Source organism: Symphalangus syndactylus, chromosome 20 (genome assembly GCF_028878055.3).
Source record: "Symphalangus syndactylus isolate Jambi chromosome 20, NHGRI_mSymSyn1-v2.1_pri, whole genome shotgun sequence".
In the NCBI taxonomy this organism is placed as follows: Eukaryota; Metazoa; Chordata; class Mammalia; order Primates; family Hylobatidae; genus Symphalangus; species Symphalangus syndactylus.
In genome coordinates, this window is record NC_072442.2 from 18,699,262 (window position 1) to 19,192,201 (window position 492,940).

At 42.0% G+C, this 492,940-nt stretch overlaps 8 protein-coding genes, 1 long non-coding RNA gene, 1 other non-coding gene and 3 pseudogenes across 32 annotated transcripts; 6 read left to right on the forward strand and 7 right to left on the reverse strand.

The window, feature by feature from the left end:
* Positions 1 to 44,475: 44,475 nt before the first annotated feature.
* LOC129469764 (obg-like ATPase 1) lies at positions 44,476 to 91,675 on the reverse strand (annotated as a pseudogene).
* A 10,378-nt stretch (positions 91,676 to 102,053) lies between these two features.
* On the forward strand, positions 102,054 to 102,555 carry LOC129469768 (large ribosomal subunit protein eL32-like). Its single transcript, XM_055256749.2, has one exon. The coding sequence runs from the start codon at positions 102,074 to 102,076 to the stop codon at positions 102,479 to 102,481; it is 408 nt and encodes a 135-aa protein (XP_055112724.1). The 5' UTR covers positions 102,054 to 102,073; the 3' UTR covers positions 102,482 to 102,555.
* A 372-nt stretch (positions 102,556 to 102,927) lies between these two features.
* On the reverse strand, positions 102,928 to 111,047 carry LOC129469769 (uncharacterized). Its single transcript, XR_008653096.2, has 3 exons — positions 110,625 to 111,047; positions 109,970 to 110,034; positions 102,928 to 103,194 (listed from the first exon to the last, which is right to left on the reverse strand). It is a non-coding gene; the product is annotated as an uncharacterized lncRNA (long non-coding RNA).
* A 1,474-nt stretch (positions 111,048 to 112,521) lies between these two features.
* On the forward strand, positions 112,522 to 123,933 carry RNFT1 (ring finger protein, transmembrane 1). The gene is made up of 8 exons (XM_055256747.2): positions 112,522 to 112,979; positions 113,188 to 113,264; positions 115,651 to 115,751; positions 117,382 to 117,535; positions 118,781 to 118,939; positions 119,613 to 119,678; positions 122,030 to 122,128; positions 123,064 to 123,933. Exons 1-8 carry the CDS (start codon positions 112,577 to 112,579, stop codon positions 123,196 to 123,198), a joined length of 1,194 nt encoding a protein of 397 aa, XP_055112722.1. The 5' UTR covers positions 112,522 to 112,576; the 3' UTR covers positions 123,199 to 123,933.
* A 4,783-nt stretch (positions 123,934 to 128,716) lies between these two features.
* Positions 128,717 to 185,893, reverse strand: RPS6KB1 (ribosomal protein S6 kinase B1). Of its 9 annotated transcripts, none has more exons than XM_055256731.2 (15): positions 185,520 to 185,893; positions 168,097 to 168,146; positions 165,907 to 166,027; positions 164,104 to 164,172; positions 149,296 to 149,443; positions 145,699 to 145,756; positions 144,149 to 144,249; positions 141,697 to 141,787; positions 141,433 to 141,523; positions 140,653 to 140,760; positions 139,667 to 139,729; positions 139,401 to 139,478; positions 134,968 to 135,075; positions 130,657 to 130,769; positions 128,717 to 129,627 (listed from the first exon to the last, which is right to left on the reverse strand). In XM_055256731.2, the coding sequence occupies exons 1-15, from the start codon at positions 185,658 to 185,660 to the stop codon at positions 129,390 to 129,392; spliced, it is 1,578 nt and encodes a 525-aa protein (XP_055112706.1). In that variant the 5' UTR covers positions 185,661 to 185,893; the 3' UTR covers positions 128,717 to 129,389. The 9 variants fall into 9 exon arrangements, 8 of the variants coding, with proteins under 8 accessions (XP_055112706.1, XP_063484589.1, XP_055112708.1 ...); XM_063628519.1 differs by having other exon boundaries at positions 128,717 to 129,645; positions 185,520 to 185,741; XM_055256733.2 differs by lacking the exon at positions 134,968 to 135,075 and having other exon boundaries at positions 185,520 to 185,806.
* On the forward strand, positions 182,442 to 182,948 carry LOC129469767 (large ribosomal subunit protein eL32-like; annotated as a pseudogene).
* Positions 185,826 to 215,258, forward strand: TUBD1 (tubulin delta 1). Of its 7 annotated transcripts, XM_055256738.2 has the most exons (9): positions 185,826 to 186,147; positions 187,806 to 188,016; positions 189,850 to 189,997; positions 195,291 to 195,507; positions 198,108 to 198,339; positions 201,741 to 201,905; positions 208,516 to 208,656; positions 211,387 to 211,570; positions 214,320 to 215,258. In XM_055256738.2, the coding sequence occupies exons 2-9, from the start codon at positions 187,845 to 187,847 to the stop codon at positions 214,420 to 214,422; spliced, it is 1,362 nt and encodes a 453-aa protein (XP_055112713.1). In that variant the 5' UTR covers positions 185,826 to 186,147; positions 187,806 to 187,844; the 3' UTR covers positions 214,423 to 215,258. The 7 variants fall into 7 exon arrangements, with proteins under 7 accessions (XP_055112713.1, XP_055112715.1, XP_055112714.1 ...); XM_055256740.1 differs by lacking the exon at positions 211,387 to 211,570 and having other exon boundaries at positions 185,901 to 186,147; positions 208,516 to 208,669; XM_055256739.1 differs by lacking the exon at positions 201,741 to 201,905 and having other exon boundaries at positions 185,901 to 186,147.
* On the reverse strand, positions 190,754 to 191,381 carry LOC129469766 (NADH dehydrogenase [ubiquinone] 1 beta subcomplex subunit 8, mitochondrial-like; annotated as a pseudogene).
* Positions 215,259 to 227,061: 11,803 nt separating the features above from the next.
* On the forward strand, positions 227,062 to 227,163 carry LOC129470798 (U6 spliceosomal RNA). The gene has a single exon (XR_008653327.1). It is a non-coding gene; the product is annotated as a U6 spliceosomal RNA (small nuclear RNA).
* Positions 227,164 to 239,077: 11,914 nt separating this feature from the next.
* Positions 239,078 to 257,458, reverse strand: LOC129470250 (TBC1 domain family member 3G-like). Its single transcript, XM_063628513.1, has 16 exons — positions 251,957 to 257,458; positions 251,002 to 251,154; positions 250,655 to 250,724; positions 250,410 to 250,492; positions 249,078 to 249,300; positions 248,526 to 248,606; positions 247,966 to 248,073; positions 247,524 to 247,633; positions 246,224 to 246,272; positions 245,578 to 245,698; positions 244,769 to 244,863; positions 244,312 to 244,383; positions 243,749 to 243,848; positions 243,227 to 243,379; positions 241,807 to 242,245; positions 239,078 to 241,766 (listed from the first exon to the last, which is right to left on the reverse strand). The coding sequence occupies exons 3-16, from the start codon at positions 250,721 to 250,723 to the stop codon at positions 241,655 to 241,657; spliced, it is 1,815 nt and encodes a 604-aa protein (XP_063484583.1). The 5' UTR covers position 250,724; positions 251,002 to 251,154; positions 251,957 to 257,458; the 3' UTR covers positions 239,078 to 241,654.
* Positions 257,459 to 257,580: 122 nt separating this feature from the next.
* VMP1 (vacuole membrane protein 1) lies at positions 257,581 to 397,197 on the reverse strand. 4 transcript variants are annotated; one of them, XM_055257860.2, is made up of 12 exons: positions 397,034 to 397,197; positions 370,968 to 371,069; positions 367,012 to 367,147; positions 364,601 to 364,691; positions 363,288 to 363,398; positions 335,115 to 335,282; positions 326,110 to 326,241; positions 290,028 to 290,108; positions 287,296 to 287,412; positions 281,045 to 281,106; positions 259,784 to 259,886; positions 257,581 to 258,406 (listed from the first exon to the last, which is right to left on the reverse strand). In XM_055257860.2, the coding sequence occupies exons 2-12, from the start codon at positions 371,041 to 371,043 to the stop codon at positions 258,263 to 258,265; spliced, it is 1,221 nt and encodes a 406-aa protein (XP_055113835.1). In that variant the 5' UTR covers positions 371,044 to 371,069; positions 397,034 to 397,197; the 3' UTR covers positions 257,581 to 258,262. The 4 variants fall into 4 exon arrangements, with proteins under 4 accessions (XP_055113835.1, XP_055113834.1, XP_055113836.1 ...); XM_055257859.2 differs by having other exon boundaries at positions 396,981 to 397,114; XM_055257861.2 differs by lacking the exon at positions 363,288 to 363,398 and having other exon boundaries at positions 396,981 to 397,127.
* PTRH2 (peptidyl-tRNA hydrolase 2) lies at positions 397,185 to 407,607 on the forward strand. 4 transcript variants are annotated; one of them, XM_063628544.1, is made up of 3 exons: positions 397,198 to 397,358; positions 405,038 to 406,043; positions 406,940 to 407,607. In XM_063628544.1, exons 2-3 carry the CDS (start codon positions 406,041 to 406,043, stop codon positions 407,477 to 407,479), a joined length of 543 nt encoding a protein of 180 aa, XP_063484614.1. In that variant the 5' UTR covers positions 397,198 to 397,358; positions 405,038 to 406,040; the 3' UTR covers positions 407,480 to 407,607. The 4 variants fall into 4 exon arrangements, with proteins under 4 accessions (XP_063484613.1, XP_063484614.1, XP_055113841.1 ...); XM_063628543.1 differs by lacking the exon at positions 406,940 to 407,607 and having other exon boundaries at positions 397,185 to 397,358; positions 405,038 to 406,042; XM_055257866.2 differs by lacking the exon at positions 405,038 to 406,043.
* A 2,512-nt stretch (positions 407,608 to 410,119) lies between these two features.
* CLTC (clathrin heavy chain) lies at positions 410,120 to 487,385 on the reverse strand. 3 transcript variants are annotated; one of them, XM_055257856.2, is made up of 33 exons: positions 486,810 to 487,272; positions 462,158 to 462,365; positions 459,006 to 459,274; positions 458,265 to 458,426; positions 455,347 to 455,460; positions 450,024 to 450,197; positions 445,374 to 445,571; positions 444,386 to 444,586; positions 442,036 to 442,188; positions 441,138 to 441,260; positions 439,788 to 439,925; positions 439,380 to 439,544; positions 439,047 to 439,227; positions 437,103 to 437,266; positions 431,972 to 432,097; positions 430,591 to 430,733; positions 428,247 to 428,481; positions 425,921 to 426,043; positions 424,099 to 424,244; positions 423,695 to 423,878; positions 423,334 to 423,526; positions 422,743 to 422,900; positions 422,383 to 422,547; positions 422,167 to 422,274; positions 421,919 to 422,086; positions 421,645 to 421,794; positions 421,425 to 421,556; positions 421,196 to 421,306; positions 419,957 to 420,127; positions 419,375 to 419,596; positions 418,159 to 418,179; positions 414,461 to 414,536; positions 410,120 to 411,200 (listed from the first exon to the last, which is right to left on the reverse strand). In XM_055257856.2, the coding sequence occupies exons 1-33, from the start codon at positions 486,849 to 486,851 to the stop codon at positions 411,076 to 411,078; spliced, it is 5,049 nt and encodes a 1,682-aa protein (XP_055113831.1). In that variant the 5' UTR covers positions 486,852 to 487,272; the 3' UTR covers positions 410,120 to 411,075. The 3 variants fall into 3 exon arrangements, with proteins under 3 accessions (XP_055113831.1, XP_055113833.1, XP_055113832.1); XM_055257858.2 differs by lacking the exon at positions 418,159 to 418,179 and having other exon boundaries at positions 486,810 to 487,385; XM_055257857.2 differs by lacking the exon at positions 418,159 to 418,179 and having other exon boundaries at positions 462,146 to 462,365; positions 486,810 to 487,104.
* Positions 487,386 to 492,940: the final 5,555 nt, after the last annotated feature.

A 492,940-nucleotide genomic window follows, 5' to 3' on the forward strand; every position in this document is an offset into this window, starting at 1 on the left:
TGTGTTATTTTTTCTGAAAAACTGTTATTAAATCAATGATGCATCTTACATTCATTGACATCTCAAAGCTGAGGAAATTAACTTGCTAATACTAGCTTGCTGTCAAAGTTTTGTATCATCAGAAAATGTGAGAGGTATACATCTAAGTCATTGAAATTGTTAAACAAGTAAAAGACAGAGCAATTTAACAGGGATAAATATTAGATGCTGAATTTGGATCTAAAAATCAACTACATATGTTCGAGAGGAGGGATCTATGGCTCAACAGCAGCAGCAGCACCTGTGCTGCCCAGTCCCGATCTGCCAGATCCTGCAGGTCATTATCTCCTCGTGGTCATGTTCTAGGGCCAGGAAGTTTCCCATTCAGCTAGTATTCCACCCCAGACTCTCTCTCTCTTGCTGCCCTGGTCAATTAGTCCTAACATGTGGACTCTGACAGGCACAAAGGTGTTAGTAAATTTGGGAGTCTTTTTGGACAGGCTTCAGGGGTATAATCATATAATCAACAGCAGTAGAAGGGCAACAGATTTAGGAGTTTCAGTGAACTGTAAGCTTGATATGATCAATGATGTGATATAACTAGACATAAAGAAATCTAAGTAAATAGTTTCCAGCTTAAAGCTGGGTGTGGTGGTGTGTGTCTATAGTCCCAGATACTCAGGAGGCTGAGGCAGGAGGACCACTTGAGCCAAGGAGTTCAAGGTTGCAGTAAGCTGTGATTGCGCCACTGCACTCCAGTCTGGGAAACACAGTGAGAACTTATCTCTAAAAAGAAGAAAAGGAAAAGAAAAAGAGAGAGAAAAAATCGCTTCCAGCTGAAGTCTTCCTTTCTTTCTGCCCTCCAGTAAAGTGTTGGGCTACTTCTACCCACACACTTGAATAGTAAAGCCATGCCCACAACCAGGCAATCAGAATAAGAAACAGAATGAAACTCTAATCACATAAGAAATAGTCAAAGGACACTTTGGGAGGCCAAGGCAGGAGGATTGCTTGAGCCCAGAAGATCAAGACCAGCCTGGGCAATATAGTGAGACCCATCCCTAGAAAAAGAAAAAAGAAAAAAGAGACCCAGCGCCATAGCTCACACCTGTAATCCCAGCACTTTGGGAGGCCGAGACGGGTGGATCACGAGGTCAGGAGATCAAGACCATCCTGGCTAACACAGTGAAACCCCGTCTCTACTAAAAATACAAAAAAATTAGCCAGGCATAGTGGTGGGCGCCTGTAGTCCCAGCTACCCCGGAGGCTGAGGCAGAAGAATGGCGTGAACCCGGGAGGTGGAGCTTGCAGTGAGACTCCGCCTCAAAAAAAAAAAAAAAAAAAAAAAAAGAAAGAAAGAAATAGTCAAAGGAATTTGAGTAACTTTTCTCGCCAATGACTGAAAAGGTGACATGTTTCCAATTATATGAATGATTGTCTTGTGGAAGAACATTTTGGGATTAAATTAGAACTGATATATAGAAGTTGCTGAAGATATTAACTCAATATAAATTAAACCATAATGCTTTTCAAAAATGGGTTGGGCTGCCTCTCAAACAAGCTACCCATCTCTGGAGGTATTTATGCAAAAATTAGGTGACATCTTCTAGGGAATTGTGGTAGCCGGTCTCCAAGATGGCCCCATGATCCATACCTCCTGGTATTCATGCCTTTGGGTCATTCCCTCCCTTAGTTGTGGACTGGACTTAATGAGTCACTTCTAATTAATAGAATAAGACAGTATGCTGGGATATAACTTAGAGACAAGGCTATTAAAGACAATATGGCATCATTCCCTTTATCTTGTATCACTTGCTCTGGGGGAAGCCAGCTGTCATGTAGTGAGCAGCCCTATGGCAAGGCCCACGTGATGAAGAACTGAAATCTCTTGCCAACAAGCAAGTGAGTGAGCTTGAAGTGGATCTTTTAGACTCAGTCAAACCTCAAGTTGACTGCATCTGCAGCTGACAGTTTGACTTCACCCTCATCAAAGACCCTGGATTAGAACCACCCAGCTAAATTGCACCAGGATTCTTGACCCTCCAAAACCATTTTAAAGTTGATATATTTGGGGGTAATTTGTTTTGCAGCAATAGACAACAAATACAGGGATGTCATAGATGGTTCAGATATCTTATTGGACCATAGTATTTTGTCTTTTATGATCCCTTTGACTTTGAGAGCCTATGATCAGGTATGAAATGATATTTTTGTCCAGAAGATTATTCCCCAATGGGAGTTAATGCTAAGCAAATGAAAACAAATTTCCATTGATATGCATTATTATTATTATTATTATTATTTTTTTTTTTTTTTTGAGACGGAGTCTCGCTCTCTCACCCAGGCTGGAGTGCAGTGGCGCGATCTCGGCTCACTGCAAGCTCCGCCTCCCGGGTTCACGCCATTCTCCTGCCTCAGCCTCTCCGAGTAGCTGGGACTACAGGCGCCCGCCACCACGCCTGGCTAATTTTTTGTATTTTTAGTAGAGACGGGGTTTCACCGTGGTCTCGATCTCCTGACCTCGTGATCCGCCCGCCTCGGCCTCCCAAAGTGCTGGGATTACAAGCGTGAGCCACCGCGCCCAGCCTGATATGCATTATTTTATTTATTTTATTTTATGAGACAGGGTCGCGCACTGTTGCCCAGGCTGGAGTGCAGTGGCACGATCCTCGCTCACTGCAACCTCTGCCTCCTGGGTTCAAGGGATTCGCCTGCCTCAGCCTCCTTAGAAGCTGAAATTATAGGCACCCACCCCCACACCCAGCTAATTTTTGTATTTTTAGTAGAGATAGGGTTTTGCTATGTTGGCCAGGCTGGTCTTGAACTCCTGACCTCAAGTGATCCACTCATCTCAGCCTCCCAAAATGCTGGGATTACAGGCGTGAGCCACCGCACCCAGCCTAGAAACACTACCTCTTATAGCCAGAATCCTATTGTCCAACTCCACTCTACCATTTCTTTACTCTTGGTTCCACCCTCGCCCCTTCACCTACCACAGACTGCTTCCTATCTGTGTTTACTTAAACACAGGCTTTGCTCCACCCAGCACCTGTGCAGCCCATTCCTGATCTGCCAGATCCTGCGGGTCATTATCTACTCCTGGCCATGATCCAGGGCCAGGAAGCTTCCTATTCAGCCCATATTCCAGCCCAGCCTCCTCTCTCTCCTTGCTGCTCTGGTCAGTTTAGTCCTAGCATGTGGACTCTGACAGGCACAAAGGTGTTAGTAAATTTGGGGATCTCTTTGGACAGGGTTCGGGGCAATAATCATATTTTGAAAGCTTTCAGGTAGGGCATCCCACAAGGCTCATTCTGTCCCAGAAACTTCAAGTTTTGTGATTTCTACTCTACATCTTGTATACATTGGATCTTTCTTTTACTTAATGTCTTAAATAATTACCCAAGGTCTCCTCTCTGACAGGGAAACATTGAAACAACCTTTGGAGGGGCTGGGCGAGGTGGCTCATGCCTGTAATCCCAGCACTCTGGGAGGCCAAGGCAGGTGGATCATTTGAGGTCAGGAGTTCGAGACCAGCCTGGCCAACAAGGCGAAACCCTGTCTCTACTAAAAATACAAAAAATTAGCTGGGCGTGGTGGTGGGTGCCTTTAATCCCAGCTACTCAGGAGGCTGAGGCAGGAGAATCGCTTGAACCCAGGACACAGAAGTTGCAGTGAGCCAAGATCGCACCACCGCACACTCCAGCCTGGGCGATTGAATGAGACTCTATCTCAAAAAAAAAAAAGAAACAATCTTTGGAGATTCATTTTAACCATTCATTTATAAAATTTTAAAGATAGTCTTTCAGCTATATCACTAGTGATTGCCTCTAAGGCTCTCAATACAAGTTTAATAAAATAGTGATGTTTCTCAGAGTACAGGGCTGGGGCAGAAGAGGGCCCAAAGAAATGCTTTTATAAACACGTTAAGATCTTTGTGAAAGTAACTAATTCATGAATCTGTTTACCTTGGCAGTGTCTATAGGTTCATGATTTCATGCCTGACGTTTTTCTTTTCTGCTCCAATACAAAAGTAAATCAGGCAAATGCATACTAGTTTTCCTAAAGATTCTTGAACAAACTTTTGTACAAACCAGTGCCAAAAGCTGCACTAAAAGTAGAGAAGAGTTATTCTATATGTGTTTAGCACCTATAAAATACTCAAGTAAATTGTGACTATTACTTTCAGTCAAATAGATGATCAAAGACATCCTCTCCTTTTGATCCTAGTTGTTCAGATTTCTACTGCCTTCCTCTTCGGTAGAATTCACTAGGTGTATAGATAAAATCTGCAAAAACCTCAGCAATCAACAGGCAACTCCACAGTCTTTTAATAATATTGCTCTACCTTATTTTAGCACCTTATATTTCCCTATCACTTTACACCATGACATTCCTGCATTGAAATCATTATGTAAAATGAAATGTGAAGGGAAGCTGTTGTCAACTTTAGAAAGATCTGAGCATTTACACACCTGGCCCTTTCCAGTGGGCAGTTCAAAGGCAAAGCAATCTAGTCACAGAGGGAGGAGAGTTAAACTGAAACTATGACTACACAGTGTCTTTATTACTTTGAAGACCAAAGGGTGTTTGATCCTTGTTCTAATACCAGCTTCTTGGTAACACTGTATGAAGTGCACTGATGCATCTCTAGCATCTATGTTAGCATTTAATTCTTGCTCATCTACCTTTCCAAACAATCAAGAGGAGTGTAAATGAAGAATATATTGTATTTAATAAATGCAAGTGACAGCATGGGAAATATATACTTCCTTTTAAAAGCAGTGTTTTAGACTGGGCGCAGTGACTCACACCTATAATCCCAGCATTTTGGGAGGCCGAGGCAGGCGAATCACGAGGTCAAGAGATCGAGACCAGCCTGGCCAACATGGTGAAACCCTGTCTCTACTAAAAATGCAAAAATTAGCTGGGCGTGGTGGCATACGCCTATAGTCCCAGCTACTCAGGAGGCTGAGGCAGGAGAATTGCTTGAACCTGGGAGGCAGAGGTTGCACTGAGGCGAGATTGCGCCACTGCTTTCCACCCTGGCAACACAGCAAGACTCTGTCTCAAAAAAAAAAAAAAAAGTAGTGTTTTAAATTTATTTGGTCAATATAGAAGAAATACATGCTCATTACAGAAGATTTGGAAAATATCAAAAAGATGAAAGAAATTTTTAAAAATCACATTATACCCACCACCCAAAAGATAGCCATTAATAATGTTTCAGTTTCCTTTTGGGCTTTTATTCATGCACAGTTTAAAAAAAACATTGCTGTGATCATTCTCTATATATATAGTATGTATATACTTTTGTGTCCTATTTTCACTTCCAATTATAACATAAGCAAAAAATGCATACTTTGAAAGTTGATGTGAGTTCAGAGTTTAGTAAAAATATGTGTTTCATTTGAATTGGAGTCAAGACTATAATATTCCTTTGAACATTATACAACATGTTTCTTCATCATTCCACCATTCCCTTTTGCATTGTTTAAGTTGAACATTACATCTTTTCTAGATTTTGGATAATGTTACGTTTTGGACAGTGAATATGATTGCTAGCAGTTATTTTATGACAAAATACATTGGAATTAAAAACATTATTTTATTTATTTATTCTTTGAGACGGAGTCTTGCTCTCTCACCCAGGCTGGAGTGCAGTGGTGCAATCTCAGCTCATTGCAACCACTGCCTCTGCCTCCTGGGTTCAAGTGATTCTCCTGCTTCAGCCTCCTGAGTAGCTGGGATTACAGGCACACACCACCATGCCTGGCAAATTTTTGTATTTTTAGTAGAGACAGGATTTCACCATGTTGGCCAGAGTAGTCTTGAACTCCTGACCTCAGGTTATTTGCCTGCCTCAGCCTCCCAAAATGCTGGGATTATAGGCGTGAGCCACTGGGCCTGGCCAAAAACATTATTTTAAATCTATTCGTTTGCATCAGGTCTGACATTTATATCAAGAAATATTTTATTCGACTTATTAACATATTACCAAAGATCTAGCATTATCTTTAAATTGAAATAATTCTGTTTCTTATAATAATAATAGGCTTCTGTGAAGCAATGATTTTAAAACTCCATATCACAAATATTTATTAAACTCTTCAATGTTACATCAGTTTTCCTCCCACACACCCATACTGCAGTCCCAGAATAAGACGCATAAGGAGTAGTAATCAAGAATTAAGACTTTCTTGTTAAAAACTGTCAAAAGCTTGCTACACCAGCATCCAGCGACAGGAGGAGAAATGTCTCCAGTCTACTACACTCCCCTGCAAGCCAGGTTTTAATTTGTTGAGAAGGGGGAAAAGCCTATAAAAATCTTGGCAAAATACAGAGCTGCTAATTTAATCAATTTTAGTAGTTAAAGCAGTGATTTCAAGTGCTAACACAGTCTGTTGAAAGAACTAATTTCCAAGGTAGGGGAGATTCATTTATTTCTACTTTTTCTTCCCAGTTTTCCAATCTAAGGCTATGTGGGCAGCCATCATGCACTTACTGAGACACCCCCTCCCACGAATTGAGTCTTGGGCCCTAACTCAATCCCTGAAGAAGCAGAGAAACAGGCCTTCCTTTCCCCTGGGGAGGGCTTTCCAGGTGCAGATGAAGTAGACCTCAACTGATAGATACCTGTAGTAACAGATGCTTGCCTGAGGGTGCATTAAGAGCTAAAATCATGCTGAACCACAAGAAAGGGCTGGGTGCTTGCTACACACTGCCCCTGAGAGAGAGAAGGGGTGCTCTGCGTCTCCCCTAATTCTGAAATCTCCCAGTTCTCGGCCAAGCGCGGTGGCTCACGCCTGTAATCCCAGCAGTTTGGGAGGCCAAGGCGGGTGGATCAACTGAGGTCAGGAGTTCAAACTAGCCTGGCCAACATGGCAAAACCTCGTCTCTAATAAAAATACAAAAAAATTAACTGGGCGTGGTGGTGCGTGCCTGTAGTCCCAGCTGCTGGGGAGGCTGAGGCAAGAGAATCCCTTGAACTTGGGAGGCAGCAGTTGCAATGAGCCAAGATTGCACCATTGCACTCCAGCCTGGGCGACTGAGTGAGACTCTGTCTCAAGAAAAAAAAAAAAAAAGAAATCTCCCAGTTCTCACTGCCTCTCATCATTAAATTTCCTTTGCAGCAGTGTACCGGCACCATATTTTGATATATTAACAGATATGTTTCTAATTCCTGGTAGTTCCTGTATACCCCCTTGAAAGCTATACAATGAGACATTAATTACCTTGGGAAAGGGTTGCTACAGCAGAAAAGGCTTTTTGAGTATGATGAGCCAAACCCCGAAGATCTCAGAGCATGAACAATTTAGAATATTGCTAAGTGCCACCTCTGAAACTAAATAAAGTTTACTTGGGCTGGAGGAATGAAGAGAGAGAATCAGAAGGAAACAAGGTTTAGATAGCAGTAGGTTCCTAAGAAAGGGTCAGGGAACTTCCCCAGGCTGGGCACGGTGACTCATGCCTATAATCCCAGCACTTTGGGAGGCCAAGGTGAGTGGATCACCTGAGGTTAAGTCAGGAGTTCAAGACCAGCCTGGCCAACATGGTAAAACCTGTCTCTATTAAAAAAAAAAAAAAAAAAAAAAAAAAAAAAAAAAAGCCAGGCACGGTGGCTCGCATCTGTAATCCCAGCTACTCGGGAGGCTGAGGCAGGAGATTCGCTTGAACTCAGGCGGCAGAGGTTGCAGTGAGCTGAGATTGTGCCACTGCACTCCAGCCTGGGTGACAGAGTGATACTCTGTCTCAAAAAAAAAAAAAAAAAAAAAAAAAAAAAGGCTTTCCCCAGCTTCCTCTCATACCCAACAGGCATGGTAGAGGGAAGCTGTGATGGATTCCCAGAACCAGAATAGCGCCCAGGCAGGTTTCAACATGCCACAGTCCTCTCACCCACCATGGTGAGCACACAGAAGGAATATCTGGGTTGTGCACCTCAGCAGGTGAGACAGCAGGAGAGGCAGCCTCCGAGCAGCCCCCTGGGCATCGGCGTGGTGCAGGGAGAAACAAAACATTTTTTTTTTGAGACAGAGTCTCGCTATGTTGCCCAGGGTGGAATGCAGTGGCACAATCTCAGCTCACTGCAACCTCCGCCTCCAGGGTTCAAGCAATTCTGCTACCTCAGCCTCCTGAGTAGCTGGGATTACAGGTGCATGCCACCACGCCCGGTTAATTTTTGTATTTTATTTTAATTAGAGATGGGGTTTCATCATATTGGTCAGGCTGGTCTCAAACTCCTGACCTCAGGTGATCCACTCGTCTCAGCCTCCCAAAGTGCTGGGATTACAGGTGTGAGCCACCGTGCCCAGCTGAAGCAAAACATTTTCCACACACCTGAGAGTAACATAGACCTGGAGCAAGAGCTTATGCACCCCACCTAGTTTTCTGCAGTCCAGGAATGATGAGGGAACCATGAAAGTAGGAGAAAACAGTGTATCAAGAAAGGCTTTGCAGTTAGAAGAGACCAAAAAAAGTACTTGGGAGGCTGAGGTGGAAGGATAAAAATAAAATAAAATAGGCCAGGTGTGGTGGCTCACACCTATAATTCCAGCACTTTGGGAGGCCAAGGCAGGTGGATCACTTGAGGCCAGGAGTTCAAGACCAGCCTGGCCAACATGGTGAACCTCCGTCTCTACTAAAAATACAAAAATTAGCTGGATGTGGTGGTGCACACCCGTAATCCCAGCTACTTGGGAGGCTGAGGCAGGAGAATCACTTGAATCTGGGAGGTGGAGGTTGCAGTGAACTGAGACCACACCACTGCACTCCAGCCTGGGTGACAGAGTGAGACTCTGTCTCAGAGATAACTAACTAAACAAATAAATGTAAATAAATAATACAGTAAAAATAGTCACCTGGGCCAAAGACAGAAGAATCAGATAGGATGTGGTACATGTTGGCAGATGCCAGCATGGTCTGATGAACAAGGGCAAGACACTACCTGTCCCCACCCTGATGCTGTGCCACTAGGTAAGTCACCAGATCTCAGAGGAAAAGAGCAGTGGGAACCCTAAACTGACTAATATTTAGTATCTGCCACTTAGCAGAATGACACTCTTCGACTGCAAAAGAGAAATTAAGTCTTGGAAAAATGGAAAAAGGCGTATTTCTTGCAAAACTGATGCCTGTCATGAGATTTATGCTGGTCACATGTATCCCATGGAATTTCCAGTAAACGTATACCATAGGCAAAAAGACTTTGAAAAAAATGTCATATGTATTAGACTTTGAATAAGAGTTGGACATCATGCAGGAGTATGAAGAAAAGAATGCCTTTGTTTCATTCTGATCAGTATCACCTTCAGACTGGAACTACAGCTTTATTCTATTTCTTTGGGGGTGGGGTAACTATTTTCCTTAGTTTGTTCAAGAATGGATCGACTGATTCATCAAAATTCTAGAAATAACTGGAGGACTGTACTATGCTGCCTGCTTTCATTTTTTTTTTTTTTTTTTTTGAGACAGAGTCTCGCTGTCGCCCAGGCTGGAGTGCAATGGCGCGATCTCGGCTCACTGCAGGCTCCACCCCCTGGGGTTCACGCCACTCTCCTGCCTCAGCCTCCCGAGTAGCTGGGACTACAGGCGCCCGCCACCTCACCTGGCTAATTTTTTGTATTTTTAGTAGAGACGAGGTTTCACTGTGTTAGCCAGGATGGTCTCGATCTCCTGACCTCGTGATCCGCCCGCCTCAGCCTCCCAAAGTGCTGGGATTACAGGCGTGAGCCACTGCGCCCGGCCGCCTGCTTTCATTAACTGCTCAGTTGGTGGACTGACAAAGCACTGTAATCATTTCTTCGCCATTCCCGTGGTGAAGTCATCCCAAATGTCACCAGCATCATTCACCTCCCCATCAACTGCCACGTCTCTGCCATGTCGTGGTGACCTGGGATAAAGGCTGTGGGTGGGGGCAAGGGTTGTCACAAGTTGTAGATTAGACAAACCAGAGGGAAACTCAGAAAAGCATTTATTTTGGTTCTGGCTTCCAAGCAGGTCTGCAGCCAGATCGTTCAAGAGAACGATTGTCTATCCTATGTTTAAAGATCCCCAAAGAAGGCAATCTCTAATAAGCTGTTTTAATATATAAAATCTATATTTTGAGAAGTTTCCTCCTTTTATCAAATCTAAACCCATCTCTTTTTGTTTTCTTCTTAGTGAGCAGTGATAAAAATACATCATATGATTCTGTTCTGAAATCCTGTTTTGGGCTTATAGATAGTATTTATTCTGCTAGAGATGTTGGCCCTTTTAGAAAAGAGTTTCTGAGCCGGACACGGTGGCTCAAGCCTGTAATCCCAGAACTTTGGGAGTCCGAGGTAGGTGGATTGTCTGAGCTCAGAAGTTCACGACCAGCCTGGGCAACACGGTGAAACCCTGTCTCTACTAAAATACAAAAAATTAGCTGGGTGTGGCAGTGTGCGCCTATAATCCCAGCTACTCAGGAGGCTGAGGCAGGAGAATTGCTTGAACCCGGGAGGCAGAGGTTGCAGTGAGCCGAGATCATGTAACCGCACTCCAGCCTGGGCGACAGAGCGAGACTCAGTCTCAAAAAAGAAAAAAAAGAAAACAGTTTCTGGCTTAAATGGGGATTTTGTAACTTGCTGTCTCAGAGGCAGATTCCTGATGACTAATGGGGTGATTTTTTTTTTTTTTTTTTTTTTTTTTTTTGAGACGGAGTTTCGCTCTTGCTGCCCAGGCTAGAGTGCAATGGCATGATCTTGGCTCACTGCAATCTCTGCCTCCTGGTTTCAAGTGAGATGGGGTTTCTCCATGTTGGTCAGGCTGGTCTCAAGCTCCTGACCTTAGGTGATCTACCCGCCTTGGCCTCCCAAAGTGTTGGGATTACAGGTGTGAGCCACCGCGTCTGGCCTAATGGGGTGATTTTATGCAGTGTGAGAGCCAGTAGCTGGGTAGCTGGACACTTCTCTGAAGTGCTGCCTTTCCCTCAGGCACTGCTTGTGTGGAGATACCCAGGAGAGGACCAGAAAGAGGTCTCCAGTTGTGTCAGCTGTGAGGAAGGAAGGGAGCAACAAGAAGTGAAACCTGAAGCAGGACACCCTATTACGTGGCACAAACAGGGTCACCTCATGGGCAGTAGCTGTGACGGGGAAGCCAGAGCAGAGATTTTGGTGGCAAAATATCTTGAAGTCCTGAACCTTGAAGTCCTATATGAAAATATCTTGAAGTTCTAAGTGAAACTTGGATGGACATTACTCTAAGACAAGGATTTAAGATGAGTTACACAACAGTATTCCATTCTAGCATGGCAAGAAACCCGGGCAAAGATTATTAAGTGATCAATAAAGCTAAAGGTTAGTGGAAAAATGTAGTAAAGTCTACACAGGTACTTGTGAGCTTTGTTTTTCCCAATGATATCTTAAATGAGTAATGTCCACCAGGCATAGTGGCTCACACCTGTAATCTCAATACTATGGGAGGCTGAAGTGGGAGGATCATTTGAACTCAGGAGTTTGAGGCTGCATTGAGCCTTGATCATGCCACTGCACTCCAGCCTGGTCAACACAGTGAGACCCTGCCGCAAAAAAAAAAAAAAATTAGTTGGTATGGTGGCACACACCTGTAGTCCCAGCTACTTGTGACGCTGAGGCAGGAGGATCACTTGAGCCCAGGAGTGCGAGGTTACAATGAGCCATGATCACACCACTGCACTCCAGCTTTGGTGACAGAGTGAGATCTTGTCTCAAAAAAATAAAATAAAATATTTTTTTAAAGCAATATTGAAATACATTCTCATTGTAAAAAAGTAAGCATTAGAATTATGGCTAATGGGCCAGGCACGGTGGCTCACACCTATAATCCCAACACTTTGGGAGGCTGAGGCACGTGGATCACAAGGTCAGGAAATTGTGGCCAACAGGGTGAAACCCCGTTTCTACTAAAAATACAAAAATTGGCTGGCCGTGGTGGTGCGCGCTTGTAGTCCCAGCTACTCAGGAGGCTGAGGCAGGAGGATCACTTAAACCTGGGAGGTGAAGGTTGCAGTGAGCTGAGATCATGCTACTGCACTCCAGCCTGGGCGACAGAATGAGACTGCATCTCAAAAAACAAACAAACAAACCAACAAAAGAATTATGGCTAATGTCCTCTTTGACCATTTCTTTCCCCCTACAACTCCCCCACCACCCCCCATCCTAATAGTCACCCTAGAGAAGGGTCATTCTGTGTTTGGGAGATAACTTTCTGCTTTTCTGGCCAGTACAGCCTCTTCCTCTTGGGGTAAAGGAAGATAATGGGGAAGATGGCGAGGATGAGTCAATATTTCCTCTATTCTTGGACACAGGTTCAAAAGAGAATCACTGGGAGTTTCTCAGTCCAACCAAATCATGATGCAATCAGAAAAAAGAACCTAAAATTTTGGCATGTAGTCTTCATTTTTCAATTTGCAGTATCAATGCCGATTTGTTTTTTTGTGTGTATATCTTTACAATTTTTTTTTTTGTTTCTTTAGGCATTTTTCTTTTTTTTTTTTTTTTTTTTTTGAGATGGAGTTTTGCTGTTGTTGCCCAGGCTGGAGTGCAACGGCACGATCTTGGCTCACCGCAACCTCCGCCTCCCGGGTTCAAGCAATTTTCCTGCCTCAGCCTCCTGAGTAACTGGGATTACAGGCATGCACCACCACGCCCGGCTAATTTTTTGTATTTTCAGTAGAGACAGGGTTTCTCCATGTTGAGGCTGGTCTCGAACGCCTGACCTCATGTGATCTGCCCGCCTCGGCCTCCCAAAGTGCTGGGATTACAGGTGTGAGCCACCACTCCTGGCCTTCTTTAGGCATTTTTCAAAAGAAATTAAGGGAAGGTACATCAAGCCCATCTGATCTGCCATCATTAACCTGGAAGCTTTTCATTCAATTTTATATGTCATCAATCTTTGCTTCTAATCTCTGGAATACTGTGATAATTTCAAAATGATCTCCCTATTTCTCTATCTCCTCATCTACCCATCTTTCTTCTCTCAACTCCTGTCCCTCTAATTCATCCACAGTCATAGTTATAAAACATCATTGTTAGCCAGGTGTGGTGGTTCAAGCCTGTAATCCCAGCACTTTGGGAGGTTGAGGTGGGTGGATCAACTGAGGTCAGGAGTTTGAGACCAGTCTGGCCAACATGGCAAAACCATGTATCTACTAAAAGTACAAAAATTAGCCAGGCATGGGGGCGGGCACCTGTATCTCAGCTACTCAGGAGGCTGAGGCAAGAGAATAGCTTGAACATGGGAGGCAGAGGTTGCAGAGAGCCGAGATCGCGCCACTGCACTCCAGCCTGGGCTACAAGAGCAAGACTCCGTCTCAGAAAAAAGAAAGAAATAAAAAATAATAACAAATAAAACATCATTGTTATTTTATCAGTCTTCAGCAGCTTTTCATTGCCTACAGAATGGAGTCTCAGTTCCTCAGGTTGGCATTCCACAATCTGATTCCAAAATGTGAATCTACACTTAAACCACTCACTACTCAAACGTCATTCCAACCATTGTTCCTGAATGTTCTGTGTGTTATGCCTATCTTGACATCAGTACTCCAACCTTTACCTGTCTACATTCTGTTCCCTTCATTTCCGAGTTCCATCTGTCTTTCAGAGTAGTGTGCTAGCTCTGTGTGTCACACAGAAATGAATTTTACAATGCAGAAATCCTGTACTCATTTGCAGTACAATTTGACAGTACATGTCAATAACCATAGGAATGTTCAAATCCTTGGGCTCAGAAATCCCACTCCTGAGAATTTATTCTTTAATAAATGGAAATAGAGGAAAGGTTAAGTCAATTATGATACATGTACTTAATAAAATAGGATACAGCTATTTAAAATTGTAACTAGAAGCACTATATAGCTTATGAAAATGCTTATGAGAAATTAAAGAAAAACAGAAAATAAAATTGTGATTAAATCTGGAAACCTGGAAAGGGAACTAGAGAAACAGTTGATTTGTGAGGTGGTGGGAGGTTACGTGATTATTTTTCTATTATTTGGATTCCCTTGATATCATCCTTTTTTTTTTTTTTTTTTTTTTTGTGAAAAAAAGGCTCCCTCTGTTGCCCAGGCTGAAGGGCAGTGGTGCAATCTCAGCTCACGGCAACCTCCACCTCCGCTTCCTGGGTTCAAGTGATTCTCTGGCCTCAGCCTCCCAAAGTGCTGGAATTGCAGGCATAAGCCACTGTGCCCGGCCCCTTGTTGCCATCTTAACACTGTTCTTATGATATATAATTGTGACATATAATTGCTGTTCTTGGCCAGGCGCAGTGGCTCACACCTGTAATCCCAACACTTTGGGAGGCCAAGGTGGGCAGATCACCTAAGGTCAGGAGTTTGAGACCAGCCTGACCAACATGGTGAAACCCCGTCTCTACTACAAATACAAAAATTATCTGGGCATTGTGGCCTGTGCCTGTAGTCTCAGCTACTTGGGAGGCCGAGGCAAAAGAATTGCTGGAACCAGGGAGGTGGAGGTTGTAGTGATCTGAGATTGCACCACTGCACTCCAGCCTGGGCGACAGAGCAGACTCCATGTCAAAAATAAATAAATATAAAAATAAAAAATTGCTTTAAAGAGTAATGTAGAGCTCTTATTTAAACTATCTGATCACACATATGAATTGAATCTTTCTCCTCTTAAGAGTTCTTAGCATTGGCTGGGCACGGTGACTCACACCTGTAATCCCAGAACTTTGGGAGGCTGAGGCGGGCAGATCACCTGAGGTCAGGAGTTCGAAACCAGCCTGGCCAACATGGTGAAACCCTGTCTCTACTAAAATCACAAAAATTAGCCAGGAGTGGTGGCGTGCGCCTGTAATCCCAGGTACTTGGGAGGCTGAGGCAGAAGAATCGCTTGAACCCAGGAGGCAGAGGTTGCAGTGAGCTGAGATCGTACCACTGCACTCCAGCCCAGGCGAGAGTGAGACTCCGTCTCAAAAAAAAAAAAAAAAGAGTTCTTAGAGTTTAGCAAGGTTGCAAGATACAAGGTCAATATACAAAAATTCTATTCCTATGTACTTGCAATGAAATTTTATTAATTGAAAAATTAATTGAAATTTTATAAAGTACCATGTATAATACCACCCCAAATTAAAATATTTAGGGATAAATATAACAAAAATGGGCAATATTTGTTAGCGAAAAACTATAAAACACTGATCACAGAAATCAACAAGACCTAAATAAATGGAAAGATATGCCATGTTCAAAGACTGGAAGATTCAATATTCACATGTCAATTGATCTATAGATTCAGTGCAATTCCAATTAAAGTCTTATCAGTCTTTTTTGGTAGAAATTGATAAGCTGGCCAGGCGCGGTGGCTCACACTTGTAATCCCAGCACTTTGGGAGGCCGAGGCGGGCAGATCACGAGGTCAGGAGATCGAGACCATCCTGGCTAACACAGTGAAACCCCGTCTCTACTAAAAATACAAAAAATTAGCCAGGCCTGATGGTGGGCACTTGTGGTCCCAGCTACTCAGGAGGCTGAGGCAGGAGAATGGCGTGAACCCAGGAGGCGGAGGTTGCAGTGAGCCAAGATCGTGCCACTGCACTCCAGCCTGGGCGACAGAGTGAGACTCTGTCTCAAAAAAAAAAAAAAAAAAAGGAATTGATAAGCTGATTTAAAAATTTATATGGAAAAGCAAAGTACCTGGAATAGCTAAAACAATTTTGATTAAAAGAGAACAAAGTTGAAGGACTCACACTACCTGATCACAAGACTTACTACAAAGCTGAACAGTGATCAAGACAGTGTGTGGTGTTGATATAAGGGTAGATATAGATCCATGGAACAGAATTGGGAATCCAGGAATAGACCCACACATCTATGGCCTTTTTTTTTTTTTTTTTTTTTTTTTTTTTTAAGAAGGTCTTGTTCTGTCACCCATGGTGGAGTGCAGTGGTGTGATCTCAGCTCACTGAAACCTCCTCCGCCTCCCAGGTTCAAGCGATTCTCCTGCCTCAGACTCCTGAGTGGCTGGGATTACATGCACCCACCACCATGTCTGACTAATTTTTGTACTTTTTTTTAGTAGAAACGGGACTTCACCATGTTGGCCAGGCTGGTCTCAAACTCCTGACCTTAAGTAATACGCCCACCTTGGCCTCCCAAAGTGCTGGGATTACAGGCTTGAGCCACCATGCCCCGCCTGGTCTATTGCTTTTTAACAAAGTGCCAAAATAATTCAATAGGAAAAAAATAGTCTCCTCAACAAATGGTTCTGGAATATTCAACATCTACCTGCAAAAACAAACAAACAAACAAAAAACTGATTCTTTTCCATATTTTTAAAATTCTCCCAAAATTTAAGATTTTTAGGGAATAGATTATAGGCCTAAATGTAAAATCTAAAACATCTAGTAGACAGTCTTGTGGCCTTGGGGTAGGAAAGATTTCATAGATAGGCTGTAAAAAGTATAAATCATGAAGCTTTTTTTTTTGAGACAGAGTCTCAAAATTAACAAAATTTCTAACATTGTTAGAAAATAAAAAGACAAGCCAAAAGATAAAAGAGCAAACTGGGAGAAAAAACTTGCGAAGATATAGCTGATCAAGGATATATAAACAACACTTTACCCATATATTTACCCATAATATACAAATAATATTTTCTTTTTTTAAAAACAGAGTCTCGCTCTGTTCCCCAGGCTGGAGTGCAGTGGCGCAATCTCGGCTCACTGCAATCTCTGCCTCCCGGGTTCAAGCAATTCTCTGCCTCAGCCTCCGGAGTAGCTGAGATTACAGGCACCCGCCACCACACCTGGCTAATTTTTTTATTTTTCCTAGAGACAGAGTTTTTCCATCTTGGCTAGGCTGGTCTTGAACTCCTGACCTCGTGATCCACCCACCTTGGGCTCCTAAAATGCTGGGTTTACAGGCAGGAGCCACCGCACCCGGCCAACATTTTTAATTCAATAGATTAAAAAAAGGCAACCCCCACCCCACTCAATGGACAAAAGAGTTGAACAGACACTTTGCAAAATAAGAGAAACAAGTGTTTAACAAATACATAAGAAGCTGCCTTTCACCATAATACACTAGGTAAAGGCAAATTTAAGCCACACTATAATGACACACCTACTAGAATGGCTAAAAATTTTTGAAACTTACAATACCAAGTCCTAGAGAGGATGTAGAGCAACTGGAACTCTTAGACATTGCTGATGGGAAAGCAAAATAGTATATTCTCTTTGGAAGACAGTGTGGCAGCTCCTTCGGAAGTTGGGCATACATTTTCCACACAACTCAGCAATCCTACTCCAAGGTGTTTTCCCAAAATAAATGAAAATATATTTCCATACAAAGAACTGCTAGTAAATGTATACCAGATTTATTTACAACTATCCCAAACTGGAAACAATCCAAATGTCTATCAACTAGGGATGGATAAACAAATTGTGACACATCCATACAATGAAATGCTACATAGCAATAAAAAGGAATGAACTACCAATACATTCAATGACAGATATAAATCTCAAAACGTCATGGTAAGTGATTGAAGTCACACTCAAAGGGCTGCATGTAGTATTATTTCATTTATATGACATTCTGGAAAATCAAAACCAAAGGGACAGATACGAGATTAATGATTGCCAGAAAATGGAAGTGAGGAAAGGGGATTGGGTACAAAGGAGCATGAGAGAACTTTTGGGGATGATGGATATGTTCCGTATCTTGATTGTGGTGGTGGCTACATGACTGTGTACATTTTTGAAAACTCATTAAAACATACTCTGAAAAAGAGCACATCTTAACTCCATGTAAATTATGTCCCCATAAATCTGATTCCAAAATTGAATTCTGCATACTGACAGCATTGGCATTACCTGGATGTTGTAAGAAATGCTGAACCCCAAACTCCATCTGCATGCAGACTTTGTATTGTAGGTCAGGTTCCTCAGGAAACAGGCCCTGAGATTCTGAAATCTGCATACAGGAGGTTTATTAAGGGGAGATCTTAGAGGGAACGAAGTAGGATTGAGTAGGATTGAATCCATCTGCGGTGCAATTCGACAGAAGCCTCAGCTGAACCTACAGGGACCTCCGGAGCTGGAATTACCTTCAGGGTCATCCCATCTGCTGAGCCTTTAGGCCCTCTCAAGCAGTCATTGGATGCGACTGCCCCCAAGGTCTGACCTTGGTTGGGCAAGGTGATTCTCTTTAGCTGAAGGAAATTTCCAGAGAATGACTCAGCTGAGAACCCTCAGCTGCCAGCACTCCTGGCAGCTGGGTAAATGAGTGCTTTCATCCTGAAAAGAAAATCTGGGCAACTCACCACAGCACCCACTACAGTGCACTCTTTGCACTTCTGAGTCCATTTGTTTCGTAGAATAAGTTCACTCCATCTTGAAAGAGCTCCTTCAGGGTTCTTATTGATCTCTTTTCCTAGGGAAACTTGTAAAGACCGTGGGATGAACCACATCCTTGCCCCGCCAATACCACAGCTGGTGTCAAGGTCACAATCAATACTCATCTTCCTTCTCTACTGCCCATTCCAGATTACCTCCACCCTCAACCAGCACCTCTTCTGGTCTAAGTGGCCTGAGAGATGGACCCTGATCCTTTTCCATGAGCAGTAGGAGTCCCTGATTATTATATCTTTCTTTCTCAGGCTGTGATGCTGCATTTCTCCATTACTGTCAAGATTGAACAGGGGATGCCAGGTGCAGTGGCTCACACCTGTAATCCCAGCACTTTGGGAGGCCAAGGTGGGGGGATCACTTGAGGTCAGGAATTTGAGACTAACCTGGCCAACATGGTGAAACCCTGTCTCTACAAAAAATACAAAAGTTAGCCGGGTGTGGTGGCAGATGCCTGTAATCCCAGCTACTCGGGAGGCTGAGGGAGGAGAATTGCTTGAACCTGGCGGGTGGAGGTTGCAGTGAGCTGAGATCGTGCCACTGTACTCCACCCTGGACGACAGAGCAAGACCCTGTCTCAAAAAAAAAAAAAAAAAAAAAAAAAGATTGAGCAGGGGAATATCAAGAGAAACCCCAGCAGATTACTTGGGTGCCAGACTTACTCTTCCCTGCCTCCATCATGTGACAGCAGTCCTATCTCCTCCTGATGAGGGCAATTCCTCCTGACAGGATGATGACTCATTTCCTTGCCTGCTGGTATCGTGGTATAAAGTACTTAATGTGACTGACAGTTTCCTAGAACTCTTGTGTCCCCTGGTGGAAATATTTTCCCTCTCGGAATGAAGACTTCTAGATCCACAGAACCTAAAAGCACAAATTCCCTAAGTGAGCTATTGGGAGGGATAATAAACAGCCACTCCTACTTCTACCCTTTGGTTCCCAGACTCACATATTCTACCATTTTAGGGACACAGCACTATATAATGGGCACTGATTTAGGGTATATACTGCATTCTGTAGGATACCATCTATTAACTCTAAGCTGGTGTCTCAGCTGGCTTTCAAAGGCCATCCCATTACTGTCAGGCCAGATGTCTCTGGGTAGCATGGAATACGATAGGATCTCTGGATCCCATGGTAAAGTGTCCTATTGACATACCTCCTTTACTGTTAAGTGGATCCCTTGAGCCAATACAATGTTTTACGGGTTCCCATCATGGTGGGTGAAGCACTATAAACCCTTGGACAGTGGTGCTAGATGAGGCAACAGAAGTAAGTAAGGAAAATCCAGCCAGGTGAGGTGGCTCATGCCTGTAATCCCAACACTTTGGGAGACTGAGGTGGGTGGATCACCTGAGGTCAGGAGTTTGAGACCACCCTGACCAATATGGTGAAACCCCATCTTTACTAAAAATACAAAAAAAATTAGCCAGGCGTGGTGGCATGCACCTGTAGTCCCAGCAACTTGGGAGGCTGAGACAGGAGAATTGCTCGAACCTGGGAGGCGGAGGTTGCAATGAGCCAAGACTGTGCCACTGCACTCCAGCCTGGGCAACAGAGAGGACTCCATCTCAAAAAAAAAAAAAAAAAGAAAGAAAGAAAGAAAGGAAAATCCATACCCAGGATATATTTTGATTGCCAAGAAGACAACTCATTGCCCCTTTTAGGATAGTGGGACAATCAATAACGTGGTTGCTTGGTCTCCTTAAGGCATATTGTGATGTCGAGGGCTTATTGTTGGTCTCTGTTGCTTGCAGACTGAACATTCAGCACTAGGGTAAGTTACAGCAGCCTTTATAAATGACGTTGAGCCCTTGAGTAGCTTCTATCCTTTCCAATGTGGATACTCACTACTATGGACTAAATGTTTATTTTCCCCCAAAATGTGTATGTTGGAGCCCTAGCCCCGAATATGGCTGTATTTGGAGATGGGGCCTCTAAGGAAGTAATTAAGGTTAAGTGAGGTCATAAGGGTGGGGCCCTGATCCAAAAGGATTAGTGCCCTTATAAGAGACAAGGAGAGCACTTGTTCTTGCATGCACCTGCCCTCCCCTCCACCTCCCATGCACTGAAGAAAGGGCATGTGAGCACACAGGATGAAGGCAGGCATCTGCAACCAGACACCAACCCTGCTGACCATTTGATTTTTGGACTTTCTCCAGAACTGTGAGAAAACAAATTTCTGTTGTTTAAGCCACATTTTTTGTGTTATTTTGCTGTAGCCTAAGTGGATTAATAAACTCCATTCATGAGCACACTGTGCCAGCCCTGTGGTGACTGGTAGCAGCTGGCTGGGTCATTCTGCCTAGTGCACTCCTGTTGTTCAGTGCCTCTCTCATGGTGGCTGCTAGGAGCAGGTATTAGCATGTGATGCAAACATCTTCACATTTCATGTCCATTCCTGTAGATCTATGGACCTACATCTTCCCCATACCCCAGGCCTCCTATATTCTAATATTTCTCTTTCCGGGCCTCTGAGCAACCAATGAAGACATTCACTACTGCCATGAGCTCAAATATACTTTTGCCTCGAGCCATGTGTCTCTCTCTACACAAAGCAGATGATCAACACACTCCCCAAATCTCTAAACATTGGGAGGATTTCCTGTCACTTATTTCAGGGCTAGCCCTGAGAGAGACTGTAGTTAGCAGAGTTTGTTTTCAGCTTGTAACCACATCAGAGTATAACTTGAACCATCCATGAACCAGTCTCAGTATTGTTCCTCCTTGGCCAGCATGGTGGCTCATGTCTGTAATCCCGGCACTAAGGGAGGCTGAGGCAGGCAGATCACCTGAGGTCAGGAGTTCAAGACCAGCCTGGCCAATACGGCAAAACCAGTCTCCACAAAAATACAAAAATTAGCCAGGTGTGGTGGTGCGTGCCTGTTATTGGGGCTGACATAAACCTCACGTGATGCTTTTTTTTTTTTTTTTTTGAGACGGAGTCTCGCTCTGTTGCCCAGGCTGGAGTGCAGTGGCACGATCTTGGCTCACTGCAAGCTCCACCTCCTGGGTTCATGGCATTCTCCTGCCTCAGCCTCCTGAAAAGCTGGGACTACAGGCGCCCGCCACCACGCCCAGCTAATTTTTTTGTATTTTTAGTAGAAACAGGGTTTTACCTGTTAGCCAGGATGGTCTCGATCTCCTGACCTTGTGATCTGCCCGCCTCAGCCTCCCAAAGTGCTGGGATTACAGGTGTGAGCCACCTCACCTGGCCAATGCATTTTCTTTTTTTTTTGAGACACAATCTTGCTCTGTCACCCAGGCTGGAGTGCAGTGGCACCATCTCAGCTCACTGCAACCTCCGCCTCTAGAGTTCAAACCATTCTGTCTCAGGCTCCGAAGTGGCTGAGATTACAGGTGTGTGTCATCACACCCGGCTAATTTTTGTATTTTCAGTAGAGACGAGGTTTCGCTATGTTGGCCAGGCTGATCTCGCTTCTAAAACCATATGATATAATGGGTTGCATGGCCCAAGAAGCAGGACTGCTTGTACTGTAACCTGAAACCATTATGGAGCCCTTTCCTGCCCTAGGCCTCACACAATGCTGGTAGATTTCCTTGTCACTTGGTAAGGTTTAAAGCAGTGTTCCTAAGTAGGTAATATGCTGCCACCAGAGCCCAAAGAGGCCTGGTAGGCATTATGCTTGCTTCTTAGTGGTGGGAAGTGCAAGATGGAATAATTTGACCTTTACTTTGGAAGGAGATATCCTAGTATGCCTGAAGCCACTAAGACTTCACTAGTATGGCAGGCCCCTGAATCTCTGTAGAACCCTCTGGAACACATGTCTTATCCAGGCCTCCAACAAATATTTGTATTTCTGCTCATCTGGTCCAAATAATATAATGTCATTGATATAGTGGGCCAAGGTAATATTCTGGGGTGTTCAGATGGTCAAGATCCTTTCAGAATTTATTTCTACAGAATGCAAGAGAGTTAACACAACCTCAGGGTAAGACTGTAAATGTGTACTGTTGTCCATTCCACATGAATGTGAACTTCTTCCAATTAGGAATGGATAAGAATGTGGCCGGGTGCAGTGGCTCACACCTGTAATCCTAGCACTTTGGGAGGCTGAGGCGGGTGGATCGCCTGAGGTCAGGACTTCAAGACCAGCCTGGCCAACATGACAAAACCCCATCTCTAGTAAAAAATACAAAAATTAACCGGGCATGGTGGCAGGCACCTATAATCCCACCTAGTCAGGAGGCTGAGGCAGGAGAATCACTTGAACCCAGGGGGTGGAGGTTGCAGTGAGCCGAGATCACACCACTTCACTCCAGCCTGGGCAAAAGAGCAAGACTCCATCTCAAAAAAAAAGAATGCATTGGCCAGATTAATGGCTAATACCACACACCTAAAGCCATGTTAATCTGCTCTAACAAAAATACCATTTGTAACGCAGCAAGCGCAACTGGGGCTACTGCTTGGATGAGTTTGCCACATCCTTCAGGAACTGAAGTTCCTGCGTTTCTAGCATTTCTACTTCACTTACAATGGACCACTGCATTCTGGTTAAGATCAGAATTAAGTGGGGAAAACACTACTCCTGCATTCGTGAAGTCTTCAAAGGTGGCTTTAATCTCTGCTGTGTTCCCTGGAGTGTAATACTGTTTTTTATTTACTCTCTTGGATGGAGCAGGAGGGAGTAGTTTTAGAGGATTCCACTTGGCCTTCTCCACTATGATAGCCCTAATCTTATAGTCTAAAGAAGAAATTATTGGGAGAAGCAATATACCCTGGATTCTGAGTATCCCTGCACATTCTTGCTAGTATGCTGGGAAGACAAGACCTTGACTTCTCTCTACTTAGGAGAGTTCTCAGGGTTGTACACACAGCAATGAACCTTGAGAGATGAGCTAACATCTCCTTCCAGGACAAAGAGTAGACTTGCATACTGCTTATAAAAATAGTGGATTGCCGGCCAGGTGCAGTGGCTCACGCCTGTAATCTCAGCACTTTGGGAGGCCGAGGTGGGTGGATCATGAGGTTAAGAGTTCGAGACCAGCCTGACCGACATGGTGAAACCCTGTCTCTACTAAAAATACAAAAATTAGGCCAGGCGCGGTGGCTCACGCCTGTAATCCCAGCACTTTGGGAGGCCGAGGCAGGCGGATCACGAGGTCAGGAGATAGAGACCATCCTGGCTAACACGGTGAAACCCCGTCTCTACTAAAAATACAAAAAAATTAGCCAGGCATGATGGCAGACACCTGTAGTCTCAGTTACTCGGGAGGCTGAGGCAGGAGAATGGCGTGAACCCGGTAGGCAGAGCTGGCAGTGAGCCGAGATCGCGCCACTGCACTCCAGCCTGGGCGACAGAGCGAGACTCTGTCTCAAAAAAAAAAAAAAAAAGTGGATTCCCATAAAAAGGAATGCGATCACGTCCTTTGCAGGGACATGGATGGAGCTGGAAACCATTATCCTCAGCAAACTAACGCGGGAACAGAAAACTAAACATCGCATGCTCTCATTTCTAAGTGGGAATTGAATGATGAGAACACATGGAAACGTGGTGGGGAACAACACACACTGGGGCCTGTTGGAGGTGGTTTCTGGGAGGGAGAGTGTCAGGAAAAATAGCTAATGGATGCTGGGCTTAATACCTGGGTGATAGGTTGATCTGGGCAGCAAACCACCATGGCACACGTTCCCCTTTGCAACAAACCTGCACTTCCTGCGCATGTACCCTGGAACTTAAAATAAAAGTTGAAGGAAAAAAAATCCTCTGCATCGCCTCTATGGGAACTGGGGGCAAGGGGAACGGATGCAGACATGACGCTGATACTGCTTGCTGCGGTCTGATAAAGTCCTTTGCCTCCGACCCAAGAGTCTCATATTCAACCAACAAACATGAAACAATAACAGGCTAATGGCTTGTAAGGAGGGTAAAATCCTAGTCCCTGACAGCAAAGATGGGGAGCAGAGGTGGTTCTTCCAACTCCCAAGTATTTCCATGTCATACTACATTGGCATTATACATCTGGAGACAGAAAATCAGGTGGGTCTTTGGACCCACTGTGAACTAGACCTGGGTCAAAGGCTCCATTTATTACCTAGCCCCAATATACTCCCACTTTAACAGGGAGACCACAATGAAGCTTTGGGTCTCCAGGCATCAGTGTTAACTCAAGCCTTATATCCAACAGCCCTCAAAATGGTTGGGAATTACTGTTTCCTGAGGAAATGGCCATTGGTTTCCTTGGAGAAGGATTGGGGGAATCATGATCATATACATTTGCTGTGGCACTTCTTCCTGGAAACCTACTCTCTCCTTCAGTCAAGTTCTGGGTTCTGGGTTACTGGGGTGACTGCCCTCAAACTCCTACTCACCCATCTTTGATTTCTTCTGGTTGTACAATTGGCTTTTTGGCTGCTCCATCGATCTTGCCCCTGGGAATATAATGTTCTTTTTTGTTTCCATCTGGTACTTTTATTGTTTCACGTTTTCTGTTTGATTCATTTGAGTAATTTGGGGGTGTGATATGAACCGTGGCTCCAGTTTATATCCTGATGGCTTTCCAATTGCTCCACCATCACCTGATTCCATCACTGGATTTATTCTTTTTTTTTTTTTTTTTTTTTTTTTTTGAGAGGGAGTCTCGCTCTGTCACCCAGGCTGGAATGCAGTGGCGCGATATCGGCTCACTGCAAGCTCCGCCTCCCGGGTTCACGCCATTCTCCTGCCTCAGCCTCTCCGAGTAGTTGGGACTACAGGCGCCCGCCACCACGCCCGGCTAATTTTTTTGTATTTTTAGTAGAGACGGGGTTTCACCGTGGTCTCGATCTCCTAACCTCGTGATCCGCCCGCCTCGGCCTCCCAAAGCGCTGGGATTACAAGCGTGAGCCACCGCGCACGGCCTGGATTTATTCTTTTATTGAATAGTACATCTGTTCCCCACTGATTTGAAATGGCATTTTTGTTAAATGCTAACAATTAATTTTTTTTCTTTTTCCTTTTTTTTTTTTTTTCAGACAGAGTCTCGCTCTGTCGCCAGGCTGGAGTGCAGTGAGGTGATCTTGACTCACTGCAGCCTCCGCCTCCTGGGTTCAAGTGATTCTCCTACCTCAGCCTCCCGAGTAGCTGGGGTTACAGGCACATGCCACCACGCCCAGCTAATTTTTGTATTTTTAGTAGATACAGGGTTTCATCATGTTGGCCAGGATGGTCTCGACTCTTGACCTCATGATCTGCCCGCCTTGGCCTCCCAAAGTGCTGGGATTACAGGCGTGAGCCACCACGCCCAGCCAAAACTTCATATTCTTATTAATTTTCTCCATAGCTCTCCTTGGATCAGGTCTTCCCTGGTGTCACTCATTATGCTAATTGTGCCCAGCTTGCATCTGAGAGTTAAATGCTATCTCCTGGGATCCTGCCCGTTACTCTCAGGGAGCCCAGTTCTGTGGCAGCATTTGCTACCATGAACACTGACCCATATGTAACAGCCACAGTGAGTTTCCCAACATGCCAGTGCCCCTCAGTCAGCGCATTCCTTATTGCTTTCTAAATACAGTGCCCTCTAGACCCTCTCATGCCATAGTAGGCTGGCATTATGCAGAATATCAACTCTAATGTGCCCACTGCACTCAGCCTTTTGATCCCTTCCTCCACCATGGTCCATGATAGTTCTAGCATTTCTACTTCACTTACAATGGATCATTGCTTTTTCCAAACTTTGAGAGACAACCAAGCAGCTTAAGAGCACCATCTCCTGGGATCTTCAATAGTTGTTAAATCTTGTATCATGGGATATTGGCCCCACATCGATAGACTCTGTTATCCAATTTTATTCAGTGCTCCTTGATCCACCACCCTCAAGATATAGTGCCAGATGTACTTTGCTGGCTCCTGCTGGAATCTATGATCTAGGTCCTGAAGCTCCTTTGGCGTATACTGGACTTGAACGTGATAGAGAACCCAATCTTCTTTGGAACTTTGCTGCTCTTATAATGAAGGCCCGCTCCTGTTCCTCAGCCTTTTCTGCTCTCCCATTGCAGGCGATGAGTCTCTTTATATGCTGCCAAGGAGGGCCTCTGGCTTTCACACTTCAACTTGCAGGTGATTAATGACCCTCAGCCTTTCATGTCTTTCTCCAATGCAGCAAGAGCCAGAAGAAACAGCCATCCAATTCTCAAGTCCTTATATTAATATAATTACTATTGCCCTTGAAACTCTCAAATTCCTCTCTAGTCTATTATCTTCCATCAGTTTCCCATTCCAGTTCCTTGCTGCTGGGAGGTTTTTTGTTGCTGTTTTGGTTTGGTTTGGTTTGGTTTGGTTTTCTTGTTTCTTTGAGACAGTCTTGCTGTGTTGTCCAGGCTGGAATACAGCAGCACCATCTCAGCTCACTGCAACCTCTGCTTCCCAAGGTCAAGTGATCCACTTCAGCCTCCCGAGTAGCTGGGACTACAGGTGTGTGCCACCATGTCTGGCTAATTTTTTTTTTTTTTTTAGATGGAGTTTTGCTCTTGCTGCCCAGGCTAGTGTGCAATGGTGCAATCTCCGCTCACTGCAACCTCCACCTTCTGTTTTCAACCAATTCTCCTGCCTCAGCCTCCCGAGTAGCTGGGATTACAGGCACCTGCCATCATGCCTGGCTAATTTTTGTATTTTTAGTAGAGATGGGGTTTCACCATGTTGGCCAGTCTGGTCTCTAACTCCTGACCTTGTGATCCACCCGCCCCGGCCTCCCAAAGTGCTAGGATTACAGGCATGAGCCACTGTGCCCGGCAATTTTTTTTTTTTTTTTGGTAGAGATGGGGTTTTGCTATGTTGCCCAGGCTGGTCTTGAACTCCTGAACACAAGCAATCCACCCACCTTGGCCTCCTAAAGTGCTGGGATTACAGGCATGAGCTACTGCATCTGGCCAGAAGTTTTAATAATCACACCACAACCTCTTGCCACGGGTTTTATCAGGTGTTTATTGTAAGCCAGCTGTTGGGTGAAACAGCTCCATAATCCCATTTTAGAATTTGCTTCTCATGATAACTCCTGATACCAACTGACATAAATTAGGTTCCCTGGGAAACAGACTCTGAGTCTGAGATTTACTCTGAGTTATGTGGGAAATTTATTTAGGAGTGCTTTAGGAACAGGGCTGCCAGATAAAATATAGCATGCCCAGTGAAGTTTGCATTTCAGGTGAACAAAGAGTGCAATATTTGGGACATGTTTATATTAAAAGTTATTCTTGTTTATCTGAAATTCAAATTTCACTGGGCGTTTGGTGTTTATATTTGCCGAATCTGGCAACTTCTGTCTAAAGAACAACACCTATGAGAAGTGAGGAAGGCAAGCTTGTGAAGGGGGAGATGTTGAACTATGAAGCAGTTGGAGGAGAGGCTTCAGCTGAGTCTATGGTGAGGTCTATAGGTTGGAGAGCCCTTCAAAGCTGCCCTGGGTCAGGCGCGGTGGCTCACACCTGTAATCCCAGCACTTTGGGAGGCCGAGGTGACGGATCACCTGATATCAGAAGTCCAAGACCAGCCTGGCCAACGTGGTGAAACCCCGTCTCTACTAAAAATACAAAAATTAGCTGGGCATGGTTGTCCCGTAGTCCCAGCTACTCAGGAGGCTGAGGCAGGAGAATCACTTGAACCCAGGAGGCAGAGGTTGCAGTGAGCAGAGATCGCACCACTGCACTCCAGTCTGGGCAACAAAGCAAGACTCCGTCTTGAAAAAAATAAATTAAAATTAAGAACAATAATAAAGCTGCCCTGCCTTGAGGAAGGGGGCCTAGGACTTCATTTTCCCACATCAACCAGCCATTGGATGGAGGCTGCCTCATACCAGGGGACATGATTTTGCGTGAGATAGCTCTCTTCTTAGAGAGGTATTCAGCTGAGGGCTTTCATTTGCCAACACCCCCAGCAGACTGGGGAATGATTGCCTCAGTCCCAATATGGGGAAATCCCGATCTGACCATTGCATCAGTACACCTACTGAACCAGAATCTGCATTTTAACAACATCTCCGTGTGATGTTTATGCACGTTAAAGTTTCAGAAGCATTGGTTTAAGGCTGGTTCTCCAACTTCTGCGTGCATCAGAATCGCCTGGAGGGCTTAAGCCTCAGCTTTCTGGGCCCCACCCCTGGAGTTACTGATTCTGTAGATCTAGAGTAAAGTCCAAGGATTTGCATTTTTAAAAAAATTCCCGGCCGGGCTTGGTGGCTCACGCTTTAATCCCAGCACTTTGAGGGGCTGAGGCAGGTGGATTACTTGAGATCAGGAGTTTGAGACAGCCTGGCCAACATGGTGAAACACCTCTACTAAAAATACAAAAATTAGCCAGGCGTGGTGGTGCATGCCTGTAATCCCAGCTACTGGGGAGGCTGAGGCAGAAGAATTGCTTGAACCTGGGAGGCAGAGGTTGCAGTAAGCCAAGATCACACCACTGCACTCCAGCCTGGGTGACAGAACGAGACTCTGTCTCAAAAAAAAAAAAAAAAAAAAAAAAAAAAAAAAAAAAAAATCCCCGAGTGATACTGAGCTCCTGCTGGTTCACAGATTACACTTGAAGAATGACTGGCTCCAAATATACAGACATCTAATACCTTATAACCTGGAGGCAGGTGGCTACTGCAGCTGGTTCAGCTCCTCTACAATGCTGTCAAGGACACAGGCTTTCCCTTTATGCTCTGCCATCATTAGCATACTAGCCCTTTGTCTTCATGCTGGTCATTTCTGGTTTCAAGATGGCTGCCATAGCTCCAGTTATCACATCCGTGGTCAAGGCATGAGGGACGGCAACAGGCAAGCACCAGCGGTGAATTATTTCTTTTCTGAAGAAACAAAAGTATTTTTGGAAGTCCCTCACTCCTGCAGATTCTTTTTTTAATTTCATAAATCCATATCGTTTTAATTATTTCAGAAGCATGTGTGATATATTCATGAAGTGAGTTAATTTAGAGAGGACAAGACCAACCCATGTCTTCACTAAAAATTTCACAGAAATCCCAAAAACTACCCTTCATGACTGCCACTCATTCCTAGGAAAGGAAAGGAAATGAAATAAATCCAATCCCAAATGAGGAATAATCAAATATGATTATTTATATGTGTATTTATATATAAATACATATATAATATGTACATATATTTAATACGTACATACATATTAGTAATAAATACATATATTTCAGTAAAGGTGCCCAAATCCCACTAACTTCTCCTTCAACTCTATTATTTGAAAAGAAACCAGGCCAGCACAGGGGCTCATACCTGTAATCCCAGCACTTTGGGAGGCCGAGGCAGGTCGATCACCTGAGGTCGGGAGTTCGAGACCAGCCTGGCCAACATGGTAAAACCCCATCTCTACTAAAAATACAAAAAATTAGCTGAGCATGGTGGTACATGCCTGTAATCCCAGCTACTTGGGAGACTGAGGCAGGAGAATTGCTTGAACCCAGGAGGCAGGGTTTCAGTGAGCTGAGATCATGTCATTGCACTCCAGCTTGGGTGACAGAGTGAGACTCTGTCTCAAAAAATAAAAAGAAAGAAAGAAACCAGAAAAACACATCTTGATGATTTTCTACAATAATTTTTTGCTTAGGGTTTTGTTTTCTGCTGTTTTTTTTTTTCTTAAAGGAAAGCAGTTTGCAGATTTATTTTTATATGTCACTGTCCAGAACAGAGTATATGACCACCCTCATTGCAAGGGAGGCTGGAAAGATGAGGTCTAGTCATCTAAACTTTTTAGTAAGAGATGGCAAGTGAGAAGAGGGTTGAGAATGGCTGCTAAGTTAACCACAAACATTTTGTCTTGAGCTGTGGAGGTAACAATACCAGAAACCTTTAAAAAAGAAGTTGGTTGTTGGGAGTGGGACTGTGTGTGGAGAGTGGAGGGGTGGGACACTGGTTTTTCATAGCAAGATCTTCTATACAATTTGATGTATTACCACGTTCATTATAAAACCCACCACTCCACTCTTTCTCATACTCCACCTGAGCAAAGCTTGTTGGCTCAACCTTCAAAAGATTTCTAGGGCCGGTTGAGGTGGCTCACACCTATAATCCCAGCACTTTGGGAGGTCAAGGCAGGTGGATGAAATCAGGGGTTTGAGACCAGCCTGGTCAACTGGTGAAACTCTGTCTCTACTAAAAATACAAAAATTAGCCGGGTGTGGTGGCATGTGCCTGTAATCCCAGCTACTCGAGAGGCTGAGGCAGAAGAATTGCTTGAACCCAAGAGGTGGAGGTTGCAGTGAGCCAAGATCGTGCCACTGCACTCCAGCCTGGGTGGCTGAGTGAGACTCTGTCTCAAAAAAAAAAAAAAAAAAATTCTAGAATGTATAATGTCCTGTCATCTCCACTACCACCATCATCACTGCTTCTGCCCTTGGCCTGCTAGAATTCATAATCAACAGAGCAGTCAGTGCTCCTTTAAAAAATCTCTCTTCTGGGCTAGGCATGGTAGTTCATGCCTATATTCCCACCATTTTGGGACTCTGAGGAAGGAGAATCACTGGAGGCCAGAAGTTCAAGATCAGCCTGGGCAACATAGCAAGACCCCCACCACCACCACCACCCTGCATCTGTACAAAAAATAAAAAAAATTTAGCTGAGTGTGGTGGCATGCACATTAGTCCCAGCTACTCAGGAGTCTGAGTCTAGAAGATTGCTTAAGACCAGGAGTTCAAGGCTCTGCAGTGAACTGTGATCACAGCACTGCACTCCAGCCTGGACAACAGAGACCCTGTCTCAAAACACAAAAAAAGAAACAAACAAAAGCCCGTTCTGTGCTCAAAACCCTCCAGTCACCTCCCCCTCTCACTTAAGGTTAAAATAAAAATCTTTGCAGTGGCCTACAAGTCCTCCCACATGACCTTCTGACCTCATTTTCTTTTCTTTTTTTTTTTTTTTTGAGACGGAGTTTCGCTCTTGTTGCCCAGGCTGGAGTGCAACGGCACGATCTTGGCTCACCACAACCTCTGCCTCCTGGGTTCAAGTGATTCTCCTACCTCAGCCTCCCGAGTAGCTGGGATTACAGGCATGCGCCACCATGCCTGGCTAATTTTGTGTATTTTTAGTAGAGACGGGGTTTCTCCATGTTGGTCAGGCTGGCCTCGAACTCCTGACCTCAGGTAATCCACCTGCCTCGGCCTCCCAAAATGCTGGGATTATAGGTGTGAGCCACCACACCCAGCCCTGACCTCATTTTCTCCCCCTGTCCATTACACGCCAGCCACCCTGGCCACTTGAATATTCCTCAAACACATGATCACGCTCCCACCTCAGAGTCTTATTTGCTATTCTCTCTGCTGAGAATATCTGCCCCTGCTCCTGGAGCGTTTCATACCCAGTCTCCTCCAAATATCCATCCCCATGGCTCATCCCTCACCTCCCTCCTGTTTTTATTCAAACAGCATCTTCTCAGTGAAGCCTTCCTTGACGACCCTTGACCACTCTATTTAATAGCACAACATGTCCCCCACCCCCTGCTTTATTTTTATTCTAAGCATATGCCACCATCTCAAGCACTATGTATGCAGATCTTTGTTTACGATCTGCCTCTGTCTAGAATGCAAGCTCATGAGCATAGGGGTTTTTGTCTGTTTTGTGCACTGCTGTATCCCTAGGCCCTAAAACACGGCCAGGTACGTAAGAAACCCTCACTGAATATGGGAGGAAATGCAAAACCTCAAAATAATTATTAGAATTTTTTCTTTTTTTTTTTTTTAGAGATGGCATCTCACTCTGTCACCTAGGTGTTGGGGTGCAGTGACACGATCATAAATCACTGCAGCCTCAAACTCCTGGGCTCAAGGGTTCCTCCTGCCTCAGCCTCCCAAGTAGCCAGAAATATAGGCACACGCCACCATGCTCAGCTAATTTTTCTTTTTCTTTTCTTTTTTTTTTTTTTGAGACAGAGTTTTACCCTTCTCACCCAGGCTGGAGTGCAATGGTGCCATCTCAGCTCACCGCAACCTCCACCTCCCAGGTTCAAGCGATTCTTCTGCCTCAGCCTCCCAAATAGCTGAGATTACCGGCACCTGCCACCTCGCCCAGCTAATTTTGTATTTTTAGTAGAGATGGGGTTTCTCCATGTGGGTCAGGCTGGTCTCGAACTTCTGACCTCAGGTGATCTGCCCCCTCGGCCTTCCAAAGTGCTGGGATTACAGGCGTGAGCCACCACGCCTGGCAAATTTTTTAATTTTTCATAGAAATGGGGTTGTCACTACATTGCCCAGGCTGGTCCTGTACTCTTGGGCTCAAGCGATCTTCCTGCCTTGGCCTCCCCAAGTCGGCCTCCCAAAGTGCTGGGATTACAGGTGTGAGCCACTGCACCCCATCATATACTTCTTTTTAAAAGTAAACATATGTATGAGAGTTCTTCAGAGATGCAGAACCAAAGTAATGCAGAACCAATAGGATATGTATACAACTGCATATATACACCTTCATTCTATTGGTTCTGCATCTCCGAAGAAGAGATGAGAGAGAGATTTATTTTAAGGAAACAGTTCACATGATACTGGGGGCTGGTAAGACTGAAATATGTAGGGCAAGCAGCAGGCTGCAATTTCAGTGAAGAATTGGTGTGGCATTGCAGTCTTGAGTCCAAATTCCTGAGGGCAGCAGGCTGGAAACCAGGTAGGGCTTCTATGTTGTAGTCCTGAGGAAAATTCTTCTTCAGGAAACCTCAGTGTTTGCTCTTAATGCCTTCACCTGCTTAGATGAAGCCCACTCACATCACAGAGGGCAACCTGCTGTCCTCCAAGCCCACTAACTGTAACTGTTACACATGAAAAACACCTTCACGGCAACGTCTAGGCTGGCATTTGACCAATTGACTGGGTACCATACTCTAGCTAGGTTCCAGGTCGACACATACAATTAACCCTCACGGCACAGAAAAGAAAAAGAAAGAAAGCTACACAACTCCTATTCTTTTTTTTTTTTCTTTTCTCGCTCTCTTTTTTTTTTTTTTTTTTTTTTGAGATGGAGTCACACTCTGTTGCCCAGGCTGGAGTGCAGTGGCGCGATCTTGGCTCGTGATCTTGGCTCAGGGCAACCTCCGCCTCCTGGGTTCAAGCGATTCTCCTGCCTCAGCCTCCCGAGTAGCTGGGATTACAGGTACCCACCAACACGCCAGGCTAATTTTTTGTGTTTTTAATAGAGACAGGGTTTCACCATGTTGCCCAGGCTGGTCTCAAACTCCTGACCTTAGGCAATCCCCCTGCCTAGGCCTTCCAAAGTGCTGGGATTACAGGTATGATCCACCATGCCTGGCTAACTTTTTGTGTTAAAAACGCAAAAAACTACTAAAAGTAGAGATGGGGTTTCACCATGTTGGCCAGGCTGGTCTCTAACTCCTGACCTCAAATGAACCACCCGCTGTGGCCTCCCAAAGTGCTAGCTAGCATTACAGGTGTGAGCCACCACGCCTGGCCCACAATCCCTATTCTTGAGGAGTGATGGGAAAGGCAGTAGGAAATACAGACGAATATAACAAATGCCATGTTACAGAAGCACAAGGAAAGTTCTGTGGAAGGGTAGAGTTTTTGGTGGGGGGCCAGCTGGGAAGACTTCATAAGGAAGTGGTCTTTGAGTTGAGTCTTGCAGGATACATGGAATTTCGATAGGAGGAAAGGGCATTTTTCAGACTACTGAAACCTAGAGCCTGAAAATGCTCGGCACATTTGGTAAATGGCCAAAAGTCTTCAGGAAGCAAACTCTTGCTACCGTAGCATCTGCTTCCTGTACCTCCAATTCAATGCTAATATTATGCTGCCTTAATTTGCTCATTATATTTATTTTCCCATGTAGAAGCCTTGATTCTCCATTCTTGAGAACAGGCATATTATACTTCTTTTTTATCCCTAATAGTTCCCAGGTCATAGAAAATACTTAAAATTGTATCTAACTAAAAGTATGTGGCTAAGGTGAACTTGCCTGTCCATGCTCCTATCTTCTGATATAATTTTTCTTTGCACAACTGCTCTTCTTCTGGATAAGTCTGTGTAGTTTAAGTCTGTGTAGTTAAGCCATACCATGGGATCAGTAATGGGTGCATGATACAGCTTTATCCCATCGCTGTCAGAAATAGGGGCCAGCTCTGCTATATAGTCTAGGCTCTTTCTGTGGCAAGCAGTAGCAACCAATTCACACAGACTTAAGAAACAAAGGGGATTACTGCACGAAGAAATCAGAAATGACACAAACAAATGGAAAAACACTCCTTGCTTATGGATAAGAATCAATTTTGTGAGAATGGCCATACTGCCCAAAGCAATTTATAGATTCAATGCTATTCCCATTAAACTACCATTGACATTCTCCACAGAATTAGAAAAAACTGTTTTAAAATTCATATGGAACCAAAACAGGCATCACACTACCCGACTTCAAATTGTATTACAAGGCTACAGTAACCAAAACAGCATGGTACTGGTACAAGAACAGACACAGAACAATGGAACAGAACAGAGAACCCAGAAATAAGACCACACACCTACAACCATCTGATTTTTTTTTTTTTTTGAAATGGAATGTCACTCAGTCACCCAGGCTGGAGTGCAGTGGCATGATCTTGGCTCACTGCAACCTCTGCCTCCCAGGTTCAAGCTATTCTCCTGCCTCAGCCTTCCAAGTACCTGGGACTACAGGCACGTGCCACTATGCCCAGCTAATTTTTTGTATTTTTAGTAGAGATGGGGTTTCACCATGTAAGCCGGGATGGTCTCGATCTCCTGACCTCGTGATCCACCCCCACTTGGCCTCCCAAAGTGCTGGAATTACAGGCATGAGCCACCACGCCCGGCCAACCATCTGATTTTTAACAAACCTGACCAAAACAAGCAATAAGGAAAGGATTCTCTATTTAATAAGTGGTGCTGGAAGAACTGGCTAGCCATATACAGAAAATTGAAACTGGAACCCTTCCTTACACCATATACAAAAATCAACTCAACATGTATTAGGCAGGGCACAATGGCTGTAATCCCAGCACTTTGGCAGGCTGAGGCAGGTGGATCATTTGAGGTCAGGAGTTTGGAACCAGCCTGGCCAACATGGTAAAACCCTGTCTCTACTAAGAACATAAAAATTAGCTGGGTGTAGTGGCAGGTACCTGTAATCCCAGCTACTCAGGAGGCTAAGGCAAGAGAATCACTTGAGCCTGGGAGGCAAAGTTTGCAGTAAAACGAGATTGTGCCACTGCACTCCAATCTGGGTGACAGAGTGAGACCATGTCTCAAAAAAAAAAAATATATATATACACACAAACATATATATAAATATATATATATACATATACACAAACATATATATAAATATATAATACATATACAAACATATATAAATATATACATATACAAATATATATAAATATATATATACATATATATATAAAAGACTTAAATGTTAAACCCCAAACTATAAATACCCTAGAAGAGGGCCAGGCGCAATGGCTCACACCTGTAATCTCAGCACTTTAGAAGGCCAAAGCAGGCAGATCACCTGAGGTCGGGAGTTCTAGACCAGCCTGGCCAACATGGTGAAACCCTGTCTCTACTAAAAATACAAAATTAGCTGAGCATAGTGGCATGTGCCTATAATCTCAGCTACTCAGGAGGCTGAGGCAGGAGAATTGCTTGAAACTGGGAGGTGCACTCAAGGCTGGGTGACAACAGTGAAACTCCATCTCAAAAACAAACAAAAAAACCCTAGAAGAAAATCTAGGCAATACTCCTCAGGACATAGGCATAAGCAAAGATTTCATGATGAAGACACCAAAGGCAATTGCAACAAAAGCAAAAATTGACAGATGGGATCTAATTAAAGAGCTTCTGCACAGCAAAAAAACTATCATCAGAGTGAACAGACAACCTACAGAATTGGAGAAGATTTTTGCAATCTATCCTTCTGACAAAGGTCTAACATCAAGCTTCTATAAGGTACTTACACAAATTTACAAGAAAAAAACAAACAACTCCATTAAAAAGTGGGCAAAGGACATGAACAGACACTTCTCAAAAGAAGACATACATGCGGCCAACAAGCATGAGAAAAAGCTCAACATCACTGATCATTAGAGAAATGCAAATCAAAACCATGATGAGATACCATCTCACACCAGTCAGAATGGCTATTTTTTTGTTTGGTTGTATGTTTGTTTTTTTTGAGACAGAGTTTCACTCTTATCATCCAGGCTGGAGTGCAATGGTGTGATCTTGGCTCCCCACAACCTCCGCCTCCCGGGTTCAAGTGATTCTTCTGCCTCAGACTCCTAAGTAGCTGGGATTACAGGCATGAGCCACCACGCCCAGCTAATTTTGTATTTCTAGTAGAGATGGGGTTTCTCCATGTTGGTCAGGCTGGTCTCGAACTCTTGACCTCAGGTGATCCACCTGCCTCAGTTTCCCAAAGTGCTAGGATTACAGATGTGAGCCACCACACCCGGCCGCAGAATGGCTATTATTAAAAAGTCAAAAAATAATGGATGCTGGGGAGGTTGTGGAAAAAGAGGAACACTTGTACACTGTTGCTGGGAGTATAAATTAGTTCAACCATTGTGGAAGACAGTGTAGTGATTCCTCAAAACCCTACAGGCAGAAATACCATTTGACTCAGCACTTTCGTTCCTGGGTATATATCCAAAGGAATATAATTCATTTTGTTTCGAAGATACATGCACGTGTATGTTTGTTGCAGCACTATTCACAATGGCAAAGACATGGAATCAACCCAAATGCCCACCAATGATAGACTGGATAAAGAAAATATGGTGGCTGGATGTGGTGGCTTATGCCTGTGATCCCAGCACTTTGGGAGGCCGAGGAGGGTAGATCACCCGAGGTCAGGAGTTTGAGACCAGCCTGACCAACATGGAGAAACCCCGTCTCTACTAAAAATACAAAATTAGCCAGGCATGGTAGGACATGCCTGTAATCCCAGCTACTCGGGAGGCTGAGACAGGAGAATCACTTGAACCCAGGAGGTGGAGGCTGCAGTGAGCCAAGATCATGCCATTACACTCCAGCCTGGGCAACAAGAGAGCAACTCCGTCTCAAAAAAACAAATAAACAAACGAACAAACAAAAAAGTGGTTATATACACACCATGGAATACTATGCAGCCATAAAAACGAACGAGATCATGTCCTTTGCAGGGACATGGATGGAACTGGAGACCATTATCCTCAACAAAATAATGCAGGGACAGAAGCCCAAACACCACATGTTCTCACTTATAAGTGGGAGCTGAACAATGAGAACACATGGACCCATAGGGGGGAACAACACACACTGGGACCTGCTGGAGGGTGGAGGTGGGAGGAGGGAGAGCATCAGGAAGAATAGCTAATGGGTGCTGGGCTTAACACCTAGGTGATGGGATGATCTGTGCAGCAAACCACCATGGCACACATTTACCTGTGTAACAAACCTGCATATCCTGCACATCTACCCCTGAACTTAAAAGTTGGAAAAAAAGAAAGGGGATTTATGGGCTCATGCAATGGCGGAGGATGCACAAAATTGTTGGGTTCGTTCACACACACACACACACACACACACACACACACACACACAGTGAGGCACCTCTAGGCTAATACATGTCAGTTTCCAACCCAGAGAAAAGACAGAATATCTCTTTCCTCACTGCTATAAATGTAGATCCCAGGGAAAGACTGATTGGCCTGCATTGGTCATATGTCCCTGCCTCCCACCAATCATTGAGGCCAAAGTGGTAGGGCGTTATGTTTGGCAATGCTGGGAATATGTCACCTTTTGTCCACTGTGATGGGGGTCCTGTGTGATTGGTGTCCACCCCAGAATCACATAGCTGGAGTGGAGAGGAAAAGAGGTGGAAGTAGATACTGGAGATAGTGGAAAGGGATGCCAGGCAGACAAAACAAATGTCTGTTATGAGTGCCAGGGAAGGGACTTAAGGAGTTTAGAGCAGAGAGACAGAGTTCACTTTGAGGGTGCTCTGTGAGCAATTCCTGGAAGAGGGACTTTGGACCTGAACGTTACAAGATAGGATTTTAGGGCCAGGAGCGGTGGTTCATGCCTGGAATCCCAGCTACTTGGGAGCCTGAGGCAGGGAGATTGCTTGAGCCTACGGGTTCAAGGCTGCAGCGAGCTATGATCACACTACTGCACTCCAGCCTGGGTGATAGAAAGAGATCTTGTCTCAAAAATAAATAAATAAATAAATAAATAAATAAATAAATAAATAAAGGATTTTTAGGAGGTAGAGGTGGTGAGGAGGCTTAGGTGAAGGAAGTGCCTTGGAAGAGGCGTTGTAAGAAAGCGAAAGGCTGGTTTCCAGTGGTTTCCTAGGGTTCACATGGGAAGTAAAAGATAGTGAAGTTCAACCCTGCGCCTAAACAGGGCTCAACTCAGGATTCTAAAGAGTTAGGACCTGCCAGAAATCGATTTATATGAATGACTGAGCAGCCTCCAGAGACAGAATGACACAAATTCTAATAATCACGTCTTGGGAGGTTAGGAGAGAAGGGATTTGAGTATTTTATAATTAATTGTCTATTTTGACTAGATTTTTTAAAAAGGAAGATTTGGAAAATGAAGACACGTACTGTAACAATTCAAAGAGATACTCAGTGAAATACCCTTTTCCCTCCATCCCACACCCCTCATGAGGCAGGGGCTGATTTTTGAGGACATCCTTGTGGCCTCTTCTCACATTAGACCTTCCAGCCCAGCCCGTGGACCCGCATTTCAGTGCCAGTGAGAGAGAAAAGGTCCGGCATTAAAAGTGAAAGTTCTATCCTCACTAACATCTCTGAGAGCATAGGGAGAGACATGATGTTGACAGGAACAGTGTGGGTGGCCTGGTATCAGAGTGTAGCTCAAAGGGTGAGAGTGTATTCTGCCCACCTGGGTAAGGACCCTGCAGGTCTGTGACACTAGGAGGGCTCCAGAAGACAGAGTGAAGCTTTGATAGTCAAAGCTTCTAGCTCAGGAGTGGCTTGAATGGGGCAGGTCCAGGCCTGAGGTTCTGGTGACACCAGGCACCAATGACTTGAAAGCCACGGGAGCAACACCACTTGGGGGAAGCAAGGAGGCGTGGCCTCTGCAGAAGTCCTCATCCTCAGTGGTGCGTGGTGACACTAGGAGGAGTCCTCATGTGTGGTGGTGAGCAGCATGGCTTTTGGAGTTAGCCTTCCTGGGCTTTATCTTGGCATCACCACTTACTTACTAGTCCCTAATGGTGGCTTCTCTGCGGGGTGTTGTGAGGACTTGCTCAGGTAATGCAGGTGCACGATTGAACCCAGTGTCTTGCTTGTAGTTCTCTTTAGTGTTATTATTCTTATTAAGGGGCTCGACAGGATGTGAGACCTCAGCAGAAGACTCTTGTGAAGGATAATGGAGCAGAAGGGAAGGGGAAGGAGCCTCGGAAATAACAGGGGTCTTTGCAGCAGTGGGGGTGGGGCCGAGCTAGGAGAATGTCGCCTATTTCTGTGAGAGTGAATCCGTCATTTTTGGGGGGTTTTTTTGTGTGTTTTGAGACAAGGTCTTGCTCTGTCACACAGGATGGAGTGCAGTGGCATGATCTTGACTCACCTACCACCTCTGCCTCCTAGGATCAAGCGATCCTCCCAGCTTAGCCTCCCAAATAGCTGGGACTACAGACATGCACATCATGCCCAGATAATTTTTTTGTAAAGATGAGGCCTCGCTATATTTCTGAGGCTGGTCTTGAACTCCTAGGCTCAAGCAATCCTCCTGCCTCATCCTCCCAAAGTGCTGGGATTACAGGTTTGAGACACCGCATCCAGCCAAATCCATTGTTTTTACCCTTAGGGCTTCGAGGCCCCAGGAGACATGAGTTATTCAGGCCAGACAGGGAGTGAAGCTAGAATTCACAGTGGATTTTCAATACTTCACTAAGAAGCTTGGATTTCATTCAAGAGGTTGTGAAGAACAACTGAAGAGAACTGTATTAACACTAATCTGAAGGTCTGTGCAAAGAAGTCAGAAAAGGGGAAGCTCCCAGAAAGAGAGCCCAATTAGAAGATTATTACCATAGACTGTGGGAGAAAGCATAAGGAGCCAAAATAGGACAGTAGCGTCGAGAATGGAAACGAAGGGACAGATGTGAAGGAGGCAATTGGCGACAGAACTATCCCAGGATATATAAAGCATCTGCTTGCCCAAGTCTTCAATGTGTTTCAGTCCAGATCCGAGAGCTTTAGAAACTATGCAAACTAGCACCTTGCCATATGCAATCCAACAAGCTCTTAGATTTTTAGTTGTTGTTTGCATTTACTGTTTTAAACGATTACATGATTTTTCCCAACTAAAGTTCTAATTGCTTTATTGAACATTACATTGAATAATGACTCTCTAGCACAAATATCTTAGTTGATTTTCTATTCCCAGATCATTTTACATTTGTAGATTTTAAACTATTTTACCATCGGCTGACCCATTATAAATCAAATAATTTTTTTTTTGAGATGAAGTTTCATCCTTTTTGCCCAAGCTGGAGTGCAATGGCATGATCTTGGCTTACCACAACCTCCGCCTCCTGGGTTCAAGCGATTCTCCCGCCTCAGCCTCTCGAGTAGCTGGGATTACAGGCATGCACCACCACGCCCAGCTAATTTTGTATTTTTAGTGGAGACAAGGTTTCACCATGTTGGCCAGGTTGGTCTCGAACTCCTGATCTCAGGTGATCTGACTGCCTCAGCTTCCCAAAGTGCTGGGATTACAGTCGTGTGCCACTGCACCCAGCCTCAAATAAATAACTAATAAAGTATATAATAAATGGCAAATATGATACTTAACAAAATGTCATGCTTTCTGTACTGTTGCTAACAATGTCCATTTCTCACATCAGTGCTTTATTTTCCTTTCATATTGATTTAAAATACTTATTCTCACCAGGTGCAGTGGCTCACACCTGTAATCCCAGCACTTTGAGAGGCTGAAGTGGGAGGACTGCCTGACCTCAGGATTTCAAGACCAGCCTGGGAAACATAGAGAGACTTCGTCTGTACTAAAAATTTTTAAAAATTAGCCAAGCATGGTGGTGTGTGCCTGTAGTCTCTGCTACATGGGAGGCTGAGACAAGAGAATTGATTGCTTCTGGGAAGTTGAGGCTACAATGAGCCATGATCACGCCACTGTGCTCCAGCCTGGGCAACACAGCAAGACCTTGTCTCAAAAAAGAAGAAAAAAAAAAGAGGATCCTCTATATGAAAAGAAGAAAAAGAAAATTAAAAAAAATCAGGAGATAAATATGACAAATAAATCTACTAACAAATTATAACCAGATCACTAGGATTTAAGACAAATATACTAACATTAATGACTTGTTAATGCCATTATTTGCCACTGTGTTCCTGATTTAAGAATTTGGGGCCTGGCGCAATGACTCAATCCTGTAATGCCAGCACTCTGGGAGGCCGAGGCGGGCGGATCACCTGAGGTCAGGAGTTCGAGACCAGCCTGACCAACATGGAGAAACCCTGTCTTTACTAAAAATACAAAATTAGCTGGGCATGGTGGCGCATGCCTGTAATCCCAGCTACTTAGGTAGCTGAGGCAGGAGAATCCCTTGAACCCGGGAGGCGGAGGCCGCGGTGAGCTGAGATCGCGCCACTGCACTCCAGCCTGGGCAACAAGAGCGAAACTCTGTCTCAAAAAAAAAAAAAAAAAAAAAGAATTTAGATAGTAAACTGAGAACTAAGAATTAGGAACACTTACAAATGGAAGCAGAAATGTGCAAACCTGGGTGATTTGTTCAGTTTTCCAGGAATGAAATTATTTAATGCTATTATGTGATATTATGCTTGCTTTTTCCTCATCAATTAACTGAGGCTAATGACACCTACCTCCCAATGTTATTGTGAGGATTAAACAAAGTAACTTCTGTTTTTCTTTTTGAGATGGAGTTTCGCTCTTGTTGCCCAGGCTGGAGTATAATGGCATAGTCTCAGCTCACTGCAACCTCCACCTCCCAGGTTCAAGCGATTCTCCTGCCTCAGCCTCCCGAGTAGCTGGGATTACAGGTGCCTGCCACCAGGCCCGGCTAATTTTTTGTATTTTTAGTAGAGACAGGGTTTCACTATGTTGGCCAGGCTGGTCTCGAACTCCTGGCCTCAGGTGATCCACCCGCCTCGGACTCCCAAAAGTGCTGGGATTACAGGCATGAGGCACCATGCCCGGCCAAACAAAGTAACTTCTGTTAAACTATGAAGTGTGATACATATGTAAAATGTTACCTTTTTCTTTTTTTTCTTTCTTTTTTTGAGAGAGGGTCTTGCTCTGTCACCCAGGCTGGAGTGCAGTGGGGCAAACAGCTCACTCACCACAACCTCGACTTCCTGGGTTCATGTGATCTTCCTGCCTCAGCCTCCTAGTAGCTGGAACCACAGGTGCACACCACTATGACTGGCCAATTATTATTATTATTTTTAGATACAAGGTCTCACTGTGTTGCCCAGGCTAGTTTTGAACTCCTGGGCTCAAAAAATCCTCTCGCCTTGGCCTCCCAAAGTGCTAAGATTGCAGGGATGAGCCACCATGCCTGGCCTAATTTTTCTAAAATACTGAAATTTAGAGTATGTTTAGTTAGCATTCATGAAGAAAGTTAATCCATAAATGGAATGGATTTGAACTGAACATTCTTAGGTAATTTGCTAACCAGATACATTTCTCAGCCATCTTGACTGGTCCGTGGAGATAATATACACTGTGGACAGGTGACAGGTGACCCACGAGTACTTCCCCACTGGCATTAGCAGCCTGGCAGCACAAGACAGCTTATTTCCCAACAAGCCCTTTCTCTGGAGCCATAAAATAGCATCATCAATTTTTTTTTTTTTTTTTTTAGATGGAGTTTTGCTGTTACTGCCCAGGCTGGAATATAATGGCACAATCTTGGCTCACCACAACATCTGCCTCCTGGGTTCAAGCAATTCTCCTGCCCTAGCCTCCCGAGTAGCTGGGATTACAGGCATGTGCCACCACACCCAGCTAAGTTTGTATTTTTAGTAGAGACAGGGTTTCTCCATGTTGGTCAGGCTGGTCTCCAACTCCCAACCTCATGTGATCTGCCCACCTCGGCCTCCCGAAGTGCTGGGATTAGAGGTGTGAACCACCATGCCCAATCGCATTATCGATTTCTTAAGCTAAAAAGAGACTTGTACTAATTTATTAAATCAAGTCGTTATCAAATGCCTGTTTTAAAGAGGTAAACTGAATGTTATGGTGGTTTGAAGCTGGGCAACCCACTTACAGTCTCTTATCATCAGTACAAGAGCAGAATTTGGGGCCTGACAGACCTTAATTTGAATCCTGGCTGTGGTCAGCCATGGTGGCTCATGCCTATAATCCTAGCACTTTCTGAGGCTGAGGTGGGAGGATCCCTTGATCCCAGGAGACTGAAGCTTCAGTGAGCTGGGATCAAGCCACTGCACTCCAGCCTGGATGACAGAGCAAGATCCCATCTCTTAAAAATCTATAAGTAAACAAAAAATTAAAAGATCCTGACTGCCACAGAGAGAGAAAGGGAGGCTCTACATATATACAACTGTTCCTGTTATCTTTTGCTGTATAATAATCCATCCCAAAATTTAGTGACTTAAAACGACAATTTATTATAATTTCTACTAATTCTGTGGGTTGATTTGCTCAGCTGGGCAATTCTTTCTTTTTTTTTTTTTTTTTTGGGACAGAGTCTGTCTTTGTCACCCAGGCTGGAGTGTGGTAGTGTGATCCTGGCTTACTGCAGCCTCCACCTCCCAGGTTCAAGCAAGTCTCCTGCCTCCAGCCTCCCAAGTAGCTGGGGACCACAGGCACGTGCCACCATGCCCAGCTAATTTTTGTATTTTTAGTACATACAGGGGTTTCACCATGTTGACCAGGCTGGTCTTGAATTCCTGACATCAAGTGATCCACCCGCGTCCACCTCCCAAAGCGCTGGGATTACAGGCACTAGCCACTGTACTTGGCCAATTCTCTCTTAGAGTCTTTCACTTAACTGCAACATGATGGTGGTTGGAAAAAGAGTCATCCGAAGCTCAACTAGAACACACGTCTGAGGTGTCTTCTTCATTCATGTCGTCTTGTGTCTTAGTAGATGGAATAGCTACAAACTAGCCAGGAAACAATCTCTGTCACTCTCCATGCAGCCTCTCTACAAGACTCACTCAGGCTTCCTCACACTATGATGCCTTCATGATACTTGGACCTCTGACACAGGGGGCCGCATTCCCCCAGAACACCCATTTCAAGAGCAAGTATTCCAAGAGGTTCAAAACACAAGCTGTCACTCCTTCTAAAGTCTGGAACTGTCACAGGGTTACTTTTGCTGCATTCTATTGGGTAAGCAGACACAGGGCCACACAGATTCAAAGGGAGGAGAAATAAACTCTATGAGGAGAATGATAAAGATTTTTGCAGACATTTTAAATTCATTACAACGACTATGAAACATTTCCTAGATATATTAAGTGGAGAAAAAAAAGAATGTTAAAGAATGTATGTTTAGCTGAGCATGGTGGCTCATGCCTGTAATCCTAGCACTTTCAGAGGCTGAGGCAGGTGGATCGCTTGGGGTCAGGAGTTCAAGACCAGCTTGGCCAATATGGTGAAACCCCATCTCTACTGAAGATACAAAAATTAGCCAGCAGTGGCTCACACCTCTAATCCCAGCACTTTGGGAGGCCAAAGTGTGTGGATCACCTGAGGTCAGAAGTTCAAGACCAGCCTGGCCAACATGGTGAAATCCCATCTCAACTAAAAATACAAAAATTAGCCAGGTGTGGTGGTAGGCGTCTGTAATCCCAGCTACTCGGGAGGCTGAGGCAGGAGAATCACTTGAACCAGGGAGCCGGAGATTGCAGTGAGCCGAGATTGTGCCATTGCACTCCAGCCTGGGCAACAAGAGCAAAATTCCATCTCAAAAAAAAAAAAAAAAAAAAAAAAAGCTGGGTGTGATGGTGCACGCTTATGATTCCAGCTACTGGGGAGGCTGAGGTGGGGGTATCGCTTGAACCCAGGAGGAGGAGGTTGCAGTGAGCTGAGATTGTACCACTGCACTCCAGCCTGGGCAACAGAGTGATACTCCATCTCAAAAAAAAAAAAAAATTGTATTTAGTGTGGTACATTTGATTTTAAAAAAAGGAGAGAATTTTTTTTTTTTTTTTTTTTTAAGAGACAGAGTCTCATTTTGTTGCCCAGGCTGGAATGCAGTGGCGTGATCATAGCTCACTGCAGCCTTGAACTCCTGGGCTCAAATAATCTTCCCACTTCAGTCCCTCCAGTATCTGGGACTGCAGGCACAAGCCACCACACCCATCTAATTTTTAAAAAATTTCTTGTAGAGACAGGATCTCACCAGTTGCCTAGGCTGGTCTTGAACTCCTCACCTCAAGTGATCCTCCCGCTTCAGCCTCCCAAAGTGCTAGGATTACAAGTGTGAACCACCACACCAGGCCAAAGGAGACTATTTTATTTACTTAATTTATTTTATTATTATTTTTCTTTTCTTGAGACAGAGTCTTGCTCTGTCACCAGGCTGGAGGGCAGTGGTGTGATCTTGGCTCACTGCAACCTCCACCTCCCAGGTTCAAGTGATTCTCCTGCCTCAGCTTCCCGAGTAGCTGGGACTACAGGCACGCGCCACCATGCCCAGCTAATTTTTTTGTATTTAATAGAGACGGGGTTTTCACCATGTTGGTCAGGATGGTCTCGATCTACTGACCTCGTGATCCGCCTGCCTCAGCCTCCCAAAGTGCTGGGATTACAGACATGAGCCACCACGCCCGGCCAAGACTATCTTAAAATATGTTAGTATATGCTCAGATAATATCAGCAATGATACACGTGAACCTGGTAAGTGTTTTTAGGAAGGGGAATTAGATGACTGGGTGACAAATTAGATGGGAGGTGGAAACTTTCTATTGTATACCCTTTTTTATATGTCTTTAACTTTATATCATGTGTATATATTGCCTATTCAAATTTGACATCAATTTTTATAGAGACATAACATTTGCCACAATTTATGTCACAAGTGAAATAAATATTGCTTGTGGTGGATAATCTGACAATACTTAACATAGTCAATTAAAGAAACAGAAGTTTGTTACCAGCTTTGTAGCTTCTTGATCTTCCGTGTGAAAAGCCTGTATAAAAGATTACTCTGTTAAAATGGAACCAGTGGTCAGAGCAGCTAAAATTGCATAATAGAACATAAAACACAAATACCAGCTTTTCAGGGAGGAACCATAGGGCTAATTTCCACATTCTTTACATTTCTTCGTTAGCATAACAGACAAATATTTAAACAATTCTTGCTCTAACAGGGCACATGATTTTTCATTAGAAATGGTTGCAAAATGGCTAGGCGCGGTGGCTCACACCTGTAATCCCAGCACTTTGGGAGGCCGAGGCGGGTGGATCACAAGGTCAGGAGCTGGAGACCAGCCTGGCCAATATGGTGAAACCCTGTCTCTACTAAAAATACAAAAATTAGCCGGACATGGTAGCAGGCACCTGTAGTCCCAGCTTCTCGAAAGGCTGAGGCAGGAGAATTGCTTGAATCCGGGAGGCAGAGGTTGCAGTGAGCTGAGATCGTGCCACTGCACTGCAGCCTGGTTGACAGAGCAAGACTCTGTCTCAAAAAAAAAAAAAAAAAAGGAAAGAAAGAAATGGTTGCAAAACTTCGTGTTTAACTATTAAGTCAGATTTGATTAAGAGGAAAGATAGGAAGAGAGAGCGAAGAAGAAAGTTTTGTTTCTATCTGTGAAGTATTTTAATAAAAATACTAGAGCTACAAAACTAGATGTTTTACTTGGTGTGACTGAATGGTTTCTTAGTTTTGAGCAACAGTAAGTCTCGTTTGCAAATTATTGGCATCTCAGCTAGTATTACTAATTTGGGACACATTCAAAAAACAAGTATTAAGAGTCATTTTCCAGAAGTTGTCAGATAACTACAACAGAGCAGTAATGCGACTGAACTTATTATAAAAAATGCTCATTTTCAACAACTGTACTTTGGGCCTATCTGATAGTCTTCCTGTTAATGAGGAATAGTTTAGTTTTCTTTTTTTTTTTTTTTCAAATAAATCAAGGGATTGAATTCTTTGTAACTTTTTTTTTTTTCTGAAATGCAATAAAAATGTCGTGTTAAAATACAGGATTGCCAAGATTTATACTGGCTTTTGAAAGGATACTAATAACATTTTAGTTGCTAAGATTTCTTTTTATATATAGAAAATACTCCTGCTATTCTTAAGAAGTATTTTAAAGATCCAAAGACAGAATTTTATTGTAGCTTTTATACAATGTTGCCATTATTTTCCATGATTCTATTGCCAAAAAGGAAGGTATAGCATATGAGTACTATAAGCAGCCTGTGAGTATCTTTGCTTGCAACAGGATTTAGAAGAAATGATAAATATGTGCCACTTAAAGGGTATTGTGAAAGAAAATTGCAATGTTTTAAGGCAAAATGGGTCCACTGAAATAAGAAAGCTTTAAGTTAAATGGGAAAATAAATTATGATAGCCTCTCTTAATTTGCCATGATTCAGTATGGATAAGGAGAAGTTAAATGTAGTAGACATATGTTGTGTTTTTCTGGCTGTCCACCATCCTCCCCTTCCCCCTTCCTATCAGCAGCTCAATCTTCCCTTGGAAGGAATTTCCTGTTGTATGTTTTGTTAATGCATGGGCTATCCCTGGAACACACCTCCCAATGCTCATGCCCAATACAGAAGCAGAGGGCTAGGTCCTTCCTCCAGGTGCCCTTTGGTGCCCCTGGGGAGGAGACACATGACCCAATTTAAGCAATAAAGTGCTCCCTACCAAGATTTTGCATCTTGAGTGAGTGAACCAGACTGGGGCCATCTGGGAGTCAGATTGCTTCCAGCGGCAGGAGCGTGGTACTGAGGCTGGGCAGTCTCTGCTGCCTCACCTCCATGGTGCCCCTGTATCCAACTGTATTTAAAGCCCTCTAGCCTTCTGTCATTTTGGTAAGTCTCCGATGCCTACCTGTGTTATTGAGATGTGGGTTCTGTTGCATGTAACAGAAACCAAAAATAATGGATACTTAAGGCACAAGTTTATTTCTCTTTCACATAAAAGTTTGAACATAGGCATTTTCGGATGCTATGGTCGATCTGGAACCCAGAATATTCTGTCTGCTTTGCCATCCCCAAGGTATTGACTTCCTCATGGTCCAAGATGGAGCTGCAGCTATCACATAAGTAATGGGAAAAAGGAAGAGGTATATACCTTCACCCTTCAAGGATAAGTTTAGGCTGGGTGCAGTGGCTGACGCCTATAATCTCAGCACTTTGGGAAGCCAAGGGGGCAGATTACTTGAGCTCAGGAGTTCAAGATCAACCTGGGCAACATGGTGAAACCCCATCTCTACTAAAAATACAAAAATTAGCCAGGTGTGGGGGCACACACCTGTAATCCCAGCTACTTGGAAGGCTAAGGCAGGAGAATCACTTGAACCCAGGAGGCAGAGGTTGCAATGAGCCAAGATCACACCACCGTACTCCAGCCTGGGTGACAGAATGAGACTCTATCTCAAAAAAAAAGAAAAAAAAAAATAGTCAGGCATGGTGGCATGCACTTGTAGTCCCAGCTACTCAGGAGGCTGAGGTGTGAGGATTGCTTGAGCCCCAGGGTGGGGCAGAGGTTGCAGTGAGCTGAGACTGTGCCTCTGCACTCCAGCCTGGGTGATGGAGTGAGACCCTGTCTCAAAAAAAAAAAAAAAAAAAAAAAAGGGTAAGTGTAGGAAGTTGCACACATTACTTCTGTTTATATCCCACTGGCCAGAACTTAGTCACATGACTAGACCTAGCTGCAAGGGAGGCTGGGGAAAGTGGTCTTATGTGCCAAGAGTTCTTACTGGAACCCTTCTACTCTTTCCTGAGTAAAAAGGAAATAATATAAATTAAATAACAACTAGCACTCTCTCACAGACCTTTCATAAATACTTCTTAAGACAGCCAGAGATGGCTTCTGTTACTTCCAACCAAGAATCATGTCTGATTCAATGAGAACACCCTACATAGAATGACTCTTAGAGAGGCAGTATAATGGAGCAGTTTCTGGGATCACAATGCACCCCAAGGTGTAAATCAGAAACTGGGGCTGGGTGTGGTGGCTCACACCTGTAATCCCAACGTTTTTGGAGGCCAAGGTGGGGGAATCCCTTGAGCCCAGGAGGTCAAGGCTGCAGTGAACCATGATCACGCCATTGCACTCACTCCAGCCTGGATGACAGAGCAAGACCTGGTCTCAAACAAACAAAAAAAAAAAAGAAAGAAAGAAAAGAAACTGGAACTCATCCTTATCTTTTTTTTTCTTCCATGTTCAATCAACCACCCAATCCTCTTTATTCTATCCTTTGATAATTCACATTTCCACCCTTCACTTCATTGTCTTAAATCAAGACTTTGCCATTCATTCCTCCTCACCCCACCCCACAATCCCTGCCATTCCACTACTCACCTGTAGAGAGCTCTTCCTAAAATCTAAATCTGCACAATGCTTCTTTAGTCTCCCTTCATAATGCTTCAATTAATTCTTAAGGATTCAATCCAAACTGTTGTGTGAAATTCAAGGCCCTTCACTATGTGGCCCTTTTAGTCTCATCTCTCAACATTCCCGTTGCCCATACTTACGTGCCTAGCACCTTGCATATTTCCCCATCTCTCTGACAGGCCTGCTTTGATGAGAACCCATCCTTGCTAACATGAAATATTGAGGTTTTCTGGCGCTACAAGTGGTTCAGTGTGGCAGGGAAGGAGAATGCAGGGTAGCATGATGAGACTAGGTAAGAGACTAGACTGCCCCCCTTTTAAAGGGTATTGTATTTATTTATTTATTTATTTATTTATTATTATTATTATTATTTATATATTTTTTGAGACAGAATCTCGCTATCACCCAGGCTGGAGTGCAGTGACACAATCTCGGCTCATTGCAACCTCCACCTTCCATTCTCCTGCCTTAGCCTGCCAAGTAGCTCGGATCACAGGCGCCCACGACCACGCTTAATTTTTGTATTTTTAGTAGAGATGGAATTTGGCCATGTTGGCCAGGCTGGTCCCGAACTCCTGGCCTCAAGTGATCTTCCCGCCTCGGCCTACCAAAGTATTAGGATTACAGGCGTGAGCCATCGTGCCCGCCCTTTAAGGGGCATTTTATGAATGAGAGATGCACAGTGACCAGAGTATTATTCATGCTAATTTCTACACTGAGTCCTAAATACTGTGCCAGATACCAACAACAATTAAACACCAGTAAAATGACAGGTCACTCAAAATCATGGAGACAACCGTGTATTATCGTATGCTCTGGTCTACATACATTTCAACATTCTTTTTTTTTTTTTCAACTTTTATTTTGAATACCAGGAGAATATGTGCAGGTTTGTTACCTTGGTATATTGTGTGATGCTGAGGTTTGGGGTATGATTGATCCTGTCACCCAGATAATGAACATAGTATCCAATAGGTAGTTTTTCAGCTCCTGCCCTGCTTCCTCCCACCACCCAACAGTCTCTAGTGTCTATTGTTCCCATTTATTTATTTATTTAATGTATTTATTTATTTATTTGAGACAGAGTCTCCGTCACCCAGGCTGGAGTGCAGTGGTGCGATCTCAGCTCAATGCAACCTCCACCTCCCTGGTTCAAGCGATTCTCGTGCCTCAGCCTCCCGAGTAGCTGGGGCTACAGGCACATACCACCACCCCTGGCTAATTTTTGTATTTTTAATAGAGACGGGGTTTCACCATGTTGGCCAGGCTGGTCTTGAACTCCTGACCTCAGGTGATCTGACCACCTCGGCCTCCCAAAATGTTGGGATTACAGGTGAGAGCCACTGCCTGGCCTATTGTTCCCATCTTTATGTCCATGTGTATCCAATGTTTATCTTCCACTTATGAGAGCACATGATATTTGGTTTTTGCTCCTGCCTCGATTGGCTTAGGATGATGACCTCCAGCTGCATCCATGCTGCTGGAAAGGACATGATTTCATTCTTTTTTATGGCTGCGTAGTAGTGAATGGAGTATATGTACCACATGTTCTTTATCTAACCCATCATAGATGGGCACCTAGGTTGATTCCATGTCTTTGATATTGTAAATAGTGCTGCAGTGAACATAGAAGCACGTGTGTCTTTTTGGTGGAATGATTTATTTTCCTTTAGGTATATATGTAGCAATGGTATTGCTGAGTCAAATGGTAGCTCTGTTTTAAGTTCTTTGAGAAATCTTCAAACTGCTTTCCACAGAGGTTGAACTAATTTACATTCCCACCAACAGTGTATAAGCATTCCCTTTTCTCCACAGCCTTGCCAGCATCTTTTTTCTTTTCTTTTTTTTTTTTTTTTTTTGAGACTGAGTCTCACTCTGTCGCCCGGGCTGGAGTGCAGTGGCGTGATCTCGGCTCACTGCAACCTCTGCCACCCCGGTTCAAGCAATTCTCCTGCCTCAGCCTCCCGAGTAGCTGGGACTACAGGCACACACTGCCACACCCAGCTAATGTTTTGTATTTTAGTAGAGACAGCATTTCACTGTGTTGTCCAGGCTGGTCTCGAACTCCTGAACTCAGGCAATCCACCCACCCTGGCCTCCCAAAGTACTGGGATTACAGGTGTGAGCCACCTTGCCCGCCTGCCAGCATTTATTATTTTTTGACTTTTTAGTAATAGCCATTCTGGGCTAGGCATGGTGGCTCATGCCTGTAATCCCAGCAATTTGGGAGGTTGAGGTGGGTGGATGGCGTGAGCTCAGGAGTTCAAGACGAGCCTGGGCAACATGGCAAGACCCTATCACTAAAAAATACAAAAATTAGCCAGGCATGGTATCACATGCCTGTAAGTCCCAGCTACGAGCAGCTGACATGGGAGGATCGCTGGAGCCCAGGAGGTCAAGGTTGCAGTCAGCCATGTTCACACCACCATACTCCAGCCTGGGTGACAAAGCAAGACCCTGTCTCAAAAAAAATGTAATGCTAATAATAATAGCCATTCTGACTGGTATGAGATGGTATCTCATTGTGCCTTTGATTTGCTTCTTTAATGATTAGTGATGTTGAACATTTTTTCATATGTTTGTTGGCTGCTACATTTCAACATTCTTTAACAATTTAACTCAACATAAGTCATCTATATGAGCTGAAATTACTATACCATCGTATAGTCAGAGGTTACAGATAAATGTATGAAGATCATTTTTGCCTTGTCAAAATCCTGTACCATATACAGGTATCAATTAAGTGAGCAAGGTAATAGTAAATCATTATAATCTCATAACATAAAAAAAGAAAATACAGTTAATATGTACAAATAATATTAATGCTGACTATGTAATGAAGCCATGTTTTCTTATCAGGATGATCATGAATAAAATGAAATGATAGCACAAGGACATTTATTACATAATTTTCTACAGTAGAATAAATTCTTGTATGTAACAGAAAGTCAGATGAAATTAAATTAAACTGAAAGGAAAATACTTGAATTAGACCAAATAAAGAAGTTTCTGATGAAAAATCATTACCGGAATGGATTACTGAGCTTGTTACAGACTCACTGGAATGGACAATCACCTGTCTAGGATAACTCAATTATGGTTCTGCCTAGAGGCATGAGGCTGAGTTGACGACTTCTGCACTAGGATTTTATAGTTTTATTGAAAAAAATATAAAACCTGCACAGTTTTAAATTTAATTTTTTTTTTTTTTTTTTTTTTGAGACGGAGGTATGCTCTTGTCTCCCAGGCTGGAGTGCAATGGCACAATCTCGGCTCATTGCAACCTCTGCCTCCCAGGCTGAAGCAATTCTCCTGCCTCAGCTTCCTGAGTAGCTGGGATTACAGGTGCCCACCACCACACTTGGCTAATTTTTGTATTTTTAGTAAAGATGGAACCTCACCATGTTGTCCAGGCTGGTCTTGAACTTCTGACCTCAGGTGATCCACCTGCCTCGGCCTCCCAAAGTGCTGGGATTACAGGCGTGAGCCACTGCACCTGGCCTAAATTTAAGCTTATTATGAGGCATATAGTGGAATGCGCCCATTTAGAGATCAAACTATTGGCTGGGCAACAGTTTGAACAATAGTTCTCAACCATCTAGTACTTTCCTTCACTTAAAGGTATACCACACTGAATTACTGTGATATTATACATTATAATTTAGGTTGCTCTTTTATATGGAAATATGAAACTACTAATCTACAACTCTAGCCTTTCTAATAAAGCTACAGGATGCTTGGAGTAAAATCAGAATTCTCCATTATTCATTCCACTTATATGATTGTTTGATGCAGGCAAGTGAGCAATCATTTACAAGTCAGTTTCAGATTAAAAAAAATTATTTAATCATTACATTGCTATAAACATTGAAAATATCAAAGAGTCAAAGAGGTTAAGGAAGAAACAATTCTTCCTTAACAATTCTAAAAAAAAAAATTTGTCCTATTTATATACATTAAAATGCTAGCAAAAATGGGTATGTTTAAAAATCATAAATATTATATATATATATATATATACAGTTAATAGAATATAGTATACCAAAAATCATTCAAAATTTTTTCAACTAAGCAGTCTGGTACATTTCTTCACAGTCTTTTTAATTTTTATTGTTTTGTATTTATTTATTTATTTATTTTTTTATTTTGAGACAGAGTCTCGCTCTGTTGTCCAAGCCGGAGTGCAGTGGCATGATCTTGGCTCACTGCAACCTCTGCCTCCTGGGTTCAAGTGATTCTCCTGTCTCAGCCTCCAGAGTATCTGGGATTACAGGCACCCACCACCACGCCCAGCTAATTTTTTAACTTTATTTTATTTTATTTTATTTTTTATTTTTTGAGATGGAGTTTTGCTCTTGTTGCCCAGGCTGAAGTGCAATGGCGCCATCTTGGCTCACCACAACCTCCGCTTTCTGAGTTCAAGCAATTCTCCTGCCTCAGCCTCCCAAGTAGCTGGGATTACAGGCATGCACCACCACGCCTGGCTAATTTTTTGTATTTTTAGTAGAGACGGGGTTTCACCATGTTGGCCAGGCTGGTTTCAAACTCCTGACCTCAGGTGATCCACCCGCCTCGGCCTCTCAAAGTGCTGGGATTACAGGTGTGAGCCTCCACACTTAACCTCTTCCAAGTATTTTATATTCATCATATATATTTAAATAAATATTGCACATTTTCTTCTTTAAAGTATTTCTTTTTACTTAATTTCAGACTTATAGAAAAGTTGTGAAAATGGTACAAAGGACTCCTCTCTAACCCTCATCCAGATTTCCCAGATGTGAACATTCAATCACACTTGCTTTCTCTCCTCTCCCTCTTTCTGAACCTTTTCAGAGTAACTCAGAGATACGATGCCCCTTTACACCTCAGACCTTCACTGTGTATTTCCTAAAAACAAGGAATTCTCTTGCAGTCACCACAGTACAATGAACAAAATCAGGAAATTAATATTGATACAAAACTATTATCTAATCTTGTTCATGTTTCACCAATTCTCCAACAATGCCCTTTGTAAAAAAACAAAATCCCATATCAGATTTTGTGTTTGGTTATGTCTTTTTAATTTTAGTCTTTCTTGGGGTTTCTTGATGTTGATTGACATTTTTGAAGAATAAAGGCCAGTTATTTTGTGGAATGTCCCTTAATTTGGAGTTGTCTGATGTTTCCTCAAGATTAGGGTCAGGTTATGCTCTTCTGGCAAAAACACCACAGAAGTGATGTCATGTTCTACTTAATGTGTCCTGTTAGGAGGCACGTTATGTCCATTTGTCCCATTCCTGGTGATGTCAACTTTGAGCATGGATCCTACATTTTCATTCATAATAATATTAGAAAAATTCCTTATCTCTTTCAAAATTTTTAGAAACATCATTCCAGTGTCTATAAAATATTTTGTTTATGAATGTGTCATAATTTTATAACATCATATTTATGTTTCAGTATCACTGCATTGGTTCTTAACCAATGCATATAATATCATATCACGATGGAATTAGAAATTTTATTGCACTTCTGATTTTAATAAAAATATTTTTAGTGGTTTTTTTGTTTTTTTTTTTGAGATAGAGTCTTGCTCTGTGGCCCACACTGGAGTGAAGTGGCGCAATCTCTGCTCACTGCAACCTCTGCCTCCAGGGTTCAAGTGATTCTCCTGCCTCAGCCTCCCGAGTAGCTGGGATTACAGGTGCATGCCACCACACCCAGCTAATTTTTGTATTTTTAGTAGAGATCGGGTTTCATCATGTTGACCAGGCTGGTCTCGAACTCAGGTGGACCTCAGGTGATCCACCCGCCTTGGCCTCCCAAAGTTCTGGGATTATAGGCATGAGCCACCGCACCCAGCAAATCTCAGTCTTTTTTGTGGCTTTATAGTATTCCATGGTATATATGCACCACATTTTCTTTATCCAGTCTATTATTGATGGGCATTTAGGTTGATTCCGTGTCTTTGTTATTGCAAATAGTGCTGCAATGAACGTATGCATGCACGTGTCTTTATAACAGAATGATTTATATTTTGGGGGGTATACACCTAATAATGGGATTGCCGAGTCAAATAGTATTTCTGTTTTTAGGTCTTTGAGGAATCATCACACTGTCTTCCAACAATGGTTGATCTAATTTACACTCCTACATTTATTATTATTATTTTTTAGACAGGTCTCACTCAGTTGCCCAGGCTGAAGTACAGTGGCATGATCTTGGTTCACTGCAGCCTCAACCTCCTGGGCTCAAGTGATCCTCCTGTCTCAGCCTCCCAAAGTGCTGGGATTACAGGTGTGAGCCACCATGCCTGGCACATATATGCTTTCTTTTCTTTTCTTTTCTTTTCTTTTTGGAGATGGAGTCTCGCTCTATCACCCAGGCTGGAGTGCAGTGGTGCAATCTCAGCTCACTGCAACCTCCACTTCCCAGGCTCAAGCAATACTCCTGCCTCAGCCTCTTGAGTAGCTGGGATTACAGGCATGTGCCATCATGCCCGGCTAATTTTTGTATTTTTAGTAGAGACGGGTTTTCACCATGTCAGCCAGGCTAGTCTCAAACTCCTGATCTCAGGTGATCCACCTGCCTCAACCTCCCAAAGTGCTCGGATTACAGGTGTGAGCCACAGTGCCCGGCCTCACGTATGTGTTTTCTTGAGTGAGTGACAAAGGAGTAGATCCAGAACACACTTCAGGATTATACCTATCCTAAGTACAAACTTACATAAAAATCATTCTTTATGTATACTGTAGCAGGAAAAAAAGAGTCAAAAACTACTGTTGCAGAGACAGGACATATAAATAACCTGATAAATAAATAAGAGTGGGGATCATAAATATTCTCTTAAGCCTTTTGGGAACAACTAGATAAGCAAATCTAGCCAGTCAGAATAGTGGACATTTGTAATTTGCTTCTAAAGCACTTATTATTCCTTTTCTGAGTCACACCAAGGGTTGCTGCATCCAGCTGCACAGGTTGTGCACTGCACAACTCCAAGGGATGCCAATCACATTGCAGACTATGTGAATGGTGACCTTGGAGTTGTGCAGTGCCTAGTCTGTACCACATTCCCAGTGATCTGGTCACAGCCCTAATTTTCCTTTGGGATCCACTGCTCACCCTCTCACAGTCAACACAATCTGATAGGATACTACCACTGGCCCTAGAGTTATAACACATGACTAGGCCTAATGCATCCCATTCCTCTGGCCTCTGGGTCAATGGTGGTCACATGAACTAAACCTAAACTAATCCACTCAGTTGGATCACAGAATTCTTGATGTGAATGTACAACCTTATGACATAATTTTCCAGATAAAGACTGATTTTTTTTACACTAACAGCACCTAATGAAGACAGCAACTGTGTTAGTCCATTTTCACACTGCTAGAAAGAAATATCCACGACTGGGTAGTCTATAAAGGAAAGAGGTTTAATTGACCCACAGTTCTGCATGGCTGGGGAGGCCTCAGGAAACTTACAATCATGGCAGAAGGGAAAGCAGGCACGTCTTACATAGTGGCAGGAGAGAGGAAGCGAAGGGCAAAGAGTCCCTTATAAAACCATCAGTTCTTGGGAGAACTCACTCACTATCATGAGAACAGCATGGGGAAACCACCCCCATGATTCAATCACCTCCCACCAGGCCCTTCCCTCAACACCTGGGGATTACAATTCAAGATGAGATTTGGGTTGGGACACAGAGCCAAACCATATCAGCAACTGTCAATTAAGTGTGTCAACATGAAGAACTTATGTTTTTCTCCAAGCACTGATGATGGCATCTTTACCAACTTAGCCACTCTCTTATCTGGCCTCTGGTGCCCAGTTGATGCCATTGAGATGGAGCTGCAATGGGTCTAGTAAATATAGTCTTAGAAAAAAGTTTTTCTCTGACCAAAACAGAGACTGAACTACAAGAATCACCATAATCTCTAAGTAACCAGCCAAGGCTAGAACAGAATAGGCCACCACGTATTGGGAGGTGGTGCATTCCCATCACTGCAGGTGATCAAACTCAGGCTGGGCAATCACTTATAAAACACGTAGTCAAGGAGATACAAATGTCCCCTGGGGGCCTAAACTATTATATTGCCAAGGTGATGCCTGCAATGTGGGCTTTTAAAATGGTAAAGATATTCAAACATATGCACATAAACAGAAACATGATATTCTAAGAATTAAATAGACTGTGTTATATAGATTTGCCTCCAACATTTTTTGGAAGCACAGGAGTGTGAAGATGCTTTCCCTTGCAGGGAAACTGAATTGTGATGCCAGTATGTCAAGATTATCAACCAGATTCCAGGGTGGTTTTCTTCACAATTTTGTTGAGATAGTCTATTTCTTCGTGCATTATGTTATTTTTATGTCACTAATTTAAAATTTTAAGAAGGCTCTTCCCATATATTTTCCCCATATAGCCATCGAAAAAGCACATACACAACACAGTGACTAATTTTTTTTGTCATTTGTGTCTTTCACTTCACCAATTTATTTACAGATTTATGGTTCACTGACTTTCACAGTTGGAAAATTAATGCTAAATCAATACTTTGTATAAATTTATTATGATTTTACTGTAAATTATTTTGCAGTAGATTGCTTGACTGACATGGTGTAAAACTCTATTGTATATAAATGAAAACATTAAGCAAGTTGAAGGCATAAAATCAGCTAGCACCCTAATATAGCAGCTTTTGAATGTGAAACTATATAGCATTTTTATGTAGCATATGGGAAAACTGTGCAGCATGGGAGTTTTTAGCATTAATTCTACAGTTGTACTAAATCTAACATGTCAGTCTCTATCTACAATCCAGCCAGATTTAAAGTGCTAAGTTTTCACTGCTGCACTGAATGCTGAATTATCTAACATGGTGGTGTTTGAGGAAGCCCATCCTCATAAAGCAAGTCTAGACTATTTAGCATCTATACATGGAAATTGTCTCAACTACTGGGTATTCCAAAATGTAGTTTTCTTTCAAATTCAGGAGGCTTTCCAAAATTGCTCTAATGTGTTGAGCAATCTATCATCTTTTAAGTAGAAGAAAATCTCCATCAATATAATACAAAGAAAAATTTTTTTAAATTCAGCAAATTTTCAGGGCTTACCTTTTATTTCTTACCTATTTCTCTGCTTTAGACAAATCATAAACTGGAAACTGTACAATTGACTTGTATAAGGAAGAAAGTATACATAGTAATACATAGTAGCCTTTATATATTTTTTTTTTCTTTTTTTTTTTTTTTGACAGATGGTATCCAGGCTGGAGTACAGTGGTGTGATCTCAGCTCACTGCAGCCTCCACCTTCTGGATTCAACCAATTCTCCTGTCTCAGCCTCCTGAGTAGCTGGGATTTACAGGTGCCCACCACCACGCCTAGCTAATTTTTGTATTTTTAGTAGAGACAGGTTTCACCACGTTGGCTAGGGTGGTCTTGAACTCCCGACCTCCAGTGATCCACTTGCCTTGGCCTCCCAAAGTGCTGGGATCACAGGCATGAGCCACCATCCCCAGCCAGCCATTATATATATTTTTAATGGCACAGATATCATAAGTGTACAGCTCAGTGAATTTTCACAAACTGAACATATCCATATAATTCTCAGCCAGATCAAGACACAGAATGTCACTAGTTCCCCAAAAACCCCCCTCATATTTGCTCTTAGTCACTAGCCATGCCCCCTAAGTCCATATCCTGACTTCTAATTGGTAGGTTAGTTTTGCCTGCTATAAACTTTATGTAAATGGGATAGTACATTACGACCTTTGTGAATGACTTCTCCCACTCAATTTAGGTTTGTGAAATGTAGCCATGCTTTTGCATGTAGTTTGTTCCTTCTCATTGTTGAACACTATTCCATTGCTTGATGTACCATAATTTATTTATCCATGTTACTGTTAATTGAGCATTTAGTTTGTTGGTTAGATTTTGACTATTACAAAAAGTGCTACTGGCCAGGCGTGGTGGCTCATACCTGTAATCCCAGCACTTTGGGAGGTCGAGGTGGGTGGATCACTTGAGGTCGAAAGTTCAAGACCAGCCTGCCCAACATGGAGAAACCCTGTCTCTACTAAAAATTTTTTGCCAGGCATGGTGGCACACACCTATAATCCCAGATACTAGGGAGGCTGAGGCAGGAGAATCGCTTGAACCCAGGAGGCAGAGGTTGCAGTGAGCCGAGATCTTGCCACTGCACTCTAGCCTGGGCGACAGAGCAAGACTCTGTCTCAAAAAAAAAAAAAAAAAAAAAAAAGTGCTACCATGAACATTCTAAAATATGCCTTTTAGTGAATATAAGTAAGCATTTACATTGGGCATATACCAAAGTACTGTTTTAATCCTCCAGCGGTAGGGTTACAATGTCTACCTGCTATCTAATGTGTGCTCAGCCTCATGAACGATGACATATTTTTTCTAGTCATGATGTTAAGAAGCTTACAGTTTTTCTGGTACAAGAAAGATATGACATTTCAAAACATCCTAGTAAAACATTTGGAATGTATTTAGATCTTCATATACTTAAAGCCTTAACTCAGGAGTGTAAAAGATTAACTTTTATTTTTATATCCCCACACTTAATTTCTATTTTGAGCCCCCATTCTGAAGCCCAACGGCAGAAACTTAATCTGAGTGGATGCAGAATGCCTCCTCCTGCCTTTCCTCACTGCACCTAAGTTCCAGAGGCCAACGTGATGCTGGGGCTGCTAGTTGCCATTTATCTGGGCCACCATGTGCTGAGACCCCACCATTCCCCTGTGGGGCCTGCTGGCTCCTGGGGAGTCTTCCTGGTTTGGCTACAGGGCCTCTTCAGATCTGCTGGTCCCCTTGCTGGGGCAGGGTGGGCAGGCAGCTTCTGCACCCTCTCTCAGGAGTGTGGCCTGCACGATGCATGTCCACACTCATGTATTCTCTTCCTTTGTGCCCACGTCTTGCTGGGTCCAGAGATACCCCTTAGTCCAGATTGGGGTAGGTAGCCTGGATCTCCATCTGTTCCTCCAAATCACTGTTGATGGCATGAACTTTATAGCATGAATCTTCTAGGCCTTGGGTATGTGAAACTCAGAAGCCCAGGTTGGTTCTTATAACACAAAAACTTTTCACTTGTATCATCCTTTTTTGAAGCAGTGAATGCTGATGGCTGCAGGGGAATGGAGGCATAGACGGAAGAGAATATTGTTCCACTACTTAAATATACCTTTTTCTTTTTTCTTTTTTTTTTTTTTTTTGATGGAGTCTTGCTCTGTCTCCCAGGCTGGAGTGTCGTGGCTTGATCTTGGCTCATGGCAACCTCCGCCTCCTGGGTTCAAGTGATTCTCCTGCCTCAGCCTCCTGAGTAGCTGGGATTACAGGTGCCAGCCACCATGCCCCACTAATTTTTTTGTATTTTTAGTAGAGACGGGGTTTTGCCATTTTGGCCAGTCTGGTCTCAAACTCCTGACCTCAGGTGATCGGCCCACCTCAGCCTTCCGAAGTGCTGGGATTACAGGAGTGACCCACCGCACCCAGCCCTTTCATTCTGTTACTTCTTTGAACTCCTTTCATCACTGCTTAATTTTTTTTTTTTTTTTTTGAGACAGGGTTTCACTCTGCCACTCAGGCTGAAGTACAGTAGTGTGATCTCAGTTCACTGCAACTTCTGCCTCTCAGGCTCAAGCCATCCTCCCACGTTAGCCTCCCAAGTAGCTGGGACTATAGGTGTGCACCCTCACACCCAGCTAATTTTTGTATTTTCTGTAGAGATGGGGTTTCACCATGTTGCCCAGGCTGGTCTTGAACTCCTGAGCTCAAGTGATCCGCCCGCCTTGGCCCCCCAAAGTGCTGGGATTATAGGAGTGAGCCACTGCACCTGGCCATAACCCTTAATTTAAAAAACAAACAAACAAAAACCTTTTCACAATACTACTTCAAGTTTGCCATGATTGCAACTTGATTTACATCAGATTGAATTCAGTGTAGGCTTTGGTAAAATTCGCAGCTCTTTGTTATTTCTAAAATGGTTTCAAAATTCTAGAGAAAAGAAAATTCAATAATAACAAACTATTATTAGTTTCTATGTATTAAGCACACAGTTTATGCCAGGTGCATTGCTATCAACCCTATATATATTTTCTTATTTAATGTTTATAGCAACCCAGTGAAGGAAAGCATTAGCTCCTCGGTTTTTTTGTTTGTTTGTTTTTGAGACGGAGTCTCATTCTGTTGCCCAGGCTACGGTGCAGTGGCATGATCTCGGCTCACTACAACCTCCGCCTCCTGAGTTCAAGTGATTCTCCTGCCTCAGCTTCCCAAGTATCTGGGATTACAGGTGTCTGCCACCACACCCAGCTAATTTTTTTGTACTTTTAGTAGAGATGGGGTTTCACCATGTTGACCCAGCTGGTCTTGAACTCCTGAACTCAGGTGATCCACCCGCCTCGGCCTCCCAAAGTGCTGGGATTACAGGCATGAGCCATGGTGCCTGGCCTATCTCCTCATTTTATATATGAGAAAACTGAGGCACAAATAGGTGAACTGGCTTGCTTGAGGTCACAGAACTACACTGTGAATCCATGCAGCCAAGAACTTGCCATGAACCAAGAGTCAATGCGAATAACCATCATGTTACAGGACCTCAATGCAGAGAAAGAACAGGATCTGGCAACTTTGTTATTACTTTCTCCTTAAAACATTAAAATCCAGGAAGAAGTGCCCTTTCAGACAAGAAAAACTGATAGCTCCTTCCTACTGCTTTCTGAATCTTGGTTCCCACAAATTAAATAAACTAGGCTCTACTGTGTAAATACCAGAGTGAACTGATTGAATTATTTGTTACAATTTCTAAGGTCAATTTGCAACATATAAAATTATACACAAGCAGGCACTCATTGAAGATGTTTGCAGAAGGCTTATGAACTAAAGTTGATAAAAAGTATTAAACAATATGTGGACACACACACACATACATCCACCCTGCAGAGCAGACAATCCCAAGTGCTACAGTGCTTGAGCAAATATCTTTAATGAAACTTAAGTTGAGTTTCCTTCCAAAATAAAACAATGAAACTTAAGTTGAGTTGACTTCCAAAATAAAAACAGCTGCTTGTTTTAATCTTATCAATGAGAAAGCTGTGATCTAAACGCATCGGGTGGAACTAAAAGTCATTTTTATTTCACTACTCTAATCCCTAGTCCTGAAATAAGGGAACAAGCCCCACAGTGTTACATTTCACTTCCTAGTAACTAAAGGAATATATACTCATAACAAAACTTTCTAACCTTACGGAAAAACACAATAGAGAAAATGAAAATTCCCCAGAAAATTTTTTCTCCAGAGATTATCATTATCAACGATTTTTATTTCTTCAGATTTTTTTGATTCATATATGAGATCAGTCTCTATCTGCATATATAGCTTTTATAAAACACAGTAACAACTCCAAAAGCCTTCGAGAGCAATGGAGAACTTCACTGCAGCTTTGAGAAAATGAATAACTGAAAATTACATTGCATGTCACAATAAAACTTCCAAAATGTCCACGTTAGCCATTTTCCCTCCATCTCACAAAACTGCCCTTTCTCTCTTTCTTCCTCCAAACGCATAGCTACCTTGTCTCAAACCTACTTCCTCTTGTTTCTTTTCCTTTTATGTTTTCCTATTCGTAAGTAAAGCAGTCTACAGGCATTTTCAGTTTTCAGCCTAAGTGACCCCATGGTTGGACAATTTATCAAGTAAATGAAGACTGCTTCCCCCTTAGAAAAGTCCCCCAAGGGAGGACAGAACGAGCAACAGAAAACACTCATAATTTAATGTTATTGTCCTTTTCACACATATGTAGCTATATCTATTATATTTTATTTTACTTTATTTTATTTTATTTTAATTTTTTGAAACAGAGTTTTGCTCTGTCGCCCAGGCTGGAGTGCAATGGTGCAGTCTCAGCTTACTGTGACCTCCGCCTCCCAGGTTCAAGCAATTCTTCTGCCTCAGCCTCCTGAGTAACTGGGATTACAGACATGCACCACCATTCCTGGCTAATTTTTGTATTTTTAGTACAGACGAGGGTTCACCATGTTGGCCAGGTTGGTCTTGAACTCCTGGCCTCAGGTGATCCACCCGCCTCAGCCTCCCAAAGCGCTGGGATTATAGCACTTTTACAGCATGAGCTGCCATGCTCAGCCTATTTTATTTTATTTTTTGTTTTGTTTTATTTAGAGACAGTCTTGCTCTGTCCCCCAGGCTAGAGTGCAGTGGCGTGATCGTAGCTCACTTGGCTAATTTTTAAACTTTTTGTAGATACGGGGTCTGGGTATGTTGCCCAGCCTGATCTTGAACTCCTAGGCTTAAGTGATCGTCCCGCCCTGACCTCCCAAAGTGCTGGGATTACAGGCGTGAGCCATCCTGCCCAGCCTGTATCTATTATATAAGTTGGTTTTTTTGATTACTTTAATGCAAATGAGATTATACCATACTCTCTCCTTTGTCACTTCCTATTTTCATGTAATTTATGTTAGACATCTGTCGATGTCAGTATAAATAGATCTAGATCATTTTTTATAGTTGTATAGCTTTCATTACATGGATGTTTCATAATTTATTTAGCTAACTACCTATGGTTAGACATTTGGTTATTTCCAAATTTTTGCTATTTTATATAATGCTGTACTTACATAAAATATAGTTTTATATAATTATGTTTAATTATGTACTACTATATCTGACAATTGACTTGTATCAAGAATATACAAAGAATTGTTAGAAGTTGCCAGGCACAGTGGCTCACGACTGTAATCCCAGCATTTTGGGAGGCCCAGGTGGGTGGATCACTTGAGCCCAGGAGTTGGAGACCAGACTGGGCAACATGGGGAGACCCTGTCTCTACAAAAATACAAAAATTAGCCAAGCATAGGGGCACACATCTGTAGTTCCAGCTACTTAGAGGCTGAGGTGGGAAGATTGCTTCAGCCCAGGAGGTCGACGCTGCAGTGAGCCAAGATCACACCACTGCACTCCAGCCAGCACATCAAAGAAAAAAAAAAAAGGAAGAAGTGGGGGTGGCAAATAAGTAGAGTATAAGCCACCTCATCCAACCTTATTGGAACCAGTAGTTGACTGGTTAATCAGTTCAAGCAAGGAATCATAAAAATTGATGCATGTGCCAGGCGCAGTGGCTCACACCTACAATCTCCGCACTTTGCGAGATGGAGGTGGGTGGATCACCTGAGGTTAGGAATTCGAGACCAGCCTGGCCAACATGGCGAAACCCTGTCTCTACTAAAAATACAAAAATTAGCCATGCATGGTGGCACACGTCTGTAATCCTAGCTACTCAGGAGGCTGAGGCATGAGAATTGCTTGAACCTGGGAGACAGAGGTTGCAGTGAGCCAAGATCGTGCCACTGCACTCCAGCCTGGGCGACAGAGCAAGACTTGATATTAAAAAAAAAAAAAAAATTGATGTATGTTTTAAATGTTTTATATTACCTTAAAAGACACAAATATGTTTTTCTTTTGACAAACAGTCAAGGCCTTTTATTTTGAGAATGAGTTAACTTATTATAGTTCTATATCATGTTGCTTGCATAAACCATGCCCAAAACAGATAGTTTATAATTTCTCATTTTGGTGGCCTTAAAGTGTAGTGTTCAGTGGGCTGTGGGCATCTGTCAATGTACTTTAAAGAGGGAATTATAGTGTTGGTTATTCTGGTGAATTGGTTAAGTGGAGGCTGATTAAGAACTTCTATGATATATCTGTAAGATAAATTCTTAGGAATCAAATTCCTGGATCAAAGGATGTAAGCATTTTTATGTTATACAGCTATTACCAAATAGTTCTCCAAAAAGGTTGTACCAATTTATACTCCAAAAATATTGTGTGAGAATTTTTATTTCCCAGACATCTTCATCAATAGTGGCTACTATGAATAGCTTAAATCTAATGATGCTATTTATTCAGTAATATTTATTTAAATTTCTATGTGTAAAATTAACTCAAAATGGGTCATAGACCTAAATGTAAGAGTGAAAACTATAAAACTCATATAAAAAATAGGAGTAAATCATTGTGATCATAGGTTAGGCAGAGTCTTATTAGATATGACACCAAAAGCACAAATGACAAAAGAAAAAAATTGATAAATTGGACTTCATCAAAATTAAAACTTTTGTGCTTCAAAGAATACCATCAAGAAGGTGAAAGATTCACAAGTTGTAAAGATTAGGGGAAAAAAAGGTGAAAGACAGCCAGGTGCCGTAGCTCATGCGTGTAATCCCAGTACTTTGGGAGGCCAAGGCGGGTGGATCAAAAGTTCAGGAGTTTGAGACCAGCCTGACCAACATGGCGAAACCCCATCTCTACTAAAAATACAAAAATTAGCCGGGTTTGGTGGCGGGTGCCTGTAATCCCAGCTACTCAGCAGGCTGAGGCAGGAGAATTGCTTGAAACTGGGAGGCGGAGGTTGCAGTGAGCCAAGATTGTGCCACTGCACTCCAGCCTGGGTGACAGAGCAAGACTCTGCCTCAAAAAAAAAAAAAAAAAAAGGTGAAAGACAACCCACAGAATGGGAGAAAATATTTGCACATTATATACAAAGTAGGCCCACTTTATTTGTGGAAAATATGTAGCCAGACACAGTGGCTCATGCCTGTAATCCCAGAACTTTGGAAGGCTGAGGGGGGTGGATCACTTGAGCCCAGGAGCTCAAGACCAACCTGGGCAACATAGAGAGACCCTATGTGATATCTATATCACGCTCACAAGAATGGCTATAATAAAAAGACAGATAATAACAAGTGTTCGAGAGAATGTGGAAAAATTGAAACACTCATATGTTGCTGGAGGGAATGTAAAATGCTTTGCAATGAAGTTGGAACTGCTTTGGAAATAGTCTGGCAGTTCCTCCAAAGTTTAAACATAGAGTTACCGTATGACCTGGCAATGCCAGGCTTCATCATATTCCCAAGGGAAATGAAAACATATGTCCACACAAAAACTTATACATGAATGTTCATAGCAGCATTATTCATAATAGCCAAAAAATGGAGACAGCTGGGTATGGTGGCTCACACCTATAATCCCAACACTTCGGGAAGCCAAGGTGGGAGGATCGCTTGAGGTCAGGAGTTCAAGACCAGCCTGGCCAACATAGTGAAACCCGATCTCTACTAAAAATACAAAAATTAGCAGGACATGGTGGTACATGCCTGTAATTCCAGTTACTTGGGAGGCTGAGGCAGGTGAATGGCTTAAATCCAGGAGGCAGAGGTTGCAGTGAGCCAAGATCACACCACTGTACTCCAGCCTGGGTGAAAGACTGAGACTCAGTCTCAAAAAAAAAAAAAAAAAACAAAGTGATAAACAGATAAATGAAATGTGTTACATTCCTACAACGGAATATTATTGAGTCATAAAAAAACAAAAGGAAAGAAGTACTGACACATGCTATAACATGAATGAACCTTGAAAACATTAGGTTACTTGAAAGAAGCCAGTCACAAAAGACCACGAATTGTATGGTTCCATTTATATGAAATGTCCAAATAGGCAAATCCTATCCTAAAAGAAAGTAAATTAGTGGTTGCCTAGGACTGAGGGATGGAGGAAATGCGGAGTGACTGCTCATAGGTATGGGATTTCTTTTTGGGAGAAATGAAAATATTCTAAAATTGATTGTGGTGGCCAGGCACGGGGGCTCACGCCTGTAATCCCAGCACTTTGGGAGGCCGAGGCGGGCGGATCACCTGAGGTCGGGAGTTCAAGAATAGCCTGACCAACATGGAGAAACCCCATCTCTACTAAAAATACAAAATTAACCAGATGTGGTGGTGTATACCTGTAATCCCAGCTACTCGGGAGGCTGAGGCGGGGAAATCACTTGAACCCGGGAGGTGGAGGTTGTGGTGAGCTGAGATTGTGACATTGCACTCCAGCCTGGGCAACAAGAGCGAAACTTGGTCTTAAAAAAATAATTGACTGTGGTGATGACTGCAAAACTCTGTGAATATGTTAAAACCCATTGAATTATAAATGCAACTTATATAATTATAAATGGAACTTTCATATAAATGGAACTTTTAATTGGTGAATTGCCTGGTTTGTGACTTAAACCTCAATAAAGTTGTTATAGTTTTTAAAATTGCTATATGTAAGGCAATGTTCTAGGTGCTCCAAATACAGAAATTGTCATGTGTCTTCTATTTATCCTTCTAGACCCACTCTTCCCCTGTCTCCACTCTGCCCTCAGAGGCTGACCTTATAATCCACATCAAAAGGGTTCCCATGCCTTGGTTGGGTTTGGTCAACTGGGAGTCCAGGCAGGAAATTAGAGTGGAAAGGAAGGTGGGCTCACTATATTTATTCTTTTGTCTCCCTCACCGAGAGGGGACCTTGGGCTGGCTGAGTCTCTCCAGTGAAGGTCACTGCTCTTCCAGCGCAGCCGATTTTACATGCTGACTATTTTAGATTCAACTAACCATTATTCCCCTTGCCATTTTGGGTCTAAAGATGGTAACATTGCAGCTGCTACTGGCTCCGGGATATTACACTCATTTTTATGGTTCCTCTACCCTTTTACATTTGTAAATAACCCTTTACCATATAAAATAAACACTTTGTCAATAAACCTTATAGTTGAGCAACAAAAAGGAATGAAATACTGACACATGCTACAACATGAATGAGCCTTGAAAATGTTATGCTGAGTGAAAGAAGCCAGTCACAAAAAAACACGTCACATAGTGTATGATTCCATTTATGTAAAATGTCGGGTAATTATTCTGACTGTTCCTTCGTTTTTCTGTTGAGACACTTTCTAAACCCGACAAAGCCTTTGCTGTCTTAGAGCTTTTGTCCAATGGTCAAAGAAAAGGGGAATAAGAATGTTGGCCAGGCACGGTGGCTCATGCCTGTATTCCCAGCACTTTGGGAGGCTGAGGCGGGTGGATCACAAGGTCAAAGATTGAGACCATCCTGGCCAACATGGTGAAACCCCACCTCTACTAAAAATACAAAAATTAGCGGGGCATGGTGGCGGGCGCCTGTAATCCCAGCTACTCAGGAGGCTGAGGCAGGAGAATCGCTTGACCCCGGGAGGTGGAGGTTGCAGTGAGCCGAGATCGTGCCACTGCACTCCAGTCTGGCGAGAGAGCGAGACTCCATCTCAAAAAAAAAAAAAAAAAAAAAAAAAGAATGTTTCAGGCAAAGGGAAGAGAAGTGCAATGGTGCTATTTCAGGCAGAAGCTTGTCAGGTTTGCTGTGGTGTGGCTAATGTGGAAGGACTCAGAGGGAAGGAAAAGAGATGAGGGCAGAGTACTGGGCAGGGCCAAGATAAAATAAAGCCATATGCATACTGTTACATTTTTTATTTGTCTAATATATTTCATTAAATATAGACAAAACTTATTATAAATAAATATATAACTTCTGATGTTTGTAAGGTCATCTGTTATTTGCACTCTTTTTTTTTTTTTTCTGAGATAAGGTCTCACTCTGTCACCCAGGCTGGAGTGCAGTGGTGCAACCACAGCTCACAGCAGCCTCGACCTCCTGGGCTCAAGCGCTCCTCCCACCTTAGCCTCCTGAGTATCTGGGACTAAAGGCACATGCCACCGTGCCCCACTAATTTTTTATTTTTTGTAAAGATGGGGTTTCTCCATGTTACCCAGGCTGGTCTCGAACTCCTGAGCTCAAACAATCTGCCCACCTTGGTCTCCCAAAGAGCTAAGATTACAGGCGTGAGCCACTGTGCCCGGCTTGTTATTTGCATTTGTGATTTTAAAATTCCCTGTTTTTTATCATAAGACTGTCAGGTGCTTTCTGGACAGGAAATGACTTAATTTATGACTCAAAATACAAACAAATGTAGGTCATCAAATGCATATCTATGTCTTCAATGGAAATATATATACATAGAAGTCATTAACAAGACAAATGAGAACATGAAATCCATGATATATTTTCTTTTCCATCGCCTAGCCCCCTAAAGGAGAGATCTTTTTCATTCAGAGCCCTGGGTTTTGTTTTCTTTCATGATTTGCTTTTTTTTTTTTTTTTTTAAATAAGAGTTTATTTATTTATTTATTTATTTATTTTGAGACAGGGTTTCACTCCCATCAGCCAGGCTGGAGTACAATGGCGTGATCTCAGTTCACTGCAACTTCTGCCTCCTGGACTCAAGTGATTCTCTTGCCTCAGCCTCCTGAGTAGCTGGGACTACAGGCACGTGCCACTATATCCAGCTAATTTTTCGTAGAGACAGGGTTTCACCATGTTGGCCAGACTGGTCTTGAACTCCTGAGTTCAAGTGATCCATCTGCTTCTGCCTCTCAAAGTGCTAGGGTTACAGGCATGAGCCACTGCGCGGCCAAAAGATTTTATTTTTTAAAGAAAATTAACCTCTTTGAAAAAGTAGAAATGAGGCTGGGCGCAGTGGCTCACACCTGTAATTCCAGCACTTTGTGAGGCCGAGGCAGGTAGATCGCTTGAACTCAAGAGTTCCAGACCAGCCTGGCCAACATGGTGAAACCCTGTCTCTACTAAAAATACAAACATTAGCCGGGTGTGGTGGCAGGTGCCTGTAATCCCAGCTACCCGCGGGAGGCTGAGGCAGGAGAATCGCTTGAACCCGGGAGGCGGAGGCTGCAGTGAGCTGAGATTGCACCATTGCACTCCAGCCTGGGCAACAAGAGCAAAACTCTATCTCAAAAAGAAAAGAAAAAGTAGAAATGAGGAGGTGGCCAGCCTGTGTGGGGATCTAATCAAACAAATCTTCCTTTGATGAGGGTAGTACTTAAGTTGAAAAAAATTTGCCTATTTAATAAATATTGCAATACTTTATTTTATTTTACATTTTTTGAGATGAGGGTCTCGCTGTGTTGACCAGGCTAGTCTTGAACTCTTAGGCTCAAGGGCTTCTCCTGCCTCAGCCTCTCCAGTGGCTGGGCTAATAGGCACACACCACTGTGCCCAGCTCTACATACTGATTTTTAAATTAAAAAAAAAAAATCTACATTCTATATTCCCATGGTAGCTTCTCCCTAATAAAATCTTTGTGAGTGTTTATGGGACTCCTTGCCTGGAAAATCTGCAAGCAGCCTGGTAGCTGTATATATATATATATATGAAAGCCAAAGGACAAACTAGGAATTATGTCAGACATGGGGCGAGACTAAGGATCTTACCCAAATCAGTTGAGAGTCAGCCTTAAGTATAAATGGGTCAGGTGTTGGTGGCTCACGCCCATAATCCCAGCACTTTGGGAGGCCAAGGCGGGCAGATCACTTGAGTTCAGGAGTTCAAGACCACCCTGGCCAACATGGCAAAACACCATCTCTACTAAAAATACAAAAATTAGCCGCGCTTGGTGGCATGTGCCTGTAGTCCCAGCTACTCAGGAGGCTGACACAGGAAAATCGCTTGAACCTGAGAGGCAGAGGTTGCAGTGAGCTGAGATCACGCCACTGCACTCCAGTCTGGGTGACAGAGTGAGACTCCGTCTCAAAAAAAAAAAAAGTATAAGTGAAGCACAATTAACATTTTATAATTTTATAGAGCAAAAGTTCATAAAAATACTCTAATTAACTGTTTCTCCTACATCTTTTTTTTTTTTTTTTTTTGAGATGGAGTCTCGCTCTGTCGCCCAGGCTGGAGTGCAGTGGCGCGATCTCAGCTCACTGCAAGCTCCGCCTCCCAAGTTCACGCCATTCTCCTGCCTCAGCCTCTCTGAGTAGCTGGGACTACAGGTGCCCGCCACCACGCCCGGCTAATTTTTTGTATTTTTAGTAGAAACGGGGTTTCACCGTGGTCTCGATCTCCTGACCTCGTGATCTGCCCGCCTCGGCCTCCCAAAGTGCTGGGATTACAAGCGTGAGCTACCGCGCCCGGCCTCTCCTACATCTTATAAACACTATTACCAAACCTATTTAATAAATTATATCATGCCATGGGTAAAGATTTTCAACAAGGAATTGCTGGGCTAAGAGTCAAAATTCTCCAGCATAAATTCACTGACAGGGATTTCTGTTCAATCTTTTTAAAATTCTAATACCCAAATTATTTCCTCTAGAGAATAATTCATGTTGAATTATAATCTCTTTGGTGGACCTTGATTTTTCCGTCTGTAAAAGTACAGAACTAGTTTTGACTTAACAGTCAACAAATGCCTATGCCCTCTCCGTATCTGGCTGATTAGAGCGCCCTCATGTGTGCATTTGTTGTAATGTTTTAGAAATCTGAAAAAGACAATATTAATCTCAGCAGTAATACGATAAATGATGTCTTCATTTGCATATTAATGATAGCGTCAAGTATTACTCAGTAAATACTAAAGGCAAATGCTGTAGTATGTTAATCTTACTATCGTTCACTATCAAACCTTTCATATGCCAGTTTTATTCTAAAACAGTGAAGTTATTTTGGTTTAAATTTTAATTTAATGACTTAAAGGATTTTTTCCCTTAAAACTTCTAAGTATTTCATTATAATATTATTTCATCATTAGGCTTAAAGGAAAATTTGTGGTCAGTTGAGTTGTTATTTATAATACATGATAGCTTGACGTCATCTTTTTAGGGATGGAAAACAGCTCCACGGATCAAGTCTAACTCAGTTTTTTGATACAAGAATTTACTTGTCAGCCGGGCGCGATGGCTCATGCCTGTAATCCCAACACTTTGGGAGGCCGAAGCGTGTGGATCACGAGGTTAGGAGTTCAAGACCAGCCTAGCCAAGATGGAGAAACCCCATCTGTACTAAAACTACAAAAATTAGCCAGGCGTGATGGGAGGCACCTGTAATCCCAGCTACTCAGGAGGCTGAGGCAGGAGAATCACTTGAACCCGGGTGGCAGAGGTTGCAGTGAGCCAAGATCATGCCACTGCACTCCAGCTTGGGCAATAAAAGCGAGACTTCATCTCAAAAAAAAAAAAAAAAAAAAGAATTTACTAGTCTAAATCATAATAATGTAATTTCTTCCTACTCAAAGAGACTACATTGGAGGAAGCCAAAAGAGAAGCTTATTTATTTATTCATATACTTTATTTTTTTATTTTTTGAGACAGAGTCTTGCTGTGTCACCCAGACTGGAGTGCAGTGGTGGGATCTCGGTTCACTGCAACATCTGCCTCCTGGGTTCAAGCGATTCTCCTGCCTCAGCCCCCCTAGTAGCTGGGATTACAGGTGTGTGCCACCACGCCCAGCTAATTTTCGTATTTTTAGTAGAGATGGGGTTTCACCATGTTGGCCAGGCTAGTCTCGAACTCCTGACCTCAGGTGATCCACCAGCCTCAGCCTCCCAAAGTGCTGGGATTACAGGCATGAGCCACCAAGCCCAGCCTAGAGAAGCTTATTTTTTTCAAGAAAATATACAAAAAAATCAAAATTTCATAAGTCCAATTGTATTTTTTTGGCTTTTAAAAAATGTTAATGCCCTCAAATATTCTCCTATCCAATCATTGTATTTTAAATGGCATTCTTCCAACGAATATTTGTTGAGCCCCCACTATGTGCCAGGATTGAAATGTCAAATTGAAGGAGGCAATAGCTACTGAAGTAAAGCAAAAAAAAAAGTGCTGGTTGTTTTTCCTTCTATAAAATGACCTAGTAATAACCGCTTTACCCAGGAGAGTTGCTGTAAAGATCTAATAACATGACATATATAACCACAATTTCAAAAGAATGAGGTGTTATTAAAATGTTTGCAAGAGAAACCCTAGTAATTCCAAGCACATATTTTAGGAATTGTTTCTTGTGTAGAAAATCCTCGAATGTGAGGCTCTGCTGATTTTTTTAATGCATATTCTCTGCTTATGTATGTGGATTTTTTTTTTTTTTTTTTTGAGACAGAGTCTCACTCTGTCACCCAGGCTGGAGTGCATTGGCACGATCTTGGCTCACTGCAACCACCACCTCCTGGTTTCAAGTGATTCTCCTGCCTCAGCCTCCTGTGTAACTGCAATGACAGGCATGTGCCACCACGCCTGGCTAATTTTTGTATTTTTAGTACAGATGGAGTTTCACTATGTTGGCCAGGTTAGTCTGAAACTCCTGACCTCAGGTGACCCTACTGCCTTGGCCTCCCAAAGTGCTGGGATTACAGGCGTGAGCCACCACACCCGGTCGAATGTGTATACTTCAATTAAAATTTTTCTTCAAATTTTTCATAACAGGACAGAAAGTGGGAAGACAGAATTATGTCACCTAAGAAAAGAAGTCTGAACAGTTCTTTTCTTCATTGCCTCTTACGCTCTTTCTCTTAGCAAGGCATGGCATGAATTAGTTGGAGATGATACCAGTTGAGCCAAGAGGTCAGACTGGCTATACTGGACTAGACAGAAGGGAGCAATGGAAAAAATTCCCTGAAACCAGACACCAGCAGTCGTTGATATTCAAATGAAAGCAGCATATAGATTATCTTAGTGGCTCTGTGGTCCTATAGCCCTGAGGAAAATGGAATAGACTGTGTTGGTTTCCTCCCATCATGGGTTGGAACCCACTTCCTACTCTCTGCCTGTTCTTTCCTGTCTCCCACATATCCACAGCCTCCCTGCCTGCTGTCCTCAACCCATTCAGAATCCTCCACTGTATTCCACAAAAGTTTCATGCCCCACAATTCTGTCTTCTCCATAACCCAGTTTAAATCCTCATGTTTTCATATGGCCTATTGTTCAATTATCCCCAACTTTTTAAAGTGTGATAACTCTCTCCCTGCCCTTTGAAACTGATTATGGAAATCATTTAATATACCAAAAGTAAATAAAAGTCTAACAAATCCCTAAGTACCCATTATCTAGCTTTGACTACTATCAACATGTGAGACCAGGCTGGGCGCCGTGGCTCACGCCTGTAATCCCAGCACTTTGGGAGGCCGAGGTGGGTGGATCACCCGAACTCAATAGTTCAAGACCAACCTGGCCAACATGGTGAAACCCCATCTCTAGTAAAAATACAAAAACTAGCTGGGCGTAGTGGCACATGCCTATAATCCCAGCTACCGGGGAGGCTGAGGCAGGAGAATTGCTAGAACAGCAGGAGGCTGCAGTGAGCCAAGACTGTGCCACTGCACTCCAGCCTGGGTGACAGAGCAAGACTCCAATTCAAAAAAAAAAAAGCCAGATGTGGTGGCACACGCCTGTAATCCCAGCTACTCAGGAGGCTGAGACAGGAGAATCACTTGAATCCAGGAGGTGGAGGGTGCAGTGAGCCGAGATCATGCCATTGCACTCCAGCCTGGGTGACAGAGTGAGACTCTGTCTCAAACACAAAAAACAAAACATATGAGACCAGCAGTTTGACTAGGTTAAAACATGGCATGAAAGTAGGTAGTGAGTAGGGAATCAAACAACTTCTGAAATGAAAATTATTATAATAAGGCTGGGTGCAGTGGCTCACGCCTGTAATCCCAGCACTTTCGGAGGCCAAGGCAGGTGGATCACTTGAGGCCAGGAGTTCAGGAGCAGCCTGGCCAACATGGTGAAACCCCGCCTCTACTAAAAATACAAGAATTAGCTGGGCGTGGTGGCACAGGCCTGTGGTCCCAGCTACTCCGGAGGCTGAGGCACAAGAATTGCTTGAGCCGGGGATGGGGAGGCTGCAGTGAACTGAGATGACGCCACTGCACTCCTCCAGCCTGGGCGACGGAGTGAGACTCGGTCTCAAAATAATAATAATAACAATAATTTTTTAAAGTAACACCTGATTTTAGGAGAGGCAAAACATAAAAAAAAGAAAATTATAATATTTGAAAGTAGAAAATCAATGGAAAGATTAAACAGATGAATAGTATGAATGAATAATTTGTGACCTAGAAGATAGCCCCAAAGAAGTTACCCAGAATGCACAGAGACAAAGAAATGGAAAGCATGAAAGATCATGGATCATGGACGATAAAGCGCAAAGATCCAACGTATATCTGGAGTTCCAGAAGGAGGAAATAGAGAAAATGGGGCAGAGGCCATATTTGAAAGGTTATGACAGAATTTTCAAGAATTAATGAGACCCAAATTCTTAAAGAAACTCAGTGAACTGCAATCCAGAAAAATAAAAAGAAATCCACATCAAGACACATCATAGTGAAACTACAGAAAACTGAAGAGAACGATCCTAAAACAGCTAGAGAGAAATATATCTTACCTACAAAGAAACAAATGAAAATGACAGCAGATTTCTCAACAGCAACGGAAGAAGCCAGAAGATAGCAGAATAACACCCCTAACGTCTGAAAGGAAAATCATTGTCAAACTGGAATTATATCCCAGCGAAACTATTTTTCAAAAGAGATCTTGAAACAATGATATGTTTTTCAATTATTGGATGATGGAAGATACCAGCAGCTAGGAGTTCACATACCCTTTAGGTAATTCTTGAGGTTTCTAATGAGAAATGCCGAAGAACAGGGGTCTGTAGAAGTGGCAAACACTCATAGGCTGAGAACATAAAAACACTAAGGAAACAATGACTCTAACCATAACCACCATCAACCCCACCTCAAATTTTAATCTCTGTAGCCCTTTGGTTACACTAGAGGTATATGGTTCAACTTTGCAGATCTTGGGAGAGAACACTTCTGCTCCATTTTCTCAGGACTACCGCCCCAAAAAGGCTTTCCAAGGCCCCTCAGCTCCTAGGAGGAGTGGTTAATGTGATTGGTCAGAGTCCAAGGCATTCCTTGGGCCTTATTTCTCTTTTATTCTCTTATAGAGGCCTCCTCTGCAGTCTGTGTCATGTTAGTTTCAGGGAGAAGAGAGAAAACATCGAATATAACAGAGCTGCATAGCGGGAGGTACTGGATTTCCATTCCTGTGTATACCTCTCTGTAGCTCCCTCGATCTGGAATGCCAAAGAGAAGAGGGCACCCAGGGACCTAGGCATTGCTTGGTCCCTGGATCAATACCATAATAATAACCTCAGAACCTCATCCATGTCTTCTAATGTGAATGCTTATCCCAACTCGGAAGTAATGAAGATTACAGGCTGCTCTCCCTGGGGAAAGTACAAGAGACCACATCCAAACGCATGAGAAATAACTTCTCTCTCTTTTTTTTGTTTGTTTGTTTGTTTGTTTTTTGAGAAGGCGTTTTGCTCTGTCGCCCAGGCTGGAGTGCATTGGCGTGATCTCGGCTCACTGCAACCTCCACCTCCCGGGTTCAGTCGATTCTCCTGCCTCAGCCTCCTGAGTAGCTGAGATTACAGGTGTGCACCACCATACCCAGCTAATTTTTGTATTATTAGTAGAGATGGGGTTTCACCATCTTGGCCAGGCTGGTCTCGAACTCCTGGCCTCAGGTGATCCGCCTGCCTTGGCCTCCCAAAGTTCTGGGATTATAGGTGTGAGCCACCGTGCCCAGCCAATAACTTACCTTCTCTAGATTCACTTTCCTTATCTCAAAATGGAAGAAAAATGTGGAATTTACAGGGAATTGAACACTAAATGTTTTGATGAAATCACTTAGCACTCCAAAGAGGCTAAATGTTTATTGTATTAGTATAGAAACAGAACAAATTGCAAAAACAAAAAGTGGACCCAAATACACACTGAATTCATGATATGATAAAACTAGCATTCCAGATCAGTGGGATAAAGATGGCTTATGCAATAAATGTAATGAAACAACTGGTTAGACTTAAAAAAAAAACCCGGCCGGGCGCGGTGGCTCATGCCTGTAATCCCAGCACTTTGGGAGGCCCGAGGCGGGCGGATCACAAGGTCAGGAGATCGAGACCATCCTAGCTAACACAGTGAAACCCCGTCTCTACTAAAAATACAAAAAATTAGCCGGGCGAGGTGGCGGGCACCTGTAGTCCCAGCTACTCGGGAGGCTGAGGCAGGAGAATGGCGTGAACCCCGGGGGGCGGAGCCTGCAGTGAGCCGAGATCACGCCACTGCACTCCAGCCTGGGCGACAGCGAGACTCTGTCTCAAAAAAAAAAAAAAAAAAAAAACCAGATCATTACTTTATGCCAAAATAAACTACATATGTATCAAAAATTAAAGACAAAATATGAAACCACAAAAATACTAAGGGAAACATGGATGAATATTTTTCTAATCTTGGAGTGAAAAAGGCCTTTTAAAGCACATGTTACCAAATTCAGAAGGTATAAGGAAAATATTTTTTATAAATTTGGCTACATAAAAATTCAAGACTTAGACCTTTTTAAAAGACATAAAAATCATACCTTTAAATGAAGGAAAAACATTCTATGTTTTTGAATAGGAAGAATTAATATCATAAAGGTGCCAATTATTTTATTAACATATAAATGTAACATATGAATCCAAATTAGCATATAAGTGCAATTAGAATCAGAATACATCAATTTTTTTAAAAACTGGACAGTAATTTTAATATTCATATAGAAGAATAAATGAGATGGTCAAGAATATTTGGAAAGGAAGACCAGCAAAGGCGACCTGTCTTATCATATATTAAACTTAAAATGAGGCTATGGTAAATAAAACAGTATGATATTGGCACAGGAATAGACATCTAGATCATTAGAGAAAATAGCACAGTGGCTCATGCCTGTAATTCCAGAGCTTTGGGAGCCCAAGGCGGGAGGGTGGCTTGAGGCCAGGAATTTTTTTTTTTTTTTTTTTTTTTTTTCTGAGATGGAGTCTCGCTCTGTCACCCAAGCTGGAGTGCAATGGCATAATCTTGGCTCACTTCAAACTCCACCTCCCAGATTCAAGTGATTCTCCTGCCTCAGCCTCCCGAATAACTGGGACTATAGGCACCTGCCACCATGCCCAGGTAATTTTTGTATTTTTAGTAGAGACAGGGTTTCACCATGTTGGCCAGACTGGTCTTGAACTCCTGGCCTCCAGCTCGCCTCATCCTCCCAAAGTGCTGGGATTACAGGCCACCACGCCTGGCCTGAGGCCAGGAATTGAAGACCAGCCTTGACAACAAAGTGAGACCCCGTGTCTATAAAAATTTTTAAAATTAGGCCGGGTGTGATGGCTCATGCCTGTAATTCCAGCATTTGGGGAGGCCAACAGAGTAGATCACGGATCACTTGAGGCCCAGAAGTTTGAGACCAGCCTGGGCAACATGGCAAAACCCCGTTTCTACAAAAAATAAAAACAAGTTACCCTGGTGTGCTGGCATGTGCCTGTAGTCCCAGCTGCCCAGGAGGCTGAGGTGGGAGGATTGCTTGAGCCCAGAAGTTTAAGGCTGCAGTGAGTTATGATCATGCCTCTATACTTCCAGCCTGGGCAACAGAACAAGACTCCATCTCTATTTTTTAAAAAAAGAAAAACAGAACCCCAAAATTGATCAAACTACATGGCAATCTAATAAATCACTGATATGGTTTGGCTGTGTCCCCACCCAAATCTCATCTTGAATTGTAGTTCCCATAATCCCCACATGTCATGGGAGGGACTCAGTGGGAGGTAATTAAGTCATGGGGGCAGTTACCTCCATGCTGTTCTAGTGATAGTGAGTGAGTTCTCACGAGATCTGATGGTTCTATAAGGGGCTTTTCCCCTTTGCTCAGCACTTCTTCCTGCCACCAGGTGAAGAAGGATGTGTTTGCCTCCCCTTCCACTATGAGTGTAAGTTTCTTGAGGCCTCCTCAGCCCTCTGCAACTGTGAGTTGATTAAACCTCTTTCGTTTATAAATTACCCAGTCCCGGGCAGTCTTTATAGCAGCATGAGAACAGACTAATACAAGGACCAAGATGACTTTTTATTTATTTATTTTATTTATTTTTTATTTTATTATTTTATTTTATGTATTTATTTTTTATTTTAGTTTTTACTTTATTTATTTTATGGTGCTAGCATAACTGAGTATACAACTAGAAGAAAATAAAGCTAGTTCCTATGGCAGACACCGCTAGTTGCCTAACCGATTTTCATTCAGAATCTTGGTTTTGTTTAGGGCAGCAATGTGCCCAGACAAATCTATTTACCACCCTGGACTCTCTTGAAAATAAGAGTGGCCATGTCCCACTCAGTGAGACATAATTAGAAGTCTAATGGGTAGAGCTTCCAGGAAAGCTATTGTTTTCTTGATAAAAAGAAAAGAAGGGTGTCCTTCACCCTATATTCTTCCTGCGCATAACGTGTAAATGTGACCCTTTTAGTACAGAAACTGGCTTGCCTGAAAAAGAAAATAATAGGCTGGGCGTGGTGGGTCACGCCTGTAATCTCAGCACTTTGGGTGGCCAAGGTGGGCAGATCACTTGAGGTCAAGAATTCGAGACCAGCCTGACCAACATGGCAAAACCCCCTCTCTACTAAAAATACAAAAATTAGCCAGGCGAGGTACAGGCACTTGTAATCCCAGCTACTCGGGAGGCTGAAGCAGGAGGATCACTTGAACCCGGGAGGCAGAGGTTGCAGTGAGCAGAGATCGCACCACTGGACTCCAGCCTGGGCAACAGAGCGAGGCTCTATCTTAAAAAAAAAAAAAAAAAAAAGGAGGAAACAAAAGAGAAGAAGAATCCCTGAATTGTGGAACCAAAAGGGAGATGATGCCTGGATCTTTGATGGCATGGTGGAGCCACCACACCTGTCCTGACCTTTTACTTCTATTCTTCTTGTTACATGAAAAAACAAACCAAAAAAATAGCCCTATTTGATTTTTTTTTTTTTTTTTTTTTGAGATGGAGTTTCACTCTTGTTGCCCAGGCTGGAATACAATGGCATGATCTCGGCTCACTGCAACCTCTGCCTCTTGGGTTCAAGTGATTCTCCTGTCTTAGCCTCCCAAGTAGCTGGGATTACAGGCATGCAACACCATGCCTGGCTAATTTTGTATTTTTAGTAGAGATGGGGTTTCTCTATATTGGTCAGGCTGGTCTGGAACCCCCGACCTCAGGTGATCCACCCACCTTGGCCTCCCAAAGTGCTGGGATTATAGGCGTGAGCCACCTCGCCTGGCCCCTATTTGATTAAGGCATTGCAGTAGAGATTCTATTATATAGAGTTGATTGCAAATTTGGGGCAATCAGCTACTATGTCATATGATGTAATATAATATAACTTGAAATGCATTAGATATCTAAGTATAAAATAATAAAAATAAAAGTGAGGAGGTGTGTATGAAGAGAACTCGATTAAGAGGAATCATAAGGGAAAGTGACTATATGAAAGTTAAGTTTTTTCAATCGTGAAAGCGTAAATTAAGAAAAAAACAATAGATTGGGACAATATTTGTAACACATATGAATGAAAGCCTGTAACATATAAATAGTTTCTACAAATTAATTAGAAAGAAACTAATGACAAATAGAAAAATGGACAAAGGCTACAAATAGGCAAATTGCAGAAGAGGAAATTCAAATAGTTAATAAAAATATAAAAAGATACTGCTCAGCCTCATTATTCAGGAAAAAGCAAACTAAAACAAAAAAGAGATTCCACTTTTCAATAACTGGCAAAAATTATAAAGAGTAACCATATCTGCGCCAGGCATGGTGGCTCATGCCTGTAATCTCAGCACTTTGGGAGGCCAAGGGAGGTAGACAACTTTGAGCTCAGGAGTTCGAGACCAGCTGGACAACATGGTGAACCCCATCTCTACAAGAAATACAAAAATGGGCTGGCCATGGTGGCTCATGCCTGTGGTCCCAGCTACTTGGGAGGCTGAGGCTGGAGGATCACTTGAGCCAGGAAGTGGAGGTTATAGTGAGCTGAGATCATGCCACTGCATTCCAGCCTGGATAACAGCAAAAGAAACCCTGTCTCAAATGAACAAATAAAAAGAGTAATCATACCTTATACTGAAAGCATAAACAAAGGACACTCATACATGCTGGTGGGAATATAAATTGCTACAGCCAATTTGGAAAATAACATTTGAGCTAGCAGTCTGTTTGGGAAATCTATCCTACAGAAATAAAAGCAATACGTAACCAAGTAGCTCAGCTTCAAAATGCATTTTGAAACTTTTTTCCTTTCTTACATTTAGCCTTGAAACATACTTTGAAATTATTTGTTGGCTGGGCCTGGTGGCTCATGCCTGTAATCCCAGCACTTTGGGAGGCCAAGGCAGGTGGATCACTTGAGGCCAGGAGTTCAAGACCTGGCCAACATGGTGAAACCCCATCTCTACTAAAAATACAAAAATTAGCCAGGCATGGTGGTGCAAGCCTGTAATCCCAGCTACTCAGGAGGCTGAGGCAGGAGAATCGCTTGAACCCAGGAGGCGGAGTTTGCAGTAAGCAGAGATCATGCTACTACACTCCAGCCTGGGTAACAGAGTGAGACTCTGTCTCGAAAATAAATAAGTAAATAAATAAATAAAGCTCTTTGTTTCGCTCCCTTCCCACCAGATAGATACTCTTGTGCACAGTGCTCGCTTATCTAATTATGCACTTATTTAGAAATTCCAGGGGCTAATTTTGAAACATATCAAGCATGAAGACCCAACTGCTAAATTCCAGAGATTACCTCAAGGCAGTTAATCTACAACCTGGCCATTGTTGAGATGACAGCAGCCCACGCAGGTGGACCGTGACTCAAGATAGCCCTGGAACAAGACACACAGGCCTCGTACCCAGCACTACTCCCGCATGGCTCCCATTCCAAGTTCCCTTATTTATTTATTTATTTATTGAGACAGAGTCTTGCTCTGTCACCCAGGCTGGAGTGCAGTGGCGCAGTCTCGGCTCTCTGCAACCTCCACCTCCCGGGTTCAAGTGATTCTCCTGCCTCAGCCTCCCAAGTAGCTGGGATTACAGGCGTCCACCACCAGGCCCAGTTAATTGTTTTGTATTTTTAGTAGACGGGGTTTCACCATATTGGCCAGGCTGGTTTTGAACTGCTGACATCAAGTGATCTGCCTGCCTTGGCCTCTCAAAGTGCTGGGATTACACGCGTGAGCCACAGTGCCCGGCCAAGTTCCCCTAAATTCCTGGGCTTACAGGCTTGAGCCACTGTGCCGGGCCATATTATGTAATTTTTAAAGCCAGTGTTATTGTCCTCATCTGTTAGTTCAGAGCAGCGAGGTCCGACGGAAATATAATGTGAGCTATACGTGTAGTTTAAAATTTTTAGCAGTCACATTAAAAATAGTAAAAGGAAACAGAGGTTCACATCCCAGATAAACACCCAGGTCTTTTTAAAAACTCAGGCTTGGCCGGGCGTGGTGGCTCATGCCTGTAATTCCAGCATTTTGGGAGGCTGAGGCAGGCAGATCATGAGCTCAGGAGTTCGAGACCAGCCAGCCTGGCCAACATAGTGAAACCCCATCTCTACTAAAAATACAAAAATTAACCAGGTGTGGTGGCACGTGCCTGTAATCCTAGCTACTGGGGATGCTGAGGCAGGAGAATCGCTTGAATCCAGGAGGCAGAAGTTGCAACGAGCTGAGATTGCACCACTGCACTCCAGCCTGGGTGACAGAGTGAGACTCCATCTCAAAAAAAAAAAAAAAAATTCAGGCATGCTAACAAGGGCTTGTAGTCCCAACTATTTGGGAGTCTGAAGAGAAGGATCACTTGAGCCTAGGAGTTCCAGCCTGTAACATGCCATGATTGTGCCTGTGAACTGTGAATAGCTACTGCACTCCAGCCTGAGCAACATAGTTTTTTGTTTTTTTTTTTAAAGAGACAGTGTCTTGCTCTGTTGCCCAGGCTGCAGTACAGTGAGTGGCATGATGATAGCTCACTGGACCTTGAACTCCTGGGCTCTAGCAATCCTTAACACTCTGTTTGTTTGTTTAGATGGAGTTTCACTCATGTTGCCCAGGCTGGAGTGCAATGGTGCGATCTCTGCTCACTGCAACCTCCGCCTCCTGGGTTCAAGCGATTCTCCTGCCTCAGCTTCTGGAGCAGCTGGGATTACAGGCACGTGCCACCATGACTGGCGAATTTTTGTATTTTTAGTAGAGACAGGGTTTCACCATGTTGGTCAGGCTGGTCTCGAACTCCTGACCTCAGGTGATCTACCCTCCTCGGCCTCCCAAAGTGCTGGGATTATGGCCAACACTCACTTTAAAAAATACCTCAGCCTCCCCAGCAGCTGGGACTACAAGCATGTGCCACCATGCCCAGCTAAAATTAATTTAATAACATGCTTTATTTAACACAATATACCCCTAAATATTACCACTGCAACATGTGATCAATTAAAAAATTACTGGTGAGATATTTTACATTCTCTTTTATGTTCTACGTCTTAGAAATCTGATGTGTATTTTACATTTACAGCATAATTCAATCCAGATCAGCCACATTTCATGGTTTTGTTTTATGGTTTTGTTTGTTTGTTTGTGATTGTTTTTTAAGACAGCGTCTCACTCTATCACTCAGGCTGGAGTGTTGTGGTGCCATCATGGCTCACTGCAGCCTCGATCTTCCCAGGCTCAGATGATCCTGCCGCCTCATCCTTCCAAGTAGCTGGAACTACAGGTGCATGCCACCACACCTGGCTAATTTTAAAATTTTTTGCAGAGATGGGATCTGGCTATGTTACCCAACCTGATCTTGAACTCCTGGGCTTAAGTGATCCTCCTGCCTCAGCCTCCCAAAGTGCTGAGATAATAGGCATGAGCCACCACGCCCACCCTCAAGTTTTCAATAGCTACCTGTGGCTAGCAGCTGCTGCACTGGATGACACTAGTCTAGTCTAGGGCAGAGTCCATGATACATCGACATTACAGATGCAAACGTATGACTTCCCCCCACCTTTTTTTTTTTTTTTTGAGACTGAGTCTCGCTCTGTCACCAAGGCTGGAGTGCAGTGGCGCGATCTTGGCTCACTGTAACATCTTCCTCCCACGTTCAAGCAATTCTCCTGCCTCAGCCTCTCAAATAGCTGGGATTACAGGCAACTGCCACCACACCTGGCTAATTTTTGTATTTTTAGTAGAGATGAGGTTCCACCATGTTGGCCAGCCTGGTCTTTTAACTCCTGGCCTCAAGTGATCTGCCTGCCTTGGCCTACCAAAGTGCTGGGATTACAGGCATGAGCCACCGCACCCGACCTGATCAATCTCTTAAAGAGAATCCAGCTTTATTACTGCCAGTACATGACCAAACTGCTTCTATATTTGCCCTGGGAGAAATGGACAAAGGGAAATACTGTTAATCTATGAATAAAAACTTTGCAGAAAATTAGCCAGTGTTTAATTTTCCAAAACTTCCCTCTGTTCAGTAGATACCAGCTACTGATGACTACATATACTAGGGAAAGTTTAAAATTAGGAAATGCTGATTTCTCACATTATGAATTTCTAAATCCTGTGAAGAAAAGCTTAAAGAGCTTCTGAATATACAGAAGTTCCATTTAAGGACTAGGTCCTCCTTGTAGATGCATCAAAATATTACAGATTCCAAACTGAGACTTCATTTTCAAATGTGTTTTACTTGTTCTAAAACAATCTGTCCACAAATATAAAACTATAAGTAATAAATTGTTATTTTCCCACTGTGAGAATCTTTAGTGTGAAAAAGTATTCTACAAAAGAATTTTTTAAAAAATAAATTATATAATAAAAAATATGTACAAAATGGGTTACAGAGGACAGTTTGTATACACATAGATAAAGATATGGAAGGTAACACACATAACTGTTAACAGGGCCAGGCACAGTGGCTCACGCCTATAATCCCAGCACTTTGGGAGGCCAAGGTGGGTGGATCGCTTGCGGTCAGGAGTTTGAGACCAGCCTAGCCAACACTGCGAAATCCTGTCTCTACAAAAAAATACAAAAAAAAAAAAAAAAAATTAGCTGGGCATGGTAGCACACGCCTGTAATCCCAGCTACTTGGGAGGCTGAGGTACAAGAATCTCTTGAACCCAGGAGGCGGAGGCTGCAGTGAGCCAAGATCGTGCCACTGCATTCCAGCTTGGGTGACAGAGTGAGACCCTGTCCCCTCCCCCCTCCCAAAAAGTGTTCACAGTAGTTACTACTGAAAAATGGGATTTAGGATGAACAAGATAATTTTACATTTTTTTTTTTCTGAACATTCTTTTATTATTATTATTATAATTTTTTAGGGTACATGTGCACAATGTGCAGGTTTGTTACATATGTATACATGTGCCATGTTGGTGTACTGCACCCATTAACTCATCATTTAGCATTAGGCATAACTCAATGAGCAATAATATAAGTTCATTTCCATTAATTGACTATGATTATTTAGCAGTCTGTGGTGCTAGAGAAAATATGAAAATCTAAAGCATATATATATGTTCTCTCTCATATATATATATGAAATCTTTAGTTATATATATACAGTTTTTGAGACAGTGTCTTGCTCTGCCACCCAGCTGGAATTCAGTGGTGTGATCTCAGCTTACTGCAGCCTCAACCTCCCAGGCCCAAGCAGTCCTCCCACCTCAGCCTCCAAAGTGCTATGATTACAGGTGTGAGCCACCATACCTGGCCAAAAGCATATTTATTTAAAATACTACTGCTAGGCCGGGTACAGTGGCTCATGCCTATAAGCCCAACACTTTGGGAGGCCGAGGAGGGAGGATCGCCTGAGCCTAGGAGTTCCAGACCAGCCTGGGCAACATGGGGAAATTCGATCTCTACAAAACAACAACAACAACAATAAGCCATAATAAACAAAAATTAGCCAGGCTTAATCTAGAGATGATTTAAAAGTATTACAGGAGGGCTGGCCATAGTGGCTTATGCCTGTAATCTAGCCACTGGGGAGGCTGAGTGGAAGGATTCCTTGAGCCCAGGAATTTAGGACCAGCCAGGGCAACATAGCGAGACAGCTCCCCTAACCCCCAGAAATAAAAAAACTTCCCTGGGCATGGTGGCACACACACCTGTAGTCCTAACTACTTGGGAAGTTGAGGTAGAAGGATCTCTTACACCCAGGAGTTCAAGGATGGTCCATGCACGTACTTCATCTGGGCCTGCAGTGAAATAGGCTGTTACCTTCCTGCCTGACCGGAGGGGCTGGGGGAATCGCAGCTGGGAGAAAGCAATCCCTTCACCCCAGTTGCCAAACAGAACCCCCCACCCCCTGAATTTTCCTTCTCCCTCCGTCCCTGATGGTTCTGGCTTTCCCAAACTGCTTTTGATCTTCTGATTCCTCTTGGGTTGAAGCAGACCAGTATTTTTTTTTTAACAACACCCCCACTCCTCCTCCCCGCCTCATGCTGCCAATTTCTTTTTTTTTTTTTTTTTTTTTTTTTTTTAGTAGAGATGGGGTTTCACTGTGCTGACCAGGCTGGTCTTTAACTCCTGACCTCAAGTGATTCACCTGCCTCAGCCTCCCAAAGTGCTAGGATTACAGGCGTGAGCCACTGCACCCAGCCTCAATATGATGTTTTGATACACGTACTACATGAACATTTTTTTTTTTTTTTTGAGACAGAGTCTCACTCCATTGCCCAGGCTGGAATGCAGTGGCGTGACCTTGGCTCACTGCAACCTCCACCTCCCAGGTTCAAGTGATTCTCATGCCTCAGCCTCCTGAATAGCTGAGATTACAGACATGTGCCACCACGCCCGGCCAATTTTTTGTATTTTTAGTAGAGACGGGGTTTCACCATGCTGGCCAGGCTGGTCTCAAACTCCCGGGCTTGTACCACTGAGCCTAGCCACTACACCAGGCCAGAAATATGAGTGATTTTTGTTTATTGATCTTGTACCCTACAACATTGCTGTACTTGTTTATTAGTTCTTATATGATTTTTTGACACATAATAATTGCACTTATTTATGGGGTAGAGTGTGACTTTTTATTTTTTTAAGACGGAATCTCGCTCTGATGCCTTGGCTGGAGTGCAGTGGTGCCATCTCGGCTCACTGCAACCTCTGCCTCCTGGGTTCAAGCGATTCCAGTGCCTTAGCCTCCCGAGTAGCTGGGATTACAGGCATGTGCCACCACATCCAGCTAATTTTTGCATTTTTAGTAATGATAGAGTTTCACCATGTTGCCTGGGCTGGTCTCAAACTTCTGACCTCAGGTGATCCACCCACCTTGCCCTCCGAAAGTGCTAGGATTACAGGCATGAGCCACCGTGCCCAGCCTCAAGGCAATACTATCAAAACCCCAGTTCTCTTTCTTGCACAGATTGTCAAGCTGATCCTAAAATTCAGATTAAAATACAAGAGTTGGCCAGGCATGGTGGCTCATGCCTGTAATCCCAACACTTTGGGAAGCTGAGGTGGGATAATTGCTTGACTCCAGGAATTTGGGACCAGACTGGGCAACATGGTGAGACTCTCTACCAAAAACTACTACAACAAAATTAGAGTGGTGTGGTGGCTTGTGCCTGTAATCCCACCTATCTGGGAGGCTGAGGTGGGAGGATTGCTTGAGCCCAGGAGGTAGAGGCTGCAGTGAACCATGTTCACACCTCTGCACTCAGGCCTGGGTATCACAGTGAGACCCTGTCTCTAAAAAAAAACAAAAACAGAAACAACAAGGGAACCTAGAGCAACCACTGAAAAAAGCTGTTAAAAAGTAAAAAAAAAAAAAAAAAAAAAAAAAAAAAAAAGAAGTAGTACAATGAATAGGCTATGAAAAAAATAAAAAAATAAAAAGGTGAGAAAAAATGAAGTCATATAAAATGGTCAGTTAAAACTACAAAAGGGAGAAAAATAGTGAAAGAAATACAAGGGACACAAAATAGCCAAAACAACCTTGAGAAAGAACAAAGTTGAAGGACTGGCACTTCCTGATTTCAAAACAGCACTGTATTAGTCCGGTTTCATACTGCTATAAATAACTTCCTGAGACTAGGTAATGTATAAAGGAAAGAGGTTTAATTGACTCACAGTTCAGCATGGCTGGGGAGGCCTCAGGAAACTTACAATCAAGGTGAAGGGGAAGCAAGGCACCTTCTTCACAAGGCAGCAGGAAGAAGTGCCAAGAGAAAGGGGAAAGAGCCCCTTATAAAATAATCAGATCTATTATGAGAACTCACTGTCACGAGAATAGCATGGGGAACCGCCTCCACGATTCAATTACTTCCACCTGGTCTCTCCCTCGACACATGGGGATTATGGTGATTATGGGGATTACAATTCAAGATAAGATTTGGGTGGGGACACAAAGCCTAACCATATCAAGCACAAAGCTACACCAATCAGGACAGTGTGGTACTGGTATAAGAACATTCAACATTCACATAGATCAATGCAATAGACTTAGAGTCCAGAAATAAACCCTTACATTCATGGTCAACTGATTTTTGACAAAGATGCCAAGAAAATTCAGTTAGAAAGAGCCTTTCAATATATGGTGCTGGGACAAGTGAATCGTAAAAAAATTAATTTGGACTCTTATGTCACACCATACATAAAAATTAACTCAAAATGTAAGAAGTAAAACTGTACAACTTATAGAAAAAAATATATAAGTAAATTTAAAATTTTATTTATTTGTTTTTGGAGACAGGGTCCCACTCTCACCCAGGCTGGAGTGCAGAGGTGTGAACATGGTTCACTATAGCCTCCACCTCCTGGGCTCAAGCAATCCGCCCACCTCAGCCTCCTGAGTAGCTGGGACCACAGAAATACGCCACCATGCCTGGCTACTTTTAAATTTTTTTTTTTTTTTTGAGACAGGGTCTGACTATTTTGCCCAGGCTAATCTTCAACTCCTGGTCTCAAGTCTCAGCCTCCCAAAAGTGCTGAGATTACAGGTGTGAGCCACCATGACCCCCCAAAGTAAATTTTCTTGGGTTAGAGAATGGTTTCTTAGACACAACGTTAAAAGCACAAGCAACCAAAGAAATAGATAAACTGGGATTCATGAAAACTAAAAATTTTAGTGCTTCGAAAAATACCATCAAGAAAGTGCAAGTACCCACAGAATGAGAGAAAATACTTGCAAATCATATATCTGAAATGGGACTTGTATTCAGAATATATTCTAAAAAACTCTTATGACCCAATTAAGATAAAACCCATAATTTTTTTTAAAAATGCATCTGAAAAGACATTTTTCCAAAGAAGATATGCAAATGGACAATGAGCACATGAAAAGATGCTCAATGTCATTAGCCATCAGAGAAATGCAAATCAAAATCAAAATAAGATACTACATCATTCCCGCTAGAATGGTTATAATCAAAAAGATAGATAACAAGTGTTAGAATGTGGAAAAATCGGCACTCTCATGCACTGCAACTGGGAATGCTAAATGGTGTAGCCACTTTGGAAAATAGTCTGGCAGTTCCTCAAAAGGTTATCATATGACCCAGCAACTTCATTACTTATACATATATTCATGAAAAATAAAAACATATATCCACACAAAAAATTGTACATAAATGTTAATAATAGCATTGTTCATAATAATCAACACAAGAATAATCTAAATGTCCATCATCTGGTGAATGATTAAACAAAATGTGGTATATCCATACAATGGAATATTATTTGACCATAAAAAGGAATGAAGTACTGATACATTCTGCAACATAAATAAACCTTGAAAGCATTAAGCTAAGTGAAAAAAGCTGGCCTGGCATAGTGGCTCGTGCCTGTAATCCCAGCACTTTGGGAGGCTGAGGCAGGAGGATTGCTTGAGCCCAGGAGTTTGTTTTTGTTTTTTTCCAAGTGTTTTATTGAGTGCAGACATCTGGATTACTGTAAAACATGCATTATCTTTCTTCTTCGGTTGTTGAGTTGTGTTAAATTTGAAGAAGATAATATCTCCATCTTCGACAATATAATTTCTGCTTTGTTGTCTGTACTTTCCAGCAGCCTTGACTGCATTTTCAGAACCTTCCCATCTAAAATCTTCATATTTCATTACTTCAGCCATAATGAGTCCCTTTTCAAAATCTGTGTGAATTTTTCCTTGCAGCCTGAGGATCCTTAGTTCCTTTCCTGATGGTCCATGCACGCACTTCATCTGGGCCTGCAGTGAAAAAGTATTCTAGTTGGAGTGCTGCAAACCCAGCCTTAATAATCTTTGGCAAAGCACTTTGTGTCGTGTTCGCTTCCAGTTACTTCTGTCTCTCCTCAGCACTCAATTCTTGCCAAGGCCCCACTAAAAGGAATGACAAAGGCACCTGGGTCATACTTGTCCACCCACTCTTTTATTTTTATCAACCATTTGTTTTTTTTGTTTTTTGTTTTTTTTGAGACAGAGTCTCACTCTGCCACTCAGGCTACAGGGCAGTGGCGCAATCTCGGCTCACTGCCACCTCCGCCTCCTGGATTCAAGCAATTCTCCTGCCTCAGCCTCCTGAGTAGCTGGGATTACAGGAGCATGCCACCATGCTTGGCTAATTTTTGTATTTTTAGTAGAGACAGAGTTTCACCATATTGGCCAGGCTGGTCTCGAACTCCTGACCTTGTGATCCACCCACCTCGGCCTCCCAAAGAGGTTTTAGTTTTTTATCTCCTCCTCTCACAGCCACCTTTTCTAGTTTATCTGTAATGGACCCAATCATCTCCTCTTTAGGCTGAAGCTCTTCATGTATTATTTCTGTGATTCCAATAGGATCTACACTTCCTTCAACATGTGTGATATCACCATCTTCAAAAGCACGTGTTAGATGAAAGATGCCATCACAGACATTAATATGGGATTAAAAAAAAAAAAAAAAGCATTCCCCAGGCCCTGCCCATCATGAGCTCCTTTCACAAGGCCAGCAATATCCACTGCATTTAGAAAGGTAGGAATTTTGGTTGCTGGTTTGTGGTACTGGCAAAGAAAGTCAAACCTTTCATCTGGTACAAGTACCCTGCTCTCATTAGGATCAATGGTGCCGAATGGGAAGTTTTCTGCTGAAGCCTGACTATTGGTTAATACATTGAAGAAAGTAGATGTCCCAACATTTAGCAATCCACCAATACCAATTTTCAGTGAGGTTCCAAATCTTCCAATTATTGGGGGTGGTTTAATTCCATCACTTCCCTCCTTCCAGGGCATCGTGCTCTGCCTTGGCGATGACACGGGGCCCCAGCAGCTGCGAGAGAAAGGTCCTACCGGCAGCCAGAAGAGGAGGACAGAATGCAGGCCCGGCCCCTCCGCCGAGCACCACGCACTTCGGCGGTACGGGAGGGCCGTGGAACGGTGGCGGCGGAATAGGAGGGCTGGACGCCGAACGGCACCTCGAGCTCAGGCGTTTGAAACTAGCCTGGGCAACATAGGAAGACCCTGTCTCTAAAAGAAAAGAAAACAAAAAAGAAAAAGAAAAAAAAGCAGCAGCAGCAGCAAAAGAAGCCAGTCACAAAGGCCCCATAATTATGATTCCATTTTTATGAAATGTCTGGAATAGGCAAGTCCACGGAGACAGAATGTAGATTAGTGATTGTCAGGTCCTGGGGGAATGAAGGAATGGGGAATGAATGCTAAAGGCTATGGAGTTTTTGGGGTTTTTTGTTTTTTTGGAGAGAAGAAAACATTCTCAATGGACAATGGTAATGATTACCCAACTTTGTGAATATACTAAAACCCACCGAATTGTGTACTTTGAAAGGGTGAAGTCTATGCTATGTGAATAATAAAGCTGTTATTTAAAAAACACACTTGGGGTTTGTTGTCTGGTACACAGAGGTGACTTTCAGATTTGTGCTGGTGGCAAGAGGGGAAAACAACTGCAAGGGCAGCAACTGCTGCTAAAGAAACACCAGCCGTTTCTAATTTTACACTGTCCTATATTTTGCTGTTGAGTTTTGTAGCTTTCAATAATGCTATACTAGAGGCCAAAACAGAAATGCCTTTTATATTTTATTATAACAGCTAAACTGGGAAATAAACTCACCAATTGCTTTTTTTAAAAGGAAATGAGCTAAAAACAACATAGATGTTAAGTGGAGCTTAAATAAACCTTTGCTTAGTAAGATGGATATTTCACAAGAGAGGGAGAGTTTGGTAGTAAAAATAAAGTGTTACATTATTTTAAAAAGCATTTTGTTTCATTTACTGTAGATGGCCAAACATCATTTTAAAACATATGGTAAATCTGTTGGGTAGTAAAAAGAAATGACATCTTGTTTCCATTTTCTTATTCTTTCCAGTTTATCCCTTTATTGTAAATCATTTTCCATTGTGGGAGGATATTAAATTTAAATCAAACTGAGGGGGAAAAAAGCAGGACTTATGTTCATAAATTCATGTTTCTCTTAGTATTGCTGCCTCTTACAGCCATTTTATGAAGAATACTATGGCCTGAGTAGTTAATATTATTTAAGATTTTTCAAATTGGTCTATTCCTGGATCTAAACAAATTGGAAAATTGGAAGTTTCTTTTCATTTCTTTTTTTTTTTTTTTTTTAGACAGAGTCTCCCTCTGTCACCCAGGATGGAGTGCAGTGGCACAACCTTGGCTCACTGCAATCTCCACCTCCCAGGTTCAAGTGATTCTCCTGCCTCAGCCTCCCAAGTAGCTGGGATTACAGGCACGTGCCACCATGCCTAGCTAATTTTGTATTTTTAGTAGAGATGGGGTTTAGCCATGTTGGCCAAGCTGGTCTCAAACTCCTGACCTCAGGTGATCTGCCTGGCTCAGCTTCCCAAAGTGCTGGGATAACAGGCATGAGCCACCGTGCCTGGCCGGAAGTTTCTTCTCTTGAGCAAACAGCTCTGTTTATAGGTCAAGAAACCTATTTATAAAAAGAACAAAAAATTTATGCAATTATGATATAAACATTTTAAATAAATTGTAATACTCTTTCATGATAAAAGATCCATGAATCAGAACTGGTAAGTATTTAAGGAACGATATTAAAGTTGATTTGTTTTTTTTTGAGATGAAGCCTCATTCTGTCACCCAGGATGGAGTGCAGTGGACCGATCTTGGCTCATTGCAACCTCTGCCTCCCAGGTTCAAGTGATTCTCCTGCCTCAGCCTCCCAAGTAGCTGGGATTACAGGCACCTGCCACCAGGCCCAGCTAATTTTTGTATTTTTAGTAGAGATGGGGTTTCGCCATGTTGACCAGGCTGGTCTCGAACTCCTGGCCGCAAGGCATCCACCCACCTCAGCCTCCGAAAGTGCTGGGATTACAGGCGTGAGCTACCGTGCCAGGACAATATTAAGGTTGATTTGTAAAGATAAGTAATAATTAACATGTATAGTGCTTACCATGTCCTTAGACTATTCTAAATGCTCTGCATGAGACTGTATGTGTTACCAAAACACCAGGGGTTCGGTCTAGGTCCTGCTGCTCTCTGCACAGAAAGCCAATCACTGAAACCACGATTACTGCCAAGGAAGAAGGCTTTAACTGGGTGCTGCAGCAGAGGAATTGGGAGCTTAGTCTCAAATCCAACTCCCCGACTGACTGTAACTAGGGGTTTATGTAGCAGAAAAGAAATGCAACAGTGTATAAGAAAACGAGAGGCTGGGCACGGTGGCTCATGCCTGTAATAACAGCACTTTTGGGAGGCTAAGGCAGGCACATCACCTGAGGTCAGGAGTTCAAGACCAGCCTGGCCAACATAGTGAAACCCTGTCTTTACTAAAAATAAAAAAATTAGCTGGGTGTGGCAGCACCTGTATTCCCAGCTACTCAAGAGGCTGAGGCAGGAGAATCGCTTGAAACTGGGAGGCAGAGGTTGCAGTGAGCTGAGATCGCACCATTGCACTCTAGCCTGAGCAACAAGAGTGAGACTCCATCTGAAAAAAAAAAAAAAATAGAACAAGAACTAGGGAGGAGCAAGGCAGCAATTATGATGAATGAGGGGTCCCCGAATCTCATTGTCTGGATGTGGTGACCTGGTGAGTTTCGGTTCTTTGATAATTTTTTTGAGAGGTCTAAAGGTAGTTTTTTGAGGAAAGAACTCAGATAAAACAAATGTGGCCAGGCATGGTGGCTCACACCTGTAATCCCAGCACTTTGGGAGGCTGAGGCATGTGGATCACCTGAAGTCAGGAGTTCGAGACCAGCCTGGCCAACATGGTGAACCCCTGTCTCTACTAAAAAAAATACAAAAAAAAAAAAATTAGCTGGGTGTGGTGATGCACACCTGTAGTCCCAGCTATTCGGGAGGCTGAGGCAGGAGAATCACTTGAATCTGGGAGCCAGAGGCTGCAGTCAGCCAAGGTGGCACCACTGTACTCCAGCCTGGGCAACACAGTGAGACTCCATCTAAGAAAAGTTAAATAAATAAAAAATAATAATAATAATAATAATAAATAAATAAAATAAAATAAAACAAGTGTAAGTGTCAAGTTTAAGACCAGAAGGTCAGTTTCTTTTTCTGTTGTTGTTCCAGTTTTAGTATATGTGCTGACTAATCCAGCACAAGAAGGGTCAATTTCTATGTTTATCCCAAAAAAATTCTATGGGACTATGGGGTCAGTTTCATATATACATACATAAATACATGTATGTGCATATGAATGTGTATATTCCTCACAGTTATATAAATAAATAAAAAGTCTTCACCACCACAACCCCATTAAGATGAGGACACTGACACAGAGCAAGGTTAAATAGTCTCTCCAAGCTAAACTCAAGAAAGTTTGGCATCAGAGTCCATGTTTTTAATAATTATGCTACGTGAATATCAAGAGCTCTGAAGAGAACATTAAGCCAATAAATCCTGCCTCCTGGATTCACGCCATTCTCCTGCCTCAGCCTCCCAAGTAGCTGGGACTACAGGTGCTCACCACCACGCCCAGCTAATTTTTTCGTATTTTTAGTAGACATAGGGTTTCACCGTGTTAGCCAGGATGGTCTCGATCTCCTGACCTCATGATCCACCCGCCTTGGCCCCCCAAAGTGCTGGGATTACAGGCGTCAGCCACCGCGCCTGGCCCCTTATCCATGTTTTGATACTACACTGTATAAAACACCAAGTGCTTCCTTTGGACATAAGGTACATCTAAAGCTTATTATAAACTTCTTCTACAAGAAAAGGGGGGACTAATTTGTTTTGGAACCCTCTTTGGTCTATGTCAAAACTCTCTAAATTTAATGACTGATTTTAAGATTCCAAACAATTTGTCAATCTAAAGTACATTACTGGTTGGGCGCGGTGGCTCATGCCTGTAATCCCAGCACTTTGGGAGGCTGAGGCAGGTGGACCACCTGAGGTCAGGAGTTCGAGACCAGCCTGGCCAATATGGTAAAACACCGTCTCTACTAAAAATACAAAAATTAGCTGGGCATGGTAGCACACGCCTGTAGTCCCAGCTACTCGGGAGGCTGAGGCAAGAGAATTGCTTGAACCCAGGAGGTGGAGGTTGCAGTGAGCTGAGATCGCACCACTGCACTCCAGTCTGGGCGACAGCGAGACTCCATCTCAAAAAAAAAGAAAAATTAACACTCCAAGTTACTCCTCGAATGTTTCAGGAATGAATACCTGGGCCATCAGCTGTTTCATGTAAGGATGAAAGAGGAAGGAAACAGAAATTTGCGTTAAAAGGAAGCAAGCTGGGGCCAGATGTAAAGGAAGTAAGGGACATACCTGGGCAGGAAGAGAGGAAAAAACATTCTATAAGGAAAGAGAAATCAGTACAAAGAAAAAGAGAAAGTAAAATTTTCCTATCTGGGTGAAGAATATTAAGAAAATTGGCCAGGTGCTGTGGCTCCCGCCTGTAGTCCTAGAACTTTGGGAGGCCGAGGCAGGAGGATCACTTGAGCCCATGAATTTGAGACCAGCCTGGGCAACACAGGAAGACCCCGAGCTACAAAAAATCAAAAAATTAGCCAGGCATGGTGGTGCACGCCTGTGGTCCCAGCTACTTGGGAGGCTGAGGTGGGAGGATCATTTGAGCCCTGGAGGTTGAGTCTGCAGTGAGCCATCATCATGCTACTGCACTCCAGCCTAGGCAACAGAGTGAGACCCTCTGTCTCAAAATAATAATAATAATAAAAGTTTAAAATAATATTAATAAAATAATATCCAAAATTTGGAAATAAGCAGAAGAGATGACTGAGTCTTTTCAACGGAATGCAGAATGCTGTTTAGACTCTCTAGGAATTGTCTGATTATTAGGTGTGTGCATCGTAATTTGATTTTCTTTTCTTTTTTTTTTTTTGAGAGGGAGTCTCACTCTGTCACCCAGGCTGAAGTGCAGTGGTGCGATCTTAGCTCACTGCAACCTCCGCCTCTCTGGTTCAAGTGATCCTCCTGCTTCAGCTTCCCAAGTAGCTGGGATTACAGGTGTGCACCACCATGCCCGGCTAATTTTTGTATTTTTAGTAGAGACGGGAGTTTAACCATGTTGGCCAGGGTGGTCTTAAACTCCTGGACTCAACAGATCCTCTGGCCTTGGGCTCCCAAAGTACTGGGATTACAGACGTGAGTTATTGCACCTGGCCTGACTTATTTTCTGTTTATATTTGCGTAAGAGACAAGTTTTTAACTTATGAAAATTTTAGGCCGGGCGCGGTGGCTCACGCTTGTAATCCCAGCACTTCGGGAGGCCGAGGCGGGCGGATCACGAGGTCAAGAGATCGAGACCACGGTGAAACCCCGTCTCTACTAAAAATACAAAAAAATTAGCCGGGCGTGTTGGCGGGCGCCTGTAGTCCCAGCTACTCGGAGAGGCTGAGGCAGGAGAATGGCGTGAACCCGGGAGGCGGAGCTTGCAGTGAGCCGAGATTGCGCCACTGCACCCCAGCCCGGGCGACAGAGCGAGACTTTGTCTCAAAAAAAAAAAAAAAAAAGAAAATTTTATCTTAACAAGAATTTGTGTAGGAATATAATGATTAGCTAAGAAGCAGGTGAAAAGAGGACCTAGAAGGTTTTGGATTCAATAATAATAGGCAACAGGAGAACAACAAAGAAGAGCCACCATGAAGTTAACAAAAAGCCCACTGGTGTTTTGGCACTTTTTTTTTTTTTTTTTGAGACAGAGTCTTGCTGTGTCACCCAGGCTGGAGTGCAGTAGCACGACCTCAGCTCACTGCAACCTCTGCCTCCCTGGTTCAAGCGATTCTCCTGCCTCAGCCTCCTGAATAACTGGGATTACAGGCGCCTGCCACCATACCTGGCTAAGTTTTGTTTTGTTTGTTTGTTTGTTTTTTTAGTAGAGATGGGGTTTCGACATGTTGGCCAGGCTGGTCTCAAACTCCTGGGCTCAAGTGGTTCACCTGCCTCATCCTCCCAAAGTGTTGGGATTATAGGTGTGAGCCCCCGTGCTCAGCCTGTTGGTGTTTTGTTTTGTTTGAGACAGGGTCTCACTCTGTTGCCCAGGCTGAAGTGCAGTGATGCAATATGAGCTCACTGCAACCTTTGCCTCCTGGATTCAAGTGATTCTCATGCCTCAGCCTCCTGAGTAGCTGGGACCACAGGTGTGTGCCACGATGCCCGGCTAATTTTTGTATTTTTAGTAGAGATGGGCTTTTACCATGTTGCCCAGACTACTCTCAAACTCCTGAGCTCAACCAGTCCTCCCACCGTGGCCTCCCAAAGTGTTGGGATTACAGGTGTGAGCCACCGCACCTGGCCACAAATAGCCCTTTGTATCCATGGGTTCCACATCTGTGGTTTCTGCATCTGTGGATTCAGCCAACCAAGGACTGAAAATATTTAGGGGCAGGCCGGGCATGGTGGGTCACTTTGGGAGGCCAAGGTGGGCGGATCACTTGAGGTCAAGAGTTCGAGACCAGCCTGGCCAATATGGTGAAACCCAGTCTCTACTAAAAATACAAAAACTAGCTGGGCATGGTGGCACACACCTGTAATCTCAGCTACTAGGGAGGCTGAGGCAGGAGAATCACTTGAACCTGGGAGGCAGAAGTTGTACTGAGCTGAGATCGTGCCACTGCACTCCAGCCTGTGTGACAGAGTGAGAATCCACCTCAAAAAAAAAAAAAAATTGGTGGGGGGGAATAAAAGGATGGTTGTGTCTGAACTAAACATGTATAGACTTTTTTTCCTTATTATTCCCTAAGTAATAATAGTATAATTACTATTTATATAACAATTGCATTGTATTAAATGTTTTAAGTAATCTAAGATTTAAAGCATATGGGTGTGCATAGATTATATGCAAATACTGCATCATTGTATATAAGGGACCTGAGCATCCATGGATTTTGGTGTCCACATGGGGTCCTGGAACCAATTCCCTAGAGATACTAAGGGATGACAGTATCCAGTCTTCTCGGATGAGGAAATGGTGACTGAGCATTTATTATTCTCTAAGTTTGTACTTGTGCGTATGTGGGTGACTATGTACGTGTCCCCATTTTCACAGCAATATCTAAAGCTGTAAGATTCATAAAGAAGTAGCAGCTTGCCTGTAAAGAAAGCCTACAGAAGTGGGGAAATCAGTAGAATATGAAAGTTTAGGGAAGAAAGATTCCAGGAGGTGGGAACAACCTATAGCGTAGAATGCTGCAAAAATGTCAAGCAGGATGAGGTTTGAAAAGTGTCCATTCATTCGTTTATTCCATAAATATTTATTGGCCACTTAGTATATGCCAAGAACTATATTAGGCATTAGATACAGCAATAAACAAAGCCAGCCCGGGCGCAGTGGCTCATGCCTGTAATCCTAGCACTTTGGGAGACTGAGGCGGGCAGAACACCTGACATTAGGAGTTGAGACCAGTCTGACCAACATAGCAAAACCCCGTCTCTACTAAAAATGCAAAACTTAGCCAGGAGTGGTGGCGCATGCCCGAATCCCAGCTACTTGGGAAGCTGAGACAGAAAAATCACTTGAACCCAGGAGGCAGAGGTTGCAGTGAGCCAAAATCACACCACTGCACTCCAGCCTGGGTCACAAAGTGAGACTCCGTTGCAAAAAATTAAAAATAAAAATAAAGCCGGGCTTGGTGGCTCATGCCTGTAATCCCAGCACTTTGGGAGGCTGAGGTGGGAGGATCACCTGAGGTCAGGAGCTCAAGACCAGCCTGGCCAACATGGTGGAACCCCATCTCTACAAAAATACAAAAATTTGCAGGACATGATGGTAGGTGCCTGTAATCCCAGCCACTAGAGAGGCTGAGGTGGGAGAATTGCTTGAACCTGGGAGGCGGAGGTTGCAGTGAGCTGAGATCGCACCATTGCACTCCAGCCTAGGCGACAGAACAAGACTGTGTCTCAAAAAAAATAAAAATAAATAAATAAATAAGTTTAAAAAATAAAATATAATAGGCCAGGCGCAATGGCTCATGCCTGTAATCCCAGCACTTTGGGAGGCCGAGGCGGGCAGATCACTTGAGGCCAGAAGTTTGAGACCAGCCTGGCCAACATGGAGAAACCTCGTCTCTACTAAAAATACAAAAATTAGCTGGGAGTGGTGGTACACACCTGTAATCCCAGCTACTTGGGAGGCTGAGGCAGGAGAATCACTTGAACCAAGGAGGTGGAGATTGCAGTGAGCCAAGATCATGCCACTACACTCCAGCCGAGGCTACAGAGTGAGACACCATTATACAATACAATACAATACAACAAAACAAACAAAATAAAATAAACAAAATCAAAATTGTCCCTGCTGACATTCAGTATAGTAAAAGAGACATATATTTAATGACTCATTTAAGAAATAAGCTGTATGCGGTGGCTAACACCTGTAATCCTAACATTTTGAGAGGCCAAGATGAGGGGATAGCTTGAGGCCAGGAGTTCAAGAGCAGCCTGGGCAACAAAGCAAGACCCCGTCTCTATAAAAAATAAATTAGTGGGCCAGGCACGGTGGCTCACGCCTGTAATCACAGCACTTTGGGAGGCCGAGGTTGGTGGATCACTTGAGGTCAGGAGTTTGAGATCAGCCTGGCCAACATGGTGAAACCCCGTCTGCACTAAAAATACAAAAAATTAGCCAGGCGTGGTGGCAGGGGCCTGTAATCCCAGCTACTCGGGAGGCTGAGGCAGGAGAATCGTTTGAATCCAGGAGGTGGAGGTTGCAGTGAGCTGAGATTGCAGCATTGTACTCTAACCTGGGCAACAAGAGCAAAACTCCATCTCAAAAAAAAATAATAAAAATAAAAATAAATTAGTGGATGCAGTAGTGTGCACCTGTAGTCTCAGCTATTCAGGAGGCTGAAGCCAGAGGATCACTTGAGCCTGGGAGATTGAGGCTGCAGTGATAGTGCCACTGCATTGCAGCCTGGGCAGAATGAGACCCTGTCTCAAAAAAAGAAAAAAAAAAGTATTAACATTTTAAGACTCCAGTGCCAGTCAAGATGGAGTAGTCCACTATAGCTTATTTCTATTGCTGGCTATAACTGAACACTCTGGAATAAATACAAAAAGCAACTACCTGGGCACTCTAAAAAGTAAACAAATGCAGAGTCAAACTTGGAGAAAGGGGCCCACATGGGAGTGAGTTTCCATGTGTGTGTGTGTGTGTGTGATCTGAGGATAGGTACACAGTGAGTCGTGGCAGTGCAGTGTGGACAGCTAAAACTCCCAGAGAAGCCCTGTCTGTGTAGATCAAGGAACTCAGAAAATGAGTCCCTGGGTTTCAGAGCTGTAAGGGTAAAATGTCCATTTCTTCCCTCTCTCTCTTGCTGTGGTAGTGGCATGGGCAACTAACCCTCCTTGAGAAGCCGCATCATTCTGGCTCTAGGACAGAGGCAGGAAGTTGAGAAGAATCCCAAAGAGGAGACCTAGAGAAGCGTTCTCCTACTTCTGTGCATGAACAAGCATCTGTCCAGGGCTCATTCCTGAGGTGCATATACACAGAATACCCCAAAGCAGCACAGCAAAAGCCTCAAAAACTGAACAGCAACATAAGGCACAAGTCCAAGTCTAACCCCCAAAGGGCACAGATAGACGTAGGATGATCTAAAGCAGCACAGGACAGACAGGCTTTGAAAACTGTCTCGACATTGGAATCCACAGGGAGAAAAAAAGGCAAGACAGACCTTGCAGTCTCAATCCAACCAGGATGACTGAATGCTGAAAACAACAACTAAAATCAGCATTCTCTGGAGGATTTTAATAGGACCCAGAGAGTCACAAAGGAATATTCAAACTGTTCAGGATACAAACTGGTATTATTCAACATACAAAGAGTCATGAAATAAGTGACCATTCTCAAGCGAAAAAGATAATCAACAGATACCAATGCCAAGATGATGGAATTATCAAAGACTTTAAGACAGCTATTATCATCATGCTCTATAAGATAAAAGTGAAAATGCTTGAAGTAAATGTTAAGATATAAGTTCTCAACGGAAGAAAAAACTATGAAAAGGAACCAAACAGAAAGTTTACAGCTGAAAAATATATCTGAAATAAAAAATTTCACCAGAAGGTATCAATAATAGGATAAAGATTACCAATAGAGGAAAGAGTCAGTGAAGATGGATCAAGAGAAATTGTCCAGGCCAGGCATGGTGGCTCATGCCTGTAATCCCAGTGCTTTGGGAGGCCAAGGTGGGTGGATCACCTGAGGTCAGGAGTTCGAGACCAGCCTGGTCAACATGTTGAAACCCTGTCTCGCTCTTTTCCTTGGCGCTGCCGTCTCCTCCTCGGCATCATGGCCACCCTCAGACCCCTTGTGAAGCCCAAGATCGTCAAAAAGAGAACCAAGAAGTTCATCCGGCACCAGTCAGACCAATATGTCAAAATTAAGCGTAACTGGCAGAAACCCAGAGGCATTGACAACAGGGATCATAGAAGATTCAAGGGCCAGATCTTGATGCCCAACACTGGTTATGGGAGCAACAAAAAAACAAAGCACATGCTGCCCAGTGGCTTCTGGAAGTTCCTGGTCCACAACGTCAAGGAGCTGGAAGTGCTGCTGATATGCAACAAATCTTACTGCGCCGAGATCGCTCACAATGTTTCCTCCAAGAACCGCAAAGCCACAGTGGAAAAAGCTGCCCAACTGGCCATCAGAGTCACCAACCCCAATGCCAGGCTGCGCAGCAAAGAAAATGAGTAGACAGGTCGTGTGCATGTTTTCTGTTTAAATAAATGTAAAAACTGCCAAAAAAGAAAAAAGAAAAAAAAAAGAAACCCTGTCTCTACTAAAAATACAAAAATTAGCCGGGCATGGTGGTGGGCACCTGTAATCCCAGCTACTCAGGAGGCTGAGGCAGAAGAATCACTTGCACCTGGGAGGCGGAGGTTGCGATGAGCCAAGATTGTGCTGTTGCACTCCAGCCTGGGCAACAAGAGCGAAACTCCATCTCAAAAAAAAAAAAAAGAGAGAGAGAGAAATTGTCCAATCTGAAGAACAGAGAAAAAAAGATTAAAAAGAAAATGAACAGAGAGCCTCAGGAACATGTGGGGCAATATTAGATGGTCTAATGTTCACATAATTGGAGTTCTAGAAGGAGAGGTGTATTTGTTTCCTGTAAATGCTGCACCAAGTAATCACAAACTTAGTAGCTGAAAAGAACAGAAATTTATTCTTTCTCAGTTCTATAGGCCAGAAGTCTAAAATCAAAGTGTTGGCAGGGTTGCATTGCCTCTGGAGGCTGTAGGGGAGAATCCATTCCTTGCCTTCTTCCAGCTCCTGGCAGCTATCAGCATTCCTTGGCTTATGGCCATTTATCTCTCTGCTCCATCTTCACATGGCTTTCTTTTCTGTGTCTATATTGCCTCTTTTGCCTCTCTCTTATAAGGACACTTGGGATGGTATTCAGGACCCACCTGAAAAATCCAAGGTAACTGACTCCTCTCAAAATCCTTAATTACATCAGCAAAGACCCTTTTTCCAAATAAAATAATATTTATGAGTTTCAGGAATTAAAACTTGACATCTTTGGGTGGCTATTATTCAGATACTACAACAGAGAGAGATACCTACAGAAAAAAATACATTACATATAGAGGAACAATGATTTGAGTGACTGTGGATTTATTAGAAACCTTGAGGAATAGAAACAGTGGAATATCTTTTTTTTTTTTTTAATTGAGACGGAGTCTTGTTCTGTCACCCAGGCTGAAGTGCAGTGGCATGATATCGGCTCATTGCATCCTGGGTTCAAGCAATTCTCCTACCTCTGCCTCCAGAGTAGCTGGGATTACAGGCGCATGCTACCATGCCCAGCTAATTTTCTTATTTTTAGTAGAGATGGGGTTTCACCATGTTGGCCGGGCTGGTCTAGAACTCCGGACCTCAAGTGATCCACCCATCTCGGCCTCCCAAAATGCTGGGGTTACAGGTGTGAGCCACCGTGCCCGGCATGGAATATCTTTAAATTGCTAAAACAAACTGTCTACCCGGAATTAGATATCAATGAAAATATCCTTCATTAATGAAGAGAAAACTAAAGATATTCTCAAATGAAGGAAAACTAAGATAATTCATTGGCAGCAGACCTGTACTAATAGAAAATACCAAAGGTGCCAGGCACAGTAGCTCATGTCTGTAATCCCAGCACTTTGGCAGTTTGAGAGGCCAAGGTGGGAGGATCATATATAAAATTATATGCTTGGCTGAGTGTGGTGACTCATGGCTGTAATCCCAGCACTTTGGGAGATCAAGGTGGGAGGATCACTTGAGCACAGGAGTTCAAGACCAGCCTGGGCAACATAGTGATAGCCCATCTGTACAAAAAATTTTAGAACTCAGCTGGGTGTGGCAGCATGCACATGTAGTCCCAGAAACTTGGGAGGCTGAGGAAGGAGGATCACTTGAGCTTGGGAGTTCAAGGGTGCAGTGATTCCCAGACTGCAACACTGCACTCCAGCCCGAGTGATAGAGCAAGACTCTGTCTCAAAATAAATTCATCAAATTAAAGTAAACGATATGCTTATATTAGAAAATAAATAAGACTAAAATAAATGAAACCAAATTGTATTGAAAATACCAATAAAATAGATAAACTTTTAGTGATACTGACCAAGAAAAAAACAAAGATGACACAGATTACCAATACGAGCAATGAAAGTGCTAATGTCAATACAGAGCCTACAGATGTTAAATGGCTAATAAGAGAATATTATGAACAACTTTATGCCAATTCCTTCAAGCTGACTTAAGAAGAAATATATAACCTGAATAATTCTATAGTGATTAAAGAAACTGGAATTTGTAGTTTACAACTTTTCCATAAAAAAAAAAATTCTAGGCCAGATGGCCTCACTGGCAAATTCTATCAAACATTTAAGTAAGAAATGATACCAATTCAACACAATCTCTTCTGCAAACAGGAAACATTTTCCAATTCAGGCCAGCATTATCCTGACATCAAGAACAGTTAAAGACATTGTAAGAAACAGTATCTCCCATAAACAGAGATGCAAAAATCTTCCACGAAATATTAGTAAAGTGAATGCAATATATAAAAACAGTAATACACTACAACTCATGGGATTTATCCTTGAAATGCAAGGCTGGCTGAACATTTAAAAATCAATTGATAGGCTGGGCATAGTGGCTCAAGCCTGTAATCCCAGCACTTTGGGAGGCCGAGGTGGGTACATTACCAGAGGTCAGAAGTTCGAGACCAGCCTGGCCAACATGGTGAAACCCTGTCTCTATTAAAAATACAAAAATTAGCCAGGCGTGGTGACACACACCTGTAATCCCAGCTACTCGAGAGGCTGAGGCAGGAGAATTGCTTGAGCCTGGGAGATGGAGGTTGTGGTGAGCCGAGATCGTGCCACTGCACTCCAGCCTGGCGGACAGAGCAAGACTCTGTCTCAAAAAACCAAAAAACAAACAAACAAAAAATCAATTGATAAATTTCACCATATTGCCAGGCGCAGTGGCTCAGGCCTGTAATCCCAGCACTTTAGGAGGTCAAGGAAGTCAGATTGCTCGAGGCCAGGAGTTTGAGACCAGTCTGGTCAACATGGAGAAACCCTGTTTCTACTAAAAATACAAAAATTAGCCAGGTGTGGTGGTGCATGCCTGTAATCCCAGCTACTCGGGAGGCTGAGGCATGAGAATCGCTTGAACCTAGGTTGCAATGAGCCAAGATTGCACCACTGCACTCCAGCCTGGGCAACAGAGGGAGACTCTATCTCCAAAAAAAAAAAAAAGACAAAAGAAAATTTCACCATATCAACAGGCTAAATAAGAAAAATTGTATGATTTTTTAATAAAGGCAGAAAAAGATTTGTCAAAATTCAGTATCCACTCATGATAAAAATTCTTAGCAGACCAGGAGTAGAAGGGAATTAATTTACTTGACCTGATAGATGACACCTACAAAAAAAACTAGAGGCTGAGCACGGTGGCTCACACTTGTAATTCCAGCACTTTGGGAAGCCAAGGCAGGCGGATCACCTGAACTCAGGAGGTCGAGACCAGCCTGGCCAACATGGTGAAACCCCATCTCTACTAAAAATACAAAATTAGCCAGGTGTGGTTGCCGACACCTGTAATCCCAGCTACTGGGGAGGCTGAGGCTGGAGAATCGCTTGAAACTGGGAGGTGGAAATTGCAGTGAGCCGAGATCACACCAGTGCACTTCTAGCCTGGGTGACAGAGAAAGACTCCAGCTCAAAAAAAAGAAACAAACAGGCCAGGCGCAGTGGCTCACGCCTGTAATCTCAGCATTTTGGGAGGCCAAGGCGGGTGGATCACCTGAGGTCAAGAGTTCGAGACCAGCCTAGCCAACATGGAGAAACCCCGTCTCTATTAAAAATACAAAAAAATTAGCCGGGCGTGGTGGCAGGTGCCTGTAATCCCAGCTACTCAGGAGGCTGAGGCAGGAGAATCGCTAGAACCCTGGGGGCAAAAGTTGCAGTGAGCTGAGATGGCACAACTGCACTCCAGCCTAGGCGACAGAGTGAGACTCTGTCTCAAAAAAAAAGGAAAAAAACAAACAAATGAGCAAAACTTACAGCTGACATACTTAATGGTAAAAGGCTGAATGTATTCCCCTTAAAATCAGGAGCATGGCACGGATGTCTACTGTCACCATTCCTATTTAATTTATTCATAACATCACATTGGCAGTTACAGTTAATACAATAAAGCAAGAAATAAAAGGCATAGGCATCAGAAAGGAAGAAGCTGTTTCTATTTGTAGACAATACTGTCTACAAAGAATCTACAAAAAAAGGCTCTGAAAACGCATAAATGAGGAATGGGCAATGTTATTCAAAGCCACAGCTTTTACTTCAAATTTTCTGTCTCCAGATCCTTATACCAAATTGCCAACTGGATATTTTCACCTGTGTGTTTCCCAGGAACTCCTAAGACTCAGTATTTCCAAGCCAAATTTATTGATATCTCTCCAAACTTGGTCTTTCAAAAAAATTCCCTATTCATCTGGTAATGCCATCAATTTACTTATTCTAATATAGCTTCCTAATATTGATTTATCCATCTATCCATGCTAAAAAATGAAGATTTGTCTTAGACTATTCCTCTTACCTGCCCCATATGCTTGGTCAGTTAGGCTACCAGTTAATCTTGTTATGAAACCAACTGCCCCACACCTAAAGGCTTAAAAGAAAATAATCTACAGGCCGGGCGCGGTGGCTCATGCCTATAATCGCAGCACTTTGGGAGGCCAAGGCTGGCAGATCATGAGGGCAGGAGTTCGAGACCAGCCTAGCCAACATGGTGAAACTCCGTCTCTACTAAAATACAAAAATTAGCTGGGCATGGTGGCAGGCGCCTATAGTCCCAGCTACTTGGGAGACTGAGGCAGGAAAATAGCTTGAACCCAGGAGGCAGAGGTTGCAGTGAGCCAAGATCATGCCACTGCACTCCAGCCTGGGTGACAGAGTGAGACTCCGTCTCAAAAAAAAAGAAAGAAAAGAATCTATATTTCCCATAATTCTATGTGTAGACTGGCTCACTCTAGGATGGCCTCACACATATGTTTGGGGCTTCAACTGAGAATGCTGAGACAACTGGGAAGGCTGGTAGAGCTAGGGACACTCTCGAAGTGGTCTCATCTTCTAGGAGGCTAGCCTTGATTTAATCAAATTGTGGCAAAGGGTTGCCAGCAGTAAGAGTGTGAATCCCAATGCAGAAGAATTTTTCAAGTCTCTACTAACATTATAATTGCTATTGTCCCAAGGGCCAAAGCAAATCACTTCAATCAGTCTGCGAGGAGACTACCCAAGGATATGGACATTGGTAGGTGTGAAAAATTGGTGTGGGTAGTAGAGGGGGCGACAGAGCTTAACTCCAACAGTCTAGGACACTTAACCCTACTGATTCTATTTCATAACCTCTCCAATCTCATTCTTCTTCTTGAATCCCACTTCACTGACAAGTTCAAGACCTCATCTTGTTCCTGAACTACTTATAATAGTCTCCTAATGGAGCTTGCACTGCTACTATTAGCATATGAATTTTCTGAAAAACACAAATCCAGTCACACAATTCTGTTGCTTAAAACTCAATAGCTTCCCTTTGGCCATTAGAATAAACTAAGTGAGGACCACAAACTCATTTTCTAGCTCATACTTACCTGACTTATCTCTTACTACTCTATGCACTCTACTCTTCCAAATATGAAAAACAGTCCTTAAAGGACCATGGTATTTCAATACCACCATTTTCCATATAATGTTTCTTTTTTTTTTTTTTTTTTTTTTTTTTTTTTTGAGACGGAGTCTTGCTCTGTCGCCCAGGCTGGAGTGCAGTGGCCCGACCTCAGCTCACTGCAAGCTCCGCCTCCCGGGTTCACGCCATTCTCCTGCCTCAGCCTCCCAAGTAGCTGGGACTACAGGCGCCTGCCACCGCGCCCGGCTAATTTTTTGTATTTTTAGTAGAGACGAGGTTTCACTGTGTTAGCCAGGAGGGTCTCGATCTCCTGACCTCGTGATCCGCCGGCCTCCCAAAGTGCTGGGATTACAGGCGTGAGCCACCGCGCCCGGCCTCATATAATGTTTCTATCTGCAATGCCCTATTACTGCTTGTGTCCTGGTAAATACCAACTTATTCTTAAGATTTCATCCAGGAGGCTGAGGCATTAGAATCACTTGAACCCAGGAGGCAGAGGTTGCAGTGAGCCAAGATTGCACCACTGTACTCCAGCCCGGGCAACAGAGCAAAACTCTATCAAAAAAAAAAAAAAGATTTCATCTTAAATATCACAAATTTAATAAAAGATTTCTTCCCTGACAAAGTCAAATGCTTCTACCTTTTGCTTCCATTGCATTTCACAGAACCTTCAATTACAGTGTTTTCTCCAAAATACTGTAATTATTTGTTTGCAGGTCTAACCATTTCCATCACCATGAGATGGAAACTTTTTTTTTTTTTTTTTTTTGAGATGGAGTCTTGCTCTGTCGCCCAGGATGGAGTGCAGTGGCATGATATTGGCTCACTGCAACCTCTGCCTCGGGTTCAAGCAATTCTCCTGCCTCAGCCTCCTGAGCAGCTGCATTACAGGCACATGCCATCGTGCCTCGCTAATTTTTGTATTTTTATTAGAGACGGGGTTCCGCCATGTTGGCCAGGCTGGTCTTGAACTCCTTACCTCAGGTGATCCGCCTGCCTCACCCTCCCAAAGTGCTGGGATTACAGGCGTGAGCCACTATGCTTGGCCCTAATTTTTATATTTTTAGCAGAAATGGAGTTTCACCATGTTGGCCAGGTTGGTCTTGAACTGCTGACCTCAAGTGATCTACCTGCTTTGGCCTCCCAAAGTGCTGAGATTACAGGTGTGAGCCATCATGCCTGGCCCGAGACTCTTTATTATGTCTCTCTCTCCAACATCTAGTATTATTCTTAACACTCAGTAAGTACTTGGCAAATGCTTTTTGAATTAACCAATTAAAATTAAAATGTCTATTTCCAACAGTCCAGATGCCAGTGAAAAGAAAATTTATCAGATAACAGCCTGTCACCAGGTCAAATCTTCTCATCAATTCAGTACTTTCTTTCTTCAAATATGTCACTTTTCAGTCAAGTTACTCGGGTGAAATGCAGCTCCAAGTGCACTAATAAACTTTCAATATGGACTAATATACCTGCAGTGTTATGAGTATGTTAAAAGGAGAATTTTTTTTTTTTTTTTTTTTTGCGACAGGGTCTCACTCTGACCCCAGACTGGAGCAATAACAGCTCATTGCAGCCTTAATCTCCCTGGCTCAAGGGATTCTCCCACCTCAGCCTCCTGAGTAGCTGGGACTACAGGCCCTTGCCACCATGCCCAGCTAATTTTAACATTTTTTTCTAGAGACAGGGTCTCTCTATGTTGTCCAGACTGCTCTCGATCTCTTGGGCTCAAGCGATCTTCTCACCTCAGCCTCCCAAAGTGCTAGGATTATAGGAATGAACCATAGTGTCTGGCCAAGATGAGAATTTAAACACTACATTTGGTATTCTAAATTTACAAATGTACCAAACGTACTAAAATTATCAGTGTACTAATACATATTGGTGCTCCATTGTGGCTGTGGCTGAATTATGTTATACTCTTTTTTTTTTTCCTGTTTCCTAAATTTTCACACATTTTGAAGTTTAAAAATATCCACAACATAGTTGAAATGTTAGAATACTTACACAAATCTCCTCGGAAAATTCACTATAGTCTGGAGCCTGGCTCTCACCCTTACTGACCCAGAAATCTGTCAGAAAGATTTAAATTAGTAAGCACAGAGAGACTTAAGTATGGCTTCCACCACCGCGGACCACCCCTACCCCCACCCCCAACAAAGAAAGAAAGCCAATGTGGTGTTGTGTTTTGTTTTGTTTTCAATGTGGTTTTTTTGAGATGGGGGTCTCCCTCTGCCGCCCAGGCTGGAGTGCAGTGGCACGATTTCAGCTCACTGCAACCTCCACCACCTGGGTTCATGGGATTCTCCTGCCTCAGCCTCCCGAGTAGCTAGGATTACGGGCGCCCGCCACCAAGCCCGGGTGATTTTTGTATTTTTGTATTTTTAGTAGAGACAGGGTTTCGCCATGTTGGGCAGGCTGGTCTCTACCTCCTGAGCTCAACTGACCCGCCCGCCTCGGCCTCCCAAAATACTGGGATTACAGTATTACAGGTGTAAGCCACTGCGCCCGACCTAAACTTCATTTTCTTAATAATCCTTTAATTTTAGAACAGTTTTAGATTAACATAATTATTGTGAGGGCAGTAGGGTCCTCTATACCCCACACAAGACAGGTTTTTCAACTCTAACTTCTACTTCCACCCCACGCAGACTCTCCGCACCTCTCGCCTCTCATCTCGGGTTCTGGCAAGGCCTGATCCTCACAGCCCAACTTCACGATTGTGAGGAAAGCTCAGCTCAGACCAAACGTCACCGCCCAGACAGATACAACTGGGTCAGGCGTCAAGCTCGCGGACATCCGAGCCCGGAAACCCTAACACTCCTCCAGGGTAGGTTCTCGAAGCCTGAACATTTTTAACCTCAAAACGCCCAGGATCTCGGAGGCGTGTGGTGGATGCCACATAAATACATAACACGTAACAACGACTTATTATTTAGCGCCAGGCCTGCAGGCCGTTCTCAGGCGCAGCTCGCTTGTCCTCGCAGCCAACAGATCCCGGCCGCCGCGAGCTCTCCTCTCGGCGCGGCGCGGGGGCGGGGCTAGGAGGCGGAGCCGTGGCAGGGCGCGCGCGCGTGAGAACGCCCGGGGAGCGCGCGCGCCGCGGCCGACGCCGCCGGGCTGAGAGAAGAGCCTGCGGGGTTTGCCGTTGGTGGCTCCGACTGAAGGGCTGGTGGCGGCTTATTGCCGCTGTTCTTGCTGTCGCTCCCGACACCTCCGTCCGCTTCTGGTCATGAGAGGTTAGGCCTGGGGGAAGCGGGCAGAGGAGGAGGCGGCGAGGGGCCGCGGCGCAGGGGGCTCTGGGGAGAATAGGCACTCGAGGCTCGGACGTGGGTGGAGAACTGTGCCCTCGGAGATTCCGGAAGAGTTGTGTTGACTTTTCTTCCCTTTTTTCTCCTCTTTCTTGTCTGTGCATGAAGGAAAGTGGGAGGGTTCTATGTTATTTATAGAAAAGACACTGAAAGCCTGCTGTCCAACGTCGCTCGTCAGAGTTTTGACGAAGTAACACCCGTGGCGTCGGGGCCTCGGTGAAAGCCTTTAGTGAAAAGCACTGAAACCCAAACCGCCAGACACGGTGACTGCACCACTGTTCAGTCCTGGGAGTGAAATAGAATGACACAGAACATTCCCTAACGTTAACTCTAGCCTCCTCCTAGACAAACGGGAAAAGCACGGCAGTGTGGGATAGGCTCTGCGTTTTGTCAGCTGGGATTCCGACTCTGTTCTTCTGCTTCTAGGAGGTCCATACTGGATCATTTATTAGAGATCTTTCTCTGCTAGAGTCCTCTTTCCTCACACCCCTCCCTCCGTAATACACACACCACCGACGGTGGCATTTTATTGGGCCGACTGTGTAACTGTGCTCATTCAGACTAAAGAGTTAACCTAGTAATTACATGGTGACTCTCCAAAGTATCTATGCTTTAAATGTATTTAGGTAACATTCTTTTGCGCGGGGAGGTAATATTCTTGGTAGCACCATTAATTATTGGAAACTTTATGAGCTGTGGGAAAGCTGCTTGAGCAGAAAATCTAATTTGTAGGTCACCTAAGTGCAGTGTTTATTATTAATTACCTATGATGATAATAAGGCATTGAGATTTAATGTTGTTTTTCTTCCTAACATTTCCAAGCATTAAAAAATACTGGCTCACTCTTCCTTATGAAACTTCTTTGATGTAGAATCTACATCAGAGATGAAACTGCACCAGTTGGGAAAAGTAAATGTACCAGAGTATACAGTGAGGACTGGTGCTCATTAACATCTGCTGGGTACCCATACTTCATGATTGTTTTGCGGATGCCTTCTGCCATTAGAGAACTGGAAGCATTTGCAGCTCAACTTTTTTTTTGGTAGCAAATGTTCCCTAAAAGATCATTTGTGTAGGGCAGCAGAGCCTTGGCATTAAGGGAGAAGGGAGGAGTCCAGTGATAACCTGAAAATTCGTCTGTTGTGATTATTTGCTACTCCTTTAGTGAATAAAGGATACCCAGTGAGGAATATACTGCTGGTATTTAACTGCCTGTTTACTTAGAATATCTTCTATTTGATTTTTTAGGAGACAGAGCCCTGAAGCAAAGACATCTGGGTCAGAGAAAAAGTATTTAAGGGCCATGCAAGCCAATCGTAGCCAACTGCACAGTCCTCCAGGAACTGGAAGCAGTGAGGATGCCTCAACCCCTCAGTGTGTCCACACAAGGTTGACAGGAGAAGGTTCTTGTCTTCATTCTGGAGATGTTCATATCCAGATAAACTCCATACCTAAAGAATGTGCAGAAAATACAAGCTCCAGAAATATAAGGTCAGGTGTCCATAGCTGTGCGCATGGATGTGTACACAGTCGCTTACGGGGTCACTCCTACAGTGAAGCAAGGCTGCCTGATGATACTGCCGCCGATTCTGGAGACCATGGTAGTAGCTCCTTCTCAGAATTCCGCTATCTCTTCAAGTGGCTGCAAAAAAGTCTTCCATATATTTTGATTCTGAGTGTCAAACTTGTTATGCAGCATATAACAGGTAGGACATAATAAAACATTGACTTGTTTTCATTCCTAAATTCAGTTAATTTTCTTTCATTATTGGTAATCTACTTAATGCATTCAGTTACTTTTCTGTTAGCTTTTATTATTGCATATGTTTATTTTTAATTTGTATCATTGTTAGCTTATATAATCCTCTTTGATTTTTTTTTTCTTTCAATTAACTGGAACTTATTTTCTAACAGGAATTTCTCTTGGAATTGGGCTGCTAACAACTTTTATGTATGCAAACAAAAGCATTGTAAATCAGGTTTTTCTAAGAGTAAGTATAACAAGCAACTAAAAAATTATCAACTGTTTCTCTCCATAGATTTTAGAGAAATAATTTTGAGAGAAATAGGAAATAACTTGAAAGAAACAGGAACAGGATATATTGTAACATCCATGATATATTAAATTTGTTATCTAAATCCTGGAATAAATTATCTCTCCTAATGCTGAATTCCTTCACCTTACCTTCTTTGTAAGAAAAAAAAAGTGGTTACTGTTAAAGAAAAAGTAGTAAAAAGGATTAAAAGAGTTAGAACACGCTATCTGATCTGATTTGGCAGGTCCCTTCATGTTGTATCAGTTATTTTGACCATACTAAGTAATACTATCATCATGAAAAACTTTTAGTGGCTGGGCATGGTGGTTCACACCTGTAATCCCAGCACTTTGGGAGGGCAAGGCGGGCAGATCACGAGGTCAGGAGATTTGAGACGATCCTGGCTAACACGGTGAAACCCTGTCTCTACTAAAAATACAAAAAATTAGCCAGGTGTGGTGGCACGTGCCTGTATTCCCAGCTACTTGGGAGGCTGAGGCAGGAGAATCACTTGAACCCGGGAGGTGGAGGTTGCAGTGAGCTGAGATCGCACCACTGCACTCCAGCCTGGGCTACAGAGTGAGACTCCGTCTCAAAAAAAAAAAAAAAAAGAAAAGAAAAAAAGACCTGGGCCAGGCGCAGGGGCTCACGCCTGTAATCCCAACACTTTGGGAGAGCCAGGCGGGCGGATCACCTGAGGTCAGAAGTTTGAGACCAGCCAGGCCAATGTGGTGAAACCCCATGTCTACTAAAACAAAAATTAGCTGGGCGTGGTGCCGCTTGCCTGTAGTCCTAGCTACTTGGGAGGCTGAGGCAGGAGAATTGCTTGAACCCGGGAGGCAGAGGTTGCAGTGAGTCAAGATTGTGCCACTGCACTCCAGCCTGGCGACAGAGTGAGACTCCATCTCAAAAAAAAAAAAGAAAATTAAACCCAAGGAATTTTTCCATAACATAAGTTACACGAGCCCTAGTCATATAAATCATTGGGGAAAAGAGGGTGAGTTTCTAAAATTTCACCTTAAGGCAACTTTAAATGGCTATGTCTGTGTAAAGTATCATGCATTCTGACATGGAAATTTATAGTTAAACCTATCAAACTAGAAAAATCTTAATGATTTAAAATTAGTAAAATTTCATTAAACTTGACTTTAAAAGTGAGATTACAGGCAAGGCACAGTGGCTCATGCCTGTAATCTCAGCACTTTGGGAGGCTGAGATGGGCAGATTGCTTGAGCCCAGGAATTGAAGACCAGCCTGGGCAACATGGCAAAACCCCATCTCTACAAAAAAGACAAAAAATTAGCTGGGCGTGGTGCCACGTGCCTGTAATCTCTGCTATTTGGGAGGCTAAAGTGGGAGGATTGCCTGAGCCCAGGTGGTTGGGGCTGCAGTGAGTTGTGATCATGCCACTGCACTCCAGTCTTGGTGAAAGAGTGAGACCCTGTCTCAAAAAAATAAAAATAAAAAAAGGGAGATTACAACTACTTGGGAGGCTGAGTTGGGAAGAATGCTTGAGCCTAGGAGTTCTGGGCAATGTGTCAAGACCCCATATAAAAAAAAAGTGAGATTAAAACGTTAATTTATTAAATTCTTATAATCTGAGAATTTAAAAAATACAAACCTTGACAAGTGAGTCAAGATTAAAATGCATTTCGAAATTGTCTTTTGTGGGTGGGTCCATTTTTTTTTCTGAGACGGAGTTTTGCTCTGTCACCCAGGCTGGAGTGCAGTGGCGTGATCTTGGCTCACTACAACCTCTGCCTCCTGGGTTCAAGCGATTCTCGTGCCTCAGCCTCCTGAGTAGCTGGGATTACAGGCCCGTGCCACAGCGCCTGGCTAACTTTTGTACTTTTTTTAGTAGAGACAGGTTTCACCATGTTGGGCAGGCTGGTCACAAACTCCTGACCTCAAGCGATCCGCCGACCTCGGCCTCCCAAAGTGCTGGGATTACAAGTGTGAGCCACTGCCCCCGTCCTGGGTGGGTCCTTTATGTCAGCTTGTAGAAGACCTGGCTTCTTTTTTTTTTTTTTTTTAATTTAATGTAATTTTCTTTCTTTTTTTTTTTTTTGAGAGAAGACTTGGCTTCTTTGAAACATAGGTAATGTTTTTCGTACAGTGAAGAAACTTGTATTTTAAACATTTGTTTAATATAAGAGTTCTGTTTGGTCACTAAAGTTGTATAAAACAGAGTAACTGTGATGATTATGTACAGTTTAACAGATATTCTATATTAAGATTTAGAAAAATATTCTAAGTTAATAGTCATTAAAGTAAAACAGTTTAATGATATTTAAAATTCTGGCAAAATCAAAGTAACTTTATAAAATTGTTTATCTTTCAGGAAAGGTCCTCAAAGATTCAGTGTGCTTGGTTACTGGTATTCTTAGCAGGATCATCTGTTCTTTTATATTACACCTTTCATTCTCAATCACTTTATTACAGGTAATTAGAGGTCCAAATACACAATTACATTTTTAATGTAATCATATATTTCATAGCACTTTGTATCTTACTTCACATAGTACTTATTGTATTCAGTTCAGTTTTTAACTTTCTCCTTTCATAAGCAAAAGCTTTTTTTTTTTTTTTTTTTTGAGATGGAGTCTCACTCTGTCACCCAGCCTGGAGTGCAGTGTCTCGATCTTGGCTCACTGCAACCTCTGCCTCTCAGGTTCAAGCAATTCTCCCGTCTAAGCCTCCTGAGTAGCTGGGATTACAGGTGCACGCCACCACGCCTGGCAAATTCTTGTATTTTTAATAGAGATGGAGTTTCACCATGTTGGTCAGACTGGTCTTGAACTCCTGACCTCGTGATCCGCCTGCCTTGACCTCCTAAAGTGCTGGGATTACAGGTGTGAGCCACTGCACCCAGCCTCATAAGTGAGAGCTTTAAGTGACTTACTCAGATTTTGTATCCCCAGTGCCTTGGCACATAGCAGATGCTCAATAAATATTTAATTTTTTGATACCTGAGTTTTTGTTTATATATTTCATATTTTTAAAGTACCATTAGGTTGTTATTGTTGGTCTTTGTTTCTGAAAGTAAGAACACTTACTAAATGACAGTAGCTGATAAGGTTCCATGTCAAATGGGAGTATTCTGAATTTTCAGCTTTTATTAGAATATTAGAAGACCTGGTTTCACTGGAGTTGGAGAGATGGGCAAATCTGGGATATAGTTTGGAGGTGGAGCCAGTACCCCTCAGATGGACTGGATTGGGTAGGTGGGTGGAGAGAAGCAAGAATGACCTCTGGGTTTTTAGTCTAAGCAACTGGCTGGATGGTGGTGTCATTTCATTGGGTTGAGGAAGGAACTGATTTTGAGGAGAAAAATCAATAATTTTGTTTTGAACATGTTAAGTTTGAGAGGCTAAGTAGAATTAGTAAGAAAGTGGTTCCAAATATATGTCATGAACTCAGGATAGAGGTTAGGGTGATAAATTTTGGTATTAGGAGCATATGGTTGATATTTAAAAACCACAGGACTGGACAAAACTAACCCAGGAAAGAGAGAGTATAGATAGAGAGCCCAGTACTGGACATGACCACAATTAGAAGACAAACAGCAAAGGAGACTAAGAAGAAACCAGCAGTGAAATATGAGAAATAGAAGAGTGTTGTGTTAAAAGTCTAGAAAGAAAATTATTCAGGGAGGGAAGATGGAAAAAGAGAGTGACCTTGAAATTTAGCCATACAGAGGGAGTTGATCTTGACAAGCAATTCATTGAAAGGAAGAGATGGAATCCTGATTGGAACTGGTTAAGAAAAACATGGCAGATGTCTGGTATTGATGAGTTTTTTTCGTTTACAGGCTAGAAAGGTGTCAACCATGACAAACCGTGAAGACTTTTTCCTTATTCTATGAAAGGAAGATCTAAAATCCAAACATTTTAAAAGTCTCTTTAAAATAAGCAAAAATGATCCTCCATTCCATTATTGTGAACTCTGACATCCTGCCAAACTCATATTTTTTACATATCAAAATAAAATATTTGTAGCAAATTAAAACCCTTTATTAATACTTTATCTTTGTATGTTGCTCTGATACATTTTGATGTTTTTCTTTTGGTAGCTTAATTTTTTTAAATCCTACTTTGGACTATTTGAGCTTCTGGGAAGTACTTTGGATTGTTGGAATTACAGACTTCATTCTGAAATTCTTTTTCATGGGCTTAAAATGCCTTATTTTATTGGTGCCTTCTTTCATCATGCCTTTTAAATCTAAGGTAAGAAACTCACTTATGCTTTATTGGAGTGATGTTATCGAATCACATTAATGCTATTTAGTCTTTGTTTAAATGAATCCTCCTTTTGCAATTTTACAGTTTGCTAACTAGCTTTAATTATCTGTATTATTTCAGCTTAGCAACCATTTGTTCAGGCACTTGAACCTGATTATTAACCTATTTGGATAAAATCAGAATTATATTTGCTTCAGAATAATTTTTTTTGTTGTTGTTTGTTTTTTGAGACGGAGTCTCGCTGTCGCCCAGGCTGGAGTGCAGTGGCGCGATCTCGGCTCACTGCAGGCTCCACCCCCCGGGGTTCACGCCATTCTCCTGCCTCAGCCTCCCGAGTAGCTGGGACTACAGGCACCCGCCACCTCGCCCGGCTAATTTTTTTTGTATTTTTAGTAGAGACGGGGTTTCACCGTGTTAGCCAGGATGGTCTCAATCTCCTGACCTCGTGATCCGCCCGCCTCAGCCTCCCAAAGTGCTGGGATTACAGGCATGAGCCACCGCGCACGGCGCTTCAGAATAATTTTAAAATCGGTCCCCACATCATATATGGGAAACTATTTAGATTTGTACTTATGTTCTCCAGGGCATTATCAATTGACAGTTGACTATATACAACTATTCAGTGGTTTCCCATATGCAATAAAAACTTTTAAATTCTTATAATCAGCAAAAACATACTCACATAGGTTTTACTTGCAGTATACATAAAACCATTTTCATTATATCTTTTCTTTTTTTTTTTTTTTTTTTTTTTTGAGACTGTCTCTCGCTCTGTTGCCCAGGCTGGAGTGCAGTGGTGTGATCTTGGCTCACTGCAACCTCCGCCTCCCGGGTTCACGCAGTTCTCCTGCCTCAGCCTCCCGAGTAGCTGAGATTACAGGTGCCCACCACCACACCCAGCTAATTTTTGTATTTTTAGTAGAGACGGGGTTTCACCATGTTGGCCAGGCTGGTCTCGAACTCCTGACCTCAGGTGATCTGCCCGTCTTGACCTCCCAAAGTGCTGGGAGCCACCGCGTCCAGCCTAGAAATTCTTCCAAAGCAGACCACTCAGTGACGGTAATTTGTGAGAACCAGCTTGAGGTTCATGAAGTCATAATCATTATGAAGATTAATTTTATAGTTATTTATATTATTGTATCATATTCACAGTGTTCTCAGTCTAATATTGTTTGTGCTATGTAGTTAAGTAGTTTGGGTAGCTCTATTTGTTTTCTTCTTATTTTTTAGGGTTACTGGTATATGCTTTTAGAAGAATTGTGTCAATACTACCGAACTTTTGTTCCCATACCAGTTTGGTTTCGCTACCTTATAAGCTATGGGGAGTTTGGTAACATAACTAGATGGAGTCTTGGGATACTACTGGCTTTACCCTACCTCGTACTAAAAGTAGGTAACATTACAAATCTTGTCATTGCATGATTCACATTAATGATTACTGACACATACTACTATTTTCCTCTTTAACAGTTTTATAGTTTATCTTCGTATCACTAGTTTGAAGTAATAGCAGGTTCTGTATTTGTTTAGAAATGGAGAAACGGAAATAGACTATCTTAATCCAGTGGTCCTCAGTTTTCACTGGAGGGAAGGGGAGTAGACCTTCACATAGCGTGGATTATCTAAGTAGGGAAAACAAGTGGAATAGAACATACCCATCCTCAATAGTAACATTGTCATACACATAATTCTTAAACTAGTAGAGTATCTTGTCCTGTTCTCTCCATGCCTGCGCCCCTCAACCTAATAATCACTTTATGAAACTTTAAAATCTAAATGTTAAAAACAGGTGAATCAGATAAAATTGCTTTGACTTTGACATAGTTGTTTGTATTTGTCTTGATCAAATTGTTACTCTAGGTGTTTAAATGTACTTCAGCTTGCTGAGATGGCTCAAATCTATAAATTGAATAAAATACTCAGCACAAAATGATGAGTTGTGACATATAATGAGCATTAAGTTAATATGAGGATTTGATGTTATGGGATTTCAGCTTTGGTTTTTGGGTTTAGCAGATAGGACTGTTTGAATTAATAAATGATCTCTTATTTCTCTTTTCAGCTTTTGGAATGTTTTGGGCATCTGAGAACTTTCAGACAGGTTTTGCGAATATTTTTTACACAACCAGTAAGTACTTTTTATCAGTTAAGAAAAACACCTTCACCTTTCTTCATTGCAAAAATTTTTTTAGTTCAGCAGTTTTACAAGAATGGATTTCATAAATAGATGATCCTTTTCTTTTACTTTGATTATTTTCTAGTACTTTGGCACTTGGGGCTATAATAATTTAAGAGTTTTATCTCTATGATCAGATTCTTGAATGACACATTGACAACCACCTGCTAATTGTTGCAGTGCTTATATATTTGAACTTGTCTCTTGCCCCTTCAATCCACTGGACATTTTTAAGGGCTTGTAAACCCTTAACAATCTTACGAACTTTTGTTCCTCTTTTTTAATCCACAAATGGGGGCTTTGTGTGTTCCTATTAACTCCTTATTCACCTGTGAAAATCCTTCCACTGTAATTTATTGTGTATGTTTAGAAAGCTCATTGCCAAAAATCATGTCTCTTGCAGTTTTCTTACTGGAACAAATTTCCCCATTGCTCAATTATATGTGCACAAATAAGTTCATGGCATGAAATTTAACAATTAATTGAGTCTCTGGTGTCATTTATAACATTATTATGTGATTCTATTGATGTTGCAAATTGCAGTGAAAGGATGTCATAGAGAACCCTAATTTACTACTTAGTAGCCTGAAAGGTTCCTAGTACCTATGTGTGGTCACCAGACTTCAGGGTTTGATTCTCAACTTTGCAGTCATTTCATCAGGGCCCAAGGAGACTGACTTAAAAGAATGCCAACCGAATAATATACCGTAAAAATAAAAAAAGAATTATGTCTACAAAGTAAACAAGACTAACTGGCCAGGGCATCTTTTCCCTAAGATAGAGTTAGCAATGTAGAAACAAACTTTGCTACATCCTATGCAAGCTTCTTTCTCTAGACAAGACAATAAAATTCAGAGAGTTCAGCTTCGTCCAAGTCAGTTCAACTGATGATTATGTGAGCATCAACCATTTTACTATAACTGGTCTTGTAAGATTTGTGCCGAAATACTCTCAAGAAAATACCCTGATATTTTCTCTGAGACAAACTACAGAGAGGATATCAGTCATCAATACTTGGATTTGTTCAAGTCTTCTTTACCAGGGAAATGGCAGTTACCATCTGGAGAGGGAGTCTCCAAGATGCCAGATGAGTAATGTTTTAAAAGCTTGTCAGCATAATTATCTGCAAATGTACTTTGCTAAATGACACCTCACTGAAGGGAAATTGACATCAAGATCATCTAACAGTATCCTGACTTGTTTCTGAAATCTTTATCACCAGTCTCAAAAAACCTTAATTTTTAATATCCTTATCCTTTGAGTTTTACTTTGATTTTGATGTTGTTAGCTTGAGATGTTTTAGTACAAGAAGTTTAGATAACTTCAGCTATGTTAAGTCATGTTTTACCCTCATGACTGTGACTGAACTTGGGTGTTCTTACATCTCTTTAGTTACCTCTTCCCCATCATTTCTACAGAAAGCAGGTTTCATTTGTAACATTTTGATTTCTCCAAATTTCACTGAGGGTTATTGACATCACATCTAGTTAATGACTAAGTTCTGAATCTGGTGAGGAAGTTAAAATCTTAGAGACGAGAAACTTGTTATTAGGACATTAGAAGAGAAGAAAATTCAAATAATTGCATTTTTGTTCAGTTAGTTTTGACAGTCATTATTCTACCCAAGCGACATTTACAGTTGCAGTTTCTCTGTAAAACTTTCATGTTTAGCACTAAATGCTTTTTATAATTTGGAATAATAATTTTTAGACCTAGTGGCAGAAAACTCTTCAGTGGTCCCTAAGTCTTCTTATTGCACTCACTTGGAGACGTTTCAAATAATAGATTACTGGGTCACATCCCAGTATGTCTGGTCCTAGTCAGTCAATATTGTGTGGAACAGAGAAATCTATTTTTAAAGCAAGCTTTCCACATGAGTTACATTCAACCAGCCAAGCTCTGGCTGGATTGACTTTATGAACCACTGCTGCAGGTAATAAGTTAGCTCAATTTGGCAGTCCTAGGTCAAATAATACATGGCTATAGATTTTATAATAGTTACATTTCAGATTGCTTAGTCTCTTAAGCCAGTTATATTGAATTTGAAGCACTGTCATCCTTTGTAAAGCTAGTAGATCTAACAATCTTTCAAAATCCTATTATGTATTATTTAATGATTTCATCTTGGTGCACTCAAGAGGTGGTTCTGTATATGTGGTTCAGCTTTGAAATGTTTGTATCCTTTGGGAAGGTTTTCAAATGCCTGGTTTCAGGGAGATTTGAGAAGTACAGCATCACTTATGTAATTTGAGGAACAGGAAAGAAATAAATTTGTAGATGAACAGAACTTACTATCTTCATAGAGTTATGGAGTGGCTGCCAGCAAGAGACAGTGTTCAGATGTGGATATTTGTTCAATATGTCAAGCTGAATTTCGGAAGCCAATTCTTCTCATCTGTCAGGTAATTATATTTTTAAATTTAAAAACCTAAATACAACAGCTCTCTGTGACTTGCAAAAGTCACATTTATGTTTGTTGTAAGGCAAAAAAAAAAATCTAGTGTTTAGTGGAAGGTAGCATTCAGGGTACATACTAGTGGATTGGCTAAGTTTTGTCCCTCATGTTCTGATAATTTTTATGCAGAGGAGTGTATGAAGGGGAAAAAAATAATTCAACTGGCAGAGTGAATACCAAAGTGATTAAAAAACAGGCTATTTTATAATTGGATACTAGCCATTTAGAACAATACTGACATTTGTTACTGGATTGTGGCCCTTTCCTATACTTTATGGCAGTTACTAGTAACTCAAAAGACTTTAAGCTGTTATCATACTTAATCTTAAAGGTGTCACCTAAGGATAGCTTTTATGGTTAAATGGATGGTACAGCCAGAACACTAGTGGCCTCTACCAATCATACTGCTCTTTGTCTTCTTGAATGTTTCATACGTTCTCCATTTTCACAATTGTAAAATGAGGGGATTAGCGCTCTTCAAAATCTCTTTCAGGCCGAACACAGTGGCTCATGCCTGTAATCCCAGAACTTTGGGAGGCCAAGGTGGGTGGATCACCTGAGGTCAGGAGTTCGAGACCAGCCTGACCAACATGGTGAAACCCTGTCTCTACTAAAAATAAAAAAACTAGCTGGGCATGGTGGTGGCAGTCCCCTGTAATCCCGGCAACTCGGGAGGCTGAGGCAGGAGAATCGCTTGAACCCGGCGGGGGGGCGGAGGTTTCAGTGAGCCCAGATGGTGCCATTGCACTCCGGCCTGGGTGACAGAGCAAGACTTCAGTCTCCATCTCAAAAAAAAAAAAAAAAAATCCCTTTCATTCCCTACAATGTGATGGATTTAAAATGATTATCAAGTATAAAATCTAATTGTTAATTCCATTACAGCATATATTTTGTGAAGAGTGCATTACCTTTTGGTTTAACACAGAGAAAACATGTCCACTCTGCAGAACTGTGATTTCAGACCATATAAACAAATGGAAAGATGGAGCCACTTCATCACACCTTCAAATATATTAAGTTGTATAAACTATTAAGGCCACAAAATACTAATGTCATTTGGTCATAATGACTACAGATAAGGCATCAGAATGGATTTTCAGGGCTACAAGAAAAATGTTTCCAGATGGTTTTAGAATGTAAGACTTATGGTCCAATTCACCAAAAGATTAAATGAAAGAACCCTGTGTTTTAAAATATATATAATGTTCAACCTAATGTATATGCAACATTTATTCTATTCTAATTATTTGACAGGTAACTGCAGTGTTAAATTGTAAATGTGTTTTCTTAATGTTACCAAAACAGCAATTTGAAATTAGAACTAGTGGTTTTAGAGAACTCAGGTATTCTTTCCTGACATTGTTTTCAGAATAAAGAATATTTTTCATAATATTTTAAGATACATACTATCTAAAAGTAGAATTTTGTTCAGCATTGACTTTTATAATTCTCATCCTAAAAATTCTTACTATTTTCATAAAATTTGTATTTTTAAATGAAAATTCTAAATGTTGTATTTTATCAGTAACAGATTTTCTAAGTGAAGATTAATTTACTGAGGATGATCCATTTTAGTATTGTATTATTCTCTGTAGTAAGATTAGTAATCAGTTAAATGATGTAAATTCATTTTGTCTCTGGACGTCATAAATTCTTCCTGCCATCAGCTTTAATGTTCGTGGTCATGCTTTTTGTATAGTACCATGGGAGTATCTTGAAGTAACTATTAAAATAATTCATGTGGATTATAAACAGCTGGCTTACTTGATGATTTGAATAGTATAGAAAACAAGACAAATGGCCAGGCATGGTGGCTCACACCTGTAATCCCAGCACTTTGGGAGGCAGAGGCAGGAGGACTGCTTGAGCCCAGGAGTTCAAGACCAGCCTGGGCAACATCCCATCTCTATTTAAAAAAAAAAAAGAAAAAAGTTTCAAGACAGATGCCCTAAAATCTTAGAAAAGAATTGCCCTTATAATTAGTCTTCTCCATAAAAGTTTTGGAATTTTATGCTTGAATCACCATCAATTGGAAGATTAAAGCTTGCACTGAGAGGTAGTCATGAGGGTTTGATAGTGTGGTTTTTTCGCCTCTAGGTATTTGTGCAGGGTGCTAGAAAAGGGAATGAAGCACTTTCTCCCCTTGTTACCTCTGAGGAGGAATCTGAAATCTAAAACATGTCTGAAGGGCTGCTAGTGCTTATATCTAAGTTTAGAGTACATCTATCAATCAGTTTGTAGTTGAGGAAAAGGTGGTAGAAAAACTTAGGAAGTAGAGGTAGAAAACAGATTTGCTGTACTGATAAGACAAAAGCTAAACCAGCACATGGATTAATAAGGATACTGACCAACTGGCTATAGAAGGCACTTTCATGACTGTATGGCCATCCAAATTGACAAACGAACATTAGAAAGTCTGTACCTTTTTTTTCTCTCCAGGTAAATACTACCAGGTTGTAAGTACAACTATATTCAATTACAGTATATTTCACTCTGTTATCTACTTTGAGACCCACTACAAATATTATTTAAATGGCTTTGTGGTGATGCTAATAGTTGTATTATTTAGGTATACAGCAGAGGATGGGTGAGAAAAGCAATTTGGGATTACAATTCGGCTGTGAAGGATAGCCAAGATGACTTCCTGTTCAAACACAAGAATAGCATTTTACTTCAGCCCTATTACAATACCTATTTAATATATTTGCTTACTCTGTAACTATTCAGACAGCGCTGTTTCTTAATGTGATTAAATAACCAAGGAGGTGCATGGTGGGGTTTTTTTTTTTGGAATGCAGTTTATCTATAAATTGAAAAGGGAGAAAATCTAATGGAGCTATGCCATCCAATAACAATGCTGATGAACTGGAAGCATTTCTTCCATCCCTCTGATTCCTTCACCTCAAAAAAAGATAATGTAGATTCAGAAACTCATTTACTCTGAATTCAGATCATGACTTCTAAAAGATTGTTTTACCAGTATTGATACACTACTATGTTGTATAGCAAGGTAAAATCAGTTTGAGAGCTTCTGTAGAGAAATCCCCTTGGAAAGTATGGTATAATTACCTCACAGAAAAGAAGTGGTTAATGCAAAATACCCAGCTTACACTAGATATATTGAGACATTAGTTAAAACACATTTGTTCACTATGTTATTTTGTGCATACATATCAAATTATCAATGTAGCTGAACAAGTGTAGCTGAACAAATTGTTGATTGTTAGCACAAGAAGGTCTTCCTAGAGTTTTTTATGAAGCTAGCTTTCAGGTAGGTTGTTACATGTATTTTTTTAAGTAAACAATTCATGTCTACTATCTTGACATAACTTGAAAATCAAAGATGTGTAACATCTAATATAACAGTACTAAAACTTGTTATATACTTAAATAGCTTCCATTTCTCAGCAGAACAGCTTTTAAACCATTCCTTACATACATAGTTTATTTATGACAACTTGAACACATCTGACATGTTAATGAAAATAAATTATTTAAACCATTTATACACCTGATATGTATACTAATTCCTTCCTATCTTAGGATAATAAAAAAATAAATGACTTCTATTTTATGTTCATTCAAATTTGCATTTAATTTCTATTTACATTCATTCAATCTGAAATCAAATAATACAGTAAACTAAATACAAGATGAAAAGCAGAACAGGTGTTACCCTCATAGCACTCCTAATAAGGCAGCTGAAGAATTTTATTTACTGATAGATGCAAAGCCAACTTGGGATAGGAGAAACAATAGTTTAAAGAGCAAACACAAACATAGATGAACCCATCTTTCAGATGTTATTCCAGATAATCCACTGAGATAATACTTGTGCTATAATGTTAAGAATCACACAAGAAAAAGTACTGTATTAATCAGCAACAGACCACAGGTTATGTGTGACAAATACTTTTGTGATAGTTTGTCCAGCTTGCTAGTGTCTACTATGAAAAAAGGTAGATGTTTGGACATTGATGTTTTTGAGAAATTAACCATTTTCAAAGCCTTAAAATCTATTCTTCATAAATTCAACATTTCTCATGGGAATAATCTTAGATCTAGCCCTTGTAAGCTAGGAACCATATGATTAACTGAATATTCAAAATAGGTCCTATATTAAATATATAATCCAAGGCTCAGTATATTAATACTATCTAAGATGCATCTTGTTTATAATCATTTATTACTTATAGTAAAGAATGTTGAATTTATGGAGTATCATACATGCATCCTCCACCCCTCCCCTCAAATTATCTTCTATCTTAAAAAATAGTATGGAAAAATCCTTCTTGAAGGATTCAAATTAGTTAAGACTATAAAGGGGGAAAAAGAACATAATTTTCCTAAAAATCTGGTTCAAAGTTCAATAATTAATACTTTACATTGTTAATCACAGCTGGTTTATAAATCCCAGTTTAGTTATTCTGTAATGCTACAAACCTTATAAAATCAAATTAGTAAACTTCAATTCAGTGATTATATTTTAATTAAAAAACAGCATGTATAAAATAAAAAAATATCCTGTAATAACTGATTTTAAAGAAAATAATCAAGTGATGAAAAAAAAGCACTTAATCTCTTATACACTTACCTGGTATAATCATAAACAACCTTCTTAGAAACTCAAGACTAGTAATATCGACATCATATTTTAAACTATGCTTGGATTTTACAAATAAATATAGATAAGCCATATTGCATAGGTGTGTGCTTTCTGTCTGTGACACTAATGTGACACTTGACATGTTTTCACAGTCATAGTAGGGATATCCATTTATGAAACAAGTTCTCAATAAACTTTCCACAGCATGGGAAATAAATTTCACTTAATAAATGTGAAGTCAGAAAAACTATGTATTTGTGTGGATGGCAGCTGTGCAATTAATGCTTTTTATGCAGAAAAGTTGCAGTGTTTGCCACTATTGCTGGCACTACTAATTATGAAAATGGTTTAACTGGGGTGGTTATAGCCAGCCAATCACAGTGCTCATGTTACTAGCAAATAGGACCTAGGAGGAATATTTTGGTGTATAAGTTTCACTGGAATTTGGTCAGGCAGTCAACACTACAGTTAGTAAACATATTTGAAAACAAGTATCAAGAGTATCGCAAGCCATTTACAGTCTGAAATAATGCCTGTACATATCACCATAGCTTTTCGGGTTCTGTTTTTTCAGACATCGCAAACTGTCAAAGAACAAGGATCTGCACTTTTTAAGTATAATTTCTGCCCTTAATTATTATTGTAGCTTCTAATTTACTAGCAACAGTCAAAGTTCTCAGTAGGCTGCTGCAATGAGGGAGGAGGGGGAAGACGGAGTGATTTTTTTTTTAAAGGCTTTCTGTCCAAAGATGAACTTTTATCGATTCTTTCAATTATTGCCACAATTGAAAAGGTGTATTTCCAATCATTTTTCATGGTTCTGTTTTTGCTTACTGTCATAGGATTTCATCCCATCTCATTTGAGTTGCAATTTCAAAAAGCAAAGCCTTGCTCTTTTCTGACTGAATTCAACATGCATAAAGAATTTTATGGCTTGGATCCTATGGCTCAAAAAGGTTTGAAAACATAGCAAGCAGCATCTATTTAAAAAAATCCTAGGGTTGCAAAATATTACAAATTGACTTTGCACACTCAGACTGAAGACATTATAAAAGACAAACAAAAAGAGGTGATAAAACTCAACTGCAACTGCATGATCATCTATTATACCAGTATGCACTGAAATATATTTTTATAAAGCTCTGCAGATATTAAACCCTTTCACCAGCTAAAGTCATGGAAATGCTCTCTTTAAGGCAGGAAATATTTAAGAAAGGTAAAGTTACCTTTATTTTTATTCTTTGTACCTGTAAATCATTTATGTAGATTTTGTTACAATTTCAAAAACATAGTGTCCTGTTAACATGTTTCCTAAATTAAGCCACTAAGTTTTCTTTACTGTGGAAGACATTCATCAAAAGGCCATCAAATATTTTTACAATCAAAAAATGTAGCCCCAGTATAGGAGAAAAAAAAAAATAGACCTTTTTTTCTTTTTAAAACTGTTGAGGAAAAAAATATAAGGAAGGTAGACAGCAGAAACAGTAGAAAGAAGTAAAACTGAAAATCTTACCAATTTGCTGTAAAGAGATTAGACAGAGAGTGGGCCACAGCAACACCCTCTTCCCCTGGATATCCCTATCTCCCTCACCTTGCCGACCGCAGTATGTATTTTTTATCCTGACTCTCTTCTGTTGTTCAGCCATGGGTTGAACACATTTGGCGTCTTGAACCAAATACTGGTATAAGAACAGGTGGCGATTTTTTTTTCCAGTGCAATGCAGGCCTGGGACAATGATGAAATGTAGGACATACAACTTATGCCCATTCCAAGGCTTCCAGTTAAGCTTAGCACATAGCAGTACTGCAAGTAGAAATGATTAAATAGATTCTTTTTTTTTTTCTCATATTACAGACAGGTATTGCAGCTGGGTTACTGAAAATAAACCCCAGGTCCACCCCAATCCCTCAAACAAGCCACAGCTGTGGTTAACAATGATTCATTTGCATTTTATTATTTCACCAAGAGAAGAAACAGAAGTTGTCTGGCTTTCTTCACACCAACCAATAATTTCGCATTTTAAAGTTTGGGATGTTTTTCATAATGAGCTGAATCAAAAATCTATTTGAAAAATATATATTTATATAAAAAAAAGATTCAGGTTGTTTGCACGTAAAACAACAATTGGTAAGTTTCTTTTGTCTTTGATTCCATGTTGCTGGAAAAAGTTTGACCAAGCTTGCATGCTAATTTGTCCTTAGTTGCAAGTATTATAGGCAATTTTGTACTTTGCCTAATGAAAGGATAACCCTTCTTCGACACAATCAGAACTCAACAGTGATTCAGAAGCAACATCCTACCCTTAATACTGTCAGTTTCGAGTCATCAACATGAAAATCCTTGATAAGGTTGAGAAGATGTCGCGAGGAATCAATTGATGTGCCTAAGAGTTCAGCAATACTATTTTGCTTTAAGTTTTTTTTTTGCACCATTGATTGATTTTTCAAAATCCATGTTTATTTTTCCTGTGTCCGAAGTGTTCTATGTAATGACACTGACTCTCTGAAACTGTCATTTTGAGTCTTGTTTCACCTTGCAGGATGCTCACACATTCGCCCTCTCCACCTTTTTTGCCTTAAATTCATTAAAAGCATTGCTCTGTCATAGATTCATACGCAGGTGCTCTGGCCGTTTGGAGATCATGGGAAAAGCTTGTTTTTTGTATGGCCCAGAGTTCGGCTGTCGTATTGGAAGTGGTGCCGATGCTTCCCCACTCATTGTCACATCCATCTGCTCTATGCCACTTGTTTCCATTGGGTATTCCACAGGTGTCTGAGGATTTGCTGTGCTGGCTGAAGCACCTCTTCCCCAGAAATCCCCAGGAGAAAATTTGACTGGGCTTTAAGATAAGGAAGAGCTATCATTCATTTGCTTAAGGGTCATCTCAACAAGACATATTTCCTTTACATTTAAAGGGAGTGGGGTAACATGACATTTATTTTCATTTAATTTTATTTTCACATGGATTAGCACAAAGACAAAAATTGAACTATCTCTCCCCTGCCTAGATTAACTGCTAGAATTTCCTAACTGGTCTCTTTACCTCTACACCTGACCCCCAAAACCCCCAATGAGATATATATATATTTAAATACGTATTATATATATCATTTTACTCTCCCCTGCTCAAAACAGCTTTCTATTGCATTTAAAATAAAATACTTTTCCAAACCTCTGCCCTTCTCCTCACTCCCCACACACTCCAGGAATATTGATTTCCCTTTCATTTCCAGGAAAAGGGCAACTTTTCTCCTCCCTCAGGGCTTCTGCATTTGCTGTTCTTCTGCCTGCAACACTCTTATACCTCCTATTTTTGTAGGGCTGGCTCTTTCTGTTCACTGCTAGATGTTACTACACCAGGGAGGCCTTTCTCTGATCACTGTGAGTAGAAGCCCCCTTGTTTTTCCTCTGCTCTCTACCACTACATTCTTTTTTTCCCCTTTTAAATTATAGCATTTAGCACTACTTGTAATTATATTTTTGTATATCCTTTGTCTATTGTGACTCTCCCACTAAATTGTAAGCTTCATCAGGACAGGGACAGTTCCTGTATTACAGTACTACATAGATACACACACATAACATGCAGCATGTAGTGCTGGTGCTCTTGGTTCACAATAAACGCTGAGTGAATGGATAAAGAGGACATTTGCCAGTGTGGCTGCTTACTTTCAGGAGGGAAGGTAAACCATATAACATCATCGATTAGTCAGACTAGTCCTTTGCAATGTAAGATATAGATGCTGTGCTTATGTCAACCAAAGAGAATATGACAGTCTTTCGTTTATGTAACTTGGCATAAATTTCTTAAGCAAACACTATTGTAGGTTGTTTAAAAACAAAAAGTGAAAATAAGAGTGTGAAATACCTGACAGGTGTTCGTGGGCTGCCAATAAATCTTCGAGGTGATCGGATTTTTGGTTCAAAGGAAAACTTTTCTTTCACACTTTCAAGTACAGATGGAGCCACATATGTAAAACCCTGAAAGACAGTAACAGTGGACTACAGAATGGCATTTTGTCATGTATCTCGAGAAAAATGGGGTTGTTCAGTCTGACACACCTACACAATGATGCACACCTAAAACCACCAATGTGTACACTCTCCCACGTCCTCAACCTCATTTTTAGACCCGTTAACTTCTTTCCAGCCATTTCATGAGGCACACACTTCAAGAAAGCAGAATTCCATTGAGCCTCATATGCTAGCAAACAAAATTCCACCCTACTGACAGGAATAGAAAAACAACAGGAAAATTCAGGCTCCATATGAAGATGTTAAATACGGCCAGGCACGGGGGCTCACGCCTGTCATCCCAGCACTTTGGGAGGCCAAGGCGGGCAGACTACCTGAGGTCAGGTGTTCAAAACCAGCCTGGCCAACGTGGTGAAACACCGTCTCTACTAAAAATACAAAAATTAGCCACGCATGGTGGTGCACACCTGTAATCCCAGCTACTCGGGAGGCTGAGGCAGGAGGACCACTTGAACCTGGGAGGCAGAGGTTGCAGTGAGCAGAGATCACACCACTGCATTCTAGCCTGGTCAACAGAGCAAGACTCCATCTCAAAAATTAAAAAAAAAAAAAAAAAAATGTTAAATACTAGGAGAAATGTAAAGAAACTTCTAGTGTTTCTAGCCACAGGCATATAAGCAATTAAGTTTATCAGTCTAAAACAGTTTCTCATAATTAGACCAAGGTAAAAACAATTTTCTGACTTGGCATCAAAGTCAGATCTTGTGATCTTTCTGGTTTTATGCCAATGATTGGACAGAATTCATTTTTTGTTTTGTTTTGTTTTAAGAGATGGGGTATCCCTACATTGCCCAGGCTGGAGTGCAGTGGTGATATCATAGCTCACTGCAGCCTCAAACTCCTGGACCCAAGCTATTCTCCCACCTCAGCCCCTCAAGTAGCTGGGACTATATAGGCACGTGTGATCTCTGCCCAGCTAGAATTTGGTGTTTTCTTGATGAATAAGTATCAACATTTCAAAAACCTTCAATTGTAATAGGCAAAAATGCAGTTTTGTTCATTTTAGTTCTCTCTTGGACCTTACTATTAGGCTACCAGCTGTCATTTCTCTAGCTGTTAATGTTCATTCTTTTAACCATCTTCACCTATCTTCTATTTATCCAAATCTATGAGTAAGCATTATGTGTTACAATAAATAAGACTCAGCAAAGCTCTGAGTGAAGGCTGAAAGAGTGAGGTGCAATTCTGAAGTGCATATGATTTGTGACAGTTATATGTGAACTTCAGAGAATAATTTTACAAACGTTCTAGTGGACTAAAGCTGTAACTACCAAGAGGTACAGGCTGTGCCTTAATCATTTTTGAATTTCCTCTAATTCTGTGATGGGGTCTTACAACAGGAATTAAAATATTTGTTGAAATGAGGTTGCTAGAACCACATTATCCAGATAAGTGGGATGTCACTATATGTGTGTGTGTATTTATACGTATATGTATACATATATATATATCATATATATACATATACGTGTGTGTGTGTGTATGTGTGTGTGTGTATATATATATATATATATATATATATATGTTTTGTTTTTTTTTTGTTTTTTTTTTTTGAGATGGAGTCTCGCTCTGTCGCCCGGGCTGGAATGCAGTGAGGGGCACGATCTCGGCTCATTGCAACCTCCACCTCCCAGGTTCAAGCGATTCTCCTGCCTGAGCCTCCTGAGTAGCTGGGACTACAGCCATCACGCCTGGCTAATTTTTGTATTTTTAGTAGAGATGGGTTTTCACCATATTAGCCAGGCTGTTCTGGAACTCCTGACCTTGTGATCCGCCCACCTCAGCCTCCCAAAGTGCTGGGATTACAGGCGTGAGCCACTGCACCTGGCCTATTTTTTTTATTAATGTTTAAAGAGATGCACTTTATGTACAGAATTCTGGCTACAACATAACAAATGAGTTGCTCTGTTCATCAGCCAATTTAAGTAATTATGAAAAGCTCAATAATATTTTTACTGGCAATGAAAGCTTCAATGTCTCACTTTTACCACCACAACTGTGGGTTTCTTGGTAGCTAAATAAAATGCTTCTATTTTGTGGGGGAAAAACTGTCACATAAGTTGAAATTCTGCAATGTCCAATTGAGGAAAAGGTCTCTATGTTAAATCAAAGGTATAAATTCCACATCAGTAGTACACGAGAGAGAAAAAAAAAATGCCAAAATTAAAGTGATTCATGCCCACTTCCCTAACTGAACCTAAGATTTTACTAACAGAGATGCCCTAACTTTGATTATGCACACATCAAACTTGAATTTAAAAACATGCATGTACTCACTCATCTTTTATCTCTTATGTAATTAATACTGTAAGATTATACTTTGCCTATGTGCTCTATATTACTAATTTATAGGATTATTACTATTCAGTGTTGTTTACTCAAAACCATACTGTACTATACACAACTTTTGCATTCCATGCTAACTTAATTTAAAATTTTTTTTTTTTTTTTATACAGAGTCTCTATCACTCAGGCTGGAGTGCAGTGGCACAATCTTGGCTCCTGCAACCTCTGCCTCCCGGGTTCAAGTCATTCTCCTGCCTCAGCCTCCCAAGTAGTTGGTACCACAGGTGCACGCCACCACACCTGGCTAATTTTCGTACTTTTAGTAGAGACGGGGTTTCACCATGTTAGCCAGGCTGGTCTTGAACACCTGACCTCAAGGTTATAGGCATGAGCCACCATGCCCTAACTCCATGCTAACTTTAGAGCTTATTTCCCATCCCATAAGATACAACACTACTTACACTACATAGTGAGCAGTGTGAGGAAGAAAAGCTTGAGAATTAAGTTAGTGACAAATCCAGTGAACTCAAAAACGGGGAAAAAAACACTCCCAAACATTTTCCCCATATTCTATTCTCCCTAGAGGTAGTCCAAAAACGAATGACAAAAGAAAAAAAAAATACAAGATGAGATAGATGTTCATGTGACGTATTAAGTACAGTAATAAAATCAACAAGTATATGTGATATTTGAGCAAAATAGTATGCATTCATGGTCTTCTGATATAAATTCATCATTTCTGTTGGCCAACATCAAAAACCTTTACTTTTCTGAGGAGACAAGCTATAAATCTATACAGACATTTCTACAATGAGAATTCACTATTACATATGTTTTGATGTCAAATATTCACAATTCATGTTAAAAAATCCCCTACTTGGCTGGGCACGGTGGCTTATGCCTGTAATCCCAGCACTTTGGGAGGCCAAGGCAGGTGGATCACGAGGTCAAGAAATTGAGACCATCCTGGCCAACATGGTGAAACCCTGTCTCTACTAAAAATACAAAAATTAACTGGGCGTGGTGGCACATGCCTATAGTCCCAGCTACTCAGGAGGCTGAGGCAGGAGAATCCCTTGAACCCAGGAGGCAGAAGTTGCAGTGAGCTGAGATCGCGCCACTGCACTCCAATCTGGCGACAGAGCAAGACTCCGTCTCAAAAAAAAAAAAAAAAAAAAATCCCCTACTTATGTTAAGAGTACCAAAAATAGGGCCAGGAATGATGGCTCATGCCTATAATTTTGGAACTTTGGGAAGCCAAGGCAGGAAGATAGCTTGAGTCTAGGAGTAAAATAGTGAGACTCTGTCTCTACAAAAAAATAAAAAATTAGCTGGATGTGGCACACACCTGTGGTCCAGGTACTCACAAGGCTGAAATGGGTGGCTCACTTGAGCCTGGGAGGTCAAGGCTGCGGTGAACTGTGATCACACCACTATACTACACCCAGCCTGGGCTACAAAGTGAGACCCTGTCTCAAAAAAAGTACCAAAAATCTATAGCTGTTTCAGGAATAAAATACATGTAGTTAGTGAGGTTTTACTCCCCGACTGCTGTGACTAATTTTTGGTTGAGATGCTAAGCCAAACATCATTTTAAGTCTGTGGCCTAAAAAAAAAAAAAAGGGAATCATCCTCTCCAAAGAATTGTACATTCCCACTCTAATTGCTAAAATAAAATGTTGAATTATGAAAATCAATTTTGTAGGTATCAATAAGTTATAAGGGCATGGCTTATTAAAAAAAAAAAAGTGGGCCAGGTTACCTACATGAACTGCAAAGCAGGCAAACTGAATTTTCTTTGAAGAGCTCATCCTCATCTTAAAATTTCCCATGACTACATGGAAATTCTTTCACTTACCAGAAAGACCTGATTGGCACTTTCACTGAGAGTTGAGTCATCTGGGCTGTCGACAGGTGTCTGACGTGTAAACTTGGAATCAAACTGACTTACATCCTCTTCAGATTGCTTTATACAAACAAAATAATTTAGAAAATAATAAATAGTCCATGTTACATCAATCAAATGCACTGTAAGCTCTGGGAGCTCTTTTCACAGGGGTTAACTATAATAAAGTATTAGAATAGTCTTAGCAGACACAGAATGAAGAAAAAAATGTAGGTGGAAAGTACTGAGTCAAATTACATCTTCAAATCTTAAACATGCACTAAAATAGGTTTTAGTATACAGTTATTCCTATTAAAAATGTGAATATATTGACTGGGCGTGGTGGCTCACGCCTGTAATCCCAGCACTTTGGGAGGCTGAGGCAGGCGGATCACGAGGTCAGGAGTTCGAGACCAGCCTGGCCAACACAGCGAAACCCCATCTCTACTAAAAATACAAAAAATTAGCCAGGCATGGTGGCGTGTGCCTGTAATCCTAGCTACTCGGGAGGCTGAGGCAGGAGAATTGCTTGAACCCGGGAGGCAGAGGTTGCAGCAAGCAGAGATCGTGCCACTGCACACCAGCCCAGGTGACAGCGTGAGAGTCTGTCTCAATTAAAAAAAAAAAAGTGAATATATCAAGCTCAAAACAGGCTGGAAAAAATGTTAATATCAATTTCCCCTCTCACAAAGCTTCAGTGTGCCTAGTCCACTGGCTAAATCCCTGTTTAGAGATAATCAGTTCAGTTGGCTACTGCAGGTTTGTAATAAACCTGAAAAACTACTGAAGCAGAGTTAAAACATGAATAACACTGGTAAGATGCTCCAGTTAAAGTTTCATCCCACAGCTTATTTCATTCCTTTAGAAATCTAAAGGAGCAAAAATAATTTTCTATTCTGCATGTTTTATAAGATATATTTCCTTGTGAAAGTATAGTTATCACTTCAGTTCTAACCATGAGATTTATTTATTTGATTCCTTCTCTCTTTCCCAGAATATCTGGTTAAACTCTTGGGCCAAATGTAGGAAGTAAATAATAATTTAGAATATCTGACTTAATACTAAAAGATGACCACATTGACCTTTTAATTCTCTTAGAGCCCAGACTGTGAACCTGCACTCCCTGGAGGAATGGCTGATTCCAAGTGTAGGGAAAATGTACAAGATAAGCATAGAACACCAGTTTCCTTATTTTGCTCTCTGGTACAATACCAGACCATGTGGTCATGTCAAAAGGACTCAAAAACCAACATGAAGATAACCCAGCATTCACTGCACCCAGCATTCAACGAAGGGAAAAATTGAGCATCAATAAAAATAACTGCCAGGCGCAGAGGCTCATGCCTATCATCCCAACACTTTGGGAGGCAGAGGCAGGTGGATTGCTTTTGAGCTCAGGAGTTGAAGACCAGCCTGGTGAACATGGCAAAACCCCGTCTCTACCAGAAAGACAAAAATTAGCTGGGCATGGTGGTGTACCTGTGGTCCCAGCTACTCAAGAGGGTAAGGTGGAAGATTGCTGGAGGCCGGGAAGTCAAAGCTGCAGTGGACAGAGATTATACCACTGCACTACAGCTTGGGTGTCAGAGTAAGACCCTGCCTCAAAACAATAAATGAATAAATAAAAATAACTGCAATGAAATGAAACACAAATATGTTAAAACGTGTAAGTTCATAATATACTAAAAAAACACACACACACACACACACAAAGTTCATTGGTCAATTTTGGAAGATGCTAGGGAACTAATTATTTTGAAAACTAGGAAAGAATCAAACATACATCCTGCCTTTCCTGTATGAACTATACCTTGGGTAACTAACTGATCAAAGAGTTTCTCTTTATGAAAGAATTCCAGCTAACAAAGAAAGAAGAAATAATAGTTAGAATAAGACCATTTCACAAACACCTGATGAAATTATAAAAGTAGGCCAGAGTTTCTCAACCTCAGTGCTACTGACATTTTAGGCCTATTAATACTTTGCTGTAGGGGGCTGTGCTGTGCTGACTCTTACCCCTGAAGGTACCTATAGCATTCCCTCCCCCAACCTGTGACAATCAGTGTATCTCCAGACATTGCCAAATTACCCTGGTAGTGAAATGCTGACACAGGCAATGATCAGTGACCACTAACATCACTTACACACACACACACACAACTACACATTATGCCTCCTGATCAAAGCATGCAATACTGAGAGTTTAATCTGAATCAGATCAACCGCCTAAATTTAACTACCAGTTTTTGGAAATTCAGAGAACAGATGAACATGGTCAATGAAACTATGGGAATAATATCAGCAAAATCAAAATTTGAGAATTCTACAGGACAAATGACCCAGTTTCTTCAATAAATCACAAGGAGAATCTATAAATGAAAAGAGACCTAAGAGACATAGTAACCAAACTGTATACAGACCTTGATTAAATCCTTACAAACAGGAGAAAAAAAAAGAATGGAAAAACAAAAACAAAAACAAAATTAGGTGGGGCAACACAAGGAGACCTCATTTCTAGAAAAATTTAAAAAATAGCTGGATGTGGTGATGCACCCCTGTGGCCCCAGCTATACGGGAGGATCCCTTGAGCCTGGGAGGTTGAGGCTGCCATGAGCCACTATCATGCCACTGCACTCCAGCCTGGGCAACAGAGAAAGACCCTATGTTAAAAAAAAAAAAAGAAGAAGAAAAGAAAAAAAAAGGAGAAAAAAAAAAAACTAAGGAAACTGTCAACTTCTGAGGTGTGATGATGTGATGGCAGTTATGTCTAAATAAGATGACCTAATCATTTTTTAAGCTGGGCAATAGGTATATGACAGTTATTTCCTTACAATTGTTTGTTGTTTTTTAAAGTGGGGACATTATGCTCCATGACCAAAAAATAATCACCATCATCATCCTCCTCCTTCTCCAACTACATCCTAAGGAATGGAAAAAGAAACTGTATTTTCTCAGATTCTGAGGTGGGAGAAAGACAGTAACTAACACACTAACTCATTTACTCATAAACATATTGTTATGGGTTGAATCGTGTGCCTTACCCACCCCCCGAAAAATTTCGTATGTTGAAATTCTAACCTCTAGTTCCTCAGAATGTGACCTTATTTGGAAAGGGTTATTGCAGATGCAATTAGTGAAGATGAGGTCCTACTGGAGTAGAGAGGAACCCTAATCCAATATGCCTGGTATCCTTATAAAAAGGGGAAATTTGGCCACAGATATGCACACAGGTAGAACACCATGTGAACATGAAGGCAGAGATCCGGGTGATGCACCTACAAGCCAAAGAATGACAAAGATTACCAGCAAACCACCAGAAGCCAGGGAAGAGGCATGGAACATACAGTTTCTCACAGTAGTCAAAGAAACCAACTCTAACAACGTGATCTAGAACCTCTAGTCTCCAGATCTGAGATAATAAATTTCTGTTGTCTAAGCCACCCAGTTTGTGGTACTTTGTTGCAGCAAGCCTAGCAAACGAATGCACATATATTCTATATTTTGAAGAAAAAATTCCCAGAGAATCATATTTAAAATGGTTAAATTAAGCAAAATAAAACAAACCAAAAAAAAGAAAAGTCCCAACTACCTGAAATATTTAATTGTCTTAGGTAATTGACTTAAAAATAGCTAATACAGTCAATTGCCACTGGCTTTAGTTCTTTAAAAGATAATACAAAAATAAAAGATGCTTGGCTGGGTGCAGAAGCTCACACCTGTAATCCCAGCACTTTGAGAGGCTGAGGTGGGTGGATCACTTGAGCCCAGGAGTTCGAGACCAGCCTGAGTGACATGGCGAAACCCTGTTTCTATAAAAAAACATAAAAAAATTAGCCAGGCATGGTGACACGTGTCTGTAGTTGCAGCTATTCGGGAAGCTGAGGTGGGAGAATCACCTGAGCCTGGGGAGGTCAAGGCTGCATTGAACTGTGATCGTGCTACTGCACTCCATCCTGGGTGACAGAGTGAGACCCCATCTCAAATAAAATAAAATAAAATAAAATAAAATAAAATAAAATAAAATAAAATAAAATAATAAAATAAAATAAAATAAAATATAAAATAAAATAAAATATAAAATAAAATAAAGATGCTGGAGAGGATAAACCAGAGATCTTTGAACTGCTAAGAAAAATAATGTTTCTGTCTGCTCTGAGATTTTTCTTATTCTAAAAAAATATCAAGCGATCCTCCTGCCTCAGCCTTGCAAGTAGCTGGAACTTACAGGCACAAGCCACCACACCCAGCTAACTTTTAAATGTTTTGTAGATATGGAGTCTTGTTATGTTGCCCATGCTGGTCTTGAACTCCTGGCCTCAAACAATCCTCCCACCTCGGCCCTTTAAAGTTTGGGGATTACAGGCGTGAGCCACTGCACCCAATTATACGCTTTCATGTATACTTACCAACAGAGGTTTAAAGGGGGGCTCCACCTTTCGAGCCAGAAGTTCTTCCCAGTTAATGTGTCTAAAGAATGGATGAGCCTAGGAAAAAAAAAAAGCAGAAAGAAAAGTTGAGGGGACTAGACTTTGCTGGATTGATAAATTAATCACCTTTTTGAAGTTACAAGTCACAAAATAAGCTAAACTTATAAGCAACTACATATAACCCTCAGAAATATATAAAACTAGCATTATCTTTCCCATAAAACACCAAAGATGCCAATCCCTACTTGAACTTCTCCAGCGTCCCCAGGACCAGCTCCCAGACGAGAAGCAGCATTTCTTTTCAGCAGCTTTAAAGAGGAAAAAAAAAGCTTGGATAAAGAACCTTAGTCAAACTGATTTTTTTTTCATTTTCAGACTTTGCTTGTCTACTTTGCCCTGAGAAAATATAGTTTATTGGCCAGGCACAGTGGCTCATGCCTGTAATCCCAGCACTTTGGGAGGCTGAGGCAGGTGGATCACCTGAGGTTGGGAGTTCGAGACCAGCCTGGCCAACATGGTGAAACCCCTTCTCTACTAAAAATACAAAAATTAGCCTGGTGTGGTGGTGCACGCCTGTAATCCCAGCTACTAGGGAGACTGAGGCAGGAGAATCACTTGAACCTGGGAGGCGGAGGTTGCAGTGAGCCAGGATCATGCCATTGCACTCCAGCCTGGAAGACAGAGCAAGATTCCATCTCAGAAAAAAAAGAAAAGAAAAGAAAATATAGTTTACTAATTACTACTGAATATCGTTTAAGGGTCTGTAATCCCAGCACTTAGTACTTTGGAAGGCCAAGGCAGGTGGATCACCTGAGGTCAGGAGTTCCAGACCAGACTGACCAACATGGTAAAACCCTGTCTCTACTAAAAATACAAAAATTAGCTGGGCGTGGTGGCGGGCGCCTGTAATCCCAGCTACTCGAGAGGCTGAGGCAGGAGAATCGCTTGAACCTGGGAGACTGAGGTTGCAGTGAGCCAAGATCACACCACCACTGCACTCTAGCCTGGGTAACAGAGTGAGACTCTGTCTCAAAAAAAAAAAAAAAGAATTAAAAAAAAAGAATATGAAAAGAAAGTCTTTAAACAAATCTGTACTTCGCCTTCAAAAATTGAAGACTTTTTTTGTTCAATATTTATATATGACTCTTTATTGAAAATATACATTAAATTCTATCTAGTTAAATCCTAGTCATTGTATCTTGTAGTGTCAGTGACCATTTAAGAACCTTACCTTTTTAAGCAGATCTCTGGCTTCTTGTGTGAGGTAGGGAGGCAAATTGAGTTTACATTTGAGGATTTTGTCAATTGTTTTCTTTCTATTCTCCCCAGTGAATGGGGGCTAAGAGTAGAAGACAAGTGAAAAATATCAGCAGGGAGTGAAAAATATTAGCATGTAAGAAACAAATTTTAAATAACAATATTATCCATCTCCTGAATTAGTTATGCATGGAGATCAGAAACGTATGCTGTGAAATGGACTAACTGCTAAAGACCTTTATTTTGTTTTAGAGACAGGGTCTCGCTATGTTGTCAAGGCTAGATTCTATTAATAATCCTTAGCTCAAACGATCCTCCCTCTTCAGCCGCCTGAGTAGCTTGAGCTACAGGCATGCACCACTGTGTCCGGCAGACGTGTAGTTTTTAAGCAACAGGACAGAGGAAGTAGCAGTGTCCTGGAAGGAAGCCAGTGTTTCCCCCATTAACTTGCTGTGTGATAATAAGTGAGCTATGTGATTTTATGCTTCAATTTCTCCATTTATAAAATAAGGGCATTATCTGTTCAACATCTATTTCACAGGCCTGCCATGACATAGATCATTTAAATGAAAATGTTTCGGAAAGTACGGGATCCCATATAATCATACAGCATTATTAGTGTTAAACTGCTAATAACAAATCTTTGGGCTTTGAAAACTCCATTGGTAACATGTTCAGAAAGCACAGGACAGGTCTCTCGCTACAGTGACTCAGCACAGATCATAATACGTGCAGCTTTTAACTGTGCACCTACTGCTCCAGTCAGCATGTCATACATTAATGCTCCCAAACTCCACCAATCCACAGCACGGTTGTGGCCACTTCTCATCAATATTTCAGGGGCCCTACAATGAGGAAAATAATACGCTTAAAAATTCATCCATTTGCATATCATCTGAATTAGAATTTTAAAAACAATATACAGAGTCAATGAGGGTACAGAAAACAGATACTATTCCTTAAAACAGGTAAAATTAGCTATTACCCCCAAACCAATTATGTTTAACATGCAGCTCACATGTATTCTATTGTTCCACAAAATGTGTGTGTGACTGTTCCATCATGAATAGATTCTTTGCATAGTCCAAAGTCTGTTAGTTTCACATGACCTACAATGAAAGATTACAGCATGATTATTCTCAGAATTCTAAGTATGTGCAGTGTTTGAACATGTCATATAACACCTTAGTCTATCCTTCCATTTAACTTTTCTTGCCTCAAATTTTCTTGCAGATGTCAAGAACAAGGTACCATCCATAAAATGGGATGCTAACTGTTTAAGGCTAGGGAAGTCACCTTTTGCCAATGATACAATCTATCTAGTAAAGAGAAAATAAAGATAGAGAAAAAAGTGAAATAACCCGTTTAAGGCTCTAGCTTTAAGTATACACAGAATCCTCTACCATCCTGAAAAAGAAAAATCCTTGGAAAACTGTTTTTTGAAGTCTAGTTTAAGTACACAGACTCCAATAAACATATTCTGTACCTTTTAAACAAAGGTGTGAGATAGTACTTCAAATATATAGCTTTTATCACAGTGAACTGTGAAGAGTTCTTAAAATGGTCTCAGAAACTCATTATAACAAGGTAGCTCATTCTGCCCAATGCTACCAATTAGGGGAAAGAAATAAAATTGCTAGATAGTATGAATCAATCATCACTGATCCAGAAAGTAAAAAACTTACCACCTTATACAAAGATCATTTCAGTTCAAGTTTAGCTTTCTTTACTGGACTGTCATAACAAGTGGTTCAACAATCTCAGGGACTCTAGTATTTGAGGTTCATTTCACAGAAAAGGCACAATGACCTACTGATTCAAATGTAAATATATACTACACTCTGACACAGAAGAAATATGGCATTTTCACAGAACCATCAGATACACTCAACCTTAAAAATCAAAGAAGAAGTTAACTATTCTATCGCTCCCCTATTCTATCCTGTGACTTATAATTCAGATCAGAATCCAGGTTTTGGGGAGTGAGGAGGTATTGATGAGAGGAAGGAAGAGACACTGATTCCCATGATATATTAAGTATATAATTTCTCCTTAAAAAAAAAAAAGGTGGGTAGAGGAGTATAATCTGGAATGTTTATATGAGCCTCGATTGTTGATACCTCATTTTCTAAGAGTTTGAAACAACTACCTCATGGATTATTCTGTAGACATCTAAGGATTAGCAGCTGCTACCACCTTCTAGATACCCTGGGTCAGCTGGTTGCTCCTTTGGGGGTATGAGTGAATTGCCAAGTCTACCCACAGCCCAGATTAGCTAAGTTGAGCTGTCTGTAGCAGCATGCAGTTGTAGTCAAGGCTCACTGTGCTGTATCTATAGTTGTATAGATTATCAGTCTCTCTGATGTTTACGTTTCTTGTTACAAACAGCAAGAATAAACTGATTCTGGCCAGGGGGAAGGTGGGTTATGCCTGTAATCCCAGCAATTTGGGAGGCCAAGGCAGGCAGATCAATTGAGCTCAGGAGTTTGAGATCACCCTGGGCAACATGATGAAACGCCATTTCTACAAAAAATACCAAAAATTAGCCAGGCATGGTGGTGTGCCACAGTGGCCCCAGCTACTTGAGGGGCTGGGGTGGCAGGATCACTTGAGCCTGGGAGGCGGAGGTTGCAGTGAGCTGTAATCATACCACTGTACTCCAGCCTGGGTGACAGAGTGAGACCCCCATTTCAAAAAAAAAAAAAAAAAAAAGAGTAAACTGATGCCTACTAAACATCATATTTCAAGAAGCATAGCTTCTAATATTTACATATTTTCTTTTTCTTTTTGAGACGGAGTCTCGCTGTGTTGCCCAGGCTGGAGTACAATGTCACGATCTTGGCTCACTGCAACTTTCGCCTCCTGGGTTTAGGCGATTCTCTCACCTCAGCCTCCTGAGTAGCTGGGATTACACCATCATGCCCAGCTAATTTTTTTTTTTTTTTGTATTTTTGTAGAGATGGGGTTTCACCATGTTGGCCAGGCATCTTGAACTCCTGACCTCAGGTGATCCACCCGCCTCAGCCTCCCAAAGTGCTAGGATTACAGGTGTGAGCCAGTGCGCCCAGCCAATATTTACATATTTTCATTATTAAAACTCAACTTATATAATTGAGATTCACTTTTCAATTTAAGTAACAAGCCAAAATTAATGTTTAGACTGGCTTTTACAGTCTAAAACATCACACAACATTTTATGTAAGGATTCCAAAAACATGAAAAACTATAAAGAGTAAGGATTAAACTAAAAAAGGCAGTTGAGTGACTATTATCCTCAACTTCTTTTACTCTCACCAAGCGTAATTACCTAAAGGCTTAAAATATCAGCAAGTACTATGATGCCATGAATTCTGAGGGAGGAAATATACAAAATAGAGAGATGAGTATGGGGCTTTGAAAATGGCCGTGACCTATGTGGGAGGATTTTAAGATGATTATTTACTATAGAATTGTTTACGGTATGTCTCCACCTTGGTGATTAAGCATGATATTCTCCGGCTTCAGGTCTCTGTAGATGATCCCCTTTTGATGTAAATGCCCCAAAGCCATGGAGATTTCTGCCAAGTAAAAGCTGGAAACAAAAGTGATTTAATAAAATTAAAAAGAGTATAATCTATCCAAAGCAGTTTATGTATGGAGCAAAATTCCTTGAAAGAAACAGACATGCACCAAAGACCAAATTAGTGGGGTAGGGAGATGTATGGGAAAAAGAGATGGCATAGGATGCTGCCAAAAGGCATGGGGACATTTATGTTTCACTCATTTTAGTGAAACTATAAAGTGCTTTACTTTGCCATTAGAATATACTGCTAAAATTGCGAAGATGTCCAGAATATGCTAAACTACCATTGGTCATGTTTTGTTCTGTCTGTGTAGGAATTAAGCTAATAGTCATTCATTTCAAAGCAAATTTCTCCCATCCACACCCAACTTTAAAATCCCATAGGAAATAGGAACTTTGTTATTCTCAGAGATAACGTCTTGATTTCAAAAGGTATCTTATAACCTGACCCTTAGAAGCCCACTCATCCCTTACTTAATACAGCTACATATTTATAGACAGCTTAGGCCCACAGTATCTGCCCTCCCTCCTGCCAGCCAGCCCACGACTATAAACTGTGTGACACTCAAATTTATCTACCTCAAAAGAATAAAGGGCTGAATCAACCCTGTCTGGATTCGAAAAGCACAAGGCACTGCAATACTGGCTGCATAACAATGTTGCAATCCTGCAGATTACTCCAGGATGGAGAGGGTGTGTCCTAGAGGACTGAGGCAGTTTCACAGCCAGCACGACCACAAACACAGCCTCCAACACGGCTCAGTGAGCCTCCTCCAAAAAAGGGCACTTCATCCCTAAGGCTCTTAAATGCAGCTTCTGTGTTAGAAAAGGCCTGAAATTAAACAATGGAATGCAGTTTTGGTAATCAAGGTAGAAAAAAACATTTAAGTGTTGTTTTCTATTAAATTAATGTGTAGGATAAACTGATTTATTGTGACCCAATATTGTTGCTTCACAAAAGGATGTGCATATTTTTAATTTGAAGCAGATGACATGTTTAGAAATAGGAGGGTAAATCCCATCCTGACTATATAATCAATCCACAGATGATATGCCCAGGCTTATCACCTCCCTAAGACTGCACCTTGAGAAATAGAAAGCTTAAAAAAAAAAGGGATGATTTCTGATAATTTCCATTGTTCCACACATAAAGGTTCACTGGAAAACCACACTCACCCACAGCCAAGGCAGGCAGCTTACCAATTCAAGGAAAGAAAGCCGCAATGAGAATGGTTCTGTTAGGAACAACTGGTGTGAAGGGCGTTCCACTCAAGCCTAAGGGCAAAGGAATGATGTGACCTCCATAGCTGCCCAGTCCCAAAACTGCTTCTCCCCCTTGAGGTCCTGAGTGAGTGACTGGCTCCAGCTCAATTTACTGAATCATGTGGCTGCCCATAGTGGGAATGGGGCTTTGCTTGTAATTACCTGAATCTATGCAACCACAAAAAGTTCACTTACCAAGCAGTGTCTTCCATAAATATTCCCTCTCTTTCTAACTGCATAAATAGTTCTCCTCCTGTAAAGAAAAAGAAAAAACATTAGAAATAAAACAATATTTATTTCCAACCCACTTCTAATGAGAGAGTTTGTGCTTTCCTTCTACCATAATTAAAAGACATCAGCCCCTTAAAAATGAAAAACAGATCCTAAAAATTATAGGTTTTAAAACTTAGTCCTCAGGATTCTATTTTTAGTAGCATTCTTATTCTTCTGTGACACACATATATTTAAAAACTAGAACTGGCTTGGAATTCCAGGTTTTATATCTACAAACTTTAAAATATTTGTAGATTCCAGACCTGAGGTTAAAAAAAAAAATCTTGATTAAAGACTCTTTAACATTTTACCCATAAGTAGAAAAATGATAGTCTGCAATTAAATCACCCTCACTAATTTCAGTGAATGCTCATATTTCGTATTTTCAGAACCCTTAAATAAACAGAATGAAGCTGGCAGTGGCCTAATAAAAAACATGGCACAGTTTGAGTATCAAAATAAATAATGATAATAAAAGGTTATATCACATTGAATGATATTAGGATCCCTAAGTCCACAATGACATAAATAAATGAATACATAAATGTTTTAAAGGGGGAAGAAGAGAAAGTTCTTTATTACAGTAGAATCCCAAGTAATAAATGAAGAAGACATGACAGAATAAGAAAAATTACTTGGCAAACATCACAATTAATTGTTGCAGGCAAGATTCAATGGATGTCAAAACTGAATGTGGGCCAGGCGCAGTGGCTCATGCCTATAATACCTGCACTTTGGGAGGCCGAGGTGGGCAGATCACCTGAGGTCAGGGGTCATCTCTATTAAAAAGAAAAAAATTAGCTGGGTGTGGTGGTGCATGCCTGTAATCCCAGCTACCTGGGAGGCTGAGGCAGGAGAATCACTTGAACCTGGGAAGTGGAAGTTGCAGTGAGCTGAGATCATGCCACTGCACTCCAGCCTGGGCGACAAAGTGAGACTCCATCTCAAAAAAACAACAACAACAACAAAACTGAACATGAAAGCTTGATGAAAGATATTTAAATAATCTCAAAGTACCTCCTCAAAAGATACTTATTAATTACAAAGGCAAAAATGTCACCAGGGAAAAAATTGGCAGACACCACCTTATACATGTGATCAAAGTTAACATCACAAGTAATGGGACAAAGATATAAATATCATGTACCTCTTGATCTGATGCATTAGGGAGGACACAATGTCACTTCAATGGTCCTGCCAAAATTGCATAACCTGAATCTAATACTAAGGAAACATCAGCTAAACCCAAAGCATTCTACAAACTAACTGGCCTGTCCTAATCAAAAATGTCAACATCATGAAAGTCAAAGAAAGACTGAGGAGATGTTCCAGATTAAAGGAAACTAAGGAGAGTTATAATTGCATCAATGTTAATTTCCTATTTCGGATCATTTTAGTATAGTTATGTAAGATACTGTCCTTGATTTTAGAAAATATACACTGAATAGGCTGGGCGCAGTGGCTCACACCTGTAATCTCAGCACTTTGGGAGGCCAAGGTGGGCGGATCACCTGAGGTCAGGAATTCGAGACCAGCCTGGCCAACATGGTGAAACCCCAACTCTACTAAAAATACAAAAATTAGCCGGGCATGGTGGTGGGTGCCTGTAATCTCAGCTACTTGGGAGGCAGAGGTTGTAGTGAGCCCACGATTGCGCCACTGCACTCCAGTCTGGGAGACAGAGTGAGACTCCATCTCAAAAAAAAAAAAAGAAAAGAAAAGAAAGAAAACATACACTGAAATTTTAGGGGTAAAGGGAAATCATGTCTGTAACACTCTCTTTAACAGTTCAAAACAATTATGTATGCATGTGTGTATATATGTATACACATATATACATATACATAGAAGGATAAAACAAAATAAATGTGAAATGGTAACATTTGGGGAATCTAGGTGAGAAATATATAGGAATTCTGCTTTTGTGTGTGTGTGTGTGACTGAGTCTCGCTCTGTTGCCCAGGTTGGAGTGTAGTGGTGCGATCTCAGCTCACCACAACCTCCGCCTCCCAGGTTCAAGCAATTCTCCTGCCTCAGCCTCCCGAGTAGCTGGGATTACAGGAGTGCACCACCATGCCCGGCTAATTTTTCTATTTTTAGTAGAGACAGGGTTTCACTATGTTGGCCAGACTGGTCTCAAACTCCTGACCTCATGATCTGCCCACCTTAGCCTCCCAAAGTGCTGGGATTATAGGCATGAGCCACTGAGCCTGGCATAGGAATTCTTTATACTACTCTTAAAACTTTTTGTGTTAAGTATGAAATTATGTCAAAATAAAGTTTTTCCGGGCGGGCACAGTGGCTCACACTTGTAATCCCAGCACTTTGGGAGGCCAAGGCGGGCAGATCACCTGAGATCAGGAGTTCAAGACCAGCCTTGCCAACACGGTGAAAGCCCAGCTCTACTAAAAGTACAAAAAAAAGCCAGGTGTGGTGGCGCATGCCTGTAGTCCCAGCTAATCGGGAGGCTGAGGCAGGAGAATCGCTTGAACCTGGGAGGCAGAAGTTGCGGTGAGCCGATATCACGCCTCTGCACTCCAGCCTGGGCGAGAAGAGCAAAACTCCATCTTCAAAAAACAAACAAAAAAAGTTTTTCCAACAGCAATAGTCACAAAACAGTTGCTACATTCTGCAGCTTTCTGTTCCATGTTATGTTACTGCAAAATCTTTCTCAGAGAACTGAACTGTGTTTGCTAGAAATAGATACCTGTGGCTGGGCGCAGTGGCTCACACATGTAATCCCAGCATTTTGGGAGGCCGAGTCAGGTGGATCACCTGAAGTTGGGAGTTTGAGACCAGCCTGACCAACATGGCGAAACCCCATCTTTACTAAAAATACAAAAATTAGCCAGGCATGGTGGCACATGCCTGTAATCCCAGCTACTCGGAAGGCTGAGGCAGGACAATCACTTGAACTCCAGGAGGCAGAGGTTGCAATGACCCAAGATCACACCATTGCACTTCAGCCTGTGCAACAAGAGCAAAACTCCATCTCAAAAAAAAAAAAAAAAAAAAAATAGACACCTGTGATCTAGAAATGATACAGAAGCAACAAGTTCCTACGAGGTGGTAGGCCCTGGCAAATGTGGATGATTTCCATTATAAGCTACACACCCCATCACTAAGGCTACATTAAACTAAAAACTCTTGTTTAAAGACCCAATTCCAAAAATAGTCAGTATGTTAAATAATCTTCCCAATTATTTAAATTACACTATCTTACCCCAGTACAATTTGATGGCTCTGCATCACTTAGGTATTTGTTTTTCTGTTAAGTGACTGATTACAAAGGGATTAAAATAAAACTTTACAGATGAGAGAAATAAATCTTTCATTTCCTCCATATTTGTCTGCCAATAGAAACATCTGGTCACATCTGAATTTTGTACTTCAGTGTACTCATCAGTTTTAAGCACTATTTGATCATAATGGGAAAAAGTATTTTTCCATTGAAAAATAACATTTTGACCTAGTTTCTGGAGCAAATGCAAATAATTACAGCAAACTCTGTGTACTGACCACTGAGATACTCAAGGATGAGGTAGAGTTTTCCACCAGTCTGAAAGGCATAAATTAAATCCACGATGAAGGGATGCTTTACTTCCTCCAGAATATTCCGTTCTGCTTTTGTATGAGCTGTATCTTTAGCATTTCTTACTATCATTGCCTAAAGGAAAAGAGATGATCTATAAGAACAAAATAGTGAACATTTTTATTCTATAATCTATTTTATTCTAAAATCTATTTTGTGTTTTTCTTGCCAATATTGAACTATTAACCATAGTTTCCACTAGAAACTGAGATGGGGTAATGGAAAACGTTCACTTTATATATATCTCTGTGCAGTTTGGATTTTTTGCAGTGAACATGTAAATGAATTACCTAAAGAGACTTTTTAAAAAAGAAATCTGTAATCAGATCAAGTTTATTCATATATTTACAAACTACTGAGTGTCTACCATGCTCCAGGCTGTGCCAAGAAAGCAGAATAGAAGGAATGCCCTGTTCATAGGAGTCTAAAAGTCGACAGGAGCCCAAAGTCTCAGGGAAAAAAAGAAAGTCAATGTAGGTAAGCACACGATGGTAAGGGTAAACAGGGGAACTACATCTGACCTAGCAAAAAGTCTTACTTGAAAGTTATTAAAATGAAATGTGGCCTAGACGCGGTGGTTCATGTCTGTAATCCCAGCACTTAGGTGGGCAGAGGCAGGAGGATCGCTTGAGCCCAGGAGTTCGAGATCTGCCTGGTAACAAGCATGACCCCATTCCCCACAAAAAGGGTTAAAAAAAAGACAAAAAAGAAAGAAACAAATGTAGAAGGTATAAAAAGGCATTCCAGTGCAAAAGAGGCTTGATAGGACAGGATATGTCTGGACGAGTAGTTCACTATGGTTAGAAGTGGTTAGAGATTAGGCTAGAGAAGTAGGTAGAGGCCAGGAAATGGAAGTTCTGGGCAAAGGAAGGTCTGGGTGAAATGACACACCTTTGGCGTCATGAAAGACACGTCTAGTAACAGTAGGGAGTAGGGAAAGAAAATGAGACCAGTTAGGAGGCCAGTAAAATAAACCAACTAAGAAGATCTATAAGAAAATGAAGACAGAAAAAAAGAAAGGCCAATACATAATTTGCATTTGCTGACAAACTAGTTATGAGAAGAAATGATGATACCTTTATTTCTGTGTAAGTAATAGGATAGATAATGGTGCCATTCAATATCGGCAAATGAAAGTGAAAAAGTTTTGGGAAAACAATGCCCTGTTTTAGACATGTCAGGTATAAGTTCCAGGAAGTTACCCCGATGGTACATCTCCATAAGTAATATGGAAAGCAAATACACAGGTTATTGGTTGCAACATTATCTGCGAAACTGACACACTGGAAAATAGCCTGTGCTCAGACATAGGATATTGGCGGAAAACCTATGGAATCTACACAACATGTAACAAAGCTATAAAAATAAGAAAAATCGGCCAGGCGCGGTGGTTCACGCCTGTAATCTCAGCACTTTGGGAGGCTGAGGCGGGCGGATAATGAGGTCAGGAGATTGAGACCATCCTGGCTAACACGGTGAAACCCCGTCTCTACTAAAAATAAAAAATAAAAATAAATTAGTCAGGCATGGTGGCGGGCGCCTGTAGTCCCAGCTACCTGGGAGGCTGAGGCAGGAGAATGGCATGAACCTGGGAGGCGGAGCTTGCAGTGAGCCAAGATCACGCCACTGCACTCCAGCCTGGGTGACAGAGCGAGACTCCGTCTCAATAAATAAATAAAATAAAAATAAAAATCTGTATAAAAACAAGATACAAAAGAGTATTTAAAAGTACAGCAGCATGGATACTATGCTATCTTTTGTACAAGAAAGGGGAAATGAGAATATATATATAATATGTATCTGCTTATACCTGCAAAAATGAAGACAACTAAGATAAACTAAAAGCTAATGATAATGGAAGGGAAGGATAAGAAATAAGACTTTTCACTATACCTTCTGAGTAAAACCTCAATGGTTTTATCATCCATTTTTTTCTTTCCTGAATGAAATATTACTGCAATTATAAAATGTAGACTTTTCTTTTTGAACCATATTAATGTTTAATGTATTCCAAAAATAAAATCAACAAGGATGAGGGGTGGGAAGTACAACTGAATACAATAGGAATACATAAATTTAATTGACTATTACACCAATAACTTTACCACAGAAAGAGAAAGAGAAAAAAAGGTATGAGAAAAAGATTTTTTTTTTTTAGACAGAGTCTCACTCTGTCACCCAAGCTGGAGTGCAGTGGCGTGGTCTCAGCTCACTGCAACCTCCGCCTCCCAGGTTCAAGTGATTCTCCTGCCTCAGCCTCCCGAGTAGCTGGAACTACAGGCACCTGCCACCACACCCAGCTAATTTTTGTATTTTTAGTAGCGACCAGGTTTCACCATGTTAGCCAGGCTGGTTTCGAACTGAGCTCATGATCCACCCGCCTTGGCCTCCCAAAGTGCTGGGATTACAGGCATGAGCCACTGCACCCAGCGAGAAAAAGATATTTAAGTAATTTTAGACTGCACACCCTTAGTGGCCTATATGTAAGCACACAAAAAATTGCAAAGAAATATTAAATCAAACTTAGTAGGTTTGTAGCTGGAAATACTACCGGTATTATAATTTTCATTATGCACATATTGTACAACTGAACAAATGAGTGCATTTATTTATGTTGTTACTAGAGCTGTTCTCACTGTAGAAAAAACGGAGATCCAAATATGAACTGAAAGAAGAATGTGGCCGGGCACGGTGGCTAACGCCTGTAATTCCAGCACTTTGGGAGGCCGAGGCAGGTGGATCACAAGGTCAGGAGTTCAAGACCAGCCTGGCCAAGATGATGAAACCCCGTCTCTACTAAAAATACAAAAATTAGCCATGCGTGGTGGCAGGCACCTGTAATCCCAGCTACTCAGGAGGCGGAGGCAGAAAATTGCTTGAACTCAGGAGGTGGAGGCTGCAGTGAGCCGAGATCACACCACTGCATTCCAGCCTGGGGGACAGAGCGAGACTCCGTCTCAAAAATAAAAAAATAAAAATAAAGAAGAACACTATGGAATTGCACTAGAATTAAGGCTAACAATATGAAGCACTTTGGGAAACCGAGGCAGGCGGATCACCATGTTGGCCAGGAGTTTGAGACCAGCCTGCCCAACATGGTGAAACCTCATCTCTACTAAAAATACAAGAATTAGCCAGGTGTGATGGTACACACCTATACTCCCAGCTACTCCAGAGGCTGAGGCACGAGAATCACTGGAACCTGGGAGGCAGAGATTGCAGTGAGCTGAGGCAGCCTGCAGTCCAGAGCTGTGGTGAGCCATGATCATGGCCACTGCACTCAAGCCTGGGCGACAGAGGAAGACCCTGTCTCAAAAAAAAAAAAAAAAAAAAAAAAAAAAAAAGGGCCAGGTGCAGTGGCTCACACCTGTAATCCCAGCACTTTGGGAAGCTGAGGCGGGCAGATCATGAGGTCAGGAGTTCAAGACCAGCCTGGCCAACATAGTGAAACCCCATCTCTACTAAAAATACAAAAATCAGCTGGGTATGGTGGCACGCACCTATCCCAGCTACTCAGGAGGCTGAGGCAGGAGAATTGCTTGAAACTGGGAGACGGAGGTTGCAGTAAGCCAAGACCACATCACTGCACTCCAGCCTGGGCAACAGAGTGAACTTCCATCTCAAAAAAAAAAAAAATTTTTTTTTAAGGGAGTATAGGGCCAGGCGCAGTGGCTCACGTCTGTAATCCCGGCACTTTAGGAGGCCAAGGTGGCTAGATCACAGGGTCAAGAGATCGAGACCATCCTGGCCAACATGGTGAAACCCCATCTCTACTAAAAATACAAAAAATTAGCTGGGCGTGGTGGCGCACGCCTGTAGTCCCAGCTACTCTGGAGGCTGAGGCAGGAGGATAGCTTGAACCCGGGAGGCAGAAGCTGCAGTGAGCTGAGATCACACCACTGCACTCCAGCCTGACTTCATCTCAAAAAAAAAAAAAAAGGAGTATAAAAAACTTTACAGAAGAATGACAATATAGAAAAAATAGAAAAGTCTCCATTTTATAATCACTACAGTAATATTTGGGCAAGAAACAACCCAGATAAAACCATTAAGTAAAGATTATTATGGGACAGAATATTCACGCCGTTTCTATCATTCCATAGATCACTTGCTAATTACAAAAGGAAAAAGAGGTCAGGAATGGAGGCTCACGTCTGTAATCTCAACACTTTGGGAGGCTGAGGAGGGTGGATCACCTGAGGTCAGGAGTTTGAGACCAGCCTGGCCAACACGGCGAAACCCCGTCTCTACTACAATTACAAAAATTAGGCAGGCATGGTAGCAGGCATCTGTAATCCCAGCTACTTGTGGGGCTGAGGCAGGAGAATCACTTGAACCCAGGAGGTGGAGGTTGCAGTGAGCCAAAATTGTTCCACTGCATTCCAGCCTGGGCGACAGAGTAAGACTCCTTCTCAAAAAAAAAACAAAACAAACAAACAAACAAACAAAAAGCCCTTATTCTTAGGAGATGTATAGAAGAAATTAGGGGTGAAGTGCTATGAAATCTGCAGTTAACTCTCAAATTGTACATGAAGAAAATTTATTAAAGTTAAAAAACGCAAATATTCATAGATATACATATATATGGGGACAGGTAGAAAGGGAGGAACATACAAACAAAATATGGCAAAATGGTAACAACTGGTGATCACCAAACTATTCTTGCAACTCTGAAAAGTTTAAAAAATTTCAAAGGTATACTATTTTTGAACTGCTCAGGAGGTTTAAATTTTTGAATTTTTAAAATAAGCAATCAATTGTGAGGAAGTCTGAGAAGCCACAGACTAAGAGATAAGATGAAAAATAAGGAAAGTAGAAACACAGTAATAAAAGGAACAGAGTTTCAAAATGCTGTGGTCAGCAGCTTCAATGCAAAAGAAAGTTAAATTAAGGACGAACTCAGTAAAGACAACTGGATTCAGCAACTGGGAAGTCAGTGATGACCTAGGGTACAGGAGCTTCACTGAAATAGGAGAGTTGGGCCACGTGCCATGGCCCACACCTATAATCCAGCACTTTGGGAGGCCGAGGTAGGTGGATCTCTTGAGGCCAGGAATTCAAGACCAGCCTGGCCAACATGGTGAAACCCCATCTCTACTAAAAATACAAAAATTAACCAGATACAATGGTGCACCCCTGTGATCCCAGCTACTCAGGGGGCTGAGGCATGAGAATTGCTTGAACCTGGAAGGCAGAGGCTGCAGTGAGCCGAGATAGGGCCGCTGCACTCCAGCCTGGGTGACAAGGCAAGGCTCTGTCTAAAAAAACAAAAAATAAAATAAAATAAGAGTCAGGCATGGTGACATGTGCCTGTAGTCCCAGCTACTTGGGAGGCTGAGGTGGGAGGGTTGCTTGAACCCAGGAGTTGGAGGCTATAGTGTACTATGATCGCATCTGAGAATAGCCGCTGCACTCAACCTGGTCAAATAATGAGACTCTGTCTCTTAAAAAAAAAACAAAAAGTAGAATTATAAGTCAAAATACAGTAGTGAAAAAAGAATAATGCCTGTAATCCCAGCACTTTGGGAGGCTGAGGAAGGTGGATCACAAGTTCAGGAATTCGAGACCAGCCGGGCCAACATGGTGAAACCCGTCTCTGCTAAAAACACAAAAATTAGCCAGGCATGGTGGCGGGCGCCTGTAGTCCCAGCTACTCAGGAGGCTGAGGCAGGAGAATTGCTTCAACCCAGGAGGCAGAGGTTATGGTGAGCTGAGATCACATCACTGCACTCCAGTCTGGGCAACAGAGCAAGACTCAGTCCACCCCCCGCCAAAAAAAAAAAAAAAGAAAAGAAAAAAGAATAAAAGGAATGGTAGGCCAGGCATGGTGGCTCATGTCTGTAATCCCAGCACTTTGGGAGGCCAAGGCAGGAGGATCATCTGAGGTCAGGAGTTCGAGACCAGCCTGGCCAACATGGTGAAACCCCATCTCTACTAAAAATAAAAAAGTAGCCGAGTGTGGTGGAATGCACCTGTAGTCCTAGCTACTTGGGAGGCTGAGGCAGGAGAATCGCTTGAACCTGGGAGGCAGAGGTAGCAGTGAGCCATGATCACGCCACTGCACTCCAGCCTGGGTGACAGGCTGGACAGAGTGAGACTCCGTCTCAAAAACAAAAAGAAAAAAGGAATGGTAATGTGTAATGTGGACTCTACTTCTCAAGAAGTTCTGCTACGAAGAGGTAAAGAAGGTGGTAGCTACTGGAAGACCTCATGTGAAAGAAGGTTTTGTTTAGCTAAATATGGTAGAGGCACAAATATAATTAAATAAAGAAAGAAGTCAGATAGGGGATGAAAACAGAGAGGATAAGTGACAGAGTAATGTCCCTGAATAGGCAGAAAGAGATGGTATCCAAAACACAGAGGAATTAGCCTCGGAAAGGAGAAGAAACAAATTCCACTTAGACTGGAGAGCAAGCCAGACGCAGTGGCTCACGCCTGTAATCCCAGCACTTTGGGAGGCTGAGGCGGGCAGATCACAAGGTCAGGAGATCGAGACCATCCTGGCTAACACGGTGAAACCCCATCTCTACTAAAAATATAAAAAAATTAGCCGGGGGTGGTGGCGGGCACCTGTAGTCCCAGCTACTCGGGAGGCTGAGGCAGGAGAACGGCGTGAACCCGGGAGGCGGAGCTTGCAGTGAGCCAAGATCGCACCACTGCACTCCAGCCTGGGCGACAGAGCAAGACGCCATCTCAATTAAAAAAAAAAAAAAAAGACTGGAGAGCGAGGGAAGTCAAGTAAAATTGCAGATCAACATGGTGGTGTTGTGTTAGGTACTAAAACACGAAGTCAAGGCCAGGTGTGGTGGCTCACGCCCGTAATCCCAACACTTTGGGAGGCCAAGGCGGGTGGACTGCTTGAGCTCAGGAATTCGAGACCAGCCTGGCCAACATGGTAAAACCGTGTCTCTACAAAAAATACAAAAATTAGCTGGGCATGGTGACACGCACCTGTGATCCCAGCTACTTTGGAGGCTAAGGCTGGAAAGCTGCTTGAACCCAGGAGGCAGTGACCCGAGATCACGCCACTGCACTCCAGCCTGGGTGACAGAGACTTCGGCTCAAAAATTAAAATAAATTAAATTAAAATAAAACAGGAAATCAAAGGAAATCACATCGGACATCCTTAAGTAGGAAGAGAAACAGTTGGCTAAAAAGAGTAGAGGGGCTGACAGGAAAGGCTCCAAATAGTTGTAGAGAATGGAAGGATTTATCTAAGGATAGCAGAAAAATTGCTGGGAAGTGCTTAGGGTCCAGGTGAGTTGGGGTCATAGAGTTTTCCCAGCAGCAATCTACAGGTTTGTGTGATTTCTGCTAGTAATGCTCAGCAGCTGAGATATAGCAATAAAGGCACACTGACAAGTGAGCTGATGCAGATTAGGGCTTTCCTGAGCACAAGGTCAATGGAGCTAGCAACTGATAAAGTGGCCAATTATGCCCATAAGCCTGGATTCAGAATAAAGTGAAATACGAAGGGGTCTAAAAAATTGAGGAGAAAAACAGAAAAGTCAAAGAACTAAAGGGCTTAGGGCCAAAAAACAGGCATTGTAGGAATCAAGTAAGTCAAAAGTGAGAAAGTTATTGTTCTATGAAACCACAATATTTCAGAGGTGGAGAATACCTTTGGCCAAAGGTTCTAAAATGTACAGTGGGAGGTGAACTAATGCCATAGGCAATAGTATTTTGCTTCCATGGTATATTTTTGCTGCAACTGGTAGGGTCGGGTGATGGCTGTTGATAGTCTTTTCCTCACTATTCCACTCTTAAGCAAATACCTGAATGGTACCATTCCTATAAGAAGTAAACAGTCCCAGGAGAACTAATAAATCCAGACAGAATGTCCAGATTGAAACAACTCACTTAAGGGGACACCTGGTTCTACTCTGATTTCATCTTAAAGGCTGGGGGAAGAGGTATATTCTTACCACACGCTCAGGTCAGAGGGGTTAGTACTCTGCCTCCAGGATAATTAAAATGAGAAGGAAGGAACTCAAAGGGAGCCTATAGTCATCTTACTTGGGGATTTAGAAATGAAAGCCCTGAACTTAACCCTAATGACATCTCTATTTTCATTATTTTTGCTATGAGCTTGCTTTCAAGGACAAGGAAGGAGACAGTATGAGATCCTCTAGCCAGGATTAAGAAAAGAACCCCAAGAATGGGAAACAATGGCAACCAAGCAAAAGCAGAGGCAAACAGCTTAGGTCCTAGATCCCTGGGCCCCAGAATGAGGCCTGACACTTAGCAGTAATTAAGTCGATGGATTTCCCAATATACCACCCCCACCCACCATGAGTGGGGAAAAAAAACCAACACTCTTTTTTTCACTAGACAGCTGTGCCAAAAACATACTTCACCCAAGATCTAATTATGCCTAATATGGTCAGGCCTGATTATCTGATATAAATAACACATCACAAGGAATGAATCAGTTAAGAATCTTGACCAGAGGCTGGGCGCAGTGGCTCACACCCATAATTCCAGCACTTTACGGGGCTGAGGTGGGCGGATCACTTGAGGTCAGGAGTTTGAGACCAGCATGGCCAACATGGTGAAACCCTGTCTCTACCAAAAGTACAAAAATTAGCCAAGCGTGGTGGTACACACCTGTAGTCCCAGCTATTTGGGAGGCTGAGGCACGAGAATCACTGGAACCCAAGAGGCAAAGGTTGCAGTGAGCTGAGAACACTCCACTGCACTTCAGCCTGGGTGATGCAGTGAGACTCTGTTTCAAATAAAAGAAGAAATCTTGACCAGTACTTCTTTTGACATTTCTGGGACAAGCACTATTATGCTGCCTTCAGTTCTATACCTAACATGTTTTACAGATTAAAAAATCATTAATCTAAAACAATTCCAACAGGAAAGTCAGATAGCAGATATCAATGCCAACCCACTGAAGCAGAAACTGATGTTAAAGAATAGCTAGATGGCTTTTTAAAGACAATTACCAATAAAATTGTGGTCACAATATTTGTTCCTCAGCTGTCAAACTGAGGAGTTGTTTATACTGCTTAAATAAAAAGCAGCAAGAAGGACCAAAGTTTTACAAGTCGTAATTTTTTTAAAAAGTCACTTTGTCTCTGAAAGTAGTTCTCCACTGGAAGTTTTGTTTTAAGACAGTGGAGGCCGGGCGCAGTGACTCATGCCTGTAATCCCAGCACTTTGGGAGGCCAAGAAGGGTGGATCACCTGAGGTCAGGGGTTCGAGACCAGCCTGGCCAACATGGCAAAGCCCTGTCTCTACTAAAAATACAAAAATTAGCTGGGTGTGGTGGCAGGCACCTGTAATCCCAGCTACGCAGGAGGTTGAGGCAGAAGAATCACTTGAACCCAGGAAAAAAAAAAAAAAAAGACAGTAGAATCTTTTTAGTAATCAATCCCAAACAAGAATAAGAAAACAAACACACACATAATCCATCAGTTAAACTAGAAGACATGTGGGATTAGGGTGGGGATAAAGCAATGGTTCATGATGTAGCAGAGTGGGGTAAGATCAAACCTAAGTGCCTGCAAAGGGGAATACACAAAAGAAGTTGAATCTATCTACAGAACCCCAGCAAGGTTCAAACATTAGAGGTAAAATTAGAAGAAAGGGAAAAAATTAAAGGAACTGAAGACTGTAGAAGGCAGAAGGTGGAGGGCTAAAACCAAGGAGATCATCTGCAAGTCTGTATAAGGAACAGACAGACCAAAAAGGCTCCCATCTCCACACTAAGTCGAAGAACTAACCCTAGGAGAGTTAAATTCGCCGGGACAAAAAAAAAAAAGTGAAAGATTAGATCTACAGAGTAAAATGCTAATGTAAAAACTCGAGTTTAGTGAAAGCCTGCGTGTTGAGAGGTAAGATCTCCATCTTCTCTCACTCAGCTCCAGAATGCTTTTTCCAGGCAAAAGAATGGCAGATCTTTCTTAGCATCAACTGATCCTCCCCAGAAAAAAAAAAAGATCTACAGACAATATTTACTTATTTATTTACTTATTTGAGATGGAGTTTCGCTCTTGTTGTCCACACTAGAGCGCAATGGTGCAATCTCGGCTCACTGCAACCTCCGCCTCCCAGGCTCAAGCGATTCTCCTGCCTCAGAGCCCCCAAACCAGCTGGCCAGGCTGGTTTTGAACTCCTGACCTCAGGTGATCAACCTGCCTCAGCCTCCGAAAGTGCTGGGATTACAGGTGTGAGCCACCGCACCCAGCCCTACAGACACTATTATTTGAAGTTGTTGATCAAGTGCCAGTTAAACACTTGATTACCCTGCAGAGAAGCTTACACACACAGAACTTCTGATCAGCTTTTCAGAGTTCTACTCTTAAATATGAATAATCGGGCCAGGCACAGTGGATGGATTATTGAGGCCTAGGTGGACAGATCACTTGAGGTCAGGAGTTCGAGATCAGGCTGACAACATGGAGAAACCCTGTCACTACTAAAAATGGAAAAATTAGCCAGGCAGGGTGGCACATGCCTGTAATCCCAGCTACTTGGGTGGCTGAGGCAAGGGAATCGCTTGAACCCAGGAGGTGGAAATTGCAGTGAGCTAAGACTGCGCCACTGCACTCCAGCCTAGATGACAGAGCAAGACTCCACCTCAAAAAAAAAAAAAAAAGGAATGACACCAGACATCTAAAGAAGACCTCTAACATGCATGGAACAAAGTGACTAAAACTGACTAAATCAAAGTCAAAGAAAACAGAAGGTCAAAAAAGAACATGCATAAAACAAAAGAACATTTCAAATAATTATGATTAAACTCTCAGAGAGGCCAGGCATGGTGGCTCACACCTGTAATCCCAGCACTTTGGGATGCCGAGGCGGATGTTTTGCCTGAGGTCAGGAGTTCAAGACCAGTCTGGCCAACATGATGAAACCCGATATCTGCTAAAAATACAAAAATTAGCCAGGTGTGCTAGTGGGCGCCTGTAATCCCAGCTACTCAGGAGGCTGAGGCAGGAGAATCGCTTGAACGCAGGAGGCAGGGGTTGCAGTGAGCCAAGATCGCACCACTGCAGTCAAACCTGTGCAACAGAGTGAGACTCTGTCTCAAAAAAATAATAATAAACATTAAAAAAAAAAATAAAACTCTCAGAGGGATAAGAGAAGATATTATACTCATAAAACAGGTTGCTATAAAACAAAAACAACAGAAAGAATTCTGGAGAATCACAAATACAACAGCTTTAAAAAATATTTAGTCGAATGGCTGGGCACAGCGGCTTACGCCTGTAATCCCAGCACTTCGAGAGGCCAAGGCAGGCAGATCACCTAAGTCGGGAGCTCGCGACCAGCCTGACCAACATGGAGGAACTACTAAAAATACAAAATTCTCTACTAAAAATACAAAATTAGCCAGGCGTGGTGGCACATGCCTGTAATCCCAGCTACTCGGGAGGCTGAGGCAGGAGAATCACTTGAACCCAGGAGGTGGAGGTTGTGGTGAGCCAAGATCACGCCACTGCACTCCAGCCTGGGCAACAAGAGCAAAACTCTATCTCAAAAAAAAATTCAGTAGAAGGAAGTAAACAACAAGACAAAGAAATGGAAACGTAGAAAAGATAAGAAATATTAGATGATCAGTCCAGGAGATCCAACGTCCAACTAACTGCAATTCCAAGAAGAGAAAACAGTGGGAAGGAAATTATCAAATAAATCACATAAGAAAATTTCCTAGAACTGAAAGACTACAGCTTTAAGATTAAAAGAATAAAAATAGGCTGGGCACAGTGGCACATGCCTGTAATCCCAACACTTTGGGAGCCAAAACAGAACAACTGCTTGAGGCCAGGAGTTCCAGGCTGCTGGGAAACACAGGAAGACCTTGTCTCTACGAAACATTTTAAAAATGAACTGGGCATGGTGGCATGCATCTGCAGTCCTAGCTATTCAGAAGTTGTGGCAGAAGGATCGCTTGAGCCCAGGAGTTACAGGTTACAGTGAAGTATGATCACACCTCCACACTCCAGCCTGGGAAACAGTGAGACCCTGTCTCTTAAAAAGAAATAAATTAATTAATTTAATTAAATAGGCCAGGCACAGTGGGCCATACCTGTAATCCAATCCCAGCACTTTGGGTGGCCAAGGCGGGTGGATCACTTGAGCCCAGGAGTTCAGCACCAGCCTGGGCAACATGGTGAGTGCCCATCTCTACATTTTTTTATTAGCCAGGGCTGGTGGTGCGTGCCTGTGGTCCCAGGTACTCAGGAGACTGAGGTGGGAGGATAGCTTGAGCCCAGGAATTTGAGGTTGCACTGAGCTATGATTGTGTCACTGCACTCCTGCCTAGGTGACAGGGTGAGACCCTATCTCAAAACTAACTAAATAAAAATAATAATCAAAGTCGAAGCAAGACACGTCACTATAAAAACTTAGATCAGAAATAAAGAGAAAATCTTAAATATTTCCACAGAAAAATAGGCCATGTGTAAAGGACTGGGAATCAGAATGCCAAAGCGCTTCAACAGAAACTCTCAAGAATAGAAGAAAATTGAGCAAAATTCTAAGTGAAAATAATTTTCAACTCTAATAACATAAACAATCAAGTAAATATAAACGTAAAGAAATTCTCAAATATGCAATATGGATATATTTTTATTATAAATGTATCTTTATGTACCTTTTCTGAGGGAGCCGCTAGTATAGTGTCACCAAAACAAGGGCATAAACTAAGAAAAAGGAAAAAAATGAAGATATGGGATCCAGGAAACAAAAGATCCAACACTGAAGGAGCCAAGAGGATTCCAGGGTTGTGGTGAAGAAAGAGTCCAGTCATAACAGTTGTGACTAAAGAGCTACCACTCCAAATGGGAACAGGTGGATAGAAAGTTCCTAAAATATGCCTCTGGGAAATAAATGGAACTGATAGATTATCTTATAAGTCTGATCAAAGAACATTAGACTGAAAGGTGTTTTACAAAGTTGTTGGAAGACATCAGAGGACAATAGTAGATTCAAAGAAAGCAAAACAAAATGAGAGGATGAGGATAAAGGAGGGTGAAGTAAACAAGAAACAAATCCTTAACTCACATAAAAGAAAGTTAATATTGCCAGGCTCAGTGGCTCACGCCTGTAATCCCAACACTTTGGGAGGCCAAGGAGGGCCGATTCCCTGAGGTCAGGAGTTCGACACCAGCATGCTAACATGGTGAAACCGCATCTCTACTAAAAATACAAAAATTAGCTGGGTGTGGTGGTGGGTGCCTGTAATCCCAGCCACTCAGGAAGCTGAAGCAGGAGAATCGCTTTAACCCGGGAGGTGGAGGTTGCAGTGAGCTGAGATCATGCCACTGCACTCCAGCCTGGGCAACAGAGTGAGGCTCCGTCTAAAAAAAAAAAAATTGAAAACTGCTGAATTAAAAAGATAGCAGTTGGCCAGGCGTGGTGGCTCATGCCTGTAATCCCAGCACTTTGGGAGGCCAAGGCAGGCAGATCACCTGAGGACGGGAGTTCAAGACCAGCCTGACCAACATGGAGAAACCCCGTCTCTACTAAAAACACAAAATTAGCCGGGCGTGGTGGCACATGCCTGTAATCCCAGCTACTAGGGAGACTGAGGCAGGAGAATCGCTTGAACCTTGGAGGCGGAGGTTGCGGTGAGCCAATATCGTGCCATTGCACTCCAGCCTGGGCAACAAGAGCGAAACTCTGTCTCAAAAAAAAAACAAAAAAGATAGCAGTAGGCCAGGTGCAGTGGCTCATGCCTGTAATCCCAGCAGTTTGGGAGGCCAAGGCAGGTGGATCATCTGAGGTCAGGAGTTTGAGACCAGCCTGGCCAATATGGTGGAACCCCATCTACACTAAAAATCCAAAAATTAGCCAGGCGTGGTGGTAGGCACCTGTAATCCCAGCTATTAGGGAAGCTGGGGCAGAAGAATCACTTGAACCTGGGAGACAGAGGTTGCAGTGAGCTGAGATTGTACCACTGCACTCCAGCCTGGACAACAGAGTGAGAGTTCATCTCAAAAAAAAAAAGAGATAGCACAGTACATGCTTATTACTTAGAAATAAGGGGATCAGAAACAGCGAAGAGTTACCTCAGCAAAGAATCGCAAGAGCTCTCTTTTCCACACTCACCAAGCAGGAATCAAAATAAGAATAACAGTAATGAAACATACCTCACATTCTAAAAAGTAGTGGCAACTGTGTTAGAAATACATTTTTTGCCAGGTGTGGTGGCTCATGCCTGTAATCCCTGCACTCTGGGAGGCTGAGGCAGGCGGATCACCTGAGATCAGGAGATCAAGACCATCCTGGCCAATATGGTGAAACCCCGTTTCTATCAAAAATACAAAAAAGTAGCTGGGCATGACGGCATGTGCCTGTAGTCCCAGCTACTCGGGAGGCTGAGGCAGGAGAATTACCTGAACCCGGGAGGTGAGGTTGCAGTGAGCCAACATCACGCCACCGCACTCCAGCCTAGGCGACAGAGCGCGACTCCGTCTCAAAAAAAAAAAAAAAAAAAGAAATACATTTTTTTTGCAAGAGACTGGGTCTTGCTACATTGCTCAGGCTACCCTTGAACTCCTAAGTTCAAGCAATCCTCCTACCTCAGTCTCCCAAGTAGCTGGGACAACAGGTGTGCACCACTTGTACCTGGCTTGAGATACATTTTTTTGACTGCAAATTTTAGGCCAAAGTGTTACGACAATTAAAAATATGATGTGATTGCTTCCCAGCCTTTTGGCTGAGATCAAGTGTAAAAATATGGTGTGTGAGGACTAAAAAGGGGGAGTGGAAATCACCTTTTTAAGCACCTTCATGGCAAATATTTTCCCAGTATTTGCTCCTGTTACTTTTCGTACTTGAAAAACCTAGATTAAAAAAAAGTGTGTGTTATTCAAAGGCAAACTATGTCAGGCATACTCCCTTAATTCCTAGTTATAAGAAACATATGCCAGGGCAGTTTATATTATAAAAACTATGTGCAAAAATGATCAGCTAAAAGAACAGACCACATTAACGATCATGACTTTCCTGTTTGTTCTGCTGCCATCTGGTGGTAATGGACAATGACCATCTAATAATAAACACTGTTACTTTATATTAATACATAAAATCCTAGTTAGAACAAGCTATAAACAGTGTTCCCAAAGGCATAATACTACCTTAAAAATTATAAAATATTTCATAAATTTCTTTCAAGGTTGCCACTGCCCTTGCTTCACATAAAACTATTTAAAAATAGTTGACAGGAAATTACTGTTTACCTATTACTTAAAATAGTTTGTACTTATACTTGGCCCTCTGAATCTATAGGTCCAGCAGCCGTGGATTCAACCAACCGCAGAATGAAAATATTTGGGGGAAAAAATAATAAACAATACAAACAATAAAAAATAATACAAATATGGCCAGGTGCGGTGGCTCACAACTGTAATCCCAACGCTTTGGGAGGCTGACTCGGGCGGATCACCTGAGGTCAGGAGTTCAAGACTAGCCTGGCCAACATGGTGAAACCCTATCTCTACTAAAAATACAAAAATTAGCCAGATGTGGTGGCGCACACCTGTAATCCCAGCTACTCAGGAGACTGAGGCAGGAGAATCGCTTGAATCTGGAAGGCAGAGGGTGCAGTGAGCTGAGATCGTGCCACTGCACTCCAGCCTGCGGGAAAGAGCGAGACTCCGTCTCAAAAATCATAAAAAATAAAATAAAAAATTAAGTATATGGGAGGATGTGCGTAGCTTATATGCAAATACTATGCCATTTTATATAAGGCACTTGAGTGTCGGCAGATTTTGTTATCTGCAAAGGTCTTGGAATCAGTTCCCCCTTACCCCTCCCCCATACTGAAAGACAACTATAAACATTTTCATGCAACACCTAAAATACGTGAGATTCAAAGTGCATGTGTTGCACATTCAGGATGCTTAGAAATTACAATGTGTTCTTAAGCATAAGAATAGGCTACAAATGTCTGCTTTGCAAAAATTAACACTACACAATAGCAAAAATAGTTCTTAAAACTTAATACTAACCAAGTTATTATCTAAATTATTTTGATAAGAGAATAGTTTGGTAAAAATTTTCGTGGGCAGAACTCATAAAAGTGACGTCTTAAGTTGTAAAGCCTTGGACAAAACTGTGAAACTAAATAGTTTTCTTTCCCCTTTTTATATTCCTTCAGCTTCCCCAATTCTATTGCTCCAGAAAACCAGTTCAGATTAAAGTCTCAATAACAGATAACAACTTAGAGTGCCATGTCTCTTGTAAGCAAGGAGGGGTTTATTTTTAAAGAGGATATCATTTAACCAAAGTAAAGAATGAACCCTCTAATAATAGACTTTGCCTGGTACAGTTGCCTATTTCTTTATTCTATGAATATTGACTGAGTACCTATTATGTGCCAGGCTTTTACATGTGTGGTTGTATGAAGAGAAGGGAAAACTGAACTTCTGTACATCCCTCAAACATACTAGCTAAGTGGTCATGATCACATCCTTTGCTGATAGCTGACAAAGATTGAAGATGACTGCTGGAACTAGGGCATAAAAATCAATCTATTCAAGACAGACAACAGCTCTCATTTCAAAAATATTGCCTACCTTTCCATAGCCCCCTTTACCAAGTACCCGAAGTAGCTCAAAACATTCTGGTCTGATTTTTTCTGGCCCTCTGTTCACACTAGTTTCTGAGATTTCAAATTTCTCACAATGTTCCATGCCACTGGGAAGAAAAGCAAAACCAAAAATAAATTTGCAAAAAGCTAAATTACTTTCAGCATATAGTCAAGAAAAAGGAGAAAGAGAAATGTAATCTAATTAAGTAAAAGTGAAAAAGTACATGACAGCAAATTATCTGTGCTCTAAACAAACAGAACGGCAGGTCAAGAGGAGGGTGGCCTGATAATTGTTTACCTCCTTGTTCAAAGAATGGGCAATCAATTATTTACTTATTTTATAAATGTTTATTTTATGCACAAAGAGGTACTGTGGTTTTTCATTGGGTAGATGCCTTGGATAATCCATTCAAGTAAGATCACTTAGTCCAACTTAATGAAACCTATATCCTTCGTGTACCGATGGAAACACTGGCAGCACATATTGAGGCCGTATTTCTGGATCAGACCTTGCCAGTTTGAGCAGACGCAACAAGAGCAAGAACCCTGACTGAATTTTCACGGGTGACTCCATCTTGCTCTTAGGAGTGCAACAAAGTAAAAGAAGACATTTATTTTCATAAACATCAAGCACCCCAAAACTAAGGTAAGTTAGAACAAGTTTATTAAGTTGACAAAGAAAAAAAGTCTTCTAGTTATTCAAATTTACTTCATTCAAAGTATCTATGAAATTAGGTATTATCCAACCTCATTTGGCAACGTCAGCAGAAAATCTGGGATCTTTCCAAAACTACCCAATTAGTTCACATCGTAGTACAAAACTTCTTCTCTATATCTGTTTTTTCAAGTTATTAGCTTGATTTAAAGAATCCAAAGGGCGTGCTGGCTCATGCCTGTAATCCCAGCACTTTGGGAGGCTGAGGTGGGCGGATCACTTGAGGTCGGGAGTTCGAGACCAGCCTGGGCAACATGGTAAAACCCTGTCTCCACTAAAAATACAAAAATTCCAGCCTAGCCAACATGGTGAAACCCCGTCTCTATTAAAAATACAAAAATTAGCTGGGCCTGGTGGCAGCAACCTATAATCCCACCTACTCAGGAGGCTGAAGCAGGAAAATCGCTTGAACCTGGGAGGCGGAGGTTGCAGTGGGCCGAGATCATGCCATCGCACTTCAGCCTGGGGGACAAGAGCGAGACTTCATCTCAAAAAAAAAAAAAAAAAAAAACAAAAAAAAAAACAAAAAAAACCCCAACAAAAATTAGCCAGGTGTGGTGGTACACTCCTGTAGTCCCAGTTACTTGGGAGGCTGAGGCGGGACAATTGCTTGAACCCAGGAGGTGGAGGTTGCAGTGAGCCGAGATTGCGCCACTGCACTCCAGCCTGGGTGACAGAGGGAGACTCTGTCTCCAAAAAAATAAAAATAAAGAATCCAAAAGGGGTAGCAATTGTCTCTGTCATTTAAATGCTTTCTACATGAGTGATCTATCTTCTCATTCTACTCCTACACCAAGGCTTTTTACTTGAGAGTACAATACACAGCAGATTAATCACCACACTCACCTAATGGAGCTTGTCTAAAATGACTTAAGATTACATGAATTTCTTTTTTGTTGTTGCTGTTGAGACGGAGTCTCGCTATGTCACCCGGCTAATTTTTGAATTTTAAGAAGAGATGGGGTTTCGCCATGTCGGCCAGGCTGGACTCAAACTCCTGACCTCAAATGACCCGACCACCTCGGCCTCCCAAAGTGCTGAGATTACAGGTGTGAGCCACTGTGCCCAGCCAGATTGCATGAATCTCTGTTTGAATGACTGTATGAATTTGTTTGTATATTAAAGCAAAACAGGAAGCATTTGACTTTTTGAGGCATTCTACAAATTTTTCTGTAAGGAAAGATTAAAACTGTGGCTCTTTATATTAAACTAACTACTCAGATTCATATTTAGTACTCTGAATCTGAATTAATATCTTTTCCTCAAAATCCATACATAATCTCAAAACTCTGATTATAATATTGATCAGATTTTGGTGCCAAATTCAATATATCGAGTTGATAAATATGACTACATATTTAAAAACAGGTTACAGGAATCACATGATTGCTATGAAATAGAACTGACAAAACCTACTTGTAAGAAAGACAACACAATGAAAATCTCTTCATATAAACTTACAGTTCATATGGTCCAACTCCCCCATGGTCCATGCTTTCATTTAACTGACCCTGAAAAATATGTTAAAGTTTCAGAAATAATCTCATAAACATAAAATTTAAAGGTTTAATTCTTTGTCTCATAACTGAAAGAGAATGAATGAAATAAACCAGCCTAACAATTCTCTTATACTTCAACAACAGGCAAATATGGTAATGAACAAAATACAGTACACAAACACCACTATGGGAATTTCACTGTAAATTATTTTACAAATAGAGATGAGGTCTTTCCACGTTGCCCAGACTGGAATGTAGTCAGTAGCTATTAAGGGGTATGATCATAGCATACCAGAGCCTTAAACTCCTGAAGTGATTCTTCTGCCTCAGCGTTCCAAGTAGCTGGGACTATAGGCACCCGGTTTTTTTCTTTTTTTCTTTTTTGAGATGGAGTCTCACTCTGCCACCCAGACTGGAGTGCAGCAGTGCCATCTCAGCTCACTGCAACCTCCGCCTCCCAGGTTCCAGTGTTTCTCCTACCTCAGCCTCCTGAGTAGCTGGGAGTACAGGTGTGTACCACCACGCCTGGCTAATTTTTTTTTTTTTTTTTTTTTTTGAGATGGAGTCTTGCTCTGTCCCCCAGGCTGGAGTGCAGTGGCGCCATCTCGACTCACTGCAACCTCCGCTTCCCAGGTTCAAGTGACTCCACTGCCTCACCCTCTCGAGTAGCTGGGATTACAGGTGCCTGCCACCACGCCCGGCTAATTTTTTGTATTTTTAGTAGAGATGGGGTTTCACCATATTAGCCAGGATGGTCTCGATCTCCTGACCTTGTGATCCGCCCACCTCAGCCTCCCAAAGTGCTGGGATTACAAGCGTGAGTCACCACACCTGGCCCTAATTTTTGTATTTTTAGTAGAGGTGGGGTTTCACCATGTTGGCCAGGCTGGTCTCAAACTCCTGACCTCAGGTGATCCACCCTCCTCGGCTTCCCAAAGTGCTGGGATTACATGCATGAGCCACCACACCCAGCCCCAGCTTTTGCTTTTAATTGTATATGACAGGCTGGGCGTGGTGGCTCACACCTGTAATCCCAGCACTTTGGGAGGCCGATGCGGGCAGATCACGAGGTCAGGAGTTCAAGACCGGCCTGGCCAATACGATGAAATCCTGTCTCTAATAAAAATACAAAAATTAGCCGGGTGCGGTGTCGCACGCCTGTAGTTCCAGCTACTCGAGAGGCTGAGGCAGGAGAATTGCTTGAACCCAGAAAGCAGAGGTTGCAGTGAGCCGAGAGCGCGCCACTGCGCTCTAGCCCGGGCAACAGAGCAAGACTCCATCTCAAAAAAAAAAACAGGTGCGGTGGCTCATGCCTGTCATCCCAGCAGTTTGGGAGGCCGAGGCAGGTAGATCACCTGAAGTTGGGGGTTCGAGACCAGCCTTACCAACATGGAGAAACCCCACCTCTACTAAAAAAATACAAAATTAGTCGGGCTTGGTGGCCCATTCCTGCAATGCCAGCTACTCGGGAGGATGAGGCAGGAGAATCGCTTGAACCCGGAAGGCAGAGATGGCAGTGAGCCGAGATCGTGCCACTGCACTTCAGTCTGGGCAACGAGAGCGAAACTCTGTCTCGAAAAAAGAAAATTTTTTTTACATGACAACTAAACTGTAGAGGCTACTCATGACTAATCAAAAAATAAAACCAAGTGAATTTTCCTTCAAAATGTACATTTATCTATTCGAAAGTGTGTGTTTTCGGCCGGGTGCAGTGGCTCATGCCTGTAATCCCAGCACTTTGGGAGGCCAAGGCAGGTGGATCACCTGAGGTCAGAAGTTTGAGACCATCCTGGCCAACATGGTGAAACCCCGTCTCTACTAAAAATACAAAAATGAGCCGGGCGTGGTGGTGGGTGCCTGTAATCCCAGCAACTCGGGAGGCTGAGCAGGAGAATCTCTTGAATACAGGAGGCAAAGGGTGCAGTGAGCCGAGATCTCGCCACTGCACTCCAGCCTAAGTGACAGAGACTCCATCTAAAAAAAAAAAAAAATGTATATTTTGTGTATTATGAAATTAAAGGCACTACATTCTGAATATGACTTAACAAATCAAGTGATTTATACACAGTGCTATTTTGATGTGCTTTTAATACATAGAGTAACATAATGCTATAAACTAAGCCTAAGGTACCCACAACTAGTCCAGGGTATCTAGTGTAAAATGCGGCTGATCGAGACAAAATAATTAAGCAACACTGTCAAACAGTTGGAAGTCATGCTGGCCACACATTTATTCTGACCATAGAATAAATGAGTGCAAAATTTAAATAACCTTCTATATACTAGCAATGAACAACCCCAAAATTAAATGAAGATAACAGTTCCATTCATAATACCATCACTAAGAAGTAGCTTAGAAAAAATTTATGGCAGGTACAGTGGCATAAATACTTCGGGAGTCCAAGGCAGGAGGATTACTTGGAGTTCAAGACCAGCCTGGCCAACACAGTAAGATCCTGCCTCCACAAAAAAAAATTTTTAAATTAGCTGGGTGTGGTGGCACACGCTTGTAGTCCCAGCTACTTAGGAAGCCGAAGTGGCAGGATTACTTGAGTCCAGGAGGTCATGGCTACAATGTGACAGTGATTGTGCCACTGTATTCCAGCCTGGGCAACAGAGTGAGACCCTGTCTCAAAAAAAAAAAAAAAATTAACCAAAGTGTAAGACTTACACACTGAAAACAATAAAACATTGCTGAATAAAATTAAAGACGACCTAAATAAATGGAAAGGCATTCCATGTTTATGGGTCAGAAGATTTAACATGGTTAAGATGGCAATACCAACCAAATTGGTCACGGATTCAACTGAATCCTATCAAAACCCCAGGTTCCTTTCTTGTAGAAATTGACAAGCTGATCCTAAAATTCATATAGAAATGCAAGGGACCACCAGGCACAGTGGCTCATGCCTCTAATCCCAGCACTTTGGGAGGCCGAGGCAGGCGGATCACAAGGTCAGGAGATCGAGACCATCCTGGCTAACATGGTGAAACCCCGTCTCTACTAAAAATATAAAAAATTAGCCGGGTGTGGTGGCGGGCGCCTGTAGTCCCAGCTACTTGGGAGGCTGAGGCAGGAGAATGGTGTGAACCCATGAGGCAGAGCTTGCAGTGAGCCGAGATCGTGCCACTGCAGTCCAGCCTGGGCGACAGAGTGAGACTGTCTCAAAAAAAAAAAAGAAATGCAAGAGACCGGGCAAGGTGGCTCATGTCTGTAATCCCAGCACTTTGGAGGCCAAGGCACGTGGATCACCTGAGGTCAGGAGTTTGAAACCAGTCTGGCCAACATGGCGAAACCCCATCTCTTCTAAAAATACAAAAATTAGCCAGGCGTGGTGGAGGGCGCCTGTAATCTCAGCTACTTGGGAGGTTGAGGCAGGAGAATTGCTTGAGCCCGCAAGGCGGACGTTGCAGTGAGCGAGATCACACCATTGCACTCCAGCCCAGGTGACAGAGCGAGACTCCATCTCAAAAAAAAAAAAAAAAAAAGAAAGAAAGAAAGAAATGCAAGGGACCCAGGCCGGGTGTGGTGGCTCACACCTGTAATCCTAGCACTTTAGGAGGCCAAGATAGGTGGATCACTCGAGGTCAGGAGTTCAAGACCAGCCTGGCCAATATGGTGAAACCCCATCTCTACTAAAAATACAAAAATTAACTGGAGTGGTGATCCACGCTTGTAATCCCAGCTACTCAGGGCTGAGGCAGAAGAATGGCTTGAACCCAGGAGGCAGAGGTTGCAATGAGCCGAGATCGCGCCACTGCACACTCCAGCCTGGGCAACAAAGCTAGATTCTGTCAAAAAGGAAGGGGAAGAGGAAGGGGAAGGAGAAGGGAGGCAAGGGACCCAAAATAACTGATACAATCTTGAAAAAGAACAAAGGTGGAGGACTGACACTTCCCAATTTCAAAATATGTTACAAAGCTACAGCCATCAAGGCAGTGTGGTACTGGCATAAAGAAAGACATATAGATCAACAGAATAGAATTGAGAGCCCAGAAATAAACTCTTACATTTATATTGTCAACTAATTTTTGATAAAACTGCCAAAAATATTCATTAGGCAAGAGGCAATCTTTCAATAAATGTGTTGGAACAACTGGATATCCACATACAATTCAAATAATGATGCTAGGACAACTGGATATCTATATGCTACTTCACACTATACACAAAAATTAACTCAAAATGGAGCAAAGACCTAAATACAGGAGCTAAAACTATAAAACTCTAGCTGAGTGTAGTGTTGTATGCCTGTAGTCCCAGCTATCGAGGAGGCTGAGGCAGCATGATCATCTAAGCCTGGGAGTTCCACTCCAGCCTAGGCAACAGAGCAAGACTCCATCTCAAAAAAAAAAAAAGTCCTCCCAAGGGCCAGGCGCAGTGGCTCACACCTGTAATCCCAACACTTTGGGAGGCTGAGGCAGGTGGATCACCTGAGGTCAGGAGTTCAAAATCAGCCAGGCCAACATGGTGAAACCCCGTCTCTACTAAAAATACAAAAAATTAGCCAGGCATTGTGGCGGGAGCCTGTAATCCCAGCTACTCAGGAGGCTGAGGCAGAATTTCTTGAATCCAGGAGGCGGAGGTTGCAGTGAGCTGAGATCGTGCCATTGCACTCCAGCCTGGGCAACAAGAGCAAAACTCCGTCTCAAAAAAAAAAAAAAAAAAAAATTCCTCCCAAAACTTAACAAGAAAATAAAATTCTTAAAAGAAGCATAGGAGGGAGTAAATCTTCATGATCCTGGGGAAAGCAATGTTTCTTATATACATTACCAAAAGCACAAACAATTTAAAAAATCAATAAATTGATTTACTGAAAATGTAAAACCTTTGCATGTCAAAAAAACAACACCATCAAGAAAGCTCAAAGAGACTGAGCACAGCGGCTCATGCTTGTGATCCCAACACTTTGGGAGGCTGAGGTGGGCATATCACTTGAGCTCAGGAGTTTGAGACCAGCCTGGGCAACATGGTGAAACTTGGTCTCTACAAAATTAGCCAGGCATAGTGGCGCACATCTGTAGTCCCAGCTACTCAGGAGGATGAGGTGGGAGGATTGCTTGAGTCCAAGAGGTCAAGGTTGCAGTGAGCCAAAATTGCACTACTCCTGCCTGGGTGACAGACTGAGACCCTGTCTCAAAAAAGAAAATAAAAACCACAGAATAAGAATATGCAAGGAATGCAGCCAGGTGCAGTGGCTCAGGCCTGTAATCCCAGCACTTTGGGAGACCGAGACAGACAGATCACAAGGTCAGGAGTTCGAGACCAGCCTGGCCAACATAGTGAAACCCCATCTCTACTAAAAATACAAAAATGAGCTGGACATGGTGGCGAGCGCCTGTAGTCCCAGCTACTCGGGAGGCTGAGGCAGGAGAACTGATTGAAACTGGGAGGCGGAGGTTGCAGTGAGCTGAGATTATGCCACTGCACTCCAGCCTGGGCAACAGAGCGAGACTCCATCTCAAAAAAAAAAAAAAACAACAACAACAACAAAAAAAAAACAGAATGCCAGGTGCAGTGGCTCACGCCTATAATCCAGGCACTTTGGGAGGCCGAGGCAGGCGGATAATTTGAGGAGAATTCGACACCAGCCTGGCCAACATGGCAAAACCCAATCTCTACTAAAACTACAAAAATTAGCTGGGCGTGGTGATGGGCATCTGTAATCCCAGCTACTAGAGAGGCTGAGGCAGGAGAATTGCTTGAACCCAGAAGGCAGAGGCTGCAGTGAGCAGAGATGGCGCCACTGCACTCCAGCCTGGGCAATAGAGCGGACTCCGTCTCAAAGAACAAAAATGATATATAAAGAATTACTCCGGGCTGTGCGCAGTGGCTCACGCCTGTAATCCCAACACTTTGGGAGGCCAAGGACGGCGGATCATGAAGTCAGGAGTTCGAGGCCAGCCTGACCAACGTGGTGAAACCCTGTCTCTACTAAAAATATAAAAATTAGCCGGAGGTGTTGGTGCGCACCTGTAATCCCAGCTACTCAGGAGGCTGAGGCAAAAGAATCACTTGAACCTGGGAGGTGGAGGTTGCAGTGAGCTGAGATCACGCCACTGCACTCCAGCCTGGGCAACAGAATAAGACTCCATCTCAAAATAAATAAATAAATAAATAATTACTCCAACTCAACAATAAAAAGATAAATAGGCCAAGCGCAGTGGCTCATGCCTGTAATCCCAGCACTTTGGGAAGCCAAGGTGGAAGACTGCTTGAGGCCAGGAGTTCGAGACCAGAACTCTAAAGTGAGATCTCATCTCTAAAATAAATAAATAAAATATATAAAGAAAAAGATGACACACCCGATTTTTGAAAAATGAGCTAGGATCTGAATAGGTATTTCTCCAAAGAAAATATACAAATGAACAATAAGCAAATGGAAAGATGTTCAACATCATTAGTTGTTAGGGAAATGCAAATCAAAACCACACTGAGAAACTACTTCACACCCACTATGGTAACAATAGATGATAAAGAGGAAAAGTAAGTTGGGGAAGGATGAGAGAAACTGGAACCCTCCTACAGTGCTAGTGAGAATGTAAAATGGTGCAACCGTGTTGGAAAAGTTTGTCTCTTAAAAAATTAAACATAGACTTACTATTACATGACCCAGCAAATCTACTCTAATATATCTACTCAAAAGAAATGAAAAGTATATGCTCCACAAAGATCTGGGCACAAATGTTCATAAAAACTTTTTTTTTTTTTTTTTGAGACACAGTGTCACTCTATCACCCAGGCTGGAGTGCAGTTGTGTGATCACGGCTCACGGTAGCCTCAACCTCCTGGACTCAGATGATCCTCCCACTTCAGCCTCCCGAACAGCTGGGACTACAAGTGCGTAGCACCATGCTCGGTTCTTTTTTTTTTTTTTTTTTTTGAGACGGAGTCTTGCTCTGTTGCCCAGGCTGGAGTGCAGTGGCACGATCTCGGGTCACTGTAACCTCTGCCTCCCAGGTTCAAGCAATTCTTTGCCTCAGCCTCCTGAGTAGCTGGGATTACAGGCACCCACCACCATGCCCGGCTAATTTTTGTATTTTTAGTAGAGACGGGGTTTCAGCATCTTGGCCAGGCTGGTCTTAAACTCTTGACTTCATGATCCACCCAGCTCGGCCTCCCAAAGTGCTGGGATTACAGGCCACCGTGCCCAGCCTCGGCTTATTTTTTGTAGAGAATAGGTTTCATCATGTTGCCCAGGCCAGTCTGGAACTCCTGGACTCCAGCGATCCACCTGCCTCAGCCTCCCACAGTGCTGGGATTATAGGCATGAGCTCCCACACCCGGCCTTCTAAAAGCTTTATTCTGGCCAGGCAAGGTGGCTCATGCCTATAATCCTAACACTTTGGAAGGCAGAGGCAGAAGAATTGCTTGAGGCCAGAGTTTAAAACCAACCGGGACAAAATCACGAGACCCCCATCTCTGCAACAAATCAAAAAATTAGCTGGGAATGGTGGCACGTGCCTGTGGTCCCAGCTACATGACAGACTGAGGCAGGAGAACTACTTCAGCCCAGGAGGGTGAAGCTGCAGCGAGCTGTTTCACTCCACTGCACTACAGCATGGCCAACAGAGCGAGACCCTATCTCCAAAAAAAAAAAAAGAAACAAAAAATGCTTTATTCACAATTCAAGTGAACATCTGAATGAATAACTCAAATGAACATCAACTGGTGAATGGATAAACAAAATGCATTGTAGCCATACAACGGAATAACTATTTGGCCCTAAAAAGAAATGAAGTACTGATACATGTTACAACATAGATGATCTTCAAAAACATTATGTTAAGTGAAAGAAGCAGCTGGGCGCTGTGGCTTACGCCTGTAATCCCATCACTTTGAGAGGCCAAGGCAGGCAGATCACTTGAGGTCAGCAGTTTGAGACCAGCCTGGCTAACATGGCAAAACCCCATCTCTACTGAAAATACAAAAATTAGCCAGGTGTGGTGGTGCACACCCGTGGTCCCAGCTACCCAGGATGGTGAGGCAGGAGAATTACTTGAACCCAGGAGGCAGAGGTTGCAGTGAGCAGAGATCACACCACTGCACTCCAGCCTAGGTGATAGAGTGAGACTCCGTCTCAAAAAAAAAAAAAAAAAAGTGAAAGCCACCAAATATAAAAGCTCATACACTATATGATTCCATTTATATAGAATGTCCAGAAAAAGTTTTTTCGTTTTTTTTTTTTTTTTTTTTAGAGACAGGGTCTCATTCTGTTGCCCAGGTTGAAGTGCAGTGGCAGGATCACGGCAAACTCAACCTTGGAGACTCAAGCAATCCTCCAACCTCAGGCTTCCAAGTAGCTGAGACTACAGCCACACACCACCAAGACGGATAAATTTTTTCTATTTTTCGTAGAGACAGGGGTCTCACTATATTGCCCAGGCTGGTCTCAAGTGATCCTCCTGTCTTGGCCTCCCAAAGTGTTGGGATCACAGGTATGAGCCACCACACTGGGCCTAGAAAAGCCAAATCTATAGAGATGAGAAATAGGTTAGTTGCCTGGAACTGAGGGTGAGAATCAGAAGTAAATAAATTGGCCAAAACTTTGTTTCTTTTTTTTTTTTTTTCAGAGACAGGGTGTTGTTATGTTGCCCAGGCTGATTTCAAACTCCTAGGCTCACGCACTTCATCTGCCTTGGCCTCCCAAAGTACTGGGATTACAGGCGTAAGCCACCATGCCTGGCCCCAAAATTTCTTTATAGGGTGATAAAAATTTCTTTTTTTTTTTTCAAGATGGAGTCTTGGCCAGGCGCGGTGGATCACACCTGTAATCACAGCACTTTAGGAGGCCGAGGCGGGCGGATCACAAGGTCAGGAGATCAAGACCATCTTGGCTAACACAGTGAAAACCCGTCTCTACTAAAAATACAAAACATTAGCCGGGCGTGGTGGCGGGCACCTGTAGTCCCAGCTACTCAGGAGGCTGAGGCAGGAGAATGGCATGAACCCGGGAGGCGGAGCTTGCAGTGAGCCAAGATGGCGCCACTACACTCTAGCCTGGGCAACAGAGCAAGACTCCGTCTCAAAAAAAAAAAAAAAAAAAAAGACAAGGTCTCACTCTGTCGCCCAGGCTGGAGTGCAATGGCGCAATCTCGGCTCATGGGAAACTCCGCCTCCCGCGTTCAAGCGATTCTCCTGCCTCAGTCTCCCAAGTAGCTGGGATTACAGGCATGCACCACCACGCCTGGGTATTTTTGTATTATTAGTAGAGACAGGATTTCACCATGTTGGCCAGGCTGGTCTCGAACTCCCAACTTCAAGTGATCCATCTGCCTTGGCCTCCCAAAGTACTGAGATTACAGGCCTGAGCCACCGCACCCAGCCGAGTGGTAAAAATTTCTAAAACCTAATTTTGGTGATGGGTGCACAACTCTGTAAATATACTCAAAGTCAATGAATTGTATAAACAAAAAACAACAAAAAACTTGGCAGCAGAATTTCAGTTATTGACATTACAATATATAGCTTTAAAATGAATCTAATCTGATTATGAACTCTCAGTTTACACGAAAGGATCCTAATTAATTGAAAATAGACTCCAGGCCAGGCGCGTGGCTCACGCCTGTAATCCCAACACTTTGGGGCCAAGGCAGGCGGATCACCTGAGGTAGGGAGTTCGAGACCAGCCTGGCCAACATGGAGAAACCCTGCCTCTACTAAAAATACAAAAATTAGCCTGGCCTGGTGGCGGGCACCTGTAATCCCAGCTACTCAGGAGGCTGAGGCAGGAGAATCGCTTGAACCCAGGAGGTGGAGGTTGCAGTGAGCCGAGATCGCACCATTGCACTCCAGGCTGGGTGACAAGAGTGAGACTCCATCTCAAAAAAAAAAAAAAAAGAAAATAGACTCTAAAACATTACAAGTGTTTAAGCAATCATGTCAAAACTTTAGAGTAATTAAGATATTAAAGTGACTATATCTTTCTTCAAAACTACCAGTACACAGCCAACATACACAACAAAAACAGACAAGGGTGTGTGTGTGTGTGTGTGTGTGTGTGTGTGTGTGTAGATAGGGGTGTGTGTGTGTGTGTGTTTAGCAACTAGGTTTCTGTCACCCAGGCTGGAGTGCTGTAGTAGGATCACAGCTCATTGCATCCTCAAACTCCTGGGCTCAAGTGATCATCTCTTCTCAGCCTCTGGAGTCGCTAGAGCCAGGCGTATGCTGTGTGCTACTATGCCCATTATTTACTTTTTTAATTTTTTGTACCAATGGGGTCTTGTTTTGTTGGCCAGGTTGGTCTCGAACTCTTGGCCTCAAATGATCCTTCCACCTTAGCTTCCCAAAGTTCTGAGATTACAGGCACGAGCCATCATTCCCAGCCAAAAACTAATAGTATTTTTATAGAATGAATGTTCAAATGCCCCAAAAACAGAAAATTTTAGTCATAACTCACTCATGGTGTGACCAAATCACGATAACATATAATACTAGGAATGTACATTTCATGATTATACACAGGCAAAGAGATGGGGCAGTATCAAAGGGAAAAAAAACAATTCTCACCATTTTAACTGGATACAGTTTATTTTATGTGTGGGATATGGGGGTGGTCATGGTTAAAGGTTTTTTTGTCTTTGTTGCTCTATATAATCACCTAGGATGGCTTCACTTTTATGACAAAAGACTAACTTCTTTCAGATGTGACAAAACTGGTATTACATAATTGTTTTTTCTTTAATGTTAATTTTACTTAATTCTAAATTAAAGACTACAGAGTAGTTAAGACTGGACCATGATTTTGAAGCCACCTCACAAGATATGCCCTATAGCTATGTTTCATTTCCTGAGCTGGCCAGACCTGTAATGCTGGCACCTGCATATTGTGCTAATAACTTCTACCGTTACTGTCTAGGACAGGAGCATTTGAGGCACAAATCTTTTCTGCTACTCAGTGTTACCTCTAGAAGGCTCACAGAAGAAGTGTCAGCTAACATTATATAATACATACTGACAACTCTCTTTCACAGGAAACTCTTTACTCCTTTTTTTTTTTTTTTTTTTTGAGATGAAGTCTTGCTCTTCTCCCCCAGGCTGGAGTGCAATGGCGTGATCTTGGCTTACTGCAACCTCTGCCTCCCGGGTTCAAGCGATTCTCCTGCCTCAGCCTCCCGAGTAGCTGGGATTACAGGCACCTGACACCAGGCCCGGCTAATTTTTGTATTTTTAATAGAGACAGGGTTTTCACCATGTTGGCCAGGCTGGTCTCGAACCCCTGACCTCAGGTGATCTGTCTGCCTTGGCCTCCCAAAGTGCTGGGATTACAGGCATGAGCCACCCTGCCTGACCAGGAAACTCTTTACTCCTAATTTTTTTCTGCTGCCTTAAGCTTTATGGCCTATCCAATGTCTTTGCTGTGTTCATTAGGATTGACAAGATTCAGTAACTTAGAGGAAATGGAAGAAAGGGTAGAACTTTGCCTAAACTCTTGGGCTATTTTAAAATAGTTGCTGCCGGGCGGGCGCAGTGGCTAACGCCTGTAATCCCAGCACTTTGGGAGGCCGAGGCGGGTGTATCGCCTGAGGTCAAGAGTTCGAGACCAGCCTGGCCAACATGGTGAAACCCCATCTCTACCAAAAAAGTACAAAAAATTAGCTGGGTGTGGTGGTGGGCACCTGTAATCCCAGCTACTCGAGAGGCTGAGGCAGGAGAATAGCTTGAACGCAGAAGGCAGAGGTTGCAGTGAGGCGAGATTGCACCACTGCACTCCAGCCTGGGCCACAAGAGCAAAACTCTGTCTCAAAAAAATAAAAAATAAAAAAAAAGTTGCTGCTTTATAGTAAGTATATATTACAAAGCAAGATAAGTATTGATATTTTTTCTATAATTTTTCATAATCATGAATGTTTGAGTATATACTATCTATATAGCACTTTGGTTTTCAAAAATGTTACACCTTTTACTCAATAAAAATCTGATGTCCCAATCTGAAACTTGTACAGTAAGCCTGCGTGATTATTTCAAATTTTGAATTAGAGTACAAAGTGAGAATTTTTTAAATTGCATTACAGTTTTCTACTACTCTTAATGCTATAGAGAGAGCAGAGAAGATTCCAGTATTTTTGCAATCTAAATTCTCTGAAGGAAAACTTTTCCTTAGTTTCAATTCACTGCCCCAAATGATATCATCAACAGTGAAACAAAAAAACAAACAAAAAAGACACCCTCCCCCCAAAAACTCCCCTCTTACCAATAGGCTTTGATTATATTCCTCTGAGATATTTAAACAGAATCTTTTTTTTGTTTGTTTTTTTTGAGATGGAATCTCACTCTGTCGCCCAGGCTGGAGTGCAGTGGTGTGATCTCGGCTCACTGCAACCTCCACCTCCCAGCTTCAACAGATTCTCCTGCCTCAGCCTCCTGAGTAGCTGGGACTAGAGGTGTGTACCACCATGCCTGGCTAATTTTTGTATTTTTAGTAGAGACTGGGTTTCACCATATTGGCCAGGCTGTTCTCCAGCTCCTGACCTCGTGATCCACCTGCCTCGGCCTCCCAAAGTGCTGGGATTACAGGTGTGAGCCACTGCACCTGGCCTTAAACAGGATCTTTTTCAAGTTAGGTGGCAGATATTCAACTTTGTCCATAAATGTATCAGTTTAGTCTCATCTTTTAATCTCTGACTAATTAGATAAACTATGGAAATACCTATATTTACTAATGCATAGTCACTCTGTAACATACCTTGAAAGGCACATCTCTCTAAACGGGATCAATTAGTTTAAAAAAAAAATACACACTATGATACTACAGCTGTAAAAATATAGCACCTCTAGTTTAACCACAATTATTAAGTCTCTAGGCATATGAGGGTAAACCTGAATGATTGGCTCCTTAGCAATGACAAGACAAGCTGTATTTCTGTGAACTAGCTAATTGCTTACTTAATACGCCAGGATATTTTGAAAGTACTGTACTTTATGTACTTATTTCATGTAACCCTCATGTTATAGAAAACAGCAGAGATTAAGGAATTTACTCCAGGTCACAGTGTGAGTATGGCCAAAGGAATCTGAATTCACTTTTGACACACCACAAAGAGGAACATTATAAACATGACTAGTAAATGCAATGAAGAACCTGTGCAATGAAGCTTGCTGAATTAAGTCAGAAGACACTACCACTATGTGATCTTTGGCTATTATCTGGCCTATGCCTCAGTTTCCTTACTATAAAATGAGGAAGACTGCCCTGATAGGCACCAATGTTTAAAAACTTGGTGTAATAAATTAATTAAAGGCTATAAATTCACAAATAGAAACTATCAGAAGATTTTCTAAGAATCTAAACTTCTCCCATTTTCCAGAATTTTTTTTTTTTTTTAAATTTCAGGGTAATCTGGATGTCACCGAATCTCCTTGGATTGCCAACCCAATCCTACTCCAAATCTTCCATTATCCATCTTGAGGCACCTCTTAGAATAAATAACACACTAAAAAGAAACATTTTCAACTCCAAAAAGTATTGCTAAGACATATTTTACAGAAGTCTTTTCCTCAAAATCCTCTTTAATTGCCTTTGCTCTTTCCCCAAACTTTCTCTCCCCAAGGTCGGGGCCATATTTCTTTCTCTTTCCTATTTCCACCCATTTTTCTGACCTCCTCCTCACACCCTCTCAAAATCCTACTTGCTTGTACCCAGCAGGACAAAAGCCCTGGAACACCTACTGTTCTTGAAACACAAGAAAGTGAAAAGAAAAAGTCCCAGTTTATACAGGAATTTTAATACAGTACTGTACTTTGAAAAAAGAATAAGCCTGGCCGGGCGCGGTGGCTCACACCTGTATTTTGAGAGGCCGAGGCAGGCAGATCACCCAAGGTTGGAAGTTCCAGACCAGCCTGACCAACATGGAGAAACCCCGTCTCTACTAAAAACACAAAAATTAGCCAGGCCTGGTGGCGAGCGCCTGTAATCCCAGCTACTCGGGAGGCTGAGGCAGGAGAATCGCTTGAACCCGGGAAGTGGAGGCTGCAGCGAGCCGAGATTGCGCCATTGCACTCCAACCTGGGCGAATAGAGCAAGACTCCGTCTCAGAAAAGAACAACAAAAAAAGAATAAACCCAGTTTGGAAATTCTATCAGTTCAACTAATGAAGATATAAAGCACCTTCCTATCCAGTTTTCTCCCCTGCCCTGCTCCAAAGCCACTGTCATAGAGAACCAACATAACTGATAAAGAGTATGGTATATGGTATATATAATGAAAGTAATCTCATATTTGTTTCCAATTGTATCTAGTGTACCATTATGTTCGATTAAGAGGCTAGGTGGAATTCTGTATGAAAACATCATTGAGTCTTCCTCGGCGCTGCCTACGAAGGTGGCAGCCATCTCCTCCTCGGCATCATGGCTGCCTTTAGACCCCTTGTGAAGCCCAAGATCGTCAAAAAGAGAACCAAGAAGTTCATCCGGCACCAATCAGACCGATATGTCAAAATTAAGCGTAACTGGCGGAAACCCAGAGGCAGTGACAACAGGGATCATAGAAGATTCAAGGGCCAGATCTTGATGCCCAACATTGGTTATGGAAGCAACAAAAAAACAAAGCACATGCTGCCCAGTGGCTTCCGGAAGTTCCTGGTCCACAACGTCAAGGAGCTGGAAGTGCTGCTGATGTGCAACAAATCTTACTGTGCCGAGATCGCTCACAATGTTTCCTCCAAGAACTGCAAAGCCATCATGGAAAGAGCTGCCAACTGGCCATCAGAGTCACCAACCCCAATGCCAGGCTGCGCAGCAAAGAAAATGAGTAGACAGCTTGTGTGCACATTTTCTGTTTAAATAAATGGAAAAACTGCCAAAAAAAAAAAAAATCATCGAAAAAGCACACACTGACCGGATGCAGTGGCTCACGCCTGTAATCCCAGCACTTTGGGAGGCCAAGGCTGGCAGATTGCCGGAGCTCAGGAGTTCAGGCCCACCCTGGGCAACATGGTGAAACCCCATCTCTACTAAAATACAATTATCCAGGCATGGTGGTGTGCGCCTGTAGTCCCAGCTACTCGGAAGGCTGAGGCACGAGAATCGCTTGAGCCCGGGAGGCGGAGACTGCAGTGAGCCGAGATCGGGCCACTGCACTCCAGCTTGGGCTACACAGTGAGACTCTGTCTCAAAAAAATTAAAATAAAATAAAAAGCCTGGTGGGGTGGCTCACACCTGTAATCCCAGCACTTTGGGAGACTGAGGCAGGTGGTCACCTGAGGTCAGAAGTTCAAGATCAGCCTGGGCCACATGGTGAAACCCCGTCTCTACTAAAATACAAAAAGTTAGCCGGGTGATGTGGCACGCCCCTGTAATCCCAGCTACTCGGGAGGCTGAGATAGGAGAATCGCTTGAACCCAGGAGGCAGAGGCTGCAGTGAGTCGAGATTACACCACTGCACTCCAGCCTGGGTGACAGAGGGAGCCCCTGTCTCAAAAAAAAAAAAAGCCAGGCACGGTGGCTCACACCTGTAATCCTAGCACTTTGGGAGGCCGAGGCGGGTGGATTACGAGGTTAACAGATCGAGACCATCCTGGCTAACAGTGAAACTCTATCTCTACTAAAAATACAGAAAATTAGCTGGGTGTGGTGGCACGCGCCTGTAGTCCCAGCTACTCAAGAGGCTGAGGCAGGAGAATCGCTTAAACCCAGGAGTCGAGATCATGCCACCGCACTCCAGCCTGGGTAACAGAGCAAGACTCTGTCTCAAAAAAAAAAAAAAAAAAACCAGAAAGAAAGAAAAGAAAAAGCACACACCTCAATATCCACTTTCTAAACTGTGTGATTTTGATTTAGTCTCATTTGATTATGAAAAGAACAGTATTGGCCAGGTACGGTGGTTTATGCCTATAATCCCAGCATTCTGGGAGGCCGAGGCTGGTGGATCATTCGAGGTCAGGAGTCCAAGAACAGCCTGGCCAATATGGTGAAACCCTGTCTCTACTAAAAATGCAAAAATTAGCCAGGTGTGGTGGCGCATGCCTGTAATCCTAGCTACTTGGGAGGCTGAGGCATGACAATTGCTTGAACCCGGGAGCCTGAGATTGCAGTGAGCTGAGATCGCACCATTGCACTCCAGCCTGGGCAACAGAGTGAGACCCAGTCTCAAAACAAAACAAACAAACAAAAAGAACAGTATTATTTTAGGCCACTTAGTTTCTTAAAGTGTTCAAAATTCTATATATACACCATCTCAATCTTTTGTCAACAGTAGGGCAGGTGCCAGAGGAGAAAAACTGAGGGTGAGGCAAGGGAAAGGAAGCCCCTATGTAATTAGAGCAAACATCTGACATCAGTCATTAACCCATGTATTCAACTAGACATTGGAATTTAGATGCTAAACTACCAAGAGGTTATCAACTGATGATCATTTGGTCCAGGATCAGTGGTTTAGTATGACAACATCTTTGAACTTCAGGTGCAGTTTGTCATTTTTTGATAAATTTATCTAGGGAAAAAAAAAGTTATTCCATAAAGATTAACAAACCACTAAGCCAGCCAAGGTAAAACCAAGCTATGCACTAGGAAATACAATTCTAAATTTAGCACCCTTAAATTACAGCTAGGAAAGCCCTCATACCACCATTCACAAGTCGCTGTTCAGGCAACTTATTTCTGGCAAGCTAAATCAACGCTGTCAACTGGCTTTTTTTTCTCCACCCCAAAATTACATTAATTATTCTGAAAAAAATACAGACATCTTCAACTTGGGGAAAGGTTACAAGTGCCGTGTGTCCTTATAAATGCTTATTTTAGAAAGTCACACGGAAGGGAGTTTAAAAAAAAAAAAGCAAACAAACAAACCCTGGAAGATTGGAAGATGCAGCAGAGCCCCCTTGCTCCCGAAATAAAACTCCTGGTGGCTGTAACAGCAGCGGCAGTGCTACTCCCGACAGAAGTTTTCAGCTGTCACTTCTAACAGCTGAGCGCTTCCTAGGAGAGAAGCGACAGGCCGAGAAGAGAGGTGGTTGTGGGAGGTCTGAAGATTTAATACTTGAAATTCTACACTCGAAGGGAAACCCTCCACACTTCACCTGCACTTACGGGACACCCAGCAAGAGCAGCCCCCGTCTCCCCAACACACGCTCACGCCACCCGCGCCCCGCCACATTCAAGTCCAACAGCTCGAGGAATCGACCACGCGCCCGTTCTCTTTCCCCCTTCAGATTGCTCGGAGCTGCGCTGACCTGGGGCTAAGGGTGCGACCTGCACCTGCGAGCCCGCAGAGGCCTCACACCTAGGGCCATGACCAACCCCGCCCGCTACCCTGTCTCGGGCCGCGCGACCCTCAGCTCCTCAGGAGCCCCCCTGGGTCTCCACGCTCTAGGACACACCGCGCTTCCTGCGCCCGCGCCGCCGCCCCGGCCCTGTCACCTCGGGCCCCCGGGGACCCCGGGCCTCACCCCCTCCTCCAGCTCATCCTCAGAGCCCGCGTCCTCTGGCTGGTCCAGGTCTATGTCAAACACTCCTGCCATGTCCTCAGCTTCCCTGTCTCGGAAGTCCGGCGCTGAGTAAAAGCCGTCCCGCCTCCTTCGTCGCCTCATGGGCCCGGACCCGCCGTAGCCACCACAGCCGCTGCCGCCATCACCGGCTGCTTAGGCTCAGTGCGTCTGCGCCTAGGCCCTAGACTGGCTCCTAAAGTTCAGCGTAGGAGCATGCGTACAGGGTTCCGTGAAGCCAAACAGTGGGCAGTGGACATGCGCAGAACTACCGCCAGGATCCAGGTGCTGGCAGAAACATGCGCAAAACACCAGCCGAAGCCGCGCTTGGAGACTAGAGCATGCGCATCGTCAGCTAGAGCGTTCGGTGGACAGTGAGCATGCGTACCATATCTGAAGTTCGTAAATTGAAATTGAACATGCGTAATTAATCTTTCTGAATAGGAAAAAATATATACACAACAAAACTCTCCGTTTATGGAACATGCGCATTCGTTCTTAGTAAGTTTTTCGTGTTGAAAGTGAGCATGCGCATGGTGAGTAGGTTGCTCCGAAGTTTGAACCGGAGAGAAGCGCTGGTCAGCGTCTGGCGGTGAGTCGGGTTACGTGTGGGGAACTCCTGGGGCCCGTGGGGAACGGGAGGCCTTTTGGCTTTGCTGTTTACTAGTTCTGTGGCCTTGGAAAAGTCAATAACCTTTCAGAGCCTCAGTTTCCTTATCTGTAAAATGAGGATAATAATATACCTACTTTGTCGGTTTGACATTTTAAGCACAGAGTCTGTCTCACAACCCGCGGCTCATTTCCAGTGCTGCATAGACCTGATGTGAAGTCTTTATCAAAAATTGTCTTTTCCTAGGTAAAAATAATGAGGACCTGCTCTAATGTTTCTTTTGCTTTCTATCTTTTTAAAATGGAGACAGGGTCTCGCTGTGTTGCCCAGGCTGATCTGGAATCCCTGGGCTCAGGTGATCCTCCCGCCTCGGCCTCCCAAAGTACTGGGATTACAGGCATGAGCCATTGCGCCCGGTTAATATTTCATCTGGTTTTCTTTCTCCAAGTTGCATCTTTCTTGCTATCCTACCTGAGCTAAACACAAAATCTTTCTTACAGGTCTTACTAAAGTACCAGGCTAGACTAGTGGAGAAAGTGTTAAGCCATTATTTAGAAGAGAGAAAATTAATGTTAATTGAATGTACAATGTTGGGCACACTTCTGTGTTCTACATGTTCATGTGGTGTGAAGGGTGGTACTGCCAGTTTCTTCAATCAGCATTTGTTTTGTCTTGTTTTTATTTTTTTAATTTTAATTTTTTTTGTGTGTGTGAGACAGGAGGATGTCACTTTGTCACCCAGGCTGGAGTGCGGTAGCAAGATCTTGGCTCATTGCAGCCTCTACCTCCCAGGCTCAGGTGATCCTCCCACCTCAGCCTCCCGAGTAGCTGGGACTGCAGGCGCACACCACCACGCCAAGATAATGGTTGTATTTTTTGTACAAGCAGGGTTTTGCCATGTTGACCAGGTCTGGAACAGCCAGGCTCACGTGATCCTCCCAACTCAGCCTCCCAAAATGCAGGGATTACAGGTGTGAGCCACGCACCCAGCCTCTTTTTTTCTTTTATCACTCCTCAACTGAGGAGAATGTTTTGTTTTAAACGTATGTTTAGGAAAAAAGTGATTACAAATCAGATTTTGGAGACTATTGAGCTGTGTATGAATGGATTCAGATACAGTAAATCACAAATCCCAAAACCACATAGAGAGTAAGAGAACTTCTTTGAATGACTAGCTCCTTAGACAACACAGCTGTTCTACCTCTAACATTATATACATATGTGGCATTTTAAAATGACTTTTTGGGCCAGGCACGGTGGCTCATGCCTGTAATCCCAGCACTTTGGGAGGCTGAAGTAGGTGGATCACAAGGTCAAGAGTTCAAGACCAACCTGGCCAACATGGTGAAACCCCATCTCTACTAAGAATACAAAAATTAGCCAGGCGTGGTGGCGCGTGCCTGTAATCCCAGCTACTCGGGAGGCTGAGGCAGGAGAATCGCTTGAACCTGAGAGGCAGAGGTTGCAGTGAGCCGAGAGCATGCCACTGCATTCTAGCCTGGGTGACAAAACAAGACTCCGTCTCAGGGGAAAAGAAAAAAAAAAGACTTTTTATTGATGTATAATTAACATATATGGCATTTTATTTGTTCTTATTAGTAATGTAGTGGTTCTCAAAGCCTATTTTTTTCCAATTACAGGTTGTTTTTAGAGGTAATACACCTAGTTTGTGGCTCAGCATGTCAATTGTAACAGTGCAACTTGGTCAGTGTGGCAATCAGATTGGTTTTGAAGTTTTTGATGCTTTGCTTAGTGACTCACACAGTTCCCAGGGACTCTGCTCTAAGAGAGAGAATGAGGCATATCAAGCATCTTGCAAAGAAAGATTCTTCAGTGAGGAGGAGAATGGAGGTAGGTGTGGCCCACAGTCCTCTCCTTTACTCTGATGTAACCAAACCCTTCAAAGCCAGGCCTTCCACATGGTTTTCAAACCCCATTCCTTCCCATCTCACTAGGGAATGACTTTGTTTTTGCTTTTCGTTTCTATGTTAATAATCTTTGGTTTTCCGGTGGCATTTTCCCTTCTACATGCTCAGATCTCACCAATTTAAAACCAACCATCCCCATCCATCACTTCTACCCTCTCCTTCTCCATCCTCTGCTGCAACAATTCTGAGCTGGATGTTGTACCCATGGTATTTTGTACCCCTAAATATGATGTTCCTTTGGTGTGGATTTGTTTGGTCGTATCATATCATGTTGCAGATGTGTTTATCTTTCCCACAAGTCTTTTTTTTTTTTTTTTTTTGAGATGGAGTCTCGCTTTGTCACCCAGGCTGGAGTGCAGTGGCGCGATCTCGGCTCACTGCAAGCTCCGCCTCCTGGGTTCACGCCATTCTCCTGCCTTAGCCTCCCCTAGTGGCTGGGACTACAGGCGCCCGCCATCACGCCCGGCTAATTTTTGGTATTTTTAGTAGAGACGGGGTTTCACCGTGGTCTCGATCTCCTGACCTCGTGATCTGCCCGCCTCGGCCTCCCAAAGTGCTGGGATTACAAGCGTGAGCCACTGCGCCCGGCCCTCCCACAGGTCTTTTTTTTTTTTTTGAGACAGAGTCTCACTCTTGCCCAAGCTGGAGCGCAGTGGTGTGATCGCAGCTCATTGCAACCTCTGCCTCCTGGGTTCAAGCAATTCTCGTGCCTCAGCCTCCTGAGTAGCTGAGATTACAGGCACACACCACCAAGTCTTGCTAATTTTGTTTTTTTGTTTTTTGTTTGTTTTTTGTTTTGAGACAGTGTTTTGCTTTTATTGCTCAGGCTGGAGTGCAATGGCGCAATCTTGGCTCACTGCAACCTCCGCCTCCCAGGATCAAGCGATTCTCCTGCCTCAGCCTCCTGAGTAGCTGTGATTACAGGAGCCTGCCACCACGCCCAGCTAATTTTTTGTGTTTTTAGTAGAGTTAGGGTTTCACCATGTTGGCCAGTCTGGTCTTGAACTCCTGACCTCAGGTGATCCGCCCGCCTCGGCCTCCCAAAGTGCTGGGATTACAGGTGTGAGCCACCGCACCTGGCCAATTTTGTATTTTTAGTAGAGTCAGGGTTTCACCATGATGGCCAGGCTGGTCTCCAATTCCTGGCCTCAAGTGATCCACCTGCCTCAGCCTCCCAAAATGCTGGGATTACAGGCATGAGCCACCACACCCAGCCTCCCACCTGCCCTTTCTAAGGCTAGTTTGATGTCTTCATCTCTGTATTCCCAGCACAGTCCATGGCACATCATAAGCATTCAGCATATGTTTGTAGACCTGACCCAGGTATTCTTTTTCTTTTTTTTTTTTTTTTTTTTTTGAGACAGAATCTCACTCTGTCACCCAGGCTGGAGTGCAGTGGTGCAACCTTGGCTCAGTGCACTCTCTGCCTCCCAGGTTCAAGCAGTTCTCCTGCCTCAGCCTCCCGAGTAGCTGGGATTACAGGCACATGCCATCATGCTGGCTAATCTGACCCAGGTACTCTTTTAGGCCCACACTAATTCAGCCTGCTTAGCAAATGCTGGGCTTGGTAAACATCTGCATATGCCTGCTGCTGCCCACTGGGACTTCTAAGCAGTATGACAGATCTTTCTATCCGCAACCCCTGGATTTTTTTTTTTTTTTTTTTGGATTTGGACACTTATGCTCTGAGTTACCCAAATAAGACATAATAAATCTTTTTTCTTTTGATGTTTTTGGGTTTTTTTTCCCCCTCTAGTTCCAATTGCCCGGGCTGTTCTTATTGACATGGAGCCCAAAGTTATCAATCAAACGCTGTCAAAGGCTGCCCAGTCTGGCCAATGGAAATATGGTCAACATGCATGCTTCTGTCAAAAACAAGGTTCTGGAAACAACTGGGCATATGGGTAAGAATAATTTCTTGTGATTTCTGTTTAGCGACAGCTACACAGTCGATTAATAGATAGCGAAGTTAGAACTGTACAGTTGATATACTAAGCACATAATCTTGAAATTGCTGTTTTAGATTTAGAATTTTATTTTACCAGCCAGGCGCGGTGTCTCAAGCCTGTAATCCCAGCACTTCGGGAGGCCGAGGCAGGCGGATCACGAGGTCAGGAGATCGAGACCATCCTGGCTAACACGGTGAAACCCCGTTTCTACTAAAAAAATACAAAAAAGATTAGCCGGGTGTGGTGGCAGGCGCCTGTAGTCCCAGCCACTCGGGAGGCTGAGGCAGGAGAATGGCGTGAACCCGGGAGGCAGAGCTTGCAGTGAGCCGAGATTGTGCCACTGCATTCCAGCCTGGGCGACAGAGCAAGACTCCGTCTCAAAAAAAAAAAAAAAAAAAAAAAAAAGAATTTTATTTTACCCAGAAGAAACTCTCATTCCATGCCTATGTCTGTGCTTAAGGTACAGGTAATGTTGAAATCAAGGATCTCTTTCAGCAGGGTTTTCCATCTTCCTCACTGTCATGCTGCAAACTAACTTACCAATGTAATGTCCATATCTGGCAGATATCTCGATGATAGAGAATACTACAAGACAGTAGTTCCCAAACTTTGCTGCACATTAGAATTTCCTGAGGTTCTTTGGAAAAGTCCTGATGCCTAGGGCTCACTTTGAGAGATTCTGATTTTTTTTTTTTTTTTTAACCACAGCACTGAGTTTTATTAGGGATTTCATTAAGGTTAAATTTCTAGGAATGAAGGAATCCTAGTTAGAGGGCACAAAAGCCCACGAAGCCTCCTCAGATCTCATAGTGAACCACCGACTCAGGTTCTTTGGAGGGATCGCCACCTCGTTCCAGGTACAGATTATTGTAAGTATACTCTTTGGTCCCACAGGCTGGTAGACAGGGTACATGTCCCCCACCCAGAACATGAATATCATGAAAGCCATGAAGCCGAACAGCTGCATACACATGACATTCCAAGAAACAGGTGTGGGGGACGTATTCCTGGTATACATGTCTAGGTGCCAGTGCATTGGTTCACCCCAGTTCAATCTCAGGTCTGGCTGGTCCCAGCTATACCATGGATCCCTCTCATGCTATGAGCGGTCAGGGAGCTTTGGGTAGTCGCCATACCGCATGCCATCATCCGGGTAAGGCTCATAGTCTCCCACACACATGTTATACTTCTTGAGGGCGGTGGCCCGTCCTTTTGGGGTCCTAGGATAAGACCCTGGGAGCATGTCATTGGTCATGCGGGAGGCCGTCCGTGCGCCCAGCAGCACCACGTTCCGGGATGCTCTTTGCAGCCACTGGACTCCCAGGACCCTGGCCCTGGCCACTGCCGTCTTCACCTTCACGTTTCCCTTCTGCTGAGATTCTAATTTAAGTGGTTTGCGGTAAAGTCCTGATGTTGGGTTTTTGGTGTTTTTTTTTTTTTAAGAGACAGAGTCTTGTTCTGTCACTCAGGCTGGAGTGCAGTGGCATGATCTTGACTCAGTGCAACCTCCATCTCCCGGGTTCAAGCAATTATCCTGCCTCAGCCTCCTGAGTAACTGAGACTACAGGCGTGCGCCGCTATGCGCAGCTAATTTTTGTATTTTTTTAGTAGAGATGAGGATTCACCATGTTACCCAGACTGGTCTGGAACTCCTGGCCTCCAGTGAGCCACCTGCCTCGGCCTCCCAAAGTGCTGAGATTACAGGTATGAGCCACTGTGCCCGGCCTGATGTTGGGATTTTTTTTTTTTTTTTTTTTTGAGATGGAGTCTCGCTCTGTCACCCAGGCTGTAGTGCAGTGGCTCGATCTCAGCTCACTGCAACCTCTGCCTCGCAGGTTCAAGTGATTCTCTTGCCTCAGCTTCGTGAATAGCTGGGATTACAGGTGCCCGCGACCACTCCCAGCTAATTTTTGTATTTTTTAGTAGAGACGGGGTTTCACCAGTTTGGCCAGGCTGGTCTGGAACCCTTGACCTCAGGTGATCCACCTGCCTCAACCTCCCAAAGTGCTGGGATTACAGGCATGAGCCACCGCGCCTGGCCTGATGTTGGGATTTTTTAAAGGTCCCTAGGTGACTTTAATGTGCAGCAAATTTTTTTTTTTTTTTTTTTTTTTTTTTTTTTTAGACAAGCGTCTCGCTCTGTTGCCCAGGTTGGAGTGCAGTGGTGCGATTTCAGCTCACTGCAACCTCTGCCTCCTGGGTTCAAGTGATTCTCCTGCCTCAGCCTCCCAAGTAGCTAGGACTACAGGCATATGGCACCACACCCGGCTAATTTTTGTATTTTTAGTAGATACTGGATTTCACTATATTGGCCAGGCTGCTCTCAAACTCCTAACTTAAAGTGATCCACCCACCTCCGCCTCCCAAAGTGCTAGGATTACAGGCGTGAGCCACCGTGCCCAGCCATGTGCAGCACAGTTTGAGAACCACTGTTTCAGGACTGTTGTTAGGAATATTAAATATTATACTGTATCATAAACTTGTAGAACTACCTGGTATTGAAAGCCCCAGGTAAAGGAATGACCACTACTCACACCTGTAATCCCAGCACTTTGAGAGGCCAAGGCAGGAGGATCACTTGAGCCCAGGAGTTCAAGTCCACCCTAGGCGACAAAGGGAGGGCTTGTCGCTACGAAAAAATTTTAAAAAGAAATTAGCCAGGTGAGGCCAGGCACAGTGGCTCATGCCTGTAATCCCAACACTTTGGGAGGCCAAGGTGGATCACTTGACGTCAGGAGTTGGTCAGCCTGGCCAACATGATGAAACCCCATCTCTACTAAAAATACAAAAATTAGGCCTGTCGCAGTGGCTCACGCCTGTCATCCCAGCGCTTTGCGAGGCCGAGGTGGGCAGATCATCTGAGGAAAGGAGCTTTGAGACCAGCCTGGCCAACATGGTAAAACTCTGTCTCAACTAAAAAATAGAAAAAATTAGCTGGGCGTGGTAGTGGCTGCCATCCCAGCTACTCTGGAGGCTGAGGCAGGAGAATCGCTTGAACCCAGAAGGCAGAGGTTGCAGTGAGGCGAGTTCACACCATTGCGCTCCAGCCTGGGCAACAAGAACAAAACTCCATCTCAAAAAACATTAAAAAAAAAAAAATCAGGTGGGTGTGGTGGCCTGTGCCTGTGGCCTTAGCTCCTTGGGAGGCTGAGGCAGAAGAATCACTTGAACCTGGGAGGCAGAGGTTGTAGTGAGCCGAGATCGTGCCACTGCACTCCAGCTTGGGCAACAGAGTGAGACTCTGCCTCAAAAAAAAGAAAAAAGAAATTAGCCAGGCGGCTGGGTATGGTGGCTCTCGCCTGTGATCCCAGCAGTTTGGGAGGCCGAGACGGGTGGATCACTTGAGGTCAGGAGTTTGAGACCAGCCTGGCCAACATGGTGAAACCCTGCCTTTACTAAAAATACAAAAATTAGCTGGGCATGGTGGCCTGTGCCTGTGGTCCCAGCTACTCAGGAAGCTAAGGCAGGAGAATCACTTGAACCCAAGTGGCAGAGGTTGCAGTGAGTAGAGATCATGCCACAGCACTCCAGCCTGGGCAACAGGGCGAGACTGCATCTCAAAAAAAAAAGAAAGAAATTAGCCAGGGATGGTTGCATGTTCTTGTAGTTCTAGGTACTTGGGAGGCTGAGATGGGATAATTTTTTGAGCCTGAGAGGTCAAGGCAAGGCTGCAGTGAGCTGTGATTTTGCCACTGCACTTCACATTTCACTCCAGCCTGGGTGACGGAGTAAGACCCTAACTCAAAAAGGAAAAAAGACGTGGGATGGGGGGTGCCAGGCGCCGTGGCTAATACCTGTAATCCCAACACTTTGGGAGGCTGAAGTGGGCAGATCACTTGAGGTCAGGAGTTTGAAACCAGCCTGGCCAACATGGTGAAACCCTGTCTGTACTAAAAATACAAAAATTAGCTGGGTGTGGTGGTGCGCACCTGTAATCCTAGCTACTCAGGAGACTGAGGTGGGAGAATCACTTGAACCTGGGAGGCGGAGGTTGCAGTGAGCCGAAATGGTGCCACTGCACCCCAGCCTGGGCAACAGAGCGAGACTCCATCTCAAAAAACACAAAAACAAAAACAAAAAAAATAAAAAAGGAGAAAATGAATAGCCTACAAAAGACAGCTTTTGGAGGAAGATTAAAAGAAGTTGCTCACTGGGCACAGTGGCTCATGCCTGTAATTCCAGCACTTTGGGAGACTGAGGCAGGAGAATTGCTTGAGGCCAGGAGTTCACAACCAGCCTCGGCAGTATAGTGAGACCCTGTTTACAAAAAAAAAAAAAGTTGCTAATGGGTACAAAAATACAGTTAGATAGAAGGAATACACTCTAGTATTCAATAATACAGTTAGGAAATTATAGTTAACAATAATTTATTGTATATATCAAAATAGTAGAAGCGGCCAGGCACAGTGGCTCACACCTGTAATCTTAGCACTTTGGGAGGTCGAGGCAGGCTGATCACCTGAGTTCAGGAGTTTGAGACCAGCCTGGCCAACATGGTGAAACCCCGTCTCTACTAAAAATACAAAAATTAGCCTGGTGTGGTTCGGACACCTGTAATCCCAGCTACTCAGGAGACTGAGGCAAGGGAATCGCTTGAACCCGGGAGGGAGAGTGAGCCGAGATCGTGCCATTGTACTCCAGCCCTGGTGACGAGCGAAACTGTCTCAGAAAAAAAAAATAAATAAAGAGAAGAATTGTAATGTTCCCAACACATAGAAAAAATAAATGTTTGAGGTGATAGATATCCAGTTTACCCTGATTTGATCATTACACATGTATACACATATCCAAATATCACATGTACCCCCAAAATAAGTACAACTATGAAAACCCCAAATATTAAAGTATCTGATTAAAACCTCAAAAATAAAGAGAACTTTCTATACTCTGTAAATTCCCTCTACTGGCAGTCGTGTTTGCCTGTTAACCCATTTATGCCAGAGGTTGCAATTTTTTAAATTTTTGCATGAGTGAAAAATCCAACCTTATCAATGACCTTGAGCAATAGGATATAAATAACTACCACATGCTTAGCGTTCCAGTAATGGAACACTGGGCATAAGTGGGTTAAATATATTCAACTTATGTATTTAAAATTTTGTCAGTCAGTGTACCTGTACCTTTCATGAGAGTTCCTTCACTTCCGTAGTTTTGAAAAAACCTCTCTATCCTGTATCTTTCTCTCTGCATTACGTATCTGTGGTTAAATTGAAAAGTGTTTGTGTTTGTTTCTTTTGCCATTGCATAGTTATTCTGTTCATGGACCCAGGCATGAAGAATCTATAATGAACCTAATCCGGAAGGAAGTGGAGAAATGTGACTCTTTCAGTGGTTTTTTCATCATAATGAGTATGGCTGGGGGCACGGGATCAGGAATAGGAGCTTTCGTTACACAGAATTTACAAGATCAGTACTCAAACTCATTGAAAATGAATCAGATTATTTGGCCTTATGGAACTGGTGAGGTATGGACATGTTAATTGTAAAGTTTATGTTTTATGTTCTTTGCAATAGAAATAAATGTGGGTAAAAGATTGCTCTCACCGGCCGGGCATGGTGGCTCACGCCTGTAATCCCAGTGCTTTGGGAGGCCGAGGTGGGCAGATCACGAGGTCAGGAGATCGAGACCATCCTGGCTAACATGGTGAAACCCGTCTCTACTAAAAATACAAAAAATTAGCCAGGCGTGGTGGCGGGCACCTGTAGTCCCAGCTACTCGGGAGGCTGAGGCAGGAGAATGGCATGAACCCATGAGGCGGAGCTTGCAGTGGGCCGAGATCGTGCCACTGTACTCCAGCCTGGGCAATAGAGCGAGACTCTGTCTCAAAATAAATAAATAAATAAAAATAAAGATTGCTGTCACCCTTACATTGGAAATGTTAAGTTATGGCTTCCAGAATGGTTATATAATATGGTACTTTCATGAGTACCATATTATATATGGTATATGTATATATATCTTCCCTTAAACTTTTCCAAACAGATGAGGTATCCTTGCTTTTAAAAATTTCAGAGAGGCCGGGTACAGTGGCTCATGCCTGTAATCCCAGCACTTTGGGAGGCCAAGGCAGGTAGATCATGACGTCAAGGGATCGAGACCATCCTGGCCAACATGGTGAAACCCCGTCTCTACTAAAAATACAAAAATTAGCTGGGCATGGTGGCGCGGGCCTGTAGTCTCAGCTACTCAGGAGGTTGAGGCAGGAAATTCTCTTGAACTTGGGAGGCAGAGGCTGCAGCGAGCCGATATCCCACCACTGCACTCTAGCCTGGTGATAGAGCGAGACTCCATCTCAAAAAAAAATTTTTTTTAAGAGAATGGCTGTGCGCAGTGGCTCACACCTGTAATCCCAGCACTTTGGGAGGCTGAGGCGGGTGGATCACCTGAGGTCAGAAGTTCCAGATCACCCTGGCCAACATGGAGAAACACCATTTCTACTAGAAATACAATTATTAGCTGGGTGTGGTGGCACACACCTGTAGTCCCAGGTACTCAGAGGCTGAGGCAGGAGAATCTCTTGAACCCGGGAGGCAGAGGTTCCAGTGAGCTGAGATCAAGCCATTACACTCCAGCCTGGGCAACTAGAGCAAGACTCCCGTCTTAAAAAAAAAAAATTTTTTTTCAGAGAATGGCCAGGTGCCGGAGTGGGCTCACGTCTGTAATCCCAGCACTTTGGGAGGCTGAGGGTGGGCAGATCACTTGAGGCCAGGAGTTCGAGACCAGCCTGGCCAACATGGCGAAACCCCATCTCTACTAAAAATACAAAAATTAGCCAGGTGTTTTGGCTCCTGCCTGTTGTCCCAGCTACTTGGGAGGCTGAGGCAGGAGAATCGCTTGAACCTGTGAAGCAGAGGTTGCATTGAGCCTAGATCATGTCACTGCACTCCAGCCTGGGCCACAGAGCGAGATTGTCTCAAAAAAAAAGTCAGAGAAGATGATTGTGCTTCTCTCAGGAATCGATTCCTGAGAATGTCTCTCTCTCACTCTAGTATATAAAGCAGACACTTTGACCTCATGTTGGGATTCATGGTGCCATTGCCACCTTCAAGTAATTTTTATTTCTTTCCATTGGGAGAAAATTTTTTTTTTTTTTTTTTTTTGAGACAGAATTTTTCTCTTGTTGCCCAGGCTGGAGTGCAATGGCACGATCTTGGCTCACCGCAACCTCCGCCTCCCGGGTTCAAGTGATTCTCCTGCATCAGCCTCCCGAGTAGCTGGGATTACAGGCATGCGCCACCATACTCAGCTAATTTTGTATTTTTAGTAGAGGCGGGGTTTTTCCATGTTGGTCAGGCTGGTCTTGAACTCTCAACATCAGGTGATCCACCCACCTCAGCCCCCCAAAGTGCTGGGATTACAGGCGTGAGCCACTGTGCCCAGCTTGAAAATTTCTATATAAGCCAATTTCCTGTTGATCAACCTAGTTGAAGAAACAAATCAGGTGAGACAAGTCACTATAGGAAATGAAATAGGAAATAAGTATGATAATAATGGCCAATTTTTGTTGTGCCCCTACAAGGCATTGTTCTAAGTGTTTAACTTGTATTATATCATTAATCCTTACAGTTCTAGGAAGCCATTACAAATGAGGAAACTGGCTGGGCACGGTGGCTCATGCCTATAATCCCAGCACTTTAGGAGGACAAGGCGGGTGGATCACTTGAGACCAGGAGTTTGAGACCAGCCTGGCCAACAGGGTGAAACCCTGTCTCTACTAAAAACACAAAAATTAGCTGGGCATGGTGGCACAAGCCTGTAATTCCAGCTGCTCAGGGAGCTGAGACACAAGAATCTCAAACCAGGAGGCCGAGGTTGCAGTGAGCAGAGATGGTGCCACTGTACTCCAGCCTGGCGACAGAATGAGTCTCTATCTCAAAAAAAAAAAGAAAAAAAAACAACAACAAAAAAGAAACTGAGCATAGAGAGATTAAAAAACTTGTCCAAGGTCATACAGCTAGAAAGTGACAGAGCCCCGATTTGAACCCAGCCAGGATGCCTTGAGAATCTGTAATCTTAACCATTATTCTCTCCTACCTTTCTTTTTTCTGACCTTTTCCTCTCCAGGTTATTGTTCAAAACTACAACTCCATTTTGACACTTTCTCACTTGTACCGATCTTCAGATGCCCTCCTTATTCATGAGAATGATGCCGTCCATAAGATCTGTGCAAAACTGATGAATATCAAGCAGATCTCCTTTAGTGATATCAATCAAGTCCTCGCACATCAGCTGGGAAGTGTGTTCCAGCCTACTTATTCTGCAGAAAGCTCATTTCACTACAGACGAAATCCACTAGGTATTTGTCCCTCTATACGTTAATTATAGGAAAGCCTTATGTTCTGAAAGCTTCAAAGTTTATTCTTCCTGTCTCCTCCTCTGCCTGAAGATACACTGAAGTCTTGCTCATCTCAAAACCCTTTCTTCACATCTGCTAGTTCTCTGAACTGTCTTATTGAAAAACTTTGAGAAGTTGCTAAAGGGCAGTGGGTATCCACTGCTCTTCTTCAGGATGCTTTCTCTCTCTCTTTTCTTTTTTTAATAGAAACCGTGTTGAGATATAACTCACCTAACATGCAATTCACCTGTTTAAAGTGTACAAGTCAATGTTTTATTTTTTTGAGATAGAGTCTTGCTCTGTTGCCCAGGCTGCAGTGCAGTGGTGCGATCTTGACTCACTGCAACCTCCACCTCCTGGGTTCAAGCAATTTTTCTATCTCAGCCTCCTGAGTAGCTGGGACTACAGTACAGGCATGTGCTACCATGCCCAGCTGATTTTTGTATTTTTAGTAGAAATGGAGTTTCACCATGTTGGCCAGGCTGGTCTCGAATTCCTGACCTCAAATGATCTGCCCGCCTTGGCCTCCCAAAGTGTTGGGATTACAGGCGTGAGCCACTGCATTCGGCCCTAGCCTTTTCTTAAGTACAGCAGCCAGACTGAACTCTGGCTTTGCAGTTTTTAAAAGCATAAGTCAGATCCTGTTCCTCCCCTTTTCAGAACCTTCCTGAGGTTTCCCGTCTCATCCAGAGTTGTCAGTGTGGGCGTCAGCATTGTGTTTGGTGATTGGGAATTCAAAGAGGTCCGAGTCTGCCGTGTGGCATGACTTTCCGTAGTTGTGCTCTGACAGAGAAGGTGAGGAGTGGGGTTGGCCCAAGACTGGGATTTTGCCAGAAAGAGGAAGACTGATTGATTGAAAGGCAGGTGCTCCATGGATTAAGGTCTCAAGGAGGTTTAAGAATGGTTAAGGTGGCCAGGCGTGGTGGCTCACGCCTGTATCCCAGCACGTTCGTTGGGAGGCTGAGGAGGGTGGATCACCTGAGGTCAGAAGTTTGAGACCAGCCTGGCCAATATGGTAAAACCCCAGCTCTACAGAAAATACAAAAATTAGCCAGGCATGGTGGCGGGTACCTGTAATCCCAGCTACTCAGAAGACAGGCAGGAGAATTGCTTGAACCCGGGAGGCGGAGGTTGCAGTCAACTGAGATTGCACCACTGCACTCCTGCCTGGGCAACAGCGAGACTCCATTAAAAAAAAAAAAAAAAAAAAAAAAAAAGTTAAGGTAAGAGTAGCTGAACAAGAAAGCTGGAAGGGAGAACAGATTGCAACAATTAATGATTCATGCATTGGCTGGGCACCATGGCTCACTTCTGTAATCCCAGTGCTTTAGGAGGCCAGGGTGGGAAGATCGCTTGAGGCCAGGAGTTCGAAGCCAGCCTGGGCAGCATAGCAAGACCTCATCTCCACTAAAAATTTAAAAAGTGGCCGGGTGTGGTGGCTCATGCCTGTAATCCCAGCACTTTGGGAGGCCAAGACGGGCAGATCACCTGAGGTTGGGAGTTCGAGACTAGCCTAACTAACATGGCGAAACCCTGTCTCTACTAAAAAAAAAATACAAAATTAGCCAGGCATGGTGGCACATGCCTGTAATCCCAGCTACTTAGGAGGCTGAGGCAGGAGAATTGCTTGAACCTGGGAGGTGGAGGTTGCAGTGAGCCAAGGTCACGCCATTGCACTCCAGCCTGAGCAATAAGAGCGAAACTCCATCTCAAAAACAAAACAAAACAAAAAAACAACAGTTAGGCATGGTGGTGCGCCTCTGTAATCTCAGCTACTAGGGAAGCTGAAGTGGGGCTATTGCTTAAGCCCGGGAGTTGGAGGTTGCAGAGCTTTGATTGTGCCACTGCACACCAGTCTGGACAACAGAACAAAACACTGTCTAAAAAGAAAAAAAAAGAATTCATGCCTTAGTGCTCAGGAATTATTTTCTGACTATTGTATATTTACTTGTGCTATGCAATAGAATTCAACTCTAGGTATTTTACAGAAAAGAATTCTACATTTAGAGGACACTCCATTAGCACAAGCCCGCCTGTGTAGCATCTTATAGATGTTTGTGTCAAAATTTGTTCTTTTCTTTAGGATGTACATTATGAGTTTGTACCCAGTATTATAAAGTTTGTTTCATATTATGGTAATATATTTTTCCCTATCCTCAAGGTATTTTCTATAAACATATGAGACAGCTGTCAACGTAAAGGAAATTAGCTTTTCTCCTTAATTCTATTTCATTGTAAATACAAGTTTCTAAAGATAGGCACATTCCAATCTTAAGGAATATCTAATCTTGTCTTCTTTCCAAATAGAGTTTCATGTTAACTTTTTTTTTTTTTTTTGAGATGGAGTCTCCCTTTGTTGCCAAGGCTGGAGTGCGATGCACTGCAACCTCTGCCTGCCGGGTTCAAGCGATTCTCCTGCCTCAGCCTCCCAAGCAGCTGGGATTATAGGTGCCCGCCACAACGCCTGGCTAATTTTCATATTTTTAATAGAAACAGTGTTTCACCATGTTGGCCAGGCTGGTCTTAAACTCCTGACCTCATGATCTGCCTACCTAGGCCTCCGAAAGTGCTGGGATTACAGGCGTGAGCCACTGTGCCTGGCTCATATTAACTTTCATGTTAACAGGGTTTGATTATCACCTAACCAGATATGGTATGTAAAAATCTAGTAATATTCCTAAAAAAGTATTTAGTAGGGTGGGTGCGGTGGCTTACGCCTGTAATCCCAGTACTTTGGGAGGCCAAGGCAGGCGGATCATGAGATCAGGGGATCCAGACCATCCTGGCCACCATAGTGAAACCTCATCTCTACTAAAGTACAAAAAGTTAGCTGGGCGTGGTGGTACGTGCCTGTAGTCTCAGCTACTCGGGAGGCTGAGACGGGAATCGCTTGACCGTGGGAGGCAGAGGTTGCAGTGAGCCGAGATCACACCACTGCGCTGCAGCCTGGCGACAGAACAAGACTCCATCCCAAAAACAAACAAAAAAAGAATATAACAATATTTAGTGAACATAGAATGACAAGAAAAGCATATCAGTTCTCATGTTTACTTTGTTTTCCTGGAGTTTACCTAAATATTTCATTCACATTTCCAGTTATTCAGCTTCTAAATTGTAGTTTGCTTTTTGGCAAAGTGTATTTTCTCACTCATGCTCAAGTCGGTGCTAAAATGAAGCAAAGAGGTGGTGTGTAATAGACATTGTCTCTGAAATTGTATTTATATTAAAGATTAAATAATTCTGGTCTGAGAAGAGAAAAAAACATTTGGCCCAGAAAACCTTCAAATCATGCTTATATATAGACCATTGGCAACAATGTAGAATAAAAAAAAATTAGTTCAGATTTTTTTTTTTCTTTACAGGAGACTTAATGGAGCATTTAGTTCCCCATCCTGAATTCAAGATGCTGAGTGTTCGTAACATTCCTCACATGTCTGAGGATTCATTGGCATACAGCACATTTACTTGGGCTGGCCTCCTCAAGCACTTGAGACAGATGCTCATTTCTAATGCAAAGATGGAAGAAGGTAAAGAGTAGTCCAAAAATATGCAGCCCACAAGCTGGAAAAAATGTCCATCCTGGAGTCTCAATATAAACTGGCTTGGACCAGTTTAAATAATGGTCTCTTCTTCTGGCTAGAGAGACTCCAGCAGAAACTCACCAGGACATCCTAGGAGGGTTTCTTAATCACTTCACAGTTTCATTACCAAAAGACATTTCAAATGAGTGCCAGATATTTTTTTAATTTTTATTTTATTTTAATCAAAGTAATAAATGAACATAGTTTTAAAAATCAAGTAGCCAAAACTCATTTAAATATATACGTAAATCCATACATTGCACTGTATTTAAGTTATATCTCAATTTTTTTTTTTTTTTTTGAGACTGAGTCTTGCTCTGTTGCCCAGGCTGGAGTGCAGTGGCGCGATCTCAGCTCACTGCAACCTCCGCCTCCCGGGTTCACACCATTCTTCTGCCTCAGCCTCCCGAGTAGCTGGGACTACAGGTGCCCACCACCACGCCTGGCTAATTTTTTGTATTTTAGTAGAGACGGGGTTTCACAGTGTTCGCCAGGATGGTCTCGATCTCCTGACCTCGTGATCCGCCCATCTCAGCCTCCCAAAGTTCTGGGATTACAGGAGTGAGCCACCGTGCCCGGCCAATTATATCTCAGTTTTTTATTTTTTATTTTTATTTTTATTTTATTTTCTGAGATGGAATCTCGCTCTGTCATCTAGGCTGGAGTGCAGTGGCGCACTCTTGGCTCACTGCAACCTCTGCCTCCCGGATTCAAGCAGTTCTTCTGCCTCAGCCTCCCAAGTAGCTGGGATTACAGGCGTGTGCTACCATGCCTGGCTAATTTTTTTGTATTTTTAGTAGAGACGAGGTTTCACCATATTGGCCAGGCTGGTCTCGAACTCCTGACGTTGTGATCCACCCACCTCGACCTCCCAAAGTGCTGGGATTACAGGCGTGAGCCACCGCGCCTGGCCTATATCTCAGTTTTTTAGAAGGTCAAGTAATGGGCCAGGTATGGTGGCTCATACCTGTAATCGTAGCAGTTTGGGAGGCCAAGGCAGGAGAAGCGTTTGATCTCAGGAGTTCGAGACCAGTCTGGGCAACATGGCAAAACCCCATCTCTACAAGAAATATAAAAAATTATCTGGACATGGTGACATGGGCCTGTATTCCCAGCAACTTGGGAGGCTGAGGTGGAAGGATCACCTGAGCCCAGGAGGTCAAAGCTGTAGTGAGCTGTGATCACACAACTGCACTTCAGCCTGGGTGACAGAGTGAGACCCTTTCTCAAAAAAAAAAAAAAAAAACTTAAGTAATCTCTGGTATGAATTTATGACAAGGAAAAACAGCAATCCTACACCTCCCCATTACACAGATGAAACTACTTTAAACGTCTTTAGCTATTTCATCTACAATTTGCCTCCATAGTTATAAATGTCTTACTTATATTGTTATCTCTTGCATTCCTAGTGTGAAAATTGAGAACTGGACTGGGCGCAGTAGCTCACACCTGTAATCCCAGCACTTTGGCAGGTTGAGGTGGGTGGATCACCTGAGGTCAGGAGTTCGAGACCAGCCTGGCCAACATGGCGAAACCCTTTCTTTACTAAAAATACAAAAAAATTAGCTGGGCGTGGTGGCAGTCGCCTGTAATTCCAGCTACTCGGGAAGCTGAGACAGGAGAATTGCTTGAACCCGGGAGGCAGAGGTTACAGTGAGCTAAGATAGTGCCATTGCATTCCAGCCTGGGTGGTAAGAGTGAAACTCCATCTCAAAAAAAAAAAAAAAAAAGAAAGAAAATTGAGAATTGAATCATCTTACACCCCCTCTACACACACACACACACACACACACCCATATCCATATATATACTGACACATATGTGCACACTCACACACATACTCACACATACAAACACTCACATTTACCTTCATTCTTCTTCCTTCTAACATACTTGGGAGTTAGATCAGTTTTCAATGTTTGTATTACTTTTGCTATGTAAATATTATTCAGAGTAGAGCCTTGAACTGTGTACATAGATTTTTTTTGTGTGTGTATAATTTATTTTTCTCTCCTGGAGTTGTTAATCATTATATTTATTCAGTTGATGTTCTCTGTACCTATTACGAATTTATCCTGAAACTTTTCTGTAAAAAAATGAATCCCTTCTCAGATGTGGTGGCTCACACCTGTAATCTCAGCTCTTTGGGAGGCTAAGGCAAGAGGATCGCTTGAGGCCAGAAGTTCAAAACTAGCTTGAGCAACAAAGCAAGACCCCATCTCTAAAACAATAATTAAAAAAAATTAGCTGGCCCTGCACGGTGGCTCTTGCCTGTTATCCCAGCACTTTGGGAGGCCAGGGTGGACAAGGTCAGGAGATCGAGACCATCCTGGTTAACACTGTTGTGGTAGAAACCCCATCTCTACTAAAAATAGAAAAAATTAGCCAGGCGTGATGTCACACACTTGTAATCCCAGCTACCCAAGAGGCTGAGGCAGGAGAATCGCTTGAACCCGGGAGGCAGAGGTTGCAGCGAGCTGAGATCACGCCCCTGCTCTCCAGCCTGGGCAACAGAGCAAGACTGTCTCAAAAAAGTAATAATAATAATAATTAGCTGGGCATAGTGGTATGCACCTGTAGTCCTAGCTACTTGGGAGGGTGAGGCAGGAGAATCCCTTGAAACAAGGGGTTTGAGTTTAAAATGAGCTATGATCATGCCACTGCACTCCAGCCTGGGCAACAGAGCCCAACGGAGCCCTGTCTCAAAAATTAAAAAAAAGAATTCTTTCTCAATATGTTTAAACCCATCAGGTAAGCGATTACTTCCATTATCTGCTTAGAGACATCCTTCTGGAAGGCCTTTATCTTCCCATTCCATCCTGGACTGACTGCTCTCTAGGCTTGATAAGCAGCCAGACCTGGCATCTCTGCTTGCCTCATCCTGATTTATATCTGTACCTCCTAGATTTCAAATCTGCTTTCTTGATTTATTCCCTCGTATTGATGGACTATTGATGATGCAATGGCATCATCTTGGCTCACTGCAACCTCCACCTCCCAGGTTCAGGTGATCCTCCTACCTTAGCCTTCCAAGTAGCTGGGATTACCAATGTATGAATGTGTACCACCGCGCCTAGCTAATTTTTGTATTTTTAGTAGAGATGGGGTTGTATCATGTTGGCCAGGCTGGTCTCGAGCTCCTAACCTCAAGTGATCCACCTGCCTCAAATTCCGAAAGTGCTGGGATTACAGACATAAGCCACCATGTCCAGCTTTTTTTTCACTTTGAAAAGTGTCTGGTCTACTTCCAGGACCTCAATTTTGGGCAAAATTTTTAGTTTTTTCTTGTGCAGTCAGTAAACATTTGCTCTCCAGCTTCCAAAATTTTGTTGCTGTTATATTCTCTCCTGTTCCCTTTTTTCTTGTTTATGCTTATCCTTTTATTGATTAAGCAGGATCTGGGGAGAGAGTGGCAGGAAGCTGATAGGCTCAGTCTGTCGTGTGTAACTGGAAATCACTACTAGGTATTAATAGCATATATTATACCACAAATTAAGTTAGGCTTTTATACTATGAGAGCAGATTTTCTCAACATTTATTTGTAATATCTTACGGATTTTAGATTATAGTGCCAGAGGTTTGGAGATAAGTAGAAAGTTTACATGTAAATATAGTGCTTCCTGAATTTTTTGGCCATAGCACCTGTTTTTCGAGCAATACCTGTTAATACCACAAGGAACACAATGTTCCTTAGAGTCATGTGAGACGTGCTGCTCTGAGCTCTCTTAGGTCAATAAACCACAGTTTGCTGAGTTCCCATGTGGAACTTTTCGGGTGTCAACATTTTTTCTTTTTTCTTTTTTTTTGGGGTGGGGGGACGGAATCTCGCTCTGTCACCCAGGCTGGAGTGCAGTGGTGCGATCTTGGCTCACTGCAACCTCTGCCTCCCAGTTGAAGCGATTCTTTTGCCTTAGCCTCCCGAATAGCTGGGACTATAGGTGCGCACCACCATGTCCGTCTAATTTTTGTATTTTTTTAGGACAGACGGGGTTTTACCATATTGGCCAGGCTGGTCTTGAACTCCTGACCTTGTAATTCGCCTGCCTTGGCCTCCCAAAGTTCTGGGATTATAGGCATGAGCTACCATGCCCGGCCGGGTGTCAACATTTTTTCACAGTTGTATAGTTTGAACATATAAATGTTTTCATACACATGTATGAATAGTATATGAATAAATATATATATATGGCACAAACCAGGTTGAAGGATCTAGTTTTATAACTCTTCATATATTGTCTGCTCTGTGGGAAGATTTTGCTTTGCTTTGTTTTGTTTTGTTTTTGAGATGGGGTTTCACTCTGTCACGTAGGCTGGAGTGCAGTGGCGCAATCATAGCTTGCAGCCTCAAACTCCTGGGCTCAAGTGATCCGCCTATCGCAGCTTCCTATAGCTAGGACTACAGGTGTGTACCACCATAAGTGACTAATTTTGTTATTTATTTATTTATTTATTTATTTTATTTATTTATTTTTTTTGAGATGGAGTCTCGCTCTGTCGCCAGGCTGGAGTGCAGTGGCGCAATATTGGCTGACTGCAACCTCCGCCTCCTGGGTTCAAGTGATTCCCCTGCCTCAGCCTCCTGAGTAGCTGGGACTACAGGCATGTGCCACCACACCCAGCTAATTTTTGTATTTTTAGTAGAGACGGGGTTTCACCATGTTGGCCAGGATGGTCTCGATCTCTTGAACTCGTGATCCCCCACCTCGGCCTCCCAAAGTGCTGGGATTACAGGCATGAGCCACTGCACCCGGCCTAATTTTGTTATTTCTTTTATTTTTGTAGAGATGGGGTCTGACTATGTTGCCCAGGCTAGTCTTGAACTCCTGGTTTCAAGTGATTCCTCCACCTCAACTTCTCAAAGTGCTGGGATTACAGGCATGAGCCACCGCGCCTGGCCTCTACGTAAAGATTTACCCTGTTTCTCTCACCATCAGTATCTGTTTCTGCATGTTCTACCATTAGGGAGAATACGTGATCCAGGAAGGAGCAAGGCGGAAGTTAATGCCTTTTTTTTGACATGGAGTCTCACTCTGTTGCCCAGGGTGGAGTGCAGTGGCACGATCTTGTCTCACTGCAGCCTCTGCCTCCTGGGTTCAAACGGTTCTCCTGCCTCAGCCTCCCAAGTAGCTGAGATTACAGGCGCCTGCCACCACGCCCGGCTAATTTTTTTTTTGTATTTTTAGTGGAGATGGGGTTTCACCATTTTGGCCAGGCTGGTCTCGAACTCCTCACCTCAAGTGATCCGCCTACCTCAGCCTCCCAAAGTGCTAGGATTACAGGCATAAGCCACCATGCCCGGCCTTGAAGTTAACGCCTTTTGTGACTTTTTGCGATGTTATTTCTGCAACATCCTTTTGGTTAAGGTCAGCCCTCTCCAGTGTGAGAGCATACTGCCCAAGGGCTTGAGTACCAGGAAGCAAAGATGATTGGGGTCATGTTGGAGGCTGACTACTGTTCTCTGCGCTGTCCCTAAGGCATGTCCTCCCACATGCACAGTACACTCCTCCCCTCCCAAAGCCCGCAAAAGTTACATCCCATTAGCACATCGGTCCAAAATCTTATCCTCCAAAAACAGCATGGATTTATACTCCCCAAGTGAGATTTCTCGCACCGTCACCCAGGCTGGAGTGCAGTGGCGCTATCGAGGCTCACGGCAGCCTCGACCTCCTGGGCTTAGGCATTCTCCCCACTCAGTTTCTCAAGTAGCTGGGACTATGGGTGCATGCCACAGATGCCAGACTAATTGTTGTATTTTTTTAAGAAGCAGAGTCCACTATTTTGTGCAGGCTGGTCTCGAACTCCTGGACTCAAGAGATCCTCCCAGCGCAGCCTACCAAACTGCTGGGATTATAGGCATGAGCCACCACACCCATCCTAAGATTTCTTGAGCATAGCCCTTTGAGTACAGTTTTTTGCCTCAACAAAGTCTAGTGGAGTAGGCATAGGAGAATTGGTAGACCGTCCCTTTTAAACAGGAAAAATGATGCCTATAGTCCCAGCTACATCGGAGGATAAGGCAGGAGGATCATTTGAGCCCAGGAGTTCAAGGCTGCAGTGAGGTATGATCACACCTGTGAATAGCCACTGCACTCCAGCCTGGGTGACATAGCGAGAGACCCTGTCCAAAAAAAAAACTAAAATACACATACCACAAGACCGTTTTTCTCCTCTTATTCAAAGCCATTTATAAAATCTCTTGCTTCTGGGCTGGGTGCAGTGGCTCACGCCTGTAATCCCAGCATTTTGGGAGGCTGAGGCAGGCAGATCATTCTAGGTCAGGAGTTCGAGACCAGCCTGGCCAACATGGTGAAACCCCGTCTCTACTAAAAATACAAACAAATTAGCTGGGCGTGATGGCACACACCTGTAATCCTGTGTACCCAGCTACTGGGGGAGACTGAGGCAGGAGAATCACTTGAACCTGGGAGACGGAGGTTGCAGTGAGCCGAGATCATGCCACTGCACTCCAGCCTGGGCAACAGAGTGAGACTCCATCTCAAAAAACTAAGTAAATAAAATAAAATAAAACCTCTTGGTTTTTTTTTTCTTTTGGTAGGTATTGATTGGCATGTACGGCCTCCTTTATCAGGACTTCCTCCTCTTGGTAAAATGTCTCTCAACAAGGACCTGCATTTTAACACTTCCATTGCTAACTTGGTCATTCTTCGTGGGAAAGATGTGCAAAGTGCAGATGTGGGTAAGAAATTCAGGTGAAAATTAAGATTTACATTTTGCACCTGTACATGTTATATGGTACAAATGGTTTTTAAAAAGTCCCTGTATTCTTGGAGAAAGAAAAGTAATAACTGTGTGTTTTAGTGGCAAAATTTGACCATGGTATCAGTATGTGACTAGAAACCAATATAGAAGTGGTTTAAACAAGATAAAAGTATAGTTCCTTTAGCCGGGTGTGGTAGCACACGCATGTAGTCCCAGTTATTTGGGAGGTTGAGGCAGAAGGATAGCTTGAGCCTAGGAGGTCAAGGCTGCAGTGAGCCATCATTATGGCACTGCCCTTCAGCCTGTGCAACAGAGCAAGACCCTGTCTCTATTAAAAAAAAAAAAAAAAAGGAATTGTTTTCTGAACATCTGGCTGCCCTGTCACCCTTACTTTACCATCTGGCTGCCTCCTTATAGAAATGAGCAGAGAAGGATCTGCCTTCTTTCCTTTTTTTTTTTTTTTTTTTTTTTGAGACGGGGTCTCACTCTGTTGCCCATGCTGGAGTGCAGTGGCGTGATCTCGGCTCAGTGCAACCTCCGCCTCCCGGGTTCAAGCAGTTCTGCTGCCTCAGCCTCCTGAGTAGCTGAGATTATAAGCGTGTGCCAGCATGCCTGGCTAATTTTTGTATTTTTAGTAGAAACGGGGTTTCTCCATGTTGGCCAGGCTGGTCTCAAACTCCTAACCTCAGGTGATCTGCCCACCTCAGCCTCCCAAAGTGTTGGGATTACAGGCGTGAGCCACTGCGCCCGGCTAGGCTGGCCTCCTTTTCTGAAAGTCCCATATCACACTTGAATTTCTGTCCCATTGACTGGGACCGTGTTCTGTGCCACACCTCACTGCAAGTTCAGTAAAAGTTTAGGGGAATTGATACTAAGGAAGAAGGGGTGAACAGGAATTGCTAAGGATCAGGAATTGCTGGACAACCAGTGGTATCTGTGTCAACCATTTTGTTACAAATTTTTCAGGAAGTTGAAAGAGCATTATTCTTTTTGTGTGTGTGTGAGACAGAGTCTCACTCTGTCACCCAGGCTGGAGTGCAGTGGTGTAATCTCAGCTCACTGCAACATCTGCCTCCCAGGTTCAAATGATTCTCCTGCCTCAGCCTCCCGAGTAGCTGGGATTATAGGCGTGCGCCACCATGCCCGGTTGATTTTTGTATTTTTAGTAGAGATGGGGTTTGACCATATTGACCAGGCTGGTCTCAAACTCCAGACCTCAAGTGATCAGCCTGCCTTGGCCTCCCGTAGTGCTGGGATTACAGGTGTGAGTCACTGCGCCTGGCTGAAAGGGCATTATTCTTATTAGCTTTGTTTTTCTACGGCAAGTTTCCAGGTTCATTTTATCATGACTTCAGCAAGTATCATGTTTGCTACTTCTTGTTGTGATGCAAAGAAAACCAAGGCCCAGCACAGTGGCATGTATATGTAATCCCAGCACTTTGGCAGGCTAAGTCAGGAGGATTGCTTCAGGCTGGGAGTTCGAAACCAGCCTGGGCAACATGACGAGACCCCATCTCCACAAAGAATTTTAAACTTTAGCCAAGTATAGTGATGCACACCTGTAGTCCCAGCTACTAGGGAGACTGAAGCAGGAGGATCACTTGAACCCGGGAGTTTGAGGCTGCAGTGACCAATGATGGTGATGCCACTGTACTCCAGCCTGGGTGACAGTGAGATCCATTATCAAAAAGAAAAAAGAAAACCGAACAACCTAGTCCCTATAATGCCCCTTAGAGAAAGAACAAATAATAATTAAAAATAGGGCCAGGCACAGTGGCTCTCACCTGTAATCCTAGCACTTTGGCAGAGGTGGGACGATTGCTTGGGCCCAGAAGTTTGAGGCCAGCTTGGGCAACATAGTGAGACCCCATCTCTACAAAAAATAAAAATATTAGGCATGGTGGTGTGTGCCTGTAGTCCCAGCTACTTGGGAGGCTGAGGTAGGAGGATCACTTAAGGGCAGGAGGTGAAGGCTGCAGTGAGCTGTGATAGTGCCTCTGCACACCAGCCTGGTGACAAATCAAGATCCTGTCTCAAAAAAAAAAAAAAAAAAATAGCAGTATATTACTTTCGAATAAATGATCCATATTCATTGTACAGAAAAAAAAGGGATCAGTGCAGTGGCTCGTGCCTATAATCCTAGCACTTTGGGAGGCTGAGGCAGGTGGATCACTTGAGGCCAGGAGTTCAAGACCAGCCTGGCCAACATGGTGAAACCGCATCTCTACAAAAAATACAAAAATTAGCCGGGCATGGTGGCGGGCACCTGTAATCCCAGCTACTCAGGAGGCTAAGGTGGGAGGATTGCTTGAGCCCAGGAAGTAGAGGTTGCAGTGAGCCAACATCATGCCACTGCACCCCAGCCTGGGCGACAGGCTGTCTCAAAAAAAAAAGTAGTAATAATTCACACCTTTCAGAAAAGTGTTAAGAAGAATGCACACCACCATGTACAGCTAATATTTTTTATTTTTAGTAGAGATGGGGTTTTACTGTGTTGCCCAGGCTGGTCTTGAACTCCTGGGCTCAAGCGATCTACCCTCCTCTGCCTCCTAAATTGCTGGAAGTCACCACGCCAGCCATCACAAGTTTTAAAAGGCAAAATAAAAGATCTCTGATGAAATAGACAAGAAAATATCTGTTTGTTTATTTGTTTTCACAATTACTAATTTATGCTATAAAAAGACGGCTTATCTTGTTTTTACTTTAGAGGGATTTAAAGATCCAGCTCTCTACACTTCCTGGTTGAAGCCTGTTAATGCTTTCAATGTGTGGAAAACCCGGCGGGCCTTTAGCAAATATGAGAAGTCTGCAGTGTTGGTCAGCAATAGCCAGTTCTTAGTAAAACCACTTGATATGATTGTCGGGAAGGCGTGGAATATGTTTGCTTCAAAGTAAGTATAAAATAAGTCTACAAACCTTTCTTTTCCTTTTTTTTTTTCTTTTTGAGACAGAGTCTCACTCTGTTGCCCAGGCTGGAGTACAGTGGCACGATCTCGGCTCACTGCAACCTCCGCCTCCCGGGTTTAAGTGATTCTCCTGCTGCAGCCTCCCAAGTAGCTGGGATTACAGGCGCCCACCACCACGCCCAGCTAATTTTTATATTTTTAACAGAGGCAGGGTTTCACCATGTTGCTCAGGCTGGTCTCGAACTTCTGACCTCAGGATCTGCCCACCTTAGCCTCCTAAAGTGCTGGGATTACAGGCATGAGCCACCATGCACTGCAGCCTTTCTAACCTATGAGCAGATACTGTAGCGTTAAAGCATGAGGTCTGATCTGCAGGAAGCATAGTTACTACTTTGTAGGTGTGAAGGTACGAAGCCTTGGGCACGTAACTTCAGGCTTCATTGCCTCATCTGTGTAAGTGGGTCCTAACTGAGTACATGTCTGGTGAAGATTAGGTAAGATAACCTTGTAAAACAGCTAGTACAGTGCCTGGCTAGTAAATGCTCAGTAATTATTTGACATTATTAAAGTAGAGTTTTATTATGAAGCAGGGACAGTAAGATAGTTTTCAAAAATAAGATCCAGCCAGGCATGGTGGCTCACACCTGCAATCCCAGCACTTTGGGAGGCTGAGGCGAGCAGATCAGCTGAGGTCAGGATTTCAAGACCAGCCTGGCCAACAGGGTGAAACCCCATCTCTATTAAAAATACAAAAATTAGCTTGGCATGGTGGTGGGTGCCTGTAAGCCCAGTTACTTGGGAGGCTGAGGCAGGAGAATTGCTTGAACCCAGGAGGTAGAGGTTGCAGAGAGCCGAGACTATGCCATTGCACTCCAGCCTGGGCGACAAGAGTGAGACTCTGTCTCAAAAAAAAATTGAATTAAATTTAAAAACATAAGATCCTTGGGAGAGTGGAAGATCCTTATGTTCCTCAATAAGATATATGATTAAATTCAACTCAGTTTGATACTAAGAAATGTCTACTTCATACTAACATGTTTTAGCAGATTTCTTGATCTCTACCACAGTTACTTAAGTCAAAGCAAAATTCTTCAAATGACTGGACAAGGCTTCTAACTATCTTTTTCTTTTTTTTTTTTTTGAGATGGAGTTTTGCTATTGCTGCCCAGGCTGGAGTGCAATGGCACGATCTCTGTTCACTGCAACTTCTGCCTCCTGGGTTCAAGCAATTCTCCTGCCTCAGCCTCCCAAGTAGCTGAGATTGCAGGCATGCACCACTACACCCAGCTGATTTTGTATTTTTAGTAGAGACGGGGTTTCTCCATGTTGGTCGGGCTGGTCTCGAACTCCTGACCTCAGGTGATCCGCCCGCCTTGGCCTCCCAAGGTGCTGGGATTACCAGCGTGAGCCACTGTGCCCAGCCACCTATAACTTTCATTAGCTCGGATACCCCAGGGCCCAGCCATGCTGCATGTGACCATTCCATAAAACCCCACTCAGGCTGGGCTCAGTGGCTCACACCTGTAATTCCAGCACTTTGGGAGGCCAAGGTGGGCGAATCACAAGATCAGGAGTTTGAGACCAGCCTGGCCGACATGGTGAAACCCCGTCTCTACTAAAAATACAAAAAGTAGCTGGACATGGTGGCGGGCACCTGTAATCCCAGCTACTCGGGAGGCTGAGGTAGGAGAATCGCTTGAACCTGGGAGGTGGAGGTTGTGGTGAGCCAAGATGGTGCCACTGCACTCCAGCCCAGGCAACAGTGCGAGACTCTGTCTCGAAAAAAAAAAAAAACCCACTCCACAGGGCCATGAACTCTGTCCTCTTCTGGTGTCTTTCCCTTCCTACTCTCATTGAATGGTAGCAGCCATTATTACGTCAATTTAATTCATGTCTGCCCTTGATACTCTATTTGCACATGATTTTTGTGCCTCAGAACATTTGCGAGGAGCAGCTAGGCGTGGTGGCTAACGCTTGTAACCCTAGCACTTGGGAAGGCCAAGGCAGGTGGATCACTTGAGGCCAGGAATTCGAGACCAGCCTGGCCAACATGGTGAAACCCCACCTCTACTAAAAATACAAAAATTAGCCGGGCGTGGTGGCATGCACCTGCAGTCCCAGGTACTCGGGAGGCTGAGGCAGGAGAATCGCTTGAACCCGGGAGGTGGAGGTTGCAGTGAGCCGAGATCACGCCACTGCACTCCAGCCTTGGGTGACAGAGCGAGACGCCATCTCAAAAAAAAAAAAAAAAATCACTAATCTTTGGAGTAAACAAAGCAAATGTAAGACTTCTGAACGAGCCGGGCGCGGTGGCTCACGCCTGTAATCCCAGCACTTTGGGAGGCTGAGGCGGGCGGATCACGAGGTCAGATCGAGACCACGGTGAAACCCCGTCTCTACTAAAAATACAAAAAAATTAGCCGGGGGTGGTGGCGGGCGCCTGTAGTCCCAGCTACTCGGAGAGGCTGAGGCAGGAGAATGGCGTGAACCCGGGAGGCGGAGCTTGCAGTGAGCCGAGATTGCGCCACTGCACTCCAGCCTGGGTGACAGAGCAAGACTCCGTCTCAAAAAAAAAAAAAAAAAAAAAAAAAAAAAAAAAAAAAAAAAAAGACTTCTGAACGATTATGTGATCTTCAGATGTTCATGAGCTAGAAAGGTCTGTTTATTGTTTAAGAGTTACTCATTTGCCAGACATTTTTTATTTTGTAATTTCTGCTTTTTTTTTTTCTACCAGAGCCTACATTCATCAGTACACAAAATTTGGAATTGAAGAAGAGGACTTTTTAGACAGTTTCACGTCCTTAGAGCAGGTTGTTGCCAGTTACTGTAACCTCTGATCTTGAACAATGGGAAAAGTACCTTAAGGCATTTTTGGACTAAAATATTTTCAATACTATTTTCTCTGTAAAGTTTTCAAAGTTCTCCATCCTGGCTAACACGGTGAAACCCTGTCTCTACTAAATTACAAAAAATTAGCTGGACGTGGTGGCGGGCGCCTATAGTCCCAGCTACTTGGGAGGCTGAGGCAGGAGAATGGCGTGAACCCAGGAGGCGGAGCTTGCAGTGAGCCGAGATCGCACCACTGCACTCCAGCCTGGGCGACAGAGCAAGACTCCATCTCAAAAAAAAAAAAAAAAAAAAAAAGTTTTCGAAGTTCCATTCTGTTAAAGTAACCACGTAGAATGCTGAGTCTATTCTGCATACTATGCCCACAGAAAAGGAAGAAAACTTTTTAAATGGAGAATCGCATGTTTTCAATGAAAACATTCACTTGGTATTTTATTTGTAAGAAAAAAAATGGTGCTTTTATAAAGAACTTTGGGGAAACACTTTGCTGAAATGTTGGGACTCTGGAACTAGCCAAGAAAAGAGAATATTCTCTTTGTCTACATGTTCCTAAATCTTTACTACAAAACAACTGCAAAAACAACTCACAAAGCATGAACCAAACTTTCACAGCATAACTTCAAGCTAAGGAATTGTAATTCTGTACTTAATATATTCATGTTTGAAATGAATGCTTTGAACCACAGGAGGGAGATGTTGTCAAATGCTACAGTGTGAACATGTATTTGGAATATTCTGTAACAGGGTGTTTCCACTCTAAGCAGCTATTTAAAAATAAACATGAGGATTTTGGTAATAAATGCTTATGCTTAAGTACAAAAGTAAATAGGTAAATGTGTACTTAGTGTGCTTTTCTTAAACTTTTTGGGCATGAGAAAATTGGGTCAGATTTTGTTTTGGATCTTGGAATGCCAGAGCAGATATTGATTTTATTCAATTATTGCTTTAAAATTACTTATAATGGGCTGGGCATGGTGGCTCACACCTGTAATCCCAACATTTTGGGAGGGCAAAGTGGGAGGATCACTTGAGGCCAGGAGTTTGAGACCAGCCTGAGAAATACAGTAAGACCCCCATCTCTACAAAAAAAACCATTTTAATTAGCTGGGTGTGGTGGTATACACTTGTGGTCCAAGCTACTTTGGAGGTTTGGGTGGGAGGATCACTTGAGCCTGGGAGGTCAAGGCTGCAGTGAACTGATATCGTGCCTCTGCATTCCAGCCCCGGTGACAGAGTAAGACTGTCTCAAAAAAAAAAAAAAGGAAATTACTTATAGGTATTCAGCTGGTACAGATGATGGTTATATGCTTTTCAGTAAAAGGGGTAAGAATTTTCACCTAAATTTTTCACTAAGTTGAGAAAATTATCACCAAGGAAATATAGTTACTTAATGAAATTGACACACAAGATACGGGTTTCACCCAAGACAAAACATGCTTGGAAATTGACAACTGAGTTTGAAGGGAATGTTGTATTTCCATAAAACACATCACATGCAATATATTAACAAAATGTAAAATGATAAACAAATAGGAACATTTGCCCTTTCTGCCAAATCTACCAATAGTGACTTTTATATGGAAAAATGACAGTTCACAGCTTCACTGGTTCGTCTTTTTCTTTCCATATGGAAATGATTACCTTTTTGCTGTTTTTCTTATCAACTGTTGCTATGATTTAAAATACTGAACCATATCTTATTTCTAAGGAATGTAAAAAGTGGTCGGTTCTGCTGCTAAAAGGCACACCCCACTGCTGCATTTTGTTAACCCAAGTATACTTGAAAAATAATTAGATCATAATTTTTACAAAACAAAGTAATTGTTTAAGCATTGAAGAGATCCACAGACTGAAACAATTTCCCAGACTAAACCAGCATTCATGAAGATCTGTAACTGAGCATCTCACCAGGGGTTAATCTGATTCTGAGGAACCTTGCTAGAAGTTAACTTGAAAGAAAGTCATAAGTTGAAATCATTTGACATTTGAGAAAATTCATGAGGTACCAATAGGGGCAAGTATATTTCTAATTTGGCAACTCGTGGAATCATTAGCAGGTGAATATTAGAAGGAAATCCCAACTAGACAGAGCTCTGGGTCCATTTACTTATGCTATTTGACCCTTTTTTGTGATCCACAACTGCATTATTTGATATGTATGGTTACCTATTACATATATATATGTGTGTGTGTGTGTGTGTGTATATATATATATTTTGTTTTTGTTTTTGAGACAGCGTCTCGCTCCGTCACCCAGGCTGGAGTGCAGTAACATGATCTCAGCTCACTGCAGCCTCAACCTCCCAGGCTCAAGCAATCCTCCCACTTTAGCCTCACTAATAACTGGGACTATAGGTGTGCAGCACCATGCCCAGCTAATTTTTGTATTTTTGGTAGAGACGAGGTTTCCTCATGTTGCCTAGGCTGGTTTCAAACTCCTGGGCTCAGGCTATCTACCTGCCTCGGCCTCCCAAAGTGCTGAGATTACAGGCGTGAGCCACCATACCTGGACAATACCTAAATATTTTAAAGCTTGGGTTAAAACGTTTACATGGAAAATAATTTTTTTCTTGTCTACTCGGAATAACAAAATTTTTGCTCTTAAAGTTGTGATTTTAAGTCAAAAATTAACACTAAGATGCTGATGTCAAAACTTCCAAATGCGGTGGCATTGGAAATGTACCTTGATTTGTGTGGAGATAATGGCCAGTCAGCCAGGACAACATTGGCTCCCTTAGCTCCTGGGCATACAGATCCAGAAAACTTGGAAAGTGTAATTTCTTAGATTACGGGATAACTGGCACGTTACGTTGTCAAACATTATCCTGCAGAACCAGAATGCACCCCTATGGACAATGAGCACAGTGTGAATGCAAACTGTTTCTTATTGTCAAGCTCTTTCTCTCTTATCTTCCCCAATCTGTGCTTTTCTCAAGCGCTTAAGCTGTAGAACCTGTTTTTTCCCATGCATTCCCCACTTCCAGCCCTGGGATCTCCCCGAAAACTCCCCTCCCCCATCCACCCTTACTATTCAATCTACAACATCTTTCAACATCTTTCTCCTATATTTTACCCATCACTTAGAACTCACTAAGTATGCCAACAATTCACTATTATCAGCCAATTCATCCATTCAACCAGTATCTATTCAGTGCTAGGCATTGAGGAAGATGTTAAGGATACAGGGATCAATGCTACCTTGTCTGAATGAAGAAGCTTTTTGGGATGTTTAGTGCTACAATTCTAGCTTCCTAATTATTGCTTGTTATCTTGCCTCTGTGCATATTCACCTTTTTTCCAGGAAAGAATGTGGTCCAAGAAAGAACAATGAACTCAGAGCTCTGGTCTGGGCTAGACTTAAGTGTTGAAATGTCTCTTCACTGGCCCTGCAGGCTCTATAGATTCTACTTTGCAGTATACATACTAGGGATTCTTCTCCTGACCACCATGTGTATCACACTTGAATTCCTGTCCAAAATTTTCTTTTAAAACATACTGCATATGTCCCTAACCCACTATCTTCTCTCATGAGCCCAAAGTTTGGCAGATACCCCTTTCTTGTTCTGCCACCTACCCACCAAATATGACTTTAACCACTAGCTTGTCATTTTGGGCCAACAATCATTTATTTTATTTTATTTTATTTTGTTTTTGAGATAGGGTCTCACTCTCTTGCCCAAGCTGGAGTGCAGTGGTGCAATCATGGCTCACTGCAGCCTCAACCTCCCAAGCTCAAGTGATCCTCCTGCCTCAACCTGCTGAGTAGCTGGGGCTACAGTGGTACACCACTACACTTGGCTAATTTTTTTTATTTTTAGTAGAGAAAAGGTCTGACTATGTTGCCCAGGCTGGTCTCAAACTCTGAGGCTCAAGTAATCCTCCTACCTCAGCCTCCCAATGGCCCTCCCTCCTCGGATTACAGGTGTGAGCCACTGCACCTGGCCAACCAACAGTCATTTAAGAGATATTTCCTCAACTGTATCAATCATATTGTTTCCTATGGGTTTGAGGAATGTAAGCTAAAAAAAACTGGCTTTAGCCAGGCACAGTGGCTCATGCCTGTAATCCCAGCACTTTGGAAGGCTGAGGCAGGTGGATCACCTGAGGTTGGGAGTTCAAGACCAGCCTGGCCAACATGGTGAAACCCCATCTCTACTAAAAATACAAAAAATTAGCTGGGCGTGGTGATGCACATCTGTAATCCCAGCTACTTGGGAGGCTGAGGCAGGAGAATCGCTTGAATCTGGGAGGCCAAGGTTGCAGTGAGCTGAGATCGTGCCACTACATTATAGCCTGGCCGGCAGAGCAAGACTCCATGTCAAGAAAAAAAGCAAAAAACTGGCTTTATATGTTTAAATAACTTCCTACTCCTGCACCCTGAAATGTCTCGGATGATGCAATGTCAATCTTATTAATAGATGGAAAACCATTTCCGCAAGCAGGAATGCTTGCACAAGGAGTTAAGATAAACAATGTAAATATTTCAAGTTTCTGGGAAACATAATGTCAGGTCAGTGTATGGCATTCCAGCTGTGGAAAAGGGGAAAAGATACAAAGTCCTAATCATTTAGACTCTAGGGAGCCAGTGAAACAGGAAGAGATGAAAAGAAAGGTCAGGGGAACTGATCATGCCCCCAAAGAACTGCTAAAAAAGAAACTTGATGGGTTTTGAATTATAAACTTTACCTAATATAAACCAAAAATAAAATTCTAAGCCTTCGAACATCTGAATGGATCCCTCCTATCGGCAAGGGCATTCCAAAGCTAACCTGAAAAACTAGTTCAGGCCATGATGGAAAGGGGGTAGGGTCAGACAGACTTATACCCTGTTCCCTTTTGAAATTCCTGATAGAACAGACTCTTTTTTTTTTTTTTTTTTTTTGAGACAGAGTCTCGCTCTGTCTCCCAGGCTGGAGTGCAGTGGCGCGATCTCAGCTCACTGCAAGCTCCACCTCCTGGGTTCACGCCATTCTCCTGCCTCAGCCTCCGGAATAGCTGGGACTACAGGCGCTCGCCACCAAGCCTGGCAAAATTTTTTTTGTATTTTTAGTAGAGACGGGGTTTCACCATGTTAGCCAGGATGGTCTCGATCTCCTGACCTCGTGATCCACCTGCCTCGGCCTCCCAAAGTGCTGGGATTACAGGCGTGAGCCACCGCGCCCAGCCAGAACAGACTCTTTTACGTCTGGTAACAAACATTTACACTCATTGTTCTCTCCCTCCAAAGCCTGCTACCTGGAGGCTTCACCTGCATAAAACCCTGGTCTCCACAACCCCTTATCTCAACCCAGACATTCCAAAGTTTTAGACAATAACGTAACTCTTTCAGCCAATTAAATTTTTTATTTCTTTTGACACAGAGTCTTGCTGTGTCACCTAGGCTGGTATGCAGTGGTGCAATCTTGGGTCATTGCAACCTCTGCCTCCCAGGTTCAAGCGATTCTCCTGCCTCAGCCTCCCAAGTAGCTGGGGTTACAGGCCTATGCCAAAACACCCAGCTAATTTTTGTATTTTTGTAGTAGAGATGGGGTTTAGTAGAGACGGGGCCTCCCAAAGTGCTGGGATTACAGGCGTCAGCCACTGTGCCTGGCCTTGATTATTATTATTTTTGAGACAGAGTCTCACTTTGTCGCCCAGGCTGGAGTGCAGTGGCACAATCATGGCTCACTGCAGCCTTGACCTCCTCTGGCTCCAGCCATCCTCCCACCTCTGTCTCCTGAGTAGCTGGACCACAGCTGTGTGCCACAACGCCCTGCTAATGTTTGTATTTTTTGCACAGACAGGGTTTTCTTCATTTTTACCAGGCTGGTCTCAAACTCCTGAGCTCAAGCAATCCACCTGCCTCAGCCTCCCAAAGTGCTGGGATAACAGACATGAGCCACCGCGCCTGACCTCACTTTTTCTTTCCTTTTTCTTTTTTTTTTTTTTGAGACAGAGTCTCAGTCTGTCACCCAGACTAGAATGCAGTGGCACAGTCTTGGCTCACTGCAACCTCCACCTCCTGAGCTCAAGCAATCCTCCCACCTCAGCCTCCTGAGTAGCTGGGACTACAAGCAGGCGCCACCATGCTTGGCTAATTTTTAAATATTTTGTAGAGACGAGGTTTCATTATATTGTCGGGGCTGGTCTCAAACTCCTGGGCTCAAGTGATCTTCCCACCTCAGCCTCCTAAAGTGCTGGGATGACAGGCGTGAGCCACTGTGTCCAGCCCTTTTTTATACTTTTTGAAACATAGCAAGTAAATTGTTTGTTGTTATTGTCGTTTATTGAGACAGGGTTTTGCTCTTGTTGTCCAGACTGGAGTGCAATGGTGCGATCTAGGCTCACTGCAACCTCTGCCTCCTGGGTTCAAAAGATTCTCCCGCCTCAGCCTCCTAAGTAGCTGGGATTACAGGCATGCGCCACCACGCCCAGCTAATTTTGTATTTTTAGTAGAGACGGGGCTGGTCTCAAACTCCCAACCTCGGGTGATCCACCCGCCTCGGTCTCCCAAAGCACTGGGATTATAGGCGTGAGCCACCGTGCCTGGCAGTACATTGTTTTAAAATTAGGTATATGGGTTGCAGTGTATTTCTATGAGACAGGCTGTTCTAAATATTTCAGGAGCAAACTGCTGGGAATTGTAGAAACTGGAGTTGAACAGAATTTGTCCTTACTAGGTGAGAGGTCATGGGAACATGATGCTAAGAAACATAAAGCAAAAGACGGGAGTTTCCTTTTTGATGATAAAAGGCCTTTGCTTAAGCTCGACTCATGCGATGAGTATGAAAGAGGCAGGATGTGAGCTTAATTCAACAAACATCGATTGAACACCTGCAAGGAAGGACACTGTGCTAGGGCAGAGTAATAATGAGTTAGACCTGGCCTCTGGCCACTAGGAGGCCACCACTTGGCATATTCTTTGCTGAAGAGCATATGCCTGACTCTTGGTAAAGACTCCGTGTTTACTGAACAGATTAACATCAATGTCTAAAGACTCTGGAAGAAATGTAAAGCTGCAACCCTACAGGCACACAGTGAATGAAGCCCATTAAAGCCCCCATTATGAGACAATTTGAAGAGTGGAAGAATGTCTGGTAAATCAGAAGATGGTAATAAGTAGTAGTAAGAAACATCGTTGGGCTAGTCACGGTGGCTTATGCCTGTAATCCCAGTACTTTGAGGGGCTGAGGTGGGCAGGTCACTTGCGGCAAGGAGTTTGAAACCAGCCTGGCCAACATGGTGAAACCCGTCTCTACTAAAAATACAAAAATTAGCCAGGCATGGTGGCGCATGCGCCTGTAATCCCAGCACTTTGGGAGGCTGAGATGGGCAGGTAACTTGAGGTCAGGAGTTCGAGACCAGCCCGGCCAATATAGTGAAACCCTGTCTCTACTAAAAATACAAAAATTAGCCAAGTGTAATGCACCTGTAATCCCAGTTACTCTGGAGGTGGAGGCATGAGAATTGCTTGAGCCTGGGGTGGCAGAGGTTGCAGTGAGCCAAGGTCGTGCCAGTGAACTCTAGCCTGGGCAACAGAGTGAGACTCTGTCTTAAAAAAAAAAAAAATTGTTCTGTAAATTGTCACATAGATGGGGTGTAGGAACTCCTGGACACTCCAAGTTCATCCAGGTGGCACAGGAAGAAGGGAGAAATTACAGATTAACTTTGGGGACTTAACGTCTCAACATGCTCTTCTAATGAACACTGCCTACTTCAGGGAAGACTAATAAATATACCACAAAAAATAAATGAAGCAGTCTAAAAAGAAGTATATAAAGTAGGAAAACTTTTGTGTGTGAAAGAGGTTTTTACTTCTTCTTACAGAGATCAGGGAGTCTTTTATGCTCAGATGAATTCTTTATAATTGAAGGAGAAAATGCAGAACATCTGAAAACTTCTTTAATCTCGTACATTTTTCTAAAAGCAGTGCCCTCCCTTTTCCTTCTGAGATTGTGCAAAGTACTTTCATACACACTTTCTACCAGGAAGGCATCTCATTATGTGTGATTCCATCAGAAAGCCGGGAACAGTGACACCCCAGTCCTCCCAGGCTTTGAGAACTACGCACCCACGTGGGAGGGGAACATACAAGCAGATCTCTCCCTCTGAACTCTGGTACTCCTGGAGAGTGGTGTCATTGTGGTTATATGTTGTTTATTCTGAGCTCCTAGCCAGCCAACTTCAATAAGCAATAACTCATTTACTGAAACATGTAAACAGGCTCAGCACCAGAGCAGCCAAATGGAAAGCCACCTCAACCACATGCTCCAGAAGGTGTAACAAAGTCGTGATTCTGCCTTTTGGCTTGGCAAAGGCCGTTGGGAAGATGCCCTCACGCTGACTTGGGAACACTCTTGACCTCTGGGTTCTAGGATGCAGCCCCTGCTGTCTAGGCTAGCACTGCTGGAATCTTGGACTCCGGTAGAAACATACAGGAAATCACATTGCCAAACTTTTCTCCTTATAAAGATAGATGATCTCTCCAGGAACTACCATCCTCTCAGTTCTCAAAGGGAGGGGCCATTGGTTAAGCCAGTGGGATACTGGGGAGAGGAATTTTAAAAGTTTACTGTGGCCCTGAGGTCCAGTCACAGTGCCATCTCTTTAACAACACCACCACATAACAAGGCTTAAGGACATGTTACCCTGGAGAATTCTCTGAAGAAGTCCAGCTTATTCACTGACAGATGTTACAGTGTGGTGTAAAGAACGGCGCATTCACTAGGAGTTTCGGAGTTAGGAAGCCTGAGATACAGAATATTACAGGCTCCACCATCCTATTGGTCATTATCACCCCTCCACATATTCAAAACAGAATAGTCTGTCTTCCTCAGACTTGCCTTCTTTATATTTCTGGCTTGGTGATGGGCATTGCTGTCTTTTCAGGGGTTCTTTGGGTCCTTCCTTGCCATTTTCTTTCTTTTTTTTTTTTAGATGGAGTCTCTCTCTGTTGCCCAGGCTGGAGTGCAGTGGCGCAATCTCGGCTCACTGCAACCTCTGCCTCCCAGGGTTCAAATGATCCTCCCATCTCAACCCCCCAAGTAGCTGGACCTACAGTAGAGTTTCAACCTGGCCAGCTAATTTTTTGTTTTTTCTTTTTTTTGAGACAGTTTCGCTCTTGTTGCCCAGGCTAGGGTGCAATGACACGATCTCGGCTCACCACAACCTCCGCCTCCCGGGTTCAAGCAATTCTCCTGCCTCAGCCTCCCAAGTAGCTGAGATTACAGGCATGTGCCACCACGCCCAGCTAATTTTGTATTTTTAGTGGAGACGGGGTTTCTCCATGTTGGTCAGGCTGGTCTCGAACTCCTGACTTCAGGTGATCTGCACGTCTCGGCCTCCCAATGTGCTGGGATTACAGGCGTGAGCCACTGCACCCAGCCCAATTTTTCGTATTTTTTGTAGAGTCAGGGTTTCACCATGCTAGCACCTAACTCCTGAGTTCAGGTGATCCACCAGCCTCTGCCTCCCAAAATGCTAGGATTACAGGCATGAGCTAACTCCCCAGTCACCCATTGTTTTTCTAATGCTTTTTTTCTCTCTCTCCTTCTCTCTCATTTTTTTCTTTTCTTTCTTTTTTTTTTTTTTGGAGACAGAGTCTCCCTCTGTCACCCAGGCTAGAGTGCAGTGGCTCTATCTCGGCTCACTGCAACCTCTGCCTCCCAGGTTCAAGCGATTCTCCTGCCTCAGCTTTTTGAGTAGCTGGGACTACAGGCACCCACCACCACCCCTGGCTAATTTTTGTATTTTTAGTAGAGACGGGGTTTCACCATGTTGGCCAGGATGGTCTTGAACTCCTGACCTCAGGTGATCCGCCAGTCTCAGCCTGCCAGTGTTGGGATTACAGGTGTGAGCCGCCATGCCCAGCCGGTATGCAGTTTTTTTTTTTTTTTTGAGACGGAGTCTCGCTCTTTCGCCCAGGCCAGACTGCAGTGGCACTATCCTGGCTCACTGCAAGCTCCACCTCCCGGGTTCACGCCATTTTCCTGCCTCAGCCTCCCGAGTAGCTGGGACTACAGGCGCCCGTCACTGCGCCCGGCTAAGTTTTTGTATTTTTAGTAGAGATGGGGTTTCACCGTATTAGTCAGGATGGTCTTGATCTCCTGACCTTGTGATCTGCCTGCCTCGGCCTCCCAAAGTGCTGGGATTACAGGCATGAGCCACCGTGCCCACCGGTATGCAGTTTTTTTAAAAGAAATCTTAGTAGCTATCTTTTTAAGGAATAGAATGGGAGGCAGGTTTGCCCTAAGTAGTTCCCAGCTTGACTTTTCTTCGGCTTAGTGATTTTGGGGTCCCAAGATTTATTTTTCTTTCACCAGGCTTATGTTCTAGTGTGGCAAGCACTAGCAAGAAAATAAACTAGCTGTGAATTAGGTTGGTACTTTAAGGAAACTAAACAGCGAGCTAAGGCAGAGCTACAGAGGACTCGAGTGGAAAACCTGATCCTGTCTTTCTCCCTACCCTACACACAGCCCCCTATTTGTTCTTTCGTGGTGTCTGAGTTTTTTTCTGGTTAGAATACCTTTCGTTTCACTCCCCCTACCTTGTCAATTCAAATACTACTCCCCTCAGGAAACTTTTGTTTTGTTTTGTCACCTGGTCAACCAGGCTGGAGCGCAGTGGTGCAATCTTGGCTCACTGCAACCTCTGCCTCCTGGGTTCAAGCAATCCTCATGCCTCAGCCTCCCGAGTAGCTGGAATTACAGACACTCACCACTGTGCCCAGCTAACTTGTATTTTTAATAGAGACAGGGTTTTGTCATGTTGGGCCAGGCTGGTCTTGAACTCCTGGCGACAGGTGATCCTCCCACCTCATCCTCTTAAAGTGCTGGGATTATAGGCGTGAGCCACGGTGCCCAGCCCTGTATTCACTTTTTAAATCCCCACTGGTGTAAGGTGCTGTGAAGAAGAGACAAAGTTGTCGATACAGATCTCCTCCCTCCAGGAGCCTGCAGTCTTCTGAGGGATTTTATACATATATGCAGATAACTATAATACAGAGTGAGGTGAGGGCCCTAAGAAAGGAAGTGTGAAGAGATCATTGCTGATGAGGAAAGATCAGAAAAGGGTTTCCTAGCTGAGTGCAGTGGCTCACACCTGCGGCCGAGGCAGGTGGATTGATTGAGCTCAGGAGTTTAAAATCAGCGTGGCCAACGTGGTGAAACCCTGTCTCTACTAAAAAAAAAAAAACTACAGAAATTAGCTGGGTGTGGTGGTGCAGCTCTGTAGTCCCAGCTACTGGCGGGGAGTGGGGCGGCTGTGGCGGGAGGATTGCGTGAGCCTGGGAGGTGGAGGTTGCAGTCAGCTGTGGCTGTGATCGCACCACTGTACTTCAGCTTGGGCAACAGAATGAAACCCTGTCTCAAAATAAAACCCAAACTCAAGACATTAAAATACTTTGAAAAATAAAAAAAGGACTGTAGAAATAGAAATTACTTTTATCCAAGTGTGGTGGTGAGTGCCTATAGTCCCAGCTACTCGGGAGGCTGAGGCGGGAGGATGACTTGAGCCCAGGAGTTGGAGTCCCGCCTGGGTAACATGGGAGACTCCGTCTCCTTAAAACAAACAAAAAACCTTGCTTTTAAATCATAATGACAGCAAACACCACTCTGGGAATCTGCCCACATGGATGGCTAAGAATGGAGCTGGTTTTTCCAACCCTGCGATACAGGGAAGAGTAAAGGCTGCTCATCTATTTAAATAGCAAAATTTGAGGTTGTGGCCTTGATTTTCTGTTATCTTCCTTTCTCCATCAACTACCTGTGATCAGGGCCGGGCGCAGTGGCTCACATCTGTAATCCCAGCACTTTGGGAGGCCGAGGCGGGCGGATCACGGGGTCAGGCGATTGAGATCATCCCGGCTAACACGGTGAAACCCTATCTCTACTAAAAATACAAAAGATTAGCTGGGCGTGGTGGCGGGCGCCTGTAGTCCCAGCTACTCGGGAGGCTGAGGCAGGAGAATGGCGTGAACCCGGGAGGCGGAGCCTGCAGTGAGCGGAGATCGCGCCACTGCACTCCAGCCTGGGCGACAGCGAGACTCCGTCTCAAAAACAAAACAAAACGAAACAAAAAAAACTACCTGTGATCACAAGATGAAACAAGTATGCTGAAGCTTGGACTTCTGCACTGATTTCTACAGAACAGAGTGGTTCAGAGCCAGAACGCCTCTGCTGCCCGCTCTACTTCCTTGTTTCCCTTGACAAATTACTGAACCACCCTGCCTTAATTTCCTCATAGGGTTGTTAAGTACAACACATGTGAAACAGGCCTGAAAATAATGCCTGGTACAAAGCAAACAATCATTATCAAAAGTTGTAGTAATCCACTGTGCTTCCTGGTACAGGGCACGCCAGAGTTCCTGGGAGCTAATCTTGATTGCTGGTGCTCCCTGTGGTTGTTGTGTACAAAGAAATTACCATGGAGGGAACATGGAGGTGGGAAGGGGCTGGTGCAATGGGCAGAATGAAGAGGTGTCTGAAGAACCAACAACGTGAGGCTGGGCAGGAACATCTGGCAGCTCTCAGAGAGGTTTAGCAGTCCTTACTCAAGTGCAAGTGACTACGAGGTGCACTAAAAAGTGAAAGGCAGAGAAAGGCCTCCTTGCCTTAGTCTTGGCCTTCATCTTTTTAACGAAAAGAAGCTGGGTGCTCACTTTGGCAGCACATACACCAAAATTGGAACAATATACAGAAGATTAGCATGGCCCCTGCACAAGAATGACACTCAAAGTTGTGTTCTGTATTTAAAAAAAAAAAAAAAAAAAAAAGGCTGGGCTTGGTGGTTCATGCTTGTAATCCCAGCACTTTGGGAGGCCGAGGCGGGTGGATCACCTGAGGTTGGGAGTTCGAGACCAGCCTGGCCAACACGATGAAACCCCATCTCTACTGAAAAAAATACAAAAAATTAGCCGAGTGTTGTGGCATGCACCTGTAATCCCAGCTACTTGAGAGGCTGAGGCAGGGGAATCGCTTTGAACCTGTAAGGCGGAGGCTGCAGTGAGCCGAGATTGCGCCACTGCACTCCAGCCTCGACAACAAGAGTGAAACTCCGTCTCAAAAGAAAAAAAAAAGTTGGGAAAAACATGGTTCTCCAGGGCCGTGGCAAGCCAGGCTTCTGCACTACTGCCAAGAGGAGTGAACTTGAGCTGCTTTTTGTTTCCTCCACACAACATGGTGAGGAGCCAAAGGAAGACAGTGATCTAAGTCATTCCCCACCTTCAGGCGGCACCATCCCTGTTTTCAAATCCCTAACTGCCTCACTCCCCTAAAGCATTTTTTCCCCACTGGAAACAGACTGGCACACAATTAAGCAATGTTGATCACTGCTTCAGTCAAAAGTGGTCTGAAGGGAAAAGCTGATGTGTTTTGTCCCCCAAAAGGGATAGATGGCCTCGAAGGAAAATGCCACATTTGGATTAGATTTGTGGTAGGGAAGGAGTGACCTGCCAAGGGCTCCTTGAATAAACAAAACTGTTCCTCAAAGGGCTTTGGGTGGAGGTCATCAAAGCAAGTTCACAGAAAGATCCTCCTCCCTGGTAACTCTCCAGAGATGGCTCTTTGCTTACCTCGGTAGCTCAGGGGTCCCACTTGAAGTCAGTTGCGCAGAATAAGCCAGAGCCTGCCCCCTCAATTCAGGAATGTGGTTTCCAATGCAAATAAAGGCTAAATTGTAGAAACAGTGCTGGAGTGTGTTCAAGCCCTCCCTTTAGGTCCTCTGAGTCATTTGGAAATGGTTAACAGGTTGGACACCTGGGTTGATTACTGCTGAAGGGGCTTTCCACACGAATCCTATACTGTAAAATCATCCTCTTGCCTTCCCAAAGCAATTCAGTTCCACTTTCTAGACCGAATGTGCCTTAAAGATTCCAAATGTCCTAAATCAGATCCTAGGGTTCCTAAATTAGAGCAGCAACGGCTGCAGACACAAAGAAACAAGGAGCCAAGCAACTTTGTGCTTTTAAAAAAAAAAGTTTATTTTAAATTAAGAGGAACAGATGTCCAATGTTCCAAAAAGCCACACATTTGTGGATTTGGCTGACAAACTCTCTAAGCTGCATTTTATTTCTGTTCCCATAGAGTCAGCCAGCCACTTGCAACTGACTCACTTCTCTCTGGGCCACAGTTTGGGCCAGTCTCCTGACTACAGAATTAGAATCCAGATATCAAATGAATCCAGGGTGCTTGAGTGGAGAGCAGGTGTTAAAGGCCATCTAAAACCACCCCTTCCCTGCTTTAATTTAGGAGTATCAACACCCACACAGCAAACTGCAAGGCTAGTGGGTCAAAGAGAATGAGCAAACAGTTGGCACCTGCCAATCCCAGCGCCACACAATTTTAAAAGCAATGAGTAAGCAGCTGTCTGGAACAGGTTTTTCGTATAATCCTTCTTAAGAGTACTGGTTAAATATGCAAATACACACAGGTTATTTGCTGCAATTCAAGGCCTCACCCCCAAGGCAAATGCATTACCTCAGGTGAACTCTTGGCCTTGTTGGGAAGGGATAGGATCCTTAGCTCCTGTCCACCAGACACAAATAACTCAGTTGCTTCTAAAGTTTAAAGTACATGATGTGCTTTCTTTTCTTGTTGTCTTTGGGAATAAATAAATTTATCTTCAGACACAAGGGTTTTGTGTGTAGTATCTCATTTACGTTGTGTAAATACTGGAGAGGCTTCAATAAATGTTAGAGATAAAATGTTACTTGGCTTTTCAAAAACTTTAAACCCCTGCTTAGTTTTAATTTTTTTGTAGCACCTCGAAAAATTATTTATGAATAAAATGAAACAGTTGTTTGTATTTTTTAATAGAAATGAGAATCTCAAGTCTATTGAGGAAGATCTTGCATGCCATCAATTTTTTCATGGTTCAAAACCTATTTACCCAGCAAATCTCACTGCATTTTCTAGACTGACCTTGTAACAAGTATTAAAAGCTGATACTCCCTTTTCTCCTCTTTACCTTCCAGATTTTTTAGTATTTATATATATATTTCTTGAGGCAGGGTCTGTGTCACTCAGGCTGGAGTGCAGTGACACAATCACGGCTCACTAATGAGGTGATCCTCCCACCTCAGCCTGGGACTATAGGCACATACCGTCACACTTGGCTAACTTTTTTTTTTTTTTTTTTTTTTTTTTTTTTTTGAGACGGAGTCTAGCTCTGTCGCCCAGGCTGGAGTGCAGTGGCGCAGTCTCGGCTCACTGCAAGCTCCGCCTCCCAGGTTCACGCCATTCTCCTGCCTCAGCCTGTCCGAGTAGCTGGGACTACAGGCGCCCGCCACTACGCCCGGCTAATTTTTTGTATTTTTAGTAGAGACGGGGTTTCACTGTGGTCTCGATCTCCTGACCTCGTGATCCGCCCGCCTCGGCCTCCCAAAGTGCTGGGATTACAAGCGTGAGCCACCGCGCCCGGCCTTGGCTAACTTTTAAATATTTTGTAGAGAGGTCTCATTATATTGTCCAGGCTGGTCTAGAACTCCTGGGCTCAGGAGTGATTTGCCTGCCTTGGCCTACCAAAGTGCTAGAATTACAGGCATGAGCAACCGTGATAACCAATATTCTTTATAATGAAAATAAACTAGAAAATGGCCATTATTGGCCGAGCACGGTGGCTCACGCCTGTAATCCCAGCACTTTGGGAGGCCGAGGTGGGTGGATCACAAGGTTAGGAGATTGAGACCATCCTGGCTAACATGGTGAAACTCTGTCTCTACTAAAAATAATAATAAAAAAAAATTAGCCGGGCGAGGTGGCAGATGCCTGTAGTCCCAGCTACTCGGAGAGGCTGAGGCAGGAGAATGGCGTGAACCCAGGAGGCGGAGCTTGCAGTGAGCTGAAATCGCGCCACTGCACTCCAGCCTGGGAGACAGAGCGAGACTCCGTCACAAAAAAAAAAAAAAAAAAAAAAAGCCATCTTTTTGTTTGTATGTATTTTTAGAAAATGTTTATTGTTTTTGTGTGCCAAAAAATAAATAAATAAATAAATAAAAAGAAAATGGTCAATATTTTCAAGTGGGAAAGTCAAAAAACTGTTTTTGGTTTTAAATTCTTCAGTAAATTTTTCACTTATCGAAAGTTTTACAGAGTATCTGATAGAAAACAAGAGCACATATGCTAAGAAAGCATTTTAAAATGTATCTTTGTTTCTGGAGAAGTGAATGCAATGTTGTGAAATTCTTGCATGTATATCAGATGCTCACTTTTTTGTGTGTGTGTGTGAGATGTTGTCTTGCTCTGTTGCCCAGGCTGGAGTGCAGTGGCACGATCTCGGTTCACTGCAACCTCCGCCTTCCGGGTTCAAGTGACTCTCCCGCCTGTTTCCCGAGTAGCTGAGATTACAGGCATATGCCACCATGCCTGGCTAATTTTTGTATTTTTAGTAGAGATAGGGTTTCACTATGCTGGCCAGGCTGGTCTTGAACTCCTGACCTCAAGTGATCCTGTCTTGGCCTCCCAAAAGGTTGGGATTACAGGCGTGAGCCACTGTGCCCAGCCTCAGTCTTTTATTGGGAATGCCCAGCATGGTGGCTCACACCTGTAATCCCCGCACTTTGGGAGGCCAAGGCAGGATCGCTCGAGCCTGGGAATTCAAGACCAGCCTGGGCAAAATATTGAGACCCTGTCTTTACAAAAAGTTTAAAAATTAGCCAGGTATGGTGGTTCATGCTGGTCCTTGCCAGGGAGGCCGAGGTGGGAGAAGTTCTTGAGCCTGGGAGGTCAAGGCTGTAAAAAGCCATGACTGTGCCACCACACTCCAGCCTGGGTGACATAGTAAAACCTCATCTCAAAAAAAAAAAAAAAAAGCTGGGGTGGTGGAGGTGGATAACTTTTATTGTTGTACTTTTACTGAACTTTTTTTGTTTGTTTTGAGACGGAGTTTCACTCTTGTTGCCCAGGCAGGAGTGCAATGGCAAGATCTCAGCCCACCGCAACCTCTGCCTCCTGGGTTCAAGCGATTCCTGCCTCAGCCTCCCGAGTAGCTGGGATTACGGGCATGTGCCACCGTGCTTGGCTACTTTTTTATATTTTTAGTAGAGGCGTGATTTCGCCATGTTGGTTAGGCTGGTTTCGAACTCAGGTGATCCGCTCACCTTGGCCTCCCGAAGTGCTGGGATTACAGGCGTGAGCCACCATGCCCGGCCCTATTTATTGAACTCTTGGCCTAAAAGGGATCCTCCTGCCATGGCCTCCCAAAGTATTGGGATTATAAGCATGAGCCATTGCACCCAGCCTATTTCAGTTTTTATATGTTACCAGATTTATTCCTTAGATAAACTGTCCTATCCCTTTTAGTTTTATAGATGAAAGAAACTGAGGCTCTCCCGGATTCAAGTGATTCTCCTGCCTTAACCTTCCTGAGTAGCTGGGATTACAGGCACACGCCACCACGTGCAGCTAATTTTGTATTTTTTTTTTTTTTTTTTTAGTAGAGATGGGGTTTCTCCACGTTGGTCAGGTTGGTCTCGAACTCCTGACCTCAGATGATACACCTGCCTCAGCCTCCCAAAGTGCTGGGATTACAGGCGTGGGCTGCCACCCCTGGTCGGAATTGTTTTCTTAATTCATTTTCAGAGTGTTCACTGCTATTGCATAGAAATATAATTGAGTTTTGTATATTGATCTTGTATCCTGCAACTTTGCTGGACTAGTTTATTACCTATAATAGTTTTTATGTGTTAATTCGTTAGGATTTTCTATATACAAGATTATGTCATCTGTAAGCAGAAGTAGTTTTACTTCTTCCTTTCCAATATTTTACTTTTTAATTTATTTGTAACTTGTAATTTTTATTTTTATTTCCTTTTTGGTCAGTTGTTCTGGCTAGAATCTCCAGTACAATGCTGAACATAAATGGCAATAGGAAACATCCTTGTCTTATTCTTCACCTTAGAAAAAAATTTTTTAGTCTTTCACCACTGAGTATGATGTTAGCTATGGGTTTTTTATAGATGCCCTTTATTAGGTTGAAGAAATTTTCTGCTCCTAAATTGCAGAGTATATTTATCATTAAAGTGTGTTGGATTTTGTCAAATGCTTCTTCTGAATCCATTTACATAATTATGAGTTTTTACTCTTTTATGAATATGGTGTAATTGTACTGATTTCATATGTTGAAAAAACTTCACACTCCTGACGTAAATCCCACTTGGTCATAGTGTATAATGGTGTGTATTATGGAAAAAAATGCTTTTTATACATTGCTGAATTTGGTTTGCTAGTATTTTGTAGAGAATTTTTGTGTCTATATTCATAAGGGATATGATTCTGTGATTTTTTCTTGTGATGTCTTTGGCTAATACTGGCCTCAAGGAATGAATTGGGAAATGTTCTCTATCCTTTTATTTCTTGGGAGAGTTTGTGATGGATTGATGTTAATTCTCTTTAAATGTCTGCATAATTCACCAATGAAGCTGTCTGGTCCTGGGCTTTTCTTTCAGGGAAGAGTTTTGATTACTAATTCAATCTCTTTACCTGTTGTAGGCCTATTCGAGTTTTCTTTTCTTTTTAAGTTGGTTTTGGTAATTTGAGTTTCCAGGAATGTGCCCATTTAATCTAGGTTATCTAATTTTTTGGTATGCAATTATTCACAGTATTCCTTTATAATATTTTTTTCTTTCTGTAAGGTCAATAGTAATATCCTGATTTTTATTTCTTTTTTTTTTTTTTTTTTTTTTTTTTTAAGACGGAGTTTTGCTCTTGTCACCCAGGCTGTAGTGGAAGGGAAGGATAAGAAATAAGACTTTTCACTATACCTTCTGAGTAAAACCTCAATGGTTTTATCATCCATTTTTTTCTTTCCTAAATCAAATATTACTGCAATTATAAAATGTAGATTTTTCCTTTTGAACCATATTAATGTTTAATATATTCCAAAAATAAAATCAACAAGGATGAGGGGTGGGAAGTACAACGGAATACAATAGGAATACATAAATTTAATTGACTATTACACCAATAACTTTACCACAGAAAGAGAAAGAGAAAAAAGATACAAGAGAAAAAGATTTTTTTTTTTTTAGATGGAGTCTCACTCTGTCACCCAGGCTGCAGTGCAGTGGCATGGTCTCGGCTCACTGCAACCTCCGCCTCCCAGGTTCAAGTGATTCTCCTGCCTCAGCCTCCAAAGTAGCTGGGACTACAGGTGCCCGCCACCACGCCTGGCTAATTTTTGTATTTTTAGTACAGACGGGGTTTCACCATGTTGGCCAGGCTGGTTTCGAACTCCTGACCTCATGATCTGCCCACCTTGGCCTCCCAAAGTGCTGGGATTACAGGCGTGAGCCACTGCGCCCAGTGAGAAAAAGATACTTAAGTAATTTTAGACTGCACACCTTTAGTGGCCTATATGTAAGCACACAAAAAATTGCAAAGAAATATTAAATCAAACAGTAGGTTTGTAGCTGGAAATACTATTGGTATTATAATTTTCATTATGCATATATTGTACAACTGAACAAATGACTGCATTTATTTATGTTGTTACCAGAGTTCTCACTGTAGGAAAAAAGGAGATCCAAATAGGAACTGAAAGAAGGATGTGGCCGGGCGCAGTGGCTCATGCTTGTAATCCCAGCACTTTGGGAGGCCGAGGCGGGTGCATCACAAGGTCAGGAGTTCAAGACCAGCCTGGCCAAGATTATGAAATCCCATGTCTACTAAAAATACAAAAATTTGCCGGGCATGGTGGCAGGCATCTGTAATCCCAGCTACTCAGGAGGCGGAGGCAGAGACTTGCTTGAACCCAAGAGGTGGAGGCTGCAGTGATCCGAGATTGCACCACTGCACTCCAGCCTGGGGGACAGATCGAGACTCCGTCTCAAAAATAAAAAAATAAAAATAAAGGAGAAGAACGCTATGGAATTCGACTAGAATTACGGCTAATAATATGAAGCACTTTGGGAAGCCAAGGCAGGTGGATCACCATGTTGGCCAGGAGTTTGAGACAAGCCTGCCCAACATGGTGAAACCTCATCTTTACTAAAAATACAAGAATTAGCCAGGTATGGTGGTGAGCACCTGTACTCCCATTTACTCCAGAGGCTGAGGCACGAGAATCACTGGAACCTGGTAAGCAGAGGTTGCAGTGAGCTGAGGCAGCCTGGTGTCCAAGGCTGTGGTGAGCCATGATCATGCCACTGCACTCAAGCCTGGGCAACAGAGGAAGACCCTGTCTCAAAAAAAAAAAAAAAAAAAGGGCCAGGTGCAGTGGCTCACACCTGTAATCCCAGCATTTTAGGAGGCTGAGGCGGGCAGATCATGAGGTCAGGAGTTCAAGACCAGCCTGGCCAACATAGGGAAATCCCATCTCTACTAAAAATACAAAAATCAGCCGAGTGTGGTGGCACATACCTGTAATCCCAGCTACTCAGGAGGTTGAGGCAGGAGAATTGCTTGAACCTGGGAGGCGGAGGTTGCAGTGAGCCAAGACCGCATCATTGCACTCCAGCCTGGGCAACAGAATGAACCTCCATCTCAAAAAAAAAAAAAAATTTAAAAAGGGAGTATAGGGCCAGGCACGGTGGCTCATGCCTGTAATCCCAGCACTTTGGGAGGCCGAGGTGGCTGGATCACGGGGTCAAGAGATCGAGACCATCCTGGCCAACATGGTGAGACCCCATCTCCACTAAAAATACAAAAAATTAGCTGGACACAGTGGCGAATGCTTGTAGTCCCAGCTACTCTGGAGGCTGAGACAGGAGGATCGCCTGAACCTGGGAGGCGGGAGTTGCAGTGAGCTGAGATCATACCACTGCACTCCAGCCTAGTGACAAAGTGAGACTTTGTCTCAAAAAAAAAAATAAATAAAAGGAGTATAAAAAAATCTTTACAGAAGAATGACAATATAGAAAAAATACAGAAAAGGCAGGGCGCGGTGGCTCACGCTTGTAATCCCAGCACTTTGGGAGGCTGAGGCGGGAGAATCACGAGGTCAGGAGATCGAGACCACAGTGAAACCCCGTCTCTACTAAAAATACAAAAAAAAATTAGCCGGGCGTGGTGGCGGGCGCCTGTAGTCCCAGCTACTCGGAGAGGCTGAGGTAGGAGAATGGTGTGAACCCAGGAGGCGGAGCTTGCAGTGAGCCGAGATTGCGCCACTGCACTCCAGCCTGGGCGACAGAGCGAGACTCAGTCTCAAAAAAAAAAAAAAAAATACAGAAAAGACAGAAAAGTCTCCATTTTCTAATCACTATAGTAATATTTGATTTGGGCAAGAAGCAATCCAGATGAAAGCATCAAGTAAAGACTATTATGGGACAGAATATTCACACTGTTTCTACCATTCCATAGATCACTTGTTAATTACAAAAGGAAAAAGAGGCCAGGAACGGAGGCTCACGTCTGTAATCCCAACACTTTGGGAGGCCGAGGAGGGCGGATCACCTTAGGTCAGGAGTTTGAGACCAGCCTGGCCAACATGGCAAAACCCCATCTCTATTACAATTACAAAAATTAGGCAGGTGTGGTAGCAGTCACCTGTAATCCCAGCTACTTGGGGGGCTGAGGCAGGAGAATCGCTTGAACCCAGGAGGTGGAGGTTGCAGTCAGCCAAGATTGCACCACTGCACTACAGCCTGGGCGACAGAGTGAGACTCATTCTCAAAAAAAAAAAAAATGCTCTTATTCTTAGCAGACATATAGAACAAATTAGGGGTAAAGTGCTATGAAATCTGCAGTTAACTCTCAAATTGTACAGGAAGAAAATTTATTAAAGTTAAAAAACGTGAATATTCATAGATATACATATATATGGGGGCAGGTAGAAACGGAGGGACACACAGACAAAGAAAATATGGCAAAATGGTAACAACTGGTGATCACTGAACTATTCTTGCAACTCTGAAAAGTTTAAAAAATTTCAAAGCTATATTATTTTTGAACTGCTCAGGAGGTTTAAATTTTTGAATTTTTAAAATAAGCAATCAATTGTGAGAAAGTCTGAGAAGCCACAGACTTAAGAGAAAAGATGAAAAATAAGGAAAGTAGAATCACAGTAATAAGAGGAACAGAGTTTCAAAATGCTGTGGTCAGTCAGTAGCTTCAATGCAAAAGAAAGTTAAATTAAGGACCAACTCAGTAGCTCTCTCTTCTCTTCTCTTCTCTCCCTTCTTTTCTCTCCTCTCTCTCCCCCGCGTGACCTGACCTCTACCTCTCCAATAAAGATCTCTTGGCTGCAAAAAAAAAAAAAAAAAAAAGGACCAACTCAGTAAAGACAACCGGATTCAGCAACTGGGAAGTCAGTGATGACCTAGGGTACAGGAGCTTCATTGAAATAGTAGAGTTGGGCCACGCGTGGCCCACACCTATAATCCAGCAGTTTGGGAGGCCGAGGTAGGTGGATCCCTTGAGGCCAGGAATTCAAGACCAGCCTAGCCAACATGGTGAAACCCCATCTCTACTAAAAATACAAAAATTAACCGGATACAGTGGTGCATCCCTGTAATCCCGGCTACTCAGGGGGCTGAGGCATGAGAACTGCTTGAACCTGGAAGGCAGAGGCTGCAGTGAGCCGAGATAGGGCCACTGCACTCCAGCCTGGGTGACGGTGGAAGACTCTGTCTAAAAAACAAAAAATAGGCCAGGCGTGGTGGCTCATGCCTGTAATCCCAGCACTTTGAGAGGCTGAGGCAGGCGGATCACAAGGTCAGGAGATGGAGACCATCCTAGCTAACATGGTGAAACCCTATCTCTACTAAAAATACAAAAAATTAGCTGGGCGTGGTGGCAGGCGCCTGTGGTCCCAGCTCCTCCGGAGACTGAGGCAGGAGAATGGCATGAACCCGGGAGGTGGAGGTTGCAGTGAGCTGAGATTACGCCACTGCACTCCAGCCTGGGCGACAAAGCCAGACTCCCTCTCAAAAAAAAAAAAAAAAAAAAAAAGAAGAAGTAGTAAACTGGGTATGTGCCTTTAGAGGTGCTGTACATTTTCAGCATTATAAATGAATATAAATGAATGGCAATAATTACTTTGGTCCACAGATTTTTGGTATCTTAACTAGTTTTGGATCTCTTCCACTAAAGGGATTGCCTGTTGAACGTTGTTAGGAATATAAGTACTGAAGGCAAACTGCCTGGGTTTGAATTTTGTTCTGTCCCTTGCACCCTGCCTGGCTTCAAATCCTAGCTCTGCTTATTAAGTTCTTTTAAGGGGATGATCTTTAAGCAAATGTCTTAGCTTCTGTTTTTCCCAAGTAAATGGACACAATAGTTGCTACCTTGTGAAATATTCATGCAATTGACCAGCATTTACCAAGTAGCATCAGTGTTTAGCTTCAGTCATTGGTGATTCTGCAGTTGGACTGTGAGGGGGTGTTGGGGTGGGGGGTGGTGTGTGTGTGTGTAGCACTTAATTGCATGGAGAAAGGAAAAGATACTTTTGATAACCGACAGGCAGCTTTTCTCTGCTTTTGTGTCAAAAGGGAAGACGGGAGTTTGGAGAGGAAACGAATTCTCTGTAACACTAAGCTCTCTTCCACAAAAACAGAGGTACATAGAATGTGTAATAATTTATAGAATTTCTAGACTTCAACGATCTGATTTTTTTAAATTTACTTTTATTTTTTCAGGTTGAGACTGAGCTAAAGTTAATCTGTGACGACGTTCTGGATGTACTGGACAAACACCTCATTCCAGCAGCTACCACTGGCAAGTCCAAGGTTTTCTATTATGAAATGTAGGTTCTATACTAACAAGTGTACTTTAATAAATTTAAACATTCTCAGGAATAATTGGCTTTGTTTCTTTTTTTCTTAGACATTTCATATTATTTTCCTTGTTAAATATAACCAAAAATTCCACAGAAATTAACTGAGGAGCCACTAAATATCAACAAAAGTATCACTTGATAGACTAGAATTAAACAAGCAAATGATTCTAAGAAATGGCACAAGTGTATTAATCATAAAATAAAATTTCTACATGAAACATTCAGCCATTCTAGACCATTTCTGTCTGTGCAGACTCATCTTTTCCTGTGTTTTGCAAAGCCCAGCTACAGGAAGCAAGTTCTTCTCAATGGGTTTTTCCCATCTCTGGTTGCTTGGCTGGCTGGGCTTCCCCTACAAACCCCCTTCCTTTCCCCTAGGCAGGGCCCGGTGTCCCCATCCTGTGGAGTTGAGCTCATGAGGGCATCTGACCAGGAGTAGCTATTCCTGGTGCTATTGTCATTGTCCTGTTTGATGTGTGAACATGGCTGCTGGCTCTACAGAGATTTGGCAGGTAGCAAGGAGGTTTCTTTTCAAAACTTCCTTTGGAAGTGAGACTTGGTGAGGATCTTATGCCCACTTTTTCCTAGCTCTGTGGTGTCAGGCAAAGTCTCAGTTTCTGCAAATTGGGGTTAAGAATTCATACCTCACAGCAGTCTTTTGATAAATAAATAAGATCTTAAGTGTCAATTATTCCACTAGAAATTGCACAATTACTTTGGTCTTCATCCTGGAGGTCCACTGACAAGCCTCATGCAAACCTGTGGCCCTGTTCGTACTTTCAAATGGCCTCAGGAAGACCTTTTATAAAGTAAAAATGTTAGGCAGCCACATGATATCCATTGACCCAGTGAGGCTGTTTTACTGGGTATAAGAGGTTTGACCCAGCACTTTGGGGGGCCGAGACAGGCAGATGACTTGAGGCCAGGAGCTGGAGACCCGCCTGGCCAACATGGAGAAACCCCGTCTCTATTAAAAATACCAAAAAAATTGCCTGGGCCTGGTGGCACATGCCTGTAATCCCAGCTACTTGGGAGACTAAGGCACAAGAATCGCTTGAACCCAGGAGTCAGAGGTTGCAGTGAGCCAAGCCGAGATGGCGCCACTGCACTCCAGCCTGGGCAACAGAGCGAGACTCTGTCTCAGGGGAAAAAAAAGGGTGAGGGGAGGGTTTGAAAAAATAGGAGCATGTAGTTATGTTTCTACAATATTTGATATATATAAGGATTTACCAACCTCTTGCATTAGCTGCTATCCCCTACAGCAGTTGCTGTAGGAAAAAAACATCAAGTTCTGAGCTCCTACTGTTTGCCAGGCATATTCTGAGATGATCACGCTTAAATCTCAAGAGTTACCCTGCAGAGTAGTCAGAGTATCACTGCCTGACAGATGAAGAAGCTGAGGCTTACAGCAGTTAAATGACTTACCCTAGGCCACACAGATAATGAGTGGGAGAGCCCAGCTCTGTCTGTGAGGTATAATGAAATTAGCATAAACCCTCCACATTGGCGCCACTTGCATAAATTAACATATATTCTCTCACAGAAAGTATTTTATTGGGCATAACATTTTGTATCTTTTACCATTTAACATTAGTTGTGGATCTTCCCATGTCACATAAATATGCCTCATTCTTTTTGGATATGATTACTATTAAATGGATTTACTATCTATTCTAACAGTCAGGTTCCTCCTCTGTGCATTAACAATGGCATTGATGCCACTTGCATAAATTAACATATATTCTCTCACAGAAAGTATTTTATTGGGCATAACATTTTATATCTTTTACCATTTAACATTAGTTGTGGATCTTCCCATGTCACATAAATATGCCTCATTCTTTCTGGACAATATGATTACTATTAAATGGATTTACTATCTATTCTAACAGTCAGGTTCCTCCTCTGTGCATTAACAATGGCACTGACGCCTGCTTTGCAGGGCGCTGGGAGGGGAGAGGGAGATGTATGCTGGAGAGCTCCCCACGGGCAAGGCCTGGCTCTGCGTCACTCACTGTCAGATCCTCAGAGCCCGGGGCTGGCCCAGCACGTGGCCACCATTGCCTAAGAGTTGGATTGGATCCGTCAGTGCTGAAGGCAGGGGATAGAGCTTAGACAGACCCTCTGTGTCCTGTCTTCTTTATCTGCAGCTTACTCATCCTTGCCCCTTTCACATGCACCCGGCAGAGCAGGTGTTCACTGAGCTTGAACAAAATTCAAGCTACAGCAGCTGATGGATATTGAGGCCTAGATCCACTGTCAAAGTGTCTCTCAAAGAGTGCTCTCCGGAACACCATGGAAAATTCATTTACTGTATAAATTTGAAAATCGCTGCCCACAGGTCTATCCTTGTGTATGAGCAATCAGCTCATCAGGTGTGTGTTTGCTGGACCATGTGGAGGAAGCTGAAGAGACATGAGCTGAAGGCAGAGAGTGAGTCTCAGGTGGGATCTTAGGACAGGTATGAGAAGTTAGGCAAAAATGGGATAATTCTAATCTTCATAACCTTAGATAATAGTTCACATTATTATTTAGTTAATAGGATTTAGTTAATATGATTGTACCCCCTTCTTAATCTTTTTTTAAGAGATAAAGTCTCACGCTGTCACCCAGGCTGGAGTGTGGTGGTGCAATCATGGCTCACTGCTTCCTGGAACTCATGGGCTCCAGCAATCCTCCTGCCTCAGCCTCCTGACTAGGTGGGACTATAGGCACACGCCACCGTGCCTGGCTAATTTCTTTGACTTTTCTCTAGAGACTGGGTCCACCTATGTTTCCCAGGCTGGTCTCAGACTTCTAGACTCAAGTAAACCTGAACCTCCCACCTCGACCTCTCAAATTGCTGGGATTACGGGTGTGAGCCACCACACCCGGCCTAAATTTCTTATGTGTCATGCTACTACAAAACGTCATTATGAGGGGAGGTTGGATGGAAGGTGTAGGAGGACACTGTAGTGCCTTTACAATATTTCTGTATATCTAAAATCATTTCAACAGGAAACATTTATTTCAAAATGTGAAGGTGGTTCTCCTTCCATGAGTTTAAAGTACAAAGGCAGGCTCATGGTGTCGTCAAAACCTTCACGTTTTGAAATAAATGTTTCCTGTTGAAATGATTTTAGATATACAGAAATATTGTAAAGGCACTACAGCGTCCTCCTACACCTTCCATCCTGCTGCCCCTCATAATGACGTTTTGTAGTAGCATGGCACGTAAGAAATTTAGGCCGGGTGTGGTGGCTCACACCTATAATCCCAGCAATTTGAGAGGTCGAGGCGGGAGGTTCAGGTTCACTTGAGTCTAGAAGTCTGAGACCAGCCTGGGAAACGTGGGTGGACCCAGTCTCTAGAGAAAAGTCAAAGAAATTAGCCAGGCACGGTGGCGTGTGCCTATAGTCCCACTTAGTCAGGAGGCTGAGGCAGGAGGATTGCTGGAGCCCATGAGTTCCAGGAAGCAGTGAGCCATGATTGCACCACCACACTCCAGCCTGGGTGACAGCGTGAGACTTTATCTCTTAAAAAAATTGAGAAATGTCACATGAGTACAATCCTATTAACTAAATAATAAGGCCCTGAGGTGGGAGTGCACTGCTTCTCTTCCCTAGCTGCGAAGGAGGTGTCCTGGTCGGAATCAGTGCTGGGTGCACTGCAGGGCCCGGAAGTCCATGCCCACATTGTCCAGTTCCGCGAAAACCAATCTCACTCTCTCGGCAGAATGTTCAGCCTGCCAGCAGGTGGCCAGCTGGTCCTCCTGGGATATGGCACGGACCCAGCAGCTCTGTTCGAAATCATAATGGGGGAACCAAGGGCCCCCTACATCCAGGTCCGTCGGGAGACGGGCCATGGAGTTCCACTGCAGGAATCTCCAGGAACCCTGAGGTCCTCCCTGAGCCAGGGCCGGGCTGGGCACACCCCGAGTGCCCACAGGGTAGGTGTCTTCCCGGACAGCCCCACCAGGACCGGGTGTGGAAGAATGAGGTGCCTGTGGCGGGGAAGCTGACCAAATGGGCCGCTGGAACCGGGCTGGTGGGCCTGGAGAGGCCTGCCTGTCCCCCTTGCAGAGGGTCTTCCCGCCACGTGAAGCCGGCACAGGCCCGGGTGCCGAGGACCCTTGCTCGGCTTTGGCTGAAAGGAAAACAGACGTGGTCAGCGTCTCCAGGGAGCCCATGCAGGCCTTTCCGGGCTGGGCCCCACCTGCCTGCGTCTCTGTAGTCCTCGGGGTCTCTGTGTGGCCCCCGTGGCCTGACACTGAGGACAAGCCTGTAGTCTGCTGATCCCAGAGGGAGGGGTGTGTGCTGCCTGGCGTGGGGAAGATGTCGTGGCATGGCGGGTGGCTCCTGGGACTGCCCCCAGGGTTGGGACTGGCTGTGGGTTTCCTGCCACACACATTCGTCCCAGGGCTGTTGGGCCTGGGATACGGCCCTCAGTCAGAACTCAGGTGGGAGGGTCCTTGGATGTCACCCAGCCCCTTGCCACCTCACATGGGGACCCGTCTCTGCAGTGGGTTTTTGGGCCCGGACGTGGGTCACCCTCTGCCCTCCTGGGCTGCCCAGTCCATGCCAGGACTGACTGTTCCCACATCGGACTGAATTCTTGGCTCTGGCTCTGGGCCCGGGGTCCCGCCTGTGCCCTCTCCCTGAATGCTCTGGGGGTCAGGGACCCCCAATTCCCTTGTCTCCCTGGCTCAAGGCTTGTTGTCCTGGCAACCTTGGAGGAGCGTGCAGGAGTGAGGGGCCTCTGCTACTCTCTGAGGCTGTGGGTGCTTGCAGGGAGAGGCGGGGTCTCCCACAAATGGGTCTGGCTCCTCTAGTAAGTTTGAGGGCCCTGTGAGGGGGAGAGTGAGACACCGTGGAAAGTGGGGGGGGCTTGAGGGAGGGTCTTGCCCACATCCCCCTCCTGCGTGCACAACACGTCCAGTACACAGGCACTGAGCGCCTGCCCTGAGGACCGGTGGGCCTCCTGTACTTTCTTAGAGTCCAGGAGGAAGAGGAGGAAGAAAAGGTGAAGAGGAAGGCCCAGGTAGTAGGGTTGCAGGTCCCGGGCCCTCCCCCACTGTTGACTGCCCCAGAGGGTTGACATGGGAGGGGACATGGCACTGGAGCCCACCTGGGGGTGGCAGGTCCGCTTGCTTCCTCGCTCGTTTGTTCACAGAGGCCCTGAGGTGCTTGAGCACCGTGTCATCATCCCTGGCCCAGTGACAGCACAACCGGCTCCGAAAGCAAGCACACAGGCCAGAACTGGAGGTCTCCTTGAGGCGCTCTAGGGACAGGGTGGACATCAGGCCAGAAGAGTTCCCTGGGAGGGGGCCAGCCCGTACCCCGTGGCCACTTCAGCCTCTCACTAGGTGGTGCTGGATCCTTTTGTGGCCACCCCAGGGGTCCAGATGTGCACAGGAGGCTGTGACTGGGGGGCGACCTGGACAGGGAAGTGCCCGCCACACTCCTGACTTTCATCTGGGTCATGTGGGGGATGGGCTCGGTGTCACAGTGCCCTTCCCGGCCCACCTGGCCAGACCTCCCTCTGAGCCAGAACAGGGGATCGTGAGGACAGTGTGAGGAAGCTGCCCTCGGGCCAGTTGGGGTCTGACCCCAGGGCTCCCCAGGCCCCATTAGGCACACGTAGACTTACTCTGCCACAGCTCGAACGCAATGCTGGTCATGTGCATCAATGCCTGTTTTCCTTGTAGCAGGTAAACGTCCCACAGGCGTAGGGTCAGCCCGAGAGAGATCTATGGAGACAGCAGGCGTGGGAGAACCTGGCCCTTCCAGGCTGGGGCTGGTGGCTCGAGCTGCGCCCATTGGGGTTTCAGTCCCCAGAGTCAGTGACCTTCCCCATGAGCGTCGCCTGGGCCCTCCAGGACACTGGGTCAGGCAAGGTCTTGCAGCTCCTCATGGGGGGCACTCATATGAGTGGAGATGTGGCTCCTGGAGAGGGGGGCTTGCCCAGCGCTTGAGGCTTCCCTGAGCCCTCTCAAGTCGGGTCCTGGCCCAGTCTGCCCATGAGGCTGGGCCTGAGCCCCAGCCATTGCCCTGGGATGACCCCTCTTAGGCAGAGGGTTTTGCTTGCGTGTCCTTCGGGGACCCGCCTGAACTTCCTGTGGGCTGGGGGTGAACCAGACTGCTGGACTGAGGAAGCAGGGCACTGCAGGGCAACGAGGGCCCCTGAGCCAGGATCTCCCTATGCCACCTTACCTTCATTAAAGTCCGGAGAAGCCAGCTTAACAAGAGATGCTGCCCCCATAGACCAGCGTCTATGTCCTGGTCCTGATGGGAGCAACAGAGGTGCTCAGGCCACTGGGCTGCCCTAAAAACCTCCCTCTTCCAGGGCCTCTGAAGAACCTATGCCTAGTGCAGAACACTGGGCAGTGTCCGGGGCTCCCCGTGACACCGTCCCCTTCCCACACTCTCGGTGGACACACTGCCCTTTGCCCTGCTCTGCGGGAGCTGGGGCCCCATCCCTGTGCCTCTGTCTCCTCCAGGGCAGGAAAGGAAACCAACTCTCAGCCCATGGAGAACCCGGCATCCCAGGTCAGGCCCTGGCTGGGACTCAGCCAGTCACCAGCCCCACGAGGGGCTCCAGCCCCCCTGCTCCTCCAGCCCCACGGGATGCAGGGCCTCTGGGGAAGAGCCGAGGGGACCATAAACTCACCAGATGCCACATGGTCTTGGGTTGTGACGTGGGTACCACATGCTCCCGATGGTCTTGGAGCCCCTGGACTGTCCCGCCATTTGGGCTGTGGAATCCTGAGAAGCCCCCAGCCCATCATGAAATCAGAGCCTTCCCCCAAGATGTGGAGCCATCAGCGGGAAGAGCTGGGCAGCTTGAGAAGCCCCCAAACCCCAAGGCATCCCACCTTCCCATCTGGTGACCTCACCTTGCGGCCTTTACCCTGGGGAGGTGGGGCGGGAACATTCCCTGGAGCCTGGCTGGAGGTTCCCCTGGAGGCCTCCTGGGCCAGGGTGCAGAAGGGGCAAGCCTGACTTTGAGGCCACAACAGGGCGGCCAGAACAGTGTGGGTACTGGGCTTCCTGGTCATCTCCTGGAAGTGGGGTCGGGCCAGGGGACACGGGATGGGGAGATGCTGCCACCTGGGCTTGGTCGGCCCATTCGTGCGCACCAAGGGCAGCGGGAGCCCCGGCAGCTGGAGGGCAGGAGGACTCTCAGGGAGGGGAGAGTCAGCTGCACAGAATCAGAGCCAGAGGGGGTGGCTCCGGGACACAAAGGGTGGCCACGGGGAGGATGAGATGCCCTCTGCTGATGGGGTTGAAAGGTGTCTGACTTGGGCTGTAGGGGGCCAGCTGCGGACTCCTGTGGGACCCTCAGCAGAGACGTCCTAAAGGCTCCCAACGAGCCGGCGACACAAGGAGGGTGCCTTGGCTGAAAGCCGAGATCACCTGGCCACGGTGGCCGTCCCCGGGTCTGGCTGCGTGAGGCCCCAGGGGCAGCTGTTCACCTACCCTGCAGGGAGTGCCTCTCACTGGCCAGCAGCTGCACCAGTGCCCAGAATGCGTCCTCCTCAGGCAGATACAGGAGGAACAAGGCGGCGACGCGGCTCAGGTTCATGTGGTAGCCCACCTCCTGCAAGAGCCAGAGTCACCATGGAAGGACATCAGCTGGGAGGGCTGAGGTCACCTGGGAGGACTCATGTCATTGGAGAGGGTAGAGGTGACTGGACAGGCTTCCTCTGAAGAAGAGGCTTCCTCAGGATGCAAAATCATTTCATGACAAGAGCCAAGTCCATCAGGCACTTCAGCACCTTGTCCAAAATGTCTCCTGAGACCACCATCCTGCGTGTGACGCTGCCAAGCTCCCAGGCTTTGGGGCAGCCCCAGGAGGAGGGCGTCATTTCTTGTTCTCAGAAGTGGTGGTCAGGCCCAGGTGACACCAGGAGTCCAGGCCCCAACTCCTTTGTGTCTCAGCTTGACCCCTTGAGACCATCCCCTTGCTTGGAGGTTTATGCCAGCGGGGAGCTGGAATCCTACCTCCTATAAGCTGGTGGGTCACAAATACCAACTTTAAAAGAAGCAACGACACCCCCACCAGACACCCACTCCTGTGAATATGGAAATAGGGCCCAGGAACCTCACTGCCGGGAATACTCACCGGGTTATACTCCGCATATGCCAGGAGTATGTAGAAGAGTTCCCGCTGCCTAGGAAACAGAGAAAGGGGGCTATGGTTTGGTTTGTGCAGATGCTGTTAGTTTCACTTTGTCTACAAAGCCTAATGACAAATCCCATTTCAGGTTCAGATGATTCACCAGAAAAGCAGTGAGCTCTTCAGGGCCTGAGACTGTTGAAGAAATGTTTCAGTAAAAGCCACATCTGTGACATGCAAATAGCCCAGTTGTACAGTACGTTGACCGATCCTTTTCACTCTGAATGATTTTTTTTTTTTTTCAGTTTGCACACACGCCAGTTCAGTCTCTGGGTGTACAGTTCCTCCACAGTTCCAAACCAATGTGCGGAGTCTCCCGGCCACCGCTCCAGCCCCTCCTGGAGTGACTCCTTCATCCTCCAAGCCTCCAGAGTGGCCCCTACGCACCCAGCCTCCCCCCGATTCGTCAGCCCCTGGCCACCCAGACTGCTTCTCAGTCCCTGTGGCTTGGCCTTTTCCAGAATGGCCTAGGAATGGGAATCCTACTGTGGTAGCTTATTGGGTCTGGCTTCTTTCCCTTTGCAAAATGCATCTAGGATCCACCCACGTCCGTGCGGGCATCACTGGCTCGTTCCCTTTTCTCGCTGGGTCTTCCGTTTGAAGGGAGGACCAGCCTTGCTCTCCCCATGCCCGTGTTGAAGGCCGTCCCCGAAGGCTCGGTGTGTGAGTGACGGTGAATCAAGCAGTGAACCTGGCATGCAGGTTTCATGTGGATGTCAGTTTCCAAATCAGTGGGTTCAATATCTGTGACACCTTGGGGACACTTGATTCAAATCCATTGAGCTTTCTGAGCCACTGCCCAACTGGCTGCCAACGTGGCTTTGCCGTGTCATGTTCCCAGCAGACCTGGATGAGAGTTTCCAGGACCCATAATTCTCCCAGCGTTTGGTGCTGTCAGTGTTGTCTGGGTAGGCTCATGGGCCCTCCATCCTGCCACCCTCCCGTAGGTCCTACCACGGGTCCCCGTGGGTCAGGGAGAGCACCTTTCACCATTGTGCATGATTTTCTTTGCTGTCTTCTGTCTCCTCAGGATCCTCCTGGGTTCCGGCCCCACATGTTCCAGCCTGGCCCAGGGCTTGGAACCAGGGAGGTGCTCGGTTCATGGTGCCTGCTGCTCCCTGGGCCAGGAGAGCTTTTGGTGGCTCTGTCATCCCTCCTGGGTGACCCTGGCTTCTGCTCCGGGGAAGTCCCCATCCCTCTCATTCACCCCATCTCCGCTGGGACCCTGTGGCTCCCGTAGCCTTACTTGGCTCCATACCGATGCCAGAAGAAGACATGGTTCTGGAGAGTCCTGCTAATATCCCAGTCGATCTGATGGATGTATTCAGATGACCTCTTGCCCTTCTCCTTCATGAGCTGTAGGGCAGGGCCAAGAGGAGGAAGCAGCCTCAGAACACATGGAAGACTCCCTGCCCCAAATGGCAGTCAGCCCACAGTCAGCACTTCGGGAAGGAAGGAAAGAAGGAAGGTTTCCTTCTGCAGAAAGCTGCTTTTTGGCTTGTTATTGAAGCCAGGGAGGGTCACCAGAGCCGAGTTTGTCTGTGGTGACTATGCCACCATCCATGCCCAGGATGTGCATCTGACCATCCTCCCCCATGCCCCCCAGGGTGGGTTTGATGTTCCCTCCAGCTAGAGACCTGGGCCCCTGACACGGCCTGTCCCGTTTGTTGTGCTCTGGCTGAGTGTACCTTGTATTTGCCGGGGTTTTTTGATTTGATTTCCTGAATGTTCAGGAGGACTGACCATGCCTGGCCCCGGATGTTCCTGGGAATCCCCTTGTATGTGCGATCTACGAGCTGTGGGCAGAAAACAGTCTGGTGTTACAGGCCACGGGGTGACCCCAGTGAGGACCAGAGCCCGGGGATTCTGGGAATTGTCGGTTTTGGCCCCATGATTCCTCAGTAGAGGTGAGATCGAGCTGGGACAGGGTCTCCCTTCCCAGGACTGAAAGAGTGGATGGACACTCAGAGTCAAAACTCTGATCTGAACCTTTTTCTTCCTTCGGGTCACCAGGGCATCCCTAGCCTTCAGCTCCAGGTGGTCCCAGCCCTAGATTCAGATTCCCTCCCAGCAAGGTGATGCTTGCACGAACAGGCAGGCAATCTGGCGACCAGGCCTGCAGTCCTCTGGGTGAGGACAGTGTGCCACGCGCCCTCTGAGAGGCTGACGGTGCCAGGCCACAGCCATGGGTGCCTGTCCCCTGTCTCTGCAGAGAGTGCTTCTGGGGGCCTCTCCCTCCACACATTACCTTTTCGCTGTTCTTGTACGTCTCCCATTTGCCCAGCATCTCCAGCCACTTGCTGTTTCTCCTTGTCTCCCGCCGAATTCGCTGTCAAATGAGGAATGTTGGAGTTAGTGGAGCTGCTGGGCTTCCCAGAGCTGCCCGTGGATGCTGGGTCTTGGGCTCTGGAGCCCTGGTGGGACCCAGCTGGAAGGAGCCAGGGAAGGGCAGACCCTAAGGGCTGACAGCCTTTGAGCAAATGAGCACCAGTGGGCTGGCTTTGGGACCCCGGGATGTGCCATCCTCAGGCCACAGACACACCAGTCTTAGGTCCCAGCCTCTAGGTGGGTTCCTGACACAAGCGGGCAGCCACCCCCAAGCCAGGACTGTGGTTCTCACTTTGGAATTTTATCAAACTGCCAAAGTTAAGTCAACTTGGGGTCAGGTCTCTGCTGCCCCTCCCAGTGACAGTGTTGCCCTCACCCGCCACCGCCCAGGCCAGCTGCTTCCTCTGCCTCACTGACCACCCGCCCAATCCCTATATCCCTGGATCAGCCCCTCCATGCATCAGGCTCTTACCTTTGCCTCCCGCGCAGTCAGAGGAGGCAGCTTCGTCTCACTGTAAGGCAACCCAGGCAGAGCTGAGGACCTGCACAGGGCCTGGAGCCGCCCCAGCCTGGGAGCCAACCCCGAGAAAGGACTGGCACTGTCCCTACCCAGCTCAGGGCTCAGCCCGGGAGAAGCCACAGGGAAGGGAGGACAAGGGCCTTCCTGTGGGGCTGACTCCCAGGAGGGCCAGGACCTGGGAGAAGAAGGAGTGCAGGGACAGCCTGGCCGGGGTTACCGGGGCCCCTGGCGTGGGGGGTGGTCAGGCTGCACAATGGGGCTGCCCATCCTGGACTCGAGGTGGTGCTTTCTGCTGGAGCTGAGAAAGGTCAGCCCTGAGATGGGATGGGGGCTGCCCAGGGTGGGCGACCGGGCCCTGACAGGAATCCCTCAGGGATCGACCACATCACCCCGCCAGGGTCAAGGGAGGCTGCCCTGAGACCCGCCCGGTGTACTCTGGGTGCACCAGGGGCCCATCCCACTTGACAGCCCCAAGGCTCTTGCAGGCTCTGACCTCCCAGCATCCACCTGCCTCTCCCTGCATCTGAGCCACACACCCTGCGTTTCAGAAGTGGCACGGCTCATCAGCTCCCTCCCACCCTACGTCCCCCGGGATCCGCTGTCTCTCCATCCTCTGATCCCTGAGGGATGGGCTCCAGGCTGGGCTCCTCTTACCTGGCCCCAGATCCCTTCCCAGCACCAGACCCAGGGTCTTTAGCCACAAGCCCTGCTGCCTCCCCAGCCTCACCCTGAGATGCCCAGAGCGGGGCCCTGCCCATCTTCTCCCCCATTCTCTTAGGGCCAAAGCCCCGACTGTCCCCACGCCTTTTCCCTTTCCCCATGGGGACAGTGAGGGCTGTAGCTCTAGGGAAATGGGGGAGGACAGGGGCAGGTGGGCTCTGAGAGACCTGCTGGACAACAGCCCCGAGGCTGGGCCAGGTGTCTCCTCACCCTGTGGCCACAACCCTTGGACCTCACTGGGGTTGTCTCCTGGTAGACAGGGCCAGACCCTCGGGCTGCCCCGCTCCTCTTGTGCTGACTTGCCGACAGAACTGCTGAGAGCCCAGGGGCCTGACCTAGCCCAGTCTCCATTCCCACCGGCTCCCTAGATGGGCCTTGCACCTCTGGCCTAACAACAACCTCGGGTTGGACCTGCAGGGGAGCCAGGGGGGATTTCTGACCCTGGAAAGGAGGTTGACCCGAGCTGGCGAGACATGTCCTGTGTCAGAATGGCCTTTCTAAAAGCAAACCCATCCCTGAGCTGAGACAGATGCTTTAGGGGTGAGGGGAGCACAGAGGACTCACTGCACAATCCCAAACGGATCCACATGTTCGAACATTCCGATAGGCACAGGCCCCTTGTCCTCTGGCAGCCCGGCTCGGTGCCCCTGTAACCCAGAGGGAGCCTTGGTGAGGGGTCCAAGGTAAAGGGTGCAAGGGCCTGGGGGTATTGGCCACCCGTCCCTGCCCTGTGCTCCTAGGGAACCCAGGACCCTTTGACCAGGGCGCACTGGAAGAGGCCTCCCTCCAAGAAGCAGACCGAACTGTACCTTTGTATATTTTCTGATGATGTCCTCTCGCCCCTTCACCCACCAACTATCCGCATCCTCCACGTCCATCCTGTGAGACAAAATTGTCTAAAGGTTACACTGTACCCGACAGCTTCAGAGAACACCTGAAGCGCTCCCACCAGGCTCCCAGATGCTGGTTGGTTGTGTAACCTTCATTCCACCACTGCACTCTGGTAAAAAGGGGCCAAACCCCGTGACCCACACCTCCATGAGTCTCTGCAGTCTGAAGCTGCAAGCAGGGGTGAGCATCTTCCCAAGGACTCGAGAAGAGTGGGACCTGGACAGAGAATCCCGTTTTCCCCTTATGCCATGAAATGGGCACATACCTGCCCCTGCAGGTTGAATGGTATCCACCTGCCAAGGTGAAGGGCCTGTGATGGGCTATTCCGGGGTTGTGGATGCGAACTGGGGTCAGGCACCAGAGGTCTCTGTACGATCAGCCTCCTGGGATACTCAGGGCCACAGAGATGCCCAGTTTCCTATGGGGAACAAGATCTCTCCTGACTGCTCCGTTCTACCTCGCTCATCACTTGGGCTACTGTGGCCCTTCTGTCTAACCAGTGAAGCTGCTTTAGGAATAACGCCATTTGAGCAGGAGTGTGTTTGGTTTTGGGGATGAAAATGATCTACTGTCTCCAAAGCAGCCACTGCGCTCATGGAAACCACATCTCTCGGGGAGGGACTGTGGACTCCACCATTCTGAGCTGTCCCTATAGGAGGGTCTTCATTTTCCTGGGTCACTGATGAAGAACAGTGGGTCCTTGCTCCTGGAGAACATCTAGATGGACTGTCCCTCCTGAGAGTACTCAGGGCAAAAGGAAAGCAAGGCCAGACAGAATAAGAAATACTTGGGGAGAAGCCCAGTGCCTGGACCCCTTTGAACACAAGGGAAGATAGTCTCCCCTCAGCCAGCCCTCCAGGGCTCCTTCACTTTCCACAACTGCCCAAGGGCAGAAGGCTCCCCACGCCACTCCCAGACAAGGGACCGTGTGTGTCCAGTGGGTCCCACAGTGACCATCAGGACCCAGCTTAGGCCCCAGGTGTGTTCTGAGGACCCTTCCCTCCTCCCCACCCACAGTGGATCCATCCCAGTGTCTCTGCCAGGGCCAGGCTCTGCCCCATCGGGATCGGAAATCTGGGCAGATTTGGGATCTCGAGCAGGGAGGTCACAGGGTTGAGGCCTGAAGTCTAGCACGGCACACAGCAGGCCTGAGAGCAAAACCCAGGGTCATGTCTGGATTTTCGGGCCGGTTATCGTCTCTCTGACCCCAGACGTCTCACCTGTCGAATGGGTACATTCGGGAACAGCACCCACTCTATGAAGCCACCGTGAGGACGAAAGAGAAAATCATCTACACAGGCAGTGTAGAAGGGGTTCCTTTGAGTGCTTAGGGATGACCCTCCTCGTCAGTAGCTGCCCAGAGGCCAACACCGCCCATACCATAGCCACTGTCCCCAAGTCAGCCTGGAGGGAAGAGAGCAGGTCACACTCACCTGATTCTGATCAGCTGGCCTGGGTTATGTATGCCTCTCAGGGAGAAAACCAGAAAACTGCCGCTCACAAACACCACTGCCTGTGAGTAACTGCCGTAGAACACAGAGGCAGGCTGGACAGCGGATAGGTGCTAAGCACCAGTGGCATTCTGAGGTCATGGCACGCATCACCATGGGGCCTTGCCCGGGTCAGCAGGGCCCAGAGTCAGGGTCCTCCGCTGCCTGAGGCGTCAACATGCCTGCCTGCAATGTGTTTGTGCACGTGCGTGCACACGCGTACGTGGGTAAACACGTCTGTGCACGTGTGTGTTGCTTCTCTGGCCAGGCCCGGCTGCCCCACTCATGTGTGCACCCAGTTGCTCATCACTGTCACCCCCGAGGCCCAGGGCCGGCATCAGAGCATCCATGGGTGCTCCCTAACCTCAGCCCTCCCCGCCCAGGGTGGTCCTGGGATACACATAGGGGTGGAGGGAAGTGACTGCTGCTGTTGGATCTCAGAATACAAATGCTAATACTATTACCTAATGGTCTTTTGAGCGTCTCTAATGGTATCGCTTTTTCATTTCTGACATTTTAACTGGGTATTTCTCTCCATGACCCTTGGCTATTCTAGCTAGAGGATCCTGTGGGGAAAGTGCCGGGCACACAGTAGGGGCTCACTCTTCTAGACATGTTATCTAAAACCTGGCTCATCTGTCCTTCCACCCAGGGCCTAAAGGATGCCAAATTCCAGGGGCCAGAAAGAGCTCGCGATAAAATGAAGCTTCAAGGGGAGGGCTTTGACCTGGGCTGAGTCTGCCTGTGCCATCCAACTGGAGTCTCAAGTCCTGAGGCAGGACGTCCAGATGCCCCAGTGCAGGGCCCTCCTGATCAACACCTGCTCCCCTGTACTCATTAGCAACCTCACCCACCCGACTCTCAAAGCACGCTTGGCTCTCGTAACCAGGAGCTCTGCATCTGTAGATTCAGCGACAGCAGATGGAAAATATTCAGAAAATAAATTGGATGTTTATGTTTCTATTGAACATGTGCAGACTTTGTTCTTGTCATCATTCCCTAAAGAATACAGTATCACAACCATTTATGTAGCATCTGCATTGTATTACATATCATAAATAATCTAGTAATGGTCTAATGTATACGGGAGGATGTGCATAGCTTATACGTAAGTACTACGTCATGTTATATCAGAGACTTGAGCATCCATGGATTTTGGCATTCCTGGGGACCCTAGAACTAATCCTCCATGGATACCAAGGGATGACTGTATATACTCACTCAGGAAGACTTCTCATTGGAGGAAGGGCCGGGTTCAGGACAGACAGGGACATCATCCCTGGACTACTGTCCATCCATCCACTCATCCATTGGCACAACCCTCTAGGACTGTCCCAATGACAGCCCTAGCAAGTGGAGACAAGAAAAAAGACTGGCTCAAAAGGTACAGCTTTTTGAGGTCTTGAAATAAGTTGCACCAGCATGAGAATAGTGGGTCAGTTTTCTCCAGGATCCAGAAAGCATATCAGGCAGGCTCGGGGAGAGGAAAGGAGCCCGGCCTCTCCAGCAGCCAACAGGCTTGCAGCAGGATGGGGCTGGGGCTGGTTTGGGGTGGAGGATAAGTGACAGCCAAGGTTTGTCAGCATGCAGAGGGGCGGCTGACTCATGGACTGGGGGCTGCGGAGCCCAGTGGTTGCCCTTAGTTCTTGGATCCTGGGAGACTTCTGGAGCCTGGATCTGGACAGCCTAGGGGTAGAGGTGGTGAGGGGCAGGGGTGGGGGTGGGAGGAGAGGCCTTGCGTGACAGGGTGCAGGGCAGGAAGCCAGCCAGGGACTGCTTTGCAGTGGCTGCTCCCATCGCCCTTCCCACCGCCAAGCCCACCCCTACCCCCACCCTGGTGCAGGGTGGGTCCTGGGCAGGTGTCCTCTGCTTTGGCCTCAGCAGATCCCAAGATGGAAGCTGGCAGCCACGCGGGCATGTCACTTGCGCCAGCTTTGTCCTGCAGTTTCTGCTTCCTGGAGAGTGTGGTACCCACCCAGGAGAGCATGGCACACCCCACACCTCTCATTAAGGGTGCTGGGAGGTGGGGGACGAAGGTCCTGCAGCCCTGTGCTTGTGCCGTGAGAATTAGCCTAGGAGCCCCGTGTCCGCCCATCCACGTGGAGCCCCAGGAGCCTGAACAGTGGCATGCAGCGAGATGAGGAGGGAGAGAGAACTGGAAAAGGAGAGAGAAAGAGGGATGAGAAGGGAATGAGAGAGAGGAAGAGAGATGGGGAGAGAGACAGAGGAGGCTGAGAGGATAAGGAGGGAGAGAGATGGGAAGAGAGACAGAAAACGCGAAGAAACAGAGACGTGCATGAGTAGGAGGTCGAGTTACTCTTGATCCCAGTTCCCAGTGAAAACTGTAGGTCGCCATCACCTAACCACACATGCAGTAAAGTCTGCCTGCTGCTTAGAGCCCTGAGAACCCCTTCTCGTGGAGCATAAAACCTTTGACTACTGCCCTTCCTCACTGCATTTTTGTTGTCTCTTCCGGTGAACCTTGATGTCTTGTCTATTGCCTTCCTGGGCTCAAGCATCCATCAAAAACTGACGCTTCTGCCGGGCGCGGTGGCTCACGCTTGTAATCCCAGCACTTTGGGAGGCTGAGGCGGGCGGATCACGAGGTCAGGAGATCGAGACCACGGTGAAACCCCGTCTCTACTAAAAATACAAAAAATTAGCCGGGCGTGGTGGCGGGCGCCTATAGTCCCAGCTACTCGGAGAGGCTGAGGCAGGAGAATGGCGTGAACCCAGGAGGCGGAGCTTGCAGTGAGCCGAGATCGTGCCACTGCACTCCAGCCCGGGCGACAGAGCGAGACTCTGTCTCAAAAAAAAAAAAAAAAAAAAAAAAAAAAGAAACTTCATTCTAGGTGGGCATGGTGGCTCACCTCAGGTCAGGAGTTTGAGACCAGCCTGACCAACATGGCCAAACCCCGTCTCTACTAAAAATACAAGAACTAGCCTGGCATGGTGGTGGGTGCCTGAAATCCCAACTACTCCGGAGGCTGAGGCAGGACAATCGCTTGAACCTGGGAGGCGGAAGTGGCAGGGAGCCAAGATTGTACTATTGCACTCTAGCCTAGGCGACGGAGCGAGACTCTGTCTCAAAAAAATACAAAATTAAAAAAAAAAAAAAGAAACTTCATTCTAGCATTTGTAGGGAATGGAGAGGTGGCCACTATCCAAATGAAACTAAACACCTCTTTCTTCCCAGACTCATACTCCAGATTATGCATACAGACAATACAGAAAACTATGGGAAAACTGGACATTGCACATTTTCATGTGACATGGTCTTTTTTTTGTCTTGCTCTGTCGCCCAGGCTGGAGTGCAGTGGTGCCATCTCGGCTCACTGCAACCTGCTTCCTGGGTTCAAGGGATTCTCCTGCCTCAGCCTCCTGAATAGCTGGGATTACAAGCGTGCACCACCACGCCCGGCTAATTTTTTGTATTTTCAGTAGAGATGGGGTTTCGCCATGTTGGCCAGGCTGGTCTCAAACTCCTGACCTCAGGTGATCTGCCTGCCTCGGCCTCCCAAAGTGCTGGGATTACAGGCGTGAGCCACTGTGCCCGGCCGACATTGTCTGTTTTAAGGGAGGTATTCCTCAGCTCTTCAGTGATAAACTGCTGATGTACTGCACTGCTTGACAGTCACCAAGTTGGAACATGATAAATACTGCAGATGTGTAAGGCACAAAATGAGACTTATACAAAGTAGAGATGGAATCGCAAGAATTCCCAGGCCCTCTTTTTATTTACAGTGATACCAAACCATCCACTTGCAAATTCTGTGGTCTCCCATCAGCTGGAATTAAGTAGGTACTGTGTATCTTTGAGATCGTGTATTTGTCTCCACTTTGGTGGATCCGAGAAGGAAGGCACCAACAGCTGAAAAAGAAGGGTATCACACCACTCCAGCTGGAATCCAGCAGGAACCTCTGAGCATGCCACAGCTGGACACTTAAAAGAGGAAAGAAGGACAGCTGCTCTTCATTTATTTTGAAAGCAAATTCATTTGAAAGATAGTGCATAAACGGTCATCATAAGTCAAACGTATCAGTTAGACCTTCAACCTAGGAAACAGTTTTTTTTTTTCTATTTAAAAATACACCACACTGAAATTATTTGCCAATGAATCCCAAAGATTTGGTACAAATAGTACAATTCGTATTTGCTTTCCTCTTTCCTTTCTTCAGACAAACACCAAATAAAATGCAGGTGAAAGAGATGAAACACGACTAGAGGCTGACTTAGAAATTTACGCTGACTCGATCTAAAAAAAATTATGGTTAATGTTAATCTATCTAAAATAAAGCATTTTGGGAATGCTTTTCAAAGAAGGTCAAGTAAGAGTCATATTGCTAGAAAAGTCCCTGAAAAAAAAATTGTTAAGAAGTATAATCACCTTTTCAAAACCCACAATGCAGCTTAGTTTTCCTTTATTTATTTATTTGTGGTCATGAAGACTGACCCCATTTCCCCATAAAATCCTCCCTCCATACTGCTGCATTATGGCACAAAAGACTCTAAGTGCCACCAGACAGAAGGACCAGAGTTTCTGATTATAAACAATGATGCTGGGTAATGTTTAAATGAGAACATTGGATATGGATGGTCAGATGAAAGATACCAAAATGTCAGACAGCCCATCGACTGGTGTTGCCATGAGATTCAACAGTCAACATCAGTCTGATAAGCTACCCGACAAGGTGGTACAGCCATGGAGATGTCACGATGGTAGGCAAAACAAGCAGACATTCAGGCAGGATTTGATAAAAAAACAAAAACAAAAACAAACCAAAAAACTGGGCATTTCTGGCCTGTTAAGATCGAACCCCAATTCTATTCTATTCTGACATAATGCTCATAGTGCTCCTAAAGGAAAAAAGTAAAATTATTTTCCTCCCAAGCAAAACAAAATGAACAAGTTGAATCAAAAACATCCTGATGGAAAAAAATCACATTAAGAATAAAACACTTACAGAAAGGCAAGAAAACTGGGTTACATATAAATTTGTGTCTGTTGAAACCAGAGTACACGCTAGAAAACATTAACACAGATACAACAGAGTGTGGTTTTTCTTAGAAATGGGTAATTTCTCTCTCCAGTATCCTTTCACTTGTATGAGATCTCTCTCCTCTCCTGTTTTCACGAACCAAGAAATCCCCAGGTAGGCCAATCCCAGAGGTGCCATTTAGCAGTATGCAGCAGCCCAGTTTCAGCATAACAAAACATGCCTTGGTAGTGGCTCTCTCATGCAAATAAAAGAAGGCTTAAGAAATTCTTGTTGTAGGTGGATTAGGCAAGGCTGCCATTCAGCTGATATAAGCGAAAAGTAAAAAATCAAAACGCTCAAGAAAACAGACACAATTTTGGAATGATTAAAGATGTCTTTATAAAGTTTTTTTCAAGACTTCATTCTAAATACACAGAATAAAAAATGGTGTCAGCTCACTTGTAAGACACCAACCAGATTTTCCTTATACTGTCTCAAAATTTAAAGATCCATTTCCCCAGAGGGTGTGCAATGCATCATAAAATGGCCCTTTTTTGAGGGTGGGAGAGGAAGGGTTGGGCAGGATGGAATATTAAATTGTAACATGATAAACATGCAAGACTGTTATCCAATCTAGATAATTTATATACATTTCGATGACTTAGGAAAACAAAGCAATCATTTGTGACAAGCCTAAAAAGCTTGACATATTTAACATACTTAGGAACTTTTTTTGTGTGGTGGGAATTCTCTAGTTGTATCATGTGGGCCTTTTGAAAGTAACAAACAGAAGGCCAGTCTGTTGCAAGTTTGCTGCTGAACATCACATTCCACCCTAAGAAAACACAAGGTGGATTGGATCGGGGGTGGATACCTTACCTTAGCACAGAAGGAAAAAGTATGTCAGTGCAAAGTATGGACTAAACTGCTTTCAGGAAAAAAGTTGTAAAAATTGATACAGGTTGGAAAAGGGAATTTTCATTCCTGGCTTGGAGTCCTCCCAATTTAAGGCAGAACCCATCCACTCCAATTTCTGCAGTTTAAAACTTTCTCTACTTATTTAGTTTTCTCCTCTGAGTTCAACCGCTGCTGGATTCGTTTGGCATAACTTTGTGCCATGGAGTTAATGATAGATAGGATGAAGTAACACACCATGACAACGACCAACTTTTCAAACATCCAGGACAACCAGTTTTCTCCCTGTAGAAATAAATGCAGAACAATGCAATGAAAAAGGCTTCATTAGTTCAGTAGTAAAAAGAGGATCATCTATAATGCTTTAAGGAAAATAATGAAAACCTGAAGTGTGTAACTTACAAAACCTAAAGAATTAACAATGAAAAGTAAGCAACCGCAGCTACTCTGAAATCTCCATTCCTGTCCTTTTTACACCCAACTATCAAGATTTCACTTTGTTGGATGTAAAATCAGTGTTGAATCATATAGTTTAGAATGGGGTGAGTGTGAGGTTAGCTCTTCTACTAGGACCTAAGAATAAACTCTGATTAAACTCAACTCTGAAGTCGCCATGCAGATACTCATGAGTATTGTCAGGACAGTTAAATATTTCTGTTCCAGTATTAGGAGCTGTTTTTAAAACACACAAATGTATCTGTTTCTGATGTCATGTTTGGTCAACTGAGGGCAGCAAAGGTCCACAAGAAGGTGCAAGGCCATTAAAAAAACAGTGCTCCGGCCGGGCGCGGTGGCTCACGTCTGTAATCCCAGCACTTTAGGAGGCCAAGGCGGGCGGATCATCTGAGGTCAGGTTAGCCTGGCTAACATGGTGAAACCCTGTTTCTACTAAAATACAAAAAAGTAGCTGGTGTGGTGGCGCGTGCCTGGAATCGCAGCTACTTGGGAGGCTGAGGCAGGAGAATCGCTTGAACCCGGGAGGTGGAGGTTGCAGTGAGCCAACATCGCGCCATTGCACTCCAACTTGGGCAACGAGAGCGAAACTCCGTCTCAAAAAAACCCAAAGAAAACAAAAAATGAACCAAACCAAACAAAACAAAACTGTGCTTCCCTCGAGTTTCCCATTTCAGGTTATTGCTTACTCATCCTCTTCTAGTCATTTCCCTTTGCCTCAGAATCGTTTACAGAAAAGACAGTCTAAGTTTTAAAGTTCAGCTATGGTAAGAGCCTTGGTTTATTAAAAAATTATCATTTTCCCACGGGTGAAAAGAAAAATAGAGTGAAAATCAAAGGGAGATATTCAAGTCACCTCAGTAAGTCTAATACTTTGTTATGCTGTAAGTTTTAACTTTTTAATCCACTTGGGAAGTATATCTACCAAATACATCATTTAAGATCAAGGCAACAACTCATTCTATGTAACAGAACCATTACTTTCCATTGGCTCTACCCTTGTTTTTGGGAGAAGATGTACAGAAGTTACACTTTCTAGTTTAAGACAAAGACAAATTTCCCAGCAGAGCATACACAGACACTCAACTTCTGTCAAGGACACTGGCAAACCAACCTCACTTACTTGCCTAAAAATGTGAGTGAGAGCTGTGAATGTAATTTCAGCCCGAAACTTCCCAGAGGGGAGAAGAAACCGGATTAAAGTCTTACCTGTGGTGTGCCCATTTCGCTTTTGTGGTGAAGCTTCTGCCGTTGAGCCTCCAGGTACTCCTGAAATGGCTTCTGCAGAGATGGACCTATGCCGGGGACAGCACTGGAAGCAGGGTACAGTAGCCCAAAGAAAAAGACACATTTGGGAAGAAAAGCAGGAAAAACGTTAAAGAAAATGCACTTACCACCTGGACTCAAAAGGCAGGGATTGGATAGGAGAGGAATAAAATATAAAAATCAGAGAACTGCTGAAATTCTGTGAGCTCTTTTTAGTTAAAAAAAAAAAATTTACTTCTTCTAACAACCCGTTAAAAAGCAAAATCTCTCCCACCAACGTGTCTGGGAGAAACCAAGAGCTGTAAATCAGGAACCGCTTCCAGCAAAAGAGTTAGTCCTCAGAGTAAGGCCAGCTCAGCTGATACCGTACTCTGGTGTGGCACAAAGAATAAAATGAATGACTTCTCAGAAGTCCCACATTTATCACCACCAGTTCCTGTAAGAACTGGTTTGAACCAATTAATAAGGAAATGACTTATGCTTGTGTCATCCCTAGTTAAAAAAGAAACTGCCCGCCCTCTCTCTGACTTGTCCCCTCTTCTCAGAGGGGGCGGTCTTTCTCAATCTAAGTCCTTATTAGGACAATCTGTGCGTCATCCTTATCCAAAAAGAATGCATTAGCAAGCTTGGGAGGCACCTCCCACTAGTCAGAAGTCAGTGATTAACAAAGGAACAAAGAAGGAACTATGAACTTTGAATCCTTTCATGGTTTATGGTAGACGGTTTGCACAGAAACTCCAGTACATTAGTAACAACTTGTTCTGAGATGATTGGGATAGTGATCTTTGATAAATTTATGTACTGGGAGCTCCTTCTCACCCAGAATACATGGAGGCAGTGCTGTTAAACCGGTTTGGCAACTGTAGCTAACAGGCTCCTGTTTTAGACATGCTTGCAGGCGTTTTTAAAAACGGTAGCTTGGGGCAACTTAGAAAAATCAAACATCTCTATTTTCTGTACCTTTTAGTTTCTTATCTGTCACATAGGGCTAAGGATATAAATAAGTTCAAACTCTTTCTTAGAGCCAGCCAAAGAGATTCCAATATGTACTTGCAACACTGCCTAATGCTTGTCCTATTAAGTATACTGACTCAAATTCACTTCACTTCTTTTTTTTTTTTTTTTTTTTTTTTTTGAGACAGAGTCTCGCTCTGTCCCCCAGGCGGGAGTGCAGTGGCGCGATCTCGGCTCACTGCAACCTCCACCTCCCGGGTTCAAGTGATTCTCCTGCCTCAGTCTCCCAAGTAGCTGGGATTACAGTCGCCCTCCACGACGCTCAGCTAATCTTTGTATTTTTGTAGAGACGGGATTTCACCATGTTGCCCAGGCTGGTCTCGAACTCCTGACTTCAAGTAATCTGCCCGCCTTGGCCTCCCAAAATGCTGGGATTACAGGTGTGAGCCAGGACGCCTGGCCTCACTTCACATTTTTTTTTTTTTTTTTTTTTTTGAGACACAGTCTTGCTCTGTTGCCCAGGCTGGAGTGCAGTGGTGCGATCTCGGCTCACTGCAACCTCTGCCTACCGGGTTCAAGCAATTCTCCGCCTTAGCCTCCCAACTAGCTGGGATTACAGGCGCTTGTCACCATGCCTGGCTAATTTTTTTGTATTTTTAGTAGAGATGGGGTTTCACCATCTTGGCCAGGCTGATCTTGAACTCCTGACCTCGTGATCTCCCTGCCTCAGCCTCCCAAAGTGCTGGGATTACAGGTGTGAGCCACCACGCCTGGCCTTCACTTCTTTTCTAGAACAATTCCTTGCTGCTTTTTATAACAAAAAGCAGGAATAGAAGAGTTTTTACTATTATATTTTATCAGATGCTAACATATCCCTAACTTGTGGCTGATTCTTTTCTTTAATCCTATTTATCAGTCACCAAATACTTAATTGATTCCTTTTGCTGGGAAAAAAGCCAAAAAAAACCAAACTGCCCACAAGGAACTTAAAATCAATTATGGGGATTTGGATTCAAAACATAGGCAGATGCGCACACACACACGAACTGATCTGTGAACAAAATAATTTACAATTCAATATTAAAGTTTTTGGTACAGAAGATACATACTGAAGGAATTGGAGGGAGAAAAGAGAGATCAGTGAGGGGTGAAGTTGTTAAAAAGGTCCTTTAGGCCATGTAAGGTGGCTCACGCTTGTAATCTCAGCACTTTGGGAGGCCAAGGAGTTCAATACCATCCTGGGAAACATGCTGAAACCCTGTCTCTACAAAAAATACAAAAATGAGCTGAGGATGGTGGCATGTGCCTGTAGTCCCCGCTACTCAGGAGGCTACAGTGAGAGCCCAGGAAGCTCAGGGCTGCACTGTACTCCAGCCTCGGTGACAGAGACCCTGCCTCAAAAAGAAAGATTCTTTAATGAATACTGAAGGATGTACAAAAGGCCTGAACAGACATATATAATAAATGTGAATACTGCACTGATCAGACCAGAAGACCTGTGACAGACATCAAAGATGCTGTGAACAATCGAGAGAACTCATTACCTTCAGACTAGCCTCTCACTGAGCCACCGCTCCTGGCCCTGACTTTTAAGTGGACTTGTATTAGGAAGGCAGACTAGTAATCTTTCCTTATATATTACAGGTGGGAATGCAAATAGCTCATCCATTTAGACTAGAAATAAATGACATGAATATAACAAATATAAACCCGTCTCTACTAAAAATACAAAATTAGCCAGGCGTGGTGGCACATGCGTAGAATCCCAGCTACTAGTGAGGCTGAGGCAGGAGAATCTCTTGAACCTGGGAGGCAGAGGTTGCAGTGAGCCGAGATCATGCCACTGCACTCCAGCCTGGGCAACAAGAGTGAAACTCTGTCTCAAAAAAAAAAAAAAAAAAAAAGCAAAGAAAACTGCTATTTATAAGAACTTTCCTTTTCATAAATCAATTTTTTCACTTTAACAGTACTCTGGCCAGGTGCAGTGGCTCACGCACGTAATTGCAGCACCAGGGGAGGCTGAGGTGGGCGGATCACGAGGTCAGGAGTTCGAGACCAGCCTGGCCAACACAGCGAAACCCTGTCTCTACTAAAAATACAAAAATTAGCTAGGTGTGGTGGCACACACCTGTAATCCCAGCTACTCGGGAGGCTGAGGCAGAAGAATCGCTTGAACCCAGGAGGTGGAGGTTGCAGTGAGCTGAGACCATGCCATTGCAATCCAGCCTGGGCGACAGGGTGAGACTCTGTCTCAAAAAAAAAAAAAAAAAAAAAAAAAAGCAAAAAAAACAAAACAGCCTGGCCAACATGGTGAAACCCTGTCTCTACCAAAAAGACAAAAATTAGGCCAGCCGTGGTGGTTCACACCTGTAATCCTAGCACTTTGGGAGGCCGAGCCGGGTGGATCACCTGAGGTCAGGAGTTCAAGACCAGCCTGGCCAACATGGTGAAACCCTGTCTCTACCAAAAAGACAAAAATTAGACCAGCCGCGGTGGTTCACGCCTGTAATCCTAGCACTTTGGGAGGCCGAGGCGGGTGGATCACCTGAGGTCAGGAGTTCAAGACCAGCCTGACCAACATGGTGAAACTCCATCTCTACTAAAATACAAAAATTAGCCAGGCATGATGGCGAGTGCCTGCAATCCTAGCTACTCGAGGGGCTAAGATGGGAGAATCGCTTGAACCCAGGAGACGGTGGTTGCGGTGAGCCCAGATCGTACCACTCCACTCCAGCCTGGGCAGCTCAGCAAGACTCTGTCTCAAAAAAAAAAAGAAAAAAATTAGCTGGGCTTGGTGGCAGATGTCTGTAATCCCAGCTACTTGGGAGGCTGAGATGGGACAATCGCTTCAACTCGGGAGACGGTGGTTGCAGTGAGCCCAGATCGCACCACTCCACTCCAGCCTGGGCAGCTGAGCGAGACTTCGTCTCAAAACAAAAAAAAACAAAAAAACAAACCCCCCACCCCCCCCCCCCCAAAAAAAAACAGAAGTAGCCAGGCATGGTGGCACGTGCCTGTAATCTCAGCTACTAATGGGGGCTGAGGCAGGAGGATCCGCTTGAACCTGGGAGGCGGAGGTTGCAGTGAGCCGAGATCATGCCACTGCACTCTACCCTGGGCAACAGAGTGAGACTCCGTCTCAAACAAAAACAAAAACAAGGCCGGCTGCAGTGGTTCACGCCTGTAATCCCAGCATTTTGGGAGGCTAAGGCGGCGGATCACTTTAGGTCAGGAGTTTGAGACCAGCCTGGCCAATATGGTGAAACCCCGTCTCTACTAAAAATACAAAAAATTAGCCAGGTTTGGTGGCGGGTGCCTGTAATCCCAGCTACTCGGGGGGCTGAGGCAGGAGAATTGCTTGAATCCGGGAGGTGGAGGTTGCAGTGCGCCATTGTCCTCCAGCCTGGGGAAAAAGAGGGAAACTCCGTCTCAAAACAAAACAAAAACAAAAACAAAAACGAAAATAAAAAACAGTACTCTAAGTTGTCATTTAAATCTACCAGGGATAGCCATAGTCAAGCCATTATTTAAGAGAAAATTAAGAACCAAGACCCAAATGTTAGAAAGAGTATAATGTTTTTGTTGTTTAGGGGAATGAGGAAGGGACTGGAAATAATAATTCCAGATTCCCTTCAAAATAATTTGAAAAGGTAAATAATTTGCCATTGTAAGTCCATTAAGAGATACACTTTATGTACCCATAATAATTTTAAAAAGAGATACACTTTAGCTGATAAATACATTTTAGCTGATAGAGTACATCACATGATGTGTATTCACACGATGTATAATTTATCTTGAGGATAACGCTGAGATTAATATACCAATTTGTTATATGTCTCTGTAGGTTTCCATGAAAGACTAAGAAAACAGTTGAAAACAGACAAGAGGTTAAAAGTTTTATTTATTATTATTATTATTTTTCTTTTTATATTTTGTAGAGATGGAGTCTCACTATATTGCCCAGGTGGGTCTCAAATTCCTGGCCTCAAAAGATCCTCCCACCTTGGTTTACCAAACTGTCATCAAAATTTTAGTTACTTCTGTTTTTCATTTCTCTACCTCTACAATGGCTTAGGCTACTGATGCCTCAGCTTCAACAAAGTACTCTTATACTATAGTTTGCTTAATTATCACTAAAGCTATTTTAGTAACGGACTAGATAAAAATAGAAATCACAGCCCTCACTCTTTTTTTTTTTTTTTTTTGAGACGGAGTCTCACTCTGTCACCCAGGCTGGAGTGCAGTGGCACGATCTCGGCTCACCGCAACCTCCACCTCCCGGGTTCAAGCGATTCTTCTGCCTCAGCCTCCCGAGTAGCTGGGATTACAGGCCCGTGCCACCATACCCAGCTAATTTTTGTATTTTTAGTAAAGATGGGGTTTCACCATGTTAGTCAGGCTGGTCTCGAACTCCTGACCTTGTGATCCGCCCGCCTTGGCCTCCCAAAGTGCTGGGATTACAGGAGTGAGCCACCGTGCCCAGCCAAAGCTCTCACTCTTAACATGCATTTAAGGAAAACAATAATGCCAGCTCTAAATCTCGTCCGTCAAGTTATTCTCAAGCAGCAGACCAGAAGCAAGAGTCCATTCTGACATTTAAGATTAACTTAAAGTGCACACACGGGGTGGGAGTAATAATTTGCAACACAGTTCAAAGGCTTTCTATAGTTGGTTTAGGAAATACCCTAAATGCCATTCTCCCTAAGCCATTACATTCTTGCAACCCTGTGCACCTTGCTAAAGATGCTAATCTCATCCCATAGTTAAATTGGGGAAGTCCTCCAATTTGCCCTTAAGCTCTGATTAAATTCAAAGAATTACAATTTCGACCAGGTGTGGTGGTTCATGCCTGTAATCACAGCACTTTGGGAGGCCGAGGCGGGCAAATCACCTGAGGTCAGGAGTTCGAGACCAGCCTGGCCAACATGGTGAAACCCTGTCTCTACTACTACCAAAAAAAAAAAAAAAAAAAAAAAAATAGCCAGGCACGGTGGTGGGCGTCCGTAATCCCAGCTACTCGGGAGGCTGAGGCAGGAGAATCACTTGAACCCGGGAGGCGAAGGCTACAGTGAGCCAAGATTGTGCCACTGCACTCCAGCCTGGGCGACAGAGCAAGACTCTGTCTCAAAACAAAACAAAACAAACAATTACAATTTTGTGACATAGAAGAACATAAAGTAGGAGAACAAACAGACATAGAACTATTTTTTCAGTCAACTGCAGGACTAAAATATACCTAAACTAGCTATGTAAGTAGGTACTTGCTCTAGGTGAGAAAGCCTTAGAAAAACAAAAAAAGAAGTAGGTTGGGCACCATGGCTCAGGAGTTCGAGACCAGCCTGGGCAACATGGCGAAATCTTATCTCTACTAAAAATATAAAAAAATTAGCCAGGCGTGGTGGCACGTGCCTGTAGTCCCAGCTACTTGGGAGGCTGAGGCACGAGAACTGCTTGAACATGGGAGGTGGAGGTTGCAATGAGCCGAGATTGCACCCCAGTCTAGGTGACAAAAACAAACAAAAAAAGTTGATCTCATTTGCTTTTCCTTGCTGTGAACCTTGAACATAGTGCGTAGAAAAATCTTAGTGGGTAGTAGTATCTTCATATTTTTATTTCTGGCACAAGCATAACAACAAATATAAGATTAAAAAAAATTTTTCCACCGGGCATGGTGGCGCATGCCTGTAGTCCCAGCTAATTTGGAGGCTGAGCAGGAGGCTCTCTTGAGCCCGGGAGTTGGGATGGAGGCTTAGTAAGCTATAATCACACCTGTGAATAGCCACTGCATTCCAGCCTGGGTAAAATAGTGAGATCCTGTCTCCGAAACAAACAAACACATTTGCAACAAATGATGCTAGTGGCGATTTTTACACTTTTGTTATTGTTAACTTCTGTTAAAAAAAAAAAAAAAAAAAACTCAGAGGCTGGGCGCGGTGGCTCACGCCTATAATCCCAGCACTTTGGGAGGCTGAGGCGGGCAGATCACCTGAGGTCAGCAGTTCAAGACTAGCCTGGCCAACATGGTGAAACCCCGTCTCTACTAAAAATACAAAAATTAGCTGGGCATAGTGGCAGGCGTCTGTAAACCCAGCTACTCGGGAGGCTGAGGCAGGAAAATCGCTTGAACCCGGGGGGCAGAAGTTGCAGCGAGCCAAGATCGCACCATTGCACTCCAGCCTGGGTGACAAGAGCAAGACTTCATCTCAAAAAAAACAAAACAAACAAACAAACAAAAACCTCAGGAATGCAAATAAATTTTTTTTTTATTTAAAGAAAAAAACACAGACTCGAAACCTACTCAGGGCTCAAAATTGGTTTCATGGGAACAATATTTTCCCATGCTTACATACCTAGAATCTGTTAAACAGACCTAAGACAAACTTCTTGGCAAGCTTAAATATCGTTAAAAAAAAAAAAAAAAAAAAAAAAAAATCCATTCAAAATAACATTTGGGCAAAATTCTGCCAAGAGCCCTTGCCAAATTGTAAACAAAATCTATTATTTTTCTATGGTTTTTAATATATATGTTACTCTGCTTCTGGAAATCACTTATGTGACAAGAAATCTGTATTTTAGGTTGGGTGTGATGGGTCATGCTTGTAATCCCACCACTTTGGGAGGCTGAGGCAGGAGGACTTGAGGCCAAGAGTTTGAGATCAGCCTGGGCAACATAGTGAGATCCCTGTCTCTACAAAAGTTTAAAAAAGTAGCTGGGTGTGATGGCAAGTGCCTGTAGTCCTAGCTATTCAAGAGGCTGAGATGGGAGGATCCTGTGAGCCTAGAAGTTCAAGGTTAAAGTAAGCTAGGATTGAACCACTGCACTCCAGCCTTGGTGAAAGAGCAAGACCCTGTCTCTCTCTCAATAAATCAATAGATTAGATAGATAGACAATAAATAAATAAGATCTGAAATCTGGCCAGACAGGATAGGGTGGCTCATGCGAGTAATCCGAGCACTTTGGGAGGCTGAGGTGGGAGGACTGCTTGAGTCTAAGAATTCAAGATCAGCTTGGGCAACATAGTAAGACTCCTGTCTCTACACCCACACACAAAATTAACCAGGTGTGGTGCACACCTGTAGTCCTAGTTACTCAAGAGGCTGAGTGGGGAGGACTGCTTGAGCCCTCCTAGGAGGTCGAGGCTGTAGTGATCCAAAATCACACCACTACACTCCAGCCTGGGCTACAGAGGGAGAACCTGTCTCTTAAAACACAAACAAAAAAGATTGATTCACTTTGTTGTTTAGCCCTATTTACAGAGGGTATACTTAAAGTCTAAGCAGTTGAAGTCTCTAAGCCTAAGAATATTTTACCAGCAAAATAAAGTAAATTTTTTATTTAATATAGGCTCTGCTCCTTTCTCAAATACTTTTTTTGAGGATCTCAGCATTAATATGAGCATATAGGTTATATTTACCCTACTGAAAAACATTCTGACATAAATTCTAGTAAGGAGGCGACAGCCTCTTTACAAAGAGTAATAAGCCTTTTGTCTTAGAAAAAAGTCTGGGCACAACAGTTTTTTACCTTTATTTTATTGTTTGTGCTGGGTTAGTATTCCCTCTGATGATTAATCACAAAGTCTAAAGAATCTCAGGGTGTCATAAGTCAGATCCCTGAAAGCTTATAAATGAAAACAAAAATTTTTTCAGGAGAAGATTCAGGTCAGGGTACTATAAAAAGGAAAGGGTGCTCGGCTTGGTGGCTCACTGTAATCCCAGCACTTTGGGAGGCCAAGGTGGGAGGATCACTTGAGCCTATGAGCCTGGGCAATATAGTGAGACCTCATCTCTACAAAAAATTTAAAAATTGGCTGAGCATGCTGGCATGTGACAGGAGGTGGGAGGATCACTTGAGCCTGGGTGGCAGAGATTGCTCCAGCCTGGGCAACAGAGCTAGCCCCTGTCCCCGCCCCCACCAAATCTGGATAGCCCAACTTCAGGAGACTGAAAACCTGTGCCCAGAGTTATAAAATTTAATTATGTTCTAAATGAACATCAGGGTCTTTAGAATTTTCTTGATTGAATGAGGACCACTGTATGTAAATCAATACATCAAATTTATCCTCTGACCCCAGAGAATTCTATCAATTGAGATTTGGCCCAGGAGCACAGGAGTAGACTCCTATATAGAAAATGATCCTGTTCTAACTGAAGCCAACAACCGCCTCTTCTGCTGAAGAGACTGAATTTTACATTTAAGGCACTAGTAGGATACACTTTCAGGAATGAAATTAAAGCCCTTCCCTATCCTACTCCCATTACAAGCTGATCTGTTATATGTACAAAAGAGGCAAAGAGGGTGTGGGAGAAGATGAGCAACAAGACAGCCTAGCAATTCCCTTTCTCGGTAACCGTCTTGTAAATAATTCTCCATCTTCAGAAATGTGCACATTTTAGTCAAACATTATAGAGTTAAATTTTCCTTCCTACCCCAGGCAGTGATCTAAACAGGCTTAACGGCTAGTATTTTAATGAGTTGTCATTTCCTGTCTGATAAAGATTCTCACAGTATTTAACCACCAGTTTCCCTGGGGACCAACCAATACTAGAGCTCTATTCATAGTGACTCAGAATGGACCTCAGACTTTTGCCCTTATTCAAAAATGACAGATTGCCCACGACATGAAACTGCCTTTCCTAGTAAGGTAGACTGCTCGGAAAAGGGTGGGGGAGTTTATCATGCAATCTTTCTGAAGAAGCCAAAGGCCATCATGCTGACTCATTAATATTTACAGCCTTTCAGCCTTTTATTAATCCAGAATAAGTAAATGAACAGGTGCTAACTGAAAATAAACTCATATTTAACCTAGTAAAAAAGGATCTAGTTATCCTCTGTGACTGGAATGAAAGTGTTATTATCTTAACCATTTAACTGAATAGAACACATGAATCTTTTTGTTTTGTTTTGTTTTTGGAGACGGAGTCTGGCTCTATCACCCATGATGGAGTGCAGTGGCGCAATCTCGGCTCACCACAACCTTCACCTCCGGGCTTCAAGCGATTCTCCTGCCTCAATCCCCTGAGTAGCTGGGATTACAGGTGTGCGTCACTACACCCTGCTAGTTTTTGTATTTTTAGTAGAGACAGGGTTTCACCATGTTGTCCAGGCTGGTCTCAAACTCCTGACCTTAAGTGATCCACCTGCCTTGACCTCCCAAAATGCTGGGATTACAGGCATGAGCCTCTGTGCCTGGCTGAGTATATGAATCTTTGAAGCTGATACTGTAAGAAAAAACTGGTAACTGATGTATTCTACTTGTTTTGGATCTGAAATGTGATAGCCCCCTAATCATGTTTCTTTACATCCAGGATCTTGGAATGGCACCCCAACATAAAATAAATTCAGGATGAAAATCACACATTATACTAGAAAATCTAGGGCTTTCTCATATATACAAGTTTGGACTGACAGTCTCTGGCACCTTCTAAAATTCGTTGTGATTTGACCCCAGGATCTGGGATTAAAACATCTTGAATTTCATTCACATCTGTGCCCTTTCAAATGATTAAAACCTCTTTTGTACTTAAGTTAGTCCATTGTACTTGGAGTGGTATTATGAACACATGACACCATGGGTTTCTTTCTGGCTGTGTAGAAGGAAGACCATGCCTTCTCCAGGTGTATTTTATCAGGTATATTGTTTCTACTGCCTTACAGCATATTTTATCACAAAATAATCTGCAATTGCCCTAGCTTTTGGAGATTTAGCATTATTTTCTGTAAGAATCAGACTGGAGGTTAGACCTCCTTCTCATTAGCAGCTACTCTTTGAAATAAGCTAACATTAAAGAGAAGCTCTAGAGAACAAAACCTCATTTCAGAATGCAGACTTGAGCAGTGGGAGAAACGCAGGCATTTGTGCTGATGAATGTGGCCAGAGCTAAAGGAGTGGTCTATAAGAACTAGGTAAAACTGATTGGTTGCCAAAACAAAAGTCTGTTAAAAATCAACTGATTGCATTTATAGAAAATGACAGACTGGTGGCAGCTTTTTTTTTTTTTTTTTAAAAGAGGTTGTGTCTCTTGCCTCAGCCTCCCAAGTAGCTGGAACTACAGGCGACTGGCACTGCACCTGGCCCCAGTGGCAGCTTTTTTTTGGGAACAGGATCTTGCTCTGTCACCCACGCAAGAGTGCAATGGCACAAACACGGCTCACTGCAGCCTTGACCTCCCAGGCTCAAGCAATCTTCCTGCCTCAACCTTCTGAGTAGCTGGGGCCACAATAGCTAATTTTTAAATTTTTTCCTAGAGATGGGGTCTTGTCATGTTGCCCAGGCTGGTCTCAAACTTCTGGGCTCAAGCAATCCTGCCTCAGCCTCCCAAAGTTCTAAGATTACAGGTGTGAGTGGGCCTGGTGGCAGCTTTTTATAGTGACAGATCTGCACTGGCTTGAAGACTCACTGAGTTCTTAAACTTAAAAATCAGGCCGGTACGGCGGCTCATGCCTGTAATCCCAGCACTTTGGGAGGCCGAGGCCTCCTGAGGTCAGGAGTTCGAGACCAGCCTGGCCAACATGGTGAAACCCCGTCTCTACTAAAAATACAAAAAACTTAGCTGGGTGTGGTGGCAGGTGCCTGTAATCCCAGCTACTCAGGAGGCTGAGGCAGGAGAATTGCTTGAACCGGGAGGCAGAGGTTGCAGTAAGCCGAGATAATGCCACTGCACTCCAGCCTGGGCAACACAGTGAGACTCTGTCTCAAAAAAAACAAAAAAGTAGGCTGGGCACAGTGGCTCATGCCTGTAATCTCAGCACTCTGGGAGGCCGAGGTGGCTGGATCATGAGGTCAGGAGTTCAAGACCAGCCTGGCCAATATGGTGAAACCCCGACTCTAGTAAAAATACAAAAATTAGCTGGGCATGGTGGTGCACGCCTGTAGTCTCAGCTGCTTCGGAGGCTGAGGCAGAAGAATTGCTTGAACCCAGGAGGCAGAGGTTGCGGTGAGCTGAGATCACGCCACTGCACTCCAGGCTGGGCGACAGAGCAAGACTTGGTCTCAAAAAACAAACAAAAAAACCAAAAAAGTGACAGTATTGGCAGGACACAGTGGCTCATGCCTATAACCCCAGCATTTGGGGAGGCTGACATAGGAGGATCGCTTGAGCCCAGGAGTTCAAGATTAGCCTGGGCAACATAGCGAGACCCTGTCTCAAAAAAGAAAAAAAAAGTGACAGTATTGATGGAAATTCAATCTCACTTAAAAAAAATTATGATCTCTGTCCTCAAGGAACTCTACCTAGAAGGATGCTGGGAGAGGGGAAAAAATGCACTTAAATGTACACTACAGAAACCAGTAGGTTTTTCATTAAAAGTAACCACAGTAGTAACTAGCTACAGCTGCACACAGGTGGATGCACGTGTGCACAGGAGAATAGACAGAATTCATGCTGCATCCCTACCAAATTCACACAGCAGCTGTTTGAAACTGGTGCTCTAGTCTAAATTTCCAACTTCCAGCAAATAACCTCACTGGCTTCCAGAGTGCTCCCTCCGGAATGTCCCCCTTCTCTGCCTCAAAACATCTTGGAGTCTTCACTCCAGTTTTCAAGAAAGAACTGGTTCATGAGGATAATCAATCCACTCCAGATTGATCCTATCTCAACCATCTCTTATCATGTATATGAATTTAACTTCTCTGTAATAGTACCTCACGGGTTTTGTTATGGATATGAAATGAATATTTATGTAAAGCATCTGGCACAGTGGGTGCTTACTGAATGTTAATTTCCTTCCCACATCCTTCCCTTTCTTCATTTGTATTTTCTACCTCTAGCATTTTACTAGAGTTTTCCCCTCAGCCTAAAATACACACTGGTCCCTCCTATTTAATGAATGAATTAATTCATCTGGTCAACAAATATTTACAAAACAATTAAAATGTGTCAGACATGACTTTGGCTTGACCTTTCCTCTAGCCCACAATTCCATGTAATCCAGTATATTTGGGTTTTAATTTTCATCATGCTACTAAAATGCTCCATTAAATAGTAACTTCCAAATACAATGCACCCATTTCTCATCTAACAGTCTAACTCCAGAACTCCTGTTTTAACCTTTATGCAGTCTCCCAATATCCATAACAAACATATAGAAAGGTTAAGTGTCAAAGGAGAAGGATATATAAACTACCACAGACATGAAGAGAAAGGGGTTTTCCCAAGCTGCAGAAAGAGGTTATGTTAGACTGTATAACTGAGTCTCAGCAGCTGGGGTTTAAACCCTATGTTAAGCCTTAAATTCTATCCTTTTGTCAGATAATACAAATGTTGGGGTACCACACTTCCACAACTTTTTCTGATTATTTTCAATGATCAAAGTCAAAAAGAATCAAATACATGGACCATTTTATACTTTAAAATGAAAGGACAGATTTTCTTTCTGTAGAAGAAAAAGTCCAGGCCCACGTAGCTCATTCTGACCACTTTCCATAGAGTGAGGAATAAGAAACAGCATTCGGATTCAAGCACTTAATTACTCACTGGTTAAAATGATCTCTCTTGCCACAGGCAAGCCTGACTCTGAGGTCAAGCATCAAGTTAGCTCAGAAATAGGAGACAGCAAAGAAGAGCATGGAACATTCTGTATCTGGTAAAAAGTCCCTGTTCCAGCCAACACCATCCCCCAGCCCTCAAGTTCAATGATTGAGTTATGGAAACTTTTCTTGTGTGGTAAAACTGGGGACTTTGTCTTCCAATAAGACCCTGGCAATATGACAATAAGCCAATGTTCTGCATATGGTTTGCTGCGAGTCATATGCTTAATGTTATTTTCTGGGAATTCACATCCCCTATTTGGTGAGAATATGGGAACATGTCATTTTAATCATAACTTTAAAAGTTAGATTTGGTTATGCTCTTTAAGAAATATGTACAGGTCTCTCCCTTTGGAGAAAGTCTAAAATTAAATAAAAATTAGTATTAAATCATAATTAAAAAAAAAAGGGCTGGGCACGGTGGCTCATACCTGTAATCCCAGCACTTTGGGAGGCCAAGGCAGGCGGATCACGAGGTCAGGAGTTTGAGACCAGCCTGGCCAACATGGTGAAATCATGTCTCTACTAAAGACACAAAAATTAGCCAGGCATGGTGGCAGGTGCCTGTAATCCCAGCTACTTGGGAGAATCGCTTGAACACAGGAGGCAGAGGTTGCAGTGGGCCGAGATTGCGCCACAGCACTGCAGCCTGGGCAATAGAACAAAACTCTGTCAAAAAAAAAAAAAAAAAAAAAAAAATCACGACTAACATAATGCCTTTTGAGCTAGAAGTTCCCTAGTTCTTTGGTTCTATCACCTGACTTTGGGTCTCGCCATGTTGACCAGGCTGGTCTCAAATTTCTGAGAATTCAACCGATCCATCTGCCTCGGCCTCCCAAAGTGCTAGGATTATAGGTGTGAGCCACCATGCCAAGCCAATTTTTTTTTCGTTTTTTTTTTTTGAGATGGAGTCTTGCTCTGTCACCCAGGCTGGAGTGAAGTGGCGCAATCTCGGCTCACTACAATTTCCACCTCCTGGGTTCAAGCGATTCTCCCACCTTAGCCTCTTGAGTACCTGGGACTACAGGCACCCATCACCACGCTTGGCTAATTTTTGTATTTTTAGTAGAGATGGGGTTTCACCATGTTGGCCAGGCTGGTCTTGAACTCCTGACCTCAGGTGATCCGCCCACCTCGGCCTCCCAAAGTGCTGGGATTACAGGCGTGAGCCACTGCGCCTGGTCCCTTTTTTTTTTCTTCTTAGAAGGAGTCTCCCTCTGTCACCGAGGCTGGAGTGCACTGGCACGATCTTGGCTCACTGCAATCTCCATCTCCTGGGTTCAAGTGATTCTCCTGTCTTAGCCTCCCGAGTAGCTGGGATTACAGACGCCCACCCCCATGCCCGGCTAATTTTTCGTATTTTTAGTAGAGATGAGGTTTCATCAGGTCGCCCAGGCTGGTCTCAAACTCCTGACCACAGGTGATACACCTGCCTTGGCCTCCCAAAGTGCTGGGGTTATAGATGTGAGCCATCATGCCCGGCCCTAGCCAAAAGATTTTTGATACCCTTTTTTTTTTTTTTTTTTTTTTTTTTGAGTTGGAGTCTCGCTGTGTCACCCAGGCTGGAGTGCAGTGGTGTGATCTCAGCTCACTGCAAGCTCTGCCTCCTGGGTTCAAGTGATTCTCCTGCCTCAGCCTGAGTAGCTGGGATGACAGGTGCCTGCCACCATGCCCGGCTAATTTTTGTATGTTTAGTGGAGACGGGGTTTCACCAGTTGGCCAGCATGGTCTCGAATTCCTGACCTCAGGTGATCCGCCCAAAGTGCTGGGATTACAGGCGTGAGCCTCTGCACCCAGCCTGGGATTCATTTTTCATTCTTCCTTGCCTTATTATCTCATAATTTTATTTTAAATTTGAACTGCTGCTGGCTTTTTTCTTGCTTGTCTTTTGATTTTGTTCTCTACCATAACAAGTTATCTCTCCTTTATTTGTGACTGCAAGGTTTTAAATATCCTTCAAAAGACTGCATTCTGAAGTTTACTAATTTAGTTTGATGATTTGCTATAATATTCAGGGATTTTTTTTTTTTTTGAGGCAGAGTCTCGCTCTGTCACCCAGGTTGGAGTGCAGTGGCATGATCTTGGCTCACTGCATGATCTGCCTCCCGGGTTCACGTCATTCTCTTGCCTCAGCCTCCCAAGTAGCTGAGACTACAGGCGCCCGCCACCACACCCGGGTAATTTTTTTTTGTATTTTTAGTAGAGGCGGGGTTTCACCATGTTAGCCAGGATGGTCTTGATCTCCTGAGCTCATGATCCGCCCGCCTCAGCCTCCCAAAGTGCTGGGATTACAGGTGTGAGCCACCGCCCCCGGCCCGAATTTTTTTTTTTTTTTTTTGAGACAGAGTCTCACTGTCACCCAGGCTGGAGTGCAGTGGTGTGATCTTGGCTCACTGCAACCTCTGCCTCCCAGGTTCGGGCGATTCTCCTACCTCAGCCTCCCAAGTAGCTGAGATTACAGGCATGCGGCACCACGCCCGGCTAATTTTTGTATTTTTAGTAGAGATGGGGGTCTTACCATGTTGGCCAGCCTGGTCTCAAACTCCTGACCTCAAATGATCTACCTGCCTTGGCCTCCCAAAGTGCTAGGATTACAGGCGTGAGCCACCATGCCTGGCACATTCAGGGTTTTAACAGTGTGAAGGGGAGAACTAACAATTAAAGGAGAATGTTTATTTTCTTTCTTCCTTTCTTTTTTTCAAGAATCAGGGTCTCACTCTGTCGCCTAGGATGGAGCACAGTAGTATGATCATGGTTCACTGCAGCCTCAACCTCCTGCCTCAAACAATTTTTCCACCTCAGCCTCTTGGGTAGCAGGGACTACAGGCGGGTACCACCATGCCCAACTAATTTGTTAGTGCATTTTTTTGTAGAGACAGACAGGGTCTTAGTATGTTTCCAGGCTAGTCCTGAATTCCTGGCTTCAAATGATCTAAAGGAGAATGTTTCTACAGCAGGTTAGAGACAATATATCTAGTGAGGAAATCCAGCTGTTCACCTCCTCTTTTCTGAAATAAAGTACTAATCTATTAATTATGATATGAAATAACATATTTGGGTCTACTAAAAATTTGTTCTCTTTATTGAACTTAATCTCCATTTTAGGTTTGGTGAGGCTACTTATTAATTTTCATTTGAACACTTGTATTTAAAAGCATTTCTGGCCGGGCATGGTGGCTCACACCTGTAATCCCAGCACTTTGGGGGGCCAAGGCAGGTGGATCACTTGAGGTCAGGAGTTCGAGACAAAGACTAAAAGGATACCCTTTGGGATCTGATAATAAAGCTTTACTAGCATCTGCTGAGTCTAATTATTTATACTGTTTAATATATTATCTAGAAAAGAATGGTCGGGCACAGTGGCTCACTCTTGTAATTCCAGCACTTTGGGAGGCTGAGGTGGGCGGATCACCTGAGGTCAAGAGCTTGAGATTAGCCTGGCCAATATGGTGGAACCCCATCTCTACTAAAAATATAAAAATTAACCAGGCATGGTGGTGCACGCCTGTAATCCCAGTTACTTGGGAGGCTGAGGCAGGAAAATCACTTGAACCCAGGAGGCGGAGGTTGCAGTGAGCCGAGACTGTGCCACTGCACCCCAGCCTGGGCGACAGAGCAAAACTCCATCTCAAAAAAGGCCAGGTGCAGTGGCTCACACCTGTAATCCTAGCACTTTGGGAGTCTGAGGCGGGTGGATCACCTGAGGTCAGGAGTTCGAGACCAGCCTGACCAACATGGAGAAACCCCGTCCCTACTAAAAATAAAAAATTAGCTGGGCATGATGGCACATGCCTGTAATCCCAGCTGCTCAGGAGGCTGAGTCAGGAGAATTGCTTGAACCCAGGAAGCGGAGGTTGCGGTGAGTTGAGATCCAAGATCGCACCATTGCACTCCAGCCTGGGCAACGACAGTGAAACTCCGCCTCAAAAAAAAAAAAAAAAAAGAAAAGAAAAGTGGCTGAGGTAATCCCTGTAGACAGTGCTAGGAAAATGATAAGGACATCAGGACATTCCAACATCTGTCTCCTGAAAATAATTTTTCAAATACGACACAACTCATTTAATTCAATACAAATCTGAATCCAGTAGGTCTTGAATATTTTAGCATAACTATATTCAAAACCATCTTATCTTTAAGAGTAAAGGATCACTGGAATTTTTTGAGGGGCCATGCTAGTGAGGTTTAAAATAAATTACTGACTTTGAAAGACGTAAGATAGGTCAGGTGCAGTGGCTCACGCCTGTAATCCCAGCACTTTTGGAGGCTGAGGCAGACGGATCATGAGGTCAGGAGATTGAGACCATTGTGGCTAACACAGTGAAATCCTGTCTCTATTAACAATACAAAAAATTAGCCAGGCATGGAGGCGGGCGCCTGTAGTCCCAGCTACTGGGGGCTGAGGCAGGAGAATGGCGTGAACCCAGGCGGCGGAGCTTGCAGTGAGTCGAGATCGCGCCACTGCACTCCAGCCTGGGCGACACAGCGAGACTCCGTCACCAAAAAAAAAAAAAAAAAAAAAAAAGAAAGAAAGAAAGATTCAAGATATTCTGACTTAACTACATTGGCCTAAGCTTAAAGGCATTTCTATTTACCATAGATAAATAATATAATTTCATAAAAACTCTAAAGGCTGGGGAAATAGAAGAATCTGGGCTATACCAATGATTTTCTAATTTGTACTGGTCATGTGTTCATTTATTCAGCAGATTTACCAAGCATCTGCTATATGTCAGTCAAGACGCCAGGTCCAGTGGACATAACAGTAAACAAAAATAGACACAATCTTTGCCTTTGAGAAGCTTACAGGTTAACAGTAAAAAGACAGTAATCACACACTCCTACAAACATAAGTGTAACAATATAAGTGCATGTAGTATACGTTGCTGTGAAGAAAGGCCCCTGGTAAAGATGGTATTAGATCAAGTCAGGGAATGCTTTCTGAGAATGCAATGGCTAAAATCTAAAGGACACTATTTAGGCCAGTGATTCTCAATGAGGGTGGTGGTCTGTTCCCCATGTGACATTTGGCAATGTCTGAGACATTTGTGATTGTCATGATTGGGAGGTACTAGTAGCATGCAGTGAGTAGAGGAGGAAGATGATGCTACATCTCTTATAATGCACAGGACGGTTCCCCATAACAAGTAATTATCTGGTCTTAAAAAAGTCAATAGTGCCAAGGTTGAGATATCTTGAACTAGGCAAAGAGAAAAGCACAAGCAAAGATCAGTGGTGGGAGACTCAAATATGGACAAAGTAGTTTGAGCAGAGAAAACTAGAGGGGACAGATAACATAGAGCGGGCTTATAAACCCTGGTAAGGAGTTTTGGCTTTATCTAAAGAATGAAGGGAAAAACAAGTAAGTGAAGGGTTTCAAGAAGAGGAGGAGAAAGGGAGTGAAGACAGTGGTGATGATATGCTCAGATTAAAATTTCAAAAAGGTTACTGACTGCAATATGGTGAACAGATTGGAAGAGAGTGAAACTGGATATATCGGTAGATGAAACAAGTAGCTAAGTAATTTAAATTCCTAGAAACTCCAAAGGCTGGGGAAACAGAAGGTACTTGTGGTAAGGATGCAGGAGTAGCTGAAAAACTTCTTTCTATAAACGTTCAGTATAGGAAAAGAACAAATAATGCATGGTGTTACATGCACTGCGCTCTGCAGTCTCAAGGTAGAGTAGTAGTGTCTAAGAATAAATGAAATGTTTTCCTTACATTTAAAAAATAAGGGGTTGGGAGCAGGGGCTCACGCCTGTAATCCCAGCACTTTGGGAGGCTGAGATGGGCGGATCACCAGGTCAGGAGTTTGAGACCAGCCTGACCAATGTGGTGAAACCCTAACTCTACTAAAAATACAAAAATTAGCCGGGTGTGGTGGCGCACACCTGTAATCCCAGCTACTCAGGAGGCTGATGCAGAAGAATTGCTTTAACCTGGGAGGCGGAGGTTGTAGTGAGCTGAGATTGCACCACCGCACTCCAGCCTGGAGCAAGACTCTGTCTCAAAAACAACAACAACAACAACAAACAAAAACATAAGGGAAGGCCAGGCATGGTGGCTCATGCCAGTAATCCCAACACTTTGGAAGGCTGAGGTGGGAGGACTACTTGAAACCAGGAGTTTTGACACGAGCCTGGGCAGCAAGGCGAGACTGTCTCTACAAAAATAAATAAATAAATAAATAAAAAATAAGGGACAAGAATGTTTTTTGTCTTTATGTGATATATGGTCACATATAAAATACTTTATTTGTAAGGATTCAGGCAGCAAAAAACTAGAGTAAATTTAATTTTAATTTTAAAGGTAAATTTTAGTGTACAAGTTATAATCCACACTGATAAGCTCAGGAATTAATGAAACTAATGACTGGCTCCACTGAGTACAATCTCAAGAATATATTTTTTCCTTATTAAAGCTGAACTAGCAAATATTAAAGACTGTTTTATTACAAAACATAGAAAAGAATGAATATATATATGACTAAAAAAACCAATAGTCACAAACTCAACATCAAGTGGCATTTTTTTTTTAAATAGCAAAAATTTCCATAAATGTTTGCTCTGTAAGTGGCTTTTAAGATAAAGATTTACATTAAAACTAAACAAGGGCACTTAAACTTGACGCTTTTCCACCGTGGGGCAGTTGTACTACTGAATGAAAAGAAAACCTCTCCCCTATAATAATGAATTAAAAACCTAACAACTTTTGGTTATATTGCAATTTATTTTATTTTTTTCTAATTTTTTTTTTTTTTTTGAGACGAAGTTTTGCTCTTCTTGCCCAGGCTGGAGTGCAATGACGCCATCTCGGCTCACCGCAACCTCTGCCTCCCTAGTAGCTGGGATTACGGGCATGTGCCACCACGCCTGCCTAATTTTGTATTTTTAGTAGAGATGGGGTTTCTCCATGTTGGTCAGGCTGGTCTTGAACTCCCGACCTCAGGTGATCCACCCGCCTTGGCCTCCCAAAGTGCTGGGATTACAGGCATCAGCAACTGTGCCTGGCCAGTTTAGCCTTTTAAAATAACCTAATTTTTCTCTAGTGAAGTAATAGAGACCTGACAAATTTTGTTAATATTATGCCATCTAACATAACTTAATGAAATACTAAATTTTCTTTTTTTTTGAGATGGAGTCTTGCTCTGTCACCCAGGCTGGAGTGCAATGGCATGATCTTGGCTCACTGCAACCTCTGCCTCCCAGGTTCAAGTGATTCTCCTGCCTGTGCCTCCTGAGCAGCTGGGACTATAGGTGCCCGCCACCATGGCCGGCTAGGTTTTGTATAAAATACTAAAATTTTATGTATGATTTATATTTGCATTAAATGCAGCTGTGTATCTGGCATCTAATTTGGCCAAAAATCACAGCATTGTACTAAAGCACCATTAAACTGCAATGATATACACATATCTTTTATATAAAGAGAGTTTCTTATTTCTTTGGTGAGGCTACAGATTCAAACCCCAAAGCTTCTTTTAAACCCAGAATTATATGACTTGATAGATGTCTGGTTTACAATTAAACAGGGATAATGTGAGCTTTATCTTTCCCTACTATAGAACAAGAAAGTGTTCTTCATTTACTAATAATAGCAAGTTATTTTTGCTCGTCAAAAAATAAAGAACTATGTCAAAAATTCTATTTCAATTCAGTCTTGTACACATTTACTCCCATTTAAAGGGTATATTAATATTAGTCCTTAAAGAATTACTTACCCAATGAAAGCCACCATTTGCTCCACTATGTGCTTGCTGAATGTTATTATAACAAAAATTTTCTGTGAAGAAAACACCAGTTAAAATAAATTATTTAGTCATCAAAAAACCAACATAAATTCACAATTCTGGTAATAGTCTAAAGAGGTAAGATTGTGCCCCTAATTGCAATTTTTAAATTTCTTTAAAAATAAAATATAACATTTCCATCCTGTCCAACATGGTGAAACCCCGTCTCTACTAAAAATACAAAATTAGCTGGGCGTGGTGATGTACGCCTGTAGTCCCAGCTACTTGGGAGGCTGAGGCAGGAGAATTGCTTGAACCCAGGAGGCAGAGGTGGCAGTGAGCCAGGATTGCACCACTGCACTCCAGCCTGATGACAGAGTGAGGAGACTCCATACCAAAAACAATAATAATAATAATAAAATACAATAAAAGAAAAATAAAATTAAAAAAAGATAACATTTAATTCAAATATTATCAACTTTGTATTCCTTTTTTTTTCTTTTTTTGAGACAGAGTTTCACTCTTGTTGCCCAAGCTGGAGTGAAATGGCGTGATCTCAACTCACTGCAACTTCCACCTCCCAGGTTCAAGCAATTCTCCTGTCTCAGCCTCCCAAAGTACCTGGGATTACAGGGATGCGCTCCCATGCCCAGCTAATTTTTTTTTTGTATTTTTAGTAGAGACTGTGTTTCTCCATGTCGGTCAGGCTGGTCTTGAACTCCCAATCTCAGGTGATCCATCTGCCTCAGCCTCCCAAAGTGCTGGGATTACAGGCATGAGCCATTGCGCCCGGCTCTTTTTTTTTTTTTCTTTCTTTTTTTTTTTTGTTTGAGACAGAGTCTCCTTCTGTTGCCCAGGCTGGAGTGCAGTGGCGCCATCTTGGCTCACTACAACCTCCGCCTCCCAGGGTCAAGCGATTCTCCTACCTCAGCCTCTCAAGTAGCTGGGATTACAGGTGCACGACACCACGCCTGGCAAATTTTGGTGTTTTTAGCAGAGATGGGGTTTCACCATGCTGGCCAGGAGGCCAACATGGTCTCGAACTCCTGACCTGGTGATCCACCTGCCTCAGCCTCCCAAAGTGCTGGGACTACAGGCACCCGCCACCATGCCCGTCTAATTTTTTGTATTTTTAGTAGAGACGGGGTTTCACCATGTTAGCCAGGATGGTCTCGATCTCCTGATCTCGTGATCCACCCACCTCAGCCTCCCAAAGTGCTGGGATTACAGGCGTGAGCTACCGCACCCAGCCAACAGTAGTCTTCTTTTTAACCACTCACTATGAGTCTCAGGAACCTGGACAGGTTAGACTAATGTACATTATTTCTGGCAAGAAGACTAATAAGGCAAAGGTATACAATTGGTGTGTGAATATTATGAAGCTAGCAAGGCTATTATTACAGATAATTTGTGAAGAAAAGCAGGGGGTCTATACCAAAAACCAGTTATTTAGAGCTATAAATCTTCTATTAATCAACAGAGCTAGTAGTTCTTGCCTTTCAGTGATTTCATCACCATGAACTTTCCCTACTATCATTTCTTAACAATCAAAATAAGCCAATGCCTAAATAATTGCACAATTTCAATGCAAAACAGCAAAACAAGATTTTCTTTTTGTATGTAGCAGCTTGAAAAGTCACTGTTCTGAGTTAGACAAAAAATGTGTCACACATTTAAGAACATATGTCTTAGTCTTTCAGGCTGGAGGTCTGAGTGGGAATTCTACAAAATAAATAAAAGGCACAGACCACGGAAGAGCCCTCTTAACCACACGCATAGAAGAAACAAAGGAAAGGGTAGAGGAGGAAAAAAGATATGGGAGGGAGGAACTAATTGTGCTAGAATGAACAAAGATGGAACCATCTATAAAAGAAGTCCTTCATTGGAAAGAAGAATCTTTTTTTTTTTTTTGAGACGGAGTCTCGCTCTGTTGCCCAGGCTGGAGTGCAGTGGCTCAATCTGGGCTCACTGCAAGCTCCGCTTCCCGGGTTCACGTCATTCTCCTGCCTCAGCCTCCCGAGTAGCTGGGACTACAGGCGCCTGCCACCATGCCCAGCTAATTTTTTTGTATTTTTTTAGTAGAGACGGGGTTTCACCGTGTTAGCCAGGATGGTCTCGATCTCCTGACCTCGTGATCCGCCTGCCTCGGCCTCCCAAAGTGCTGGGATTACAGGCGTGAGCCACCGCACCCGGCCAGAAAGAAAAATCTTAAGACAGATTCAGTTATTAAATATTGAGTGCCTACTATCTGCCGGACGCTATTCTAGGCATTATAATACATCAGTGAACCAACAGACAAAAATCTCTGCCCTCCTGGGCGTTTAAATACTGTGTGTGTGTGCCAGTGAGTGTGAAGGTAGAGAGATAATAAAGAACAATAAGTAAGTTAAATGGTACATGAAATAACAAAATGAGTATGTTGTCTTTCTTCATTATTTAGGACAAAGGTAATGTCTCTAAGGATACTACTTTAAAAAATTTTTCTAAAAAGATACTCTTCTCATGCCTTTTCCTATCTAAGGATACTTCTACAGACAGAGGACTTGACTCTGTGCAGTGGAAGAGGAAATCTGATCTAACATTATAGGTAGATTGATTTGAATCTTTTAGGGGAAGGTTAATAGGAAGACATCAATAAAAATAGCAATATTTATTAAAGAAGGTTGTCTAATTTTAAGCTGAGGAAAAAGGCAAGAAAGAAAAGCAGACGAGGAGACAGGTTTACTATTAGGGTAGAAAAAAATCGGTGTGTGTGTGGCTTTCCCACTATTATTTCAGAATGGTTAAAATGTTTATATTACTAATATTGTTTACCCATAGAATGAGAAATGTTTGTTACCCTAAGCTACATCTAGATGTACATCAAGTGACATGCCTTTACAAAGTATGTCACTATGATACGATGGAACACAGCAAACACATCCCACGGTCTTAGTTTAGTGAAGGAACTTAGATTCTTTCCTTTCAGAAACATAAATGGATTTTAGCTTTCTTTTTCTTTTTTGCTTCCACATAGATACAGGGAACGAGCTGTATCTTTACGGAGCTTGGCTGGATTCTAGGGCCTTAGGCAAGTATTTTACCTTTTCTAACACAGTTCCCTCATCTATGAAATGTGGTTAATAATGACCCCTCAGGATTGTCTGCCATGAGATAACTACTGCAAATTACCTTGCACAGGTCCTGATCAATAGCAGGCGTTAAAACAATTCAGTTTCCTTAATCATATCAATACATTAAAGTTAAGAAGGCAATGCAAAAGAATGGAAAGAACACTGAACTTGAAGTCAAAAGACTTGGGTTCAAATTCTAGCTGTTACTTACTCTCTTATTTTTATTTTTTATTTTTTTTTAAGACGGAGTCTCGCTCTGTCCCCCAGGCTGGAGTGCAGTGGCGTGATCTCGGCTCACTGCAAACTCCGCCTCCCAGGTTCACGCCATTCTCCTGCCTCAGCTCCTGAGTAGCTGCGACTACAGGCGCCCGCCAACACGCCCGGCTAATTTTTTGTATTTTTAGTAGAGACAGGGTTTCACCGTGTTAGCCAGGATGGTCTCGATCTCCTGACCTTGTGATCCGCCAGCCTCGGCCTCCCAAAGTGCTGGGATTACAGGCTTGAGCCACCGTGCGCGGCGTTACTTACTCTCTTAAGCAACTATTACTTATTAACCTCCCTACCTCTGAGAATTACAAAATGGGTATAGTAATTCCTCTATCCCAGGATTATAAGAATTAAATCATATAGATAAGTGCTTTAAAGTGTGAAGGTCCATAAAAAAATCAATCATCGGCCAGGTGCAGTGGATCACGCCTGTAATCCCAGCACTTTGGGAGGCCAAGGTGGGCGGATCATGAGGTCAGGAGTTCGAGACCAGCCTGGCCAATATGGTGAACCCTAGCTCTACTAAAAATAAAAAATTAGCTGGGTGTGGTGGCATGCGCCTGTAGTCCCACTTACTCTGGAGGCTGGGACAAAATAATTGTTTGAACCTGGGAGGTGGAGGTTGCAGTGAGCTGAAATCGTGCCACCACACTCCAGCCTGGGTGACAGAGACTCCGTCTCAAAAATCAATCAATCAATCAATCAATCAATCATCATAAATTGAAAAAATCTGAGTATGTTTAAACATATACTAGTTTTAAATCTTTCTGAAATGAAAGTTGCATATCTTACCACTACAGATAGGGTACTTATGGCATAATACATTTTACTATAATTTATAGAAAGGCACTACATTCAAGAGGTATAAAGCAGGACACATAAAACTTATGGATTACTAGAGAAGTTCTTGTTATGAAATAAAATAATCTGTTATTTTTCCTTAGGTATTAAGGACTGCAAGAAGCTAAATGACAGCTCTCTTCTAGAAACAACTCTAAAGAAAAACCTATTTTCAGATACATTGAAAATAATTTATTATTAATCATATTTTATTATTTGAAAAAATCCTGTATGGTATTAAATCTTTTTTTTTTTTTGAGACAAATTCTTGCTGCCAAGGCTGGAGTGCAATGGCACGATCTCGGCTTACTGCAACCTCCACCTCCCAGGTTCAAGTGATTCTCCTGCCTCAGGCTCCTGAGTAGCTGGGATTACAGGCATGCGCCACCACGCTCGGCTAATTTTGTATTTTTATTAGAGACGGGGTTTCTCCATGTTGGTCAGGCTGGTCTGGAACTTCCGACCTCAGGTGATCCGCCCGCCTCGGCCTCCAAAAGTGCTGGGATTACAGGCGTGAGCCACCGCATCTGGCCAGTATTAAATCTTAACCATAGTAACTAGCACTGTAATATTAAAAAACCTGTGTTCGTTGATTGAACAAAATACTTAATTTAAATGGGAGGAAATATATTCTTTGAAGTAGGAAAAACATCCATGAAATTCTGAGTGATTATGGCAGGAAAATAGAGGACAGACTCAATAAACTTGACCCAAATGCCGAAATCTAAGATTATAAACTGGATAGGGAGAAGCAGCTGAAGTTTTCCTGTTTCATTCTTCCTTTCTAAGAACTGGAAGTAGAGAGGTATTACATAGAAACTTTGGGGATAGACACACTTGTAATTATCATAGAATCATACAAGAGCAGAGAACTTCACTGTTCTTTCCTTTCTTTTTTTGAGACAGAGTCTCGCTCTGTTGCTAGGCTGGAGTGCAGTGGCGTGATCTTGGCTCACTGCAACCTCCGCCTCCCTGGTTCAAGAGATTCTCCTGCCTCAGCCTCCGAAGTAGCTGGGATTACAAGCGCGCACCACCACGCCCAGCTAATTTTTGTGTTTTCAGTAGAGATGAGGTTTCACCATGTTGGCCAGGATGGTCTCAATCTCCTGACCTCATGATCTGCCCGCCTCGGCCTCCCAAAGTGCTGGGATTATAGGCGTGAGCCACCACACTTGGTTGTTCTTTCCTTTCTTTTGGTTAATAACGTTCTTTGTTACAAACCACACTGATTTAAAACAAATTCTTTCCAGGTTAATTTTTATTTTATTCTATTGAGATCTGCCCTTAGAAGTAATTCATATCACAGTTCTAGAAGCACATATCCATTTTCCCTTCATTTAAATTCTTAACCTTTTCTCTCCTCTCTATTCATATATGCGTGCACACACACATACACACGCATACACCCTCCATCCTAAAGATTTTGTTAAGAGTGGCTTTGAGGACTTGCAGATTCTCACTTCTCTGACCACAACCCACATCTCCTCGCCTGTTCAGAGACCCTCTTCTTCCCCATTCTCCTCCCACACTAACATCTGGCTGTTTTTCGGTAAAGGATATTGGTAACATGGGAGGAACTGCTTCACACACTCTCTATATATAGAGTATGTGAAAGAAAGTAAGAATTAGTGAATGGCAATATTCTCTCAGCTTGTGGCTGATAAAACAAAACAAAACAAAAAACTACATTTTTTGGGCTGTGTATATAAAAATGATGTGCATCTTTCTGCACACAAACACTATTTTCGTTTGGCGAAAGTCCTGGATAAATAGTTTCACAGGGCAAAAAATAAAGAAAGAAAGAGAGAAAGGAAGGAAAGAAGGAAGAAAGGAGGAAAAAAGAAGAAAAGAAAGAAAACAAGGAGATCACTAATTTCAAATGACATTCTATGCTTTATTACCTAAGTAAGCTACCAACCAAAAAAGCAGAAAATAATAAGTAATTCACTTAGGAATGAGCATGTTTCATTGTCTTGTAATAGGTTCATCATCATTACGCAGTGAATCAGGGGGTATAATTACCTGGATATGCATTTTTATTATTGCTTTTCCAATTAGGGTTGCACCAAAGAAGGTCCAAAAAGGTACCAGAAAGTGTCCACATGTTATTCCAGCCAGATCAAATAAAGGATTTGGAATCTATAAAGAGAAAAAGAAGGACTTCCATATTATAATCCAAAGAACAATTTAATTTTATCACCCATTGATATGTGGCATTCTGCTTTCAGCCTGCTTACACTGCAAAGCAATATATGGTTTCCTTGATCACTACCGGATTGTTCAAAAGGAGGTCAGGCAAACATCCTAATGTGTCTAGAAGCTGGGTCTCATATTCACCTTAGGTGTTCAATGTGCTCACAGCAAACCAAGGTGTCCTTTTGCTTATATTACTCATGGCTAAGGCACTGTGTGTGTGTTTGTGTATGTGCCCATCACATGAGAACTGGATAAAGTTAGTGGACCTGCAGGAATTTAATCCCATTCAATGGATTCCTGGATATTTGGTGGCTGTTTTCTAAGGTGAGGTATGAGTGAAGAAAGAGCCTTAAGATTGTTTCAGCAGTTAGGGTTCTAAAATCTTTAGCTTGAAATGTGAATATTATCTGGAAAGCACTTATATTATTAGCAAATATTTTAATAAATTCTCAAATACATGTATGGGTGGATGTGCTGTTATTCTCAACATAAAATATTAATAATTTGTATTGTATTTTATGAGAGACCAAGTCTGAGGGCCATGTGACACAATTTATAAAGAAGATCAAGTGTGGAAATATGAGATCACACAGATTCAGATGTTTTGAATACACAGTCCCAGACAAAGAAGTGATTCACAACAAATACCTTTTCCAAACATTCCCACATTTTAAGAATGCTAAAAGACATTTCATGTAAAAATGCAAAGAAGCCACAAGCTGTTTTTGAGCACTTCATCCATTCTTCTCCTATGAAAGTACTCTGATCTTGTGGCTGTTGGCTGAACCATTAATAAGCCAATTAATTTATATAATTTCATTTTTGAACTTTGAAAGAAAAGGCTAGTTATTTAAAAAATATTTGTCACATATGGTCTTTAAAAAAGACATGACTAAATTAGAATTCAAGTATTCCTTTGTTACTAACACTTGGATTCAATGACTCATTTTTGTTTTTCTCATTCAAATTCAAATGCTTTAGGATTTTTTCATCTCTTACAACCATATGATAATATCATTTACACAGCATTACACCTGCTATTTGTTATATTTGCTCATGTGACTCTCATAATTCTATGAGTTATAACTTTTTTTTCCTTTATCATAAGGTTCCAACTCATGTTGAAATGAACATGAATTTAAAGTATTTCAGATATGTAGGCTGGGCGTGGCGTCTCACGCCTATAATCCCAGCACTTTGGGAGGCCGAGGTGGGTAGATCACTTGAGGTCCGGAGTTCGAGACCAGCCTTGCCAACATGGTGAAACCTTGTCTCTACTAAAAATACAAAAATTAGCTGGGTGTAGTGGTGCATGATCGTAATCCCAGCTACTGGGTAGCCTGAGGCAGGAGAATCGCTTGAACCTGGGAGATGGAGGTTGCAGTGAGCCAAGATCATGCCACTGCACTCCAGCCTGGGTGACAGAGGGAGACTCCGTCTCAAAAAAAAAAAAAAACACAAACAAACAAAAAAAGGATTTAAGATACATAAATCAGAGTATCCCTGAGCTAACATCGCTTTATGCAGGTTTTATATAAATTCTTCCTTGTAACTAATACTTGAAACTCTGGAAAAAGACTTCTTATCTATAAAATTGAGGAAAGAACGAAGTCACCCTTATTTGGTTAAATGTAGTTTAATTTGGTTAAATGTAGTATATTCTTCATGGGAAGAATGGATTTTGTCTCTTTTATTCTTACTGATTTAAGCCATTTAGTTCTGAAGTCATCACTACATGATGAAATACTTAAAAGCCAATAAACAAGATGTGAACATATTCAACAGAAAACAGCTCATTTAATAAGTTGAATTGGGCTGGGTGCAGTAGCTCACGCCTGTAATCCCAGTACTTTGGGAGGCTGAGGTGGGTGGATCACCTGAGGTCAGGAGTTCAAGACAAGCCTGGCCAACATGGTGAAATTTCGTCTCAACTAAAAATACAAAAAAATTAGCTGGGTGTGGTGGCGGTCGCCTGAAATCCCAGCTACTTTGGGAGGCTGAGGCAGGAGAATCGTTTGAACCGGGGAGGTGGAGGTTGCAGTGAGCCAAGATTGTGCCATTGCACTCCAGCCTGGGCCACAAGAGCGAAACTCTGTTTCAAAAAAAAAAAAAGTTGAATGGGCCAGGTGTGGTGGCTCATGCCTGTAATCCCAGCACTTTGGGAGGCTGAGGCAGGTGGATCACTTGGGCCCAGGAGTTTGAGACTAGCCTGGGCAACATGAGATCCTGCCTCTACTGAAAACATAAAAATTAGCCAGGTGTGGGGGTGCATGCCTGTAGTCCCAGCTACTAGGGAGGCTGAGGCAGGAGAATTGCTTGAGCCCGGGAGATGGAGGTTGCAGTGAGCCGAGATCATGCCACTGCACTCCAGCCTGGGTGACAAGAGGGAGACTCCATCTTAAAAAAAAAAAAAAGAAAAAAGAAAAAAAAAGGTGAATGATTCACAAAATTACATACCCAATAAAAGTGATAGCATTTTTGTTAATTCAGGAGTATATATGGATCAAAATATAACACTACCACTTAGTAAAAGTTCCGTTTTAACACAATTCACTTACTGAAGCACAGGCCAAAATTCCAAAAAATCCAACTTTCTGTACTAGTTTTTGAACTGCCAGTTTGGCCCGGGAGGCAAAGTCCTGTAAAAAGGCAAATTTAGAAACATTAATGAAAAGTAGGAAAAGAAGGAAAGATGGTTCTTTCTAGAGTTTATTAAAGATCTCACAATCTGATGACACTGATTAATAAGATGAATGATGAAAAAAATTATAGTAGGTTGTTCACTGAAACACAAGTAAAATAATGATAGAATATTACATCCTTAAAGTTAAGCTCTTACCACATTTTAAGAATAAACCAAAACACTGTAAATTTAAATTTAGTATTCTCTCTGGATATTCTAGGGATTAACAAAATACCGTAAACTAACCATGAACCAATTTATTATTCTGGAAACACTGGCCTACAACATCTACCTTTTCCTCTCTTCTATAATTTGCCAGACTTCATGAAGACATCTCTGCCGATCACTAGCCAGAAGATGGAAAAAACAGTTATGTGGCAATAAGTAAGCATTCATTATCCCAGAAGCAAAAGAACATCCTACATTTGCACAGCTTGTGCTAGTTTTGTAAAACATTCTCACCATGATTGTATTTGAGCCTTCAATTCTGGTATATAGGTATAGTGGATATTAGTATACCCAACCTATAGACCACAAACCTGCAGCCCAGAAAGGGTAAGTGATCAAGATCATAACGTCAGTTAGGGACAAAGATAGGACATGATTCAATATTAAGACTGTGAAATCAGTGCTTTTTATTTCACTCTGTTACCTCCTCCCATGCTGAAACATGCATTCGGCTGGCTAGTTCTTTCAGCATGTTGATGCTACAAATATTTGACTTTAATTCTTCTCTGGTTTTGAAATGGCATATATTCGAATCCAAATTCCAATGAAAACAGTTCATAAGACAAAAAAATGAGCTAATGTGTAAATGCTTTATTTTTTGTATGTGTGTAAATGCTTTATTAATAAGTCTTCATATCATAGAACTTCTTCCACTCTCTTTAGTCCAACTTTCCTTTTTTTTTTTTTTTTTTTGAGACGGAGTTTCACTCTTGTTGCCCAGGCTGGAGTGCAATGGTGCGATCTCAGCTCATTGGAACCTCCGCCTCCTGGGTTCAAGTGATTCTCTTGAATCCCAGTAGCTGGGATTATAGGCATCTGCCACCACGCCCGGCTAATTTTGTATTTTTAGTAGAGATGAGGTTTCACCATGTTGGTCAAGCTGGTCTTGAACTCCTGACCTCAGGTGATCTGCTTGCCTCGGCCTCCCAAAGTGCCGAGATTACAGGCATGAGCCACTGCACTCGGACTTTAGCCCAACTTTCTAAAAGACAATAAAGAGAATATAGAAGCTGGACAGCTCCAGCTGGGCGCAGTGGCTCAGGCCTGTAATCCCAGCACTTTGGGAGGCAGAGGCAGGCAGATCACAAGGTCAGGAGATCGAGACCATCCTGACTAACACAGTGAAACCTTGTATCTACTAAAAATAAAAAAAATTAGCCGGGCATGCTGGCAGGCGCCTGTAGTCCCAGATACTCGGGAGGCTGAGGCAGGAGAATGGTGCAAACCCGGGAGGCAAGAGTTTGCGGTGAGCCCAGATTGCACCACTGCACTCCAGCCTGGGCGACAAGAGCAAGACTCTGTTTCAAAAAAAAAAAAAAAAAAAAAAAAAAAAAGAAGCTGGACAGATCTATCATAGAGATTAGAAACAAAGTTGAAAGCCAGAAAAGCAAACTAGTTGAAAAATATACTTCTGTAATTGGCACAGAATCTGTGTATCCCCTTACAAAAACATTTTGACAAATAATATTGTGTAGAATAGTCCTACCAAGTTACCACAGTAGTTAATACTGAAATTAAAGCAAACAAACAAAAAACCTAACTCTACTTGTTGAAGATGATGAGAAAGTCAAAGAAACCAAACCAATAAACTATCTTTAAAAAAAATATGATCAGTCAATATAAACACTTTCAAGTCCAAATACATAGGCTCTCAAAGTTAATCATTAGTTAAATTCTACAACAAAATTTAGCAATTTTATAATTTATTTCCAAAGAGATAATTATTAATTTTTCTTTTTGGGATTAGACTTACTTTTTCACTAAATCAGTTATATCAGACTTTTTTTTTTTTTTTGAGACAAAGTTTCACTATTGTCGCCTAGGTTGGAGTGCAATGGTATGATCTTGGCTCACTGTAAACTCTGCCTCCCAGGTTCAAGCAATTCCCCTGCCTCAGCCTCCCAAGTAGCTGGGATTACAGGCGCCCGCCACCATGCCTGGCTAATTTTTGTATTTTTAATAGAGAGGGGGTTTCATCATATTGTCAGGCTGGTCTTGAACTCCTGACCTCCCACCTCAGCCTCCCAAAGTGCTGGGATTATAGGCATTTAGCCACTGCCCCAGGCCTCAGATTTAATATTTTTAAACAACTGAACTACTGCAGCAAAGGGTATTTTCTATTTTTATTTAGATTTCTAGCTGAAGGTTAATTTTTTTCTTAGCATCTATTGCATTAAGTGTGAAATACTGAGTTTTATTGATTTAAAACCATTTAAGAATATATAATCAATCAGTTTTCCTATATAGCTTATTTTAAAAACAAATTACATTTCTACTTCTATTACATTTTATTATTATTTACTGCTCCTTTTCACTAATCCTATCCTTCTGCAAAATCCATTTATTTTTAACAATTTATACAATTAGTCCCCAAATTACTAAGTTTATAATCCATTTGAAGCACTAAATAAAAACTGGTAAAAAATGTTTTAATTGTCTAAAGTATCAACAGATACTATGAAGTTATGAAATTTTAATTACTATAGCACAAGAATTAAATATATAAAATCAGGAAAATGCCTTCCTTTACAGCCCTTAAAATTTTCATAGCAAATCCACTTTTAATGAGAGGGAAGATTGTATTCAATTGCCAAGAAAAGGTAAACAACAAAAAAACATACAAATTTTATTTTAAAGACAGCACAATTTTCATAAGTTTTCCAAGTCAGATATATGTGGGAATATTTTTCTATCAGCATTAATGTCACCTTAAATAGACACAATTATAGAAAATTAGTTTTTCTACATTAAATGATATAGACAAGATCAACAAGTATTGTATTTAGAAGGTCTGGTGTCCTGCTTTCTATTAATTTCCTTTTTTTTTTTTTTGGCTTTTGAGTTTGCCAAAGAGCATTATCTTAATGTTAAGGCTTTAGAATTTTCTATTTATTTAAACCAAGTGACTAAGATTGTGCCATCATTTTAAACTGATGGCATTTTTCTACTCTATAGAATCATATATACACATACAAACTTAAATAAGAAAAGAGGTATAATTATACCAACCGGTTTATATAAAGAAAAAAATGATTAAACATTATGCAGATCACCTAATAATATCAAAGATACTTAAGACTACAGAAGATCAAGAAAACATGGTTTAAAAAACATCCTGAAAAGAGGTCAAAACACAGTGATCATTACTAACGAAGAGGAATAACAAGTAAGGAGCCATTTTTCCCTTTTAGGGAAGAGTATCTTTGCTTAACGGCAATTAGGCAAGAAGAAAAAATAGACTTCCTGTTCTTTCAGATGCCTGGGTGCTCCTCATTAGTTATCCTTAAGGGAGGTTCAACAATCTTTTTTTGAGCAAAAAGAGTTAATCTATCCAAACACGTCAAGCTGAAACCTCCTTTTACCTTTTTTAATTTTTAAATTTGAAGCTGGCATGTATTATAAGGAAAACAAGTAAAGTGCCTTTTTAATGGAGAGCTTTATTTTTTAAAAAGAGTGAAAGTCATCTACTGAAAAAGGATTTCACAAATTTTATTATGTATTTAACATACACAGTGACCATGCTACTTTCAGTTCCCATAATTTTTTTCCAGGTCTTTCACAATATTCTCAGAATTTAAATTACATTATATATCAAATAATCTACAAACATTTACTGAAATTATATTAATATGAAGTCTGCACAGTTGTTTTTATTTCAAGAAAATAAACATTAGCATAATATGCAGTTTGATGGACAGTATTTTCTTGATTTTTTTCCTTGCCAGTGTAATGAAAACAAAACCAGGAAAGCACTGTATTGGTATTTTAGAATAGTAAAATAACTAATGTTTAATGTTTAGATTTCATAAACACGAACATATTTTATTGTTTCTTATTTTAAATTTATTTTACTTTTTTTTTTTTAGCCGGAGTCTCGCTGTCACCCAGGCTGGAGTGAAGTGGCGCGATCTTGGCTCACTGCAACATCTGCCTCCCGGGTTCAAGCGATTCTCCTGCCTCAGCCTCCTGAGTAGCTGGAACTACAGGCACACACCGCGACGCCCGGCTAATTTTTTGTATTTTTAGTAGAGATGGAGTTTCACCGTGTTGCCCAGGCTGGTGTCAAACTCCTGAGCTTAGGCGATCCACCCGCCTCAGCCTCCCAAAGTACTGGGATTACAGGCTTGAGCCGGTGCGCCAGGCCCATATTTTACCTTTAAAGCCATATGTATAAAACTTAGTTATACGGTTTTAACAGCTTTATGTAATAATTTTATTGAAAACATTATTCTTTTATTATCCAAAATGTTCTATATGTTATGTGCAATTTTGCTTTCCTTGTTGCTCTGTAGGTTTTTTTTTGTTTGTTTGTTTTTGAGACGGAGTCTGGCTCTGTCGCCCAGGCTGTAGTGCAGTGGCGCAATCTCGGCTCACTGCAAGCTCCGCCTCCCGGGTTCACGCCATTCTCCTGCCTCAGCCTCTCCGAGTAGCTGGGACTACAGGCGCCCGCCACCACGCCCAGCTAATCTTTTGTATTTTTAGTAGAGACGGGGTTTCACCGTGGTCTCGATCTCCTGACCTCGTGATCCGCCCGCCTCGGCCTCCCAAAGTGCTGGGATTACAAGCGTGAGCCACCGCGCCCGGCCTGTTGCTCTGTAGTTTTAAAAGTTCTTTGTTTTTCTAAAAACAACTTCAGTATATTTTTTAATTATTTGTATAATTTGGCGGCTCTTATGGTGATTTTAGAATAGTATTGTCTATGAACTAAAATATATATATTCTCACTTGCCTTTATAATGAGAATTTTATTCTATGTATATTGCTAATAAACTTGACTCTATTACTCACACACCTAACACCACCGAAAAGCTAAACCAAAACATAAAAAATCTCTTTTATAAAATTAAAAAAAAATTTTAAACAAATTTTGCTGTTCTTTTTAGTCCAAGTAAAATAAAAAAGCTAAGTAAAAATACACACCAATAATAAACAATATTTTTAAGAAAAACTAAATAAAAGATTACAAACAAATTGTATGTTAGGTATTCAATGTTCCTGTTAAATGTTAAAAAAATTAATATTTCATTTGAATAGTTTTGGAGTATTGTGGGAACAATGTAGCATGTCCAATTTGATTACTTCCTCACATGTCATTTTTCACTTTTTCAAAAATCCATAAACTAAAAACAAACACCGTTTATTAGTTCCATTTCTCTGTATTTACATTTCACAACTTTTACCTATTTCACAGCTTAAGTGCCTGAGATGACAGTTTCATTCTCTAAGTCTACTTAAATATGAAGCATGCATTTACAATTAGCAATTACAAATCATTTTCTACTTTTCTTTTTTCACAAAAATAAAACCAATTATAGGTAAATAAATTACCTTTCCTACTACAACCCATAGTGATTATATATGTAAACCAATTATGCTTCTGAAACAGGAGATGCAAGAACCATTTTTCCAAGCACTACAAGACTAATAAAAAAAAGTCGGCGGGGCGCGGTGGCTCACGCTTGTAATCCCAGCACTTTGAGAGGCCGAGGCGGGTGGATCACGAGGTCAGGAGATCGAGACCACGGTGAAACCCCATCTCTACTAAAAATACAAAAAAAATTAGCCGGGCGTGGTGGCGGGCGCCTGTAGTCCCAGCTACTCGGAGAGGCTGAGGCAGGAGAATGGCGTGAACCCGGGAGGCGGAGCTTGCAGTGAGCCGAGATTGCGCCACTGCGCTCCAGCCTGGGTGACAGAGCGAGACTCCGTCTCAAAAAAAAAAAAAAAAAAAAAAGTCACAGCAATTCCTTATCACTGAATTTCAAGATTAAATACAGAAAGACAAAGTCTTAAACTATGAATATGCCTGTACCATTGTTGCTTCACATTTCTTTTCCTTAAGAAAGATATTTATGATTGACAGAGAAGAGAAACTACAAGGCTAATAATAGTCTGCAAAATATTAATCTTTGAATCTAATGATGTCAACATGAATGTAAATGTATGAAGTAACTTTTATGTTCAAACAGTAACAGTAAACGTTTTCATTTTCACGAGGAAGCCATATGAAAAGATCTCTTTGAAAGCAACAGAAGGCCATATGCGGTGGCTCACGCCTGTAATCCCAGCACTTTGGAGGCCAAGGCAGGCGGATCACCTGAGGTCGGGAGTTCCAGACCAGGCTGACCAACATGAAGAAACGTCGTCTCTACTAAAAATACAAAATTAGCCGGGCGTGGTGGCCCATGCCTGTAATCCCAGATATTTGGGAGGCTGAGGTGGGAGAATTGCTTGAACACGGGAGGCAGAGGTTGTGGTGAGCTGAGATCGTGCCATTGCACTCCAGCCTGGGCAACAAGAGCTAAACTCTTTCTCAAAACCAAACAAACAAAGCAAACCCAGAAAATTAGCTAGGCGTGGTGGCTGGTGCCTGTAATCCTAGCTATTCAGGACACCTAGGCAAGAGAATCGCTTGAACCCGAGAGGCAGAGGTTGCAGTGAGCCGAGATCGTGCCACTGCACTCCAGCCTGGGTGACATAAAAAAAATGAAATAAAAGCAACAGAAAATCCCTGAACATGTAAAACCAATGCAATGTTACTGAAGATAAATGTGTACTTGGTTAATATCTTATGGAAGTTTAAATTACCTGCCTTTATAACCCATTGCAGTCATGTGTGGCTTAACAACTGGCATATATTCTAAGAAATGAGTTGTTAGGCGATTTCATTGATGTGTGAACATCATGCAGTGTATTTATACAAACCTAGATGTTATATAGCCTACTACATACTTAGGCTATATAGTATAGCCTACTACTCCTAGGCTACAAACCTCCACAACATGTTACTGTACTACATCCTGTAGGCAATTGTAACCCAATGGTAAGTATATGTGCATCTAAACATGTTTTTTTAATTTTGTTTTATTTATTTTATTTTGAGACAGGGTCTCGCTCTGTCGCCCAGGCTGGAGTGCAGTGGCATGACTTGGCTCAATGCAACCTCCACCTCCTGGGTTCAAGCGATTCTCACACCTCAAACTCCAGAGTACCTAGGACTACAGGTGAGTGCCACCATGCCTAGCTAATTTTTGTATTTTTAGTAGAGTTGGGGTTTCACCACATTAGCCAGGCTGGTCTTGAACTCCTAACCTCAGGTGATCCGGTTGCCTCGGCCTCCTAAAGTGCTGGGATTATAGGCATGAGCCACCTCATCCGGCCTAAATATGTCTTTAAATATAAAAAAGGTACAAATACAATATGGTATATAAGATATTTTGGGCCAGGCACAGTGGCTCATGCCTATAATCCCAACAATTTGGGAAGCTGAGATGGGAGGATCACTCAAGCCTAGGACTTCGAGCACTGCCTGGGTAACATAAGGAGACCAAGTCTCTATAACTAATTTAAAAAAAAACAATTAGCTAGGTGTGGTGATGCATGTCTGTGTTCCCAGTTACTCCGGATGCTGAGGCAGGAGGACTGCCAGAGCCCAGGAAGTTGAGGCTACAGTGGGCGTTGATCATACCCCTGCACTCCAGCCTGGGCAACAGAGCAAGATGATCCCCCCCTTCAACATACACACAAAAGATAAAACTAAGTATAGTAAATATATAAACCAATGACACATTTCATTTACTATCAAGTATTATGTACTATACATAACTGTATGCGCTATATATATATATATATATATTTTTTTTTTTTTTTTTTTTCTTTTGAGATGGAGTCTTGCTCTGTCACCCAGGATGGGGTGCAATGGCACGATCTCGGCTCACTGTAACCTCTGCCTCCTGGATTCAAGCAATTCTCCTGCCTCACCCTCCTGAGTAGCTGGGATTACAGGCACGCGCTACCAGGCCCAGGTAATTTTTGTTATTTTTAGTTGAGACGGGGTTTCACCATGCTGGCCTGGCTGGTCTCGAACTCCTGACCTTGTGATCCGCCCACCTCAGGCTCCTAACGTGCTGGGATTACAGGCGTGAGCCACTGCGCCCAGCCTGTATGTGCTATAGTTTTATATGACTGGCAGCGTAATAGGTTTGTTTACACGAGCATCGCCACAAACCCGTGAGTAATGTGTTGTGCTACATTACCATGTCACTAGGTGCTGGGAATTTTTCAGCCCCATTATAAACTGTCAGACATGCAGTTCATCACTGGCTGAAAGGCTATTATGTGGTATATGACTATATATATTAAAACTACTGAGCTAATAATGCTTTCTTTTGGATTTGGAGCTGAAGTGATTTCACAGCCAATATTAAAAGCCTCAGAGCAACTGTTTCAATACTGATTCCTCATGTGTAATGGAAATTTATGTTAAAATATAGTCTATTTGTGAAGCTCTTGTGCCACCTAAAAATTACTTGCTGGTTTCTGTGTGCTACTCAAATATGCATGCCAAGCAATGAAAACTCTATTAAGCAGAAATGGAATGACCTGTCACGATGACTTAATAATTTAAGTTTTTTCAGCATAGTAGATAATGAGTCTGAAACAATAACTTGTTATTAAGACCCTAATAATGTATCATTAAATATTTTCTAAAATGAAATACACTATACAATTAACTATTATCTTTTTTTTTTTTTTTTTTTTTTTTTGAGACGGAGTCTTTCTCTGTCCCCCAGGCTAGAGTGCAGTGGCCCGATCTCTGCTCACTGCAAGCTCCACCTCCCGGGTTCACGCCATTCTCCTGCCTCAGCCTCCCGAGTAGCTGGGACTACAGGCGCCCGCCAACACGCCCGGCTAATTTTTTTGTATTTTTAGTAGAGACGGGGTTTCACCGTATTAGCCAGGATGGTCTCGATCTCCTGACCTCGTGATCCGCCCGCCTCGGCCTCCCAAAGTGCTGGGATTATAGGCTTGAGCCACCGCGCCCGGCCCTACTATTATCTTTATAGAAACTGTAATGTAAAATTTTCTGTAATGCAGTTATAACTTCAAATCTTTCTTGAACACAAAGTAAAGTGTCTTAATCACTATTTTCTACCCATTATCAGGGCTCTATGAGTTATTTTAATTTAAAAATATAGAGCATTAATTGAATTCAAAGTGAACAAAATATTCTTACTGTTGACTTCCTCAACAATATCACTAAAGTAATTGCTTATATTTTAATATTGCATATTTGAGTAAGCTTTTTTTTTTTTTTGAGAGGAAGTCTCACTCTTATCCTCCAGGATCTCAGCTCACTGTAACCTCCGCCCCCCGGGTTCAAGTGATTCTCCTGCCTCAGCCTCCTGAGTAGCTGGGATTACAGGGTATTGCCACCACACCCGGCTAATATTTGTATCTTTAGTAGAGACGGGGTTTTACCATGTTGGCCATGCTGGTCTCAAACTCCTGACCTCAGGTGATCCTCCTGCCCTGGCCTCCCAAAATGCTGGGATTACAGGCGTGAGCCACCACGCCCAGCCAAGTGAAGCATATTTTTAAGTCACACATTATTTATTGTTGTTGAATTATAACATAATAAGGTCATGGGATAAAGACTCTGGTTAGGAAATAAATTCTAGAATTACCAAAAAAATAGGGATATTGTTGAAATAAAGTGATTGTAAAACAAAGAAAATAGTTAATAAATTTTAAATTACTACCTATAAGATATTGGATAACAAAATGCAAACCCATTTAAGAACAAAAAGTGATGAGAACTGAGTTGTATAACTATTCCTGAAAATGAAACGTTTTAACATCCAGCTGATGGCTTACACAGTTAGATAAAGCCAACTGTAAAATCAGAGATGGTCACTGGTATTTCTATATATATCAGAAATTAGGGCAAAACTCTATATAATACTGCAAGCAGAATACATCACATGAACACATTTCATAAAAGCAAGGATATTTTATTCTGAAAATAACTTAGAGATTTAGAAGTTTTAAGAAGAGACTATATATAAAACATGCAATATAAACATAAGTACTCATATCTATCAAAATCAATGCAGGCATAACTAAAAACTACCAGAAGCAAAGAAGGATCTGACTGTTCTCTGAAACAGTAAGAAACATTTATTTTGGCAACTAGCTAAATTTATTAAGTACTCAAAAACTAGATGTAACTAGAAATCTGAAAACAAAATTCAGTTTGGGTTTCTGTTTATACTCATTTATATTATCTAGGGCAGTTTTGTTAAATTAAAATGTGGTGTGAAAATTTAGTTGGTAACAAATTACATCTTGCCTTTTATTTTTATTTTTTTCTTTTGAGATGGAGTTTTGCTCTTGTTGCCCAGGCTGGAGTGTAATGGCGCAATCTTGGCTCACTGCAACCTCTGCCTCCTGGGTTCAAGCAATTCTCCTGCCTCAGCCTCCCGAGTAGCTGGGATTACAGGCATGTGCCACCACCCCTGGCAAATTTTGTATTTTTAGTGGAGATGGGGTTTCTCCGTGTTGGTCAGGCTGGTCTGGAACTCCCCACCTCAGGTGATCTGCCCGCCTTGGCCTCCCAGAGTGTTGGGATCACAGGCTTGAGCCACCATGCCCGGCCTTACATCTTGTGTTTTAATGAACAGAATAAAATGGTGAGACCTCACAAGCAATGGAAGTAAATACTGTTTCATGAAACATTTATTCTAGTTACACACAAATTGGCTCTGGGTTGCTAAGTACAATGTATTTTGTATTGTTGGCTACAGTTTAAAAAAAAGGAGTAAAAACGTCATTGATCTAGAGGCAGCTGTGCCTGTAGTAGGTCTCATGATGCTTTATCCAAATTACACTTTTCAAAAGTTACGTGAGAACTGATCAACACAAATTTTTTTCGTGTATACACACAGGAAATATATAATCCACTGTGAACACCACACATTTCAGAGTGTTGTGCCAAAAATAGGAAGCTATCAACTATTTCTGGGTCAAGATCAGGATTAAATGGATTTCTTGATGTATAGATGTATTTCTGTTACCAAATTTACGTGGGCAGGGTGCAGGAGAGAACAGTACGAGTAGTTTTTTAAACTAAGGCATAACATATACAGTAAAGCATACAAATCTAAAATATACATCTTAATGGAAATTTACAACACACCCATGTAACCACTACTGAGATCCAGATATAGAACATTACCGGAACTCCAGAAACCCTGCTGGTGGCACTCCTAGTAATTACTCCCTGCAAAATAACCATTAACATTGGCTTCCATTACCACAGATTTAGCTTTTCCTATTTTTGAACTTCATTTTAAAAATTTGTTTTCTCATAGTTTATTTTATTTTTTTGAGATGGTGTTTTGCTCTTGTTGCCCAGGCTGCAATGGTGCGATCTTAGCTCACTGCAACCTCCTACTCCCGGGTTCAAGTGATTCTCCTGCCTCAGCCTCCTGAATAGCTGGGACTACAGGCCCATGCCACCATGCCCAGCTAATTTTTGTATTTTTTTAGTGAAGACAGGGTTTCACCACATTGGTCAGACTGGTCTCAAACTCCTGACCTCGGGTGATCTGCCTGCCTCGGCCTCTCAAAGTGCTGAGATTACAGGCGTGAGCCACCGTGCCTGGCCTGAACTTTATATAAGCAGAATTATACAGTATGTCCTCTTTTATGTCTGGCTTCTTTAGCTTAACATTATATTATGTCCAGGTGATTCATCCATGCTGTTGCCTGTAGCAGTAACCAATTTGTTGCAGATGCTACATATTATTCCATTGTATAGGTATATCACAATTTATTCTATTGTTGGTGGACATTAGGGTTGCTTCCAGTTTTGAACTACTATTTAAAAAATCTTTTTATTTTTCTTTTCTTTTTTTTTTTTTTGAGACAGAGTCTTGCTATGTCGCCAGGATGGAGTGCAGTGGCGTGATCTCGGCTCACTGCAACCTCTGCTCCCGGATTCAAGTGATTCTCCTGCGTCAGCCTCCCCAGGAGCTCGCACTACAGGCGTGTGCCACCATGCCTGGCTAATTTTTGTATTTTTAGTAGAGACGGGGTTTCACCATGCTGGCCAGGCTGGTCTGGAACTCCTGACCTTGTGACCCGCCTGTCTTGCTCTCCCAAATTGGTAGGATTACAGGCGTGAGCAACAGCGCCAGGCCTTATTTTTCCTTTTTAAGCTATCTCCTACAAGAAGGAAATTTTGAGTTACTATAAATAATGCTGCTATGAACATTCTTGTACATGTCTTCTGGCATATCCTTCTGGTGAGTATAGACTTATAAATGGAATTGCTGGATCATACAGTATGTGTATGTTTAACTGTAGTAGACAGTGCCAGTTTCCAAAAGTGACTGTAAATCAAATTATTCTTAATACTGCTTCCATTTTGCCAGCTGATAATAACTGTCAATTGAAAAAAAATCTAAATGATTTTCCTTTTGTACAGATGGTTCTAAAGAGTGTGTTTGTCGGAATTAGCATGAGGATTGAATAAGTTAAAGCAAGAAAACGAGGAATGAATAGCTTTAAATATTTTAAATGCTAAGTTTTAGAAAAACAACTTATAACATTTTGAAAGTTACTTCCAATTTCCTTAGGAAAACAGAGATAATTGCTTAGAAAAAAAATGTACTTTTTGTGCACACTCAATTTGGGAAGACAAAATTGAAACCTTTTTCAGAAATCAGAATTCTTATTTAAAAGCAATTAAATTTAACTGAATAAACCTGCTAATTACTATGTGCAAGGTAATAATCCAAAGATGAGAACATAGTGATTCGTTCATACATTCATTCAGTATATGTTTAACAAGTGTTTACTACATGCCAAATATTGTAGAAGTTGAGAATACAACACTAAATCACACTGAAAACAATCTGGAACCTCATGGAGTTTATATTCTAGTGGGAGGATATGAAAACTAAATAGGACAGTCAGGAAAGGCTTCAGAGAAAAGGTGATCCAAAACATCAAAATTCTCAAGGAGGTGAGAGAGTAGGTCATGCTGACAATCTATAAGAAGAGTTCTGGCGAGTTTTTTCCCTTGGGAGATACCTAATTTAGGGTATGTGTATGGAAGCAGAGGGTGCAGTAAGTAAAAAGGGAAGACGAAAGAAGGATGGATGAAACCTACAAAGCAAGAAAGAGCAAAAACAAGAAAGATAAAAAGTGCCATAGAGAGAAACAATACAAACACCAGCAATTCTATGGTTTTTAATGATATCAAAATGACACAGCATTGATAACACTAAATCTTTTAGGTTCTCTGAATCGCAGTTTGTTCATCTTTTCTGTAAAATGATGATAATAATGTCTATCACCATAAACAAAACTGAGTATAAGGCAAAATTGTTTAAATTGAAGTTATACTGCTTAGTAAAAGTCAAGAGACAAAAAACATCTGATACCCAATGAAGTAAAATATCTTGCCTGATTTATTTTATCTACTCAGTCGGACCTTATGATGAGCACAATTACTAGTGCAATCTTAAAACGAAAATAAGAGATTTTTGTTTTGTTTTAAATTTTATTATTATTTTTTATTTTTATAATTTTTAAATGGTAGAGAGAGGATTTCACTATGTTGCCCAGGCTGGTCTTGAACTCCTGAGCTCAGCTGATCCTTTGGGAGGCCTCCCAAAGTGCTAGGATTACAGGCATGAGCCACCATGCCTGACCATTGTTTTTAATTTTAAAAAACATAAAAGAAACATGTTCATATCAAAGACGTTAAGTGGGCTGTAAAATGGAAGGGAGAGAAAGAAGGAAAATATATTAAGAATCAAAAAATTATCAGCCAGGCACGGTGGCTCACGCCTGTAATCCCAGCACTTTGGGAGGCTGAGGCGGGTGGATCACTTGAAGTCGGGAGTTCGAGACCAGCCTGACCAACACGGTGAAACCCCATCTCTACTAAAAATACAAAACTTAGCCGAGCATGGTGGCACATGCCTGTAATCCCAGCTACTCAGGAGGCTGAGGAAGGAGAATTGCTTGAACCCGGGAGCTGGAGGTTGCAGTGACCCAAGATTGAGATCGTGCCATTGCACTCCAGCCTGGGCAGCAAGAGTGAAACTCTGTCTGAAAGAAAAAAAAAAAAAAAAAAAAAAAGGCCAGGCGCGGTGGCTCACGCCTGTAATCCCAACACTTCGGGAGGCTGAGGTGGGCAGATCACCTGAGGTCGGGAGTTCCAGACCAGCCAGACCAACAGGGAGAAACTCCATCTCTACTAAAAATACAAAATTAGGTGGGCGTGGTGGTGCATGCCTGTAATCCCAGCTACTTGGGAGACTGAGGCAGGAGAAGGTTGTGGTGAGCCAAGATTATGCCATTGCATTCCAGCTTGGGCGACAAGGGCGAAACTCCGTCTCAAAAAAAATTATCAAATCTGCCTTGTAGTGCCAATGATTAGTTTACCAAATCCTCCAACACAAGAAGGTAGAAATGGGTGCTATTACTTCTCCTGAATGCTTGTTCTTTAGGAGGAAATTGTGTAGTTATTTACACCTGTAATGATTATTTCACTATGATTACTAATCTTAAAACTCACAAACAACCTACTAGACATAAAACATTTCTTGTATAGTCTAGGAGGAAAGATGAGATGGAAGAAATACGGTTTCAGGAGGCTTTCTCGGGGGCTGACTCCAGTATTTATTACCATGTTCAGATATAAAGTAAGTAAATTATTCTTAGAAGTTCACACAAGCATACAGTGGTCTCTCTCCCTCCTTTTCTTATTCCAGCCCAGTTACCAGCATTAAAATTGGCCAGTATCAGGCCGGGCGCGGTGGCTCACGCTTGTAATCCCAGCACTTTGGGAGGCCGAGGCAGGCGGATCACGAGGTCAGGAGATCGAGACCACGGTGAAACCCCGTCTCTACTAAAAATACAAAAAAAAAAAATAGGCCGGGCGTGGTGGCGGGCGCCTGTAGTCCCAGCTACTCGGAGAGGCTGAGGCAGGAGAATGGCGTGAACCCAGGAGGCTGAGCTTGCAGTGAGCCGAGATCGCGCCACTGCACTCCAGCCTGGGTGACAGAGCCAGATTCCGTCTCAGAAAAAAAAAAAAAAAAAAAAAAAAAAAAAAAAAAAATTGGCCAGTATCTGTGGCTTCCTTTCCCTCTGTCTCTCTCCCTACTTAGATTTTCGTTAAAAAAAAAAAAAAAAAAAAAATGCAGGGCGCGGGGGCTCACACCTGTAATCTCAGCACTTTGGGCGGCCGAGGCGGGCAGATCATGAGGTCAGGAGTTCAAGACCAGCCTGACCAACATGTTGAAACCCCGTCTCTACTAAAAATACAAAAATTAGCCAGGCGTGGCAGCGTGAGCTTGTAATTCCAGCTACTCAGGAGGCTAAGGCAGAACTGCTTGAACCCGGGAGGCAGAGGTTGCAGTGAGCTAGATCTTGCCACTGCACTCCAGCCTGGGCAACAGAGTGAGACTCTGTCTCAAAAAAAAAAAAAAAAGGGCCAGGTGCGGTGACTTACGCCTGTAATCCCAGCATTTTGTGAGGCCGAGGCAGGCAGATCATGAGGTCAGGAGATTGAGACCATCCTGGCTAACATGGTGAAACCCTGTCTCTACTAAAAATACAAAAAATTAGCCAGGCATGGTGGCGTGAGCTTGTAATTCCAGCTACTCAGGAGGCTGGGGCAGGAGAATGGCATGAACCTGGGAGGCAGAGCTTGCAGTGAGCCGAGATTGTGCCACTGCATTCCAGCCTGGGCAACAGGGCAAGACTCTGTCTCAAAAAAAAAAAAAAAAAAAAAAAGGGCCAGGTGCGGTGACTTACGCCTGTAATCCCAGCACTTTGTGAGGCCGAGGTGGGCAGATCATGAGGTCAGGAGATTGAGACCATCCTGGCTAACATGGTGAAACCCTGTCTCTACTAAAAATACAAAAAATTAGCCAGGCATGGTGGCGTGAGCTTGTAATTCCAGCTACTCGGGAGGCTAAGGCAGAACTGCTTGAACCCGGGAGGCAGAGGTTGCAGTGAGCTGAGATCTTGCCACTGCACTCCAGCCTGGGCAACAGAGTGAGACTCTGTCTCAAAAAAAAAAAAAAAAAAAAAAAAGGACCAGGTGCGGTGACTTGCGCCTGTAATCCCAGCACTTTGTGAGGCCGAGGCGGGCAGATCATGAGGTCAGGAGATTGAGACCATCCTGGCTAACATGGTGAAACCCTGTCTCTACTAAAAATACAAAAAATTAGCCAGGCATGGTGGCGGGTGCTTGTAGTCCCAGCTACTCGGGAGGCTGGGGCAGGAGAATGGCATGAACCTGGGAGGCAGAGCTTGCAGTGAGCCGAGATTGTGCCACTGCATTCCAGCCTGGGCAACAGAGCAAGACTCTGTCTCAAAAAAAAAAAAAAAAAAAAAAAAAGGGCAAACGCGGCAGCTCACGCCTGTAATCCCAGCACTTTGAGAGGCAGATCATGAGGTCAGGAGTTCGAGACCAGCCTGACCAACAAGGTGAAACCCTGTCTCTACTAAAAATACAAAAATTAAATGGGCGTGGTGGTCGTCGCCTGTAATTCCAGCTACTCAGGAGGCTGAGGCAGGAGAATCGCTTGAACCCAGGAGGTGGAGGCCGCAGCAAGACAATATCACGCCACTGCACTTCAGCCTGGGCGACAAAGCAAGACTCCATCTCAAAAAAAAAAAAAATAAACACACACACACACACACACACACACACACACACACACACACACACAAACATGGTAATTCTTAGGCAGCCTGCATCCAAACTCAGATGGGTGCCTGCCTAACTCCTACTAGAAATAAGAATGGACTCTGTAGCCCAAGAAGGACAAGGGCTCTAAACACTTAAGAAAAATATCTGAGTATGCAAGATTTATTACTGCATAGAAATAAGTAAAGGGATATATTATACAAGTAATTTCCTTTTTCTCTCTTTTTCCTGTCTGAAGCCAGTAACTCCTCATATGACAATTTTTCAAAATTCTTTTTAAAAAAATTAATAGAGGCCGGGCATGGTGGCTCACGCCTGTAATCCCAGCACTTTGGGAGGCCGAGGCGGGCGGATCGCCTGAGGTCAGGAGTTCAAGACCAGCCTGGCCAACATGGAGAAACCCCATCTCTACTAAAAAAAAAATTAGAAAATTAGCTGGGTGTGGTGGTGCATGCCTGTAATCCTAGCACTTTGGGAGGATCAGGCAGGAGAACTGCTTGAAACCGGGAGGCAGAGGTTGTGGTAAGCCGAGATTGCGCCATTGCACTCCAGTCTGGGCAACAAGAGCAAAATTCTGTCTCAAAAAAAAAAAAAAGAGATGGGGGTATTACTATTTTGCCCAGACTAGTCTTGAACTCCTGCGCTCCGAGTGATCCTCCCAAAGTGCTAGAATTACAGGCATGAGCCACCATGCCCAGCCACTCATCTGATAATAATAATTATTATTATTTTATTTATTTATTTATTTATTTATTTTTTGAGACAACGTTTTTGCTCATGTTGCCCAGGCTGGAGTGCAATGGCGCGATCTTGGCTCACCACAACCTCCGCCTCCTGGGTTCAAGCGATTCTCCTGCCTCAGCCTCCCGAGTAGCTGGGATTACAGGCATGTGTCCGGCTAATTTTGTATTTTTAGTAGAGACAGAGTTTCTCCATGTTGGTCAGGCTGGTCTCGAACTCTCGACTTCGGGTGATCCGCCCGCCTCGGCCTCCCAAAGTGCTAGGATTACAGGCGTGAGCCACTGCGCCCAGCCTCATCTGATAATTATTTAGATCAAACTGAAATAAAAAAAATCAGTAGATGACAATCTGCTATGTATAAAACATAACAATAATACTAGTCTGTGAAGAAACAAAGAAAAAAGTCAAAATAGCGAGATAACTTGACTTAAACAAGCAAAGCTATGAAAACTAAGTCTGTATGGAATTCACAAAACTGTCAGAGACAGGAAACTTAAGAGACTGAAAACAAAGGAAAAAGATAAATGGGAACTTCTCTATTATGGGAAATGTCAACAGTGACATTCTTTTCTGAGGTAGAACCAATCTTTTTTTGATTTTGAGACAGACTTTTGCTCTGCCGTCTAGCTGGAGTGCAGTGGTGCCATCATAGTTCACTGCAATCATGACCTCTCGGACTTAAGCAATCCTCCAGCCTCAGCCTCCCAAGTAACTGGGACTACAGGTGCATGCCACCATGTATGATTAATTTTTTAACTTTTTTGTTTTTAGAGATGGGGGTCTCACTATGTTGCCCAGGTTGGCCTCGAACTCCTTGGTTCAAGTGATCCTCCTACCTCAGTATCCTAAAGTGCTGGGATTACAAGCATGAGCCATGGCACCCGGCCAATAGAACCAATCTTAACAAATTTATAAATGGCCCTGGAAAAAGAAATGCAGAGTTTAAGTTCCAAATCTACAGTTGAAATTATATCTAAAGTAGGAGATGCTAAATTCATGACAGTAAACTGAAAGATTTTGCACACTTCAGCAAGCAAGTGGCAGGTCATCTTCAATACAGACAACGGTAAGACAAAATGTTTGGGGAAAACTTATTTAAACATAAAACAATGGGGCCAGGCATGGTGGCTCAGGCCTGTAATCCCAGCATTTTGGGAGGCCAAGGTGGGCAGATCATTTGAAGTCGGGAGTTCAAGACCAGCCTGGCCAACATGGTGAAACCCTGTCTCTACTAAAAAATACAAAATTAGCTGGGCGTGGTGGCCTTTAATCCCAGTTAGTTACTAGGGAGGCTGAGGCAGGAGAATCACTTGAACCAGGGAGGCAGAGGAGTCAGCACTCCAGCTTGGGAGACAGAGTGAGACTCTGTCTCAAAAAAAAAAAAAAGAGCCGGGCCCGATGGCTCACGCCTATAATCCCAGCACTTTGGGAGGCTGAGGCGAGTGGATCGGCTGAGGTTAGGAGTTCGAGACCAGCCTGGCCAACATACTAAAACCCGTCTCTACTAAAAATACAAAAAATTAGCTGAGCACAGTGGCGGGCGCCTGTAATCCCAGCTACTCTGGAGGCTGAGGCAGGAGAATCGCTTGAACCCGGGAGGCGGAGCTTGCAGTGAGCCGAGATTGTGCCATTGCACTCCAGCCTGGGCAACAAGAGCGAGACTCCATCTTAAAAAAAAAAAAAAAAAGGGAACTGGGAGCAGTCTTAAATTGTTTATTAAAAATGTCAGCAAAATGCATTGCTAAACAGGCCCATGATTTTAGAAATACGAAAAATGAGTACAGTTATGTGGCAATTGCCTCTGGAAAATCATGTGCAGTTGTGACTTTCATCATGCGCAGTTATGATTTCATGCTAGGAGAGCTATAAAAGGATTAGATAAAGATCCATGGAAAAAACAATTGAGATTTGGGGGCTGTTGGATATAAAAAGCGAATAATTACATTCTCTAGAAAGGCTGAAGAGGAAGCTAAGTGAAATCTATAAAGCTATGAAAAATATGAGAGGAGATAAGAAGTATTTGACAAATTTTACAATATCAGAATAATTTGAGTGTAAACTTTATAACTTTTTTTTTTTTTTTTTTGAGATGGAGCTCGCCCTGTTGCCCAGACTGGAGTGCAGTGGCGCAATCATGGCTCACTGCAGCCTCTGCCCCCTGGGTTCAAGTGATTCTCCTGCCTCAGCCTCCCCGGTAGCTGGGATTATAGGCACATGCCACTACTGCCCAGCTAATTTTTGAATTTTTAGTAGAGACGGGGTTTCACCATGTTGGCCAGGCTAGTCTCAAACTCCTGACCTCAAGTGATCCACCCGCCTCAGCCTCCTAAAGTGCTGGAATTACAGGCATGAGCCACCGCTCCTGGCCAAACTTTATATCTTAAGAGAGGTAAACTTAAAACAAAATGGAAGCACTGCTTTATATGATGGGCTATAAACTTACTGAGTCTTTACTACAAGTAGTAAAAATACAAAGTTTTAGAAATTTGGGTAAGTTAATTGATGCAGACCCATGTCAGGGAATGGGGCAAAAAAGTCTAAAATATATCCCTAATTTTGAGGGGGCACTGAATGAATTATCATGCCCATTTCTTTAGATCTCTTCATAGGGCCTTAGTTTAAAAGCATGATAGTCATATTTTGAAGTTGTAAGACCTGAGATAGCAAAAATGGGAAGGAGACTGTATTTAGAGAAATCTCCTTAAATAATAAGCAAGAAAGAACTGCAGATTGGAGCCAAACACAGTGGCTCATGTCTGTAATCCCTGCACTTTGGGAGGCTGAGGTGGGCGGATCACCTGAGGTCAAGAGTTCCAAACCAGCTTGGCCAAAATGGTGAAACCCTGTCTCTACTAGAAATACAAAAATATAGTCGAGCATGGTGGTATGTGCTTGTAGTCCCAGCTACTTGGGAGGCTGAGGCAGGAGAATCGCTTGAACCCAGGAGGTGGAGGTTGCAGTGAGCTGAGATCACACCACTGCACTCCAGTCTGTGCGACAGAGTGAGACTCCATCTCAAAAAAAAAAAAGAAAGAAAGAAAGAAAGAACGAACTGCAGATTAATCTTGACAAACCAAATATCTTGGCTAATTAGAAAAAAAGGCACCTTTGCAATAGGAAATGAACATAACAGCTATTCTGCTGTCCAGGTCTTCCATTAAACTCTGATGTACCCCTCAAAGCATTCAGCAGTTATAAAACAGGGTGGGTTTGTATTTAGCATGTTACTGATTTACAGACTCATAAGCAAAAATAAAGAAGCGTAAGTAGTCTGTTGGTCCAAGTTTCAATAAAGGGTCTTTTTTTTTTTGAGACTTGCTTTGCCACCCACACTGGAGTCCAGTGGCACGATCTTGGCTCACTGCAACCTCCGCCTTCTGGGTTCAAGCGATTCTCCTGCCTCAGTCTCCCAAGTAATTGGGACTACAGGTGCGAGCCACCACGCCGGGCTAATTTTTGTGTTTTTAGTAGAGATGGGGTTTCACCATATTGGCCAGACTGGTTCCACCTGCCTCGGTCTCCCAAAGTGCTGGGATTACAGGCATAAGCCACCGTGCCCAGCCAAAAGGGGCCTTTCTTTTTTTCCTTTTTTTTTTTTTTTTTGCTCACTGCAATCTCTGATTCCCGGGTTCAAGGGATTCTCCTGCCTCAGCCTCCCAAGTAGCTGGGACTACAGGCGCGTGCCACCACGCCAGGCTAATTTTTTGTATTTTTAGTAGAGAGGGTTTCGCCGTGTTGGCCAGGATGGTCTCGATCTCCTGACCTAGTGATCCACCCGCCTTGGCCTCCCAAAGTGCTAGGATTACAGGCATGAGCCATGGTGCCCGGCCCAAAAGGGGCCTTTCTAAAGGCATTTTATAAAAGGTGTTTGAAACACAAACCTGAAAAAAAACAACTGTATTTTAACAAAGGTAACCTAATGCTTATCCAGTGCTTTTTCCGCCCCCATATCTGCAAACGGGTGTAGAAGTGAAAAGAACAAGCAGACATAACACAAAATTATTTTCTTTCTTTTTTTTTTTTTTTTTAGACGGAGTCTAGCTCTGTTGCCCAGGCTGGAGTGCAGTGGCGCGATCTCGGCTCACTGCAACTTCTGCCTCTGGGTTCAAGCAGTTCTCCTACCTCAGCCTCCCAAGCAGCTGGGACTAGAGGCACCCGCCAGCACACCCAGCTAATTTTTTTGTAGTTTTAGTAGAGACAGGGTTTCGCCATTATTGACCAGGCTGGTCTGGAACTTCTGACCTCAGGTGATCCGCTCACCTCGGCCTTCCAAAGTGCTGGGATTACAGGCGTGAGCCACCATGCCCAGCCACAAAACTATTTTCTTTTCTCTTCTTTTTTTTTTGGAGACTGAGTCTCTGTCACCCAGGCTGGAGTGCAGTGGCAGCATCTCAGCTCACTACAACGTACGCCTCCCGGGTTCAAGGGATTCTCCTGCCTCAGCCTCCTGAGTAGCTGGGACTACCGGAGCCCTCCAACATGCCCGAGTAATTTTTGTATTTTTAGTAGAGACGGTGTTTCACCATCTTGGCCAGGCTGGTCTCGAGCTCCTGACTTTGTGATCCGCCCGCCTCAGCCTCCCAAAGTGCTGGGATTACAGGCCTGAGCCAACGCGCCCAGCCCAAAACTATTTTCTACTCCAATGTGCAAAGCAACCTAACATGAAAAACCTTAAATATTTATTCTTACTTTCCTTGTTAATGACTGGACTGTATTAACCTCGTATTTTCATTTGAAAATCATCTGGTTTCAATGATAATTGCTTTGTCATCAAAACAAATAATTTTTTTAATTTAGTTTGATGACTGACAGCATGGCTAGAACATAAACAATTTTAAACTTCATTATTGTATATTTTTTCCTGTGAGGAATAACTAGCTTCCACATTTTTTAGAATGTTTTTCCTATTTTGTTACAAAAGTGTAAGCCGAATAAAAGTAATTTTTAGGAGGTCGAGTTTAAAAGTTTTCACTAAATTAATTAACTAATTAATTAATTATTTTTGAGACAAAGTTCACTCTGTCACCCAGGCTGGAGTGTAGTGGCACGATCTCGGCTCACTGCATCATCTGCCTCCCTGGTTCAAGCAATTCTCTTGCCTCAGCCTCCTGAGTAGCTAGGATTACAGGCACCTGCCACCACGCTCAACTAATTTTTGTATTTTTAGTAGAGATGGGGTTTCACCATGTTGGCCAAGCTGGTCTCAAACTCCTGACCTCAGGTGATCCACCCGCCTCGGCCTCCCAAAGTGCTGGGATTACAGGCGTGAGCCATTGTGCCCAGCCTAAATTTATTTTTTAAATAAGTAAGTCTAGCTATAGGTAACAAGGCTAAATACAGAAATGCGCATGTAAAAAGAAATGAACTTGGGAATGTACAGTGAGAAGACAAGTTTCCCACTGGCCATTGATTTAACAGCTTGCATCACATTGCAACTATCTTTCCTTGTTGATAATATGGGAATGAGTTAAAGAAATAGAAGAAATTAAAAGGGAGAAAGATTAAAGTCTGAGAGTGAGGTAGCAAAAGAGTTCAAAATAAAGTAAATGCTTCTAGAGAAAGTAAGTAAAAGGGGGCATGAAGAATTCCACTATAAATCATGCTGTGTGCTTAGACATCACAACTCCAGAATTACTCTAAGTGCTACCTTTTCTTGATGAACAAAGCGCAAGTAAGTGACCTTTGGTACCGACACCTAACTGCACCAATAGTCAAAATATCCTGTAACAGAATCGATCAAGACCACTTAAAATTGCTTAATTTTGATGGTACTTTGTGATAAAAGCATGAGCCAACTGTGAAAGACTATCTACCAGGCCCGCCTTTTCAAAAACTAAACATTATTGGGTGTGGTTGGTTGATTATGAAAAGAGAAACTACATTAATTCTTGGTAGTTTTGACAACGCCTTTAATGATAAAGAAGTGTGTTTAACATGTGTCTCTCATGTTCACTATGGTAAAGTTGATCAGTTTAACTCTTTGCAAACAAGCAAGAGATCCTGCAAGCAGGAAGCTTTTCTGTGGAACTCCTGACGCAACACAAACCATAACAGTTACTGCAAAGCTTAATGCAAACCCTCTAGAGTCCACGTTGACAAATTCTTTAACAAGCCCTGTGGTTACAGGGAAGCTGGTTTCACTGTGACTCACTCCTGCTCAAACAGTTTACTGGAAATGAAGGGGAGGGGGAATTTTCAGAGAAGTCATGTGATGGCCAGACAAACCACAACCAGTAAAGGTTCATCAGAGTCAAAAACAGGTCCCAGCAACAACTGACACCCAGAGTGTTCAAATGGTACTAAAGTGTATAAAAATGTGTCCTGTTTAGTTTCAGATCATCTACACCATAAACTCTTTCATGAATCTGTATATGTAAAGGAAAAACTTCACAGCAGGAAAAACCAGCAGGCATTGACATGGTGTAGGCAACTGCAACTGCACACACTTCATAGGAAAATGTGCTTAAAAGAGAATAGCATTAGTGGAATGCCAAAGCACTTTCATGAGTATTTAAATAATCTTATCAATTCCTTCCCCATAGTCTTTAAACTCAAATGATCAAACACATATTCTATCATTATCAAAAGAATCCTTCACTTTGACCCTGTACTTTGAAAAGGGATGTTCGCTAGATAAATGTCTATTTTGTTTTACTGCATTAAAAAAAAGGCATTGGCCATAAGGATGAGAACTACCATTACAACTGATAAACTGTTTTTTGGTTTTATATTTTCACTAGTAAAATAATGTAAATAACTTGAAACTTCTGAATAGGACAAAGATCCTATTAAGCTAAAAAATAAGATTTTTTTCAGCCTTAAATTTAATACAAATTAGTAAGGTAAAAGATACTAGTATTAAAACTTAATTTAGGGATTTAGCTTCAACATACAGAGTAGGTAGCAATTATTGATTATTAATTACATTAATTACTGTAGTCCTAAATAGAACCTAAAGATGTTCCCTTAAAAAAAGATTAAATTCAGAAACTATAAAATAGCCTTTGGGGAAATATTCAACCTAAAATGGTCTGCAGACTCATGAACGATACTCAACAGAAAGACAAGCTAATTGATATGAAAATAGCTTTTTTTTTTTTTGAGATGGAATCTCACTCTGTCACCTAGGCTGGAGTGCAGTGGTGTGATCTCGGCTCACTGCAACCTCCGCCTCTCGGGTTCAAGCGATTCTCATTCCTCAGCCTCCCAAGTAGCTGGGATTACACGTGCCTGCCATCATGCCCAGCTAATTTTTGTATTTTTAGTACAAAAAATTTTGTATTTTTACAAGGTTTCACCATGTTGGTCAGGCTGGTCTTGAGCCCCTGACCTCAAATGATCCACCTGCCTTGGCCTCCCAAAGTGCTGAGATTACAGGCATGAGTCATCATGCCAGGCCCCGATATACTTTGAAAAGGTGAAGTTTTAAGACTTTTACATTTCTGATTTAATTTTAAATTTCCTATTCTGATAGCAATAATAAGAAGTAGGAAATTTCACATAGTCAGCAACCTAACACTGTGAGAAAGAATCCAAGTAGCAGGTCACTAAAACAGATGGCATTTAGGAAAGTAAACTTATTCAAAACATATTCTTGTAAGTAAATATGTACCACAACATTTCTACTCTATTGTGTAAGCTTTAAATACAAAAATACCACAACCACTCCCGGACTCCTCCATTATTTCAGTAATACTGGCTGCCCTAATTTTTCAGGATACATCGTGCAAATAAGTTCTTCTATTTTTCTAATTCTTTTATTCCTAAAGTATCTTTAATTTTTCTTTTTGGTTATACAGCTTACAGAATAAACAAATCACAAGAATCTTCATTTGTTTCTAAAGTATATAATTTTACGAAAGTTGTTTTACTCAATGTGAATTAAAATTTACAAATCTAAAAAAATAAAAAAATTTAAAAAAGTAAAAAAATTTGCAAGTCATTTAACTTGGTGTCTTTTATATTATCTTCAGATGACAATTGCTCTCAGATGACTATTAAACTCAAAGATGCAAAAAATCTTCCTTTCTTTGTAAAATTACTGGTGTTCAATTACATTTTACAGCAAAATAAGACTGAATATTAATGGACATGTTTCATGTAATGCTACACTTTTTCTTACTGTTATTTCATCATCTATTCAAAGTATCCACTGCATGACTAGTATGTGCAACAGTAGGCAGGCATTGTTGAAAATACACACATTTTTAAGCCCCCTTCTTAAGGATTTACAGACTCCTGGAGAGATAAGAAAAGTCTATAAATAGTTTTAAAAGAAGGTAGAATGTGATAAGTGACACAAGAAAGACATAGCTGGGCTGAGATAGGAATTCAGAGACAATTTGAGAGGAGTGAAGGGGATGAGGTAGGGGTAGGAAGGGAATCATAAAATAGTTCACAAAGAAGCCAGCAGCACATAAATTGAAAGGTAAGAAAACTGAAAAAGTAGACATGCAGATAGGAAGAAATGACACACTAAGCAAAGTTACGAAAAAGAACAATACCGCATAGTGGTGGAGGAAAAAGTTAAATTATTCCAAATGATCAGGCCAGTAATTTTTAAACTTAAAAACTTGAGTTCTTTAATTAAAAGAAATCTCTCTCCCTCTCCCTCCCTCCCTCCAATCTCTCTCTCTCTCTCACACACACACACACACACACACACTTTTCGATGGGTATTCTAGCAGTTTTTTAAGGTTCAACTTGAAAACCATCAATGCAGAGGATAAAAAACTGTTAAAGAGAAATCAGAAGTAGTTGTAGGTTGGGGCCAACTAATGAAGAAAACTGGGTTAGTTTAGATTTCACTCTATACACAGTGGGAGCCATCACAGATTTTGGAGCAGCAACATTTCATAAGTAGAGATATTTTTCAGAAAATTATTTTTGTTACTTTGTGTGGGAAAAGATTGGGAGAAAAAACTAGTAAAGAGTAGACCTACTAGGAAGCCGCTGGCAATATTTAGGTAAGGGTTGACAAAGGCCTGAACCAGTAGTGGGAAGGGAGAAGAGAGGGCATATAAGATACTATGGAGATAGAATCAACACGCCTTAAAGAATTAATTACTGGGGATGGGAGGAAAGGAGGGAGTCAGATGACTCAGATTTTGACCCAAAGCGATTGTTAGGATGGTGATAGCATTAACAGAACACAGGAACAAAGAAGGAAAAGAAGATCATAGACAGAATAATTAAACCTTGCATAAAACAGTCCACAAAGCACATAAACAGCTATCTAGACCTAACTTTTATAAATGATGCTAAAATTGCTCAAGGTCAGAGGAAGCTACATTCATTCATGTGTACCTCTCACAGACATCTAGTGGAAACATGATAGAAAGCCAAGAGCAAAAGGAAGTCAGCTTAGTGGAAAAATACTGCCTAATCTCAACATTGTACTAACAAAAATACAGCAGGTATCATAATAAATCAGAATACAAATAAATGCTTTAATCATCTTTTTTTTTCCCTTAAAACATCTATACTACGACATCCAACCATTAGTCAAGACTGGAATTTAAGCAAATAAAATTGTTTCATAACAACTATTTCTTTTTTTTTTTCTTTTTGAGACAGAGTCTCGCTCTGTCGCCCAGGCTGGAGTGCAGTGGCGGGATTTTGGCTCACTGCGAGCTCTGCCTCCCAGGTTCATGCCATTCTCCTGCCTCAGCCTCCGGAGTAGCTGGGACTAGAGGCGGCCGCCACTACGCCCGGCTAATTTTTTGTATTTTTTAGTAGAGATGGGGTTTCACCGTGTCAGCCAGGATGGTCTCGATCTCCTGACCTCGTGATCCGCCTGCCTCGGGTGTGTTGGGATTACAGGTGTGAGCCATCGTGCCCGGCCACAACAATTTCTTAGTAAAATCACACACACCATTTAACCTAGTTGGAGAGCACATGGCAAAGCAATGAAAGCCAAGTGTTTTTTTTGTTTGTTTTTACTTTCTTGGCTGATAAACTTATTCTACTAAAGGGCTTTACCTTCAAAAATAAAAACCCATATTTTCTAACTCATTGTCATGCAATCTTAAAATTTAAATTTCCACTCATAGTTACTGATTGATTTTACTTAATTTGCCGTTTTAGCTACAGTTGATTCAACTTTTCCGTATTTTATTGCTTCTATCAAATTGGAGGTTTTACCAAATACACATTATCTACGAGCAGATCCCAGCAATAAAGTCAGATAAACTTTGGATCTTTGCTAAACTGATTACTATAAGAATTTGTAAATCATAACCAATAAGATGTGACTAGAAAGATGTCAATAAAGTTATAGCTTAGCAAATAAGAACCCAGTATCTTTTTAATATACCATTGCTAACATTTATAAAAATATAATAGGAAAAAAGATGCAAATTAGAACAACAAAATATAAGACAAAACTAACATATTAAAATCACTTGGAAAATAGTGTTGGAACAATATACAATTAATTACCTAAGAAAGAAAAAAGTTAGATTCCTACATCATATCATATGTAAAAATATTTTCATAGATTAAAGACTTAAACATAAAAGAATAAAACCATAAAAGTACTAAAAGAAAATACAGGCCAGGTGCAGTGGCTCACGCCTGTAATCCCAGAACTTTGGGAGGCTGAGGCTGGCAGATCACTTGAGTTCGGGAGCTCGAGACTAGCCTGGCCAACATGGTGAAACCCCATCTCCACTAAAAATACAAAAATTAGCTGGGCATGGTGACATGTGCCTGTAATCCCAGCTACTTGGGAGGCTGAGTTACGAGCACTACTTGAACCTGGGAGGCAGAGGTTGTAGTGAGCCAAGATCACGCCACTGCACTCCAGCATAGGTGACAGAGCGAGACTCTGTCTAAAAAAAGTAAAATGTAACAAAACACACCCAGTAAATGACATGGAAAAACTACTGGGAATAAGGAATAATACTGGCAGCATATGACAAAAAGCATCTTCTTAAATATGTAAACCAGTAAGAAAATGAAAAATACATTATAAAAAATAGATATATGCACCTGTTAGATGAACATTCTATTTCTTCTTTTTTATTTGTATTTTCAGCATTTCATTATAACATACTTTGTAGTAAGAAAAAAACTCGTCATAGCAAAGGTGAAAATATTTGATGGCGTGGAAAAATGTTCATGTTTTTAGATTCAAATCAAGCTACGGAACAACAAACAATATAATTTCACTCTTAGGTATATAAATATTTATAGAGAAAAGACTAAAGGGCACTCACCAATTTTCTACAATGAGATGTATCACTTTGTAATAAAAAATAATTTTATAATAACATCAGTATCACATGTCTATGATACTGTGAAAAAGGAACTTGTGACTAAAATTTATGGTATGATTCTAATTTTTATAAAAAGTTATGTATGCAAAGAAAGCAGTCTGGAATACAGTGATTATTACCCTACACTGGGGAGAAGGTGTGTGAGCTTTCACTTTTTACTTTATAATATTTCTGGAATGTAAGAATCTTATTACTAAAAGCACTTGTATAATTAAAAAATATGCAGATCTGTAAAACATAATATAAGCAAAGGGCCTAAGACAAGTTCATGATTGAAAGCATTAAAAATCTTCTCTTTGCCAAGCCATAGCAAGAAACTCTCCATTGAACAAGAATTAAAACATTAGTACTCTCTCAGATAATTTATAACATGGAAAACCAGAAACAGTCTCTTTCCACTTGTTCTCCCTCACCCCTTCAACTGCAAAACAACTATAAACAAATAAAAATTAAAAATCTTATACAACTTATCTAAAACTGGGAAAAAGTATGTAAGGAAAATTATATCCACATCCACTGAAATCTATCATAAGCCACAAAATTGATGGAAACTGGTGAAAAAATCATGAAAAGGAATAAAGAAAAGAAAAATCAGGCTGAGCACAGGGGCTCACACCTGTAATCCCAGCACTCTGGGAGGCCCAAGCGGGTGGATCACCTGAGGTCAGTAGTTTGAGACCAGCCTGGCCAACATGGTGAAATCCCATCTCTACTGAAAATACAAAAAATTAGCCAGGCGTGGTGGCGGACGCCTGTAATCCCAGCTACTTGGGAGGCTGAGGCAAGAGAGTGGCTTGAACCCAGGAGGCAGAGGTTGCAGTCAGCTGAGATGGCACCACTATACTCCAGCCTGGGCAACAAGAGCAAAACTCTCTGTCTCAAAAAAAGCAAAAAACAAAAAACAACAAAAAAAAAATGAAAAATCAAATCAAAGCAAATATAGGAAAAAAAAACTAGTTCTTCACTTTTTATTGCATTAACCTGGATGAAAATATTGCTACATTATGGTATGGTAAACACAGTACTACTACCATGCCCAGCTAATTTTCTGTATTTTTGGTAGAGATGGGGTTTCACCACATTGGCCAGGCTGGTCTCGAACTCCTGACCTCAAATGATCCGCCTGCCTTGGTCTCCCAAAGTGCTGGAATTACAGGCATGAGCCACTGCACCAGGCAACAGTATATGATTTCTAACAAAGAATATGAAACAGTATGTGTGTACATTTTGCTCACTTGATTTTTCAATATAAATAAGCAAATATGAAATTAGGGACTGAGAAATGTACAGTTTATCTTAAAATAGTGATTTTAATTATTGGCTTTACAGTATGAAAATAGCCAAACCTCATAACCAACAGAAGTATTGTGTGCATTCTGGTTTCCACGACTCAAAGAAAAAGTGGAATTAGAGACGATCCCCTCAAAAAGTAACTAATCAGGGACATAAGAGATGAAAGAAAAAGATTATTACCCCAACAGTAGATAGAGACTGAGAAAAGAAACGGTCAAAGTCTTCAAGAGCTCAAATTATATGGATAAAATAAAGAATTCTTCATCAAATTCCAGAAGATCTTAGTTTTTGGAATTGAGCTTTTAGATGGCAATAAGCCTATAAAATTCATTATTTAAAATTCTAAAATCAAAACCCTGCAAAGAATGAAATAAGTCTTCTAGTCTGATATTCTAGCCAACATAGGGTGTGCTATGGATGGGATCCTTGAGAGATATCACACGGAGACAAGGCACTCACTGTACTCTGTGGGCAATACGAATGACTTTTCTTAGTTTAAACCACTAAATATTGGGGTGATTTGTTACTCAGTAATACACAACTGGAATACTCTTTGTTCTAAAAATAACCCCAAAACATAGAAAACAGAAACGAGAACTCAATCTTTGATGAAGCTAGCATTAATAAATGAGGACAGGACAAACAGAAGAAAAGATTATACCTGAGAGCGTACAGGCGAGGGATATGTAAGAGAAGCAAAATACTTTGCCCCACAAAACTCCAGAAGAGCTCTTCAGCAGAACTGCCAGAAGAGGCTGGCATAGGGCTGAAAACAAAGAGAATGCAAAAGACTCCCAGGTCCCATCCCTACTCAGCATAGCCAGGCAACTCTCTCCCATATCAGTAGGAGACATAGTCTCTAGACAAAAGTGAATGTTCTGGGCTCAGGACATACTTGTGCTTGGTTTGTGTAGGTATTCACAGATGGAACAGAAAGTGAGTCAAGCAACAGTCCAAATACTAAATGGAGATCTCTAACCCCTCTTCCCTAGTCTAGCTTTAGCATGTCAGCAGCAAGGCTGATACAGATGTTCCTTGACTTACAATGGATGACATGTCTTAACCCCTTCGTACTGAATATATTGTAAATCAAAAATGCATTGAATACATCTAACCTACCAAACATCATAGCTTAGCCTAGCCTCCCTTAGACATGCTCAGGAGACTTACATTAGCCTACAGTTGGGCAAAATTACAGTACACTGCAGAGTATGGACGTTTACCCTCATGATCACCTGGCTGACTGGGAGCTGTGGCTCACTGTTGCTACTTGGCATTGTGTGAGAGTATGGTACCACATATCGCTAGCTGGGGAAAAGATCAAAATCCAAAATTCGACCTATGGTTTGTACTGAATGTGTATCAATTTCATACCATTGTAATGGTGAACAATCATTAAGTCGAACCATTGTAAGTCAGGGACTGTCTGTATTGCCTAGACAAGAAATTGAAGGATCCATCATAGAGAAACTGAACTATCCCCAAGAAAAGATCAACAGACACTGATACATGGAGGTTCTCAGTAAATATTAAGCCTGGATGCCACTTGACTGTACAATAGGGAAGCCTCACCATCACTACACCTGGCCTGTATGCACATAGCTTCCACTTAGCTTTTAAGTGCCTTTTTTTTTTTTTTTTTGAGACAGAGTCTCACTCTCACCCAGGCTGGAGTGCAGTGGCGCAATCTCGGCTCACTGCAAGTTCCACCTCCCAGGTTCACGCCATTCTCCTGCCTCAGCCTCCCAAGTACCTAGGACACAGGCGCCCGCTACCATGCCCAGCTAATTTTTTTTTGTATTTTTAGTAGAGACAGGGTTTCACCGCGTTAGCCAGGATAGTCTCGATCTCCTGACCTCATGATCCGCCTGCCTCTGCCTCCCAAAGTGCTGGGATTACAGGCTGAGCCACCGCGCCCAGCCTTAAGTGCCTTATTCTTATATAAACATACAAATAAGGATTATCAGGCTTTGAGGAAAGCCTCGAACTCCAAATTGAACAAACAGAAAAGATGATGCCTGAAAAACACATACAAATTGCTTTTTGAAAATAAATACTTAACAGCAGAAAAACATTTCGATATAAGACTTAGAAGATAAACTTGGGAAATCTCATAGATAGTAAAATGAGATAAATATTAGAAGCAAAAAGGTTTAAAAAATTAAAAGGATGGGCATAGGAGGCCTAACATTGAAGCAACTAGAATTCAGGAAGCAAGAACACAGACTAAAGAGGGAAAACTCACATAAAAAATACAAGAACATTTCCCAAAACTAAGGAACAAGTTTTCTGAGCACCTATCAGAGTACACTTTATTTGTTTTTTTGTTTTGTTTTGTTTTGAAACGGAGTCTTGCTGTGTCGCCCAGGCTGGAGTGCAGTGGCATGATCTTGGCTCACCACAACCTCTGCCTCCAGGGTTCAAGCGATTCTACTGTCTCAGCCTCCCAAGCAGCTGGGACTACAGGCGCATGAGACCACACCCAGCTAATTTGTTTGTATTTTTAGTAGAGATGGGGGTTTCACCATGTTGGCCAGGCTGGTCTTGAACTCCTGACCATAGGTGATCCACCCACCTCGGCCTCCCAAAGTGCTGGGATTACAGGCGTGAGCCACCGTGCCAAGCCCAGAATACATTTTAAAAAGACTATACCTCAGATAATGAACCTGAAAGCTTCTAGAGAGAAAAAAAAAACAAAAGTAGACTGCTTATAAAGAGGACTCAGAAAGGCATCAGTCCTCTGGATACCAATTACAGAAACTTGAAGACAATTGAACAATGCCTTCCAAATTCTAGGTATAAAAAGTGATTTTCAACCCACAATCCTATATTCAGTTAATTAATTGTGAATGAAGAACATGCTAGTTTAGAATGTATGGTATCACATTTTCCATTTACTCACCCTTTCAGAGAAAGCTACAGCAGAATATGTTCAAGCAAAATGAGGGTGTAAATTAAGAGAGAGGAAGACAAGAAATCTAAACCAAGACAGAAGCAACTGTGCAGAAGGCCAACTGAACAGCATGTCCAGAATGGAGTGGGAGCATGGAGGGCTCCAGAGAGATGACTTCATGAAAAAAAAATGGAATTGATATAATTTTATTTGTGTTACCGAGTGGAAAGTGGTATCATGAGATGTTTTTACAGAGCTGTTGGAGGGGAGAGAAGGCAAGCCAGAGATTTAAAGACTATGCAAATTTGAAAATGTTAATTCTAAGAAAAAAAGGTTTAAAAACAAAAGGGGAAATAATGATAGTACATTAGTTGACTTATGAGAGAACAACTCTCATACCCATTTGGAATCCAAGTCATAGCAAAAAAATGTATAGCTGCAAGCCACCTTATATTTATTCTACTTCAACTTGCTGATTTCATATAGATAAAAAAAGAATTTTAGAGATGTTAAATGACATACATTAGTTAGTGCCATAACTCAAAGAACTATCAGTTGTCACAAGTCTCACCCATCTACTTCTGTGGACAGACTGGTTTCAGTAATCAGAATATACCAGTAATGCTGGCATTCTGAGTTTTTGTTCTACCTATAAGTATGTGAAATTTGGGAAGTAACAACTAAATCTGCTGTTTTCTATAAAGTTAGAAGAATGGTACCTTTCCAAACTCCCTCAGAGTTAACACAAAGGTCATATTAGATATTGGATTTTTAAAATGCTAAAAATAATTTTAAAAGTTTATATTTATAATAATTATTAGCATTAATATAAGCATTATGATGTCATGAGAGGCATAATATTTGGTTGGCAGATAAGGCAAAGCAGATACCAGGGCAATTTGCTCTTTCCACAAAGAGTAGATGTTCATGGCTCTTTATTTCATTTGGTTTATATTTGGCTATTCTAAATTCATATTTGAAAGTTTTGTATTTAATTAAAAACTATAACCATACTTGGTTGAATTTTATTTCATAATGCTTCTTGTTGTTGTTGTTTTTTTTTAGGTGGGGTCTTGCTCTGTTGCCCAGGGTAGAGTACAGTAGTGCAAATGCAGCTCACTGCAGCCTCCACCTTCTGGGCTCAAGCAATGCTCCTGCTTTAGCCTCCCAAGTAGCAGGGACTACAGGAACGCACCACCCTATGCAGCTAATTTTTCATTTTTTGTAGAGATGAGATCTTGCCATGTTGCCCAGGCTGGTCTTAAATTTCTGGCCTCAAGCAATCCTCCTGTCTCAGCCTCCCAAAGTTCTGGGTAATAATGCATTTTTAAAAAGCCTATCTGACTTGAAGATGGAGACTCAATCTTTCAACAATGTTTTTAGGAACTTTCCTGAAAACAAAACACTCTGTGGAGATAATTGAGATAGAGGCTGATACACAGATTGCGATTAGGTCAAAAAAGCCTCAACCAATTATGTTATCACTTGCCTAGGCCTAGCATTTAGTATTTTTCTGTTCTGAAAGTTTACCTTGCTCATCTTGAGGACACTGTCTAGAATACTCCAGGGCATTCATTAATCTGACTGAGGCAAAGGCAAGTCTGAACTGCTGAATAGTTTGAACTGTTAAATATTATTCAAAAAGAAAGTTCAGGCCAGGTGTGGTGGCTCACGCCTGTAATCCCAGCACTTTGGGAGGCCGAGGCGGGCGGATCATGAGGTCAGGAGATCGAGACCATCCTGGCTAACATGGTGAAACCCCGTCTCTACTAAACAAAATACAAAATATTAGCCAGGCGTGGTGGTGGGCGCCTGCAGTCCCAGCTACTTGGGAGGCTGAGGCAGGACAATGGCGTGAACCCAGAAGGCAGAGCTTGCAGTGAGCCGAGATCAGGCCACTGCACACCAGCCTGGGTGACAGAGTGAGACTCCGTCTCAAAAAAAAAAAAAAAAAAAAAAAAAAAAAAAAAAAAAAAAAATTTGTTTTTTGTAGAGACAAGGTCTCACTATTGCCCAGGCTGATCTCAAACTCCTAGGCTCAAGTGATCTGCCCACCTCGGCCTCTCAAAGTGCTGGGATTACAGGCATGAGCTACCACACCTGGCTGGAGCCTAAGCGTTTGAAGCTGCAGTAAGCTGTGTTTGTATCACTGCACTCCAGCCTGGGTGACAGAGTGAGACCCTGAATCAAAAACAAACAAACAAAACAAAACAAAAAAAAGGAAGAAAGAAGCAAAGAAAGAAAAAGTTCTAATATTACTATTGTCATATATACTACTACATATTGCTTACTAGTTTAAAGTTTTAGTAACTACTTAAGAATTTGATATAATTCATGTATTCCCCTAGCAAACATTTCAGCAGCTCTGCACACTATGTGGAATACAGAATGAAGCTGCTTTCAAGGGAGGAAAGGGCCACTATAGATATAGCCATAAAATAAGATTTCTTTCTTTCTTTCTTTCTTTTTAGAGACAGGGTCTGTTGCTTAGGCCAGAGTACAGTGGGATGATCATAGCTCACTTGCAGCCCCAAACTCCCGCGCTTATGCACTCCTCCTGCGTCGGGTTCTCAAAGTGCTGGGATTACAGGAGTGAGCCACCAAATCCGGCCTTTGATGTTATGTTTAACAATTAATTAAGAAGTTCTATTATTTTGGACTCAGAGCAGCAGTCTGCTTGGTAATACCTCTAAACAAATAATGGAGAAAGTAAGTTTCAGCTCCTTAACATCATTGGCAACATTAATTTACCCTGGTTTTTGACAAGGTGTTTTAGTGTATTAAGAGTTGTCTTATTGCATTTTTCTATAATTTTCTATTCTAAGATCAAGATTATCTTTTATATTTTGACCTTTCTAAACATTCTATCTCAAGTAATATTTTTCTTTCTTCTTCTTCTTTTTTTTTACTTTAGCAGTTTTCCTCTTCAGAGTAACTACTAACAATTTTACCTTAATAGCCTCTTTAGGAAGAAGTAAAGTGTTCTATTTTCTATCCCCACTGTTCTTACTTGTGCAGACTCTGCATGTTCCAGCATCTCTTCAAATTCCTGATACTCTTCATCATCTGGTTCAGCACCTGAGAGGCGAGCTGCTCTGGCCATAAAATACGGAGGCAGCTCTCCGATTGCTGTACCGATACCCTAGGTGAAAAACCAAAATACTTACAATAAGGTTCTCTTCTCAACAGTGACACTTAATAGATCAAACCCATACTCTTCTATATCACCAGAAGCATTTTGAGATGCAATATATTGGGGGAAAGCATACGCTACGTAATCAAAATAATAAGAGTTTGAATCCTGGCTCTAATTCTGACCTATCTGATGCTTGGCAAGCATCACATAAAACCCTTAAAACAAGCCAGGCACAGTGGCACGCACCTGTAGCCATAGCTACTCAGGATGCTGAGGCAGGAAGATCACCTCAGCCCAGGAGTTTGAGGCCAGCCTGGGCAACATTCTGAGATTCCTGTCTATAAAAAAAAAAAAAAATCTTGACACAACACCTGGCTCATTGTAGACACTAAGTAAATTTTAGTTCTCTAGAATCTCTACTTAGACTCTATTATTTTTATCATTTGCCCCCCCTCCGCTTCTGGTATCGAAATGATCTGGTAATAAGAATTCACCAGTGACTGGGCATGGTAGCTCACGCCTGTAATCCCAGCACTTTGGGAGGCCAAGGCAGGCGGATCCCGAGGTCAAGAGATCAAGACCATCCTGGCCAATATGGTAAAACCTCATCTCTACTAAAAATACAAAAATTAGCTGAGTGTGGTGGCGTGCACTTGTAGTCCCAGCTACTCCGGAGGCTGAGGCAGGAGAATTGCTTGAACCTGGGAGGCAGAGATTGCAGGGAGCTGAGATCACACCACTGCACTCCAGCCTGGCAACAGAGCAAGACTCTGTCTCAAAAAAAGAAAAAAAAAGAATTCACCAGTATATGTGTTAGATAAAAATTCTCCAGGAAATATTCTGGAACTTCAGAAGTTGCTTTAATTTAAATATAACTTTTCTTCTGTTAAAACTTTTAACAAATTGTGGTCAGAAAGCCCTTTGAAAACTAAACATTAGGATGAATAAGTTTTCTTTTTCTTTTTTTTTGAGGTGAAGTCTCACTCTGTCATGAAGGCTGGAGTGCAATGGCATGATCTTGGCTCACCGCAACCTCCGCCTCCCAAGTTCAAGCAATTCTCCTGCCTCAGCCTCCCTAGTAGCTGGGACCACAGGTGTGTGTCACCATGTCTGGCTAATTTTCGGATTTTTAGTAGAGTCAGAGTTTCACCATGTTGGCCAGGCTGGTCTCGAACTCCTGACTTTAGGTGATCCACCCGCCTTGGCCTCCCAAAGTGCTGGGATTACAGGCATGAGCCACCGTGCCCAGCCAAGCTCTGCTAGTTCTTAAAAAGCAATGTTAAGCATTTCAGTTTGCTCTGTCTTATGGCTTTGCCTCCAAATGCTTTGAAAAGAATTCCCAAGGGACCAAATCAAATTCAAACATTTTGTATTCACAATGGGTGGAACCAACAATTTCCACGTGTAACTACATTATCCACACTTGAAACAAGAATTCTGAAAAAGAGTCCAGGTGTAGTGGCTCACGCCTGGAATCCCAGCACTTTGGAAGGCCGAGGCGGGTGAACTGCCTGAGCTCAGGAGTTCGAGACCAGCCTCGGCAACATGGCAAAACCCCAACTCTACTAAAATACAAAAAATTAGTGGTGTGTGCCTGTAGTCCCAGCTATCCGGGAGGCTGAGGCATGAGAATTGCTTGAACCCAGGAGGTAGAGGTTGCAGCAAGCTTATGGGTGACAAAGCGAGACTCTATCTCCAAAAAAAAAAAAAAAAAGAAAAAAGAGAAAAAGAATACTTAACTGCCAAAAGATTAAGCCTAAATTTAGTCAAAAAACAGACAGAGAAGGCAGGAGAGACATATATACATGGATATAGGTAAAAACCAAATCATATATATTGCTAAACAAGAAAAGTTGGTCAGACGTCATGGCTCACACCCATCATCCCAGAACTTTGGGAAGCTGAGGCAGGTGTATTGCTTATGTACATGAGTTCAAGACCAGCCTGGGCAACATAATGAGGCTGTCTCTACAAAAAATTATGCACTTGTGGTCTCAGCTACTTGGGAGGCTAAGGTAGGAGGATCACCTGGGCCCAGGAGGTCAAGGCTGCCGTGAGCTGTGATCATGCTACTACATGGGTGACAGAGTGAGACTCTGTCTCAAAAAACAAAAAAAAACAAAAAAAAAACCACGGTAATGTTAGCCAACTTTGGAGGATGTTAGAGAACCAACTTATTATTTTAAAAATTGGTATAATAAAGATCAAGTATTTATCTTTTTCTGATATAAACTATATCTCAGGGTAACTAAATTAGTGACAAGGAAAAGTTTTCCTTCATCAAAGTATTATTTCAGGCCTGGTACGGTGGCTCATGCCTGTAATCCCAGCAGTTTAAAACCAGCCTGGGCAACACAGCAAAACCCTGCCTCTACAAAAAATTAGCTTGGCATGGTAGCTTGTGCCTTTAGTCCCAGCTATTCAGGAGGCTGAGGTGGGAGGACTGTTTAAGCCTGGGAGGTCAAGGCTGCAATGAGCTGTGATTGTGCCACTGCACTCCAGCCTGGTGACAAAATGAGACCCTGTCTCCAGTTAATAACTAAAAAAAAAGGTGTAATATAACTGGGATATTAATATTTTATAACCGCTAATAAAATAATGGACATATATAATAAAAAGTCATCCATGGTGCTAATATCACGAAAAGGAAGGAGAAGCAGACATTGTATCTCGTGATAGAAATACACAAGGCAATGAAGTGTATTCCTATTTACAAAAAAAAAACACAATTTATCAACTCAAAGGAAACACAAGGAACAGAGCAACATGCTTAAATTATACTAATTAGAATTTAGTCAGTAAAATTCAGACCGTGGGAAATTATTTAACAGTTTCTTCAGCATAGATTTGAAAAGAAATAAAATCCCAGCACTTTGGGAGGCTGAGGCAGGCGGATCACTAGGTCAGGAGTTTGAGACCAGTCTGACCAACATTGTGAAACCCCATGTCTACTAAAAATACAAAAAATTAGCCGGGTATGGTGGTATGCGCCTATAATCCCAGCTACTCGGGAGGCTGAGGCAGGAGAATCGTGGGAATATGGGAGGAGGAGGTTGCAGTGAAACGAGATTGCGCCATTGCACTCCAGCCTGGGTCACAGTGCAAGATCCCATCTCAGAAAAAAAAAAAGAGAGAGAAACGTAATCAGAAAAATTTGAACACTAATTGGATAACGAATTTTAAGAGACCACTATAGTTTCTTTTAGGTGTGATAATGCTTTTTAGGCCCCAAGGCTGATATGTTTACAGATGATGTGTGTTATGATATCTGAGATCAGCTTCAAGATAATCGAGAAGAGAATGAGAAAGGGTATAGATACAACAATATAAACTATTAGTTAATACTAGCTGAACTTGAGTGAGAGTATATTAGATTCATTTTATAATTCTCTGCACCTCTGGAAAATCTTCCATAGAAAAAAGTAGGACAGAAAGTGTAATATTTTACTCAAAACATGAACTTCTCCTAAGTTCAAATGTTAAGTCAAATGTTCAACAGTTCTGAAAGCAATCATGTGATTCAAGCTCATGACAAATTTCCTTAAAGTTAAGAAGGAAGTAACATAATGGACTGAAATGAAATCAAGAGCTGTATACTGTCTTATATGTAGTTGACTATATTTACTGTTATATTTTAGTTTAATTCTCCTAGTGTTTTCCCATATTAGCAAGAAACAATGGGAATCATGGGTCAGTACTCTCTTATTATGCAAATAAATACAAGGGAATTTAGTTATCCAGGCAGGTGTCCCAAAACACATTATATTCTAGACACAGACATTTATTTATCTCAAGTTAGATACTGAAGTCTCATCATTTCATAATCCTTACAATTTTATGATTCTCTATAAAATTCAAATATATATTTATATAAGATACAAAATTCTTTACATTTGTTTATATTCAAAACAAAACATAAATTGTGGAACACCAAAAACTGTCAGCCTAAGTTTAATTAAGGAGAGAGAATGACTAGCTTCCTTATTGCAAAATAAGTGGTATGTACAGTCAAGCAATAATTCAGAAAGCTCTCCTCCAAACCATCTACTACATACAAATTTATTACCCTTAAATCCTTCTTAAACTAGAGAAGAGTTTAATATGCACAAAATATGCAAACCAGCTGATAACACAGCATCTTCTTGGAGTGCTAATTTTATTCAAAGATTTTAGGGAAGACAAAAATTCTGAATTTGTACTTTTAAAAAGTTTTGTCAGGTGATGTGGGGAAAAAACATTTTGTCAAGTGGATTCACAAGCAAATCTGCAGCATGGTGCTTTTATATTAAGAAATGTAAGTTTAATGATAAAAATCTGGAGAGCAGGAATTAAAAAAAAATCTACCTTTTTCATCGAGAAACCCTGTCTCTACTAAAAATACAAAAAAATTAGCTGGGCATGGTGACGCATGCCTTTAACAATCCTAGCTACTCAGGAGGCTGAGGCAGAATCACTTGAACCTGGGAGGCAGAGGTTGCAGTGAGTGAGATTGTGGCATTGCACTCCAGCCTGGGCAACAAGAGCGAAATTCTGTCTTTTTTTAAAAAAAAAAAGTTTTTCTTTTATTTTAATTAATTAATTAATTTATTTATTTATATTTTTTTGGAGACAGAGTCTCACCCTGTTGCCCAGGCTGAAGTGCAGTGGCACGATCTTGGCTCACTGCAACCTCTGCCTCCCGGGTTCAAGTGATTCTCCTACCTCAGCCTCCTGAGTAGCTGGGATTACAGACCTGCGCCACCACGCCCAGATAATTTTTGTATTTTTGGTAGAGACGAACTTTCACGTTGGCCAAGCTGGTCTTGAACACCCGACCTCATGTGATCCGCTTGCCTCAGGCTCCCAAGTAGCTGGGACTACAGGGGCCTGCCACCATGCCCAGCTAATTTTTTTTTTTTGTATTTTTAGTACAGACAGCATTTCACTATTTTGGCCAGGGTGGTCTTGAACTTCTGACCTCACGCTCTGCCTGCCTTGGCCTCCCAAAGTGCTGGGATTACAGGCATGAGCCACCACGCCCGGTGAATTAATTCTTACATATGGGGTAAGGTAAGGGTCCAACTTCATTCTTTTGCATGTGGATATTCAGTTTTTCCAGCATACCCCTTGTTTTTTTTTCTTTGAGACACAGTGTTGCTCTGTCGCCCAGGCTGGAGTGCAATGGTGTGATCTCAGCTCACTGCAACCTCCACCTCCTGGGTTCATGCGATTCTCCTGCCTCAGCATCCCGAGTAGCTGTGATTACGGGCACCCACCACCATGCCCAGCTAAGTTTTATATTTTCAGTAGAGATGGGGTTTCACCATGTTGGTCCAGCTGGTCTCGAACTCCTGACCTCAGGTGATCCACCTGCCTTGGCCTCCCAAAGTGCTCGGATTACAGGTGTGAGCCACTACACCCAGCCCTCAGCACCATTTGTTGAAGACTGTCCTTGTAAATGTTGAGAACAATATTAACAAATTTAAACATAACTTAGTGTGTGCTGTATTTTTAATATAACAAGGCAGTTACAAAGAAAGAAAGAAGAGCAAACATTTGACCTATTAATCAGTATTTATTGACATTCCTATACTACATGCAAAACTTTTTCAAAAAAATTAATTAATTTTTTTTTGAGATGGAGTCTCGCTGTGTTGCACAGGCTGAAGTGCAGAGGTGCAATCTTGGCTCACTGCAACCTCTGCCTCCCGGGTTCAAGTGATTCTCCTACCTCAGCCTCCCAAGTTGCTGAGAATACAGGTGTGAGCCACCATGCCCAGCTAATTTTTTGTATTTTTAGTAGAGATGGGGTTTCACCAAGTTGGCCAGGCTGGTCTCAAATCCACCTACCTCGGTCTCCCATAATGCTAGGATTATAGGGGTGAGCCACCGTGCCCAGCCCTATGTGCAAAACTTAATGCTGATTACTGTCATACTAATACATTTAAGGTATATTTAATATTTTTTAGGATCCTAAATATTATTTGGGGAAGAAAGCCACCATACCAGCCAAATTAACTAATTTAAAGCATGTATAAAGCCAGGCCTAATAAGCACTACAGACAATATATACTATGGAAATTTGGAGGAGGCAGTTATCGCGTCCAGCTGAGATAGTGGTTTTCATTTGTTGGCCTTAAGGTTAATCCAGCAATGTAAATAATTTTTGAAAGAATAAAAGTATAGGCCGGGCGCAGTGGCTCACGCCTGTAATCCCAGCACTTTGGGAGGCCGAGGCAGGCGGATCATGAGGTCAGGAGATCGAGACCATCCTGGCTAACACGGTGAAACCCTGACTCTACTAAAAATACCAAAAATTTGCTGGGCGTGGTGGTGGGTGCCCGTAGTCCCGGCTACTCGGGAGGCTGAGGCAGGAGAATGGCGTGAACCTGGGAGGCAGAGGTTGCAGTGAGCCGAAATCGCACCACCACACTCCAGCCTGGGCGACAGAGCGGGACTCTGTCTCGAAAAAAAAAAAAAAAAAAAGAACAAAAGTATAATATTAGGAAAAAAGACAAATTTACATACAAAGTCCCTTTTCTAGCATGTTCCAAGTATCTTCTGTTATTCTAACATTTTTTCATCAAAAGACTAATGTCATCAAATTTATAAAGCATATGCAACTAGTATAATAAATTTGTTTCCAGTGTTTATAAAAGAGCAACAGGAAACATGACAATTTTTCCTGTCTTTCATATTCAACAAATTCAACATTATGGTATTTCCTTTATAATTCTTTTAAAGCAAAACATAATTGCTAACACTTAACTGTGTTTCAAAACTCTGCTTCTCCTGAGGGTATGGTATTCATGCTCATTTTAATGAGTTAAGATTTGTAAGTGATCTGTTCCATAATCTTTAATTTCCTAAGAAATTGTTAGTGAGAAAAAATTACAGGAACATAACAAATCCAAATGAGTTAAAAAAAAAAAAAAACTCAAATGTTAACAGAAGTCTTTAACCAATGAATTATTCCTATGGATGCCTGAATAAATTTAAGCATACAGGGCTGGGTGAGGTGGCTCATGCCTGGTGGATCACCTGAAGTCAGGAGTTCGAGACCAGCCTGCCCAACATGGAGAAATCCTGTCTCTACTAAAAAAACAAAAAAATCAGCCGAGCGTGGTGGTGGGTGCCTGTAATCCCAGCTACTGGGGAGGCTGAGGCAGGAGAATTGCTTGAACCTGGGAGACGGAGGTTGCAGTGAGCCGAGATCGTGCTACTGCACTTTAGCCTGGGCGACAGAGCAAGACCGTCTCAAAAAAAAAACAAAAAAAAATTTAGGCATAAAAAAAAATTGTGTGGATTAGACTCCATCTGCCACTTAACATACTGTCCAAAGAATTTTGTAAAATAAACTTAAGCAAACCACAAAAAGAATAACTGGAACAACTGAAAGTAAAATTGCCATATACGATCATACAGCCTGATACGTTCACTATAATACGGCTTGGTTTATATTAAGAAATGTCTGACCTTACTTTAGTTAGCATTATAGTAACTCAGAAAATGAGTTCTCTAAGAACACAATATTTTCTTGTTGTTGTTGAGATGTAGTCTCGCTCTGTAGCCCAGGCTGGAGAGTGGTGGTGGGTCTCGGCTCACTGCAATCCCTACTTCCTGAGTTCAAGCAATTCTCATGCCTCAGCATCCCCAGTAGCTGAGATTACAGGTATGCGCCACCACGCCCAGCTAATTTGTGTATTTTTAGTAGAGGCGGGGTTTCACCATGTTGACCAGGCTGATCTCGATCTCCTGGCCTCAAGTGATCTGCCTGCCTTGGCCGCCCAAAGTGCTGAGATTACAGGGATGGCCACCAGGTCCAGCCAGAACACAGTATTTTAATCTAAAAGTAAGACATACGGGAGGATCACTTGAGCCCAGGAGGTTGAAGCTGCAATGAGCCGAGATGGCGCCACTGCACTCCAGCCTGGGCAACAGAGCAAGGCCCTGTCTCAATAAATAAATATATAAATAAATAAATGCATACATACATATACACACACACAATTTTTATTTGCCAAATAAATAAAAGTAAAATTTTAAATTAAAAAAAGACGTGACATTTACCAATCTAGTATTTACATATAACTATATATTACCAATCTAATATTTATATATATTTTATATAACCTTATATAAATTCTAAAAGTTTATCAGGTATAGAAATACTGGAACAAATTTTATAATGTAATATACAGTTGACCCTTGAACAACATGGATTTGAACTGTGCCAGTACAAGTGATAATGGGCATGCCTCTCATGGCTCCCCATCTACCTCTTCCACCTCCTTTGCCTCTGCCACCCCTAAGACAGAAAGACCAACTCCTTCTTTCCCTCCTCCTCCTCCTCAGCCTCTTCAACATGAAAATGGAGTGGAAATGATGATCCATTTCCACTTAATTAATAATAAATATATTTCCTTTTCCTTATGATTTTCTTTGTAATATAATATACAATACTATATTAACACACACAAAATATGTGTTAATCTACTATTTATCATTAAGGCTTCTGTTCAACAGTAGGCTATTAGTAGTTAAGTTTTTGGGGAGTCAAAAGTTATATGTGGATTTCCTACTGCACACGGGGTTGGCACCCCTAACCCACACATTGTTCAAGGGTCAACTGTAGTTCCATCATCTGTACTCCCTTTCCCTGCTGGAGTCTACTTGGCCTCAGTTGCTTTGTGATACATATGGTTCATGCCTTTCTTCTCAATGCCATTCATGAATAGGAGATGCTCTAAAAGGTTTCTTTTGCCTTGGAAGTAGGTAGCTGGTTACTGACTGAATCATTTACTGACAAGGAATATGTTTAGATTCCATTTCAATAAGGTACAACACACTATCAAGATGGTGAGGTTAGTTTTAAACAAATATGAAAATGCATATCTTACCCACATGCAGGCCTCAATCCTAACTTTTGAGATGATACTCCACAAAGAAATGGTTCCTTCAGTGCCCCCTTCATCTGGACAAATAATCTGATCAGGATAGGGTGGTTCAGGAAAATTAACTGAATTGCATTCATAAGCAGCTAATGTAACTGAGGCTATATGTGGACCCTATAAAACAAATACAAGAAACTTCTGATGAGAACTATTAAAAAATTATCAATACACATGTTATTTTAAAAGTATATTAATTACCGTATAAGAAAAATCTTAGCTTTCAAAGAACAAAAATAATTCTAAATAATTTCAAGATGCAGTTAGTAATATGAAGAAAATAATCCTTCCCAGAATCTCTTCCTGGTTGACTTAAAAAAAATCAGATTTATTGAGGTAAAATTTACACATAATGAGTCACTTATTTGAGGTCTACATTTCAATTAGCTTTGACGAATATATTCAGCCATAGAACCACACCAATCAAGATACAGAACATTTCCATTACTGCAAAAATGATCCCTTGGCCAGGCACGGCAGCTCACGCCTGTATTCCCACCACTTTGGGAGGCTGAGCCAGGATGACTGCTTAAAGCCAGGAGTTCGAGACCAGCCTGGGCTACAAAGCAAGACCTCATCTCTATAAAAATTTAAAAAATTAGCCATGCACTGTGGCATGTGCCTGTAGTCCCAGCTACTCAGGAGACTGAGGCAGGAGGATTGCTTGAGCCCAGGTGTTGGAGGCTGTAGTGAGCTATGATTGTGCCACTGCACTCCAGTCTAGACAATGGAACAAGGCCCCATCCCTTATAAAAAAAAATCCCTTGTGTTCCTCTGTGGCCAATTCCCTCCCTCAAGTCCTAGTCCCTGGCAACCACTGATCTAATTCCTTGCTTGACTTTTATTTTATTTATCTATATTTCTCATTGTTAGATAATTCCTTTTATTAAAAAAAACTTCCTGAGCCACTGTTCTTTTAGGCACAATTTGAGAATATCACTTTATGTCCTTACTTAAAAACAGCTGGTGATGTACCACGTCATGTAACCTTTCCCAGTGAGATCATAAAGCAAAAATGTAACTGTGAAACCAGTATCAATGAGTTTTACACAATGGTTCCTAAAAGCAGGAGATGAGGTGTCTGCATACTAGGGAGTTGGTTAAAATATAGATTCCTGGGTCCCTTAAGCATAGGTTGATAGATGTCCTCTAGCATACAGTAACTAGCAGCCATCAGCTATTATGAAGAGAAATACTTTATTTGTAGAATAAAATTATTTACATATATACACACATGAGATTTTATTACTAACTATATTGTGTGAGTATTTCTGAATCCGAAGGTTTCTATTAAAGATTTCTCCAATGATTTTTCATAAATGAGTCAGTCCCACAGAAAAGTAAGTGGGCTCTGTGTATAAGAAAGTATTTTAAGGCCGGGCGCGGTGGCTCACGCTTGTAATCCCAGCACTTTGGGAGGCCGAGGCGGGCGGATCACGAGGTCAGGAGATCGAGACCACGGTGAAACCCCGTCTCTACTAAAAATACAAAAAATTAGCCAGGCGTGGTGGCGGGCGCCTGTAGTCCCAGCTACTCAGAGAGGCTGAGGCAGGAGAATGGCGTGAACCCGGGAGGCGGAGCTTGCAGTGAGCCGAGATTGCGCCACTGCACTCCAGCCTGGGTGACAGAGCAAGACTCCGTCTCAAAAAAAAAAAAAAAAAAAAAAAGAAAGTATTTTAAGATCACTTGATGAAAGAATCTGTGGTTCAAAGTACATAAAATCTAGTGACAAAAATAAAACTAAGACATTCTACTATCAAGATAATAAAATTTTGTTTGATGTTAATATACAAAGTTGTTCACACATATGTGGTATTTATCTCTAAATAGAATCGGCATTTTCTGTTAAAATAATACCTAAAAAATGAAATCCTTGGCACTGAATCAGTTAATTATTAGTTTTTTCTGGATCAAAAAAGTCGATGTGAAGTTTTAGCCTTTGTTCCTCTTTTTGGGGACTTTTAATTCTTGGAAATGCAGAAATATTAAAGTATTAAAATAATTATATAAGATTTTGAAAAGAATACTTTGACTACTTAGGTTTTTGAAAACTTATGATTAACCATGAAATCTACAATTATTTCTTTAAACACCAGGTGCACACGAGATTCCACAGTTGGGGGAAAAAAGAATTATTTTGTGATACTACAAAAAAACCCCAAAGTTTGTGATATTCAGAATAACTGAAGAGTTTGTGAAACATTTCTCCTCATACAATTATAGCTATCAGACATAATTTAAAAAAATAAGAAGAAATCAGCTGTAACTTCCACCTTTACTATTAGAAAACACAAAGGAGACATATGAATGCCAACAAGTGAAAAAGAAGAAAATTTAAGAGTTTGTCCATGCTGTCCATGTTACTGTCCTCTTTGGCTACAGGTAGTCTACAGCTAAAGTTAGAAATGAATTTCAAGTGAACAAAAATAAAATTGCCCTGGGAGCTAAAATAATGAGATTTCTGGGATATATAGGAAAGAAAAAGCTGTATTTGCATTCCAGAAATATAAAAAATGTATCCTAACAGATTAAACACATTATCCAATAAAATAAAAGTTCTTCACAGTTTTAATTTTTAGTTATTCTGAAAAGAGAAATTTTCAACAATCTGATTTGAGAATGTTTTTTCAAGTCTCTGATTTGAGAATTCTTTCTTCTAAAGAAGTCTGTTCATTCACTCAACTAAACTGACATATATTTTCCATAACCACACTAATAAGTCATGATTACTCAGCCTTTGAGGCAGATGTGGTGGTTCCCAGAAAAAATGAACATTAACAACTCAGTTTCTTGTCCTTTGTTCATAGTTTAAACTATATTAAGTGATAGGAAACCTCACAAGTTCTATTCAACATTTTAGCTTAATGGTTTCTAAATATAACCAATTTGAATGAAAAAATGTTTATATGAAAAATTCAAATAAAAACTAAAAAATTTTTTTGATTAAAAGTTTTAAAAGTTACACATAATTCAAACTACTTTTAATGTATATTTTCTAAAAACTACAAGTCTCACTACAATGTAGCAAATGAGTCACATTTTAAACCACACTAAACAAAGAAACAAGAGGGTAAAGACCCAAACAGCTATAGTATTAATTGAAAAGCCTAACTGGATAAAACCTGCCACAGGATATAAAATTTATATATTTACTGAGCAGCAGGTTCCAACTCTTGTGGGAGCATGGGTTAGGGATCCTGGTCTATGGCTGAAGGTGTTCTGCCTCAGGGCTGGATGAAGTAATGGATTCTAGACTTTCATTTCTATAGCAAACAATTAGAAAACTGGACAAAATATATGGGACAATTCTTTTTAGACATTGTACTACAGGCAGTACAGGGCTTTGATTACTAAGAGAAGGGATAAAAATGAAGAAACCATACATTGACTCTGGCTTCTTGTCTGTAGACACATTCCACGCCTGCCAAAAATTCCACGGTCAAAAGAGCAAAAGCCCAAACAAAGCATGTTGCTCCTGCCGAGTTGAGAATGAGATTGGGGTTCACGAGTTCAGGATTCAAGGAGGCTGAGGCAGTCAGAATTTATGAGGCAGAATACCAGAAAAGACAAAGCTACACAGAGAGAAGGAACTCTAGAAATCTGCACAGGGGTCCCCTTCAGACTCCGGCACACAAAGCTGCATTGCATGCTAAGGTGAGACCACATGTCCAGGCAAAGAACTACTGGGAAAAGAACAATTACTGGGGATTTGTAAACTGACCAATTCCCAGAGTTCACACAGGCCTGGGAAACATTTGTGATCAACCAGCTGGAGTACAGAGACTCAGCATTCAACCCAGAAAGGTCATGCCTGGGTAGGTACGACCTTTCCTTCTGGTTCTAAGGTGAAAGCTACTCTAGTCTGACCCTAACAGGGTTTAAAACAAGTCTTAAAATGATCAAGCTGATCCACAGGTAACTTAATTGTCCACTTCACCCTGCCCCCACATCAATGTTCTATAGTGGAAGACAAACAAAATCCATACAATCAACAATTTAACACTACATATCTAGCATTCAATTAAAAATTACTAGCACTCAATATAATATTACTAGATACGTGAAGCAGCAAATTATAACTCATAACCAAAAGAAATATTGCTCAATAGAAACAGATCCAGATTTGATGAAAAGTATCAATCTGCAGACTTAAGAAACTGAACAAATCCAGTCAGGATTGACACAAAGAAAATAAAACATATGGGCTGGGTGCGGTGGCTCACGCCTGTAATCCTAGCACTTTGGGAGGCCGAGGTGGGTGGATCATTAGGTCAGGAGTTCGAGACCCCCCTGGCCAACATGGCGAAACCTGTCTCTACTAAAAATACAAAAAAAGCTGGGTGTGGTGGCAAGTGCCTATAATCCCAGTTACTGGGGAGGCTGGGGCAGAATTGCTTGAACCCAGGAGGCAGAGGGTGCGGTGAGCTGAGATCTCACCACTGCATGCCAGCACAGAAAAGAAAAGAAAAGAAAAGAAAAGAAAAGAAAGGAAAAGAAAAGAAAAGAAAAAACATATAGGCCGGGCATGGTGGCTGACAACTGTAATCCCAGCGCTTTGGGAGGCCAAGGCAGGTGGATCATGAGGTCAGGAGATTGAGACCATCCTGGCCAACATGGTGAAACCACATCCCTACTAAAAATACAAAAATTAGCTGGGTACGGTGGTGCGCACCTGTAATCCCAGCTACTCGGGAGGCTGAGGCAGGGGAATGGCTTGAACCCGGGAGGTGGAGATTGCAGTGAGCCAAGATTGCGCCACGGCACTCCAGCCTGGCATCAGAGCAAGATGCCATCTCGAGAAAAGAAAAAAGAAAATAGAAAATAAAACATAAACTGCTAAAAATCATCACAATCATGTCATAATGAAATTGCTATAATTCAATGATAAGAGGAAAAGTCTTAAAAACAATAGAGGAGATAAAAATAAAACTATCTACAGGGAAAAATAGGTCAGACTTTTCATCAGAAATAATGCAAACCAAAGGACATCAGAATTACTTCTTTAAAATGTCAAAGAAAAAAATTCCTGTGAATCTGGGAGCTAAGGAAAATATATTTCAAAAAAATATGTTTCAAAACAGTACTGTGGGTTTATGACATATGAGGAAGTAAAATATATAAGAAGTAAAATGTATGACAACTAAAGCACAAATTATAAATTATGGGAGGAGGAAATGAAGAACACTATTATAAGGTTGTTACATTTTATACAAAATGAGAAAATAATACTTCATTGTTCACCCCGTAAGTTAATGGAGCATATTGCAAACCTTAGGACGACTACTAATTTTTTTTCTTTTTTTTTTGAGAAAGGGTCCTACCCTGTTGCCTAGGCTGGAGGGCAGTAGTGTGATCACAGCTCAGTGGAGTCTTGACTGCCCAGGCTCATGAGATTCTACCTCAGCCTCCTGAGTAGCTGGGACCACAGGCATGCATCACTACACCTAGCTATACCACTAAAAATTTTAAAAGAAGTAGAACAAACAAGCAAATAAATTCAATACCCAAAAAAACCAAAAACACCAAAAAAACAAAACAAAACAAAAAAACAAAAAAACCCCTCAGTCCAAAAGAAGGCAGAGAAAAAAGAAAAAGGAATAAAAAATTAGATATGACAAACAGTTTGAGGGTAGACTTAAACCCAATCATATTGATAACTACATTAACTGCAAATGGACCAAACATATGAATTCAGGCAGACACTGTCAGACTGGATTAGTACATGCTGTCTATAAGAAACCCACTTTAAATATTAAGAACCCAGAAAAGAAAGAGTAAAGAGATGGGAAAAGAAAAACCATTTAAAAAATCCATAAAAAAGATAAAGTAGCTAAATTGATATTAGACAAAGTAGATTTAAGGACAGAGAATATTAACAGATTCACAGGAACAAATGATAAAAGGTCTAATTCTCAGGAAGTCAGACCAATTCTAAACGTGTATACACCCAATAACAGAGTGTTAAAATACATAAAACAAAAACAGAACAGAGAAATGAACAAATCCCCAATTATAGCTGGAAATTTCTTTATTTTATTTTATCTTTTTTGAGACGGAGTCTCACTCTGTTGCCCAGGCTGGAGTGCAATGGCACGATTTTGGCTCACTGCAACCTTCGCCTCTGGGGTTCAAGCGATTCTCCTGCCTCAGCCTCCCAAGTACCTGGGGTTACAGGCACCCGCCACCACGCCCGGCTAATTTTTGTATTTTTAGTAGAGACGGGATTTCACCATGTTGGCCAGGCTGGTCTCGAACTCCTGACCTCAGGTGATCCACCCAACTGGGACTGCAGGTGCAAGACACCACACCCAACTAATTTTGTTGTTGTTGTTGTTGAGACAGGGTCTCTCATTCCATCACCCAAACTGGGGTGCAGTGGCAAGATCTTGGCTCACTGCAGCCTCAACCTCTCGAGTTCCGGTGATCTTCCCCCCTCAGCCTCCTGGTTAGCTGGGACTACAGGTGTACACCACCACGCCTGGCTAATTCTTTGTAGAGATGGGGTTTTGCCTGTTGCCCAGGCTGGTCTCTAACTCTTGGGCTCAAGTGATCTACCCGCCTCAGTCTCTCAAAGTGCTGGGATTACAGGTGTAAGCCAGAGTGCCCAGCCCAGCTAATTTTTTTTTCATTATTTGTAGACAGGTCTCCTTATGTTGCTTAAACTCCTAGGCTCAGAGGATCCTCCTACCAATGCCTCCCAAAGTGCTGGCATTACATGTATGAGCCAGCATACCTGGCCTAGATAATTTTTTTTCGTTATTTTTAGAGATGGGTCTCCCTATGTTGCCCAGGCTAGTCTCAAACTCCTGGGCTCAAGAGATTCTCCCACCAAGGCCTCCCAAAGTGCTGGGATTACTGGTGTGAGCCACCACACCTGGCCCCACCTAATTTTTCTATTTTTTGTAGAGACAGGGTCTGCCTATGTTGTCCAGGCTGGTCTCAAACTCAGTTCAAGGGATCCTCCTGCCTTGGCCTCCCAAAGCACTGGGATTAGAGGTGAGCCACCATGCCTGGCACATATATAGTTGAAAACTTCAACATCTATATTTCATTAATTGATAGAACAACTACACTGATAACTGTATGGACACAGAAGATTTGAATAACATAGAAAATACCACCCAGCAAGAGCCAAATACATATTATTTTCAAGTACACATGGAATATTTGCCAAGACAGACTATATGCTGTGCTATAAAATGAGTCTGAACACATTTAAAAGGATGTGACATGTGGCAAGGTAAAGATCAATACAGGGAGTACATCTTCAAGTGGCAAATAGGCCAGGAAGGGTGGCTCACGTCTGTATTCTCAGCACTTTGGGAGACTGAGGCGGGAGACTCACTGGAGCCCAGGAGTTTTGAGACGAGCCTGGGTAACATGGCGAGACCCTCTCTCTCAAAACAAAAAACAAAACAAAACAAAACAAAAAAATTAGCTGAGTGTGGTGGTGTGCACCTGTAGTCCCAGTGAAGTGGGAGGATTGCTTGAGCCTGGGAGGTCAAGGTTGCTGTAAGCTGAGATCGCGCCACTGCACTCCAGCCTGGTCAACAGAGTGAGACCCTGTCTTAAAAAAAAAAAAAAGAAAAGAAAAGTGGTGAATAAAGGTCTGTTTTATTTTTGGTAACTCAGTATAGTTACTCTAGATGAAGTCAAATCAACAAGATAGCTTGGTTATTTGCAACATATTGGACATCTGGATTTGCTTCATTTCAGAGTTCCATATATCTAGTCTCATGAGCTGTATTACATTATGTTTTCCAAAGATTGGTAATGGAATAATTTTGCCTTGTCCAGGATAAAAGATGTAGTGCTTGGCCAGGCAAGAGTATGTCTGGGTGAGAGCAAGCCATACTTAGATGAAAGGTTAAGATTTCTAGTAAGAGCAGACATAGGTATTTGTCTGTGGAAAAAGATATTTTATCTTTTAAAAACTCTTTTTACATAAGTTTAAAAAGTTACATTTCCATGATTTACATTCTTTCATGAGTTTTAGTGATTAGAAAAGTTTTAGTGATTAGAAAAAAACCGAACTGAGATAATTCTATGTAACCAATTTTTACTCTAGCTTCAATAATACACTACTAGTTCTTCTAATTAAGAGAAACTTAGAATTCAAAAAAAATTGTCCTAGAAGGGTAAAATTATACAAAAGCACATCTATCTATCTATCTATCTATCTATCTATCTATCTATCTATCTATCATCTAATCTATCTCCATCCTAATCTGGTAGTGAAGAGTTTTAAGTAGTTTTCTGATAATAATATAGTATCTATGTTAAGCCCAGAGAAAGAAATCCTTGTGCCACAAACACTAATTAGGGTCATAGTAAGAAAAGGGTGAATATATTCATACTTGAATTTGTGAAAAAATCATACTAGTAAAATGATAAACTAGTATGTACACTGCTGCTTAATTTTAAGTAAAACATTTTCTGGATTTTGAACTTTTCAAGTTCTTTAGATTTATACTATAGCAGCTCATGCTTTACTATAATTGTACCTTCTTCACACACTTTGTAGCATTTAAAGGATTGAAAAGGTTATACTCATGTCTATGTTTCATCAAGAAAAACAGTATACCATCCAAAAGACCAGAGACAGAATACTGTTGGGTTTACTTTAGGGTCCTTTCTTACAGAGATATGTTTTAAAAACGAAAGACCTAAAACGTTCATATCAATTATTAGCCTAATTTAGGCAAGTATATTTATCAACCAAGATGAAGAATACAACATCACATTAAGAGTGCAGAATGTGTGTTGCGTGTGTATGAGTATTTTTAAGGAAGGCAAGCAGACAAAACAGACAGACAGACATTCTTCCACTCTAGACGGCTCCCTCAGAACTGATAAAACATTCCTAAAGACTGGAGTTGTTTGGACAACATCTGTAATGTCAATTCATAGCCTAATCCATCATCTATACACAGAAGTCAAGTGAGATCCCAAAGGCAAAATTTCCAATTAGTTTTGTCTGGATAGTTTAGGGCAAAGGTAATAAAATCAAGGATCCTGTGCTGATTCACTGGGAAAACATTTATTTGCCACACTCTTCACTAAGGAACAAAAGCAGTCAGTGGTTAGTCTGGAATGTGATTCATTAGGAATATCTGGGTGATAAATAAACAAAAAAAGATGACAAATGGTTGTTTGTATGACTTGCAAAACCTTTGTTTTCTTTCAGGGGACTTCAGAAACCCTTTTGCAAACACAGGAATTCTCTTCAGAATTTTTTTAATCGTTGTTTTTCTCATTAGAGTCAGAAAACAAGGTTATGGTCTACAGCAAATAATTCCAGAAGGCTAGAGTGTAAAATATCGATTCCCAATGGGCACTGACAAGTTTACCCAGTGTTTATATTATTCTTGTGAAGAAGGTCCCAAGTTATGCCTCTGATCTCTCTTTACAAAATGCAGTACAGGCTGGGAACGGTGCCTCATGCTTGTAATCCTAACACTTTGAGAGGCTGAGGCAGCAGGATCACTTGAGCCCAGGAGTTCGAGACTAGCCCCGACAACACAGTGAGATTCCGTCTCTACTAAGAAAAAATATTAGCCCAGTGTGGTGGCATATGCCTGTAGTCCCAGTTACTTGGGAGGCTGAGATGGGAGGACCACTCGAGCCCAGGAGTTCAAGGTTGCAGTGAGCTATGATCATGCCACTGCACTCCAGCCTCAGTGACAGAGCAAGACCCTGTCTCAAAAAAAAAAAACAAAAACCAAAACAAAAAACAAAGAAATAAACTGTCAAAAAGCAGTAACTGGGGCATGCATTAATGTGGATTTCAGTTTTCTAAATCTGTTGGTAAATTACTGTTGGTAACTTCTATCTCCTCCTTTGTTTAACAAAAAGCCTAATAATGCCTGTTACCTAGGTCATAGAGTAGAAATATGAGATTATACTATAAAAGTGCAAATATAAAATTGCTAGCCAAAACAAAAGAAATGTGAACTCTAGGCCGGGCGCGGTGGCTCACGCTTGTAATCCCAGCACTTTGGGAGGCCGAGGCGGGCGGATCACGAGGTCAGGAGATCGAGACCACGGTGAAACCCCGTCTCTACTAAAAAATACAAAAAATTAGCCGGGCGCGGTGGCGGGCGCCTGTAGTCCCAGCTACTCGGAGGCTGAGGCAGGAGAATGGCGTGAACCCGGGAGGCGGAGCTTGCAGTGAGCCGAGATTGTGCCACTGCACTCCAGCCCGGGCGACAGAGCGAGACTCTGTCTCAAACAAAAAAAAAAAAAAAAAAAAAAAAGAAATGTGAACTCTATAGTATTAGTTCATGCTCCAAGTTATAAGGTACTGTCTTTGAAGCTATTTTTATTATATTGAATTAATCCATATTAAAAGGCATGTTTGGCCAGGTGTGGTGGCTCAGGCTTGCAATCCCAGCAGTTTGGGAGGCTGAGGCGGGTGGATCACTTGAGGTCAGGAGTTCGAGACCAGCCTGGCCAACATTGTGAAACCCCCGTCTCTACTAAAAATACAAAAAGTTAGCCGGGTGTGGTGGCGTATGCTTGTAGTCCCAACTACTCGAGAGGCTGAGGCAGGAGAATCACTTGAACATGGGAGATGGAGTTTGCCGTGAGCCAAGATTGCGCCATTGCACTCCAGCCTGGGCGACAGAGTGAGTCTCCGTCTAAAACAAAAAAAACAAAAAAGAAAAAGAAGGCATGTTTCACCTTTGTTCTCTAGACCCAAGCAACTTTTGTTCATACAGTTGACTTAAGTATTCAAGAAAAATGAACTGAATATTTATGAGAGGGCTGCTAAAAAAGGGGGGGCTAGTATAAATTGTTTAAAATGTATGCTCAACAACAAATTTAAGCTAAACTAAATTTTCTTGGCTTTCATTTAAGCATACATTAATAAACTTAAGGGCAGGAAGTTACCCAGTCTGTGCATACCCCTTTTCCTTGGCAAAAACCCAGCCCGATGTCCTGAAGACCTTGGTTTCTTCTTTTGATGTGGTGATGCTCAGCAGAGTTAATATATGAGTCATTCCTTAGGGAAAGACAGGGAGAAGAGCTTTCATGCCTTCATCAAACAAAAGGCAAATAGATTTTTTTCTAAGAAGGGTCTGTTGGTCTTCCTGAAACAGCACTGAGTCACTGCATGCTTATAGCCATAGTTATAAGCGTCTGGTATCAAGTCATACCAGAGCCTTAACTTTTGGTAATTTATTTTTTGTCTTAAAAGGAGGATAGACAAATGAGCAATAAAGCAATAGTCAGAAGTCAAGCTGAATTGCTAGGGAAGAAGCTGGCTAACAATTTTTTTAAAAAAGAATGATTCCACTTTATGGTATTAACTACTATATTTCACTTACTGAAACTATGTCACTATTTTATTTCAACCCATATCAATGCAGTTTTCCAAATAATATTTACTTTCAGCAATAGCCAAGAGTCAAAAAGTATCAGAAATGTCTATACCTAAGGAAAAAACAGCTTTTAAAAAGTGCAGAATACTATACAGTACTTCCTCCTTAGGGTGCCATATACAGAGGAGGTCATAAATATGAAAAAGCAATTAAGATGTCAGATTTTTTAAATGTATAATTTTTTTTGTTTTCTTTTTAGTCATCAATTGACCTGCACTTCAGGGTAAATGTACAATTTTTAACACATATTTTAATAATGAAATAATCCCAAACTTTAAAGCAGAAACAGGCTCTGAATCTTACACAGGGGCACATATCTCACAACTTTCTTTGTATCTAATTTATAACAAAAAGTACTTTTTTTCTGTAAAAATGGTCATATGAAACAAATGGCTCACAGATATCATTCAAAGGATAACACCTTGATATTACAGCTTCTAATAAAATCTGATCTATTCTACAATGTAACTGAATAGTTTCCAACTTTTCTACTTCCAAACTGCTTCTAGAAAGTAAAACTAACACTTTAAACATGAGAAAATCCAATGGTTAAAATATATGGCAAACAGAAAAATTGTAAAATATAATCAGCCTTCTACTTATAGCTAAATATTTGGGTATGTTTTTAAATTACAAAATGATTGTCGATCGTTTTTCTTCTCTTTACAGTTCTTTGTCTAGAAGCTGGGCTTAACTGAAAGGGATATAGGGCTTTGTGAAGTCTTTTGCCAGGAAACTGCTCCACCTAGTGTCAAAAATTGTACATACATCACATTATATAGGAGAGTAAATTGTAGCCCACGGACTCCTTTGCTATTAAGAACAGGCTTTATAAATCCTTAATGTTACATACAGTTTACAAATGGTTCTTTAATCATCTTTTTGTCTTGTAACTTGATGAATCGTAATGTACATGCATATAAGCAGCATGTCCAGAATACATTTCTCATAATCAAGTACCAAAGTTCCTGTTTTTGTTAACCTGGTTAATTACAGAATTATAAATCATATTTCTGTTAGTGGGAAATACTTACAAGGTGGCTACTGAAATAACCCTATCACTTCTCCTAATTGTGTACAACATCTAAACTTTTTTTTTTTTTCTTGAGACAGAGTCTCATTCTGTCGCCCAGGCTAGAGCGCAGTGGCGCGATCATAACCTCCCTTGGCTCAAGCGATTCTCCAACCTTGGCCTCAACCTCCACCTGAGTAGCTGGGACTACAGGAGCATGCCACTATACCTGGCTAATTAAAAATTTTTTTTTTGTAGAGATGGGGTCCCACTAGGTTGCCCAGGCTGGTATGGTCTTGAACTCCCGGCCTCAAGTGATCCTCCTGCCTTGGCCTCCCAAAGTGCTGGGAATACAGGTGCGAGCCACTGCACCTGGCCTAAGCTTTTTAGAAATAAATTTTATTGTGCATAATTGAGGCTTACAATATGTTGTTATAGTATACATACAGATAACAAAATGGTTATACTATAGTAAGGCAAATTAACATGTCTATCATCTTACATAACTACTTTTTAAAAATAAGAACAGCTAAAAATCTACTTAACAAAAATCCCTAATCCATTATAATTTTACAACTGTGGTACCTTAGATCTTTAGACCTGTTCATCCTACACATGACATTTAAACTTAATCCATAAATTATTTATTCCTCAAAATGGTTACAATCTTGTAAAATCTGGTATTTAAGAGGAATTGAACATACTAATGGTTACATGAAACTGGAACCAAATCTTCCTGTCATTAGACAGCTCATTTAGAAGACATTCTTCTGCTTTTCCCTTCATAAAAAGCTTTTTCTTTTTTTTTTTTTTTTTATTATACTTTAGGGTTTTAGGGTACATGTGCACAATGTGCAGGTTTGTTACATATGTATCCATGTGCCATGTTGATTTCCTGCACCCATTAACTCGTCATTTAGCATTAGGTGTATCTCCTAATGCTGTCCCTCCCCCCTCCCCCCACCCCACAACAGTCCCCGGAGCGTGATGTTCCCCTTCCTGTGTCCATGAGTTCTCATTGTTCAATTCCCACCTATGAGTGAGAACATGCGGTGCTTGGTTTTTTGTTCTTGCGATAGTTTACTGAGAATGATGGTTTCCAGTTTCATCCATGTCCCTACAACGGACACGAACTCATCATTTTTTATGGCTGCATAGTATTCCATGGTGCATATGTGCCACATTTTCTTAATCCAGTCTATCGTTGTTGGACATTTGGGTTGGTTCCAACTCTTTGCTATTGTGAATAGTGCCGCAATAAACATACGTGTGCATGTGTCTTTATAGCAGCATGATTTATAGTCCTTTGGGTATATACCCAGTAATGGGATGGCTGGGTCAAATGGTATTTCATAAAAAGCTTTTTCTTTTTACTCTTAATTTTTTTTATGCAACTCATATATGCACAACTGTATTCTTTTCTAAAGCATCATATGAAACCTGTTATTTCTTGATCAAGAAGAGAGAAATGATAGTACTTATTTGGCAAATGGGTGAAACAAATACACAGATGTCATACAAAAATCCTTAGAAGACAGCTAGCTCTCTCATTAAGGCTCCCAGGCTCACTATGTCTCTTCCGGTGCACTACTGTCATTCAGTGAGTTGGAGCAGGGGTTAACAAACTACAAACTGCAGACCAAATTCAGCCTACTACCTGTTTTTATGAATAAAGTTTTACCGGAAAACGGCCACATTCACTCATTTATGTACTGTCTATAATTGTTTTCTCATTATAATGACAGATCTGAGTAGTTGCACAGAGACTGGATAGCCCACAATGTGTAAATAGCTACGGATCTCACCCTTTACAGAAAAAGTGAGGCCGGATACAGTGGCTCATGCCTGTAATCTCAACACTTTAGGAGGCTGAGGCGAGAGGATCTCTTGAGCCGAGGAGTTTGAGACCAGCCTGGGCAACATGGAGAGACCCCGTTTCTACCCCTAAAAAAAAAATAGCTGGGTGTAGTGGTGCACACCTGTAGTCCCAGCTACTTGGGAGGCTGAGGTGGCAGGATCTCTTGAGCCCAGGAGGTTGAGGCTACAGCAGGCCATATTCATGCCACTGTACTCCAGCCTGGCAACAGAGAGAAACCCTGCCTCAGAAAAGAAATGAAGATAAAAGAAAATGAAAAAGAGAAAGTATGCTCTGTAGCCCTAGGTTAGACTTTTTTTTTTTTTTTTTTCAGATGGAGTTTCGCTCTTGTTGCCCAGGCTGAAGTGCAATGACGCAATCTCGGCTCACTGCAACCTCCGCCTCCCCCGTTCAAACAATTATCTTGCCTCAGCCTCCCGAGTAGTTGGGATTATAGGCGTCCCCCCTCCCCCCGCCAACGCCCAGCTAATTTTTGTATTTTTAGTAGAGACAGGGTTTCACCATGTTGGCCAGGCTGGTCTCAAACTCCTGACCTCAGGTGATCCGCCTACCGCAGCCTCCCAAAGTGCTGGGATCACAGGCATGAGCCACCACGCCCAGTCTAGACTATTATTAAGATAGAAATTTTGAATCACAAAAACAGGCTGCATAGAGATGAACCAAAGAGGTCAACAGCAGCTATGTTCTCTTTATGCAAACATTAACTTACTATTCTTACTCTGGATATAATTTCCACTACATGAGAGAATAAATAAGCATTTCTGATCGCTCATGTACCGGATCTTCTAAAAGGTAACCTGAATGCTTGCTAAGACTAAAATAAATCTGTCAATGGATTTTGGGGAATTAATATGCAATAAAAGAGTGCTTAAAAGGTGCTACCTGGCCAATCACGAGGTCAGGAGATCAAGACCATCCTGGCTAACACGGTGAAACACCGTCTCTACTGAAAATACAAAAAATTAGCCGGGCGTGGTGGCGGGCACCTGTAGTCCCAGCTACTCGGGAGGCTGAGGCAGGGGAATGGCATGAACCCGGGAGGCAGAGCTTGCAGTAAGCCGAGATTGCACCACTGCACTCCAGCCTGGGCAACAGAGCGAGACTCCGTCTCCAAAAAAAAAAAAAAAGGTGCTATCTTGGAAAAATCTGCCAGCCCCAGAAGCTTCTTTGCACCCAATCTACATACAAACTCAAATAAGGTAAATGAACTACTTGCACTACTTGACAGGCAAAATTTGTTCAAGGTAGATATCAAATAAATGAACAAAAATATGCCTGCATAAGAACTAAAAACAGAGGAAATGCAGTTTACAAATGCTATTAATTTCTAATTTATTTAATATTCTTTATTTCAAAGTACAGTATACCTCACTATAAAGATAAACCAGAGACATAAGCATATTAGCATATGTTGAATAAAATGATTTTAAAAATCACTCATTGTGGGCTGGGCGTGGTGGCTCATGCCTGTAATCCCAGCACTTTGGGAGGCTGAGGTGGGTGGATTACCTGAGGTCAGGAGGTCCAGGCCAGCCTGGCCAACATGGTGAAACCCCATTTCTACTAAAAATACAAAAATTAGCCAGGTGTGGTGGTGGACACCTGTAATCTCAGCTACTTGGGAGTGTGAGGCAGGAGAATCACTTGAACCCAGGAGGCAGAGGTTGCAGTGAGCCGAGTTTGCACCACTGCACTCCAGCCTGGGCAACAAGAGCGAAACTCCATCTCAAAAAAAAAAAAAAAAATTATTCATTGTGCCTATTTTTTGTCTAAATTTAAGTAAATTGAATGCAAACAGCATAATAAAATGTTTACACAGCAAGAAGTAGATGCACTTTTATTTGCTGGAGAAATAAAATGATGCACTAATATTTAATATAAAACTGTTATGCAAATTAAGAAAAAGCTATATATAGATTAGGTCATTTTTCATCAACTGTCACAAATAAGACTCAGATGTTAGGAACAGACTGTTTTGCCAATAAAAGAAGTCGACTTATTCTATCTCATAGGCTTTGCAAAGATTCTATTTTACATTAATATATTCAACATATATTTGTTGAGCACCTATTGAGTACTAGGCTCTGTTCTAGACAGTTGGAATACAACAGTAAGTTAAATAGAGGTGATGTAAAACCTAGGATGATTTTATTTTCCTCCAGACAAGTTTGCTTTTAGTGGGTAGACAGGCTGGGCCACTTACAGTTCTAAGAAGATAACAAGATTATTTGAACTTGAGGCAGGGCATGGTGGCTCATGCCTGTAATTGCAGCGCTTTGGGAGGCTGAGGGGGGCTGATGACTTGAAGTCAGGAATTCGAGACCAGCCTGGCCAACATGGTGAAACCCTGTCTCTACTAAAACTACAAAAACTAGCCAGGTGTGGTGGTGCATGAGTGTAATCCCACCTACTTGGGAGGCTGAGACATGAGAATCACTTGAACCCAGGAGCTGGAGGTTGCAGTGAGCTGAGATCACACCACTGCACTCCAGTTTGGGTGACAGAGCGAGACTCTGTCTCAAAAAAAAAAAAAAAAAGATTATTTAAACTTGAGCTTCAGTACCCGTGAAAGTTGGTTTATATCTAGTTCATCACATCTTTTAAAGTGTAGCCCTTTAGAGTTCAAATTCAAAGCCTGCAGGTTTATCAGGGCCTATCCTTGGCCAGTCTCTGTTCTTTGGGTTTCCTGTATAACTTAGATCTTGGTCCTATAATTCTTTTACTCTCTTTAAACATATATACAAATACTCCTATATACATATACTCACCTTTAAACATATATTTAAAAATTTATCGGCTGGGCATGGTGGCTCACGCCTGTAATCCCAGCACTTTGGGAGGCTGAGGTAGGCGGATCACGAGGTCAGGAGTTCAAGGCCAGCCTGACCAACACGGTGAAACCCTGTCTCTACTAAAAATACAAAAAAAAAAAAAAAAAAATAGCCAGGTGTGGTAGCGGGTGCCTGTAATCCCAGCTACTGGGGAGGCTGAGGCAGGAGAAACACTTGAACCCAGGAAGCAGAGGTTGCAGTGAGTTGAGACCACACCATTGCACTCCAGCCTGGGTGACAGAGCAAGACTCTGTCTCAAGAAAAAAAAATTATAATAATAAAAAATGTATCCACTCTTTTAAGAAACTTTCATGGGAGAGTTGGTCTAAATTGCCTAGTCATCATTGTTGGAAATGAAATGATCAGTGGTTTTCAATCATTCTATAACACTGTACTGAAATCAATTGTGGGAAATGTTCCTCATAATTTGTTAAGACTAGCTAAAGCATATAAATTGAAAATTATTACATTTCAAAAATAAATCAGAGTAAGAATAGTGATATCGCTAATTATAATAGCAGCAATCATTTATTGAATACCTTGCATTTACTAGGTACTGAGCTGAAAATTGTACAAGTAATTTCATTAATCCTCAAAACAGTCTTATGAGATGGGTACTATTATTATCACTCCCATTTACAGTTGAATGACTGAAGTTTAAAAGTTAAGAAATTTGCCAAATATCACACAGCTAGTAATATTGTACTAGACATTCAAACCTAGCTGTTTTACTCTGAAGAGGCCCTATTTCCTATCATAGGAATGAAGGATTTAATGAAAGATTTTATTCTTATAACAAAATCGGTTTCAATCACTTACATATTCCTGAATATTAAAGAAAAGATTGGACTTAAAGTTAGTATGTTTGGTATTACACCTGACACTGGGCATACCATAGGAGTTATGCCCTGCATCTAAATATGTGTATCACAATGAAAGGAAAGGCTTTTTTTTTTTTTGAGACGGAGTCTCGCTCTGTTGCCCAGGCTGGAGGGCAGTGGCACCATCTCGGCTCGCTGCAAGCTCTGCCTCAGGGGTTCACGCCATTCTCCTGCCTCAGCCTCCTGAGTAGCTGGGACTACAGGCACCTGCCACCACACCCAGCTAATTTTTTGTATTTTTAGTAGAGACCGGGTTTCACCGTGTTAGCCAGGATGGTCTCGATCTCCTGACCTCGTGATCCGCCCGCCTTGGCCTCCCAAAGTGCTGGGATTATAGGCGTGAGCCACTGCGCCTGGCTGGAAAGGCTTTCTTTTTAAGAGACAGGGTCTCGCTCTGTAACACAGGCTGGAGTGCGGTGGGACAATCATAGCTCACTGCAGCCTTAAACTCCTGGGCTCAAGTAGTCTTCCTACCTCAACTTCCTGAGTAGCTAGGACTATAGGTGTACACCCCCACACCCAGCTAATTAAAATAATTTTTTTTTAAAGAAATGGGGTCTTGGCCGGGCACTGTGGTTCATGTCTGTAATCCTAGCACTTTGGGAGGCCAAAGCAGGTGGATCACTTGAGGTTAGGAGTTCAAGACCTCCCTGGCCAACATGGTGAAACCCCATCTCTACTAAAAATACAAAAATTAGCTGGGCGGTAGTGGCACACGCCTATAATCCCAGCTACTTGGGAAGCTGAGGCAGGAGAATCACTTGAGCCTGGGAGGCAGAGGTTGTGGCGAGCCAAGATTGTGCCACTGTACTCCAGCCTGGGCGACAGACTGAGACTCCATCTCAAAAAAAAAAGAAAGAACAAAAAAAAACCAAAAAAACCGGGGTCTTGCTTTGTTGCCCAGGCTGGTCTTAAACGCCTGGCCTCAAGTGATCCCCCTGCCTCCCTCTCCCAATGTGCTGGGATTACAGGCATAAACTGGCCAGAAAGGCAGACTATTAACTGCTGAACTAATTAATGAATGAATTCGAGAAACTATTAAGAAATGCCTGGCCGGGCGCGGTGGCTCACGCTTGTAATCCCAGCACTTTGGGAGGCCGAGGCGGGCGAATCACGAGGTCAGGAGATCGAGACCACGGTGAAACTCCGTCTCTACTAAAAAAATACAAAAAATTAGCCAGGCGTGGTGGCGGGCGCCTGTAGTCCCAGCTACTCGGAGAGGCTGAGGCAGGAGAATGGCGTGAACCCGGGAGGCGGAGCTTACAGTGAGCCGAGATCGCGCCACTGCACTCCAGCCTGGGCGGCAGAGCGAGACTCTGTCTCAAAAAAAAAAAAAAAAAAAGAAATGCCCTTTTTACTTACATGTGTAAACTGGTTTTAGGCAGGCATGAATACAAGTAAATAACAGAATATGTCTCCTGGCTTAGTAGAGCCATTTGATGGCTTGGTTTTTGGGTGAAGTTGCTCTACACACATATATTTATCCAGATTAGAAACTGCAAATACAATACAGTATATTGGCTGTCTTAGCAATGCCATCTAGTGGCAGCCAAATATAGATATATTTTGAAAAAAGTTCTAGAAGAATGGTTCTTAACATTTCACAGTCTTTGGAGAATCTGATGAATACTATAGGTTCTTTCTTGCTAGAAAAAAAGCTTATTTGCAATGATACATAACAAGTACAGTGCTTTGGGAAATTAACAGGCCTCCTGAAACCCACTTTTTAACTATTAAAATTAATAGAACAAAGCAAGTAACCTAGTAACCCAACCAACTCTCCGTAAGCCATGGGCGGAAAAAATTTATTTACTTCCCCTTCATCTCCTCCGTTCTGGTTAGCAACCACTATTCTTGCATAAACAGTATCTTAACTTGTCCCTCTGGGCTAGGTACTTGGTCTCTGCAAATTACTCGATTTACACTTTACTCAAATCAATTTACAAAACTTGATGGTTAGTAATTTTTCCCTGATGATTTTCATTAAACTTAATGATCAAATAAACACTAACTTTTATTTGTAACATTTAAAGAAGTGATGAGGACTTCTAAGACATCTTAATTTCAAGTTATAACCTTTCAGTTATATCTAAAAATATTGCCAGGCATGCTGGCTCACGCCTGTAATCCCAGTACTTTGGGAGACTGAGGCGGGTGGATCACCTGAGGCCAGGAGTTTAAGACCAGCCTGGCCAACATGGCAAAATCCTGTCTCTACTAAAAATACAAAAATTAGCTGGGTGTGGTGGTGCACACCTATAATTCCAGCTACTTGGGAAGCTGAGGCACTAGACTTGCTTGAACCCGGGAGGCGGTGGTTGCAGTGAGCTGAGATCACAGCACTGCACTCCAGCCTGGGTGTCAGAGAGAGATGCTATCTCAATAAATAAATAAAAATATAAATGAAATTGTTTACGGATAAATTTAAGACAAATTCTCCATTTTAAAGCCAAACATGTAGGTATCTAATATTTTAGGAAATTTAGTAAGTCTTTTAGGTGACTAGTATACAACCAATTATAACTTACTAAATGATACTTCCAAAAAAGATACCTTCCACACTCTAGGAATCATTCATTCTAAACACAAATTTCAAAACCCTAATTGGGAAATTTTGCCTATTCAGCAAAAATTTCATATTTCACTTTTAAGCTACAATTTCCAGTAAAGAGAGTCATAATAAATAATGAATTACATTTTTTCTGTTAAAATTAGTTTCTTTTTCACCACAAACTATTATCAAAAGGAGGCCCATATTTTTCACCAGACTCCTCCCCCAAAAGATCATTTATTCTCTTTGTTGAGGGTTAGTTATATGGGTATATGGCAGAGGTGTCTGTTTCAATAGCACATAATAGAACACAAGAATGTCACATTTCCCTAAGTGAGGATTATGTTAAATCTGGAAAATGAAAGTAAGTGTAATTAGGACATCCTAAACACAACTGCATTTCCTAGATATAGAAGAAAAGAAATGGTGACCAATAAGGATAAAATTCTGTTGATCACTAATCAGCAAGAAAATGGTATAAGCTTAAAAAAACTAACCAGAGATTATTTGAAATTGTTTCTATTAAGTAAAAACCCAGATCAGATTTTGAAACCTTTGACTCTGCTTTGCTTCTAGTTTCTTATTTTACTCTTTTCTTTTTTTTTTTTTTTTTTTTTTTTTTTTTTGAGACGGAGTCTTGCTCTGTCACCCAGGCTGGAGTGCAGTGGCGCAATCTCGGCTCACTGCAAGCTCCGCCTCCCGGGTTCACGCCATTCTCCTGCCTCAGCCTCTCCGAGTAGCTGGGACTACAGGCGCCCGCCACCACGCCCGGCTAATTTTTTGTATTTTTGGTAGAGACGGGGTTTCACCGTGGTCTCGATCTCCTGACCTCGTGATCCGCCCGCCTCGTCCTCCCAAAGTGCTGGGATTACAAGCGTGAGCCACCGCGCCCGGCCTTATTTTACTCTTTTCTATAATTGCCAAAGTTCACAAGTAAATAGTTTACGCTTATTAATCAAAATTTTTACACTTGTCACACTATTGGTTATTGACTAGCTTGGCTCTTGGGAGGCCTAAGTGAGATAATTCATTTAAAGTGATGCTCACAGAGACTACCACCTAGTAAACATTCAATAAATGTTAGCTGTCTATCAGTCAGAATAGGTTAGATTATGACATAATAACAAACAACACAAAGATCTCAAGCAACATCTATCACTTATGCTCACATTTCATTGGTCAAAGCAAATAATATGGCTGGAGTTCAGTAAGGTAGGGATGCAAAATCTTCCCATAGGAATGGGTACCACAAAATGGCCACCAAACATGAGTAAAAATAAAAGAACTGACCAGCTAGTATTAGCATGAGTATGACAATGCTGTTTGCCTTTTTTGTTGTTAGTAGTGCTTAACCTCTTGCAAACTGATTTCCACCCCAACCAGTCAATTAAAAAATAAAGACTAGTGATATCTTTTGTTTTCCTTTTGCTTCTCTGCAAATTATATTTTATAAATGCTCTTTCTTCTTCATTCTTTCTGTTAAACCCAAGGGATCCTAAATGGAAGTCAGGATCAAAAAGGTCTAAGAACTAAAGGTCATTTGGTCAAATGGAAATGGCATATACTAGATCTCTCTTTATATTTCTTTTATATTTAACAGATTTCTCCCCAAGCTTCTAAATATTCAATTTCTTTCCTTCCTTCTTTTCTTCTTTCTTTCATCTCTCTCTTTCTTTTTTTTTTTTCTGGTACAGATGGGGTCTCATTATATTGCCCTGGCAGGTCTTGAACTCCTGGTTTCAAGCAGGGATCCTGCCTTGGCCTCTCAAAGTGCTGAGATTACAGGCATGAGCCACCATGCCTGGACTTTATTTCTTTTTTAAATATTGGCTTTTTTTTTTTTTTTTTTTTGAGACGGAATTTCTCTCTTGTTGCCCAGGCCGGAGTGCAGTGGTGGAATCTTGGCTCACTGCAACCTCCACCTCCCGGTGGAGTGATTCTCCTGCCTCAGCCTCCTGAGTAGCTGGGATTACAGGCGCCTGCCACCACGCCTGACTAATTTCTTGTATTTTTAGTAGAGACGGGGTTTCATCATGTTGGCCAGGCTGGTCTCAAATTCCTGACCTCAGGTGATCCACCCACCTCGGCCTCCCAAAGTGCAGAGATTACAGGTGTGAGCCACCTCGCCTGGTCAAATATTGGCTTTCTAGTCACTATCATCTATAACAGTGGGTTTTGGGGGACAAAATCCAACAGATAAATGATTAAAAAAAAAAAAACCTTGGCAAACTTGGCATAGAGGGGTACTTCCTCAACCTGGTAAATAATATCTACAAAAACCTACAGCTAACATCATACTTAAGGGTGAGAAACTAGAAGCTTTCCCATTAAGGTTGAGAACAAGACAGGATGGCCCCTTCATGACTCCTCTTCAACATTATTTTGAAAACCTAACCAATGCAATAAGACAAGAAAGGAAATAACAGGTATACAGATTGGGAAGGTAGAAAAACTGTCTTTGTTCACAGATGACATAATTATCTATGTAGAAAATCATAAGGAAGCATCAAAAAAGTCTTGGAGCTATTAAGCAATTACAGCAAGGTTGCAGGATATAAGGTTAGTAAACAACCTTAAACAAGCCAAGTTTTTTCTATATATTAGTAATTAACACTCATGTTCTATCAATAGAGTATATATTAATACTCATGATCTATCAGAAAATATATTTATATATTTATAAATACAGCACATATATAGCATATATATAATAGAGCATATATATATATATATATAGAAAGAGAGAGAGAGAGAGAGCAGTTTTTTAAAAATAATTGCCAAACAGGAACAAACAAGATATCCTTCAATAAGTGAATGGATACACAAACTGTTGGTACATCTATACAGAGGAATATTATTAAATAGTGATGAAAAGAAATGAGGTATCAAGCCAGAAAAAGACAAGGAAAAACCTTAAATGTATATTGCAAAGTGAAAGAGGTCAGTCAGAAAAGGATCATACCCTATAATTCTAACTATAGTGTCTTCTGGAAAAGGCAAAACTATAGAAACAGTGAAAAGATCAGTGGTTGTGAAAGGTTTGGGGGCAGGTGGGGAAGTGGAAAAAACAGGTGAAGCGCAGGGCATTTTTAAGACAGTGAAACTATTCTGTATGATACTATAGGTATATACATGACCTTATGCATTTGTCAAAACCCATAGACCTGTATAACACAGAGTAGATCCCATAAACTATGGGTTTTAGTTAATAATGTATCAATATTGGTTCCTCAATTGTAACAAATAAATTAGACTAATACAAGACGTTAATAGTAGAGGAAACTGTGTGGCGGGGAAAGGTGTATGGCAGTGGTCCCCAACCTTTTGGGCACCAGGAACCAGTTTCGTGGAAGACAAGTTTTCCACAGACCTGAGGTGGGGGATGGTTTTGGGATGAAACTGTTCCACCTCAGATTATCAGGCATTAGATTCTCATAAAGAGCATGCAAGCTAGATCCCTCGTATGCGCAGTTCACGATAAGGTTCGAGCTCCTAAGCTTCACTTGCTTGCCAGCCCACTGCTCACCTACTGCTGTGTGACCCAGTTCCTAACAGGCCAGGGACCAGTAACAGTCTGTGGCCTGGGGATTAGGGACCCCTGGTGTATTAGAACCCTCTGTCTTTTCTGCTCAATTTTTCTGTAAACCTAAAACTACACTAAACAATAAAGCCTATTATTATTATTATTTTTGTTTTTGAGACAGGGTCTTGCTCTGTTTCCCAGGCTAAAGTGCAGTGGTGCAATCACAGTTCACTGTGACCTTGAGCTTCTGGGCTCAAGCAATCCTCCCTCCTTAGCCTCCCAAGGAGCTAGGACCACAGGCACATGCCACCACACCGAGCTAATTTATTTATCTTTTATTTATTTATGTGTTTTTCAGAAACAGAGTTTTGCTAGGTCTGGTCTTGAACCCGGGGTCTCAAGCGATCCTCTTGCCTTGGCCTCCCAAAGCACTGAGAGCACAGGAATAAGCCACTGTGCCCAGCTCTAATAATTTTTCGTTTTGTTTTGTTTAGTAAGCGTTCTCAGTCCTTTATAAATTTCCCTTCTCTTTCCATTCAACTACGGGCACCAGCAACCTACCTGGGTAAGGTAAGGATCTCATTTAACTTGCAGCATAATTACAGTATACCTTTAAATTTCTCTTTTCACGTACTTATAATATGCAATAAATGTAAACAGAACATATAACTGTTTTCTATACAGTTAATGGCATCAAAAACTACCCAGTCACGGGCCGGGCGCGGTGGCTCACGCTTGTAATCCCAGCACTTTGGGAGGCCGTGGCGGGTGGATCACGAGGTCAGGAGATCGAGACCACGGTGAAACCCCGTCTCTACTAAAAATACAAAAAAAAAATTAGCCGGGCGTGGTGGCGGGCGCCTGTAGTCCCAGCTACTCGGAGAGGCTGAGGCAGGAGAATGGCGTGAACCCGGGAGGCGGAGCTTGCAGTGAGCCGAGATCGCGCCACTGCACTACAGCCTGGGCGACAGAGCGAGACTCTGTCTCAAAAAAAAAAAAAAAAAAAAAAAAAACTACCCAGTCACTCAGTAAAAAACCAGTAACTACACAGAAAAATGTTGCAAGATCTCATTTATAGAGATAGAGATGGGAGGAGATGTAGATCAAAGGATACAAAGTAGCAAATATACAGGCAGAACAAGTCAAAAGATCCAGTGTACTCTACATACACTATGAGGACTATAGTTAATAACAATGTATTGTATTCGGAGTTTTTGCTAAACTAGTAAATTATGGCTGTTCTTGCCATGGGGAGTAAAAACGTAAAAACGTAAAAATGGGTAACTACATGAGATAAAGAATATGTTAATTTTTTCCACAATAGTAACCATTTAACTATATATATTTGTATCTTATAACATCATGTTATCTACCTTAAATACACATAAAATATATTAAAACAAAACAAAAGGAAATCCAAGAGTTATCTTTCATTCCTCCTTCCTCCATAATAACATACCACACTCTTGATTGTACTTCTAAAATTTCTCTCAGATTTGTCCTTTTTCATCCCAAATGCTATTGCCATTCCAAGCAATCTTTTAAAACATCAAAGATCTATACCATCTTTTGTCTTCATTTTGCTTGACTTCTCTCTACAAGTTCTCTTTATAAATACTCCTTGCTATCCATTCTTCCTACTACCTCCTGGGAAGCTTGTGTCTCTCATAAGGATAATCCTAACTGCTCCTCTTCTCTTCCACCTTCAATCTATCTCCCACACTATAGGCAGGATTATATATTCATAAATTGCAGATCTGGCTGTTTTACATATACTTAATTTTAGGGCATTTAAAATAATTTTTTTTTTGAGACAAGGTCTCACTTTGTCACCCAGGTTGGAGTGCATGGTGCAATCATAGCTCACTGCAGCCCCTATTTCCTGGGCTCAAGCCATCCTCTTGCTTCAGCCTCCTGAGTAGCTGAGACTAACAGTCCTGTGCCACCACACCCAACTAATTTTTGTATTTTTTGTAGAGATGTGTTGCCCAGGCTGGACTCGAACTCCTAGGCTCAAGTGATCAGCCCGCCTTGGCTTCTCAAAATGCTTGAATTACAGGCATGAGCCACAATTTGAATCTCTTTTGACATTCAGCAGAATCTGCTATCTGGGTTGCTTTTCAGAGGCTTCCAAATTAATTAAATGCTGCAAATGAGTTTCTTAATCTGTTTTTCCCAAGGAATATGAGGACAGGTCTAAACATGAACAGAAAAGTATCCTGTAACCTGTAATTCCTTCTTTTCCTCTCTCCCTCAACCTCTACTAGTGAATGTAGTGTTATTCTACTACGAATGCAGTTATTAGAAAAACAGTGATATGAGTTAATTCCCTAGGATTTATGTCCCTGTTTGAGTTAAATCACCAAGCAAACATGAACATAATTCTAAAGTTCCAAGTTTTAAACTCCCATAAACTTGGAGAAATGATATATTATGGATTAATTCCCAAAGCATTCGTCAGATCATTAATTCAGTACCCTTCTGAGCCAAGCAGACAATCATTCCTTAATACTTATCCTAGCTGCTTCAGAGATGAATTCATTATAGCACAGAAATTGCAAGTGCTTGTAGTGATGAATTTTATTCAGCAATGGGTACTGCTTGACACCCTTTCACCTGTTTTTCCCCAATGAAGATCAAACTGCTTTCAAATATGGAAGTGTTTTCAATTTATCATCTAGGGACAGGAACAGCATGAACAAGCAAGGCACATGGGGCACAAAATTTAAGGAGGCACTTACTCATCCATTCTGTATCTGCATGACCCTGGGAGTGCCTATTTATATTTTGTGCCCTCAGTATCTAACTCAACCTCTCCCTAGTTCTAGCTCTGACATTATTCCAGTATATTTGTGAATGTTCAAAGGAAAATTGATCTTCATTCTCTCTTATTTCTTTTTCTTTTCTTTTCTTTTTTTTTTTTTTTTCAGACAGAGTCTTGCTCTGTCATCCAGGCTGGAGTGCAGTGGCGTGATCTCGGCTCACTGCAAGCTCCACCTCCCAGGTTCACACCATTCTCCTGCCTCAGCCTCCCGAGGGGCTGGGACTACAGGCGCCTGTCACCATGCCTGGCTAATTTTTTTTTGTATATTTAGTAGAGACGGGCTTCACCATGTTAGCCAGGATGGTCTCGATCTCCTGACCTTGTGATCCGCCTGCCTCGGCCTCCCAAAGTGCTGGGATTACAGGTGTGAGCCACTGCTCCTGGCCATTCTCTCTTATTTCAACTAGTAAAAGAATATTTTTCAGAAGGGGCTTTTTTTTTTTTTTTTTTTTTTTTTTTTGAGACAGAGTCTTGCTCTGTCGCCCAGGCTGGAGTGCAGTGGCGCCATCTCCGCTCACTGCAAGCTCCGCCTCCTGGGTTCACGCCATTCTCCTGCCTCCAGCCTCCCAAGTAGCTGGGACTACAGGCGCCCGCCACCACGTCCAGCTAATTTTTTGTATTTTTAGTAGAGACAGGGTTTCACCATGTTAGCCAGGATGGTCTCGATCTCCAGACTTCATGATCGGCCCGCCTTGGCCTCCCAAAGTGCTGGGATTACAGGCGTGAGCCACCACACCCAGCCCAGAAAGGGCACTTTTTATACTTTGGTTCAAAGGGCTCAAGAAAGCATTTAGTTCTACATGTTAATACTCCATCAATTACATTCAATAAGAATACCAAAATAAATATCCAAGTGTGTATATGATGTTAGAGGATGTAAGGGAAGACATCATTTCTCACATGGAATTTTGTATATTTAAATGGACTTCATTTATTTAAATAACAATTGCTTAAGCAATTAAATCTAGAAGGAAAAGAAAAACCTTCCATGTTAAAGTAATTTAAATAAACAACCTTATTTGCTTAACTGGGGTTTTCTCTTTGCTTTTTAAATACTAACCCCAAAGGAAAAACAAAACAGAACTCTAAGTCAAATTTAAAGCACTGATTGGAGGATCAGAATGCTTACAAAACACAAAGGTAATTAAAACAAATCTTAGAATTTTTACTTCTGAGGTAAAAGCACCAATAAAAAGACAGGAAATCTCATTTTTGCTTATTAAAATAAAATTATTCTTACCAGATAAAGCAGAAAGGTGTGCAGCCCTGTTCCAAGCCCAACAGAAGACAAAATTCCTAAGCCTATCCAGTAGGCATACAAAAGAAACTGTTTCTCTATACGTTGCACATACTGAAAAAAAGGGATGAGGTGAAAAACGTGAATTCTCTATACAGAAATGCAGTATTTATAAACCATCATCAAAATTAAATAAACCAACTAAAATAAGTTTCAAATAGGAAAAAACTAATAAGATTAAAAACCCATTGAAGAGGCCTAATTTCTTTAATATACAATGGCAAAGATGACAAAAAAATTAATCTAACTGGAATAAAGGTCTTATTTCTAAAGCTTTAATAAAAGCCTTGTTTCTAAACCTTTAAAATCCTACCATTTACAGGACACAGGAAAAAGCAAATTACGAATAAGATAATTTTGAAGATAATTTTAGATATATTTAAAATAAATGCATTTAGAACTGTAAAAACTTCTCTGTGATTGGCAGTAAACTGCTTTAAAGTACCATTCTAGAACCATTTCCTGTTAAAATACATTAATGTTTTGCTATTTTAACAAAAGAGGTTAACAAAGCATCCTATTTTCCCATCAGTAATGTTGTACATGTAGACTACAGGCAAACGAACCTTTTCATACAAATAAAACGTAATCATCAACCTTGGATGAGAGGCCTACCTGTTTGGATGGGTCACAAAAGTATGTTAGAGAAAATAAGAAAACTTTGGCAGTGATTAACGGATTCATGCTGCTGCGACTAAAAACCTTCAGGAAAGTTACATTTAAATCTTTGAAGGTAGGGCCAGGCAGACTGGCCTATAATCCCAGCATTTTTGGAGGCCAAGGCAGGCAGATTACCTGAGGTCAGGAGTTTGAGACCAGCCTGGCCAACATGGCGAAACCCCATCTCTACAAAAATACAAAAAAAATTGGCTGGGCATGGTGGCGGGCACCTGTAATCCCAGCTACTTGGGAGGCTACAGCAGGAGAATTGCTCGAACCCAGGAGGCAGAGGTTGCGGTGAGCTCAGATCGCACTACTGTGCTCCAACCTGGGTGACAGAGCGAGACTCTGTCTTTAAAAAAAAAAAATCTTTGAAGGTAAAAGGAATCACATACACCAAATATAAATGCTCAGCAGCCATAAAACATCACAAGAATACTTTTAGTGTATGTCTTTAAAAGTAAAACATTTGAGATACTAGTTGAGATAATGTTGAGGGTAGAAATTCTATAAAACCCACATTCGTCCCATGTGAAACTGAGATTAGAGAATCAGAGAATGTGCAAGACTAGAAACAGAATTGCTCGACCTCTCACCTGTTGATGTGCTCCTTCAACATAATACGTAGCTATAAGCACAGCAAGCAGCAGTAAAAAAGACACCACAATGCTTTGACGATGCCATAATCTTAAAAACAAATAAAAAAAAATAAAGAAATATCTCACAGTCTCACTTTCAGCATTCATCATTCTCAAAACAATTTCTTGCTGAAGCAGTTAGGTTACCTAGCTCAGCTGGGCTGAGCTCTTTTCCTTACACATCATGGCCTCTTGGAGGAACAGAAGGGGGTCAAGGGAAGATACACAGGCAGAGAACCCAAGTTCTTATCATAACCCCCATTGTAGCCTTTTCCTTATCCAAAGCCTGATCTTATTAAACCTCAACTTATAATATGGAGAACCATTATAGTATAATAGAAAGAGCACTGGCCTTCAAGTCAGAGGACCTGGGTGAGAGACCCTTCATGTTGCACTTTCGGCCAGACACTTAACCAATCTGATTCTGTTTCTTGTTTTTAAAATCTTTATTTACTTACTTTTATTTTTTTTTGAGATGGAGTCTTACTCTGTTGCTGGAGTGCAGTGGTGCAACCTCAGCTCACTGCAAGCTCCACCTCCTGGGTTCAAGCTATTCTCCTGCCTCAGCCTCCCAAGTTGCTAGGACTACAGGTGTGTGCCACCATGCCCGGCTAATTTTTGTATTTTTAGTAGAGACGGGGGTTTCACTATGTTGGCCAGGCTGGTCTTGAACTCCTGTCTTAGTGATCTGCCTGCCTCAGCCCCTCAAAGTACTGGGATTACAGCCGTGAGCCACCATGCCCGGCCTTTGTTTCTTTTCTTCAGAGACAGGGTCTTGCTCTGTCCCCCAGGCTGGAGTACAGTGGCATGATCTTGGCTCACTGCAACTTCCACCTCCTGGGTTCAAGCTATTCTCCTGCCTCAGCCTCCCAAGTTGCTAGGACTACAGGCGCATGCCACCATGCCCGGCTAATTTTTGTATTTTTAGTAGAGACGGGGTTTCACCATGTTGGCCAGGCTGGTCTCGAATTCCTGACCTCAGGTGATCCACCCGCCTCGGCCTCCCAAAGTGCTGGGATTATAGGCGTGAGCCACCAGCCCTGGCCTAAAATTCCACCTCCTGGGTTCAAGTGATTCTCCTGAGTAGCTGGGATTATAGGCATGCACTACCATGACTGGCTAATTTTTTTTTTTTTTTTTTTTGAGACGGAGTCTCGCTCTGTTGCCCAGGCTGGAGTGCAGTGGCACGATCTCTGTTCACTGCAACCTCCGCCTCCCACGTTCAAGCGATTCTGCTGCCTCAGCCTCCTGAGTAGCTGGGACTACAGGCACATGCCACCACGCCCGGCTAATTTTTGTATTTTTAGTAGAGACGGGGTTTCACCATGTTGGCCAGGCTGGTCTCGAATTCCTGACCTCAGGTGATCCACCTGCCTCCCAAAGTGCTGGGATCATAGGCATGAGCCACCACGCCTGGCCTAAAATGTTTATAATGATATACTTGGTTTACCTTCTTTATGGAGTTGCTCTAAGGATCAAAATCAGCTGAAAATGTTGCAAAATACTTTATAAACTCTTAGTACAATAAAAATGTTAACATAATAGTACAGATAATAACTTGGGGCATGCCAGAGGATAAGGCATGTAAAAGTTCAACTTGTTCTTTTTTTTTTTTTTGAGATGGAGTCTTGCTCTGTCGCCCAGGCTGGAGTGCAGTGGCGCAATCTCGGCTCACTGCAAGCTCCGCCTCCTGGGTTCATGCCATTCTCCTGCCTCAGCCTCTCCGAGTAGCTGGGACTACAGGTGCCCGCCACCACGCCCGGCTAATTTTTTGTATTTTTAGTAGAGACGGGGTTTCACTGTGGTCTCGATCTGCTGACCTCGTGATCCGCCCGCCTCGGCCTCCCAAAGTGCTGGGATTACAAGCATGAGCCACCGCGCCCGGCCTCAACTTGTTCTTTATGGTACTTGAAACAGGGCTTACAAGTACTAAATTTAAAGACAGAACACATTTCCATGGCAGAGTCCTTTTTCATTGGCTCAAACTATCAGTAAAACTGCCACGTATGCTGAACCTTGTCCTGCTAAAGAATCAGTGTATCAAATTACACAGACCTGATTTCTCCTGATGGTAAAATCAGGAGAGAAAATAAAAATCATATTTTTCAGTGTTCTCCATTCCTGATTCAACATGAAAAAACAGTGGACAACCATGATAATCCAGTAAGCAAACAGCAAATAGCAATGTCTTTCCCTAATCTATTTTTCTTCAACCTAAAGAAAGGAGAATAAATATGTTCCTATGGTAATATTCTAAAGGTAATTAATCCATTTTGATGGAATAGAGGGCAGAAAGTAAGAGATTACTGAGGATTTTTTAAATGAGTAAATGAGGTATATGTAAAAGATAGTGGGGGAAGACTCTTTACTTTGAGGTCCATTCCTTCAAGATTACAAGGATTTCCAGAGAAAAATACTGCAAGGTAATGAGCGGCTGTCTCCACAGGACAATATTCTGCCTTTCTTCCCGCTCCCTCCTCTTCTTTTCATTCACTGAAGAGGGGTCTGAAAAACAATAGTGCAGAGATTAAAACAGAATTTCTAACATTTATGCTTATTCTCTTCAATCACTTTAGATGAAAAGAGTTTTGTTTATCTCCCAAATAACAACTAATAGCAAGTTCTAGAGTCTTGTGAAAAATGGCAACTAGTAGTACCTATAATCTCAGCACTTTGGGAGGCTGAGGAGGGTGGATCACTTGAGGTCAGTAGTTCAAGACCCGCCTGGCCAACATGGTGGAACTCTGTCTCTACTAATAATACAAAAATTAGCTGGGCATGGTGGTACACGCCTGTAATCCCAGCTACTCGGGAGGCTGAAGCACAAGAATCCCTTGAACCTGGGAGGCAGAGGTTGCAGCGAACTGAGATTGTGCCACTGAAGACCAGCCTGGGTAACAGAGTGAAAGAGACTCTCTCTCAAAAAAAAAAAAAAAGGCAACTAGTCCAAACTCAGCATAGAAGGGAGATGAATGACAGTAGTTCCCCCTTATCCACAGTTTTAGTAACACATGGTCAACTATGGTCTGAAAATATTAAATGGAAAATTCTGCAAATAAGCAATTCGTAAGTTTTATTGTTTTAAATTTATTTTTATTTTTTTAAGAGACAGGGTCTCCATTCTGTTGCCCAGGTGGAATGCAGTAGCATAATCACAGCTCACTTTAAACTCCAACTCCTGGGGTCAAGGGATCCTCCCACCTCAGCCTCCCAAGCAGCTAGGACTACAGGTGTGTTCCATCGCACCCAGCTAATATTTTGTTTTTTGTGGAGACGCAGTCTCACTACGTTGCCTGGGCTCATCTGAAACTCCTGGCCTCAAATGATCCCCCCACTTTGGCCTCCCAAAGTGCTGGAATTACAGGTGTGAGCTACTGCTGCCAAGCCCCTAAGTTTTATATTGTATGCTGTTCTGAGTAGTATAATAAAATCTCGCCAGTCCTGCTCCATCCAGCCCAAGACCTGATTCATCCCTTTGTTTAGTACATCCGCGCTGTATATGTTACCCCATTACTATATATAGAACAACACAGTGTTTTTTCCTATATCCACTAGGGGTCATGGAATGTATCCCTCATGGATAAGGGGGTTACTATATTATAGCTGCCATTTCTTAATCAGTGTTACCTAGAGAACAACTGAGGCAAAACCAACTCCCTGCCTGGATAAACATCAGAACCTCTTGTAGAGGATGTCCTAAAGAAATGGTACTGAAAATTCCAGCAGTTGAATTTGGGATAGAGCTATAGATTTTGGGAAAATTACTGAAATAAGTCTAAATTGGTCCACCTTCTATGAAGGGCATTCTATCAACCTAGGATCATATTACAGAACAAAGTGGTTTAGATCGCAAAATGGTGAGGCAAACTAGTTGGTTCCAATCCTGGCTCTGCCTTCTACTAGTCATGTGATCTTGGGCAAGTTAGTTAATACTTTTGTGTCTCAGTTTTCTCTTCTGTAAAATGGGGATCACAATAGTACATACTTTTCAGGGTCATTGTAAGGATTAAATGAGCTCATATATGTAAAGTTCTCAGAAGAGTTTAACACTTAGTAAGTGTCCAATTAAGATTAGCTATTAATTGTCACCATCTATTGAAATTACAGAGTGTTTTTGTTTTTGTTTTTTTGAGACAGGGTCTCATTCTGTCGCCCAGGCTGGGGTGCAGTGGCAGCACGATTTCGGCTCACTGCAACCTCCACCTCCCTGGTTAAAGCGGTTCTCCTGCCTGAGCTTCCCGAGTAGCTGGCATCACAGGCATCTGCCACCACGCCCAGCTAGTTTTTTTTGTATTTTTAGTAGAGATGAGGTTTCACCATGTTGGCCAGGCTGGTTTCAAACTCCTGACCTCAAGTGATCCGACCACCTCGGCCTCCCTAAGTGCTGGGATTACAGATGTTAGCCACCACACCCAGCACAAAATGCATATACGCTGTAAACTGGTAATTCCATTTCTAGGAATGATTAGGTATAAGGTGAAATGACTTGCACAACTTTATTCACCGCAGCATTATTTGTACTAGCAAAAACCAATCAATAACTTATATATTACCAATAGAGGACAGAAGAGTGATTAAAGTATGGCACACTCATACAATGGAAAGAAAAACTAAGCAGCCATAATAAAGAATATTTTTTGGGGGGGGACAGGGTCTTGCTCTGTTGCCCAGGCTGGAGTGCAGTGGTATGATTGCAGCTCACTGCAGCCTTGTGGGCTAAATCGATACTCTCACCTCAGTCTTTCCAGTAGCTAGCTAGAACTTGAGTGGCTAGCTAGAACTACAGGCGCATACGATCACATCCAGCAAATTTTTAAAATCTTTTGTAGATTTCCCTGTGTTTCCCTGTGTTGCCCTGTGTTGCCCTGGCTGGTCTCAAACTCCTGGGCTCAAGACATCCTCCCGCCTTGGCCTCCCGAATTGTTGGGATTACAGGCGTGAATCACCACACCCAGCCTAAGAATCAGTTTTTCATGTACCGTTATAGCACAATCTCTAAAATATTAAAAAACACATGGTACAAAAGAGTAAGTATGACATGCTAATGTTAATTTTAAATTCCAATGGGATGAGCAGTAGAGGAAGAATATACAAATGTATGTGCTTGCTAAAAAGAAAGAAACAAATAGCACACAAAAGCTCCTAATGGGAAGACACTATGATGTATGCAATGCCCATCTCTGAATCCTGAAACTCTTGGTGAAATTGCCAAGTTTACTGACAACCAAAGTAACCCAAAAGTCAGATCAGTGCGCAAAATGTCCTCTGCAAGGCAATATGGTGATTAAAACAAACAAATGAGGCCAGGCGCGGTGGCTCATGCCTGTAATCCCAGCACTTTGGGAGGCCAAGGTGGATGGATCACCTGAGGTCAGGAGTTCAAGACCACCCTGGCCAACATAGTGAAACCCCATCTCTACTAAAAATACAAAAATTGGCTGGGCGTGGTGGCGCATGCCTTTAATTCCAGCTACTCGGGAGGCTGAGGCAGGAGAATTACTTGAACCTGGGAGGCGGAGGTTGCAGTGAGCCGAGATAGCACCATTGCACTCCAGCCTGGTGACAGAGTGAGACTCCGTCTCAAAAAGCAAACAAACAAACAAACAAATGAAAACTACTATTTCAGATTCCTTGCACTTCCTCTAAAAGAAGAGAATTACTGTGAAAATATTACCACACTAGAGTATTATTTGCCATGTGTTTGAGATGTCAAACAATTCAAAAGCTAAAAAAAAAAGTATGATTACAAGAAAAGAAAAACTTTTTTTTCATTTTCCTTTAGATGCATGAAGGAAAGTTTCTACTTAAATCATCCATATTAATAAAAGTCATCATTTTCAGGGTAACTGTATAAACAGGAGTCAAATACACTGAAATTTACCACAAATTCCAATTTGGCTAAAATATGAGTTTATTAATCTCAAACTATAATTTTAAAATAAATTTTTAAATAATATTCACATTCTAACTTTTTTGATAACTGTATATTTAAGAACAGTGTAGTAAGTTTATAATCTACTTCTAGAATTACAAAATAGCACAATAAAATTGAGCACTGAGCAAAGCCAAATAAACACTGACCATACCATAAGATTAACAAGTAATAATCTTGCACCTGGAACACTGTTTATGTGATTGTGGCCAGGCTGCTTCTGCCATCACTATGAAATATCATCTTACAGGCCCTGACTGACCCATAATTTAATTTACTAAGAAGATAATATAAGATTAAAAATATAAGAAGTAATATATCTCTATTTTATTCCAATGAAAAGTATATCATTTAAACCCAAAGCACTTCTCCCTCCAAACCATCAAAATTTACCTGTGAAATTTCCATTATGTTGTTCCTTGTTCATTGCTACACGTCTCTGGTCACGATTTTTTCCATTCTCTGCCATTTCATAGATCAGTAACTCTTGAGGAGCTAATACAGCAAAATAAAATACAGCAATACATTACAAACTTCTGCTGTGTGGCTGTGACTGAATGAAACTAAATATAGGAATAACATCACAGTAATAACCCACACGATATGTATGATGTGTTTACACTTTGTTTTATAACCAAAATTTGAACAATTTATATAGATATTCTAATACAAATAGTAAAAATGTAAAAGCCATATAGTTGTAAACCTTTTCCTAGTAGTTATTTCAGGGATCTTCCAGAGTGAAATTTGGAGGTAATTTGTCCACAGAAGGAGGATATCAAGCACTAGCACCTCCAAATGTTAACACACTATAAGGTCTAATATCCTTCTAATTTACAATTAAATATCATACTACTATGTACTCAAAATTAATCTTATCATTTTTACGTTTTTACAGTTTTCTTTCATATTCCCTTTAACATTATTATATAAAAATAGAATATACTACAAAAGATGCTGCAACTGTTGATACATAAATCTAAGATCATAGACCAGTTTTATTTAGGAAACAATTCTACTGAATAAAATGATATGGGCAAAAAAAACAAAAACAAACTTGAAATGTTTAAGATAGTTAAATGTACTTTATTTATAACATGCTTCATACTACAGGTATCAGTGCTTTTACTTTAATGTAATAACAACATATAAAAACCAGATTGCCTGTGATCATATCATTCTTCAGTTGTTAGTAAAGCAAAACTTTCTACTCAAAAAGCACATCACTTCAATAAAAGGCTAAAATGCTGAGTCCTTAATACAATATTAAAACTTGCCCAGACACTTATAAAAAGACAACTGGGGCCAGGTGCGGTGGCTCATGCCTGTAATCCCAGCACTTTGGGAGACCAAGGCGGGATGATCGCTTGAGGTCAGGAGTTTGAGGCCAGCCTGGACTACACAGTGAGATCCCATCTCTACATAAGATAAATAAATTAGCCAGGAGTGATGACCCATGCCTGTAGTTCTAGTTGCTCAGGAGGCTGAGGCGGGAGGATTGCTTGGGCTCAGGAGTGAAAGGCTACAGTGAGGTATGATTGTACCACTGCATTACAGCCTGGGCAAAAGGGAGACCCTGCTTCAAAAAAAAAAAAAAAGAAATAAAGAAAGCGAAAATAAATACAACCCACAGGAGAAAGTATTTACAAATCACATATATTTCATAAGAAGCGTGTATCTGGCCTGCAAACTCTTACAACTCAGTAGTAAAAAGCAAATAATCCAATTAATAAACGGACAGAGGAGCTGCACAGATATTTCTCCAAAGACACACAAATTGCTAATAAGCACATAAAAAGATGTCTAACGTCTTTAGCCATCAAGGAAATGCAAATTAAACCACAATGAGATACAATCTCATACCTGTTAGGATGGTTATAGTAAAAAAAGACAGATAATAGGCCAGGCACGGTGGCTCACACCTGTAATCCCAGCACTTTGGGAGGCCAAGGCAGGCGGATCATGAGGTCAGGAGTCCAAGACCAGCCTGTCCAACATGGCGAAACCCCGTCTCTACTAAAAATACAAAAATTAGCCCAGAGTGGTGGTGGGTGGCTGTAATCCCAGCTACTCGGGAAGCTGAGGCAGGAGAATCGCTTGAACCCCTGAGGCGGAGGTTGCAGTGAGCTGAGATTGTGCCATTGCACTCCAGCCTGGGAGACAGGAACAAGACTCTGTCTCAAAAAAAAAAAAAAAGAAAAAAGAAACAAAAACAAAAAGATAATAATAACAAGTGTTAGTGAGGATGTGGAGAAATCGGAACTGCTGGTGGGAATGCAAGAGTTCAGCTGCTTTGGAAAACAATCTGTCAGTTCCTCAAAAGGTAAAATACAGTTACCATATGACTCAGCAATTCAGGAATGTTCATAGTGACACTGTTAACAGACAAAAGGTTTTTTTTTTTTTTTTTTTTGAGATGGAGTCTCACTCTGTCGCTCAGGCTGGAGTGCACTGGCACGATCTTGGCTCACTGCAACTTCTGCCTCCCGAGTTCAAGTGGTTCTCCTGCCTCAGCCTCCCAGGTAACTGGGATTACGGGTGCCTGCCACCATGCCAGGCTAATTTTTGTATTTTTAGTAGAGACGGGGTTTCACCGTGTTGGTTAGGCTGGTCTCGAACTCCTGACCTTGGGATCTGCCTGCCTCGGCCTCCCAAAGTGCTGGGATTACAGGCGTGAGCCACCGCGCCCAGCCTATAACACAAATGTCTTATCAACTGATGAATGGATATAGGAAATATGGTATATGGTATATCCAAACAATGAAATATTAGCCATAAAAAGAAATAAAGTAGTAATACATACTACTGCATCAATGGAGTCTGAAAATATGCTAAGTGAAAGAAGTCAGTCACAAAAGACTACTTGTTATGATTCCCATTTATATGAAATTTCCAGAATATGCATATCCATAATAACAGAAAGTGGATTAGCAGATTAGCTGGAGAAAAATGGGGAGTAGCTGCCAATGAGTTGTGAGTTTTTTTCTGGGGTGATGATAATGTTCTAAAATTGTTTTGATAGTTGCATAGCTGTGAATATACCGTTTAAATGGGTGAATTATATGATATGTGAATTATGTTTCAATAAAGCTGTTTAAGAATAGTCACCAGCAGGAACTATCCAAACTTCCAAATATTCATAGGAAATATATGTTATGAATACATATGAATAATATATTCATAGAAAAAGAATGGTATACTATTCTACAAATCTCATTTATTCATTCATTCATTTAGTTATGTTGCCAGGCTGGTCTCGATCTCCTGGCCCGAAGCGATCCTCCTGCCCCAGTTTCCCAAAGTGGTGGGATTCCAGGCATGAGCCACTACCCAGGCTTCTTCATATTTAATAGAAGACCCAAGAGTATTAGGAGTATTCTCATGGCCAAGTGGCTCAAATTTTTATATTTTATGAGCAGATTCAGTGACGGTTTAGAATTCAGATATATGAGTTAGGGGATTATATTATTAAGAAAGAAAATTCATGAAATCACTTGATAAGATGCTTGTATAAGGTTTGTTTACCTATTCACTCAACAAATATTAACTGAACACTTTGTATGTGCCAAGAGTCATACTAGATTTATATTTAGCTGATCAGAATATGATATGGTCATGGGTCCAATCTTCCTGTAGTTTGATATCCGGTGCTAATTTATTCCTTGACTAAACTCTAACTATTGTAATTATTTTCAAAATTTATGCCTCATAAAGGAAAACAAGTGAAAGACTATAAAAATCATTGGAAAAAAAAGCACACATTCATCACTGAATGTTCTCCTTTTTAAGATACGATCCATTTGTGTATACCTTTGTTTTGTTGTCTTCAATGCTAAATGAGCAAATAAACACATCAAGAAATAAAATATAGGTTTCTATTAGTATAGATAGCCTTAAGTAGACAATCATAAGATTTAAAATCCGAAAAATCTGGATTTGATCCCAGATTTGCCACTAATTAGTTGTGTGATCTTAAGCAAAGTTTCATTTTCTTTAGTCCTTCATTGTTTGGATTCACAAAATGAGGACAATAATTGCCACTTTCAAATGATTGATGTGTAGATGAAATAATCTATGTATGCATCTGTATGTTTGTTGATATGCATGCATGTGTGACTATAAATGCCAATATATCAAAAGAGTAGGAGGTAATAAACGTACAAAGTGCTTAAACTATAAAAAACAACTTCACAGCACATGCCTCATTGTTATTGTATCAGTGATGCCAGTGTTGTTCATTCAGCTCTCATTTTAAAAGTTCTGGGGTCTCCAATGGGCACTGAGGATACAAATATGAATAGGATAAGGAGGTCCCTGTTCTCAAGAGGATCACAGTCTGGTAAAGAAGCCAAATGAACACAAGAAATCAATTATAACAGAATGGGATGAAATAGGCATTTTAATAAAATTAGATGAAAAGACAATGTTTTAGTCAGGTCTTAAGAGTCTAACAGGGCCAGGCATGATGGCTCACACTTGTAATCCCAGCATTTTCGAAGGCCGAGGTGGGCGGATCACGAGGTCAAGAGATTGAGACCATCCTGGCTAACACGGTGAAACCCTGTCTCTACTAAAAATACAAAAGAATAGCTAGGCGTGGTGGCGGGCGCCTGTAGTCCCAACTACTTGGGAGGCTGAGGCAGGAGAATGGCATGAACCCAGGAGGCAGAGCTTGCGGTGAGTGGAGATCGCGCCACTGCAGTCCAGCATAGGCGACAGAGCAAGACTCCATCTCAAAAAAAAAAAAAAGTCTAACAGACTGGAGAAATTTGTAAATCTCTCTAAACATCAGTTTTTCTTGATTTATAAAACAGAGATAACATGACACACATCAGAGGGTTGAGGATTAAACAAGATAATGTACATAAAATACTAACATATTGCCTCACCTTTCACATGACCTCAATATATACTAGCTATGATGAAGATCATGAAGTAGAAAGCACTATGGGAGCTCACAGGACAATATATTCAGACCAGTTCATAGAAGCTGAAAGTTTGACTCTGCAAACTTAAGTCATACTTGTGTGAAGATTCAGCCAAAAGATAATGTAGCCCAAGCAATTACAAAACAGTAACAACAAAACCCAAAGATGCTAGAGTATCACAATAGGTTTACAAAATGGAAATCTATTTCACAAATCTGAATTTTATTAATAAAAAAATCAACTGAGGATGTTTGAAATGGAACCATATAAAAAAGTTAATGATTTTCCATCTGCCAGTCATTTAACTTGAAGCTATACTTCAGTTCTGCAAATACTTAAAACTATGTGGGTTTGGCCAGGTGTGGTGGCTCATGCCTGTAATCCCAGCACTTTGGGGGGCTGAGGCGGGCAGATTACCCGAGGTCAGGAGTTCCAGACCAGCCTGGCCAACATGGCGAAACCCCGTCTCTACTAAAAATACATAAATTAGCTGGGTGTGGTGGCTTTCGCTTGTAATCCCAGCTACTAGGGAGGCTGAGGCAGGAGAATCGCTTGAACCCAGGAGGTGGAGGTCGCAGTGAGCCGAGATTGCACCACTGCACTCCAGCCTGGGCAACAGAGCAGGACTCCATCTCAAAAAACAAACAAACAAACAAACAAACAAACAATGTGTGTTCATATTCAGCCAAATCCTATAGGCAATATCTTTTAAAAATATTTTGAAGATATTTAAACATTTGTAAATATCTAAATATATGATAAATATTTACAAATAAGATATTTAAGGATATTTAAGATATTTTAAAGCCAGTCATTCATCTCTATCACAGTAAGTAAAATTTATTTAATTTGTGATGAAAAGATAAACAGGGCACAAAAGGGTTTGCCTTATAAATAACATTCTAAAACCTTTCTCCTACAAAACACTGATAATTGAACTCATTTGCCCCTATTTACTCTTTCCCATAGTGTCATTGTCTTATCCAAAACATTTTGGGTCTATGAGTGCATACTTATAACAATGGTATTGCACAATTATTTGAAGGTTTTGTTTTTAAGCTATTGCAACACGGGTTTTCATTTGAGCAAATAATGTGTTCTTACACAACGTGCTAAAACAGAACAGCACACTGACATTTCCTTCTCCAAAATTCTCTCTAGAAAACATAATAGTCTGAAATTTTGTTTTGTAAGAAATAACCCAGGGAACGAGGTTATTTTCATCAGTCTATTTCTTCATAAACAAAATAAATTCGCGGTTTAAAAAACAACTTTTCAAAACCTTCTTGCCATTCTCAAAAGAAGGAAATATAGCACAAGGCCAAACAAGAGAGCCACTGAGGGTCTAAACAGCTAAGCTTATAAAAGCATCAAAACCCTTTTTTTTGCCGGGCGCGGTGGCTCACGCCTGTAATCCCAGCACTTTGGGAGGCCGAGGCGGGCGGATCACGAGGTCAGGAGATCGAGACCATCCTGGCTAACACGGTGAAACCCCGTCTCTACTAAAAATACAAAAAATTAGCCGGGCGAGGTGGCAGGCGCCTGTAGTCCCAGCTACGCGGGAGGCTGAGGCAGGAGAATGGCGGAACCCCGGGGGGCGGAGCCTGCAGTGAGCCGAGATCGCGCCACTGCACTCCAGCCTGGGTGAAAGAACGAGACTCCGTCTCAAAAAAAACAAAAAAACCCTTTTTTTGTTTTTTTTTTTTGGCATTTTGACCATTTAGGATGATTTAAAACCATCCAAGTATGAAACAGCCAAAATAAAAGAACCACTAGTGTTTTAATAGTTAAGCTTATAAAAACTTAAAAGTTTTCTGCATTTTAACCATTTTGTAAAGGATTTAACATTTTTCCTTGCCTTTCAAAATTCCCTTGAAAACATCCTCAATTACTTTGCCTCTTCTTCCCCCAATCATACGTACTGTAAAACTTTGTAAAACTGCAAAGCCTCCAGAATCATCTGCATTCTTATGATCTGTCTAAGCAGCTGAACATAACTGAAGAAAATCACACAATTACAAAGCCACTTCAAATTCTTAATTCAACAAATATATATCAACGGTCCCTTATGTGCCAGTTATTATTATTATTATCATTATTATTTTGAGACAGTCTCACTGTGTTGCCCAGGCTGGAGTGCAGTGGCACGATCTCGGCTCACTGCAACCTCTGCTTCCTGGGTTCAAGTGATTCTCTTGTCTCAGCCTCCCAAGTAGTTGGGACTACAGGCACCCGCCACCACGCCTGGCTATTTTTTTTTTTTTTTTTTTTGAGACAGAGTCTCATTCTGTTGCCCAGGAGTGCAGTGGCACCATCTCGGCTCACTGCAAGCTCCACCTCCCGGGTTCACGCCATTCTTCTGCCTCAGCCTCCCGAGTAGCTGGGACTACAGGCGCCCACCACCAGGCCTGGCTAATTTTTTTGTATTTTTAGTAGAGACGGGGTTTCACTGTGTTAGCCAGGATGGTCTCCATTTCCTGACCTCGTGATCAGCCCACCTCGGCCTCCCAAAGTGCTGGGATTACAGGCGTGAGCCACCGTGCCCCGCCTATTATTATTTTTGAGACAAAGTCTCACTCTGTTACGCAGGCTGGCATGCAATAGCACAATATTGGCTCACTGCAACCTCTGCCTCCCGGATTCAAACAATCCTCCTGTCTCAGCCTCTCAAGTAGCTGAGACTACATGTGTGCACCACTACGACAGGCTAATTTTTATAGAGATGGGGTTTTGCCATGTTGTCCAGGCTGGCCTCAAACTCCTGGGCTCAAGTGATCCACCCATCTCAGCCTCCCAAAGTACTGGGATTACAGGCTTGAGCCACTGTGCCTAGCCCAGTTATTAAGATGCCAAAGCTCAAACCTAAAATTGATGATTCCTGCTAATAAACTTTTTTTTTTACTTTGGCAACTGTTTCATTCTTTGTTTTTGCTCCTAAAACATTTTACCCTCCTTTTTCCTTTCTTATTTTCAGACATTGACTTTCTTTTTTCTTTTTTTTAGACAGAGTCTCACTCTGTCCCCCGGGCTGGAGTGCAGTGGTGCAATCATGGCTTACTGCACCCTCGACCTCCTGGGTTCAAGTGATCCTCCCACTTCAGCCTCCCGAGCAGCTGGAACTACAGGAACATGCCAACATGTCCAGCTAATTTTTGTATTTTTAGTAGAGACTGGGTTTCCCCACGTTGCCCATGCTGGTCTTGAACTCCTGGGCTCAAGTGATCCCCCCGCCTTGGCCTCCCAAAGTGCTGGGATTACAGGCATGAACCATATCCAGCCCTGTTACATTTTTTTAAATAACAAAAGCAGTGAGAGAATTTGCCAATCCCATTACTACTAAGTTTACTAAAATATTTACACTTCACCCATGTCAGCATTCTTTCTTTTTTTTTTGTTTAATTTTTTTTAAATTAATTTTTGCACACAAAAACAATAAACATTTTCTAAAAATACATACAAACAAAAAGATGTGTATCAAACATATTAGGAAGGTTGCACATGGGAAGTCGGGGAATAGAAATGGGGGGTGGGAGTTAAAATAAATGAGAGAGGGACTTTATATGGATCAGTGATAATAACTCAATCTTCTATTTGACAAAGAAGAGGGAGAAGGAAGAGGAAGAAAAAGAAAGTGGGATAAAGGATCAGAAAGGGAGGAAAATAGAAAAAATTAGAGTATGACTCCAGGGTAGACCTGTTTTGTTGTCACTGAGTTGGTTGGTTGGTTTGTCTGTTGTATTTTTCATGTTTCGCCAAGTTGGCCAGACTGGTCTCGAACTCCTAGCCCGAAGTGATCAACCCGCCTCGCCCCCCAGAGTGCCGGGACCACAGGCGTGAGCCACCACGTCCAGCCCCCACATTGCTTCTGGCCTCCGTGGTAGCCCTCCCAGACGGGGCGGCCAGGCAGAGACGCTCCTCACTTCTTCCCAGACGATAGGTGGCCGGGCAGAGGCGCTCCTCACTTCCCAGACGGTGGGCGGCCGGGCAGAGGCGCTCCTCACTTCCTCCCAGACGATGGGTGGCCGGGCAGAGGCGCTCCTCACTTCCTCCCAGACGATGGGTGGCCGGGCAGAGGCGCTCCTCACCTCCCAGACGATGGGTGGCCGGGCAGAGGCGCTCCTCACTTCCCAGACGGGGTGGCCGGGCAGAGGCACTCCTCACTTCCCAGACGATGGGTGGCCAGGCAGAGGCGCTCCTCACTTCCGAGACGGGGCTGCCGGGCAGAGGCGCTCCTCACCTCCCAGACGGGGCGGCCGGGCAGAGGCGCTCCTCACTTCCCAGACGGGGTGGCCGGGCAGAGGCGCTCCTCACTTCCCAGACGGGGTGGCCGGGCAGAGGCGCTCCTCACTTCCCAGACGGTGGGTGGCCGGGCAGAGGCGCTCCTCACTTCCCAGACGGTGGGTGGCCGGGCAGAGGCGCTCCTCACTTCCGAGACGGGGCTGCCGGGCAGAGGCGCTCCTCACCTCCCAGACGGGGAGGCCGGGCAGAGGCGCTCCTCACTTCCCAGACGGGGCGGCCGGGCAGAGGCGCTCCTCACTTCCCAGACGGGGCGGCCGGGCAGAGGCGCTCCTCACTTCCCAGACGATGGGTGGCCGGGCAGAGGCGCTCCTCACCTCCCAGACGGGGCGGCCGGGCAGAGGTGCTCCTCACTTCCCAGACGGGGTGGCCGGGCAGAGGCGCTCCTCACTTCCCAGACGATGGGTGGCCGGGCAGAGACGCTCCCCACCTCCCAGACGCGGCGGCGGCCGGGCAGGGGCTGCAATCCCAGCACCGTGGTAGGCCAAGGCAGGCGGCTGGGAGGCGGAGGCTGCCGCGAGGCCAGACCACGCCACCGCACTCCAGCCCGGGTAACACCGAGCACCGGGTGAGCGAGACTCCGTCTGCAGTCCCAGTACCTCGGGAGGCTGAGGCGGGCCGAGCACTCGGCGTCAGGAGCTGGCGACCAGCGTGGCCAAGATGGCGAACGCGTGCCTGCAGGCAAAGGAGAAAAAGCAGGCAGTGGTGGCGCGCGCCGGCAGTCCGGGCAGCAGGGAGCCGAGTAGATTGCAGCCTGGGCCACAGAGGATGGAAGGAAGGGAGGGAGGGAGGGAGGGAGGGAAGGAAGGAAGGAAGGAAGGAAGGAAGGAAGGAAGGAAGGAAGGAAGGAAGGAAGGAAGGAAGGATTCTTTCTCTCTTTATGACTCGGCAGTGTCCTCTACTCATCAAAGGCCATTATGTCAATGTATATATATCGTTTCCTTCCTCCTTCTCAGGGACTTTGTTCCTTCTGTTCTCACTGTGTAATCAATCTTTACCCCTTTATTCTCACCAGAAAATAAGTATTCAGTATTTCCCATTTTTCATTCCTTCTTCATAAACAGTTCTCAAAAGAGTTGCCTACATATACAGGCTCCACTTACTCATCACCAAATTTCTGCCTGATCCATTGTAATATGACTTCTGCCCTGACAAAAATAAATTGCTTTTGTGAAGATTACCGATTACCTCCACTTGCCAAATCCAAAGGACACGTCTTACTGAACCTCTCACCTTTGCTGAACACAAGTATCCACTCCCTATTTCTTGAAATATTTTCATTTTTCTTCCTATTTCTCTGATGGCTCCCCCTGCTCTATGTCCTGGGGTTCTTCAAAGCCTGGTCCTAGATTCCTTTTTGTGTTCCCTTTATATTCCTCCCTAATGATGTCATCTATTCACTCAGCCTTAAATACCCTCTACATACTGACAATTCTTTCTTTCAAAGGCAAAATGATGTTGCCATACTGCTTTATGAAAGTGCTTTATGAATATGCTGTAAGAATAATCAGAATCACAGATGGAACTTTAGAGAATATCCAGCCTATTCCACTTATTCACAGACAAACATCTCAGAGGTAAGGGACTTGTATAATGTCACAGAACAAGTTAGTGACAAATCTGGAGGCAGGACCCAGATACAACGGCGATCTTAGGAGTACACCGACCTATTGGGAAGACAACCCCACCCTCCAAACTAAATCAAAAATTATTTTTCTGAGAATTTTGAAAGGGACAAGCTCAATCTAGAAAAGTGAGGTAATGTAAGAGCTGGCCCCAAAATGTGATTTAGGAGTTAAAGACTCAAATCTTTTTTCCTGAGACAGTCTTGCTCTGTCACCTAGGCTGGCGTGCAGTGGAGCAATCACAGCTCACTGCAACCTCCACTGTCAGTGGAGCAATCACAGCTCACTGCAACCTCCACCTTCCAGGTTCAAGCCATTCTCCTGCCTCAGCCTCCCCACTAGCTGGGATTACAAGAATGCGCCCCCATGCCGGGCTAGTTTTTCTGTATTTTTTAGTAGAGACGGGGTTTCACCATGTTGGCCACACTGGTCTTGAACTCCTGACCTCAGGCGATCCGCTAGCCTCGGCCTCCCAAAGTGTTGGGGTTACGGGCGTAAGCCACTGTGCCAAGCCTAAGACTCAAATCTAATCGAAGTGGGAGTACAAGTTACTGTAAGTTTTTTATGTTACACTGGGGGGCATTATTAGGCTGGGCTCATAACCATAAAATTATTAACTAAACTGCCTGAAAAAAATAATTTAAGGGGACTGGTTTTATGATAAAAGAGAAGTTCAACAAAACAAAATAGTAAGTCTATCTCCAGCACAGTGCAGCAGAAGTTAGCCTATAAATCTCCTATCTACTGGGGCACACAGCATCATGATTACCAAGGCCTTTGATATCTTACCATCCACCTTTGAGTTCATGCACCCAAATAGTATTTTGTTTATAATCTGACTTCTCATGCTGATTAGCTATAAGGAGAGTATATGCTTGTAATGGGCTGAATTGTGGCCCCCCAAATTCATATGGTGAAGTCCTAACACTCATGTGACTATAATTTGGAGATACTGCCTTTAAGAAGGTAATTAAGGTTAAATGAGGTAATAAGGGTGGTACTCTAATAAGCACTCACGTCCTTATTGGAAGAAGCACCAGACAGCTTTCTCTTCTACCTGGACACAGACGAAAGACTATGTAAGGACACAGAGAGAGTGTCTGTAAGCCAGGAAGAGAGTCCTCACCAGATATAAACCCTGCTGGCACCTTGATCTTGGACTTGCAGCCTACAAAACTGGGAGAAAAACAATTTCTGTTGTTTAAACAGAGATGGGGTTTTGCCATATTTCGTCTGTGGTATTCTGTTATGACAACCCTGGCAGAGCAATACAATGTTGATTAGTATAAATAAGGGTATCCAGATTGCAGAATAGTTTTGTTTGTTTTGTTTTGTTTTGTTTGCAGAGACAGAGTCTCACTATGTTACCCAGAGTGATCTTCTGGCTACCAAGTGATCCTCTTGTCTCGGCCTCCCAAAGTGCAGGGATTACAGGTGTGAGCCATCTTGTCTAGCCAGACTACCTTTTATCCAGAAAAACCTGATGTATTTTACTGCATGTGTCTTCAAACTGCAACAGTGACTAATCTAGCATCAACATACCCTGTTAATCTTACTTATTATTGTCTTCATCATGACCCATTTTATAGGGAAAAAGGAAAACTTGGTGGCTGAAAGGGGCCAATACGTCCTGACTTACTAGTTATATGACTTTAGGTTAAATAATTTGCATTTGTGCATATTTGTAAAATATCCCCATCCTTATTTTTCTTTTTTGAGACGGAGTTTCACTCTTGTTGCCCAGGCAGGAGTGCAATAGGGCAATCATAGCTCACTGCAACCTCCGCCTCCTGAGTTCAAACGATTCTCCTGCCTCAGCTTCCCGAGTAACTGGAATTACAGGTGCGTGCCACCACACCCAGATAATTTTTGTATTTTTAGTAGAGACAGGGTTTCACCATGTTGGCCAGGCGGATCTCAAACTCTTGACCTCAGGTGATCTGCCCACCTTGGCCTCCCAAAGTGCTGCGATTACAGGTGTGAGCCACTGCGCCAGGCCCCCATCCCTATTTTTATATCATCCTTAAATGTTTTTGTTTTGCTTTGGCGGACTCTCAACAAGTTAGCTTCTCTACTTTAAGATAATTTTTTTTTTTTGAGATGGAGTTTCGCTCTTGTTGCCCAGGCTTGAGTGCAATGGCACAATCTCGGCTCACTGTAACCTCTGCTTCCCGGGTTCAAGCGATCCTCCTGTCTCAGCCTCCCAAGTAGCTGGGATTACAAGCGTCTGCCACCACATCTGGCTAAGTTTTTGTATTTAGTAGAGACGGAGTTTCACCACGTTGGTCAGGGTGGTCTGGAACTCCTGACCTCAGGTGATCCACCCACCTCGGCCTCCCAAAGTGCTGGGATTACAGGTGTGAACCACCACGCCCGTCCAAGATAAATAATATATAAGTGCACTACACAGTGACTGGCACATAGCAGTCACTTAACGTTAGTTTCTCCATGCTCTTTAATATTTTTAAATGCAGTATCATACCCATCAATCTCCATGCTTCTCAAATGTCACAATTTTCCAAAAAAAGCATGGTAAATGCTGCCCTGAGTATTCACTTACAGGTACTTCCTTTCCCTATTAGTATGCTATACAAAAGCGTATGTAACTGGTTTCCATAGCTTACACAACAGAAGTAGCCACAGATTTAGAACAATCTTAGTTTATGTTAAATAACAAAAATGAATTATTCTTCATCAATCTAAACATCTTGAAATGTATGACAAGGACAATCCATCAAAAATTATTATGAGGTAAAAGGGTTCTAGTCTATCCACATAGCTAAAATAAGATGAAATAATCATTTTTAATGAGAGCCACTTTTCAAAATTCAATAAAGTAGCAATAATTTTTTAAATCTGTGATGATACAATGTCAGTGAGATTCCTAGATGTAGGAGTAAATCCAAGTATTCCTAGTCTGTTTAAAATGTTGAAATGTCCTCAAACAGAAATCTAACACATATTCTTGACCTTCAATGGCATCTACTTTGCACCAAGTGCACGTATGTAAGTTAGTTTTGTTTGTAAGAATGAGGTTGCTGAAACAAATCTTATAGGTCTGTGGATGGGGTTGAGAAGACAGAAACCGGGCAGAAGCATAACTCAAACACCAAATAATTTTCATTTTGAACACTTACATAGATACAAGAAATGCATTAAAGGAGTGTAACAGACCTTAACTGCAGCTGAAACATTTAAAACAGAGTTAACATTAAATGTGGGGTTTTTTTTATTTGTTTCCTGCGGAAGTGCTTAGAAAACACTGCAAAAATCAGCTCACAAAGGTTCTTTGTAGGCTGTATATCCAGTGCTAAGACTATAATACTCCATTCATTTTAAACATTAGCCACACTTGTAATACAAAAACAATGTGCAAGTAAATTACTGAGAGTCCCCCACCAAGCAAAACAAAAAAACATTTATGGATAACATGATAAAAGCATCTCCCTGAGTAATACAAGAGTTATTGGAAAAGTTAACAAGGTAGAAAAGGAAAAGAAAGTGAGAGTAACAAAACCATTTATTTTCATTTTCTTGGCAACATCATCCCAAAATAAAACGAACATACTTTCTTTAAAAAAAAAATCATCTATCCAGATGAATTTTACTTTCTCAAAAAAAAATTATGTCAGTGGGCTCAATAAAACACATTGTTCTTCATACAAGGCACACAAAGATAGCCAATAAGTATTATGCTTCTCAGTAACCTTTCTTGCTTTCAGAAGTATCTATTTTTTTGTTTGTTTGTTTTGTGACAGGGTCTTCCTCTGTCACTCAGGCTGGAGTGCAGTAGCATGGTCACAGGTCACCACAGGCTGGAACTCTTGGGCTCAAGCGATGCTCTGGCCTCAACCTCCAGAAGTATCTTTTCTTAATTGGATTAGACTACTCCAAAATAGCTGTAGATTTCCCTAAAACTGTTAAGATTAAGGAATTGTGATCTACTCTTGGAAACAAAGTAACTAATCTGAGTAATATATCTTGACAAATGAGGCTTTGATACAGTTTTCCACTTGTGCAGGGGTATAAGGCCAAAGATAATTCAAATAAAATGCACAATTTCAGAGTAACTATCAGACATATCTGAGTGTCATCTGATATGTCTATCTACGTTATATCTATCATGTGGTTGTTCCGGTTAAAGAACGTGTACTCTGAAAATCCATAATAACATGAATGGGGATATATGAAAAAAACTTTTTGAATTTTTTTTAACTTTCTAATGTCTTGGGGAGGGCTGGGCGTGATGGCTCACACCTGTAATAACCCTATCGTTTCGGGAGGCTGAGGCAGGAGGATCATTTGAGGCCAGGAGGTCCAGACCAACCTGGGAAACACAGTGAGACCCCATCTCTTAAAAGAAAAAAATGAAACAAAACAAACAAACAAAAACAATTAGCCAGGTGTGGTGGTATGTGCATGTAGTCCCAGCTACTAGGGAGGCTGAGACCAGAGGACTGCCTGAGTCCAGGAGTTTGAGGTTGCAGTGAGCTATGACTGTGGCACTGCACTTCAACCTCGGTGACAGAGTAAGACCGTGTTAAAAGAAAGGAGAAGAAAAGAAAGGAGGGGCCAGACGTGGTGGCTCACACCTGTAATCCCAGCACTTTGGGAGGCCGAGGCGGGCAGATCACCAGGTCAGGAGATTGAGACCACCCTGCCTAACACGGTGAAACCCAACCCCGTCTCTACTAAAAATACAAAAAATCAGCCGGGCGTGGTGGTGGGCGCCTGTAATCCCAGCTACTTGGGAGGCTGAGGCAGGAGAATGGCGTGAACTCAGAAGGCAGAGGTTGCAGTGAGCCGAGATTGTGCCACTGCACTCCAGCCTGGGTGACAGAGCGAGGCTCCGTCTCACAAAAAAAAAAAAAAGGAGGGAGGGAGGAAAGAAAGGAAGGAAGTCAGTCAGTCTTGGGGAATTAGACACATTAAAACCCCAAATTAGGATGCAATTTAAAAGCATTCGGAATCTCCATAAATCTCCCAATAATGGATCAGCAGGTAATGAGGGTATTTCTGGCCTAAAAAGTTCCTCAACTTAAATCTAGTGATGTATAAAATATACTCAACTCACCACAGGTTTCTAATTGTTGAAAAATTATAAACTGCTCTCGGTCTAATTTTTTTTTTTTCTTTTTAAAACAAAGTCTTGCTCTGCTCTGTCACCCAGGCTGGAGTGCAGTGGTGCCACCTCGGCTTACTGCAACCTCCACATCCCAGGTTCAAGTAATTCTCCTGTTTCAGCCTCTGGAGTAGTTGGGATTACAGGCACGCGCCACCATGCCTAGCTAATTTTTGTGTTTTTAGTAGAGACAAGGTTTCTCCATGTTGGCCAGGCTGTTATCAAATGCCTAACCTCAGGTGATCCTCCCGCCTTAGCCTCCCAAAGTGCTGGGATTACAGGCATGAGCCACTGTGCCAGAGGTGGGAGGTAGGAGGATCGTTTGAGGCCAGGAGTTCGAGACCAGACTGGCCAACACTGTGGAACCCTGTCTGTACCAAAAATACAAAAGTTAGCTGGGAGTGGTGGTGCAGGCCTGTAGTCCCAGCTTCTTGGGAGGCTGAGTCACAAGAATCGCTTGAGCCTGGGAGGTAGAGGTTGCAGTGAGCCGAGACGGTGCCACTTCACTCCCGCCTGGGTGACAGAGCAAGAGCGTGTCTCAAAAAAAGAGAGATTAGAAAAAGAAAAATCCCGTTTCTCATTTTCTCTTAATCTACTTCTAAATGTTCCTGCAGTTTTTCATAACCAATGCAATCTTAGCAAAACATTTTCATCAAAAAGATAGGGGACCGGCCGGGCACAGTGGCTCACGCCTGTAATCCCAGCACTTTGGGAGGCCAAAGCGGGCGGATCACGAGGTCAGGAGATCAAGACCATCCTGGCCAACACAGTGAAACCCCGTGTCTACGAAAAATACTAAAATTAGCCTGGCATGGTGGCGGGCGCCTGTAGTGCCAGCTACTCGGGAGGTTGAAGAAGGTGAATGGCGTGAACCCGGGAGGCGGAGCTTGCAATGAGCCGAGATCGTGCCGCTGCACTCCAGCCTGGGAGACAGAGCGAGACTCCATCTCAAAAAAAAAAAAAAAAAAAAGAGGGGAGACTAAGAGTAAGGTGAAGAATTAAGATAATGAAGGAATACCAGACTACAGTTGGGAGATTTGGCTAACTGTGAGACCTTGGCATTGTCACTTCACATGCCTGATTCTCTTTTTCCTCATTCAGTTATTAGGCACATGGAGTAAATGAGTGCAATAATTTCCTTTCTAGTTGTAAAAAAAATTCCAACTAGCACAAGGGTAGAGTTTTGGATGTATGTAATAACAACTACTTTTGTATAGTGATTTATAGTTTAAAAATAGGTTAACAAACATAATGCTAACAGCCGTCTGTAAGGGACTGTTATTTTTATCCTTGTTTTTTTGCAAATGAGAAACTGAGTGCTCCAAGGACCCCAAATAGCAAGTCGGCAGCATATAAATGTCAAAGCAGGAGTTCAACCTTGCTTTTCCAAGTCCAAATTCAATAGTTCTTCTACTATACAAAACAGTCCAGTGAGAGGATTTTCAGTGGTCACTGAGGAATTCCAGAGTCACATATGCACACAAGATGAAAAAACAGTCCCAGAAGTTTAGCTTGTCCTAGTATTTTCAAATGTTCCCCATTACTAGAATTAACAGAACACTCATCCCTATTGATTCTTAGTACTTAAACTATCTACGAAACTCACGTAGTATCTATGAAACTATCTGAAACTCCCTACTTTACTGTCCCTAAATACCGGGGTCATTTACACTTGTATAACTGGGGTGAAAATACTCTCACTGGACTGTTGTGTACACTAAAGTAGAAGAACTACCGAATTTGGACTTGGAAAAGTCTGGGTGAACACCTGCTCTGACATTTATATCCTCTATTCTTTCTATTCTAAAGCAACATCACTGTAGGGATACTGAACTTTTTCATGAGCCACACTTATGATTAAGCTAAGAAACAAGTCTCAAAAAATTGCTAAGAATGGACATTATAAATGACAATCTCTGATAAGCCAGAAATTATGTCAACCTTTAGTACAAAAAAAAAGAAATAAAAAATTTTCTAGGTAGTTAGAAGTTAATGCACACAGTCCTAAATAACATAGGCCAAAATAAAAGAAAAATTTTAAATGCTCAGAACTACTAGAACAAAGTCAATTTGCAAGGTCACAGGATAAAAGATCAAAACTAATACTTTCCACTACATACTTGGAATAAAAATTGGACTATTATATACTTGGAATAATTTTTTAAAATTTCAGATTCAGTAACATCTGAAAATATAAAATATTTAGAGACAAATTTAACAAAATATAAGCAAAATCTAAAATGAAATAAAGAAAGAAAATAAATTATACAGAGCCTAAATAAATGATTAGCATGTTTTGTTGATTGTTTGGAAGACTCGATACTGTTACTATGTCAATTTCCCCTGATACGGTTTGGCTCTGTGTCCCCACCTAAACTGTAATCCCGATGTGTCCAGGGAGGGTCCTGTAATCCCCACGTCGAGAGAGGGAGGTGATTGGATCATGGGGGCGGCTTCCCCCATGCTATTCTCATGATAGTGAGTTCTCACAAGATCTGATGGTTATGTGTTTGACAGTTCCTCCTTCACACTCTTCTCTCTTCTGCTGCCTTGTGAAGAAGGTTCCTGTTTCCCCTTCCACCATGACTGTAAGTTTCCTGAGGCCTTCTCAGCCATACAGAACTGTGAGTCAATTAAACCTCTCTCCTTTATAAATTACCCAGTCTCAAGCAGTACCTTTACAGCAGTGTGAAAACACACTAATACATGCCTCAATGTGATGTATAGCCTTAATGAAGATCAATCAAATTCAAGCAAGCTTTATAAAAAAAGCAATTCAAGTTTTTATAGAAATGCAAAAACTTAGAGTAGCGAAAACAATTGGGATAAAGAACGAAGTTGAAGGACTTGCACTAACTGATGTCAACAATTACTATAAATCTACAGTAATCATGACAGTGTGGTATTGGTAAAAGGATAGTTAGAAGCCAATGGAAAAGAATAGAGAATACAGAAATAGGCCAGGCACAGTGGTTCATGCTTGTAATCCCAGCACATTGGGATGCCAAGATGAGAGGATCACTTGAGTCCCAGACCAAGTGGGGACTTGGTCAAGTCCAGCCTGGACTTTCAAGGCTGAACTTTCAAGACCAGCCTGGGCAACATAACAAGACCCCATCCCTACCAAAAAATTTTAAAAATTACTCCTGTGTGGTGGCATGCACCTCATGGTATCTGTGGTCCCAGATACTCAGGAGGCTGAGGTGGGAGGATTGCTTGAGCCTAGGAGGTCAAGGTTGCAGAGAGCTGTGATCGTGCCACTGCAATCTAACAATCTAGCCTGGGTGATAGAGATCCTGGCTCAAAGCCCTCTCCCCGCACCGCCCCCATCCCCCACAAAAAAAAAAGAAAAAAAAAAAAACGCAAGAACAACTTTCATGTGCTTTAAAATAATTATATATATACATTTGAAAAAAGTGAAAAACCTTGCTCCCCACTCTCCCTGCTAGATGTAACCACTTTTATTAGTTTTGTGTATCTGACCTTTCTTCTTTCAAACACTCCTATTATTGTTTGAGTATGTGTCCCCTCCAAAACTCATGTTAAAATTTAACCCCTAATGTGGCAGTATAGAGAGACAAGGCCTTTAAGAGGTGATTAGGTCATGGAGGCTCTGCCCTTATGAATGAATTAATCCATTCATAAATTAATGGGTTAATGGATTAATGGGTTATCATGGGGTTAGGACTGGTTGTTTTATAAGCAGAGAAAAAGAGAACTGAGCTTGCACACTCAGCTCCCCCTTCATGTGATATTCTCAGCACTCTGCAGAGTCCCACCAGCAAGGAGGCCCTTACCCAATGTGGCCACTCGATCTTGATCTTTTCAGCTTCCACAACTATAAAAATTAAATTCCTTTTCTTTATAAATTACCCAGTTTCAGGTATTCTGGTATAAGCAACAGAAAACGGACTAAGACACCTTTTCTTTTTTTTTTTCCTTTTGAGACGGAGTCTTGCTCAGTTGCCCGGGTTGGAGTGCAATGGCACGATCTTGGCTCACTGCAACCTCTGCCTCCCGGGTTCAAGCGATTCTACTGCCTCAGCCTCCCCAGCAGTGGGGATTACAGGTGCCCACCACCACGCCCAGCTAATTTTTGTATGTTTAGTAGAGATGGGGTTTCACCATGTTGGCCAGGCTGGTCTTGAACTCTTGACCTCAAGTGATCTGCGCACCTTGGCCTCTCAAAGTGTTGGGATTACAGGTGTGAGCCACTGTGCCCAGCCCTAAGACACCTTCTTAGTCTCCTTTGTCAGATATTTTTATTTTTTAGTTTAAAAAAAAAGAGATGGGGTTTTGCCATGTTGTCCAGGCTGGTCTCGAACTCCTGGACTCAAGCGATCCACCCACCTCAGCCTCCCAAAGTTCTGGGATTACAGGAGTGAGCCACTGCATCCAGCCCAGATCTTTCTTTTACCTGACCTCAGCCCTCTCCTCTTCCTGTCTCCCCAAGTGACTCATCTGGTCCATGGTTGAAAATACTATCCCGTATTTGTATTTCTGGTTTTGACCTGTAGATTTATATATGTAAGTGCACGACTTAGATGATTTTTATTATTATTATTATTATACTTTAAGTTCTAGGGTACATGTGCACAACGTGCAGGTTTGTTATGTATGTATACATGTGCCATGTTAGTGCGCTGCACCTATTAACTCATCATTTACATTAGGTATATCTCCTAATGCTGTCCCTCTCCCCTTCCCCCACCCTACAACAGGCTCCGGTGTGTGATGTCCCCTCTCCTGTGTCCACGGATGATTCTTTAAGTGTCTCAAAATTAACATGTCCTTTTCTCCCTACACCTACCCACCTTCTTGTAACAAACAAACCTGGTCTTCTCCAAACCTCCCTTCTCCCAGTACCTGGCACAACCACCCACCCAGTCACTAAATCCAGAAGCTTAGTCATCCCTGACTTTTCCCTTTTGCTTGCCACTCATCTAACCCAGGACCAAGTCCTATACCAAATATATTTGGTATCCACACACAACTGTCCGTCTTCTTTGCTGCCCTTCTAGTCCAGACCGTCTTCATCTTCTACTTGGATACTACAGTGGACTCTCAACTTCTCTCTCCATTTCTATTCTTGCCCCCTTCAATTCATCCTTCACACATAAGCAACAATGAACTTCTTATAAATCCTATTACTTCTCTACTTAAAATTGTAGAATGATTTCCTACTGCACTCAAAATCAAATTCAAACTCATTCCCTTGGCCTGCAAAATTCTGCATGACCTGGATCCTGTATATATTTCCTATATCTTCTCGTGTCAATGCATTCCAAGTCTATTATGCTCCAGCCTCAAATAAGCATATATCCACATTGTTAACTCTCTCTTAGACCCTCATGTGCTGCCTTCCTAACAATTCTTATTTCCCATTGTTTTCCCCAGAACCTAGTGTAAAGCCTGGGACACAAAATGTTTGTTCACTGACTGGATAATGAACAGATAAGGCAATAGATGTCACTGGAAAATGATCTTTCCATTCCAAGAAAGTGCTAAAAGACTTCATTAAACATCAAAAGTTTCAATTGCCAAATTCTGTGTTATGGCTTACACAGATAATGTATTCTGTTAATACCAAAAGGTTAACAGAATGGCCCAAAAGAATGCCTCATTTGGTTAAGAATCTCACATATGTTGTAAAATATAGACAAAATGAAGTGTATACTCAGATATTTATTTACTGGAACTTCATTAATAATGAGCAAACAATAATTAAGTAAGCAGCAACATAAAGCTATGCTTTTAAAAGAGGGCTGGAAAAGAGTTCTTGGCAATAGCTCAGGGGCCACATGATGATAATGATCACAATCATGGTTAACTATATGCTACAGACACTGTTCTAAATGCTTTATTTAAACCTATGCAGTCTAGCTTTATAGCCCTGGCTTTTAACACCACCTGCCTAGTCCTTCCAGATAATCTATAAAGAATAAAGTTATCATTAAAAAACTCAAGGACAAGAGAAAATACTCCCATGAACTACTGAAAAGATTAAGTAGTTCAAGAATACAAACTCTTGAGCAATTATAGGTATATTAGCTGTGATATAATTACTCAATAGAGCCGGGCGCGGTGGCTCACGCCTGTAATCCCAGCACTTTGGGAGGCCGAGGCGGGTGGATCACGAGGTCAGGAGATCGAGACCATCCTGGCTAACACGGTGAAACCCCGTCTCTACTAAAAATACAAAAAATTAGCCGGGCGAGGTGGCAGACGCCTGCAGTCCCAGCTACTGAGGAGGCTGAGGCAGGAGAATGGCGTGAACCCCGGGGGGCGGAGCCTGCAGTGAGCCGAGATCGCGCCAGCGCACTCCAGCCTGGGTGAAACAGCGAGACTCCGTCTCAAAAAAAAAAAATAAATAAATAAATAATAATAATAATAATAATTACTCAATAGATTGCCCTTAATTTAAATATGCCTTAAACTTTAAGTATCGCCTTTTATCTGACACAGAAAATTATCTCCTGTTCAAATTTCCTTGATTCTGCAAACCAAGGAGCATATTTTAAAATGAGCTTTATATAAGGGTCTACATAATACCTAACTTCAGTTCAGCAAACTCCATCCAAAGCTGCTTTCCCATACAAAATTAGGAATTTCTTGAGGCAATATGCTCTTAACAATTTACTACTCCCCAAAATATTTGCAAGGCTTTGTGAAAGCAGATTAACAATTTACAAAACCACGACAAAGTTATCACTTCAATTTGTCCTGTTTATTAGGATTCTCTAATCTAGAATTCATTTCCACACCAAAATGGGAGACACAGCAAGGGCACTTGGGCAAAAACAGGAATGATAGTAGCACCTAGAACTATCATCTCCGAGAAAGACTAAAGAGACTAAAAAGTTTGTTAAATCAATGGAACCAAAAAAAAAAAAAGAGTACCCAACAATGCAAAGAATTAACTCTTCTACAACAGCTATTTACCCAGAATAAAGTAACTAGAGAAATGGCTCTCTATATAATAGATAATTAACATAACAAAATATTAAAATTACAAACAGCTTGGGGAGGTTTTTTTTTTTTTAAGAGCAAATAATACAGTTCTCTCCTACTGCTTTGGTTTTCTTTTCTTCTCTTTTTTTTTGAGATGGAATCTCGCTCTGTTGTCCAGGCTGGAGTGCAGTGGCACGATCTTGGCTCACTGCAAACTCCACCTCCCGGGTTCAAACGATTCTCGTGCCTCAGCCTCCTGAGTAGCTGGGACTACAGGCACATGCCACCACGCCCGGCTAATTTTTGTATTTTTTGTAGACACCGGGTTTCACCATGTTAGACAGGCTGGTCTCAAACTCCTTATCTCAGGTGATCTTCCCGCCTCGGCCTCCCAAAGTGCTAGGATTACAGGCGTGAGCCACGGTGCCCGGCCAGTTCTCTCCTACTCTTTAGCAACAACATTCACAGTAGACACGTGTTACAAGGCTCCTCTGTCATTTCCACTTGCCAGAAAGATAACTCAACACATGACAGTCATGAAGCATGAACTCAGACAAACTATTCTGAAGAATATAACTGATTTTCTTTCCTTAATATATTACACTTTAAACCTAGCCAAGCACAGTTTTTGTTATGCTACAATTTATAAGACTAAACTAGCTAAAGAGGGAAAAAAAGTTTGTAAATAAGGTTTATGTGCGTATGTGTGTATTTATGTGTGTATGTGGATAGATCCCTTTAATACCTAAGAGTAATTATTTTCATGTGAATCAGGAAATATTACCAAATCATAATGAGATGCCTGGATACAACCTTGTTAGAACAGAAAGAACACTTGACACCTTACAGTTCAGGTTCTAGCACTACCTAAGCCAAATGACCTCAAGCAAGCCAATTACTAATTACTGATTGTTTCTGAGCCTTAATTTTCTCCTCTGTTAAATAGGAATCTACTTATACACTCACAGAGATTCCTTCTAATTCTAAATATTGGTTTCAGTGAAATAATAAGGTTTCTTTTTTCTTTTTTTTTTTGAGACGGAGTCTGCCTCTGTCTCCCAGGCTGGAGTGCAGTGGCGCAATCTCGGCTCACTGCAAGCTCCACCTCTTGGGTTCGCGCCATTCTCCTGCCTCAGCCTCCCGAGTAGCTGGGACTACAGGCACCCGCCACCATGCCCGGCTAATTTTTTGTATTTTTAGTAGAGACAGGGTTTCACTGTATTAGCCAGGATGGTCTCGATCGCCTGACCTCATGATCCGCCTGACTCAGCCTCCCAAAGTGCTGGGATTACAAGCGTGAACCACTGCGCCTGGCCCAATAAGGTTTCTTATTTAATGTAAGTAAGATAGGACTACTTCTACTCTTTAGTTAACTATACATAGGCAAAAAACTTCAGCTTTTTCTGCACTTGGAAATTCTGAAGTGACAATACATGACGACCAAAAAGGATCAGATTTAAACTCCCGAATGCAAAACTATACTCATTTTCCAGGCACCTATTTATTAACCATGGTGACTAATTCAATGGATCACGGTATCAAACTATTCTTTGCTAACTTTCAAAGGTGGGGCAAAGATCATCTCAGAACAGTATGTGATAATATTTTCAGATAATGATGCAAAGTAACAGTATTCTACACTGACGTATCTCCAGTCCTAAGAGTAAAGTGATACCATATTTTCATTTATATAATAATTTCATGTTTACTATCTCATTTAATCTTTGTGACAGTTGTATGAAAGAAAGTGAGCAGAATTTTTATCAACACAATCTAGACCAGCTCAGAATGTTAGGTAACCTATCAGCCATTACTTAACAAGTGTTGGAGCCCAGACTTCAATCCAGATCTTCTGATTTAAAGTTTAATAGTCACCAAAATCCTAAAAAGTGGTGATTCAAGCCAAAAGCGAGAAGTTGGAAAAGTGAGAAAAACTGGATAATCAGTCCTTCAATTGAACATAAAGAATATAAGATCAGATTTGGCAGTTATATAATCAAGAAGCAAATTTACTGAATGTTAAACTAATGATACGTCTATCATAATTCCATATCTCAAATTTTGTCACCTTGTTTCAAAGCCAAGCGTGAACAAATTTTCAAACTCAAAATAAGAAAAATATGTAAACTGACACACTGATTAAACTAGCTATAGGTATACTGGTAAAAGGCATCATGGTTCTATGTATATTTTCTTCTGGAATGTGACTCACAGAAATTAAACTGTATTAATCAATTTTGTAATCAAGTAGGATATATCCCTCAAAGGAAAAAAGTAACCTTCAGTGCCTTAAGATAATGTAGGCAAAGTAGTAAAATATAAAATTTCTACTTGAGAGAATCACTTCATACCTACACAAATCAGTCACATTTGTCTAGGTACCACCATCCCTCTTCCACAGTAAAAACATAAGCTACAATGCATACAATGATGGCTAGTAAATACGTTTCTTCCTTTCATCATCTATGCTAAGAATATACAACTAAAATCAGAGCTAATGACAATACAATTAGTAGGTAGTAGCAACTGGAATATTAAATTCTATCATGACAACACTACAAACTCTTGTACAAGCTTCTTCAAATGATCAATGCAATCTGTCCACAAAAATCTCTGACAAGCCCCAAAGTAGAAATGAAAGACGTTAACATTAGGATAAGGAGCGATGCTGCCAAAACACGTCAACAGTGGCCAGTCTACGTGTATTATTAGATTTTTACATGGAGTTGCAGGTAAATAAAAGATGACTGTGTAAAATCTTCTGGAGGTCATAAGTAATCTAGCAGTGTGACACAGGGCCACATATGGTTTCCGGAATTTTAGAGATTAAGTCGACCTTCACGTTTTACTGCAAATACCTCCACTGTAATAAAATACAGAGGTCGGGGGTCAGGGGTTTGGAAAGGCAGACAACTCTTTTTCATTAAGGCAGTGAAAAATCTGAGACGTTCCTCTCCAAGGGCTCTACGGAGCGAAGGCCCATTCCCTTGGCTACCCTGTACCACCAGAGCTTTAGATGGCACTTGCACTCCTGGATTTCGTTTAGGAGCGAATACATCTAGCATCATGCGCTAGAGGTTCGGGAGAGCAAAAACCAAACTGACAGATCCTGAGAAACAGCTCAGTCATCAGCAGGGAAGACCTTCTCCACTTACACCAAGGTCCTGGACATCCCGGGACTAAGAGGTTCTCTAAAGAAGCCTAGCAAGGCTTCCAAGTACGCGGAGAGGAGAACGAACAGCCCGGTGTCTGGGTTCAATGTCCGGGTGACCAACCATGAGAAGGTGTTCCAAATAACCTGGCTACCGCCAGCATGAGACATCCAGGGTGAGACATCCAGTCAGCAGCGTCCTAAAACACTGCTAGAAGTCGGAATCACATTGCCCCAGATCCGCAATGCCTAAGTGGGAGAGCTCCGGAAGACGCCAAGCTCTGAGGACAGCCTCAGACTTCGGTCCCCAGTTCCCTGAGTTAGTTTACCTACCCGCTCCGACCCCGGCTTCTCCGGATCTCAGGATCCTGGAAGCTGCTCCTTACCGACTCTCACACACGCCGCTGGGCTCCGGCCAACCGGAACCCGCTCACGTCACTTCCGGTCCGGTCCCTCTGCCCCCGGAGACAGCCTCCAGAAGGGATACGTTCCTCCCTCCTTTCGGCGAGCTCGGTTGATCCTCGCGGGATTTCAGTTCGGCTCTTAGTGCGGGCCCTGTGGGTGTGGCAAGAGGAAGAATGACTGCTCGCTTTGTGATTCTTGATCCGGAACTTGTCACCCAGGAACCCCGGAAGAGGTAGTTTACGCGATAGAAACGTGTTCGCTGCCCAGAAGAAAGGAAGGCGCGAGTGAGGAAAAGAGGTACCGTAGGTAGGTTGGTTGGCTCCTTACAGGCTGAAGGAAACCAGTATCATTATTCATTTTCTCTCCAGTAGGAACGTTTCTTTTCACCTCATTGCGTTACCCACCTTCTTCATTTTCTCCTTTATAAACTGTATTCCGCCCAGGGGCCGCTGAGCCCTCTGTTCCTGTTCTGCGAACCATCCTTTGGAAGAAAGGAACAGGCTGCTGGCGAGGGGAAGACTCAGAATGTCTAGTTCCCAGCAAAGCCTCCATGCAGGCAGTATCGACGCGCTCTCTCCGAAATTGATAAAATAGCGAGCAGGCCTTAGACCCTCAGCTGGGCACTTATGAATACCCCCAGCGTTTCGAGCTGTCGAGCTCTGCGTGGAAAGAAAAGGTTTCTAAGAATATAGTCGAAAATTTGGGGCCAGGCGCGGTGGCTCACGCCTGTAATCCCAGCACTTTGGGAGGCTGATGTGGGCGGATCACCTGAGGTCAGGGGTTCGAGACCATCCTGGCCAACATGGCGAAAACCCATCTATACTAAAAATACAAAAATTAGCCGGCGTGGTGGCGCGTGCCTGTAATCCCAGCTACTCGGGAGGCTGAGGCAGGAGAATCACTTGAACTCGGGAGGCGGAGGTTGCAGTGAGCCAAGATCACTCCATTGCTCTCCAGCCTGGGCGACAGAGTGAGACTTCGTCTTAGAAAAAAAGAAAAAATTTCCCCCCCTTTTCACACAAAGAGATTAACCAGAGAGGTATTAATCCTTACTAACATACCCCAGGCACCGTACTAGACTCTGGGAATATGCTATACAGGGAAAGTGAAGCAGTGGCTTAAGGGTCAGAGAAGATTTGGGAAAGGTTTGTTTGTTTTTTCAGTTGTAAACTGCAGACCCGGCGCGGTGGCTTAGCCTGTAATTCCAACACTTTGGGAGGCTGAGACAGGAGGATTGCTTGAGCCCAGGAGTTTGAGAACAGCCCGGGCCACATAGTGGGCCACATAGTGAGACCCTGTCTTAAAAAAAGATTAACGGGTGGAGCATGGTACAGAAGGAGGTAATGGGATCAAGAGCACTACTGAAATGGGTTTACTGAGGCAGGGGAATTAGAAGGCACCAAGAAGAAGATTTTATGGGATATACTTATTTTGTTCTGCTGTCATTGCCCAGAATTATTTATGAGACAAAGAATGGTTATTTGTTTTACCTCAGTCTCAGGCCCTAGGCTTATTGATACGCTTGTCGTGAGTGTACAGAAAAAGAGACAGACATGTTGTTTTGGAGGAGTTAGATGATAATCTGATGAGATTAGAACATCCTAAAGAACAAAAATATGTGTTAATTTTAGGATTTTTATGATTAGACACTCCAATGAGATATGGGACATAATAAATAAACTTGGTAACTTTTGGAACTTTCACTGTTCTGTTTTTGATCTTATTGGTGTTTTTTTTTTTGGAGACAGGGTTTTGCTTTGTTATCCAGCCTGGGGTGCAGTGGCACGATCATGGCTCACTGCAACTTCCACCTCCTGAGGTGTCCTCCCACCTTATCCCCTGAGTAGTTGGGAGTATGGGCATGTGGCACCACATCTGGCTAATTATTTAAATTTTTTGTAAAGATGAGGTCTCACTATGTTGCCCAGATTGGTTTCGAACTGGACTCAGGAGATGCTGCTGCCTCGACCTCAAGCAACTCCTTGAGGCCAGGAGTTCCAGACCAGCCTGGGCAACATAGCAAGACCAAATCCATACAAAAATAAAAAATTTTAAAAAAATCAGGAGGGTGTGGTGGCATGCACCTGTAGTCCCATCTACTTGGAAGGCTGAGGTAGGAGAATTGCTTAAGCCTAGGAGTTTGAGGCTGTAGCGAGCTATGATCATGCCACTGAACTCTAGCCTGGGTGACAGAGGGAGACCCCTTCTCTTTAAAAAAAAATAAAGAAAAAGGCAACTTCTCTGTTTGATCCTCATATTTCTCATCTTTAAAATGAGGCTAATATATCTTCCTTTTTATGTGTTCATAGCAACAATAAATGAGGTAATGGATATAAAGGATTTAGCATGTTATCCAGCACATAATAGCTTCTCTATATAGAGCAGTTCCTTCTCCAGATAGTACCTGAATCTAGTGTATGGGATATTTGGTTACTTTGCAACCTAGAAATTATTTCAGAGAATCCTGATTGTTGACATAGAGGTTACTATACCTTTTTAGAAATAATTGAATATTTATTCAGTTTGGAGTCTGGTTGTTAGATTATCAAAGAAAAGTCCTGCTGATATGTAAGCATCAAATAGAAACTTGGCCAGGCGTGGTGGCCCATGCCTGTAATCCCAGCACTTGGGGAGGCTGAGGCAGGCAGATCACTTGAGGTCAGGAGTTCGAGACCAGCCTGGCCAACATGGTGAAACCCCGTCTCTACTAAAAATACAAAACTTAGCCAGGTGTGGTGGCGGGTGCCTGTAATCCCATGTACTTGGGAGGCTGAGGCAGGAGAATTGCTTGAACCCGGAGGCAGAGGTTGCAGTGAGCTGAGATGGTGCCACTGCACTCCAGCCTGGGTGACAAAGTGAGATGCCGTCTCAAAAGAAAAAAAAGAATTCTCTCTCTTTGTCTCTTTTGGGGGGTGGGGGCTGTAAAGGCACTAGAACCATAAGTACTATGTCTGTGCAGCCCTGTCACCGTATTTAGGCACTTGAGTGGAAGAGCACTGAAACTAGGTACACTACAGCTTACCCTATGTGACCCTCCTACTCCTGGCCACTCCATATCAGTCTCCTTTAATTCCTAATGTTCATTTCCTCAGGATTATGTTTTAGTCCTTTCTTCATTCTACATATTTGTCCAAGTGGCCTCATACTCTTCCATCTCTTCAGTAACTTCAGTTATATGGTAAGGTCTCTCAAATCTGTATTTCCAGCCCAGACCTTTCTGACTTTAAACTGATATATCCTAGACCTTTCTGTCCTTTAAGCTGATATATCCTTTTTTTTCTTATTCTTTCTAGATATCTCTGAGATGTCTTTTGTTCAGAACAAAACTAATTCATTATCTTTTCCATTCAAACCTGGTATTTCACCAGAATTCTCCGTTTGTTCAAATCTAGGTGTCATTATTAACTTCTCCCTTTCTTTTATCACCAGACTTCCTGTCAGTCACTAAATCAGACAGGTGTACCTTAGACACTTTTTTTCTTTCTCATTCTCACTACTGTTATCTAAATGACCATCATCTCATCTAGACTGCCAGGAGAGGCCTGATACAGTAATGTTAAGAACAAGGGCTCGGCAGGGCGCAGTGGCTCACGCCTGTAATCCCAGCAGTTTGGGAGGTCAAAGTGGGTGGATCACCTGAGGTCAGGAGCTCGAGACTAGCCTGGCCAACATGGTGAAACCCCGTCTCTACTAAAAATACAAAAATTAGCCGGGCGTGGTGGCACGTGCCTGAAGGCCCAGCTACTTGGGAGGCTGAGGCAGGAGAAGCACTTGAACCCCAGAGGCGGAGGTTGCAGTGAACCAAGATTGCACCACTGCACTCCAGCCTGGCAATAGAGTGAGACTCCGTCTCCAAAAAAAAAGAAAAGAACAAGGGCTCGGCAGGGCACAGTGGCTCACGCCTGTAATCCCAGCACTTTGGGAGGCCAAGGCGGGTGTATCACCTGAGATCAGGAGTTTGAGACCAGCCTGGCCAACATGGTGAAACCCCGTCTCTACTAAAAATACAAACAATTAGCTCGGTGTAGTGGTGGGTGTCTGTAATCCCAGCTATTTGGGAGGCTGAGGCAGGAGAATCACTTGAACCCAGGAGGCAGAGGTTGCAGTGAGCCGAGATTGTGCCATTGCACTCCAGCATGGACGACAAGAACTAGACTCTGTCTCAAAAAGAAAAAAGAACAAGGGCTCTGGATTAAGACAACCACTTATGAGCTGGGTGAATTTAGGCAAGCTATAACTTGTGTACCTCATTTTTCTACATCTGAAAAATTGGGATCATAATTATATATAGATGCTTCTCAACTTAGGGTGGGGTTATATCCTGATAAACCCATCATAAATTGAAAGTACCATAAATTGAGAGCCAGGCACAGTGGCTCATGCCTGTAAACGCAGCTACATGGGAGGCTGAGGTGGGAGGGATCATGTGAGGCCAAGAGTTCGAGACCAGCCTGGGCAACATAATGAAACCCCTGTGTCTTAAAAGAATTTTTTTTTTTTAATTAGCAGGCTGTGGTGGTATGTGCTTGTAGTCCCAGCTACTGGGGAGGTTGAAGTGGGAGGATTACTTGAGCTCAGGAGTTCGAGGCTGCAGTGAGCTATGATCACTCCACTGTATTCCAGCCTGGACAAAAGAGTGAAACCCTGTCTCTTAGAAAAGGAAATAGAAGTTGGAAATAAATTTAATACACCTAACCTACCAAACATGGTAGTTTAGCCTAGCCTACCTTAAAGGTGCTCAGAACACTTAATTTATTAGCATACAATAGGGCAAAATCATCTAACATAAGGCCTACAAGTGTTGAATATTTCATGTGATTTGTTGAATACTGTACTGAAGGTGAAAAACGATGTTTGTATAGGTAAAGTTTCTACTGAATATGTGTTGCTTTTGAACCATTGTAAAGCCAAAAAGCTTAAGCGAAACTATAGTAAGTCCATGACCAGCTCTATTTACCTTGAAGTGCTGTTGGGCACATTAAAGAAGACAATTCCTATAGAGTGTTTAGCCAGTGTGTAGCAAAACACTTCATAAATGTTAACTATTACTACATTATAGCAGCCTCTGAAATGATCTCCCTGTATCTATTGCCAACTTCTAGTCAAGGCTCAGGTATCTTTTATAACAGGCGTCCCTGTGGCCTGTTAGGAACTGGGCCGCACAGCAGAGGTGAGCCGTGGGCAACTGAGTGAAGTTTTGTCTGTATTTGCAGCCACTCCCCATCGCTCACATTACCTCCTGAACTCCGTCTGATTAGCGACAGCATTAGATTCTCATGCGAGTGTGAACCCTGTTGTGAACTGCCCATGCGAGGGATCTATGTTGTGCACTTCTTATGAGAATCTAATGTCTGATGATCTGTCACTGCCTCCCATCTCACCCTCAATGGGACTGTCAAACACCTTTTTATAACATGTACCACTCTTGCAATTATTTGTCTTCACTACTCATCTGTGAACAGCTGACAGTGGCCCGTATTCATCACTATATCCTCAGCTTAGCAGGGTGTATGGCTGGCACGTAGATAGCCAGTAAACATTTATTGACTTAACTTCTTGGTCTGAATTTCTTCATTTTTGATATGGCAGTAATCCTCACTTCTCAGTGGATCAATACATGTCAAAGTATTGTGGAAATTTTGAGCTATAAAGACCAAGTTTTGGCCGAGCGCAGTGGCTCACGCCTGTAATCCCAACACTTTGGGAGGCTGAGGCGGGCGGATCACAAGGTCAGGAGATTGAGACCATCCTGGGTAACACGGTGAAACCCCGTCTCTACTAAAAATACCAAAAAAAAAAAAAAAATTAGCCGGGTGTGGTGGCGGGCCTGTAGTTCCAGTTACTTGGGAGGCTGAGGCAGGAGAATGGCGTGAACCCGGGAGGCGGAGACGGCAGTGAGCTGAGATCGCACCACTGCATGCTAGCCTGGGCGACAGAGCGAGACTCCATCTCAAAAAAAAAACCAAAAAACAAAAGAAACACCAAAGTTTTAAAACAGCATGAAAGAAATTCAAAATTAGGATTGGGCCATTTCAAAACCATTGCTAAAATGTAAGCTTCATTAGAGAAAGGACTTTTTCTGCTTTGTGCACTCCTGTATCCCTTAGATCCTAGAACAGGGTCAATCAGTATTTGTGGAAGGGAAGCAGTATATCATAAAACTAAAAGAATTGAAAAAGTAGAAAGTAGTCACACTTCTATTTCAGATACCCATTCCTATAGCTATGCTCTGGGCTTTGTATCTCTTTGTAATTGTTCATCTCCAAAATCAAAACCCCATACATCGCTCTAAGTCTTTCCAGTTTACTTTCATCACACCTGTTCTTCAACAGCATGTCTAGATAAATAGCATGCATCACTTTGTTGTCCATAAATCAGTCTTTGATAATATAGTTTGCTTTTTATCAGGTAGGCCAAAAGAGAAAAATGTAATAGCACAGGTTGCATGGTCTATCATGTCAAACATTCTTACCCTTATCCTAAATTCCCTTGTACCACTGTGTCTTGGGGCTTGCTCCTGGCATAATTTAAACTTGGATACATCCAACTACCATTCCAGTAGGAGGGGAGAGCAAAGGATGAGTGTGGATGGAGGTTAGTTTGTATGTTTGGAGGAAGTGATTAGTAGTTTTAGTCTTTTGGCTTCTAAGTACTACTGGAGAAAATCACAAATAGTATGTTGCCATTAAAAAGTCATCATTAATCTTAACCATGCTTTCAACATTCCTCTGCAATCCTACCATATTTTGCCACACCTTTTATTTCCGCCTTTCTCTTCTCTACTCCATTTTAACTTCTGTCTGAGCTCCTTCCCTCCGGGGGAATACCTTCCTGCCTTCAAATCCATGGACCTACCTGATTTAAAACTGAAATTGGGAAAGGTGTCCCTTTTCCTTTCCAAGACCAAATCTCTTTATAAAGGCTTTCTCTATCTTGAGCATTTACCTGCCTTTCTTCTGGTTCCATCCTATTAACATTTAAATATGCTTATCCTTTTTTCTTAGGAGAAAAAAAAAATTGCTTTTCTCTGTGTCGCCTTATATCCATTGCTTTTTCTTTTTGCTCTATCTCTTGACCCCACCTCAAACGAATTTCTGCCCCACCAAAGACAATAACCCCTTTTATGTTAAAATTAGTGGAAAGAACGTTAATATAATGCCCTTGGGGGAGGGGGGAGGGACAGCATTAGGAGATATACCTAATGCTAAATGACGAGTTAATGGGTGCAGGAAATCAACATGGCACATGGATACATATGTAACAAACCTGCACATTGTGCACATGTACCCTAAAACCTAAAGTATAATAAAAAAATATATATATATAATGCCCTAACTTTAAAGAAGAACATAAAGGAAGTTTATAAGTACTTCCAGGGCTGTCATCTATGCCATGCCAATCATGCACTGCACAATTCCAAGGGCACCACTTTACATTACAAATACAGTGCATTACAAATATAGTGGCCCCATGTTTATAAATGCTTAGATAATACTCCACTAGAAAAAGAAACTGCTGGTTGCTTGCCACATAGAAGCACTGTGAATCCAGCAGCCTCATTTGTAGACTGATATAGGTGTTTTATTGGTGACTCAAATATTATGAACAGCTTTGCCGAAGTAGCAAGATTTTCTAAAATAATAAAGGATGACATTCCTTTGTTTTATGATAGCTACACTTCTGGAAAATTCAGTATGGACAGTCTCTTACTTAGGATTTTTCAACTTTAGGATGGTGTGAAAGCGATACCCATTCAGTAGAAACTGTACTTTGAGTTTTGCATTTTGATCTTTTCCTGGCCTAGTGATAATGTGGTACAGTACACTCTTGTGATGCTGGGCAGCGGCAGCGAGCCACAGCTCCCAGTCACCCATGTGATCATGGGAATGAACAACCCATCCTCTACCGTGTACTGTGTTGTCAGATTTTTTGGATATTGTGTTTTGTGTTTTCACATTCCATCATGTCTACAAAATGTCCATCAGTGTCTCCTGTTTCTGGTGAGATGAAGAAGAGGAAGGCAATTACTCTTGAAATGAAACTCAAGATAATTGCCCAGCATGAAGGTGGCAAGCCAGTAGTGGCCATTGCACGTGAGTTAGGACTTTCGCAATCCACGATTTCAACCATCTTAAAGGATAAGAAGCGAATCAGTGATGCAGCGAAATCGTCAGCATCAGTTAAATCCACTGTCATCACAAAGAAAAGGGCTGGACCGATTGATGATATGGAAAAATTACTTGTTATGTGGATGGAAGACCAGATACAGAAGCATATACCGCTTAGCCTACTGATGATCCAGGCTAAGGCAAGAAGTCTTTTTAATATGCTAAAAGACCGTGCCAGTGATCCTACATATACACAAATGTTTAAAGCAAGTCATGGATGGTTCCAGCGCTTCAAAAGGCGTCATAATTTTCACAATGTAAAGATCACTGGTGAGGCAGCACGTGCTGGTAATGAAGGTGCCATAGCTTTTAAGGAACAGCTGCATAGGATAATCATGGCTGAAGATCTTTGCAATAAGGAGCTGATTGCACTGGAGGAAGAAAGAGGTAAAGGAGTTGAGGCAGTGGAAGAAGTTACACCCACGGCACCTAGAAAGTTCACAGCAAAGAAACTGGCAGAGGCATTTGCTGCTATCAGCAGTGGCCTACAGATGTTAGAAGAAATGGACGTCAATTACGAGAGATTCGCCACAGTTGACAGGCAGATACAGGATGCTCTTGCTTGCTACAGAGAAATATATAATGAAAAGAAGAAACAAGCTGTACAGTCAAAACTTGGTATCTTCCTGAAGAACAACACTGTGCTTGCTAAACCGTCAACTAGTGTTGATGTCCCAATGCCTTCTACCACCTATTCTCTATGTTCATCAGAAGAGAGAGAAATTGAGGACCCTATTGCATCCCCATCATCCAGCAATTAATTCTATTTCAGTGCTTCAAACATTTTTCACGACCACTGTGCTTTCAGCTGTGTACATTAATGGTGAGTACCCATACAACCATTCTGTTTTCCACTTACAGTATTCAATATATTACAGGAGATATTCAACACTATTATAAAAGAGCCTTGTGTTAGATGATTTTCGTCCAACTGTAGGCTAATGTAAGTGTTCTGAGCACATTTAAGGTAGGCTAGGCCAAGTCATGATATTCTGTAGGTGTATTAAATGCATTTTTGGCTTACGATATTTTCAATTAATTGGGTTAATTGGGATATAACCTCATGGGAAACTGAGGAGCACCTGTACATAGTAAAACTCTGCAAAAAATATTTTGTGTTCTTAAGTAAAATGATGTTGAGTTCTCATCTCAGTTATTAAGTTTTTCAGCTGCACTAATGTCCAATGGGACAACTCTTCATTTTGTAAGGTTTTTAGCATCCTTGCTCAGGCTTAGTGAATTTCAGTAGTGCACCTCACTCTAGGCCCATTAATGTGACAGTGAGGTTCTTTTGAGGGTAACTGATTTGATACCATCTCCACTGAGAACCACTACATTGTGAAAACACAGATTAGCACTGTATTCCAGGAAAGGGTTATTTTTGGTTTCTTTAAATCTTAGGCATCTTGGTAAAACGGAACATCTCCACAAGACTAAGGGAAGACTGAGGAATAGAGTTTTTGAACTTTATGCAACTTTGTTTACCGCAAGATTCAAAATGACCTAAACTGTTTCATGTGGATGCTTGAATCCTTTCTAGTACACTGGTAGTGGGCAAGAGGGTGTTGGAAACAGGGTGCAGGCATAATATCCAAGATGTGTTTTGCCTTTTTTCTGGATGACCTCATTAAATGTATAGTCAAAATGTTTCTCTGATAAGCCTATACCACTGTAAGTTGTTACTGCCGGATAGTGATAACTGTTTTCCTTTCCCTTAAGATGCCCTCCAAATCCTTGGTTATGGAATATTTGGCTCATCCCAGTGCACTCGGCTTGGCTGTTGGAGTTGCTTGTGGCATGTGCCTGGGCTGGAGCCTTCGAGTACGCTTTGGGATGCTCCCCAAAAGCAAGACGAGCAAGACACACACAGATACTGAAAGTGAAGCAAGCATCTTAGGAGAGAGTGGCGAGTACAAGATGATTCTTGTGGTTCGAAGTGATTTAAAGATGGGAAAAGGGAAAGTGGCTGCCCAGTGCTCTCATGCTGCTGTTTCAGCCTACAAGCAGATTCAAAGAAGAAATCCTGAAATGCTCAAACAATGGGAATACTGTGGCCAGCCCAAGGTGGTGGTCAAAGCTCCTGATGAAGAAACCCTGATTGCATTACTGGCCCATGCAAAAATGCTGGGACTGACTGTAAGTTTAATTCAAGATGCTGGACGTACTCAGATTGCACCAGGCTCTCAAACTGTCCTAGGGATTGGGCCAGGACCAGCAGACCTAATTGACAAAGTCACTGGTCACCTAAAACTTTACTAGGTGGACTTTGATATGACAACAACCCCTCCATCACAAGTGTTTGAAGCCTGTCAGATTCTAACAAAAGCTGAATTTCTTCATCCAACTTAAATGTTCTTGAGATGAAAATAAAACCTATTCCCATGTTCTATGGTTGGCAGTTGTCATCTTGGGCTTAAAAAAAGTACTGTTGGTTAAATGGTCTTGGTGGTTCAAGGGAGAGGCTGAAACATTTAAGATGAGAGAAACAGGTCATGATACAATTGGATTAAAATGGAGGAAACAGCATTTCCCTATATATGATTAGGTCCCTTTGTGTGTTGGTAGCCCTACCCCAAGACTATGCTGCTGTCCCCCTGGAGGTCGAGGTTCAAGGGTATTCCCACTAGAGGCAAGCTGCAGTTTGTTCCCCTGCTGTCACTTTTTGGGTGACTGATAGCCTACTTTATTAATAGATACAGCCACCCTCAATGGAGTCCCATGGTTTATAACCTGTTTAAATTTTGTCTCCAGGTTGAGTTTTATAGCATTGATACAACCTACTGTGTGCAGTGTTTCATGTTCACCTTCCCTGACCCATACTGGCCAAAGGTTAATCAGCAGTGGTTCTAAATCACAGCCTATTAAAAGGTTCTCACTTCCCCCCTTTCTTGTAGCAATGAAGCCATTGAAACTTGAGGAGTAACCTTATGGACCTTACAGATGGAAATGAGTGGGCCCAAGTAAGAATTTATGGTAACTTAGTTTGTCATCCCTGCTAGTTTTTTTTCCTAGAACTTTGACAATTAAGGGTGACTTTTTTCCTTTTTGATCTTTAGATACACTTGATACAATGCTAATAATTACTATGTTATACCAGCTACCCAGAATATGAGGCAGAGGGTCCCAACTCCCCACGCCACATAGCTTCCTGATAGTCATCTTGTTAGAAACTATTTAAAGCCTTCTTTTAGGAGGATACTGACAGTAATTTCTAAAATCAGTGTATCCCGAAGAACTGTAATGATGCCAGGGAGAATTTTGGTAATAGGCCCATTTTAAGTGGCTCCACCTCTCTATGGTTAACTGCAATATAAGCAGCATTATAGCACAATCTCAAGGTCTAAGGTCATTGGTGGAGTATTGTGGGCAGAACACTGAAGACAGCCTTGAAAGTTCTAATATTTGATTAATTTAATACACTTTGCACAGGCATATGACAGCACAGGAGAAAAACTGCAACTGTGAATGATGCCACAATAGCAACTATTTCTAAACAGAATGTTTACTGGCTCCAAAAGTGATGCAACAAAATGCAACGTTAGGACTGAGTTGAACTCAGTGCATGATTCTGGCTCAGGTAATTTCTGAGGTTTGCCTCAGATAGACTGATGGCTCCAAATTCAAAGATAGTGGCACTCCCAACAGGATGGCATGGGGTGGCTAAGTGACTGATCAGTCATGGCATATCTACTAAAAAGAATACTATGAAAATTCTGGCAATTGTGGATATATGCTTGTTTTGTAGTTCATCTGTACTTGGTATTTTGTAGAACGCATAATCTTATAGTTCTCAAAGTATACTCTGCAGAACCCATGGGGTCTCCACAGAGTCAAAAATGTTTTCAAAATACTATTTTTTTTTCTCTGTGTTGATATTTGCACTGATGATGGTGCAAAAGCAGTGGTGGGGAAAACTGATGATGGCACCTCCCACAAATCAAAGCAGGGGCACCATTGTATTCTTCACTGACCTGCACTCAAATTAAAAATTAAACACTTTCACTTAATGTCCTGGATGAAATTAAATAGGTTTTTTGTTTTTTGAGACAAGTCTCGTTCTGTCACCCAGGCTGGAGTGCAGTGATGTGATCTCGGCTCACTACAACCTTTGCCTCACAGGTTCAAGTGATTCTCAAGCCTCAGCCTCCTGCCTCCTGAGGAGTAGCAGCTAGGATCTTACAGGCGTGCACCATCACACCTGGCTGATTTTTTATTTTTAGTGGAGATGGGGTTTCACCATGTTGGTCAGGCTTGTCTCGAACTCCTGGCCTCAAGCAGTCCGCCTGCCTCAGCCTCCCAAAGTGCTGGGGTTACAGGTATGAGCCACCCACACCTGGTGGGACAGGGATTTTAAGTTTTAAAAAACTCTTCTGTGGAGCTTATGGTAGGTAATTTGCCTAAGAGAGTTGTAAAGCAGTGCAAGACTAGGCAAGGGGGTATGTGTAGCTATTGAGGATTAAGGGATAGTGAAATGAACTTTAGGAACATTCTCAGCCATAAGCAAGAGCTGGATTCACACAACCAATTTTTCAAAAAAATCAAGATACCCATAAATTGGGCACCTTTATAATTCATGATGAGAAACAGCATGTTAACTACATGTTTAAATATATTATTTTATTTCAAGTTAATATAACAGCCATGATTTGTTCATTTAAGTGAAATGCTTAGATAAAAACCTTAGGTGTCACTTGGTTAAAATATTGGGGACAGATTAAATGTAAGCCACTATAGTAGTGACTCTGGTTCTTTAGACTATTGCATGTACCTTATTAATGAACTACAGGAATGCACATTGATATAATGCACAATGTCTTCACATGTCTCAATCCTCATTCCTCTTCCTTTCATGCCTCCCTAATGCCTTGTATCCAATATAAAACACAAAAACTACTATTCTTTTGGTTTGAGTGGTATTTAATTAAAACTTCAATTCTATGTTATTTCCACAGTCCAGTAATTTATTATTTGAGTAATTTCAAATTCCACAAACAAAACTGGAGAACAGCAATATTTTGTTTGAATTTCTCTCTTCTGTACACTCAGTGATCTAAAACACCACAATATCCAACATACACAAACCTCAGGGAAGGGTTAGTAAACACACACAAGATTGGAATCATGGTGCTCTTTGCTCCTGAATGGAATGGTCCCACAGAAAAAGCACAGGATACAGCACAACATAAGGGCACCTGTTACATATGAAGTGAGCAAAACATACTAGCATTTTCTATATGCATAATGGGGAAACCTGCATAGGTTAGAGGGCCTTTTATGCTCATTTAAAAATCAGGCAAGTTGTCTGTAACATTTTTCAAATAATCTGGAAAGCACTGCAATCCAGTGTAGGATGTGCTGATTAGTGTTGTCTTTGTTGGCACTGACAGTCTTGCATGGTCATATGCCAGTATTTTTGCTTTAGCTTTTCTTTGAATAAAACAGATTTAAATGCATTTAGGCAATACGTATTTGTAAGCTGTTTACATACACTAAATTTAAGAGATTCAATATTAGAGTTTCTTTGTTTCTTTAAACACTACAGAGTGCAAATCAGGTTCTTCACAACAGATTGAATATTGAGCAGTTCTTTATAAAGAATGAGGGGGAAGAAAAAAAGCCCAAGTGAATAAAACATTGAAACTATTCCCGTTCAAAAATAAATTCTAAAATGATGTGGAATGTGAAATAAGGTTTTAACATAGGTGATCCAAGTTTATAGTTAAAAACAAAAAGGAGTCCTTCATGAAATAAAGGTTACAAGAACACGTTGCCTGTTTCCCCCATTATAAACTGAGAAGTGGGTAGAGACGATGTTTCAGTACGAAAATAGGTGACTACAGGATCAGCTTTTCATCTCACATGCTGTACCCAAAGCCAGGCTGCGGCTGTCCATACGGTGGTGCGGTATAACCATAACCAAAAGGTGCCTGGGGAGGGACGGCAACACTGGGTCCTGCTGTCAGCATCAACTGGGGCTGACCTAAAGTAGAAGAAAACAAAAAGGAGCAGGGGGCAGGGGCAAGGAGGCAGAACAAACTGTTAGCATTTAGAACACTCCAATCTCCTCCACTCTAGCAAAATAATCTCAACTTCAAATGAGTTGTATGGGGGGCACATTTGATTGCTACAATTTTGGCATAACAGTCTTACTCTAAGAAGGTTCCTACCTAAAAAGCCAACAAACAGTGCAGGGCCAAAGGCCAGAACTGCTTATGACTGAACACAATATGCCTGATACTCTGTATGCTTGACACATACCTACATGCATATTACACTTCATGACACAATAAAATCAGCACAAGAAAACTTAAGTTTTTTAAAAGACTTTTTTTTTTTTTTTTTTTTTTAAAAAAAAGAATCTGGCTCTGTTGCCTAGGCTGGAGTGCAGTTGTGCAATCTCGGCTCACTAAAACCTCTGCCTCCTGGGTTCAAGCGATTCTCGTGCCTCAGCCTCCCGAGTAGCTGGGATTACGGGTGTGCGCCACCATGTCCAGCTAATTTTTGTATTTTTAGTAGAGATGGGGTTTTGCCATGTTGGCCAGGCTGGTACTCCTGGCCACAAGTGATCAGCCCATCTTGCCCTCCCAAAGTGCTGGGATTATAGGCGTGAGCCACCATGCTTGATCTAAATGACATGTTTTTAACATAACTGAACTTTTAGAGTTACATTTAAATTTCTGATTTAAACACGTCTAAATGGCAATGAAACCAAATTCATTTATAGAAGATCCAGTACTAATTTAGAGACAGCAATTAAATTTAAAATAAGACACATTTGGGCCGGGCGCGGTGGCTCAACGCCTGTAATCCCAGAACTTTGGGAGGCCGAGGAGGGTGGATCATGAGGTCAGGAGTTCGACACCAGCCTGGCCGATATGGTGAAACCCCGTCTCTCTAAAAATACAAAAAAAAATTAGCCAGGCATGGTGGTGCGTGCTTATAATCCCAGCTACTCAGCAGGTTGAGGCAGGAGAATCACTTGAAGCCAGGAGGCAAAGGTTGCAGTGAGCCGAGATCACGCCACTGCACTCCAGTCTGGGTGACGGAGGGAGACTCTATCTTGGGGGGAAAAAAAAAGACACATTCAGACATTCTTTAGGTATGAAATACATTAGAACATATACCCTCTATCAAATACTATGTTGACACTCTTTCTTGTAAAGTTTAAATAGTTGTTGGCCATGTACAGAAAACATGACCTGTACAGAACTTGGCTTAGAGAGCGAAAACAAGTAACACCTCTCTCTACCCCTACAAAACAAGTATTCTTAACCTCCCACTACAGCGTAAACCTAGATCAAGATTTCTCCTACACAAGGGACTTCATGTCTTTGCTTTTTGTGGTTAACAACCAAAGCTGTCTTCAGCAAACAAATTATTTTTGGAAACCAGTTTTATTTATTTTATTTTTTGAGACGGAGTCTAGCTCTGTCGCCCAGGGAGTGCAGTGGTGCAATTTAGGCTCACTGCAGCCTTTGCCTCCCAGGTTCAAGCAATTCTTCTGCCTCAGCCTCCCAAGTAGCTGGGACTACAGGAGCATGCCACCATGCCCAGCTAATTTTTGTACTTTTAGTAGAGATGGGGTTTCACCATGTTGGCCAGGATGGTCTTGATCTCCTGACCTCATGATCTGCCCGCCTTGGCCTCCCAAAGTGCTGGGATTATAGGCGTGAGCCACCACACCCAGCCAACAGAAACCAGTTTTTAAAAAGTCATCCCTAATCTTGATAATGACATCTATGTGAAATTCCAACCCAATTTTCAACTACCCATGAAAACACCCTGAAGGCAAGCCAACTTCAGTAGGTAACCCCGAAGTATTACACCCATCTTTTTTTTGTTCCTACTGTGTTTCCTATCTTTCACCTTTAAGGACTTGATGTGTTTCCTATCTCAAACATGTCAAACATCTTGCTCCCATCTCTAAGAACCCACTTTATCAAAACTATCCTGTCCTCGAAGGGGAACATCACACTCTGGGGACTGTTGTGGGGTGGGGGGAGGGGGGAGGGACAGCATTAGGAGATATACCTAATGCTAAATGACGAGTTAATGGGTGCAGGAAATCAACATGGCATATGGATACATATGTAACAAACCTGCACATTGTGCACATGTACCCTAAAACCTAAAGTATAATAATAATAAAAAAAAAAACTATCCTGTCCTCTAAATTCCTAAAGTACTTTTTGTCTACAATAAAAAGGAGATAAAACCATAATAAGTGTATATATTATTATTTGTGTCAGTAGCCTTATATATAATGGATATATATATATGTGTGTGTGTGTGTGTGTATATATATATATATACACACATATATATATATTTTTTAAGGCGGAGTCTTGCTCTGTCAGCCAGGCTGGACTGCAGTGGCATGATCTCAGCTCACTGCAATCTCTGCCTCCCGGGTTCAAGCGATTCTCCTGCCTCAGCCTCCCGAGTAGCTGGGACTACAGGCATGTGCCACCACGCCCGGCTAATCTTCTGCATTTTTAGTAGAGATGGGGTTTCACTGTTAGCCAGGATGGTCTCAAGCTCCTAACCTTGTGATCCACCCGCCTCAGCCTTCCAAAGTGCTGGGATTATAGGCATGAGCCACCACACCCAGCCATAATGGTCATATTTTTATGTTCCCTCACCTGGTTCTTGTGCTTCTACCTATACTCTTCAAATTGATTGTTCAAATGAATCTGTTCACCAACTATGAAATGGAAAGGAGCAGTGATTCAGACATGTAGGTTTAAGAAGACATGAAATTGTCTTAAATATTCACTTGAGAGTTTGAAGATCCTATCTCTCTGGAAAGTTCTCAAATGGAAACTCTACCCAGTTCTCTGCCTCAGTTAGAATTTAAAATGAGGATGTATTCTTTATGTAAAGCATACTAAAGACAGCCTTGGCATATTCTCTCACCTTTTGCTCTTTTGAAAATGGAATTCATCAATATTTCTTTTTCAGTAATTTATGAGCAGGTAATGCGTGAGGGACCAGATGATAGGAAAGATTTGTGTTATGATTTTAAATGACTGTTTTTGAGTTTTCTTGTATTTAAGATTAGTGAATAATACCAACACCTGCTGTATGACTTCTCAGAAAAAAAAATCAGACAGTAGAGAGCAGTATTTCTTAGAAAGCCTTTTGCACTTTAGAAGCTTGTTGTATTCTATTTTGAGGCACAGTCTCTAAATAATTAAATACTTGTCTAATGAATTTTTTGAGGTTACAGAGAGAGATTACCATAAACAATGGGTTGTGTCTCTGTAGCTTGTTCTTCTTCTTTTCTCAGTGATTCTGAAGCATCTAATTTATCCACCTGGAGAAAAACACATCGTGTTAATTAGCACCCCAAAAGTATTATAAACCTAGGTTTATGGCAGAAAGTGGAAAAGCCTTAGTATGTTAAATTCTGTCAAAATAAAACGGACTAGAAAGAACATTCTCAGGCCCCCTCAAATTCAATGGCAATGTTCATACTTCAGTCTAGGTGGTTTTCAGCACTGTCATTATAAACCCTCAGGAAGGAGGGATTTATAAATGCCATAAAAGCTCACACCAGACTAAAACTGGGCATGCTAGGATGCAGCCTGAGGGAGGGAGAAAACGAGAAGGAACCACTTTCCAAATGAAGTTTAAAACTGATCAGAGGTAATAATGAACTCAGTCTGGCAATACTTCCCTCCCCAAAGGAAATGGTATTCAAAAAGTGAAATGAGCCTAGTGACTGGACAGGTATTTGAGCAGAATAAGCTATTCTTTTGCCAGTTGTGTATAGCTTCTGATGATATTGGTTACAGCTGCAGACTGAAGTTTAGGATTCAAGTGGCTCCATATTCAATCTTTTTGTATAAAGAAAGGCTGCATGTTTTAATACTGGGTGGGCTCTGTTATCTAAGAAGTAATCAGGAAAGCCTGATTTTGTCCCAAAAATGTTTGCTTTTAATTAAGCCAAAAGTAAATGGCTACTATATGCTAGCTACTCTTCAAAGTGGATAGTATCAGACAGAAGTAATTCTGTAGAGCAGTCCAAATGTATTAGTGAAAGAAAGGAATTAGAATGCCTGGATCCTTCTACTAACTAGTTGTGTGACCTTGGCAAACCATTGCACTGGCCCTCAAATTTCCTTCTCTATATAATGAGAAGATTGAACAAAATGATCTGCAGTTTCTTCTAGGGCTAACATGATTTGATTCTGTAATTCTGTAATGAATTAGAGAGAAGTGACATTACAACCCTGGAACTAAAGAATCTCCTTCACTATACAAATTCCATTGCGCCTTTTATACTGTATTTGTCTTTCAATATTTAAAAGCTGGTCTCTCAACCAAAGCCTTATACTTGGTCTATCATTATACCTAAGTAAAACTGAATTTCAAATCTCAATGTTATCTATTACTGGTGGTTTTCAATGTCATAAATGTGCTGGATGAGACAGGGGGGCCAAAGTGCAGGGGGAAACACTTGATGAATGTTCACTGCATGTTCTTCAAAAAGGCAAATTGTGAAAAATCACTCCAAAAAAAAAAAAAATTGTAGACTTCAGTGGAAAAATTTGTAAAAACCAGGTCCTAAAAAGATTAAGGCAGCACCTCATTTCTATTTGAAACTATTAAAAAAGTATCTTTCGGTCTTCACATAGGCCATTAAGGTTAGGGCACTGTTTTATATTTAATTGTTTCATATTAAATACCATAAATATGAGTCTAATCCACCTTAATTTGTTAGGGAACTGAAAGTTTGAGAAAAGTAAGCCTAAGTAGGCTCCTTCAGATGAAATGTGGTTTTTCTAGCCTAGGAAGATGGATTAGTTTACTTTTATACACTATTATCCTATTTTATAGTCTAAATGATGTGTTACAAATTACCCTAATATCAAATTAAAGACTATTATGTAGTATAAGTACCATATGAAATGTCCATTTTTTGGCATCCACACTTAGAACAAAAATTATTAGTTATAGAACTTAAAGCACAGCTCTGTGCCATCAAGGGTCAGATGGGGTTTTGCTAACTAACCAGTATTCAAGAATGAGCTACATAAGTTATAAAGAAAAATACATGGATGCCTGTACATTAGTAACTTCTAAGAAAAAAGAAGAAAAATGAAACAAGCAAAAAGCCACCACTGCATAATACATTTCCGGACTTTCAAGGAAAAGAATCTGAAGTGAACATGTGTTTAAAAGTTAAGGTCTGAATCAGATGTTGAACACAGAAGTCCTATTAGAGAAACACATGGAAGACTTAGAAGAGCTGGCAATATCACAATGCCCTGGCATACACATAGGAAGTTTGGGCATAGGGGGAAGAATTCTGAAGGAATAGCATCAAGCTAAGCAAAAAATTTTGATTCTTCTATAAAATGGGACAGCCTCTGGCACAGGGACTTTCAATTTTTGTTTCCACTGATCCAATTTAGATTGCTCAAAAAAAAAAAAAGCAGAGAAGGCTTTTAAGAACACAAGCTTTTGTTAAGAGCTGTAACAAAAGTTTCTGATCCTTGGATTTAAAAAGAAAAATTACAGGTAAGCATGTCAATGAATTCAGTTCCATCTGTACTACTGAAAATTCACTAAAATGTAAAAGGCTTTTCCACAAAGACTGCAATATGCTGCAGAGGAAAAGTAACATGCAGTCAGTTATTTTGGTGTATGTGTGCATGAAAAAAAGGCAAAAGTACTGAAGCAAGAAGTGAGATCTGAAGATGACTTGCTATACAGGCTCTCAAGAAACACACACAGCCCACAGCAATGCTATAAGAGTTTCAAAAATAGTATGATGTAATTGCAATGACTGTTGTACATGCTTCATTTAAAACAATGCATAACACTGCAGTTCAATTACCTGTTTTTCACACACACGCTTTCTAACTGCCTTGCTTACTAGCTGCTGAAGGGTCTCACACACAATGCATTTTACTCAGGTTTGCCCTAAGTTCCAGTGGTGACTCCAGTTTGGTTCAATATAATCCCAAGGCATTGTCCCCCACCCAAATTCTTTTAAATTTGTTTCAACTCTCCTTTACCTTCCCACCCTTTTCTAACCACAATTTGATAACAGACGTAAGTTTGTTCCATTTATATTGGGATGGAGACAAGCCAATGAAGGGGAAGCAGCAACCAAAAGGTGCCTGAATTTGACATCCTTGGACAAGCCAACTGATAAATAGGAGAGCAAATTTTAGGTAGCTTCAGAGGTACGCCTTATTACAGAAAGTAGAAGTTAATACTTTGTTAAAAATAATTCATGTTGCTTAGCAACAATTATAGCAAGCTTGGCTCTCGTGATTAAAAAGGTTTTGATTCCTCTTAAAAATGGACTAGCACCATTAGAACTGGACACCTGGAGAAACATGAGGAAAGTCTCTTCGGAAGCAGCTAGTATCTCTTGTATCTACTTTCAGCAAAAAATTAGTAAGAATCAAGAGATCAGAAACTGGATCACAGTCCTTCAATACAAAAAAAAAAAAAACCCCAAAAAGCCTTTTAGGGCATGTATATATACATATATAAATTCAACAACTGTCAGGCAAGCTCACAAAGTAAAACCAGAGGCTGTTTTAATTTACTTCAAGTATTATGATAGTCCTATTATGGTCCAGATACCCTGACAGGGAAGAGAAATTTCCTGTTACTTTGAAATTAATATGGAAACTCACCATACTCAGTTTTTCATAATATATTTAAGAGAGACTGTGAACCAACTACTGATTAGCCTCCTGCCCTTCCTAAAGCCTATTAGCCGATTAGTAGCAAACATCTACTAATGTCCTACAGCTCTATTAAAGTTATGTTTCAAGGGACTTGCAGAGGCTTTAGTGAAAATTTATTGGGGGGAAAAAGCAGCAGCAGCAGTGTAGAAAAGGAAGGAAAAAAATCATGCAAATTCCTTAGACTTAGTCCTCCAGACTTAAAGATGGAAAAGAATCAACTTTCACCTTTTCCTTTATTGCATCAACCTGCAAAGGAATTCAGAAGGTGCAGCTTAGAAAAAAAATCAAATTCCATATTGAGCATAAAAAGGTAGAATCAGCAACAAAGGTTTAGGGAAGAAACATCTAACCACTAAAAAGGTATGAGAGAAGTGAAAATAAAGGGCATACTGGAAGCAAAATTTAGAATTTTCTGTAACTTCAAAGCTTACTGCAGAAGAATTTATGCTACAGTATGAAAGAAAGCAGCTTAATCGCTAGTAAAATTCACAGCACTTAGGTTAACAGCAGCTTAGAGACAGGTCTCACAAGTTGGCATTATGTTTAAGAAGCTATTCTCATCTATGGCTAAGATAAGGCAACATGTTTTTTCTCTTACATTGAATACAGAAAATGTTAATTCTTTAAAAACTTTAAACAGACACAATGGTATCTAATTAAATGGTATCCTGAGGAAAAATTCAGTATGGTAGGGGTTGTTGGTAGCACTTCTTCACCGCCCCCTCCAAACCCCCCAACTCAGACAGGCTGAAGGAATCAGACGTGAGACTCTGATTTTGTAATCATGCTTTTTGCTTTGACGAAAAGGATCCTCCAAAACCATTTAAAAATGTTCTACAGAGAGAAAGCTAGTAACTGCTGAAGATAGGGTAAGCAAATTCGTACATCAAAAAGGGACACTAAGATGAATAGTGAATGTTATAAGGCGATTAGACCCCCAGCTTGTTTTTTTTCCCGTGTTCACCTCTTATGATATTTTTAAATCAGGGGTTAAACTATCAAAGAAATTGTGAAGATTAAAAGGATGTTAAGAATATACATGCAGCTTCCCCAGGGGAAACAGGCATAGACATCATTAAAGTCAGGAACCAACCAAATAAAAGGGAATCTACAATACTAGTTATGAATATTTGAGTTACAAGAACTGATTTTGAGAAAAATACTATTTTGAAATAAAATTTATCGAAGTTTTTTAAATAAAAAAATATAGATTATTTTCACCCTCATAAATACACTGAGGGTAAACAGCTACATTTGAGTTCCCCTTCCAATCAGTGTCATTTGTCAGCTATTAAAAAAAAATTTCAAAAGAACAGGAATATTTTATGATCAACTAAATGACTTACTTCTACTAAAGAAAAAAACATTTAAAAAAATTAATGTGCATGTAGAATTTTACATGCAAGAAAACTAGTTCTGAATACACTTAGATAGTCATTACCTTTGTCAAGTATTCCTTCATGACCTGGATGAAATAGGGCATGGCAAAATCCATGATATTGTGCCTCCATGCAGTTTCTAGGACGACATCTGGCCTTAAAAGATCGTAACAGGTAAACAGACAAGCTCCAAAGCACTCTCTTTTTTCTTCCTGCAAAAACCACTGCAGGAGTTCTTCAGCCAACTCAGTATCTTTAGATTCAGAAGCATACTGCATTGCATCCTATTCAAGGAAATAGTGAAAGTCAAAAACATTAGACCCCACATACTAAACTAGTAAACCAAGAAAAACAATGGAAACTTTCCAATATAAATCTGGTTTTGCAAGGGGAAAAAAGCCTCCTAGTTGTATCATTTAAATTAAAATTTTCAAAGAACAGATAAGCTAAAGGCTTTTTTTTCCCCAGACAAGTTTGACCTTAACATAAGAGAGCCCCTAGAATCAAGAAGTCCATTAACTTAAATTGCCTTAAAGTCAGCTCTCATATTCACGAAACCAATACTTTTATTTCTAGATTATAATCACTTGTAACACCATTTTAGGCCTGGTTTAAAACAGCCCCCGCCCCGCAACTTTATCAACCTTGTAAAGGCTGTCTTTCTTGCACAGCTCTACACTCTGTTTCCAGCGATTGTTGCCTTTGAAGAGATAAGCAGCAATTCTCCTGAACTCAATGAGTTCATGTTTTTCCAAACGCTGAGCAAGCGAGATATTGTCAAAGTTGTCATAAGCATCTATTGATGTCCGCAGAGCCTTAAAAAAAAAAAGCCATCCAAATGCCAGATCAGTATTTTGTTTAACATTATATTCCGTTCTCGATCAATGAGCCCCTTAGATGGTAACATGTAATATGACACCTAGATTCAAGCATCAAAAGGTATGGTTTTCATTTTACCTAAAGATACCATTTTCTCCAAGATTTTCAGTATCAAGGACTAACATATGGCTATGAAATGGACAATATTTCTAATTTGGAAGGCAAGATTTTTTTTTTTTTTTTTTGAGATGGAGTCTCCCTCTGTTGCCCAGGCTGGAGTGCAGTGGTGATGCAATCTGGGCTCACTGCAACCTGCCTCTAGAGTTCAAGCGATTCTCCTGCCTCAGCCTCCCGAGTAGCTGGGACTACAGGCATGTGCCACCACACCCGGCTAATTTTTTTTGTATTTTAGTAGAGACGGGGTTTCATTGTGTTAGCCAGGATGGTCTCGATCTCCTGACCTCATGATCCGCCCGCCTCGGCCTCCCAAAGTGCTGGGATTACAGGCGTGAGCCACCGCGCCCAGCATGGAGGGCAAGATTCTGTGCTCTAGAGAAACTTCTGATAAAACTCAGCATGGCAGCAGTACAGATCTGCATGCGCTGAGCCTCAAAGAAAATCAAGAAAGAAAAAAAGGCAAGTAGCTGAAGCTTAACTCTACTTCACTTTTGCTTATGTGAAATCCTTCATAAGAGAAAGTTTATACAAATACTAATAAAACAGTAGGCAAGAAAAATGGTGAATAAATATAGTTACTACCAAATAAATTTTATGAACTAGTTAAGTGGTCAAAGACATTTTTGACTCTACCTACAATCTAGATGTTAGAGATAATCATATCATTTTTTCAAAAGCAGTATCTTATACAAGATCTGAGCAAAATTCTGAAAACTTGGCACTTAATTAGAAGTAAGATTTATCAATCCTGAAATCTTACTAAATTTAAATCCTAGGTATGCAAGCACCTACTGTTTACACTCCTAAAGGATAATGGCTTTATAAAAAAATGGGAAAACGTAACTTTATGAGTCTTGAGATTATGTGCAAGAATCAAAAGGTTTTACCTGATAATCTTCTTCTGTAATAAAAAGGTTGTTCAGTGATTCATTCACAGATTTGTTGTTATGGTTCTGAACTGAACGCAAATATGGTTTCACCAGTGGTAGCTGTTTAACCTTTAAAATAAAGAGTTTGTTACAAATATAGCACATTATTGAAGTCCCAGGGACAAAAGTTACCGAAGTATGTCCTAATTCCTTGCTATGAAGCTTTGGTTTAAAATTATTACTTTACCTTGCTGAAATAATTGACTGCACGAGTGTGATCCAACCGTGGAGACAGCACCATCAGCAAATCATTTAACAACAGAGGCTTGAATTCTAAGTAGAACTGTATTGCTCTGTAGTATAGTTCCACATTGGCAACCTACGATGGGAAAATCCATACATAAGTCAGTTACTTCCTAATGAGCTTTCTCCTTCTGAATCCTTTATCTTCTGAAGAAAGTACACACCTTGGTAATGATATCTTTGAATTGCCCTTCTTTCCAGGCATCAGTTGGATGATTCATCATGGTAATTATGGCATTATCATATTCTTCATACTTGTCATACAAAAACACCAGTTCTGCCCAAAGATGAGCTTGTTCTGCAGCTCTTAGCACCTGCACAAGAAAGACTTAATTGCTTTAGATATGAGTCTAGCTAACAGCCTTAAAAAGAATAAGATATTTTGAAGTATTAGTTTTAACTACACAATTGCTTCACTGTGTTACAATGACTGGTTACCTTGGGAATATTCACTCTAGACCAGAACAGCTCCAGGTGCTCCCTCATTTTCTGAGGCTTAAATTTAGAGTATAGAATAGCTAATTCGGTAAACATTCCCATGTGAGCTCGCTCAAGTCCCAGTGCTGCTTCCAACATGGTAATCAGCTCTTCAAAATAGCCACGATCCTGAACAAGAGAAATGTGCAGTTAAAGATAAGCATATCTATGGTAAAAGATCTCAGGTCATATAAAAGTCTCGTTAATACCTGATAGTAGTTGATAAGTTCTTCTAATTCATCTGCGTGTACAACGATATGAAGTCCACACATCTGAGCAAGACGGAATTCTTTCCCATCTACACAGGCGAAGCAGACCTAGAATAAACATTTCCTTTCTGTGAACTCAAATGTAAACATGGCTAGTTATTTAAACTAATGTTTAAAGAGCATTTAATTCTTCACTCAAACTTGGGTTTAGATTACCTCTTTCCATGTTCGAGTACTGTTAGCTTTCCTAGCCCCATCAACAGCTGCCTGATATTCACCCAGGTGAACCAGGGTAGATGCCAAACGTCCAAAATTGGAAACATTATTGTACAACAACTTAGCAGCATCATACATTTTTTCATCATAACAACGGTCACCAACCTGGAAAAAAAAAGGTAACCCACATTCAGCAAGATATTAGTGTGAGCTTAATCCTCTTTTCAAATTCGTATCTTTACACTGAGAAATAATTTGTTTTCCTATAGATTTTTCAATTCTTCAGTTATGATGTTTTGATCCTACCAAGCTAATCAAGTAGCCCAACTAGTTTTTCTTAAATCTGAAAAGGAAACCCACTTGTTGGATATGAGCATTATTTGGTCCATTGATAAATTCTTCTAACTCTGCAAGGCGGTTTGTTTTAGCCAGCGCGAATATCAGTTCTGTCTCCACGTAGGACTCTCGAGCCTTCTTACGGGCCATCTGCAAGTACTTCACCAGTTCTTCCCAGTTTCCTAAGTATAGAAAAAGAAAAAATATATACAAACACTAACATCCTAGTTTATCTTTCACCTAAGTAAATGAAAATTGCATTCATTTCCTTTTCAAGGAAACATGGATAATGACAAATGTAAACCATGGAATATTTCACTTCTGTATTATCACGGACCAAATGAATAGATGAATTCTCTTTTTCCTTAAAGTTTTAAGATTAGAGCACTATCAGGATTTTATGAGACTTCAAAAACAGAAAATTCATCTTCCCCACTTGTAAGTTTTGTGAACTTACAAATTCACGAAATACAGCCTCTTTTTATCCGGACTAAGATGGAGCACTAAAAGAAACCATGCAGTATCTAACTCTTCTACAATTCAGAACAGACAGATATCTTAATGCTCAGCTTAATCATTTTATGAGGTCTCAATACATAAGGTAAGAAGTCATACCACTAGTATTGGCAGCCTGAACAACTTCCATGTAGGAGGAAGGATCATCTGCTTTGATGTAAGAATCAATGGCTTCTTTCACCATTCCTTTCTGCAACTGGGCTTTTGCAAGTTGACTCCAGACCGCAGGTTCATTGCAACGTTCAGCAAACTCATATGCCCGATCCAAGTTTCCAATATGCTCAATTAAGACCTAAGTACCCAAGTTTGAAATTAGGGTTAGAGTAAAATCAATCCTACCCAAAGCAATTACATTTAAGCTGTTAGTATTTTATTGCTCTTCTATTGCTGTAGCAACCAATTAGGCCCACCCTCATAGCACAGTGTTTAGTAATTCAACTTAGGTAATCTGAAGATTTACCTGAACTGCTGAAGTATTGACATCAAATTTCCGGAAAATGGCAAATGCTTCTTCAAACAGCTCATTGCTGATGGCGATATTGGCAATATCTGGGGCATCATAATTATCCAGGCGGTTAATATACTCCATAACACGTGTACGGTCAGCCTTAATTGCAGTGAGGATAAGGAGGTTTTGCAGATTCCTTTAAGAAAAAAAAAGAATATTTTAAGTTTATCAGACATAAAAAATAACCACTGTGACTAACAAAGAGGTTTCTGTCTCAGGAGGTAGGGTGGCGGGGAGGATATTAGAAGAGTGAGAATTCAGGCAACTTTCTCTGATCTTTTTGTTCCTTCCCAAAACTGATGGGCCGTTATTAAAGACTGACTATAAATAGCCAATGGATCCCTCTGAAAGCATACCTGTGTTCACTGAATACAGAGTTATCAAGGACAATTTTCTCCAGCAGTTCAATGAGTTCATTAGGAAGGTCTGCAGTCATGAAAGCCTTGACAGTTACTGACACTTCTTCAGGGTCCTGAGTCTCAGACAAAGCTGTTTGTACAACCTACAGAGGATATATGGGACATAAGTACTGGGAATCAAGTTGGTTTTAAATAAGGGTAAGTGGGCCTCTCATTAGAAAACTTGAAATAGGCAGAAAAGAATGGAGTAGGAAAAAGACCTTTAAATTTACACAGAGAGGTCTTTCTACACAAATCTATACAATATGTATAATTCTTCTCTGTTGAAAAATTACTCTAATTTCTTTTTTTTTTTTTTTGAGACGGAGTCTCACCCTGTCGCCCAGGCTGGAGTGCAGTGGCGCAATCTCGGCTCACTGCAAGCTCTGCCTCCCAGGTTCACGCCATTCTCCTGCCTCAGCCTCTCTGAGTAGCTGGGGCTACAGGCGCCCGCCACCACGCCCGGCTAATTTTTTTGTATTTTTTAGTAGAGACGGGGTTTCACCGTGGTCTCGATCTCCTGACCTCGTGATCTGCTCGCCTCGGCCTCCCAAAGTGCTGGGATTACAAGCGTGAGCCACCGCACCCAGCCTCTAATTATATAATTTCTATCTTTTCCCTGATTAAAACATTATCCAGGCTAGCAATCATCATTATCACTTTAATGGCTACACATAATTCAAAATTCAGCTACACAGATGTGGAATTAAAAATATCGGTAATTCTTCTGGTTTTGGCTATTTGCATGGTTTTCTGGATGCTGCAATGATTTCCAACCACCACCCCCACCCCCACAACCTTCTCCTAGGAAGCTTTGTAACTACTTGGGAATGTTCCTTAGAAGTGCTTCCTAGGAAAGGAATGAAATATTAATAGCCTTCAACCTATTTGTTTCTAAAATGTTTTATTTATACTTATCTCAGGAGAATTTTAAGACTCATTACAACAACTCTTCTATTTTTAGAGCTTTTAAAATATGTTGTCTATTTTATTTAGGTATAAAACTCCATCTCATTTGCAGTTCTATACTTCTTATTAGTAAGATATAACACTGATGCACTTGGTCTTTTGTATTTTCTCTTATCCTTATATTTTTCTGACTTATTATCTTGAAGTTTCCAATTTAGCCACTTAAGTGTTAATAATAGCAATCTTTAATGTTTAGTTTGTTATTTTTCCTTTTAAACTATGATGAACCGAGAGAGTTTTATATAATTAAGTCAGGTCTTTTGGGATGTGTTTTCTTTTTTTTTTGAGACAGTCTTGCTCTTATCACCCAGGCTGGAGTGCAATGGCGTGATCTCGGCTTACTGCAACCTCCACCTCCCAGGTTCAAGTGATTTTCCTGCCGAGTAGTTGGGATTACATGCGCCTGGCTAATTTTTGTATTTTTAGTAGAGATGGGGTTTCACCACGTTGGCCAGGCTGGTCTCGAACTCCTGACCTGAGGTGATCCACCCACCTCGGCCTCCCAAAGTGCTGGAATTACAGGCGTAAGCCACCGCACACGGCTTATTTTTCTTAATGTATGTTATATACATATTTATACTTATATAAATGTACATTTATTTGTATATAATGTATATAATCAATTCACATTCATTATATACAAATGAATGTAAATTGAATGTATATAAATTTTAATTTTCTTCTACTTTGTATTGCTTTCTCTGATAGTTAAATATGATCCATTTGAGTACATGATGAGGGAAAGGATTGTATTCATAGTTAAAAATGTGTAATTTTTACTGACAGCCATAAACACATTTGCCAATGTTACCTGGTCAATTAGGGGTCTCCTGTAAGGATTGCTTTCCAGCAGCACGCTGCCCCACAATTCTGGATCCTTTCGACGTACCAGGTAGCGAGAAAGACTTTTGAAGAGGGAATTCTCATTGCAAACCTAAAGAAGATATGACAGATTAATTTCAAGGTAAAAAGTAAAAGACTTTTTATAGCATTTTAGAGGTTATTTTTCATCTTTTAAACTATGTTTATTGATAATCTTACTGATATTGGATCTAGTTTTGGACTTTGATTCATGTACCAGTAATAAACTGTTTTAATTATACAGACTTTGTAATATACAGTTCAACATCTGGTAAGACTAGTCCACTTTTACAGTTTTCAGTGTTTTACTAGCTGTTTTTGTGTGTTTATTTTTCCATGTGTATATGCAAATCTATGTACATAAATGAGCATATGTATATACATAAATGTAACTAAGCTCTGACCACTGAAAGATCTTAGAAGCAAATACACTTAAGCTCAGATCTTGACTTCTAATATTTTCAGAAAATAGGAGTCTTGCTCTGTTGTCAAGGTTGGAGAGTGCAGTGTTGCGATCATAGCTCACTGCAACATTGACCTCCTGGGCTCAAGTGATCCTCCTGCCTCAGCTTTCTGGGTAGCTTCAAACCAAGTGCATGGCACCTCCCCCAGCTAATTATGTAATTTTTTGTAGAGATGGGGCTCGCTATGTTGCCCAGGCTGGTTTCAAACTCCTGGGCTCAAGTGATCCTCCTGCCTTGGCCTCCCAAAGTGCTGGGATTCTAGGAGTGAGCCACTCACCTGGCCCAGATCTTGGTTTCTAATGCCCCAGTAAAAGGTTCCCTAGAGAAATGACTGACTCCAGGGCTGCAGAAGGTACAAAATGAGCTTGGTGTATTGTGTGCCAGAAAATAAGTTAGTGCTCAAAGAACAATGAGTCCATGACACAAAGACACACACTGAAGAGGTTCTCACCAGCCAAAACCGGGACAATTTGAGCATCAAAATAAATAGCAGTGAACTGTAGCCCATCGAATAAAATCCAAGAGTTCATGAATGCATGAGTGCTAACTGACAAATGTGGAGAAACTGCTGGAGTTTGAAAAATTTTCATTTTGCAACCAACACATTAAGAATGGTTTAAGCAAGAATCAACAGATGCTAAATTAAGGGAGAGGGTAAGAGGATATTTGCATGTCCTATTACAGACTACTTATAGACTGTTTAATATCTGCAAGAGGGTAATAATTATATAACAAAGACATGTTACAACTTGATAAAAACTGACAAAGGGGACACATGAACACCGCGTGCTTCCAGATATAATACCAAGAGAAAAACAAACCACCACTGAAGCAGTACTCTGGGTGGAAATGTATAATCTAAATCTAATCATCAGGGACCATCAGAGGAACTCAAAGTGAGACACATTCTATTTTTTAAAAAGAGACTTTACATTTAGATGAAATATAGAGAATAGGCAAATCCATAGAGACAGTATAGTCTGGTGGTTGTCAGGGGCTGGGAGGAGGGGGTATGTGGAGGAACTGTTTAATGAATACAGGGTTTCCTTTTGAAGTGATGAAAACTTGTAACTAGATAAAGGTGATTATGTAACATTGTGAATGTACTGAATGCCACTGAATTGTTCACTTTAAAATGGTTAATTGGATGTTCCTTTAAATTTCACCTATATAAAATAGTTACAAATAGAAAAAGCAACTATCGTTTACAAAGATATCAGCGTCATAAAAAAAGACTGAAGAACCATTCCAAAGTACAGGAGACTAAAGACATGAAAACTACATGCCATATATGACCTTAGACTAGAGGGGAAAAAACTGCTACAAAGGACATCATTGGTTAATTGACAAAACTAGAATAGAACAGATTTTTAAAGGTATCCTATCAATGTCAAACTGACTGAAGCTGGTATCTTTCATGTGGTTAATGAAAGAGAATATCCTTATTCTTAGGCCATATACTCTGAAGGGGTATAAGGCCATGATGCATTCAACTTATTCCCATGTGGTTAAAAAATAGTATGTGTGTGTATACACATATGTATGAATGGTGTGCCTGACTGTAAGAGTGTGAGAACACAAATGGTAAGGCTAGTGGGGTTAAAACATTAGCAAGTCAATCAGAATAAAGGGTATATAGACTTTATCCACTATTTGGGCACTTTCAGATTCCAAACTTTATTTCCAAATAAAGTTTTAAAAAAGCACCCACCGTCCCCAATTGTCCCATATTACCTAAAATCACCCTGAAACTCTCATACAACAGGTTTTTAAAAATGCAGCTTTTTTACATATTTAGCTAGCAGTACTCACATTAATAAGTTCCAGATCACATTGGCCACGTTCATAAGCAACACAGGCCAGATGTGGATCTCTCTTCTCACAATACTTTCCAACAACGCGACTGTCATAGTAGGGATTTTCACGAAGAAATCTCTCCGGGTTGTTATTACTGTCTATGTAGATTTTGGCTAAGGCATTGTGAGTAGCAGGCTCCTCACAGCCCTCATGAATTCTGGCCTCTAGCCAAGGCAGAAGCAGTTTCAATCTAGGAAAAAGGGAAAAAAACCTCACACACACATACTGTATTATAAATAACACACTCTTGACATGCTAACTATGTAAATACCTTATGGTCTATAATGTGCTTTCACATTACTTTTTTCCCCCCGAGTATTGCTACACTGCCCAGGCTGAAGTGCAGTGGCTATTCACAGCCACAATCATTGTGCACTACAGCCTTGGGCTCAAGTGATCCTAGCACCTCAGCCTCCCAAGTAGCTGGTACTATAGGTGCAAGCCACTGTACCTGGCTTTACATTAATTTTAATTATCAGTGATCCTATTATAAATTGGGAAATTAAGACTCAAAAGATGATTGAGTTGTCCAAGAATAAGAAGAAGGTATATAAGGCTATTTTTCACTCTCCCAGATTTATCTGCTATATGATATACTTACCTGCTTATATCTGAATAAAAGATTAGAGATTCATAGTCCTTTCTTTATAACACACAAAGTATCTAGACTTCAGAAAATTTTGTTTGTGGATAGGATGGGGATGTGATATTACATAGGCCAGATTATCTGAAAGTTCTTTCAGCTTTAACACAATTAACATACAGCACTGCCTACAGCCAAACCCTAAATACATATTGGGAATAAAATCTGGTAGCTTTAGAAGCTCTGGGTTTAATAGTTGCAGCTGTCATAGAAACACTCCATCAAGGAGCACAGTTTTGCTGTACTATAGCTTTTTTCGATAGTCCTGATGACCATGCCTCCTTTCATTTTTATTTTTATTTTAAAGCCAGGGTTTTCTGTTGCCCAAGCTGGAGTGCAGTGGTGGGCTCACTGCGGCCCTGACCTCCTGGGCTCAAGCAATCCTCTCACCTTAGCTTCCCCGGAAGCTGGGACTACAGGCACAAGCCACCACGCCTAGCCCAAGCCTCTTTTACCAATGATTTAAACGTTAAAAGCAGCCAAAGAAAAAGCATTATTCATTATTTTAGCTATATCAAATTCACATGGTTATTATGAACTCTCCCATTAGGGAGAAGACAATTTTAATAAATAGAGGCAAAAATCCAGCTCCTATAAACATGTGCAATCCAAGATGTGCCATGTCAACTTAAGGAATAAAAATTAGCTGAGGCATGTCTAGACTAGTGACTTAGATGTGAATCTAGCTTTTCACAATATAATTTGTCACTTAAAGACTAAATTATCTAACTGTAACTGCCATTTGCTTGGAATATGCAATAAGATTATTTTCAGGTAATAGATTTAACACTCAACTGAACCTCCTATTAAATGTTAAATTGTTATGACATAAAATCACTTGAAACTAGGCTCAAACCTTTAAGTCAGTATTAACTGTATATCTCTATTACCCTTAAATGCAAAATTTTTCCATGTTTGAAACATTCTAATATAAATTCTAAGAATATAATTAGTAGATCACCCATATCAACGCAGGTTAAAGTGAAACCCACAGACTTTCTTAATTTCTTCTCATAAACAGCAGAACTTCCCACTAGCATACCACCTCACCAACCTCATTTACATCAGTACTTCCTAAACACTAGTTCCTCAGAACATTCCAGCTAAAAAAAGACTTCACAGTCTGTAAGTTTTAGAAGCACTTACACTATATTCTATTGGAAATCCGTATTATCATGTTAAGATACTATAAATTAAATATCAATTGAACTCAAGAGTTGCACAGGGAACTCTTTTGCCTCATACTTAAGTAAACACCACACTATTTGTTTTTTTTCATCAGTTTCTCAGGTTGGAAACACCACACTATTGATCAGTACAGAATTAGTTGTTAAATACACAGGTATCACACCTAAACAGCAGACTTAGTACACAGTTTATATTAAAAACATATAAAGTCAAACCACATAGCTGTAATTATAAACATGCCAAAAAAATCATCAACCAGGTTAACAGATTTCCTATGACAGCTATAATGTTTCAGAAAACAGGTTTTTTTCCAGTGCTATTAGCTAGCTTATCACCTCTATGTTAGGTGTCTTCAGGAAATTATTCTCCATGTGTTATTTAGTAGCTTTGGAACAAATGACTACCTATATTTTTATCTATTGCCATGCTAAGAAAGAGTAACTTATCCCTGTTAAAATGGTACTACACCTGTTTCTTTTTTCAACCTCAGCAACAAGCTCATCAGTAGAGAATTGACCTCTTACAACAAGAATCAAGTTTTTTATGACATCTTCAGAACAGTCAACATCAAGTAATCCTCCAATAACTACAGGAAGTCGACTTGGATTCACCTGTGGTTAAAAAAAGTAGAAGAATGTTATTATGTCATTAAAAGCAAAGAGAAATTTAAAAAAGCATTTATCTCTATCACTTTTTTTTTTTTTTTTTTTTTTTTTTTTTTTGAGACGGAGTCTTGCTCTTTCGCCCAGGCTGGAGTGCAGTGGCGCAATCTCGGCTCACTGCAAGCTCCGCGTCCCGGGTTCACGCCATTCTCCTGCCTCAGCCTCTCCGAGTAGCTGGGACTACAGGCGCCCGCCACCACGCCCGGCTAATTTTTTGTATTTTTTAGTAGAGACGGGGTTTCACCGTGGTCTCGATCTCCTGACCTTGTGATCCGCCCGCCTCGGCCTCCCAAAGTGCTGGGATTACAAGCGTGAGCCACCGCGCCCGGCCTCTATCACTTTTAAGCTCTTTTTTTTTAAAGTTCAGTTTTTAAATTCAGTAATAAACTGAGGGTCTAAATTTGCAACTAGATAGAGGAATTTAGCAGGAGGTCCAGCTAAAAACAAGACTTCATGGTTTAATAAGTATTGAAAGCACATATACTATATTCTGTCTCTACTGGTTTGGTTAGTTACCGAAGCATTGTTCCATACGATAAATAAGTCCAAAGAAGCTACAGTCAAAGATGACTATGCAAGACTGTCTAATAAAAAGGCTCCCATTATAGCAATACTGCCTGTTTCTACAGTTAGAAGGTGAAGTATCTAATATCTGTATTTAAGATGGTTTGAAAACTCTGCTTTGGAGTCTAGGGCTTCTACATGTATACCTCAGGGTCTATCAAGTTAGTAGGGCCCTAGGCCACCCAACTGTTTCAATAATAGCAGTTCTATTCTTATATTTTACACACTTGGCATGCATGCTTTTTCCCCCCTTCCCTGAGTCGGCTTGCTAGGGAAGCACGTAGAATTTTATTCCAAGAAAGGATTCTGCTGGGGAAAAAAGTATTAAAAGCAGGCTGGACGTGGTAGTATGCACCTGCAGTCCCAGATACTTGGGAGGCTACGCAGGAGGACTGCTTGAGCCCAGGAGTTTAAGGTTAGAGTGAGCTATGATTATGCCACTGTATTCCAGCATGGGCGACAGAGCAAGAACCTGTCTCCAAAACAAAAACAAAAACAAAAAATCCCACGTTAAAAGCTGCAGACCACTCTTATTGAGCACAGAGTTTCAAAAGGATTTCCAGAATATGAGAAATAAAATCTATAGTAAGATTATACCTTTACATTACCTACATATTACTTACCTTCTGTACATATATCTCTATATACTTTTGAAGATTATTTCTATATAAATAGAGCACCAAATCATGGACAAAGTCAAATCGATCACACACAATGATAAGTGGTAGCTGATCTGTTAGTTTTGCTTCCTGAAAAAAAGACAAACAAAAGGAAGCTTTAATTTTCTTCTATGAGGTATCAAATCTATGTAACATATGAGAATTTGTTCTACACTAACAAGAGAGGCTCACACAAACACAGCTCTTCTGTGAAAGAAAGAATGTCCCAATAGTTGAGTGTGTACATCCCAGTTTCAGTAAATTTTTACTAAGCAATATTTAGATTCACACAGCAAGATACCTGGTCTTTCCCATACACACCCTTTACCAAAAAACAAGAGTAACAAATTAAGATACCTGAGCCAGTGGCTCTCAGATGGTAAATTCACCACACTGGGACTTTCACTGGTAGTAACACTTCAACTGTATTTGAAATCAACTTAATAACTATAGTCACATTGTCAAACATATGGCATAAATGGCTTACATTTGTTTCAAACTAATGATTTTCTATCCCTCCCCACATCCAATCTATACAACCAGCCTCTAATACTCTATTATAACAAAGCCTACAAGGAGCAGCATGATGGTGACCACATGTGGCCATAAGAAAACCCGCCCTCCACAAAAAAACCCAGCATTTAAAGAGAAGATATCTTTAAATTGCCAACTGCTTTTATCATTCCATTACAGATACCAAACTACAATCCTACTTATAGACCGACATAGAAGACTGTTATAGACAGGTAAGTAAAACCTGTACTGGGCATTTACCTGATACATGTCCTGTTACATTCCACAGACATAAGGTAGAGCACAAAAAACAACAGTTTCCATCAGGAATTCATTTATACACAGTGAAACATTCCTCAATAAATGATTCCTCTAACATAGTCTACTAGGGAAGCAGAACTAAGTAGGGTAAAACTTTCCCCAGTGATGGCCACTAAGAACATTATTTTCAAGGTTAGAATAAAATGGCTCCTGAGACTAGGGGATATTAGTTACCTAATTATAAATAATACAAAGACTAGTCTATGAAGTGTCCCAAGAACACCAAGGTAAATCTTAATTTTAATATAGCCCATCCTAAATTTAAAAATTAAAATGTTTGTAAAGCTGCAGATTTTCCACATTAAGGAAGGTTTTCTAAAGCAAGTATTGTTTAACACCATGGAAACTCTGCACTAATAGCTGTTACGATCATTTCTAGAATCTGTCTGCATCTATCTATGTAAAAATTTTAGTATGTCATGTTTTTCCTGCTAAATGAACATCAAAAAAGTATGGATCAACACACTAGTCATCTTACCTACACACATATAAAATATTTTTGTTATCTTTATCACTTACAAATAATCTAGGATTACTTATTCTATTTTCATGCCTAGGTGTTTAAACTTCTGTGGCAAATAATTCCACTTTTGTGGAATACTAACTGTATTCCAAAAGAAAATTTCAGATTTAAAAAGTAGACAAAATCTAGGTTATTTTCTTGATTGCTAAAATTTGCACATGATTTTATACATGGTAGAAATGTTAACCTTTTAATAATATTAAATTACTTACTAAATGTTTAATTAACCTCCAGTTATAATGGTTAAAGATTTTAAGATCAAACTTGAAATTATATTAACATAGTCAGAGATTTTCTTCAACATAAATTTGTTCATTTAACAAATATTTATGAGTACCCAAGTATCAGACTCTGTTCTTAGGTACTGGAGATACAGCAGGGAACAAAGGAAGCAGAGTCCATTCTCTCAAGGAACTTACATTCTAATGGGAGGAGACGTTTCATAGTGGTGTTATAAAGAAAAAGAAGCAAAATAGGGTAGGAATGGGTTCTATTTTACACAAGGCAATCTGAGACATCCTCTCTTCTGACATTCAATCAGAAACCCAAAGAAGGTAAAGGAGAAGGTCATGAGAGAATAGCAGTACAGGGCACAAGCAAAGGCCCTTAGGCAGGACAGGGTTAGGGGAGTTCCAGGAATAGCTAGCAGGCCAGTGTGGTTGAAGCTAAACCAGGAAAGAAAGAAAAAAAGAAAGGTAGAAAATAAGATCAAAGGTAGCAAGGAGCAGATCATGGGTCTCATGAACAGTTACATGCTTTCTACAGAGAGCTTACAGTTCTACAAACTTAGGGCATGAGCCAAATGATGCTAATGACACAATTTTATCCTGCTCACAGGGTACCTTAAAGGAGAAGTTATATTCTACCAATCTCTTTATTCCTGGTGGCTAACACACAATTGGCACTTGAATATTCAAGATCAGAGTCAGGGTATTTTTCTTATGACACAGGGTTTACTTACAACACCAGTAAATTATCATGTAGCTAGTACCTCTAAAATTAAGTTTAATAACAGTGGTAAGAGGCATCATAACCCTGTACTGCAGGTTGACATCTAATATGTTCATTCTCAACACTGGCATCAGAGGATGAATGTGATAGTTGCATCTTAGTATTGAGCTCCCATGTCAAATTATGTAGACATAAGACACTAAATTCACCTCTAATCCTGGCTGGAAGTAAATTCCTTCAAAGAGTCAGGTACAAATTGATATCAAAGAGAAATAAATACTTGCCTGACAGAAATCCCATTTAGGCTGACTCCACCTTTTTCCAAGGCTTATCACTGATCAGTAATAGTTACTGCCTAAACATCTATAGTATACAAGGTACTTGATAAATAAACATAGCTTATGGTTGAAGAAACTGAGCCTGAGGCATATTCATTAACTTGCCTGAGGTAACAGCTAGACATATACTGAATGAACAAACAATGGCTAAGTAGAATTTGAAACAGGTCTGACTGACTCAAAAGCTCATAATCCACATCCACACCCCTACTATATCAGGCTTGTACCCAATTCACAAGTGTGGAGGGGAAATCTTCATCTGATTAGATCCCATGGGCTATGCAAACCTAAGGCGGTACCATCCTAGTACCCAGAGGATTGTTTTTCATTTCTTTACTAGAGGATTTGAAGCTCAAGAATGTGATAATTAAATAATAGCTAATTTCATTTTGCCTTCCATATATATATAACTCAAATATTAAAATCCAAAGCTAAAGAAGTTACAATTTAAGCATAGAAGCTGAGGGCTCAATAAAAACAAAAAGAAATCATTTAGCCGGGCGCGGTGGCTCACGCCTGTAATCCCAGCACTTTGGGAGGCTGAGGCGGGTGGATCACGAGGTCAGGAGATCGAGACCACGGTGAAACCCCGTCTCTACTAAAAAAAAATACAAAAAAATTAGCCGGACGTGGTGGCGGGTGCCTGTAGTCCCAGCTACTCGGAGAGGCTGAGGCAGGAGAATGGCGTGAACCCGGGAGGCGGAGCTTGCAGTGAGCCGAGATTGCGCCACTGCACTCCAGCCTGGGTGACAGAGCAAGACTCCGTCTCAAAAAAAAAAAAAAAAAAAAAAAAAGAAATCATTTAAGAATCTGGTAGTATTAACACAGGAACAGAAAACCAAATACTGCATGTTCTCACTAGTAAGTGGGAGATAAATGATGAGAACACATGGACACAGAGAGGAACAACAGACACTGGGGCCTACTGAAGGGTGGAGGATGGGAGGAGGGAGAGGATCAGGAAAAATAACTAATGGGTTGTAGGCTTAATACCTGGATGACGAAACAATCTGTACAACAAACGCCCATGACACAGTTTACCTATATAACAAACCTGCCCATGCACCCCTGTACTTAAAAGCTTAAAAAGAAAAACAAAAAAAAAAAACCCCAACACCCCCTGTCCCCAAAAGAATCTGGTAGTAGTTTTTTTGGTTTTTTGTTTTTTTTTTAAAGGAAATAGTAATGATACTCAAAGAAGGAAGTGAATCAGTAGTATGGGTACACTAGTCAAGCACAGAGTATCAAATCTTTCTCATTTGGAGGGGTTTTTTGACACCAGAAAGTTTTGGTCCAAACATAGCATACTAGCTAGGTTACCCAGAATATTCATGATGGCCAAGACATTTTAAAGCTATACTTTTTTGAAAAGTGTATCTTTTAATTAAAATGTAGAGCAGTTTCAACATTTTGGCTACTTCATTACACTAACACCCCTAAGGGTTTTGCTATTTAATCTAGAGCCCAGGTAGTAGATTCTTCAAAAGAGCAATCTGCCAGTACAACCACAGGCACCACAAAGGATGATCATCTGGGAGCAGGAAAAGCCTACTTTCTGTACTGTATTCTACAAAAACATTTTGGTTTCACTTGTAATTTAAAATTCTTCCAAGACAAAAAATACTTCAGAACTTTCTATAAAGTCTCAGGAATCATTATATATATATAGTGTACACACACACACATAATAGGCAGTGAGAGAGCAGTAATCTAAGTGTTCTATAGTTTTCCTAGTCTTTTATAGATAGCTATCAACTTTAAAGCTTTATTTCCCTCACAAAGTAACTGGTAGTTACAAGAATAAAGCTAAAGCTAAGTTAAACATTAAACAAAATTAACTGCCGTTAGGGATCTTCTAGAGTTCAGAATCTCTCAACCATTACTCCTCCCTGCAACACAGGTGGTCCTTACTTCTCTATAACTGATTTCATGTGTCACAAAGCTGAGCGTTTTGTTTGATCTTACCTTTAATTTATGAATTATATATGAATAATAATATTTTAGTTTCTAGAGTTGGGCAAACGATGAAAGAGGTAAACCTATACATTCCTTAGACAACAGATCCCTTTGCCTACAATACAGGCTCCTCAAAATGGTATGAAGAGCAAGCTGATGTTAATATTCAAAAGCCTAAATGATTCTAAAATGACATTGAAAGTATACAACCACTTTTCTAAATTTTTCCATCCAAAATTAAAGGAAATTCCTTTGAAATAGTGCTATTTTTTTTTCTTCTTTTAAATAGATGGTCATTCTTACTCACCAATTTCCTTCCGTATTTCAAAGGAAACCACAGAATATTATGTTTGGAAGAAATAATCCAGCACACAACTTAAGAATGCTAACAATTTCACATTTAGGGAAAAAATATTTTTGAACTACGACCAAACCCTTGTAGAACTGCTAACCTGGAATCCAACCAGAAAACACATTACTCAAAACCACTTACCTTAAGAAAATTCTTGACTCGCTCAGGATCGTAGCAGTTGCTTTCTCTACAGATTCTTTCTACTTCTTTGATTTGCCCAGTCTTGCAAGCTGCCTGAATATATTTAAAGTGCACATCTGGGTCCTGGCTAAAGTTAACAATGGATCCCAGAAAATAAAAGAGACCTTAAAGAAACAAGTAATTACAATTAAGCATAGGCACACTTTTGAGAATGACTGAAAAACATTTATGCAATTAAAAAACTGTTATATTGAATACTCCCAAATATAAGTTGGTTGCTTAAAAAGCTCGATAAAAATACTAATTATTCCATTAATCAGATCAGTAAAATGGATTTGCACTTTAATCCTAAAGAATAGACCAACCCAATGTTTCCTTTTTTTCTTTTTTATTGAGGCAGGTCTCTGTCACCCAGGCTGGAGTGCAGTGGCACGATCACAGCTCACTGCAGCCTCAAACTCCTGGGCTCAAGCAATCCTCCCACCTCAACCTCCTAAGTAGCTAGAACTACAGATGCATGCCACCATGCCAGGCTAATTTTTAAGAAAATTTTTGTAGAGATGGTGTCTTGCTATGCTACCCAGGCTGGTCTTGAATTTGTGGCTTCAAGCACTTGGCCTCCTAAAGCACTGGGATTATTAAAGGTATACACCACTGTGCCCCTATATGGGAAATTTTAAGTGAAGACCCCAATACCTGGTGTTTTTCAATATGCAATTTATAGGAAACATACAAAATAATTTGGGAAGAATTTAGTGCAGTATTGTCCAGAAGAACTTTCTGCAATGATGAAAATCTTATCTTTGCCCTCCAATATAATAGCCACTAAACACATGTGGCTATTAAGCACTTGAAATATGGCTAGAGTGACTGAATAACTAAATATTAAATTTTATTTCATTTTAATAACTTTCAATGTAAATAGCTACTATATGTGGCTAGTGACTGTACTAAAACAGTGTAAATTTAGTGCACAGTTAACATTTTGAAACTGGGAAAATTAAGAAAACTAGTAGACTCTCTTACTCCTTCTCAATAGAGCACTACTAGTACAGAGAGGAGAGAAAGGCAATTGGGGACCAGAACTTAGACACCCAACAGTGATTATGTTAGTACCCTGTATAGCAGTGGTTCTCAACTGAGGTGATTTTCCTTACAGGTGACACTGGCAATGTCTGAAGACATTTTTGGCTGTCACAACTGGTGGAGCTGATGCTACTGGAATCTAGTGGGTAGAAACCAGGAATGTTGCTAGTCTACTAAATATTCTACATGTACAAGAACACCCCTCTACAATGATCATCCAGCCCTAAATGTCTATAGTACTAAGGTTAAGAAATCCTGCTAAACAGCAACAAATCACAAAATGCCCTTAGCGAGAATCACCTGCTATTATAAGAGTCAGACATATAAGCATAAAATTTTATTATACCTGATCATTAGTACAGATTGAGTATCCCTTATCCAAAATACTTGAGACCAGACGTGTTTCAGATTTTGAACTTTGGAATATTCACATTATGATTACCTGATCAGCATCCCTAATCTGAAAATCCAATTTCTGAAATGCTCCAACAAGCATTTCCTTTGAGCATTATGTTGGTGCTCAAAAAGTTTTGGACTTTGGTGCATTTTGGATTTTCAGATTAGGGACACTCAACCTGTATTTTCATTTTATACAATTTCAACACCACTACATATTTTTCTCTTAAAATTCTACCTTTAATTCATCTATAAAATATCCAAACAGATGGTCTCGTTCACTGCATATCCCTTAGGATCCAACATAAAAGGGCCTTGACATTTCTTGAATAAAACTTAAAAAGTTAAAATGTCCCATAGAACCAAATTTTTAGAAAAACAAAATTTCCAATAGCCTGATCATAAGCATACCTCTTCTTGGCTACCTTACCTTTTTTAAAAAACTCAAAAACTCCTAATTACCTTCAAAACTCTTGAAAGATTCAAAAAGTTCAATCAGAGACTGAGTTGACAGTTGTTCATGATATTTAGAAGCCACTTGAACACAAATCTGCAGATTCTGACGAATGTTGGCAGACAGCATGGCTCTGAGACATTCTAGGGAGTCTTCGACTGATAAGGAACCAAAGTAGTTGACTAACCACTACAAGACAAAATAAATGAATGAATGAATAAATGAAATAATGTTGAACTTCATGGTGGTATGAAATTATTAATATTCAGTACCACAAACACATTTTCAGTGTACCTATTAATCACAACTAACACCATCTATTAGGTAAGAAACTGAAATACCTCAGGGTTAAGAAGATGGGTGTGAACCACTGCACGTTTTATATCATATAAATCAGTGAAGTGTTCTAATGCACGCTGCAGTAGGCCAGCCTTTTCACACAGTTGAGCAATATGAGCCCGGTCATAATGTGTGAACATCTGATTGCCTAGAATAGCATCTGCAACCTGTAAAACCACAAACAAGGCAAGTTTATTGTCCACTCCATTTATATGAGTAATTCAATATCCATATTACAGATTAAGGTTTAATAGTGAACTGTTAAAGAAAGTACAAAAGAATATTATAATAGCTACATTTTCTTTAATAAGGAGTAGGCATCTCAGTAGCTTTGCATAATAATCTGAGATGCTCTGCACAATTACTAAAACAATGTTGGAAACATGCCTAAAAAGCATTAAAACACATACTTGAGGCGCATGCATAAGGTTCATCTCAAGTAACCGCGTCTGTAAAGGACCTTCAGATGGGCGATTATTCTTCAGAGCATCAAGCAAGAATGCAGTACACTGCTGAATTAGATTGTATTCCATAAAGACATCTACAATCTACAAAAAAAGATTTAAAAGAAATTGTTTTAAGATACTATGGAGAGTATGTAGACAAAATTATGCATGAACTCTTTCTTTACCTGAGAATTTTATTTGGACAACATAAACACTTAAGAACAAATTTTTGTCCTTTAGAGATCATAGTTATTTTGAGTTCTGATAAAAACAACTACAAAATATTTCAAGATATTACATAACAGCAGAATACAACTGAACTGATAGACCTTTATTTTATTTATTTATTTTATTTTTTTGAGGCAGAATTTCGCTCTCATTGTACAGGCTGGAGTGCAATGGCATGATCTCAGCTCACTGCAACGGCACGATCTCAGCTCACTGCAACCTCCACCTCCTGGGTTCAAGCGATTCTCCTGCCTCAGCTCCCGAGTAGCTGGGATTACAGGCATCCGCCACCACACCTAGCTAATTTTTTGTTATTTTTAGTAAAGACAGGGTTTTGCTATATTGGCTAGGCTGGTCTCAAACTCCTGACCTCAGGTGATCTGCCCACCTCAGCCTCCCAAAGTGCTGGGATTACAGGCTTGAGCCACCACGCCCAGCCTGACAGACCTTTATTTTTATCAACTTTTGAAAACCAACAGCATAAATATGAAGGACTCTGACTCACACTTACAAATGCATCTCTCTTCCCTCTCCCCACACCCAGTGGCAACACTATCCTGTTTTATCATCCCCATGTATTTTTCATATTTTTAATACACATACATCTCTAAATAAGATGTTTGTTTTGCATGTATTAAAACTACATGCAGATGGTTTCATACTGTCCATTCTTTTGCAACTTGCTTTTTTTGCAAGGCATTTGAGGTTTATCCATGTAGAGTGACAAAGCTTTAATTTCTACAAACTGTAAGTTTTCCTTTTTTTTTTTCTTTTTGAGAGTCTCACTCTGTTGCCCAGGTTGGAGTCCAATGGCACAATCACAGCTCACTGCAGCCTCGACCTCCCAGGCTCAAGCTATCCCTCCACTTCAGCCACCCGAGTAGCTGGGACGACAGGCATGTGCCACCACACCCAGCTGATTTTTAAACTTTTTGTAGTTACAGGGTCTCACAATGTTGCCCTGACGGGTCTTGAATTCCTGGCCTCAAGCAATCCTCCCACCTTGGACTCCCAAGTGAACCACCACGGCTGGCCCCCACTCTCCATTTCAATCAGCTTCTATAAAATATATTTTAATCACATTACCTGTGTGATGTCAGCAAGAGGCTCTTCATCTTGAACTAACATTTGGGCAAACTGCTGTCCCTGATCTGGACTGATTCGCATTACATTTCTCAGCAGAAATATCCAATCTGGAGTGTATCCAACCTATAAACAAACAAAGACTTAAACACTGCTCCTAAGTTTCAATTTTATAGCATTTAAAGACTTTTTCTACTATAAAATCTCACTAATATAGAACTACTGGTGAAAGCACAAATTCATTTTCAATTTAAGGTGCCCAGTTAGACCTTGGTGTTGACATATTTGAACAAACATCTGTCAATTTTTATAACTGGCTTATCCATTTTCTTTTCTTTTTTTTTTTTAAGACACAGTCTTGCTTTGTCATCCAAGCTGGAGTGCAGAGGTGCAATCTTGATTCACTGAAACGTCTGCCCCCTGGGCTCAAGTGATCCTCCTACCTTGGCCTCCTGAGTAGCTAAGACCACAGACACACCACCATGCCTGGCTACTTTTTTGTATTTTTAGTAAAGACAAGGTTTCCCCATGTTGCCCAGGCTGGTCTCAAACTCCTGAGCTCAAGTGATCTGCCCGCCTTGGCCTCCCAAAGTGCTGAGATTACAGGCGCAAGCCACCACGCCTGGCCTGGCTTATCCATTTTCAATAAATGAATATTTCAAGTTTGTTCTAACATGTTAAACGTGCCTGCTATCTGAAATTCTGGTAAGCCATGCAAGAGTAATTTTCTCAATTTAACAAGTATGAATTTGATATGAGGGGTAAGAGAATTTTTATACATTTCAAAGTAAATCAAAATGAAAGGAAATTCACTATTAAAGTAACCAAGAGTTAATACAGGCTAATTTCTCTGTCAATGCTTCAATGAATTCATGCTGAGAATTTGTTTCATTGAACTCACTTTTTTAGCATATAAAACAATCTTCTGGACTTGACCTGTTTCTGCAAAGCACTGAATGACTTTATTTGGGACGTTAGCCCTTAGGTACACACTAAGTGCCAATGTAGGGTCCACAGATTTCACAAGATCACCCAGTTCTTCAGAACATTCCAGCTGTCCAAAGGAAAAAGAGATTGTTTAGTGATCCATGAACTGTTTTAGAAATGAGCAGTTGACACTATGTCCACTATAAGTAATAACTAGTATGAAAGGTACTTAGTTTCACAGAATATATTATAAATATGCAGGGGTTGTGGTTGGTAGACTCTTAATCTTGTGTTCACAGCAATGTCTCAGTAGAATTCTCCACAAATCCTGTTTAAAGATAAAAAGCTCACCAAGACTGCAATCTTATAGATACTATTAACTACCTTGTTAAGGATTTAAGTACTTTAAAGCAGAATCTTATACCTCTTGTACTTCTAACTACTAAGAATATTCAGGTATCAGACTCACATCACATGGCCCCAGTTTTTCAAAAACAAAAAGCAACTTTTAATGTAATGTTATCAACTGAAAATTTGATAATGAAGGAACCAGATGAGGTTTACCATAAGGACAGTTATTAAACTCACAGTGTAACCTATATATGTCTGAAGGATCTAAGCACCACTATCTTCTTGACTTGGATTTAAGCTTATAGGGCATGAAGGACACTCTTAAGAATTTTTAGGTAGTATACAGGCAGATACCGTCTTCTGTGTTATTCAGTCTGCCTTACTCATTCAGCTGCCCAATCTGGAAATTCATTTCCTAAGAGTTCTGGTTTACATACTAAAGTTGATTTTCTACTTTGGAGACTAGCTCTTATAAATGATATTTAGTGCCAAAAATAAAAAGTTGTATCAGAGTCGATAATCTTAACTGAACATGCTAATGAATAGTTGATTAATGTCTCTTTTATTAATACCACAAATGGTCCCATATGACTGTTCACAGAAAAGGGTAATGATATCTAAAAAGCTTTCACCCTGTTACGTAGGTCAACTCAGTTACCTTAGCTGTTCTCACCCTCCCTTATCTTTTTAAAAAATATTGTGTATTTATTTAATAGGGTCTCGCTGTATTGCCTAGGCTGGCCTCAAACTCTTTGCATCAAGTGATCCTTTTGCCTCAGCCTCCCAAAGTAGTGGGATTACAGGCGTGAGCCACCAAACTCAGCCCTGCCTTATCTTAATCAATTAGGATGGACCTCAAATACTCGCTAGTGTGGCTATTCTTCATCAGAGACTCCTGTCCAAGTATCCCAAATCTGATGTAGTATTCTCTGGAATCTTACAAGATTGCCAGAAACTGGGTCAAGAAACAAGGACTTAGAATTAATAGTATAAAAACAGTCCTAACATATACTAATGCTGAAAGAATAGTAAGATTAAATGTTATTCACTATTCAGAGTGCTTTAAACAATACTACTTCAGTTCTTGACAACGGCAATTCCATACTACAACTTTGAGGAGAAAGGCTTTTTTATATGGTGGTGTGAAAGGAATTAACACTAATGGACAGCTAAAACTTGTTTGTTATCGTAGAAACAAACAACATCCTTTGGCTGTTTCTCAGTCACTATTCCACATAAGGAATAATGTGCTCAGAAAAACATACTACCATTATATGCTCTCTGTAAAGAGAAATAAGTACTGAGTGAATATAAAAGGCATGGAGAAGACCTACAGTAAAGAAAGCTAGTTAACATTTAGAAAAGGTTCATATTTAAATAAATTTCAAGAAACCAAGTTAAATATTTTTCCATGTAACACCAACTAACATTCTGTGAAATCTCTGGGAAACAGTATCTCATTGCTAATTAGATAGCCATCCTGTCTTACTAAGATCCAACTTTTTTTTTTTTTTTAAGACTGAGTCTCGTTCTATCGCCCAGGCTGGGGTGCAGTGACGCAACCTCAACTCACTGCAACCTCCACCTCCCGGATGCAAGCGATTCTCCTGCCTCAGCCTCCCAAGTAGCTGGGATTACAGGCACCTGCCACCACGTCCGGCTAATTTTTGTATTTTTAGTAGAGACGGGGCTTCTCCATGTTGGTCAGCTGGTCTCAAACTCCCGACCTCAGATGATCCACCCACCTCAGCCTCCCAAAGTGCTGGGATTACAGGCCTGAGCCACCATGCCCGGCGAAAAAATATATATATTTTCAAAAAGAAATAAGTGAATCCATCTTATGCAATGTGTGTTTTTGTTCTGTTTCTACCAGCAGTAATGGAGACATTGTGGTGCAGCCTAAATGATTTTAACTTGCTAATATCATATTTAATGCAACCAAAGCAAGATTATGTCAACACAATTTAATGTACCTTATCTTCTTTTAACCATTTCTCCAAAAGCTGTTTTCGCCCTTGCTGAAGTACAGGCCTACAAAGCTCTAAGGATTCATATTTGTTGAGCTGTCCCTGGTCCAAAAGGATACCAAAATACTGAAGTAGAGGAGAAGTTTGACCTGGCTGGGCTGGGACACTCTGGAACCGACGGATAGTGTCTGGAGTACGAAGAATTCCCTTTAAGGAGAAATGTTAAACACTCTTCAAAAGTGATCCAAACATCACACTAATCACCGCATAGAGATCAATCTCTTAGGTCAATCTTAAAGGAATGAATCCATCTATTAACATCAAGTTAGGAAGTTTCAAATCTTCACCATCTGGAGTAAATATTTAGTCACTGTCTTTCATACCCCTGGTTCAATGTTATAAGATTATCCAGAATCAAAAATACATCAACTTAAATTACAATGTCAGTGTGTAAGAGAATAGTTATAATCATAAAACAGTTATAGCTAGGCATTATCCCAAGTTCATATTAAATTAAGTACAAATTTCATAATGAATATTGGTCAGGAATGTAAGGTGTTAATTCAGTCCACCATAAACTAACATCAAAAGTGATAAGAATAAATTCAGCCTAATTTTGACAGCTCTACCCACCATAAAATTGGACAGTATGTATTTCATGTCCAACTTATGGAAATAAAATCAGTAACTATCATTTATGAGGTCAAACAGTATCACACCTAAATAACTAAACATTATTACATCTATGTAAATCAAAAGCTTTCTAGACCTACATATCCTTTTAACAATCTGGGTTTAAAAAACTAATCAAATCCAGAGAAAATTAACCAAATCTAGAGGCATTGACAAGGAATTCTACTAAAGGAAAATGTAACCCAAATGTAATCTAAAAACAGTTTATCTGTAGGAAGCTGGTTCCTTTTCTAGCAATATAAGAAACAAAATATTAACAATGGATTAATGTCATGACAGCTTCATTTTCATAACTCTTTACCTTTGGTGCATTAGCAGCCACCTTTGCTGCCTCCGAGTAATTTCCCTGGGCAAAAAGAGCATTAAATTTCCGGGCAAAGAGTTCTTCAGCACCAGCTAAGTTATTACGTACAGCCATCCTAAGAGCCAAATCAGGATTTTGTAGAACATTGGTGATGTAAGGAATTATGTTTTCTTCTTCCACACACACTGACAGAACCTGCAATTTAAAGAATAAAATATAGCTGCAATGTTTTCATTTGGATACAAATGATACCAAATCTGTTTAGAACAGGTTAATATTGAGTCGCAAAGGTAATGAAATTGTGACAGCTGTTTTCTTGCTGCCATTAAAAAATAATAAAAGAAAGGAAGGAAGGAAGACAAGGAGAAAAACAAGGAGATTTGAAAACAAATGTCATAGAGTGTTAGGCCATTATGTGGTTCCTAAAATATGGCTATTCTATAATCTAAGTAACTTCTTACTTCATTGTCCAAACTAACTGCTTTGATACCATCTATTCATTCTTAACACAGTCAGTATCGAAAATTAACATTCCCACTTAATTGAGCTCTGAAAGACAACTCCACATAATTTAAAACTTCTTGAGGACTTCAATCTTGATAACCTACAGAAAATGACACTGAAGAAGCTATGATATCTAAATGACATTTAGGGTTCACTTGCAAGTTGTTTAAGATACACTCCTTTTAATTTTAGGATTTTTCTTTACAAGAATTTTTCAGTAATTTTCGTTAATTACATTTTCATTCCTAGAGAGCAGATTATATACTCAGTGAAGGGAGGGACCACTGAATCCTCAAGCAGCTAACATAATACAAGGAACATGGTAGGTGCTTGAAAAAATAGGCTGGGCGCAGTGGCTCACACCTGTAATCCCAGCACTTTGGGAGGCTGAGGCAGGTGGATCATGAGGTCAGGAGTTCAAGACCAGCCTGACCAACATGGTGAAACCCCACCTCTACTAAAAAAAAAAAAAATACAAAAATTAGCTGGGCGTGGTGGCACACGCCTGTAGTCCCAGCTACTTGGGAGGCTGAAGCCAGAGAATTCGCTTGAACCCAGGAGGCGGAGGTTTCAGTAAGCCAAGATGGCACCACTGCACTCCAGCCTGGGCAACAGAGGGAGACTCTGTCTCAAAAGAAATAAAAATAAAAATAAAAATAAAATAAAAATAAAAAAATAATATCAGTAAAGGCCAATTTCTAATTGCTTGTTTGGAAAAGTTACCTACCCTCAAACCTCTCAATGCCACAGAATACTTTCTGGCTTGCCCCAAAAGCTGAACTACTGTCAACTGCCATAGAGAAAGGGAGTCCTTCTCTATCCATCCATCCCTTTCCCCAGTGCAGAACTAGTCATATGCCCTAGCTTATAAACTACTCATATTACCCCTAACAGCACTTCTCAACCTAATATAATTGTATAATTTTTTCTCAGCTACTGTTCACATGAGGAAAGGGGGCTGGTCTTTGTTTAATTGTATTACTAGCAATATGCAATTAGTGTAGCATAAAACATATTTAGTTTGTTGAATAAATGAATATAGGAAATTTCTGTCCCCAAATCAGTAAGAATTGAAAAATACTTGAGAACTCAGTGAACCAAATAGATAAATAGGTAACAGTCTGCCCTGCCTATTCTACTACTCCTTTCAGGGAAAATGAAGAAATTTCAACCTCCAAGATTTTACTTCTATAGGTCTGACCTCCATCCTCAAGGCTTATTTAAAGAAAGTAATAATTACTTTCTTTATAGTTATTTGCATTCCTGAGACCCAACCTTAACTCAAATCTTACCTCCTATAAAGAATGAGAAAGATAAACAGAAAATCCAGTTCCAATTACATTTTCTGAAGCCTCCTATTGATTGCTGCCTTAGGTTTCCCCAAATACTGAATCCACAGTTTTATCCTTATCATACTTAAAGACTGTTCTAGCAGATTTCTAGCAACCAGTACTTAATAAGATCTGCTACAGGAAACAGAAAAGGTTCCAGTGTCTTCTAAAGTACTCAGTTCTATCAAATTCAGAATTTAAGTCAGATGTTGACTATAACATCACTTTGATTTTGCTTTTTCAACCCATAGAAGCCACTTACTCATTCCTTCAGGGAATATGCCAAGTTAGTAGACTTTAGCAAAGAGTAGAAGAAAGCCCTAAGGTTACTGTAAATACTCATCTCTTTACTCAAAGTAGCTGGCACATAAAATTTGGGAGGAAGAGAAAGTAACAATCAACAAGTTCCCAGAATTAGAGTTATGAACACCAAGAATGTATCATGAAATTATTTAAGGTACTTTAGGTTAAGCGTTATCTTAAAACAGCACAACAACAGAAACAAAAAGGGGCCAGGTGTGGTGGCTCATGCCTGTAATCCTAGCACTTTGGGAGGCCAAGGCAGGAGGATTGCTTGAGCTCAGGAGTTCAAGACCAGCCTAGGCAACACAGCAAGACCCTGTCTCTCTCTCTTTTTTTTTTTTTGAGACAGAGTCTTGCTCTGTCGCCCAGGCTGGAGTGCAGTGGCACAATGTCGGCTCACAGCAACCTCTGCCTCCCGGGTTCAAGAAATTCTCCTGTCTCAGCCTCCCGAGTAGCTAGGACGACAGGCGCCTGCCACCACATCCAGCTAATTTTTTTTTCATATTTTTAGTAGAGACGGGGTTTCACCATATTGGTCAGGCTGGTCTCAAACTCCTGACCCCAGGTGATCCACCCACCTCAGCCTCCCAAAGTACTGGGATTACAGGCATGAGACACTGCGCCCGGCCCATCTTTTTCTTTTTTTTTTTTAATTAAGAGTTAAAAAAAAAAAAAATAGCCCCTGGCTTCACGACTTCATGATTATTAAATTATCACTAATCTAGTTTACCAAAAAAGGCCAATATATTCTTGATTTTTTTTTTTTTTTTTTTTTTTTTTTTGAGACAGAGTCTTGCTCTGTCGTCCAGGCTAGAGTGCAGTGGTGCAATCTCAGCTCATTGTAACCCCTGCCTCCCAGGTTCAAGTGATTCTCTTGCCTCAGCCTCCCAAGTAGCTAGGATTATAGGCATGCACCACCATAGCCAGCTAACTTTTTATATTTTTAGTAGAGATGGGGTTTCACCATGTTGGCCAGGCTGGTCTTGAACTCCTGAGCTCAGGCAATCTGCCCGCGTCAGCCTCCCAAAGTGCTGAGATTACAGGTGTGAGCCACTGAGCCTAGCCTTATTCTTGATTTTTCTAAGCAAGACACTCATAACTGAATATCTGAAAGCTACTGAATTTTTAAAACTGCTTTTGTCCCAGACAGACTGGTGCTAGAAATATAATTTACTAAAGACAATCCCTTTTTCTAATGACGAATAGTGACTGCAACAGCTTAGCAAGCAATTTTAATAAGTATGGTAAGTGTTATGAGGAGAAAGCCCTAAGTTCTAGGAGTACAGAGCAGAAACACCTAACCAGGTCTGGAGTTAAGGTGGGGCATGGGTAGGTAGGGATGTACTCCCTTTCCCTAGAGGAACTGTCTCTTCATATACATAACATTTTTCAAAAACTAACTGAATGAAGGAGAAACAAAACCTATCTACTTCCTTTGCTTATGATCTGGGAAAAATACTAATTTGGAAGAAAACGAGTAAAAGGCAAGACCAGTAACAGTATTTTTAAAATTTTTAGCCATTTTTCAGAAAATTAACATACCTCCTGGTAAAATATTCTTATTAATATTAAAATAGGCTGTGCGCCGTGACTCACGCCTGTAATGCCAGCACTTTGGGAGGCTGGGGCAGGAGGATCACAAGGTCAGGAGTTTGAGACCAGCCTGGCCAACATGGTGAAAGCCCGCCTCTAACTAAAAATACAGAAATTAGCCGGGTGTGGTGACTCACACCTGTAATTGCAGCTACTTGGGAGGCTGAGGCAGGAGAACGGCTTAAACCCAGGAAGTGGAGGTTGTAGTGAGCTGAGATCATGCCACTGCACTCTAACCTGGGTGACAGAGCAAGACTCCATCTCAAGAAAAAAAAAAAAATTAAAATAATAAGATGACAGATAAAGAATCACTTGCTAGATGGTATGAAGAGGTTTTGCAAAAATGACAAATTTAGAACTGATATTTTTCCTACCAAACTGATTAACTTTCCAGGCATCCCACAAGAGGTACTGAAACATCACCTTCTAACATGTAACAGTAATGCTTAATTAAGGAGCTAGGAAAAGGGATGTAGGTAGAATTCTTTTCCCTGTAGTTGATAATTGCTTTGCCTTGGAGATAACAGAAAATTCCTTAAAAAGAACAGTCTGTCAAATATGACCCTAAATTGTTTCTTTGCATGGAGAATCACTTTTTGACAGTAATGCATCTATACAGTCCTAGATGGCTATAAACCAGTTTCTCTGAGACAGGATTAAAGAGAGACTTTGCATTCATACACATCTCTATTTTTAGGTATATATTATTTTCTTTTTTATCAGCTTAAAACATCGTGCTTTGATATATACTATTTTCTAATATCCAAAGTTACTATTTACTTTTTGGAAAAAAACTAACAGTAATGTGTTTATTTTCTATTTTATTATTTTGGGGGGTAATTTCTCAAAAGTACAGGATTGTTCCCAGCTCATTAGGGTATCTTATTTTATTGCTTAAGTTTCAAGGTTTCCTTACTTGTCCCTTTCTGTTTACTCCAATTATTCCAGCTGTGGCTTCATGAGGTGCAGTAACAAAAATTGTTTCTCCACTGATTCTATTCATGTAGATGCAGGTACCAGTCTCAAGATCATAGAGGTGGATATAACCATATTTGGTTATCAAGAATACCACATCATGCTTTTCACTGATCTATAAAAAGAAAATCAACACTTTAGTAAAATAATGAATCTACAAACAGAAAATAAAAACATTCAGTCTAATTCCATTTTAGAGATGGTAAAATTCTAGAACAAGAGGGTTATTTGAAAAATTATAAGCTAATATTTAAAGTTTCCTTCATTTTTACAGTACATTTAAATACGGATATCCCAAGCTCTTATATAACACAAGAATATGAATGAAACTGATAAAAGGAAAGACAATTCAAAACTTAGGATAGCACAATTTACGTATCACAGGCATACTTCATTTTACTGCACTTTGCAGGGCAGATGAATCTTTACGAATGGAAGGTTTATGGCAACCCTGCATCGAGCAAGCCTATTGGTGCTGTTTTCCAACAGCATGTGCTCTCTTCAGTGTCTCTGTGTCACGTTTTCATTAATTCTCACAGTATTTCAAACCTTTTCATTTTTTTTTTTTTTTTTTTGAGACAGAGTCTCGCTCTGTCGCCCAGGCTGGAGTGCAGTGGCGCAATCTCGGCTCACTGCAAGCTCTGCCTCCTGGGTTCACGCCATTCTCCTGCCTCAGCCTCCCGTGTAGCTGGGACTACAGGCACCCGCCACCGTGCCGGCTAATTAGTAGAGACAGGGTTTCACCGTGTTAGCCAGGATGGTCTCGATCTCCTGACCTTGTGATCCGACCACCTCGGCCTCCCAAAGTGCTGGGATTACAGGCGTGAGCCACCGCGCCCGGCCAAACCTTTTCATTATTATATCTGTTATGTTGATCTGTGGCCAGTCATCTTTGATGTTACTATTATAATTATTTTAGGGTGCGATGAACTGCACCCACATAAGACAGCAAACTGAACTGACAAATATTGTGTGTGTTCTGACTGTTCCACCAACCAGCTGTTCTCCCATTTCTTTCCCTTTCCTCAGGCCTCCCTATTCCCTGAGACACAACAATAATGAAATTAGGCCAATATAATAACTCTACAATTGCCTCTACGTGTTCTACCTCTCATTTTAAATCAAAAGCTAGAAGTAATTTTAAGTTTAGTGAGAAAGACATGTCCAAAGCCGAGACAGGCTGAATGGTGGGCCTTTTGACCTAGCCAAGTTGTGAATACAAAGGAAAAGTTCCTGAAGGAAATTAGAAGTGCTGCTCCAGTGAACACACAAATGATAAGAAAACCGAACAGCTTTCTTGCTGATATGCAGAAAGCGCACTGGTGCAGTGGCTTACAAATGTAATCCCAGTCTCATTTTCTCACATCTAAGAAAATGACCACAGACAAAGTCAAACTTTAGGTACTTGCCATATTGAGGTAATGTTTTGCAGGCCAAAAAGAAATAAAACGATTCTACTTTTGAATTTATGTAACTATCTAAATGAGCAGTTTTTCTCTCTTTTAAAATGTTATAGGCCAGGTGCGGTGGCTCACGCCTGTAATCCTAGCAGTTTAGGAGGCCGAGGTGGGTGGACTGCCTGAGCTCAGGAGTTCAACACCACCCTGGGCAACACAGTGAAACCCTGTCTCTACTAAATACGGAAGAAATTAGCCAGGCATGGCAGCGTGTGCCTGTAGTCCCAGCTACTGGGGAGGCTGAGGCAGGAGAATTGCTTGACCCTGGAGGCAGAGGTTGCAGTGAGCTGAGATGGTGCCACTGCACTCCAGCCAGGCGACAGAGTGAGACTCCGTCTCTAAAAGAAAAATGTTATACACAGCTGGGTGCAGTGGCTCAGCACTTTGGGAGCCTGAGGTGGGTGGATCACTTGAGGTCAGGAGTTCGAGACCAGCCTGACCAACATGGTGAAGCCCTGTCTCTACTAAAAATACAAAAAAATTACCCAGGTGGGGTGGTGCACGCCTGTAATCCCAGCTACATGGGAGGCTGAGGCACAAGAATCACTTGAACCCGAGACGTGGAGAGTGCAGTGAGCCAAGATTGCACCATTGCACTCCAGCCTGGGTGACAGAGCGAGACCATCTCAAATAAAAATACAAATAAAAATGTTATACACTAGCCAGGTGCAGTGGTATGTGTCTGTATCCCAGCCACACAGGAGGCTGAGGCAGAAGGATCACTTAAGGTCAGGAGTTTAAGACCAGCCTGGGCCGGGCATGGTGGCTCACTCCTGTGATCCCAGCACTTTGGGAGGCTGAGGTGGGCAGATCATTTGAGGTCAGGAGTTCAAGACCAGCCTGACCAACATGGCAAAGCCCCGACTCTACTAAAAATACAAAAATTAGCTGGGTGTGGTGGCGGTTGCCTGTAATCCCAGCTACTCGGGAGGCTGAGGCATGAGAATCGCTTGAATCCAGGAGGCAGAGATTGCAGTGAGCTGAGATTGCGCCACTGCACTCCAGTCTGGACAACGGAGAGACTCAGTGTCAAAAAAAAAAAAAAAAAAAAAAAAAAGACCAGCCAGGGCAACACAGTGAGACATTGTCTCTAAAATATTTTTTAAATAGCCAGGCGTAGTGGCGTGTACCTGTAGTCCTACCTACTCTTAGCTACTCTGGAGGCTGAGGCAAGAGGATCACTTGAGCCCAGGAGTTCCAAGGCTGCAGTGAGCTATGATCACACCACTGCAATCCAGCCTGGGCAACAGAGGGAGACCCTGTCTCTTTAAAGAGGGAGAGGGAAAGGGAAAGGAAGAGATGGAGAGGGAGAGGCAGAAAGAGAGGGAGAGGAGGCCGGTCATGGTGGCTCATGCCTGTATTCCCACCACTTTGGGAGGCCGAGGTGGGTGGATCACGAGGTCAGGAGATAGAGGCCATCCTGGCTAACATGGTGAAACCCCATCTCTACTAAAAATACAAAAAATTAGCCAAGGGTGGTGGTGGGCGCCTGTAGTCCCAGCTACTCCGGAGGCTGAGGCAGGAGAATGGCGTGAACCTGGGAGGCGGAGCTTGCAGTGAGCCAAGATCGCACCACTGCATTCCAGCCTGGGTGACAGAGTGAGACTCTTGTCTCAAAAAAAGAAAAAGAAAAGAAGAGAAGGAAAGAAAAGAAAAAAAAAGATCGGCCGGGCGCAGGGGCTCACGCCTGTAATCCCATCACTTTGGGAGTCCAACACGGGCGGATCATGAGGTCAGGAGATCCAGACTATCCTGGCTAACACGGTGAAACACCGTCTCTACTAAAAATACAAAAAAATTAGCCAGGCGTGGTGGTGGGCGCCTGTAGTCCCAGCTACTCGGGAGGCTGAGGCAGGAGAATGGCATGAACCCGGGAGGCGGAGCTTGCAGTGAGCCAAGATCGCACCACTGCACTCCAGCCTGGGCGACAGAGAGAGACTCTGTCTCAATCAATCAATCAATCAATCAATAAAATAAAATAAAATAAAATAAAAGATCCAACCAGCTACAACATTCTCTTAAGCCAAAGCCTAATCTAGTTTAAGGCCCTAACTCTCCTCAATTCTGTGAAGGCTCAGAGAGGTGAGAAAGCAACAGAAGAAAAATTTGAAGGTAGCATAAGTTGATTTGTGAGGATTAAGCAAATAAACCATCTCTATAACATAAAAGTGCAAGGTGAAAAACCAAGTACTGATGTAGAAGCTACAGCAAGTTATATGGAAGATCTAGCTAAGATCATTGAAGGTGGCTACACTGAACAACAGCTTTTCTCTAAAGAGAAGTCAATGGCTTGCTTTAATGGACACGCTGACTCTCTTATTAGGAACTAATGACGCTGGTGACTTTAAGTTGAAGCCAATGCTCATCTGCTATTCCAAAAATCCTATGACCTTCAAGAATTATGCTAAATCTGCTTTGCCTATGCTATAGAAATGGAACAGCAAAGCCCAGATGACAGCACATCTGTTTACAGCATGGTTTACTAAATATTTTATGCCTACTGTTGAGACCTACTGCTCAGAAAAAAAAAGATTCCTTTCAAAATGTTACTGCTTATCGACAATGCACATAGTCACCCCACAGCTCTAATGGAGATATAGAAGGAGATTAATATTGCTTTCATGTCTGCTAAGACAGTACCCATTCTGAAGCCTATGGAACAAAGAAGTAATTTTGACTTATAAGTCTTCTTATTTAAGAAATATCTTTCATAAGACCACAGCTGCCCTGAACAGTGATTCGTCTGATGGATCTGGGCAAAGTAAATTCAAGTGAATCTGGAAAGTATTCACCACAGTAAATTTAAGTAATGGTGAATCTGGAAAGGATTCATCATTCTAAATGTCATTAAGAACATTCATGATTCATGGGAGGAAGTCAAAATATCAACATTAAAAGGAGTTTGGAAGAGGCTGATTCCAACCTTCATGGATGATTGAGGGGTTCAAGACTTGAGTGGAGCAAGTAAGTGGAGATGTGGTAGGAATAGCAAGAAAACCAGAATTAGAAATAGAGCCTAAAAATGTGACTGAATTACTGTAATCTCCTAGTAAAGGAGCTGCTTCTTAAGGAAGGGCAAAGAAAAGAGGTTTCTTGAGATAAAATCTACTGCTGGTAAAGGTGCTGTGAACATTGCTGAATGACAACAAAGGATTTAGATTATTACAGAAACTTAGCTAATAAAGCAGTGGCAGGGTTTGAAAGAACTGACTCCAATTCTGAAAGATCTACTGTGGGTAAAATGCTGTCAAACAGCAATGCATAGAGAAATCTTTTGTGAAAGAGTCAACTGATGCAGCAAACTTCTTTGCTGTCTTATTTTAAGAAACTGCCACAGCCACCTCAACCTTCAGCAACCACCACTCTGATTATTCAGCAGCCATCGACATTGAGAAAAGACTTTCCACAAGCAAAAAGATTACAACTCACTAAATGCTCAAATAATCATTAACATTTTTTAGCAATAAAGTATTTTTAAATTTCTAGACAATGCTATTTCACATTTTACAGTAGACTATAGCATAGTGTTAAGTGTAACTTTGATCTGCACTGGGAAACCAAAGAATTCTTATGACTCACTTTGTTGTGGTATTTACTTTATTGTGGTGGTCTGAGCCAAACCTCATAATATGCCCAAGGTAGTCCTGTACGAAAGGCCAAGGTATTATTTTACAAAGCTTCACTAATAAACTTTGTAAGAGTATTCTTTTAAGCATCACTTAAATTAGATGTACCATGAATAGTCTTTGGGTTAACTTCTTTTAAAAGGAGAGATTTTTAAAAAGTCACTTATTTTGCTTAAAATACCTGCATTGCAACAGGAAAATCATTTTGTGCTTCTGGAGGAAAGAAAACATCCACTGCCTTCTTTGGAAAGGGCTGGTTCCCTGTAGGTGGTGTGCCAACTTCAATAATATGTAACTGTTCAAAAGAAAATAAAAATGTATATAAACCTATACATTAGCAGTTGATCACAGAAGCTTTATTTGTAGCCCCCAAATGGAAACAACCAACATGTTCTACAGAAGATCGACGTTAAATGGTTTTGGTTACATCCCTACCATGGAATACTTGATAATAAAAAGGAACAAACTTTCACGAACATTATGGTGAGTGAAAAAAAAGAAGCCAATCTTAAAAGGTCACATACTGTATGATTCCATTTATGTAACATTTCTAAAGTGACAAAATTATAGAGATGGAGAATAAATTAGTGGTTGCCAGGAGCTAGGGATGGTGTGAGAGGGGGAGTGGGTGTGACTCTACAGTCATAAGGGAAATCACTGTAGTGATAAAGTAGTTATCTACTCATGACAAAATGACACAGAATTATACAATTGCACCAATGTCAATGCCCTGGTTTTTCTACTGTACTACAGCTGTGTAAGATGTAGCCATTGGGAGAAACCGGGTAAAGAACACAGGGGACTGTTCTGTACTGTCTTTACAGCTTCCCATAAATCTGTATTATTTTAAGATAAATACATTTTTTAAAGTCAGCTGATACTCAGGAGGCTGAGGCAGGAGAATCGCTTGAACCCAGGAGGCGGAGGTTGCAGGGAGCCGGGATCGCACCACTGCATTCCAGCCTGGGCAACAGAGCAAGACTCCATCTCGAAAAAAAAAAAGAAAAAAAAAAAGGTCATCTGAATATCTGAAATAATCATACCTCAAATAATCTACCAGAAATAAATGGTATAGAAGGGTAATACATTACCTACAATGGTACTTTTCTCCTAGCTTTAAATTTTAATTTAGTATTTCCAAATAGAAACCTAAGTTGTTAAACTGTTCTCTACCTATACATATACACTAAAACAGAAGGAATGTATATACCTAATTTGAGTTGTCTCTCTAATCACAAACATCCCATAAACTAAATGAGAACATTTTGGTTTAAAATATCAGATGCTGCACATAAGCCAGGCAAGACAAAAGTAAATAATCTCAATGAAAAAGTACTATATATTTTCCTTAGTCATGCCAGAAATGAACTCAGACAAAAAAAATTCAGTTTCCAAGACACATACCATATGAATGTTATACGGTCTCATCATCCTTCATTAGGATGACTAGCCATACTGAAAAAATTGATATCTTCCTTCAAAAGCCATGGCAGACAGGATAGCACCATGTATGAAATAACAGGCTCAATAACCTATAAACAGGTTTCCAGATACTGTTCAAAATGACATTGAAACTTTTTTCTAGTATAACTTTTCAATAAATGTCCTGGCCTTATGTTTTAAGGATAATATCTAATTTCTAAAACTATGTGTTTTTTTCTGTTTAAATTTCATCAATTCAGATATCAGTGCTTTCTATTCCTTGTCACACTGAGGTGTTGGTAGCCTTATTCCTCAATTCAGGGGCTACCGTGAAATTTTAAGCAGAATTGTATCTCATTACTTACTGTTTCTTCTCTCCTGACAGGCTACAGATGATATTTTAAGCAATCTCTATCTCAATTTTTAAAAACTGCTTACTTACAAAGAGAAAGAGACACATGTCCTAACAAAAGTGAAATTCAAATTTTTTGGTCTGCCTAGAATCTAAACCCTCTTCTTGATGGGACAACAAGAGGGAAAATACTCTTTACCAGTTTTGTTGGTGGTAGAACCAGCCTTCTGTTTTAGGAGCACCAAACACCAAATAATTATTTCCAAACCTCTCAGACATAAGATGTGGGCATCTGATCTTGCCTATAACTAGACTTTGAACAGGGAGCTAGGAACACAAAAGTATTAGGATTTCAGAGATTCTACTCTGGTAGTGGAAATAGTAGTCAAATCGAATTTCCAGGCATCCAGAAATGCAATCATGGATCCAGAAGTGTCCTCAGAGTTCTGTGGAATAGCTGTTGGCTGGGACCCTGACCACTGCTCATTTTCCATTATTTCTCCTCATTTCCCAGTCTTGGTTTTACAGCCTCCCCAGCTGTTGTAAATGATCCAATATCCTTCACTAAATAGGCCATTGCTCTAATCAACCAGACCTTGTTTCTATTACCTGCAACTAAGTCTAATATACAAAGTACTACAATTTGTCCAGGCGATTCCAATGTGTAGCCACGGTTGAAAACCTCTAACTTAAGTCAATGTTATTCAACTGTAGTCTACATTACCTCTGTATCAAGCCATATAAGGTATTTAAAATGCAGATTATATTGGGAGACCAAGGCGGGAGGATCACTTGGACCCAGAGGTTTGAGACCAGCCTGGGCAATATAGTGAGACCCTGTCTCTACAAAAATACAAAATTTAGCCACGCATGGTGGCACATGCCTGTAGTCCCAGCTACTCGGGAGGCTGAGACAGAGGGATCACTTGAGCCCAGAAGGTCGAGGCTACAGTGAGCCCATGACTGCACCACTGCACTCCAGCCTGGGCAACAGAGTGACACCCTGTCTCAAAAAGCAACAAATAAACAAAAAAATTATGGGCACCACCTACTAAATCAAACTCTCTAGATGTACAGCATATAAATGTGTACTTTAGCAATCAAAGTAAAGAATATAAACAGCCAACAGAATGAGTTGTGAAAGAACATTATTCATTTTAGGCAAGTATCACTAGATGCAAAATTTGAACAAATTAAGTCACCACAAATGTGAATACTAAAATTACTTAGGAAAGGAGAAGGCTATTTTGAAATTAGATGACTAATTCATAGCAGAAAGCCAAATACAAGTTCTCATTAAAATAATTATCAAAGCCAAAACTTACCTTCCCTCCAGCTTGGCCCCGAACTGCAAAACAAAATAACGTTGATTCTTCTGCATTTCCTTCCATCTTAAACTGTGCAAAGCTAGCTGCATGTCCTTCAATGGGCTGAGACACTTTCCTATCTACAGAATATAGCTGCATAGCTCCCACCACACGATTTTGCTATAAAGGATCAAAGAGAATAACGTTTGGAGACCCATAAATCAAAAACTCTCAGATTCATCAAGTAATGAAATAATTAGAATGCTTTGTCATCTTTAGCAGGATTTATAATTATTTGTTACTTCATCTCTCACTGTAGATTTGGTACTTCTTAACTTAAAATCAGCCCCAAACATTATCCTGTTAAAGCCTAACATAAATGTTTAAAATGTGCCTCATATACGTCTTAAACAAAAAAGGTATAGAAGCATTCATTCTGCAGTAAATACTACATAATAAATCCCAAATCATTCTTACAGAAACTCAATTTCTACTCAATCTCCACAGAAGAGCTAAAAACGCTTGATAAGAACATTCTGAAATTATATGTCAGTATAGCAAGCGAGCGAGGAAGAAGAAAGGAAGGGAGGGAGGAAGGAGAAGAGAAGGGATGGGAGGGAAGAAAAAAAAAGTCTTCCAAAATAAGTGAAATTCAACAGGATTGAGTATAGAAAGACCTAATTTCAAAATCAAACTGCATTCCGGGCACAACCGTGTTCTAAACCTCTTCTTTATAAAAAAAACTAGTTAAAATGTTACCTGTGCAGATATACCAGTCAGAAGTAACCACTTTTGTTTTGCATCTGTACGGTAATTGATAATCTGGCACCCTGCAAGGCTAGAATGGCGATCAAACATTTTCACTGGCTGAGACTCTCCTTCCATACTCCAGTGATAAACTGCATTATCCGTAACAAGAGCAACCGTATTCAAAGAGATCCATTTCCAAAAGGTGACATCATCAGTCATAGTATGAGCCTTCATTTTACTTTTCATTTCAATGTTAAAAATCTGAAGAGTTTTCCCAGCTAAAAACAAAATCAAGAATTATAAATCATTAAAAGAGTAAAGTTTAGAATGAATACCTACCTAGACTAGCTGTCACTTCCAAACAAAAATAGCTCTATTATGAGAGGAGTTGCATCGATACAGCAGCAACCATTAAAGAGGTAACAGCTGAGACTAAGCAAACAATCTACATCTACGTTTTAAGCAAAAACTATATTATCTCTAATAAACACATTTTAAACAGATAGTATGACTTCCATGGAATTCTAAATCCCAACTGAAAATAAGCCTAATGAATAGTTTTTTTTAACAATAATTGAAAACAAAGCTGTCACCTTCATACTTGTAATTATGTTTACTTTACACATAAACTTAGTTGCCTGTACACAAGACAAAGCAACTCTGATAACAAACACATGGGGGAAAGAAAATGTACTTTTTTAAAGGCAGTCATCTCTCATCCAAATAAATCTTGTGGAAACTGCTTTTTAAAAAGAGGATCTGCTTCAATTCTGTCTTGTTGCCACTAGTACATAAGAGAAGTGCCTGCTACATTTAACTGGCTTAAGATAACAAAGGGAAGGTAGAGGTGCTGGAGGAAAGGAGAGGGAGACAAAGGAAGAGGATAGTTTCAGATGCTGTTAATATACTGGAGATAAGAACAAAGTTCAAGCTTCATCCAATGAAGAAAGCAAGCATTTAGTTAAAAAAGGATGAAATTTGCCTTGAGTGTTAAGAGTCCACTGAGTCAGATGCAAAGGCTTGTACTTGTAATTTGAAATCCATCAGTTCAAAATGTGATTTGGTATAAATTAATAGAGGCCAAAGCCTACAACTATCACTAGGCTATCAAGATTTGTCTTTAAAGACTCAGAAAAACACCATTCCTGAGACACAGAGAATCTGGCTCCTGAAGGACCAAAATTTTAAGATTCGGGTGCTGGGGGGGGACAAAGAAGGGGGGCAAAACATACAGCTTTATACTACAACCCTCCTTACCACATGTGCAAAAATTTCTTTCATAAAATGAAGAATGTTATTCCCATCCCACACAATATGTAAACCACAACCAGACTTGAAAAATTGTGAGAGTTACAGTCCTGTTTATAAAAAGAAGCCAAGGGGTTCAAAACTGGCTTCAGAGGGAAGCAGTATTTTGCAATGACTTACTTTCCTTTGCTGCCTTCCTCAACCCCAGATTATTAGGGGTTGGAGTATATACATAAGTGGGGTGGTTTGGGGAGGGGGACGAGGGATGACAGTTTGACTCCATAGTGCAGACATACAGGGACAAATCTATGATGCTATTGTACAATGCTCCGAAAATCTTTTCAACTTATTCTTTTTATAGAACAGGACAATAACTAATACAATCTAATTTAAAATAACTCACCATCTGCACACATAAGAAAGCATTAAGAAATGTGATAAGATAACAATAACATTAAAAATAGAAAAGAATTTTGGCAAAATTAAAATGATGGCCTTTTAATAGAGAGGCATGGGAATTGCTAAGGACCTGAATTTAAATTCTTTAAAGAGTCTGAAGGAAGCTTAATACCCTAAATAGAAGTAATAGAAGTAAAACACTTACTGTCACAAAACATCTGGTCCTATGTGAAAGCTGGAACATTTTTCCTCAAGATGAGATGAGCTTCTACCTTAGATATGTGATAGTGACTTATTTGTTTGAATATGCTAGTCCTACCCAACCCTATTTACTCTCCAACTAGTATTATTACTATATACACAGTTTAAATCATGTAAAGAAAAGTCAAAGTTCAGCCCCTCTAATAACTTAGTCACAAATTTATCAAGAAATTACTGGGAACTTGAACTCTTCTTCCTTCTATCAAAATGAATAACAAAGCAAAAAATAGGCAATCGAATGCCTTTTTAAGAGTCAGTTTGTCACCGAGCCCTCTTAAAAACATCTGTTTTAAAGGGTCAATTAGTCTCATTCTAAAGTTCAAAGGAAAACAGCCTCTGTGATAGTCTAAGAATCTTTGAACTCTGTTTAGACTTAAGCTGCACAGTTCCCTTGTTGGGACAATTAAAAAGTTAGTCTGAATAAACTCAAATACCCTTCACTCAAGAGCTTTAATATCCACCTAAATACAAACACACTTTAAACAATTACTGTAAATTCAAGCCATTTCTAGAACCCAATAATCTAAGTGAAACACAAGCCCAAAGTATAAAAAAAAGCACAGAATCAAAGGCAAGTTTATCATCATAACAAAATTCTGCAATGTTTAGGTGCTAATATTAGTAAAGTAGGTTCTATTCCAGAATATGAATCACTAATTTCTTTCCTCTGTAGAGAGAGATGTTTAGCACAGTCTTATACCAGATACAAAATTTAAATGCATTTATTCTAAAACTTAAAATTATTCTAAGTAGATATATGTTAAGACATTCCAAGTAAAAGTAATTAAAGTGGTTTAAATCAAGTTCAGTATTAGCAGATCTATTTTCTTTAACCAAACTTAATATACTTAAAAAGGTAAACTCTAGTTACTGTACTTGCATAAATACATAGGAAGAGTTGGCTGGGCGTGGTGGCTCACGCCTGTAATCTCAGCACTCTGGGAGGCCAACACAGGCGGATCATGAGGTCAGGAGTTCGAGACCAGCCTGGCCAACATAGCGAAACCCCATCTCTACTAAAAATACAAAAAAACTAGCTGAGTATGGTGGCAGGCACCTGTAATTCCAGCAACTCGGGAGGCTGAGGCAAGAGAATCTCTTGAACCTGGGAGGCAGAGGTTGCAGTGAGCCAAGATCGTGCCATTGCACTCCAGCCTGGGCAACAAGAGTAAAACTCTGTCTCAAAAAACAAAACAAAACAAAACACCAAAAACATAGGAAAAGTTTTAAGGAAAACCCACATTCTTTTATACCTTTCAGTGCAATTACTTTGCTAGCTGGATTCATGATGGCGCTGTCTGCTGAAATTGGTCTTCGAATTGGATTACTTGGGTCATTCATATCAATGATTACCACCTGGGCCTGCTCTCCTACTTTTTCTCTAATGCAGATGAATTTGTCAGATTCCATAGTCAGGGTACTGAAGCCAATGTTTGCCGGGTTGATACCCAGGTTCTGGAGCTATAAAAAATAATAATAAACCATGTTACCAAGTGGATTCCAAAGACTTGACATTCATATATGCCCATCAACACAAATCCTCACTTAACATTAATGCTTCAAGGTCACAATAACATCTACATTATGTTAATTAGAGAGACTATTAATAGCCAAGTATTGGACCTTCTCTTCTTTGAACAAACATGGCATTCAACTGTTTCAAATAAGAGGTAGAACAAATACAGATGAAGTTAAAGGAAAGAGCAACATCTGCAAGGTAGCATGTATGGTTCAAGGGATTTGAGGTAATTGAGTTTCTTGATTTATTTTAAGACCTTGGAACTATTGGACCAGTCCTCTTACCCCCCCTTAACATGTAGCAGTTATTTGTTCACGCTTCAAGAAGCTGAAAAATTAAGTTACAAGCATAAAAAGATTTCAAATGTCACAGAGTTCTTGATCTAAATAAAGGAACTTGAATAGCAAGAGCAAACAAGTTCTAATTCTGTGCAAAAACTGCCAAAACAAAGATATGTAAGAGGGATCTTGTCAAAGGCTACATAGCTAAAGCAATGTGTCCAAAGGAGGCAGGCGAGAGAATTCTCAACAGAAAGAGTGTGTGGTAAAGCACAGAGATGTAAAAATGTGGTTGGCTAAGGGAACTACAAGTACTTTTGTAACACTATAGGTTTGAGGGAGTACACAATTAAGGTTAGAGAGATGAGCAAGGGCCAGACTGACAAGCTAAACATACCTCAGTAAGAATCCTGAGTTTACTCTACAGGCAAAGGGAGCTACTTAAGGATTTTAACAAGGAAAATAATGGAATTAGATTTGCTTTGTGTACTCAGAAAATACTAAAGTATCTGCTAAACAAATATAGTGGATCTAAAGATGGTAGGTCTTTGCAAACCAATTAAGTATGTAAGAACAAAAGTCACTTGTTACTAGGAGGAAATCTCTACCACAGTGGGTTATTAATACTCTGAGTGACTATGGTGTAACAGATTAAGTCCTACTAAAAGAAGCTACATGGAGGCTTTATTTTATTAGCCTTGGCCAGACTAGTTTTATCCCCCTTTCCTCCAAGGGTAATATAATAAATTCGCATGGTACAAAATACACACACACACACACACACACACACACCCCAGAAAAGAAAAAGCATGGAAAAAAAAAATCAAGTCTTTCTGTTACCCTTGTCCTCTAGCAATACAGTTTTCCTCCACAGACACCACCACTGTCACTATTATCTTTTTTTTTTTTTTTTTTAAGACGGAGTTTTCGCCCTTGTCACCCAGGCTGGAGTGCAATGGCGCGATCTTGGCTCACTGCAACCTCCGCCTCCTGGGTTCAAGCAATTCTTCTGCCTCAGCCTCCCGAGTAACTGGGATTACAGGCATAAGCCTCCACGCCCGGCTAATTTTTTTTGTATTTTTAGTAGAGATGGGGTTTCTCCATGTTGGTCAGGCTGGTCTTGAACTCCTGACTTCAGGTGATCCACCCGCCTCAGCCTCCCAAAGTGCTAGAATTACAGGCGTGAGCCACCGCGTCCGGCCCACTGTCACTATTATCTTATGGACTAAACCAGCCAAGTTAACTGTATTTTATTTAAATTCTCTTCTCAAACTCTTCTGCTAATAGTGCTTAAACATAACCAGGCCAGGCTCTGAATAAGATATAACATAAGACTACAAGGCTACATTTTACTTTCCCTTCACTCTTCTATCTCAATTACTACTGGTATTGAGTTATAAATGTTATAACTCAGTTATAAAGTGTAGTTACAGTAACTCAGTCACTGAATACAGGGGCAAGAAGTCAAACAACTCCTAACCATTAATACAAACATCGTAATAAAGTAGAAGATTAACCTGCTTTACAAGCTCAAATATATGCTGTAATGCAAGGCAAATACACTAGCTTTAAAGTATGTAACTTATAATGTATTTAGTTGTAGTAAAGCCTTATAAACCATTAATTTTAACTTCTTCCTGACTTTAACTTTTCTTTTGAGACAGGATCTCACATCTATTTTTCTGAGTAGAGGGTCCTTAGACTCCTTAAGTTTAATTGATAATTAGCCTTTCCGATAATTGGAGAAAACATTCCAGTGGGCTCATGAAGTTCATAGAGCGATATACCTAAAAGCAGTAAGTTATCCTGTAAGAATCCTAAGCTACCCTGTAAGAATTCTGTTTCTAAGTCTCTACCAAGCCTTCACCTAAGGCACTGAGTTTCACCTGTCACAGCTTAAGTCCCACAGTGTTTGAGGAAGTTGGAGTAAAAATAGTGTTAGTCAAAGAGTGAAATTAAATTCAAAACCACAAAAGGAAGCAAACCACAGACACTACTAACTGAACCCCAAGTGATTCTAACAGATTCCTTCCTACTCAACTTCAGAGGCAGGTGGAAGATGACTTTAAGAAAACACTATCAGAAAACAATGAGGAGGAAAAAGGAAAGTCAAAAACCTGTGTTTCCAATTCCTTGTTAGATCCCCAGAAAAAAAGCAGTAAGAAAAACACGCTGCATCAGTTAGCAATGACCTTCAGCCTCAGGGTGTTTTACTTGTAGAAAAAAACAAAGATTTGGCCTAGCACCTTGGTTCACACCTATAATCCCAGCACTTTGGGAGGCTGAGATGAGAGGATCACTTGAGCCCAGGAGTTTGATACCAGCCTGGGCAACATAATGAGACCCATCTCTGCAAAAACCTTAAAAAATAAGTAAATAAAAGATCTGGCTTTAAAGGGACAGAATTGCCTGCAACCCTAATCTATGTAATCCTTACATTACTTTCTCATTAAACATATGCTACCAAAAGAGCTATGCATATATATCTTTGATCTCCTGTATTGGTACTAATCAAAATAGTCCATGTGGAATAGATATACTTTATTTTAAAAATGCAAAATTAAACAGGAGGCAAGTGACAAACTCTTTTTTTTTTTTTTTTTTTTGAGATGGAGTCTTGCTCTGTCGCCAGCCAGGCTGAAGTATAGTGGCTTGATCTCAACTCACTGCAACCTCTGCCTCCCAGGTTCAAGTGATTCTCCTGCCTCAGCCTCCTGAGTAGCTGGGACTACAGGAGTGCGCCAACACGCCCGGCTAATTTTTTGTATTTTAGTAGAAATGGAGTTTCACCATGTTGGCCAGGATGGTCTCAATCTCCTGACCTCATGGTCCACCTGCCTCAGCCTCAGTCTAAACAAGAACAGAAAAGTAGCCTGTAATCTGTAATTCCTTCTTTTCCTCTCTCCCTCAACCTCTACTAGTGAATGTAGTGTTATTCTACTTTGAATGCAGTTATTAGAACAACAGTGATATGGGTTACTTCCCTAGGATTTATGTTCCAGTTTGAGTTAAAACATCAGCAAACATGAACATAATTCTGAAGTTGCAAGTTTTTTTTTTTTTTTGAAACCGAGTCTCGCTCTGTCACCAGGCTGGAATGCAGTGGCATGATCTCGGCTCACTGCAACATCTACCTCCCCGGTTCAAGCAATTCTCCTGCCTCAGCCTCCCAAGTAGCTGGGGCTACAGGCGCACACCACCACGTCCAGCTAATTTTTGTATTTTTAGTACAGATGGGGTTTGACTGCGTTGGCCAGAATGGTCTCCATCTCTTGACCTCATGTTCCGCCCGCCGCGGCCTCTCAAAGTGCTAGGATTACAGGCATGAGCCACTGCGCCCAGCCGTGTCAAATTCTTAATAATGGCACATGTTTAAACATATTAAAAAGCACACTTAAGTGGTGGTCATTTACACAACTGAACAGGACCCTGCTCCTTCCTAAATAGCCTTCCTACTTGTTAGGAAAAAAAGACAGGAACTTCGGCTGGGCGTGGTGGCTCATGCCTGTAATCCCAGCACTTTGGGAGGCCAAGGAGGGTAGATCATGAGGTTAGGAGATCGAGACCATCCTGGCTAACACAGTGAAACCCCGTTTCTACTAAAAATACAAAATATTAGCCGGGCCCATGGTGGCACACGCCTGTAGTCCCAGCTACTCCGGAGGCTGAGGCAGGAGAATCACTTGAACCCGGGAGGCAGAGGTTGCAGTGAGCCAAGATCGCCCTACTGCACTCCAGCCTGAGTGACAGAGCAAGACTTTGGCAAAAAAAAAAAAAAAAAAAAAAGACAGGAACTTCAAGTGACCTATTCTTATTGGCTAACAGAAGGTTAAATTTGCTTCCACCTCTTCAAATAAGGTAGGTAAGATTGTTGTCCTTACTGATGTTCCTTTCGAGTGAGAATGTCTAGAACACTCAGCAATTCTTCCCATATTTTCCTGTTATATACTCAAAGAGAAATATGCTAAAGCACACAATAATAGGACAAGTCACTCTTATTAACTGCAAGTCTGGTTTAGGTATACCCTTATAGTAGGAGCATGTAACAGGGTTGCCAAACTATATAACTATGTCTAGTAATATCAATATAGATTAAAACTTTTAAAATGCAACATATTTTTAAACAGGTTTTATTTTCAAAACAGCACATAGTAACCATAAAGTATTCTCAGTCAGTTATAAAGGTGTGATGGCATATAAGCTATACCACAGAAACTGAATTGTATTTTTATTCTTTATTTATTGAGACAGGGTCTTGTCCTGTTGCCCAGGCTGGAGTGCAGTGGTACCACTGCAGCCTCGACCTCCCAGGCTCAAGTGATCTTCCTACCTCAGCCTCCTCAGTACCTGAGACTACAGGCGCCACCACGCCTGGGTAATTTTTTTTTTTTTTAAGAGACAGGTTCTAACTGTGTTACCCAGGCTGGTCTCGAACTCCTGGGCTCAAGTAATCCTCTCACCTCGACCTCCCAGTGTTGGGATTACAGGTATGAACCGCTGTACCCAGCCAGAAACTGAATTATAGACGATGGAACTAAGCACAGATAAAGTCAAAGGACATATACAACATTCTCTATAAACTTGCAGGTATTTTCAGAGGACATATTTGAAATACATGTATATATCTGGATACATGTAGTATCCAAACTACAGCTACATTTTATTATCCTCTCAATCTGCAAAATGCCATTAGTGTTGAAGCTGGAGATATCCTGTTTTAACATATGCTTGGAAATTCCTATGATAAAGTTTTTTTAAACTTAAAATAATTTTTATTTTGCTGTTATAAGAATATGGAGTCAATAAACTAGGGTCCAAAAAAAGGGGCTTGTTTTTTTGAATAGTTATCATGTGCATACAGTAAAGCACTAAAATCTTACAAAAGGTTATACTATGAAAAGTCACCCACCCCATCTTTCCAGTAATACACTTCTCCCCTAAGCAATTAGAGATACTTTTGCATTTTAGAGTTATCCTGTAGCATATGAAAGTATGTATTTCCTCAGCCCTTTTCCAACAGAATGGCACAAGACATAAAAGTATACAAATAAATCGCTTCCTTGTTTTTACAGAAAAGCACCCAAACTTTGTAACTCATTTGGTTTCCAGATTCGATTTTGGTCTGCAAGTGGCACTACTTTAGGACTTGACACCTAAACCTGGATCTAAAAAGGCAATTAAACAAATGTATTCCCTATTTATTCTTTAAAACTCTGAAGTACCGTGGAGTTACATGTTATAAATGATTTTAAAATGCTTCCTTTCCCTGGCATCTCCTTCCTTCTCCATTCCAACTTCCATTAACAAGGGGAGGTGGGGAGTAAAAGGTAGGATTCTGTTTTTATAATGAGAAAATAGTACTTCAGCTTCCCCATAATCTAGAGCAGGGGTCCCGAACCACAGGCCGCGGACCAATATCCCGTTAGCAACCGGGCCACACAGAAGATGAGCAGCCAATGAGCAGACATCACCACCTGAGCTCTACCTCCTGTCATTTCAGCTGCAGCATTAGATTCTCACAGGCACGCGAACCCTATTGTGAACTGTGCAAGCGATCTAGGTTGCTCACTCCTTATGAGAATCTAACTAATGCCTCGTGATCTGAGGTGAAACAATTTCATCTGAGACCATCCCACCCCCACCCCCAACCGGTGGAAAAACTGTCTTCCACAAAACTGGTCCCTGGCGCCAAAAAGGTTGTGGACCACTGATCTAGAGAACACAGGCTGTGTTTATGTTTTCTCATATGAAACATTTGAGATGACAGTATCTATCTCAGAGGTGTGAAGATTTAATGTGAATGCAAAGAACAATGCCTGACATCTAACAGCTCAACAGATATTGCCTTTTGTTTTTTTAAGAGACAGGGTCTTGCTCTGTCACCCAAGCTGGAGTGCAAGAGATAGGGTCTCGCTCTGTCACCCAAGCTGGAGTGCAGTGATGTGATCATAGCTCACTGTATCCTTAAACTCCTGGGATCAAGCAATCCAGAGCTCACTGATATTAACTATTAATACATACAATGTATCAGTACTTTAAGCCAGCTCAAGGTTAGCTTTTTTGCATTTGCATTTTATTATCTGCTTAATTCAGCTGTCCATAGGTTGGCTGAAACTCTGGGTGTGAATTTCTTTCAACTACTGATACTAGATTAGTGGTCTCTGGGTGCTTAACTGCCTCAGACACTATGAAATGCCTTTTTTTTTAAGTTTGTTTTTGTTGGGGAAGTGAGGAGAAAAGGAAATTACACTTTAGGACTTCCAATTCTTTTTTTTCTCATACAGGGTCTTGCTCTGTGGCCCAGGGTGGAATTCAGTGGCACAATCATGGGTCACTGCAGCTTCAACCTCCTGGGCTGCTTAATTCAGCTGTCCATAGGTTGGCTGAAACTCTGGGTGTGAATGTCTTTTAACTACTGATAATAGATAAGCATTCCAAATAGATGGTACCACCCATACGCCACCATGCCCAGCTAATTTTTTTTTTTTTTGTAGAGATATGTAGCACTTTGTTTCCCAGTCTGGTCTCCAACTCCTGGGCTTAAGGGATCCTCCCGCCTCAGCCTCCCAAAGTGCTGGGATTACAGGCATGAGTCACTGTGCCCGGCTAAAAAAAAAAAATTTTTTTTTTTTTTTTTTTTTTTTTTTTTAAGAAACTTCAGGCTGGGCGCGGTGGCTCACGCCTGTAATCCCAGCACTTTGGGAGGCCAAGGCGGGCGGATCATGAGGTCAGGAGATCGAGACCATCCTGGCTAACACGGTGAAACCCCATCTCTACTAAAAATACAAAAAATTAGCCGGGTGTGGTGGCGGGCGCCTGTAGTCCCAGCTACTCGGGAGGCTGAGGCAGGAGAATGGCATGAACCCGGGAGGTGGAACTTGCAGTGAGCTGAGATTGCGCCACTGCACTCCAGCCTGGGTGACAGAGCAAGACTCCGTCTCAAAAAAAAAAGAAGAGAAACTTCAGAGACATAACTGAAAGCAGCATGAGCTTTCTTGGATTCTGATTTAAACCAAACTACATTTAGGGACAATAAGGAAAATATGAATATGGACTGGTTTTCTGATATTGTTCTTAAATATCAGGGAGCTATAAATAATATTATGATTATAAGAAAATGTCCTGGCCAGGTATGGTGGCTCATTCCTGTAATCCCAGCACTTTGGGAAGCTGAGGTGGGTGGATTACCTGAGGCCAAGAATTCAAGACCAGCCTGGCCAACATGGTAAAACCTCGTCTCTACTAAAAATACAAAAAAAAAAAAAAAATTAGCTGGGCATGGTGGTGGGCACCTGTAATCCCAGCTACTCGGGAGACTGAGGCAGGATAATCGCTTGAACCCAGGAGGCAGAGGCTGCAGTGAGCCAAGATCATGCCATTGCACTCCAGCCTGGGCAACAAGAGTGAAACTCCATCTCAAAAAGAAAAAAAAAGAAAGAAAATGTCCTTATTTTCTAAAGATGCAAGCTGAAGTATTTACAGATAAAATACGCTAGCCTGACTTTATTTAAAATGTTTAAGCAAAAGAAACAAACACAAGCAAATACAAGACTGGGTATGGTGGGTTCACATCTGTAATCCCAGTACTTTGGAGGTTGAGGTGGGAGGATGGCTTGAGGCCAGGAGTTCGGTTCGAGACCAGCCTGGGCAACAAGGGCAGCAGAGGTTGCAGTGAGCTGAGATCGCACCACTGCACTCCAGCCTGGGCGACAGAGCAAGACTCTGTCTCCAAAAAAATAAAAAATAAAAATAAAAAACACATCAGCAATGAGACTCAGAAATCTACGTTGAATGCTCATCAGTTTTTAATGGTTTAAACTTTGTTTTTCCTGTCTTGGTGTTGAAAATATACTCCATTTGACTGTAAACATGGAAAATGGAAAGGGAAAAAAATTATCCATCCTTACTTGAGAGGGAGCAAAGAAGCATGCCTAGGTGCTCCATGAAAGGTTAAGGTGATTTAACTCACATCAAGCACTTAGTGTGGGAGCACAGAACACTCCATTATTTGATGAACTTCTAGTTCTAGTTCTGGGACTATGGTATTATGATATAGACTGTTTTTGGTTTTTTTTTTTTTGAGATGTAGTTTCACTCTTGTTGCCCAGGCTGGAGTGCAATGGCACGATCTCGGCTCACAGCAACCTCCACCTCCCGGGTTCAAGCCATTCTCCTGCCTCAGCCTCCGGAGCAGCTCAGGCTGGTCTCGAACTCCCGACCTCAGGTGATCTGCCTGCCTCGGCCTCCCAAAGTGCTGGGATTACAGGCATGAGCCACCACGCCTGGCCAAAATAGATTGTTCTTAAACAGACTGGTTTTAGTATCATGCTACTGTTATATACTCAAACCTTACCTGGGCCAATTTGCTTTGTTCACATGCTCTTAAAGACAGAATGGGGAAACCCTGATACATCAAGGAATCAGGAAACTTAATGGTGTCATATGAGCATCTTAACAGAATGTATTAGTGATCAAATTATGAAAATATTGTTAAGAAGACCAAAGAGGCCATGGTCCTATTAATATATTTAATTCAATACTATATGCCTTAAGAAGGGCAGAAAATGCTAGCTTAAGACATACAACCAAATAAAACCATAATTTTTTCAAGGCCCAATTCTTAAACTATCTAAAGACAACTCTCCATTGGCACCAAGGCACACTCTCAGCAATCATTCACAATCTATCTATTTGTGCCTACAGACACCACATAATTAAAGGAGTAATAGGTTTGCTTTGAGCCTACTAATTTCAACCAGCAGTTCTCATATCTGATTAGTTAAGAATAAACTCATTGGAAATTGGCTTCTCTGTAAGTATACCTAAGGAGTTTGTTTCCTAATGAATCATAGACTTGTAATATAATTCATTTACCAGCTGTTTCAGCTGAAAATCAAACTACATGAAAACCGGTTTATGATAGCATTACTAAGGACTTATGTTTCACAATTATTGCTTGGCTTCACTTTCCAGATCCTCCTTGTTTCATCTGAATAGGGAAAATGTAAAGGAAGTATGTATGAGCTACTGTTTTTCAGATGGAGCTATTTTCTGCAAATGAATCTTGTATCTTACTAAGGACTTTAGAAGTGTTACCACTATAGAGTTAATAGGTCAACAATCTGAGAGACCTGCTGATACTTGTACGTCATTCTGATACCATTCATCTCTCAATGCAAGTATTTTTAAGTCAGTACTTAAAGATTTGGTTAACTTCCTAACCCAAGTATTTCACTAAACATGATTTCCTTTGAAAGCTCCTAAACATCCTCTACCTTCTCTAGTATCAATCACAGTGAAAAAAAGATGCTGACAGCAGTCACTTCATTGAGCCCTTCCTGGAAACTAGCAGAATGTCAAATAAAAACTGCAGTTGCTGTATTCTACAGGAAACAAGAAATGCTGAGAATGCAGCATTCCTTTAGTTCTTCCATCAACAGGATACCAACCACTGTTTTCTGTGGGCTCCACAGATTTCAAGCAACAAATAAAAATGCCTTTAACCCTTGCTGTCCCCACATTTAAACATATAGTTTTTTTCTACTCCATGTTAGCCTTTGAGAGAATCACTGTCTCTTAGAATTTTTGATTCTGGTCACAAACTCCAAATTTAAGCAATATATTCAGGAAGCAACCACAGTTGGAGACAGGTTGTCAGACTATTATTAGCTTTGGTAAACTACCAGGAGACTCAAAGACAAAGAATTTTTCCTACTTGTAATCAACTGCTGATTAGAAATTTTCAAAAACTTTATATTTAATGCATTCTTTAAAAATAATCCAATAATTAGATGATATCAGATTAGGCCAATGTTAACCAAGCTGCAGGGAAATATAGGAGTTTTTATGCCCCAAATCTTGGAGATGGATATGACTTACCAAGATTATGCCCCCCCGTATAAATGTAATTCAGCAGCACAAAACAACCAAATGCTACTACCATAGCTACATTCAACGGCAGGGGTGAGAAGTTGTGCAGAATATATCCAAACCTACCAAATGGGCTTACTTTGAGCGTTCAAGGCCAGGCGCAGTGGCTCATGCCTGTAATCCCAGCACTTTTGCAGGCCAAGGTGGGAGGACCTCTTGAGCCCAGGTGTTCAAGACCAGCCTGGGCAACATGGCGAGACCCTGTCCCTACAAAAAATAAAAAAACTGGCCAGGCGTGGTGGTGTGCACCTGTAGTTCTAGCTAGTTGGCAGGCTGAGGTGGGAAGATTGTTTGAGTCCAGGAGGCAGAGGCTGCAGCAAGCTGTGACTGCACCCCTGCACTTCAGCCTGGGTGACAGAGCAAGACCCCATCTCAAAAAATATATATAATACTTATTGCTGACTTAGCATAAAGGATGTTATAAATGAAAGTAACCAGGCAGACATTAAAGGCTTGGTTTCCTGATATGAATAGAGTATCTGGACACTCTCAATATTCAAGTTATAAAGATCCTTGATAAACTTCATTCTATGACACAACTTCCCAGTGACTTCACAAAATGTACATTTAAGTGGGAGCCTAGTGTTACATTCTGTCAACCCCATCACTGTTGTACATATTCATGTTTCTACCCTATACTGAGGGACCTGCCAGGAAATTAGACATGCCCTATCCCACATTATTCTAGTTAGATCAATCATTTAAAGCACAATCAGTCTCCCAGGTGCTACAAGTTCTAAGACTAGAACCATTTTATTTTACAATTGAGTCACTAGAGTATTTTGTTTTCTTTTTTTGAGATGGAGTCTCGCTCTGTCGCCCAGGCTGGAGTGCAATGGCATGATCTCAGCTCACCACAACCTCTGCCTCCCGGGTTCAAGCCATTCTCCTGCCTCAACCTCCTGGGTAGCTGGGACTACAGGCATGCACCACCACGCCCGGCTAATTTTTGTATTTTTTCAGTAGAGACGGGGTTTCACCATGTTGGCCAGGCTGGTCTCAAACTCCTGATCTCAAGTGATCCACCCACCTTGGCCTCCCAAAGTATTGGGATTACAGGAGTGAGCCACTGCACCCAGCCTGGAGTGTTTTCCTGTGAGCTTAAATGCCACAAATACTGTTTTCAAATGAGTGAATGAAATAACTAACAATCAGCATGAGGAGTTACAGATTATCTCAAAATGATTTAATATTAACAAATTCAGGGAGTTCAAAATGACATTAAAATGATTAAAATGACATCAAAATGATTAAAATGACAACCACCATGATTTGCTTTCAATTAATACATATTGAGCATCCATTATTTAGCAACTTAACACAAACTCAATATTTTAAGTACAATTTTTGTGTGAAACTGTCCCCTTTGCTTATTTTGTGCTAAGACTGTAACTTTGTCATTACTAGTGAGGAAACAACCTATAGGAGAAAAAACAGGTTTTAGGCTCTCAGAGGCTCTTTGGGGGTTCAAATTGTGATTCACGTCTTCTAAAAACAAGTGAAGACACTTTCCATCTCAAAAACTATAGACACTGCTTCACTATCTAAAATTCAGGGTTAAAAAACTAATATTACTTTGATTTTTTTGGTCAGGAAGAGGATGTGCCCTAGATGCTTATAGTTTTGGTGATTTTTTGTTTGTTTTTGAGACAGTCTCGCTCTTCTGTCGCACAGGCTGGCATGCAGTGGCACAATCTCGGCTCACTGCAACCTCCGGCTCCTGGGTTCAAGCAATTCTTGTGCCTTGGCCTCCTGAGTTTTTTTTTTTTTTTTAATTCATGGTATTACAACTTCCTCAGGCCTGTTCCAAACACTAAGCCCTTTTAATTTTGGTTCTTTCAAATTACATAAAGTTTTCTGTCATTGAAAAGAGCTTCCATTCCAATTATTTGGTTTCTAAAATTCTTTTTTTTTTTTTTTTTTTTTTTTTTGAGACGGAGTCTTGCTCTTTCGCCCAGGCTGGAGTGCAGTGGCGCTATCTCGGCTCACTGCAAGCTCTGCCTCCTGGGTTCACGCCATTCTCCTGCCTCAGCCTCCCGAGTAGCTGGGACTACAGGCACCCACCACCATGCCTGGCTAATTTTTTGTATTTTTAGTAGAGACGGGGTTTCACCGTGTTAGCCAGGATGGTCTCGACCCCCTGACCTCATGATTCGCCCACCTCAGCCTCCCAAAGTGCTGGGATTACAGGCATGAGCCATCGCGCCCAGCCCGGTTTCTAAAATTCTTAAATTTGTAACCTATTCTGTCACACACACAAACACACACACACACACACACACACACAGACACACACACACCACTTTTACTTAATTCTGGGATTTACTTCTAAATTAAAATCTTTGTTTTTTTTTTTTTTTTTGAGATAGGGTCTCACTCTGTCCACCAGGTTTGAGGGCAGTGGCATGACCTCAGCCTACTGCAACCTCGACTTCCCAGGCTCAGGTGATCCATCCACCTCAGCCTCCCAAGTAGATGGGACTACAGGCGCATGCCATCACACCCGGCTAATTTTTTTATTTTTTGTAGAGATAGGGTTTTGCCATGCTGTCCAGGCTAGTCTCGAATGCCTGGGTTGAAGCAATCCACCTACTCTGGCCTCCCAAAAGTGCTGGGGTTACAGGTGTGAGCCACTGCACCCAGCCTAAATTCAAAATCTTTAAAAAAAATCTTATTAGTCCTTCCACATTGCTGATTCATTCCACAGAGTATGAATTCCAGTTCTGCTCTTAACTGATTTCAGAACCAATTGTTTCTGTATGTTTTATGTTATTACATCCCATTATCTCCATAGGTCTTTCTGTTCCTTTTACATCAACTTTTGCTGCATGCCACAGATGATGTCAACAATTTTCTAAAGTTTTCTTCTGATTCCAGCAGAAAAAAATTTCTAGTATTTCTTCAGATCTCTCCCTAGCTCTGTAGTTTTCCCAATAATCATATACTTAAAAAAAAAGCCTGAGCAGCTGTGTGCCAGACATTACACTAATGCACAGAGAGTTCTACAGCAAATGAGACACTCCCTTCCACTCAGTATACGTAACAGGTACACAGCAATTACAAAAATGCCATGAAGTTACAGGGATGTATGCCTAGCACAGATACATGTAGGGGTATATGCAGTGTCTCAGAAGAAACGGAAACAATCTAAAACAGGGTACACAATATAAGGGAGGGCAGGACTACAGAGTTTGGGAGCAGACACACAGAATTAAAAATACCATATAGGCCCAAATAAGGTACTTATTTTCCCAATTAGACGAATCATCCCAACACCCCAAAAAGCTGTCAGAAGATGTGAAGAAAATGGAACTCTCATATATTTCTAGTGGACATGTCAAATGGTGCCACCACTGTGGAAAACAGTTTCGTGGTCTCTCAAAAAGTTGAAACAGAGAAATTACCGTATGACCCAGCAATTCCACTTCTGAGTACATACCTAGAAGAACTGAAAACAGGCATTCAAACAAAAACTTGTACATGAATGTTTGCAACAGCGCTAGTCACAATAGCCAAAAGGTAGAAAGAACTCAAATGTCCACCAACTGATGAAAGGACAAATAAAATGTTGATATATCCATTCAGTGAAGTATTATTCAGCCATAAAGGAATGAAGTCTGATATATGCTATAACATGGATGCTTAGTGAAAGAAGTTAGAAACAAACGGTCACTTATGGTATAATTCCATTTATGTGAAATATCCAGAACAGGTAAATCTATAGAGACAAAAAGCAAATTAGCAGTTGCCAGGGGATGGGAGGAGGGGGATGGGAGAGGGACTGCTTCACGTGTATGGGGTTTCCTTTTGGGAAGATGAAAATGTCTTGGAACTAGATACAGGTGTTGGCTGCACGACACTGAATGCACTAAATACCACTAAATTGTTCACTTTAAAATGGTTAATTTTGTTATGTGAATTTTATCTCAATTGAAAAAGTTTTGATCCCTTTCCATTATAAACTCTTAGGGATTAGATATATTTAATGTACAATTCAACTAGTCATTTCACTTACTTTACAGACATTTAAAATTATAAAACTAGGCCAGGCACAGTGGCTCCCGCCTGTAATCCCAGCACTTTGGGAGGCCGAGGCAGGCAGATTGCTTGGGCTCAGGAGTTCGAGGCCAGCCTGGGCGACATGGCCAAAGCCCATTTCTACAAAAAAATACAAAAATTGGCTGGGTGTGGTGGCACACGCCTGTAGTCCCAGCTACTTGGGAGGCTGAGGTGAGAGGATGGCTGGAGCCTGGGAAGTCGAGGCTGTGGAAGCCATGATCTCGCCACTGTACTCCACTTGAGACAGAGCAAGACTCTGTCTCAAAAAACAAAACACACAAAACAAAATTATATTTAAACTCTTCATATGCATTTTTGACATCAGCACTGGAAAGTCATCTCCATTTCACAATGCTTTTCAAAAATCCATTACAGAGCAATCATACTGGTGCAATTTTGTAACATCAAATCTATTTGCGTTATCAGGAGAGTTGTTTTTCTCTTATCTTTCTATATAAATTATGATCTCTAGGCTGGGTGTGGTGGCTCACACCTGTAATCCCAGCACTTTGGGAGGCTGAGGCAGGTGGATCACAAGGTCAGGAGTTCGACACCAGCCTGGACAACATGGTGAAACCCCATCTCTACTAAAATTACAAAAATCAGCCAGGCGTGGTGGCGGGCACCTGTAATCCCAGCTACTCGGGAGGCTGAGGCAGAAGAATCGCTTGAACCTGGGAGGCAGAGGTTGCAGTGAGCCGAGATCGCACCACTGTACTTCAGCCTGGGCGACAGAGCAAGACTCCATCTCAAAAAAAAAAAAAAAAAAAAAAATTATGATCTCTAGAAACATGCCCGAATGGACTGCTTTTCAAGGAATATTTAAATCATCTGCTTATAACATCCACAGTTCCAACTGTGAGGCCATACACAGGAGAATTTTAGATGTGTAAAATTTGTCTCTCACTAATCCAGTTGATTTCAAGCCTGTAGCAGCATTTGCCAAACAGCATTCTGGTGCTCAAAACAGAAGCAACTGTGAGAGGACACAATACTATGGAGATTCAGTAAGGCTTTTAATAAGGAGACTCTTTCCTGAGGATATTTGTGGTAAAAAAAAAAAAAAAAAATAAAAATAAAAAAAAACAAAACAAAAAAAAAAAAAACCTGCCTTAGATTTTCACAGTTCAATATGACCAAATACAGAGTATTGCAGAGACTGGAGAAAGAGATGGGTTTTTGTAAACCATGTTCTCTCTACACGTTTTTTCCCCCCTTATTATTCATCTTTAAATAATGAGATCTATCCAAAGTCAGCTGTTTGCCAAGCAGAGCATATATATTGACAGTCTTTAGCTTCAGTCTGTCCACTTTGGTGGTTTTTTTAAAGCTACCTTTCTCAGATGAGCAGCTAATCAGAAATAAATGCAAGTTGGCCAGGCACAGTGGCGCACGCCTGTAATCCCAGCACTTTGGGAAGCTGAGGAGGGTAGATTATTTGAGGTCAGGAGTTTGAGACCAGCCTGGCCAACATGGTGAAACCCCGTCTCTACTAAAAATACAAAAAAAATTCGCCAGGCATGGTGGCTGGCCCCTGTAGTCCCAGCTACTCAGGAGGCTGAGGGAGGAGAATTGCTTGAACCTGGAAGGCGGCAGTTGCAGTGAACCGAGATTGCACCACTGCACTCCAGCCTGGGCAACAAAGTCAACTCCCAATCCAATTCTCATTTTTTCATCTTCTATGACTCCCAGTTTCAACCTATGGTCATGAAAAACTATCATCGCTGAGACCCCCAGTGTGCATCAATGAGGAACTCCAGAAATCGATGGATGCAGAAAATGAGAAATTAGAGAGTCTGGTGTAACTTCAAGATCTTGGCTTCAATAACTGGGTACACGGTAGTTTTTCTCCTTTAGTACGGCACATATATTCAACTCAAGTGGACAAAGGGAAACTCTTCCAGGGTGGAGGGGAAGAACTGATATTCGAGTGCCTGTAAGGGGTTAAGGGCTAAATATTATACTATAAATACAAAAACATACTGTAGTCTAACTTTAAAATTGCCAGGAAATACTGTTTTAATAAATGAGGAAGTTGAGACAAGTTGAAAACCTGACATAATCAATAGATAAGCCCAGATTAAACATCTGAGACATTTTCCAGAATAGCACACTGCAGAGTTTTTTAATGTGACAAAATATGGCTTTAATGGATCTGGTTCCTATTCTTTCAGAAATAATCTTTAAAACCGTCTTACTTCAAAACTTAAAGAAAATCCTTATTTACCTAAGGATTAGGAACAAGCAGTATTAACAGTACTGGCAGTCTGCCTCCAAAGCACAACCCTGCAAGTCTGTAACCATTTTCCTTTCTACCATGATGCTACTCAAAATGAGCAAATATATTCCACTGTCACCTTCCTTTCCTATCCCTTTCATGCACAATTGCCTTCCTTGAGTTCAAGCTTCTATTTCTTGGTATAAACACAAAAACATGAATTTATAGTAAAATAGAAGGCAGAAGTTTCCTCCTTTCACAAGTGGCTTCAGACTGGAACACATTCATTCTTTTCAGTAAGAAAAAGTCTATAGAAAAGTGTGACAAGTTCAGTCTTATGAGAGGGATGCAGACAATCCTGGTTACAAGTTAACCGGATCCCAATCATCCTGCACAATTTTCCGATAGGAAATAGGATAAAGTCCTTAAAAAAGATATAGCTAAATAATCATTCAAGGCATAAAGTCAGATGTTAGTTTGCTGTCTCGTACTTTTCTCATAATATAAAAAATATTTCCCGATAAACAAATGACAGTACTACTAGAATCAAAGAACATCACAGCATAGATACAAACAATTGTGGTACATTTTGCAACTCAAATGATACAGACCATTTACCAAATGAGGCAATGAGCCAAATGAAAGAACAAATATTAAAAGTCTGACTGCTCACTAGCTGTGTGACTCTAGAAGTTACCTACTATGAACTTCAGTTGCCCAATCTCTACAATAAGGCTAATCCGACCTAAGCACAAGGGTTCTCTTGCTAATTAAATGAGATAATAAATATTAAATATTTAATACAGTTCTTGGCATGTAATAGGCGCTCAAACAACTATAATGGCCAATGTATTTTGATTTTATGGATTAGATTTCAGGACAATTAAGATATGAATAGTTATTGCCTCAAAAATAGGACAAGGCTTGGTGTCTCACACTTGTAATTCCAGCACTTTGGGAGGCTGTGACAGGCGGACTGCTTGAGCCAGGATTTTGAGACCATCCTGGGAAACATGGCAAAACCCCGACTCTACAAAAAAATACAAAAATTAGCAGGGTTTGGTGGCGCACACCTGTAGTCCCAGCTATTTAGGGGGCGGAGGTGGGAGATCACCTAAGCCTGGGGAGGTCAAGGCTGCAGTGAGCCTTGATCATGCCACTGCACTCCAGCCTGGGCAACAGAGTGAGACCCTGTCCCCCCCGCCAAAAAAAAAAGAAGTAGGACAAAAATATCTTAAATTATGCTTAATTTAAGGAGATAATACAAGAGACTCACAAAAGTCTGACAGATGGGTTTTGCATAATACATTTAGGTCCAAGCTTTCAGCCATCTTTTGAGTTAAGAGCATTAGCCATAGGCATTTGACCAAGAAGCAAAGACAAGACACCCAGAGCTGTAAACTTTGCTGTGGCTCAGAAGACAGGTTTATTTCATGAAGTAGTTTTGGCACGGCATATAGTGCATGAACTTAGAGAAACAGCCCTATTCTAATATACAGGACTAAAATATCAGCTATGAACCTACTGCTCATCTAAGTGAGAAGATTCACTTCAACACTACCACCCTAAAAAAGGACACATACAATAACTCTAACAATCGCCTGACCAGCATTCCATGTGGGTATTTTATCCAATATGATTAAGTTTTTTTTTCAAATATGTCTGTTCAAGGAACCCTAATTTAAAATGTACCAGTGGCACACAATAAGACTCATGGAACATAATACAAGGTTTATTTAAAAGTTTCTTTTTGGGGGGCAGTTTCAGAGTGTAATCAACTTTGTATCATATCAATATTTGTATTAAATTGTGCACAATATCAAATGTTCAAATACATAAAAGATCCACAATCAAGTAGACAACACTGATGGCTGGAATGACAAGTGTACAGCCTTTGCCAACTCATCAATGGAAGCATGAATGCAAGGTGTAGTCCATCTTGTTTATCACCTTGTCCCTAGAGTCTAACACAGTTCCTGATCTGCAGTAAGTACTCAAATCTTAGGTAAATGCACTAACCCCAATTATTTATACACCATAAAACACTGGATCTGCAAATGAATATTGTGTCATTGGTTGAGATACCTGAATAAAATGTACTGGACAAAAATTAGCCAATAATTAATGCTCCTAAAATGCTACATAAAGTACTTTCACATACATGATCTCAGATCCTCATAATAACTTTGTGAGATAAGTATGCCCGTTTCCCAGAGAAAAAGAAGCAAGAGGTTAAACTTAACCTGTGTTGTCCAATATGGTAACCACAAGTCACAATCCACATACGATAATGAGCACTTGAAATGTGGTTACCGCAATTTTAAAGTAATTAAAATTAAATAATAACCAGTAAGTGATTCAATTACTGGAAAACTTAAGTATGTTTGAGATCACTGAAGTATTGCATATCTGCTTTCCTTTTTCTTCATTTTTGTTTGTTTAATATAGAGACGAGGTCTTACTCTGTTATCCAGGCTGGTCTCGAATTCCTGGGCTCAAGCAGTGCTCCTACCTTGGCTGACAAAGTGCTGAGTTTACAGGCATGAGCCACTACCCCCAGCCCCAAATCTGCCTTTCTAACTGTAAATTTTATGAACTCTAAATACGGACCAGGATTTCCAATGAAAATAGGGTCTGAATTGATATATGCTCTAAGTATAAAATATACATAGCCCAGCGCGGTGGCTCACGCCTGTAATCCTAACACTTTGGGAGGCCGAGGCAGGCATTTCACGAGGTCAAGAGATTGAGACTATCCTGACCAACATGGTGAAACCCCATCTCTACTAAAAATACAAAAAAAAAAAAAAAAATAGCTGAGCGTGGTGGCACGCGCCTGTAGTCCCAGCAACTCGGGAGGCAGAGGCAGAATTGCTCGAAACCAGGAGGCAGAGGTTGCAGTGAGCCAAGATCTGCCACTGCACTCCAGCCTGGCAACAGAGCGAGACTTTGTCTCAAAAACACACACACACACACACACACACACACACACACAACTAGATTTAGAAAATTTAGTATGAAAAAGAATGTAAGGTATCTCATTAGTAAATTTTATACTGATTATATATTGAAATAATATTTTGCATATCCCAAGTTAAATAAAATATATTAAATTTAATTTTATCTGGGCAGGGCATGGTGACTCACGCCTGTAATCCCAGCACTTTGGGAGGCCAAGGTGAGCGGATCACTTGAGCCCAATAATTTGAGACCAGCCTGAGCAATATAGCAAGACTGTCTCTACCAAAAAACCCCAAAATTAATTAATTTTATGTTCTTTCATTTTTAATATGGCTGCTAGAAAACTTAAAAAATTATTTATGTGAGGCCAGGAGCAGCAGCTCATGCCTGTAATCCAAGCACTTTGGGAGGTCGAGGGGGGGCAGATCATCTGACGTCAGGAGTTGAAGACCAGCCTGGCCAACATGGTAAAACCCCATCTCTACTAAAAATAGAAAAATTAGCCAAGCATGGTGGCGGACACCTAAAATCCCAGCTACTTGGGAGGCTGAGGCAGGAGAATCACTTGAACCTGGGAGGTGGAGGTTGCCGTGAGCCGAGATCGCACCACTGCACTCTAGTCTAGGTGACAAGAGGACAGAGCGAGACTCTGTCTCAAAAAAAAAAAAAAAAGTATGTTGCTCATATTATTTTTCTATTGGACAGCATTTGTTTCAACAACCCCTAAAGCCCTCCCTGTTCTGTCTACTATACCACATTGTTAATCTATAAACAAGTAGAGGGAACTCACCTCTCTGGGCCTAAGTCCAACAGGCAAAAAGCACTCTAGGATACTGTATAACTTCTCTTTTTAAGGCCAATTATTCAATTTCTTTGAAATATTTTGTGTCAGAAGACTCAGGTACACATCCCATTCCGACAGCATTCCCACTACTTTGAGTCTCACTTTTTAGAAAGGTGTCTGCGGGGATTGAGTGAAGATCTGAAAGTACCTAGCCAAATTTACAGCACATAATAAGGTCTCAAGAAGTCTGCTGCTAGTCATTGTTCATCACCACCACTTTCCAAGACAGACAGTATTCAGTTAAAACTTTTGAACAATGAGTGTTTTAATTTTAGCTAACGAAATATTCTAAATACATAAACATGAGTGGTGAGATAAATCTTCAAACTTACACAACACATCAGCATGGCCTATAATTGTGCAGTCCAATGTAGGAGTCAATTGTCACATGTGGCTATTTACATTTAAATTAAAAAGAAATTAAAGCAAAAATTTAGTTCCTCAGTCACATCAGCCGCATTTCAAGTGCTCAATATCCCTATGTAGCTAGTAGACAGTTCCATCATTGAAGAAAGTTGTATTGGACAATAACTTGAAGAGAAAAAGCCACAACAGTAACAATGACAGGGAAAACATCTTGTTAAATATAATTCGAATAACATATAAACATATGTATGGAAAAAACAATTTTGCAAAGAAGCTGAGGACTCGATATAAATGGAATCTTTTAAAAGCAAGGTACAAATTCCAATTATGGTCAGAAACAATTGTTCAAGAGCAACTACCATGGTTCCTGAAATGTGAATTTTCCTAAATACTCAAATGAAAATGATTGTGTTCTACATACACACCATTCTGTGTCTTATTTCCTAATCAGAGTGAAAGCACTTTCACTAAAATTAACCACACACTTTAAGCTGGGTAAACTGATCATCAAGAAAATTCTGAAGAATATGATACATTTTAAACTTAGAAGCTATTCCCAGGAGACTGCAGCATAATTCCAGGAAGTTTACCTCTTCCAGAGAGTACAACTAAGCACGTGGTAAATCCCAGTACTTAGCATTGCTTTCTATTCGCAATCCAAGCTAACTATAGCAAGAACCCCTAACATTTGACTCAACGACACATTCCATACCTGCATCTATGGATCAAAGGGGAAAGAACAGGGTAGGGAGATTTTTAATTGAAGACCCAAAGAATCTAGGAATACAATGGAATGTGTCAAGTGGCCTAAAGATACTTAATGTGCCAAAAAATTGAGAATCACCAAAAAATTAAGAATCACAGGCAACATTATATGTAGTCTAGGATTTTTATACAATCTGCAATTCCAACAATATCTTGCTCAAATAGGCACTCATTTATTAACTGCTAGCAGTCTAAACAGTCTAGGAAAAAAGAAATCTTCATATATTAACATTTATTTGCTGTAGGTCCAAGCTTTGATGACAAAAGATCCTTCAGTTGGACAATGTAGTTAAAGGGTATAAAAATAAGTTCATTTACAGTTTCACAAGCTAACTCTATACTCATACTTAAGTTCCTCATTTCTTGTTTCCAGTTTTTATCCTACATGTTTCAGAAAGTTTTCTGCTACTTAGCAAACTGGTAGAAGCTCAGAGGTCAGAGACCTAAGACGCCAATTAAAATAATCCTTATTAGTTGGGCTTGGTGGTTCACACCTATTATCCCAGCACTTTGGGAGGCCAAGGCAAAGGATTGCTTGAGCCCAGGAATTCGAGACTAGCCTAGGCAACATGAAACTCCATCTCTACAAAAAATACAAAAATTAGCCAGGTGTGGTGACTCATGGCTGTAGTCCCAGCTACTCAGGATGCTGAGGTGGGAGGATGGCTTGAGCCCAGTAGGTCAAGGCTGCAGTGAGCTGTGATGGCACCACTGACCTCCAGCAAAAACCCTGTCTCTTCAAAAAAAAAACAAAAACCTTATTAATTTTTAAAAAGGGAGGAGATAATGATATGAAGTTAGGAGATATATTATCATGGAAGAGGCTGTAGTTATTTGGGCTCCACAATTAATCAGCTGGAGCGGTCACATTAGCTAAGCAAGCTTAAGTTTAGGCATGACATAGCAATCCAAAACACAGAGGACTGAATTTTTCAATTTGCAAATCTGCTTTATATTCAAAATCTTCGAAGTATTTGAGAAGAAAATGGCTTCATTCAAGAATCTGCAGAAACTTTGAGCCAGTTACAAAATAGACATGTATTAAATTTGTCTTTAATAAGTGACAAGGTTGGGTTCCAATATTTGGGATCATTTAACAATTCTTGTCTCCTCTTTAAAAGAAATGAAAAGCTATTACTCGAACCACCACAAGATTTGGTAGTGAGCTATACATCTGCCATGGAAGATAAACAGCAGCTGTACTTGATTCTCTGTGTGGTTTATAAACATTTGTCTGCAGAAAGATATTTCAGATGCAGCTTAGTATGAAAATAAGCCCGCGTTTTCCCCTCACACTTAAGAACAGCACCTTCTCAACTCTCCACATTCATTTGCCACCCCACTTTAACAAAAGTAACCACAGCAATTAAACTTGGATTGATAAAAAAAAAAGTCCATTTTGTTATTTAACATTGTTAACCCTCTGTAAAAGTGTTTTTATTGCCAAGGTATATTCCATTACTTCAGATGAGTTATTTTAAAATTATAGATGACTTAAGAAAGTGCATTATTTAACTCATTTTATGGGTAAAGGTTATTCTTTACATTTCAAGCCTTAAAGGAAAATAAGTCCTTGCTAGTGCAAACATGGTAATACCTGCAAAGAAATAGGAAATTATGTTACTTATAGCCTGAATGTTAAAACCTTTTATTAACAAGAATCCTTTATGTATGTTATACCAATGGGGGAATGTAAATAAAAATGGTCTTCAATGGTAAAGTGTCTAATAAGTCACTGGTATTAGTGTCATGTCAAACCACTGCATTCTCTGTCATTATGGAATTAGCCCTTCAGACGATTGAGCTAAGGCAGGTTTCTTTAAGGGGATATTTGGGAAGAAAGCAAATTAATAGGAATAAATTATTTCAGCTACAGTAAAAATCAGGATTGGTGACACAGGAAAATCAAAAGCTCTGAAAAGGCTTAATTCAGTGAAGCCTTCCAATGGTCACCTGCCTAGGCCCGCCACTGGCATGTTGCCAGATAACAATACGTTGCCTCCAGGATAAGGAACCAAGGGGAAGAACTCTAGAACTTACTAAAGGGAAGCCAGTTACAGACCAAATAGCCCTGCAGGTCTCAGAGCAGCTGTGCTCCGTCCCCAGGGCTCTGTTCAATTCCATGGGATCCTGAAGAAGATATTCAAAACTATCTGCTACTACTCGAGAAGACTAAAAGATAACCTCTGTATCACCCTTTCCCACCTTCCAGAACCAAAGAGGGGTTAAGAGCCACAACATCCCGAGAAATAAAAAAAGGGGGAAGGGGAGGCGAGTTTCCTTAGGGACCTTGACCCCACACACTCTGAGACTGACAACGCTCTGAGAAATGCGTTCTCCCATTCTACCCTCGTTCCATTCTTTCAGTGACCTTCTGTCCCTACTGCCTCAGGGAAGGCAAGAGAAAAGCCACCGCCTCACCACCACCCCCAACCCCCACCACCGGAGAAGGTGCCTTTCTCAGTTGAGAGCCGCAGAGGGAGGAAAAAAAAAGGTTGCTCCTCCCCAACCCACCCGCCCCACAACTTCTGGGTGCAGACACGATGAAGGAAAGACGAGAGCAATGGAAGGTGACAGCCCCGCACTGGCCCAGAGGATAAGAATCCTCCCTCTGGTAGAAACAAGGGAGAATCCCCCCTCCTACTCCCCTATCCAAATGAATGAACTGAATAAAATGGGGAGGAGAGAGTTTGTACGCGCAGTTCTGGCCATCCAGGAAGCAAGATCGAGAGGCCTTTGGATCCAGGCCTGGTCTTTGCACCCTAACTCCTGTCCTTTCCATCCAAGCCCCACATTATTTAATCTTTTAAGCTTTCCAAGATAGTGCCCCCTCCTCCATCTACCCCAATTACCGACAACCCCCCCCGCCCCTCCAGCTCCGATCCTGCTCGGGCCCGGACTCCAGCGTCTTCCATCCTTCCTACCACCTTCTCCACAGCCCTCACCAGCCTGGGCCCGGCCGCACCTGGAGATGCTCCTGAAAACGAATTGGCAGAATCTGGGCCATGGCGCTGTCGGGGGGTATGGTCTCCTCCTGTCACTGGGGCTGCGGGGCAGTGGCTGCCCGGGCTCTCCAAGGGAGAGGAGGAGGAGGGGAGCGGGGAGGCTGGGCTCAGCAGGATCCTCTCCGGGGACGCAGGAAACTGGCAGGCAGACGAAAGAGCTCGGGTCGGGGGCGGAGGCTCCAGGGGCCAGGAGAGCCGCAATGGCGGAACCGGGCGCAGCGCCGACTCCGGAAACGGCTGAGCCCAGCGGAAGGATCCCGGAGACAGAACTCCGCCCAGTCGCCTCACCCCCTCTGCCTTATGTACCCCTCCACGGAGCGGCGCGCGTGGCGGGCACAGGAATTCGGGGCGCAGTGCGCCCGGAGCCTCGCTTCCTGACGCCACACGGGGGGAAACAGAGGAACCGGAGGGACTACTTTTTTAGACTCATCACTTTCGCCAATCTTCTTTTTCTCCCCCCACTTTTTTTTTTTTTTTTTTTTTTTTTTTTTGCATTTTGCCACATCATGCGACTCGGGGCGACGACGTCACTTCCGTGGGCGCCTTAGGTCCCACCCACGTACTTCCATGTGCACGTGATACTGATGGGGAAGGGTCGGCTGATGGTTGCCAGAATGGAGAGCGCGTTTTAAGGAAATGCGGCGTCTCCTGGGAATGAAGAGGCTTTTGGGCCACCTTGAGGCATGACTGGTGCCGCTTCCTTTCCCTGCGACCCCTGCCTGTTCCGACTGAGCCCCTTACAGGAGGACGTGGCGGGGGCAGACGGGCGCAGCCACCCGCCCTCTCCGTGACTCAGGGAAACGGCCTCGCCGCAGAGCGCTCCCTCGGCAGCTGGCTGCAGCACTCCTCCCCCGCCGGGCTTCAGAGTGGGTGGTTTCCTACAGCCTAGGGAGGGGGCCTGAAACGGGGTTTAAAATCTTCCCTGCCCTCACACACGCCCTTCGACTGTTGGAGAACCTGACGCGCGGATTCTAACTAGAACCGGCACTCTCTTCGGGTGTTAGATAATTCGCTCAAAGGACAGCAAAGACCATTTATGATGTCTCTCAAGCTGGCCTTATGACAGCTTTTCTTAACGTTTCTGCGGACATTTTGGCGGACTTGTATTGGCCTAGCTCAGTGATCAGTTTCGTTAAAGAATTCGAGTATCAGAACATTAAAGGATTGGACCCAAATTCTAGCAAGAGGATTTTTAGCCACATCAAATAATTTATGTCTCAAATATTTAGATAATTAGGGTAAGGATGCTTGGTAAAACCTGAAGGTACCTGGAGGAAAGATGGGACCACCTCAACATAGGTTCCTGTAGGTTAGCAGTGTAGAAATATAGCGCTTCAAAGCCGGAGCATCCTGTCTTCAAAGAGCATGAAGGTATCAACGGCATTCGTTGTCGATTAATAATAACCTTCCTGGTACTTTCTTGCTAAAGTATAAGCCATAATATTATTTCATAATCGCACCAATACAATAAAGGATGAAAGACTTTAGTTCTGTGCCTTTTATCTTTGTAAGAGAGGTGATTCTCCTCCCCACCCCCCGCCCCGCCGAAAGAGAAAAGCTCAAGTCCACAATAATTATTTTTAGTGTCCTTTTCAGTTAAAGGACATAAAACCCTATTGAGTAGACGATAATTTTGTATGCTAAGCAGTTTAGGTTAGAGTGAGAAGTTTGCCAATCATTTTAGTTGCTTTTAGTGTTTTTCCCTGTTACTTAACTGTCTCACATACTGAGCATGAGAGAAGAGTCTGGCAGGTAAGAGGGCAAAGATTGTTCTGCAAAGAAAAGCCTTGCCACCATGTTGTAAGAGTGAATATTTATGCTTGCAAAATTTCTTTTTGTATTGTTAAGCTAAATACACGAAAATCCTCTGTTCCGCAACATTTGAAATGACCTAATGCCAGTCTAATAATAACTGCTTTAAACCCTTTTTGGAAGTAGACAAATTCTAAATTAAAATTCTAAGGCAGCAATTGTTTTATTACAGTAATTCAGTAGCTTGATCAAGTTACATTTTAAGTCTCAGAATCTGGAGATACAAGAGCTGTATCATGAATGGGCCACCAAAATTTATTAATGTGTCTGGCATTTTCATACAGACCCTGTAACTTTTAAGTACATTTAGAATCCCAAAAGCAGTTGATTGTAGCTATTTGGAGTGTAATATCTAACCAAAAAGTGCGCTGAGGTTGTTAGTGACTGCTACGTCATCACACATAGAAATTACATTGTTTTGAGAAATAATTTAGGAAGAGGAAAAATAGATTGTGATATCCTGGGTCATTTTGAAATGATCTTCAAATTAATCCAAAGATTTTCAAGACAAAAAAAAAAAGTCAAGATGATAAACATTAAAAAAAAAACCCTATGCCTTTTTAAAGATGAATAATTTGAGTAGGGTAATAAGAGATTTTTTTTTTAATGGGAGTCTGCTGTTCTTGGTAACAGTATAAAGGCAGTTTCACTGGTTTCACTGGTTTAGTTAACTAAGCAATACCTGAATGGCACTGTTTTCAGACATTACCTCAAGTTAGAAGGGAAAACAAGTAACCTAATAGACCAGGAAGCAAATCCTGCTACCCAGAATGGTTTTTTCTACGATACAGTATGACATAGTCTTTTAATAAGACAATGCTATGAATGATCACTCTAGCTTTTGGTTTCAGAAAATGTTTTAGCAAGGTAGCCATGTTAATCAATGGTGACGTGAAAGCATTTTAGTTGGAATGCTCAACAGTAGATCCCTATCATGAGTCACAGCAAGTGCCATTAGCAAAAACTACATTGCTTGGTCTGTTATTTTGAGGACTGCTAGTTTCTCAAAACCTATACAAGAAACCTGTGTTGTGTCACTAATTTTAATGTTATGCCAACAATTAGGATGGAGATATATATATAACCCTCAATAGAATGACACCTCAAAACAAACAAACAAAAAAGCCAACCCCTTTCACTGTAGGATTTCTCCATAGCTGTTCATCTTCAAGCAGCCCTGGCACTAATGCCCCTGCCTTTTAAAAACTTGGCCTTTTACCAACTTGGCGAAACATGAAGAATACAACAGACAAACCAACCAACCAACTCAATGACAACAAAACAGGTCTACCCTGGAGTCATACTCTAATTTTTTCTATTTTCCTCCCTTTCTGATCCTTTATCCCACTTTCTTTTTCTTCCTCTTCCTTCTCCCTCTTCTTTGTCAAATAGAGGATTGAGTTATTATCACTGATCCATATAAAGTCCCTCTCTCATTTATTTTAACTCCCACCCCCATTTCTATTCCCCGACTTCCCATGTGCAACCTTCCTAATATGTTTGATACGCATCTTTTTGTTTGTATGTATTTTTAGAAAATGTTTATTGTTTTTGTATGCAAAAAAAATTAAAAAAAAAATAAAAAAAAAACTTGGCCTTTTAAAAACAGCCTGAATTCACTGCACTGCAAAAGTCACAAAGAAAAGGCATATCTCACATACTCAGAAATTAATTTTAAAGCAGAACTTTAATCCACTGTACCAAATGTTTACAATTCAGATTCCAATAAAGCCATAAAGGACATACTTTAGTATTATCCAAGTAAGATACTTCGTTTTGCCATTTAAACAGCAGCTTTGAAGCATCTCAACCCCCCTGGGGCCACTGATAATGAATCCCAGCAGGATTAGACTGGCTAGGTCTTTATCTTTTCATGCAAGATAAAGAGCAGCCTATCAAATGCCAGTAAACAAATGTACAAGTCACTGACTATCGGCAAGGCTCCCCGCTCCAAAATGAAGAAATGAAAACAGCATTTACAAAGCAAGAACAATTTTTTTTTTTTTGAGACGGAGTCTTGCTCTTGTCGCCCAGGCCGGACTGCAATGGTGTGATCTCGGCCCACTGCAACCTCCGCCTCCTGGGTTCAGGCAATTCTCCTGCCTCAGCCTCCCGAGGAGCTGGGATTACAGGCACCAGCCACCACGCCTGGCTTATTTGTGTATTTTTAGTAGAGACGGGAGTTTCACCATGTTGGGTAGGCTGGTCTTGAACTCCTGACCTCAGGTGATCTGCCTGCCTCAGCCTCCTAAAGTGCTGGGATTACAGGCATAAGCCACCACACCCAGCCCCACAAGAACAAAATTTTAATGGCATTTTAATTTTACTATGAAATGTACCTGACTTACACTCTTGACATCCACTGCACAGGCTTGTTTTAAACCTTTAAATATTTAGACAAGTTTTATAACGTACCGGGATAGCAATAAGATCTATAGTGAGTCTTTACTTTGTATCAGCATTGGGCATGTTCCAAGTGAAAAGCCAAGACTAGCTCTGTGAGGATCCAATGTGGAATGAAATCACATTATATAGGGCCCACCCATGTTTTTGAAGGGTTAAATCAGACCCTGGCAGAGGAATGAAGTGGTTCATGACATTAACTTAGAAAGCCATTTCACAAAAGTTGGTTTAGGCAGGACGTGGTGGCTCAGCCTGTAATTCCAGCACTTTGGGAGGCCGAGGCAGGCGGATTACCTGAGGTCAGGAGTTTGAGACCAGCCTGGCCAATAGGGTGAAATCCCACCTCTACTAAATATACAAAAATTAGCTGGGCGTGGTGGCAGGTGCCTGTCATCCCAGCTACTTGGGAGGCTGAGGCAGGAGAATCGCTTGAACCTGGCAGGTGGAGGTTGCAGTGAGCCAAGATCACACCACTGCACTCCGGCCTGGGTGACAGAGCGAGACTCAGTCTCAAAAATAAAATAAAATAAGTTTCTGGATGCCTTCAATTTCCCTTTTGTTTTTTGAACTCCCCTGCCTCCCTATTTCCCTTTCAATTCTAGACAAATTAAAGGAAACATTCCTATTGTAAGTATACTTTTATATAGTACTTTTAAGAAAGGTGTTTATTAATAGGGGATTTTATATCAGAGGATCAGATAAATATGTCTTCATTTGCCACTCTACAGTGCACCACTGCACTCCAGCCTGGGCAACAGAGCAAGACTCCGTCTCAAAAAAAAAAAAAAAAAAAAAAAAGCTGGTTTAAATATAGCAATTCACAGAACATTGTGGACAGGAAAACCCAGGATTTTAACCCTGCTGATCAATAGGGAGTCAGATGCCATGTCACAACATCTTGCAACAAAAGTCACAAGAAGCTTGAGAGCATCTATAGAATGAAGAGGCAATGAGGGTGAGAGTGTGGGAATAATTGTTAAGGGCTACTTCTTTTTTCTATTTCTAAATATGTAGAACATTCTATGTTCACCTCCTAGAGTTACTACTGTCTCCAAAGCAAAACATGACCCACAGATATGTTCCCTTGGGAAATGTAGAGTTTTGCCACTCTAGGGATAGTTCTGCCAGTAGCAGTGTCCATCTGCAGTCTTGTTAATGGTAGTAAACTCTCACTTCTTTGCAACAGAATAGCTAAGGACTGAGATTTGGTAAAGTTTTGGTTAACTCAATAATAAAGTTTTAAGGAATTATAATCTAATTTCTTCAACAAATATTTTCCAGTACCTACAATGTAAAATTAAATACTCAATGTTAAATTCTTTTGTAAAGCCTTTTTTGAAAAAAAAGAAAACAATTGATATAGGGAAAGCAGTTCTGAACCTTCAAGGCCTCAGATTCATCAAAGTGAACAGTTGTTGTATAGTACTCCTGCAAATGTAACCTAATCTGAGTATGTACCAAACCCAGGAAATACTAGGAATTACTTTTTTTAAAATGCCATACCTCATCCTGTCATGACTACTAAAAGTACATTACTATGTAAATCAAATGAAATACCTGGTTATTTTCTTTTCCTGGTTGCTCATATTCCAAATAACTATGAGTTTAATGTTGTATAGTATAAAACCCATACAATTACTTTTCATTCCACAACACTGCAGTGATGAAAAGTATGCAGCATTCATATAAGCCTACCTTAGATTTATTGATATAAATTGTTTTTTCTTTTCCGAGTCAACCTTGTTAGCACCAAGAGTCATGAAAAGGTCTCCTTAGGTTAAGTCCACCAACCACTCAAATATGTAGTCCTCCATTATCCACAAGGGATCTATTCCAAGACCTCTACAGAGGATGCCTGAAACCACAGCTAATACTG

Bases quoted from the DNA above. Each gene is read 5' to 3' on its own strand.
- LOC129469768 (XM_055256749.2), top strand. From the start codon at position 102,074: ATGGCCACCCTCAGACCCCTTGTGAAGCCCAAGATCGTCAAAAAGAGA.
- RNFT1 (XM_055256747.2), top strand. From the start codon at position 112,577: ATGCAAGCCAATCGTAGCCAACTGCACAGTCCTCCAGGAACTGGAAGC. The intron at 112,980-113,187 runs GTAGGACATAAT...ATTTTCTAACAG, and splicing joins TGTTATGCAGCATATAACAG to GAATTTCTCTTGGAATTGGG. The intron at 122,129-123,063 runs GTAATTATATTT...ATTCCATTACAG, and splicing joins CAATTCTTCTCATCTGTCAG to CATATATTTTGTGAAGAGTG.
- RPS6KB1 (XM_055256731.2), bottom strand. From the start codon at position 185,660: ATGAGGCGACGAAGGAGGCGGGACGGCTTTTACTCAGCGCCGGACTTC. The intron at 168,147-185,519 runs GTGAGGCCCGGG...CATATTTTTCAG, and splicing joins AGGATGAGCTGGAGGAGGGG to GGTCAGTTAAATGAAAGCAT. The intron at 145,757-149,295 runs GTCAGTACACAG...TTTTCTTTACAG, and splicing joins CATCCTTGAGTATCTCAGTG to GAGGAGAACTATTTATGCAG.
- TUBD1 (XM_055256738.2), top strand. From the start codon at position 187,845: ATGTCAATTGTAACAGTGCAACTTGGTCAGTGTGGCAATCAGATTGGT. The intron at 195,508-198,107 runs GTATGGACATGT...TTTCCTCTCCAG, and splicing joins GGCCTTATGGAACTGGTGAG to GTTATTGTTCAAAACTACAA. The intron at 201,906-208,515 runs GTAAAGAGTAGT...TTCTTTTGGTAG, and splicing joins TAATGCAAAGATGGAAGAAG to GTATTGATTGGCATGTACGG.
- LOC129470250 (XM_063628513.1), bottom strand. From the start codon at position 250,723: ATGGACGTGGAGGATGCGGATAGTTGGTGGGTGAAGGGGCGAGAGGAC. The intron at 248,074-248,525 runs GTAATGTGTGGA...TTCTGCCCACAG, and splicing joins CGTACAAGAACAGCGAAAAG to CTCGTAGATCGCACATACAA. The intron at 241,767-241,806 runs GGAACTGGACAA...CGGGCCCTGCAG, and splicing joins AGAGTGAGATTGGTTTTCGC to TGCACCCAGCACTGATTCCG.
- VMP1 (XM_055257860.2), bottom strand. From the start codon at position 371,043: ATGGCAGAGAATGGAAAAAATCGTGACCAGAGACGTGTAGCAATGAAC. The intron at 290,109-326,109 runs GTAAGAACAGTG...GCCTTTTTACAG, and splicing joins AACATGCAGAGTCTGCACAA to GACTTTGCCTCCCGGGCCAA. The intron at 259,887-281,044 runs GTAAGTAATTCT...CCCTGCTTCCAG, and splicing joins CAAATGGTGGCTTTCATTGG to TGCTGTCCCCGGCATAGGTC.
- PTRH2 (XM_063628543.1), top strand. From the start codon at position 405,058: ATGAAGAAGAGGAAGGCAATTACTCTTGAAATGAAACTCAAGATAATT.
- CLTC (XM_055257856.2), bottom strand. From the start codon at position 486,851: ATGGCCCAGATTCTGCCAATTCGTTTTCAGGAGCATCTCCAG. The intron at 445,572-450,023 runs GTAAGGAAACCT...TTTAAATTGCAG, and splicing joins GAGTAAACAGAAAGGGACAA to GTTCTGTCAGTGTGTGTGGA. The intron at 411,201-414,460 runs GTAATCTCTCTC...CTTCTACTTTAG, and splicing joins GACACAACCCATTGTTTATG to GTCAGCCCCAGTTGATGCTG.